The sequence below is a fragment of the Strix uralensis genome, chromosome 1 (genome assembly GCF_047716275.1).
Source record: "Strix uralensis isolate ZFMK-TIS-50842 chromosome 1, bStrUra1, whole genome shotgun sequence".
Lineage (NCBI taxonomy): Eukaryota > Metazoa > Chordata > Aves > Strigiformes > Strigidae > Strix > Strix uralensis.
In genome coordinates, this window is record NC_133972.1 from 128,369,789 (window position 1) to 128,946,504 (window position 576,716).

General features: G+C 39.8%; 8 protein-coding genes, 2 long non-coding RNA genes and 5 other non-coding genes across 34 annotated transcripts; 8 read left to right on the plus strand and 7 right to left on the minus strand.

Annotated features, from left to right (window-relative positions):
- Window positions 1-3,307: 3,307 nt before the first annotated feature.
- LOC141948307 (ethanolaminephosphotransferase 1-like) lies at window positions 3,308-59,457 on the minus strand. The gene is made up of 10 exons (XM_074880590.1): window positions 59,401-59,457; window positions 42,866-42,934; window positions 36,689-36,797; window positions 34,539-34,613; window positions 29,629-29,897; window positions 21,858-21,966; window positions 11,487-11,535; window positions 9,093-9,273; window positions 5,008-5,190; window positions 3,308-3,855 (listed from the first exon to the last, which is right to left on the minus strand). The coding sequence occupies exons 1-10, from the start codon at window positions 59,455-59,457 to the stop codon at window positions 3,790-3,792; spliced, it is 1,167 nt and encodes a 388-aa protein (XP_074736691.1). The 3' UTR covers window positions 3,308-3,789.
- Window positions 59,458-72,156: 12,699 nt separating this feature from the next.
- SPIDR (scaffold protein involved in DNA repair) lies at window positions 72,157-277,396 on the plus strand. 7 transcript variants are annotated; one of them, XR_012630439.1, is made up of 20 exons: window positions 72,157-72,190; window positions 79,987-80,142; window positions 81,181-81,259; window positions 82,748-82,936; window positions 85,626-85,777; window positions 125,577-125,833; window positions 138,803-138,903; window positions 153,151-153,370; window positions 206,189-206,399; window positions 207,746-207,990; window positions 249,247-249,405; window positions 259,501-259,588; window positions 261,907-262,050; window positions 262,145-262,204; window positions 265,506-265,704; window positions 266,829-266,981; window positions 270,969-271,062; window positions 271,560-271,659; window positions 272,557-272,671; window positions 273,166-273,189. XR_012630439.1 is itself a non-coding variant. In XM_074880660.1 (20 exons), exons 1-20 carry the CDS (start codon window positions 72,176-72,178, stop codon window positions 276,615-276,617), a joined length of 2,724 nt encoding a protein of 907 aa, XP_074736761.1. In that variant the 5' UTR covers window positions 72,157-72,175; the 3' UTR covers window positions 276,618-277,396. The 7 variants fall into 7 exon arrangements, 4 of the variants coding, with proteins under 4 accessions (XP_074736761.1, XP_074736771.1, XP_074736744.1 ...); XM_074880660.1 differs by lacking the exon at window positions 271,560-271,659 and adding an exon at window positions 276,585-277,396 and having other exon boundaries at window positions 273,166-273,219; XM_074880670.1 differs by lacking the exons at window positions 249,247-249,405; window positions 271,560-271,659 and adding exons at window positions 208,714-208,752; window positions 275,800-276,315 and having other exon boundaries at window positions 273,166-273,219.
- Window positions 87,086-87,848, minus strand: LOC141948383 (uncharacterized). Its single transcript, XR_012630444.1, has 2 exons — window positions 87,768-87,848; window positions 87,086-87,459 (listed from the first exon to the last, which is right to left on the minus strand). It is a non-coding gene; the product is annotated as an uncharacterized LOC141948383 (long non-coding RNA).
- Window positions 277,397-277,768: 372 nt separating the features above from the next.
- On the minus strand, window positions 277,769-279,623 carry CEBPD (CCAAT enhancer binding protein delta). The gene has a single exon (XM_074880696.1). It carries the CDS (start codon window positions 279,305-279,307, stop codon window positions 278,255-278,257), a length of 1,053 nt encoding a protein of 350 aa, XP_074736797.1. The 5' UTR covers window positions 279,308-279,623; the 3' UTR covers window positions 277,769-278,254.
- A 289-nt stretch (window positions 279,624-279,912) lies between these two features.
- LOC141948395 (uncharacterized) lies at window positions 279,913-305,329 on the plus strand. Of its 7 annotated transcripts, none has more exons than XR_012630459.1 (5): window positions 279,913-280,319; window positions 280,583-280,726; window positions 281,551-281,927; window positions 282,463-282,656; window positions 283,074-283,463. XR_012630459.1 is itself a non-coding variant. In XM_074880770.1 (3 exons), exons 1-3 carry the CDS (start codon window positions 280,102-280,104, stop codon window positions 304,652-304,654), a joined length of 639 nt encoding a protein of 212 aa, XP_074736871.1. In that variant the 5' UTR covers window positions 279,913-280,101; the 3' UTR covers window positions 304,655-305,329. The 7 variants fall into 7 exon arrangements, 4 of the variants coding, with proteins under 4 accessions (XP_074736871.1, XP_074736880.1, XP_074736887.1 ...); XR_012630462.1 differs by having other exon boundaries at window positions 283,078-283,463; XR_012630461.1 differs by having other exon boundaries at window positions 282,475-282,656.
- PRKDC (protein kinase, DNA-activated, catalytic subunit) lies at window positions 286,009-373,781 on the minus strand. 2 transcript variants are annotated; one of them, XM_074880744.1, is made up of 86 exons: window positions 373,618-373,781; window positions 372,992-373,068; window positions 372,791-372,883; window positions 371,892-371,966; window positions 370,822-370,930; window positions 369,442-369,554; window positions 368,650-368,749; window positions 368,062-368,117; window positions 367,946-367,976; window positions 366,768-366,925; window positions 366,398-366,544; window positions 364,085-364,249; window positions 363,176-363,344; window positions 362,040-362,089; window positions 360,709-360,846; window positions 360,272-360,421; window positions 359,730-359,845; window positions 358,871-359,030; window positions 357,859-357,945; window positions 357,374-357,493; window positions 356,849-357,008; window positions 356,310-356,416; window positions 355,180-355,270; window positions 353,616-353,779; window positions 352,818-352,970; window positions 351,473-351,580; window positions 350,431-350,657; window positions 349,907-350,001; window positions 348,855-348,954; window positions 347,738-347,871; window positions 346,975-347,229; window positions 345,743-345,969; window positions 344,638-344,846; window positions 344,361-344,493; window positions 343,132-343,290; window positions 342,610-342,813; window positions 340,636-340,821; window positions 339,602-339,706; window positions 338,441-338,608; window positions 338,025-338,152; window positions 335,805-336,012; window positions 334,524-334,702; window positions 333,282-333,450; window positions 332,666-332,731; window positions 332,176-332,248; window positions 331,805-331,953; window positions 330,502-330,639; window positions 330,183-330,302; window positions 329,095-329,238; window positions 328,730-328,881; window positions 328,016-328,147; window positions 327,464-327,575; window positions 325,871-325,995; window positions 325,628-325,777; window positions 325,028-325,201; window positions 324,041-324,139; window positions 323,151-323,361; window positions 322,376-322,565; window positions 321,790-322,005; window positions 320,379-320,491; window positions 318,298-318,429; window positions 316,936-317,115; window positions 313,368-313,576; window positions 312,786-312,924; window positions 312,011-312,199; window positions 311,273-311,497; window positions 310,553-310,661; window positions 309,731-309,842; window positions 307,979-308,168; window positions 306,693-306,867; window positions 306,414-306,604; window positions 304,583-304,763; window positions 303,893-304,053; window positions 302,120-302,331; window positions 299,700-299,787; window positions 298,863-299,006; window positions 295,094-295,298; window positions 294,477-294,544; window positions 293,991-294,211; window positions 293,588-293,680; window positions 291,572-291,661; window positions 290,258-290,329; window positions 289,971-290,172; window positions 289,344-289,532; window positions 288,623-288,762; window positions 286,009-287,609 (listed from the first exon to the last, which is right to left on the minus strand). In XM_074880744.1, exons 1-86 carry the CDS (start codon window positions 373,757-373,759, stop codon window positions 287,405-287,407), a joined length of 12,411 nt encoding a protein of 4,136 aa, XP_074736845.1. In that variant the 5' UTR covers window positions 373,760-373,781; the 3' UTR covers window positions 286,009-287,404. The 2 variants fall into 2 exon arrangements, with proteins under 2 accessions (XP_074736845.1, XP_074736855.1); XM_074880754.1 differs by lacking the exons at window positions 368,062-368,117; window positions 369,442-369,554; window positions 370,822-370,930; ... (2 more) ...; window positions 372,992-373,068; window positions 373,618-373,781 and having other exon boundaries at window positions 368,650-368,737.
- Window positions 373,782-374,407: 626 nt separating this feature from the next.
- Window positions 374,408-386,723, plus strand: MCM4 (minichromosome maintenance complex component 4). 2 transcript variants are annotated; one of them, XM_074880820.1, is made up of 17 exons: window positions 374,408-374,467; window positions 374,657-374,757; window positions 375,021-375,182; window positions 375,931-376,094; window positions 376,182-376,277; window positions 376,425-376,520; window positions 376,601-376,696; window positions 377,138-377,276; window positions 377,702-377,922; window positions 378,440-378,560; window positions 380,349-380,608; window positions 382,436-382,801; window positions 383,146-383,273; window positions 384,597-384,804; window positions 385,293-385,521; window positions 385,639-385,772; window positions 386,148-386,723. In XM_074880820.1, the coding sequence occupies exons 2-17, from the start codon at window positions 374,688-374,690 to the stop codon at window positions 386,238-386,240; spliced, it is 2,583 nt and encodes an 860-aa protein (XP_074736921.1). In that variant the 5' UTR covers window positions 374,408-374,467; window positions 374,657-374,687; the 3' UTR covers window positions 386,241-386,723. The 2 variants fall into 2 exon arrangements, with proteins under 2 accessions (XP_074736921.1, XP_074736911.1); XM_074880810.1 differs by lacking the exon at window positions 374,408-374,467 and having other exon boundaries at window positions 374,481-374,757.
- A 6,857-nt stretch (window positions 386,724-393,580) lies between these two features.
- TRNAA-AGC (transfer RNA alanine (anticodon AGC)) lies at window positions 393,581-393,653 on the minus strand. Its single transcript has one exon. It is a non-coding gene; the product is annotated as a tRNA-Ala (tRNA).
- A 518-nt stretch (window positions 393,654-394,171) lies between these two features.
- Window positions 394,172-394,244, minus strand: TRNAA-AGC (transfer RNA alanine (anticodon AGC)). The gene has a single exon. It is a non-coding gene; the product is annotated as a tRNA-Ala (tRNA).
- Window positions 394,245-396,477: 2,233 nt separating this feature from the next.
- Window positions 396,478-396,550, plus strand: TRNAA-AGC (transfer RNA alanine (anticodon AGC)). The gene has a single exon. It is a non-coding gene; the product is annotated as a tRNA-Ala (tRNA).
- A 915-nt stretch (window positions 396,551-397,465) lies between these two features.
- TRNAA-AGC (transfer RNA alanine (anticodon AGC)) lies at window positions 397,466-397,538 on the minus strand. Its single transcript has one exon. It is a non-coding gene; the product is annotated as a tRNA-Ala (tRNA).
- Window positions 397,539-403,125: 5,587 nt separating this feature from the next.
- LOC141954245 (uncharacterized) lies at window positions 403,126-406,310 on the plus strand. 2 transcript variants are annotated; one of them, XR_012632133.1, is made up of 3 exons: window positions 403,126-403,278; window positions 405,634-405,722; window positions 406,074-406,310. It is a non-coding gene; the product is annotated as an uncharacterized LOC141954245 (long non-coding RNA). The 2 variants fall into 2 exon arrangements; XR_012632134.1 differs by lacking the exon at window positions 403,126-403,278 and adding an exon at window positions 404,842-405,026.
- Window positions 404,102-404,174, plus strand: TRNAA-AGC (transfer RNA alanine (anticodon AGC)). The gene has a single exon. It is a non-coding gene; the product is annotated as a tRNA-Ala (tRNA).
- A 2,022-nt stretch (window positions 406,311-408,332) lies between the features above and the next one.
- On the plus strand, window positions 408,333-437,924 carry UBE2V2 (ubiquitin conjugating enzyme E2 V2). Of its 5 annotated transcripts, none has more exons than XR_012630471.1 (5): window positions 408,333-408,423; window positions 426,761-426,906; window positions 430,140-430,265; window positions 436,316-436,374; window positions 437,054-437,191. XR_012630471.1 is itself a non-coding variant. In XM_074880839.1 (5 exons), the coding sequence occupies exons 3-5, from the start codon at window positions 426,862-426,864 to the stop codon at window positions 437,198-437,200; spliced, it is 318 nt and encodes a 105-aa protein (XP_074736940.1). In that variant the 5' UTR covers window positions 408,359-408,423; window positions 410,689-410,769; window positions 426,761-426,861; the 3' UTR covers window positions 437,201-437,924. The 5 variants fall into 5 exon arrangements, 3 of the variants coding, with proteins under 3 accessions (XP_074736932.1, XP_074736940.1, XP_074736949.1); XR_012630473.1 differs by lacking the exon at window positions 437,054-437,191 and adding an exon at window positions 436,821-436,839; XM_074880839.1 differs by lacking the exon at window positions 436,316-436,374 and adding an exon at window positions 410,689-410,769 and having other exon boundaries at window positions 408,359-408,423; window positions 437,054-437,924.
- A 9,812-nt stretch (window positions 437,925-447,736) lies between these two features.
- Window positions 447,737-526,310, plus strand: LOC141954251 (chloride channel protein C-like). The gene is made up of 16 exons (XM_074893579.1): window positions 447,737-447,981; window positions 448,899-449,031; window positions 453,198-453,278; window positions 454,271-454,446; window positions 456,550-456,642; window positions 459,255-459,498; window positions 462,862-463,056; window positions 467,800-467,897; window positions 471,364-471,464; window positions 471,964-472,135; window positions 473,711-473,882; window positions 491,288-491,454; window positions 509,129-509,308; window positions 522,758-522,854; window positions 523,862-523,957; window positions 526,059-526,310. The coding sequence occupies exons 1-16, from the start codon at window positions 447,737-447,739 to the stop codon at window positions 526,308-526,310; spliced, it is 2,502 nt and encodes an 833-aa protein (XP_074749680.1).
- The last annotated feature ends 50,406 nt before the right edge of the window (window positions 526,311-576,716 follow it).

Here is a 576,716-nt window from a genome sequence, read left to right on the forward strand (position 1 = left end):
AGGGAGCTGGGGCAGTAAAGTACCTCGTGGGCACTAGAAATTGGCTGCGCTGAGGGGAGAGCGATGCTCTGAAAGGGGAAAGAGTTGTCCTTCGCCCCCCACCCCTGTGAGTAACCTATTCTTCCGTTATGGTTTTAATATGCATTTGTAATTACCTTTACTAAATAGCACACCATAAAGCTTTGGTTATATATTAAATGTAAACTGAAAGGAATGTAAACATATGTATTGTTAATTATAAATAGATAAGTAATGACATAATAGATACAAAAAGTCTTATTCAGATGTATCAGTCATTTTACATTATCCACAAATTGTCGCATGGTAGAGTAGATTTTTGTCTGAATATGTGAATAACTTGACTTGCGTTTATCTTTTTACATATTTAATAAAAAAATATATGTTAAAATCTGTCTAGCTCTAGAGACTATTCAAAACATTCTAAAATAATACTTTTCTGGTTTAAATACATATTTTTGTTTCATTAGTGACTACATATAGGAGCAGGAAAAAAAAGGCAGCTGCTTTAAAAAAAAAAAAAAGTTCACTTATTCTGTGTGCGTAGGTAGTTACGTTTCACCAAGAGCTCAGCAACATTATCCCCTTCTACAAATCAAAAAACAAAATGCATGTATGTGCATGTAAACAGAACATTCTTCATTAAGGTAAATGCTTTCCGATTTCAGAGTACGAAATCTCTTGTTGTATCTCAGTTTTGATACAGAAAAAGCAAGATTAGCAGCAGCCAGGAGGTGGAGAGAGTATTGTAGCAAGGGCACTGAAGCTCCCAGTGGACTTCTCTTGCAATGGCCAAGTATTCAGGAATGAACCTTCAGTGCAGTACCTAAAAGCCACCCACATTTTATATTAAAATATTAGGTTTTTGGAGCAAAAGGGGGAAACTTCATTGCAATTCTCACAGCTCTGATACTTTGTAGCGTGAGCAATGTTGCTGCAATAGTTGCTGCTAAATCTCCAGGGCTTTGAGCCATGGGTGAGGACTTCTCTCTGCCATGGGTTGAAGCCACATGGTTATGCTCTGCCAGGGAGCAGTCGGCCTGGGTGCCCCTGCTGCCTCCAGGTATCCCCAGGGCTGATGCTGAACCACTGCCCAGCACCGCTTAGGGAAGGTTTCTGGTAGAGGGGGGAAGATGAAGCCAGGACTAGAGTAGCCCATTTCCAACCCAGGCACTCAAACCTCCTGAGCAGCACTAGTTTATTTGCTTTTCACAAGACTAGGGGGCTTGTCTTTGGGCTAGTGTGAATGCTCAACAGCATAAAAAATAAGTTATATATTTTCCAGTTCAGATAGTTGAAAATTTTCTGCCATAATGTTGTGGCCAAAAAATTTATTAGATTGTTAGGTCATCTACATACCGTTATCTGATGGCAAAATAAATCTGTGACCGTACCACCCTATGAACAACGCATTTTTATTCCTGTTCATTGAACCAGTTACCATCTAAGATGGCTAACAATTCAATATATACACTGTGCAATACACGATCTGTTTTTGTACTTGCCTTTATAGAGATTGTAGTGATAAGTTGCTTTAAAAAGGAAAAAGTTATTTGCCATGTCTTCGTGTAGAATGTGAAAAAGCTGGCTGGAGCTTAATTTCCTTTACAAGTGATACTGTATTTCTCTTTAGAAAGGTACCAGTGCAGGTGAGTTGCAGCAGTTCAAGTTTTATAATTTCATTTAATTAAATATTTCAAAATACTCCTTTACAGTGCATCAAATTGTGTTGCTTCTGTGACCCTTATTTCCAACTGTTTTATAAATAAGTGCAAGACAGCGGGAAAAGGGAAGTCTGTCAGCAGAGTTCTTCCAGTACAACCACGTTCAATCCAGAGGTATTTTGTTTATTGTATTCTAATTCTTTTCTCATCAGGACTTCCTACAGATACTTTTGATGGACGGGTTAAATATAAACTCCTTAAATAGGTGAGATTTTTGTGGCAGTGTATCTGGTTTTGGATGTAATATTTAGCTTCATCAAATAGTGAGATTGCTGGGTGCATGCCTACATCAAACTTGTTATTCCTCTTCAGTCAGAACTGCCTTTTTTAGCAACCCTCATTAAATAAACAGCTGTCAGCCTTACTCTGAGAGAGCAAGTGAGCTCTTGGGCAGTTAGGGAGAAAGGCTGGAAGATGCCTCTGGTTGCTCCAGCTGCAGCCCTGGAGCTGGACCGAACTGGAGCCTCCCTTCCCTGCAGGGCTTTGGTAAAATCTCCAAACCAGCATTAACAGGATGACCTGTGTCCTCTGTCCAACTTGAGCCTTAAGCTCCTTGAACTGTGATTGTAGTATGATGTTCATTTGGGGGAGTAAGACCCCGCCAAAAATCAGCCCTACCGATGTGGTAGGTCAACTATTGTAACAGGAGGTGCAAACTTAAATTGAAGCTGTTCACGAAGATATGACTAGTCAGTGTTTAGCTGAAAATATTAATAGGAGCTACTGATGTAAGGGTATATTAACTGGGGAAAAATGATCAGGCCAGTGATGAAGCCAGAGAAGTGGTCTGAGAACTGAAAAAAAGGGAACTTAAGGCTCAGCAGCTCAACAACTATGCTTCTGCTCTGCTTCTAGCAAGCAAGACAGTTAACCAGTTAATAAACATGCCAGTCTGTCAATCACATCTCTCTGTGCAAGAAATGTAATCTAATGCTTACCTTGGGGAAAGTGGACAGATTGTTTCATTAGTGCTTCAAGGCCACAAAGTCCCTCTGGCTAGGGCAGCGTATGAAAAGAGATGAAACTCAAATTCCTACTCCTTCCTCCAAGGCATGCAGAAAACCTACATATATTATAGGCGAAGTGAGCAGTTTACATCTGCATGCAAACATGTAATGTTTAAAGAAAGCTTTTCTTGCCTCTTGTCATTATCGAAAACCACAATAATTTGTTTCAAGCACAGGCAAATAATTATTTGCTTAGCATTTTGCACTCTAAATAAGGTTTGACTAACTAGTTTTGCAGTGAAATAAGAGAATCTTCAAAGGTTTGTGGCCAAATTTATTCTCAGCTGGTTACTTTTGTAGGGTATATTGTTTGTTGCTACCGAAATATCAACAATGTGCTTGTTACTGTCTAGAAAATAAGTATAAAGGCCAGCTGCGTCTGTATGGAGCCTGCATTTCTGACAGATACAGGTCAGCTGAGATTCATCTTAATGCTGGGAAAAAAACTTCATGTTTCAAAAACACTCTACTGTACCCATAGCTTTCTGAGCTCATTCTCTTTTCTTCACGCATTCATTCGAGGTGAGGAAAAGGCTGAATGTGCGTAAGCACTTCAGGAGGTTGTATGGAAGAAATGAGTTGTGAGAAAATAAATATGGAAAATGAAGCAGGCACAGATGTCTGAGTGGGAAGGACATACAGGGAGGGTTTGCACTGCCAGGGTCCCACTGGTGACTAGGCTGGGCAAAGTCAGTAGTGGTTATAAATCATCAAGGATCTCATGTAACCCGGCATGGATTTATCCAGGATTTTGGACACAGTGGCAAGGAGGAGGAAGACAAAAGCTTCAGAGAGTAGTGACATGGCATTAGTAAAGTGAATATTAGCAGCAGAATAACTTGGTAAACACTTCTCTGCTGGACGGGAATCTTCCTCTGAGATGAAGCATCTTGCTGCATAGCTCATTGTCGCAGTGGTTCGGATATCTGGACTATTCTATTCTTTGGTTATTTTAATCAGATTAATTCCAACTATTTATCACATCAGAAGAGTTGCGAATCTCCACGTCAAGCGTTACAGTCTGATCGTAGTGCAGGTGTTCACTCTTGGACACGTTTCTTCAGGGAGAAGATGTAAATGTTTAAGTGCTCACTCAGCTGCCTCCCCTAAAGAGAAGTCACGAAGATTAGCAAACAGTCTTGCATGTGCTTCACAGTTCACTGTCTCTTCTCCCAGTCAGAGGGGGAGGGACCCAACCACAGTCCTCAGGTACATGGGGACCTACAAGTATTCAAGCAAGAGAGCTGTGGTCTTTACGTTCCTCTTGCAGCACACTGATGGGAAGTTAAGTCACTACAGACCAGATTCACAGATGACATAAACTGTGATGGACCTGGGCCCTCTTGAACAATTGTGAATTTTGACCAGGTATTTCCACTCTGACCTCCACCGACTGGCCCATATCAATGCTGGGGTAAAATCTACTACAATGCCAACATCTGCTGACAAAAGGTCTCTTCCAAACGCAGGAAGAAACATCCTTACATCCCAATAGTGTATCTTAAATAAAAGAATGCTGACCAAATCCCTGTGAAATGAGATCTTTGCCATGCAGAATGTTTTACCTGAAAGCAAACCCCCATTAAGACACTTTTCTAAGGATTGTTTGACAATGCTCTTTAGAAGAAGGGGCATTAAATAAGGATAAATGAATTTAATTCAGATGACAATAAATGACAAAACTGATATCTAGCAGACACAGAAATGTGCTGGTAAGACTGAATGAACTAGAAAACATTCATGTCTCCAGCTTGGGAGATGTTAATAGAGGGCCAAGAAAATATTAGAAATTGGGACAGCTATTTTGCTTGCTGATTCAAAGTAAAGTTAACCTCATTTTGTGAATTCTATTCATTTCACTTTGCATATTACCTTCCTAATTTTTTTCAGTCAAGTAACCTCAGGAAGAAGAAAGGGAAAAAGGGTGGAAGGATTTGTGCCACGTGGGTCAACTGATACATAAAACCAGTCCATAAATATTCTGATTGTGATGGGTTTAAAGCCAAAACCAGTCAGCTACACTGAAATAATTCAAGTCAGTGAAGTTGCTGCATGTGCGAAAAGGCACTGCCTGTAGTAAACTGACTTTTTTTTTAAACTGTAGACTAAATAAAACAACACACAAACAAAAAAGTAACTGAACATTCAGACTCCCAGACACTGCCTCAACTAGATGGTGTAGAAACTGTTCCCAGGCCCCATCTTCCTCCCCGCCCCAGCGCAGCTCTCCCGTGGCTGCTTTGGAGGCACCTACTCACCACGCAGACCCCGTAGTGCACGTGGGCAGCCGTGACCAGTGCAGTGAACACGGCAAGCACCACTTCTTCTGTCCAGCCCAGCAGCCCGGAGATGGCTGCATAGACCACCAATGCCAGTGGGAAGAGGAACCAGTGGAAAAGCTCCGGCTGGGTGCTGCTCATCTGGCAGATGATCACCTTGCACTGTTGGAGCAAAAAGTGCCAGGTGAGAAGTGCTGGGTCAGCCCAAGGGTCTAGGCAAAAGTACAGCCATTTTCTCTGTGGGTTGCTTTTGATGAGGGGAAAACAAGGCTAGAGTTCAAAATGGGGCTTGTTTCTGATGAGAAGGCTACTATAGATACACCTTTGTGCCTCATTGTCTGTGAGTCTTAAAGGACTTTATTACAATTAATTTAAAATACACGCTTCTTTTCTGGAGACAGTGTTTTGACACATTTTGTTCTATAAACTGAAGCACATCTTCACAAAAGGGTAGTTTGTTTGACACTTCATGCTTTCACACAGGCTCGTAAAGTTGTGATCCCAAATCAAATGTGCCACCACTTAATTACTGGGACCACGTACTGGTATTTTAATCACACAACATGACAGAAATATATTCTGGTTCACTGTATAGAAGGGAGGGAAGGTAATATATGCCACTTCTAAATCCTGTTTTTCTTTTCTAGCACTCCTTCGTGTAGTAAAACACCATTTTCTTGGCTTGATCATGGCAGTGGACTCCCTGGAGATGTAGCTGGGGGCCCAGAGAAAGGCATCCCACTCAGAATGGCAGAAAAAAATGAATATATGGTGCATGGTTTAACTGAAAGCAATTAGCTTAATTTGACCGAGTTCTTGAAATGTGTTGAGATGAACTCACTTGAAGTTCAGATTTTTAAAACCAGTTAAGCACACCTAAGTGTTTTACCTGATTTAGACTCCCTAAGAAATGTGTCTCATATACACCATGCCCTTTACAAAAAAAAAAAGGAATTTAGGCACATCTGAAATATTTTATCGATTTAAGTTTCACTCAAAATTTAAATGTGGTTAAAAATAGATTTTATGTATCCTGAAAGAAGAATGAAAAATTCATTCCCTGTGCAGTGCCTGAAACCTATGACAGCAGCAATAGGAGTCTGACCACAGGGAAAAAAATACTGGCTTTACTGTCTGTGCTGTGGAAGCTGAAGAATGCAAAAATAAACCATGAAAAAATAATTAACTTTCAATAATGCAAGAAGTAAGCTTTTGTACCTAATGTAAATACTTTTGCTTACAATGCATTATCAGTATTGATTATGAATTTTTTGAATAACACTACTTTTATGAGGCCTTTGGGAATCATTCCAGAGGGTATCAGAAATTGCTGAAGCAATCTATATGCTATAATTTTTCTGGCTGAATAATTACACCTGTCCAGAGGTTGGATTTCACATTGTTTTAAACCATTATTATACCACATTAACTACGGTACTCAATTTTTCATAAAGATTGCTTATTAATATTTGGAGCAATTCACCTTCAGTGTATCATCACAGGACTGCAAAATGGACTATGCTCTGCGCTCCTCCCTCAATTCCTTATTCCCCCTGGTCCTGAAGCACTGACTCACACTACAAGTGAGGCAAAAACAGCATTAGGAGATGAAAGCGCTGGAGTCTGGAGAGGCAGACTGGAAAGAAAAGGTAAGGCTATGGGACTACGCCCTGTCCTTTTCCATCCCTCTCGCCTACACCTTGCAACGCTACCCTGGCCCCGCTGCATTTAAACCTCTAGCAGCTGTGGTTTGTGCCCCAAGGTAGGTCCTTAGCATCCTCTCTCTTACCGTCTCCCCTGCGAGGTTCCTCATGAAGCATATCCTGAGTCTGAGCTGCCCCTGCTTGTCAGCCAGCCACTATGTCAGTCCCTGCACTCCTGCTATGGTGATGGCTGAAGGTGCTCTCCGTGGGACCTACCCATTCCGTCCCCTCCTCCTGGACTCAAACACGTGCCTCTAAGGGCTTCCGAAGTGGGAGCTGTTACAGTTGTGCTCTGTGGTGATTTGCCCAGACCTGGATATTTCTGAGAGATGCCCTACAAGCAAATCTCAAAGCAAGGTTTGAGCTTCTTGGTAAGAGGGGTGGCCAACCCACAGGCAGTCCCGCTGTCAGCCCTGGGGACTGGGGAGAGAAGTCCTCTTCTCATGGATAAGCAGCTTTACTTTTTTAGGCCTTGGAGGCCATCTGTACTTAGTTTAGCCAAAAATTATGGAAATGGTCTGTCTTTCTGCCTGCTTCCAGGAGGCCCTCACCTTCCCTACTTGTCCTGAAATTGCACAGCTACAAGGCCAGGTCTGAGATCAAACGTCTAGCCCAAGGGATCTGCTGAGCAACTAAAGATGTTGTCAAAGACATGAGAAGTTCAAAATACGGGCAGGTAGAGAAACATGGGTTGCAGTTTGTGGTCTACAGAACAAATAATGGAAACCCAGTGTGTCACTATCATGGAGAAGAAAAGCATTGCTATGACAAGCCTTACTCTGATGCTGGAGGAATTGTGTGTGTATAAGGGACCAGAGGAGGTGAAAGGAAATACAGGCTTGTTTTTCACTTTTAAAATGTTATAAATTCCAACTAACGCCCATACATTTTTAATGCTTGCTTTTAAAATGTTAATAATTCCCACTAACATGCATACATTTTTAATTCAGGCGAACCTCTAACACCGCAGTAGATGTTTCACTAAAATCAAAAACAAGGCCTGAAGAATATGCATTGCACTCAATGTCTAATGAACTGCAGTCTACAAAGAAACTTCTGGTTTGCCTTACTATTATTTTTCTGCAAGCATCCTGCCACAATTGCTCTCAGTTGGTTAAGACGTATATGCAGAACCTGCCATTTGCCAAACTCTGAAAGCACTTTTCCCCACCAATATGAAATAATTATATTTCTCATTTAGGAATCTACATTGTTCTCTTAAGAAAAGGGGGTAGATTAGATAATGAAAAATGCATACAATAAACTTTATACATCTGAAAATAACTTCTGTGAGGTTAAGTCCTTAAGATGGAATTTTTTGGTTTGTGCCCCTCAGAAATGTACATTCATAGGATACATCTAACAAACATTATAATTTCTTTTGTGTTCCTGAATACAAATTTATAGCAGGATTATGCTTTCTCTTTTAAAATCCCACATTTTCAAAGATCTCTCTCATAATGCAAGACACTTCAAGACTTTCTCTTTTTAAATTGGACGAAGTCTTGCTCACTGACACGATTTCAGATGGTGTTGGAGACTATCTTTCTAAAATGACAATTGGCACTATTCTTTAGGGTAATTTAGCATTAACTCGAGGAACACCTTTCTTCTTGGCTGCAGCTCCCTTGCCCCCCTCCTGGCAAGAAAAGAGGTAAATGGCCTCCTCCAGAGGAGAAAACCCTGGATTAACAGCAGTGCTCAGCATTACTGTCTGGCTGCCCACGTTGTTACTTCACCAAGGTTTATGTTGCCTCATAGGCATTAAAAGGGGGAAATTGGTTACAATGATGTGGTATAGGAGAAACTAATCTGTGAGAAAAGAGCTATCACAAGGCTCCAGCATCTCTTCACTTCTTTCCCTAAAAAACACTGTTAGTGATACAGCCTTATTCTGAATAGTGAAGGGAAAATGTAGGATCAGCTGAACTGCAGGATACAGGAATGCATGTACCACGCTAATGGGCACAACAGCAGGGGAAGGCTACAACCCCCCTACTCTTGCTGGTAAATCTGTGCCTGTGTTGAGCTTTCTTTTACTTTAGACAAGTCCCCAGTTCTGCCTATGTGTTGGGGAATATCTGTTCTATTTCTGGAAATAAGGCCTCCCCAGGGCTGTTGGCAAAACCCTGGAAAAAAAGAACCCTCATAATATTATGCTGTGATAGGGTAGATATTGCATACTGTAAGTGTCCCTAGTCCAGACAACTGCTGTCATGTATTTTCATATGAGAGAGGATAACACTGAGGTAGAACAGCAGTGTGCTTCTGCTTTTAACTACAGTTTCTGTTCCCTTCTGTTTATTCACATAAAAATAGAAAGCTATCTCTAAATACTACTACTACCACAAACATACTTACAATAACGTTTGAGAAAGCAACCCCAACCATCCATAAAAACAATCTTGGTTGCTTTGCTAATATGTTGCCCGGAGATAAAACCACCCAGACTGTAAGAAGAATGAACAGCAACAGAGGTGACACAAGAGGTAGGAGTCCTTCATACAAAGAATCATTCTTCAGTGTTTTCTTTAAATGTGCTCTGTAAATAAATACAATTATTTTATGCAGTAAGAAAATGTATCCATTCTATTTCCACACAGTAACTTCAAACTCTAGCCTAAACTCAGCCTAAGAATTATCTTGCAACACAACTACCTGTGCAAATGTGCTAGATACCTAGACGTTTTACGAGAAATTGTAGGATACCCAAGTAACATTTATTTCTGGGATAAAAATACATAGTTTTATTCACATAGCTCCTGGTCAGCTTCACCAGCTCATCATTACACACAAAGGGAGCTGCAGTAGCTCCATTGTTGTAGTCGTCATCCAAATGCACAGCATGCAGGCTTGCTGTGAATTCAAAACACTTATTTTTTAGAGGATGAAACTTCTGACATGAGGCATGAAATGACTTCAGCCAATCCGCCCCACATTTTCAGTGGCAACACAGTCACGCACATGGCTGGCAGGTGTTGCTGTTGTTTAGGTCTAGAGGTGATGGTGCTAGACAATCCTGTACCATTGCCAAAGTACAGCCTAAAGAGGAGGCTTTTTTTGCTAATTAGAGTACAGGAAATTTAATGATGCAGTGTGTTCTCTTGGATATTTTATGCTGTCTTTTAAAGGCAGTACTATTAAAGGTAGTAAATGACTGAATTTTACATCAGCTAGGCAAAAGGTAACTGTAAGATCAATAGCTTTTGCATCTATCTTGCATCTTTCTCACTCAGGCAAAACTCAGAGGTTATAAAAGGAGTAGGAGGTTTAATTTACTAAAGTTCACTACCATTAAACCATTAAGCTAGCAAATACTAGTGGAGGAAGGCAGCATTAATAAAACACACCAATAGTTCAGAAGAGTAATCCTGTGTTTGAAGTGTACTGGGAAATGTCCTGTCTAAAATCTCTGAACATCTGTACTTATAGAAACAGCTAGACAAAAATCCAACACATACCTTTCTCATTCCAAAAAATAATATTCTTTTGATAAAATAACAACTGAGAACAGGCAGCAGGATGAAGAAAGAGAAGAGATGATTGGAAAACTCAAATCCCTCATCACCAAATAGCTTGTGTGTGCATCCATCAAGAAAACCTGACTGGATGTTTAAATTTACTGTGCTCTTCTGTTCAGAGGAATGATAAACCCACCGGAAGGCTTGAGAGAAACTATGTTGAATGATGACTTGAAAAGGAAAACACTAAACAAAAGTCCTGACATGAGAGGAAGGAAAGCAAAAACTAGATGTTCATCAGGGTAAATGCTGCTCCTGCCAGGGACTGACATGCCCAAATATGCTGTCCTCCTTCTCCCAGTCTTTCCCGAACCAGAGTCCCTTGCACCACTGGTCCCAGGCCCCTCCTGCTGCTGCTCCCAGCACCCTGCCCCAAAGCTCAGCCTTTCTGCAGCTCCTCAGCCTTTCCTGCTCCACATCTCCTGACCCTCCACTCTTCCTGTCCCAAACTCAGGGGTATTCATGCTTTTATTAGTGACACTGGGTACTATGACATGAAAAGGGGCTGTGTAGGAGCAATGCATTATTGTCTTATAGTGTCTCCAAAAATTTAAATGTTAATACTAATTTCCACTGATTCCTGATGACAGGAAATGACAGTCCCTCCTCCAGGACACTTAGGACCTGAGAGACCTGACATGACAGATGAGTGAAATGAGCTAGCAAATACTAGTGGAGGAAGGCAGCATTAATAAAAATAGCCTGTTGGAGTATAAACTAGCTGTATATAAAATTCCTTGGTGCAGCAAGCCAGCTCTTAGATGTAATCACAGCTTGCCACCTGCCTAGCTTGTATCTGATGGCAATTATCTGCAGACTTCATACAGAGGAGAGTTTTACAGAGGATCTGAAAGACAATAAAGTACTTCATGGAGTGCAAGATGATCGGCTACAGAATTTTACCTAGCGCAAATAGAAGTTACAAATCACATTTGACTGCAAATAAAATGCAGTGTTTGTAACTACAGAGTTTTCATCAGTTTACTGTGCAGGACCAGTGTGAGACTGCCTGGAGAATGGCAAGTGAAAGAAAAAGAAGAGAAGTTATAAATATGGAAAATAAACCAGTCAGATTCTGAAAATTGGCCAGAATTACTACATTATCAGGACAACATCTGGCTGAAAGAAGCTAGGCTACTTCAAGCATTACATTTATTTCTCAAGTGAGGAAACCATTTAAATAAACAGAATTAAACGTGAGTGGATAGAATTTATTTAACGTTAATTAACTTACCTGCGAATGTTGTATAGTGTTTGTGGAAATGAAAGAAATAAACTGAAGCCTGGAAGAGAAAAAGATTCATATGTAATGATACACAGTCCTGCTACACTGGTGACCTCAGAGTTTTCTCATATGATAATAGAGCTAGCATGCTATTTTCAAAATGATTCAGTATTCCTGTACTCATTACAGGATATGAACTGAGTTTGGAGGCTTTAGGCAATAATAAAACCTTCCTCATATTTCCAGAAGTTATCTGCTAGAAACAGTTGCTGATACAGATTTTCTTGTGTAATGCGTGACAAGACAGAAAGATTTTTTAAAATTCAGATGTAGTTAGAAGGTAGGATCAGTTATTTGTCATAATTATTAATTAATAATATCATTGTCCAATCAATGATTGTCCTCTGCTTGACCCAAGAAAGATCACAGCCCCATTTTGCATGAGCTGTTCTCTGTTTATGTAGAAAAAAACCAAGTCTGACACCAAAAGCCTTCCCATGGAATATATAAAGACAATTAACCCCAAACAGAGCTGCCCACATTACTGGGAAATAACAGGTTTATAGTTCAATATACTAAGGTTCAACTAATGATCTGCTTTGCTGATACAATAGCTGAAATGAATCAATTTTCATGACATGGCCATCATTTGAACGAGTGAGGGTTTTTTACTATTTTTTTTTAATACAGCTGGGACTTTTCTGGAGCTCAGCCTTAACCCACAAAGGACCGGGAATTTTCCTTTGCTAACGCTGTGTCTATCTGCGTTGCTGCTGGTATTACCAACACAGCTGCCCGCAGTCCTAGAGATGCCTGAAGACCCAGTTGTACCCTGTCTAACACCCACATCCAAAATATGTTGGTCCATCCAAGGGCCAAAGAAGACCTCCAGCAAGAACTGGAAGTCTGAGGTTTAAACAAAAAAGCCACAGTATCAGTCAGCCTAAGCGGGTGAAAATATACGTAAGTCTTTTTAAATCTGTTTCCCTGCAGAGCTCTTTGGTTTGTTTTTTCTTCCCCCCCCATATTCTGTGTATCAAGGGTTTTTCTCTGGTCTGTTTGCTGCTTGGAGATTGCTCTGGATAACATATTTCTGCTCGGCTTTTATAAGGCATAAGGATTGGTTCTGGTGCACTAAATTAATATGTCATTCCTATTTTGTTATGGGCAAGAAAAGCACTCTGATGTGGCAAACTTACCTTAAAAAAACTCTCATTTAAGAAACACAGTGTACTGTTTGTACAGAAAAGTAGCAAAGTTTAATCTCATTATTAGAAATAAGGAAAAATAAGAATGAATAGAGGAAAGAACTGATTTCAGATGACTTCGTACTGGGGCTAATGTGGCATAGCAGAATCTTGAGAAATGTCAGTGTTTACCGTTCAGGCCTCATCAAAGACATACCCAAGTGTTTAGCACACTCTGGCCACAGTGGCAACTCAAGGGAAGGAAAACTTAAAAAAGCAAGAACAGTGGAGATCTTGTCGGAAAACAGAAGAAATATAAAGGGATGCAATACATAATCTACTTCTCCAATCTTTCTGGTTATCTTTTAAAGAGGAGAAAACAAAGAATTGGAAAAAAAATAATATCCAGCCTGTAAATAATTTCAGGTATTGCATTTTTACATGTTTACTTCCTGGTTTTGCTTTTTAAAACAAGTAAGATACAGAGCTCTGCTTCTTTACCATGGCAGAAATTCCATATCAGACAGCTAAAGGATGTGAAATTGAAGTAATATACACCAAGTATTCTGTAAATATATTTCTAAAATTCACAAGCTCAGTGGCTTCAGAGTGATCTGTGTTTAACGTGCACTCTGGTTGGCTATGTTTTCTATTAGGCAGGGAGGGCTAGTTCAATAAAACCTTGAGTTACGTACAGCAGTTCCAACATCTGTATCACATTAGAGCAGACATGAGACAAAACACTGACTCTTGAGGTTAAATCTAAATTTCCTGCTGCAATCCTGAAGTTTGATTTGTTAGGAGAAAAGCAACTGAGAGGAACAGAAATAGAGACCAGAACTAGAAATAGAATTCAAAGAGCAATGGTTGCCAACAATTTGTTATTTTTATGAAGTGCCATTTTAGTTAGAAATAACACACTGACCACAAACAATCCCCCAGCTAGCTAAAAGCCACTTTCCGAATGGGGCAGTTACACCAGTTACTCCTCTGTATTTTTATACGTCTTTGCTTTTAGCAGAGAGCTGAGGATGCAGTAGGGAAAGCAAAGGGTGTTCCCCTGTTTCTTATGGGATTTTCAAAATTCCATCATTTCCTACAACATGTTGCTTTCCCATCTTTTTTTAGCTAAGGAGGCCTGGCTTGGGGGCTGCTTTTGGTACTCATTAAGTCTGCTTTTTAATTGGCATTAAGGATCCCTTTGTGCCCAGAAGCTAAACTGCTGCTTCCGCATTGTTGCCATTCTCTGCTGGTCTGGGGAACAAAAGGTGCAGCCTGGAAAGCAAACCCACTGCTGTCTTTCTGGCCCTCAGCCACTCAGGCACTGCCCCAGTGATGATGATTGAGCTTGGTTTTTTTAATGTCCTAAAAGCACAGATTTTATTTTAAAAATCATTTCAAAAACACAAGTTTAGTGTATTAGATATTTTTAACACATTACAGAAAACAGAACTCATCAAGTGTTTATTAGAAGTATGACAACTCTTCCAGTATTTTTTAATTTCTGCTTTAATATTTTCCCCCATTTTCCAGCTGGTTTAAATTCTGAGACCCAACTGTAAGAAAACAGGCCTGTATTAAAGGCAGAAATACTAAAGCACAGATGGGTGGCACAGTTACACACAGGGAATTCTTGTGTCATGCTGGGCTTAATGTATCAAGACCAAATCCTCAGATTTAGGTACAATCCTATGGTCAGTCCTCTGCCTTGCACTATCTTGACTGCCTTTTCAGAGAAAGAAGCATTTGCAAAGCTCTTTATCAGGCATTATTTTGTCCATAAAACCAACCAACCAAACAAAAACCAATGTATTAAAGAATTCAGGATTAGAGATGTGTCAGAAATAAAGGTATATCTTGTTTTTCAAATATATATATAAAAACCATATATATATATATAAACACAGAGATACACAGGGATCAAAAAGATAATTCCATCAATTCTAGTTACAACTTTAGATTTCACTTGGTGCTTTCAAATTCAGTTCCAAAACTCTAAGATGTTCCCTGTGTCATATTGCTGAGTGAATTAAAAAAAAAAAAAAAAAAAAAAACAAAACCAAAAGCTGGAACACGATGGATACCATAGTACATTTGTCCCCTGTGTTAGTCTAGACTAACAGTAATATATTTAAGTTTAGTTACATGAGGACATCTTAAACCATGCCCTAAAGACTACTGAGGGCTTGCTGACAGCCAGGTTACGCTTCTGTGACAGTGCGCAGTTACTTTGTGTGGCTGCTGTACCTGAGTTAATTTAGGCATTTCTGCAAAATACAGACTTGCTCATTGTAGAGAAAGAGCGGATATGGCCAGAAACAAACTGCTGACACTACTGTCAGTTCTAGAAAACGCTATTTCAGTAACCAACAGAAGAGCGCCACGCTGGTGGTCAAAGGTAGAAAGCCTACCGCAAGCAACCAGGTTCCTGAATACCCCAAACTTCACAGACTATAAACACCACCAAATAAAGAAGCAACTCCAAGCAGATAGTCAAAACACCTAAACCACTATTTTTAAACAAATTACACTGCTTCAAAGGAAGGACAACATTTATCTTAGCTGTTTATCTTCTCCACACCTTTGCTATCATAAATCGTGTTTGTTGGTACATTCCTGACAAGTGAACCATCCTTAAACTGTCCTAAGAAAAGCACTGAAATATTATTTATCAAGAATTGGCTCTTCCTGATAGTTGAAAGTTCAACAATAAGACAGTGCAATACAAGGGTGTAATTTTAGGTGAACACTGCACTGGAAACTGTGGGAATTCATTCAGGAAAGTACCCTTCCATCCCTGCTATGCTTCACCAAAAAAAAGACTTCCTAGAGCATTCCTCCCATTTGGGAGGCACTGAAGGGGTCTGTGCAGACCTTCTCCTGGGCATATTGCAGAAGTTGAGCTCAGTAAAAAACAACTCTTTAATGGCAGGCAGTTGTAGTTGCATTTCACCCTACCACTGAAATACTATCAGCCTCCTCTCTTGTTCTTCACTGGCCACACCTCCACATGGCCTTCTTCAGTATACTGCTTGGCCTTTCAACCTCTAGGTTAATAATTCATAGTCAATGCTTGGTTTAAAGAAATGGGATGTTATCATTTACCTTTCTTAGCCACCAAACAAAAAATTAAGATTAAAAGTATTTAGGTCTCAATATTAGCTTGGAAAAATCTTTAATTACTTTTTCCATGTTTTTTTCCAAATTTCTTTCACATTTAATGCAGCTAGACACGTGAAAATATCTTACCACGCTGAATGTTTGGCACACTGATCAGTGCCTGGAAGCAAGCTGCATCAGAAGGAGAACATTTAGAAGCACTTGTAACTGAAACAGCAGCTTTTTATGGAACAGTGTGATTTTCTCAGGCATGTCTTGAGAAGACAACTCTTTTAATTGGCTGTGCAAACAGATAATTGCATATAAAGCTGTCCACTAACTACAAAATTACATTTATTATTATATAAAATGGCAAACTTAGAAACACTTAGTAATTGAAAAAAAAAGCTTAGAAAATGAGTATATAATTTTCAGACTCATTTGAACCTGTAAAGTCTGAATATATTAAGCAATTTAAGGACAGATGAAAAATACACCCAAACAGACCTACACAGTATAAAATTATTTTACAGGGACTAAGAGCACAGTGTAAACATGAGCACTGTCTTCACGCACAAAGTTGATGTATGTTTTGGATGTTTAGCATCTAAGACACTTCTTGAGTATAAAGATTGTAAAGGGACACATTTATCATGCTTGTTGATTTTATAGCTTATTTTCAATGTCTAAAGAAGTACACACTGCATATATCTCTCTTGAACTAAGCTGTAAGCTACCAATTAGCATTTGGAGCGATTTAGTACAGACTGAGAAATTAGTTTATGGATGTAGATGCTTCTTTGATCTAGTCCTGTTCACACAGCATGTACACATCATTCTCTTTTTCTGGGCACAGCAAGAATTGAACACAAGAGAAACGGTGCCTTTATATGAAAAGCCCAGGCTGGCTTCCAGAAGGACTCCGCCAGGTGAGCTCCCTTGTTTGACTTTCTTCTGGGGCTCCCACCACCCATGAAATGACTCCTCACCACTAACACCACCAAATCCATTCCCACTTGTAATTAGCATCCCATGACACTGCTCTGCCTCTGGCCTTCAGCACTCTGGTTTTCTGGGTTATTGTTCTGACTGGTTCAGATGAGTTACTCCAAACATGAACTCAACTGCTTTTCATATATATATCTCAAGTGACAGGTGAGTATTTCACACCCTTTACTTCAATGAAGTCTCGTACAATCTGTCACAACAATGCTTTAATAAATGTTAAATTGGTGACAGACATGTAGAAGCCAACTCATGTTAACCACACTGTTCAAACAAGGCTAGTCAAAGCCTGTCGGAGCAGTGGCATTTTGAAAACAGATCACTTAATGTTTAATCATTGACCTATCCATCAGTAAGGCAGAACCATCAGCCACTTTCCAATGGGAACTATAGGAAATCACTACAGAATGACTTACCCGTATGAGGCAGAAACAATTTATAATTTGACCATGGCCTCCTAATCATTTTCCGACACTGAAAAAAGGGCAGGCTGCTGTATAATTACCCACTGCAAGGACTTCTGTGTCCTCCTTTGATGCACAGGATATAGGACACAGTGTAAGGACAAGACACCGTTTCAGATGGGTAACTGTGCTTTCCCATTGTGACAGAATTCAAATACTTAGCATGTTTCAAATGTTGTGGCTTGGTCTCATCATTATTTTTTTGCTGCTATTATGTTTTCATTTATGTATTTATTCCTCATTTTATATACTTAAGTAGCTTAGAGGAGGAGTGAACCTCAAGGAACACACACTGCAAAAGTCAGCACAGAGCCCAATCCAATACACATCACAGGAAAAAATTCTGAATGCTTTGGCCCCATCTCTAAAAGAAAGTTCAAGTTTCAGAACTCTGACAGATGTTAGTACTCCATTCACATTTCATGTTCAAACTGTACTTTGAAAATTTGTCTCAGCTTTGACAGAGGCTTCAGTAGCCAGATCTGGGCACTGTTGACCTGATAAAGCGGACTCAAATGTGCTACCATGTCTGGATTACAGAACTGTCTGCCCCATGTGCCACGCACTGAAGGACAACATACGTACTCCATGCTTTAGTAGTCCTTTAACCACAATGCCTGTTCTTGTGGTTGCAATTAATATTGTGGAGAAGCAGGAATTTTTCTGTGCATCCAGGAGTCATTTTTCCAACCTGGCTTCCTAAGGAATGAAGCTGATGTGATAACACTTTGCTTGTTTGTGTGCATCCCACCACAACTTCTGAGCCCTCTGGTCAATTCTGAACAAATTTAATAAACTGAAAGAAATTTCCAGTAAGTTGCATGGAAATGATCAGTCAGGTAGAGGAAAAAAGACATATAAATGTCTCCAGTGAGGAGAAGATTGCAGCCTGAACTCAAATTTTATTAGACATTATAAAATCTGTCTCATTGAGATCAAGTATGAATGTCCCAAGAATGGGAAATGCTTCACTCAGAACATACACCTCTTATAGGTCATTTAATTGCAATGTGAGACAGAAACCTTCATCAATTAGTAATGCTGCTCTCTGAACTACTGATGATTACCTGTCAGTGCAAATCTTCTTCTGAAGTCTATAGCATCATTTGTGGTACTAGACTTTATGTGGGGAATTGACTGTTTTAAAATGCTTATTTGTAAATATTTTATATTGCTCTCAACCTGATAGCACAGTGACAGGGAATGCTAGGCTAGGATACCCTGGAGGGGAGAAAATAAATGATAGCTCTCACCCCAGCACTGCCCTTTGAAGGGATCCTACTTAGCCAGATAATGCTATGGCACAATTGTGGTTAAATCCCAAGAGAGGTTTCAAAGTGTCATCCACAGGAGCCTTGCTGAGAGCAGAAGTAATTAGTTCCAACTGAGGACACAGGCACATAACTTTAGAAAGGTCTAGCTGCTGTCATGCTAGGAGAGAAAAGGTATTTCCGTCTAGCAGACAGGATAACACACTCTGGAAACAGGAGAATGGCCTTCTTCATTTTGTTTGGTGTGCAGCTAGGTGTGTTTTGGATGTGCAAGATGGACTTGCATTCACTGACTATGAAAATTACAGGTTTCTGTTTGCTGGGTAGCTGAAAAATTCCCATAAAATACTATGCAGAAGTTTCTCTGCTTCACAGGGCAGTCCTCTGAGGTCACTGTTCAGCAGTCTGAGGCTTGGCCTTCCTACAGGTGTTCACAGCGTGCTAGACAGTTGCCAGGGACATACGTAAAGCTCTCTCTTGGGAGGCTTTCCTAGAACATCTTATCTAAACACTGGTATTGCTCCACTTTTATGTATATCTTTGTGTGTTCTGGCACCTGATAAAAATTCCATTATTCTCAGTGAGTGAGTATCACCTGGTGAAACCACAGCTTCCTCTGAGGAGGTGCTTTTGCAGAGTTCATTCTTAGGTTATATGTCGGCTGTTTTTTTTTTTCTTTTTTCCCCCCAGAAATTCCAAGAAAGACATCTGAAAAACTCCACTCTCTTGCATCTTGTTTGGATTTTTTCCCACTACAGAAGGTACTAGCTAAAGCCCAGCTGTTCTCAGAGAAGTAACGGCTCAGCAGCTGAACTGTTGTGTATAGAACAGTAAAAGCACAAAACGAATGCCAAATATTGATGGAGCAGCTACAGGTTCATCGTTAGAAGGACCACTAGTGACTACTAAATGCCATCAGATGGTTAAGGACAGCCAGTTATGGTTTAATGACTCCTCCTGGAGTCCTGGGAAACTAACTCGTAAAAAGCATCAGAGGCCCACTATATCGCTTTGTTTCTTAACTAGCCACAAAGGCATTTAACTGAGCATGCCAGAGAGTGGGCTCGCTGATACAAATAGATCTGCTGAGCAAGACACACTTGTGGCAGCCTTTCTAAGGGAGAGAATAATTTAATCTTCCTGGCTGTTCGGCCCTTGGTGTAGGTTAGACCGATACTTTTTCTGCAGTCACAGTGGGGTCCTGCAATTTACTGCAAGCTTCTTAAAACTTTATAGATCTATATTCACTGCACACAGGCTATCCAATGATAACCCCCTTAATCATTACTGGTGAGCTGAGATTCAAACCTGTGGTGAAATGGCAGTGCTTCCTGGAGCAGCATGATTCCCGGTGGAAGGATTCTACTTTTTTAATATTTAAATTTAGTGTCTGTTTTTAAGAGATTTACTAAGCACTGTGACAATTTTGTAATATAGATTCAACCAAGATCACTTCTTGCATACTTTAAACCCATATTTAACTACAATTAAGCTGCAATAGTTGCTCTGTTAATGGCATTGTGGATAGTGTGCAAGAGACAATGTTTTTAAAGAAATCTTTTGGCTCTTACTTATATCTACTGTGCTTGGGACAATGATGGAAGAAATACTCAATTCTCTGCTCACAGATCCATTCATGCAAGTGTACCACATGAGACAGAAGCAGTAGTTCTTTCTAATGTTAATGGCATAGTCCATCAAACCTTGCTTTGCAGATGTTTTTGGTAAAGTATGAAAAAGGATGCTCACTTCTGCAGATCTGATGACGTTGACATTCTTCCCTACCACAAACCTTCCTAAGATGCTGAACCGTTTGAATTACACCTTCATCCATGGCTTCCCAAGCGCAAGAGAAGCCATCAGTGTACTCACTGACCAGGCTGTCATGTGCCTTAGTGACGGGAAAAAAAGCAGCGATGTGTGCAGCACAGAACGAGCGTGTTCAATGGACTAGCCCATGCTAGCACCTAACACCAACGGAGGCCTAACCTGATGCTTCTGGGCGAGACAGCATCCACTTCTCCTGGCCCTGTGGTGCTCCTCCAAGAGCACAAATCACTCCCTAGCCCTCAGCACCCTGCCAGCCACCAGAGGGCATGTCGTAGCTACACCTCTCTCAAGCTGAGTAATTCGTTGACTACTGAAAAGGCAAGCACTGTTTTTTTCCCCTTCCTTTCTTTCTTTTCCTCCGAGTGCCTAAACTAGGCCTGACAAGAAGATGACTCTATAATCTGAGTCACACATGGTCAGTTTTATACTCTGGGTAAAGCATAAGGACTGTTAAAACCATGTCCTTGTCCATGCTGCTCATTAGAAAGCACAGCCTGATTGCAGGGTCCTTTCCAATCTGGGAATTCTGGGAAGCACTGCTGAAGCTAGGGACAGGACCTGCTGAAGACCTCACCATGGGAAAGGGTGGTGAGAGCACGTGTCAATGCAGTGGACTCAAAGGTGCCCCCCTAAAATGCTCAGATGCCTCCTAGTTAGAGTTGGTGTTGGGTGAGCACCTACATTCAAGTCCTACATTTGGCTCAAGGGCTGAAGATGTTTCTTAGGATATAAGTCTAGACTGTTTGTGTCAAACAGGTTTTTTTAGTGTCCTCTTCTCATCACTTGCATGCTCATATAAAAATCCCTAAAATTTATATACTAATTTCTTCACCTTCCAAGCAACACATCAAAGCCATTTTTCATACACATTTTTAGCTAAGACTACCATGTTTTTAACTCATTAAAATGTAAGTGCTCTTGTTCCCAGTCCAGCTATAGCAGTTGAAAAATGTTGATGCTTTTTTCAAACTACACTGACAGTATCAAATAATGAGCAAATAGGCTATTGCTGTGTATGAAAAATGCATCACTTCTTTCCGGAAAGTAATTCTAAAGAAGATCTTAGAAACCAGCTGGCTCTTTTTCAGGTTTACAGTTGTGCCTTCTGTCCCTTTACTCCTCCTATCCATAATGTTTTGGAGCACAGTGTGCTGCAGGCCAAAACATTAAACTTATAAAATATGTAAAAATGTGAACAACATTTTACCTAAGTGACACGAGGAGTTCCTGAGACTTTGAGAGCCAGCCAGCCAGCCAGCACACAGCGCTGAACTGTACGTGCATATAAGAAACATTTTCTGTATTATTTGTGTACCATAGATAGTAATTCTGTAATTCATGTTTCCAAGATTACCTACTTTTTTAAAGTTTTCCAGTATTAGCCCTTTTAATCAGTTCTATTCATGGGGTTTTTTGGACTAACCAACACTTACAAAGGGAAAAAGAAATATGAAGGAAATATAAGAAATATCTAATCAAAATAATTTAAAAGTAGTACAGTTCTGCATGGATCTAGACACTTACCTATAAGCAACATTACTAATGCATCTGTAATGTAATAACCAAACAGGAAAGGCTTCTGCCAGACTTCCACACCAACAGCACCGGTGAGCAGATATGCTGCTATTAATACCTATAGAAAAAGGATGACATATTTTCAATCCTTTACTTCTAAAGGCACAGAATTTCACTTATCATCTAACACAAATGCAAGAATAAAAAAAAAAATCTGTTGTTTTCCTTCATCTCCACTTTATAAGACCTTATGCTGCCATCCCAAAAAAATTACTTCTAGACAGTGAAGCAGCTTCCAGGATCACCAACAAAATTATTAGCAATGTGTGAAATACAGTAAGAAACTTTCCTGCTAATGTGTGCATCTGTTTGCATGTGGCAAGTATTACTAACACACCCTTTCAAAACACCCAATTCCTAAATCACTTCTTAAAGCCAGGTCTCCCCACTGCAAATGCACTTTCTTGTATTTGCATACAGACTTCAGAATTAGCAATGTGGCTATTTTTGCAGCTCAGTCCCCTGAACTGATCATATCAGAATAACTGAGAGGGGAAAAAAGTCACCTGAAATAATAAAAAAATACAATTGAATATGAAGAAATAAAAAGAAGGGGAGGGCAGCTGAAGTCTTCCCCGATTTTTAATTTGTTTGACAGATAGCATCATTACAGGACACAAAAAGAAACAAGCAGTCAAACTTCATTAGGAGTCAAACACAAGACTCCATGAGTCACTTAACATGTTGAAGTGCCACCAGTTTCAGTAGTGATGTAAATGTAGCTTCTACTCTCTTGTCAGAGTTAATTCAGCGACCCAGCTGAGGTCAGAATTCTTAATGCAATCAAAACCCTACAGCTCCTATAGCTATAACGTTCATACCCATTGTACTGCTTGCAGCAGCACTGCCTACTGACAGTTTATGGCATAAATTGTTGAAGTTTTACCATTTTCAATGTGTAACATGATAGTGCAGTTAGAAGACTGCATATTCATCTATTTATTTCCAGGTAACGTTCAGTAACCTTTATATTTTTCATTCAATACAGTTTCTCACTCTGGGATGACAAATATTTTCCAGCTTTACCTGTATGATAGATTTTACTACTTTTTCGTTAGCTTTTTTAAATATTAATTTTTTACTGTTTTTTTTTTCATTTTTAACATCAATAAATACATTTCCAGCCTTCTATTAAATTAAAGGTACACTGAAAATCTCTTTTTTAGATAACAGGCTGTTTAAGATTAGTAGCCGAACACTAATGTTGCTTAAACTCCCTATTACATGTAGTTATCACTGTATTTGGCTTCACTTACTTCTCTGTTTCTAAATTCAAGATTCTTGCCCTATCAGTATGTAGCTCTTTAAGAGTTTTTCTTGAATGTGGCAGTGCAGAATTGGATGTTTGAATTGCCTCTGCAAGAACAAGCAGCACACCAGATCTGCAATGGAGAAGAGCAGGCACTAGTATCAGAGTTACATCTTGGGCCATTGAAGACAGTGAGTCAAGTTTTGGTCTAAAGGAAGAACGTGTATAACGGGTTTTGCAATCAACTACAACAGAACTAACAGTTGGCTTTCTGAAGAAATTGCATTATGTTATCCGTAAGACATGACGGATGGACTCCTGGACCCATCAAAGTTGATGGCAAAACTCCAACTGGCTTTGGTGGAGCCTGAATTTACCCTCACACATTGAATTCTGAACAGACTTTTTTGGCAAGTGATAAAAGAGGAACTTCAGTATTATCCGTTATTACAGTCAGTACTTTTGGCAGTGCAGTCCTGAGTATCACTGTCAGATGTCAGCACACCTCTAAGAACAGGAGTGTTGATGCAATGGGCTCTCTCGGGGGAATCCCCTGCCCTGGGATTTGGTGATGCAGCACTCACAGGTTGAGATTCCCTCTTATTTAACAGATGTGGTGTATAAAAAAAAACAAACCTTGGCTGCAAATTTTTGATGTGGAGTTTTTCAAGGACTCTTAACTTTGACTTCACTGAGGCAGTCTCAAAGACCTCCTTTAGAAAGCTGGACGGATAAGAAAATGGCTGTGTCCCTTGAGCTAAGCTATATTAGCAAAAACTGAAGATTGTCAAAATTATTAGACAAAAGCTAAGTATGTTAATCAGCTGTATAAACGTTTTTTAAAGGTACCGCTGGTAAAAAAAATAAAGACATAAAACAGTGCTCCTAAGTGCAACTGAGTAATTCTACATAAGAAAAGATGGCCAGGTTTTTTACTCATCTCTCCGGCATTGATTGGCTTTAGTACTTTTCAGATATAAATGTAGCCTTTAGCAAGTAAAAATAATTGCAACCTTTTGTAAAATGATAAGTCCAAATTAAATAATACAAGTAAGGACTATATAGCAAGTTAGTGTCAGATGTATACATTCTTGGATTCCAACTCACTGCAGCATCTGACCAGGGAAATTTTTGGCTTGCCAATGCCTTATCTATGAGGAGGAGAAGTACTTACACAGGCAAAAACCTGGAAATACATGATGTTAATTTGTAGGCCCTTTGATATGGCTGAACAGCAGGACAGCTGGCTTCTGAGCAGTGGCTCCCTATCTTGTCACAATTTTGTAAATCACAGCAACAGTCACCTTTATCCCTCTGTAAAATCAGAATACTTCTTTAATGTGGCATTGGGAAAATTCTACATAACCATAAGGCCATGTAACTCCTCAAAATCTCCTACCTTCTAGCCTTTTAACTGTTCTCTAAAACACCTGATTTTTAAAATCACCACCTTTTTCATGTCTTTCTACTACTGCGGGTATAAGTTTTGTCACCAAAATATTCCAGATTGTGTGTGTGCGTACATACATATTTTTTCTCCCTAATGATTTACCATTTCTGTTTTACACACAGGCACATTGAACATGCTGTATGATGTACTACACAGGAAAGAAAAAAAATCAAACATTTTCTCATCTTTTTAAAAGATATTCTGGCTATGCTTTTTAAGTCTTTATGATTCCACAAAAAATGACATTAATTTTACTGTAATATTAAATTTCACCAGCATTTTCCAATAGCATTAATTGTTCATGTGTTGAAATATTTTCCATTAATACAGTGCTCTGTATCACTGAACATCTAGAGAGCAAATCATTTAAAATACAAGGCTACTTTTTTCCTCTGAAAATAAATGTGACACTTGCCTAAAAAAGGAAGAACTAACAATTTCCTACAAGTGACTTCAACAGGAGTTAGCTTTAGCGTGGTGTGTAATTTTTCCATTTAAATATTATCTCAGTATTTTTTCTTTCAATGAATAAAGGTGGCAAATTTAGCCTCTAAAAATAGTTTTTATGTATCTTAAAAAGGTGATTTTGCATTTAGACATGCAGTATGTGATAGGTAAACAGCTAAAGGCACATGGAAGATTAATTAACCAAGAAATGGTTGAGTAGAATCATAATCAAATGGTTAAGAATGAAGCAATCTGCTGCAGAAAGAGCCTGTGCACCGCAGGTTCTTCTGTTTGAATTTCACATGGATACACTGTGGGGTTTCCCTCAGATAACCGAGTACCGAGTTTGGTTTCCAGCTGTGTCAGGAGGCCGCTGGAAGCAAACACCATGGCCTGGCCAGCACTGCTTCCACAACACTATCAGTTCTTTTACTTCAACAATTCCAGTGTGCTCCTACCTTTGGAACTAAATAATAATCAGTATTATTTCTTCACAAGAAAGGCTATGCTTTCCACGTTAAATTAGAAAAACTCTGAAAGTCACTATCTTTTTAAGTAAAAGAAAAAAGATTCTGAATCCTGATAACATGGCCAAAGAACGACACATTTGCATCTCCATTTTTCTTTTTAATAGAGACTTTTTTTTTGCCTCTCAGAAGAGATAGAAGCTTTTTAAAGATGTGATGTGCGCTTGCATTGCTTGGGATTTCTCTGCCAGTTGCTGGAACACTGGCTGCCACAGTACTTCCCAGGAAAAGGCTATATGAAACATTTCCGCATGAGTTTTGTAAACTGCATGTCTAAAGAAAACCTGGTATATGGCATTCAAAAAACCCCTTCCCCTGTTTTGACTGAAAGGAAGGAGAAAAGTAAGTTCTACAATGTTTCAGTTGCTACCTGCCTCATATAGTTCATTTATTCTGAGTTTCAAGGCAGGCAGAGTGTTCTCCCTGAGAATCTAGGAGGGACCATGCAAAGCTGTGGGGCAGAACCAGCTGGGAAAGCATCTCAAACCAAAAACCTGGGGCTTATGGTCCAAGCACCCATGTCTTCAGGCAAGATTGTATATAGGACTTCTGGTCATCCCGTCCTTACAAGGCTAGGGCAGGGCCAGAGGGAGCTGCCTGTTGCCTTTCACATTTGCTGCTTGTGCTTTTTTCCAGCTTCCCCTCGGCTGGGGAGAGTGAAGGGAAGGGGCGTGGAATTGTCTGGGTCACTTCAGCTCTCACACAGCTCTTATTGTCACTTCTAAACTTTTATTTAAGAGTATAAAGGGTACCTCCCTGTTACACTTCAGGCAGCACCGATGTAAGCAGAGGTATCACCACATCATATTAAGGGAAAATGAACATTTTGTTCTCCTACTATGAACTGCAGCGGCTTACGAAAAGCAACAGGAGTATTAGGGAAGTACTTCATTAGAGGAATATTAAAATTTTCAGGAGAAAAAAAATAGTTTTTTAAACAATCCAGAGGAGGTTTGTGAAAAATTAGTATATGGCAGGAAATCTTTCTCAGGAAAGTGTTGTCTTTTTTTTTTTTTTCTCCAAGAAACTTAATTTGCAGGTATTAGCTTTCTTTGGTTGGGCTTGAGACAAGATGTATCCAAGAACATCGCAAAGGTTTCTTTTTTAGTCTCTTCTTCAGCCCATGACTTTTGGGGGTTTGTGCTTATTTGAAAGTGTAAGAAAATTGTCTAGGTGACACAGTATAAAGAGCCTCCTCTCCCTGCATCTTCTTCTGCCCACAGAGGAGTCAGCAGGAGATAGCTCTTTGTGCTGGAGGGAGGAGAGAGGGGAAGAGTTTTCACTTGTAGACACCTCCTCCTTGATCCATAAACATAACAGTCCTCTGACCAAGCATCTCTCAGACACATTAACAGCCATTTTTCAAGTTTACACACCGCAGTTTCCTATAAATGGCTGTCTGCTGTAATCAAAGCTAATTGGAGTGCCAATTACAGCCCAGCTAGCGTAATTAGGTTACCAATTCTGATGAGTCATCAAGTCACAGAAAAATGTGATCTGCATAAATTCCACAAATTTCTCTATTTATAATGAGGTATTTTTTCATGAGGAACAGCAGCTCTTTTTATACCACAGTTAACCCAGAGCCAGTGAGCGGGCTGTCTGTGTTTATATACAGTGGAGCTGACTCAGCAGCAGTGTTCTGGGAGCTACATACCAGTTAAGCTTTCATTAAGGTCATTAGTTATCTATTTGCACACTTATAATAATTACTGTATTTCCTGAGCTTTGTGGTGATAACGAAGTACAAAGTTCCTGCCTACCGTCAAATTTAAAAGCAGAAGCAGGGGACTAGACCACCTGAATATCTGACATGCCAATGCAATAGCATCATGTTGTCGGTGAAATTATTGAAGACAGAGCAGAGAGGCACATTCGTGCAGCAATCCAGCTAGGAATGTCACGGAGGAAATAGCGAACTAAATGCTGGGAATCAACCTGAAAGCAGTCTGCGAGTGCTTCCGCACTCTCTGCCTCTGAATGGGACTGTGGGAATATCTGGCAGAAAAGTGGTGGGAAAAAAAACAGCAAGGGGAACATTACCTTTCTTGCTCATCATCAGCCATTTGCTAATATCCTCAGTATCCTCTCCAATTAGCTGGAGATGAAGAGCTACCTTTAATAGGACACACACCATACAAAATTTGCTGAATGGGTTTACAGAACAAGAGCAAGGCAATATTTGTAGGGGAATTATGATCTTTTACTAGACTAGTTAGTACACCTGGGGGAAAAAATACATTACGTACTTCCCGGTGTGTGTGAAATGTAGTTTGGACTAATGGAAAAATACTAAGCTTGATCTACAAAACCTGTCTTATCCTTGTTCGTAGGCAATCACAACTACAAAAACTCATTTTTACAGATGGAAAACCTGACACACAGACATTTCAACAGTAGAATCTTCCACCACTGTTAATGATTGTGATATAGAGCAACAAAAAATCTTTACATTTTTATGCTTATCATTTTGACTGTAGGCAAATTATCACAGAAGTTACTAGAAAGCAAGCGTGCAGGACAGCAATTCAACATCAGAGCGGAACAGGAAATAGCACTTGTTAGCACCTTGCATCCAAGTTAATCAAAGCAGTTTACAAACTTTACTGAAATTCAGCCTCACCACAAATCTGTCAGGCAGGGAAATGTTATTACCATTATTTCCCAGATGGGAAAGCAGTGACAGAGGCATAGGTCACTTAAAGGCACTGACAGAGTTAACAGTGCTGCTCTGCTAGTTGAGACCCACTCCCATATTTAACCACTAATAGAGTTCGGATGCTGTAGCAATCAAAAAGAGCTTTCTAAACATTCACATGTAGATCTACAGTGATCATCTGAGCAACAAGTGAAATTGGTTTGAACATAGCTATTCCTCTCCTGCTGGAAGAACTTCACGAAGAAGCCTTACACAGACATGGCTGAAACTTGCAGACCAGCTGGCTGCCTAATGTCTTATTCCTGAGCCAACTTCTTCTCCCAGAGCCTATTTTCTTAGGGGACGAAACAGATGTACCACAGCTGGACCACCACCTCTGGGTTGTTCTCAAACCACTGGATTCTGATTATGTTTACAGCAATACATCTGCAGCCATTAATTCAAATACTATATTTCCATTAAAACACATATTTGAATATTTGTCAAACTTCTTTTCAATTATGTATATTTGGCTGTACCTTTCATCTCATGCCTGTGACAGGAAGCTCAGAAGACTGGGACTGTGCTCTTCAGGCTGCAAAAACCTGGCTACCTAAGAAACAGATAAGCCAGCCCAGAAATCCCAGTGCAGGGCCTTTGGCAGTGCAATGAGCTTGTTACTGCTGCTACTCATTTGTGCACTGAGGCCACCACTCACCATGGTGCCCTGGGCATGTTTCTGAAGAGGTCCACCTCAAGGTAGGGCTGTAAGCCAGTCAAGTACTCAGCTGGGGACTGGGCTGTGGACTGATATGTAATTCATGTTACTGAAAGCCATTCCCAGAGTGGAAACCTCTAATGGTAGGACTTTGACTTTTTTTCAAGGGTAAAACTCACTTGACAACAGTTAATGCTTGCTGTATACATACAGTGCTATTTCCATTACCCCATTTGATGTAAGAGGTGGTAGAACTGAGAAGGTCTAGCATTGAATAACTAAAATTACTGTTAATAAATACTATTTGGACTATATCACACTGTGCCTCAGAACCCAGTGTTGGTGGGAAAATTGCTTATGGCTTCAGATAGCATAATAATCTTTGTTAATACCGCAAATCAAATGGAGTTAAATGACATTCTCATGGGTGCTGTCTGACTGCTAAGCTTGCTGCAAGCCTTTTTTTTCCTGCAAGGCAATGAATCTCTGATGCTGACAATTTGCTCAAGAGCATCCCTTCTTTGCAAATGCAGGAAATATTTCAGAGTTACTTTTAGAGTTATGCTATTTCACATTCAAAATCTTGGCCAAATATATTTGCCTTGAGCTTTATTTTTCTATTTCTGTAATATTATGAAAACACTAACATAGTTAAAAAAATAAAACCAAAACAGAAATGATAACTACTTACCACTTGGCTTATATCGTATCCCCAAGGAAGAAAAAGAACTCCTGTGTTATATTTCTCCCAGTGTGAACACGTAAAGTTAAACAAGACAATGCTTAAATATATATACATTGTATATACAGAAACTCCAGTCTTCCCATTGTCACGGGAACAGACAGAAAAAAAAGAAAGCACAAAAATGGAGGTAGCCCAGCTATCCAGCCCATGGTCAAATAATTCTCCCAGAGGAGTACTGGACTGAGTCCTTCGAGCATGTTTCCCATCTATGGAGTCTAGAAGAATTGGGAAAGGAAAAGAAATAATGAATTAGAACACAACAAAAGCAGTAACTTTCTTCATATATACTTCATTACTGCCATATGTAACATATAAGAAAAAATACATGGATGACAGCAAACTGAAGCACAACCGTCCCTTCAGTACCAACATGTTAGGACTGCTCATAAAACATTTGCTTCAGTTATCAAATAATTCTTCTGTCCTCACCTTAGCTCTTAAACTAAATGCTACCTTCCTTACAAGCTTTAGAAAGACATTCATAATTACTTGTCCCCAGTGGTCTTTAAAGACTTTCACATCAGTCCCTGCAATCAGTTTCTCAAGGAAAGTGCTGAAATGTATCCATAGGGCTTCTCAGCCATCCATTGGTGTTGTGGACCCTCTGAGACTTCAGACCACTTGTGGGGTAGATTCACTAAGGCATTTACGTTGCCTGATGCTAAATGCCTCAGTGACTAACAGTTACATGTCAGTCTCAGGGAGCAAATTTCACAAAATTTATTTGTGTATGTGCCTACATAAGATAATTTAAATAGTCTTTCAGTTGAAATTAGGATACAAGAGCCAGCAGTGGGCCCAAGTGGCCAAGAAGGCCAATGGCATCCTGGCTTGTATCTACTAGTCTTGCTGGCCATGCAATTTCTAGGCCAGCAAGACTAGGGAGGTGATTGTTCCCCTGTACTCAGCACTGGTCAGGCCGCACCTCGAATATTGTGTTCAGTTTTGGGCCCCTCACTACAAGACAGACATTGAGGTGCTGCAGCACATCCAAAGAATGGCAACAAGGCTGGTGAAGGGTCTAGAGCACAAGTCCTATGAGGAGCAGCTGAGGGAACTGGGGTTGTTTAGCCTGGAGACAAGGAGGCTCAGGGGAGACCTTATCCCTCTCTACAACTACCTGAAAGGAGGTTGTAGTGAGGTGGGTGTCGGTCTCTTTTCCCAAGTAACAAGTGAGAGGACAACAGGAAATGGCCTCAAGTTGTGCCAGGGGAGGTTTAGATTGGATATTAGGAAAAATTTCTTCACCAAAAGTGTTATCAAGCATTGAAACAGGCTGCCCAGGGAAGTGGTTGAGTCACCACCCCGGAGGTATTTAAAAGTCATGCAGATGGGGCGTTTAGGGACATGGTTTAGTGGTGGACTTGGCAGTGTTAGGTTAATGGTTGGACCTGATGATCTTAAAGGTCTTTTCCAACCTAAATGATTCTACGATTCAAGGTCTTTTCAAATATAAATGATTCTATGATTCTAAGAATACCTTACTGTTAAAGTGAGTTATGTGTTGATCACTTTCAATACTTAAGTGCTTGAAAGATGCCCAAACACTGTACTGGATCTCACTCTGAGGATGCATTTGGATAACATGGTTTGAGTCGATCCGAGAGTTCACTGCTGTTGAACAGGGGAGGACCTGCAGCCTGCTCAGCTGGTGGAAAGACAGCAAACATTACATTTTCTTCTGGGTCACTGAACAGAACTGGTGCTGTGAATGGTAGAAAACCCAAGGGAGATGGCACAAGGGAGGGGCAGTGAATCCAGGGGGGAGGAGGAGGAGGAAGGAGGTCTAGCAGCTGTAACCTTTCTTAGCTGTGTTGTCAAACCATCCCTTACTTTCTGAGACTGTGCTGGTGAGAAATAGAAATATTTACTTCTTAAAGTTAAGTGTAAATATGCATGATGAACCTCTTAGGAAAAAGGACACAGAACAAACCTTACAGATTGCTTATTGTTATCCTGAATCTGAAAATAACATGGAGAATTGTTTTCTTTTTAATGTTACTTGGAAGGTATATAACAATTATTAGCTATTGATAGCATTAGTAACCCAAAACTGACTAGAGATACAACTCAGCAGAGTGAGACTAAAGACTCCACAGCTGCTATAGATCATATGCTACTTACTTCTCCAGATTATTTGGCAGTACTCTGAGTTGTGTTTAATGTAAATATACTTCAGGGATCTAAACCAGGAAAACATGGAATTTCATTTTGTACAGATTTTAGACTATCTCCCTATTGTAATACCTAAACAGCTGTGAGATATCCTCTGCTCAAATACAAATCTCTTGAGCCAGTTCTCACAACTCTAAAAATTAAAATCTCACAGAGGATTTCAAACATGGCTTGCCCCCTTCTACAGCCACATTCTCTTTCCATTAACATTACCACTGAATTGTCGGCATCTTACTGAAATGTGCAGAAAGAAAACTGTAAGCTTGAAGTTACTTGAATAGTGTTGCTATAAATGTAGAAATACTTGAATAGTGTTGCTATAAATGTAGAAATTCTTTAGTCTGTTAAAGGATGCTTCTGAAACTTAAGTAGCAAATAGGCATGTAAACATCCCTAAACAGTTTATGGGCTTTTGTATTTCAGGAACACCTATCCCAAATCAGAGACTATTCAGTTATAGGGGTAATACTTTTTAAAAATGAGAATGACAGAAGATTTGTCTGTTCATAAATTATTTTAGGCTGTCACAAAAGAATATTCACATTAGATGATACTAAAATATGTACATCACATTGAAAGAGTGGTTTTAATTTTGCAAAAAAGAGGCTTATAATGGTGTCATGAAATACAGTACTTCTAATTATAATGGGCATGGAGAAAAATATAGGAACTGTATAATACATATATAAAACTGGATTTTCACAAATCTTTACACACATTTTCCATGTGGTTTCACTAGCTTTTTAACAGACTGAAAATATTTTCTGTTTTAGGCTTCAGTTTGAAATCACTCACTCCAACAATGGTGTATGTTCAATAATGGACATACACTGTCCCACACTTCCATTGCTTTAGAATACTTATGTTATGATTTTGTCTCATAAAGGTTCATAAGTCTTCAGTTTTATTAAAGTTTATATAACTTTTAAATAGTTGAATTCAAAATAACAGCAAAGAGCACTCCATTTTATGGAAAGGGAAAAGATACCAAACCACCTTAACAAAGGGGGGGAAAAAAAGAGCAGCATGCTGGGGAATTTGGAGAGAGTAACTATGTCATTAAAAAGAAGCTGAGAGAGATTAAAGCTGCATATTTGGTTAGTTATTATGGCTCTTTGCAGTCTTCCAAAGGGAAAACTTTGGACATGCAGAATTAAATCTGAGACTAAATATTTCATGAAGTGGCTTGGACAGCGGACATAAAATCTACATATACATCAGTTCATTATAGCTTTGACTGTCAACATCATATTCCTTGTCTTCCAAGTATGAGGAACTATAGGCCTCACTGGCAAATAACGTCTGCATTAAGAATCTCAGAAGCTGAATTTCCAGTGAGATTTCTGTGGTATCATACAGTAACAGTTCCAATATGTAATTCCTATTTATGAAACAATAGCCACTTCGTTAAATTCCATACAATTACATAAAGAATGATTTGCACAAAAGAAACTGCTGCTTCTGCTAATGATTATAGAGAGCCGTTAGGGAAATCTGACTGGTAGTCGGCTTCAAGGGACAGTTGTCCCAGTGATTTTTGTGGTACAAATACAAAGAAATTCTGGACAAAATAATTTTGGCACAAACTCACCACTTGAATAGAAATGCCAAGGCATTTACGATGCAGAGGGAGATGTCTGCACAAGGGGATATCCCAGATTAATCAAGGGTCTGATACCAAAAGTGGCCGGCATCTTTGCACAACACTGTACTGTACATCGAGAACGCATTTATATCTAGCTTGGGTATCTTAAGTATGGCACAGAAATGTATGGCTACAGTCTGCAACACAGGGCCTTATAACAACCAGCTCCAAAGAGAGGGTACATTTACACAGCACAGTCCATGTAAATATACTACCTTGAGTCACCCCCAAAATTAACTCTGTTGCACCACGTTGTGGAGAGATTAGTTTGGAATGAGTTAGCTTTGGAAGAGAAAACAAAAAAGCCATGCTAATGTGAATCTCACTCCCAGATCTGCATCAGTTCAGGTCTATACCTTCACACCACTGCACAGTAAGGTGCAATGTACCTAAAAATACAGTCCTGGTATGATATAAAAAGTAAAAATGGAATATAAAACTGAAACTGAGGTGTAGGTGTTATGGGAGAAAAACAGCAATAAGAAAGAAAATAAATGATACTTCACCTCCATAAGAAGCTCAGGCCTGTCACCACATTCATACCATCTCTCCTGACAGATGCCATAAGCACTGAAGTGCCTAACAGTTTAAAACACAATGCTACACTCATTTTCCTTTTTCTCTGCTTTTCCCTTTATTTCCCCTGTCTTTGAAAGCACCCTCTGCTAATCTCGGTGTCAGGGAGCTTCTCAGAATGTCATCGTTGGGAGCCAAAGGTTTTTATGAAACCAAATAGCAATGACTGCTGCTACATAACGATTTCCATTGTTCCTCTAAAACAATTTGAACTTTCAAGAAAGATAAGAGCTACAGTCATAGAATCTCTAATATGCAATTAAAAATGCTGTTGCTTGGGGGTTTTTTTTAAGTCTTATGGATGTTTTTTGGTGTGGGCCTTTTTCATCTCAGAGAACTGTTTTGGAGAGAGATCAATAATTTACCCAAGATACCTCTTCATCTCAATATCAGCACTAGTGAACTAGTAGACAAACTATATGAAGACGTCAGATGTGTAAATTATTTTATTGTACTTTACCTAAAGCATAAGCACAAAAGGTGGTAAAAGCACTGAACAGCCACACCCAAGTGGGAACAAGTCCAGGACTGGTACCTGAAATAAATTGGGTAGTGAGTCAGTGGAACAGTGGTTAACATCAAAGAAATTCACCAAGATATGCATACATGTATGAATACATATGAATACAGCAGCTGCCACTGATTAGCCCACTACATCAAACAGATTGAAATAGTTGTTGAAATAGTCGAGCAATGAGCAGGCTTGAATATGTTTACACTGTAAAGGAGAGAAGATAAGGCACAGGGGTTTTGGTCCTGAAATTACTCTAGTATTGCACAAAATAATGATAGTAACTAGGCAAAAAATTTCACAGGTCATGGGAATACTATCTGTCTAAAAATTAGTTCATATCTATGTAATACCTAAAGACAAAAAAATGTAGTTTTAAAGCATGATCATTATTATTAGCTCTTTGTGTAGCTCTTTTACCATACAGATCTGAACAGGAAATTTTTGTCCTCAGGCTAGGACAGATATTAGCACCCTTTATCTTGCCTTGAGAAAAACGGAAAAGAAATATGAATTGGACAGAACCCAGGGTTCTGTTATTGCTCTGCTGATAGCAATAACCCACAATTATTGTTGCTCTTTTGAAGAAATCAATCCTTTTTCCAAAAAGCATTCTGTTTAACTTAAACATAATCCAATAAGGACTACATCAGCACTAAACAACTGTAAGTGCAAAGCGCTCTCAGGTTTCTGGCATTCAGCACCAAACACAGGGAATACCTGCACCCAGAGGTGAGTCCTTGCTGAACAGGGAGGTGCCAGTATCTAAAGCAGTGCCCTGACCACCTTTCTCTCAATGTCTCATCTTGCCACTCTGAAAGAAAAGATGACAATTCCTGACTCCTAGCTGCAAATTTTCAAACTGTAGAATGAAAACCAGCTGTCCAGGAAATTAAGTCTTTTGTTTCTGATCCTAGGTATGGGATTGATATATGATACTCAAAAGGCTCATTAGGTTGCGTGAACGTTTTCTATCAATTGAGAAATGATGGACACCGTTCTCGTGTGAAATTGAGAAGAGGCTTGCAAACTACACATAGAGGCCTCAATTCTAACAGACTTAATCACCATTTCAAATGTCTTCAAGTTCAATGTGTATCTACAGGGAATGTGTCAAGATAAAATTATCCCATTAAAAGATCTGTGCTGGATGCTCTTTTATTGCACAACTTAGTAAATATCGGCTGCATTGATAAAAAAACATGCATTAAAGGATGAGACCAGATAACTACATAACATGCTGGTCCTGAAAACTAATGTTCATACAGGATTATTTTTGAAACAAAACTGCTAACAAGTATCCCTGCCTCTAGAATTGGTGTGATAAATACATAAACAGCTCACACCAAAGGGCACCTCCTGAACCTAACCACAGGCATAAGAAATTAAAGGCAGCAAAAAAAACCCCAACATAATTGTTTCAGGAAATAAACGTGTTAAATCTTCACCAAATTGCCTAGTTTAAAGAAAAGCAAAGACTTTTAGATGTTAATCACCTGGGAGATGCTTACTACTTTCTGTAGGCTCCAACAGTTGGCCAGGGAAGCCCAGAAGTGAACATGCCCTGCACTCAGGAACATCAGCTCCAAAAAGCTTTTGACTTGATCTGCCATGAGGAGCAAATATGGACTTGGACTTTGAAAGCCATAATTTCAAGAAACATTTATTTAGAAATTATTTCTTCTTTGTCTAGAAGCAGTCTTGAATGGGGGAGTGAAGTAATGAAAGGGAAATTAACTCATTCAGGCATCGATTTAGGTATTAGGAAATGTGAAACCAATGAAAATTTTACGAAGAACATTAGCGTGGTTTTTGGGTGTGTATTTAAATCCTGGAATACACTTCAAATAAAATTAGATATTATCATAGACTTCAAGCAGCACATGCAGAAACCCATATTTAGGGATAAAATTAAGTAAGATTTTTCAATAAAATGATCTAAATTTATAATGCAATTTGTGAGATCAGATCCTCCTATATGCACATGGAACCTCATTAAGGCACAGAAGATTCAAGTGTCTGATACCTTCCTGTATCATTCAGAAGTATGAGATAAGCGGCTCGCTAATTCTGAAAAATTACAACATAAGGATATTTACCTGAGGCAGTGTAGTCCCAGTCATAAAAAGATATTAGAAAATAATTAACTAAAATCATGACAAATCCAGAGAATGTTAACACGTTGGGAGCAATCCACAAAGGCACTATCTATTAAAAAAGAAAGAAAGAAATCTAAGAAAAATTATATTTCAAATTGTAAGTCCTATTTTAATTAAATATTTTATATTTTTTATCAGAAAAGAAGCAGTCTGTAAATGACATCAGCAATGTTCAGATTTGTGCATATATTCCCATTTTCAAATTAAAATACAGTTTTCATTTCTGAAATTTATTTTCAAATATAATCTTTTTGCCTGATCTTTGTGACTGCAGTAAAAATGTAATTTCAAAATATTGTATTTCCTATGTTATACATTATCCTTATTTTCCCAGCCACCAAGGAAAGCTTCTCGCAATTGTGTGTATCATAACTAAAAGAAGACTGCAGCACCCCGGTGTGGTAATTCAGCATCTACGTGGCAGGTTTTTTTAAGTATTCTATTCCCATGCTATAACAAGGAGATTTCCTCTTCTTAAATATGTCAATAATTTCCAACTCAAAACATCAACAAAATCAGACACTGAGTGCATTACACTTTTAGATTCAGAAGATCTCCCTGTTACAAGCAGCTCCCTACTTCTCTAGAGAGTAACTTTCTGTAGGGTATCCCTCCTTAGTCATAAATTATAAACACTCTATTAATTCATTTTACTTTGTCAAGTGCTGAAAAGGACTCTCTGTCTTCACCTAAGCCTCTAAGTCTTCGTCCCATTAACTGTTCTCAGCTATTCATCCCCTGCGGTTTTTTTAGGTATTCCTTACACTGCAATAGGGATGCTTTTTGGTAACACTCTTCCCAAATAACACAGTTTCTCCAGAACATTTTCAGAAATAGTATACACAGCTTTCTACATGGTTTTTAGACAGAACATTTTTGCACAAATACTAAGTATCAACCACTACCATCACTCAAACACAGTATCAATATATTCAAAATATAAAAATATTGGAGGCTTATAATCAAATTCTTTGACGTGTCTAACGGATGAAAATGTACATAAAGTACTTCAACACTATAAAATATTACAAAATAATATTAAAGAAAAATAAGTTAAATCATTTCAGATACTAATAATAGTTTTGAAATCAAATGTTTTGTTAATTTCTTTGAAATAGATGGACAGACAGATGAATACATATAAATTTATATACATGCTTACATTTCCTCTATTCTATTACTACATGAAAAATTTGCATATAAAATTTGAATGCTTGGACTGATTAATTATCCTGACTAGATCCTCTTTATCTAGTATAGAACAATTAATATTCAGGAGAAGTGCCACTGATGTTGTACCATGTAGATTTTCAAAAATCAGATGAAAATTCCTGAATATTTTTCAGATCTATTTCTTAGATGTTTTCTTTAATAACATTGGGAAAAATATTAAATCTGATAGTTCCTTTCCTTATGACCAGGATTTTATCACTAACTTTAAAATACTGTATGTCAGCTCTTATAGTATTTAAAATACATCATGAATTCATACAGCTACAATAAAAACTTTTAATGTATCTATCACTCTGAGTCTTCAAAAGCCCAATTCTAAATCCCTAAGGCCAAGTGACAGCAAATGCTCCCTGAAGTTCCTTTAGGAGAAGACCTAAGGTGGAACCCTTCACTGCACGGTCCCCTCTTCTCACACTGACTGCACACTCAGCATGCGGTGACAGCAGCACATGTGATTTTGCTACCTGGGGATACAGGAACCTTCTGAGATGGAGGCTTGGTATGAATCATCTGCAGTGGAATTTATCTGATGTCTCTGACCTTACATGAAATAAGAAGGACAGACACTGAAGAAATTCAAGATGCGTCTCTTAATCTAAAACGTAGGTCAAAATAGTGCGTAGAGACAACCTGTGAATGAACTGTTTACATGGATGAACAGATGCTATCCAATGCATTGTTTTAAAATTACTGATTTCTCCTGTATGATTCATAGTAACTGTTGACTATTAAATAAAGGGGGTGCCATAAATGTCTGCTTTAGACTCATCATTCTAAATAGTCACAATGTCATTATTAAGTTATTACAGGAAATAATTTACACAATGCAAACATGAAGATGTTATTTTAACCCACTTTCTCACTAACGTCATGTATTTTAAGAAGGAAGCCATCAAAGGATGTTAGACTTGCAATCCCTTTGGCTAGTAGACACACCATGAAAAACAGTTACAGGAGATCTATCCTCAGTAAAACAGTCTCTCCTGCAGTTAAACCCCTAAGCATCTCTTTTGATCCTTACCGAACCTAATCTGTCTAGGTATTTGGAAAGTATTCTAGTTGCAAAATCCCTTTTGTTATGTTTAATGCCCCTTACTCTTTTGCTTGGCATTACACGACCATCACCCTATTTCACAATTCAAAAATTACAGGGTGTTATTAAAGATTAACTTCTTACACATGTTGGAAAAATAGAGCCTGAATTTACTAGTACCCTACGGAAGGATACGTTGCAATCTTTATTATCTAATTAACAGATAGTAGAAGTCTAATACATCAACGTGCTACATGATTAATACAAGTGGAGGTGCCACTGGGGAGAATCATGTCTGCTCTCTGGCAAAACCACTGTATGCTTGAACCTTTTAAAAAACTTTTAGTTCCCCAAAATACTGATTTCTGTTTTAATGGGTCTACAGCCATTCATGCTAAAAGCCTTAATACAAACAGCAAATGTTTTAATATATCAACTGTTTATTTGGATAATAAATGGCAAAGTACACATATTTATATAAAGCTCTGTTCAAACTTGAAATATTCCTTAACTAAGTCACTTGAGATCACTAAAATTCTACTCATGCCCAGTTCTAGTGATAAAATCAAAGTCCATAAAGGCAACAATGGGGGGGTTAATTGATTTCAGTGAAGCTGGCACACACCTGTGTATCCCAGTGGGATTTCCTCTTTTTCCTCTCATTGTCCTGCACAAATGTGATTTCTCATGAATACAAATAGAGGAGGAATACTCAGTTCATATAGTAGCTAAGTAATACTATCCATTATCTGTCAGAGAGCACATGATCATGCTTTATTATAAAATACAAATCTTAATTAAAGGCAAAAGGACAGAGCATTGAATTAAAGACTAAATAACTATAGTTGCATAATCAGAATAGTTTTAAATAACATGTAGCGAAAGTTAATTGTTACTCTATAGTTTCACACAGGTGTTACTATAGTTTCACACAACGTGGAGAAGCTGCCATGGACAGGAATATATCAGAGTACTTCAAGCCCATTATAGAATCCAGGCATGAAACATTACCCTTCACTTCCTGCTTTAGCACCAGATTCAATATGTTTCTAAAGCACATACATCCAAAAATCACACTCAAACTAACACAGGCACATGATACAGTACATGAGAAAGATGTCCTTGGAAGAGGAAAGAGAGGAAGGTAATGGCTCAGGATTTCCAGACGAATTTCTACCTTAAATGCACAAACTTTTTGCTTTCCTAGCATCCCTACCACAGGTAAGTGAGCTGGGTTTTCGGTTTTCAGTTCTCAGGTGTGTCAACATGCCAGCTCATAAATTCTCATATCTCTAATGTCAGGCTCTTCTTAATTTCTTATAACATAGGAAATACATCTTACAATGAATGATAATGTCTCAGAACATAGGAAACACATCTTCTGTGTTATGGAATACTGAGAAACTTGTGTTGCAATTAGGACTAAATTGACATATGAAAGGCCAGACCCAAATCCCAAGCGTCTGTTCTCATAATTTTTTTTTTTTTTTTGCTTGGCTCTGTGAATTTCAGGTTGTTTTTTTTAACTCCTCTAGAATCTGGTAAAAGCAGTCCCTGTGGAATGTTTATTTTCACCAGATTAGACACTAAAAGATCATTGATTCATATATGCAAATGGATGTATTAGGATGCCTGAACTGAGAGAAATTACTTCTCCTGATCATCAAGAAGCACACTTGTACTGCCCAATTTTGAATGAACATATTAGATGCAATGTTTCTTCTTAAAAAATTATACCCACTTTACTATATCTTCCTATAGCAATGCACTTTTCTATTTAAATAGAAATAAGATGATATACTGTAAAATGTAAATTCAATATTATATTCTAGATCACAGAATATTATAGTCTAGAGCACACTCATAGCCCATAATGCTTACAGCAGGTACAAGCTAAAAATAATCACTGGCGAGTAAACACATTCGAAGGTTCTCCTTTTAAAAATAAGACTTGATCACATTTATTACAATACCATTGTTTTACTTACACTTGAAGAGAAAAAAAGCATTTTTTGGTGAACAGATGAGCAGAATTTTCTTGGACTGTTTAGGACAACAGTTACTGCCACACCTGGTTTCATTATCCAGACAAGAACAAAACCATTCTAGCAACTTCTGTTCCTACTAATATTTTACAAACAGTTAAATTTTGGCCAATAAGTTTGGTGCCCTCCCTAGTTCTCATTTTTATCTCTAGCAGCAACCAAGATGACTCTAATGCAATCTCCATTACATACTGCTTTCCCCTCTGCAGCTGTGCATTCCCAGCTCCTCTGCAGGACTCTGATTTGACCTGGGAGTATCTTTTAACATTAGAATGACTACTTCTACAAAAGCTGAGAGCAATATAACTTCCCTTTCAATCCTTGTGATACATCACTGAGAATCATCCTGTAATGTTCTTGCACCACAAGGCAAAGCAGAACATTCACTGCTGTATCTTTAGGGTTCTAACCAAACCAAATGCCAAAGCACATACAGCACCCACTCCGGTCTTTGGTTCTGCACTCAGATCTCCCAGCTTTAGAAACAGGTTTTCAGTCCTGTGCTCTGGTTTGGGTTCGCCTCCAGCAAGAAGTGAACAAAATCATGCTCACCTAAAATTTAAGGAGGTTTAAAAAATCTAATGAGGTCACATTTTTTATTAGATCTATCGTCCTATACTACATTGGGACAGTCAAGAATGTTGTTTTTCTTCTGGGAAAACCCTGCAGCCATTAGAACTTATCTCCGAAGATAGTTGTTCACTGATAATACTCTCCCCTCAATCTGATAGCAGATGAATACCCACAAATCTCATAAACCAAAGTGCAAGTGCACAGCAAAGCCTCTGCTCATCTCCTGTGCCAGACTCCAGAGTGCTGGGGGGGCTTTTCTGCCTCATTGTTTTCCTCAATATTATGATGGGAATGAAAACAGAATCTCTGAACTGAATTATTGAATTCAATTTCATATCTTTGAATTGCTTTTCTCTCATACCATGTTCAGGTTGTTTTTTAATTCTTAAATTAGGTCATATAAATACTTTCATGAAATTACATTGAGGTTATGATTTTCCTGCTATATCAAGCATAAGCAATACCAGAATTAAAGAACCCAAAGATTGCAGATCCAACAGCACTCTGACCACATACATCCTTTTTTGTTTGTATAAAGGTTTGTTTTCAAGTCTGCTCCAATCTAAAGGTTTCCTCTAAAGAGGCAGATGCAGAAGTCATTCCTTCCTTGGAGATCAATAAAGTTCATATTTATTTGAGATACAGCCTTTTTTTTGCCAACAACAGCAAAACTAATTGTGAGCAGTTTTATTTTTAAAAACTGCAGATCATAATGCATTCAAAAGATGCCATCTTCCAATCGTTATGGTGATCATGGTAACAGCTCTCATTTTCAGCTTCTTAGAGAAATGCCTCGCTCCCCTGAGCAAGTACCCTTGGGAGAAAATGAGACAGCACTTGCATAAAATCATGTGCATAGCACAGAGATAAAGCCATGCTGTTGTTAGGCAGCATATGCTGCACAAAAATGATTTGTACTAAGTAAACCCTTCAATGTCTGCAAAGCTGTTTAATGAAAGATGTAATAATGAAAGATGTAAAAAAGAATTAATGTCTTTTGTATAACGATCAGAAAAAAACCCCACCTGTTTTACTAAAAAAACCCACCTCAAAATCCAAACATATTAATCTTAAATATAGCTATATATCCTGTAATATTTGTTTTCTATGCAGATGTCTTAATTTTAGCTTTATTAATCAATAGGTATTTTTATATGAAAATAGATGCTGGTTTTAAAGTAAATTCTTACATTATCAGATTATCACATTATTTCTATTAAATAAAATTCTTACCTTAATAATTTTGTTCCAGATGGGCTGCATAATATACACAGATAAAGGATTTGTATCCACAGCACTGTACTGTGAGGAAAAAAGCAAATGTTAAACAAAGCACTGAAGAATGCATATTTTTCCATCCCTCTATATCAGCATGTAAGAACAATCACTCTGAGTGTGACTGGTGTAAATTTATTTTATTCTGATGACCATTCATGCAGTTTTAATTTAATTTAAAAGCACTGGCCTGATTTAAAATTACCTTGTTAACAACTCTATGTACTAACACAAAGGTTTAGGCTGATGAAATGGCAAACAGTTCTGTAGTCACATTTTGCTTTTAAACTCTTATTAATTTTACAAGTTATCCTATAAGACTGCATTTCTACCATATTTTGGATTTAATACCTTTATTTGCACTACCGGTAATGCAAAGTCTGAGCAGCAATTCATTGCTAGTATGTAGAATAGATAGTGCATATGGAACACAGTCATAAGTGGAATATTATCTCGCTTATACACAGCTTTTGACATAGTAACACAGTTGCATTTGCACTATGCTAATTAATGTAAGGTGATGTTATTATAGAAATATGCTCTAAAATAGCACAGTTCATTATCACAGTAAAACTTCCCTACTGGACAGACTTGTAAAAATACTGTGTTTTATAAATTCCAGTAAGTACATATCTGTATATTTTACAAACAAAGTATTTCAGAAATCAGAGCCCACCCTCAATTGCTGTTTGCTACTTTCTCCACAGAGGACAGTAACAAATTTTATCCTGCCATGAGATTGCAGAACACAAAACAATCTGCACAAGAACGATCTTAACTGAAAATACCACTCACAACTACGTTCTTGAGCCCTGGAGGGTCCACGGTGGAAGAAGTTAGTCATCATTGGGGTGGCACATGTAATTCTTTCAGACATTCTTGGACTTTGAAAGTGCATATATGGCTTATATTGTTAGCACAATGCATATGACTCACATAAAGATTCAGATATATCTATATACAGCATTGTCCAAACATCGTGTGAGGACAATGGGAGTAAGATAGGGATATGTTAGACCACAATTTATCGAGGCTGTTCACATGCAGAAGAGCTGATGAGAGAGGTTTTCATTTCACCTAACTTCAGCTAACAGCTAATTGTTCTCTCTATAGCTAATTTGTCAACCCCTCTTAACCAGCCACCCTTGGAAGAGATTACACTCTGGAAGTACCTGTTTCAAGTCATTAATTATCAAAAGAGCCTAGACACTTGTCTTAAACCTAGGCATCTTTTAGGTGACTGAAGTCTGGCAAGATTATCTCAGTTTCAGTGTACCCATTCACCAAGCTTTTACACACACACTTAACCTGCACACATCTGAGCTAAGAACTTTCAGTGGACAAGAGCAAGCGGGACAAAAGTTAATGCAGCATGCCTCAGGTTTTGAATGCACAAGTCTTTGACTTTCCATCTATTCTTTCTGAGCGTCTCTGGCTACGGAATACTTAAGAACTCTTCCACACATTTCCTTGCTCTATCTGCAATGCAAAGGATACTTTTTAATTACTTTCTGGACAAAACAAAGTATTTGCTTAGTTATTTTGTAATTTGTTGTTACATTTTAATCACAGATAATAAATGTAGTATACAGCTACATGCTGTGAATACATATTGGTATATATCCAAGAAATCACCTATCAGCTTCTGGTCAGACTGGGCAGACTAACCTTCCACAGGGAATAAAATGTACAGTTTAGTGAAGTGTACATCACTGATTTTTTTCCTAAAAAAATTGAAAGTATCACTTAAGTGTATCATTTTTCACTGCTTCTGCCACCCATATTATTTAAAACATGAGACAATTCTGTCATTAACAGCTTTTCTGCCAGAATATATATTAGAATTCTAAACTACATTACCTCAGAAGAATATTAATTTGTAGGTAAAACTGAAGTTTTCACTATTCTGTATGTATTTGCAGCTCCAGATGCTGTTATTTTATACTGTATCTTTCAAACACTGATTATTACAACTGATTGATCTTTTGATGGTCCAGTTCACATTTGAATTAACCCAGTCTGAACTGTCAGTGGGCTTTGCTTATATTTATGCCCAAAATAACAATAATACCAAGCCATATCATGCCAATAGAACAGTCAGCTAATACTGAATTCAGGTGGGTACTACGGAAATCCTCTGAAAATGAAGAAAATTCAAAGTATCCATTAGCACTATTGAGGTTCCAGGTAATCAGGAATCTGCCCAAAGTTTCTCTGTAGCTATTGCCCATTTCCTTACCTCAACTGGTATTCAAAGACTATGTGAGGTACATGATAATTTGCTGACCAGCAAATTCTATTAATTCAGCCATACCTGGATAAGAATGCACAAAGGTCAAAACATGTGGCTTTCATTCCTGCTCCTGCTTTGGCTTTCTCCTTCTCCCCTCCACCCCAAGACTTCAAAGTCACAAATAAAATCACAAAATCCTACTTAAATAACAACAGTAAAATGAGGCTTTCTACCCAAAGTACTCATTGGCTGTCCAGAACTATTACTGGCTCCCAGGAGAAAAAAAGGAAAAGCAATCTAATTTCTTTAAAATTATTTTCTTATATGGAAAATTTGAGAGATTATATAGGAATTATATAATTTCTATATTTTCTTAAATGGAAAAATGTAAGCGATTATGTAGTTTTCCAACATATCTCTATAGAATAGACACGAACATAAGACACAGCTTTTTGTTTGCTTGATGGTTTCCAGAGTCAAGCACCAAAAATCAAAACAGTCCTATTAAAAAAAAATATGTAGAATTACAGCCAGCTTCTGTCACCTAAAGACATTTCAAGACCTGTCACACTTCATCTTGTTCACTCCTATGTCGGTGGCTGAACCATGGTTCTCTGGGCAGGGAAGGAACATTCAGCAGATGTGCAGAAGAATGGAAATTTGCTCTTCCATTGTCAGTAATCTGTTTTAGCCAGACTAAAGGAAACACCCATGGAAAAAGCATTCTGCTAGTTTTCTGTCATGGCAAAAATAAATCTTGACAAATAAAATCTACTATACAGTTTAACACTCTGCTTTGTTCTGCTCCCAAGAAGCTACTAACCTCAAGGCCATGAAATCCTCGGGAGTTTAATGTTCATGGCTGCTCAGAAAAGCAAATTACTGAGTAACATGCTCACATTACAATCAATGAACATGAATGCCAGAGTACACTGAACCTGATGTAAAAAAAGTACTGCCATTTCCTATTGCATAATTCTGTCCTTTTCAGGGCACTTACATTAAAAGACAGAAGTGGAGGATGAGCCTGTTGGAGGTTTTTAAGTGCAAGACTGATACAAGTGCTAAGCACTCCTCAGCAAAGACTTTCTGCACTAGAAAAGGGATCTTGGTTGTCCTTATACAAAGAAAGAGGGCTTGGATTAATCATAAAGCTTCTGTTAATTATTTTTTTTAAAAGTTGTAATAGTCAGGAGGGAACAGCAGTAGTGAGGGAATAGGAAAACTGGCATTAATCAACTCCATCTTACTCCCAAGTTCAAAAATGCTGCTGTTTTTTTTTAAATAGCTGGTATCTCCTTGAAAGCCATCTGCTTTTCCTCTCTGCGTTAATAACAGCTTCTAGCAGAGCTAGAAATGAGAATACAGACAGCAGACACATGTGCACACATATATGTTGACTCGGGCAGCACATATAAGATGTGCTTTTACACTGTGCCCTCCTCCACCCAGGGGATCCAGCACAGCATCAAGTCTGTACAGCTCAGCTGTGTTTGAGGGAAGAGGAAAGACGAGAGGAATAAAGTGAAGGGGGGGTAAAGGTATAAACAGTAAGAAAAGTAAGAGTAAAGAAAGAAAAGTAATTGAGAAAAACAAGAGAAAGAAAAATGAGCCAAAGCAAAGGTCTGGCTACACAGAAGACAGACGAACTGTTCTGGAGTGGCAGAGTGGAGCCAACCCACCCCAGGGTCAAAAGCACCCGCAGTGACCAAGGTTTGCACTGCTAAATACAAAATGAATGGTATCTTCTGGCTCACATCCACACAGCTTAGAAATACCTCCCCTTATTGCAAATTGGTCACATCCACACCTCACAGCATCTGCTGGTGGGGTTTTGGGCCTCACTATCTGGCCCTGCACACCTAACACACTATAGTGTTGAGTATGTTTCAGTTCAAAGTATCTGAAACAATCTGGAGACTACGTTGTAACCCAGCAATATGGCATTTTCAGAGCATAGAAGTTATCACTGTGTGTTGTGCATGTTCAAAAATCCAAATGCCCATGTTGGGAGAGTGCTGAAGGATGGTGAAAGCCAAAAAATGGTGCGTACTGCCTCCAGAACAAACTATTTCCAAAACAAAGCCTAGCTATTGTCTTGGAGAGACCTTCTGGAAAAGAAAAAAAAAAAAACAGGGAGTGAGCTAATCATTAATCAGAGCAGACAGCTGGATCCTCACTGGGCTCCCTGGCCCTCTCCAGCCTTGCAGTGTGGAGGCATCCCAAGAATAAAATTTTGGAATGACTACAGCGAAGAGAAAAATATAAAGCGTGTCTACACAAACTTAAGAGTCAAGAGAGAAAGCAAGTTGCAAGAAATATAGTTGTATTAACTGCTGGGAGATAGTTATTTCAACTCAATCTGCTCCTTATGCTAACAGACTATGCCTTTCCTGTCCTTATATTATCTTATTCCAGGTACAGTGTACCATGCCATACAGTCTCATACATTCAGAGATACAGAGTAAAACTGTTGTGAATTGTTTGCATTTGAATTGTTGGCATCAAAATGACTCTGTAGGTTTTAATTTCATATTAGTAGAAACAAATTTGCAACACTTAACATTCCTGCCCAGAAATCAGCAAATTTTAATTTTTCCTTAACTTTACGAATCACCAAATGATTTATTATCTCCATTGTACACGCTGGAAGACTGAGGTACAGATGGGCTGTGACTCACCCTGAGAGTATATAGCAAAGGATACAGCCACAATATTGTTAGAGGTGTCATATTTATATACATAATCTAGGTATAAGCAATACCAGTTTATTCAAAGTTTGCCCATATTAGCTCAACTTTATACTTGAGTTCACTTTTACAAAAAGAAATAAAGAAGTGTATTAAAAATGTAAAGACTGAAAAGCTTTCCCAGACAAATTAATTTTAAAACAGCTATATATGAGATAGTAATCTCAATTTAGGTCCCAGTATATTGAATATATGGTTCTATGATCCCTCAAATATTTCATGTGAAGTTACGTGCCTGTTATGGAAGAATACACCAGCTGTTCCCACATGGAAAACATGAGAACCATCTAACAACAACATAAGGACTTGGATGAAGAACATAAATATTGTGATACCTGCCCTCTTCCCACAAGGAAACTCAACCAGGTCAGGAAGAGCCTCAGCTGATGTGCTTATGTTCTAACAACTCAATGGTCCTGCAAGCTTGGGGAACCTCCTCTTAAGTCAAGCGTTCACTGTATTTATGTTACCCATGCGGGAAAAAATCTCTATGTATTAGTAAGCAATACCTGGCAAAAGAGCAAATGATGGAAAAGGGTGAGAACACGTAAAGAAGTTACTACAAGATAACCAAGTGTTTGCCTTGCGATACACCACAGCAGATGCACCTGTGCATGTTATTACCTCGTGATGAGTATTTGATGAATTGAGGCAACCTCTGCCTAAATGTAAAAGGATAAGGTACTTCAGATTTTCTGTGGGGGAAGCACCAAAATGAGAGCAGTTGAAATGCCGTAGGTTTCCCCCACACCTTATTCCACATACATTATCACTCTAAAGCAAGTTCAAAGTGTTATCAAACTTTTAAAGTGCTATCAAAGTTTTAAATGACCTTTGAACCTGTAGTCATTTACATCTGTTCAAAATTAATGAAAAGGGGCGGGGGAAAACAAATAATTTTCTCCTCCTCGTAAATTAACTTTTCATGAACATAATTGAAAGCAGCCTAAACCAGCTGAGAATCTATATATCAAATTCAAAATAGGCAAAATTATGGCTTTTAAAAAAGTGATCTATTGAAAACAGTAATTCTGCAGAATGGTATTCCACAGTATTTGCATGATGGCATATTTTCACAATGCCATGCCACCTGCACATCTACTAATCACTTCTCCAGCACATGTAAATGTGAGCTTGTTGTCATTTGACCTATACCTATACGCAGGGACCTACATCACTGATGGAAAATTTTGAGGGATCTGCTGACGGAAAAGGTTTGACAAATTGGCAGTTCCACAGCATATATCTGAGATCAAAAAAAAAAAAAAATATTTAAGCAGGTTATGAGGTTTTACTGTCTACTATGTATGACCCAGCTATCCCTCCCAGCATGGGTGGCCCTTTCCTTGGGTGCCCATGGTCAGAGGCTCCTGGGTGCTGAGGGTAACAGCCGGGTCCCAGCCCTGGTCCCTGGGAGCTTTCAGCCATGCTTCTGCCAGTGGGACAGGACAGGCTGCCAGGCCCTGCCCTGCCACCCCAGAGCCCCCATTACCCCCAGTCATCACAGCACCCCAACAGCTACCAATACCTTCCTACGGTTTCTTTTATCACATTGCCCCTCCGTTTATGCAATTTCACAATACCCATGTTTTGTAACTGACAGACAAGGGGATAGGAGGAATGACAATGGACTGGGCAAAGAATATTCTTTTTTGCATTAGACGAGTGGTTTTGTCGTTTTGAAGGCTGCAAAATGACCCTCCCAATCCAGGGCATGAACCAGTCACTATTCAAGAGAGTTCGGTGGAACTCTCCCTTCTGGGCAAGTTAATCCACACTTATGCAACATGAACTTGTCTTCTGTGGTATCTCACACTTCTGGAACCACACAAAAAATAAAGAAAATACTGAAATACTGACACATCTGGTAACAATTTTCCATCCACCTTTCAGATTCCTAGAATACAATATACATGTGGGCTTCAATTCTACTTTATGTTTTTTTACAGGTTTGTAGATGTTACAGGACACAGTCTTGGGTTTTGACAAAAGCTTCACAAATATAAAGAAGTATGCTATAACCAACAACAGAACTATACAACATTGTGGATGCCAAATGAATTCCAAATGTTCAACAGTTTAAAAGTGCTGATATATTCCAAAACACAGTTATGTTATTTCTAATAATAAAATCACTTTAAATTATATCATAGTTCAGTTAATTATTCATAGATAATGGCTTGGATTTTGTATCTCCTATGCTTAAACAGTTTGGACTACCTTGCCTTTTCGCCCCATCCATTTTTTTTTTTTAATTAGGTCACCAATGTCCAGGAGTTATAAGCCCCTAAGACATCTAGGGCTGAAGCATGTAACATACAAGTAGAAGCTAAAGTAAAGGATTTGTAATTTAGTCTGGAAAAGAGTAGGTGGTGGTGGGCATGTAATTGCATCCTGAGGTGCAAATGTTTGTCTCTTTGGGAGTCTGAGATTGTGGACTGTATTACCCGATGGTTGTGCTGTCTGTACTAGGGCTGGATGTAGCTGCACTATGAGTGATGAGGCTGCCCGAGTTGGGCTTCTGAGCAGTTCTCTGCCCCTGACTTTGCCCCCTTCGGTTCCATTAGCCCGTGCGCACCTACACCTAGGAAAATTTTCTTTCCATCTTAAACTAGTCCTAGTAAAATACTTGAAACCCAATGTCATGGTTTGGGCAACTCAACAATTCTGGTTGGTATTACTAAGTCATCAGGAAGCTGTTATTATGTAAACTGCTGTCCTGGGGATGCTTCTTTGTAAATGTATACTTATCATTCAGACCTACCCATTTTCAGGAATCCCGACACATGCATTGGGCCACACACCACATCCTGTCACTTAATGGAGGTATGTATGAACCTATGTCCACGAGGTCATGGGGCACATGGAGTTGTGAGTGAGGACAGACTGCTCTTAGGGAGTCATGCCTGCTAGTGGCACATCCATCCCCTTGTTTGCAGAGCAGTGTCATCACCTCAGCATCACAGAATCATGGGTTAGGATCCCAGGATAATTCATGTCAGAAGGGACCTCAGCAGGTCTCTAGTCCTACCTCCTTCTCAAAGTAGGCTCAGCCAGGAGCTCAAACCAGGTGCTTGGTGCTTTATCCAGTTGGGCCTTGAAAAGCTTCAAGGATGGGGACTGCACAAACTCCCTGGACAACCTGTGCCACTGCCCCACTGTGTTCTTGAGCAAAATGTTCTCCTTATGTCCAGTGTGAACATGTCTTGTTTCAGCTTGTGCCTGTTGTATGTTGTCTTCCCACCACGCACAGTTATAAAGAGCCAGGCTCCATCTTCTCAGGGACTTCCCCATAGCTGCTTGGTGCCCCTGAAGATGTCTCATCTCTATGCCAAACAAGCCCCAGTCCCTCAGCCTCTCCTCACAGAACAAGTGCTCCAGCCCCAACTACCCCAGTGGCCTCTGCTGAACTTCACAGAATCACAGAATCATCTAGGCTGGAAAAGACCTTGAAGATCATTGAGTCCAACCATTAACCTCACAATGACCATTCTCAAATACACCATATCTCTAAGCGCCATGTCAACCTGACTCTTAAACACCTCCAGGGATGGGGACTCCACCACTGCCCTGGGCAGCCCATTCCAACGCCTAACAAACCGTTCTGTAAAGAAATACTTCCTAATATCCAGTCTAAACCTTCCCTGGCGCAACTTGGGGCCATTCCCTCTTGTCCTGTCGCTTGTTACTTGGTTAAAGAGACTCATCCCCAGTTCTCTGCAACCTCCTTTCAGGTAGCTGTAGAGGGCGATGAGGTCTCCCCTCAGCCTCCTCTTCTCCAGACTAAACAACCCCAGTTCCCTCAGCCATTCCTCGTACGACATGTGCTCCAGACCCTTCACCAGCTTTGTTGCCCTTCTCTGGACACGCTCGAGTAATTCAATGTCCTTTTTGTAGTGAGGGGCTCAAAACTGAACACAGTAATCGAGGTGCGGCCTCACCAGTGCTGAGTACAGGGGTAAGATCACTTCCCTGTCCCTGCTGGCCACGCTATTTCTGATACAAGCCAGGATGCCATTGGCCTTCTTGGCCACCTGGGCACACTGCTGGCTCATGTTCAGCCAGCTGTCAATCAACACCCCCAGGTCCCTCTCTGACTGGCAGCTCTCCAGCCACTCCTCCCCAAGCCTGTAGCGCTGCTGGGGGTTGTTGTGGCCCAAGTGCAGCACCCGGCATTTGGCCTTATTGAAACTTGCTCCAGTTTGTTGTCTTTCTTGTATTGGGGACCCAAAACTGGAGACAGTATTTTAGATGTGGCCTAGTAAAGGGGGATAATTACTTTCCCCTTACTTAATGGGCTGTGCTACTGTTAATACAACCCTGAATGCTGTTGACCTTCTTTGCTGCCAGGGCACACTGAGGGCTCATGTTCAGCTCCCTGCCTACCACAATCCCATTTGCCAGGAGTAAAGGGCTGATGGATCACAGATCTGCTGACTAGCTATGCTTGAAATGTGTGACATATGAGAGACATCAGAGTCACACTACAACTGAGAGAGAAGCACATTTTGGAGCAAGAAGTCATAATGTGCTGGCCCCAACAGTGAGGTTCTTGCTCACTATGTGAGACTAGATAGATCTGATTCTTTACTGCCAGGCCTGTAAGCACCCAGACCAGGGAGAGCTGTAGAGGGGATAACATTGGAAGTCAGCAACCATTTTTCAATCATCAGTAGTTATCTTAAGGATGCTGCCTAACTTGTCTTCAGGAAAAGGCTTTGTTTAGTGGGACATGTTCAAACACTTAACAGCTAAGCCAAAATGATGGAAAAGAACACAGAAATACAATTAAATATTGAGCAAGGGATAACAGAAGGCAGATGCACATTTGTTGCCATAAAGGGACAAAGGTAGAGGTCGGCCCAGATTGCCAAAAAGCCTGCACACTCTCAAGGAACTGCACAAAAAGATCCTTACACATCCCTATTCGAAGAAGCTCTAACATGGCAAGGAAGTTGATTTCTATGTATTTTTTGTGTAAACCGGTCTTCTACAGTTGGTAAAAGGAAATGAAAGCAGAATTTTGTGCTACATCTGTTCGTGTGTGTGTATAAACATGTGTTTTTGGAGGTGCCAGCAGCCCTTTAAAGATCAAACAGTAGACCAAATTCCCATCCAGCTGGAGCTCTGCCAGAGTATGTATGTAAATCCCTGGGAAACCCAAAGAAACCGCTCTAGGCCCAAAAGGGCAGGCAGATTAAAAGTGGGCTGCAGTTTTCATGAGAGATGCTAAACAGGGGTTCTGTAGCACATGCGCTAAATGGTTGTGTGATCTAGTATCCCGATGCACAAGAGAGGAGAAAGATGAAAAAAACCAGTTCCTCTCTCTACAAAACAACACTCATAGAACAGTTCCCCTAGATTTATAACAAATAATTGGCATCCAAATCATATATACATCTTTGCAATCAGTCTTCTATTAAAACACAGATGAATAAACAAAATTAAATGCATACGAATATGTAAATGTGTATACATGTATATCCTACAGATAAAAATCCAATGAGCATTTCAGAACACAAATATCTCTTGATAAAGCAATAAAATTAAATTATGTGGTTGGTATTTGTACTTTTATGAGACTCAACAAGGCATACAACTCTATATCCTGCATATTTGTCCCAAAAGTGATCTAATGAACCTCTGTAAATTCAAGGGCGTAAGGTGGCACTCAAAGCCACGTACAATTACACCATCATTGAGAAAAAAGTCCTGCAGCAAGTAATATCAAATGCAGCATCTCTGTGATGTGATTTCATTATGTTGTTGGCTCATTATCATTAGCATATGACATGTAGAAGGAAAATAATGATTACAGACCTCTTGAAGTGCTACATTATGTCAGCTACCATTACAACAGGATGAGGAATAAGAAATGGTGGGTGACAAAGATGGTCTTTCAGAATTATGTAATTCAGTTGGCCCACAACTCTTCTACACATGAATACGGTGACAGAAAATGTAAGGGTAACGAATTATTTGTTTTATTTCACATATTATTCAACAACTTTTAATTACAACCTCAGTCCTTCAATCCACCAAAGTACTATGAAGAAGGCTGCAAAATTTTATTTGTAGAACAGTGGGCTGTTGACTCACCAGTTTTATGGAAAGTGGAAAATGTTAGTTTTCACTGCCTCAAATATTCAAGGGCTCTGTTAAACTGAGGTGGTTTGAAAAAACTAACTACAGCAGATAAAACTGATGATAACAGCTTTCAAACAATATTTGGAATTAAGAATTGGGAAAAAAAACTAAAAATACCATATGCAAAAAACACTATATAATAAACTTGTAATGTATGTACTCAATATATATAAAATTGTCCATGTGTAATCACAAACAGTATTAACTGTCTCCTAAGAAGTTCCAGATAAGTATACAAATGAGAATCTCCTGTCCTAAATTTTCAAAATCATGTAAAATCCTTGTGCTACCGGAGTCGAAAGCAAGACTCCTGTTCAATCAATGTGAGCAGAACCCATTATGTTTCTAAATCTCATAGTTACACAGGTAGCATTGGCAATGCATAAAGACTTAACAGAAATCTAGTCTTGTATCTGGACCGACCCTGAACTCCCAGAAAGTAATTCACTAGATTATACTCATCACACTTTGCTCTTTTGGCATAAGTCAGTATGAGCCTTGAAACGTTATCATCATATGTCTGATCTTGTTTCTCTAACCTGGGATGTAACTTGAGAAGTCTTCTAGTCCAGCACGTTCACCTAATACAGGATCACATTTAGTATACATTCAGGAAGCAGATCAAATTACCATGAGGTAACAAGACAATTGCTTGCGATAAACAACTATGTTGAAAGATGAAAATAGAACATTATCCAAAGCCTTACTAAAAAAGGTGTAAGAAACTGTTTATTAACACTCATCACTAGACTGTAGACCCTCCCACAGAGAAATTGAACCATTTCTTAAGACTGATAAAACTATTGCACAATCCCCCTTAGTACCTGTTCCGGCGACCCTTATCAACACGGGACTGACACAGCCTCTGCCTTAAATTTCTCTTCATGCAGCCAAAACTTATGTACTGTCTTTCTTTAAAAGGGCATGCATGAAGACTAACTGGCTGTTAGGCTCTTACTCCCACAGTACTCACAGTTCATCTTTATTAAGCCTCTTAATATTCCTAATGTCATTCTGTAGATTGTAAACTGTGTGTCAAAGCAAGCAGGACACATTATTCCAGCTGATACCTGATCAGGACATCAGCTACAAGACCATATGTAACCCTCTGACATATCTATAACACTTTCCACCTAAGAGCTTTTTTCTCTTTATTGTAACAGCCACAATGCTGATGACACTCTGATCCCTGGGTATCTTTTTTGCAGTCTGCTCTCTCTTATTTTATTTTCAAAATGTTGATTTTCTTTCCCCTAAGCACTGTACCTTGTCTACTGAATTTCCTCACATTGATTTCTGGCCATTATATCCCTTTTTCAGGAACATTTAAAATCATAAGCCTATTCTTCAAAGTGCTTTAGTATCACATGAAAATTTTATGAGAGTAATCTCCCTTCTGTTAATTAATGAAAGTATTGAAAGGCAATAGAGCCAGGACAGAGACAGCTCTGTAGGTTGGATCCCATTTGACAGAAACTCCTACTTTGACAAAGAACTCAAAAGTACTTTAGTAACATGTTTCCATTTTACACTGCTTTTATCTTACTTCCCTCTACCTAGTTATGAGAATGTGGGACAATATCAGAAGTGTCACTGAAATGAAATCACATATACCTCACTTACTGCCCCATCCCCTTCTCCACACAGGGAGTTACCCACTAAAAACGACTTAAAGGATAGAAACAGTGTGGACATACCAAGATGAAAATGTGGAGCCTTAGACCTTAATTTTTAATATTATTTCTGATTTTTTAAATCATATTTTCCAAGACCTGTTCTTTGAGACAAGCCTCTATAGTTTATTCTTAGTGCTCTTTTATTCTGAAAGAGGATAAGGTGTCAAAGTTTTCTGGCGTGGAAAATCTCCGTGCATAGGTGCTGTAGAAAAGCTGATTCAAGGTAGATTAGCAAGGGAAATCCTAGGATCGCAGTGATGAGAAGAGGCAATGACAAGAAGAGCTCATCATTAACATTATTGCATTCTAGTGAGGAGGATAAAAATAAAGAACCAAATTCTGCTTTTATTTGTACTCATCACCTGGCTGTCTCAGAACTGCTTATTTCCAACAGAAATCCAAACAGGCAGGAAAAAAGGCAACTGTGTAATTCCATAGGTGCTCCTCTAGAACTCCAAAAAGCTGATAACAGAAATATAAAAGTACGAGCAACATAACCCAAGCCCCATAATTCCAGTTGGTTCCAGCTTTTCGGCTGTGTCACTCCAGATCCTAGGGAATAGCACAAAACCCAAGTATGAGTTGCTTCTGCTCTACAGTTGCAGCAAATCACCTGAGCATGCAACTGTCCTGAAATCAGTACCTGCCCACCTGCCCCACGGGCAAGAAGATGGTAGAATTATCACAGCAGCAGTACCCAGGGCTGTCTGAACTGTCTCACCATCACATATCCACTTCCTCTCAGTGCACTTTTGAGCAGAAAAAGGAAAACCAAATCTCTGAATCCACATTAACATGCAAACTGAACAGATTTGTTAAGTGAAATAGCTAGCCCTAAGGATCCAATGTCCATGCTATAAGGATTTCAGAAGGTTTTACACTGAACTGGGGGGGTCACTCTGTGATGTAAACCAAAGCTTGGCAATTGGGGTAAAGTTGCTTCAAAAGTGTAATATACACGGACCTGACAATGCTGAAGGGTGCTGAAGTCTTTGCATTCATTAGGTTTGCCATTCCCTTTGCAAAGAACCACCTGATTTTGTTGCCAAGGCCCTCCTCCAACTGTTAACAGGAGACAGACAGTGCCTGAGACATACAATTGCGGCATTCACGGCAGAGAAATGAGTTCAGCTGTGTGAAAATTTTGAAAATTGAACAGTATTTTTTTCAGGCCAAATTTACCTTTAGGAAAGGAGTTGATTACACAAATTATTCTTTTAAGCTGTGTTATGATCAGCTCCCGGATCAGCTCAGCAGATAAGTTGTGCAGAGTGTGGAGCATATTAAGCCACTGATACTAGTGCAAATATAATGCTGCGATGTGATGCACAACAGAGAGATGGATGCTCCTACCTAGCTTCCTAGGCATGCTTCAGGTCTGGAAGCAATACATTGTTTTAGCTCAAGATTGAACGTGTGCTAATAAATCCTTTCAGAGATTACCCAGCTCTTCACAGCGCCAGCCCACGTGTCCCTCCACAGTACGCTAGAACTGGGTCCACCAGGAAACACACTACAGAGACAGTCAGGTGGTAGTAAAAAGAGGTAACCTGTGTCTGCTGGGCACAGTAATCCGAGTTTAGCGCCAGTCCTGTTGAGCAGGCAGCAAAGGCAGCAGCAATCTCCTCAACCGGGCTAGGAAGCTGGAAGAGCAGGATGAGGTAAGACCCTAGACTGAAAAGGGGGGAATGGAGGATACGGCAGCCAGAGGGCAATAAGAGGTTGAAGAGCATGTCTCAGGCCTGGGAGGTGGTGAGAACAAAGCTCTGGTTGTGGTAGCAGCCCTAGGCATGGGAGGGTGAGGTGAGGAGGCGGGGAGGAGATGGTGGCAGCGATTAGCCTCTCCTTGCCTCTCCTTGCTGCACTCCTTTTGCATTTTTGGAAGACTTTAACCCTTTGTGAGCAGCACTTCAGGAATGGGCAGAGCAGCTACCACCTGCCAAGTCCTACTGCAACCTGGAGCACCAGGAAGACAGTACAGACACCTCACCAGCTCGGCAGCACTGACCTCACGCAGCTGTGTTTCTCTGGGTGTAACCTGTGTCATTTGGATTGATTTATTTATTTCCAGGGCATACCAGTCCCAAGTCACCTCACATCTGATTATTTGATTTCACCTTTCTAAAACCTGTTCAACCATAGTTTTCCAGAACATAGCTGAACAGATACTTCTCAAGTGTGTTGGCTGATGCCTATAGTTAAGAAAACCACCTAACATTTTCTGGCCTTTGCAATGCTCCCAAGAAACCAAAGTAATTTTAATATACTCAACTAAAACGTTTTGATATGTGATTCTGTCTTTTGGTAATCACTTGCCCTGTAATTCATAAGTACTACACTTACGAATGATTACAAGTTTTTTTTAAAAAAGTTATTTTGATTCTTCCCCATCTGTACTTGTTTGCAGCTACTTTCATTCAAGTGATAAGGAAGAATGTAATACAAGCATTCCTTGTATTTGTACTACAAAGTCAAATATTTTAGGAAAGTTACTTAAATAATAATGTCTGTTTATGCTAAAAAATAGCTTACTATTTTTCCTCCGGTGATCTCAGTCTAGACTGTGGCTCCACTGTTCAAGCATAGGCCTGTGCAATTTAAACCCAGTGGCCAGATGCAGCTTGTTTTGTCCCACTCATACTGGAGACACACAAACAGGTTGGTACATCTTAAGAAGCTGCTGTGCACAAGTTCCTAGTAAATAAGTGACCCGAGGAAGGCTCTTGAAACCACAGTTACTCCACCATCATTCATCCCACCATGAAGGGAAGGGCTTGGTAGGAGCCAGTTGAAGCTGAGTGCCCTTGGTTAGAGGCCAGGACGGGAGAGCTCACGGTAAAAGCAAGAAGGCAAGAAGCATGGGGAGAGCAGGGTAGGGGCTGCTTTGGGAAACTGAACATAAAATAAAAGGTTGGGTGTCATGCTGGTGGAAGCTGACGTGCCCCCCATGTTTTTAACAGGGAGAAGGATGAGGGTGTGTGAACAGGGTGGCACGGGCTGTCTCTGACACCTGCACCTCAACGAAAGCAAATGTGGACAATCCCCTGCAACACCCCTGCCGTGTCCTGGGAACAAACCCCAGGTATCTTATAAGTCTGCAACACAACATTGGGAAACCAAAATATCTAACGATCCACCCATTCATTTGAATTCTGCAGGCCTGTTATTTGCAAACACGAGGTTTAGTTCAAATTATTTAAAGTAAGCTTTTTTTTGCTGGCTTTCTTACTAATTTCTCAAAGCCAAAGCATTCCTGCGTACAAAGAATTTGCGCAGAACCAGACAAGCCCCGTCCGTGCACACTTTGTTACAGAACCGCCGAACTACCCCCAAGCTAGGTTTCTTTAAAGCGTAGAGGGCTTTTAAAGATCTCCCTACTCCCTTAAAGCCCAGTTAACTTTGTTTCCACCGAGACCTGCCACTTCGCAAGGGCCCCGCTCCTGCCCTCCCGCTCGCCGATCCCGGGGGGGCGGCGCTGGCCGAACGGCCGCAGGTGGGAGCCCGGCGGCCCCTCAGAGCGGGGCGATGGCAGGGCCGGCCGGGGCCGGGCGCTCAGCCGCCGCGGAGCGGAGCAAACGGCGCCGGCAAGCCGGGAGCCCTCAGGAGCCCGGACACGCCAAACCGGGAGGGCGGGCCGGCTGCACGCCGCGGACCCCCCGCCCCGCCCCGCCGGGGTCTGGCCGTTACCTTGTAGTGGCGGAAGCCGTCCAGCTGCGGGCCGCTGACATACCGCCACCGCCACATCGCCCCGCCGTGCTCCGCGCCGGGAGGGAGCGGGGGAGGGAGGCGGCGGGGCCGGGGGCGGGCGGAGGGCGGCTCCCCGGCCGCGCCCCTGGGGCTGGGGCCTGCCCTCCGCTGCCGGGCACCGGCGGCGGCACTGGCGGCCCGGGGAGCGGGGACCCCGAGGGACTGGGTGCCCGCCGGAGGGGGCCTTCCCCCGGGCGGCTCCCGCCCGCCCACGGCCGTGGGACCAGGCGTTTCCCCGCGGCGCCGGCGCGTCCCTGCGGCCTCGGTGCCCGCCGGCCATCAGCGGCTTTTATAAACCTCTAATTTCCTCGTGGTACTCGGTACTGGGGACAGCCTGCAGCAGCCTCCCGTGGCCACAGCGAGCCCTAAGCCAAGGAACGCTGCAGTATCAGGCCACGAAACTATTTTTCTGGTTAAAGGTGTATGAAAGGTGCCATGTGTGTAATACGTACGCAGATGCGCCCGTGGAGACAGCACACAAACCACTGTTATTGAAGTGTTTTAGTAACAGGTGACACTGAGGTTTAAAGATTTTATTGGCATTCCTTTCCAGCAATAATCTGCCTCTTGCATCTCTTTATTAAAACACCGGCACCAGAGCCCTTCGTAGCACATCAGCCTGCAGAACGTTCTGCACCACCTGATTTCCAGGGAAGCAAGGCAGTGGTGTAGGCCAAAGACTGGAAAACACCAGGAGTAATGTTTCAGCTGCAAATGCATTTAAGCGTATGGCATGACACCTTGTGTTACCTTCGCTGCACACTCTTAGAGGGAAAGCTGAAATCATACACATCAGGGGCTGAGATGTGATTGATCAAATGGAATCTGTCCAGAAAGGAAATCAATTAAAACCCATTACTCGCACCCTGCAAGCTCTTCCAGGCACCTAATGCATTGTGAGAGCCAGTGTTATTTTACAAACTGTGCAGGTTTGATAGGAATTATATACAAGTTAAAATCACTAAGTGCAAACTGTATACAATGGTTCTTGTTCTGTATTATTAATTACACATTAATCACTTGAGATGTGCTTACACCTACATTCTGCTTCCAGCAGCATCTAAACTTCTGCTCTTGAAAACAATCCACAACTGTAGCACTCAGCTTCAGTTACTGAGTTAAATCTTGATTCCACTTCGGAAAGCTAAAGTGTTTGGAGCTCGTATTTTTCAGGAGACAACTCTAATTTTAGTTAGTGTTCATACCTTGGATTTTGACTTGGATTCCCTTCACCTCTCATTATCAGGTTTTTAAGTCATATTATGCTATTGAATTAATCTACAAGGATATCTAAGAAAAGACTCGTGACTACTACTGTACTCGGCACAATTTTTTTATGCAAGTAAGTTACTAAAATTGACCAAACCATTTTATAGTTATCACTTTTATTCATCACTCATAAACCTCAAACACAAAAGCAGAAATTTGGCTGAACAACTATTAGCAGTGTGATGGACAGTGGTAGAAAATATGCTTGCTTTTCTGAAAGCTAGAAGGTCACAAAGTATTTTTTCTCTTTGCAGGCCTCTAAATTTGTGTTAAAAGGTGTGCTGTCATAAAGATATAGATGTAGAAGATAGATAGATATAGCAGATATAGAACACAGTTTTATTTCCTGTTCTCAAAACTCTCTTGGTGATAATGAAACACTTTTAAAAAAAACTGTCATAAATACTCCACCGAACAGAGAATGTAAAAGACTGCATATATGTAAAAAAGCAATTTAATGAATTAGTACCTCAGCATATTCTATGTCTGCTAATGAGCACATCAAAGGAGGCAGTGTTAGATAAGCTATACTGAAGAGAGGGAAACAGACTGGTGACTGGGTATGGAACATTGCAGAGCAAGCTATGACACAAGTAACATGATTGTCGGGGTCACCATTAGCCGGGGTCCTTATTTCTCCATGCGGGAACAGAAACGACGCAACACTAATGTAATGATCAGGTCGTCCATCTTTTTATTATATATTATTGTTCTATAGTCTATTCCTTTTCTGGTTATATTTATACTCTACTAAGTTCCGTACACGCACTCATCTATCTTCTAATAGGCTACAGGTCATCTACACGCGCTGTTCACGCGCCTCTACAAGTATTTGCATCGGTTAATTGCAATTAGCACGTAAAGCCCAAAACTTGCCAAAACTCCCTTATCTCATACCCTGTTTTGCTCAGACTTGTGTGCTTTTGCTGACCACAGGTGTTTCTCACTTATCTGCTGTCTTGTGTGTTTTTGCCAGCCTTATTTTGCTGGCCTTGTCTTCGTCCTTGCATTCTTCTGTCTGCACTAACTTTCTCCCAGCGCGGCCCAGACTCCTACACGTGATGTTTGAGAATACTGTGAAAATTATACTGACGTGCTAGCCTTTGATTTAAGAAACTTCCTTGATTTAGGCATGCAAGCTAGCCAAGCCCAGGTGAGAGCAAAACCCACAGCCACATGGTTTACTGCTACACCTGATATCCTCACTGTTTTCATGCATACCCATGGATATGTTTAGATGTTATTCTATGGTTGTATTTTTCAATCCAAGATGTTTTAGAGTTCTTTTCCAGACAATTGAGCTGTGATCCAAACTATCTGTCCTACATGCAGGATTGTGGGAACAGCGGTGAAAGCAGCCTTAGTACTGCAGCACATTCTCTTGTGTCTTTTCTGGAAAACTAAAGAGTTGTAGCATGAGTGAAGAGGAGTGCTAACCGGCACTAGCACGTGAGTGTTATAACTTGAACAAATTTCCATTTCATGAGCTTGAATATGGATGAGACGAGCATTAGGACCAAATCAGAGCACAGTTAACTTTCACTATAGAAAAAGCTTAAGTTTTTTAACAGCTGTGGCTGGGACGTTTGTGGCAGTTCAGACTTTACTAAGTAAACAACCTAAACACGGCTTTGTGCAGCTCAGAGGAAAATAATTCAAGGCCAGATTTGAATCTGGTGAAATCAGCCGGGGAATTCTCAGGTCTTCAGTGCTGTCTGCTAATTATGTGTAGTAATGAGAGGAAATCAGTGATTTATTATTTTGAAAGAGCAGGCATATTGTACCACTGGTACATGCAAGAAAAAGTTAAAAAGAATAGCTGTTCCACAGATATGAATTATGTTTAAAAAAAAAAAGAAACCAAACACCAAGACAAGTTATATTCTTAATCCATCAAAATGGTAGCCAAAGAGATGAGGGCTCAGGATAGCTTAGAATAAATCCTTGGCTTTCAGTTTTCACTCTCTCTGTTACAAGTTATATTAATAAATTAATAATGATGGAGCTTCTTGCATAGGGAAAACTGCCTCGTATGGCAACTTCGGCTTTTAATAATTTATGATGGTGTCTTGTTTATTCCCTAACTTAAAGCTGCCTGCTATGCAATAGCCTTTATCTAGAAGGCATCTAATAGTATATTCCTGCCTACTTTAAGAAGTAAGAAAAAGCAGAGAGAAATAACGCAGAGAGCAAACCCAAAAGGATCAGCTACCAAAGCAGCTGAAGAGGGGACTAATGTACTGGGAGGAACAGGTAAAGCAGGAGCAGTGTGGGATACCTCAGATTCCCCTAGAATGTGTAACATGTAGGCCTTTGGCAGTGCTTTCCTCCCCATCACTGCATGGGTTAGTATAAATCTATTAATATTCAGGATGTCTATGCTGTAAAAGAAGAGAGCTTTTCTCAGACGGCTAGAATCAGTTTAGAGGCTCAGTTTAAGTTTCAGGCTCTCTGTAAGCTTATCTTGGTCTGTGAACTTGGTTTATAACTCATGGCTATTTAACCTAGTATTAGTATTGAATGCTAGAAAATTATCACATCTATCCTCAAACATTGCTGTATCAGTTCCAAAGACAGTTGTCCATTTGCAGTTTTCGTTTGCCCATGGGCAGGTAAGCTCCATGAAGGTAGAATCCTACTGGCAGATCATGAAAGGACCTTAAAGATGACCTCCAATTTTATTTGAATGAGAGCTACTTTTACTACATCAACAAAAGTATTCAAAAACCAGTTTGTGAATTTCAGAATATGTCTGGAATGTGGCTAATGGTTAGAAAACAAATGAAACAAGTAGTGTAACCAGATTACGGCTTGTTAGCTATCACAGCATTTGCAAGCAATGCAAATGCGGTGAGCCACTGCTGCCTACCACAGTCCTCTCTTTGCCTTTGTTCTAGAGCACGCCTGGTGCTCTGGGCCTCGTGTAGGGGCAACAGTCACCACATCAGTGGTCAGCAGGTGCTTTTCAGTGAGACATGTAGGATTCTGCAGGTATGTGACATATGGCCTGGTCATAGCGGCAGGTCTGGTCCCCACAGTCTGTATTTAGAGTCTTTGTGTTGCTGGAGTTAGTTAAAAGCCATGGATATTATAGTGTGGAGAACACACAGCTGAGGGACAAGCAGTGCTGAGTATCGTAGGGTACTGGTTGTGCTGGATGTGTCTGGGTGCCACCCTTCAGCAAGGGGACAGGTGACTCTGGACAGGTGCAGGCTCCCGTGTTCCCAGCAGATGCAGTCTGTATGGGGATTCCCATGATGCCTATCCATTTCTTACCTGGAAAGGAAAGGTCATTTGTTCTGAAAAGAGTATGTGTCAAAATAGAGTGAGCAGAAGCTGTTGCTTCTTGCAGAACCTTGCACAACTGCAGCAAGTGTTTCTGCACTGATGGATGGTAACTTGCTCCTTAGCAGGGCAGCTCTTCCCAGATCCAGCCTGTTCATAGCACTGAACAGACCGTACAACCTTACCTCCAGAGTAAACCAGGCTCATAAAGTCAGCATCATGTGTGAAGGGAAATGTTTAAAGAAGATGGAAGGAATAACAGGAAAAAAGTAGGGCCTTGTTTGAGGAAATGTAGGTAGTGGCAGGGCAGCACCTTTTGGTTCTCAGCTGCTTTATGGCAAATTTTGGAATTTGAAGGTAGCCACCCCTGAGATTAACCCATGGGACTCATCATCACAGAGGATCCTTTAAACAGACAGCTTAATCCTTGTTTCCTCTGCTGCTGATCACAGCTCCTTAGAGGTTTTCTCCATACTGTCATGGTGATGAAAGAAAAAGTCTTAAACAAAATATCACATAAGTGTCACTAGTCAATATACTATACTAATAAATAAAACAGTCTTGAATCCAGTCTTAGGCTCAGAAGGCAAGCAGCATGGTACGTCTTGTGACCATATAACTAAACTCTCTTCTTCCAAGTCAGGGCAGCCTTGTCCATACTGCCTACTGAAAACAAGTCCTGGCTTGTGCTATCTCCTCAACAGTGCCAGGGCAGTGCTTGGGAATATGCCAGCTGGCAGAGCCTGATCCAGGCCAGGGACCCTGCTGACAAGTCAGCATCAAGGACAATCACAAGATGGTACTCAAGCCTGTGCTCTGGCTCCCTCCAGTTTGCTAATGGGAAAGACTGCCGAACACTGTCCACACTGCTTACATGTTTACCTTCTTCCCAGCCCTGCTTTGGATTATGCCAGCTTCCTTCAGGTTGCTGTGGAGCAGCTAGCCTTGAACACTATGGATGCACACAGATCCATGCCAATCAGCCTTCCTCCCCTCAGCAGTATAGCTATGCTGGGCTTAAGTGATGCTTATAGTGGGGGTCCGGTACAAGCCACCCAACCAAGACTGAGTAGATGAGGCCCTCTATAGACAGATAGGAGCAGCCTCACATTCACAAGCCCTGGTCCTCATGTGTGGCTTCAACCACCCCACTATCTGTTGGAGGGACAACACAGCAGGGTGCAAGCAGTGCAGGAGGTTCCTGGAATGCGTAGATGATAACTTGCTTCTCCAAGTGATAGAGGAGCCAACAAAGAGAGGTTCTATGCTGGACCTTGTTCTCACCAACAAGAAGGGGCTGGTGGGGAGTGTGAAGCTCAAGGGCACACGCTTCGCTGGGTAAAAAACTGGCTCATGACCAGGCCCAAAGAATTGTGGTGAATGGAGTTAAATCCAGTTGGCGGCAGGTCATGAGTGGTGTCCCCCAGGACTCAGTTTTGGGGCCACTCCTGTTTAACATCTTTATTGATGATCTAGATGAGGGGATCGAGTGCACCCTCAGTAAATTTGCAGATGACACCAAGTTGGGTGGGAGTGTTGATCTGCTCGAGGGTAGGGAGGCTCTGCAGAGAGATCTGGACAGGCTGGAGCGATGGGCTAAGGCCAACTGTAGGAGTTTCAATAAGGCCAAATGCCGGGTGCTGCACTTGGGCCACAACAACCCCCAGCAGCGCTACAGGCTTGGGGAGGAGTGGCTGGAGAGCTGCCAGTCAGAGAGGGACCTGGGGGTGTTGATTGACAGCTGGCTGAACATGAGCCAGCAGTGTGCCCAGGTGGCTAAGAAGGCCAATGGCATCCTGGCCTGTATCAGAAATAGCGTGGCCAGCAGGGACAGGGAAGGGATCTTACCCCTGTACTCGGCACTGGTGAGGCCGCACCTCGATTACTGTGTTCAGTTTTGAGCCCCTCACTACAAAAAGGACATTGAATTACTCGAGCGTGTCCAGAGAAGGGCAACGAAGCTGGTGAAGGGTCTGGAGCACAGGTCGTACGAGGAGTGGCTGAGGGAACTGGGGTTGTTTAGTCTGGAGAAGAGGAGGCTGAGGGGAGACCTCATCGCCCTCTACAGCTACCTGAAAGGAGGTTGCAGAGAGCTGGGGATGAGTCTCTTTAACCAAGTAACAAGTGATAGGACAAGAGGTAATGGCCTCAAGTTGCACCAGGGAAAGTTTAGACTGGATATTAGGAAGTATTTCTTTACAGAACGGTTTGTTAGGCGTTGGAATGGGCTGCCCAGGGCAGTGGTGGAGTCCCCATCCCTGGAGGTGTTCAAGAGGCGGGTTGACATGGCGCTTAGAGATATGGTGTAGTTGAGAATGGTCATTGTGAGGTTAATGGTTGGACTCGATGATCTTCAAGGTCTTTTCCAACCCTGATGATTCTGTGATTCTGTGAAGGGCAGCCTTGACTGCATTGACCATGAAATGGTGGAGTTCAAGATCCTTAAGGCAGTGAGCAGGGTGCACAGCAAGCTCGCTACCTTGGACTTCAGGAGAGCAGACTTCAGCCTCTTCAGGGATCTGCTTGGTGGAGTATCATGGGATATAATCCCTGGAGGGAAGAAGGGCCCAAGAAGCCTGGTTAATATTCAAGGATCACCTTCTCCAACCTCAGGAGTGATGCATCCCAACAAAGAGAAAGTCAGTTAAGAATGCCAGGAGGCATGCATGGATGAGCAAGGAGCTCCTAGATAAGCTCAAACATAAAAAGGAAGCCTACAGAGGGTGGAAGCAAGGACAGGTGCCTGTGAGGAATACTGAGAAACTGTCTGAGCAGCCAGGGATCAGGTTAGAAAAGCTAAAGCCCTGACAGAATTAAATCTGACCAGGGATGTTAAGGGCAACAAGAAAAGCTTCTATGGGTACGTTGGTGATAAAAGGAAGACTGGGGAAAATATGGGCCCTCTCCAGGAGAAAACAGGAGACCTGATTACCTGGGATATGGAGAAGGCTGAGGTACTCTGACTTTTTTGCCTCAGCAAGGGCTCCAGCCACACCACCCAAGTCACTGAAGGCAAAGGCAGAAACTGGGAGAATGAAGAAATACCCACTGTAGGAGAGCATTAGGTTTGAGGTGCACAATGGGACGTGATGAGATGCATCCACGGGTCCTGAGGGAACTGGTGGATGAAGTGGCTGAGCCACTACTCGTCATATTTGAGAAGTTGTGGCAGTCTGGTGAAGTTCCTGCTGACTGGATAACTGGAAACATAACCCCCATTTTTAAAAAGGAAATAAAGTGGCCTGTCAGTCTCACCTCTGTGCCCAACAAGATCATGGAGCAGATCCTCCTGGAAACTACGCTAGGGCACATGAAAAATAAGGAGGTGACTGGGGACAGCCAACATGGCTTCACTAAGGACAAATTGTGCCTGATGAACTTGGTGGCCTTCTACAATGGGGTTACAGCGCTCATGGATAAGGGAAGAGCAACTGATGTCATCTACCTGGACCTGTGCAAAGCTTTTGACACTGTCCCACACAACATCCTTGTCTCTAAATTGGAGAGACATGGATTTGATGGATGGACCACTCAGTGGATACGGAATTGACTGGATGGTTGCCCTCAAAGAGTTGTGGTCAATGACTTGATATCCAAGTGGAGAGCAGTGACAAGTGGCATTCCTCAGGGGTTGGTATTGGGACTGGTGCTGTTTAACATCTTTGTTGGCAACATGGCCAGTGGGATTGAGTGCACCCTCAGGAAGTTTGCTAATGACACCAAGCTGTGTGGTGTGGTCGACACACTGGAGGGAAGGGATGCCAACCAGAGGGACCTGGACGGGCTTGAGAGGTGGGCCCTGACAAACCTTATGAAGTTCAACAAGGCCAAGTGCAAGGTCCTGCACATGGGTCGGGGCAATCCCAAGCACAAATACAGGCTGGGCAATGAGTGGATTGAGAGCAGCCCTGCAGAGAAGGACTTGGGGGTACGGGTGGATGAAAAACTGGCTATGAGCCAGCAATGTGCGCTCGCAGCCCAGAAAGCCAACCATATCCTGGGCTGCATCAAGACAAGTGTGGCCAGCAGGTTGAGGGAGGTGATTCTCCCCCTCTACTCCACTCTTGTGAGACCCCCACCTGGAGTACTGTGTCCAGCTCTGGGGCTCCCAATATATGAAAGACATGGACATGGTCAAGTGGGTCTAGAGGAGGGCCAAGATGATGATCAGGGGGCTGGAGCACCTCCCTTATGAGGACAGGCATTGAGAGATGTGATTGTTCAGCCTGGAGAAGAGAAGGAAGGCTCTGGGGAGACCTTATAGTGTCCTTCCAGTACATAAAGGGGGCTTACAGGAAAGATGGGGAGGGACTCTTTATCAGGGGATGTACTGATAGGAGAAGGGTAACAGTTTTAAACTGAAAGAGGGTAGATTTAGATTAGATATATGGAAGAAATTCTTCACCGTGAGGGTGGTGAGACACTGCACCTGCCCAGAGAAGTTGTGGCTGCCCCCTCCCTGGAAGTGTTCAAGGCCAGGCTGGATGGGGCTTTGAGCAACCTGGTCTAGTGAAGGGTGTTCCTGCCCATGGCAGGGGTTTGGAACTAGATGATCTTCAAGGTCCCTTCCAACCTAAACTATTCTATGATTCTATGAAAATCTTATTTTGTTTATCTCGTTAAACTACAGAGACATCTTATAAAAAGTAGGCAAATATGTTTCCCAAATGTTACCATCTGTCGGAAAGTTATGTACTCATATTCCTTTTATAGCACTAAATACAAAGAAATAGCAGAAGACATAAAAATGTCAGCAGTTGTAAGATTCCATAGGGAGTGCTTGGTGGCGGGATGCTGAGACAACCCGGCTTGGGCCTAGTGCACAGCCACCCTGTGCCAGTGGGCAGCCAGGAAGCCCCCGAGGCTGGAGCCCCTTGTGGCTTTATGGCCTAGTGGCAAGGGTTGGTAAAAAGATGCTTCCCGGGTATGTTGATTCATTTAAAACCTATTTTTGCTTTTGATTCTTAAGCAATCAGCTATTAATTTTTAATTTGCATGAATGTAAGAACTTGACTCCATTTGCTTCACTGAAATCTGGCATCCCCTGAGGGTTTTGGGGTTTTTTTTAACTTTTTCCACAAGTTTACAGCTTGCCCTGGTGTGAAATGGTACAATTTAATTTATAGTGGAACTGACACTGCAGCTTTGGGATTAAAAAGTCTTAAGTGTTTCATGTTGTTTCCTAGGAAACCTTAGAAAGCCTGGAACCATCAAACTGTAACACAGTCTGCAGAAGAAAATATTATTTTGGATCTAGACTGGGGATCTGCCTGGGATCTAGCCTAGGCTTTGGGATCACCTCTGCATGACAGATTCATAAAAATCCAGCTGACCCTGAAAGACAGGCTCTGAAATACTTAATGAGTTTTTCCTCATCTATCTCATCCCAGTTAAGTGGCTGGGATGTTTGTGACTTTTAAAACTTTACTAAGGAAATGACTCAAACCAAAAACCTTTCTCTGTGCTGAATTTGACATTGTCCGTACCAGGCTTTATACACTGGAAAGCTTTTAAAGCTGTAACTTAATGCTCCATAAGACGAAAGGAATCTATAAACCCATGTTAGAATGAAGGACAGACACATTCAATCAATATAAACAAGTTCCCCATACTTCAGTAATTTAAGCCTGCTTATCTTTTGATTCATTTGTATAAAATACATTTTGGTTTTTTGAGGGAAAAGTTCTTTCTACACATGGATTGAGAAACATCGATGCAATCAACAGCACCACTGACAAATAAATGCTCTTTTTTTCTGGACCTCACTAAAGCAATCCAGTTTTATTGTTAACAGGAATTTTACATTTTTCATAGAATTTTCATGAAACAAAAGTGCAAAACCGTGTAAAATTTCTTATGTTCCCTGAGCAGCAGTAAATTTGATCTTGAGCACAAACAGTGTATCAGATAAAACAGCAGACTCAAACTATTATTTAAGCTTGTGAGAACACAGACATGCTTGTATACGTACATGAAAAAACAGTTCTTCAAAAATTTTATAGCCCATTGCGTTAATTATGACTTCCAAAGGTATAATGCATAGAAATTTTTAACAGACTTGAAGAATAACATATTGGTATTATGAAACTTAAGCTTTTGTCGAGAAGCTCAGCATCTATTATTCTCTCTCCACAGAAACATTATTTTAAAAAACAATCACAGCTCTATTTTAATTCCTAATATATAGGGTGGTTTTCTGACCCATTTCCTCTATTTCCATGTAATTTCAGTACTTCTTTGTGATGAACAGGAAAACAAATATAGGAAATCTATTGATTGGGTCACCTTCTTGGGATTCTGTAGAAGTAAGTTCCTCTCAGGTGTGAGCACCCTGGAATCCTAGGAAGTTTACGTACAGAAAAGAGTAATACAGACTCACTAAGCAGACCAGACTTCTGTGGTCCACGTATTTCTCTGTGGTTTAGCTCTAACATAAGACTATTTAACTGAATAGTCCAATAACATACTTTTTCAAGTATCAAAGAAAACCACTTTTATGATATATAATAGAATTCATTTGTCAGCTTGGTAATTTTAGAAGAAATACTGCAAATTTTTGAAAGGATGAGAACGCAGTGCTTTTAACTCTGTTTTGAACATAACAATCAAAGGCAGTATGGGGTTTGGATGACGATGTTGCTTCTGGCTCTCCTCTGTTTGCAAAACCCACTTTAATTAATGGCAGTTTTATAAAGGGAATGCAAGACAGGTATTGGCCACAGGGTGTCTTGGAAAAAATACAAATTGTAAACTATAGACATAGATATATGTAATTAGGGTTTAATAATCAAAATGCAGTCACACAGTACCTTCTATCAAAACATGCTCTACAAATTTTAATTAAGCTGTGAGATACAATTATCTCATTTTACAAAGACTGTTTATTATTCTTAACTGTTTAACAGCAGTGCTGACAGCCTAAGTGACCTTCTCAAGAACATACAAAAAGCAATAAAAAAATAACCTGTCCCTTTTCTGCCTGTGTCTTCACTTATATCTGAAAAACATTTTCAAAGGTCATCAGCCTTTCTTTCCTTCAGTTAGTTGCAATCACCGTTTTATGGAAAAGGTCTATTCAAAGCAGTTTCAATTCCAAGTCCCTACATCTTGGCATTGACATTAACCTTTTTGCCTGTAAATTTATCAGCTTGTTTAGAAAGTCAAAAATCTCAAGTTAACGGCTTAAGAGCAAACATTATTTTTCATGAAGTGGCTTCTGTTTAGATGTTACTTGCTTAGATATCTAGCCAGTGTTTATATCCCAGTGTTTTGTTTATTTCCTCGTGGTGTTAAACAGCATTTTTGAGATTTACTTCTGGGTGAACTTGGGTATGATAAAGGATGGCGGATGCAAAGCACAGGTTGGACAACTTCTTCCACAACAAATCCATCTCACACATAGTTCTCCCCACTACCCCCTTAGAAATCAGGGCTGCCAGCCCAGCCCGTGCCCAGGCACAGACGGCCGATGCCGCAGCACCCGCCCTGGTTCCCAGCGCCCCCAACTCCGCGGGGGACCACGGGGGGCAGCTCGGCGGGAGAAGGGACCCGGGCGAGACCAAACGTCGGACGCCGTGGTAGCCATGGCGTTCCCCGCCGAGAAAACCCCCGGTGCCTGCGCCGCCACTCCGCCGAGCCGAGCGGCGCCCCTCCGCTGCCGGGGGGGCTCTTGCGCCCCGGCAGGGCCGGTGGGAGGGCGCGGAGCCCACTAACGCCTCCTTTACAACAGCCGCGCTGTGAGGGAGGGGCCGGCGCGGAGGCGCGGCAGCCCCACAGGGAGGGAGGAAAGGAGAGGAGCGGGCGAGGCCCTGCACCACCACGGCGGGGAAAGAAGGGGGGGAAGGAAAAAGGGCCACAGCCGCCAGTCTTGCCTCACCGCACCTCACCTTATTCTCGCCCCGCCGCCAACCGCCTGCCCCGCCCCCCCAGCGCATGCGCACACTACGACCCTCCCCGCCTCAGGACCTGCCTTCCCCGCAGCGTCACCCGCGCCGCGCGCCGCCAGCCCAATCAGGAGCCGCCGCTCTTACGGCGCCAAAGCTGGAAAGGGCGGGGGTGTGGCCGCCGGCCGGGGAGGGGAGTGGGCTGGGGGGTTCCCTTTGCCCCGCCCCTGGGGCTCCCCCGCCACGTGACGGGGGACGTGGCTGCTTTGTCGGGGGCGATGCCCAGTAGGAAGGTACCTGCGTGCGCGCGGGAAGGGAGCGGAGGGGCCGCGGGGAGCGGAGTGGGCTGCGGCCGGTGCCTGCGGCCGGTAACTGTCGCCCGGGCCTGCCCTGAGGGCCGAGGCGCGGCCCCGCCGGCGGCAACTCCCTACCACGGCCACCCGCCGCGCCTCACGGCCCCGCGGCGGGACTTGGGGGGTGCTGGCGGCGGCGGCGGCGGAGGAGCAGCCCCGCTGCCGCCTCAGAGCCAAACCCGAGCCCGGCGAGGCGGTGTAAGAAGGAAACCCAGCCGGCTCCCCGGGGGAGGGTGGTCCCGGCGGCGGGTGGTTGCTCCGTGCGCCCGGGCCAGGCAGGCGGTGGCTGGGGCCGCCGAGCTCCGCCTGCCGGGAAGCGGCCCGGCGGGGCCCGTTGCTGGGCTCTGCCCGCGCCCGGCGCCCCGCGGGCTGCCGGAGGAGGGGAGCTCCCCCCGGCTCGTTCCGAGGCAGGGCTCGGGCAGTGGCAACCCGCCGCGCTGGAGCGGGGGGGCGGGGAAACGCGTCCGTCTCCGCGTTCGTGGTGTTCTCGATTGCGCAACATTGACCTTTTCTTCACCGTTACACACTGCAAGCACAGCTGCGCCGAGGGGAACGTGTAATTCAGCCTTTTTATTAGGTGTCAGTCAGGGGAAAAGGGCAGGGAAAGTGAAACTGTGAGAGGGAAATAGACTTTGTCGAAACTACCAGGTTTAAATATTCTTTTGAGTATCTTGGCTTCTTTGGGCATGAGTTCGAGCAGAGGCAGGAGAGGCGCCCCGTGCTTTTTTTTTTTTTTTTTGATCTCATTTTGTTAGTTTGGTGCATTTCATGATACTTGCAGGATAGTAATTAGGATGCTGTCTCAGATTTACAGTGCTTGTGCTAATAGTGAGCTACTGCTGAAAGGCAGACTGCAAGTGTCGTTATATAAATACAAATAGAGTTCAAATGACAGGTCTGGATTTAAAAGCATTTTGTTTTCCATTTAGCATATGAATAAAATGATGTGAGTATTGTACACCAATTTTCGAATATAACCACACTTAAAATCAGTTTTTATGGAAGAAAATGTCAGCAACAAGCTTAAAATAACCTCCTATACTTCCATTTAAATTACCTTGTAATACAGTATACATATTTTCTTCTAAAAGTTTTGAAGTTCTTCACTAGTGAAAAACTGCACGCTTCAACTGTGAACGTTTAACCAACTCTTGTTGCAATGTGATGACAACTTTTGATAATAGTAGTTTCTTTTGCAAACAGTGTTCCTCATTACTATATCAATGAAAACTATATTGGTCAAGTGAAAAGACAGCAGTCCTCTCCACTTGCTCACCATTAAACCATTTAAAAACCAAGCAAACCTTATACATAACAAAAAGGTATGATACTGTTATTGTATCCTAAACATTTTGGATAATTTAATCTTGTGAAACCTTTTCTAACATACTTCTGGTTTAACCATTTTGATAGACCACAGATTTCTGTCTAACTAACTGCTTGGCAGCAGGTATTAGTACCAAGTACATTTCGATTAGTATTATTCCATGAGGTTTTTTTCTCAATATAAGCATAAAGTAATTTATACTTTTGCTTAAGTAAGCATGTATAGGTTAAAAAAATCCTGACATTCAAATGGAAATATTATATACGTGTATATATATATCAGTTAATGAGAATAGCCTTTCATTAAGAGTAGTAAAAATTGTGAACACAAAGAAAGGTTTTAAAACAGTGTTTTCACAATATTGGTCTCACATCAATGTCAATAGGAAAAGTATTTTGAAATTTTTTAAAAATTTTTTTTCTTTCCACATGCATGCTCACAGTGTGGAAGGAGGTATACCAGGTCACTGTGACTGTAGTCATACAGTTTAGATTTATTTTCATGAATGATTACAACTTGATGAGGTCCTTTCTCAGGATCATACATATTCTTGCGAATTGTCTTTGGAAAATATGCATACTGGTTTTCATAGGAATAAAAAAAAAAATCTTGGCTTGATAAAAAATACGGACTATGGTTTAATTCTGCAACCTCTATTTAAATCCTCACTTGAGGGATTAAAATGCAAGGATGTTTTAGTTTTAAATTAAAACTTCACTTTCTGTCCAGGCACTAAAACCATTCAGGAGCTCAGTAGCGTGAATATTGAGTTTTGCTGAAAATGAGATGCATGTTGTCGAATTCAGTTTTGTGTTATTTTACATGGGGCTTTTGAAGCTCAAGACTTCTTTCTTTTAGTTTGAGTACTTTTTGTGAAGCCTATGAGGACAAAGGCAAAAGGTGAGGATGGCTGTTGGTCAGTGTTTGATGTTTCTATGTACTTTAATGCAATTGTTCACATCAAAAGTTTTTTTTTAAAAAAACCCATGAAAAGTCTCTGGAAACCAGTGCTGCGCTTTTCAGCACTTTATTGTTTGTTCTGCTCTGTTAGGGAAGAATGCAGTAATTGTATTTGAATACTTTTGAGTGATGCTTAAGTGACATGACTAAATTCTGGATTTGCATGTCAGTAGCAGGAGGAATTCATGTAAGTGAAACATTTTATTATTGTTTTTGCCCTTCAGCTTATGTTGCTTTTTGTGTTAGCAAAGGTGAAGCATCAAAGAAATGCCTCTTGCGTGTGAGGTAGATAATGTATTGGGTCATGTATTCCTGGGGGTTCATTCTGTGCTTTTTGGAGCAGCCCCAAGAAAGTGGTACTGTCTTGAGTGTAAAGGGCTGTGTAGTGAGTAGACTTTGAATGTATGGTCCCAGTGACTTCATATAGGGTACTTCTGGTTAACAGGTATTTGGCATAAGTAACAGTATAGTTGACTGGAGATGTTTTAGATAGGACCATCTGTCTAAAAATCAAATCCAGTCCCCTGGCCCCATACTTTTAGTAGTCTGTTGCATAATTGCTATGTATATTTATTGAATTTTCAGCGTGTGTCTCCCTTTTCCTCACACCTGCACCCACATAGGCTGACTTACCGTTATCTCACTGGAAATAACCGAAGAAGTAACAGGGGGAGGATTGCTTGCTGTGCCCTTTACATGAAGGGCTTGATCCTAATTCCACTGACACCAGCAGGAGTAATTTTTTTCACTCCTTTAGAAGGAACTGCTCCAGAGGCAAAAAGCAATGCTCTCATGAACAGATGTCAGCAGACAATTTCTGCATGAGGTGGCCATCCTAGCCCCCCCTTTTTTAACTCAAAGTTTCAGAGGTCATATTTTATCTTCAGACACTCTATGCAATTCACAGGATTGTTTGCCTGACTGTTTTGTAATAAATCTTGATTTTTATGAGGTAAGCCAGGTCTGCATGCTCTAGCTCTTTTGAGCCTGCTTCGGTGATTTATTTGTTTATTTAATACCAATATCTTGTTTCTAAACACTTCATGCATAACATTAATAAATTACACAAGGTATTTTTTGTGTGCCCTATTTTTTATGCCAGAGGAAAAAGATGATGTTTAACCTTGTGACTCAAGATTAAGGAAATCACTGTTGTCACCATGTTTCTTTGGGAACAGCATGGCCTTCAGATTAGCTTCATTATAAGTATTTATTCCTCAGAGAAACACGTTTCTTAAAATACTAGTTTCTCTGTTTGAAGCAGGCTGGAGCGGAAGCAAAGAGCCTTTTAAACTACATTTTCCTTGGGTACCAGACCTCTGTGCCAGGGTGTTGGGGAGCAGCAGCCCCTGCAGCTCCGCAGGGGAAGGGTGAAGGTGCCCTCCTCGTCACGGGCACCGTCCCACCGTGCTCAAAGGTGAAGAGCCAAACAGAGGATCCGCAGGGCTGCTCCCTCACACCCGCACCCACGCTGCGGGCACGCTGCCTCGCAGCTGACCTCCCTGCTACTTGTAGGGCATTTGTAATTTGAAGCATGGTGACATGAGCTGTGTGTGGAAAGTGAGGTCACTGAGTTTCCCTTCTATTGTTTGCGTGGTAGTCTTCATCCAGAGGGAACCCTCTGGTGTCATTTGTGCCCTTGAGAATTTTACTTCTGAATTGCATATCTCATAACTCCGTATCCATGTATATCTGTAACTCTCTTCTATTGCACACAATGCTCATATTACAGGTTTTTAATAAAAATATATTTGTGTGCTTTATAGAGTTATATTTTAATATTTAGATATTTTAATATATTTATATTTCAATATATTAATCTTTATAATTTATATTTATATTATAAACATTATTTTATGCCTGTTGAAATGATACACTTTTTACATGGCATATTTTTCTTTAAAAAAAAATGTTTGGTTTGTGTACACATGCACCCATAGATAAATATGCATGCATGTGGTGCTACTGTGACAAACTCCCCCCTCAGTAACTGTGGATTGAGGCTGTAGGTCCAATTTCCTGAGTTGACATCAGATATTTATATGGAGAGATTTAAATTGTCAAGGAGTTTGGGATGGGGGGAGTTGTCTTTCGGGTTTGTTTTTTCAGGTTTTTTTTAAGGTGGTGTAGGATGTGGGAAGTGGTGGAAAGGTATCTGGATTAAAGGCATGGAGCTGTAAGTCACTTCTGTCAGTATCAACAATCGTAAGTCCCTCTTTTTCTCTTCCCTCCAAGTGGTGTCTGCCAGAAGTTTGCAGTAGCTGAAAAACATCTTGTGTAGAGGCCGTATTTCTTTACTTGTTCTGGGACTTCAGGAACTGTTTTCGTTTTTCTTGGTGACTGTAGTGGCTATGAATTTTTGCGTGGTGATAGCAGAAACTCTCAGATTTTCCTGTATCTGGGGAGCAGGATGCATGTTGAGACCAAGAGGTAATTAACCAGAGCTGTCAGCAGTACTGACGGTTCTTGAGGTTGTAATTAAGCTGACCCAGTGTCAAGCAGCTGCTGGAGTGGTCCCACAGGTCCTTGTATCCTTTCTTCCACTGCTGTGCCAGCTGTAGATAACTAGTGCTTCTTCCCAAATAAGTTTCCCGAAGGTTTGGTTCCTTGTCACTGTGTCTGCAGAGTCTGGCGAGTGCCGAGTGCTTGGAAAGAAGAAGGGGGAGAGGGGACTCCAGTTGCTCCTGGTTTGTCATGAGACCACCTGCGCTGAGACATCCCTTTAGTGCTGCTCTGAAAACCTGAGCAGCCCTGCCTTTATTCAGGCTAACAAGTGGAAGGTTAAATAACACTCTTCTGTTGTTAACAGTCATTAACTATTAAAACTCTTTGCCTGTCACAGCCATGATTGTCTAGTGCCTCTGAAGGAATATTCCCAGCTGTTTAGAAGTCACTCCCAGTGCCACTTCACATCGCACTCAATCGCAATCTACACCATAACCATCTACACCATCTAAGCATAAAACCAGCTAGTTGTTCTACTCATACTAGTCTGGGTTTTTTTTAATTTTGTCAACTATAAGCATACTCTTTCTGTACGCACCCTAACCCTTCTTACTTAGGGAGAGGGAGGTAGCATGTAGCTTTCATCCTGCACATTTTTATATGGCATTTCCTTCCCAAATCTTAACAGTTGTGCACCACTGACCATGCCCCAGCTGGCACCTTCTGCTGTTTGTCTCTTCCCTCTTATGCCATGCTCTTTCTTTGCTCTGTTGGTATTGCACAGTGTAGAGAAATAGAGGGATTCTATCTGTCAGGGGATTTAATGATTTTAATAATAATACGGAGGAGAAACTTAATGGAGTAATTCTCTAGTTCTGTGTTTATTAGGCATCCTAGCAATAGAAATATATTACAAAGCCTGTTTCATATAACTCTTTGTGCGTACGTTTCTGTGGCTTCTTCACTTACTTGCAACTGTTTCTGCTTCTAATTGACCATGAAAAGCAGTGTATTGTAAACCCGTGTGCAAGTCCTAGTGCTGTTGTTGGCACAGATACACATTCTTCAAAACTGGAGTGTCCCATTTAAGTAGTAAGCTTAGATGAACCACGTTTCTTACTGTAAATTTTTGTCTGCAAAATGTGTCTTGCAAAATCTTCTAGAAGCTGGGAAAACATGCATATAAGCAAGGCTTCCAGCACTGACTGAGGTTAAAAAAAACCCCAAAAAACCCAAAGAAAGAACCCCAAACTAGAGCCATGGCATGGTTTTGAGCCTTGGCGCGCCGCTGGCCATAGTGTTAACTCAGAGCCTGGCAGAAGGCATCCACTCTGGGGGACATGGAGGTGAAGCAAATGTCTCCAACTGGAGTGAGGCCTTGCTGTGACATTTTGCTGCAGAACCAAACTATGGGCCTTGATGTGTTTCAGTTATTAATATTTGCCTTGTCCATGCTTTCTTCTGTGCAGAAGCAGAAGTACTTACCAAGAGGATAGCACGATGCAGAGATTTGTGTCCAAGCACTCTGGAAATCAAGGCTTGGGCCAGCACCTTCACTGGGAGGAAAGCAGGGTTTAAATTTTCTTTGTGTCATAATGTTAGCTTTTCTTGTTTAAACTGCTATAGCCTCGTTACTTAACATCACATCCCTATTAAGCTGCTTTTGATTCCTTATTTAATACCACATCAGTTTCAAGGTTATACTTCTCATTTATATATCTGTGGGAGTAGTTATGGGGACAGTTTGACTTTGGTGATAATGACCTCTTGTAGTAGCCACTTTACAGTGTAAATACCCCCAGCAATTTTAGAAGCAGGTCTTAGCAAAGATCAGCTACTGTCAGAGGAAATTGCAAAGCCCATTTATTTTACTTTGTCTTCTCACCATGCGACAGCAGGACTGGCTGGCTGGAGGGACTATAAGATGCTGCTCACTGTACTCTTTTGGAAAGTAATTGATTCATTCTTGCGAGCTCTCAAAAGATCTAGAGGAAGCAAATATGCATTATCAATTACAAAATGGACAAAAGTTGCCAAAGACTTGGTTGGGTTTTTTTGCATGTGTTTCTTAATTCAAAGTGTATGTTAGTGTCCTGATTGACCAGCCTGGCTGAAAATGTATGTGCTCATTAACGTAACTTTGGAGTAATTCTTAAATATAGGTAGGAACTGTAGTTGCTTGAGTGAAAGTATGTAAGAAGAAGACGGACACATCAGGCGGATAACATAGTCAACATTTTGTAAGATCATTTTCAGAAGCATAGTGGGCTAAGAAGGTTTATCATGCTCAAGATGAATTTATGTGTGTAAACTAGTGTAGAAACTGAAAGATAACTTTGGATGTGATAACAGGCAATTCTCTCATCTTCAACTGTTTTCAGCCGTTAAAATCTAGTGCATGAAGTTAGCACTGGATGCTAATCAGCATTCAGTTTCGTGACTTGATTTATAGTCCAAATTACTTCCGGCATCCCATGTAAGGGGAAGGCAAGGCTTTGTCTACTACTTCTTGGGAAAAGGTTATGAAAACAAATGTAATTCTTAAAGCTGAAAGAGTCTGGGTTTTGTTGGTTGTTTTTTAAAGGAGAGCTGTATAGTGATACCTAGGTTGACCTCCTGCGTAACACAGAATTAAATCAGATTAAATGTGAGTTTGAAGGAATTATTTATTTAAAGTGTATTTTACTGGGCTGTTCCTGTTTAGGATAATATTTTCAGCTTCATTGGTCAGCTAACACATACTGTAAATGTAACTTAGATCAACAGAAAGTAGCGTACTTATCAAAAATTAAATTTACCCATGACATTGGTGGTGGTGTTATTATTTAGTGTTGCATAAAAAATGGTTGCAAGTGTTCAAGTCTCTTTTAGCCCAGCTCATTAAAAATGGGAATTTATGTTTGTAAGTATTCAGAAAATACTTAGAGGCAGTCTAGATTAATTAAATTTAACTTGAAAAGAATTATGTGTACAGTGTTTTTAATGGGTCTGGTTTTCCTTGTAGCGGAAGCGATTTTGGAATGCAGAATGCACGCCCTTCCCAGATGAGACGCCCCTACAGCTGAAAAAATCAAATATCAGGACGTCAGTGGCTGCTACTTCGATTTCCAATGCTTGGCTTAGGTGTGGGGATGGTTTTCGGAGCACTTCAGTGCTGGAGGTAAAATGCTGGCTTAAAGGTGTAGAGAGATGCAAACTGACAGTTAAACCAATTTCCATGCTTGACTGAATTATAAAATGTTGACCTTTTTTGTGTTGTTTCCCAATTAACAGCATATTGTTATAACTGTTAAAGTAGACAAAAATGGAAAGCAAGGTTATGTAAGGGCATTGTCCTAACTTGTTAGAGTCATTTTCTGAGCGTACATTAATATGTTATGTTCCAGACAGCACTTATCACTTGGAAAATTTCAATAATACACTGAAGAATACAAAGGTAATTTGACATTTGGGATGGAGTACTGCATTTCCTAAAAAAATGTGGAACAAAAGGACTAGTTTGCATCTGAAGATTTTTTGATAGATCCAAAGAGTATATTTGCAGTAATGAATTCACTGTAGAAAATCCTGCTTTTTAATGATCCTACAGATGTGGATCTTGGTGCAGATGTTCTTTTGGATAATACATAAAATTATGCTCCATTTTATGTGTGTGTGTGTGTGTGTCTTGTTGGGTCATGAACAGAGATGTTCAGCCAGCTCTGAGTGAGAAGTGCTTTGAGCTGAAAATAGTCTTCAATCAAGTTGCTTTCCTGTTTCTTCTTCTGGTACTGAGCAGTCACAGTGTTGCATGGCTTGTGGGATTTAAAAAAATCAGAGACAGGGCTACTGAGTGCTTCTTTCTGTAGCCTTTGAATAGGGCACATGCTTTATCAGGCCTGCTCTTCCTGCCCACTTTTGATATTTTAATGCTGAAAATACTGGCTCTTGTTCCTTGCAAGGTCAGATGCAATTCCTTTCATAGTCACAGTAAGTTTTTATTTCCCAAAACAATGGAAATTCAGCTTTTATTTTACTGTTCTCATGCTTTATTACCTCACTCATTATATCAGTCTAGTAGAAGATAGAAAAACTAATTTGAAACTGTGCTACTAAGTTGTGGTGGGTGAATAACAACAGTTTTAAGCATATTACTACATGTTAAAATTGTCTTTAATGTCTTGGTGATTAAATCCCTCTCTGTCTCTTTTTAATACAGTCCCCGAGACCTACTGATGAGAAATCCAGGATTAAGAAGCAGCTTGGACCACTGTTAACATCTGCTGAAAGTGTAGCAGGTATGTTATAACTATTTCATGTTAACATTGTCAGAAGATTGTCACTTTGTTTTGCCCTTTATCAAAGTAGAAGTTGGCTCAAAATACTGGTTGCTTTCTTCTTCTGTTATTGTAATCAGAAGCTAATTTTGATAAGAGACACAGTCATGATGCTGTTGTGATTGGACTCCTCTATTCACCTAGAGGGCCAGAAGTACATTCTGCAAAGCTGCAGGCACTTCAGCTATCGCTCTTGAACAGGTGGAGGCAAGCATCACTAATGCTGTATATAGTGCATGTTCTAGCTGGGACAAGATATTTAAATTTTTCACATTTTTAAGGCAACCCTTAGCTGTCTAGGTAGAGGGTGAAATTATTCTCTCTTCTGCTAGAGGCAGACAAGCAGTCATAAGAGAAAACATATATTTTTCTAAGTATGAACAATAGATAGAAAACCGGAATTTTGTCAACTTCCTGCTTTCACAGTCTCCTATATGCACCCAAGTCTGTTTGATATTGTGATAAAAGAAGAACGCTAGGTGTAATAGAGGAGGAGGACTTAACGGACTCTCTCCGGTTCCTTTTTGAGTCCAGAGGAAAGGAAAGAAAGAAGGGGACAGTGCCTTCTTCAGTCTTTATATTTCTGCCTGCTCCAGCACCTGTGCTGCCTCTGTTGGAGTTGAGTGAACGACCTACTGGGCACCTTTTGTCTATCTTTTGGGGTTCAAAATCATGCTTTTACAGGCTTCTGAAAAGAACCTCTGTGTGTTGCAGGAGGAGATATGGTTTTGTTTCCCTCTTGTGGGCCTCCTGCCTAATTCCAAATCCCAAGTAATTGTTTAACTTCCCATTTACCTAAAGAACTTCAGTAGTTGTAGGAAATGGAAAATTCTGCCTTCCTATGATTGCTAATTCTGCATGCTCCACTGCTAAGGAGTAATCATTTTCTCCTTGCTTTGTTATTAAAAATTATGGAGAAAGGTATTTTGAATTTAAATGTCTCACTTCAAAAACACAACAGCTTTCTTCATTACTCCTGAAGAGTTTAAAATTTTTTCCTCTCAGGACAAAACTAGATTGATGACATACTTTTATTCATTTGTTATTCATTGTATAAGGTCAGATAAATCCTAAACCCAGAATTCTAAGGGCAGTCTTTATTTAAACCACTTGCTATTTTGAAAAGGCACATGCAAGAGCATTAGGATTGTGTATAGAGGACTACCTGTCAGACAGTCGTTACTTGTCCTCACTCTGCTGAAGGACTGATTGATAGCCTCATTGTATAAAATGAAGTGTTAGCATTTATTGTGGGGAACCAAAATGAAAATAATGCATGTATGTATAAGAAATATGTGTGAGTTAATGCTCCAGTATTAATCTGTGATGGCTGGTGACAGAACTGATACTTTTTTCCAGTTCAAAAATAATATTGTTTTATTTTTAAGAATTTTAAATTTAACAATATCACATTTGTGTAACAATCTAACACTTTATGATTCTTTTTAGTAGAATCTGCTGCAACTGAAAGCTCTAAGGACGCTGAGGACATAATATGGACCTCTAGTGGCAGTGATTTTTCGGATGATGAAAATAAAACACTGATTCCAACATTACGCAGTAAAAAAAGTCACGCTTCTGAAACAGAGGAATCACCTAGCAGACATGAGTTATTGTTAGAGGACAGTAGTAGTGAAGGTAAGTTCACACAAACAGATTTGTGAAAAAATCTTCTATCAACTTCAAGTGCTGTAATGAAAATTCTTTGAGATAATTCTGACAAAATGACATGATCTTATCCTGTTTCAGTTAAATCAGTTGGCATTGTTTTCATCAATTTCATCTGAGTATGGAATAAGGTCTTAGTATAAATTATGTACAAAAATTTTAAACCGTGGAGTAAAGGAGCATAGTTGGACAGGTTATACATCCAATAAAGCATGTCAGTTCATTTCAGTAGATTGTAGTTTATTTGTACCATTTTCTTTGTGCTGTGGTACAGATACTGGGGTTGTGAATAGCTTTCTCTGCCCACCCTGTTCTGGTGATATTGCTGTCTGCATGTACTGACTGGATGTGGCAGACTTTGCAGCTGCAGGTAGCATCCCATTCTGTGGCATGAGTTTTCATTTTGGTACACAGTGTTCTTTGTTTCCCCTGTTAGGTGTATTGTGCAAACCATGAGTTTTGTTCTTAGGACTTGCTTACTAATTCATGGAGCAGGGGATGACAGAGGGGAGAGAAATTGATTTAAAAGTGCAGCTAAAGACAGAAAAATCTTTACTTGTGTGCTCCATTACATAAGGGTTAATTAAGATAATGTTTCGTTTGCATTAGAACTTGTTAGGAAGTAGTTTCAATGTGACTACTTCCAGAAGAATAGATCAGGTTAGCTTTGTAATACTTCAGCTAGATCTGAAGTATTACAGCTAGACTTTACATCTTGGATGTCTGGCAAAGTGTTCAGGCAACACCATGAGTTGATTTTTTTCATTCATATTTTTGTTGTTGATTTAGCACTGTCATTAACATAGCTGATGGTCATCTTTTGTTATTCCTAGTACTTTTCTTTCCTTATTTTTGAAATGGAAGACTGTCCGTTTTCTAGACTGCAATCTAGTGCTCACCAGGAATCTTTCTAACCTGCCATCAATATAATTCCATTGGACTTGTCTCCTGCAATTATATGCTGCAGGTTTTAATTGTTAAGTCTCTTTTTTTAAGAGACAATACACAGACTTCTTTTTACTCTTGTAAGATAGCAAAATTTGGTTTCTCTGTGTAAATGAAGAAACCCTGATGCATTATGTGTCTGCTTGAAGGTACTGAGGAAATCCAGTCATTTCCGTTTTTCTTCTAAACACCAAAATTTGTTGGAAGCAGTGGGGAGTAAAAGAACTGTAACTTCCATGCTTTTTCAAGTAACTATTGTATATAGTAATTATAGTATTGTACACATGTATCTGTGTGTGCATATATAGGTACAATTGTAAGTATGGGGATAATAGCTGAGAAAGTATTTTTAAAAGTGACGTGCCCTTTCATGTGAAGTTCACCTTCAGAGACAGAATTTTAGTACTTGAGTGGGACAAGATAAAACCGATTGTCTCCTATTTTATTAAAGAATTTATCCTGCTGACACAAGTTGCATGTAGCCTGCCACACAGCTTCAAGAGAGACTTCTTTGTGCTACTTGGTCACTGATGTATGTGTTTAAAATTTCTGATGAAACGTTCATGTAGTTGGAAACAGAAATGCATTCACGTGTGTGAAAAAGCAGGCAACACCAGAGCTGTGTGTTTATTTGTCTGGGTGACTTCAGAGTTTGGAAGTTCCATGAAGAAACTAGTGATTTAGACTATAGTAGCACTGCCAAGTCCAGAAGGTACTGACACAGTTCCACAGATCTGTACAGATACCTGGAGCATTCTGTAGGTGCCTCCTTTCTCTGCTGCCTCTCCCTCTTTCAGTGTTAGAAATGTGACATTTACAAAAGCAAAAAGGCAAAACCAAAAAAGCTTTCATCCCTCCTCCTCCTCCTAACATGCTCATTTATACAAAATATGAGATTCATCCTCTCAGTACCTTGTGGCACTTGGACTTGAAGGGTGGCGAGGCTGCTACGGTAGCTCAGGCTTCCACTGCTTTCAGGACATCCTCAGAGGTATGAGTGGACTTTTGGAGCTGCATTAAATACCACCTGGTCATAACGGTGGTGGAAGAACAGTTCTGCATCTTTATCTGCATCTCTTTATTGCCATTTTGCTGTAGTTTTTCTTGAAAAAAATCAATCTTTTCTTGTGCCTGTTTCTATTAATTTATCCTAAATAATCCTCTGTCTGATGTGCATAGAGGTTTGATTTGCAGACCTGTGTATTTAGCCATGGTGTTTTAGGAGGTGACCATTTCAACTAGCTTTTTCATTTCTCTGGGGGGGTTACCACTTATAGCAGATGTTAACTTATACCAAATTTTCAGCTGTTCCAGGTATTTGCTTAGAACAGTTAATTCTGCACAAGCGCACTTGGAAAATCCAATGCAACTGGGCAGCCCCTGCTGCCAACTAAAACCTAGGCAAACTAATAATAACTGAACTAAAAAAATCCTACCTACCTAAGCAGTTAAATATACTGCCTCCTATGGGCAGTACTCTGAAATCTTTTTTAATGTAATTTTTATCTCTTCACAGAAGCTTTTATTGTCTGCTAGTACGATTTAGCTTTTATGAGAGGATCACAAAATAGTTAAAGATCAGTTGAACATAGGTAAAAAATAACTTTGCACTTTTTCCCAAGTGAGGGATAATTGTAGTATTACTCTGACTTCATGCTTATGAATAATACATGGTGATTAAGAAAAATTATTTTTACAAATATTTGTATTTCAGACGAATCGGAGTTCATTGATTGGGAGAAGGATAGTGATTCTACCCATAGGTGTGATGGAACAAATGACAGTTCACTGGAGATATCAGACTCCGACTCCTGCACAAATCTTAATTCTCTGCCTGTCAAAGAGGAGAATGATGAGCTTTGTAAGGTGAGAAACTGTTTCAGATTAAAAAAAAAAAAAAAAGCTTCTACTATAATTATGGAGTGTATTCATATTTGATTGCATTTAATTTGGAGGAATGTGAGGTTTGTGCTTGCCTCATCTCTCCGGAAGGCATTCTGTACACAAGAATTTGAAGGCATTTTCTCTGACTGCCAAACCTCAAAATGAAGCAGTGCCCCACACGTAGAGCAGGTCACTGAATCACAGGATGACTGAGGTGGGAAGGAACCTCTGGAGGTCATCTGGTCAAACCCCTCTGCTCAGAGCGGGGTCAGCTGGAGCTGGCTGCTCAGGGATGTGTCCGCTTGGGTTTTGAGTATCTCCAAGGATGGAGACTCCACAGCCTCTCTGGGCATCCTGTGCCAGTGCTTGGTCACCCTCACAGTACAGAAGTTTGTTCTTACATTTAAATGGAACTTCTTGTATTCCAATGTGTGTGCAAAAAGGTAATCAAGTGGGTAGGTTTCTCACCAGAGATGTGATGATCTGAATTCTCTACAGCCTTTGGCTGCCTGGTGCAAGTTGATGTCCAAATTTTCTGTAAAGTGATGGGTGAGACAGTAATTCTATTTCTTTTCAGTACTTTGAGACCTTGACTATATCAAATACAGGTATTGTGACTAGAGTGTGTTCTGAGAGTGATGATGAGATAAGGGAGTAATTACAGGGCTTCCTGTGTCACTGAGAAGTGATGAAGATTCAAGAGCTCAGTAAGGTGGCAGCAGTAAATATTGAATCATCCCAAGATTTCTTAGGTTTTGGGGGGTTTTTTACTTTAGAAGATAGAATATTATTTATAAAGAAAGCATGCTGTATCAAGTACAGAATAGATGGCAGAAATGTTGATCTTCATTTAGTGCTTTACAGCGAAATGAATTGTGTTAAAAGACTCGAGATTTGACGCTATCCTAGGCGAAGTTAACATCTAACCGCTGGCGCTGGAGGCCCGCCGCATCCGGGAGCGCCTCGCCAGCGGGCTCCGGGGCCGGTGAGGGCTGCTCCGGGGCCGCCCCGCCGGGCGCTGACGGCGGCGCTCCGGCAGAGGGCGCCGCAGGCCCGGGCTGCGCGGCCCCGGCCCCCGCCCCGCCTGCTGGCCCGACCGCCGCCCTCCCGCGGGCGCGGCCCTGGGGCGGTGGCGGCGGGGAGAGGGCCGGGTCGGCCCTGGCCGGCGAGCTGAAGCTGCGCCACCGCCTGCGGACGAGGGAGGGAAAGGGGCCAGACCCCGGTCCCCGAGATGGGGACGGGGAAGCCTGTTACCGAAGCGTGTTAAAGCCTTATTAAAACTCATTTAAATTCATGTATCGATTCTTTATTAAAATCTCCGAGAGAGAGGATGGATGGAGTATGACAGGGAGTTCTGCTCCCCGTGGAAGAGCTGTTGCCGGTTCCCCAGTGAATGAGCCCCACTGCAGGGTCCAGCCGCCTTTCCGGGGACTTGCTGCGGCCGGAGGGTCTGGCCGTGGCACATGGCAGCAGGCTGGCTGCGGTGGCCATGCATGTCACCCGTCTTTCCCCTCGCTCACACAGGTGTCAGCAGCAGTTTAGCGTCTGTAGCTCAGAGTTCAGCAAAGGTTAGTCAACTATTTTTCAGGTTCGTGAAGAATTGATCTCAAATTGTTCAAGTCCTGGGCAGCAGCATCAGAAGGGACCGCACGGAGTGCATAAATCTGGGAAAACAGAAGTGGGATTTATGTAAGCAGTAAAAGTTGTTCTGCTTTTATTATACTAGCATGACTTACCCCAATGTAGATGGAGAGTTGGATAAATGTTATGAGACACATTCATATTAGTAAATGGTGTTCCTTAGAGGGCTTTTTCAGATGCCAACCATAATGTAATAAAAGGTTTTTAACCCTAACCATAATAGTTATGCTACTACAAAAGCTGTGGGTAGGTTCAGAATCTGAGGATGCCTCTGGAGATTTCCCAGCTGGAGTGCCATGCTGTGGGCCTTTTCATGGGTGGTCAGCCTTACCAGTAAACTTTCATCTGGGAATTTGGTGTATGCAGGAGGGTAAATCCCCAGCAATCTCTGTTCCTGTTGCAGTCTTTGTTCTGCTTTACTTGGGATATGCTGTTTTCCTAGAAAAAATTGCAGCCAAGCTGTTTGAGTTGTTTTCAAGAGAGAGTAAGAAAAGCAGCGTTCGCTATAGGAGGTCATTTGCTGTATGAGTATTTCTTAAAAAGGCCTGTTAGTTTTGTGGGCTAGTTCATGGTAAGGAGGGAAAAAAAGCCAAATGTTGATATATCATCATTTTTGTGGTATTTACTAAATCTCTGGAACCTAATGGAGTGTGTGGATAATCAAAAGACCATGAAATTTATTTTACCCCACTTCAAAATATGCCAAATACCAAGAGGTTCTGGAGGTTTAGGATTGCTGCCAAAATATCTTTATGGTAGTATTTACCCATGGTAGGAGTATACTAGGTTTCTAATGGGAAATTTCAAAAGATGAATAACTTCACAGCTTTTTTCCCCTCTTACAGACCAATAGATCTAATTTGAAAATTACTTACATTCAGTGATAATTAACTATGTAGAAAGACATCATGTATTGTTTTGGTATGAAGATAAAGCTCTTGCTTATTTGTAGGGTGTAAAGCTACAATCCTGGTTCAGTTTATGTTCCAAGTCCCTGTGCTGTGTCTTTCCTATGAACTAGCCACCTCTGACGTGTAAAGCTGCTTGATGGAGAATAATGAGGAAGGCAAGTTGAAGCTGGTCTTGTGGTGAGCAGCTGTTAACTAATTTTGGTTTCGGTTCAGCTCAGAATTTTTGAAGAAATGTGCAAGATATGACATGGTCATGCTTTAATTTCCTTTGTATATTTTTAGGGGATGGGAAAGATATTTTTTAATTGTTAACTTTCCTTTGGCCTGTAACTGGTTGAATTTTTGCTTAAGGTGATGCAGGACAAAGACCTGGCAAGGCCTGATCCCAGATGATTTTGTTTTGAGAGTTCCTCTGCCTTGAGGTGCCAGTGGTAGATGCCTGGTTGACTTTTTTCTTGGAGACTATGGTGCTAAAATAAAGATTAACAATTAATGTTAATTTTTCAGCATACATGTTTTCTAGAAGAGCACCGCGTAATCACCTCAAAATTGATCTAATGTATTTGATCTAATGTATTTTTATGCATTGGTGATGACTACTTTTTGCCTGACTTGTGTAGACCTTGTCTCAGGAGCTGGAGTTCCATATTTTAACAATTATTTATCTCTGCATTATTTTCAACTTCTAAATATTTTAATGTTAGGGATTAAATGAAATCTAGTGTTCTTGTAGGTGAATTCATGTCTCCTGCCATACTACCTCCTAAACTGAGAACTTTTTCTGTCCTTGTGCACTGAGTAGTATCATCTTCCATACTCAGATCCCTCTTTAAAAGACTTTCTGTAACTTAATCCCTTAAAGTAGGCCAGCGTTTTTATGGAGTATATAATTTTGGTATCTTACAGAGTATGGTCTTTTCTTTTTGTCCCATGTGTTAAATCTACTTATCAGTTTCTGATGGGTAGCCAGATTTGCTTGCTTTATATGCAAGGCAAGTGAGATTTATCCCAGAATGGTGTGAGGAAAATTTCACTCCTTTATATTGCTAATATGTAGGAATTAGTCTCTGTACTTGCTATGCAGCATTAATAAAGCTTAACTGGTTATAGCAGACCCTCTTTATTGCAAAGCACACTAATAAGCTTGTCTGCTGATCATAACATCTAGTTTGGCTGAAAATTCATCAAAAAGCCACATGGTTAAGAGCTTGTTTCCTTTAAACACACATAGAATGGTAATATCCCCAAAGTATCTTGCTGTATGATGATAGACAACTAAAAAAGAGAATTGTTATATTTCATACATTTCAAAACTCTGTTAAATGGATCACCACCATGTTATCTATTGTGCTGCAGTCTTTGTGCTCTGACAGTGGGCAATCTGATGTGATCATGTTCAATCTTGTGCAAAAATTGTTGTAATGTTATGCAAAAGGTAATTTTGGGGTTTTCCCTGAGTGAGGTGCACATTATTTGAGAAGTTCTTCCTGCTCATGGATGTATATAGGTTTATATCTTTTACCTGAGGCCTTCTCATCTGTCAAAGTAAGGTTCACTCAGCTGCTTAGTGCATGGATTTATTACTGTCTTAACTTTGCTTTTAAAAAAACCCAAACTCTGTCCTTCTGTAGTATTACATTGAGGGGGATTCAACATACCTAATGAAGTCTTGAAGAGATCACTTACAAGGTGAGTAGGCCAAGATTTTGCTGTTATTTCTGGGCCTGCTCTTATGTCCTTGCTCTCTTGATCCATTATAATGGTAATTATAACTATCATTGGCTTGGTCATTAGAATTGAGTCTAGCACTATTGTTGTGTAACAGAATTTAAAATAGGTTATGTCAAGGTAGGGAATCATTATTATGGGAAATGAAATTTGTGTCATCCTGTCAGACTGATGACTTAACACTGATAAAGGGTAATGATACGACCATGTTATTGCAAGCACTTAATTTTGTCAGTCTATTACCAAAGGAAGCTTATTAGAATATATACAAGAATACCCACAAACTTACTATTATTTCTAAATGTGTACTACATGGAATAGTTCAGGTTGGAAGGGACTTCAAAATGTCTCCAGTTCAACCTGCAGAAAGCAGGCTCAGGTGCAAGGTCAGACAAGGTTGCTTAAGGCTTTATCCAGTTGGATCTTGGCGAACTCTAAGGATGGAGACAGCATAACCAGTCTGGGCAACATCCTTCTTCCCTGCTTCTCTCATCCGTGTCTCCCCAGAAAATGGAACCTTACTTTTCTGGGTAGAACTGGCCTCTTCTAGCAGGACTCTTCAGGTGGGCTTTTTAGGCAAGACTTACTCATCAAAAGACTGCAAGTCAATAGTGGTACAGAAACAGATGCCTTTTGCATTCATATCAGCAAGGTGGAATGACTTATACCTGAACTGCTAGAGAAAACTGAACTTGTGCACCAGGTGCTTTCTGCTACATCCCCTCTGCAGGGATGTCTCTGCATCTTCTAATCCAGAAATGAAGCACTGAAGCTTTTTTTCCTTAGTCACAGGCAACAGTTCCTCTCCCAACTTTGTTTCCATGATTTGTTCAGATTATCAGAATAGGAAACAGCATGTTTCTGAGTGAGCTGTGGCTATCTGTATTAAAACTAGCTTCTCTTAAGTCTCCAGTTAAACAATGACCCCATTAATTTTAAAGCACTATTGAAGATACTAGTTCAGCTAATATCTAACTGGTTCAGATGTTCCTTGCTTTGATGGTTTAAAGTACGTTGGGAAGACTTTCCTTTATAATTCCAAGAGACAGGAATTCAAATCTCAATGTAGCTGAATTGGCTCATTATCCTCTTCAAGAATGATGCAGTCAGTCATATGAGTGTCTTTGACACTCGTTAAGTGTCTTTTCAGTGGTGTAAAAGGTCCATGGTGGCCGTTTTGACGAAAGTTTCTTTGATCACAGCTGTCATACTTACAGGTGCTTTCATGTCTGTGTGTATGCTCTTGTAGGTGATACAGAGTATCACTGAGTAGCTGTACTCTTTGTGCCTAGTTTGTGGAATTCCCTGGATGTCTTATTAGCTAAGTACAACAGACTCCTGTGTACCACATTCTGGGTGTACAAAATCTGATGGATCACAGGAGCTACCACAGTGACATAAACAGACTTTAGACCTTGCTGTCTTGTGCTGTCATTCCCAGGCTGTATTTTTATGTTGTTTGAAGCACCAGGCTGTTTGTGCTTGCTAATCCAGCCTCTCTGCTTTGTTTAACTTAAGGCTTCAGCTGAGCCTCGTATTCCTTCTTGCACAGCTCTGGAGAGCAACAACTTTAAGTGCAGCTGACAGCATTGCTATCTCGGCATCCACATATCGAATGCACGCCTCTTTGCTGTCTTCCCCCCTCCCCCCTCCATGTTTGCTGGTGTTTTAAACAAGATTCAAGTGGCTGTGTTAGTTTTCCTACAGCTGCATGCCACAGGAGGCATCTGCATTTCCTCAGGCCTGGCACCTCTTGGCAGCATGGCTCTCTTCACAGCACCGCAGAGGGTCTTCAGGAGTACTAGTGAGAAGCGAAGCGGTGTATGTTTGCCCTGTCAGGGCCCTGATCTCTATCTCAAGAGGTGCAGCAAAGAAAGAGGGTCTCGTCTATCTCCTGTTGGTAGCCTGCCTGGTGCTACAGCAGAAGAGGCTACAGGAAAGAGCAGAGCATGCACTGCCAAGAGTGCTCACCTGAAAGGAGAGAAGGATAAAGCCAGAGGAATTAACAACATTAGTAGGAAGTTGAAGGTTTTTGTCTTGTTTCCCCACCTCTGATGAGGCTTTCTGTTTGCCATTATGGATAATTTGCTAATAGGTTTGTGCTTTGCTGAGAGCTGTGAGGACAGTGAGAAAACTGCTGGGTTTCGATTTGTCTAACTTTGTCTTCCAAACTGATTCCTAAAGATGTGTCTCAGGACTCCTCAGGCCAAATCCAAGAAGAAATTGGTTTGAACTTGTTTGAAATCCTTTTTGAAGGAAGTGGTGGAAGAGAAGTTTTACTGGAATACATAGGACCAGTCTTAATCATTCCTTGTTCTGATAAACGTGCTTTCTAAATACTGTGGTTCTGGAAGGAGACCTGAACTTTGGCTCATGGCTTGAATTCTCTAAAAGCCTTTGGTTCAATCTTTCTTGTGGGTTGTCACTTTGTTTTAAAAGTAATTTTATGATCTTTCAGTGTCTGGTTCTGTCATCCATTGTGCCAGTTAGTTGCATCAGGTAAAGGCCCACATATATCAGGGAAAGTAAAATACTCTCTTACTACCAGGCACGCGTGTTGCATCCAGTGGTGAAGAAAACATTTCTTGTCCTTTTAAGGTACCTAGTGCAGTTGCAGCTTGCATCTTTTCACAAGTGAACCTTACAAGTCTAGGGTTTTGTGGTAGCAATACAAGAAAGACATACACTTGGCTATCTGGAAAAAAATGCATGTGTAATACTGCTTAGAGAATGGCTAAATGAAAGTAAGATATTTAAGTGTTCGAGGTCATCCAATTCCTGCTAGAAAAAGTAAAGCATGAGGTGTACCACAATCATGCAATTATCCCTGTATTTAGGCTTCATCTTCTTGCAAGTTTATTGTCACTTTTCATGGAAACAGAGCTGTTCCTTTGGTGGTAAGGTTTAGTGTAGACTCTACTGAATTGTGATGATCTGGAAATAAACTTAGAATACCTTAGAAAACCCAGGAAGACCAAAGTTTAGAAACTATTCTATACTAACCTAGAGGTTATTAAAACCTTCCGAGGTTTTTCCAGTGTGTTACTCCCTCTCTTTAATGGATAAAGCTCTTGTATATCTGTGCTTGTTTTTATCTCACATGGAAGAAGGCAGCTATGTGGGGGTTTTGTTTTTGATTTGTGGGTTTTTTTAAAGTCATGCCACTGTATCTTTTGCTTGGAAAGAATGCAGTTCGGTGGCATGGTATGGGGAGCAGGACATTTGTTCCTGGCTCCCATCACAATGTGGAAGTGTGTTGGATAGATAAGAGAGGAGTAAATAGGGGTAGAATAAATGGAATAAAACTGAAAATGTTTATAATAAAACTTAAGAAATTTGGAGGTGGGAACTTTTGTTGGGTGGGGGGTTGGCTTTCTTGGGAACAATGAGATGGGACTGAGGTGGGGTGAAATCACAATGTCTCTCATATCCAGTTTGGCAGCGTCTGTGTCATGTTCTGTTGCTCTTGCTTTGTGATAAACAGTTTCTATACAAATGTCTGAATCATCTGTAGATGTCAATTCAGATTTACAGTTCTTTTGTTATCAGGACACTTACATTCCAGACTAATAACCCCGGTGACTGATTAACCCTTTCTGTGGAGACTGTCTCTTGCAATGGGCTAGAAATCCATAACTGTAACATGTTAAAGAGGATTTTGCCTGCTCTGCAGGAATCTGTTAGCACACTCTCATGTATATGCCAGCTGCACACAACGCGCTCTCACACTTTTTTCCCTTTAGCATATTGCTGTTTGCCTTCAGACCAGGGCAGCAGCCTTGACTACTTGATGGTTTTGTCTTTGTCTGTCCTCAATCTCTCTGGAAACATGCTCGTAAATTGTTACTTCATACAATATCTCTCCCACTACTCACAACTTCAGCTCAGCTTTATTATTCCCACTTACTGGACATGTGAAGAAGCTGTTGCACCTGACTGTTGATTCACTGCTCAGTCCCAGCACAGTGACATACTTTTTGACTCAGTGTCAGTCATTGTCCTCCCACTCTGTCTCTTCTTCCCAGCACGGTCACTATTTCACTCAATTGTCCCCATTCACCCTCACCTGGTCATTGCTTGGTCTCAGTTCACCGGTTCTCTCTTGCCTAATACAACTGTTTAGTCTGTGCCACCAAATACTCTCATCTGGTTGCAACCCTTTAGAAAGGGTGGCTGCGGCAGCTCCTCAGATGAGGTGTCTTGCCAGCACAGTGCTGTTGTGGCAGCCTCCAGTGTTCTGCACGCAACAACTCTTGTTTCTCTACGTGTATTTTTCTCGTCGTTGCACCAGGGGAGGAAAGGCCTGTTCTCCCTTTGTAGGAATCCCGGTGGAGCTGCTCGGAAGTTTGATGCTTCTGAGAGGAAATGACTTGTTGGTATTTTACAGACACATTGACACCTTCCTGTGCATGGGAAAGGGACCATTGAAGCTAAGTGAGAAAAGCAGACTTGGAACTGTCTGCTTGTGAAGGCGAACACAATGGGCAGAGCAGCTTCATCCTGACATAAAGTAGTTATGGACAAGAAGGGGTAAGGTTTGTGATGGGGTTTAAATACTCTGAAAAGCTGCTAAAACCACTGCAACTTTAAAAATCTGTGAAGTTTGCACACCAACTGCACTTGCAGTTTTAGTCCTCCCATTCACAAAAAAAAAGGTGCAATGGAACTAGAAAAGCTTCAGAACAAGTTGGGAAGAGTGATCAGATATACAGGGTGTTTTCTGCAAGAGAAGAATTCTGTAGACTAGAAACCTTCAGCCTCAAAATGGCATTGTCATGGAGATGACATGAAAGAAACCCATGAATCACAAATAGATAGGAAGAAGTAAACAGAATGACTAGGTACTGTATAGAGCTAGGAGACATCAAGTTAAACTAGCAGGTTGATTCAATTTTGAAAAGCAGTTTATTCATCCTACCATATGAGCTGCAGATCTCCTTGCCACAGGTTGATATGGATGCTGAAAGATTACATGGGTTCAAAGCCACAAACTGGAATCAGAGAGACTGTTCTGTGGCAGTATTGCTGCATCCTGTTTTAAATTCTTCCCTGAACATCTGACATTAATCATTGTTGGAGACAAAAGTAAGGGGCTAGAGTGATCCTTCGTATATTCCCCTACAGCTGTTCCCATGTTTGTGTACTATGGGCTTTTCAGCATGTATGAATTTTGTCGTCTTTCCATCGCCACCCTTGGTGCTTTCTCTGCAGAACAACTGAGAAGTCGCATACCAAAAGAAGATGTAAATGGATCTCCACTTGGTGCAATGCAGTGGGTACCCTTTGTAGCTCTAGTTCTCTACCACCTCCTGCTCTATGTGGCTTTGGCAGGGTGTTTTTTCACGTAGTCCAATTTATGCTTACCTCATGTTTTTAATAAAGCTTTCTGAACAGACATAGTAGAGAGGAGCCTTTGAGACAGCATAGATTTTGTAGAGGGTGGTGGCTGTAGCCAGACTTGCTTAGAGAAGCTCTTGCCTTCCCTGGAGTGAGCTGGTGACAGGCTTCACAGACTAAGTTTCTTTAACTTGATTGAGTGAGGGAGAAGTGCAAAGGTAAATCGAGGGGTTTTGTTTTTCTTTTTTTTTTTTTTAATTGAAATCTTTAATTTTTATGGCTAATTGGAAAAGCACTATGGTTTTCTCTTAAACATATGCATTTGTTGAAGTACACTTAAGCGTCATGAAATTTTTTTAAAAAATTGGTGTTGCTGAGTTTCGTTGTGAATGTGGTAAGTTCCAATAATAAAGTGATTTGTTTAGGATATGAAGCACTTCAGGATCTTTTGGAATGGGAGAACGGTATAATCAGCAGAATAAAAAGAATAAATAGTATAAATCCACAATACTGAACTTTCTTTCTGAGGTAAGGAGGGTAATTGCAGCTCCCTTTTGCAACATGTATGTGAATGCATGAATGTATAATGGTGTGAGCTAAAGTTGGAAATAGGTGCATAATGCTAATGCAATAAATAATGTGTTATTAATAAACTGATGAGGGTTATTATATTGAAGGTTCATCTAGCTCGGGTCCTGAATTATAATAGTACAGGGAGAAAAGTGTAAGACTATGTTAAACGTTGTGCGTTGGGAGAAGGAGGATGTCTATTGCAGTTGAGGTGCTTTCTGTGCCAGAAGTTGCATTGAGATTATTAAATCTGAGAGACGTTGTGAGCTTTTATCCTTCAGTAGCTAGCTCAGTCCCTTTCTGAACCGATTTAAGTTTATGGTCTCCAGACATTTGGTGGGGGTGGATACCCCAGTCCAATTATGCATTAGGTGTTTAAGACAGAATTAGAAAAAAGACCTTTTAGGTGTGGCAATTGTAGATAAAGCATCATATTTCCTTTCACTCTGTTCTTTGCAGATATGCACAGAGAAAAGAATTAACAATATTATAGACAGTACTGGAACAGTTTTACAGAGCTGCTTGTAAAAGATTATATAGCTGTATACCAGGAAACTTCACCAATGGTGACCTTTGGCTAATGTGTTCCTCCTTTACAGGACTCAACAGGATCATCCTTATAATGTAAGATACTTGTGGTGTGTTGGGAGGATGTAAGGGGTTTTGTATTGTGTTTACTTACTGGTTTAGAAAGGAAGGGTCAATGCAGCTTTTTGCACTAAGAAAATTTGTCATCAGCCTCAGCCTGTAGTTATTGGAGGAGGAGGTAAAGGAGAAAAAGAGATCTATTGTTCTCTTACATAGTTCGTGGGGGAAGGTTGGATTAAAAAATATCAGGTTACGTAGACTTTTCAAAAGGTATGAATTTAGGACAAGGAAATAAAATAGGACATAATTGCCACTCTTATATGCCTAAAGTGCAATGAGCCAGACAGCAGAAAAGTTTGTCAGTTTAAACAACAACAAAATCAATGTTTTTACAAGAAATATGTCTGAAAAAAATGAAGGAGGGTGATTATTCCCATCAACTTTTTAACCTTTAGATGCACTTGAGTCTTGTTTTCCACATTTTTTTTGCCCAGCAAACAGTAGAACTAGATTTGTTTCTTACATTATTTTTGACTTGTGGCTTACATCACTTATAATTTAAAGATTCTATGATTTGTTTTCTTTTCTGTAAGAACATTTAATTGTTAAAAGCTTAGCACTAACCACAGGAGTTGAAGAGGGAAAAAGTAGTCCAGTGTGCATCAGAACAGGGCAGAGAATTCTTTTCTTACATGACTTTACAATTTTAGATAAATGGTTCCCATGTATATTGATGGCTTCTTAAATCTAACGAGCTCAGGGGAGAAACTAGGTCCAGGAAAATACCCGTTTTGGTTTCTTCAACTTTTAAAAAAAAAAAAAAAACAACCAAAAAAAACCCCGGTGAATGCATCACTTTTGTTGATAATGAAGATACTGAGTTGATGCATCACTTTCATATGTGAGTCTAAGTGAAAAACATTGCTTATATCTCCTCGATTCCCATTGTGGATACTGAGTATAAATTTTTAAGTTAGTTAACATCATCGTAATGTATTGTGTTGGGAGCTAAGTGGACGAAGTGGAAGAAATAATTAGGGAAATGATGGAAAAGAAAACTAGAACATGATTTTATATAGTATTGGAAGGCAACATAACTTCTATGCCACACTTACGCAGTGCAAGTCACTTTTTGAAGATAAGAATGAGAGTGAGATGGGGGGGAAGTTGTACGATATTATTAAGTACTTCATGTAATTTTTTTGTTGTATGTATAAATTCACAACTATCTTGAGCATTCTCAGGTTGGCATTGCTGCATGTTTAATGCAGCAGTTCTTTATGGATCATGACTTCAAAAATTTGGTTGTGAAGAAGCAAAACTTTTTAAATTCTCTGCGTGCGAATTGCATGGCTTTTTAATGCTACTCAGCTGTTACTTAATTGCCATCAATTAATTTGTAAGCATTTTGGAAAGTGGTGGTGGAAGTTTTCTATCTGCCTTGCATGCTCCAGACACTGTGAAGAGTCAGAAGTAATAATGTAGGCAATAATCATTTGGCTTTGACACAGTCATGATCCTTGTCGCCATCACAGAGCCGAAAAAGTAAGACTACTGGTAATATAATGTGTGGTGGTTTATTTTCACATTTTGAGCAGGGAGGGATGATTTAAGAGACCACTGAATGCTAATTTCTGTTGCTTTGTTACCATGCATATTTTAAATGGAACAACAGCAAATGGATTTAATTTCTATGAGATTTGCAGCCAGTAGATCATAAAAATTCTGCATCTGTTTGTTAGCAGCACTATGCTCCACTTTTTAAAAGAAGATGGTAATGCAGCTTATGTGTTTTCCTGAACTGGAATGAACTGGAATGAATGAATGAAATGTTCTCAAGGAGATCCCTGAGTGTTGGCAGTATTGTAAGGTTTAACTGCAAGAAGTACATTTCAATGTATTTTTTCCTCCAGCACTATGACTTTTTAAAAATGCACTTCATTGCTCAGGCTTTTTAGCTGGCACAAAGTCCTTGAACAGAGATCGCCACTTCTTTTTGCATTTTGTGGTACAGCTCTCAGCATAACACTCCTTAACTTTCGTGAGGCTTCTTTAGGTGTTGCAGCAATATAAACCACAGCAACTGGATCAGAAACCTATGTTTGGTGACCCGTCTGTGGTTTATTCCAATTACTTTCTTGCTGACTTTAAAAATAGTAAGAAGTTCTACAATATTACCAGACTTCTGCTAAGTTTGGTTTAAAAGTGATTGGACAGTTTTTTCTGGAGGAGAAAAATCTGATAAGCTAGTAAGTCAAATGATGCTCCCTTGGGAAGTTCTGGAGTTGCAAATCACTTCACTGTGGAGTAGCATATGGGGGAAGATGTATTCACTTGTTATGTGCTTCTTCTTTGCTTTATGCATCTTATACAGAGCACTGTCCCAGATAGGATGCTGAGTTCAGCAAGTCTCTGGCCTGACTTGTTCTTGCTGTTCTTTGTTTCCTTGATCTCCACAATTTTTTAATTGCTGTTTTATTGTGCATTTAAGTCCTCAGCTTCCAGAGTCTGGTTAGCATGTTATCTTATGTGGCATTATGCCAGTGTTTATGGGATTAAAGCAAAAGGAAGTTCTGGTTTGCTGTTGATAGTTTGCTTCTATTTAGTGAAACTGCAACTTCATACCTGGTGCCTCAATCTCTCTGGCAGGCATTAATCCCAGTATGTTCAGTTTCGAAAAAGAATAATGCTTTAATTTTTGCTAGATAGAACTAGACTAATTACATGCATAGAAATATAAACAAACAATGCTGGAACAAGTTAGAAAGGAATTTTTTTGTTTGGTTTTTATGAGCTTAACTATGTAGTGTTGTAAAGAGGAAATTGTACTGTGGAAAATCAATACTTGCTAAAACTCTTAAAAACCACACAGAGGACAAAGTCAAAGTGGTGCATGATGAAATGGAAGCATAAAACTGAAGTGAAGGTGATAGTTACGGATATAAAGGAATTAACAAAAAGTGAGAATGAAATTAAGACTGATGAAACTGACTTGAAATTTTATTGAAATAAGATGTGAGTACAAATTTGTTTTAACATTGTGAAACTCTGTAGAATCCAGAAGGGTTGATAGGTTGTATGACATTGTTACTGTGGTTAAAATGTGGTCAGTACTACAAGTGTGTGCATTTGTTTTTAGAAAAATACGTCAACCTACACTAGCTTTTGAAAAAGAAAACACCCCCCCCACACACACACAGAGTCAACCACAAGCTGGAATTGGTAAAAATAAAAACAAGTATCTAGAAACATGTTCCCATATGTAGCTAGCAATGAACATAATCTCCTTCACTGCAAACAGTAATAACTTATATTTAATAAATTGAAAGGTCTTGAGTTTTGTATGCATAGTCAGATAGCTGCAATTTGTCTGCCTCTGTCTGCATTTACTGTAGCCACAGATCACGTAAATCCGGTTGTGTTGCCCCATAGGTAGCTAGACATTTTTTCCTTTCACCTATTTTTTTGTGCTTTTCATCTGGTAATAAGACATTTTCCAGATCAAAGAGTTACGAGGACTGACAGATCAGGTCTTATAAAACAGCAATAGAATTAAAATGCTTTGAGTATTCCAGAAGCTCAATGCAATGCTAACCTAATTCTGGCATTATCCTGGTTTTACTCACCGATGGATGTGATTGTATCTCTCATGTGTGATTGCATTTCCTCTGATCATGTGCTATTGCATTTCCTCTGAAGTCATGTTTTTACGTTGCTTCTGCACTTACTACTCACAAGTGTTAAGGATCTGTCCCAGATTCTTTTCTCTGACCCTCTAAACTGATATTTTAACTATGCTTAGAAATGGGGGAGGAGAAAGTAGGCAACATGTTAGATTGTCAGGTTTTGCAACATTACTGACAGTAAGTGCTCTTTGCTTTATTAGCAAATGACCCAACTCTCAAATTAGTAACTTGACATGTTAACGGGGCTACAAGGTATTGCTGCTGTTCTTCAGTGTCTGAATCTTGTTTACACTGGTTTTTAAGGAGAGTGACCCATCTGGTATAATCTTCCTTCTTTTAAATTAACAAACGGTGTATTTAAGAAAATAAAAATATTCCTCTCACCTAGATTGTTGTTTGTTGTTTTTTTTTTTTTTTCCCCTGCCTGGCAGGTATGTAGCTAGCTGTAGTTGTGTGCTGTTGTGGTTGCTTTCATATGTATATAGTTGAAGATGGTTAGAGATGAATTCATGCTCAGGATTCAACTGTGCTTTGAAAATGGGGCTTTACCATTAAAATTATTGGTGGATAGGTGGGGTTTTCTTTTGTATGTTAAATAAAAACATAATGTGCTGCAATTGAAAGTTTTAATTCAAACAGTATGTACTAAAGTCAGGGCATGTGTTACTCTGGTTTTGGTCCTGGTGCAGCTAATTGCATCCAATCACTTTAGATTCCCTAAACCGCAAATGAAAATATTCTAGGATTTAACAAACTGAAATACTTCATGTTCCAGTGAGATGAGGTGGTTTAGGAGAAGGGCAATGGAGCACAGGCCTTGCTGGCTTTTGCGTTCAGCTACAAAATAGGAGGACTCATTACTTAATCTTTTAACTGTAAGAGATCTCAACTCGTGTTTTTTTTTTTTTTTCTTTCAAACATCCTATTCACAGTCTTGAAAGGTGTAAGAACAAATGATCTTATTGAATATATACTTTAACAATACATTAAAAAAAAATTAATCTCACCCTGTTTGAGCTAATAGTCCTGTGCATTTGCTTAGAGGCTGTGACCCACGCTGCGTGTTAGGAAGACAAGTAGCCTGCATGACTGCGGTAAGTGTGTCACATCCTGCCCTCAACTTTGCCCTCCTTGGAGGCTCTGGCAGTCTCCCTGTGGTTTGCCCACTAGCCAGCTGGGAGTGGCTCGAGAAAACTTCTCTAACCTGTGAATCTGGTTCTCGAGCAAACTTTCAGACTTAACAGAATCTTGGTGCTCCTTGCCAAGCCCAATTAGGAGAGAGGCGAGGATACTGGGGCAGGCATTCAAAGTCTGGTGGAGAACTCATCTGTAATTTTGTGACAAATGTAATTGTGTGTATTCAAAGCATGTTGTATGGGGATCACTGTGGGTTTTTTTTTCTCCTTGACAACCCAGTAAACTCCTTTGTAAACATGAGACTACTGAAGAGCCTCCCTCTTCTGTGAAAATCTTCCCCCGTCTCCACTGCAGGAGTAGTGTTTCTGGCTATGATTGGAGGGGAATGGGCAGGTAACTGCTTTGACATTAGATGTATGAATGCCAGCACATCTTTGTTAAATAAATATGAACTACTCCTTCCATAGGGATTTTTAAAGCTAACCTATCAAGTCAAGGCATGTTGTTGGAAATTTACGTGTCTTGATATGAATTCCCTGTCATCTGTGTCATCAACAATCTGTGTATTTCTTATTTGAATGCCTTTTCTTCCTGTGATTTACCTAACTCTGAATTCACTTTATCTCTGCTACTTATTTAGGTGCCCTCTTTGATCTGGAGCCTGACCATAGACAGATGAGATCAGAAATTATTATCTCCACTGTTGCTTCTCTTGCTCTGTGAAAATTTTCACTTATACATGGCTGTGTCAAATCATCATTAATTGTTTCTAGAGAACTTTTAAATTATTCATTCTTCGAGTGGTCCCATTCTCTACTTTGTCCTCATCAACATACATGGGGGTTTTTCCATATGTGAATGTGTCCTTGGTGTATCCCACAAAGAGGCAAATATGTAAAAATTGTATTTTTTTTAATGTTCCTAGATTTTTTATTTTAGGGTGCAGTTACTCAGCAAATGGCATTTTGAGAATCAAAAAAATATATCCACAAAACATCAAATGCATGACTTCTTTCTCATTTTTTTTTCATCTTTGGGGCATTAAAGCAGACTTATTTTCCCTACTGTTATAGTATTAGAGCTAATACTATTTTAATTTGAAAAGCATAAGCAGGGTTCTGCTTGTGAGAAAAGGACTTTTGAAAGGATTTTCTGTGATACTGAACAGGGACTAATAAAAGGGCCTAATTGCTTCCTATGTGAGTTTTATTGTCTCTTTGGTTAGCAGATCGTTTATTTCTATAGTCGTAATAGCAGCTTGCAGTGTGTAATAGTGAAGGTGAAAAATAATCAGTGCAACTTTCACATGTAACACAGGCTCCTGATGTTGGAAAGACTAGCCAGAGATGTGGATTATCTCTTGGATACGTGTGTTGCGTGTCTCATTAGAGAATCTGTAACTAGACAAAAATGTTTTTGTCTTTCAGTGGATGGACAAAGGGTCGTGGAACGCTAGATCAGGTATTAACTGATGTAGCTTTTCAGGTTTGCACTGAAACGGTGGAAGCAACTTTAGTGGGCTGTCCACGCAGGGAGCATGTTTGCCTTACCGTATCCTGTACATCCCTCTAATCGCATGGACTGCGTGCTAGGCTGAGGATGTGTGTGCAGAAAGTAATGAGGATGAAACTGGATCCATCTTCCTGTCCTCGTGGCTGATGGCCTGGCTGGAAGGCGTTGCTGAAGGCTTGCGCTGTCAGGACACTGGTGGTGTTGCAGGTGGCAGGTACAGCCCTGTGTAGGGGACTGGGGAAAGCCCTCAGCAGGTGTCTGTGAGCTGGTTTTGATCCTGTGCCTACAGGAGTCAAATGTCTTGATCAGTCGCTGAAGAGGAGGATAGGACATGAGAGAGAGGAGGTGACAGACAAGACGAAGAAAAGGGACTTGAGGCTAGGCTTTGGAGAGAAAACAAGGGGTGTCCCAGCAGGAGGAAATGCAGAAAAGGGAGCTAATAGCCATATGGTATATTGAGGAAGTACATCAAGTTTGTGGTTCGTTATTTTGCCTGTCCTCTTTCTACTTGTTTGCTTTTCATCTCATGACAGAGCTGTAGCGTAATCCATTTGTGAATGACATAACTGTATAACCGAGCATCCCTTACAGAAGTATTGCCTGAGATGCCTGCCGTGCCACCTCTGCGTGAGGGCTGGGCGAGGAAGTGAGTCAGGGGCAGCCCTGGTGCAGCAGCCAGTGTCTGTCCTCGCTGCCTGGCTGAGTGCTGCACTGGAATTTTCCAGGTAGGGCACAGATAGAGGTGAGAGGGAGAACGCGTGGGACGGGATTTGGACAGGGAAGGGCTCGTCCTGGGGAGAACTGCCTGTGTGCCAAGCTTCTGGTACACAAGGGAACACCAAACGATATGAATAAATCAGGGGAAAAATGCAATGGATGCATTTAAAATTATCTAATTCTGCTTTTGTGTTTTATTACCTTTTCATTACCATTTTCCTTTATTAATTTGAAACATACACTGACTTTTTTCCTCTCTCTCTCCAGTGTGGATTTCAACACATTTTTGTGCGGGTGCCAAGAACACTGTGTTCTGTTAAGTCACGGGGTGACGTAGGGCGCTGGCCGGCTGCCAACCTGGGTCAAGTTCATTCAAATAAGTTTCAGTGGCGGCTCTTGCTGCCTGAGCCCTGTCAGTCCTGCCTTTGCATGGTAGGTGGCTCTGTTGCGTCAGTTTTCTGAAGAGCTTGGGATTTCAGGACTTCGAATTTTACAGGCTTTTGAATTTTCTTTAATGTTTGTGGAAGGATTAAAAAAAAAAAAAAAAAAGCCCGACCTTGCATTAATCTGTGAGGAGAGAAAAGGAGATGGCCATGAGTTTACTGAGCAGAACAAGGTCTGCAAATTGTAGCGTGTGTTTGAGTGTTTTCCTTTCTCTGCCCACTGATTTTTATTCTTTTTTGAATCCTATGCCTGTGATGACTTTTAATCACGGCGTATACTTTATATGTTTAAAACAGAAGCTACTCCTGAAGTTCCAGTGACAAAATCCCACTCGTGACAAAAATAAATGAAATGGCACATAGTGCATGAAAGCAGCAATGGCTGCGCTAGGTTAATCACTTCCCTTTCCTACAGGATTTTGTGTTTTGCTCTCTTAGCTGTGGAGCTTTGGACTGGTCTTAAAAATGTGTTAAGAAATATATTCTTCAGGGTGAGCTTCCCCTGTACAGGATTGTCCCATGTCATGATGTTGAAAAGTCAGACCAGTTTTCTTGGTCTCTTTATTCCAGCTTCCCTTTCAGGGGACTATGTGTTGCTACTTTGCATAGTAGCATACTTTTCCTTCCTGTAACCCTACCAGAAATCACACTAGATTCCCTCCCCTCCCCTTCACTTCCAGTAACTGCTCTGTGAGCAATAATTTTGGAACTACTGGCAAAATAAGAGTCTTTGACAAGCTCATAAAATCCTTACAACAGGATAGCAGTTATAATGCCAGAGACATCACTAAGTGGTCTCTAAGACAACTGTTGATATTTTAGTATTTGATGAGAAACCCATTCTTCCAGTTTGCTTCTGGGATATATATTTTTAATTAAGAATGAGATCTCTGGGAAAATTTGGTGTTTCCAGAGAGGGGTGATTAGTTTTAGAGAGAATGGAGAAGGGAATTTACAGGTCATGATTTAGATCTGTTTTAACCATCTCTTATTTGGACAGATTAGCCATTTTATTTTATTTTTTATTCTTTTTAGCTGTGCACCAAGTTTCTAGGTCTTGGCTCACTTGATGTTTGGCTTTTAAGGGAGAGAAACATAGTAGTGTCAGGTTCCCATGATTCAACACCCACTCCTGAGTTACCTGTTGGTGCTTGCTGGCTTATCTTCTCTGTGTGGGAGAGTGCAGGATGATCAGATTTGTGTTCATCACTAGGTGTCACTCACTTGCAATTACTTAAAGTATGTTTCAGGGCAAAATTAAAAGAAACAAGAAACTCTCTTGCTTCCTACCTCGCCCAAATTGGGCGTGTGTGGGGGAAGGAAATGGTGTGAAATCTGGAAAATAATTTTTTCCCATCCTTCTTTCCCATAAAACTATTAAATGTGATGTTTTGTAATTTTATTGCTTTATAGTGTATCTTGATCTGTACTTTTGTTATTCTTGCATAGTTCTGTTGATGCAAGATAAAATTTTCTTCTATATTTTCAATTATGTTTTCTTCCCGCTATTATCAAGCGTGTGAAAACCTAAAGAATAGCAGATAGCATTGTAAAAGATGGAGAAAACTAGCTCAAGGGAGGTGCAGCGATGGAACTACAGAATCACTTGAGAGAATGCTTGGCAAAAAACTGAGATGACAGGACTCATAAAATTGTTCTTGGGACTTGACCACTGAGCTATGTCAAGCAAAGGATGGTGATTAAAAGCTGTGCGTGTATAAAGATGATTTATACTTCTGTTATCTAACAAATTATGTGGAATGTGGTGCTTCAGCTGGGTCCTGGTCAGCCTTCTCCCTCTTCAAGCGATTAGTATGGGGAATGTATGTTCAGTTTTTGAACTACAGAGTATTTCAAAATTCTAACACCAATGCTGAAAAAATAAGAGGGGAAGAGGAGGATGGTTAAGCAGTAAAACTCAACAGATTTGATCAGAGCTGTTGAATGCACCAAATGCTCTAAATATTTTATTCCAGAAGGAGAGTTTCCAGAGAGTGTACAAGTGTCCATGCGGGTAACAGGAAACTTTATTGGCAAGGATGGTGATTTTTCTCCTCCTGTATCTGCTGCCGTTCCCCTTTCTTTTTCCCTTGCAATGTGATGCGTCTTTTATTGCACCTGGTTCTGTCATTCGGTGCGGGGGCTGGGACTGCTGTGGATCAAGATGTTGCGTAGATCCTGTCTCCCCTCCTTCAGGTTCAAGTGAACTAGGTGTGTGTTGTGTCTGAGTTTTTGTCTCCTCAGGAAGCTGAACCTCGTGGAGGGTCTTGAGGCAATGCTCGCTGGGGAAGGTTCTCTAAATGGCTTCAGTGGTGGTAAATGTGGACTTTGAGTGTCAGTAAAAAACTGGAGGAAAACTAAAGCTTGTCTATTGTGCTTTTTTTTTTCCACCCTCTCTTGTGTAACCAGAAGCATTACTTTAAAAGGTATAGCTATAGACAGAAATTACCCTCCCTCATCTTTTCTTATATATCAATAGTAGTGGCTATTTGAGATCAACTACTTTTCTGTGACAGGTGACCTAAGTCAAGGAAACCCCTCCTAGACAAAAATCATTATTCCTGTGGACCTGGAGTGATGATTTGCTGAAGGTAACAATAATGGAGCAAATCTGTTGCAGGGTAGAAAATACAGTGAGAAGAGAAGGAAAAGATCTCTGTTTTGTTTGTGCTGAATAAGATTCTTAGCGCCAGCCTACCCCTCTGCACAGCATATATGTGGATATCCATAGAAGTTATGCGCTAACTGTATAAACAAGTAAATCTCTTAAGCTCTGTGTCAAACCCCATGTTTGCAGTGTCTTTGCTCATATTTAGGCCCTAAAACCAGCATGAATTTCTTACGACAGTTGAGAAGAAAACACACAGCCTCCACTGATACCTGCACAGATATGACAGAACTCTTAATCATAAGAGTTAGTTTCCCTTTGCGAAGATTATAGGTTAAAAGATTCATCTCCTTGTTCTATCTTGGATTACTAAGTGTTTGTGGCTGTGTGTCACTGTATTTATCTAGTCCACATGTTGTATTTGAATTTAACTGAGAGTGTGTTTGGATGAATAAAGTAGCATAATTTTCGTCCCTTCCCCTGAAGCAGAGGTGGGTTTCTTTTAAAGTATGGCAGCTATTATGACTAACTATATAATTACACCTTTAATCAGAGTAAAATATTTTAGATACACAGTAGCCCCATTTGGCCCCTCACTGTTGAATTGAAAACCCTCTAAAGACGCATAGTATGGCCTGTAGTCATCATCATCACCTCTAATCACTCAGCATATTAAAGCCACTGTGCGGGAGTGTACATGGCTGCGTGATTTACTTTTGGGGGTGGTGGTGAGGGCAGGGAAGAGAGAGATGTTAGTGTAAACTCCTTTTTCTGCCTCTAAATCTGCAAGGATGCTACTGTGTGTCTCTTCTTAGCATCTCTGATAATCATTTTGCCAGCATGCAATGAATTTCTTCTACTGTTGTCTTGTGTTTGAAGATGGAGGTGGCTCTGAAGATCCAGGGAGAAGTTTTTAGTCCATCCCGGCTACTGAAGCTTTTGAGAGGCTAATGGGTGTGGAAAGCAACTTGTTCAATGCATGGTCCAGAGGCATGGCCCGCACAAAGCCTCTCTTCCTCTAAACAATGAGCTAGGTGAACTTGTCCTCACAGCTCCTCAAAGACCCTGCTCAGCTACTGTCTGTCCCATTTTATGCAAGGTAAATGTGGGTCTCTAATTTCTGGCATATTGGGATTCATCCTCAAAATAAGAAAAATGTACTGCTACATTTAACATACCAGTTTTGTAATTTACACACTCCATCCCTGGTGTTAATCCTATAATTTTAATAAAGCCTAATAAGTGCCTAATAATTCTTGCAGACCTTAATTATGCTAGCAGCTATTCTTAAAAGAGATCTTTTGCTCTAGTTGAAATACAGTTACTTCCAATATTTACTTCTGCTCTGTTTCACATTTTGTCTGATATGTTTATTTCACATCTTATTTTGTGTGAGGAGGATGAATAGAGGAGGAAAGGAAGCTGCAGATGTCCCTTAGTAAAGAAGGGATAACACCAGAATGGCAGTTCTGTGAAACAGAGCCAGATGGATGGATTTCATGGGGTGGCACGTACAGTTCATTTCTGTTGTCATCTCTGAAACTAATGTGGGTTTGTTTGGGGCTAAAAGGTTGCTGGGAGAAGAATGGAAAATGGCTGAGAACACTATTTGAGAAGATTAGAAAGAGCTTAAGGTTGTACCATAGCAACTGATCTCACACTGAAAGGCCCAGAGTTCAGAAGTGAGCAGATCTGTGATTCCAAGACACATGTGCCTGACCAGAGTTTTCAGGCTTAATTATGCATGGTCTGTTTTACTTCATCAGGAGTGAAAAATTTTGAGCATGATGTTTGCAAAACGATCGTGACAAGGCTAGAGTTTGTTGCCTGTTACTGCATGTTTTCTCACAACTTACTGGGTATACAAACATTGCATAGGGATGTTGGTACAGCACTAAGATAAGGGCAGTAAATTAAAACAAACATAATAAATGGGAAAGCCTTTGTAAAAATGTGCAGACAACTGCACTCAGCATAACTATTGATGGCTTGGCCTTGAGCTAGCTCAGTTGGTGGAGCTGCTGCTGCCTGACTGCCAAGATAATGTGTATGATGTAATCATGCCAAGCCCAGACTATCATGGTATTACAGCAAAAGCTGTGTCTGTGAACTGGGCACATTACCAGTTACATTCAGGTACAGTAGCAAGGTAACTGGAAAGGTTTTGCCAGTACTGTATACGTATAGTTACAGCTTGAAGTGGATGTTTTGAGGCATGAAAGGCAAAGTAAGTCTCTTTTGCTGGCCAGGTACTAGAGAACATAGTCTTTAGTTGGTACCTTTTTTATCTAACTCTTATATTAAAAATGACCCTGCAAGCATGCACCTCTTCCCCAGCTGCAGAGGAACACTTTCTGATACACTGTAAGAATGGCTATATAGGATAGACCAAAGATCTGTCTAGCCCTTTGCCCTTTCTGTGCTTGTGGTCAGATGCCCACAATTTGGACACTGGATATAAACAAACATCGGTTTAGTGAAATGGATTAATTGGCCAAATCATCATACCAGTTGCTCTGCTGCTGGCTGAATGTGCGTTAAAATAATCCCTGATCTTCAGCGAAGACTAGATATTTAAATGTTAGAAAGTTGTGAGTGACAGGAAAAACTTCAGCAAAATATAGCAAGTATTTTGGTTTTCAATACATTTGTTATGTATTCCACAACTGAGAAGGTGCATAACACAAATGTATTAGCCAGTTTTAAGTGTCTGCATCTAACCTGTCCACTGGGTAAATAAATAGGTCTGAATGGGGCAACTGCAAAGATATCTGTTATGTCCTTTCAGAAATATGTGCAACTTGATGGGAGACTTTTGTTTGCTTGGTTTTTTGTTGGTTTTTGGTTGTGATTTTTTTTTTTAATTGGAGACATATTCTCTAGATATTTACATAGTCCTAAACTGAGCTTGTTTATGTAGTTGCATGCAGTTTCTTCACACAACCTTCACAAACTCTTCCTGCTTTCTGAAGTTTTTGGAACAGTTAGTTAATTCTAACTCTCCATCTTCCTCTTTGACTGAAATTTGCAATTTCCTTTAGAGAAACAACTTCCTATTGAGTAGTGACTTATCTGACCGCTTTGATGTATTTGACTTTTTTAAGTCCTGAATGCATTGCAAAATCCAGTGTTCTCTTCACAGCTTGAATTTCTTCACTGCCTGAATTTGAGGAAGTACAGCAGTAGATAGGAACTCGTCTAACTAACAAATGAAAATCCAATTAAAATGTGCTTGATCATGCAGTGTCATTGTAAAATTCCAAACTGGAGTAATTGAAATCTGGTTAGGCAGCTGAAGAGGACTGAATTGTCACATATTTGCTGTGATCAGCATTGACTGTGGGAGATTTGCCTTTTGGGAGTTGTGTGGATTTCCAAAAAATGCTGCAGCATATTTGGAGGCAGATACAGCAATGGGCTGATTTCTGCGGTGCAGCCTATAATCATGCCAGAACTACAGGAATCTAAGTCCTGGCCTGCAAAATAGCCATTAAACTTAGATTTAGATGCCTGTGTTCTGTATACAATGAACAGAAGAGCTTAAGTGCTAAATACCAGGATTCCCAGCTACTGCCTTTCTGACCAAGGAACGCTTAAGCTCCTTAGTGTTCCTGCATTTTATCTAATGCCTGTTTGATGTGGAGCAGGGACTGGAGCTCTTAAAGACCCTTTGAATCTCGTGGTTTTTTCTGTAGTGGCCCAGCCCTCAAGGGAGAGGTAGAAATGACCTCCTCATTGCTTTGTTTGGCAGGTTGAGAGCTTTCCTGAGAGGGAGGAATTTAAACTCTCTTAAGCTAAAGATTGTCTTGCTAGAATTTGGGCTTCTCACTGCTTAGGCTGAAACGTCTGGAGTGTTACAGAAGAGTTATGTGTTTACTGTTGTGGATGTGCTTTTCAACGCAAGCAACGCATACAGCATGCTGTGAGTGGAAATAAATCTCTGCAGAGCATAAACCCACACCTACTGAATCAAGCCCCTAAACAGGCTTAGGTACAGAAGTACCAACTTTTTACTCGCAGGCTTATATGTGACATAAATCATGAACCTGCAGAGTTGCATTGCTTCTGGGTATGTCCAGTTGATTTTGTGACTGACCTCTTGGACTTTGATGTCTAAATGCCATCTAAGTGCCTCTTGGAGTCTGAGTCTTAGCTTCTATAGCTGAAGATAACCTTATGTGTTTACACGCATAGAACACTTAACAGTGTTGGGTTTTTTGCAGTCTCCCTGAAATTATCAAAGTGATCAATAGTCTCCTATTCTGAAGAGTTAAACAATTGAGTGAGGCCTTGCAAAAGTCTGAAATTTGAATGTCTGCTTATGCTGAATTCAAACGTAGATGCTTTGCAGTTCTGCTTCCCTCACCCCTGGATGCTAAGCCTTAGTGGTGCTCAGTGCTTTTATGTGGGAGTCAGTGTCTAGCACCTGTGCAAAATAAGCTTGAGAGCCAAGTTGCCAGATACAGTTGAGGGTCACTTGTGAAAATGTTGTCTTAAACAGCATCTCCCCAAACCACAGTAACTGATGTTAGATCCAGTCTTAAATGTCAGGCTTTCTGACTCAGTCCTGTGCTTACACCACTAGATCACGTTTTATTGTGAAGATTCATGTGTTCAGGTGGTACTTCATAAACATCATGTGCATTTTAAAGTAGATTCTTGGGTTCTTATTACAGCTGTGGTTTCCTCTTCTGTATTTGAAACAGGGAATTCCCCAGATTTCTCCCAAGAGCATTTTTTTGGTAAGTTCTGGGTTGTGCTCTCTCCCTAGAAATCTTCTGCTTCAATTTTACTTCAGTCACAAGCAAACTCTTTTGGTGGTGGTTGTCATCTGCAGCAAATAGTGTTCCTCTGCTTCTACCAAAGTGGTTTTAGATAATGTCTGTCAAACTATGTCAGACATATTCTGTACTTCTTTCTGCCACTGTTGTATCCATAGAGAGGCCACATGTTTGCACCCAGTCTTCACAGTCTTGGCCATGGTATGTAGTAATACTATAATATCTAGAAAATCCATGCACATAAATCCAGTGGTGTTCCTTTCATAGAAAAACTGATTTATATGCTTTCTGGATCCTCTCCCTACACTACTTTTTAAACGGTTGTCAAATGAAATAGATGGGCTTTTCTGATCCACCTTTTTTCCTGGACTTCCATACTTGCTGTTCGGGACATAAGGCATTGGTTTAATGTCATCAAAGTCCTAATTTATCAGTATAACATCACTTGAAACTACAGAACCTCTTGGGATATTGGCCTTAAGTTTTGAGTATAAGAAAGCATCGCTGCTTTTGCTCCCTGTTTTTGTGCAGTATGTTTCTGTAATCCTTCAAATGTAAAGTTATCTGCTGTGAAAGTCCTGCAAATATTTTGCTATATTTAAAACCAATTTCTATAGTATGTATGTGTGTGTTGTGGGTTGTGGGGTGATGTGGAGTTCAGTTTTAGGGCAAGGAGGAGTGGACATGTAGGTGCATGCATGTGCTTTCTATGTATGCTGTTCTTCCTTTTCTGTTTAGTAAAATTTATGTTGAATTATTACAGCCTTACATAGAAGAAGTTAGTGAACTTCTGCAAAAAGCAGAGTGAATTCAGGAACCCCTTTATAACCAGGGTCCTCATAGTTTAGGAAGAACAAGCTAACAGGTTAACATTAGGTATATAAAAATACACAAAGACAAAACTAAAACTGGGGAGGAAAGTCTGTGATGTTTCCTAAATGGAAAATGACAGGTTTGTTTAATATAAACAAATAAATGTAAATGCTTGTGCTTGGGATGTAGTAGGGTGGGTGCATATACACGTGCTTTTTTCCACTGTGGTGTTTGAGAGTGTGGGTGACTTGTTAAATTAAATTTTCAATTTCTTGAGTGCCTTTTCCTTAAGAAGTGGTTGTCTCATCAGATAGTCTAAATGTAATTGTACACTTTTGCTATTTTGCATAGGGTAGGCTTTGCATTCCAGGAATAACAATACTTATCCTTGGCTGTAGTGATGCAATTTTCTAGGACTTTTGTTAATAGTAAAATAGAAGAGCGAGGAAAAAAAAAAAAAAAAAATCACTTGTTTGATGGTACTCACAAATTGACAGAAATGGTCAACTTTTGATCTAGAAAGTCAGTTCCTCCTCCCTCCAAAGTGACTAGTACGTAACAGAATCCATTTGATTTTGGCAATTTGGGGGGAAAATGCATTTAAAATGTCTAAGATTTCCAAGTGTAAATTTGGCTATAGTAGATGTCAATAAACATGTCAAAAGGATTTTTATCCTGAAGCCTTGGTATGTGTTATATTAATGCTCTGAATTGCAGTAGTTCCAGTGGAAATCTTAAGTCAGCGTTTTGGAAACCAAGGGTTTAAATGATGCACTTGTGAGTGAATTTTTACATTATTTTGACAGAGGAGTTTAAAACTGAGAAACAGTTGTTTCTACAAGAATATTCCATTTCTTGTCTGAATCCTGAAGTTATATTCCCCTTCATGCCTAGACTAAATTATTTTGCACCATTATATGACGGAGCTGCGTTTGTTTTTATTCTGAATTTTCCTAATGATTTTTTTGCTTTAATAACATTTACAATTAGTGTGTAGTTTGCTTTTAAAATTGATAACTGTAGAAAAAAACATGGGTACCTACCATTCTGCCATTATCTACAAACTTGCTTTAACTTTGGCTGTCCTTATTTGAGAAGAGTTAGAATACATTGACAGATCTGTGTAGTTACGGTCCTACGCACTGAATGGAAAATACTGAATGAGTTGGAGTTTAAATCATTAAAACAGCAAAATAGATAAACAGAATGGGCTTTTGGCAAGTAGAAAGCAAGATCTTGTTCCACTGCAGTTCTGCCCTGTATTGTACACTGAAAAATGACCCTTGCAGCATGTGAAATTCTTCGGGTTTTAGAAGACTTGATTTTTTTTTTTTTTTTTTAACCCAACTCTGCTGCAATGTTTTGCCCATCTTTCTGACCAAAACAAAATTACTGTTGTTGTGAGCTGGGGAAGGCAGATCATCCAGACAGCAGTGTAGGTTACTGTATGCACAAGTACCTCTTTGGTGATTTGGAGTGGGGAATAGAAAATGTTGTAGTGTTTTAGGTAGTTATAATAGACTCTGGGGACCGTTCTTTGCTATTGAAGTAATATGACTGCATGCTACATTGCTGTCTAACCACTAAGAAAAAAATTCCAATTAAAATAGTTGCCAATAAGACGAGCACAAAATTGATCCAGTGGATGCCAACATTTGCACTTAAGCATTTAGGCAATAAAGCTGCCTGTATAAAACACTTCCTAAAAATGGTTCAGCCAGACGCCCAGAACTGCTTGAGCACTTTCTTCAAAACTGCTGTTACTGTCCCTCTCCTTTCACAGCTTGGCTTGTTTCTCTCCCCCCACCTTACCTTCTCTGTGCTGACCACAGCTCCCAGAGTAAGACCTCCAGCTGCTGGTGTTTGAGAGTTAACTGCTGTTTAATTAAAAATATTTTTCTTCCATTTACTTTTAGAACAAACTTTGGGCCCTGGTTTGTGGCCCCAAACGTTTCCGGAAATTGCAACTTGCACAGTATTTTTAGTTGCTTCATACATAACAAGTAAGTTTTTGATCAGAATGCTAATAGGTCACTTAAAAGTTCAAGAAAAAAGATTTCCAACACTTTTTAAAAATCCTGCTAGCTGCAGAGTTCAGTGTGAAGGACAAATATCACATGAGTATTTTTACTTTGGGAAGAGGAAAATAAGTAGAGAACCTTTAATAGTATCTTGAAGGACACATTTTATATTTAAATGCTCTTCTAGAAGCTGAGTTAACTTATATTATTTTACCATTATCTTGTCAGCTTTGAGCTTCTCTTATATTTTAAAAAAAGAAAAGTGGGGGAGACACAACACCACCCTCTGAATCTTGCAGAGGTTGTGTTTTCCCCTGTGTAAATACACACTGATGTGTGCTAACCTAATAGAAAAAAAAAAAAAAAAAAGTCCTACATTATTTTTCTCCCCTGATTTTCTGAAGTAAAGCAAGCATTGATTTAAGAATGGAAGTGAAACCGAGCCATCACAATCTCTTGATCTGCTTAGAGATAGTGGAGACATGAAGCCAAATGATATTGGTGACTGCTGTGGAAACCAGTCAACTATTGCTTTTTAAAGTGTGTTAAAGTATGCAGACATGCATTGAGGCTTTCTTTTTCTCTGCCTGTAATTGAGAAGCATTACCTTAATTATTTTTAATCTTCCTACTTTCTGCAAACTTATAAGTTTCTTATAACTTATGATCCTTATAAGGAATTGCTTAGTGAAAGTTACTGATGGTTGTATTTCAGGGCTCTTTTCTTTGCAAATTCTCTGTGCCAGTTGCTAGCCAGTTCTTAAAGACTTGCAGTCCATCGAGTTTAATTGTTTAAGGATTGTATTTGATTACTGCCTTTCTGGGACATTTCAAGTATGTTTTTCCTGGTACGTTTATGTGGCATGCTTATTTACTAATAAAAGCTTTAAATATTTGTGATTGTCTCCATGTGTCCTGTAATGTATGGTATACCCATATTATGGCAATCATGTCATTGTATGTAATGTAGCACACGTATATTACAGCACACACTTGTGTTTTTAATTGGGCTTCACTTTGAAATCTTTTCATGTACTGTGAACAATCAGTGCAACTAAATGTGTCAAACTTAAGATGGTATCGCAGCAGTTAGCACCTCTGAATCTCTCTATAAAATGTGTATTTATAACATTACAATTTTCAATTAAAGTGCCTTACCCAATTGATGGTTACTTTATTTTCCTTCTGTTCCTCCAAAGTTTAGGCACATGATCTAAAAGAAAATCTGTAAACTTAGTGTTGGGCTCCTTTTACTTTGTTCTTTCTCCAAACAGAATTAATTTTAGCAAAGGACATTTAATGTATTTTTTTAAGTAGTTTTCTTGTTTGGTGTTCTTTAGCTTACTTGGAAAAGCAATTAAATGGGTCTTCTGTTTCTTTAGTCTGCATATAGGCACTCTCACCATCGTTAAAAATCAGTTTAGGTGAAGATGGCACTTCTGCATGCATACATATGCTGTCATCACTAACACAGTATTTCAGATGCAGTAAGACATTTCCTGTTCTGAAATGTTTGCTGTTTAAAATAGTTTTAACAGTGCAAAAACGTGAAACAATGACCTAGAAAAGGTAGGCTGTGGAAGGGCATCTGGAGAGGAGGGAGAGGGTCAGAAGTTAGAAATCAAGAGGAGGAAAGAAATGAAGTGACTATTTTAGGCTTTGGGGGCAGTACCACAGGCGCTGTGAAGCAATAAATGGGGCAAAGGGGAGAACAGTCAAGTGAGAAGAATGTAGAGTGAGTGGGAGTAGAAGAAAATGAATGTAATGTGCTGTGCTGCCCGGCAGCCTGGTGTCTTCTTAAGCTGCCAGTGCTGTAGCTGTGAACGCCGGCACCGCTGGAAGCACCGAGTCTGAATTCCAAGATGTGTCTGTGTACCTCTGTGGAAATTACAAACAAAAAAATTTCCACTAAGTGCTCAGCATTATTGCAGAAATGATGCCTGTATTGCATTTGTGTGTTATACAATACTGTGCCAGTTGTGTTTCCTGTCTCTCTCATTTTGGTTTTTTTTTTTCCTTTTTTGATAAGTGCTTTTCTAAGGGGTTTCACAGGAAACTGCAGGCAGATCAACCAAAGATGAGAAGTCGGTGTGCATAATTTGTACTTCACTGAATATCTGTGTGCAGTCTCTCATTTAGTTAGTTATTCTGGAATTGCTTCCTTTCATCTCAAAAATAACATGCTTGCAGTTATCACCTATTTTTTGAAAGAGAATATGTAATATGAAAGATGTTTTAAAGTCTTTGACTGTTCCCTGTTCAGTCTAAACAGTGACATTACTGTGAGAGGTATTTTCTTATGGTTTCTTTTTTTAGAAATAATTTTTTTAAAAGCTTGCAGGATCGTTATTCATAACTGTATAAACTAAAGATCTAGGAGAAGCAATTTTATAAGGAAGGATTTAATTTATTTAGACCAAGTGATCTATTTGGAGTAAAAAGCTTGACAAACTTTTGGGACCTATAGAAGGGCTTAGTGCTGAAAGCTTGTCTGTTTTCCCACAGTTATAGCTGTTTGTCTAGTAAAAGATATTACCTCTTATTACAAGTATTTGTTCTCTCTGAAGGCTTGGAACAAAACAAAAGAGTTGCTTGAAGATGGAAATGTATTTCCTCCCTTAACAGTTCCTACTGAATCCTGCAGGTGTTTAGATGCTTTAGGATTTAGCTCATAAATAATAATTTGGTTTTTAATCATGCCTTTCAGTTGAGTCCTCTTGTTACATCCAAGCTTTAACCTGGACAATTACCATAGCATCACCTAAAATAGAGACAATAAAACTGAGGTTTCATGGCCTGAATCCACTATCTTTAATAAATGAAACTGAGTGAATAACTATAAACAAAGAATGTGAAAGTAGGTTATCAAACCATATGATAACATCTGTTCCTTGGAAACATGAAAGTAACTATTTCTGTGTCAAGAACTAAACCCTGCTTAAGTGGTATTATAAACTGACTATAATTTTCTTGTGTGCTCAAACTTCAGTGCATGATGTTGAGGCTTCTGTGTGAAATGATGTAATTATCTGCATGCCCTATCAGAGTCAGGTATTTATATTTGAAAACCTGTGTCTCTATCATCTGGAGGATCCTTATCAAGATGAGAGCTCAACTGCGTGGGATAATATGCAGTTGCATTAGAAGAGACCTGGTTCTGTCCCTGAATAGTTTGCAAGATGCAACACGTGAAGTAGCGTCTCCCCCCTCCCCTCTTTTTTTTAAGGAAAGAATGGAGAGCAAGGGTTACGGTAATTCACTTGAATGTAACATTGGCTAGTAGTATGTATAAATTGGTCCAAATTGTCTTTAACATCCAGTCATTTTCCCTGGGAGAAACTGAAGATGTTGTATTATGAAGGGAAAAAAGATTATACAAAGCAGAAAAAGCACTTGTAGATTGTCTGTATTGACATTTTTCAGCATTGTTGGGTCTGTTAGAAGTTGATTATGACTCTGATCACAGACTGATGGAGAGATCAGTGGTAATGCTGAATGTTAGAAAGTGATAGATTAGCTTCATAATGCTAAAGCTTCATTAAACTACTAAAATGATGCTTTTAAGAGGTGCAGTTGCAGCATAAATGCTACAGATGCCAAGATTGCAGCAGGGTTTTCCTTACATTCCACACAGGACAAATCAGTGTCCCTTAACTGCTGTTGGGTAAACTTCTGCTTCGTGCTCATTTTGTACCTTAATAGTTCACTGTCGCCTACTATTCTTTCCCATCCTTGTGCCCAGCAGACAGCTGTTTTGTTCTGTCTTACTTTTAGAACTGCTATTTAATTCTAGATCTAAAGCATACGCTTAGAAATAAATGCAGTGCTTCTTGCTTTACTGACTTATTTTGTATAAAAATGCACTTGGGCTGAGCAGACAGCCTCACCTGTTTCGGTTGGCTGATCCATGCCTTAGAACAACCTGTTCTGGGAGAGGCAGGCTGGAACAGCTTGTGGATGTATCTCCAGAGGTATAGCCTGCTAAACCTGTTTGCCTTGTAAAAGCTGAGGTTTCTGCTCAGGATTAGAAGTTATGGCTTCGATTTCATCTTCCTTACCTGTTGTGTATTCTTTACCTGGCTTAAAAAAAAAAAAAAAAAGTTGGTAAAATACCATCTTTTCATTAGATCTATAAAAAGTCTGTTTTGTTGTGATTTAAATCACTTGTCTCCCAAAGTTCTTCTTTCAAAGATCAGATATCCATGTTGATTTTTGTGTGTGTGTGTGCAAAATCTTACTCTAATATTATTTTTTCCATTCTTGTGGAATTGTTCTAAAACAATTAGTGCTGCTTGCAGGATACTGCCTGCCAGTGGTGTATGTGTACAGGATTATGCGTAAGAGAGCTCAAACCAAACAAAAGCATGCACCTCTCCCTTTACAAAAAAGAATGCACAGCCAGACATACTGCATGTAATCCTAATCGTCACCTCATTTTCCACTTCAAGGCAGTATGCTCTACACAAGATATGGGAGCTGATAAATGATGATACAAGTTATTTATTTTGTTAATTGTTATTTCATGTGTGATATGAAACACCATTTTGTGGCCTTGTGTACTGTACTTCAATTTCCTCACTCTCTGAAGTGTAAGAGGGAGTCTTCCTGTCCATGTCACCCTCCACACCTTTTCTTGGTTTCAGAAATTGTGCAGGAAGCCCAGCATCAGAGGATAACTGGTGGTCAGATTCAACAGCAGCCATATCCTTCCATTAATTTCTGCAGAGTTAGGTCAAATCCCTTTCAAATCCTTCAGTCCATGAAAGCATCTCTGAAACTGTCCCATTTGCTTTTCTTTTGATAACAGCTGTTGGTATTTTTCCTTTGAATTGAATCACTCTTGGGGTAATCTTTTAAGACAGTAGCTAATGCAGCTGTAATTTTTGACAGAGCCTGAAGAATAAATGGGGTCAAACGTGGGTAGGACTTCTGAAGGAGCTCTCCAAAGGGAAGCCCAGCAGTGTAAGCAGTGGTGCTTCAGGTTTTAGTAGCTGGCCTCCTTCCTCCAGAGATAATCATGAATCAATTTCCTTTACGATAGGAAGCACTGGGCTGCTGGATGCAATGAATCCTTTTTAATTAGTCATAGAAGTCCTTACCACTTGTTTAAAGGTCTCAAAACACCATTAAGAGGAGATGAGGGTGCAGTCTCTGACCAAATTCTGCTTTGAATAATTACAGTGTTGCTGCCTACACTTCTCCTCCATATTCAAGTAGATACAGCATTCTTCTTTGCTACTTGGCATAAATGATTTTGTGTGCTAATAACTACTGCATTCCAGGCTAAGGGTGGTGGCATCTGGGAGATAGCAAAAATTCATTCCCATGTCCGTATGAAGGGAGATGTTGCTTAAGTTTAGCGGTGGCCGAGCAAGTAGAAATAAGCAAACCCTTTGTCAGCTCAGTGGTAGTTGCTCTTGGAGAGTCCCAGAGAGGTGCTCGAGGTGGCTGTTCTCGTGCCGCTGAGGAGCGTACAGCTCTGTTTCCTGTAATGACAGCCACAAAATGCTAACGTGCATGGAGCAGGACATGTCATTTCCTAGTACGCTGAGCCATCACCACTGATAAATATTTAGGACAGATCAGATGGTCTGAGCGCATGTGCTGAGGAGGAATGCTGTACTTAGCTAAACAACTAAGCATTATCTGAGATCCATTTTAAATATATGCTGTCTCTGTAATAACACTGGGTGGTTGTTCCAGATACAAAATTTCAGTTAATCTGCTGTGTCAGTTTGGGCTTGCAAGTCCAAAAATATCTTATTAGTGATTTATGTCTTCCATTGTTGTTCTTTTTTGTCATACGGTTATCTCTGCCCACGCACTGCTACCTAATCTTGTACTTTTTTACATGCTGTTCCCGTGGTTATTCCATGAGAAGAAAGCTTGATGTCACCCACAGAGCAGCACTTGCCTAGCTCTGCACTTAATGTTCAAGTTTCTTGTGTGAAGGTAGATCTGAATTTTATCTCTCTAGAGTGAAAGTAGCTAGCTTACCAAGAACCAAGTTATTTCTCAAGATACTGGGAAAATATTTGGCATAGACTTCAGTGCTTCAGTTAAAGCTTCAGGAAACACAAAGCTTTGAAGAGAACTGCAAGCTTTAAATTCTTTATATCTTTAATTATCTTTATAGAGCTGAATAATATCCTGCACTATCTGTGAGCACAATGCTTGAATTAATTTTGTGTTGATTAATTAAGGGGAAACTTCTTTTCTTTTACCTTTACCCTACTCCCTATAATCCTGCAAGCCAGCTTCTGCTGGAGTTAGCTTCAAGCATTCATTACCATAGCCTGGGCCTTTGACATACTGCACTGGTGATTTATGCTTGTGAATATTCATTGTAGCAAATCCAGTGGCTTTTCTGCTCGCTCTGTTTTTTGGAGAGTACCACGCAAGATACAAAATCTCCTTGCAACCTGTAACTACCTCCCTGGGGTAGAAGTTTGCTCTATTTAAATCCCTTTACATGCATGACAACAAGGAGTACCAGTAGTGCGAATGTAGCATTGCTTCATCAGAAAGGAAGACTGTATAAAAGAAGAGGTGGTGGGATAGTCATCTGAGTTCACTCTGTGTGTTTGTTTGTACCACTCAGCTTCCACCCATCTTGAGAGCTGTCGTGAGAGGGCAGTTAGGAAAGAGTAATGGAATCAGAAAAGAGGAAAAGATAGTCCATGAGAGAACAGGCAGGGGATAATAGAAAATGCTTCCAGAGTTAGAGGCAAAGATATGTGAAAGGACAAGTAGGAAAGGAAATGCCACAAGATTAATTTTCCTCTGTATGTACAGTGATCAAAGTCTGAAACTCTCAAATACTATTTCTGACATAACTTGGCTCTGTGACCTTGAGAAAGCCTGGTTCCCTAAGGGTGCCATCTGAGAAACCCTGTTAGTTCATCTGCTATTTGAGCTAAGCTGTAGTAAGATAATATGAGGGAAGAAATTTATTATTTTTAGGGAAGGAAATGACAGGCTAAGAGACTTCCATCTGCAAAAAGTTATTTCAGTGTCTGTATGGAATTTGAGATTCAGACATACTTGCAGCATGCTGAACCATCTTGGTTTCAGCTGATGAACTTGTTCAGAATATCTGTAAGCTTTCATTGAGCATCATACCTGCAAAGTATCTTCATATCAACTGGAAAAGATTTACAACGTTTTCTAATGTACGATGACTGAACAAGTGAAAGTGTTTAACCTATACAAAAGTATCGTGTATATGCTGACATTTTTCCGCAGAAAAATCTTGGGAGGAGAGCCAAGGGGGATGAGAAACCATCCCAACTGCTCATCTCCTTGCCTCTAATTAGCAATTACTGTATGAGAGGCCTTTTTTTAAAATACAGATTTATTATTTTTTTAATAGGACTTATGTGTTGGCTTTCTCTTTGTACAGAAAGTTTTGTACAGTTCTGCTTTCTGTGCTGAAGCTGTAAACTTCAAATGGAAATTTAACACTTCTCATATTAACTTACTGCTATTTTATTGGTAAGAAATATTGAGTGCTTATTAAAGTGATCAAATACAGGTATTTCTTGCTTCCATCATTATTGAAGTGAAAAGGTAATTTTTTCAGACCTTTTAGAGGCAAAAGCTGTGCAGAGTGCAAAGGTATACCCAAAGAACTCGTACGGTGTTCAAGGAGAAGCAACAGGTAGCTGAAGCAGATCTCTTGAGGGTGAGGGAGGGAGTACTTGGTCACAGAAGTAACAGCATGGTATCTTCTGTGCTGCCTGCATGAAAAATCTGTGTGCTTACGGAATGCTGTCTTCATTTCACAGAAGCGAAGAGTTTTGTCTTTGAAAAACTTAGGCCAGGATTTTACCATTTCCGTGGTTGTGGTTTTTGTGATTTTTTTTTTTTTTTTTTTTTTAAATGAATTTAAATTGACACAGGTAATCATACATTCTTTAGCAATCTCCACTGTTTAGCCAGGGGGAGATATTTGCTGTTTCTTATTCTAGTTTCTATTTTTACATTTGTACCATCTTCTACTTTAGCTAGTACTGGTGAGTGCTGTCAAAAATGCATCCTAAATTGTATCTTGAGAGCTCTTTTTTGATGCATTTTGATTTAAACATGCTTATCTTTAAAATGGAGGTTCCTGGATGCTCAGCTGTAGTACTCACTGACTTCTTTGTTTTCCTGTAGCCAAATCTTAGCAGAAAAAATGACAGTATTCTGTGCATTTATACTAAAGTAATTTTTCCTTAAAAGAAAGAGCCATTGAAGGGGAGCATTTAGAACCTTTCAAATGAAACCAGTCACAGAGAAAATAGATTTATTTCAAAGTGAACAAAATGAACAAAGTTTGTCATTTCAGTGAGCGAAAGATTGAGGTCAGCCCCTGCATTTTTTTTCCACTCGGCCATTGGACATGGTAGAGCAGTTAGCATGATACAGAGGGTGTTGTGGCAAGGTCATCATTGGAAATGATAAGTAAATGAAGGTCAGTGAGCAGTCTAGACCAAGTATTTGAAGTGATTGGGATGTATGGGAGACAGTCATGGAAAACCCCAGAATGGGAATGCTTAGATTGGGCTCAGGGGTTGGAGGGAAGTATTGAGATGCAGAAGCTGAGCATGTGTGTAGTGGTGAGCTTTGTACCTTCAGCCACCATAGCCAGAAATTACTGTACTTTGAAATAATAAGCAATGTGGAAAAGTCAACTACTTTTAATTTGACACTTCTCTGTGCTTAGCAATGGTGCTCTTCAGAAACTTTTAGTGATATTAGTGGGGTTATTATTTAGAAAAAAAACCCATAACTCTTGAAAATTGAGCTTCATGATGTTTAAGATATTAATAATTGATAAACAATTTCTTCACTATTTATCAATGATTGTTTTAAAGTGAACCTAAGAAATTTTTTTTTTTTTTTTGCAAACTGTCCACCATAATGTTGGTGGTGGTGCCAGCTTATTTACTGGGTACTTGAAAAATCATGTTTGTATGTTTTGAAAATATTTTTCTCTTCAGACTCTTATTTCTGATGGTGGCTACAGTTAAATAATGTACGGAGTTGGAAGATTGAGTTTTTGTTTTTCTCCATTTTTATAGCTTCCTCTTTAAAGAAAAATTTCCAACTGACCAATTAAAAAAAAACCCACTCAACAAAACACTTAACAAGCAAACAAAGCAAAAACCCCAAACTATGGTTTCCTTGGGGACATTAAGTCTAAACAAGTATACAATAATAAATATTAGCAGAGGAATTAAATTATTTATTAGACAATCTTAGAAAAGCTTTGTAATTCTTACAACAGTCAGTGGGATTAAAACATGTGCTTAACTTGAAGCACATGCCAAGGGCTTTCCTCATTTGCAGTTTACTTGCTCAAAGAACTTCAGGTTTATATCCTTTTTTTTTTTTAGGTGCAGTGGATATTGTAGCGATTTGGGCAAAATTAAAGCATTCCTAAAGCAAAACAGTGCATCAGAACAGTGTTTTAAGAATGAAGTGCTTGCTTACTGCTTTCGTTCGTACTCTTTGAAACCTTCTATTTCTGGCTCTTTTCCAATGTGGAAGGAGTTTGTTTTCAGAGAAATATTGTTGCCAAGGGACGAATGTTGACTGTGTTGTGTTTAAAACAGGCTGATATTAATTACATTCTTTTAGCTATTCTCCTTCTCTGGATAACTTTAAAAGGTCCTTCCAATTTCCAGAATACTTAGGTAAGCTCTCAGAACATGAACACAGTGTCTTGTCATTTATGTGAAGCATGTATTAAAGAACTTGCAAGAGCTGAACTCATTTTTGTGCACAGTCAAGAAATGTTGGTTTCAGATGATTACACTAATTAATAACATACAACAGCATTAGTGAATGCGGTGTTTTCCCTCCCTTCCTTCTTTTATCTTTAAAGTCTTTATCTGAGCCAGTTGTCAGACAACCTGTGTGGAGAGCTGCTTACTGTGTTAGACCAGCTGAACAGGCTAATTTTTTCCAGGACCTATTCTGTGATTGGGGCAGCATGATCTGGAGCAAAGTCAGTCTTTGGGTTTTTCCAGTTCCCTGTGGATAATGTGAACCTAATGTTTTACATCGGGTTTTGGTTCTTTCAAGGATCAGTCTGAGTTACTTAACTTGCCTCTTCTACAGAACAGTTTTGTGCAAGCCTCCCTGAGCTGAGCTAGTGCTGGTGGTCCCAGTGATGGGACTGTTACTATGCTCGCCCCACCAGAACTTGTAGAGAGTGGTGGTTTTTTCCCAGCTAGCTCATGAAGACTGAGTCCAGCTCATGTTTCTGTCTTCTGCATATTTCAGAGTTTTAGATCATTTCATTCTGTACTAGCTAAAATGCCACTTTTCAAGTATTCTTGCTCAATACTTAGTACTTTAAGAAATACTGGGTCAAGAGAGCGTTATGTACATAACTGTGCAGAGCTCACCTTAGAGTTCCTTGCCCTGCTTGTGTGGCAGCCCTAGAGTAAAACAAGCTGAGCCAAAGCAGATGAATTTTCCCTGCCAGCCCTCTTCTCAGCCTTCCACATCTCTTTGCAGACTTGTTTTTGGGCCTTCTCATCCTCTCCTCTCATCCCTCCTTCAGTGGGATGAGTTCAGTGTGTCCTGTGAGATTCTGGGAGAAGAGCTCCAGTGAGGTTTTTTTATGAGCCCTGCTTGCTCATGGCCCTGGCTGCTGGCCACTGATCCATCCTTCCTGGAACTACCTGGATGTGTCCCAATAGCTTATGCTCAACTTCTGAAAGCTTCCTGGGAAGCTATAGGCCTGCTGAACATGGGTGAAGGCCAGATATCCAGATACAGTGGACAAAATCTTGTTTTAACAAAGGGTTACATACCATTTGCCAGGTATGGGTTCTCAATGGAGGCATATGTTTCTTCCCTCCATTCAGACTATGGAAGTCAGCCTTCATACTTGAATCCTGATGTGAAAGCTCCCTTTCTCTCAGCTTTCCTGCCAGTCATGATCCCTGTCACTCATTAGCCTCTTTCTGCTGTCCTGAAAACTTGCTTTAATCCTGGCACCTGTCTGGAAACTTTTTCTGATAAACATTGGCTTATCATTTTGATAAATTCTCCAGATCTAGTTGTTTGAAAAAATAAATGTTACTCATCTCAGTTGTCCCTCAAGAGATGGTCCTTATATTCAGGAGTTCATGTTGACTTACAAAAGATTAATGTGCATTTACAGTGTAGTTTTCTAAATTATATTGATAAATTGGCATTCAATTTATGGATTACTAGGAAACATAACTGCCTAAATAAACCTGTACTTACGTAGCATTCTGTTTAAATAGCTTTATATTTTTATTTGTTTAGACAACTTTGACAGAAATTTCTGATTATTCATCTGATAATGACAACATGGGAGAAGGAGAGACAGTCCTGGCGACCACTACTTCAGGATCCTCTAAGAGATTACAGTCATGGTCAGGAGTGGACACGGGGGATGTTATGGCACGACCGGCCAGCGAATGGCTGAGGTCTGCGCAGGCCCTTCTTCGCACCCCTGGGAAGCAGGTGGGCAAGGCCCCCCGAGGCCCCGCTGAGTCCACGAAGAAGAGGAAGCTACTGAGGTAAATGCGCTGTCTGCCTTAAGGAATTTTTTTTTTAAATTGTAAGTAAAAGAATACTTAAAGAAGAGTAGGAATGCATTTCAAGGATAAACATTTTAGTGATGCAGATTCCAAAAACTTAAAGAATGTCGTTTGTCTGTAAACAAGCAAACAAGGCAAGAAAGAACTCAGTTCAGATTTAAAATCTGTGGTGAAAGCTCTCAATCTTGAACTCCTGTGTACAAATCAATGATTTTTGCACTTATAATAATGCTTTACAGTGCCTTACAGAGATGTGTGTGTGAATATACTTCCGTTTTAGCTTGTAATCATTTCATTACTTTGTGCTTCTGCAGATAGCCCACAAAAATGCTGTACCCTTGATTTATTTTTTTTTTTTGTCCTCTTCAGATTTGTCAGGATAAAATTATCCAAGATACTGTAGGAAAGGGGTGGATAAGCAATAATGCTGAATAGTGCAGAACAGAGTGATCTATAGGCAAAGGTAGGATGTATTTGTTAATATGAAATTTAAATCTCCGTGACTAAATTAAATACATGAAAAAAATATCTAACTGCTGAAAGAAAGCAGTCAGAGCAGTGGAAGCCTGATGTTCACAGTTCACTATTTCTCTAGCTAAATACAGTGCAGAAATGGTCACTTCCTGTGTTGAATTAATGAAAAGTTGCTTTAACTTAAATGGTATATGTGGAGGAGTGCCTTAAGCTATGGAGACTACAGTGACAAACGGCACTGCTATAGATATCTATTGTATTTTTAACAATGTGGTTATTTCTTACTTTTTTTTTTTACAGTTGATTCTATATACAGTAATCAATCAATTACTTAAAGTAAATCTTTACTTTGGTTAAATAGCCATACCTTATTTTTCTCTTAAAATGTTCTTGGCTGTTTCAAAATGCTGGCTGAGGGAACGGATTTGAAAGGCCTTTTTACTGAGTTTCTCTATACTTAAAAGTGCTTTGCTTGTGCAATTAAACTTTATTTCTTGTTACTTTATAAACATAAAGACACAACTGTACTAGGTCAGACCAAGGCTGTAACCCCCCCAAAATGCCTGTTAGCGGCCAAAAGCAATTATGTGTGAAGGTAATAAGAACAGGACAAGCATATAATGATATTTTGCCCAGATGCACTTACAGCTTTCAGAATTTTACTGCTCAGAAGCTGTTTGTTACCCTCTGTGGGCTTGTCTTTTCATGAGTTTGCCCAGCAGTTTTCTGAAGCCATAAAAACTTCTGGCTGCTGCAATAACATCCCAGGATTAGGAGTTCTGTAGCTTAAAGATGACTTGAATCTGTACCTACCAGCTTCATTTTATGACCTCTGCTATCAACCATCTTAGTGCAAAAATATGTTGTACAGTAAAGATACTCTGAAACAAATGTATAAGAGAATAAATAGCTTTAAAAACAAACAAAACCAAACCAACCATGATGATATAGAATGTAATCTGTCCGGAGTGGCCAGAGGAGCAGAGCTTGCAGGGGTTTTCACTCTTCCATCCTGTGGTTCCACCTTGGGTTCCTTTGGGAACAGGGAAGCAGGCAGGAAATTCCTCAGTTATGAGTTTTGTTTACCTAGTTATTTTACTTGTCCAGGTAATTGTCATCTTTTCACTCTTCCTGTTCAGAGCATTAATTCCACGTGTGTCTCTCCCATCCTTCCTTTTACTGTTGATGGAGAAATTGTCATTGGTGTACTGACAGTGGATTATAAGAGTCTGCATCCTTGATAGGAAAACTCAGGTTTTCAGTGCTTTGGCTTGAAGGCCAGTTCAGGGAAAGGTTTGTCAGCTTCTTGATTGATGTAGTGACAGCCCCTTCTTTCTGGTTATATAGCTCAAAATTACATAGCATTTGTTGGCTTGTCCTTTCTCTTTCCTTCCCACCTCTGTTGCAGATCAAGGCCACAGCAGAAAAATCAGCAAGCAGGGTAAATCATCCTGCAAGCTAGATCTGGGCCACGGGCTTCCACTTGGACCATTTGGAACTGTGGAGCAGGTGGAAGAGAAACAAGAGCCTCTGCTTAGCCAGGCTCTCTTTTTCCAGGCTGGTGCCTAGGGAAGCATAGGTTCAGCAGAGATGATACAAGTGGTAGAGCTGCCATCTTCCTATGTGAATTCCTGTGAAAGAGGTTCTACTCCAAATCCAGACTGTTTTAAGCATGCTTACTTCATGGAAGAGTCCTGGTGTAGGTACAACAGGCCTCCTATGGTTTTGTTCCCACTTTTAAGAAAATAGAAATTATTTGTTTTCATCTCTTTGCTGTTTGTGATGACTAAAGCTACCTTCAAAACTAGAGAGAATATTTTTGAAAAACTTTAGCTTACATTTTCTGAAAAAATCTTACACTATGTTTAGCAGTCTTCCAGATTCTTCAGGCACGCTGCAATCTGCATTTATATTTGCATTACCTGATTGCAGCTATGCTTGTATTACCTCAATGACCACATTTTTCTATGCAACCTCAAAGAAAACCCCATAACTTACCCCACCCCACTGCAAACCCTAACCAAAATCAAACAACCAAAGAAAAGAGCCATAACAGTCCATGAAAAAATTCAAGTAAGTTACTTTCTCCTGTAAGTTACTCTCCTCCTGTAATCCTCCTGGTGCTAAAATGGAAATGGGTAGCTGTCTGGATGGGAGGAAACAGTATTGTTTGTTTGATCCTACTGCAGATGTTGTTGTCATACACTACAAAAATCAAAATGTAACCAACAGAAATCTTCGTAAGTAAGCTGATTATGGATGATTAAAATAAATTCTGCTGATCCTAGTGTTAGAAATTTGAGTGTAAATTTAACACCTTTAAGTGGAAATAAAATGGAAACCCATCTGTGTCCCCAAAAGTACATGCACCATGCACAATGTTGCTTATAATGAGTGAAATTTGAAGGGGCATGTTGCAACCTCCTCTGTTACAAGTTAAATGGGGTTTTGGAGAGCAAGTAGGATCTGCAGACAAGAAGGGTGTGACATGCAATTCCTCCCCCACCATGCCAACTGTCTGGTCTATTCTATGCCCTTTTGCAAATCCTCCAAATTCTCATATGTCTTCATGGATCCTGTTTAGGTTTTGTTTTCAGAATTCTTCTAAGTAAAAATTGTTCTTTCTACCACAGTCCACTGGGGAGAGCAGGTAGGCTGTGTGGTGTTGTTTGTCCTTCAGCTGGTTGGTGGTTTTGGGCAGGTTCTGAGAAACCTTAAGAGCAGTGCTGTAGGAGGTGCCAGTCTGCTATGCTAGTAGCAAAGTTATTGTCTCTCTCATTGTCATCAATAACATTGCTCCTGGACATCCTCACCTTAAACATTGGTTTTATATGCCATCTTGTGTAGCCACCTTCCTTTATTTAAACAAAGTTAGTGATGGATGAAGTGGGAGTAGTATAATTCTCCCAGGTACCCTGAGAGATAAATGTCATTGTACTGCACCCATGAGCTACTAAGAGAGTTGTTAAGGAAGTAGTAGTGGTACTTGATACTGAGGTGAATTGTCTTGATGATCAGGTCAAGAGGTGTTGGGTGTAGATGTTCCTGCCCTTTTATTCCACCACAAAGTTTCAGTTTCTCAGCTTGAGTCAACACTGCATGGGAAAACAGTGCAAGTGATTTGCAAATCTGAGGGGAGAGACTATATACTGCAAATAACAGTTTTCAGGAACCACCTTTCTTTAGATTTAGAACTCATGTTAATGCTACAGGGTGAAATGTCTAAACTGCACTAATTCCAAGTCTCTTGAAGTTCCTTGTGAGAGAAGGAAGAAATTAAGAGTATTCAGTCTCCAAGTGTGTTACATAGGTTAAACCAGTAACTGGGTTTGTTTAGTATTTATAAAGAAGAAAACTCAAAATGGACATACTCAGCTTTTCTTGTCTACAAGTAAACCTTTCTTAAAGGTTTTATGAATTGTTTGCTTTTTCTAGTAAGACTTCGTTTCCATCAGAAAAAAAAAAAGTCTGGGTTTCAGTGTGGGAAATAGATATCTTAAGATATATAATGTTAACCCTACTTCTAAATCTGTCACATTGCAAGAGCTTTTGTTTGTGAAGAATAGCTGCTTTAGCTTTTTGTTTGGTTTTTTAATATTTGAGTCTCCATTTTTAGTTTAATCGTAAAATAAGATCTTGGGAAATTCTGTTTAATTATCTTATATCTGCTTGTATGCAGACTACTTACAGATCCAATCTGCTAAAATTAACTTATTATCAAAAGAGGAGAAAATTACAGAATGTCCTGGTGCTACGTGCAGTAAAATGAAACCCAGTTGTCGTGAGGCCATCTGGGGTCCCGAATAAAGGAAATTACCAAGGGAGGAAGGAGCTGGCACAAATGAAACAGACTTTTACTCTAAAATTGGGTCTGTTCTTTCTTACGTGCATCCACAAGTAGCATGAGGGCGTTAACAGCAATAGACTAGCCCTTTTGACCGTCATGTTCTTATGCTGATTTTAACTATTGGATTAAGTTTTCCTGCCAGTGAATTTCGTGTTGAATTAGGGGAGTATAACTGAAGAATATCATGGCTGCACTACAGATGTACCACTTGAAATCACTGACAATGTACACGGGCAAATTATTTTGTGTTTACTGAAAGTTAAAATCTCTTTTCTTTCTTAGAAAGTGTGGATGGTTTCACTGGGCCAGATGTTTGGTGTTAACAGGAAAAAATCCCCACATTCAGTAAAAAAAAAAAAAAAACCCACTTTCCTTAAAATGACAGATTTCTTCAATTTCATGTGTAATGTATTTTACTGATTAGAATGGTTTAGCAGGATACAGTTGTTCCCTGTCAGAGAGAAGTAATTTTGGTGCCTGTGGTTTGTTTAACCATGGAGCTTGCTTTTCTATGCAAGATCTCTGCTCAGGCAAGCCAAAACCTTCAGAACTGAAGGGAAGGTGGGAAGGTTCTTCCCTTATCTCATGGAGCATGGCTGTTCCCCCATCAAAACTGGTTCCTGCAGAGGAACCTCTTAACTTTGTTACTCTATTCTATGAGAAATTGTGCATGTGAGTCTGGTACTTGATTTTAATTTTTTTTTTTATACTGGCCAAAAAAAAGGAATAACTTATTTCTGGGGAGACTCTCCTTATTAAATCATCTTACTTCTGCTGAGAACCTCTGTTGTATAAGAAAGGTAGAACAATCTGAAATAATTTTTTTCTATTAAGGAGTCTGAAGAGCCAGAGAGCTGTGGTAAACTTTTCAACTGTGGGTGGTTTCTTTTTTCAGTGGCTGGTAAGAAGGGTTGATCAATGTTTTGAAAACTATGAAAGGAGCAGAACCCAAAAGCTTCCCTATTTCCAAAGATCGTCCTAGATTATTTCAAATATTTTCTGTGAGATAACTTGGCTAAGTAGAGGCATGGGAAAATCAACTGTCTGTAAAGTTTTACTTAAAATCTTTCACTGGAGATCTTATCATCAAGTGCACCCTCAGTAGGTTTTCAGATGACACCAAGTTGTGCAGGAGTGTTGATCTGCTTGGGGTAGGAAGGCTCTACAGAGGGATCTGGACAGGCGGGATTGATGGGCTGAGGCCAATTATATATGATGTGTAACAAGGCGAAGTGCTGGGTCCTGCACTTAGATCACAACAACCCTACAGGCTGGGGAAGAGTTCCTGGAAAGCTGCCCAGCAGAGAAGGACCTGGGTGTGTTGGTTGACGGCTGGCTGACTAAGAGCCAGCAGTGTGACCAGGTGGCCAAGAAGGCCAATGGCATCCTGGCTTGTGTCAGAAATAGCATGGCCAGCAGGGACAGGGAAGTGATCTTGCCCCTGTACTTGGCACTGTGTTCAGTTTTGGGCCCCTCACTACAAGGAAGACATTGAAGTGCTGGAGTGTGTCCAGAGAAGGGCAACAAAGCTGGTGAAGGGTCTAGAGCACAAGTTTTATGAGGAGCAGCTGAGGGAACTAGGATTGTTTAGCCTGGAGAAAAGGAGTCTCGGGGAGCCCTTATTGCTCTCTACAACTACCTGAAGGGAGGTTGTAGCAAGGTGGGTCTCGGTCTCTTTTCCCAAATACAAGTAAGAGAACGAGAGGAAATGGTATCAAATTGCACCAGGGGAGGTTTAGATTGGATATTGGGAAAAATTTCTTCACCAAAAGGGCTGTCGAGCATTAGAACAGGCTGCCCAGGGAAGTGGTTGGGTCCCCACCCCAGAGATATTTAAAAGGCGTGTAGATGTGGCATTTAGGGACATGGTTTAGTGGTGGTCTTGGCAGTGGTAGGTTTACAGTTGGACTTGATGATCTTAAAGGTCTCTTCCAACCAAAACAATTCTATGATTCTATATGGGATGTAGAACATGCTCACCCACCCTTCCCAGCAGTTAACGACTATAATCCCTTTTACATCTCTTCTCTGCACTGTTTGAGGCAACTAGGACCTGGAAACCAAATTTCACAACATAAGAATGATGAAGCTTTGGTGTCCATGACAAAGAACTATTTTTATTTGCAGGAGTAATTGTGGTATACTGTGCAGACATACTTGCAAAAGTTTGTCAAAGGTGGTATTGGGGATGTCTCTAGTATACCCTGGTTGGAATCTACAGCTGAAGATGCTGTAAATTCTCTAGAAGGTCACTTCTGTCTAATGCAGTTGCTGAAAGATACCTCTGGCTCTCACTGTGCTATGGGGACTCATGAAAATGATATCATTGTTCCACATGTGTTTTATGGAGGTGACCTCCTTTGTGGAATCATTGAGAAAAGAGTGGTGAGAGACTACATGGATTCAAAGACTTTTGACTTATTGAACTCTTTTGAGAGAGGCTCCAAATCCTTGAATCCTTAAGATTCTAGAAGGGGCTTTCAGTATGTCTGCCTTGTTGATTTGACTGGTGTAAAAAAAACCCTCTCTGGATGGGTACAATAGATCAGAGCATTGAAATGTGAACAACTGATGTGCAAGAAAATCCACCATCCAGTGCAGTTTAGTAAATCACTGCATTGCATCTCTACTGACTTTGTATTTTTTTCAAATAAATGTGGAAGGTCTTTTCTCTATATTTTTGTTTTGGCAGATGCAACTGTCCCTTGATAGCTGAGTATTAGAAATTGTCATTTCTGTTACAGTACAGGAGTACAGGTCTTCCATTTTCCTTTCATTTTAGGTGTGTGCCTCAGATGCTGTTGATTTGACATAGAAATTGTGGGTTAGAAGAAACACTGATTCCTTTCCAAGAGAAAGACCCCAGAACTTCTAGCAAAGTATAATTACTTGACAAGTTTTATAGGGACAAAATTATTGCTGTTTATTTTGGTCTTTGTTTGTTCTATCACATAGGAAAAGAAATTGTGTTATGCTTGATTCCAGAAAAGTAGCCCACATTTAACAGAGTATTGCCAGCGATCATGGTAATGGTGGTTCATCCAAGATGAAAGTTTATAAATCTGGTTGTTGAGTCAGAGCTTGAATGGGGCTGATCTGCAAAGCTAAAATTACTCTTTCTGATCCCTTGCTACTTCACGAAGTCAACAGCTTCTCTTCTGTGCTGGAGAGGAGGTGGGTCTCTGTAGAGGAGACTTGCACTTGTGTGGCCAACATCTTTCATGCATACTCATGCTATTTTGTACACTAAAGGAGCAGTTGTTAGTGACTGTCAGCATTCAGTGTTGCTTATTATTTTGTAACTTGTAAACTATCTTATAATAGCTGATGGGTTTGCAGTGTTGACAAATGCCAGCATGCTTAGGGGTCCTTTTTTCTTCTTTAGTAAACACCCCATGGAGCGAAAATGGACAGCTGAGTGTTGCAGAAGTCAGTTACTTCACCAATTAACTTGGAAATATGAGAGGAGTTCTGTCCTTGCTTTGAAAAGAGAGGAGGAGGGAAATTGCCTAGTCCTGAGATGGGGATATATATTTGTGTAACCTATAATGTTTTGAAATACATGGAGTCCTGAGTATAATGTATATGAGGAGACAACTCAATAATGAGATGTTTAAGTGTTCACTGTTCTTAAATTCAAGTGAAGTCTGGAAAGGAGTAAACTTGGATGAATGTGGGGTTATTCTTGGTAAGTGCTCCGCTGAATGAAAACCTTAATAAAGAAACACAGAGATCTCCAGCACTGCAGGAAGATTGAAAATGACTTTTCCAAACACAGCCAACACACTAATAGTCTTTCTTTCTACTACCCCCCCACCATTAGCCTCATTGGAGTTGGAAGTTAGGGCCCAACAGCCTGATAGTCACAAATCAGACTCAGTGTTACCTTTTGGTGATGCTTATCACATGGTGGCACAAAACTTCAGACTTGCTGTTGAAGTTTGTGGAAGGGGGCAACCACCAGAAACAGCTTTTGTACTAGATGCTGAGCTTTCTTATGGTCATCAAAGCTGTCCTTCTGTGGATATTGTTGGACATGGACAGTAATGGCACTGTGTTGTTTTAAATACGGTATTTCAACAAGATCAGATTTAGTACGGAAATACGACATCAATTTCTGCTTGTTAAATCTGTCCGCCTTCAGGAATTTAAAGGAACAAAATAGTTGTACTGAAAGTTTCATGATTAAAAATAAAAAGGTTGTGGGCAGTGGAGATTGTATCTGAACAGTTTGGCTTCACTGAACAGCCTTTGCATTAATAATTTGCCAAATGTGTTCAATTTGCTCACATTAAAACATTTGGGGGGCACATTTGAAGTGCTGGTCAGTAAAGTATGCATCTCAAATTACAGCTTTTTTTATTAAATACAGTTTGTCAGTCCCCTTGATTACAGAAATCATACATTAGTAATCAAAATATATTTGCCAATTGTATATATACACACACACACACCAGATGTTGGGTTCATCACTGAGGACAATTAAATGCATCATAAGGGCTAGATGTGTGCGAAAGAGGGAACTGAATATCTTTTTCTAAACTTCTTGCAATGGTTAGATGTGTAAACAAATACAGACTGCAGAGTAACGAAGACCTGGTCTGTAGAAGCCAGTCTCCACCCTCGATGCCAACAAACCTCTCATATCTAGCAAAATTAAGCCAGTTTCTGCAGCCTGAAAAACCTAGAAAGCTAAGGGATTTTTCAGAGGGATAATATGCGGACAGTGAAAAGTAAATATTATTCATCTCTACCTTGTATTAGCAAAATAAGTAAAATGTTACTTCCATATGATAGAACCTACGCCAAAAAATGACTGTTAGTCCCAGTAAACCCAGTTAACTACCGAAGACTGAATATAAAAGCTCATTAGGTATTTAACAATCCACAAATGTGCAATTTGGAATAAAATAATAGTACTTTTAACCATTTTTCTTTTTCAAAATATGGAGTTTGTTCTTACACAGAAGCCAGCACCTGCTTAATACCATGGTTTGCTTTGTGTAAGCTCTGTGTAACTCCTGTTTTCTCTCTCATCTGCACAGCAGTGACTCTGACTGTATAGTTCACAGTATCTCACAGCACATACACTAGCATTTTCAACAGTGTGGGCACCTGTACTGTATGAAAAGGAATTAGTAGTTTTCAAATGCTGTTGTCATCAGATCTGTTAGATTATGTAACAGAAAGCACCTTTTTCTTTGTTTGTTTTACCAGTTTGAGCTAAAAAGGAGGTTGATCCTCCTGGGTTTGGGGTGTTGTTTAAATTTCTTTGTTTCTACTTTTTAAAAGAAACAAACCATAAACTACCAACTCTCTTGCCATAGAAATTCCTTTTGTGTGTGACATATCCCTTGAACTGTATTTTCCAATTTCACAATGTATGAAACAGATTTGGTTATATTCTGCAACCAAGCAGATGCAAAATGCTTTATGATGTTTTCTGTTTAAATTACTTCAACTGCATTTAGAATGTGAATGGAAGGATGATGATTAATAAATATCAATGAATTTTATTAGCACAAAGGACTGCTAAGGAAAGGCACAGTTTTACTTTTCATGGACATGGTTAGTAAATTAGTAATGAAGTTGTGAAGACCCTCCCTGGTAGGCATATCAGGCCTGAAACAGGTATGGTGTATTACTGTTGTGTGCAATAATCATGAAACCAGGAACTTGCTTTCTACGGGGTGTTCCTGCCATAGGTAAAACAGTAGTGAGCTCACAGAAGAGTAGGAACTAGTTGACTGGACACAACCATAGCCCTGTTTAGAGAACGGGTGGGAAATGAGGCTGTCAGCCAGGAATAGCTGCTCTCTTGCACAGGTACCTTAAAGCTTTCTAGTGGTGTTTGAACAAAGACAGAATCACAGAATCATCTAAGTTGGAAAAGATCTTGAAGATCATCCAGTCCAACCATTAACCAAACACTGACAGTTCTCAACTACACCATATCCCTCAGCGCTATGTCGACCCTACTCTTAAACACCTCCAGGGATGGGGACTCCACCACCTCCTTGGGCAGCCCATTCCAATGCCTAACAACCCGTTCTGTAAAGAAATGCTTCCTAATATCCAGTCTAAACCTTCCCTGGCGCAACTTGAGGCCATTACCTCTTGTCCTATCGCTTGTTACTTGGTTAAAGAGACTCATCCCCAGTTCTCTGCAACCTCCTTTCAGGTAGTTGTAGAGGGCGATGAGGTCTCCCCTCAGCCTCCTCTTCTCCAGACTAAACAACCCCAGTTCCCTCAGCCGCTCCTCGTACCACATGTGCTCCAGACCCTTCACCAGCTTCATTGCCCTTCTCTGGACACGCTCGAGTAATTCAATGTCCTTTTTGTAGTGAGGGGCCCAAAACTGAACACAGTAATCGAGGTGCAGCCCCACCAGTGCCGAGTACAGGGGTAAGATCACTTCCCTGTCCCTGCTGGCCACGCTATTTCTGATGCAAGCCAGGATGCCATTGGCCTTCTTGGCCACCTGGGCACACTGCTGGCTCATGTTCAGCCGGCTGTCAATCAACACCCCCAGGTCCCTCTCTGACTGACAGCTCTCCAGCCACTCCTCCCCACGTCTGTACATTTCTTTTGACTGTGGAGGGAATGGAGTAGGGTTTTAGAACACTCCCATTGAACAGTTTTCTTTCAACAAAACAAGTTTTTGAGCTGCTAGCTGTATTGTGTATGGCTGTAGTCCAACCACAGAGTTCAGTTGCAGACTCATGCATGTAAGACTTCAGCAAGCAAACTCGAAATGTGTTAAACTGCTGCATTTCTAAGCCTAGGTGAGCTGGCATCTACTCAGTTCAGCATGGCTCATGTAGACCATGCAGCCAAGCTGAATTACAGCTGCGTCTGAGAACAGTTTCCTGGCAAGAAGAGAAACTGGGTGGACAGTTTGCTGGAGTTTGTAGAACTGTCTCGACCACAAGTGTTGCAGTGCAGTAATGCTTGAGGGCTCAAGTTTTGAAGGAAATGTGGCTGAGCAGAGTGTTATCAGCAGAGTAAATTATCCTGTATGAAGTTCTGTGCTTGACTGCACTGCTCTTCATACCAAAGCTTCCATTGCATTTCTCTGTATTAGTTGCTCCTGTGCCTTTAAAGTCCATGTTGAAAGCAGAATTAAACAAGGTTGTTAAGCTTACCTGGAAGTTCACTAGAGGCCAAGATTTCCTAAATTTGTTTGTTTGTTTTCCTCCTTAATATAGCAAGTTTTATAATTTGTCAAGTGTGGGTTCTTTAGTTTGGAGATTTTTTCCTCCTCTGAAAGAATCTCTCTTCCCTGCCTGAACCACACCAGCCATAGAAGAGATGCAGTAATGTAAACTGCAAAACTTTTATGGATCATTCTGGGTCAAATGTGGCTATTGTGTTTCAGAGTGTTCATTCTGTGATCTGTACTACTAAGATGTTTAGCCATGCCATCTGATAACTTGTGATTTTGCGAAGTATATAGTTTTCATCAGAAATTCAACTGAGACTGCTAACTACTTTTTGTTTAGCCTGTTGACTTGTCTGCAGGTGAAATTGCTTAGTAATTGCTAACCAATGAGAAATTTTTACAGCCTACTTGAAGTGCTGCTTAGCCTTTTTAGCTCCTTTGTTTCCTCAGGTGTGAGCTCTCCCAGTTTCACCTTTGCAATGTGAGCTTTACCAAGCTATTTGGCTTTTTTTCTAAACTAAAAAATTCTGTTAATGTGCACAAATAACCATAAGATGGTTGTATGTTATCGCTGTTGATTCCTAAACCAGTTTAACCCAAGGACATACTTCACCTTAGTAGAAATCTTTATTGATATGCTGGATAGTACATGTGGAAAAACTTACACTGTAAGGAAAGAACAAAGTAGGTTTTTATGCAAGTAACTTCTTCAAAGACAAAGACAAATGCTGAAATACTCCCATAGTAGTCCAAAGCTCTTTGTAGTAGCCCAAAGACAGCTTCAAACACATTTGTCTTTTTGTTCTTAAAGTGAGAAACTGTGTCTTCTGGCTTTAAATCCAGGGGTAGGAATTGCTTTAGTGTTACCTTAAATGTATTTGTGCTAGATGCCACTCCTCTGCTCCTCACCTTGGGAATGCTAAATTAATTTCATCTTGGAGAGTGTTCAGACCACTGAAACTGCACACTTGACCCAGCTTGTGAAATGAATCATAGGGTCAAGTATGGGTAAAAGAATATTTTTGTGATCACTCCTTGCCAACAGACAAACAAATCTGTGAGGAAAAAAAACCCCAACCTGTTATAACTGGTGGTTACACTGGTTTGTTTTGAATTCACAATTGTCTGTAGTATCTGTCAGGGTACATGCATAAGTGCAAAGAAAAGTTTGGGAACCTTTTGTTACAATCTTTGTGTTGGAGTCAGGACTACAGACATGAAGATTTTGGGCACCCAGATAGTAAAAATGTTTTATTGTGTGTATTGACCCTAAGTGTATGCTTTATTTGGTGTATATCCATTGTAGAATCAAAATTAGGAGAACCAATCTGCAAAATGTAATATTACTGTATGTTTCTGTATGTAAGGGTCGAAGCATACATATTCCATCTGTCCTGTGGCTTGTCACTTGGCAAAAATGAATACTGATTCCTGGCAAAATTGAGCATTCCTTTATTCTCTGCAGGGGCGGGCTAGCTGAGAGGTTATGTCGACTACAGAACAGAGAAAGATCTGCTATTAGCTTTTGGAGGCATCAGTGTATTTCAGATGCTAAAATCTCCTCAGGTAAGAAGCATTATACATATACTACTGTGTGAAAATATATACTTGCATGTGTGTATAGATGGTCCACGTAGGGGTACAACTGAAGTTTATACTCTTTGGAAATGGTGTTTCCAGCAGGTTGTAGGACAATTCAAGCTTTAATTTATGGGTGTGCAGATGGTTTTTTAGTTCTTATTGTTTCCTTATAACCACCTTTTCCTCTTTCCTTGTTCCTTTTTTTTTTTTTGTTTGAAGTCAGCCGTATTCATGGATAAATGCTGAAATTGTGAATGACAGCAAATATGGACAAATACAACACAATCATGAAATAAGTGTGAGGCATAACTACAGAGGGCACTTCACTTAAAAAGAAATGGTGGGAGTTATATGAATTAGTTACAAGTGACAGTACCACCTTTCAGTAGTATTTCTTGAGAGATTAATGGATTCATAGAGTTTAAGTGTAAAGAAATGGTTAGGGTTTTTTATCAACTTGAGTGTGTGTGACTAGGCTACGAAATTTCATGCATTTATTCTGTATTAAGCTGACTACTTGTTTCTGAGCACATATTAATTTCCATTTATTTTTCAGAAAGTCCTCTGGTCTTAATTTGAAAACATGCAGATGAGGGAATCTATCACTTGCCTTGCGAGTTTGTCCTTAATTCCACTCCCAAATTTTTAAAAGTGGGTTTTCTTCCAAATCTGTGTTTGTCTGGCTTCAGTTCTCCTCTTTTGTTTCTTGTAAAGCCTTTCTCCATTAGATTAAAGAGCTCTTTAGTATGTGGTATTTTCCCTCTCTGGCACTTGCATAGAAAAATCATGCTGCCTCACAATTTTCATAAACTAAACAGACTGAGCTCTTTAAGGCTCTCTAAAGCATTTTTACCAGTCTTCAAGTGATTTGCATGTTTTTTTACTGCACCCTCTCAAACTTCTCAGCATGGCCTTTAGAACAAGGGCAGCTACTCTTTGTATTCCTCCAGTTTTAGTCTCATCAAAACCATTGGCCAGGTCCAGTTCACTACTCCTGTATGTTCAAGGCCTGTAATAAGTGTGTGAGTCTGGTTTGACTTTGGACACAGCACGATGCTGGGACTGACTTCATGTTGAATTGATTGTCCAATGTGATTTCATAACTTCTTTAGCTGTTGTTTTCTGAGATTCTGTTTCCCGCTCTCTGGCTATCGTTTGTGTTTCTTCTACCTAAACATCTGTGCTGTATGCAGGTCTGCTTCATTTGAGTATGCCCAGCTAACCATGCAGTTCAGATGACTATGTATGTCAAGCCTGTCCTCTTTTAGTCACAAATTTGCTTGAATTTGTTGTATCCACACAGTTTCTGACATTATTTTTTTAACTTGTTTTTATGTCACTGATGAAACCATTTAATAGCATGAGTGTTTACTTTCAAGTTCTGTTGGAACTGCTCTTACTCTGTTATGATTCTTCACTGGTAAAAAGCTCTAACTGTAATTCACAATGTTAGTTCTCTGAAATATTTTTTTTTGCATTCCACTTAAAGGGTACATTACTGATAGTGAAAGTGTTTTGTTTTTTTTTTTCATAAGAAGGTTGTACAATTTTAAGTCACACCCAAACTGTTGGCTAAAGCTGATCTCACAGTTTCTCACTGGAGCTGTAGAGGGCTTACATCTTGTGGCTACTTGCATGCTACGTATTCAAAATGCCACCCATGTGGAATGGCACATTATATTTCTGACCTTAATTCCTTACTTATTTTTCTAGTCACTTTGCCTAGATTTGATGTCAAGCTAGCTGGTCTCCAGTTATTGTGGGTGACTTTGTTTGCCCTTCCTGAATACTAGCACAATATCATCATCCTTTGTCTTCTGGAATTTCCCAAGTATTTGAAGAGTCACTAGAAAGTAACATTAGAGAACCATAGATGTCTTTAGCCAACTCTTTTCAGAACTGCTATGTTGAAAATTATACAGGCATGCTGACTTAAAACCAGTCAAGCCTTCTGCATGTTGTTTATCCTCCACCTGAATTACTAATGGATAGGAGGTTACTTTATTGTTCTTATGTGGTATGAGGACATCCTCTTGCTTCTTCTGAAATATGGAACAGAAATTGATATTGAATAGGTCTGTCTTTTTAATAAAATGAATAGTGTTCTCTATAGTAACGGACCTGCAACATTACTAATATGCTAATATTCTTTTTGTCCTTGCTTCACATGTGTCAGTAAAAAACCTTGTGTTTGGCTGCTCACCATTTTGTTAGACTTTAACTCCTAAGCTGAAATGTTCTGTGCTAAACATCTGCCTCTGGCTGAATTCCTTTCTTTGATTATTCTTCTTTCTTTCAGAAAATGAGTCAGAATTCGTTAGCATTTTATGAGAAAAAGGCTATGGGAAAATACCTTGCTCTATCCCAAAGTACATTTAAAAAATTCTGATGAGTGTCTTCAAGATGATTTAGTTTTGGCAGAAGATGAGCCATTTCTGGGATATGCCTTTTGTCATCATAGTGAAAATCTGCAAGAACGGGATGAGCTTCAACAAGGCCAAGTGCCAGGTCCTCCACTTGGGCCACAACAACCCCATGCATCGCTACAGGCTTGGGGAGGTGTGACTGGAGAGCTGTCTGGAAGAAAAGGATCTGGGGGTTCTAACTGACAAGCAGCTGAACATGAGCCAGCAGTGTGCCCAGGTGGCCAAGAAAGCCAACGGCATCCTGGCTTGTGTTAGAAATAGTGTGACCAGCAGAAGTAGGGAGGTGATAGTCCCCCTGTACTCTGCACTGGTGAGGCCACACCTGGAGTATTGTGACCAGTTTTGGGCACCTCAGTACGAGAGGGATATTGAGGTGCTGGAGCGAGTGCAGAGGAGGGCAGTGAAGCTGGTGAAGGGCCTGGAGAATAAATCCTATGAGGAGCGATTGAAGGAGCTGGGACTGTTTAGTTTGAGGAAGAGAAGGCTGAGGGGAGACCTCATCACTCTCTACAGCTTCCTGAAAGGACACTGTAGAGAGGTTGGTGCTGGTCTCTTCTCACAGGTAATTAGTGACAGTACAAGAGGGAATGGCTTTAAACTGCAACAGGGGAGGTTCAGACTGGACATTAGGAAAACATTTTTCACAGAAAGAGTGGTCAGACAGTGGAATAGGCTGCCCAGGGAGGTGGTGGAGTCACCATCCCTAGATGTGTTTAAGGGTCGTTTAGATGAGATGCTGGGGGATATGGTGTAGGGGAGAACCTTGTAGAGTGGGGCTGATGGTTGGACTCAATGATCCCAAGGGTCTTTTCCAACCTGAATGATTCTATGATTCTAACTTGGGCAAGTTAGAAGTCTTTAGGACAAACTACTGCTTCATTTACCTGTGAGCATCTGCTAAAATTTCTGAAAGATGCTGTACGTGCCATAATTTAGGAATACACTTCAACTTCACAGCCTACATTTCAATTCCAATTCCCAGTCCTTATTCCAAAGCATGTGGATGATAAAATAATCATTAAAATAACTGTGATAATATTTTTGGGATATTTTTTCATCTAGGGCAAAATTTATTTTTGATAGTTTTGTTCTTAGAGTGGCCATACTGTTTCGTGTCACCAAAACAAAACTGGTGTTTGGTTTGGAAAATGTCAGTCGGAATGGTTGAAATTTTAGTAATGTAGTTAGATAACTTTCTGATTGCTTCTAGTCTGGAAATGTGAAGTGTCAGCACAGCAAATACCACTTTCAGCTTTCATCATTTCAGGTTCATACTAAGGGTGTCTCACTGATCTGAGATTCTTCTTTGATTTTGTTTCCCCTCTGTTTTGCCCAGTAATATTTCTAAACCACATTGTTTCCAGGACTGTTTCTGACTTCAGCAACAGAAGTAGAGGAAAGAACTTCTCAAATGACAAACTTAAATGAGTTATCAGAGGAGTCTGAAGATTAATGTGGAGGATTGAAGTAACTTAATTGCTGGGAGAGCTGTCATGTCATTTTGGATATCCCATAGACATACAGACCAAGAAGTTCATTACTAAGGCAAAGGAGGGTAATTTCAAATGAGATCAGTTTGAAGTCTTCCTTCCATTTGAGATTTAAGGAAAAACATTTCCAGAAGTGCAGGCTGTTCCCCGCATTGGGCATTTCATATTACAGAATTTTATGCCTTTGTTTTGCTGGTGTTTACTTTTATGTTGTATCAACATCCATGCTATCAAAAAATCCTTCTTTTGGCTTTATTTTTTAAAAATTCCTTTCTATTTGCTCCCCTGACCCCTTTCTGTAAGTAACCATTGTGGTTTGGCTGCCTCTTGGTCACTGAGATGAATCACTACCCCAGAAAAGAGCGCCTCCTTTCAGCACACACTTTCTGATTTTTATACAGTGCATGGGGGTCTCACTTTTGGCTGACTCACTCTGTAGAGTAGAAGAAATCTTTGTGTTTTCTCCATTTTGACAATTTTGGGTCAAAATTGCGTTCGGCAGCCTGTCACTGTGTTGGGATAGGCACTCACTAAGGATGTGCTTTTTTGCAAGGTGATTGGTAATTCCATTTCTGTAATCAAGCTAACCATATCAGACAGAGGCCTGAAAGGAGAGAAGACCAAAGCTTGCCCATGCCACACAGTGTTGGTTGCTGTGGTTTCGTTCTAACGGAGATGGATGTCAGGCTCTTTGCCACAAATTCAGAATTTTTTTCTTCACAAGATGTAAAAGGGAGGCTGAAAGGTGTGAAGTCCCCATAACAGCAAGCCTCTGATTAGTCATGCTGATGAACTGAGAGTACTATATGCAAGGGCTTTACTATTTGCAAGGTTTTTTTTCTATATGCAGTACTGCAACTTCCCTGTGAAGTTTCCTGTTTGAGTAAAGAGGAGATCGGGACAGTTGAGAGAGAGAGGGGAAAAAAAACAGAACAAAAAACCAAACCTTTTTCCTGTCAACATCTGCTGGTTATATGAGGATTGTGTGATGTGGAAGAAAAAATAGTGCTTTTCTGAGTTAGATTCAGACAACTTTCCTGTCTGTAAGAGAGGACACTTAATATTTGAAGCAAACTCTTGTAGATTCCTTATGTAACTTCTGAAATTTTACTTTATATACATTTTATTTTCTATTGTTTTTCTTTTCTTTGCAGTTATCATCAAAGCAGTTCTTTACCTGAAATGCAGAAGCATATTATTCTCTAGCATTTGTAATACAAGAATTTGGTACTTGTTGGCCTGAGATTAAGATTTACGATTGGATTACAATTGAATTTGAATATAAATTGATAATAAACCCAAACCTTTGATTTCCTTCCAAACTGCTCCTTCCTCTCAGGGGGAAGTGACCTTCAAGGGGCAACAATACTTCAGTTTGTTGAGTCAAGTGGGACACACACAAGGGAAGGAGGGTGAAGCCCTGGAGGTGAGGACAGGCCTTCACACAAGTCCACATTTTCAGGAAGGCTGAAAAATTTATAGAAGAGGACATAAACAGTCGCTCCCCTGCTTCCAGTTTCAGTGACTAGTTAAGGTGATAGGAAGAAAGGATTTTAGCAGCTTGAATGCCATGAGACTTGCACAAAAATTTTTCTGTAGGTGAACAAAACAAGGGTAGTCCTTAAGAGAGTTTCCTTTTACCATGCAAAATTCTTCTAAAAACAGGAAAGTCTGAGCTTTGCTAGTTGTTGCTTATTTTCTTAGTTCCTGATAGTTTGTTTTATTACTTAAGAGTTAATACTATAAATTAAGAGACATGGCAAGTGGCCAAATTTAGGTTTGTCTTTTTTTTTTTTTAGCTAGCCAACTGTCTGAACTTGTTACAGCATTGGAAAGGAAAAAAGCAAATGTAAACTTGTATTTTTCAGACAAGAATTCTTTGTATTGTTTTTGTTTTCTAATGAGAATAATGTCATGCACAGTCACTGTAAGTAACTTAACATATGTTCTTATAAAGAATGCATAATGTTTATAGCACAGACAAATTCAGCAGCCTTTTAAAAATGAATGTAGATGTGTCAGGAAGCCATCGTGCCTGCAAAACTTGGTGTGTTTTTGAGAAAAATCTTTTGAATGGCTTCAGAAGTTACCAGCCCAGGAAGAACAACAACATGTATAGATCAGAATAGCAACCAGGTATTTTTGTACAGGCTGTGAAAACGTTGGAATCTCCACCTGGTTTTCAAGGTTGACTTTGGATTGCGAGGGTCTGCTTGGTATCTACCTGCTTGCCGAGTTTTTTATGTCTGTGCCTGCAGACTTCTACGTGAGGGAGGAGAAAGAGCAATCATGGGATGCCAAGCAAAAGAATGATTTTCTTTTGATTTATGCCTGTAATTTGACATTTTACACTTGAGAATGAAAGTAAAACTTTGTGGCCTGAACCAGAAAATGTAGGCTTGGCTATTCTTCCACTGCAGATAGTAAGTACTGTCCCAGGAGGGTGTCTAGCAACTGCAGTTTTGGAACCCATGTTAGACAGTTAGAAGTTAAATGATGTTGGGTTGAAATAATGCCTTTGAAAAAAAAACCAAAAACTGAGGGAGACAAATTTGGAAGTGTGTTGCTACTTTGCTGTATTAAACAAGGCATAAAGCAGGGTTTTCTTTGTTTACTTCATACTTCAATGATGTGTATCTGATCCATCCATCAGAACCAAACACATAAATTGACTTTCTTAGTGCAGTAAGTACTATTCCCAACATTAATTGCCCACGATTCTTTGTACTTTACATGGGAAATGTTATTTTATAAAAGCTTTTAGCTAGGATTAGCAGAAATACGACTTGAGTATAACACCTGTATTTCTTGTAGTTCGTATTTCTGAAGAATTTGACAGTTAAGTAAAAGTATAATTTAACTTTTCAGCCATGTTCTTTAGAAATTCAACTAATTGTCAGGTACGGTACAAATTCGCTTCTAAACTGCAGTTCGTATATATGATTTGTTTGATAGCTCTTTGAGCAAAAGTAACAGCAATTTGGTTTTCTTAAAAGCATCTGCCCTTCTCCCATATCATTCAGATATCACTAAGATCAAGGATTGTGCATTGTGACTGTTTAGCTGGGAAGAACAAATACAGGTTGTCCTGACTGCCTTTGCACAAAACAAATATTTGTTAGGAGCTTTCCAAAGATTAATGTGACTCAAGCAACCTCATCTTCCTCCCAATGCCTTGGGTTTTCCTATGAGTTTGTCTTGTTTTTTCAGAAAGCTCTACTTGCATTAAGTATCATTTTTTTATTGATTTGAAAGGAAGGTGTTAAAGTACTCTTGCCTCTTGCTCTGCTTGCTTGATTTGTCATCAGTGTCACATAGGGGTATGTCTTGTAGCTGAGGAGTTTCTCTGTTATTTTGTCATTCTTGCTTTGCATGATAGTCTACATGTATATTGACTGGTAGGTGTGTGTGTTCTTTATTACTAGAGACTTCTTATTATCACAATAATAATAATTTCCACTCTGCTCTTCATGCTTGCATATGAGTTTGGAAGGTTTTTTTCCAGAATGTTCTGTGGAGCAGAGCTGTACACTGCTTGGCATTTTACTAAAGTCCAGTTTTCTTCTGTGTTTGTAAGATCTCTTCTGTGTGCTTGTAGTTCATTGTTTTCTGTACTGGTACTGTGGCCTTTAAATGAAAATTTATTTCTACCTTTTGTCATGTATGATTGTGACATTTAGTTACATTCAGATGGACGTATCGTGTCCTTCAGCCCTGTGGATGAGATGCATTCCCTCAATGTTGCAAGATTTTTAAATTCTCATGGAAGAATGGAAAATTGAAAAATGACAGTGTGGGAATACCCACTGTCATAGAGTGAGCCTGTCTTTGGTTTGCTCTTGTTAATGATGTGGTGGATTCTGCTGATCTGATCTGATCTGCATGGAGGTGCACTGGTGATCCCAGCTAACAGATTCAAATCATGCAGAACATGGTAAATTACCCTCTGCCCCAGCTTCCTCTTCAGGGCTTGGGAAGTGTCGCACACCCATTTTTTGTCCTGAAGCACTTTTCCTCACCCTGTAGGTTTCATAGGGACTGCTCTGCTGCTGGAGTTCTATCGACTGACTCCAAAGAGAGTTTGTTCCCTTTGAGAGCTCTCTGTTCAAGGCTACAGGTGTTCTTTTGGAACACTTGAACAGTAACATTTTAGCAAAATTCACTTGAGTGAGGTGAAACTGCATGTAGTCTTGCTGATGTGAACATCTGGTGCATCTCCATACATCGTCCCATGGATCCTCTCCCTACAGTGTGTTCAGTTTTCTGTCACTGTGTAGCAAGAGAAACCTAAAATATGCAGTCCCCAAGAGATCATGGTTTCTATATTTTTCTCCTCATTTGTCTTCCTTATTGGTAGTTACAGAGTTAAAACAAACTTTAGAGTTGTATTTCAGGCAATGAAGCCAGAATGTCTGAACATTTTTTCTTTAAAATTGTGCTCCTCAGTGTTTTTCCTTTTCTTCTCTCCAAACTGCTTTTTGTTAAGAGTCAGAGCAGACTGGCTTTCTGCTTAGCCTCCCTCCTAGGCTGCCTTTGGCATGGCCAGTGCATCATCCATGACCATGTACATTCAGTAGTGATGTGACATAAATATATGCATCTGCTGTGAAGCTACTTTGTTAGGTCTGAAGATTAAGGGCCTTCACTGTGCCAGAGACTGTAGAGTCATGCTGAAGTTTTCAGAAGGCTCAAGATCTCAGGGTCTGTGGTGCCCAAATGAACGGGGAACTTCTTTTTACTTTTTTTTTTTTTTCTTTTTAACCATCCTGGAATGCAGAGTAATGCAGAACATCTGCAAAGAACTGTGTCAAAACATGTTTTGATGTCATGGCATATGACATGGTATATGACTGAAGGGCAGCATCACCCTATGTACTGAAATAATAAACAGAAATGAAAGGAACTAACAGGGAAGCTGATGCATTCAGTGTGAAATGTGCTTCTTCATCTCCCACGCACTTGAAATATTTTTGTGGATTAATTGAGCTACTTCTTGTCTGGGTTGCAAGTTGGGGTGAGAGACTGACATCCCAGAGGTCTCCTGGAATTAAATAATTAACTATGGATGGAAGAGCAGATCTGCTAGGTGGTTAAACCAAAAGTTCCTCTACCTTAAGATCCTGTTTCTGGCAGTGACAAGAGCTACCAAAATGGCTAGGAAGAATTATAACAGAGCTAACACTTGATGATATTTCCTCGAAGTATTCTCCCAACAATCTCCCAAAGATCTCTTGACTCAGGGACTTTCTGAACCAGAACTAGTGTCTGTCATCTTAGTAGTTCTAAATATTTTTTTTTCTCCTACCGAGAAGTTACTGGTTATTTTTCTGAACCCATCCATACAATATAGACCTGTTTTGATCATACAATTGTGAAGCATCAGGCTTTTTCGGAAATTATGCCCACGGTCTTTGCCAGGTTTGTTCCATTACTGCTGTTGCCAAAAACAGCAAATCCCTGTGATTTCAAAGGTTCTGCTAACAGTAGCAGTGAGAGGTTGATGTCCCATTTGCCTAAGTTTGGATCAGCATTTCTTCATCTATCTACCTCTGAGGAGCCTGAAGATGTGGCTCCTGTGTATGCTGATGGGGTGGTGCTAAATCTGCCCATCCAGCTGCCTCATGGCAGGGCTGCTGGATGGCTTTTGTCAGAGCTTCTTGTTTCTTGACTGGGAGGTGAGGGAGGTTCTTGTCAATCACAGAGAGTTCACCAGAGATACTTCCCTACTTAAATGGCTTGTTTTTCCCACCAGTCAGTCTTTCCTGCTGGCTTCACTCATTCTGGACCTCTTGTGAGGTCTGGAGGAATTAATTTGTTTGATCACAGTCCATCTAGCAGTGATTTTTGTCTGTTGTCTTCCAGTGGGTAGCACTTACCACACCAGCGCAAAGGGCAGATGTGACCTTTACGGGTGGAGACTAACCCAGCTCATCACTGGTACCTGATTTTTCTTGTACTATGGCCCTTTTGTGATCAACATTTTGAATCACTAGTAGCCAGCATGTTGCTGCATGTCTTTGTGAAGGTTTTTCTTACAGAAAATTCTGTTAAAGTGAGGGAGCATTAAGGGCCCTGGTGGCTGATTTACCTGGTGGTCTTCAGAGGAGGTATATTGTACATCCCAAATGCCTCTTCAAAATTCACACTCAGTGATATTTATCACTGCCTTTCTTTCTTCCTCACACCTCAAGCCTTGTTTATCAGGGATTGAATTTATACTTCATGCCCCTGGGATGAATAAGCCCTCTGTTTATATTCATGGGGCCAGATCTTTCAAATGATCCTTGAGTCTGTGTCAGTGGATGATTTCGCTGACTTATGTATGAAGCTGATTATGTATGAAGACTACGGAGAGGTCCTGGAAGGAGCAGCTGACCATGCTAGACTGTGTTCCAGGACCGCTGAGCTGCAGCAGCCCTCTGAAACCCAGGCTCAGACTGCCCAGGGCTTTGCTGAGAAATGTACCTGTGTCTGACACCGATCAGGCAGTTACCTGGGTTTCCATCTTTATCTCCCTCAAGCATTGCACTGTTGCAGAGACCTCTGGCACCAAAGGCGAGCTTTGTTAGGCAGTCCTCAAATTGCTGTTTGAATGGAAGATTTCTGAACGGATCCAGACAGCAGTATGGTCACTCTCTGTGAGTGTGCATGTGGACTTGTCTTTCAGTGGGAGAATAAAGGTTACCTTCAAGTAAGTAAACTGAAGTTTTTTAACACAAGCATTCCATAGGTACCTGCAGTTCTTACTCCTCTCTTTCTCAGGGTCCCTCCACTGTACAGTGTTATGCCTAGAATTGGTGGTTGAAAGATAACACTAGGCATGCTCTGACCCATGTTTTCATTACTGTAGTGTGATGTCTATCCATTGTGATGCTGAGGCTCAAAAAAGATGAGAGAGAGTCTGGTCGAGAGTTGTAGAATAGATGTACTGCTTATGGTATCAAATGTGCCTGTGGACTTCACAGCTTGAACAACCCATATCTGTTCAGTGACTTCATCTTGCCCGTCCCTCCTGTGTGCTGAAGGAGTGTCTCAGGGACAGCACAGCCTGGGCACCGTAGGGGAGAAGAAGTAACTGGACAGTGTTTGAAACTGGCTTAATTCATCCTGGTTGGGCTGTCACTGAAAAGAACCATCCTCCTTTGGTCCCTTCCTGTCCTACCTCCCTTCTTTCCATCACTTGTTCTTTCCTCTCCCTAGTATCTGCCCATGTGCTTTGGTGGCTTTGCAATTGGCTGGATTAGCTCATTGATTTTGTTAAAAACTAACACTGAAGAACGAGATTTATAAGTGCTCTAGACAGTAAAATGGGAAATGAAGGAATACGCATTGTAGGAATGGGCAGGATTGCAGCACAGTTATTGTTTGCACCTTTTAAAATACATATTATTGTAAGGTATTCTTGTTTAAGGTTACTGGGTATTGCCATGAAACCTGCACATCTGCAGGTTTGAATTTCTTGGGATGTAATTCTGCTTTGCAAGTGAAATAAAGTGAACAAGGACTTTAGCAAGTGAGAACTTCTGTGAATTATCCAAGGTGAAAGAGAACATTGCAAAAACTTAAAGTAAGCTTTTCACACAGATGAGCAAACAAGTAAACTTCTCTGGAAACCATAGAAATTGCTGTGATCCAGCCCATCTCCTCACCCACAGATTCTCCTTTCAACATGAAGCCACATATGTTTGATTTATTTTTGATTGACGTAACAATACAAGAGCCAAATGAATTAAAGAAGAAGCTATGTTCTGAACTTTAGTGTTTCATCACATGCCAGGAATCCAAAGTGTTTTGCCATGTTGTTCAAGAGAGCATTCTATTAGCAGCAGTAATAACAATTTCTGAGTAATTAAACTATCTGTGTGCATCTAAATAAACAAATAGATTGTGGTTCTGTAGAATGTGCATGTGTGCCAAGCGTGAGACTTGGCTAGTTGACATTGTGCTGCTTTTAATGTAGAAGCATTCGGCTTCATTTAGTATCAGCTCCCAGTGTTTGTGCCAACTTTAAGACTGGCTTGCAAGAGACTGGTACCTTGGTATGGTGTTTTCCTCCAATGTCTGTTAGAAGCTTTCATATAGATACAGTTCTTGATTTATCCAGTATTTAAACTGTTTATAGTCAGAGGTATTTAAAAGAAAAATCTTATTGGGTTGTCATTAACTGTCTTCAACCTGCTTTATCAGCTAACATATACGCTGCTGACCAGTAAGAATTGTCTTAAAATTCTGCACGTAAGAAATGTGAAGTTTGGAAGTGATGAACAGTCTTACGAGCTGTCTTAATACCTTTTTTTAAAATAAATTGTTGGTGTTTCAAAACTGAGGTTGATTTTTTTTTTGTGACTTGTTTTTTAAAGTGAGTGAAAATGCAAATTGTGCAGTATGTCTGGAGGGGAGAGGTAAATGCTCAGTTACTTTGAAGGCTGAGAATTTTTGTGGTTGGGAGAATTTGTTTATGCGTGCCACATGACTTGGGGTTGCAGAGGACCACAACTGCAGCTAGTCAGGCAAAACAGAATTCAAGTGTGAATATTCTAAGTCCTTGCCTTTAGGCATAGAAAACTAGTCCACGCTCACACTTAGTAGAAGTTTGCATATAAACAGACCTTAACACAGTGCAGTGAGTATTTGGAGTGACACTGTGGTGTTACAGCTTTCCCTGAGAAGGTGACAGTGGTGAGGAGTAATAGCGGTGACAACCATCTCTCTTCCTCAGCCAATCTCAAAGGACTTGGCAGAAAGGATCGGTTCTCCTACTTCTGCTTCTCAGATCTGAAAAAGGAGGTCAAGCTGTGATGGCTTGGACAGAAATGGCTTATGTACATCATTTGGGGGACTTTCTGGTGGAACCGTTTATCCTGCTGGATTTCATGAGAAACAGAACACTTTGCAGAAGCATTTTGCATGTGATGAAAATTTGGTTCACATAAAAGTGGTTTTGAGAACATTTCGGTTTTATATTTCAAAATTACTTTATTTCAGATTCAGTATAAAATGTAATAAAGACTGGGGAATACAAAACAGGGACAAAATATTTTCTTTTTTTGTAGAATTTAACTTTATTTAATAAACCTGAAAGGTTTTAGGGCCCAGTTTCTTTGGTTTGGGTTTCTTGAGGGTTGGGTTAATTTTTTTTGAAGTTTCTCATAAACTGAAACTAAAATATTTTGACTTATTTTCCAAAGGAAAGGCATTACAATTGTGAAATGGGCCTTAAAATAAACAAACAAATAACTAGTACAGCTCTGCCATTAAGTCCCAGTATCACGTTCACAGTTCCTCCACTGCTGCTTCTTTGCTGTGGGAAGACAATAATTTATATCAGCTGTTTTTCTTGGGATGCTGTGTTTTTCCCAACACAACTTGTGAATCAAAATGGGCAGAATTGGGGCTCTGCTGCCCCTGTCCTATGGCACCCTGTCTTTCCCCACTAACAACTCATAGCATTCGGCAGGTAGCTAACAATTCTCCCCTCAGTAACTGGAGTGCAAATCTGAGTGGGGTTAGTTGAAAAAGAGAGGAAATCTTACATAATCTTACAGTACAGACACAGGTCTGTCTGAATAGCTGTTGCCCTGGTGTCAGCTGCAAAGGGACGTAGAAGTAATTTAATTTCAGTGCAAAGTTGCTTCTTGTTTAGCACAGACAAAAGTGCTTCGAATCGAACTGTGGGGGTGCTGGTATCTGTTCATGTTGCTCTAAAACAAGACAGCCTTCTGTATCCTGATTGCCTACTGATAAAATGGGTTATCGGTTTTGCAATAATTATTTTCAGGCAGTGCATCTATCTTACTCCCTCTTTCTCCACATTTGCCTCTAAATGTGAATCACCAGCTTTTAGATGCTTTGTACCTAACATGTGCTCTTCTAACTTGGTCCCTGACAACTGTTGCTGTGAGAAAGGTTAGGGAGGGCAAACACAGATTCACTTTTAACACACTGTGATTATTCTGGTTTTAAATAAATTTATTTTGGGCAGTATCTAATTAAAAAAAAAGACTGAACAAAGTGAATGAATTGCAAGATTAAAAAGTTCAAGTGTGGTGGGAGAGGGCTTCTTGTAAGCAGTTTGTGATTTCTTTGGTGTTTGAAGAAGTGCAGGTAGGCTTTTGTCTCCACAGTTAATAGTATCTCTAAAGAAAAGAAAAATTACCGGAAAACCTCAACATGTCTTTTGGTGGGGCAATGTATTCTACTCACATGTAGATTTTTCACAGTTGGACAGATCTGCAGAGGGATGCACATCTTCAGAATGCCAGCATTTCTTTCTCCTCCAGACGCATTTTTATTTTTCTTTTTAATTTACTTTCCAGATAAATCTGGTGTCCTAATTGTGAAGATCTTGGAAATGTTTGAGGAGTGTACAATACAAATAGCCATCTGCCAGCAACTGGAACAGTCTCCTGCTACTCTTTCATCGGAGGATGCTGTCATCAGTGCAGGAGAACCAATACTCAAAGTCCTGTTTACAAGAGAAACAGCAGCTCACCTGAAGAGCAGGCCACAGGATGTCATCCACATCTACCCTCCATGGTGAGTAGGGAGAACTGGCCACGCTTGCCGTAGCGCTGCAGAGCAAAGCGGAGTTGGTAGAATGCTGGCTGTGTTGTTGTAGGAAAGACCTTGAAGGTGGTGGGGGGAGGGGGGGTGGGGGAGCAGGGCTCTCTTGTGGTCATCTGTGTCTGGCAACTGGAGAGACTTTGACAGATACCTTGAAGATAGCTCAGATAACAACTAAATGTGTATCATAATGCCGCTAGTGTTGCTCAGGGCTTCAGTTTTGTTTTCACTTAATATTTTCATGTTCAGAGCGATAGAAAGGCCTGAGCAATGTCTTATCAATGATAAGGCCAATAAAGTGCATACTTTCTGGTAGCAAAGTAGTTCAGGAATGCTCATCTGTGACTGTGAGTATGGGTTTAATGTTTCAGTGGAAAGTCTGTATTAGCTGTATAGCATTCAGCAAAAACAACATGCAGCTAAAAGAATGGAGAAAAAAAAAAAAAAGAAATGAGAGATTCACACTATTCTTAAGGAATTGGTAGACACCTTTTTGGTAGTTCCTCATTGCTGCTGCTGTCAGTGTTTTCAGTTCCCCAAATGCCTCTTCAGCGCAACCCTTTCTGGAATTCTTCAAAATGTTTGGTCTGCATTTGTGATTTTTTTCTGAATTGGATTACTTTCCTGATTTTAAGGGGTAGCATAAATTGATGAGATTTCTTGTAAAGCAGCTGGTTGTTGGTAGCTGTAGATTGGAAAGTCTACTCTTCATAAAAATTCAAGAGAACTTTGAAGTGGGAATATTACTCCTCTTTTCACTCTTCTCCACCCAAATTATAAAAGAGGAAATACTTTTCTTCTTACGTATTTCAGCATTCATTACCTGAGTTTAAGGCTCCAGCTGCAGTAGAGTCCTGTCTCTAGTGTTTGACCATATCCTTTTGCAAAATACTTTTTCCTGTTTTGCAAAGGTCCATATCTGGTTTTTATCTTCACTGATAGCTGCAAATCTTTTTTGGGTTCCCCAATTTGTAATTTCTTTCCCTTCTAAAATGTTGTTTAACTCTTTTTGGAGGTGATTCAAAAATTGAGGGAAGATACTTAATCTGTGGCTTATTATGGCTACAGATACAACTATTGATAGTTTAGATGTAAATAGATCGGTAGCTAAGGGAAATACAGATGAATATTAATTAAGTCTTAGTCTGATATGAAATGTCACTGCTTTTTTTTTTTTCTTCCACCCCTAACGTACTGTTTGTTCTTGTTTACCTTTTCCTTCAACAAGCTTCTTTTCATGCTTTACATTTGCTCTTGTTTCCCTCTGTTTTCTTCTTGTTTCTCGCTCCTGCAAACTTCCATCTTAGTTCCATTTTTCTCTTCGGGTTTCCTCTGTTGTTTTTAAACCACAAGGCATTGCATTTATGTTGATGTATCTTTCTGTATAGACCTTAACCTACAGAAAGATTTTTCTGCCAACAACACAAAACTGTTTCAGTTAAGGGACGATTCAGCTTTTTTTTTCCTCATTTTTTCTTTTCCTGAACGGTTCCTGTCAGTATGCTTAGCATGTGTAAGTCCCAGACTGCTTCAGCTTATTCCATGTCTGCTTTGGGAAGATGTAACTCTGCACTGATATGATCCTTTCCAGACTACAAGCATCTGTAACTGTACTAGTGTAGTCTTCTTGTTTGTTTAAATTCTAAGATGTTCTGGACTTAAAACTCATTCCTATATGTATGTAAACTGAGATTTCTTGAGAAAAATTCACAGCTGTCTGTCTTCCCAGAAATAGCACTTTTTATTTGCTTTTGGTTTTTTTTTAGTAGGATGTTCTTTTCATGTAAGCAAAAATTTATTTCATAAAACTACTGTGTTTGGACAGGGGATATGTCTGTGTTGTTGGAGTTATCCTTACCTATGAGGGTCTCAAGGCACTGTATAAAGACATTAGTCAGTAGTGGCAAAACTGCATTATATCTCATCTCTAGTCCTATTTTCTATTGTTTTGGAAATATGTTAATGTCAGTTGTCTCTGTTTACTCAACCAAAAGTCAAAAGAAAGTTGGGCTGGATACTGTTAAACTAAATCTACTGGAGGCGGGGAGTGGGGAGGATGAAGGATGTTTTTGTTTTAGATTATTATTTGGCACTTTTAGTTTACATTAATTGGAAATTGGACTTGTACACTTAATGGAAGTTTCCTCTGTCACATTTCCAAGCTTCTATTCTGTTAAACTCTTACATGAGAGCTCTGAATGCTGAAATGTAGTTTCTGTTACTCTGCATTGGATTTGTACTTCTGTCGTTAAAAACAAATACTGTTTGTGTTAAAACGCTTTCCTGTAGATTCAAATGTGTGACTAGTATAAAAATGAATTAACTAAATGTAATCCTGACATGGTGAAATAACCATATTTACATATCTTATTGGTATGACCAGTCATAAGCAAAAGGGAACAAAAGAAGAAGTAGATGCAAGGGGAGACAATCCTTGAATGACCTGCGTGTATTTGGGACACTCAGCACACTGTGCCTTGTCATACTGTATCTTGAGATACTTGTATGGTAAGGCAGAATGGGATGAGATGGGCTGATTTATAAGTGGACTGCTTCTGCTGCTGTAAAGTAACGTCCTGAGAGTAGAATTTCCCAGTATCTTTAAAGTAACACCCCAGAATTATGTTCTGACTTTGCTTTGTGCTTTCTGACCAGGCAGCTGAGCAAGTAGGTGCAGACACAGAGGCTGCTGGCTTCTTTATGTGACTATTCATGAGCAAAATTTGAATGCATCATTTTTGGAGCCTCTGTAAAATTAGGCTTTGCTTTCATAACTGTATTTGTGTGTATTGTGAACTCAGTGCACAGCTTGGTATGTGAAACGTCTCTGGCAGTAAACTATCATAAATACTTTGGGAAGCAGTGTTTAGAGATTTGTTGATAGATTTGTTGGTATTTCTTTGCATACAGAATCCCATGATACTTCAGCACTAGAGTACAAGCAATTTAATTGAAAAAATAAAATGTTGACAGGAGATAAGAATCTTATCAACCTGGACATTGCTCATGAGAGTGGTCCCACTAACTTTCAGAGGAGCTTTGTGTCAGAGTAAGAATTTGCAGGACTGAGTCCTGATTTCTTTATAACTGGATATGGATTTCTTCGGGTCTAGTGTCTTACAGTAGATATATACAGTCTTGAATGAAAGGGATTTCATGTGAGAATTGTCGCTTGCTATAGGGAAAGCAATCCCAGCAGGCCAATTAACATTTTCAAACCAGCATGTCTGGTGGAGGAAGGAGCTCAGCTGCCTGGCCTCTGAGCCGTCTGATGGGAGCCTGCTCCAATCTTGAGTCTACATAGAAGTATTATTGCAGTGTTGTATCTAAATAAAGACTATTAACTTGGATACATCACATGAAAATGGTTGCATGTTTTGAGCTGGAACTGCTTTGTTTCTGGCCAGCTGGGAACACAACAGGCAGAAGAACTCACCCTGCCTGCCTCTGCCTGCATAGGCTTGCCTTTGGTTGTCTTTGCAGTACCTGAGCAATTTCTTGGATAAAGATTTTAAATGAACACCGCATAATTTTTACAAACGGAATCTGAATCATTAAATGTTTTTAACACCTGGAAGAGCATATTACTGAGTGTAATTAAATTGATTACTAAGACTATTCACTTCGAAGAAATACATATCCAGCAAAAAATGAAAACTGCTTGATACTGCAAAGATGTGAGAGAATGGGAACAAAGGCTTCCTGATTCCACTGGTGGTGATTTTATGGCTTCAATACCTGGGGGTTTTTTTGTTTGTTTAATTGTAAAATAATTTACCATATCTAACAGAGAAAGTCGTAAGAGTTGCTATTTTTAGATACTTCAGGATTCGTTCTTCTGCTGGCAACAAGGCTTGAGGATAGATAGTTTCCTTCATATACTCCTGCCTCCTGCTCGTAGATAGGCCTGCTGTTCAATATTCAAGATAAATTAACCTGAAAAAAATGGTGCAGACCAGAATGCTTTTCCTTGCCATTAAATTCAACAACTTTGAAATGTTTTTCATGTATTTCTGAAGTTAAAATACTAGAAGCATGTTGATATTAATACAGTTGTTGGCAATAGTAATATAAATCACAAATCAGGTTTGATTTGGACAGGCTCAGAGATTGATCCACACCTGTTGAATGTGATGGTCTGGTATGAAACCTCTAGTTCAGGAGGTTCGCATGCTGCTGCTAACTGGAGGGCTGGGATGGTATGAAAGGGACAGAACCACTTCGTGTTGTGTTCTTACGTTGCCTGTAAACATAGGCTGTCTGCACTGCAGAAGACAGGATCCTTGGCTGGATAGCCACTATTCCCTATGCAACTTCTCTGTGCTTTAGGAAAAAAAAAAAAAAAAGAAGAGTTTATTTTAGGAACTCAATATGGTAAGTATATAAAACACTTAACTCTGTGACATCAACAAGCAACTTCAAAGTTGTTCTTCAGTTTCTCTTAACCTATGAAACCACAGGGAATCATAATTACTCAGCTTTGAAAGTGTTCCAGTGCCTGGTGAAAGTGTTTAATGTGGACTTCTCATTTCTGCTTGCATTACACTAGATTCAGTCTCTCCTCAATGAAAGGGGTTTAGAAGAGTTTGAATTATTTACTGCCATGAAGAGCTCATACAAAACATTGCTGCAGATCAGCTGGTGTACGGTGATGAAACCTTGTATCTCAAGTTGTTTAAGGTGGGCCAGTGATGGAAGTTGCTGTAGAAGCATTCAAGCAAGCTCTGAGCAAGTTTATATATGGAAAGCAGTCTATCTTTGTGGACTTATGTATTCTACTTTAGAATTATCCTGGATGTGCTGTAGGCTGTTTTGCTGACTCAACAACAGGACTTATCATAAATGGGTATGTTACTGTGATTTTTGAATTGTCTTAATATACTGTCTTACATTGCATAATCTTGGTGAGCAATAACATTACCAACACGGGCAGCTAACATGAAATAGGTGTTTTGAACTAGTGTGACTGGTGTTAAAGAGGGTTTGCCTTCCACCTGATGAAGATAGAGACTTTTTATCACTGTTGCTCTCACCAGTCAAGGGAAGCATTTAAGAACATTGTTACGGAATACTTCCCTATCACAAGAAAGATCATGTGAAAGTAGGATCTTGGGCTTCATTTATTAATGAAAAGCAGAAATGACCTGCTGCTGCTTTGTAAGAAGGAAAGCATCTATATCCTTTAAAATTTTCTCATTCCATAAAAGCAAAATACAAATACAAATTAAAGACATGTATGGAACATCTTGCATAAATTCAGTTTCTCTACTTATTCCAGAGAGGCAGGTTCTTTGAATGCATGATTGATCAGTTGGACAAAACTGATCTATGTTCACCATCTTCCTTTGATGAAATCTAAGCATTTCTAAATATATATATACACATACAAAAGGCAGATCCCTCCCATCGGAAAGATGTTAGCTCTGCCTTTACATTCTTTCTTTGAAGATGTTACAATAGCAGAGTGGGAGAACCCTGATAAGAGGGACGAGGCTCACTCAGAAGATAAAATTCTACAAAACTTCAGAGCTGTAAAGCCAGTGTGGGCACTATTACTAAAGTACATACGGGAATGGCCTTGGAGCCAAAGATCAGATCATATCATCTGCTTGGAATTGCTTCTCAGAGATCATGCAGTTGTGAAAATTGAAGCTCCTTTCAGAAGAAGCTGAAGCAGCCACAGGTTTCTTGCAAGTGTTAGGATATACCTTTCCTAGTGCAATCACTTCAAAAGAGTCTTTTGAGAGTAGGAATACATATACTTTTTGTGACCTGAAAGTTGTCTCTAACAAGCTTTAATATAATGTCTTCAATATTTCTGTTGCTTTATCCATTTTGACAGGGTAGTCCTTAGGATTTTACTCATTCTATTTTTAAAAGTAAATTTGATTTTTTGTCCATCCTTTCATGTAAAGGGAGAAAGTTGTATCTGTAGAGCTGCTCAGGTATATCCTATTTTGTCTCTAGAACTAAAGAGATTAAGCCATTAGTAGTATTTGTGTTTGTTCACCTTGCATGTAGAAAATCAAAATAACACCATTTCTTAGTAATCAAATCAATGAATAATTACGTTCCTTCATAGATGGATGACGTAATTAGAAAAACACAGAATTACAAAGCTTTGATTACAAGAGGAGAACAAGTCATTTATGCCATTTCTGTGATTTGTCACAACCATTTGAAGCAACAGATGCCAGGTATTTCGGATATGGGCTATGTCTAATAAACACTGTAACATGATCATGCTTTTACAGTGAGATAGACTTGTTTATTTTTATAACTATGGCATAGATAGATGTATTATATGAATGTCATACATAAATTATTAGTACCCTGAAAAATAAAGATGAAAGAACTGCTCTCTATGAAAGGGGTTTTCCATGGAGAAAAGAATGGAAACACATTTGGGGAAGATGGAAGCATCAAGATAGTAAATCCAGAGTTCTGTAGAAGATTAAAACTAGATTTTTAAACATGACTGCCTGTCTCTGTGCTAATAGCTGATGGTATCTTGACACGCTGAAAAGGGGGACTTTCCACTGTATTGTAACCAATGAAGTGCTGGGTTTTGTTGATATGTTTGTTTGCTTTCAGCCAAATCAGATGGGTCAGAAGTGAGTGGTATGTTTGTGAAGCAGCAGCTTGGTTTTTAGATCAAGGTTGAAATGCACTGTTGTCGGCACAGAAACCTCCAGCAGGGGTAGAATACATCTCCCTGTCCAGATGGATGTCTGAATTGGGTACGTGCAGTCAGTTGTTATGTTCCGGGCTTACACGAGCAGCGAGGGCTATCCAGGCAGCCTGCATGAAGCTTGCCTAACAGCACTGTGTGTGGGTATCAGGAGGTAATTCTGTGCTGTGGAGGGAGCCTCCACCAGGATGACTTTCTTCAATAAAGGCTGTTTCACTTGTAAGAATAAAGAAAGTGTAGAAAAGAGGCAGTGAATGTAAATAGCCTGTTTTATGCTGGAGGGGTGTTTTTTTACATTTTTCTTAAATACTAGATACCGTCCAACATTGATCCTACTGGAATGATTGGAGTGTCCAGTTAATGGGAAAAATCTTAATCACCTCACTGTGGTGCTTATGTGTTGAGGAATTAGCATACATTCAAGTCCATGGGTTTTAGGAACAGAAGAAGAAAATTATGGTTTTAAACATCCATTCCTTATGTTCAGTGCTGCTGTTTATGTTTGAATTCTTAAGTTGTTGGAAAAAATATTCAGTGAGAATGAAAATGTCCCATCCTAATAATCACAAAATATTCTCATCCTGAAAATCTAATAATGTGTACTTTTTTTTTAATGAAAGGTCTGTACTTGAAACTTTCCAGCTTTTATAAGTGAGGAAATTCCAAGCATTTTGTAGTGACAGATACTGTTAGTGGGTAGTTGTCCACTGACGTCAAAAACAGAGGATGGCGAACAGCTTTGTTCAAGTCAACGAAAAATGTACAGTCTTGGATAAACTCTGTGTTAGCAACGGAGCTATCAATGATATACGAGCAGCTTCGCATGAGTTCCCATGTGCATTCAATCCAATGCTAAATTCCAGATCTTGTTTAATGAGCAACTGATGGAGCCAAGACCTGGCACTGCACAAAATCCTGCAGTCTGCTTTATCCAGTCATGAAGGAAAAACAAGCTAAATAAGTTCAGATGAACAAATTCAGAATTACTGCAGGGTTATTAAAAAGTTGTGATTTGTATTCCTCTGCTAATGCTTATGACTAACACATTTGGGACGTGTAAAACAATACTTAATTTGTAAAAAGACTATGTGCCAAAATTCCTGCAGTAGTTTAACCACTAAAGAGCAAGTTTTGACTGTGTTGAATGGGTTTGTTTAAATGTTTATCAGTAATCATCTAATCTTTTTTTAAAATTTACATTTTGAAAAATCATGATTTCTTCTTGTTGGATTGCTGTTCAGCACTTTCACTTTGTGAAATAGATGTATTTCCATAACTCATATTGGAGAAAGAATTTTTAAAGTCAAGTGCCATTCTCTTTAGCAGGTGTGATTTGCTACTCTAACAGTAGGTGTGTAGTTACAGTAAAATTTTTACATGCAGTTCTATATGCAGTTACGTTGGGCTTTGAATATGCTGGATATTTAATACCACAGTGGGTTTTCACGCTAAGCATGTTTGTGTCCTTATGCAATTTTCTACGGGCAAAGAGATGGATAAAGTGTGCGTTTACCAAACTGTCATGTCTGGCAAGTCCCTTCAACATGAAGGTATGCTTTCTCAGACTCCTCCTTGAACGTCATATTTAAGTGTAGGTAAGCAAAAGTTAACTACTAGACTAGCAGAAATAATAATTAAACCCCCAAGTATTTCAAAAAGGGAATGTTGCTTTCAAATATTTGAAAAATTTGGTATGTTGCTACCCAAAATGCAGTATTTAAAACATCTCTGCTATCCTGGGGGGTGGGTGCACAGGGGGAAGGAGGGGAACAAATTTTGCTGTTACTTCTGCCAGGCAGATTGCTTTCCTTTCAGTAAAACCTCATGGAAAAAATACCCGTGGTTTTATGTATTTTTGGCAGCAAGAATGTACTTTGGTATATAAAGCAGTTCAGCTGTGAAACATTCAGTGCAGTCTTTTGTGTGTTCGATGAAGCTTCTCTTCCTACCAATCTTCTGAGTCAACATTAACCACGCAGATTGCAATGTATTACTTCTCCCTGAGTGGTAGGTTCCTTTGACAGCTTCTTGAGATGTCTTGAAAAAGTACTCCTCTTGTTACTGTCCCAGTACAGCCTTCTGGCAGACCAAGTTTCTCCCAACAGAAGTATCAGAATGGTATCCATGACATTAGAAATGGTGTGCAACCATTGATTTTACCTTTGAGGGATTCACTGTGTGTTTTGAAAGCCAAATCACTGATGTGGCTCCAAAAAAATCATACTTGGCAGTATGTGGGAAGGGAGGTTTTGTGTGTGTGGTTTTTTGTTTTTTTCTTCTCTTTAACCTCTTTGGACTCCTGAAACTGTATCTGTTGTCATTATATCTGTATCAAGGAGAGACCTTGATAAAAGTTAAGAAGCTTAAGTGAACATTTCTGTAGATATTTCTGATTTTGATGGTTCTTTATCTCCCCCTTTCTTAAGTCTTGGATTTTTATTTTTTTAATATGTGGTGCGTATTTGTTGTACAGCAGATCATGATGATGGGCTTTGCATAGTCTTCCTGGGAATCATTGTCCATAGTCAGTCTCCATGGATCTTGGCTGGTGTAGAAGAGAGGACTTATGTCCACCTTGAAGCTGCTGCTGCTGCTGTTCACAGCACATCTGTTAATGCAAACTCAAGTCTGTCAGCACCTTCAGCTAATACTTTGTAATTTGAACTGAGGCTGTGAAGAAAGACCCCTTTTTGCCATCTCTGAAGTATTGTTGGGACAGACATTGTAGATCGTAACTTAACTACTCATCTATTAGAATGCTGCATGCTACAACACACTGAAAGCACTGAAGTTGAAAACACTTCAGATCCGATATAAATCCATAAGTTGCATTGATTGTATTTGTGTTTTTATTTGTCTTCCCAGCATGGCACAGCATGTCTGCCTTTTGTATTTATCGGAAACAAATCACTCCTCCAAGTGATTTTTGAGAAACGTGGGCACTGCAACTATGTGAGACTTGTACATTGCATTTGTGCCTTAGCAAGTATTGCTTGTCTTCTGGTTCCCTGAGCTTGTCATAAATATTAATTTAATAGGGCTGGTACTATTTTATGCATTGTGAATGTACAGATTGAGGAAGAGATAAATTTTATTGATATGGACTGTTGCTGGAACTTGCAATGTTTGTCAGCTTAAAGGAGCCTAGATTTACACTATAGGTATATAATAGTTGTTCTTCAAATTATTTGAAAACTTTTCATATAGAATAGGATAGTTCTTTATTATCTTCCCAAATATTTCTTACCTTCCATCTGTCACACAAAAATAAATAAGCTGCCCAGTGTTTTCTTTGTCTTTTTGCAGCCTCCTTTTGGCTGACACTTATGCCTTGTGGTTTGAGAAGCTGTGCATGAGGTGATTGTTTAATTTTGCTGGGAGATACTTGTCTGCAGGAGTTCAGTTTCCAATCTTGCTGTATAGCAGGGAGCCATTTGCTAGCTATACTCACAACCAAACCCATTTTAAAAGCAAACATCAACATACCACATTATCAACTTCTAGAACAGTCTACCTAAGTCTTGAGAATTGCCTTTGGTTGCTGGTCACTTGAGATACAGCTGTAATTTCCTGACTTTTGAGGACTGCTGCTCAGGAAGGAATGAAATTCCATCAGGTTTACTGGTCACCCTGAAATTACCCTTAGGAGCAGCTCAGTTTAGAGGAGAAAACAAGGTGGGGGAAATTATTTCCACAGCCTAAATATAAATGACACCTTGGGGGGGGGGGGGGGGAGGCAATTTTTATACCTATTTATTTTTTAGATTACAGTACATACAGAAGTTTTCTCTTCCAGTGTCTTCCAGTTATTAATTGGTCAGGATCCTTACCTGTGATCACAAAACTTGTTCTTGTGCAAACCCTACACATTGAAGATTGCCTTCATGGAAGAGGTCTGAGCTTTGGAAACATGTAATATTACATGTAAAGCCCCTCTATGTCTATTTAGATTAAACCCTCAACACCCATTTTGTAAATTAATATAGGTGTTGATTTTTTTTTTCTTGAAGCTTTTCTTGAGAAGTAATTTCCTATCCCACATTATCAGCTGTGTTGAAGTACTTTGGTGATGTCTAGGTAGCGCTATTTTCCATCCAGAATGTGGACTAAATTTATTAGTTAATAAATTTATTAGTTAATATTAGTATGATTTATTAGCTAATATATTAAATTAGTTGTAGTTTGTTTATTTAACTGCTATCATAATGCTACTGCTTTATTAGTTATAGATGTATCGTGGACAATTCAGAGGAAAATACTCCCTGCAAGCTAGTGAGACAAAATCCAGCCTTACTGTATAACCTCATCAGGTGTTAAAACTTATATAAAATGCTCATATTTGCATGTGTAAATCCTACATTATGAAAATGTAGAAGCCAGAGCAGCATACATGGTTTGTTATCGCTCTTAACTGAAACTGGGCATGATCATAATCAAATGTGTTAGGGCTGGAGTCTGGAATGAGAGGTCCTCAAGTCTGGGCATCGAGAGATCAGTACTCTCCTCCCCTTACTTCTGCTTTGGCTTTCCTCAGCTTCCTAAGCTATTTTGGAAGTGACACGAGCAGTCACATTGGTGATGCATTCAATACTATCTTTACTATGTGGTGAAGAATGCTTTCCCCTTATTGTATTTTCCCTTCTATGTGCTGTGCTCATTGTCCCTCCGTTCCACCAGACCAGTTGTTCTTGGGACTGTGCTGTACCCTGAATCAATCAAACCATTTGCTTTGAAAATAAAATACTTTTAAGTTAGAGTTGGTGAGCAATATGGTTTACAGTGTGGTCTGGCGCTGGCACCCAAGACCCAACTGAACAGTCCCGCAGCTGGGCACGGGCCGCGCCTGAACCTCGCAGGGTGGGAGCGTTTCAGGTAGCGTTGCGAACATTTCAGAAGGACACATGTTTCTCTTTGAATCCAAGAGGAATCGTTTTACGCAGCGGAGCGGTGGCCGTAGCCATTCCCGGGGCGGAGGAAGGCTGGCAGGGGCCCGGGGCGGGCTCGCTGTGCGCTCGGTGTCTCCCGCCGGCGGCGGCAGCGCCCGCAGCCCTGCCCTTCCCGGCGGCTGCGGAAGGTGGCAATGTTGTCAGCAGAAGCCCAGGTAAAACTGGTCTCGGGTGACTGATCTCTCCGAGATAGCCTCAGCGCATATTTGTCCAGAACTTTTTCTGTCGTCAGCGTGTCATGTCCGTGAAGTAAGAGTCTGCAAAAGGGGGATTTGTAAAGGTTTGTGCGCCACTGCTTTTGCACAACTTTTAATAACTCGGTACATTATCTGTTCTGATTGAAGGGATGTGCATGAGACAATCACTGTGCTGTTTACATAACTTTCTCCTCCATAACGCTGAAGAAGGCCGTGTGCCATTTAGTTTAGCACTCTTAAAGACTTCTGGGTACTGGTTGTCACTGACCTGGCATACTGATGAACCATCCTCCACCCGGAGAGCGAAACTGGTCTCCTTAACTGAAGTTTCATTTCTGCAAAACACTTGTAAATGTTCCTGAAACCCACTGTAATTTTCTGCCCCCCTCCCCTAAGATGTTTACAAACATTGCTTTGAAGTGAGTTTGCCAGGGGAGAAACAGAACTTCCCTGCATGCCACGAGTTTTGTAAGAGCTACCTCCTGGCTATGACAGGCTTTTAACCTCTTGAAAGCCTTATGAACCTGTTCGTGGGTTTGATGGCGATGTTTTTCTTTTCATATTTCAACTAACTCCTTGAATCTTGTTAACTACTTCATATGATCCTAAGACTTTTGTATCTCGTGATTTTTAACATTTTATTCCATCTAATGCTAATTCTCCACCCTCAAGGGAAAGTACACACATTCTTCATTTATGTTATCCCATTCCTTTGCTCTTGATTCTGCTGTGGTAAATCCATCACTGATTTTAAATTATCATGGAACCTTTCAATATATTTCGTTACTGGGTTCACCTCTCACTCTGTGTTCCTTACCAAGCCTGTCTGACAAGATGTAATGGATTTCATCCATTTAGGAGGTCAAATGGGACAAAAAATACAAATGCTTGATGTACTTTACGGTAAGCAGAGAGCAAATAGGATGACATTACCTTGTAATCCCTCACCCTCCTACTTAACTTTATTTGCAACACAGATGACAATTTTTGTTGGACTTACCTAGTTACTTGTTTTTCATAAGGAAGGAAGGCAGAGTTTAGGTGCCTAATGCCATACAATTTCTAGGAGTTTAAATAATCAATCTGTAAAATTGTGTGTGTGTGTGTCCTTCCTGACCGATGTCATTTCTTGGGATGCTACTCACTGCATTACATATACACCGAAGGCTTCTGGTACTGCTTTGATCTCTGTTAAACAAAGATTGTTTGCTGGGTAGAAGAATCTGTTGCTGTATGGATACTTTGCCTACCACTGGTCTTCACTCTATTGTGCACATGGTCCAGCAGTTGTCCACTGGAACCCTGGATAATGGCTCCTTACTATTACAAAAGTGTAAAGATGAGCTTTCAGAAGTCAGGTGGGGTTTTGAGCAGTTTGTCTGGCAGAATCTGCTATGTTCTGTCTCCCCAAATCAAATGACAAGCCAGTGAAAGCTTTCTTTTGAGAAATCTGTTTTGCTGAGCTGTGTGGGAGACTCTTCAAAATTGAAACTACAAAACCAATAATCTCCAACTCCAAAGAGGAAACAATTTAAGATACAGTGGGTTATTACCACTGTAATTTTTGTAATTAGTTCTTTTTATAGTAATTGCAGTATCAGTCTTCTTATTGCTTTAAGAATAAAGTGAATATGAAGAAATACTTCATCTTGGGACTTTTCTTTAAACACTGCTAAGTAATGCGGTCTCACAGTGTTGTGATAATAATATGGCTGCCCAAGTAGTAAAGCTGAACAAATTGAGGCAAAAGCTTTGTGATCATAAAATTTTCACATTAAAGGAAGTAGATGCTACGTGCAAATATAAAACGTGAAAATAAACACATTTAGAATTTTTGTTTTCCCTTTCCAAACCAAAGGGAAAGAAGAGACTTCCCTGTGATTTCAGAGTATTGTTAACAAGCCGTCATAGCTATTAGGAGCCTGAAACAGTAAACAGCTTAGTAATGACATAATTATATCAATAAACCTAACATCAAAATAACTCAAAAAATTTATGTACAGATGGTTCCATTTTACATTACAAAAGAAGTTTTCTGAAGTCCATTTGCCTAAACCAAAGTTTTTAATGAAACAGCATGATGATTTGACCTCAGATCTGCGTATCCTTTTTTTGAATGTAAATATGAATACCAAGGCAATTAACTCAGTAATTTACCCATTCGGACTGAGCTGAAGTTCTGAAGGTAGGTATTGCTTTAAGCGCAGTTGGCATGCTGTCTCCTGCACGCTGATGAGCTCTTGCTCAAGCGCGTGTCGGCCCTCGAAGTGTCTTAGTGCTAAGGATAATTCACCCTCGGGAAGTTTGGTTTAGATACGTATCTGAATTTTTTCGGGTACCGAAATCTGGAATGCAGCGGCGAAATCTGATGAGCACAGGCTCTCAGATCTGAGTCAGCAGCAGGGCTGGACCTGCTCCTCTTGTTCAGCACTTCCACTGCCAGGTCCACAAGCAGCAGAAAACAGAGATGCATGAAAAGAAAAACTGGAGGGAAGAGGAGGGAGCGTACTTCAAAAAAGTATGGACAGACTTTAAAACAGAGTTTGTGAAGGTTGGGCTGTTTCACTTACCAGATGTAAAAGCGAACCTATGAAATTAAGGGTTTTTTTCCCCTGCTTCTGATCCTTTGCAGTTTAAAAGTATTGCACGTATTACAGGTTGCACTGTTATAAATTAAAATTTTAGTCTTGGAGAAAAAGAGTTATCCTCTCAAATGGCAGTATAAGCAAGAAAGATATGGAAAAGTAACCAGAAGAGAGGCAGTATATTTTTCTTACTGATCTCTGGGTATTACTCAATTTTCTGATCTCTTTTTCTCTGTACCCGTTATTTTCTAAACATTGTTACTCATGAATGAATCCCTTTTCTGTAAGTTCAAGAAAAGAAAGATGCTTCTCCCTCTAGAAGTCAAGTAAGCTGCTGTGGTTCTGCCAATTAGTAGCAAATATATATATATCCCTTTGTCTTACTCTGTGTTACTCGTTTGGTGAAAAATAATACTTTAATTATAAAGTATCTGTAGTCTTCTGAGGCTGAATTTCCAGTCTAGTGTCCACTTCATCTGTGGAGATCAATGGATGGAGATCACATCACTTGCAAGGTTTTGCCAGGAGAAGGTTGGCCATGACTGAATGGCAGAGCATGCTTGGTACAAGGCTTGTCAGTCATAGTTTCTTGAGGCGGCCTCCTGAAACACACCTGAAGCTTAAATCTGTGTACCATGCACAGACGGAAGTTTTCACTGTGACTTCATTAATGCTTTTGGCATCCTAGCTTATTCCTGGTGATAAAAGAATAATAGAATGAATAAGCAGCTAAAACACAGGAGAGGAGAATGAATTTAAGCTTCAGGGAAGCTGAGAACACACCCTGCTTCTTATCACTTGTGTACCCTGTGCCTGTTCTAATCCTCATCAAGACTTCAATACTAGGGATTAAATAGTCAAACATTTTTAAATGTTAATTTTTCAGAAATTCTCAAGTCTGCTTTTCAGAAGTGACCTAGTAAGATTTGCATGTATTTGCATTTTGATAAGATGACATTTATTAAAAAAAAAAAAAATCTGAAGAAAAAGGGAATAACTTTTACATCCTTAATATATAGCTGAAAAAAACCCTGGGTATATCTATTGCTGCATGTGTTATAAAATAAAAAACTAGAAAATGGAGAAAAAAATGTCAAGAACCAAAAAGTGTATAGTATTCTTCAGTGGCAGCAGGCCACTTTAGTTTGTGCTTAATTTTAGAAGGTAGCGAGGACATATTTCACTTTCTTTGCCTTTTAGCTTAGAAAATTGACCAGTTCTACTGAGACACTACTTTTATTTTATCTAAAGGCAATAGAATATTTTTCTTGTATTTCCTCCTACTTCTGTTTTTCAGTGATAGAAACTTCTCCCACTTTCCTTTCTCTTATTTCATTGCAAAACATGAAAAAAAAGTTAATATTTTTAATAGTCATGTATACTGATGGCTGTCTGTTGACATCAGTGAACTTCAGTTAGATTTAATATATGTATATAAATATCAGCTGTTTTTTTCAGTAGCCACTGGCTGCAGTGGCTGCAGGAAACTGACTAGTACTTTTCCATGTTCCCATCAAGTTTTCTAAAGTAAAATTAATCAGTCTTCTTGTCACGTTTTCCAGCAATACCAATTTGTTTATATGACACATCATTTGAGTATTAGTGACCTCTGGAGAAGAGGGGAAAAAAAGTTGGTTTGGGGTTTTCTAGCTGGTCAGATGTGGCCAGCTGGTGTGACCAACACTTGCAGGCTTCTTACCAGGAAAGCAATGTGTTTACTTACCATGTGGTTCTTCAGAGAACAGGTTTCCTTAAAAAAGTTGTAGATTGCATGAGGTTGGTCAGAGGGTAGACATTTGTTTGACCTTTTAGTAACAAGTCCCTACATTAGAAGCACCCAAACATTTTTTATTTCTTAAATTGCCACGACTGGAGTGGGAAGCTGGGGCACTGGGACTGACAGACCACCAGCAGGTTTTGGAGCCATCTGGATCTTGATGTGTAGGACTACAGCTGAACAGATAGAACAACCCTAACAGCACATATCTGATTAATTGCCATTAATATTGAAAATGATGCAACTGTCTTGCTTAGTGTTTCCAGATCTTTAGTTTTTCATTGTGGTCAGTCAACACTGAGAAATTTATATTTATTATGTAAATATTTTGGGGGAAAGTGATATATGCGAACACTTTACTACCACCAGTCATACTCCTTGCTATTGAGGATGAGTTTTGGCTTCCTTTGTATTCCCTGGAAAATAATGGTTAAACTAACATCCACACATTAGGGTTTTGTTGGTTTTGGAGTGATGAAATCATATATTTTAAATTTTTGTGTATACGATTAGAGGCACATGAAATGGAAAAGTGTTTCTTGAAGAGCTCTTCACATCCTCTAGAATTGAAGGTTTTTCCGTACTCTCTTTTTCTCATATTCTCTAACCTACCTTCCTGCTCCCTTGGTGTGGTGGAATCGGGGAACTCTCAGCTTCATCATGGAATGTAACAACTACTGTTTCTTTTTATTCTTCACTGTCTTTGGTACAGTTGCTTATTAAAATATGTGGAGATTATTTTTTTTTTCCAGGCAGCACATTTTGTAAAATTTTAAAAATTCATGCCCCCAAAATATTAGACTAACTGGACTAAATATATTGAAAGGAGTAAATTCACTGACTGCAACTCAATCAAGAATCTGTCTTGCATAATTTTAGCTACCAGTTAAAGAGTAGAATAAAATAATGCCGTTTATTGTTAGTGTGTTCTGATAAATGAAAGAGATGTGCTGAGTTGAAACCCCACCCTATCTGTCTCATTTTGCTATGCTTTAGAAGGTAGATACTGTATTGAAAGAGAAAAAAACCTGAAGATCCGTGTTCCAGAGCTATGTTTGATGAAGTCTGCCTGCCTAGGTATCCTTATCACGTCATGATCTCTCAGGAGTGTCTTAAAAGTGAAAAAACAAACCACCCCTCCACAGCGCATCACTGTTTTCCTTGGCACCCTTCTGCAGCATGCCTTCGTGTAAAGAAATGAGAAGGAAAATGAAAGAATCATAAAAGTCAGTGTCTAAGCTGATTTAAACCTTCCAGGGATCTGAAGTTTATCCAAAGCAGAAACTTCTATTTAAGGGCAAGAAGGGGTATGTGGAGTGGGTCCGGAGTGGCTTCAGCCCACGTAAGGGTGCCTGGCCGGTGCACCATAACCCCTTCCTAGGTTTATTTAAGCTCTGTATTTGTGAGGAAAGCAAGTAAACACCAGGAACGATATGCAATCTCTTAAATAAACGCTGTTTTTGCAAGGACTGAAAAGTCGGTGGCTGCCATTCCTGCCTCTAAATTTAACGGCGAGGAGCTTGGGGGTGACTCAGGGCAGGCGGCAGCTGCCGGCAGGCCCCCGGCGCGGGGCCGAGGCCTGGACTTTCCGGGCCGGGCGGTGGCGGCGGCCGTGACGGTGGGCCCTGGGCCGTGGCGAGGAGGAGGAGGAGGAATGCTGCTGCCCTGACGTCAGGAGCTGCTCCTGGGAATGTTTTGCATTCCTCTTCCTGGCAGTGGTCAGGTGGCTTCCAGCAAGAAGGAAGGAACAGCAGCTTCCAAAAAGAAAAAAGCTAAAACAAAAAAAAGGGGGGGGAGGCGGTGAGAGAGCGCGCGAGGAGGAAAAGAACACTTTATAATAAAAGTATTGTGGGGGAGGCACTTTTATTAAAAGCCAGATTGGGAATTGGAACCAGATGTTCTGCATTCGAAAGCTGCACGAATGTTAAATGCGTTTATTAATGACTGTGATGGCTGAGGTATTTGGCTATCTGCCTCACTTTAATCTCATTGCTCTCTATTTAAAAACAGTTGAGAAAAACATTTTTTTTTTGTACGCGACTTTAGGCAGCTTCCTTTATACAAATGTTAATTAAAAAAAAAAAAAGGTTTTTCTGACAGAATAGCCCCATGTATGAAAGCAAGAAACAAGCAGGAAAATAGTCAACATTTATCATCTTCTGTTAGTTTTAACATACGCATTGTGCTGAAAATTAATGTCTTTAAATTTGGTTTCCTTCTTGATTTGTGGTTGTTGGATAATGCATATGATGTAAGCTGGAGAGGTCAGAACATGCAATTACTCTCGTTCACAAAGTACTTCCTATTCCCTTAACTCTCTCTATTTAATGTCCCTGTCAAAGTGTGTTTAAAGCAAAACAACAGTAGATGGTCAGTTCTGAGGCGGGTAATGTAGGAACTGCGTTCACAACAGGCAGTACTTGTGAAATAACGCTTTATATCTAAAGACAGACCCAAGTGCGTGTTACATCTCCATTTCAAGAGCAGTGGTGGTTGTACACATTTGGGAGTACTGAGCAGCAATAGCTTCTGTGGGGACTTCTGGTTGGTGCCTCAGTGGGGATGAGATACCTGACAACACCACAGTCTGTACAGACATAGGCACATTTGGGGTGTCTCCCAGGCAGGCGTGCATCCTTCTCCCATCACTAGGCTCTGTTGTATGCAGGTTGTAAGATTTTTCTGTGTCAAGCAAGGACTGCTGGAGGGAGAAAGGGAGGTGCGGTCATGTCTCCCTTCAACTCACAGGCATGGCGATGCCTTAAACCTGTGGCTTCTTTGTTGTCTTTGGAGGGGAAAGCAATCGCTTTCTCTGTACCCCGCTGGAGAACCCCCTCTTTACCTGGTGGGGCATGGCTCTGTTTTTTAAAAATTCAGACTTCCTCAGGCAGGGGACAGATCCTGCCTGGGGCCTATAAAATTTAAATTGCACCATAGAGACTTGCCAAGTGTCCTCATCTGACATGATTTTATTTTTTTTTAATGAATCTTATATGTTCTATTAATTGGCACTGCATGAAATTGTATTTGTCTGCCAACCGAGGAGTTAGCCCAACTTTTTCCCTCCACAGTGTATTCTGGGAGGAGTGCTGAGGGAAGCTGGCGGAATGGGGAGTGTTTGGTAGTTTTGGTGAAGTTTTCTTGAGCAGTGTCCCCAGCTCAGGTGAGGCCCGTGACCGCCTGCCTGTTTCCTGGTACTGGCTGAAGTGGACAGGCAGCTTCCTGCTACAGGGTGGATGCTCTGCTGAGGAATTTCCAGAAATGCTGAGAAGTGCTGACTCACAGCTTACGGCCTGTCTGGGCTAAGGGGAGGTTTTCAAGTCCTTGGCTGAAGCCAGCAAAAAATGTTGCTGTAATGTACTGTTTTATTTTTAGCAGGGGGGGAGGCTGTGTTGCTTAGGATGAAATGCTTGCGAGTAGTTTCAAAATGACAGACACTTTTAATATTTTTTTTTCTTTTCTATTTTTAGAACTTGGAAAACAGGTTGTTTTGCTAAAATACAGACACTTCTCTGTTTCCCAAGTAAATGGGTTGTTGTAAAGGAATCTTAAGGAGTTCATGCAGGAAGGCTTTTACCACCACTGCAGTTCAAAATGTCCTTCAGGGTAGGAGATACTAAAGTATTTGAGACTGAAACTCAGTTGGCACTTACTTGCATGTATTTCTCAGTTCTGCTGAGGTGGGACTGCAGCTCCAATTGTTGGAGCTGAAATGTAGCCAGGTATTTGATTGCTGCTATTACGAGATCATTGTAAAAGCTTGGAGCTTAGGTTTAGTGTCCCTTGTTTTTAGCAGTCACTTCACAAGTAGTTGGCTGTGCATTTTCTTTCTTTCTTTCTGAACAGAAAATGCCCTATACTGCTTTCTGCTATTGCTAGCCAGAAACTAGAGTGAGGGAGGAGTCTTTTTAAGCTGTACCACCTCTCAAAATATAATTTTGGTGATTAGATTGTAGGGGCAAAGTTCAGGTTTTTTTGTTTTATATTCAGTACATTTTTTTGAACTTATTCTTGTGTGTGCATATTGTTTTACTGTTGAACAAGCACTGAGTACTTTGGGATGATCTCCAATGTATGCGCTGTCCCACAGGGTATCATAAATGGAATACAAATTTGTAAATATTCTTTTACACTTGCCTCTAATTTATAAAATCTGATATCAGCTATTCTTCATTCACAGCTCTGTACCTCTGCATATAGAGCTGTTTGGGGCCCTTTTTTACATCTTACTAGTGAACTATGTAACAACGAATGATCTGCAGACTACTTCTAACCACAATGCTAATAATTTTTCAACCTGTATCATAAACCAGCACATTTTGCACACAAAAAAAACCCAAAAAGCAAAAAAGTGAAACCCACACCTCTTGTAGCAACCCTACAGCATCTGACTTGAGAATTAACTGATGCACAACTTCCCTGAGGAAGTACATTTCCCTCTTTCTTGTAGGTGGATCATGTTTAACTGCTCTGCTCAGTTTTTGCCCTGGGACTGAGTGATGTTCCGTGTTCAGCAGGGTCCTCATCTGACAACAACAAAAAGTATACTTCTGTGCAGGAACTACAGCAACATAGGACAGGGCTGTTTCCATGATGTGCAGTGAGCTCACTTATTAGCTCACCACTGTGAAAAAGTCCCAGTCTTAGTCATTTTAGTGGAAATACAGTCCTTACATGTGAGCTGATGATGATTTTTGTGGGCAGAAATAATTATAGGCTGCACGTATATAAAAAAATTTCCCAATCAAATCCACATTTACTAATGACTCTAACCTTGCCAGCTACCCATCTCCAAGAGAAAGTTGTTCTCCCACCCGTATCTGCCAGTTCCCTCCAAGATTTTTAGCAGCTGCATAATCTCTTTTAGGAGTTGCATAAGCATCTTTTCTTTGGTTGTGTCCTGGCACTTACCACTATACTGGGAAAAATAATATAGGCCTTACATTATTTCTGGCCACCTGTCAGCCTTGCTTGTGCCCCCTTTAGATAGATGTGTCATCTGACCTGGGTGGACATGCCTCAACTGGACTGCCTGACTCCAGATAACCCCTTCTATGATCTGCTGCTGCTTGACCCTTTTCTAGTTCAGATGAGGCACAGAGCGTACCTTTTTGCAAAGATTCTGTCCCCAAACTTCTTTTTAAAAAAAAATTATGCACGAATGTCCAGCTTTCCAGGAAACATGTTGGTACGACATGTATCAGTGTAGTAAGAACATCTACTCATTTTACAGTCAGCTTTTTGTAACTGAATCTGCCCTAGTAGAATCCAGGAGTCCTTTCTAGTAATATCATACTTCACAGTCTGATTCCTGTCTAATACAGACATGTCCCACACAGAGCTTTCTGCTTGTGGCAGTGTAAGCTTGTGCCTTCTCACATATCTTTGTCTCCTCGTGCTACCTGTTCTTGCATAGCTTTCTGATCTCTCCACTATTTAATATGTTTTGCTGCTAGTTGCACTACAGTCTTAGTAGCTGTGTGAAATCTCAGCGATTCATGTCTGTGCTTCAGTTGTCATACTACTTTTTGTTATTGTGTCATTTTCTTAAATGATTTTTACTTCTAATCTTGAGAAATTTCCTACACCCTTCTTGTACCTTCACATAGGGTCATTGTGACAACCTATTTCTTCTTGGTTATAGTGGGTGCCCAAAAAAAGCAAGAAAGCCAGATTAATGGTAACCCTTGAGTAGTCAGCTGCCTTATCATTATCATCACTATGTGATAGCATTATCATTAATTGTCTCTTGCTGTGTTTGTTCATAGTAGTCTGTTGAACAACTCAGTTCAAGAACTGCACTGCATATTACTGTTTGCTGGGTAGGGTGGATCATACATTGCTTTCTATGTAAAGATGAGATTATGGTGGTAAAGAATAAGATATTTGAAAAAATTAGTGGTCAGAGTTTAAGTATCCGAAGTAGCACAATTAAGCCAATCCAATAGTTTTAGTAAAGATTAGAGGAACCCTTTGTGAGAAATTTTAACGAATATGCACAGTAGACACATGTATGTGTGTGTCTGGATATATGAATGATAAATTTCAAGAACGTAGACTGATACTTATAAACAGTTTGAAGCAGTGTCACATTGTTTGAACCAGTAAATAATCCAGAGAGACTGAGGATAGAAAGATGGAACAGGTGGTTAAGGAAAAAAATAGCTTACCATTATTTCGTGACAATCTCCAGCTCTTTCAGCCTCATGTCAACTCCTATTATCTTCAATCATCTTTTCAGTTCTCCTGGTTTTAAGTCTTCTCTTTGAGTTTTAATCCTTTTCCTTTATTTTCTTTTGATTACCATCATGATTCCGTGGTGTAATCAAAATTAGAAGCTGGGTCACAAACTATCATTTAAAACTTAACCTAAATCAAGGTTTGCCTCTTCTAAGGTAGCAGTGAGTCAAATGTGATATCAGTCTGCTTTGGGATTCCCGTACGTCTGTTGTGGCCCCAGTAATCAATATGTCAAAAAATGAAAACATCTGCACTGTCGAGAGGACTTGTGCCAGCACTGCTGGTTGTAGGCTAGTAAGGGCTTCATTAATAACATATTCACACTAAGAGCCTTGTGGAGTATGGAGCTTCAGTGCATACCAGAATCTGATTATCTGTGTGCCTAGCGCTGCTGGGTGCCGTGAACATCATAGTTTGGTGATTTCCTTCTTGTGCCATTGATTCCAGAGTCCATTTCAAAACATCTGTGCTGCTGTACAGCTGGGAAAATTTGTCTCTCCTTCTGCTTTCCTGGCCTTCCACAGTAATACATCCTTCTGAAATAATGAAGCTATCAAAGGATGCAGGTGGGATTGTGTGTATGGAAGACAAACTTGCCAAGGAACAGGAGCATAGCTTTGACACAGACATGTCTATACTAGCAAGTGATGTGATGTGGTAGGAGCAGCTCTGCGAAGTAAAAGTTGGTGTGGGCAATTTGATCCTGCTATATGCACTGAGGGGTTTTACTCAAGACAGGCTGTAGGCTGGTCATGGTGGACTGAATGGCTTTTAGCAGCTGGAGCACATCTTCCAGTTTAGTTTCATCCCAAAAGAATCCATTTTGTGAGCTCAGAAGGCTGCTCCACAATCCAAACCAAAGCACAGGGAAGTTTGAGAGATTTGCCTCAAAAGCACACCACTGATCTGAACTGCAGGAGTGGTGTGGACACACCCACGAATGACCAGACATCAGACCAATCCATCTTTCTCAGTTTGGCTTGCTCTGAGAATTCCTATTGTCATAGATATACACAGATGCACAGTTGTAAACAGATAAAACCCAGACAATAAGCTGCTTTTCTAACACTAAGAAGAACAACAACAAAAAAAAAAAATAAAGTGGATGTTCAGCTTTTAAATACCTGGGTATTTCTCAGTCTGATGATGGTGACTGTGTAGTCATCATTGCAGCTGACAAATTTCTGGACCTTGTCCTGCTGCATCCTTTCTCTTCTGGAGTCTCTAAAACTGTGCTAAAATACTAACATTGTTCCCTTGTAGCTGGTATGTATTAACTTGAAAAGAGGTAAATTGTCATTCCCACAGCTACCCTGGAAATCTCTGACCATATACTTAATGGTACAGCAAACAGATGTTTGGAATGATAAGTGGGGAAATCAGTCTTAAACACTGTAACTTTTTATAGAGGAACAAGTTCAGAGCTTACTGTGACATGGACACCTAGAAGAAACTTGTATATGTTAGCTAAGGAATGTAAGATGATGGTCCTTTACCCTGTTAATGTATAAATAAAGAATTTCTGGTTCTTTCAGACTTAATTTTGGTGACGTGATAGAAAAGAGGTATCACCCAGATAGAATAAAGTGCACACACCACAGCAATTGCAGACTCTTGATCTCCCCAGCATCCAGCTCAGGTGCCAAGGTTTCCTTCCAGCAGAAGTAAGCAGGCTCATGTGGACTTGTGCCTTGTTCCTTTACAGGGCCAGGTTAGAGCCAGGAAGTATAAGCAGGCCAGAGCAACGGGTCAGTCAAACCCAGACAGGTCTGGGCATCTTTAGCACAGTGTTACAGCTTGTTCTTCTGAATAGAAGCTGCAAATGGCCAACTTGCAAGTAGCAGGTTTTTACAAATATTTATTGTATAGAAGTGAAAAACTGAGCTGTCAATACGTACGTCAGTATGTAATTGCCTGGATGCCTGGAGACAGGGTTGCAGTAAGCTTAGGTAATAAAAACTGGGCCGAGAAAACAATTGGTGTACCATATGGAACGCATGGTTGCTTTATGAATTTTTCCTTTTCCTGTTTTCCTCTTTCCACAGAGAATACACATTGCATTGAGGACAGAGAAACAGAAAGTCTTGGCAACTTCTAGTATGCCAGAGACTTTGTTCTGCTCAGTGAGGAGGGGTGCAGTTCCCAAGAAAGATGTCAAATACAGCAATTAATGTTCTTCCTTCATGTGATGGATACCGTCTGTATTTAGAAACATCTGAGCTTGTGCTTGAATACAAGTCACGTAGCGTTTTTATTGGTATAGTGAAGAACTTGAGTGTTTTTATGCATGATACTTGAGGCTTCGCTCCCAGACATAGTTTAGAAATGCGTGACATTCCTTTTACGTTTCGAAGTGAAAAGTGAGCCAGGGTGAGCAGGAAGGACATTCCGTAGCTCAGTGAATCTTTTAGCAGTTTTTCATTGTGTCATATTTGTTTTTATAGAAGCAACTTCAAACTAGGGCAATATGAACAGCAAATTAGTTTTTGCCTCATATGAAAACAAACATCATCAGAATCTGCTCATCTGTAAGGGGTTATTCATGGAGTCAATTATTATCAGGATATACAACTTTCCTCTTTTGACAGCCTTCCCTCAGACTGGTCAAAATACAGTATCTTCAAACAATGTTTTTAGTTTTCCTTCCTTCTTAGCTTCCCCTATTTCCCTAACAGTGAAACGCTAGTAACCTCATTTGAAATAATCTCTGTGTTTGTATCCATGTCTCTTACAGCTGGGATGTGGCTCCAGTGATTCTGCTATGTAGCAAGTTACTTCCTATCTTAGTCATGTAATATATCTTCTCGTCTTTTTATTTGCCTTTGTTTCAGAATATAGACATCAGCAAATATTATGTGGATTAATCCTCTCCCTGCCCTCCGTTTCTTATTTCCCCCTCCCTGTTTTGAGGAAGAGTAATAAAATGCAAGTTTATTCTTTTCCAACCAAGGACTACTAGTTTCTGTGAGGAAGAATGTCCCTTTTGTCTTAAACATACTTATTTTGTTTTGTTTTGTTTTAACCTGCATGGAAATAATTGCTGTCTGAATCGATGCACCTTTTCTGTAACCTCTCTGAGCTGGTAAGAAAAAGTTAGTGGCGTGGAACAAAATTTTGGGCAACAACCTCAAATTTCTTAACAATATAACATTGCAAATGGACAATTCCATGGTCTAGCAAATATACGTTGAAATTTTTAAAATACTGTAAACCTGATTTTGGGGTCAAGAAAGGAGATGCCAGCTAGCCCAGATACCTAACTGTGACAGCAGAGGGTCAGAGTTGTCTCTTCAGGCAAATCTAAATTTAAGACAGTGCATGTAACCTCAACGCTGCCAGAGCTCTCCTGGGTTCACAGTTTGTCCAGGAACAGAGGAGGATCATATGCTGTGACCTCGTACGCTACCACTGTGTCATGGTAGTCTGTGTCATACAGCTGGACACATGCCAGCCACATGGTCAAAATCTCACCCCCTTCTCTGCTGGCTCTTGACCTGACACACACTTGAACGTCTTGTAATATAAGGAAGAAGCATAATCAAAGACTACTAGATGAAGAAAAACAGACTTTGTATTCACAATACTCTTTACAATCCTCATTTCATTTGGCTTATGCCACAGGCTTCCCATAAAACCTCCAGCAAGTTATTGGAAGGGGGAAGTTGGGATGAGCTATGTCAGAGGCTGCTGTAGTTCACAAGAGCATCAACACATTGAGAGAGACTTAAAGATGCTTCTGACTACTTCTTTATGAGCTCTGAATCTTGTGCTTTTTCTCTGTAGAGACATGTGCAGACTCATCCTTAGGATGTATTTGTTCATATGGAATGTGAGAATATAGAACACATCTAAATTTATTTATTGCCAACTAGCCAGAGAAATTCACTTTGGATTTGAGAGGAGAGAGAAGAACTTCAGCTCAGACCAAGTAATTTGTGTTGTAAGCAGCTAGAGACTAATTAAGGAAAGGGTAGATGGAACATAAAGAAAATTGGAATTTAGCATGTACAGTCTGTGTCAAATGGGATATATTTTAAAGCAGAAAATTAATACACTGTGAACTTTGAGACATTTTTATGTATAAATATATGTTTTACTGTCTAATGCTGCATTAATTTTCTTCCTCTAATATTTTCAGAGTATGTACCACTAACTATGTTTTTACCAAAATCTTCAATGTAAAAGCCAAATATTTAAGACCACGTGTAATATTCAGAATATTACCGCATGAAGTCATCATAACAAATCAAAACAAATAGCTCTTAAGCAATTTTTGAAGCTTCTCTAACCTGAAAGCCTGTCTTGTGGGAGAATAGCTTTAATAGCCAGGTATGAAAAGTGAATGAGGGGATAGCCCACCCCGGTTTTGAGCTAGGTTTCCTGTTAAAGCGGTGGTGAAAAACGTTCTTCCCAGAGGAGGATGTATGCTGTTCTGCTGTGTTTGCCTGAAAAAAATGAATCCAGTCATTGTGTCTGTATTTTTGGCTTCTTTCCCACTGTGAAAGTACAGAGCAAACTCATGCCTGCTACTCCCTGTGAGCTCGATATCCTCATTAAAGATCAGGGAAAAGAAAGGGGAAAACCCAAGGAGGTGAGTGAGTTCATTTACATGCTGTGCCAGGGCCAGCACATGGTTCAACACATGATACAATAGTGAACCTTTTTGGTGGACTTGCTAAAGCCATTGAGAGACATTTTGAACTGCAGAGATCCAAGACTGAAATTTCTTACTCACAAGCAAGAGTGAAAGTGCTTTATAACTTAATTACATAACATAAATAACATGTTTTGCATTTAGTAAAACAGAGAGCTGTGACAGTATTTGATGGGGGTTTTTTTTGTTCCTGTTCTTGTTATTACTATTAATAAGTAATAGTATGCCTGAAGTATTTGATACTTGTTATCATGCCTTTCTTAAACACCTGTGTTCCTGGGAGTCTTACAGTATAGCTGATGACTTAGCTAGGTGGAAAGGGCAATGGGAAGCACCTAAAATGAGCTATATTGACGTTCACCTTGTGCTGTGACATCTGCTTGGACACTTTTTTTTGCCTTTGAAACTGGATTCTTTTATGGTGCTGTTGAACTTCATTCCTGAGCAGAGAGCCCTGGCTGCTGCCCAGAGGTGGAGTATGTGCTCTTGCCATTTTGCCTGTGCTGTCTCCAGCATATATCACACCCTTCTGGGAGCAGTTTCCATTCACCAGTTCTGCACCAGTGTTTTCCTGGGTTGGCGATCTGAACCAGCTCACAGACAAGTGGGGAGCAGGGCTGGGCCCTCCCTCCCCTTTTTAGGGTTAACCAGCCCTTAGATACTCTCAGATGAATCATCTAGCCTTATGTTTTTGTCTAGGCTAAGAAGTTTTTTGTGGATGCAGAAAGGGTTTCAAGAAAACATTTGTATCTTCTTTTCTGAATTTACTTACATCCTTTTGACTTAAAGTTGACTGTAACCTCTTACAACTGGGTGACACACAGGTTGGAGTACTAACTCTTAACACAGCTTAACATCAACCAAGCCAAAAAAGAAGGCCTTGTTACAAAGTACATTATTTAGTAGTACAGAAGACTTACACTTATGAAGACTATAGCTTGTAGTACACCCTGTTTCAGAATAAATTGCATTAGAATAATAAGCATATTACACTGATATAACTATGTATGTATAGTGAAAAACAACATTAGTAACTGAACTGGTAAAGGCAGAGTGCAAGTTCACGTTGACAGATAAGAGGTTGAAAGGCACGCGTGAACGCAGGCCCCTATACAAGTATATTGAGCCTCAATATAGATACAGCACTTGTTCATGCACTCAGATCTTAGAAGGCCCATAGTGGGTTTGAGGGACTTCTGGAGGAAGAGGTTAGTTTTCTTGTTAGTTTTCTTTGGGCTGAGGGAAGATGGAGCTGAGAGGAGAAAACCAGCAGTATGACACACGATGGGAAAAAAGTTTCCATATGCAAGTTTGGTGAAGTGAGGTAGTTCCTAACTTTTCTGCCCTTGTAATTTTTTATGTTCAATAATACCTTCAGGGGACATATATCACTAAAATGATTGTTTCTGGGTAAGAAATCTCTGTAGTTTCCCAAACAAAAGTTAAATTCCAGGTGTTGCATGGCTGCAACTCTCAGGTTGTTTTGCATGGTTTTGGTGGTTCTCCATATGCATGATTAATTTTCAGTTATCAGTTCTTTTCTAAGTTGGAACATATATAAGAGGGGGGAAAGAGTGAAAATTCAAAGTAAATTAAGTCTGTTCTATTCTTCACATGTTTTTAGTTACTTTGAATGCTAATCAATTTTATGTGTGCTTTAAGAAACTGCATCTCCTGAGATTTCTCAAAGAGCTGTGAGACTTCTCTCTGCTTGGACTCAACTGAAAATGAGACGTGTTTATTATGATCTCAGTTGTTCCTTAAAGGTCAGAGCACCAGTTTAATTTATGACTCAGCACTCTAGTTACTAGAGTCTAGGTAAAATGGGGACTGTAAATAATTTTCACCACCACTTCTTAATTTAGAAGCAATGTGTTCCTTTTGCACACAAAAAATGCTTGTTTTCTGCCAAAGTGTTAAAATTTCAGTGAAGAAATTATAAATTTCTCGACTTTGTAACAACTAAGTAAATAAGAAAGGAATTCAATCACAGCTTGTTTTTCTTTGTGGCCATATACTTTTAAATAAGTGATTTAAGAGGTTGTATTCCAACAGGCAGATTTTGTTTCTGGTTGTTGGAAAGCTGAATTTTTATCTTGTGTTTGGGAAACTCTATCTGAGTTTAAGTAGAAATAAAAGCATATCACAAAGATCAAGACTTAGAATGGTTTAATCACAAAATAGTAAAATATAGTTAAAAAAGAGTCTGCGTAGGCTGATCACAGAATCTTGGAATTTTTGTTGGTTTTATGGTTACCATTAAAGTAAAACATCATCACATTTCTGGGAATCTTGCGTGATCAAGGATTATAACACTGAGACACCATGTTTATATTCATTTTTCTTTTACATTTTTAAAAGCGAATACTTATCTGTTATATGATTTAAGTTCCTGCTGTCTGCTACCAACCAAGCATATGCCTAGCAATTTTTGCTTTTGCTGGATTTTTCACCATTACCGTGAGAGGAGCTCCCTGCCTTAATATTTTTGTTTTGAACGGAGAAGTTCAAAGCTGGTGGCTAGATGACAGTGAACTGAAGAAATAGCTTTAAACCCAAATCCAAGTAAAGATAAACCCTTCTGATTTACAAAGTGTTGCATTTTAGCTTGGTCTACTCTCTCAGGAGTTTTGTCTGAAAAAATAAAATGTGAAGCTTTGTTCACATGTCAGCTTGATTTTAAGTAGAAAAGCTCAGAAATGGCAGTTGTCAAAGCTTGTTTTGGCTGTACATGGTTTTGGCCTGGGCAAATAAGCTTTCTGCTGAGGGGAAAAAAAGAAACTGAAATCCTTACCAGCTTTAACAAGCCCTAATACAGGGCTAATATGTACCAACCGCAGCAGCATCAAGGGTGCTTGCTCAGAGAGAGGTGGGGGTTTGCCCAGTCCTGATGCTTCTGGCTGATGGTTTTGGGAAGCCAGGCTCTTCCTTTCCAGAACAGAAATCCCTCTTGCAACATAGCACTTTCCTACTGTCACTTGAAAACTTGGACTCTGTAATACAGGCGTGCTGTGTTGCTTGTGAGGTATGCAGTGCCATGGTTTATTCCTTCACCTCGAAGGCAGCTTGAGAAAAATCTGTTCTTGTATCTTTTCTCCAAGGCTTAAAGCGTCTTTAAATTTCTAAGTCTTTCTGCTAGGAAGGTGATGGAAAGGTTTGTGTAATGAACTGTCAATAGCTCAAACTGAAACATTTGCAATATGAAGCCACCTGAACGGTTTCACTGTTCTGTCTTTTTTTCCTCATACTAGCAAGGGAGGGATTTTATTTTCTTTTCCTGACCCAAACATTATGGAGTTTTTTCAGCACTTACTGAACACTTGGCTCTGAAAGGACACCAAATGCTACTAGAGGTGTAAGATCGATTCCAATGATAACTATGTGCTCTCAGACTTTTTTTTTTTTTTTAAAAAAGGCATTTTTTAAATCCAAATATTTTGTAGGTGTCTCACTGCCTGATACCGGAGCTTGAGGCATCATGTTATCATGAATTATTGTGCTAAACCTTTGAGTGAAAACTTAGAAGGATAAATGACCATAGCTGTATGTGGGGTAATTATCTTAGTGGAAATATATGTGATTACTATATATGGACCTAATGACAACAATGTAAGTGATGCTATTACAGCTTTGAATATAAAGCAGCAGTATCTGTCTTGCACCCTTTACGCCCCTGTTTCCGCTGGAGTTGAGTGATTGATTGCCTTTTTGCCTGCCCTCCATCGTTGGCTGAGGAGCAGTCTGGAGCTTGGTTTGTTTTCCTTGCAACTTCTCCCTTGGGCTGGCGCATCCCTTTGTGCTTTATTTATTACCAACTTGTTTGATTAGATTAAGGAAGGATTAAGGGATCCAGTACCCTTAACAAAAGACAACCCATCATTTATAGATGTGTAAATATAATGTAATTACTTTGCCTTAAATAAAAAAGGGGATTCTTCAGCAGATAAACCTTGACAGGTTTTTTGAAAATCAAATGAAGGCAGTTTGCTGACTCAAAGATGTGTATCCTCCACAAAGCTCAGGTTTTAGTTGATATGAAGAACTTCAGCTACTTTGATCTCCTTGAGATCCTGATAATATACCTTGTTAGTCCATGCTAATTTCTAACCATTTCTGACTTCCCATAATGAAAGGAGGTTTTGTCTCTGCTTGGACAATTTAGGATTTACCATTAATCGGTAGTTTAGCTCTCTTTACATTATCAGTGGTAAAAGATGTAGTAAGGAGAGGATTCAGCTTTTGTAAAAAAAAAATACGTTTAAAAGCCCTAGCACCCATTTTGCTTCTATCTCTACCATTAGCGAAGCTGTACTAGTGGTAATTCTGGGTAAAGAACCGTCATGAAAGCTTAGCAAAAAAAAAAAAAAAAGGTAACTTCCTGCCAGTAGGCTCAGTTGGCGTCTTTGCATTTGGGGTTTTTTTAGTTTCACAAATTAAAATAAAAAACTCTTTAAAACAAGAGAGTAAATGGGATTCTGTTAGACACCGAGGTAACATACTGTGTGCATCTGTATGCAGTCTATTCTGTAGGTGATTTAAACGAGCATCTCAATGACGAACAGAACCATTTCTGTGCAAGTCCTGTCAGTTTCAATTTTATAGTATTTTACTATTTGAAATTTAGCATCTCCATTTCTAGATTTCTTGTAAGCGTTTTTTCCTGCCTCTCATGTGGAAGAGGCGTCAAGAAGCATTTCTCTGGATAGCACCATCCCCTTACACTTTTGTTACGCATTAGCAGCAGAACCTTTCACCTACTTTATTCTTTTGTGGTTTTGTTGTGTGTTATTTTTCTTCTTTCTTTCTCTGGCTTTGTTGTCTATACTACATACTGTGACTGGGACTGTTTATTTTTATTTTACCTCACAGGTCTGTAACTGGCTAATTCTGAGCTGGCTACCTGCAAGAAGCTGTCTGTGATGATTAGAGCAAACAGCAGGGCTTTGCTTACATGCCTCTGCCAGGCTGGTGTCAAAACACTGGTATCAGAAATGACGCCAGTTCTGTGGCAAAGGTTTCTGTTGTTTGGTGGGTTTTTTTTTTTTTTTTTGGAAAAAAAAAAAAAAAAACCACACCAAAAAAACCCCAACAAAAAAACCCAACCAAAGACCCTGAACATGGTCTACTAAGAGGCCATCAAGCTGTTGGCATGTTCACTCCCATTTTACCATAGAATGAAAATCTACAGCTTCTCTGGCCACAAGGCACTTGAAAGGGTTGCTGAAAGGTTCGGAACACTGCCTTCTGTGTAATGATGATATAACGAGCTCTATTGTAAAGAAGAGAGAGTGTAAATCCTTGCTATAAAAAGACTGAAATTAACTCTGGATAAATTGTGAATGATTTACACTGACATGAGATTAGGAGAACAGTTTGAAGAAAGAATTTCGATTGCAGTTTTTGTGTTTGTGCTACCTTACTACTTTGACTTTTCATAGTTTGGGATTGGGACCATTCAGCAATTCACTTTTGACAGGAACTAGGTTACATTAGAAGAGCGATGATGGATGCAGCTATCGCATGGGTGGGCAGTTCCCGGCTGTCTACCACAATTGCAAAGTAACAAGTTGCAATTAGTTTAAGCATTGAAGAGTGTGTTTTCTTTGGAAGTCGGCTTTTGAATGTATTAATTGGTGGGGGGGGTTAAGGCAGTAAGGAGTATGAGATAGAGGATGATAGGTTAGAGAATTTCACTGGGAGCCAGGCGCTCTGACACCCAAGACCGAGGCCTGTGGTACACCCTTGCCTTGCCTGTTCCCATTTGTTCCTCTTCCTGCTCCTGCACTATGGCACACCTTGCTTCTGCCAGTGTAATGGTGACAGGGCTCTGCCATGACTTGGATCTGACTGACCAAGGGGACTGCTCCAGCTGTAAGATTTTTTTTTTTAATTTCTTTTTTTGAATGCAGGGGTTTTCACTTTGTTTTTCAAGTTGGACGAGTTCTTGATCTGGTTTGCAGCACAACCCATAGACACATCAGCCTAAATGAGGGGTGGGGGGTGGACCACAGGTGAGGGTATTGTTAAACCAGAGCTTTCTTTTCTGTGTTGCTTTAGACAAGTTACCATCTTCTCTACCTTCATTTCTCATTTCATGAAATAAAGGGAGAAATACTTTAATTAAAGCAGGAGTTATGACACCTGTTTATTAAAACTGTTGTGTGAGCTTTTTAATTTTTGTGCAATACTCTAAAATCTTCAAGGAAAAGGTATTATTAGAGCTAGGTCTTGTTTTCAGCTGGCTTACCACCTGCATCTTGAGATGTTGATACAGTTAACAGTTTTAATTTTATAAAATGCCTTTTTCAGTAGAGGAGACATCCCGCACTCTTAGACACAGAGCTACCCATGCTGGGTTTCCAGCTCATTCTTGTCCTGAGGACTGAAGCTGCATGATTAAAAAAATGTCCAATTGGTTCAGCAAATCTCTATTTATCAGAGGTTCAGAGAACTCATGGACGTTCTCCTTTCTGTTTTGAATCTACACTAAGCATGACTGCCCTTTTAAAATCTGTAGGACTAGCTTAAAACAACCTCATTCACTGATTTTCTGTGGCATTATCAGCTACAGTGGAGCAGTAACATTGGTGAGCAAAAAACCCTGTTTAATAGCATGAGATACAAGGTTTTGGAGTTAAATTGTCTGTTACCTTCTTAAAATGTTGCGAAGTGAATGGCTGCAATGCAAGATTGTTGTACTGTGGAAACACAGATCCTGAGCTGCACTGCAGCAGTTTTTATTACAGTGAGTTAGTGAAAGTGTTGAACTAGTAAGTGTTTTCAGTCCTAAAAGTCTTTATTTCAGTTTAGCGTTACCTCAATTTCCTTATGCACTTTCTTTGTCTGACAGAGGTCAATACACCCACGTAACGTCTACAAACAATCAACAAAGTGATGAACTGACAAAAGCATTTCTCTTGAAGACTGGGAAGGGAGGGATTGATATTGCCAAGACATGCCAATACTAACAGGCTCATGGAGCCACGTAAATGTGTAATTAGTGAAATGTGAAACTCTATGCTTAAGATTTGGCAAGTGATATCTCTAGTGTGTGTTTCAGTAGACTTCTGTTGAAAATAGGCGTTTTAGATTTGTGTGGTTGGTTTCAAGGGGGAGGAAAGAGTTGGCAGAGTGTCTAGGTGATTAAGACTCTTGCTGTGTGAATAATACATAGCAGAGGTAGTAGTTTGATAAAGGTGGAGTTAAAATTCTCCTTAAACTGTATACCAGGCCCTTAAATACTAAAACATGACTTACATTGTATTCACGGTAACTTTCCCTTTGATGTATGCATCTGAAGACTCAGACGTAACCCCATCTTTGTGACTTATCTCCTTACTAAGCTGAGCGGGCGCAAGAGCGAACACTGCCAAGAGCGCGGGCAGGCCGTGGGAAAACCATTGCATTTTCGCTTGTGTGCATATCTTTCTCAACATTTATTTCTGTGAAAGCTGCAGTTTCAAAAATAAGGTTGTCTGAACAGATACTGCTAATTGCTTTTCTTCTTTGTTGTGTTGTAATGGCATGAACCTAAATAATTTCCCCCCAGTCCAAGAACCAGCCACCCTTGTGTTGAAAAGTCAGTGAGAGCCAATGGAGCCAATCCCTAGGTGAAACAGGCAGTTACTTTCTTCATGACTTTAAGTTTCAGTCATACAAATATAGTAGGATCAGAAATGAAGAGAAATTGCAGAAACAGTCATAATGCAAATCCTGAACTTCTGATTTTTGTCAGACGAAAAAGTAAAGAAATCTCTAGTTCATGATATTCAGTAGCATTCCTGAAAGCAGACAGGGAAAGACCCTGTTCTAGGTAACTAAACAAGGGCAAAAATGCAATAAACCAAGCACTCTTCTATTTGCCATCAGCCAGCATGTGATTTACATGTATTAAAAATTTGGGTTTCTTTTTTTGCACTGGAGCAGCTAAGCTCTGATGCAACTTCTCTGACTGCGTGGTTGTGAAAAAGGCAGTGCAGTGGTGGAACCTGGGGCTGAATTAAGGCAAAGCACCTTTACCTGTATTGTGCATAGCCATACTAGCATAAAAACCCCTAGGGATAGTTATGCCTCTAAGACTTAGATTTTATTGCATTATATTCATTTTGTTCTGTAAAGCAGTAATTTCATGGCTGATTTACATTTTGTTTATAAAGTAAAAATAAATTATTTTGATTTTGTTTCTTAGGCACCAAATAAATCTAAATCTTGCCAGCATAACTGATTAACCATGTAATAGCATCTTTGAGATATTAACGTACGCACTACCTTATCTTGTGCTTTATCTGACCTTCATCTGTTGATTTTAATATCCTTTGTGGTTGCTAGTGACGTGTTTTTGTTGTAGACAGTGAGGGATTTCGGCTCCTGTTTATTTCTCTGGTTTATCCCCATTCATTCTGTTCTGTCCTCTCAAAGAAATAACTGCATTAAGCAGGAAAGACCAAGATGATAAACAGTAGCCCAGAAGCACAGTAGGAGTCATGTCTGCTTGAAGTGTTCAGAAAGCATGCTGTGAGCTGCATGTACAGTTACCATTCTAATGTGGATTGACAGTGACAAAATTAATTGCTCATCCTGAACAAATGCAGAAGAATATTTTTACCCCTTTCCAGCATAATTTACATCTCTGTGGCTTATGTAAACTATTTGTATAGGTTAAAGTTTAGCCATTGCATATGCTTGCAGCATTGTATCGTTTTGCAAGTATTGGGTGCTTGTGATTCATATCACTAAGCCAGTAGAAAACTAATCAGAAAACAAATGAAAAAAAAGATGGGGAGGGGGGAAGAGTATGACTTTGTTGTTCTGCTGCATTAAATTGGCTCAGAAGGATCAAGCATTTCTTAGAGTAGCGGAGAGGCAAAAGGCAGAAAGGCAGCAAGGTGACTGGTTTTGGCTGCCGCAAGTCTGCCTGTGGTGTGTATGGTTGCTCACCGCTGCCTGCTCTGCAGGTGGCAGACACCCACTCACGCCTGCCGTCTTGCTGGAGATGGTTGCCCCATGCCAGCAGATAGTGGAGATGAACGTCTGAAAGTCCTTCATGTACATTAGTGTGAAATCTGAGAGCTGAGTGGAAACTGATGATTTAAGGCAGTTTGTGCTAACCTGGCTAGCTTTGCACTGAAAGGATTAGAGCTCTACGATAGGGGTGGTGAAGTCCTGGTGGTACCCGGTGCTGAACAACTGTGAGGGGCAGGAATCCTGTTCAGCCACTGCCACCTGGTCTAGAAGAGTATGAACTGGTTACAGCACACCACATGGTCGTGGATGTATTACAGTTCTTGGCTGTACGGCCATGACTGTGACCTCGCTGTATCTGCTGTGCTGTTCGCTTCTTTTGAGTCACTTGTGCTTTTTCTGTGTGGGGCTCTGCTGAGCACGAGGGTTACTCCCATTTGTGCAACCGTTTGTCAGTTTAGCTCCCACAGGAGATACATAGGAGAACGTGGAGTGTAATTCTTCTGTGTGATACCATGCTAGCTTCTTAGTGGGTATTTTCCTTCCTGTGTGACATATGATTTGGCTTTCAGGGACATGAAATAGCTGTGTGGTTTCTCTGTGATTTAGTTCAATTTTCCTGCAATTCTACTACAGTGTTCTCATGGCTGAAAAGTAAAAGAAAGTGGAAATAGGAAAGGAGATCTCTTCTATTAGCTGTATCTCTCCATCCACAAAAGCAGGTGATGAGAAGAATTCTCTCTTCCCAGCATCAAGGAGACAGAGATGCAGAAGATCTCCCTCTTGGGCAAGAGTTACGTTTAATTATAGGAGGTGGGGAGCAGTTCGTAGTAAGGTTTCATTATGATTTTTCACAACCCAGTCAAGCCTCCCATGATGTGGTGGTGGAGCTTTCAATGCTGAGAGCAGGTGATGCTGTGAGAGCCTCTGCAGAACTCATCTCTCCTGCTTTGGCAAGGGGATTGCCAGGTTACAGGTTGTCTGTATGTTGTTCTGGCCCTGCCTGAGCAGTGTTGCAGGCATACAACTCAAGGCACCTGTGGTATGGCTGTGCAAGTATGGGCCCCAAATCCTTCTGTAGGAAACAGGGAGAAGGAAATTTGCATTTCTGGAGTGTGTCTCCTCTCCTCTTAAAGTCATCAAATGAACCACATTCTGAAGTTGTTTGTTCCTGCTCATCGACTGTAAAGAGAGACTAAGGGACCAGTTGATAAAGTTAGCCAGATAAATCACAGTCTTAAATATCTGATTAATGTTTTAGGCATGGAACATCTCCAGCTATTTACGGATATCTTAGTGTCTAATGTAATACTTTGCATTTCGCTGCAGACTGTGCTACTCTACCCATTCATGTGACATAGTATATTTTAAACATTTAATTTTATGAGTATTCTGTAGCTGAAGTGAGCAGTAAACATTCTTACCATATACGTAGTACATGTGCTGTATTTTATTTTAGATATACAAGTAAATTACTATTTTTATAAGCAACCATCTTCTTTCTTGGCTCAAATTACTTGAGTGAGCAAGACTTCTAAGACTGCATTTGGAAAGACTGCTGCTTTGTTTATATTACCTCTTTCTGTTTACAGGTGCGCCCAGATTTAAGGTACTATAGCTATAGAGAAAGAAAGGGCTAATTGTAATTCAGAAAACTTGATAGGACAACTGTCATCTTGTATTGCTGACATGTAGTAGATGTGCTGCAGATCAGTTTATCATGTGAATGTGAGGTTAGTGAATTCTCCTTCGCACCCAGCCTGAAAAGTTGGCAAACTATAGAATAAACTTATTAACGTAAGCATTTTTTGTTTGGATGCAATGATTATAATTTGTTCTCTTGAAGAATTGTGTTCATGTTACATCCTGCTCTTAGCAGAGCTCATGGCAGTTGCAATTTGTCAAAATTTGCCTTCTTTATGAACTTTGGTTTTGCTGACAAATTAAATTCAAAATTAAAACAAGAAATTGAGTTTATACTCTTTTGCTGCCAGGATCCTTCCCCAAAGATGGTTAGCCTAAGCATAAAGTTCTCAGGAGAGACTCATATCCTCTTCTTTTAATGAGCCACCTGAAGGCAGAGAGTAAGCAAAATTACTTCCTTTTTTCCATCAGTATTATCACTTAGGGCAAGTGTTTTCACACAAACATTAGAAGTCTCTTGCTATGTTTACAGTTTGGGAGGAGGGCATCCACAGGTACTGTTTTTTCCATGTGTAACTTTTATATCCAGTTTCTGTGGAAAGCGCAGAGATATTTCCATGGCATAAAACAAACACACATGTATATGCCAGTAGATAGAATTGCTTTCATCAAATAATGTGTGCCCTGTAGCAACCTTAATCTGGCAGCAAGGAGCACTGAAAGTAAAACTAACTGAACTGATTTTCAAGGTAAGTAGGTGAGGTTAAGGGACATAGCAAGGGAATTTATTTACTTTATTTGTTACTGTAAATTATACTGATCTAAATGGTAATAATTATTTCAAAAAACTATTTGAAGAATGCACCGGCCTCTGGAATGTTTTCCATATTGAGCATGAGATACCATTGCTACACATACCTACAGTCCTTGTCCTCCAGGTCTCTGTCTGACCTGCATTTCCCATGCACAGGAAACCTGTGCATGTATCGGAATAGAGCTGAATTATGTCCTTTGACCGGGGAACGGGGCAGTGCTCATAGGTCTCAGTGTCGAAAGCCTTTTTGCCATCAAAGGGTGACTGTGTTCTGCTCTTTCTGGAAGTGCCACCCCTTTCCCTGGCTCAGAAGGGAAGAGTGTGAAGATTTCGGCGCTCAGGGGATCCCAAGTGGGACCATGAGCTCTTAGCCGCAGAGTCTGTTTTTGTGTCTGCGCCTCTTCAGCTGACGCTTCATCATAACACTGTTAATCATAACTCTGCCTTTGAGATCCAGCACCACAGGGTGATGTTCACTTGTTGGAATACCGAGAGATAGCGAAACAGCTGGCAAGAATCTTTCTGGGAAGAAAGGAAAAAAAGCAAGAACAAAACAAAAAAAGAAGGCAGCATTCAATTCTGAGTCTGTGTTTGGATGAATTATTTTTTTTTTTCATCTTCTCACCTGCAGTGCTCTCTGTATATCTGAGTCTGTTATGCTAGTGAAAAGATACTATTACCCTTTCAGAAAGCGCAGCAGGCTTGATGCACTCTAAGACTAGGTGCAATGGGAGCATGGTAAAGGCTCAGCCTCAGAAAAGATGATACAAGTGAGCACAGAGGCAAAGTGTTTGCTTAAAATTTTACCAGCCATTCATTATGTTGCATAAATTACTAATTTTCAGTGTTCTTTTCCTATGTTTTCTGGTCTAGCATAGCCTTTTCTTCCTGTCTGTGCCTACTCAAAAAGTTGCAACTACTTTTGCCCTTCTTGTGGACCGCGTTACCATTACAATGTTACTAAAATGCAACAGCAATCTTTATGCCAACCTTGCACTTGTTTGATGGCTGTTAGGCTGGTGATTTAAGAACCTGAAAAAGGTAGCTGTACAAATGGCTGCTAAGCTGCCGGAAGTGTGTTTAGTGTGTGTCCTTAAGCCAGATACCCTATGACAGCACAGAAGAGAAACTCCCTGGATGACTTCAGGAGGCTTTCTAAACTAAGGTGTGCTCTCCTGATCAGACAGAGCCAGACACTCAGGGCGCCCTGTAAAGGCCACCTACCTTCTGAAGTGAAAGGGGGAGGGTTTGGGTTAGGAGGGTTTACATTTATGCAGAGCTATTTAGGTGATATTTTGGTGCTCTCTGTTGGGCAGACACTCTTGGGTTTATTAGGGTCTTGAATTTTTTTCAGAACTTTTTTTTTTTAACCTTTACAGAGTAGACTTAAAAAAAAAATGACACTCCCAGAACAAGTTTATAATAAAATAAAGTGAAATTTGCTTGCATCTCAAGCCTTTCATGTGTTCTGTGACAAGTTTATAAAATTAGGGATTTGCATGCTCATATACGTAGCCATGCAGCCATACCTTTATTACTGTCATGTGATCAGTTGTGGTTGTGGTCTGTGGCAGCAAAAAGTATTACACAGAACACTGTCATGACAGGATAAGCTTGAGACATACTAAAAATGCACATAATGTTTAACTGCTTTTCACAACCTGCTTTTCTGTTAGGCTATGCGTTTACTGGCAAGGAGGCAAAATGTGGTGGGTGTAATGAACAGACCAGCCCTATCAGATGAGATAGTAATTCTGCTTATCTGGGTACCCTATCTCCAGGAGTGCGTGTTGGTGGGAGAATAGAAGGACTGGGCAAACACAGACAGATTCTCCCCTGGATTAACCTGCCAGCCTTCAGCAAACTTTAGTTCAAGGACTTCGAAGGGCAGAGGTTGCATTTCTGCACTTGGCAACATTTCTTTTAAAATGCACTTAGGCAAGTTTTTATGGTAAGGGCAGTAAGTTAGATTCACTTTAAAATGAATGCTCCTGTAGTTTAATCAGGCTTTGAAATGAGATTCTGTAATGCTGTTTGGCTCTGTACAGCTGGTTGCCCAAACAATATCTGAACGATGAAGCTGTGTTTAAATAAGATTCTTTATAAGATTTTCAGCCCACATGTACATGTAACTACAATGTAGAAAACAGATATGAATGTTTTGGCAGACACTTAAAGAGGGTGGTGGTGTAGGAATTTGGAGGACAACAGTGATAAAGAAGAAATGGAAACACAAGTGATCTGGGGGTAAGGTTCTCTAAAGAAAAAAGTCATATTCTCTCCCCAAATTTAGGACACTGGTGTTTTTGCTGTGTACATCAGTCTCACAGGTGTAAGGCTGTGGAAGGCAAGTCTCCCATGCATGCCGTTCACCTTCTCAGCAGTTATCCAGGGGGACTGCTAACAGCATTAGCCGAAGGCAGAGGGATCTGTCCCTCTCCTTTGAGACAGCAGTGCTGTTCTCTGGCAGGCATCCCAGGGGTGCTGGAAAGCAGTGCGGTCTGCACAATCTCTCAGCCTCTTGACCAGAGACAGTCAGGGTCATAGACGTGAATATTATCTTTGTGACGCTTCAAGCAAGCAAACAGATAATATTTTTTTTGAAAGGAATGTTGCATGCAGTCAGTTGAATGTAAAAATGCCGTGTCAGATCTTTCAAGAGCTGTTCCCTTGAGGGGATGTTGCGCCAATTCACCCGACCCACCAGGGCAGGGGAAGACAGGGAAAGGAAGGGATTGCACACGCATGTGCATGCACTTTTGTGTGTATGTGCACGGACATACTAGTCACGGAATGGCCTCTTTTCCCTTGATGAGTCCCTTGTGTCTTCCCTCTCATGTTAACTAAGCCAGGGAACTCCTCTTTTTTCCTGTATTGTAGTCCAGGAATCATGCCCTGGACATTTTTTCAGCTGAGCACATCTACATACAGGAAATCAGCCCAAAGACTTCTCTTCAAACAGTATTTGTTCTAGACAGTTTTGCGCTGGTTTCAGGTATGCTTCTCTTTTTTTGTTTTTAAGTAACTGATAAAGAGAAAAATACAGAACACAACTTTGCTTTAAAATGTGTGTATAAATATGTGTTAAAATACAATATCCTAAATATATTTACTTGCACAACTTAAAAGCAAGAATATGCTAGTTTTAATGCATTTATATATTTTTTCCACATCCTGTTTAGTAATGCAGTTGAGCAAGAGAATAATTTTTATTTAGGTCCACCTTGAATTGCACATGAATACAAGTGTGAAGCTCTCTCCGTCCTTGCAGAGTGCCAGCACCAGGAGGAGCCGTGCAGGAAGGGCTTAGCAGGGTGGCTGCAGACCAGGATGCGTTCCTTGGGAAAGGAGACTAAGAGAAGCCAGCGCTTGGCCTGGCTGAACAATAAGAAAATACTCTTAAATGAAAAATAAATAAATAAGCAAGCAGGAAGGGTCTTACCACCAGAGTGGGAAAAAAATTAAGATTTCAGCTTATGTAGGGGTGAGCATCAACTGGCACAAACATATTTCTGTTGGAGTTAGAAGATGGTTTCTTACAAATAGTGCTTAAGTTGTAGTGGGAGTAGTCAGGAGGAAAGGCAGGTAGTTTTGCAGGAGTCTGATTGCTTTGTCAAAGATTTTTTTTCTCCTGGTTTTGCCTGTGATAGCATGTGACGACTCAAAAACAGGGGCCAGTTTGACCCTGTATGTAGTGTAGTCTGGCATATTGTAGAGTGATACTGTATTTCCTGTTATTTTAATGAAGGTACATATAGAGTGAAAAGTATGGAAAATAAAACCAAAATTCATTATGATTCCTTTATAAGAAGTCAGTCAGCAGTCCTTCTGTAGGTTCATATTTCTCGGGGGTTTTTTTGGCTGTAAAGTCCCTGCTTCTGAAACTTGGTATGCAGCTTCCATGCCTGAGAGTAGGGATGCCATCCTTTGTTAAACAATACAGGATGTATTTAAGCCCTGATTAGTTTACAGTTATTTGCTTGGGAAATGTGTGTGTAGGGGAGTCGTTTCACCCTTTATTATATAAACATTTCTCTGTACTGGCTAATTTTGCTATTGTTCTTGGAATGTCATTCTCACTTTAAACTTCAGGGTTTTTTGCTCTGCCAGGGCCAGGATTTCCATGATGGCACACCTTCTCCCTTCTGTCTCTTGCACCGGTTTTCTCCAAAATCTGTATGTTTTCACAAGTGGGTTTTCCCACAACATCAGCGGCTTTGTTTCTGCTCTTTGTGGCAGGGGAGGGCTGGGTGCAATAGTGAGAGATACCCATATTCCAAAATGCTCCTTTCCCTTGGAAGCGTGTTGCTTCTGCAGAGCTTTCTAGCTGAAGTGGGTTGCCCAAGAACCAGCCCTTCATGTATGACCGTATGCCACAACCTCATTGCTGCCAGGACTCTTCCCAGTTTTTAAAGGTTATTGATGGCCCCCTGTTTTGGTGGGTGTGTTTGTATCAGACTTGTAGAAGTTTTACTGTGTTTATGATAGTGCTTCAAGCAATGACTTAGGTTGCAATTCTGTTTTCTTAGGTCCCCTAGGAAAATACAGATCTCATTCTCGTTCCGAAAAAGTCATTCTTAGGTTTTATTTCTGTAATGATTTGCCCCTTCTTTCAACTTGGCTTAAATTAGTTTCAAGGAGCTGTATTAATATGACTGTGCAACACACAGAATTGTGGTAGGTGAACTCAGCCTATTGGATTGGTAGATGTTGAAGTATTTTTAAAGAAACATAGAAGCAGAGCTGTGTGTACTTTTTTTTCTTAAATAGTAAGGGCTTTCATCTTTCCACTATACCTCTGTAATTTTCTTCTTGGAAGCAGAAAAGCCTGTTTCCTTGTAGAAATAAATATTCTTTGAATGGAAAAGTGAACCTAGAACATGCTGAAGCTGTGTAGCCTCTGAAGGCTAATGGGATCACAAAAGAACAATCCATCTCATTGCATTATTGAGTCACCAGCCCTCTTATCCAAAAAAGAAATTCGGGCATGTAAGAATAGCGTGAAAATTCCCCCAGATGTGATCTGGTGGCTAATTGTCATTGCAACTGTCCAATGAAATAAAACAAGGCAAAAAGATAAGCACCGACCTGGAGACCACCAGTATAAGATTTCAGTATTAGAATTACAAGTTTTAGCTTGTTCTGTACAATTATGTCTTTAAAGTAATGCAGGAATATTAAGATTGCTCTTGGTTCAAAAAAAGACAAAAAAGACAACATTAAGGAGAATGTTGAATTTAAATGTTATTTCTCAGAGGGTTTTTCCTTGTTTTGACTGTGAGAGAGCAATGCCATAGCATCCATCTCTTGTGATTTAATGGAGAAGATATGTACTATTGCATACAAGCAAAATGAAGCTCTAACAGTAATTCTTGTGAGTGATAACTTTAAAGTACATACATTATTGAGGACTGTTTTCCACCCTGAAAAGGAGAAAGGTATTTTGTTTATCACAGAAGAACAATGTTTCCATGGCAGGCTCAGCCTCTGGGCTCCCCTTGCACAGAAAGTTTCATTCAGGCTGTGTCTACACCAGAATGTTTCATTAAAATTTCCCACTCTAGCCGCTAGTGTTGCTATATTTTCACTGATGGCTGTGGTGGGTGGATTACTGCAGGCAGGACTTTGCCTAAAACAGCTTTCTGTTGTACCTGGTTTATCCACACTGCTTTTTGCCTTTGTTACACATTTTCAATGGTAGCAGCAAATATAGTGAAAAAACGGCTTTTTCTGAGCTCAGTAAAGCTGAAGGGAACCACAGTGCTAGTGAACTTGGTCTACAACCTGCCTAAGGACCTCTGGAGCTCTGCATGGCAGGTCTCTGTGCCAGGTGTCCAGCCATTTGCATTGCCTGGCACTGTTCACTGAGACCTCCAGGCTGCTGCCCACCTTCTTGCTGAAGCAGAGTTTGACCCGCTCAGAGGGAGTCTTCTGCTTTGCTGTCGTGCTCTGTGGCACTGAGCGAGGTCTCGCTACCTTTTGTGATGCCCTTTGTGTTACCAGAGAACCCAGAACTATTGCTACTCTCCGTGTACTAATGTGCTGATAGCACTGGATTTGTCTGTATAAGAAGCGACCTCACCAGGCCAGACCAGAATTTGGTCTTGTTCCATGTCCTGGCCAAGAAACAATAGCAAACGCCCAGAGATGAGTACCAGAACAAGAGAGGAGTACAAGAACAAGTCCGATGGGAATTTTTTGGTTGTTTTGTAGTTGTGGGGTTTTTTTAAATACTAGGTTTAATAATAAAATACTTCAATAAAATCAAGCATATGCATATATTGAGCTGTCTTTCTGAATACTAGAGTTTGCTCAGGGATAGGTATTTGTTCTTGCTACTGTGCATGTGAAGACACTTGCGAGCACGTATGCAAGCATGGACTCGCAAAGAGTCTTTGCCAATAACAAATGCCAAAGCTCTATGGGGGAATAGGCTATTGTTCTTAATAATCTCTACAAAACATTGAACAATATGTTTTAAAATGGAATTTATTTTTAAAGTTTCTCCGATAATCCTCCAAACTTGAAGCAACCAACCAAATACCCTGACTCTCCATACATTGGTCAGAAATTCTGAGCCCAAGTTCTTCACTCTAACACATGGCCCTCAGCTGCTTGGGTGGATATTGCAGAGCTCTTCTGGCCTGAGAAGCAGCTTCTCCTGATACCTCAGGAGTGATGATGCTGTGTAACGGTGGTAGAGTGGCCACACTCCTTACCTTTCCACCACAGGCAGAGGAGTTGCTGGTGTAACCTGTTGCCTCAAATCTCCATTGTGTCATGGTGCTGCGATGGAAATAAAGAATTGGACACCTTCTGTACAGCAGAGTACCATGCAGGTTTCCTCCCTCTTCAATGGCACACTGTGGTCCTCACAATCCTATGGAGAGGGGAATATGTTCATCCTCCTGTAGAGTGCTCTACAACTAGGGCTGGAGGAAGGATTTGACCTCTCTTAGTAGGAAATAGTAGCTAAATGCAAAGTGCATGTATAAAATGATGGACTCTGGATTGTTAGTATCTAGGAATGTGTTTTTAGTGTTCTGATACCTTCATTAATGCGTCAGCTTAGTTTTTATCAGATCAGAAAAATATATAGAATGGTAAGACTTATTAGAATTAGAAATGGAGTCCGAAACATCATGATGTCACTGTAGAAATTCATGGTGCATTTTTAGCTTGGAATTTCAGTCTCCCATATCAAAAATATGTAGCAGAAGTGAAAAAATACCAGAGAAGAGTGACAAGGAGAGATGTGGAGCAGCTTCCCTGTGAGAAATGGCTAAGATGACTAGGGTACTTCATCTTGAAAAAGCAGTGGCTGGGAGAGGATGTGATAAAGGTCTGTATTAGGAAGTGTATTGAGAAGGATGATTGTTCACTACCTCTTAAAAGCAAGAAGTGGGGGGCAGCAATGTAACCACTAGGTGACAGATCAAAAGAAATAAAAGGAAGTGGTTTCTCACATGCGAGTAATTAGACTGTAGAGCACTGTGGATGCTGCAGGATGTTGAGGATGCTGTAAATGTACAGATGGTCAAAAAGCAGGCACATAAGTTCCTGGAAGAAAAGTCTACCAGGGACTGTTAACTACAAATATACTACTTCTGCCTTAGGGAGTCCCTAAGCTGAAAGTTTTTAGAAGTTATTAGAGAGCGTTCTGGAGAACTTTCACTAGATGCTTGCTTTTATTTTCATAGTTTTCCTCCTCAAACATCTGCTGTTTGCTGCTGTAAGCTAGAGTATGGGGTAGATGGGCCTCTGATCTCACACCAGTACGGCCATCTCTAACACTCACCGCAAGTTCTAATATGATGTCACTTTGCAGCTTGCTTGCTTCCCTTTTTTCACCTTTCAGAATCCCTCTGACATATCATCCTGGACTTTCTGGTGACTCCAGCCATCCTTCAAACCCTACGTGCAGTTTAGCACTGGGACCAGAGAGAAGTTGTCTGAGTAATGAGCTCGTGGCTAGTCAGACACAAGTTGATATATGGGGTGAACACACAGATTGAAATTCTTTCATAACATCTTGATTATGAAAAGATAACCATGATATTTATATCTCCCTAGTTACTTGTAACACCCTCATACTGGGGTGGGGGGGGAATGTTTTTGTTTTGGTTTGGTTTTGAAGCAACTTTCTTGTTTAACGCTTTATTGTGTGCAGTTCTTTTAACAACAGAACTTTACATCTCTTAAAAATTGTTTTGTGCCTGATTTATATGTTAGGTAATAAAAAAATCTCAGCATCACACTTGGAGTACATTTTTAGCAAATCCTCTCAAAAGTATTGCCCCAAAGAGCTCAAGAGATTGTTTACGTGCCAGTTTGTATGTAAGCACAGTCTGAATGGAATTTTATGTTTGGTGGTGCCAAAGGTTAAGCCTTGTCATGATAAATTGTGATCCAGAATGCTAGAAATTTCAGGTGCTTTCTTCATAGCCAAAGCAAGTGGCTGGAGAGCTCTGAGAAACTTACCTACTTTCCAGTCTTGGTAAAGCCTGGTATTACAGTAATTTCCTGGAGGTGGATGAGATTTGCTTTGATATCCATCTGTGCTTTCCTACATCAGAACATATGTACATCCTCTCCAGTTTGCACGTGGTGCACCTCCCTGCAGAGGTGAGAGCACTGGGTGTGTGATATAATAGTGCATGATGTTAACCACAAGCTTTTTATAGCAGAGATCTTCTTAAATGTGAAAATTTCCATACATCTTTTTTTCATGCTACAGGGTGTCACATTTCAAAAGGCAGTACTATGGCAAGCCAGTGGTTAGTTATATGATTACTTTGAAATTAGTAAAATGATACAGTGATAAAAATGTTGGCTTTGTGTACCATAATTTCTTGCTGGAGTGATTTCTTAGGCTTACAAGTAATTTTGTTGAAAAGTACAATATTATTTTGCAGAAAGAATTTATGCTGCAATAGAGAAGATTTTTTTTTCATTCTTTGTGTTGGTTTACTAATTCTCTTAGAGTTTACTTTGTACTTAAGGTTGAGTGTCAAATGGTAACAGATTGGGTTGTAACGATATATACGTTTAATAGCTATGTATTATTTGTGTGTTGTATTCATGGAATGAGACCACACAGAAAATATTTTCCCAGTAGGGGAACAAACAAATATCTAGTTATTCACAAATAAATCGCATCATACTCTAAAAGTAGACATTTTAGACATAGCTTGAGCAGCTTTTTATTGTTACATCTTCTGCAGAGCTATTCTGAGGTGCTGAAGCTACATTTCTTTGGAAACCTGACACAGTTGAGAACTGTATATTTGACATATGACTCTGGACATTGGTCTAGATGATTAATACTATTTCTTCATGGAGAAAACAGTACAATCAGCCTTGAGAATGTGTCCCACAGTAATCTGTTGCTTTGAATAAGATAATTTCAAAGAAGGAGATACCTGCTGATTTTTGTTTTCTGTTTTTGAGGTTGGGGCAGGGGAAGAAGTTCTGCATTATTAAAGTGTGAGCTTGCAAACACAGTATTCATACAGATCCTTCAAGCGATGGTAAATGACGCTGATGGAGGCTCACACGCAAGTGGTGAGATTACCCACTCAAGGATGAAAATTCTGTGTTTGGGCAATCTCTAGGCATGGCAGATGGTAGATCTGTTCCCAGTGGCTTTTTGATTTGAGCTACATATTGGGAAGATAGTTATCATCCTTGGATGGTAGGTGGGCGGAGATCTGTCTGGACTTGGGAAATATGGGGTTTTTTTAAATTATTATTTCAGCACTCAGGCATTTCTTGGACATATTACGATTTTTCACAGGTAAAACATTGCAAATGGCACTCAACCCCAAGCGAGAGGCAGTATGAGCAACTTCGTCTATATTAGGCAAAATAAGCGATTCTTAGGAAGTTGGGATAGGCCCTGTGTGGTGTTCCAATGGGGGTTGATTCCTCATGCTTCTGGGCAGCAGTGTAAGGCTCTGGCATGCTCTTATCCCCCCGCATGTACTACTAGTGTTCTACTTGGTGGGCATTAAACCTTCTTTATGCAGAAATCATTGTCCTGAGACTTGAAATTAGCCAGTTTCATAATTACAGTGCATGTTGTAGGTCGCTGAAATGTTAGAGTGTTCAGTTAATGCAGTGTACTCTTCAAAAAAATGCTCTAGGCATTTTACACTTTGTAAGAGAAAAGAAAAAAAAAACCAATAAAATACCCAGGGAGAGCAAACAAAAAAATATGTTCTCTAATTTGAAGTGATCCAGAGTCATCTCGAGTTCATGAACTAGCACCACTGTTTGATGTCAGCAGAACTGAGCGGAAGCATGTGGTTTGTGAGCTAGCTGCTGCCATAGAGTCACAACTTCTCACTGGCTGAGCCTGTGGATGGGCTGTGCGGGGCAGACCACAGTGCAAACCTGCTGACTGTTTGGCAGCAGGATTAAGACCCTGCCTCAAGTTGAAACTTCAGCTACTTTACACCATGTGTTTTGTATCTCAAATGGTGATAGACCATGATTAACGGAGAAGTAGGCAAGGACATCCCCTGCTTCTACTCTGCCAGATAGCCATTTCATCATAGGAGGGAGGAAGAGAAAAACCAAGCTACATCCTTGGAGAGAGAAGCAAGCTGCCGTTGGAAAAGAAAAAAAAATAACATTATTGCCTCATGTTCCTTTAGCATGTGACCAGTTACGGCAATTGCTGATTGTCTACATACCAGAAAAAAAAATGCCCTGTAGTGTAAAAAGTTCACAGTCTCTACCTCAGGTCATTGCAAACGACCTTTCCTCTAAAAGCAGTTAGTAAGGAAGTCAACTTCTAATCCAACATTTGTATATACTTTCCTGAGCAAGAAGAAAATCAGAGAGTACAAGAGAGGGTTTTGGGTTTTTTAAGTCTGTAGTGAACTTTGTTTTCTTTCTGTTGTCTCTGTGTGATTTGCTCAATGAGATGATGTGTCTCATTCTTTGAAAATAAGCTTTTAAATATAATGAAGCAGATAGAAAAGAAGACATTTAAGAGAGGTCACAGAAGACTTGAAATGCCCATTTAACCCTATCTGTTAAGAGGATGCTACAGAGTGTACTCTGTATCCTCTTAGGATAGGACTACTTCTGGCTGTAGAGAATCTGCAGCTGGAACAGGTTGAGGTGATCAGTTATGGTGTCTCAGGCACAGGAGCAACACATACAGCTCAGGACCACGGGGATTGCTTGGGGAAGGGATTTTGTTTTTCCCCAACTGTTGCAGCTTGATAGGCTTTCTTTGCCCTAGCCTGTATCTTTCAAGCAGACAGAAAGAATTAAGGCATGTGTGTGTGTGTGTTCTGTGTGTGTGGTTGCCTTTGTTGTAAAGCGAACAGTATGAGCAATATACAATGGCAATGTAGAGTTTTCTGCCATGATGATGATCAAAATTACCATCCTGCAGAGCTTGTCTGAGCTGAGCAATACTAGGAAGAATTTCTGGAAAAGGACAGAGTTTTCATTCAATTAATTAATATTATATTAATAATTCTATTCTTCATAGAAGAATATATATATAAAAACTATATATATAAACTTGGGAATAATACATATAACATATCTTTAAATATTATATATAGAGAATATACATTATTATATATATTATTTATATGTATTTGTATATAAAAATAGAAAATATTTCCATTTAGAAATCCACCTGTACACAAAATAGTGAGCTTATTGCAAACTTTTTTCTTATTTCTTTCATTTCAGTTGGTTTTTATTTCTATTTGTTGCTGGTCCTTTTCATTTCCTGTTGGGAGGAATCCATCCATTGAGAAATAGGAAAGATTTAAGTAGGCTGCTGTGATTATTACTCTGACCTAGCTGAAGAGTTATTGCTAAGTCTGTGGACACCTATGCAGGTCTAAAACAAATGATTCATTTGAACATTTCCAGGTCTAAACCAAATGATTAAAATGAAACAAAAAAATGAGTGTTTTTAGTGAACTAATTGCAAGTAAGAAGTGGAGGCCTTCTCCTGAAAGTGTATATATGTCCCTTTTTAGCTTTGTGGAAATGCCATGTAGCCATTAATTTATGCATTATTCATGTATGATAAAAACTGAGCCCGAGACAGCTCTTGGTGGTTATAAAAGTACTTGAGGCATGGAATGCATAACATAGCAAAACCATGGTACATATAATTTGGGTATCAGTAAAACCTACCTGCCTTAAAAAAAAAAAAAGCTGATCACATATCTGCACAGGAAAATTAAAACAAAACCATAAACCTCAGTTCTGCGAATGATTTGCTACTAACGTCAGTATTTTTTTAGAGAATGAGATGATTTAGATCAAGCAAACATTCTTCTGACATTAGTGACGTAACAGTCCCGTGTTCAGAGAGATTTCCTGTTTACTTTGGGTCTGAACACAGACGTCTCAAGAAAGTAGGTGCTAAAATTTTCATTCCATATCTGCATATAAAGACAGCCCAAACTGTTCTGAGATCTGTAGCAAACTTTATATACTTTTTTTTATTTAGAAAAAAGGGGCAGTTTAAAAATCTCCTAAGATCAGAGATGTCTTGTTTTGCTGACCAAGCTAATTCCTCAGTTTTAATCCTGTAACACAGAAAATTATCAGGCAATGTCAATTTGGCAGCCTTGTGAGCAACTGTCATGCTCTTCTTAACGGGGACCTTTGTTAGCAAATTCACATGGAGTCAAGGGACTCAGTGTCCTTTAGGGATGAACTATTGCTTGCGTAGATCTGAAGAGCTCACAGATGGCAGTAAGGCATCGCGGTGAAGTGTGGTACTTAGTTTTATGCTGTACTTTTTCAAGAATTTTCAGTTTCAAATCATAACTTCTGTGAGTGTTCACAGATAGAAGCCATACATCTTTTTTATAATTTATGTGTATGATTCATAGTTTTAAGTTGCAAGCTTAGTTTTAACTCTGTACTTTTTTTCTAAAAGGCAGAATTCATCTTCCTGTTGCATTATTTTCTAATTATAAAAAAACAGAGATTATATTTAATAACTTCCTGCAACTCTTCCTATGCCTTTGAAAATACAAATGCATTAATTTCCATTTAGCTATCTGCTCTCTAGAGAATGAAGGAGTCTGTTATAAAACAGCCCATGGTCAAGCTCTTGTATGGACTGAGATCAGAAATAAGTATTTTTGAGTGGTTTGTTTTGTTTTGCTTTTTACCTTTGTATGGCTGCATTTTGACAAACAATGTCATAGATGTGAAAACTTCCTTCATCTCCATGGCTGTTGAGCATTCTAGAGACTGAAGTCCTGAGGTTACTTCTGATCTCAGGTCAGCTCAGCTTTGCTGCCAAGGCAGGAGGCCTTGTTTTACTCCCAAGCGATAAAAATCTAATGGTAGAAAAACACAGCCTGCAATAAAGTCACTAAGTGAATTTTGTTTCTGTTTTGATGGTGTCTAGAAAATGAGATTACTGATTGTTTTTGTTAGCTGACTTCATTAAATTTGTATCCTGTGAGTATAAAAAGTGTATTTCTAAATGTATGATTGTGATTCTAGCATGTGAAAAAATCCCCATATCGAGATGTGCTTTGGCATCAAATTATTGTGTGTTTAGAGATTCTGCAGCCATTACCTTAATCTGCTAGGCGAGAAATTACTGCATGTGAAGCTGTTTGGGAATTTACATTGGCACTAGAAACTAAAAATGGGTCTTGGAGAGCACGTTTATGACAGCAGCAAACACACAGGCAAAATAATATATGGCATATCATAGGAAAAGCATAACATTTTGCTTTTAGAAAAAGAGAGGAGAAAGAGCAGGAGGAACAGCTTGCTGCTGGCTGCAGTGAGAATGAATTTGGGTCAGTGGGAAGCACTCACCAGAGGGGGATGTCATGGTCTGCAAGGGCCAGGCTGGGTCCAGCAGAGCCAGTGCTCTGAATTAACATAGAGCAGGATTAATAATCTTTCATTCATGGCTTTTACCTCAGTAACTGTATGCAGGTGTTCCTGATGCTCTTGGTTCGGCACTGGCAGCGTGGAGGTACCAAATAGTGCTTGTGTGAATCCAGATGGGGTTCACAGGGCTCAGCCAGCTTCCAGGTGTAAGTTGTCCCTGGATGCAGTGGAGCTCCATTCCCCCAGGGCTATGCCTGAGCTAATAGGGCTGATCCAAGCTGAATATATCAATGGGGTGGGTTATCTGCAATTTGGATAACACATCTTTGAGTATTTTAGTTGTAACTATAGAAAAAAGGGGAGAGAAATACAACACATGTTTTAAAACAGTGCTTATCAGTAGTTTAACTTGTAATGGATTATTTTTTTTCCAGGCAAAAACTGCTTCTGGGAAATGCAGATGTTCCTGTTATCATGAATACCTATTTTAGTCAGAAGGTGCTATTCAGTGAACATTCAGAAACGAGAGAGAAGACATATGGTCTTACAAAGATGCTTATTAGGAAGAATATTATATCTTTGGCACAGACGTTCAGACTAAATGACCTTGATGATGAGTTACACCAGGAATCTTCAGATAATCAGGTAAGGTCCATTTGGTTCACAGTTTAGCACTTGGTAAGAAGTTGGTGAGCAGATGTTTGGAAATCATAACAAAACCAAAAATTCTAAATTACTGACCTGTTCAGTTTCCTCTTTCATTTAGCCAAGACTGAATAATATTCAGTGTTTATTTTAATAATATTTTCTTAACGGAGGCTTTTGGCCCATCTAGATGTTGAACTGCTGTGAGGTTATTTTGCTGTAGTCTCACTACTGTGCTAAATAGTAATTGTAGCTTGGTTTTTCATTGATTTTTCTCTCGTTCTTTATAGCTGAATAGCTAAGCTTTATTTGAAATAAAATCTGTTTTCTGCAAACTCACTCAAGATATTATTTTAAATAAACATTCCCTTTTCGCACCCCTATTTCTTAACTCATTTCCTAATTTCTCATTTCTCTTTCTTTAAAGCATCAGTTGGTAACACCACCTCCTTTTCCCACCCCTTCAGTTTGTTTTCTTTCCTATTTTGACTTTGTATTAAAATGACTACTGACTGTGCATGTCTATAGCTGTGGTTGTACAAGCTGAGGTATTTTAAGGGATCTGGTTTTCTGATAGTGTGTCCCAGCACTTTCTGGAAGTAAGGCTCTTATAAAGGCTTTCTATTGGCTACCCAAAATAATTCTTAATTCTTAATATTTGAGAATTTTGGCCCTACAATTTTGGTGAACAAGACTGAGTGTCACCATTTTGTATATGCTTTTTATATAATACCCATTATAAGCCTGGGAATGAAAAAGTTACATAAATCAAATCTTAATAGTTTGTGCTTCAACTCTACCTTATAAAAAGGTTCTACTGTTGTACTCGAAAACCAGAGCAATTTACTTGTTCCCCTCCTGGTTCCTAACAAACAAAACCACTTCATTTAAAACTCAATAGACGAGTTTTATTGCAACCACTTTGTAGACAAGGGGTAGTGCTGTACCACAGTTTTCTTTTAAATACTGCAAATTCTCCTTCTCTACTGATGGATAATACTTATGGCACAGTCTGTAATACTCTGAAAACCTTTCTTGGCACCCAGCTTTTTATAGAATCGGGTTTCATTGTGAAACTAGAAATTTGGCTCGTGCTGGGAAGGAGCCTATATATATAGACCGTGTTAATATAGGAGAGTACTGTGTGCTCAGCTCTCTTGAGTGTTCATTAAAAATCCATAATAAATACTGGCCATTAGTCTGTAAGTTAGTTTAGGTGCAGTAAGTATTTTGAAACTAATTTTGCACTTCTTGCAGGGATTTTTCATGCTGAAGTTTTATTCTTTAACACTACATTGTTTCAAGGTCCCATGAAATGCTTCTATTAATGGGTTTTCTTTCACCAGGTTGCTTGTGCTCTGCAAATCCGTAACTGTGATTCGAAACAGCATCCCTTAGCATGGAGTGCTGTTAATGATTCTCTGCTTGAAATGGTGGAAAGCCAGGGAGCAGTGGGATGGAGAGAAGCGCAGGTACGAGTGGTTATCCAAAGGGTGTACTGTTTGCCTGCAAGAGGTTACAGAAGCCACGTTGAAGGAAACAAGCCTCTTTGTGCAACACCCATCATAAATTCAGATCCACCAAATGTTAGGTGAGTAATAAGAGGCATGGGAATTTTCTTGTTGAGGCCGTGATATATGAGAAACTGAAGAGGAGGGAGTTTGGAAATGTCATTCTTGGTCATCAGCTTGCAGGAAATAAGCACACTCAGGAAGGCACAGGACTCTTGATGGAAGTGGTGTAGTTTTTTAATAGTTATAGTGTGACACAGAAGTAGTCCTGCCCAGAGGAGGGAAGGATCTGTCAGCTCATGTAATCAACAGAATGACAGGAAGATTGAAAATCAATGGGAAGTTAATTTAAAACCAGTGATGATCATGGACATCTTGCAGTGTTTCTTGAGCTTCACAGAATAACTGTTACTTCCCATTTACCTATTTCAGTCTCCAATATGCTCTGCTAGTCAGTTATGCTCACGGAGTGGTCTTTTGAAACAAAAGAGAAATACGTAGACAGAGAAACAAAAGGCTTTTCTAAAATGGGGATTTTGCACAGGTGCCATTAGAGAAACATAGCTGCACACATGCAAACTTCCATTGTGAAGCCACTGGAAAAAGCTCCTGTTGACTTCTGGAAAGCTGGAGGTCACAGCAGTTCAGCTGCTCTGCAGTAAGAAGTGATCTGGTGTCAAAACATTAACACCAATGAGGAAATCTTATATGCAAAACCCACGGAGCTTACAGCTTTAGACTAGTGTTTTTAGCCTCTTCTGTTTTAGTCTTTGCATCCTAACACTGGTCTGTTTTTGGTGTAGGGAATCAAGAATGGGACCTTGTTTTCTTAAGTACAAAAGGTAGGCCAGACAAAGTTTTCCCTTCTGACTGGTACTGATGAATCCTTTCCTTCACATTTTATGATCCTCAGGGTTTGAGACCAAAGACTGATTTCAAAGTCTTTCTCAGCAATTCTGGGTCTGAGATCACTGTGTCTGTTATTGAATTTCCTTCCTTTGGTTTTGCACTAATTTTTGGTTCATGCTGGCTTAAGATTTTAAAAGGTAAGATACATTCAATTTTGTTTTCACTCAGGAAGCTTACTGAAGTGAGTTGCAGTGGCAGAGCTTATATAACGCTTCTAAGTTCAGCCTTTCAGGACATTAGGAGATCTATCTTCTTGCAGAGTTCAGGACCTGAATGGAGATGGGAAATTAGTTTAAAAGGTCCCATTGAGAACTATCCACATGCAATTTGCAATAGGCTTTGAAATGATTCTTCAAGGTTTGAAGAATTTGAGTTCCTCTAAGCCACCCTGCTGGTGGGTAGTAGCATGCTCACAGGTCCTTCTTCCTGAGCTTTCGAAATACTGCAGTTCTCCTGATTCTTGCTACCTTGTAAGCCACTGGATAATTTACAGCACTTACTGATCAATAAAATCCATCCAGGAGGAATTTAGGAAGATTGTTCTTTCCTAAAATGCAAGCTCAGTCATCACCCACAGGAAAGTAATTATCAACAGCCTTTTCCCCAATATTTTTTAAAAGCTCCTTTACACAGAATAGTTATATTGACCTTAACTTACATTACTTTTTTAAAAAGTAATCAGCACATGTTGTTGTGTGAACTCATTGCTTTATAATTAATTAACTCTTGCTATAATATATATTTTTTAAAAAGTGAGAGGAAAAGTACTTTAGCAGCCCCACATCAGTATGTGATTTTGAGGATATTATTCAAGCTGATTTTTACATGAGTTCTAGCAGAGTTCAAATCATACCATCTCTGTATTTCCTTTCTAACTTTTAACCAAAAGTATACTTAACTTGCAATCACACAATTAGAAGTAGTTAACCTGCCTGAGCCCACACCCATCACAGGAATGGGGTGAAAGAAAACAGAAATCTCAGATTGCACTTCTTATATCATGTTTGAAATAGAAATAAAACAAAAATTGAGAGTCTGTTGCTTCTGAGTACATGCTGTAGCTGGGTATTCTCACAGGCAGTTGTTAAACTGGCCTCTTAGAAGTTCCTCAAATTTTATAGATGTCCCAGCTCAGAAAAGAGCTTGGTGGTTGTCATTTGCAGTTATCAGACTGTCTTTTGGATCCCAAAGAGAAAAATCAACCCACTTTCTCTTTTGCAAAGAAGAGAACAAACACTTCTTTTAAAGACTGAGGAATGGAAAACACCTCATACTGCTTTATCAGCTGCTATTTCCATGGCTGATAAGCATCCACATGAGAATTTTCTCCTCTATCAAAAATGTCTCTGTCTGTCACCTGATAGTGAGCAAAAGGGTCCAATGCCCTCTGGCAATCCTTTGAACCAACTTGGTGGCTCATTCTTTTGTAATTAAAAAAACCCTCTTTTTTTTTCTTTGTAAACTTATTTTTGTAAAGTAAAACTGCCTTGAAAGCAACTGTTTGTATTTTATGAGGCAAGATGAGTTAGATAATTCAGTGTTTTGTAAATAAAAGTTTCTAATTAGATATCGAGGTAGATGAATAGTTAATTGATTTGTCTTTTAGACAGGCTGTTTTATTGTATATCTTTTGTAGCACTCCACAATAAGATGTTGTTGCCATAGGGAAGCATAAAAAACACAGTAAGCTGGAAAGAGACATGAAATTAAATGTGGGTCAGCGGAAGTGATGCATTTTGTTCAGGGCATCCAGTTTCTAGAAAGAGACTGGCCAATTGTGGGAGGAACCTCTATTTTCATTGTAAAGAAATGGATTCATTTAATTGGTTAAAACTAACACTGGTAAAGAATAGAAATTATGGTAATGCCTATATGCATCTAGCTTTTATTGTTCATAAATCCACATATGTAGAATACGGCCTTTTACTGATAGACAAATGGATATGTCTGAGGGGTTTAAGTCTGTTTATCTGAAGTATGTAAAGCAATTTCCGAGGACACTGAGAAGTCATTACAGAGACTGAGAAGTTCTCTAGCTTCTGTTGTACATAAATTGGTCCCATGTTCCCTGCCTTATTGTTGAATCATTTGCCTTTCCCCCATAATTAGCTGCTCTTGAAAATGGACTTTTCATGCTGAAGGAGTTTCAGGGGGGGGGGGGGGGGGGGGGGGGGGGAAGAAAAATACGACTCGCTGTGACTGTCTGGCCATTTCCAGCATTCCTGGCATACTTTTTGCTGCCTTTTCCCTTCTGATGAGAGAGATACTTTTACTAATGACACAACACATGTTTTTCTAAACCCGATTATTTTGACTCTTTTTCAAAAAGGCCTGGCTTACGCGTACGAGGATCCCAAAGAGACTCCTGTCAACCTGAGGAGCTCACTGGCGCTGAGGTGTCTGACTCACTGCGTCGGCCTTGTACTTTGTGTTCCTGGGATAAAGCAGTGTATAATTTGGATTTTGCTCTTGCCAGTATCTGTTTGTTTTGAACAGGCCACGTGAGTTCAGTAAAAAATAGAGCTGGTCAGTTTTATGCCTTAAAGGACAGGGCTGGTTGTGTGGTAGTTGGTGAAACTAAAATAGACACATTTTAAGGACTATTAGGCAGTTAAACTGGTCAGAGCGCTCAAAAGATTTGGGTGAGGAGGCTGGACAGAAAAGGGTGTTGTTTATTAAGAAGGAAAAATTAACCACTACTAACATAAAACAATCCTAGCTATAGCTGTGAATCCACATTTTAAAATCTTTGTGGGTGACTAGAGAAATTTTCCATTTGCTTCTCTTGGCATATGTTTTGACCTACTTCCTACCTGAATGTTAGCGCTTTCTATTCCAAGAACAGAGGAAAGACAGTACATTTACTTTAAAAAATAATGTGATCTGCCTCTATGCTCTAGTCATCAACAGTTCTTTTGGTTTTGCTCTTTATTTTGTTTTCAATTTGCCAGATCTTAGAGAAGTGGAAAGGCCTGCTACCATGCAAGCAGGACCCTTGGGGGAGCAAAATATTTAGAAGAACCGAGGTTTTGTTTGAGTGGCTGGAAGAAATAGAAGTGTGGGGAAAGTCACATTTCTCTTTCTGAGCAGGCCCCCAGAAACATGATAGTCAGTTGCTGGGATTCATTATGATCTAGCAAGTTGTTGCAAGTTTCTGAGTAGTCTGTTTCTACGTAATTCTGTGTAAAACAGTTTTATTGGCAAGTGGTAATCCTGTAAAACTAATTCATTTCAAAGTTGGATTTCCTTCTTTCCTCTTTTTCTTCATCTAATGATCTTTGCTGTTTATCTTAACACAAATCTAGTCAACAGGTTAACCTGTCTGGCAGCATGCACAACTAAAACTTGAGTGTCCAGTGCTGCAACTAGCATTCCAAGTAGGTAGACTAATATATTGAAAAGTCACCCTTCTGGTCCAAAAAACCTATCTTAAATTTTATAAAGCATATTGAAATAAACAACATGAAAAAACCCCTGGAGGTCGTCTTACTTGAAAAGAGCCCAGATTGGGAAGGACTGCCATGAAAGATCCATGTTCACAGATGCTAACATCTGTCAGAGTGTTTTTTGTGGCTGACTTAAATCTGTTTACAGCATTCCATTTGTTTTTTGTGTTTTTTCAACAAAACATTTTAAATGGAATGGTCATAAATGCAAGTTTTAAAAAATTACATTATGTTTCTGGGATGTGATTTTTCAAGTGGGAAATAAACAGGAAATAGGTAACTGAAGTGCAGTAGAGAGTACTCCATAAGCTAGAAGTTTTCTCTGATTTTCCCTTTACAGATCCCTCTCAGAAATGAAGATACCTGCCTTTAATATTCTTGCAAAGTAGTCTAATTGCTACTTGACAGACTTATAATAGTTCTCGTAACAGCTGTGGTTCAAGGTCTAGTAACTTCTTTCTGCTTTGAAGTCTCTCTTCTTTTTTTTCCTTTTTTTTTTTTTTAATTCACAGTTAAGATTCCCTGACACTTGGATTATTCCCTTTTGCCTCCACCCTGCTCTATTTGTAATTCTCAAACTGGAGTCACCAAAACAGAGTAAGGACAAAAGACTCTGGAAAAACAACTTTGGTATCACATTGTCCAGCTGAGACATTAAATTGTATTATATATTTAACACTGTAGCTTCCCCATGCTGTTGCCCAGATAGCCCTGAAAGTCTGTTTTCCCTGTTGCTAATGCTGCAGACGGGTAGATGGAACTTGGGCTTCTTCCAGTGCCACTGTAGTACAACAATTTGTTAATTTGACATTACCGTTTATTTTTCAGTGCTAAATATTTACATTCTGTCCAAGGGCAAGGTGAAAGTGCTGTTATCTGATATGCTCTGTACAAAGGAAAAAAAGGACCCCCTCAACATACACCGATCATTTTTCAGCCCTGCACCAGGAATAGGTGATTAAACGATTTGCCATTGTTATAAAATACATCAGGGCAGTGGTAGAAGCTGCTGATATATAAAAGAGTCTCAAGAAGACAGTAGCCAGCATAGACCACAAGTGTGACAGAGATTCAGTCTCTTTGGAAAGCAAATGGGCAGGAACAGAAACCAACTGTCAGATGGCCAACACTGTGTGCAGGCTCCTGTATGAATCCAGCAAAAAAGAGATGCTGACGGCTAGCTTGTATTTCCTGCATACTCAAGTGCTTAGACTGATCAGTAAAGTACCCGTATGTTCACAGAAGATAGTCACACCCCCCAACTAAGCCTTTTGTTGGTCAAGAATGAGAAACAGCTCTACTTACCGATGTATTCCCCATGATAGAGAAACTGCAGAGATATGTAAATAACATGGAGAGACAGATAAATGGTATGGAAGCATCATTATGTAGAATTGTGTATTCACCACCACTTAGCTTGTAACCATACCTTTTCACACCTCCCACATCTGATGATTGCATACAAGGCTTTAGAAAGCTGTTTTCCCACTGCTGTCTGTTTTACAGCTGTATCCACCCAACTGATTGTTTTCAAGGGAATATGTAAATGGGGGGAATGGAAAGAGCGACATGGTCCTCTGTATGTTATTCTATAGTGGAGATCAGTCTAGGGAATGGAAGGCAAACAATTTGAAAAGGTAATTTCCAGCCCTAGAGCCACAATCAAGGTATGCGCTGTTGTATGTTGTCTGGTTTAAACCAGGAATAGTAATTTTCCAGCACCAGTTATTTGTCAAGAATTATTCTAAGATGGCCTATGTAAAAGGTACAGAATCTTTCCCTTGGTTTTGACCTTTCTTCCCCTTGAATTTTTCTATCTCTGAAAGTTATGTGGTTGACAGCACTGAGAGCAGGAATCTTCCATGCGTGTTTTACACCTCTATCTCACTACATTACTTCAGTCCTGACCTGGAGGAAGTGTTAAAGTCATGCTGGAACCCTCCAAAACTTTTTAAAAACCCAGGTTGTGTCACTGGGATTTGTTTTCCTGGTACCATGGTACAGAAGACAAGGACCATGAACAGTGATAAATGTTATAAATGCCTAGATGGACACACGCTGAGCTAACAGTTGGGAGAGAAATTTAACCACCCAAATATTGGATGTAATTTCTACGCAACTTGGGCAGGTAAACACTCTTTGTATGCATAGCCTTAAGTATCTGCATAAATCAGCGGATGTGCAAAGAAACATCAGCTTAGATTTAACACAATAGCAGATTTCAGACAAGGAAGATCCTTAGAAATTACTTTTTGTCATCAGCTTTGTAAAAGCTTCCTTTTGGATATAGCAAATCAGTACTCCTCGGAAAGGTGTTATGAACATACTCCTACTCTTTTGGGAAGAAGGAGGTCTTTTGTCCCAAAGACTATAGAGTCAGGAATATACTGTCCTATGTGGTTTTAAAATCATGGGCACGCTCTAGTAATTAAGGCAAGACAGACTTTGAAAGGGACAATATTGCTGGGCCACAGGCCTGTACATCTGTATCTTAAGCTTTTATACACTTTCTTTTATAGAATACAAATATTAAGATACAGCAAACAATACGAATAGAATAAAGCTCCTCAGAGAAGACAGTCTTAATTAGTTCTTTTAATAGGCATTGTGGTTTAAAATTGGTGTATAACTTATAAATGCACTTAACGAAGTTATCTCATGCTCACATGCCAGTCCTGAATGGCTGAAGTGCCTGTTGGTTTTTAATTTCTCGCAGTCAAAGGCAGTCAGCAACATCACATGGGTAGGGATCCACTACAGGCTGTGCTGAAATTCTCAAACTCATTTTGGTTAATGCCTCAACCCCCTCTTTGGCTAAAGGGGGCTTCACAGAGTTTGGAGAAGAACATACTCCTCAAACAAGAAGAGTGATGAGCAAAGGCCTGGGATGAACTTACTGTATATTACACTTCACAGTGTAAGGACTCAAGTGGAATGGTAGTTGAGAGATATAGTTATTTTTGTAATTCTAGTCCTACAATAAGAAAAAAGGAAATGATTGACCTGATACATACTGCCTGATATTTGTTCAAAATGGTTTTGTAACTCACTTGAATACTTGATTTGAGGCCTGTCTTTGGCTGCAGTGTGAGCTCCTCTGGACAACCTGCTTTACAAGTGCTTAAGGCTAGAACTGAATGCAAAATATATTTCAGAGACATTTCACATTTAAATGGACCAAAAATGATGTCATGAAGTTGCAGAGTGTAGCTTCTGGTCATGTTTGTGTTGGGGGCTGTGTTTCATTCAATATCACATGATAACAGGATTTTATATACATATTTTAAAAATTATTTCTCTGTATCAATGGTTTCCTAATTCTGGCACTCTTACTTTTGGTGATATGCCAGTCATTGAGAAGGATCTCACAGAAGCAGCTCCAGATCCTGCCCTTCTGTGGAGGTGCTAATCTGAGCCATCAGGCAGTTACCACCAGCCAACTGTAAATATCTTTGTGCAGCTGCTTGCTCCAGCTTCAGAGGCACTTACTGATCTGTGCAACTAGAGGTGCAAGGGCTACATGTGAAAGCTGACTTCATACGGCTGCCTGAGAGAGGAGTGAGGGTATTGATTGCTCCCAGTAGCCTTCCTTGTGTCTGCAGCTGTGGAAGAAAGGAGGCTCTCCTTCCAGCAGCAAGCAGGCTCTCCCTGGCTTTGTGCTGGGTCTTCTGCCCAGGAAGTTGTCCACTCTCTTTCACATACACACAAATGTAGATAGCAGGTAGGAGTGAAATTCCAGTGCAAGATGCACTGAAGTCTACAGTGTTTCTGCTTTCCATGCATCTGTGCTGCAGTTTGACACTTGGAACTTGTGCTGGCACTGCATGATCTCATCTTCTCCTGTACAGCGTCATCATCCTTACCTAGGAAGATAACTTTAAAAAGTATAAAATCATTCCATATTTCTCAGTAGTTTCCCAACTATTCTAGACCAAGGGCAGCCACAAATTTAGGAGTGCCTGCCTGGCAGGTGGGGTACAATCCCTTACACAGCTGTGCAGTCGTAGTTCCGATTCAGCATGTGCTGCAGGAACTCCACCAGCAAGGAGATGTTCACTTCTGTTTCTGAGTGAGTGAACAGGGACCTGCAAGGAGTGCACCTTTAGTGAGGTGGGATAAGAGATTGAACCGGACTCCCAGCTTCACAGAGCTAGGCAGTGTGGTTGGGATCATGGAAGCAGAGTCCCAGGCACGGGAGTGTGTGGTAGGTCATGGGAGAAGTCATGTGTGGAGCTGAGGTCCTCACATGAGGAATATGAGAGTGGTCATAAGGTATTAAAGTACCATTTTGTGTGAGTTACCTTTCTGTCCGCCCATTAATTTCCCTTGAGCCTAGGTAGTTCCTGCCACTGACTTCCTCTCTTGAGGCAGCAACTTTCCCCACTATTGAACTCAAATATGATCTGGTCATAACAGCTGCAGATGTTCTTGTCTTTGTCCTGTAACAATGGGATTATGTATTTTCCCCTGCCTCTGAATAAATGCCAATATTTGTAAATTGTTTGACATGAGGAAAAACATGCAAGGAAATTAATTTGATTGGAAGAAGTTATGTCACATTTTCAGTATAGACCTATAAATTAACTGATCATAGTAACATGATGTAAATGGGAAGTGGAAGAGCTTGTTAGCAAAAACATCCAGTGCCTAATCTTTGCAAGAGTGTTTTTAATGTCTTTATTTCTATTTAATTGTAAGTGTATATTTCCTTTGCAAGTGAGCTGAAAACTGCCAAAACTTTCTTTCTGCAGCCTGGGCTGTTTAGTCATGATTAAAAATGTCATGTGATAGGAGCTCATCTATACCTTGGTGCTTCTGTGTATCTGAGTCATCATCCCTATTTGGACTGCCAGGGTTTGGGGGAGAACTGTAGCAATAACATCCTGAGAAAACAGGCATTTGAAGTGGATGCCTCAACAGTCAGGAAAATCAGTGGCTCTCAGACTGTTTGCACTTCAAACAGTGTAAGTGGGGAGAGACTCTGCTAAGGTTGTGGATTTGCTAAAGTGGTGGATTTGTAAGAAATGAGTTGGAAATCAGGTTATATGCACGAAGGAGAGGAGAACTCAAAGCAAAAAGAGGTGCCATGTCTGATTTAGAGGTTATAACTTAAGCAAATCAACAAACTGCAATTGGATAATTTATTTTTAAATGTTTGCAAAGGGTTGCACCATGTTGTATAACATCTGTATGTTAGATTCAGGAAACTCCTGCACAGACAAATAGATTCTATTCTAACATTCATTTGATCCCTGTTAAATACGTAGAATCTGGATTTGGGGGTGACCCCCCTGGTTGCAGTTGCTGTTTGGGTAGTGCAAATCAGAGGAAATTAAAAAGTCATACATTGAGCAAAATCATGAGAATGAAGAGTCATGATATTTGGAAATAACGTGTTTTTTATAAACGTACTTCTGAGTGTTTCTAAGCTTTTTGGGTGAGGAAAGTTCCTGTTCAGCCTCGTGTATAAATGGATTTCCTTTATAAAAATGAAAAAGAAAAAAGATAGGTATGATTCTTACTTATTGCTTGGACTTCAGAAGCTGAGGTTTTAACATACACATCCAGTATTTTGGAATGGAAAATAAATCTGAAAATGGGCAGTACCTTTACATGCTTTACATGCTTCTAAAGGAAGCCTCCCCTTTCTCCTTTAAGGTGGGCTAATGTTCATACAAGGCTGGCTGGCTTGTGACAGTTCTTAGAAACCAGCAAACACAGGACTAGAAGGAATGGCGGTTAGCCTAGAGGAGTGGGTAGCAAGCCAGCATGCTTGGCCTCCCAGCAAAGACCTGAAGGGTTTGTCTCTGTGTGAGGTCACCTGCTGAAATACATAGAAGCAGATGGTGACAAAGTAACTGCTTTCAGGCTAAACCCAACTATTTTAAAATAGCAGATAAACAGTCCAGTAATCGAAGAATAATGAAGAATGTGTGTGTGCGCAGAATGGTTGAATAAAAATTGCTGAGTGTCGTAGCACTTCAATATCCTGATGTTTTGGTCTGAATTTGCAACCCTGGAGTTGCATGCATCCTTTTTTCCATTGTGTAGAAGTAGATGTTTTTTCCTTTTCTGTACATGTACTGGATAAATTTGAGTTTCTTTTTTTCTGCAATTTTGTTTTATATTTGGCACAATAAAAATATAAATCCTGTAGTAAGTTTTGAGAGCGTGCAGAACTCTGAAGCATAAAGTGTCATTTCTCTGCCCTGTGTATGTCACTGCATGCATTATTTACTACGACTGAATTCATAACAGCAGTACAGCAAAGCAAAGTCATATTACAGCAAAACATGGTAATACATTGCAAGAATTGGGCTGTGTTCAGCTTCAGTGTGGACTGACATTTTTATGCCCGTAGGTCGGTCCCTTGGTTAATAGATATTTCCTTCCTTTATCCGAGCCGTCACAAAAAGCCCAGGGCTTCGGGTTGCGGGAGGATTCGCTGGGCGGCCACGTGGTTTGTCTCTCCCCCTGCGTCCCCCATGCTCAGTGTGTCTCTGCACACGCTGTTCGGTAAACAAACTTTGGAGAACCAGAGCAAGCTGGTTCAGAGCAGCCAGTTCATTCACACAGACCACTTGGAAAGTGATGCCTTTGCGCAGCCTTGACGTACGGGCTGAGGGAAGTGGAGAAGTTAGTATTTATGTTTTCATTAATGCTTTTTATAGCTGTGAGCCAGCTGTAGCTAGTTAACATTAGCCTAGGACATCTATTAGCGTGCAGACCTCTTACGCAGGATAAAGGGCTTCTGATGGAAACAGAGTTGTTACTCATGGTACTCGTGGCTGTGTGTTTACATGAAGGCTGTTTGTGCTGACATAGGATATATATTAGAACAGCATGCACCTTTTTAATGAACAAATTTTCCAGGATTCAAGGAGATTTTGTGTAAAAACTTTTGGCGTAGCAAATCACAAGATTTGCATCTTTAAATGCTTATTGCATATTTAAAAGCTATTCTTTTTAAGTAATGCTTTGCAGCTACGCAGATACAAAAAGCATTTTCTGTTTAGCTTTTAGGATGAGTTGGGAATAAGCAGTATTCCTGCAAAGTCTTGAACACACCAGTTTGGACTGCTAAATTTTTGCTACGAATGATGTAAGTGGCTGGCAGTAGCACAGGATGAATTGGACCTAAGGGTTTGGCCCAGAGCAATTGATGGCTCAGCTATCCTCCTCTGGTTTCTCCCAGTTTTTACTTTTTGTTTTTTTTCCCTTTTCTTCTGGAAGATAGTTAGTCAGAAGGGTATTTAAAAATAAATAACAAAAGCAACTGCAAAACAGAGAATGAGGAAGGCACAAGAAGTGCTGTTTTTAGAGTTCCAGTATGACAAGCACCATGGTCTCTGGTATTTGCATCAATACGACACTTTCCTTTCCTGGTCAGTCAGTGTTCCCCAAACAATTCTGACAGCTCTGCTCATCCAGGCAACAACAGAGGTGCCTAAAGAAGAAGCAGGAAATTGTGTCTATCCTCTGCTTTGCATTTCTGTAGAAGGTGTGGACTGAGCTTATTGCTTTCTCACAGCTAATTTAGTCATTTCAATAGTCAAAGCTTTGGAATTGAAAGTTTCAGGACTGTCTTCCCTCTCAAATTTTCTTCTGAAGAAGGTCTTTTGCCTCTACTTGCAGTGTAGTTTACAGAGACTAGAGAAGATTCCACTGTAAAATGGTCTCAGCGTGAATTTCCATTCCTCTTATCTTTGTCACAGTCCTATCAATTGTCAGTGATGAACTCTTCAAGTCAAGGGGAATTCAAAAAGTTCATTATAAAAAGCTTTAGTTTGCCTTGTTAAGCCTAGTGTCCTTGTGAAAATGTTGATTACATCAGCCATCATCATGTCAGAATTATACCTTTATGGTTCACAAATAGAAGCTTTATAATGCTATTCTTTTTCATCTGCACAACCGTATCTGTATGTAAAACTGCTGAGTAGCCCCAGATGCCAGTGTCAACTCACATGGTCGAACTACAGTCTTAACCAAGACAAAAAGTCAGGCTATCTCCCAAAATTGAATCACTTCTAATCTCCTGTTTAGATAAATTTCCTCCACCCATCCATTTAGGTACACCACCCTTAATGAGCCACTTGAAAAGAATGTGACAAGCTCTTGAAAGCCCTGTGAGACTGTGGAAGCATAGCTCATGAATTGTGTATTCAGTGCCTACAGCTGTACCCTCAAAATACAGGTGGGAAAACTTTTATCAGCAGTATCTAGACTTCCCTACAGAGCATATTCTATGATATGGCTCTGTATTACCTTTACAAATGTGGGTCAAAGCTTAGTTCATTCCAATTTTGAAGTCAGCTAGTCTTTTGAGGGCCAGAACAATAATTTCTTAACCCAGGCAAAGTCAAGCTTTGATGTGCTCACATTCTTCCTTTTAATGCAAACCAGCAAAATTGTGCTGGAATGTTCACACCATTTGGTAAATCTGCTGGAGACTTTTGTTCATTGTGATCTGATAGAAAACATTTTTGTTCATATTCTCCTAAATGCTTCATAAGCGGTTTTTATTATGTACGTGGAAATGACCTATGCAGTGTCATCATGTGCTGGCCCTTGGGCTTGTTTTGAATTGACTGTTCTGCCATTCAGGGTCCTTTCTCATTTGTTCCTCATGCTCTTGTGACTGAAACTAAAACCTCTGTGCAAGAACTTCACTGGAGGAATGTGGAGAATTGGGAAAAGCACTTTTATCCAACAGTTGTCGCACAAAGATGACTGGGACAATCAGCATCATGCTGCTAGCTTTGGATATTGTGGCCATAGATCAGTGTATTAGATAGTGTATTACAGGACCACGTAGCCTAAAAAGCAATGTCTTTCTCCTCCTAACATTTGGCAAAGGTGTTTTTAGTGTTTGCTCGAAGTCCACGCTTCTGTGACGTCTAATTTAATACAGCAAAATTTAACGTAGCCAGATCTTGACTGACCAATTCCTTCCCTGAGTCAGTTGCCTGTTCTCTTTAATTTGTGAGTCTTGCTAGTTTTTCCAACACACAAAGAACATGTGTTCAGCGGTAAGGAGGCATCTTTGATCCTGACAGGGCAGCTGGTTACAGAAATGGATTTTCCCATTCCTCAAATGCTGTGATAGTGTAGGATGGTACATAATTAATGCCCTACAACCAAGTGAAATCTTTTTGACCAAACCTGGCAGGAGTTTTTCCCTGATTTTTTTAATAGCTTTTTCTGATGGCTTGAGGATGGTCTTTTTCTTGTGTGTTCTGTCCATAGCATCCTAATGAGGCACATGATATGTGGGAGGCATGGATAGGAGGGAGATAAAGCTGCAATTTCTGTCATCAGGCAGTACTGGATAGACAACTACTAATTTTATCTTATCTATTCACCATATACCTTACTCCTCACACTTACGCTGAGTAATTGCCAGAAAACTCCCCTTCTCTTGGTCCCTTTGCAAAATAGTTTAATGCAGCTTTCTCTCTCTCTCTCTCTCTCTCTCTGTATTATGTTAGTGTATTTTAGATCACAGAAATAATCATGTTGCCTGCTTTAAAAAAAGCGATGTTTGTCTTGGGGTACAGATATACAAATGAAATGGATGCTGAAGAAGAGAGAACTTTAAGGAGATACTAGAATTGGAGATCTTGTTGGTATGGTTGGGAAAGCCAACCATGCACACTATGATATTAATAAAGATAAGGGACAGTAGAAAAAATTGACACTGATTTCTGTAGATTATTTACATGGCCTATTGTTCTCCCCACATACATTTGTTTCATTCATCTGTTAAAATTTGCTAAAGCATGTGAGCAGTCTAAGCAAACTGGTGTGTATCTCGTGCCTAGTCTGATGAAGCATGAACCTGGTTAAGGTTTCTAGACATTTCTGTGATGATAGATTAGCATGTGTACCTTATGGCAGAAGAGTGAAAAAAAGATTTATTATTCATATAGTGTCGTTTCCCAGTAACAGTTTTTCATTTCTATTTCTATTTGGAAATGCTGAGCTGATTTAAGCTTCTAGACTAATCTGAATTGATGGTCTCTGTTAAAATGTTAGTTACAGCGTCTATAAACCAATTGTCACTTCATGTTGAGCACTGAAAACTATCAAATGGAAAGTCTTTATATACCAGTGACTTTGGCAATATCTTAATTACTTTTTTTTCCCTCAGTCATCAGTGACTTTAACTATCAGTTTCCTCCCCCAGTCTAAGTCCCATTTTCTCAATCCCCCACTTTTAAAATGTAAAAACTCAGATGTTTTGTTTTCAGCAGTACCTCTTCTAATGTATTTGAGTGTGTTCCTGCAATTAGTCAAACTCACATGTTTTCTTCATCCTGTTGTGAAGAAAGTGTTGGCTGACCAGGCTTTTCTAAGTGTGGAAGGAGAAGGGAAGGTAAGATTGGAGGAGTGTTCCCATACTGGGCACTTTAGGTGAATGGTGAACGTACAGAACGGTGTGGAAGTCTTGGGAGAAGGTGTAGGCAGTAAGTGAGAGTGAGTGACGGTCTTGTTGGGCAGCTTCCCATGGGAGTTGGCAGGATAGTAATATGTGAACGATATGGTAGGGTTAATTCTTTAATGATCAAGTGCTCAGCTACACTTCCAGTCACCAGCTCTCCTGGCTTGTGTCTGCTAAACTATCCAGTAGGGGGGAAGTGGAAAAATAAAAAAGAAATCCAAGCAAGCTCTTTTTATTATGAAATTATTACAATTTTGGTTTTCAACAGAAGTTGCCCTGAAAATTCAGAGCCTTCAACCCATGCCTCCCACTCCATTCCTCCACTGCCCCAGCAATGCAGAAGAATGCAGATAATCATAGTTTTCCTCTTCACTGAAGGCTTACCTATATGCAGAATTCACAGGGAGATGACTGCCAAATATATGGGGTGCACATTTCAACTCTGCTAATTTCCCACAGCAAAATTATTTTGTTACGCATATCTGAAGGGATTTTAGTCTAGCTAAGGGCTAGTGCCAGAAAGTTGTTCAGCAATAGCTTGTCCAGTATTTTTCCCACTAAATGCTTCTTGAGTCACCTTCCATCTTCTGCTCTTGGTCTAGAGACTTAAGAGTTCTCTATTCATCTTTATAGCAGCAGCACTCAAACTGGGTATGACAGACTTCTGCCAACCCCTCCACTTCTGAGAGACAAGAGAGAGGGAAGACCACCAGAGTGTGCTTGTGGGGGAGGCAGGGATGCTGATGCCATAGGGGAGTGGAATGGAGGGGACATTTGCACACCGGAGGCCAGGGTGGCCATAGAGAAACGTGATCCCATGGGAGGCTGCTGCACTCACAGGGCTGGGCGTATGCACAGGCAGAGAGCAGGAGCCCAGAAAACATGTGGCTCCTGCTGTTGCTGAATCCCATCCTGCCAATTCTCCATGGAGGCCTCTAGTACGGGTTCAGTAGCTCCTGGCAGCCAAGGACTCTCTGCATTGCTCATTTGTCCTTTGGCTAGAGCTTGCGAAGCACAGCTCCATCAACAGCTTATCACATGCTCTGCTCTTCTCCCTGAAGCTCTCCAGTAGCACATGCCCTCTCTCCTTTCCCCTACTTTGTGCACTGCTTGATTTGTGAACTGCTATTTCAGAACACCCTACAGTTTGCTTGACTTCTTAACATAAGTGCATTCCCTTCCCAAAGAACTAAAAATCTATTATTTTTAAGACCTGACAATTAAGGGGATTACAAAATGGCTAGAAGGAGGATGAATTCGAGTTACATCACTGGGACTGTGCAATATCTCGTCAAAGACTAGTTCAGCTCGAAATGAAGTGTATTTGTAAGCATGTGTAGTGTTGTTTGTGAGCTGGAAGCAACCCATGCCTGTAGGTAGTTTGATATTTTCCATTATGAAAAATTCTTGTGACCTTTTGTTTGCAAAGCTGTTTCAACTCCATTGTTTGCTATAGACTTTTGATGTTCAAAGGGGAATGCCCTCAAGGTAGGAAAATGCCTTGTTTTCTTTGGCATCAGCTATAGCTGGCCTTACCATGGAAACAGTTGGGGTTGAAAACGGAGAAGGGGGAGAGAGATAAGAGGTAGACTTTCCTCCTCCAGCCCAAGAGGTTCATGCCACCCGAGGCAGGAAATTATTTCAAGATGAGACAGAGAGCTGAAGTAAAGCTCTTCTCAAACCATCCTCCAAATTAGGGTGTAGACCACACTGGTCCAGCTACCTGTGTAGGGGCATCACACAATGTTTTCCTTATGTGTGAAGCAGGAGCTTGGGTGACACTTACCTACAGTCAGACTCAATGCTGACAGCTTTCCACTCTTACCCAGCAGTGGGACTCAAATGTTCCCCAGTTCAAATGGTAACAGACTGTTCAGGTTACAGACCCTGCTAATTCAAACAGATACTCTCTAACCGTATGTTGAGAAGCACAGGTGCAAAATACTCAAAAGAGGTGTAATACCAGATTTCCTACAGTGCAGAATATATATACTAAAAACTGAATGTGTCATCTGTTGGTTTCACAGTATTTAACCTTGCCACCTTCAGATTCCTAACACAGGAAGGTTTAGTAAGTTTTATTTATATTTGCCTCATGGATAAAAAAAACCAAAAAACTTAGAATGTGTGGGGTTTATATGTATATTTATATGTATGAATGATACATATAAGCTGTGTGTTTATTCTTTCTAGAACCCATGTTTTCTCCCAGAGCAGCACAGCCTCTTGCAGTTCTGATTTTTGGATCAGGCTGCTATTTCCATTTTCTGCTGTTTTGTCAGCCATGGATTTCTGCTCTCACAGCACAAACTTGAGATTTCTTTACTTCTTAGTTTGCAGTCAGTATACTATTTATCCATGGACTTTAAAGTCTTACCTTTCACTCTCCGTAATTCAGTATAGTACAATAGAAAGAGATGAATATTGCTAAACAGTCACTATTTGTTTGCAGAATTGATGTGGCATGTAAAGCAAATAATTGCACATACAAATAGTACTGGTGCTCACAGCTATTTCTCTTGCATACGTAAATAAGGGATTTACACACTTGTAAGGTCATATTTTGCTTACATAAATGATCTTATCTTCATGCACCCTGTGTAGTGTGGTATTCCAAACATTGTGGGGAACAAAAAATGTCAACACTATATACAAAACATTTTGTCATATGGCATACAATATATATACCACTTACAGAACATGTGGAATAAGGTAGTACAGTGATTAGAATTTTATTCAGGAATTTGTATTTCTTTTGGCTGTTTCAAGTTTAAAGCAGTTTGTTCATTCAGGGTGAATAAAAGTTTTCTCTGAGCAAATGAACTGGGCTGGGCTAAGAAGCTGCTTCTCTGAAAGGAGTTGAGATGTTAAAAAGAAACCCAAAAAGCAGCATTGGAAGAGTAAGGAGAGTCAAGGGACATTGGGCAATATGGGGCCACTTTTTGAGTTCTGCTAGAACTGAAACGCTGCAGGAGTCACTGACACTCTTCTTAAAGGGGAGGGCAGAATACTCTGTGGAGAGGGTAGGCTTGGGACCAGCATCTCCTATTTGCCCTGTATCAAAAAGGTATAGATGACTCTCTAGTTCTGGGATCTGAGACAGGAAAATAAATCCCAGAATGTGTTAACTGGGGGTGGGGGGTGGTGTGGAAAAGGGAGGAGGGGAAGGAGAATGCGGGAAAAGAAGAAGAGGAGATGAACATTCTTTTTTTTTTTTATTGTGGTTTGACAGGTGTGCCTAGGATTAATTGATGGGGATTGGGTTAAGTGGTAATGGAGTAACAATTTATTAATCAGATAATCATTAATTCTGACCAGATAATGAGAGAGGGTAGGAGAAACTGTGTGTTTAAACAAGCATGGGTTTGGTTGAGAGCAACTATCTATTACTTGGAGGGACTGGAGGGAGTGGGCTACTGTACATTGCAGTTTTGCTTTGGTTATGAAGGAATTCTTCAAACCATGATTTAATTATTTTTCATGGTGAATTGACCCAAGATTTGACCTTGCTTCCTTTTTGTCCCCTCATCTACTCTCTCAGAGGTTGTGTGCATCTTCGTTGCTCATGTTTGTGGGTTGCTGGGATTTCCCCACTTTAAAAACACATCTCTCCCTGTTACTCTCTTAAGTTGATACAAACCACTGACCAAGAGTGAGTAATTCTTTATGAGTAAGTGAAGAAACCCTTTTTTGAATAAAAGAACATTTTTAAGCTTATATAGGTGTGTTATGAGAGAAGGGGAAGAAAAGGTGAAGTAACCACTATGTGAAGATACTTTCCTCTTATTAAAAAAAACCAAACAACAAACCCTTCATCTTGTAGGGTTTTTTAAGTCTTGATTACATTGTCAGGGTCTTTTTATTTTCTTCATCTTTCCACTTCTTGTAATTCTGCTAACAATTCTTGATGTTACTAATAGAATGACAAAATACAGGAATTGAGGTAATTGCATTAAGCAAATAAAAAAAAATAATCCTTATAATTCATTTTTTCTTGCCATAAAGACTTATAGCCACCTTCTTGCTTTAATCTACCATGATAGTAATATTAAGCATTTCTGATGGTATTTAAAACTGTCTGGTGATTATTTTAAACAGGTTAAGAAAAATTGCAGCTTGCCAATAGCTTGTTGGTATAGTCTTAGGTTGGCTATTTAAAAGAGAGGTTAGGTAAGAAACTGGGGAGAGATGTTGCTATTTGAATGCTTGAAGTAATGATTTCACGCTTTAAATAAATAAGGAATTTTTAACTAGCGTACGTTTATTTAGGTCCAGATTATCATTTATGAGTTGCTTGACATTCTGAAAACCAGGGAACAAAAGACTCCTTATACATAATTTTAAAAGGTGTGGCAATCAGGTAGGATTATTTGTTTCACTGTGTCATAATATCTTGATGTTTTGTTAGGGCATTTTACCCTTTTATTGTTTCCTAGAAGAAATTTAGTAAGCTGCATGCAAATAAGCTTTTCATTTTTTTAAAAAAGACTATTAGGCAACAGTTAACCAAGTTCTGAAATCTCTGATAAATTGAAGTGGAACGCAGCGTTTTATCAGTCATCAGTAAGAAGCTGCAATTATCGCACCAACTTTTTTGAACAAATAGGATTAATGTTTGAAGTCGTGTGACTAATACCAGCCAATAAATACTCCCAGTTTCCTTGAGAAACAGGCAACAGTTTGACTAGTGGAACAGTCAAACAGGTATGGTACTTGAGGCTTTTTGAGAAGGATCAGTCATTTAGCATAGCTCAGTTCCCAAGAAAAGTAGTTTATTTTCCTCCTGTCAGTTCAGTTTTTGAATTATTTTATGCTCTCCTCAAAGGCCAAGCTGTATGACATCTTTATGCATAGCTGTGGTGCCACACAGTGCTGTGAAACTAATTCTGCTCTATATTTCTTGTCTATTCTTTGGGAAGGTTAAATCTGTGGCATATTTTTTCTTTGGATATCTGAGGAGCAAAATTTGCTTTATTATTAGTGACTTTTCCTTTTCAGGTATGACACTATTATGGTGGTACCAAAAAGGAGAAATCTTCTAGATGTTTGCTTAACATTTCAGGAAAACATACGCCTTAGGTTTTGCTATAGTGATGGTGCTCCAGAATTATTTTTGATCTACATTGAGGAGTTTATAGGAAATTACATCAAATATTGGTAGTACTAATAAAACCTTGGCCCTACCACAATCATGATAAAATTCAGAAAAGCCGCTTTGTCTTTGCAGCCTGACTGGAAGGAGCTACCAGGTTGCTCTCGGAGATTTGCCCATTTAGTGCAAACTCTTTTGACTTCAGTCTTGACAAGTAGAGAGGGATCAGGAGAGGAGCACCCTTCCTAAGGAGCCAGAGAAGAGCAGCTTTGGAAATTATTTGCTGCTGGGGAAAGCAACGTACTCTGTGGTGTGCCTGGGCACTCTACATTCAGGAACGGCTCCTGGGTTAACTGCATGTTTGGAATAGGTCTGTTTCATGGAGGTCTTACCCTACAGTTGTTGAAGCCAGGATGTGTAAATGGTGCAGGTTTAATGGTCCAGGTTTTATCCTGGAATAATAATTTACTGATAATGCAATCCCTCTGCATGCCCAGAAAATCAGGACATGGCATTTAGTTTCTCTTAGCTGAGAAGCCATTTGGCATGCATAATTTTGTAAATATAAGGAAGAGGAGGAGGTCATCTTCTATTTTTTTAGTAGTTAAACATCACATAAGGTTTAAAGTGCAGCAGGGGTGGTGTGCATGCATTTGAATTTTTTGTAGAGAATCTTACTTTGGTCAGAGGAAGAGAGCTTTGAAATCCCTGATCCACATACAATCAGGCCAACATGTTCCTGCTTGTAGAGTTAGAGGAAGGTTCTGCTCTCTGTACACACTGATCAAAACACATCTGATATATGTTCTTAGGAATTTCTGTAGATTTCTCAAACTTTACTTAGACAAATGAGCTGTAGTTCTGAGGGCTAAAGCCAGGAGAAAAACCTGTATTCTGCCTTTTGTTACAACTGTGCATATGGTTCTCTCGAGCTTCAGACCCATCTGCAGGATGACTTCTTTCACTAGGGTGAATAAACTGTGTTTCGTATTTGTTTAAAATTCTGCAATCTTATGCAAGCAGAACTTGGTTCATATTTAGAGAGAAAATCTTCAGATGGGCTTCATCTTTCAAGAGTCTTTTGGAGTAAGAACATTTAAAACATTGTGTCATAAACTGAGTTGCAACAAACAGCTCTCAAAGGCTACTGGAGTTCAGTGAGAGGTTTGGGAAGTGACCAGTAGTAATGTATTGCATCAGGTGTTGTAATAAGTATCATTACCTTTGTAAGTATTTTCACTTCCTCTGTAATGCTAAATCTAAGTGCAAGTGTACATAGGACCCCAATAATTACTATTTTCTCCATATTATGGAGCAGCCTATTTGGTATATATATTCACATATGGATAATGCTGTCCCTATCTGAAACATAGTATGAGTTCATGAAGGATAAATGCTGGAGGGAAGATTAGTCTCCCAATCATAAAAGCTCCAAGTGCTTGTCAGAAAGGAGCATAGATACCTCATTTGCCTTGCTGAATTTCAATAGTTAAAGACCACCTTCAGCATTGTGTGGAGGGGTTGGTTTTGTTTTTATTTTGCCTGCTACCTTTGTGAAAGGAAATATTTAATAATTTTTTCCCATAAATGTTTACCCGTAGCTCTCCCGAATTAAGAATGTCTCACTCTACAGGAATGTGAACTAAAAACCAAATAAAGCTTGTAGGCTTCACAACACAGTCATTCGTGCCAATGCTCTGGCCTATGCTTAGTGATGACCCAGAGTCTGACAATTTATATCCATTTAGTTCTTTAAAAACAGCAAACAGGATTTCTTTTCTTTTTTTCCCCCTTTAAATCAGCAAGAAAGATGTTGCTCCTTTTGTCACTACCTCCTGATTTTAAAATGTTCAAATAGGTAGTATTTTGCTTATTATGAAAAAAATAAAATAAAAATTTAACTGTCCGTAATTCTTGCAAGTACGAAGTACTAAGGCAAACAGTGTTTGTTAACAGTCTCATTTACTAGCTGATCTGCCTCAGTCTGAGAAAAGGAAACACTAAAGTTAATATGTTCATTTGAACACAATTTTTCACACTAGTATATTTCAACAGTTGCAGATATCACTAGAGGGTTTTCTAAACAATTTTTTGATAAAATTGATTTATAAATAAAATAGAAAGTCAGTAAAGCAGACTATTAAATAGCATCCACATTTGAAGTTTTAGTTAAGTTGAACAAATTCGGTAAACTATACAGAAGATGCATCAGAAGAAAAATGAGTCAGAAGTATTAGTAGCTGGCACTTGGACCCAAATTGAAATTTGAGTTTGAAAGCTTGGACTTCACTTTTGAAGGCTGTGTTGTAAATATTCAGTGTTAGTGAACTAATTCTGCTAGGGGAAATTAGGTTATGTGTTTGTGTGTTTTTGTAGTGTATAGCTGTAAATGCACATTGGCACGCTGAAAAGACTAAATGAACTTTAAAATATGCAAAAAAGTAAACTTTTTGTGGGGTTTTTAATATGTTTTCCATTAGACTGGCTTTCAGTGTTTCTGAAGTGTTTCTGCTGTTCCTTTTAGGTAGCTTACATTTTTTAATTGGGCTGTCTCTTCTGCAGTTACAAAATTAAAATGTGATATTGTTCCTAATGTTACATTGTATGCTATTAATTATTTAAATATTCTGTGTAAAAATTACTCTTACAAGTTGGGGGGATTCAGACCAATGTGTTCATCAAAACCAAACCAAAGGACAAACACTTGAGGCAGGAGGGCAGTGATGGACTTCCAACCAGTGACAGAAGGCTCATTTGTTTTTGTGCTTCATCTCGGGTGTGACCAAAGCTGTGATCTCTTGTTGAGGAAGTTCATGATATTCTCTCTCTCTAAACTGGCTTAAAATTAGTGTCTCTCCATGTCCATCTCCCCACCTCTCCTTGCCCTGGTGAGCTGTCTTGTCACCACTACGTGCCAGGGTGCTGATACAGTTGAGCTGGAACAGCTGTTTGTGATGCTAAGCCAGCAAACTGATGCAAAAAAAAATAGAATCATAGAGTAGTTTGGAAGGGACCTTTAAAGGTCATCTAGCCCAACCCCCCTGCAATGAGCAGGGACATCTTCAACTAGATCAGGTTGCTCAGAGTCCCATCCAACCTGACCTTGAATGTTTCCAGGGATGGGGCATCTACCACCTCTCTGGGCAACTTGTTCCAGTGTTTCCCCACCCTCATTGTAAAACATTTCTTCCATACATCTAGTCTGAATCTATCCTCTTTTAGTTTAAAATCATTAGCCCTTGTCCTATCGCAACAGTCCCTATTAAAAAGCCCCTCCCCATCTTTCTTATAAGCCCCTTTAAGTATTGAAAGACCATGGTAAGGTCTCCCCAGAGCCTTCTCTTCTCCAGGCTGAACAACCCCAACTCTCTCAGCCTGTCCTCACAGGGGAGGTGTTCCATCCCTCTGATAATTTTTGTAGCCCTCTTCTGGACCTGCTCCAACATGTCCATGTTTTTCTTGTACTGAGGACTCCAGAGCTGGATGTAGTACTCCAGGTAGATAACTTTATTTTTGCATTTGAGATTTGTTTGTTAAAGCCAGATCGGTTCCCTGATCTGATTTCTTGTGCTTCCTCAACCTGTTTTGCCATCACAGTTATGAGGGAGGAGTGGGGACAGTGTACTACAGCTTAGGAGTGGGAAATAAATTGTGTAGGGCAGACACACCTTCATCTGGTATCTCCACTGAACTCTTCCTGACATGAAACTGGTTTTTAGTTTGTGGATGCTGAATTTGTGGAATTTTTAGTTAGTGGATGCTAAATGTTGATACCACCCGACAAATAGTATTTTCAGTCTGCAGGTTTGATATGGAGATATCAATACATATCTAGATAGACAGAGACATATATATGGAGATACAGATGTAGATATATGGAGATATATATATGTGTGTAGATGTGTCTATCTAAATTTGCATATGGAAAAAATGTTTAGTTTAAAATTTTGCTGTTCTTGCAGAGCATGAAAAATACAGAATTTTATGATTTGACAGAAAAATCCTTCAGTGGACATGATTTCAAGTCATAGTTAAGGCGACACACTTGACATTCAAACACATCATGAGAGGCTGAACATTTTCCTAGCTGAATCTGGTCATTAAAAAGTTTAGTTTGTGGGGAAGTGTAGGTGGAGATGTTAATATTTCTTTCATTACTCAACTAAAACTTTGAAAACAATGTAAAAAGTTTGCTGTGTCCTGAGATTGCCTGTGTTAAATTTCAGTCCAGAACCACTTTTAATATCACAAATCTTACACAAAGCAAGTTGAACATGGAAGGTAATTTTGTCAGTTTCTAGGCAGACCAAGTATACTGACCCTGAGCATTGCAAATTCTGATTTCTGTTTTCTTTGAGCAGTTTTACTTAGATTAATGCTGCGTCATGTCATCAGAGATAGTGGATGTCTTTATTTCTTTTCACATGGCATTCTTCTGTGTCTTACCCACCTACTGCAAACTGGCCTCATCACAGATCATTGTATTTTGATTTGATTATACAGAGGTGTTGGAAAGAACTTGGAAAGACAATGGAAAGGCATTTCTCTGTTGGCATGGTTGTATTTTGGAAAAACTTCTGGCTAAAACCTGGTGAAGTGCAAAGCTTGTGTGGAAGTTTCTTACTGTACATTAAAATGCTGCTCCAGTGCTGAAAGAGAATATTCTTGCTTTCTGGGAGCATCACTTTGTGAGCAGCCATGATAAGATTCTAAGTCATTTTTGTGTGATGTGCAAATACATGGTACTTTTATCTCTGCCTGGTGTAGGCTTCAGAAATTATTTTGAAATCTCTGTTTACATGATGTAAGTGACATGAGAGTTGGAACTTTAAGAGGTATTTCTTTAGTGGAACCGTCTCTTTACCTGTATACCAATATACAAAGTAAGGAAAGAATGAAGCTTGTTATGATGAATTATGGAGAAATTACTGATGCTTTGCTGGCAACGCACAGCTTTGTTTGGCTACCCAGTAACCATTCTTGTGTAATTTTTATAAACCACAATTTCTAATTTTTCCATCTAGGTTGTACACTTGTAAAACTATGTGATGAGATACTTTAAATATACGCCAAATGATTTCTACCAGATTTTGCTTTAAGTATTTAAAATACCTTTGGAGATTTTATGGCCACTGGAGAAGTAAATAGGTAAAGGATATATCTTAAGATTCTGATGTAAATACAGTCTATTTTAATATTAATTATTCCTCCCAGATTGTGCAGTCTGGTTCCTTTTTGCACAGTGAACAGGACAAATGAAATGGTCTATTGATGCTTTAATTGTTTTCCAATGTAAAGTTAGTCAAGTCAACCTGCAGGTAAGAAAGCTAGAAAGGACATAAGGTCTAGAGGATCCATTCCTCCTTACTCTGTATCACCCACTGTGATACTGAAATCGTGCAACCCATTCCACAACTGAAATACCCAAAGTTTGTACCACTTCATAACTCTTAACACAGTGGTCAGGGTTAGGCAATCTTCTCTGGCAACTTTAATAAACTGAGCCAGTAGAACAAGAAGATCAGTGTGGTAATTATAATAATTTAACAGTTATAACAGTAGTTTCCATTTGTGTGTTTCTAAACCAGAATAAATAACACCTTATAAGCATTGTTGAAGTAGACGAATTGTCCCTGATGTTCTTCAGGTAGGCAAAAATACATGTGATGAGGACAGTGCTTTTCACAAGCATGTGTCCTTCCAGGCCAGCATCAGCACCCTTTATCTAGGTGTTGAAGTAGTTGTTTGGAAGTGATAAACTATTCCTACAACCTCATTTTGGAATAACTGCAGGCAGCGTTTCTCTCTGGCACCTGACGGCTGCTTGCTTTCTTACCAAGGTTTATAAGCACTGACTCTAGAGAAGTTAACTAGGGTCCCAAGACAATCTGTATCGATGCTTTAAGTTTTCTATTACTCTGTTGCTGACTCGTGCATGTAAAACTTGTATTCACTTTCAGGTTCTTTTCCCACCCTGCTCACCATAATCTTTTGTTAACTGGTATATTTTAACTAGAAAACAATATTTCCCACTAGGGAAATATAACTGACTTCTACAAAACATTCTTGCCACTTTGTCAACTGGATGTTGTTCAAATAGCTGTACTTACAAATTTGATTTGCCCCAGCTCCCTATCACGTAATAATAATAACAACTTAATAATAATTAAATATTGTAATTTAAAACATACAAAGAATATACTTTTTATATAAGTGCTGTAATAATTAACATCCCAGCTGTAGGATTAAAATTAGTGTCCACATTGTGGAATGAAAAAATGGAGAATACTGGGAATGTTTCATTGATAGCTAATATTGAAATTTGGGGTCCGGATGTATACAGAGGTCAGTATGTGCAGCAGTGAAAAACACATATAGTATGGCAAATTGGGGAGAAAGGGAAAATGGATGGGGGAAAACAGGGAGCGTTATCAATTCAAATTAAACAACTGTAGGATTAAATTAAATGTTCTCTCATCCCAAATCAGATGATATCGCAATTGTTTTTCCTATAAGAACACAACTCTTTCTTTGTGCTGTAGATAAATTAACTTTTTGGACTATAAAAATTTAATTATTCAAAAACATTGAATACATGGTATATGATTTTCAGCACTGATTTGGCTAGCAACTGAGAAAGTATTAGCCTTTCTAAAGAAAGTCAGTTCTTCCTACTGCCTAGTTCTGCTACTTTTCAATGCTTTCTCAATCTTCAAGCTTTTCCTTGGGCACCCTGTCTTGTTATATCAGGTCAAGCTAAGCTGGGAATGTACCCCTGAAGCAGAATGACTTTTTTGTGCCTTTGCAATTCTGTATTTGGTTTAACACTATATGAAAAAAAATTAAAAATTCCACATGTATATTTTATAACTAACTGTGCTTACAGAGATGTCTTTTGGTCAAGAAAGGAAAGTTTGTGGTGACTTAGACTTCCGTGCAAATTTTTAAAAATCAAAAATCTAGTTCTATATGTAAAACATTTTTATCATATTTTGTGGGACTGCCATTAAAAGAATCTATTTAGGTAACCAGCTTAAAAGAGCCATGAAATATGGTTTATGCCTGTTGCCATTTTGGAATTAAAATTAGTGATAATGACACAGCCAAATGGGGTTAGGTACAGGTTGTAATTACCACCTTTTTTCCAAGAAAGTTCTCATGAGTGTTTCTCCCCCTTTTCGTTGGAAATGCACGTAAAGCACCTTTGAATTCCATAGGTGCAGCTACACTGTAAAATCCAGATCAGATCCTGCACTTGCTGTTAGATTCACACCTGGCAGAGAGTCCAGGTAAGGTAAGGCAAGGCAGCGGAGGAGGCTGGAATAAGCCCCTTTCCTTAGTGAGTTCGTGATCCTCACAGGGCTTCTCCACTGGCTGCCTCCAAACAGCCAGTTGCTTTCAGGCAGGCTGCAGTTCCCACACGCAGCCCAGTACCTGCGTTTCAGGTGCACGCGAAGGCAGCATCTGTTCTCGTGTTATGGTCTTGGTCAGGATCAGGGCCTGCACCCCACCCCGCTAGCCCCCTGGGAGGACAGCCATAGCCATGTTGGACCTCCAGGGATGGCACCAGCAGTCTCAACCTATTGGTTTTCTGTAGAGGACCCAGGCTTTTTTATTTTTGCTTTCAAAATTTTAAAATTACCTATTTTCCACTAGGTTTTTACTTTTCCTAAGCTTTAATAGGCTATTTTTAACAACCAGGAAGAGATGTAAGCACAGAAACACACTTTTATTTTGTGTGAGTTCTGTGATTTAAAGCTTGCATGCAAGAGAGGTTTTCTTACAGTTTCCCTACAGTTTTGCTTCTGCTTAAAAAGAAGTTGTCTGTTCAAATATATTTCTACAGCTATTGTGAGAGAAGGAGAGATGGAAAAATTTGTATATTGCATTTCCATCTCTCACCATTCAGCATTGCTTCTACTTAGAGGCATACTGGATAATTATTCTTCGGTATGCTGGATAATTAAGTTTTGTCAAAGCAAAGCCTTGAAAATTAATGAATAGTTACTGCATTACAGTTCTGAAAAATATTTCGAGGAAAAATGGTTGGGAATTTTTCAAAGAAATAATTTTCTGTCAGATCACCTTGTAAAAAAATGAAAACTTCTTATGAAAAGCTTATACAAGCAATTGAAAAATTGTGAAATTGCTGAAATGCTATGTTCTGAAACAATGCCATTTTCCTACTCTGAAACCACTTGTTTAGAAATTCCATTTCAGTTATGATTTTTTAACTTAGTTTTTTTTTAATTGGTAAAACAAAATGCTTAGATTGATCCAAGTGGAATTCACTTACTGTTTTCATTATTGTATTTTTGTCTTGATATTTTCACACTTCTTGAAGTGGTGGAAGTTAGGAAACATGTTTGAAAAATGGCTGGTCAGAAAGCACATTTATTAAAAATATAGGCATTTTGTCTCCTATTCTTGAGAATATCGTTTGGAAGCTTTGTCTATTTTGTTTTAGTGTATTCCCATGTTTCAAATTTAGGCTCTTTTTATGCTTCACCTTAGGAGTATGTGAGTTACATAGTGTCACATGATCCAAAATAAAGGGTGTCTGACATTACCTGGTAGTGGAGATAACACCACAAACAGTGAGTTCCATGAGAACAGACAATGCATGAAAATGTGGCCTATATTTATGTAAAATACCATTTTTATATGGTGTTTCTCTGTATCTTATATCACATGTCCAGTAGGAAGGAATCCCCTTTAAGCAACCTTCAAATCCCCTTCTGATGGTTCCTGAATGCTTTGTTCTGGTGATGGGGGTGAAGCCAGGCTGGAGGAGCAGCCTGGCAGCCTGGTTTGAGACCCTTTGAAGTAAAGAGATCCTACTCAGTGAGGAGCCTGAGAGGGAAAAATGCAACTGCTAAGATGCTGACAGGACTCTGAAAATGCAAGTACTAGCCCTATTGCCTGTGGTTAAGAAGGATAAGCAGCAGCAACTGATGTTTAAACGGCTACGCCAAAACTTTGATCTGGTTTTGTGGCACTGATCCTCCCGCGATGATCAGGGCTTGTACTGTGTCAGATGCTCTACAGGCATGCAGAAGTTGTCCCTGTCCTAACGTTTCCTTAGTGCAGTACTGTAAAGTCTCAATTAGAGAAGGAATGTGTGACAGGAAAAAGAGGACGAGACAACAAGTGTGACAAATACAAAATACTATCAACAGGAAACTGCATGTTTTGAAGACAAAAGGTATCTTGTTATCTTGGCTGTGATGTTATATCTCCTGCTGGCCTGCAATGGGTGACAGCTCAGGAAAATCCAAACTGTGTTTAGCTGTGCTTCTCCCTTCACGTCTGTGCTGAATCACATCAGAGGCTGTAACATCAGCATGGTGGTAGAAGAACAATGTGCTATTGTTGATATTCTTTTGGATAAGACACAAAACCAGAATCTTAACCACAGAATATTAAATCACCTCTTTTGGCATGAATAGATAGGTTTACTAAGGGCTCTAATCCAGTTCTAATTTACATGATTATCTTTTGTCTTTCTAAACTCTTCCTGTAGTTTTGATTAGATTTGGTCTTCTTTTTTTTTTTCTTTCTTTTGGAATATAAATAATAAGAACAAACTATGCTGTACTGATACTGTACTGATACTGGAACAGATTCTTACTGTCAGGACTGTTTTGTTTTTATAGGGGGAAGGAAAATCACAATCAAATATACCACGCATGTAGTTTCTCAGTATCTGACCAGGGTTATTATATTAAATCCAGTGTAATGACTGATTATGTCATTAGAATAAAATAGTATTCCACATGCATGAGATATAAAATAAATACTATCATCTGTACAGAGTAATTGTGATTAAGATGCTGTAGTAGAGATTTTTTTCTTTTAGGATGCTTCCCACTAGCCCACATAATTTTTGAAATCTCCATATGCATCTGAAGATAACCAAAGTGATGAGAGAAGTGAGAGATTCTCTATGCATGTCTTAAGATTACTCAATTAAATGCAAAACAAAACCAGAATATGGCAGATTTAAGATTCTTTTTTGTGTACTGTATGCTGTGCTCCAAGTTCTAATCCTGCTAAAAATGATTCCTTGGAATTACAGGAAATTGTATGTGCGATGTTTATAAAATTACTTCGGTTTATGATTCTTGATTGGTGTTCAGTTTAGATACTTTTAAAATAGAAGCATAGAATTTGCATGAACGATTGAATGAAATCAAGGTGGAGGAATGTTACTGGTGCTACCCAGGTGTTTCCTCTTCCTGCTATACAGCATGAAATGAAGCTCATTGAAATCAATGGAAAGATGTTAATTTGAGTGAGGTTTGGATAATGGCTGCTTACCTAAAAGTAATTTATAAAGCTTTATTCGACCTATAATGGAAAATGGGATTTCTCATTCAAAAAAGTTCAAATGGAAGCTTAAAAGGGCAACAAAACTTTATTTTTTATTTTCAAATTGCAGACTTCTGCCATCTGCACTTTCCTCTCAGTAATGCTTGTTGTGTCCATAATTTCTGATTATAAAAATCCAAATGTGTCTGGGAAAAGTGCCCATCAGTAATGCTTGTAGGTCATCCACAGGATTATACTAGTGTTGCCACAGAATGGCACTTTTCCCCATAATCTCTAACTGCCAGAGACATGGAAAACAGCAAGGTGTGAGAAGGGAAGTGGAAAAGAGGTAATGTGAGAGAACATTTCTTCCTGAATTTGTTTTCTTCACTTTCCATGTTTTCCTCCTGCTGTTCCTTCATCTCTCATCTCTTAACAATCTCCCTTAGATTCACGTCTCATCCGCATTCCTCTCGGCTGATACATTCCCTCCTGAAGTAGGGTGTGATGGTGGCCAGCCACCATGGAGTCAAAACTTGGGGAGCCAAAGGGAGTCCTCTTTTGTACATGGATTATATCTGCACCCTAAACAATTTATGTTTATTGCTTTCTTCTCCTACACTCAGGAGTTTCTCCAACAAGCAGAGACCATGGCACCACCACATTCTCCTCTGGCTTTCTGAGAGGGAGGTTTTACCATAGTATATTAATTCTCCCCTGCAGTCCTGCAGCTAATAACCGCTCTGCTCAGAGCTGCATCACCTTGGCATAAGTTGGGTCCTTCATAGATAGCGCAGTGTCCATCAATTTGGGGGCAAATTTGGCAGGCCAAACCCACAATCATAAGAGAGCAACTGTGCTTTTCTTGTGCAGGTGCACAAGATGACAGGGTGCGCTTGGACCAAGATGAAGCGTTCACCAGCAGTCTTGTCCTACCAATACTGGCTCTTCCAGTCTTGACTGGAGGCCGTAGTGGGCAAAGTGGTGGGGGTGGGGTGGGGGGATGATAGTCCTGAGGCTGCTGCTCTGAGATTCTGACCCCAGCCTGCTGATAGCTGCCTCCCCAGCCTGGTTTCTGCAATGGGAAATAGCGTTGCTTCGTCCTGCTCTGTCGCTTCAGAGCTCATGAGAGTGATGTAAATTCAGCAACTGCTGCAAAAGATTTAAAAATAAATGCAAAATGAATTAAGATCTCAAGGCAGAAAAAGCATAAAAAATATAAAAGTTTTACATGTAAAATATTAAAAAAAAAATATCTTAAAATCAGACTTTCATTCCCAGACCTGAATTTACATTTTTGTACTTGATGACATCAGTTGCACAGAAAACCCAGAATCTTAGAGCTTGCAAGATGAGTAAAAATAAAACAGGGAAATATTTTCCTTCCCCTCTTTCAGTTTTGCAAATCATGTATTTTTATGATTATAAATAGCTAAATCAACAGACTTACTGACTGGGGATGTTAAGCACACTTTTGTTGTTGACCTTCAGAACTATTTAAACTCCTGAGTGCTAAAAAGTAGAATTCCCTTTGGAGAAGCTTGTAGCTTTCAGTGGACTCAGTTGGAGTCCCCAGTAAGAAGTAGTTAATAGGTAGGCTGTGGTGACTCCAGCAAAACAAGATAATCAATTCCATCTGCTTTTCTAATTAATCACCCGTAATATTGAAACTCAGGGACATCATGAATTTGCTCAGTAAGCATACATTTTGAAAAGAAGATGACAGTTTGTTACCTCAGTTGCAGTCGATTAGTCTGACTCTTCACCTCCCAGAGAAAACCTGGGAACAGCCTCCCCCCCTGCTCAGTAGCTAACCTGTACTCCCCAGGCAACCTGCACTCTGGCTGCAAGGACACCGCACATCCTGATTTTTTTTGTTTTAACCAGTTTTGCTTGTTCTTGTCAGAAAAGGAATAGTTAAAAGGGATGAATAGAATGCTCTTTTTGGGACTTCAGTTCTCCAGAATAAAATATGTGAGGGAAAGGTTTCATTCAGTTCTGGCATCACTTTGTTAAGTCAGTTTAAGCCAAGAAAGATTGTTATTCTACACTGTTTGCCGATAGTAGAAAGTTTACATATCAAATTGATTTTTTTTTTCTTGAAGGAAGAGAAAATCAGTATGAATTTAAGGAACAGACCTCTTATTTGCTTTGCAGAAGAGATTGTTCTGTTAACAACTCATCAAGAAAGAAAGAAAAAAATATAAACAGGATTAACTGTTTACTTTAAGTGAGCTGAAGTCTGGTTGTTTTTCCGAAGAAGAACACAATGTACTGTTGTATCTGGTTTCCAGAGTGGTGTTTATCATAATTCCTCGTGCGGTGGTTGGTAGAGTGCTGGGAAGGCTCTCCGCCCACTCGCAGCTCGCTCCCTTTCCCTCTCCCATTGAGGCCTCCGGCCAGGGCTGCGAGATGGAGCGAGCTGTCCTGTGTGATCTTTACTGCCTGACATGAGCTGACATTGACCCAGAATAAAATAACAGGGGCCGTTTCCTAGAACTCTCGGTGGACTGCTGAGAACTGCTACCATAACTCTTGTAAACACGCGACGTGCACACACAAACACGCTCCCTCTCCCCCATTTAGAAACACACCTAGGAAAAGCAGCCACTAAAACAGAGTAAGGGAAAACAGTGTAAGTGAAAAACAGAGGACCCTGTGAGAAAGAGTGGAAAATTGCCTTTCTGCCAGGGAAGGACCACCCCCCCCACCCCCCCCACCCCCCCTCCCCAAGATTTCTCTTCTGCTTTTCTTCTTTGCTTTTTGTTATGAATATTATATTTTTCTGCTAGTTCGGTGGGATGATGTGGCATTGAAACAGCAGAATGTCTTATTGAATACCGACACAGATCTGTAAGAAATCCTACAGTGTTATTATATTTCATTTACCTTTTCCATGCACTGGGGAAGCACCTGTGCAATGCTATACTACCAAGAATGCATTTTAGGATGTTCTGTGCTGAATGGGTAGTTATTTTTTTATATATCATGTTTGTTGGTTTGGGTTTTTTTTACTAAAATCTTCTAGGATCCCATTCATGGTCTGTGTGGTTCAGAAGTAAGTCTGATGTATCCACAAATAATATGGTCTTGAAAGATGAGGGACCCCAATACCACTGCTATGGTGTTCTTGCTTCACTCCAGATGCTATAATTCTGTAAAACCCTTGCCGAGGGTTTTGCAAGGGAAGCTGAGATTTCTCTAAGCCCTGTAGCACAGAAGAAATGGGTTGATACTGTAAGGAAACCCTCTCTCTCTATATATATATATATACATAGATATATATATATACAGCCTCCTACCCCAACTCAGATGGGATCTAGCACACAGAATAGGCTTTGTGGGCTTGCCCTCCTAGATACCACCACATTATTCAGCTATTGCTTTCAGATCACCCTTTGAAGACAGGACTTTTATTCTGGTTTTTACGTATAAGGAACTGAGGCGTGGAGGAAACATAGCACAGCAAAGATGATGTGAGATGTTGCCAGAACCAGCAACTGAATGCTGATTTTCTTGGAAAGGAGGGTGCTGAACACCTTGCAAGAAAAGATCTTTTGGCAGCACCTTGACGACTGTTGGAGTTCTTGGATGCCAAAACAATAATTACAGAGTCTGAAGATTAAAAAAATAAACAAAGAACCCCTCCTCAGATTCATAGATAAGTACTTTAAATGGCTGGGTGGTAATTACACGTTATATTTGGAACATGATTTTTCTACTGGAGATCATCCATAAGAGAGACTTGCAGTTTTCAGCTGAGCCTGTAAGTTTCTTAAATGTACATTTTTACTCTTGATTAGTAAATCATGACATACAGGAAAATATTTTCTCTGAATTGTATCCTGAAATAACCAAGGGATTGTAATGGGATTCCATGTTGAAGTAATGGTACACTGAGGAACCTGAGGAGTGTGTGCATCATTTTTTTTTTTTACCAACTACAATTAACAGCATAGTGAGTCTGAAACAAGCTAGGGTGATCTGATGTGCTTGCTTTTTTGTTACCACCCAAAATTGTTTTTATTTACGTAACAAACTGTATGGAATGGATCTCAGCAGAAGGACCATAAATTACGTGCAGTGTAGTGAGGAGATGCCTAGGGGATCTGGAGGGAGGAAGGCCTTACCGGTCTGTTGCAGCTGAATCTGTATACAAACTTTTAGACAGTACTTAGTAAGTTATTTTGCCTCAACTTTCTGTGTCTTCCAAACCAAACATCACTATCAATTTTCACTTACATGGCATAATTACTTTGGATTTAAACTATTAATATAGAACAACTTCAGTATTCATTTATGATTAACTGGAGCTATTGGATGATTCTGAAAATATTTCTCAAATGCAACTCTGTAACTGTTTGGCATTATAGTTTAGGCTCCATATTGTGTTTGAGTGAATGTCAGGAATGTCTTTTTATGGTTTTAAATGTTTTGTTTACTTTTGAGTAAAATTCTGTGTACAAATAAAACACACACATCAGCAGTTTAATTTGAAAGTGCACTTAGACACAGTGTCAGATGGGAGTTTAAAAAGTTCGTTTGGTACCGCATGAAAACTTTGTAGAAGAAATGGTTTATGCTGAAAAAAATTGTCACATGTAAAGCCATGGTTGTGATTGCAAGTATGAAGAGCTGTCTTGTTTTTGTGCTACACCTGTTCCTGAGATGCTGCATATAGTTCCCACCAGGCAGGTGGTGGTCCACATTTTGAGTGGGAACATTTACAGTGCTGTGGAGCTCCATTCTCTACATGCAGGTTCTGCTTTAAAAGGTAGCCCTGCTGATATGTTTGACTCATACAGATCTCTTCTACACACAAAACCGTTTCCCACAGAAGTGCTGCTTCTTCAGGTCATAGGCAGAAAATAGTAGGTGGAAGGATTAACCTGAATGAAGAAATGTCAAAAGCAGTCAGCAGGCGAGGATTGATGAAAGACCTCGTGGAAGTTGCATTTGATTTTCCAGGCTGTATTGAAGTATGTGATTCTTCAAGAAAGTGAATAAAAATAAATAACAGCTATTTTATAATATCTCTCTTCTTCATTGTTTTAACATATGTATAAAAATGTAAGGAAAAACAAGGAAAATCCAAAATGATGGGCTTGGTATAGTTACTGTAGTGAGTTATTTGCAAAGTGCATTATATAAATATTCTGTTACGTGCTAAGAAGTGTCTGCAAAAAAAAAGATTCCTGAGACTGGGGAGGCCTCTGCTATTTATTTTGCATTTCAGACTTGCTCATTGCCCTGGTGATGCTCCTGTCACATGTGCAGTTTCCACCAATACTTCTGCAAGGACAGTCTGTCTCTTGCTGGAGGGAACTGGAGTGTCTGGTGTTAACCGTGTCCCGCTCTGCCAGGTCCAGCCACTCCAGAACTGCCTTTTCCTTTCTTTCCTTCTGGGATCTTCCACAATTACCGAATAAAAATGTACATGATCACAAACTCCGCTTTTCAGTAATTTTAGACCACCAGTTTTCAAAGCAAATGATTGCTGTTTTGATTGTCTCAGTGCCTCAAACCAGATCACGAGCCAGGGTGCTAGAAACATCTATACTTGGAGGGAGTTATGACGAGGATTCTTCTCTGAGCTTGATATTCCGCTTATACTGGAAGCAGTGGTGGTTGTGTTTTCTTCTGTACCTGTGTACCTCTGCAACCTATGCATAGAAGGGGCTAGTCATCATCATAATTAATTTTTATTTGTAATGTTAAAACCATAGTTATGCTCTGCAAAGCTTCACTAACTATTTAGTGACAGCAAATGGTATGGATTTTAAGCAGAAAACTGAATTTTGTGGCTCCCTAAAGAAGGCTACAACAGATACGTACTTCTCAAAAGGGAACATGAAGTAGTTTGTGATCTGGTGAATATGGTGCTTGTAGTAGGAAAATCCTGCTAGTGTTAGGGGGTGGAGGAGATGGATGGCTGTCCCTGTGTGTTTAGATCTGTGTCCTAAGCTTTGATTTTTCAGTGATAATATGGGTATGGTGAATGCAGGGAGTGCATAAAGTAGGGATAAATTAAATCCTGGTAGGGTGGTGTCCTGCAGGTTACAATTTGAATCTGAGCCATATTAGCAGGAGTTAATCAGCTCCACCTTGAGACTTGACCAGACAAGTCGCTGAATTGGAGTTGTGTGGGTAGTGTTGTGCCTCTGGTGATTAAGGGAGAGGGGGTTTTTGTTTATGTGTGTTTATGTACGTGTGCTTTATGCCTCTGCTAGGACCGCACCTCAAAGAGATAAGAAGTCCTTCCGACAAACAAAGCAGCAGCAGCTGTCTCTTGGATGCTTAAGATAAAGAACGAGCAAATATCAGAGCTAATACAATTCAGTTAGTTTTCAGGCATTTCCCCATTCCCCCCTTTCCCTCCCTTCCAAAGAAAGAGTAACTAATGAAGTCCCTGCTGAGCACTGAGAAGGTGGTGGCATTTGCTTGGCTGTCTTCCTCCTCATGCTGTACTGCACAGTTTAGTTATGCATGGGGAAGAGCTACTGTGGGCCACACGGTTGTCCTCCTACCCAAGGGTAAAACAATTATTTGTTAGTTAAGATCTGTTCATGACAAATTTCTGCTGCTTGTTTTCACAAGACTCAGTAAAGGCAATCCCTGTGTTGTCAGTCAGTTCTGGCCTCTGTGCGCTCTCACCTCCTCCACAGGAAGATCTTTTTTCTTACTCTTTTCCACTAACTGCTTGAGGAGGCTGGAGGTGACCAAAGCTGAAGAAGGTTTTTGTCACCCCTACCTCTCCAGAAAGTCAGCTGTCTGATATGAGGCAGCAGTATGGAGAGATACGATTTTTCATGCGTAAAAACTAATAGTAAAAACTTCTACCCTTTACCTATGAGGAGTGACTAACTAGGAGAAGGGCATGGCAGTGTAATCCTGTAATCCTCTTCAGATTTCTACTGGGAGACATTTTGTCCTAAAGATCAGCAGAGTCATAGAAATAATGCAGAGTAATCAGTCTCATCTTCCCCCAGCCCCCATCCTTGCTCCTGGCTATTAGCAAATTAACAGAATCTTCCCAAGCTTTCGCATGAGATTTACTGTGTCATTACTTTAAAAAAAAAAAGAAAAAAGAAAAAGGAAAAAAAAAGGCTAATCTCTCCCTCACTTCTTATCATTCCCTATTTTCGCCCCCTTTGTTATTATGAATGAGTCATACTTCACCTTTTCCTTAGTCTGCATCTCCTCCATTTGCTCTTCTACCAGCTTTCCTGCCACCCCTTGCTCCTGGAGTGAATTTTCTGCTCTTTTGCATGAGAAATTTCAGTTTCCAAAACCATATTTTAAATTGAGGTCTTATGCAGGGTTGCATCCTGTTGTCCCAGAAATAAAGATGGCCCTTATTTCCTCCCTTCATGAGCACCGCTGATAAAAATGGTGATCTTGCCCTTTTTTTAAACAGTTCACTGCTATGCATACTGACAAGGCATTGGTAAAGGTATGTTTTAGCTGGTTAACTGATTCAGTACAAAACCCACATTTTATGGAAAAAAGTATTTGTGGCAGATGTGCACAAAATATAAATGCTGAATTCCTGGGGGCAAATGCTCATTTTGGATTTGCAGCTTGTCTCATAGTTTAGATGTGGCTTTCATCCGGGTAGTGAGCTTCAAAGGGGGAAAAATCATGGAACAAACTGTTCCTTTATTCACAGTTAGACTTGCTCTAAAACTTAATTTGCAAAAACGTTTGCTGCAATATGAGAGCAACACATGGGAAAATAATACAAATGCACTTTTCTGGGAATAAAGTGAAATCAAGGAAAAAACCAATGCTGGTGAAAAAGTTAGGCCATGAATCAACAGCCTCTGAAAGCAGCTGAACTACTGTTAGTGATGCTGACAGCATGTGCAAAATCTGTAAAGAGCAGAACCTGCTTCAGAGTGTGTGAAAATGGTTCTCCAAATGCATTGCTGAGTCTGTTGTGGGATTCAGCTGATTTTGTGATAGTCATTAAGTAGGAAAATCAGTTGTCACTCATCATTCAATACCTATAGCATTAATTACTAAATTAATGTGAGACAGATGAAATGATGTTGAGAATATTTCAAGTTTTTGTCATCATTCATTTGTACTGTTTTGAAAGTGGGCTGAAGCAGGGGACATGTGTTTGTGAAGTTCTCTTCATAGCATTAGTTTGGGATATTCCTCATCTTTTAGTCTGAAACTGGTCATCTGAAGGTTATTTATGAAATCTGTCTTCCAAGTGAGTGAATTCATTCATCTTAAACGCATGTTGCTGAGAAATCATTACTACCTTTTGGATACTGTTAGAACAAGAGAGCTATAGTGGACGTGTGCTCAGATGTACGGTCCTAATACAATGAAAGAGTCTGATGCAATAGGTCTGCTGCTCTGTGTTTCTTCATGATGCCAATAATCATGAACACAATACTAGTGTGAACAGGAATATTAGTGATATAAGCCTCAAGTTAGACAGTTCTTCCTTCTGTATATCGAGCTTGGTCATACGATGGCCATTCTCCCATCATAAGACCTGAATGTAGTGCTGCATACACTAGACAGCTGGAGTGGGAGCTTCAGCCTCCTGGAAAATACATCCTTGTCTAGAAGTAGTACTCCATGCACGTGTGAGTTTACTTCTACAGAGTTAATTTTCAAGGAGCTGATCTCATGGTGATAATGATGATTATTTGGCTATAGTATTTTTTGGTCAGAACAGTTTCCTGTCCTAGCCATTTATGCTGCCACCACAAAGGGATGGAAATATGTGACCAGGGATGCAGGATGTTGAGACAACCATGTCTGACAGCAGCCATCTCTTCACATGGCTTAAAAGGACTGGGAAAATGCACTTTTAGTGACTGATGTCTTTGACAGTAACCAAACTAATTTTATTTGGGCAATTAACATGTCCCAGAGGACTTAATACGAGCTTGGTGCCAGCTAGTCTGAGACTTACTTGTGTTCAGTTATGTCTCACTAAAGATAGGAGAAATTCCAGTGATCAGTTAAGAGACTGATGAACTGATCAGATCTGAGACACTAACTCAGTTGGCCCTTGCTTGCTCCAAGATACAGAGGCCTAATTTTTCACAGTCACTGAATGTTTTGTTAACATAGGCAAAACTGTTTGCTTTGTTTTTCCTGTTCTACTCAATCTGATTTTCAGAAATGTCCAGAGCATATTAGCTCTTGTTTTTCCAAACAAAACAATAGCATGAGGAATTTCAGTAAAATCAGTTAAAACCCGGGAGAATTTTTAACTGATTGCAAGGTCCTAACATGGAAAGCAGCAGGCAACCATAGTTTTTCTACTTCAGAGCTGTCATGTTTATAGCACATCAGTCTTTGTTCTGTTGAGTTGGAGATGATCTTGTGGTACGAATCCAGAAGGCATCTCACGGATTGTTTTATACAGAAGATTAAAAGAGTGACAGAGCTGTTGAAGATACAGGTTTGTGTTAGGACGGTCACCTGCTTTCTAGGCTGGGACCACCACTCATCCCAGAGATGAGGGTATGTATCCTTCCAGCCTACACATCACAACAGTGTTTGGTTTCCTCATATTTGTCATTGCTCAGGGTAGGAGCAGTGTTTCACGGCGCTAAATGACTTCTTAACCTTGGCAGTCTGTGGAGGAATTGTACCTAAGCTTTCTTTGCCTGGTGAAGACTCTGTTTGTGTGGGACCTTTGTCACTAGAGATATGGGAAAATTGGGAGCCTTCATTTGTGTTCAGTCCTACCACTCCCTGCTCCTCAAAACCACCATCAGAATCTGAGAAATGAGGACTCTGAGCTGGTGCTTGCACAGCTGCTGATGTCTGAAAGGCTTTAGGGTTGTATCCTATGTCAAATACAGCCCTCTTAAGGGTGTAAGCCAAAGTTAGTTTATAATGAACAAGGAAACTGTGATTAATGGTCTTCCGTGTTCCTAAGCTTCTCTGCAAAGAAAATTTCTTCCAGAGAAATGTAGGAGCTCATTTCATTCAAAATGTGTTTTACAAAGATATGACTACTGTTGAATGCTTTCAGGATGCATATATGTTATATGATGTGCTCCAAAAGCAGCTGGAATTAGCTTGCTGTGAACAATGGTGCTGCTCTGGAGAAGGTAGTTTTGGCATGTACCTTTGAAATAAACTGAATTCTGCTGCCTAGTGCACCCCTGAGTTTTATTTAGAAATAAAGATGTGTGTGCTACCCTCAAAGGTAATTTTTGTCTCCCTTTGAAAAGTTTCCATGCTTAACTGTCTCTTTCTGGGGCAATTAAACCAATCTTGTAGACAGCAGCCTCCTTCTTCCAGTACTGCATGACTCATGCTATCGTGGCTGCTCATCTCAGATGCAGAATCTTGTGAAATGCATTTTTGACTATCTAAATGTATGACATCCACTGATTTTGCCTTATCTGCTATGACAGTAATATCTTCTTGAAACGCCAGCAAGTTGGTTAAGCAATACTTCCCAGCCCTACAGCCCCTACTTCCATAGATTACTTTAATGAAATTGTTCGTTTAGCAGATTCTTTAATTACCTCCTTAAAATAGTTCCTCTGGGCTTCTTCATACCCAATATTGAATGTAGTAATCGGCAGTTTCATGTTTTTGGTTTTTTTAAAAAGAAAAATTGACATTTCACTCCTTTTTTGCACCTTCAGGACTCTTAAAAAAGTTATAGAAAATGTAATGATTGCTTTGCCAGTTTCACTGTTGGTGATCGTTACTTGTGAAACATGTTGCTTTGTTTACTTCTATGCAGAATTTTTGTATTTATACACACACACACATACATGCTTGATCATTGCTCTGTCTGCATTGCAGAATTCACCTCAAGTAAGGGAAAAACTCAACTTTCTTTCTTTGTAAGTATGCAAACCACATAGTACATAGCAGTTAATTTATCTAATCCCCACTGCAAGCCCTTTACACTTTTTTTCATTCATGCTTCTCCACTTCATGGCCCTGTTACGTCCTGAAAATATACATGAGGAAACCTTTAATGACATTGGTTTTGTTTATTCATACATTATTTGGTAGAAATTCTCCAGATACTGTAGAGAATAAGCCCTGTCCTGAAGCTTGTAATATAATTTTCAGAAATTTGCTAACTAGTTTGTTGTGAACAGAAGCCAATGAGTAATGAAGAAATGTTTTGCAGGTTATGTCTCCTTGTCCAGGATGCCTATGGTATGTTCAGTGAAGTGCAGTTGCAGTCCCTAAGTTCTGCAGATGACATTGAGCAGTATTGCAGGAGATGGGAAGGAAAATTCTGCTGCTTAGCTGGAATGAAAATTTTGCAAAGAACTACAAGAGGAAGGTGAGAACAATTCCTGGGAGCATGTATTGCGTGCTGTGGCAGGCAGAGGTGATCTGCCGTTCTATTTATTTCTGTGATCAATATTCTTTGCAACAACTGGATCTGGTTTTGTTCAATTAAATGTCCTCATTGCCATTTTTGGGGCATCCAATAGTACTTGAGCCAACCATACACCAAAATGAGGATAAATAAGCTAACACAAAAATGCACACTTGGCAGAGAAAGGAATAGAGAAGAATTACTGTATGCAATATTTCATAAAATATGAGTGCTTTTTTCCTCTTCAGTAGTTTCAAAGACTTAAAAACATTAGTTCACCTCCCTTTCATTGCAGAACTGTTTACTACAGTATGTTTTTCTACAGTGCTGCCCAGTATGGGTTGAAGTTTCAAGCACAGACTTTCCCGTAGTATACGAGAGCTTAATTCAATTAAGTCTATATGGTTTGGGAAGCACAGTTTAAGTTTCTTTAAAAAAAAAATATCTTGCAAATCATAAAGTCATTCTTATTTCGGAATAAGAATGTCCACAGGTTTATAGAAAAATCCACCCCGATAAGTAATAAATTGACTTATGGTACTTCTCAGATTTTGCTTATTCTGTGATTCTTTTTGCATTCTTTGAATAAAATAAAGTACCTTTAATCAAGAAAAAAATATTAAATAGATCAAGCATCTTACAGAGTATCTTTCTAAGGAAAGCAATACAGTATTCACACGGGGATCTATATAAATATAATTAGATTGGTTCAATTCTCAACATAATTTATTTGTACAAGCATCCAATCTAGATAAGCCTTTGCTATTAGAATGGCTATGATATTTCTGCTGACACTTTTTTTCCTGTTGAAAAATGCTGTTTCATCAAAACCAGAATGTTTCATGGAAACATTATCTATTTTGGAGACAATTTTGTTGGGAAGATTTTTTCAGGTCCAGAGGGAGTGAATATTCTCTCTCTCATTCTCATTTCATGAAAACTTTCTGAAAGTCTCATTTTTGTTTCATATTGGAACAAAAACAAATTTCAAAGCCTTGAAATGTTTAGTAAAATGGAATTGTTGTTTTCCAGCCAGCCCTATTCAGTATGCTTTTCTTTTTATGTACTTGCAGTGTTAATTTTCAGATCCTTTGGATTTCAAGCCTACTTGCATTTTTATGGATCTTTAATAACAAACACGTCTTCTTATTTAATTATTTTGCTGGCTTTTTTTGCAAGTTACATTTTTTCCAAACAAATTAAATAATGGCTTTGGAATTCTGGATACAAATGAACTTTTACAACTGGCTGCTGGTGTTTCCAGTACTCTGCCTAGCTAATAAGAGACAGACTTTTTCTAATGTAAATTCTGTTTCAAAGCAGCAGTAACTTACTTCTGGCTATTCTGAGGATGATTAGAAGACGCACTGCTGAAAATGCTGGTGGCTCAGCTGGAGCTGTGCTGGTGGTAACCCTGCTAGGAAACATTAAAAGAAAAAGGCTAGTGTAGCTTCGGGGACAGTGCAGTGGTTAAAACGTGATTTCATTGTACAAGATGGGTGGGTGGGGGAACTGTTTAGGGATTTATTTTTTTCTTAATTGTTTTAGCCTAAATTCTGCTTTATAACTTGTTATTACTTTTAAGTGTTGGGACACGTTTTGTGTCATTCTAGGTGTGATGGAAACCACAGTAAATCTATATCTGAAATTAATATAAGGGAGTACTTACTCACACAGAGCATAATTAGACTCTAGAACTCATTGCCACTGGATAAATGGGTTTCCAGAGCCAGTGGTGTGTCCGAGCACATGATGGGATATGCCTGTGAGTGCCCAACCTTGGCTTGCAGCACATGACTGAGTAAGAACTATGTGGTCTGCTCTGCAAGAAAGTGCTGCCTTTTTTTTTTTTTAGAATGTCAGTTACTTTTTTGGAGGAGATGGCTTTTAAACTGTTTCCTGGAGTCTGACAGTGACTTTTAAAATGGATAAAAAGGAATAAAATGTAGGAAATACAAGGGAAAAGTAATTACTTTTTTTTGTGCCTTTGAAGCACATGATCTGGAGAAGGCCAGGAATGGCTAATAAGATCCTGTATGTGCATGTTGTCTGACAGTCACATGGATTGTAATCTCTCCTATAGAGACAAGTGCTTCCTTAGTCCCTCCATGAGACAGAGGAGATCTTCATTTAACAGATACAAGAGGTTCTCAGGCTTTTTGTGTCATTGGACCACTTATTATTCAAAAAATTTTCCAGGCCGTCATCCATCCTCATCATTAAGTATTTAATTTAAAGTACTATTTAACACCATGACAGTAAATGCAATTTTAAAATTGTTGTTGTGATCTGAACTTGCATTTCAAGGACTAAAAACCTATAATAAGGGGGTTTTTACATCCAGGTGAAAACCTGGCTGTAAACCTGACTTGGTCTTTGGAATGGGCCTATACTGTGGGATGTGCTAAAGAAACTAGATCCATTTCTTCTCCTTATAAGAAAACACTTGTGTTCCAAAAGAAAAGTGGGATAAGAACTTGGACAACCATGTCCTGTCATGACCAAGATCAACCCTGTGAAAAATTAGAATTATAGTAATCTGATATTGAGAGAAACAATGTTGAATATTGGTTTTGAATACCCATAAGCTTTAACAAGTAATAGGCTCTTGTACTAGGTCATTTGAAGGTCTTTCATTTGTTTTCAGTCCCATAACCCATGTAAAACATACTCCCCAAAACCATCCCTGCAAGAAATCCTTCCCTTTGTAGTCCAGTAGAGGAAGTGGTGTTTCCCTTTGCAGTCCAATTTCTGGCAATCCTGTAAGACAGATGGGCACGGCTGAGTCATGGCAAAGTTGCCATGGGTTGTTCAGTGTCTTATTTCCAGCAGTTCTTCCAGTCTGTTCATGAGGCTGTTGAATAAGGTAGGAACCAGTATTGTAGCAGGTGAATTAACAGCACATATGTGGTTCAGTATCTGTTTCTTGACACCTTTTCTTTTCACCCTCTCATTCATACTTGTCTCCTAGCCTTTCCTACAACTGTTCCCTGAACTGCATGCTTAGTATCAGCAAAAAATAAAGATATGGTCGTTTAAAGAGAGAAGAAGGGCCTGGAGAACAAATCCTGTGAGGAGCCATTGAAGGAGCTGGGACTGTTTAGTTTGAGGAAGAGAAGGTTGAGGGGAGACCTCATCACTCTCTACAGCTACCTGAAAGGACATTGTAGAGAGGTTGGTGCTGGTCTCTTCTCACAGGTAATATAGCGATAGAACAAGAGGGAATGGCTTTAAACTGCAACAGGGGAGGTTCAGAATGGACATTAGGAAAACATTTTTCACAGAAAGAGTGGTCAGACAGTGGAATAGGCTGCCCAGGGAAGTGGTGGAGTCACCATCCCTGGATGTGTTTAAGGGTCGTTTGGATGAGATGTTGGGGGATATGGTGTAGGGGAGAACTTTGTAGAGTAGGGCTGATGGTTGGACTCGATGATCCCAAGGGACTTTTCCAACCTGAATGATTCTGTGATTCTGTGACTGAAAAACGTTCATGATCTGCTGCTGGTGGTGTTGGCACCTTAGATGTGTATATTCTCTCTCTTGTCCTCCCCCTTCCTCATATGTCAGTCTTATAAATTCAGCCCCTTGGGAAAGAAAAAGTGAGATTTTGATGGTGTACTGCTACAGACAGGAATTTTGGTTAAGAATCCATATGCAGTACAACTAACATGTAACACACACACACACACACCCAGTTTTAATAGATCCCAGGCATATTTCAGGTATGTCCAGTATAACCAGTAACTAAATAGATGCAGGGACTGAGCACTCACTAAAATGCCTCAGGAGTAAATAACCTACAAATTGTCATAGTCTCCTGCTTCCTACCGGAAATGAATTTCAATGAGCTGGGATAAACTTTGTATTTAGGTATCTGTCTTTATTGACAAAAATATTAATTTTAGGTTTTCAGCCCTGACTGGAGTTCCACACAGAATAATAATTTGGATTTTGACAGTTTGTGTCTTTTCACCTGATTTGCCAAGCACCGAGTTGTTTTACTGCTGAGTATAGCAGACCTACCTGCTTCTTCTCTTTATGCTTTCTTATAAGGTAGAAATATGAAGAGTTTCTGTTCAGCAGAACAGAAAGATGACACCAATTTAAAAATGGAGCAGGGTGGAAGAAATGCTTTAATGTAATACATAATTAATACCGGATGTCAGTATGAATTTTGTCCCTAAATTGGAAAAATGCTTAACAAGTTTCAAAAGAAGATAGAACTGTTGCATGCATAGTGCTAAAATCCACACTTATGTTGGATAGGATAAAACGCTCTGAAGGATACATCAACTCATAAGCTTTGGCACTTGACCCAACCTTTAACTCATGACAGGTTGTACTATCTGTTGCATTTTCCTCTAGAGTAAGTAGACTCTGAACACTGAGTTCATCAACCAGTGTTATGTTTCTGACAAATTTTGCGTTTTCAAATAAAGTTTGCTTCTGTTATTTGTCATTTTAAACTTTCAAATGTTAGGCACTGAAATGTGAAATCTCCCTGTATTTGTCTGTGGTATTGGTCACTGTTGTGCCTGAGGGTTTTCTTTCTTCTTTTTTTTTTCTTTTTTTGTTTAAGTCACATACTTCTCTGGCCTCTATCTCTCTCCTTTTCCTTCTACTCTTCACCGTATACTTTGTCTTCTTTTTGCTTTACACTCAGAAGAGAGGACCACTGCTAACTGCTATGCAAGAAAGTGTTTCGACTGCTAGACGTTGACAGGAAATGTAATAGTAAGAACTCTCCACAGAGCAAGGAAGTCATAACTTCCTTCCTTTGGTTTTCCCTCCTCCAAAAGACTGCCATCTAAAAGAGCCACCCACGTCTCTGAGGTTTTGAGGTCCTGAAACACGTCGGTAATTGCTGTGGTTAAAAGTTGAGTTCCATTTAAAGCATAATTTCAGTAATCACATTGAATTTTTGAATACTTGCATTACATTTTTATTATTTTTGATGATTGCTTATGTATCAGAAATTAACTTTTTTCCCTGAGTTTTCTTCTCTTTAACAAGCATGGACTGCTGCTTGTATCTTGAGTGCTTCTGTCATGAATATGTTTAGTAAGCAGCATGGGAGAATAACGTAGGAATATCCATATTGAATCAAAAGTACTTTTATATTATAATAGTCTTTTAATGTAGTATGTGTAATTTCTAATGTACTATAGTGAGTTATTAAAGTATGTAAATAAATTATTCCACAAAATAATTTCATATATCTAAACAAAACTTAGGGAAGAAAAGCCAGCAACCCTTCCTCCCTGTTTGTATTTTGACTAAGATACCAGTTTAGTAAGCTCAAATTTTTACTTTATTATTTTGTTTCTTTTATTAGTCAAGTCTGAGAAAATACAGTGTTGCATAGCTTGTGCACTGCAAGATCTTAATAGGACAATTAAAGAGAGATCTAACCTACAGTATCAGCTTTATATTTGAATTGCTTGTCTTCTGATAGTTGAAGTTTATGTGGTCTAGGTGATTATTACTGTTTCTTTTTAGTTTTGAGCAAGGAGATGTTTCACAGACGGCTAGGAATTACTTGATTTTTGAGTTCTTAATAATTGAGACTGATACTGCCAAAAGAAAACTCTTTCATTTTAGACTAGAATTGGGAGAGTAGGAGAGGAGGAAACAGAGAAATGCCAAGTCTTGAGTTCCCAGAGCAAAGCTGTGGAAGACATTGGAGGAGAATCCTAGCATCTTTCTTCCTGTCCCCTACTGTAACCTTACATAGGCTTTCTTCTTTTCCTAGTTATGGGCATTGTTTTCCTTCTACTTTCTTTGATAGTGCTGATGTTTTCTCCCTGTAGTAATTTTCCTCTGAACCTGTGATGTGATTATTAAATTGAAAAATCCCCCAAACTGTAAGCTGTAATGTTAAAAGTTGAATCAGGTATTTCACACACAAAGTTCTTGGACCACAACTGTAGATGAAACTTCATGCTTGTGAGAGAAATAAGCAAAATCTCATTATTAAGTTATGAAATAAGTTGTCAAATGAGAGTCAGTGAAATATAGTTTTGAAAAATCAAAATTTGAAGTTTGATTTTTGTAGCATAGCTTGTAGTGTGAAATGAATTAAATTTCCACAGGATCAGAGTAGATATGCTGGTAATGTAGATACTGGTATCAGTTTACTGGGCGTCTAAATATAATTGCAACATCTTTTCTCTTTATTTGTATGTTTTTATCAAAAATCATAGAGCAAACATGTGTATGCATGTATGAATGTATGCCATCTGACTTTGCAGTAAAAAGCAAAACAAGCCAGGAAGGTTAGAAGCAGAAAGTGTCTCCTGCTGAGCTATGAAACTGAGAAGGAAGGTGGTTAGGTGAGCAAATGAAAGCAACTTCTGTACAGGGCAGCACAGTCATCATCTATGGCAAGAATTGTGGGGAGGGAAACGTAAATACTATTTTATTAGTTTCGCTTGTTATTGTCCAGTAATTTTTCTATGGAGTAGTTTAAGCTGTTTTGTTAAATGGGTCACAATTAACTTCTGCACATGTTGCATGTATATTTTGCATTTTCTCAGCTATGTATTTAGCCTGTTTAACAGTATTAAATCTTTAAAATTCTCTGACTGCTGTCTGGATACACAGCAGGCAGTTTGCATTTATGGATGCAGAGAAAAGATGTACCAAAGTTCAGCAAGGAAAGTTTTAAGTTGAGGGATGCCTTTTGAGCACATTGGATAATAAAAATAAAGGACACTAAAAAGTGTTACTTTGTGTATCATATGCATATACATGCACACACACATATATAAAAGTATCATTATATATAAGTGAATCTTGAAGATGTGGGTTTACAGAAGAGAAGAGTACCTGTAGGTAGAGGACTGCCTGTCCTAAGTCCATACTTCTATGGAAGTCTATACTATAACACTCCATGGAGTTACTGATGGTCTTACTGTGTTGGTAATAAACAGTGGACATCTACATATTTAGTATGGGACAAAAAGATTTTTACCAAACATAGATTTCAGTCTGGTGTGGGAAGTAGGGTTTTGAGTCTGTCATTTAGAATCTGATAGGTGATTTCTGTCCTTCTCTTGGTATGGATTCAGTCTTTTTTTCTTTTTTCAAAGAAAAGTTATAGAATATTACAATAGAGTCCTTGTCTCTGAAGTAAAAAAAATGCTATTCAGAATACTTTACATGTTCTTTTTTTTATCCTTGAGCCTGTTTCTTCTCACTTCTTACTCTACTTTTCCTTTTCTAGGAGTCTCTCCTTTTGTGATCATTTTTATTTTTTTTTAAGTGACTAGTAATTAGACTCACAGAGCAAAATTTTAAAAGTTTTTGTCTTCTGTAGCCAGAGAGGCTCTTTGTGTACACGGGAGCTAACCATGTCCCTCCACTGTAGCACAGAGCCAGCTGTTCATCTCTTGTCCTGACTCTATAGCTGAAGAAGGATACACATATTGGATTAAATACACCCATTGTTCAAGTCAGATTGAAGTGGGATTTGAGTGTTGCTTGGCCAATAAAGAGAATGAATTTTATTCTTTCTGTGAGGACAGTGATTTTTTACAGAGGAGGACACAATGTTTTGCCATTTCTCCACTGTCATTGCCCCCACCTCACCCCCTTCTGCTAAGTCAAAGTCCCTAAGTGTAAAGAGAGAGAGTTAACTTTCTTGGAGGCATATAAATGGGTGGAGGAAGAGGAGAGCTCCTCACCAGGGACACTGACAGATACAGTGACAACTCTAGGAGAAAACATTCTGTTTGGTAGACAAGGATCTCAGCAGGATGTGACTTGGAACTTGCAAATCCTTCAGGTGGCAAATGTCCCTGCCTTTTGCCTGACTGGTGTCAAACAAAAGGATGGGGCCAAGATGTTCAAGAGACGCTCTCTACACAATGCCGCTCCTCTGCCTGTTCGTAAACAAATACTGTCATTTACTAATAATTAAGTGCTCCTAGTTCAAGCAGTAGATGACCTTCTCCAAAAGGACACAAGTAATATAAGGAAATGCACCGTATGTCTTAGATATTCTGATATGGGGTAGCAAGCTGGAAGAGAGCTAAAGAAGAAGGGACAACTTTATGTCCCTTGTGTAAACTTAAAAATACAGATGAGGGATCAATGTAAGGCCTGTGTGGAGATGTCATTATATCTGCACTGCAACTACATAGCTTAGTTGCTCTAAGTTGATAAATATGCGATCTCTGTGCACACACACAGAGTTTGTGGTACATTTGTACCCATGCTCTGCCCTTGCCCTTGTGCTGTGTCATGTGAGGAAGGCACTTGTGTAACTGCCAGAGTTGTACAGGAGACTGTGCTCTCTTTTTGTAATTCTCCTTTTTCATGTCCCAGTTAGCAAGATGAGTTTGTTCCTCTGGGCGCTGGCCCTCCTGTGACTGTAGCGAGGATATCATTCTGTATGATACAAGACAGAAAATCTCATCCTGATCAAGGAATCAAGAAGCGATCAATTTGTTGTAAAGTCTCTAATACCTAAGAAGTGTTGCTTTGTATGTTGTAATGTTCTCACTGTTAAAAGCAAAACACGAAACAAAAAAACCCAGCCTCTGAGCTCAGCCTTCTCCTTTTACAGACTCAGAGATGATGCCATGTAAGTTAGGAAGTTTGTTTCTGTTAAAAGAGCAGAACATTTGTGTTTCTGATCTGTTCATTAATGTGGAGAACATGACTACAGGTAGCAACATTATCTCTTTAATCTGCCAGCTTGTTACCTGAATCATGAACCACAAACTTTATTCCACAAGATCCACTCTGAGGTTTACATCCATAAAACTTCTTACAGTGCTGGTCCAAAGGCATCACTATTAACAATGAATCATACCTGGTGCTATATGAAAAGACATGGGAAGAAATTCACTGCCTATAGACACCCAAAGTCTAAGCACTTAAGGATCTGGAGAAGGACTAGGGAAATACAGAAATAAATAAGCTTAAGCAGAAGTGAGCTGAAAGCAGAACTTTAAACAGAAAGTTTCTGTGACCCCTTGAAGAGAAACAGCATATTGCAACGTGCTCCAGCCCTGTACCGGAGTATGCCGTTTCCTTCTAAACAGTGAGTTTAGAAGCTAATATTACTTTCAGCAAGTTTTGGGCTTCACTTTTTAGAGCTGTTTCAGAAATACTGGCTTTCTTAATTGGAGGAACAGACAACTTGTTCTTGGAGGCAGTGTGGGGTTAAAATCCAGATCTCTGTGCTTCAACTACAAAGAACAGAGAAGTAGGACAAGATAACTGGGAGCTTTAACTCAAAAATACATGCCTCTTCAAGTTGGTTATCTGTAGCTATTTCCCCTCCCTTAGCTGTTTTCTTGGCCTCTCCCTCAGATGTTCCTGCCTGTCCAGCAAGGATGCCATATCAACTGACAAAGGCAGTCACTGAACTGCAGCAAATTACAGCTTTGCTTGCTAAAGCTAAAGAGTCTGCAACATCTTACCTTAATATGCTGGGCTGTTAATTTTATGTTTGTTTCTAAATTAAAAGTGGGAAACTCACAAAATAAATAAATACAGATTGTAACTGGATGAGCAGCTGTGTAGGAAGGAGACCGTCCTCTGCACATGTACTTAAGATAACAAAATCGTGCCTGTTTCTCTGTATCTGATAATTGCTGACTTTCCTGAAAGCAGTTACAATCAGCTGTTAGAGAAAAGCAAGAAATTAAAATGTTAGAAACAAAACTTTTTTTAAAACCTATTAGTTAAAATAGTTAAAAGCTGTTTTTTAAAAGAAGTTGTGCTGGTATCTGTGTCCTTCCCAAGCTAGCATTTACCCCAGCTCCTCTGAATTTTATTATGTATCAGGCTGTTCATGGCAAAGGATTAAATATGACTTGCTTTTCACTGAATGTGATACACCCCTTCCCTCCCTCTCCACCCTGCAGCAGAAATGATGGAGATTTAATTAGACCAAATCAAAACCAGCTTCCAGAAAACAAATATGATTTAAAATTGTTTTCATAATCATGCGGTGGTTTAAATTATATTTCTTCATGAATCTTCTTAATATAATGTATAACACTGGAAAACATTTTAAACCTGATTGTATTGGTCTTTTTTAAGGGCATTAGGACTTTTTAGTCTGATAGACAGTCTGTGGCCTCCAGTAGTGCCTGTAAAAGTTCCTGGACAAAGTCAAGACTCTGAAATGGTAAGTCTTGTTATTATTGAAATGAATTTTTTCACTCACAACTACTATTTTTGTTGGTAATTTAATCGTGTTTACTTTGGGAATCAGATTCTCTGCCTCTCTTTAGCTACTGAGTTTTGTTTCACTGGTTCTGGCAACCTCCTAGGCTAACCTGAAGCCCTCTGGATCAGCAGCATCTTTCCAAAATTATGCAGTTAGCCCCTTATTAATCCTCTAGAGCTAGAATGGTAGGATGTCCAGACAAATTATTCCTCTCCTCTTCTTGCAGGAGGAAAGAGGTATTAGATAGCATGGAGCCAGCTGAGAAATCTATATACAATAATATTAGCTCATTCTTTTGAATCACTTTTCAGCTGTAGATTTCAAAGCACTTTTCTGAAGATCAAATTCTGTGAAGACAGACTGACTGCTGTAATCAGGTCTCTTACTAGTTAGCATGACTTTGACTGATCGTTGTCTCACATGATGACAGTTGAAGGATGAACACAAAAATACTAAAAAGTAATTAATGTTTCTGTGATTTTAGGGGCTGGGGAAGTATCAAAATGGATTTAAAGGATGTTACTATATATTTCCAAATCTAAAATTGCATCTTTGATTTGCCTTTAATTAGCTTTTGTATTTGAAAAGGAGTTCTGTCATATCAAGTGTCATTTTGGTAACACAAGATCATTTGAGAAGCTTCTGGGTAGCCAGATGCTTGTGCTGTCCTACTGTTCTTATATAGGCTGTTCTTTGGGGAAGAAGTTTGTGGTATTAAAAATTTGTGTAAGAGCTTAGGGGAGTCAATCAGGATGCAAGTTCTAGAAAAGAAGAAAAAGCTGGAAAGTTTCAAAACCCCAGGGGACATTAAATGTGGATATTACTAGTTATTTCTGAAGTCTGAGAATCTTTTCTCTGCAGTGTAGAGTGTTCTTTGCTTTGTGCAGGGGTTTATGTTGAAGAATAAAAAGTTCAGACCTTGGTTATATATAAAACCAAGACTGAAACAGTGAAACGTCTGTTCTCTCCTTGACTCTCCCTTTCATCTAGACATTTCGGAAGTCTCAGAGAAATGGGTTGTTTCGTGCATTAAAATACTGTGAACAACAGAATGGGAATATCCACGGATGGAGCAAAGCTTTTAAATGTTGTTTAGCGTGGTTATGACTCTCATTTGTTCTTAATTTTCTCTATTTTATTAGCAATCTAAAAATGGAGGAAACTTTCCATAATCATGCAATTTACACTTCTGTTATGGGTTCGAAATACTAATTCATTCCACGGAGGATCACAACTTGCATTCTACTGCTGAGTGGAGTTTTTTCAGTTGAGATACTTTTTTTTTGATAAAAACAGTGTAGTTTTATGCACAGTTTTATGGAAGAAGTTTTATACATAGGTACATACAAAATATTGCCAGTATGCTGATAATGTTGTTGGGATCTGTGGAACTGATTTCTTTTGAGCCATATGTACATTTAAATACCTTCTTTAGTGCTGTCAGAGGCAAACAGAATTTGGGTATCAACTTCTTTTGCTTTTTTTTTCCTTATGCAGATTTTTTTTTAAATGGGTGGGCAGCTGTCTTTAATAGATTCATATTTCTTTTATTAAAGGCTTTATTAACAACAAACATCGCTAGAAGAATATTTTACCATATCCACAATAAAAATTATTTTCTAGCATTGTCTTTTTTTTTTTTCCCTGAGAAGCCTTTCTAGCTTGGGACCTCTTTAAGTGGTGATTGATAAAGTTGTTACGTCATGGTACTTTTTAAGGGGGAAAGAAAAATCTGGCATAACACAAAGACAGCAGTTCTTGTAGCTGTTGCGTTCCTGTTCTTCATTATCTCCTTGTGCTGTCCTGGATTTAATTTGGCAGCTTTAAAAGTTCGGCAGCTGTTTACTATCACAAAAACCCACCCACATGCAAAAGCCCCGAAATCTCAGAAAAGTTAGGGATGTTAAGAAAAAAATAAGAATAATCGGGACATTCCTACCACGTAACAAAAAAATGCAAAAAACAACAACAAGCACCTTGAAATAGTCACAGTGTTTGCCAAGTGTGCCAAATCATGAGATGTTTTTGTGATGAGGATCAATGTCAGATTATGGAAAGAATGATACGCACAAGCTGATTTCACTTATGATTTGTAAAAGTCAGTTTATTAACTCTACTTCTACTTCAGAGAGTCATTATTAACCATATAATTCTGTTTTCCTATCCCTCTTAAAATGTAAATTGTGTTGCTCGTTTTGGCTATTACTATAAAACCTCACTGGCCAAACTAAAGTGCTTTTTTTAAGGTCACATTTCTTTTCCTTACTTTTTAATAGATGACAACTAATCTTCCTCGTCCCAGCTTCTGTTATATTCTTACTGCTCGGTCTGGTGAAGTACATGTGGAAGTGGATGAGGAAGAACAGATTGCTAATTTGTACCAGCCACCAGCTGTTCATGGTCTAAAGCAAATTCTTCAGGTAATCTGCTTTACAAGTAAGATAAGCAATACTTTGTTCCACTGGATTTCTGGTATCACGTTTATCTCATTCCCTGTTTTTGTACTATTTTCAGATCGATGGTTGTAATGAACGTTGTAACTTTTGGGCTCAAGTGCTGTATCTAAGGCTTCAGGTAATATTTTCACTTAGCAGTGAATTCAACATAAAATCAACATAATGTTTATGTGAAGAAGCCAGCATTTATCTTGTTTAGGGGAAAACCCAAAACCTTCCTGGATGATCTTCAGGAGCTGTATGAGCAGAATTATCTCCAGGTCTGAAATGCTTGTGAATGGGTAAAATGAACTACGTCTTCAGATTCAATACCACCCAGTCTAGAAAGTGAATTATTTCTGAATAAATTGCTATCTAACCAGAGATAATATTGCACCCTGGTAAGGGAGCTTGCAGAAAGTTCGTTGAGACTTGATTTATAGCTAAATGCTATCCTTACATACACAGCAAAAAGCTCCCAGTCAGTTGAATGTCTGGGGATAGAATTTAAAAACGATGGTTATATAAAAATACAGTTTTGCTCTTTGCATGCAAGTGTGTGGACTATTTTTGTTGACTTCAGTAGAAGCCCCTCAGGCAAATTTGGCTTTTATGGTCCAGTTAGTAGAAAGGAGGAACTCTTAGGTAAATACATCTGCTATCCATACTATGTTGGAAGGCTTATAATTATGTTTTATTTATTTGTTTCGGAATGATGCTACAATCTTCTTTCAAAACGTTGCTAACTCCCTCAGTAGTTAAAGGAACTTTTTGTTGCTGATTTATTTATTTTTTCCTGGCGACTGGATCCTCAGTACAGACAGCACTGAATTCTGGTGGAGAATAATTTGCAATTGTCCATCAGCTCCACAAGAAACAAAGTGTGAATCAAAGCATATGAACCAAAGACAAAGAAATTCCAGAACGGCCAGCAGAATAGCTGGAGATGCTTCCCACCAGTGTGAGACATAAATTTAATTTAGGTCTTGCCCTTTTGTTTCAAAAGCCAATGAGTTATGATTTGATTTTTAAGCAGGGAGTACTTTTAACTCCTGAGATGAGGGGTACCTCTTGTGTTTTCTCCATGCTAAGTGACAATTTAACAGAGTATTTGCAAACATGAAATTAGAGCTAGCTTGAAGGGGTCTTTAGGGTGCTAACAGAAAGATGGACACACATGCATAAACTTCTATTTCCGAGAAACCTGTTCTATTAAAAACTAAAATAACATTACAGACTAGTCATATCCTAGCCACATTTTTTGTATTCAGGAATGTCTACATCTACCTCTGACATCTACATCTACTAGTAGTAGAGGAAGCACTTCATCACTAAATTAGAGAAAAAATGAAGCATGCAGGAACAGATGTGATTTTGAAGAATGGAAGCTTGTCTGTCACAAAAAAGGGTCTATGATTTCTTCTTGCTAATAGGAGGTTTATTAACAGGTTTTTTTAATGGCTATTCACTTGCTGAACTGTTAGTACTAAATTTTCATAAGTGAACAACATGAGTTCTCATAAATTTTTTCAAAGTAATGCTGGAAAAGCAATAGAAGGTATTCTTCTTCTGCCTAACTTCTGGATAACTGCTGGATAATGCTTTTGAAGAACTGCTCTAAGAATGTAAAGGTATTTACCTGCTGTTACTGTATTGCTTGCCTAATCCTCCCAGAAGAAGGTCACGAACATTGGCTTGTTTGCTGCAGTTGCCTTTGCCAAGAGGACATATCCTTCACATGCAAAATCCTCAAGTTGTAATAAGTGAGGAAGGGACTATGATTTGGTTTATTTTGCAGATTTATTATTATTAGATAATCTGCTATGTGATCTAATTCAAATGTAATTTAAAAAACAGTATTTATTGTATGTAGCTACAGTATTCTGAGATACTTCGTTTGTGTGAAGGAGGAATGGAAATATGCTTTTATTATTACTCAGAATCTGTACTGTGGTACAGAAGGAATATGAGGAAATATATTCCATCTGTGGTTAAGGAGCTGTCCTTCCTTATAACTCAATCCTGCTGCTATTTGTCTGTTGTGTCCTCTCTGTTCAGAACAAATTGTCACACATAGCAAGATGATGATTTTATACTAACTTGTGATTTTTGCTGTTATTATTATTTACTTTTTGGATGATTCTTCTGAAAGCCAGCTTTTAATGTGTTAGTAATTCTCATAGGACAGCTGTAAAAATTCTTTCTTTGAAGCTGTCCTAATGCTATCTACTCAGAGGAGGTACTCAAATGTATGTAGTTACTAGGCAAAGAAACAACATCAATGCAATAGGCAGCATATATTGTATTAAGGCATAACCATAATATCTGGGTTATGAATTTTCCCAGTCATTAGTTACAATTACTGCATTTGTTCTAAGAGCTGTTAGCGTGGACAAAAACCTAATTTTAGTAATTTTAGTGTGGTTAACGGTTTCAAGGTTTGAATTCAACCAAAGACAAAAAGTTGGGTTTATCGTTGCATTACATTATGCTAGAGACATGAAACTTGGAGAATAAAATATTTGTGATGTGTGTCTCTCCAATCATTGTAGTATTTAATTTTCATTTAAATGTTTTAGGTATGGATTTTTAGTCAGCAGACTAATTAAAAATAGTAACAAAACCTTTTTAAATTAAGAAAGTAATGTAATTTTAGTTAAATAGTTTAAAATAGTAGAATCTTAAAATTTACAATTTGCTTGGACTGGTAAATGTGAAATATGCTTTGTTATTAAACCCATTTTTTCTAAAGCTTGGGAAAATTCACATACACACATATTATAAAAGCTGTGGTAAAAAAAAAAAAAAAGAAGAAAAGCATGAGTCTTCAAATTGTATCCCATCTGATTTTGTTAGAGACCCTGGAATAAGCACTGATGTGTATGTAATGTCTGTCTAGTCTGTCTTGTTCATCATCCCAGTGTGAAAAATTTAAAAAACACTACTGAATTTGTGATAATTAATTTCAGATATAAAGGCTGGGATGAAATGTAGGTATTTTGGTTGTTCATCAGTAGTTGTGATAGACCTTAATTTAGTCACACCATAGTATTTTTATACCTGTCTTAGGCAGAAAACTTACATTGTCATTGCAAATTCCTATGCATATATTTTTTTAATAAAATATATTTTCAAATCCCTAGTACAATCCAAGTAAGTTATGATAAAGCATGATAGTTGACAGAGGTAAAGCCAAGATTCCAGTGTATCAATCTTGGAAAGTTAATTTAAGGTAGATATGTTTGTATCTGCAGTAAGGAATAATGAAAAATTCCAGCAAAGCTGTGATTCATTATACTGTATGAATCCTAAATGTAATAATTTCTGTCAGTTGTATTAGTTATTCAAATATGAGGATGTTATTTTAGTCTTTCCTTCTACTAAAAATTAACAACTGCATTCCAATTCTGTATCTTTTTTTTTTTTTTTTTAAATCATAGACAAAACACAGTGTTCCTATAAATCAAAGAGAGATTTGGTTGTTTGTGACTGACTCCACATTGCAAAATGTGGTTCATATCACTCCAAAAGTTGTTCCTGTGTCAGTCGCTGCATCGTGTGTTCTCAGTACGGAAATCACAGAATCCCTTAGCGTTGCCTCACGACTCGTCTTCTTCAAGGATGCACTGTGGGGAAATGGTAAGCCTTATGTGTGGTTTTGAAGCAGTTGGAATCTAACTGAAATAGCATCGTAATCTCTGACACTGGAATATGTGACCTGCAGACTTTCATTCTTAGGTGAAGGTGAGACATCACAAGTTTGGGAAGAAATTTGAAAGGGGTTGTAATTAGAGCTTTCCCAAAGGTTCCTTTTTTTACATTTTTGGCTTGATCTCCAAAGTAAATGAGAAATTCCGTGATCTTGCTGTATGTCTACCAGTATTTCTGCCAGTCTTCCCTGATGGCTATTGAAACTAATGACCAACGTCAATCAAATTTGCTAGCTGACAGAAGACTCAAAGACTCACATTTGGACTAGATGATCCTTGTAGATCCCTTCCAACTGAAATAGTCTAGAAACTTGGTTTCATTGTTTTGTTATTCTTGCAGAAACTTGTTATATTGAATTTACTACCTCTAAAAGGAGTAAGAGGGTGAATCTAGAGACTTGCGTGTCGCTAGACACAGAACTTTTACAAACTCTCCTATACCATCTTAGCTGTGAGCTTTCGCCACCATACAGGTCATGTAAGGGTGGTAGTTAACTTTACATTCATTTTTAGTCACTCTTTTTTGAGGTTCAGGTGTGGTTCTGTATGGTGCCTGCCGTGGGTAGTTCATGTCTCAGACCGTCAGTCACTTCCAAAACGTAAGTGTACTGGAAGCACCAACCTTTGTAAATGGCTGTGTGTCCTGTAGCAAAAATCTCTGCTTTGAACAATGAAGCATTGCATGCACCTTCTCTTTGTAATCTTTGAAAGAAAGTAAGACCACCTGAAGGGATGTCCAAGTTTATTACCAGGGGATAGACAGTAACGTTGTGTTTGCAGGGAGCATGGTGTGATGCAGTCAGAGTGGAATCAGACTCTTTTCTGCCAGGTTTGAATTTTTAAAACAACTTTTTTCCCTGGGAGTCGCAAAGTGTAGTGAGAGCATGATGCATGTATCACTGAAAGCAAAATATTTTGTCATTGAGAAAACTTGATGGAGTCTATCCATCTGTTTAGTAGCTGGCAGAGATCATTGTCTTTATTGGCCATGACAATTAACATGGTCACCTTTTTCCTTGTTACTGTACTGAGTTGAAATGTCTTTGTTGGCAGGTAGAATTATTTGTGTTGAACGTACTGTTCTCTTATTACAAAAGCCTCTTTTGTACTCGGCTGCCGGTGCTGACCTCAGTGAGCTGACTGACCCTGTCAGACTCGATGAGCTGGATTCTACAACACAGGCCAACTCCGTTTGTGCTGTAAGAGGTTTGTATGGCCTTTCCTGAAATAAATGCGGTTAATTATTTGTGCTCACTTTAATCTTTTAGGTCTTCGTATTGATTTCTTGCACAAACAGCATGGAGGGCTAAAAAAGCACAGTATTGCTGTGGGTCATTAGGATATTTGTGTTTATATACTTCTCTGTGGGCTGTGTTTGCCTTTTGCTGGCCAAGCTCTGCTCCCACTCACTCATACCCCAGAATAAATGTTTGATGCACAGTCTGTTTTATTATATTCCTTTTGCCATCTTCTTTCAGGAGCCTTCTGTTCACACCAGCTTTGTTGATGTTGGCAACAGTACAGTATACTAATATTTTTTAGGCAGATGGATAAGATACGTTAGCCAGATCCTGAATGGTAGGGGTTAGTGTCTGATTTCCCTGGAGGTTTGCTGCAATGGGACAATTTAATATTTCCCCATAGTCATCTAGCATATCTTGGCCAATATTTGCTCACCAGCCACTTTGGATCATTGCTTTGTCTAATATTTCAGTCCTACCACTAACCACACAGAAATATTTCTTACAATGTATTTTGTAGCATTTCCTAATCATGCAGAAACATTTCCTACTGTGTATTTTCTAATGCTTTGTCCAGTCAGTTTCTTAAACCTCCCAGCTGTAGAGTACCTATAGGGAAAAGTCCTTAAAAGCCCAATAACTCTTGGCTTTTAAAGACAATTTCCTTTCTTAATTTAACTTCTGTGATTCCAGTAGCCCTTGTAGAAAATTCTTGATACTGTTCTACATTTACACCTTCAAGTTTTCACTGGAGCATTTGAAATGAACTTTAAAATAATAGCAAATAATGGCTACAAATTAATCCTTCCAGCTATAATGTGATGCGCTGAAGAGACAGTTTGGAACCATGCAAAGCTGTTACTAAACACACGTTCTGTTATGGTAGAGCCACAGGTTAGCAGTGCCCCTGTGATTAATATATGAGCACCTTGCAATGACAAATCCTGAACTCTAACACTGCGTAATGAAAAACAAGCACAACTAGAGGCACTTCACTCAAGGCCTTGGTTGCTGTGTACATCTTGCATCGATACTGTGAGTTACTTGAAAGATATCTCTGGGTGTGAATATTTTGGGGCTTTTTTTTAAAAAACCTCTCCAATAGTTATACTAAGAATTACCTTCTTAGTGTAGAGAATTAACTTCTCCACTCTTAATTTTATAACTAAGTATGAGAGGTGCCTGTCTTCTTTTGTCCCATTGACAATGTATGTGGTAGAAAAAAGCAAACATTTCTCTGTCCTTTCTTTTTCCAGTAGAGCAAAGAGAGTACACCTTTGTGATCTATTGTGTAAACAAGTACTTACACACATGGGAGGTGTCACGCTTTCCATGTTCTGTATTACAGATGGAAGAATGACAAAAGGAGAAATATAAATAGGATAAATTAGGTTGGAAGGAACCTCTAAAGTTCCTCCAGTCCTAACTCCTGCTCAGAGCTGGGCCCTGAGCAACCTGTACAACTCTATAGCTGGTCCAGCTTTAAAAGGACGATGTTTCAATCCAAGCAGATCCACTGAGTTTGTCAGAAATCCTTGTTTCAAAGAGGTGCAGTCATATCGGCTGTGGAATGGAGTGTGTTGCTCTTCAGCAGATGAGTGAAAACCTGTGGTTGCTTTCTACTGGAAAGTTTATTCTTCTTTTAAAGATGAGTCTGTGGTTCTCACCTGTGAGCTCAGGGTTAATAGATGTATTTTCTTATCGCTATGCATTGCAAAGTAATTTCTAACCTCTTTTTGCTGTATGGTAGCAGTCAGGATGACTTAAATGTTGGCAGTTCATACAGCACAGAACTGTTTTTCCTCTTAACCATGCTTATGAGCAAATTCTAGTTAGTCCATACCACATATGTTATGTGGGAATATTACTTGATTAATGATATTTGCCTAGTATATGACTCAACCAACAGTGCTTGAATTTTAACATTGGATATTTTCATACCCAACACCCTTATTTAGGGGTGGGGGGTTTTTTCAGTTTCCCTCTTAACAGTGGGAACAAAATGGGGTCAATCAGCTTATCTAGGTTTCTCTTTTTGATTGAGCTTTTCCCCTTCCTGCTCATTGATCAGGGTAACTAATTGGAAAAAAAAAATCCCACATTCATTTTTTGAACGTTTCAAACAGAGTGTTGCATTTAATCCTCAGCCCTTCTTTGCATTCCTCACCAGAGACCTGTTTTTCCAGCTGTTGTCCTATTATCAGTCTCTTCTTAATGATGTCAGCCACAACCCGTAAAAATAGACTAGAGATAAAAATCAAATTTTGGCTATGTGCGTTTCCATTTAAAAGAAGGATCTCGGGAAAATATCCAAAGTGTTTGTGAACATTGAGCAAAATCTAGAGTCTTGACAAAGATGTGCAGCAGTTCAGCAGCTTAAACTTGAGAAATCACTTTGCATGCAAGATGCACAAGACTGTCACTAGATTATTAGATCTGTTGCCGCCTTCAGTTGTGTTTGTTCTGACCTCAGTGGTGGTTTTCTGGAGGGAACTCTATGTTGTCATCAAAATAAACCTCTCCACTAGACATAATCTCGTCAGTATGATTCTGATTAATTTTCTTCACATGTACTTGTATTACTTGTGCACCGGCATCCTGGAGTTGCAATATGACACACAACTAGGGGAAAGTTAAAAGGCTTAGAGCGAAACAGATCTATCAGTAAAGGGGATTTTAGTTTTGTTTGGTTTTAAAATTATTTTTTAATGAAAAGGAAACATATTCAGCGAACTAATTGGTAGCTTTTCTTTTCCCTGAACAAGGGAAACATGCCCATGCTGTGGCAGAAAGCATACTACCTTGTAGTAGCAAGTGCTGATGGAAACTGCCAGTTTATCACAAAAACAGAAGAATCAAAATTATCCCTGTAACAGTTAAATGCACAGTTGCTTATTCTGTCAGTGAAATCCATGTCATTTTGTTATACGCATAGAAATTGGGTTATAAATGTTGTTTTTAAGAAGTACCTTTCCTGATCTTCACACTTGCTGTCCTTTGAATTCCCAAAGAGAATTAGATTTGTTGTTTATGTATAGTTCCCTCCTTCCTGTCAGTCCTTGTCCCAGGAGAACCAGGAAAGCAAGAGATTTTTGCCCTGTCTTACCAGAGAGTGTAAATGCTCCCTAGTCTCCAAGGGCTTCTATTATTGAATGCAGTATAAAACTGTGAGATTCTTGCTCAATAGGAGCTGGAATTTTTAGTCTCTACTTCTGTTGTACCAGTCAGGGTTTATTTTAGTGTAATTTCATTCTTACAGGTGATCCACTTTGTATGCTTCAGAATACTTAGAAGTATTTTCTCCGTAAATAATGCTCACAATTTCAGCATATCGTTACCATAAAACATAATACACTCTTTATTGGCTTCTCATAAAACTCTGAATATATTTTTTCTTGCCAAAACTAGCAAGGCCCTTTATATTAGTCCAAAGTATCTCTGGCATTCCCTTCTTAGGTACACACTTAAATCTGTGGGCCAGATCTAATCTCTGTTAAATCAGTATAAATGAAGAATAACTCCATTGTTAACCTGCATCGTTGTTTTCAAAAGGTATTGGGTCTTCTCATTGGTTTCTGTTTCTGACCTGATGATTTTTATAGCTATTTATTGCCAAGGAAACATCAGAGGACCAGAAAGAAAACAAACAAGGAAAATCAAATCAAAAAACAATTAAAACCCAAACCAAAAGAACTTAACCTATTTGGAAATTATATCAATTATCTACCTTCTGGTATTTTTAGAATGTAACTAACACACTTTGCCGTACTGTCATCCCTTGTTGGAGGGACGAAGGAGAAAGGGAGTGAGATTGTTGGAAGAGCTGATGCTTACTCCAACAAGTCTTATTCTTAAGCTGAGAGTCAGAAAGGATCAAACCTGCTGTGAGGCCAGGAGTGACTGTGTTTGCTAGCTTAATGTTAGTATTTTGTAAGAATTTCATCTTCTGCAGGTACTGTTGTTGGAGTTAATGAGAGCACTGCTTTCTCCTGGCCTACATGTGACAGATGTGGCAATGGAAAGTTGGAACTGTGTCCCCAGGACAGGTGAGAGTCAGTGTGCTCCGGAGCACTCCAGGTGTTCTGCAGATGTAGCCATAACAGCAATGGGTGATGCAATGAGTCCTGCAGGCACAGGCTGCGCTTTGTTCCTTCCTAAAACTAAGACGTAGTATTTTTATTGCTGATGAACTGATAAAACCTGCAAGGTTAGATTAATATATTAAGATAGATACAAGTAGATAGGAAATGGTTTGAATTTGCAGTTATCACATTTTTTTTCAAACTAATCTTAAAGTGTTGCTTATAAAGATCTCATAGCTCACTGCATTACAATATTAGTTTTAATAAACAACCACATAAATCACAGGTCTGATTTTAAGTTCCTTTAAAAGTAGCTTCTTGTGTTTGTCTACCCTACCTTGTTACACTGTGTACCACCAATTCACTTGTTTTTATACTGAACTGAACTGTGATCTTTGCTGTAATTTGCATAAGCATGAAAGAGTTGCGTTTCAGACCTATTAAATTTATAACCTTTCTAGAAAGGATATTGAATAATTCAGTGAGTACAACTGTCCCAAATGTGAAGACTGCTCCTACAGGACCTGTTACCACCTGAAATGCTAAAGCTGCGTCACATCGGTATGCTCTTGGAAAGCCTCCCCCTCAGCGGCTTAGCCAGCTTGCGCCTGCAGAGTCCGAGATACCTGATGGGATAAACACACAAGAGGATAAGAGAGTAGTCGGAGTGTTAAAAAAAGGAGAGGGGGGTTCTTTCTACTGGGAGAGCTTACAAAAAGCATAAGGAGAAGTTGGGTGGGTTTGATCTTATTGAAATAGATAGCATTTTCCTAAATATGAGAGGCTTTAATATTTATGCTTTGTTATGTGTAGCCTCTGGGGGGAAAAGGCCGAAAATAAAAAAAAAGCTCTCCTATGTTATACAATCAATGCAAAAAATAAGGATGTGTGTACGTTCACATAGTAGTGTGGTTCAATTTAAAATATCTCTACTATGAAGGACACTTTTGCTTCATTTGGAGAACAATGTAGCATCAATATTTGTTTAAAATGTTATTCCAACAAGCACTTATCGCTGAGCTTAATTTAATGCATATGACTTAAGTGTGTGCTGAAAATGTTGAAGGTTTGCTGAACAAGGGCCTAAATCAATAGGCTACTTGGACCAAATCTATACTACAAACTTCCTTTTGCCATAACTTTTAGAAGGTTATGAGATTAATAGTTGCTTAAGTGGGGTGACTGTAAATAGCAGCCTCCCCCCATGTTGCCAAAACTCATGAAAGGAAGATCCTTTTGCTAGAAGAGTTCAGATCCTCCCAGAGAGTTTCTTAGCTCTACCAACAGAAGAGCTCTATTTGGCATTGCCAACTGAATCTCTACCAGGGCTTTCCTACTAAAAGTCCACCAGCAAAGTACTTCAGAGATTAAGCTAGCTGGTTTTTTGTGTGTTTTGATTTACAACTGATAGCTTTTCCATTTCTCTTATGTTTTTCCATCATTATTTGCATGTTTCAGAGGTCTGCTGTATTGCAACCAGTGCTCTGAAGTTGTCATTTCACCCATTTTGAAAATGCAGCTAGAAGTCTTCTTGAGTTGTCCATCCCGATCTCAAAGTGCAGTGAAAGTAAAGGTATGGCACAAAATGAGCTTCTGAGTATAGTGAGGCTAGAGATGTTAGACACATAGGTACTCTAACCACACTTCTATGAACAGCTCTGTCAGAAGAAAAATGAAAAGATGTAGGAGTATCCCATAATTTAATGTGATACTAAACCTGTGTTTCATTGAACTAAGAACCCAGTTCCCAGATCTTACTCAAATAACACAGTCACTGAGTTCAGCAAGGTTTGCAAACTGTTTTATGGTCCAGCTGAAGGGCTTTGTTGGGTTGGGCCTTGGGAAACCTCAGTCTCCACAGCCTAAAAGGAATGTGTATTTTTAGACTCGTATTCTGAACATCTGTTGTGTCACCTCTCCTCTGCTTTCTTGGCCAGAGAAGCAAAATCATTCTATATTAAAATAATAAATCTTTGTTCAATGTGACTGTTTCAACCTGCAAACAGAACATCTTTGCATACATAAGATTTTTGTTGTGAACAAAACCTGTTAATTTTCTCATTCCAGCTGTTACAAAGGACAATCTCTTCTCTCCTGATGTCCTCCGCCAATGAGGATGGGGTAGGTACAATGAATGTTGCCAAAAGTTGAACTATGTAACTTACTGTAGAGGCAGAATGCAGGAGATGTGAATCAGATGGAAAGATACACGAATCATAGAGGGGGAAAGGGGTTCCTGGAGGTCATCATCTGACCTACCACTCACACTGGGCTATTGCCAGTGCGTAGGCAGGTCAGCCGTGACTTTGGCTGGCAGCGTCTTGAAAACCTCCAAGGATGGAGATTCTGCCTTTCCAGGCAGCTCATTTCAGAACTGCACTAGGAGCAATAGATTTCACTAGAAATAATGAAATTTTTTCTCATGTCCAGCCTGGGATTTGGGTGAGCTGGGCCCTTTGGCAACCCCACCTTCCCCCTGCTGACGCCCTCCTTTTCAGAAGAGGGATGCCGCAGATGGGATGTGCAGACAGCTTTAGCTCAGCTGCAAATCTGCAGAGCTATCTGCAAATAGCACTGTGTCCAGACACTCAGAGCTGTGGCGGGCAGTGCTGGGCTTTACTCCATTTTCTGGCTGAGGATCCAAAGACAGTGAAGATACGGTCCAAGCATCCCACCTTTTCAGGACTGTCTTCTAAACCCTGTCAATCACAACTACTTTCTAATAGCACAACCATGAAACTACTGGCAGGCGGTAATAGTAGAGAAATTTGCAAAATGCATGCAAGATAATACTTTCTAATTGTATGAATGAAACATGCATAAGCCACGGGGATCCATGGGCTAAAGTACGGTTTATGTAATCGCGAAGTAGTTATTCCTTTAATCTGGGATATCAGAAGAACCCTGACATTTGGCACAGTGACCCAGATTTATCGCAGGTGAGGGAGGCACCCGGGTAGGTGCCTGGCTGGCATTGGCTGCCGGATGGTCAGCAGGGAAGGAGCGGCACCTTCGGAGGGTGATTAAGTCCCATTAGCATCTCAAGATCCCCGCTTCTCCATTGCACGTGGAAGGGAGCAAAGGTCAGCTCGTTGTCTTGTTCAGTCGTCCCGGTTAAATATCTTCAGTTAAGTGACACGTATTGGGGTCATTTTGCTTTTCCCATCTTACGTAGTCTTCTAGCATTTTGCTATTACATGCACCATGGTTTTAATGCGATTTATGGATAATATTTAAAGTGGAACAGTGCTCTGAAATCGTAAATTATTTTTCTTATGCTGGAGGGTGCATATTTCATTTAAGCAAAGAGAGACAACAAATTTCAAAAATATGTTTGCTCTTTTAATAGCAGTTAAGTCTTGCTAAGTTTTACAGGCTGTGTCTGGTTTAGTTACAGACTGACAAAACGTAGGGCTTTTTTTGAGTTATTAGAATTCAAACAACCTTTTTTTCATATTTCAGTTTTTAGAATGCTAGTATTTAGAAGTATGGCAACTTAGAAACTTTCTTTTTTCCCTAGCTGAAATGCAGGGATAATTTTTTCCTTTTTTTTCATAAGCATTTCCATTTCTGAACTGCTGCATTTTAAAAAGCAGCACATCTCAATGAAGATTAATCACAGGAAATACCACTTGAGGTGGCATTTTTTTTTGCCAGCTCTGCTAAAGTTTCTAAGGGTGTAGCTTTGTAATCACTTCTTTTGGCAGGGAGGTTGGTTTTAGCCGCCACTGCCCCTGGCCACTTGTTCCTTACCTTGTGACAACCCTTCTGTTACACCAGCTGTTTGGCAGCTGCGTGGTGAATTGGACTGCAGAACCAGTCTGGGGTAAAAATAGTTGAGGAAAAAGAAAAGGGAAAGGGTTGTTTATACCTTGAATCAGGCAGCAGACATGGGTATCACATACCTGTACAAATGCACAGCCCAGATGAAAGTGGGGGCATGGTCAGAGGCTGGTTGTAGGCAAGTCCTGCTGAGGAGAGAAAGTCATGTAAACCTGCCGTCTAAGATAGTACCCACCCTCTCGGGCCAGGTACCAGCTATCGGTGTTACCAGTTCTTCTGCTAACGTGCTCTCTCATCTTAGAGAAATCATGCCAACTTCACATCCCTCTCCTCCACGCAGAATATAGTCTTTACAAATTCGCTCAGGCACAACTCATGTGAGTAAACTGCCAGTCAGATCGTTAAACAGAAGGGACTGTGTAGGTGCCAGCGATCATAAACGATGCTTGATACAACGCGAAGTTAAAAGGGGGGAAGTAGAAAGAGTTATAAAATATTTTTTCCTTTAGTGGATCTGTCACCTAAGGTAATCGATATCTAGTATATCTATATACACATTGCTAGCACATGTGAATTCCTACCAGTGTCAGAAAGCTGGATAGAGGGAGCACACGGAGGTTATGCTTCAGTAAAATTGAGTTCAAAGTCACAGTAGCTTTTTTTGGGGGTGGGTTTTTTTTTAAAACCAGCTCATTTCTAAAAGCCTGGTAGGGCACTTCAAGCAGGAGTGAGATCTAATTATTGAAAATCTAACGTGTTCATTCTTTCCATCAGTTCTAATGCACCTTTCTTTTTGAGTCCTTAAAAAAATTGTCTGTTGGAAGAGGTCCTTACACCCTGCATCTTCCGAGCTGAATGCTGCTTAGAACAGAATGTCCAGGACTGTTTGTTTTAATCAACATGCTTTTATCACTGCAGAGTTATGAGGTGCAGAGCGTGCTGGGAAAGGAGGTGGGGTTATTGAACTGCTACGTCCACTCCGTAACCAGCCACCCCAACTGTGTTGCACTGGAGGAAATTGTTCTTCTGGAAGCAGCAGCGAGGCACTGAGCTGAACTCTAGTCAGCTCCTGTAGTATCTGTGGACTTTGTAATGTGGTTATCTGCTAACTAGAGCCACAGATAATGTGCAATGCAAGTGTGATAAGTATTAAGATAGTTTATTAAAACCGTGATTTACGATGCACGTTGTGCTAACGCTGAAAAAATCCATTTTAAAAAGATCTGTTCAACTTTCTGAACTTTTCTCTTTTGGATCAGTTCGGAATTTAAGAATACAGTTCCTTGGCGTGGTTGCTGTTTATATATGTAAAACATCTTGTTCTTGGAGTTTTGAATGGTTGTGAATTTTTTATATAATGCCATATTTATTATGTGTAGATGGAAAGTATTTCACTGATATTTTTGAAATAAATACCTTGCTGTAGGCAGTGAACATTGGTCTAAGCTGAGTTTTATCAGCGGATCCCAGGCATACTGCTGGCTGCAAAACACCACGTTGTGTGCGAAATCTGAGTTGTAGTGTTTGTTACCACCTTGCAATACATGTTAGAAGGATGGAGATTTGAACAAAGCTTATATTTTGAAGTGTCAAGCATATATAAAGTTAATGTTTTACAGCTAATTGGTCTCTCAGCATAGAAGTGCTGTGTTATCTGCAGCTTCCCACAAAGTGTCTGTTTCATTACACGGTTTCTGTTACAGGTAGCGAGTAAATGTGCTTTGTTGGCCACCTAACTATCCTCACCCCGACTGTACAGAGGCATGGATTACAGATCAGATACATAATATCAAAATCTTCCTACGTGTGCATAGTTTAAAATGCAAGAATTGATGTAAGAGTTCAGTCAAGAGTTTAGATTTTTTCCCCCTTCCCCTTCCCTGGTACTTTAACAGACCCGTACAGGCCAGAGGAGGAGGAGGGAATGGTTTTGCACAGGTCCCACTCTGTGATTGCCCAGCAGAAAAGGGAACGGCAAACTTGTTGCTACAGAAATCGTTCCTGCAGCCAAGGCCAATCGTGGAAGATCTTCTAGACATCGTGATTACTAAAGGAATGAGCCAGCTTTTGAATCCCCCTTTTTCCCCCCATCCTCCAAGTGTTTCACTCTCTTACCTGTAAGGAAGAAGGGGACACCAGCCCGTTCCTGCACAGAGGATCCTGCCCTGTACACGACCAGGATCTCCCCTTCGAAACCCGCAAGATTTCTCTGTCTCGGGAAGCGCCAGCTGCCAGAGGTCATTTTTCTGGCATTTTTCTGCCGGAACCCTACAGGTGCTGTCAGCTTTGCGCACGCACTATCATCAAAATTCAGACCAGTAGCCTAACCTGTCATAATAGACGTGCACCCTGCAGAGGACCGTGGTGCTCGGTTGGGGGGTGCGGGGGAGGGCAACAACATCTCCCTTGGGACTGCAGCTGGTTCAAACTGAGGAGCGCGGTAGCTTCGCAGTGTCCGAAGCAAACCCCTACCAGGTTTTTTAACAGGTATTTTAAGTAAAGGTGTTCATGTGTGTATATGTATATATAATTTTTTTTTTTTTTAATGTGCCGTGTCCCAGAGTGCTGGCCCGAGAGCAGCCCCTCCTGCAGTGCAAGTTAGCCCAGCGGCAACTGCTGACTCAGCATCCCGGCACAGCTGCAGCTCCGGGCGGGGGGGGGGGGGGGGGGGGGGAAGCGGACTTTGTGACGACCACCTGCGAGTGTCCCTCCCAGTCACTCCCACCATCGCGTCACCCTTCGGCTGCTTTAGAAAAAAAAACCAAAACGCGGTGCACCTCACCTCCCCCCGTGTCCCCCCCCCCGCCCTCCCCCCCGGTTGGCAGCGGCTCCTGGGAAGCGCAACTTCCCCCGCTGCTTTCAAGACACAGAGCAAACGAGAGCAGGGTCGATTTTAAATGATTTTTTTTTTATTCTTAGAAATGCTGTAAAAATGGATATAAAAGGTCGAGCATGCTCAAGTCTTTTTTTTTTTTTTTATCCTACTGTCTAAAATACATGGGGTTTTGAATCATTTTAACAGATGTACCATAGCTGCATCGGTATGAGTAAAATGTAGAAAAGACGAAAACTACCATTACAAAAATAATTTAAGGGGAGAGAAGAAAAATATATATATATATTTAGCTTTTTTTTTTTTTGCAAGTCTCGTGGTGAAAGACCCGGGCATCGTCGCCCCACGTCGCTACAAGACCCAGGCGGCGGCCGCGGGCCGGCGGGTCCCGCCGCGGCTTCGCGCCTCCTCCCCGCGCCCGGCCCGGCCCGGGGCGCCGCGGCCCGGCCCGGCCAAGGCCCGTCCCAAGCCCGGCCCGTCCCTCTGAGGTATTTATCCACGGTCTCCCGGAGTCCGTCTCTCCGTCCCGCTCCCCCCCGGTTACCGGCAGTCGGTGCCCGAGCCGGGCTGCAGGAAGGAGGCGCTGGGCAGCTGCTTGAAGAAGTGCCGGAGGCTGGTCAAGTCCCGGGTGAGCTGCTCGATCTTCTTGTGCAGCTTCTCGTTCTCGGCCGAGAGCTCCAGCAGCTTCTGCTGCATCTCCTGGTTGCGCCGCTTCGCCTTGTCGCGGCTCTTGCGCACGGCAATGTTGTTGCGCTCCCGGCGCTGCCGGTACTCGGGGCTAAACCTGTCCACGCACTTCTTGCCGCCGCGCTCCTTCCCGCCGCCCGCCGGCGGGACGCCCGGCGCCGACCCGGCCACGGCCACGGCGGCGGCGGCGGGGCCCGGGGAGCGGGTGCTGCAGCTGGAGGGGGAGCTGCTGCCCGGCGGCTCGGGGGAGGTGGGCGGCGTGGGCTGCCCGCTCAGGTTCATGATGGTCTGGGCGCAGGTGGCGATCTGCGAGGGCAGCAGCGAGGAGGAGAGGTCGCTGTCGCTCCAGTCCGGCTCCTGCTTCAGGGCGCCGCGGGAGGAGGAGGAGGAGGAGGAAGAGGAGGAGGAGGAGGAGGAGGAGGAGGAGGAGGCGGAGGAGGCGGTGCGGGGCTCGGCGCCCAGCAGGGTGGTCATGGCAGCGCCGAGGTCCTTGGCGGGGTCGCGGCCGGCCCCGCCGCCCGGCGGCAAGTACTCGCCGTAATCCCCGCCCCGCTCGGGCTTGTGGTTGCTGTTGAAGAGGTCGGCGAAGAGCTCGTCGTTGCAGAGCTCCAGGTTGGGCACGGCCGACATGGAGTCAATGTAGGAGCTGAAGTCGATGGCGCTCTCGTCCTCGTACATGGCCGGGGCGGCGGCGCTCAGCTCCGCCAGGTTGGTGCCGCTGCCCCCCAGGCCGCCCCCCGCCGCCTCCTCGCCGCTCATCCCGCAGCCGCCGCGGCCCCCCGGCTTGCAGGCGGGACCCGGCCCGCCGCCGCTGCCCACCTTGGCGTCGTAGAAGTTGGCGGGCTCCAGGCACCAGCTCTTATAACATGCCGGGGAGTCCAGGGTGTAGAGAGCGGCGGCGCTCATGGGCGAGCGGGACGGGGCGGCTCCGGGCCGCGGGGGGCACCAAGCGCCGCTCCGCGACGATCGCAGCTCCAGCCTCCTCCGGGGGCAGGTGGGGAGCGGGGCTGCCGCTGCTCCTGCCGCTCTCGCCGCTACTGGTGGTACCGGGGCTCCTGCTGCCGTCGCGCCGTCGCCTCGTCCTTCCCTTAGGGGGCCGATCCGGGCTTGGAGGGGGGTGGCCGGGGGGTGGTGGTGGTGGCGGGAGGGGTGTCACGCCGTGCTGGGCGATAAGGAGGCGGGGATGGGACAAGGCGTCTCTGGACCTGGGAGCGAAACGCCCGCTCGGTGCCTTCTTATACGGCGCCGGCCCCGCCTCCTGCCCCAATGACGGGGAACGAGTGTTCCCGGCACCCCCCCGAGGACCCGGGGGCGGGAGCGGGTGGGGTGCGCGGCCGCGGAGGCAGGGCTCCCGCCGCGGAGAGCTGCCACCTCCCGGTGGAGGGTGGCCGCCGTCGGGGAGGGCCCCCCCCGGGGGGGACGGGACGGTGCGGGGAGGGGGCAGGCGCCCTCGGGGCGCCTGCCCCCTCCCCGCACCGTCCCGTCCCCTCGCTGAGGTCTGCCCTGACGCCGGTACCGTCCCCTCCCTTCCACACTCCGCTCCACCGCTCATTTTCCCTTTCCCTGACTTATTTCCACACGGGGCAGCGGAAAAGCTGGCGGGAAAGCTTCATTCTACACCCCCGCCACCACGCTGCATTCCCCCCCCCCCCACCCCCACCCCCCCCCAGCGGCGCCTCGGATGAAGCGATACGGGAAAGATGCTGCCTGCCCCACGCGTGTCTCTGTGTGTCAGCGCCCTCCCGAGGCTCCGCTCCCTCCGCTGGAACACGGGCAGCTTCACCCGGAGAAGGGCTGTAAAACCAGGGGCAGGGTGCCCGCCTGGAATTCTTGCAGGACGCTCCGGGGGGGGGTCTCTAAGGTACCTTTATCTGCTTCACACTGTCTGCGTGGACGTAAGCCACTTTAAAAATTTATGGTAAGTAATTATGCATCCACCCCCCTCTCCCTTGCATCCAACAAACTCCCACTATTAAATTGGCAACTATCAGAAAAATAAAAATATTTTCATTTCAAATAATATGTGAAATGCCTAAGTTTTCTAGTTACACTAGAATTTTTAAAACCCTGGCTTCACCCCCAGCTGCTCCACTGACCGAATTACAAAAGAACATCCCCCCCCCCGCAAACCCCCCAACCCTTTTAAAAAGTCTATTTTAAGATTTTTTTTGTGTGTGCCAGAAGACCCAGCTAGATTTATGACACTTCGGCAGGACTAAGCCCAGCCGCTCACTTTCCAGCCCAGCACTCAGATGTCACTGCTGGCGTGAAGCTGTGCCCTGCGGAGCGCTGTGCCGCTCGGAGGTGGCTTTCTGGGGACCGTGGGTACGTGCCCGTCACGCCGGGCCTGCTGCCTCACTCCGGGCAGGTCTCCATCTGCCGCTACCGCAGCTGTTGCAGTAACGCAGCTGTTTATCAACGGGGTGTGTATTTTGACATAAATAGTTGGGACAGGACTGGTACATGCTCTCCCTTTGGCCGTAAACTGCCCATGGGAAGGCTTGTGGGCTCAGGGTAAGTGCGCTCTGCCTGGCAGGTGAGGGTTTGCATCTAGCAGGTGAGGTTTCGCATGGAGGGGCTTTGCTTTGCTTTGCAGTTAACCTCACAGAGATGTTGTGTTTAAATAAACTTGATTTAATTTGCTCATCAGAGGCTTGATCGTGCAGCCTTTAGCGACGTAAGCATTTAGCACTGAACTTGACAGAGACACAAGAAGTGGTTGCTTTTTTTTTTTTTAGTGCAAACAATTTTCCTTCTCCACATCATCAAAGAAAAATAAATATCCCCAAACCAGTTCAGCACGTTGTTACTTTCTGCCCTCCAGCACTGGGGGACTTTCACGCCGCATGGCTCCGTGCCAGCTGCCCTCAGCCTGGCTGCCCCCGCCGGGAACCGGGGCTGTCGCCTGGTGCTCCCGGACCCTTTTTCTCTGCGTGAAGTGTAGAGAGGTGGCTGCATGAAGCATGGGAAGGTAGTTCAGAAATGCAAGGCGATGACACCTGGTTTCCCCCCCCACCCGCCACCTTGCTCTGCGACAGGGTCTGTTGATTGCTGGAAGGCGATTACATCTCACCTGTCATAAAATTATGGTTTGTCTTGGAAAGCATCTCATTTAGCTGTTTGTACGTGGAACTGTGTTATGCTTTCAGCTCGCTGAAGTCCTTATCCCCAAAGGACAGCTGGTCATCAGACGGTGTCGGCGTGCAACTGTGCCAGCCTGAACAGTCTTGTTCAATGCCCGTCATGTGTTACTCCAAAAAAGAGACGCAGTTCCCAGCCAGGTCACCCGGCCCCCACTGGGCACCCTGCCGTACGGCAGTGAAATTCTCGAATCCTTCAGTGAATGTCGACCTGCTGGGCATGGAAACCCTGTGTAAGCCCCAATATCTGCCACCCGTGTCACACCTAAACCACATCACGGAGGGTGCAGCTTTACTTACAGTGTCTTCAGGACCTGCAGATGTGTTCAGAGCTCGTGGTCAGACCTGTCCCCCAAAACCAAGCGACAAGAGCCGTCCCCTGGAAGGTGAGTTGGTTGTGTTTGTTGCTGAGCCTGACATGTGTGAGTTCAGGAGCACATTTTGGGCAGCTGCCAGGGGGCTCCCCCACATGCCATGCCGGGAGTGAAGCCCTAGGGTGATAATAAACCTGCAGCGGAGTGTCCAGGAGCAGGTAAGTGATACTTATTGCTTACCAAAGGACAGGGCTCAGGGCTGAAGGCAGAGTGATGTCCACGCTTTCCTGGGGTGGATTTGTCTGGCATCTCAGCAGCTGCATCTGTTCCCATCTGCATAAGTAATTTCATGAGCCATGAAGCAGAGACAAGGCCTTGATTCCCTCACCCGTCCTGCTTAGTACCTGACCCACCAAATCACGCCTTGTCTCTGGGATCCACTAAATTTTGTCTCTGGGATCCACTAAGTTTAAACACCAGTAAGAAACATTTTGAGCATCTGAATTTCAGAATAATTTCTTTAGAACCTGCTTGAGGTTCCTGCTCTGAATCAAGAAAATAGGAGCATTTACAGCTGGAGAGAAATGACAAGAAACCTTTCTCTAAGAAACCTTTGCAGGGAGAAGACAAAACTTGAAATTACTCTGGAGTGCCGGCTGTGAATCCCAGAGAAGCACCAGGACCCTGAGACCTCCAGAGACAGGCACTAAATCACACTGTATTTCTTACTAGTTTTTCCTGATAAATGGAAAAATAAATCCCCCATAAATGAATAAATGGGGGCCAGGCCACCCAGGGAAGGTGAGGAAACAGGGCGATGCTCCAGCCTGGCTTTAATCCTCCTCATCCTCCTCCCTGCTTGGTTGCCTCTGGTAACCCAGCCAGATGTGCAGGACTTTCTGGGACAGCAGAGCTGTCAGCCTGATGGGATGGGGCTGATCTGGTCCTGCAGAGCCAACGGAGCCCTTCTCTGCTCGGGGTGGGGGGGAGGGCGCTATGGGGCTGAGGCAGCGCCAGCAGGACAGAGGCTCCTGGGGGATTGATGGGCTGGGGTAAGGCAGCTGCAGAGCAGGACTGCGGGAGGGACACCTTGTCCAGGGGAAGCACCTCACAGCACTGGGTTTTGCAGGGAAAGGCTGGCTGGCTGGTGACAAAGAGACAGCTGACAAGGGGGAAAAAGATCAGCAGTTGGCTTGCTTGGTTTTGTCCTCCCCCCAGGAAGAAGCAGGAGCGCAATGATCTTTTCATTCAACAGCCAGAAGCCAGGAACGGCACTTGAGTGCTGACTGGGGAATGGGATGTGCAGATGAGGAGGTGCAATTTGTTTGGGAGGAGTCAAAAAATCCTGCCAACACCCTCTTAGGGAGCACCAGTGGCTCTCGTAAGGCAGCACAGTGTCTGCTGGATGGACCCTCCCTACCCCCTCGTCCCATCTCTGCCAGAGCTCATGCCTCGCCCTTGTCTTGAATTGCCATGACAGTATTTTGCTTATCACTTGTACTCACTTGGGTCAGTTCATTGCACTGATCCAGCCTGTGGCCACCTTACTCTTAGCAGCTGAAGAACTTGCCGGTAAATTAAAAGGTTTTTCTTTTTAGCTCTTTTAAACTCTGTGCTCTGAGTGCCTGCGGGTGTTTGAGCGTTGGCGGTGCCAGCCCAGGCTGGGTTTGTTCAGCTGCACCTGTGGCTGCTGAGCTGCTCAATTTCATCTTCCACGTACCCGGGCTCCCAAAAGGCCAAGTGCCGCAGCAGCAGAACACCTCAGACCCTGCGCTCCTCATTTTCTCACGCTCTTTGGTGGACACTCTAAACCTTTTTCTGCTACAGGTTTTGTATGAGTTTCCATCAGCGACAAAATCCATGAGATCAAATTCACAGCTACATCTTCTGCCTAACTGAATGAAATCTCACGCGGTATCATTTACTGTGAGTTTAATGAACAGGTAGAGTGAGCGTTACCCTCTCCTGTCCCATCAAAAAGGAAAAAAAAAAAAACCCAGGCAAACAAAAAAGCAAACAACCCCACCTATAAATAATGGTGGAAACTCTAACCAAGTCTTATGGTCACTCCTTCCCATAACTTTTTGCAACAAAAAGCCCCTAAACACCCTATTCTGAACACTGTTGGTTTAATGTAAGATGTAGCTCTTTTCTAGCTTTGCTACAAGACTAGTAGCACCATTTGATGCTGCGGGTGGCTGCCAGGGTGTGACCTTTCTGCATAGGTGCCATTTCTTACTGGCGACATAGCTTAAAAATGAAATTTTTAAAAGCCAGGTAATTTCCAAGTGAGGCACATGGTGTTAATAAAGTGACTCAGCAGACCCTCATCCTCAGTACTTGTGAGGGAAAAAAACCCCAAGCTTTAAAGCAGCAGTAATAAATCCTTGTTTTAGCTCCTTGGTTTTGAAAAATGTGAAGTTTGGGGAGAAATGTCTTTAAATGTAGATGCTTGTTTATCTGACTTCAGGAAGAGGTTGGCCAACCCCTTCAGTGTAGGGCCAGAAGAGCTGCAGGAAACTCCTTATTCCATGGCTGAAGATGAGCCTAATTCATTGCTCCTGTGGAGAGCTCATAGGGTCCTTCCTGTGTTTAAAGTGTGCTGGTGCTGGACCGCATCTTGGCCCCAGACATCTCAAGATAACATTTAAATTGGGGGGGTGGGGGGGGTGGGGGTGGCAACTAGGGGAAAATCTTGAGCATGACAAGCAGCATGCAGGAACCTCTTTATCAGCTGAGAAAGGCGACTGCAGGCTGCAGCTGCAGAGCTTTCCTCTGTGTTCAGCAGTATTATTATTTTTAGCTAGAGGGAAATTTCAGGATTGACAGGGACGGTAAGGAATAGCTTAAACATTAATATTATTCCATACGCTAAGAAAAACCTGCCGAGAATAAATGCTAGTGGTTTACATAGCTGTTTCGATGCAACTAATGATTTTCCAGATATAGTGCACATCTGGTTATTTAATCTGAGAAGGAAATATTCTGCTGTACTTGTGGATAGTTACTAAGTTTTATTTTGCATCATGAGACCTGAAGCACTCTCTGACTCTGAGCAGCACATCATCTTACTCTTTTCTGGAAGCTGAACAAACCAGCCCCGTAAAGCACCGAGCCCAGCAACTTGAGGTTTTCGTTGCGTCAGTACTTTCCTTGCTGCTCCATAGGCTGGCTTCAGCCTTTCCGTTCAACTGCTGTATTTTACTGAGAGCAGCACTCTTCAGTCAGGATTGGGGATAGCAGCCGCGATTTACATATGTTGGAGGTTATTTCCAGGCTCGTTCAGCCGTGCAGGGAAAGCTCTGTTAGAGCAATTCCACTTCCTTCCCATAGGATGTGTTTCTGCTCATGAAAACCCAGCAGCTTTGTGCTTTGCTCCTTAGTTTGACAAATACATCACTACTAGGGCTGATATAGATGAGGCTTCCAGTTATAGCACTTATTTTAGGGTCAAACCTGAGTTTTTAACTACTTTTAAGTGTCATAGACACGTTCTAAGCTCTTTTGCACTGTCAGGGTTACTTTCACCTGTCTCAAGACCTTTCAGCCCTGGCCTGACGGCCTTTTGGTACGGACTAAAGGGAGAGGGGGGCACGGGGCAGGGTTCACCACAGCCCCCTTCTGCCCAGAAGAGCCAGGCTGTGCTCCTGCTCCAGCCCCTTCCCAACAGCCAAGGAAGCCGTGGCTGGCACTGGAGGGAGGCCTGCTGTGCACAAACATCTATTGTTGCTGAAGAACCTTGTTAAACTATAAACCTAAACTTTGTCCTCTGTGGTACAGGTCAAAGTACCTAGTAAGTATATGAGGTATGTGCCAAAAGTGCAATTAGACACCTCATACAGCCAGCCACTTGATTTCCAAATGTCCCCTTGCCTTTTTATGTAGCTTTTTATTGTGCCTTAACTTTTTTGTATTTGTAGAGTGACAATGTGAAAGCTGAATGCCCCACCTAACCAATCTTTACTCATAGTGCTGCCATCCTTATTGATAACAGAGATTAGAAGAACAAAATGCACCAAGACCTCTTATATAAGTGTCTATAAAAAGACTGTATCACACACTCTTATGAAAAAAATGCTGTCCATTAACTATCATCTAAATGTGGATGTCTTCTATGATTATAGTGCCCTAAATTAATTTTTGAGATGAGGCATACATCTGAAGTATATTTTTATTTTTAAATAGGTGTTTCCTCTACAAAAATACAGCTGAACAGTGTTTTTAATTAATAAAAATCCAATAAAAGATTCTGAATTTCTTGATTCGTAACACTATTGACATAAATAATTGAGCATATTTAGTAAGACAGAAAGTAACAAATAGTAAGTGTTGCAGGAAAGTATGAAACAAAAAAAGCTCCCTCCCTCTTCCTTAGGCCTCAGCGAGCAAACTTCCCCATCCCAAGTTTTTCATGGAGCTGTACCCAGGAGGCAGATCGCTGTGCTCTCCAGCTGAAAGACTCATTTGAGACTGGTGCCAGCAGTGGCCCTCAGTGAGACAGGGACTGCCACATCGCCACGGCAGCTGGAGGGAAAGCTTGTAGGCAGTGAAAGGGCAAAGACTCACTTTTATTACACCTTTAACAATAATAATTAAAAGGCTCAATGGAAACTATCTCCTACAATGAATTCTGGGTAATAAACAGTAATATTTTAGAGAACTCTTTGCCCGCAGCTGTCTGTGCTGCATGGCACTTGCCACCAAGGTTACCTGAACACTGGCTGCCAGAGGGGCAGAGCCACATCTGGCACAACTTCCCCCCTCTGCCATAAGCAAATCCCAAAGTGCAGCTGCCACTACTGCACAGTGCTGCAGTCATGGCAAGAGGCCGTGGCAGTAGTGGCTACTTCTGGCTTTTGCCAAACAAATAATTTGGAATTAACATAGCATGAGGAGCACAGGCTTCTAAAAGACAGAGATAACAAGAGTATAACCTTTAACTGTTAAAAACCAATCTGCTGGAATGGTCTCATTACTATCTCATTATCCAGTAATGAAATAACCATCCAGATACTTTCGGTGTTACCTAGAGCTAAAAGCCATTTTCTGTTTAATTTTACCATGTGCTTCACTGTTCCTGTTGATACGAAAATCTAGTTTTAACTATAAATAAGATATGTCTGCAGAATGGTTTCAGATGATTGTCATCAACATCTCTGTAAAAGACAAGCAGCACAGACTTGCAATACAAGGATGCCTACGAGTTTGCAGGGTATGAATCTGATTTCCTTTGAGTGATCTCAGTGACTTTCAAATAAGTCTTTAAGCTCTATAGCCTCTCCAGTTCTTTCTACATTGATTTTAATGAAGGCAATAAAGCTGCTTTGTTACAGAACCACATATAAGAAAAATAATTAAAAAAAATAAACCACTGTTTGAATACAGCTTTAATACAAAAAAAATTGTTTTCTGTATTAGTCAAGTTAACCGATGATGATGAAAAAAACCCTCTTAACCATTTTTCTCTTTGACCTTAAAATTCTGAGCTGGTTGCAGCTGTGTGTTAGGGTATGGGTCCCTTGGCAGACAGGGCTTTAGAGAGCAGTCCCTCACATCCAGGGTTCCCATCCTTCCCAGACTCTGCCAAGAATGTTGGGGTCTGTTGCTTGATCGATCAGGCATCTCACTTGGGTCTCTTCTGAAAGTCCCTCCTCTGGCTCTTTGGCTCTGATATTATGATCAGCGTTACCACGAGCCACAGCTGCAAAATCACTGTAATACGGTGACTTCTCATGGCCCAGGCGTAGTTCATCACTAAAATCGAGAACACAAAAATAAGCTCTTACTAAAAGAAACAAGCAAAAAATATGAGACGGATTTTCAAGTACGAAACAGTACTTGAACACAGTTCATGCAGCTTTATTTTTCAAGACGCGCAGACTGTTCAATAGCTGTAGAAGGCTTGGCCAGTGAAGACTGGTGATTTCAGGCGTCCTTTACTAGTGAATATTTACCACGAATATTTCAATCTTGTCAAAAACCTCTAACTGAAAGAAGGATGCAGCAGTTCACATCCAAGCTATTTATCTCCTTACCTGCCCTTCTGATTTGTGTCTGTAAGAAGTATTTTGCTGCCTTTGCCAGTTCAGCCTTGACCGCAAAAGGGACTCCTCCCAAGTCCTGCACTTTTCAGTATTTGTATGGTTTTAAAACAGGCTTGCTTTCTTTTTCCTTGATTAATCCAAAATGTCTTTTTAAAAGAGGATGGAAGGGATTAATTGTACTTTAACTGAGCTTTAAAGACATTCTGGCTTGAGCCAGACTTGACTAGACTGACATAAATAACCCGAGAATGCCATCAGATTTGAATTTGATGTTTTTGGGAAGCAGCTTACCTCCGTGCCTCCCATGCAGCTGGTTCAGGTTCCATTTCAAGTCACCGTCCAGCAGAAGCATATTGATTTAAATACTATCCCTAGCCTAAAAGCTGTGGAGACGCACGTAAGAACAGCAATCTGAGCAGTGAGAAGTTAAGCAGGCTTACAGGGTGGGGATGCATGTGTTGCCAGGAACAGTAAAACTGCTCAGGAGGCCTGAGCTGGAGCAAGAACACTCACGGGGAGATATCTGGTGTTTTGGCTGGCAGGGTGATTCAGAGAGCTTGTATGTGGACCAAAACGATTCTGACAGGAGGTTTGTTGAAATTTTGCCCTGTCTGTCTCTTCTCTTTTCCTAGCTGCCACTCTATTTGAGGGGAGCAAAATCTGACACAGGAGACTGCCAAAGCTCTTAGTGGAGCAGTTTAAAGCAAAAGGAGAGCATCTTACCAAGTGATTGTTGCTGGGTTGGCACCTGTAAGCTTTCGTTTGACATAGCTGACTTTTTGCAAAGGGTACCAGTTTACTTCAGATGTGTTTATTTCCTTAATCCACGTGCCTCCTTTCTTCAGCTGTCTTTGTTCAAAGTTCTGAAAACAAATTTGCCATATTTATCATAAATCATATACTTAAAAAGACCTTAATCTGCCAGATGATAGCAAGTGAAGCCAGTAACTCTTAACTGCAGATGCAATGGAGGGCAAAGTAGTGAGATAATATCAAGCCTGCCTATGACTTAAAATTTAATATACAACTGGAGTTACTGAAGTGCAATTAGTTTCAGATTTCTTCTCTGTAATTATTAGTTTGATATATACAGTGTTGTTATGTAAATTCAAGAAGCTCAATGCAAAAAGTTGAAAATATTTATGCTGCTGCCGTAAGTGGCATAACATGATCAAGAGATACCCACATTTTTAGGATTATCATGCAGATAAAGAACAGTATACTGATAACACAAACATGTGCTACTATTCTTTGTCCAACAATATAGAATTCCATCACTTTAAATTCTTTAAGTTCAGTTTCTCTGAGACCTCAGTAAAACAAACAAAGATAAAAGGAGCACTGAGAGTAAGCATCAAGAAATACTTCCTTTTGGATCAGTGTTTATCCTCATCACAGTTTAAGAATTTTCACACGAAGAAAAAGGAAAGAGGAAAAATCCCACCTTCCAGTCCAAAGAAGGCTCTTTTACAAATACATCCATTGTGCTGATGAGGAGATCTGGATCCACACGATAAGCCCTTAGGGTATGTACCATCACACTGTAAATGAGACCCCACTCTTTCACTGGCATCATCAGATTAACAAACTGGCGAGTCAGACGAAAAGGTATCAACTCTGGCACGGGCAAAAACTAGCCAAGGGGAAGGACAGTCAAAAGAAAACAACAATTAAGCAGCCTTGGAACATAAGGATTAGAAACAAGTATTTTGTTCTTTTTAAGCTTTGAAACCTTCTTTGTCACTTAACTGAAAATAAAGTGCAACACGGTAGAACAGGACCAAGTTGTGCCATCAAAGCTCTAGTCATGAATATTTAGTGATATAGTTGAAAGCATGGCTGAACTATACAAAACACCACCATATAGACTCTGTGAAACTCTATAGCTCCCTGCTCGTCTGAGAGTATCTGGAAACAGAGATTTTATTCTATTGACTAGAAATAACTTGTAAAGATTATTTTGCATCAGAATGATGGCAAATGAGGAGCATCAAATTCAGTACTGAGAATACACACGTAATTGCACAGAATAAATGCAAAAGCTGCAACAAATTAGCTAGAAAACAAGTACCTGCGTAGCTGAGCCAAACGCATATCCAAAGTCTATTCCCACCATGCCACCTGTCTCCTTGTTAATCATGAAGTTGGACAGATGTCTGTCTCCAATACCAAGTATCCAGTGGCTGATGCACATCAGTGCATGAGAGCTGGCAAAATGGGACCGCAGAGACAGGAAGGTTTCAGGAGATGTACTCATTTTCACAAAGGCTCGCCTTAACAAAAGAGAAGTCACTTGTTACATACAGATGAAACACCAACATTCGTTTCACCATGTGCAGTCACTAACAGTGCACTTACCGCAGCAGGTCTTCTGGAACACTGCTTTCCCTGCTTCTGAAAGATGTAACTGTTTCTGTACGTCTAGCATTTCTGCAAATTAACGAAGGAATAACGTTAGCTATTGAAATAACAGCACGCTGGATGTTAAAAGTTGCGAAGTGTACATGACCGCATTAGCACATTTTGCTTACCCCGGTAAACAGCACTGCAAGCCACACAAAGTTTGCCCCCAATTTTTTATCCGATATTAAAAATATCCCCTCCTCTTTTTTTCTCCCAAAAGTTATTTCCAAGACTGACATTTCTTAATACAAAACCATATGTAGTCCTGTCTAGTTTCCCCCAAATTAAGCAGATGGGTTAAGTTTTAATACAGCAGTGCAACTGTGCTCTTCCTGCCTGGACAGTCTCTTCCAGGCCAAGAAACTAATGCCCAAATTAAATCTCTCAGCAGCACGCAGAGGCTATATTGACACTAGAAAGTAGTGCAGCACGAGGGGAGGCAACAGAAATAAACAGTTGGTGCTGAGGACATCCATGCCATACACATTTGGGGAGGGAGGGGCACTGCTCTGGCCTAGCCCATGTCTGGTGTTGGGAAGCAAAGGCTCGTGAGCAGCTGGAATGAGCTGGGTGCTCTCCTTCAGTCTAGTTTTGTCTGAAAGGAGCAGAGTTGTGTACTAGGGGACAGCTCTGCAAGCCAACACAAGGTGAGTGGGGGAAATTTGGAATTTACTTCAAAAGCACATTCAGGATCTGAATACAAGGATTAATGTAGGTGCACTCAGTTAAACGAGTCAAAGTTTTCATTTAAAAAGCAAGACGCTTGCTTAAGCAGGTTATGCTCAGAAATGCTCTACTGGAATCTTCACTTCCCCCTACTACAGTGCTAGATCTAGGCAGTTGTGGAAATTCCTCTGAGAGGATGCTCAAGTCAGGACCCAAATCATCAAATATTCTTAAATTCTCAGTGAATGACAGTGATGTTCTCTGTTCAACTTCAACAGGTGTTCTGGCTCTGAGGGCCTGCCTAACTGCATATTTAGGAACACGACACCTAGAAAATACAGTTGAAGAGGAGCATCTGCTTCTAGATACTTTCTTAAGGAAGTGAGCAAGCTTCTGGAATCATTCCTGTGCTCTGGCGAGATTTTGGCAGTACTAAGCTCCTCCTGCAGAGCATCTCCAGTAAGACAAAGCAGTAAAATGGGCAAAAATCAGATCTAGGCAGCATATTATAATGCAGATCACATTTTTCCTGGAATTTCTACAACTCTGTGTGTGCACACTCTAGTTTCTGTATTTTACATGCAATTCTCTTTTAAAACCTACCTGTACATAACATGGTATCGAGAGATGCCTTGCGCTTTCCCACCCGTCTTGGACAGCCACTCAGAATAGGTAGCACGAGGTCCTTTTTTGCTAGGGACCAAAAAAAAAAAAAAAAAGCACTGATGATTTCCCTATATCATCTTACCACTCTGTACTTGAATATCCGCAGGCTGTGTGCTGCTATGACCCACGAGATTTTTATGCACAGGAGGAGTCACGAAGCTACAGCCTACACTCATTTTAGCTTTGCTATGGAAATGAAGTTTATGCAGTCAGCGCATATGCTGATCCATCCATCTCCTTCCCCCCAGCTTTGACTGCACCTCAGTCATATTTGACAGAAGATTAGACATCTCAAAGGTGTTAATTTGTCAATAGGTACTTTGAAAATTAGACGCTGCCTTGAGAAGACAGACCCAAAATAATTTCTCCAGGGAGGGAAAGATATTTTTAACGCAGCCTTGTATCCATTTGAGAGGCATTTTGTAGCCTACCAAAGTATGTGTTGCTGTTTGTCCATCCAAACAGGTAGGAAATGCAGGAAGGCAGTCTGTTATCTCCTCAGTGTGTGCAGGAGGAAAGGAATGGGGGCTTGGACTTAAGGTATTAATCCATAAGATGACAGTCTTCATTAATTGCACTGTTTATAGAATAATTTGGTATTTTCCTCCCATTTTAACTAAATACACTAGACATTAAACTTCTATTCCAGAGAGGAAGTGACTTAGCAGAGCACCTGCCTTCTGTCTTCCTTCCAAAGAATGTTGTGAGATATAGAGATTCTTTCCATTTAAGAAGTATTTATGATTTATAGGCTGCATAGCCTATCACTCTGGGATGAAGAAAAGGATTTTAAAACTTAAACTTCACCCCACCCCAACCAAAATATTGCCAGCAAGGATTTAAACAGAATTTTCCTTTGGGAGTGCTGTCATTCAACCATAGCTCAATATAGTGTTTTAATTGACTTGATTGAAGGACATTTGGGAAAATATAGTCTATATAGAACAATATAATAAAACTATTTGGGGAGATGAATCATTAATCATGTTTTTAGAAAGACACTGATCATCTACATTTAGTATATTAGAAATTTTCTCCCCTCACAAGGTGGTTCCATGTGAGTCCTCCTCCACTCTCCCAGTCAATGAATTGAGACCAACATAATATCGCTGCTGTTCACAAAAGCGAACTAGACAGTAGTAACACAGGAACTGCAGCAGTTCCTAAACTGCTCACAAATCAAATAACTGTAGAAATAAAGACTGCTTGGAGTCCAGCCTCCATGCTGGAGATTCCTCCAACCTGCCCCATAAACAAGAGAACTAGTGAAAATAAATGGTGACAACACCACACTGACAAACCCAAACAGAGGTTATGTACTAAGAATGTTGGTAAATAAAACTACATTTCTAAATTCCAGGATAGAAACAGGCTGAAATGCTAGAATTAAAACAATTTTACAAATATTCATCCTCCAATTACAATCAAGAAAAAGAAAGCTGATTTATTCAAACCCAGCATTTGAATAAAGTCAGTGTTCTTTTACAGTTGTGTTTTGTGCATCTGCTGCCCATTTCCACCATCACTGACTCACTGCTGAACCCAGGTTCTGAATAACTGTGTCTGCTCTGCTCCTCTCCCCTCTGTTCCATTGTGCTCCCCCCCTCGCTGACCTACGTCCGTTTCCTGCCTGATCAAATCAAGAGATCAAAATCCTTTGCTTGTAAAAAAATCAATCTGCTGATAAGGAAATGGTGATGATAATGACGTCACACATGATTATAAGCCTCTTGTTTAAACAAGCTGGGTGGAGCATATTCCAGGTACAATGGTACTCATTAAACAAACAGTTGCCAATTACTAATTTGGGTCAGGAAGTACAAACTGCCTCCTTGCTTATAGGTGCTTTTATTTAATTCTTTTGAAAAAAGAAAATGCTGCCACAACATTGTCAGTACCAAAACCCTATTAGTAGTGGTGTCTATTAGAGCCGACAGCTAAACCAAGCATCACCTGTTATAGTTGATGTCTTCCTCTTCAGACATGCTATTCTTAAGGAAGTCTTTTAAAGTACAAGTATTTTCCAGCCACTTGATGAGTCCCAGTCTGGAACAAAGGAAGTCAGAGTATGTGAACAAGTAGCTCGGAGTCGAACTTTAGAGGAACACCACAAATGGGAAGCAACACACTCTAGTGCCTGCTAAAAGAAGGTTGAAAGCTACCAATTTAACTATACTCTGAAAAAGTTTCCAGACAAAGCAATTTCAATGTTTTTTAAAAGGAAAAGGAAAAAAAAAAAAAAGCCAAGGCACAAAACACTCTGTACCAGAATATGGCACACAGAAATCTCACTTTCCAATGTCCTAACAGTAATGGATTGAACGTAAGGATTTCTGCCTCCAAGATAAATGCCTACCTTGTTGTCATGGGGATGACCTGATAAGTTTTTAACTGCATATTCCTTTGGCTACATGTAGCATCTTGGGAAAGGATAATGTTCATTACATCAAACAGCTGCTCAATACGTTGGTCTTGTCGCAGGTCTTCACCACCTTTGACAAGAAAAGGATACTCCTGCTCATCACTACCTCGGATTGTTATACGTTTTGGCTTCCTCAAGGATTCCATTACACTTATCTTGAAGAGAGACAGCAAAAAGCAAAATATTTGTGACAGAAGATTTGGCCTTACAGAATCATCACTGAAATGAAACATATCTATCGTTCCTAGATAGCATAATCAAGTCGCTCAATTACCACTAGAAAAACAAATGCCCACTTGCAGACCTTCCTTTATGTGCTGCAAGATATGTACACAAGCAACAGCCTTGCTATTGTCAAATTCTTCAAATGGAATATGGACACAAATTTATACCACAGGGGATTTTGACTCAAACACATACCCGTTCATCAAATCCAGAGATTTTTGCATGGTACTCTGGCAGCGGTTTCCCTTTTCCATCATACTGACCTGAAGTGGTAGTGAGGGGAAAAAAAAAATAAAATGAAAGAAGAAAAAAGTTAGAGACTGATTTTAAATTTTTTTTAAAGTGCATTTAAAGAACAGAACACACTTCCAAATATTTTGTCAAATTGGTAGAATAATATCTATGAATATTTTAAAATGTATGAACATCCATCATACACATCATGTGATTTTATGTGTGAATTACCAATATTCTTTCCTTGTTAAGCTGTTAGAATTGCAGCTCTTAATGGTTTCAGAGGACACATCCTTTTTGAGCTAGATTTAAACATACATCAGATTTCCTGAAGTCAGGCCTTTAAAAAAATACTAAGTTCTTAGGTAAGAGGTAAAATTTTATGTACAATTTTAAAAATCGGGACTACAGCTTAAGAACAGATTTAACAGATGATGAGTGAACAGTTATTTCAGACTAAATCTACGTTCGCATAAGGCCAGAAAGTAGGACCATACAGCCAACATAATAAGTAGAGTTTAGGAGTAGCAACTCTCCTGTAGGGGACAGTTCACCATCAACACTGAAGGGGACCTTACCAGGAACCTCTAGCTCGATCCTCAAGAATTCCGCTTTGAATTCACTCATCCATGGTGAATATTCTTTCAGGTTTCCCGGTTCTTTATGGGTTTTGTTCATTTTTGAAAGGAGAGAAGTTGCAATTGCATCAAAGTCACTAGCCTTCATAACCAACAGTTCTGAACCGCCTCTTCCAAAATGATGGTCAAAGTCCTTCCCAAAAGCCTGAGGTTCATTTATAGAAAGAAATCCCGTTAACACAGCGTTAGGAACTCCCCAAGAACAAAAGGGCACCTTCTTATCTACACACACAGATTCATCTGAGCTTCTAAAATATATCAATTGTCCTTCCAGTCCAGCTCTTTTTTTCTCCATTTTTAGTCTGTCAGAACCTTCTCACTGCCCGTTTGCTAGACCCACCACCTATCATCAACAGAAATATCTACATTTTACCAACTCAGTGATATCAAAGATCTGTGGAATTAGATCATAAACCTTTTTGCCATGTCAAAACCAGAAGCTTATCCCTTTTTACCTCCTGCAGCTGCAGTTGGATTCTGGGTGAGCATATCAATAATGCTGCTCATTAAACTTAACACACGTACCTTGTCTGCTTACAAAAAATTAAGATCCGCTAGTGAAATATTAATATAAAATACAAATATTTAAATTTTTACCTATTAACTAAATACAAATTCCATCATGAATCTAAATATGGGATTATTATCAGAACATTTAATTGATGCCCCAGTCTTTAAACGCTATCACACTTTCAAAGTGCTACAACAAACCCCAAAAACCCCTCAGCTGTTCTGCTTACAAATAGTTAAAAAAAATTAATAGAGATGGATAAGTTAGTTAATCTTTTCTTCCACCCCCAAATCTGAATACTCAGTGCTTTATGGAAGGTGTGGGGTTTTTGTTGAATTTTGTTTTGTTTGTTTTGGGTTCACCCTCCCCCCCCCGCCTTTTTTTTTTTTAAACTAGCAGCAACCATACTGCACAGTAAGCAAATACAGCCTAGCTATTTAATATATACCTTCTTTGCTAACCAAAAGATATATTATATGTATATGTAATGAATATCATAGAGCTTCATGTATTAAGCGAATTTTTCGTGTCATGTTAGAAAATACCAATTTATGTTTTATTTACTATCACATTATTTGTGATTTGCTTTCAGATAATTTTGGATGTAAAATATATAAACCTGTATTTTTAAAGTATTTTAAATACCCTGATAAAGGAAAAGTACAAAGACACTTCATACTAATCCATTTAATAAACAAAGTATTAGCTGCAAGTAGTTAACTGAGTTGACTTCTTGTGTTCATAATTCAAGGTTCTAGAAAAAACAGATATCCCCTCTTGGACCTCACTGGTATTAATGGCTTGGAAACATATGTAAGCTCACTTGTTTTTTCAATGCCTGATTATTTTTGTCCCAAGCTATGAAGGACACAGCTATTTCACTGAAGTAAATGAAAATACAGAAAATATTATCCTTCTGAAGAAGAGACTGCTACAGTCAACATCTTTATCACTTTAAATCTATTTCCAGATGATAATTTGATTGCTTTCTCTGTTCTGTTCTTTGACTCCTTTTAAAATTCAAGGCAGCAAATATTTAATAGCCTTAACACTATATTTTAATTAATACAATCCATCAACAGTGTTTCATTTATGCATTACTGGAATTTCATGTTAAAAACAATTCTTATTGTGTAATTTACAACTGAAATAGTACATAAATAATACATATGAAGATTACAAGCCTGAAGCACTCCACAGATTAGAGCAATTTTACGTGTCAGTCAAGAGATACAACTTTTTTTTTTTCCCCCCCAGCAAGGACACTAGAAACTATAGTTATCCTCACAGCACATATTATTTCTACATCAATACTGCATCACAAAGACAAAGAATTCAGGGTCTGTGCACCATCACCCTGACCTCCTTCTCCTGCAGCCACTGGTCTGTGAAAGGAATACTGCTCTCCCTCTTCCCTTCCAACAGAGGGGAACAACCCTGCTACCCCTCTTCCAGCATCTCCTTTTCTCTTCTCTCCCGATTCAGTTAATTCAATAACAACTAAAAATCCATCAGCACTACTTGCAGAATTCTCTGCTACTGCACATGTTTCAGTTTTTTAAAGAGACATGAATTTTTTTAAGTGGGCCAAAGCACACACAAATCATCCCAACAACTAAAGACAGACTGCTTTTGTCCTCTGTATGGCTACAGCTACTCCCCTCCCTCTACCCCTACCCTGACAGCAGCATATCCTGCAAATTCTTATCCCTGTTCTCTTAAAGCCATTATCATCAGAGACCCAGCTTATCTAGCAGCAACATATTCAAAGGGGTAGTGTGCCTCTAAGCTCCTAACAGCCCTTTCTGCTGCTGTATCACCTCACCTCCTCCCAACTCCACCTTACTCTCATCCTCCACCTTCCCTGCTCATGGGGAAGGAATCTCCCTAGAGACACTCAGGTAAGTTTATCTAATGCTAATGTGACATAAGAATGGCCATATGGGAAAGACCTGGATCCACCTAGCCCTGGCCACAGGGCTATGTGCATACAGCACAAGCATACAGCCAGATACAGAAGTATCATTCTCCTGGCCTCCAGCAATTCACAGCTCAGGGATTTCTGGACCCTGAAGTGTGCATTTGATGTAAAAGTTATCAAAGCATTTTCCCCCTCCCCATGCTATTGTCTACTTGCTATTCGAACCCATGAAAGCACCCATAATACCCTGAAGCAGGAGTTCAGCACTGAAGTGTGTACTGAATGAGGAAACACTTCTCCCTGTTTGTTTCAAACCTGCCACTTCCATAGAGTATTTACTTCATGCTTGGCACTCCTAATGTTAAGAGCTTTATTGTATCTGGCCTCCTTGTGTCTTTTCTAACTGGAGGAATGCTAAAGTTGCTTCTTGTGTAGAAGTTACTCTGTACCTCTGATTATTCTTGCCACTCTGAACCTCGTCCAGTTTCATTATATCTACGCCAAGAACTGCAGATGAGGACTACAGTGTTCAAGGAGCAAGAGTCAGAGAAGGCTGCTATGTGAATGGATAAATCCATGTTTTGCTCTCTATTCTTAATAACGACTAACAGTCTCTTTTCTTTCTTGACTGCTCTTGAGTATTCACAGCTGATGTTTTCACAGAACAAACCAAGATTTTGTTCTTGAATTGCAACAGTCAGCTCAAACCCAAAGAATTTATATATGAAACTAGGGTATTTTTGGTTTTGACACATGTATCACTTCATTTTTCTACACTGACTTTCACTATTTTAGATCTCGGTCAGTTTTGTCAAGTACTTTCCGCAATTCTTCATAGTTGTAACTCTTCTGAATAACTTGCCCTAAATAACTTAGTATCAGCAGCAGCAAATTTGAGTAGCATAATATAGCAAAACACCCTGAAGTGCTCATACGTCCTTGGCAGCAGGGAAAAAAAACAAGGCCAGATTCCTGTGCAGGTTCACGGATGGTCAGAGAGGCCCAGGCCCTGAGAACCTGGCAGCGTGCAGGACAGGAGACGCAGAAGCTGAGTAAGAAGGAACATTTAGTACTGCAGGGCAGTCAGAAGTGGAAGTTTAACTACATTAAGCATATAGCTTCTACCGTAGAAATCTCAGTCCTGTACTCCTGACCTGATCCCTTGTCTCATCAAGTCCTGCAGCACCTCTAAAAGTTGTGATCTTGTCCCCTTCTTTTGACTTTCTAGTGCCTTCTAGAAAAGTATGATGCCAACACTACTCAGTAATCACACATACCTGAATAAATCTCTTCCTCAGCGATCCAAGGCCAGGAGCCTCTAAATTTCCCAGATTCTTGTACATTCCTTCGTACATTTCCTTAAGCTTATTTTTATTTCTTTGAGCCTTTCCCAACTCATTTTTGACATCCTCAACCCAATCCTGCAAACAGAAAGAAACAATGAGTATTGAGAAAAAGGTTACTGACCCTTACTCTTCTGTAATCTGCTCAGATCACATTTGGGTTACTGTATTTATTAATAATCAATTAATGTGTCTTTTGACAACCAAAAGGGAAATCAAAAGGCTATGGAAATAGTTCCCTTTCATTCTGTCTTTCAATAAAATGTTTCTACTTTATTAAGACAATTATATTTACTACCATAGCGCCTAGTGCAAACTAAGAAAGCTTCTATGGGGTCAGGAGTGGTACCAAACACAAAATGAGAATCCTTTGGACAACAGGGTCACACTGTAGACAGGGAAGCCCAGCAGAGAGCAGGGAAAAGGCACAAGAAAACAAGTAGTCAGAAATTATAGATGGCCACAAATGATAATCACCTAACGGTTTCAGAATGATTAATGAAGACTGACCATGGAGCAGGGCAGAGACCCTGGAGGTAAAAGCTGAAAAGGGCTAGTGCAGAACAGCCAGCTGGCACAAGGGAGGGAGACCATCGCCAGTGAAAGCTGCTGACAGCACCCTGACATCATCACCAGTTGATTCTGGGTTGAACTGCATCCTGCGGCTGTGGTGTCAACGGAACTGCAGTGGGCTCCGCCCAGCACTCACTCTCCTAAACAGAAGGTGATGAACAAAGCAGGGGGGGATTAAAAAAAAAAAATACACTTTACCTTAAAAAGCATTATGGGATTAGAGAGCTGTTCCAGGGAGCGAACAAAATCTTGAACTACCCCTCCTTTGTCCAACTTATTCTTGATCCTTTAAAAGAAAAAAAGTGCATCACAATGCAACAGGAACTATCATCACCACCCAGCCTGGAGATAAGCAATGAGCCAGATTGTCTGCTATATTCAAGAATCTGGTACAATAATCTAGGGGTAGGCAGACAGGACTACCTCACAAGTCTCTCTTGGGCTGCAAGACTGTTAATATATTAACTGTCCTCACCATGCAGCTGCCAATTTTTTAATTGTCATACTATGAAAGTAGGAGCTTGGTGGGGGAGTGGAACACATACTCGCAACACAAATGGGCATTAACCAGACTATACATCCTGTCATGACAGTTATTCAAGGGCAATACAATTTGTGAAACACAAGACTCTTATTTTCACAGAATCATAGAAAGGTTTGGGTTGGAAAGGATCTTGAAGATCATCTAGTCCCAACCCCCCTGCCATGGGCAGGGACACCTTCCACTAGATGAGGTTGCTCAAAGCCCTGTCCAACCTGGCCTTAGACACTTCCAGGGAGGGGGCATCCACTGCCTCTCCGGACAACCTGTTCCTGTGTCTCACCACCCTCACAGTACAGAATTTCTTCCTTATATCTAATCTAAATCTTCCCTCTTTCAGTTTAAAACTGTTACCCCTCATCCTATCACTACACTCCCTGATAAAGAGTCCCTCCCCATCTTTCCTGTAGTCCTCCTTTAAGTACTGGAAGGCCGCTATAAGGTCTCTCCAGAACCTTCTCTTCTCCAGGCTGAACAACCCCAACTCTCTCAGCCTGTCCTCATAAGGGAGGTGCTCCAGCCCACTCATCATCTCCGTGGCCTCCTCTGGACCAGCTCGAGCAGTCCTTCCTATACTGGGGCCCCCAGAGCTGGACACAGTACTCCAGGTGGGGTCTCACAAGAGCAGAGTAGAGGGGGAGAATCCCCTCCCTCGACCTGCTGGCCACACTTGTCTTGATGCAGCCCAGGATATGGTTGGCTTTCTGGGCTGCGAGCACACATTGCTGGGTCATAGTCAGTTTTTCATCCACTAATATCCCCAAGTCCTTCTCCGCAGGGCTGCTCTCAATTCACTCATCACCCAGCCTGTATTTGTGCTTGGGATTGCCTCAACCCATGTGCAGGACCTTGCACTTGGCCTTGTTGAACTCCATGAGGTTTGCACAGGTCCACCTCTCAAGCCTGTCAAGGTCCCTCTGGATGGCATCCCTTCCCTCCAGAGTGTTGACGGAACCACACGGCTTGGTGTCATATGCTTTGCACAAGTCCAGGCAGATGATATCAGCTGCTCTTCCCTTATCCACTAGCACTGTAATCTCATCATAGAAGGCCACCGAGTTCATCAGGCACGATTTGCCCTTAGTGAAGTCATGTTGGCTGTCACCAATCACCTCTTTATTTTCCATGTGCCCTAGCATAGTTTCCAGCAGGATCCGCTCCATGATCTTGCTGCACACAGAGGTGAGACTGACTGGCCTACAGTTCCCTAGGTCTTCTTTATTTCCCCTTTTTAAAAATGGGGGTTACGTTTCCCCTTTTCCAGACATTGGGAACTTTGCCGGATTGCCACAACTTCTCAAATATGACGGATAATGGCTGAGCCGCTTTATCCTTTCATTTTAAGCAAAGAAATTCAGCAAATGCATCAGAGATTTGAAAAAAGGCAAAAAGACACCTAAAATTGTATTAGTGGTTCTACAGCACTGTGTGATAAAAGCTGACTTTTGCCTAGGGATTAACTCAGGTTTTATTGCATGGCAAAATGGGCAAGGGGGGGGCTTGTAGAGGAAGGTGCATGCTACACACTGAATAAGCAGAGAACACAACCAAGAGCTGTCATTCCCCAAGATAACATGCATCCATTTCACTGGCCCTCTCTGAAGTGCCTCTGGTAGGAACATCTATTCTATTTAAACATATCTGCTTTCTCTTGGTATTGATTGTAAGTGTCCAAGCATGCTTCATCTTCATCTACTGACTCTCACTGCTGTGAAGTGTACTACAGTAAGAGCCTAATCATGCACCAGATTTCCCTTCTACCTCAGCAGAGCAGAAGGAAGAAACTTTGACTACCACAGAATTATGAGGAGAAAGGGGTTGCCTCCCTGTGGTCTTTTTGCTTTATCTTGGAAAAATTCTAACTTCCCACAGCCTGGGGGCTACATGTACTCTACACTTCAGAAAGTATTCAGGCCACCAACCTGAGTATGACTAAGAGAGCTTATGTATTGGTTTTCCCTGTGCCTTTAAATGAAAACACAGTGCACATGAGACTACCCTCTAATGTTTCTCATGCCCCCTAAAGAAAAGTTTGTTTAGGAAAAACAAATAAATCTCTCCATTCCTGAACACTCACCTTTCTACAAACTCCTTGTTCTTACAACCAGTAGCAGTATCTTTGAAACAGTAACTTTCACTGCTGATCATGAAAGGGTAGATGATTGCCTGGGGATAGGTATTTGCGATCTCTTCAACAGTATGTTGCACTGCTACTGCTTCATCCTTGTCAAGTAGTGCCATCATCTGGCTAATCCAACCAATGAACTGCCAACAGGGAACCGAAGAGAGCTGCAAAGACATAGACACTGCTTTCAACTTTGATCCTCCTTGAAAATACCAAACATAGCAAACAAAACTGCTCTGTGGCCCAGTCTGACAAACACATGAAAAGGAAACAAAGAATGTCAACTAGGTTGCACAAAACATCCCCCAATGAAGCAGAGATTTCATTATTATTATTACTATTATTATTACTACTACCGCCACCACCACCACTGCTGCTTAATAGGTTTTCCATTATAAAGATTTGCAGTTTCTTGATCAAGATGAGGCTTTATATTCAAACTTGCAGCTTTTCTGTCTGGATGCAATATAATAATTCTTGATCACCACAAGCAAACAACTCAATCTAAAAGGATAGTTCAAACAACATTGGGTTGAAGCCTTGATTTGAGTAAAAAGAAAAAGCCAGGAAGGGGAACACTGGAACTCCTACCACAGTTTTGTCCTTCCTTCAACTTTAAACAGATTTGGGTTTGCTGACAGATATTAATTTCAATAAAGTACTCCCCCCAGTATACTTCATGCTCACTTCTCTCCAAAAATCATTATCAGTTTTGAAAGGAGTACTACAATATATTTTCTTGTGATAGCGAAAGGCCAGACTCTGACTCTTTTCCTCCCGTCTCATCCCTTCCTACTCTATTAGAGTTTAAGATCAGACTGCCAGTATTTATCTCACAGAAAGACACAGAGGAGAAAGGACTGCTTGGTGAACTCCTTTTCTGGATGAGATTTGTCAACTGTACCAGGTGTCAGGTTCTGTTTGAACCATCAGTTTCACCACAGCCACACCTTGCACACCTCAACTGTTTTTGCTACTTTCTCAGTTTTTTGGGATAATGAAGCCTTGTTTCTGTCTCTCTCCAGTTCTTCCTCTGACAGGGCCTGGCATCCTGTGAGCACCAGCACAATGACACGGGCTCGAAGAGGCGGGCAGGCCAAGGCAGAAACAGGCACGAGTCAGAGGAGCTCTCAGCTTATCTGTCCCACGACAGCAGGGAAGGCAGAGTGGCTCATGGTATCCTGCTGTCGAACAGCAATGGAGGGGACAGGCCATGAAAGTGGAAGGGAGTAAGTGGGAAGTACAAAGCAGGAAAAAGCTGTGGTAACCTCTGAAGTGAAGCACAACAGGGCGAACTGGGAGATGTGGAAAATAAGTCTGAAAAAGCTACTGGCTTCCTGCATACAGGAAACTCAGCCTAGAGAAATCAGATACGTTCCTCACCCTAATACTAACCACTTTTATCAGCCCACTTAGATTGTTCTGAAAGAAAAAAAAAGAAAAACCAAACAACCCAAAACATAGTTTTTCCTCCAGCAGCACTCAAACTAACTTTTGGAATCAGAATAATGATAAAAAGTTAAACTAAGAAAAAAAGTTTCTGTCCATATGAATTAGACTCAGCAAGTTTGAGAAAAGAGAAGGAACAACGATGGGATAAAATTTATCTGATTTACCTGAAGCAAAACTTACCAGTCTAACCTCTCTATCCATCCAACCTCCACCCCCACCTTTTAAATTTGATTTATAGCAACATTTGTTGCCAGGAAAATGGAAGCAACTAACCTCTCGTGTCACTAGACCCAATGTCTCTGCTGGATATCTTTCAATTATTTGCAGCAGTCTAGGAAATCTCAGCCTGGCTTCTCTGGAGTTCAGTTTTAAAGCTTTTATCATTTTCTCCACCACAATAGCTGGGAATAGCTGCAGATCTGCAGTGTTAATTTCTGCCAAGAGACATTAAACAAGAATTATCAGAAACACCATCACTTGTTCCATGTCTTTGATCATCTGGAACATTCATCTTTACAATTCAGGGTTGGTTTTTTTTCCAGTGTATTTTGTATTTTTACTTTGTTCTCCTTCCCATCTGTTTGAACTGCACACATCTGCAACACATGTACTTGGGGACTGTAAGGATTAGCTTTATCAGGAAGCTGCATCACTGCTGGTATCTTGCCTGCTTTAAATACAGCACTGCTGTGCTGTGGTCTGGGAAGGAACATGGGAAGCATCTGCTGGATATGATATACTTCTTACAAGTGAGAGGGAGACTACGAGTGATTCACTAGTACCAAAGCTAGCAGTAATGGGGGGGTGGGGTGGGGGAGGGGAAGGAACATAAATACTGTTGAACAGCAGGACAAACTGTTCCATTTAAATTCAAGCCGTGCTGCTCAGGGAGATCCGGGTATCACAAAAGCTCACGTATCATAGATAAATCTGCCTTACAGCTTAGGAGAAATCCTGACTAACCAAGCAAGCCTTCTTCTTCCCTACGCAGATGCTGGTCACAGAAACCAACCAAAGTCATATAGGCATCGATAACTCCCATCACATCTACATGTTCCATAGAGTGGGACTGCACCTCCTCTTCGGACTTCCTTGTGGCACTGCTGAAACACTGAAAAGCCTTCTTGTTCAGACCTGCCAATACCTGAAATTCAACCATAAGAGAAAAAAAAGACATGTCAGCAAGTATCATTCGACAAAACTCTTTCTGAAACTGGAGCTTGGTTGCAAGTCTTGAGTGGATAAAACTTTAACTGTATTAGATGTTTTGAACATTTGATACAAAGGAAAAACTTGGGACGTTATTTCTAGCAGTAATTTCCAGAATTTTAATTGCCACAATTTTCAATGGAAAAATATAAGACACACTTAACTTATACTAGCCTTTGGACATCTTAGGTGGAATTTTTAGAAGTGCAAAAAAGTTAATGCTACTAGAGTTCTTGCAAACAGTTAACAGAAAACATAATAAAAAATGCTATTGTTTTCCTATTAAGACGTATCTGTAACATCTACATAAAAGCTATACTTAGAATTTATGTTGTATTGATCATACATTTCTAATGCAGCTCATGCAATGAAGAACTCGACAAGATCCTTTACAACTGAATGTTTATAAGTCAAGTACATATGTTCTCATATTACCAACAAGCTTACCAACCTCAGACACTGTAGCTACTATAGTTATTAAACAATAGACAAAATTGCTGTAGACAAGTTGGAACAACTGAAAAACTGAAATTAAATGGTTTGAATTTCAGGTAGGTAGAGGCAAACTACTAGGGCCAGAGTACTGCTTAATACTAAGCTAAAATAAGGCTAAACTGCTTATTCTTACAGAAATATCTGGTATCCCAATCTGATTCATCTGACACAGAACAGCTTGTATGCTCAACTTTTAGATTTCCTTAAGAAGAATGCTCTTAATAATTAGCTCATAAATGAAGCTTAAGATTTTTCTCAAGTTTCTACACACCTGAAAATTTAAAATCTTTTTTGCAGGAATCTCTTCTTTATCTGCTTTTCTTTAACAACCATAAAAACACAAATTAAGAATAATTTTTTGCTGTTTTATACCAATATGGTTCATATCTAAGGGTCTTCATGGTAGCTTTAGGAATTAATAGAAGTCACTCAGCTGTGATACTTCAAATTCTTAATCAACCAATTTGACAGACAAGAAGTCAGTGCCACAGCATCTGGGATGACTGACAACATAAACAATTTCAGATGCTGCACAGCCTGTTACTGTATTCTTCAAATGTACACCTCCTCAAAACAGGCAAAGATGGCCTACATGTGCTCTGTCTAAAAAACCCTTCTCCTCTCTATCACTGAAATTCTTTAGATGAAGTAAGTGTATCAGTATCATTATCAGTATTATAAAGATCTCTTTATGAAATAAAGTAGTCTGACAGCATGAAGCAGCTCAGAAATGCCCAGCTGAAATAAAGGCATTCTTTGAGGATCATGTTCCCAAGTCTGGTCTTGCCTGTGTGCATGCAGGTGCTATGACTATGTCTTTCCCCTCCACACAAATGCAGGAACAGAGAAACACAAGAACACTCCCAATTAAAAAGGCTACAGTGGTGCAGAACTCTAGGAGAGCAAAACCCGACAAAACAGCAACACAGCATCTGTATTTTTTTTTCTTCTTCCCCTAGCTGGTGTTCCTAGACAAATCACTGCTAGAAGATGAGTTTCACAGTGTCTGTATCTATCCATACCCACCGCTACCTACTGAAGTAGTGATTACAATACTGAAATAGCTAAAAGCTTTTCCCCTCTCATTTACCTTTTCAGGACTCTCAGCACTTTCTCCTGATAGTACTGATATTTTTCCAGCCTTTTCCTCCTCGATTTGCTCAAGGCATCTTGGATCCTGACTAAGAGCATTAGCCATAATGTGGTACGTAGTACCCATAAGAAGATTCTGGTTTCGGAAGGCCATTATATTCTTGCTAAGATAGTCAGATTTGGTATATTCTGTTGGAATTCAAAAACAAAAGGTGGTAATTTGACAACAAAGCCATTTGGTATAACACACAATGGGAAGCAAAGAGAAGGCTGTTACCAAGCAGGCAGATGGTTTTTAACACTGAGAGCATGCGTTCAGGACAACTCTGGTTCCGGCTGCAACTATGCGTAAAGCGGCAATAGGCATAATTCCACCTCACCAGCCAGTCTTCCCTCGTTTTGGCTTCTTTTCGTAGGTCTTTCAGAAGCTTCTTGGCAACTGAGAAGCTGTTCTGTATTCAGATTAAGACAGAATTTTCAGATCATACATCTGAAGAGGAAATAAAACTTTTCTGCAACCAAATTCAGAGATGAGAAGATTTAGGCAACACAAGTAAAGCTATAATAAAGATGAAGAGAGGGTCACTGCTTGTCAGGTCTCATTCAAAATCAAATTTGTGCTAATGGAGAAATTTAAAAAGAAAAAGAGAACAGAGGTTGACAAACTGAGGAAATTAAAATAATTCTATCTGCGTGACTAACTTGGCATTAACTGTTCTGCAGCATAAACACATATGGTGAATGTAACTTGGTTTATAATGCCATTAAGCAAATCACTTATGGTTGTGTTTCGATGAAAAGTTTCATATGAGTAATTTAAAGGAAATTTTATTTTTCATTTACTCCTTTAAGAAAGCGTACAGCAACACAGCACTAATGTTACATTTGGTTATTACACTGCTTAAAATAAACTCTTGTCACTGATTACAGATTTCTGCAGCATCTCAGAAGATGAGGGAGACCTCAACTCAAATATTATTTGTCTTGTCTCAAGCCTGAAATACCAAAGGCCCATCGAAAAAGGCTATGTTTCAGTCATTTTAACAGCCAGATCCAAAACAAAATTAAGTCACTTAGCCTTAGTTCTTTATATTAATGAAAACCATAAAAAAAAAAATCATAAAATGCTTCATCACTGCTGATTGAAGTAAATGATATTGATTCAATCTGAATTTGATTTGTTTTCTTGAACAGAAGAGATTATAAATAGAAAGCATAATGTTTGGTTGTAAGCATCCCTTCCATTAAAGACTGAAGCATTTCAGATACTTTATTTATCTGCCCTTTAGAGTGTCAGAAACCATCTGTGGATCAAAGGGGCCTTCAGGCACATATCCAGTAATGACAAATTATCATCAAGTTTGTAATTTACAATTATCCATTTGTTTTCTTTTGCTGTGGAACTGACTTTCTTGAACGTTCAAAATGTCCTGGACAGCAGGGTCAAAAAGAGACAAGGTCTACTCTGACAAAAAGGTGCCCAAGATCACCCAAGAGGCTTTTCCAGCTGCAGTTTCTATGTATTTTCTCACAAAATTGCAAGCTATCAGACAGTACAGTCACCTGTTTCCTGGCACTTTCTATCATCTTCATTTTCATGTTAAATTTGCAACTTTTAATCATTGAGTAAATGTCTTCACCCTGTTGATCCACTTCCATTTGGTCACCAGCACTGTATTCTTCATCCACCTCCATACTATCATTGGCCTGGTCACAGAGAAGTTTCTCCTGCAGTTTGTCAAGAAAGAAACACCTGCACAATGACAACAGGAGTACAAATCACTCCAGTATTCATCCAAGGGAATAAACATTAAAAAGTGTTGATCTGTCTGACAGTAAACAAAGCTAAGAAAAAACGGCAAGCTATAGCAATCACCTTTAGCAAGGGCTAAACATAGTCCTCAGTGTGGAAAGTCGTAACTGGGGACAGGTTGACCCTGAGAACATTCTACATCTTGAATTGATGAGATTAAGTATTAGAAAATGTCCATAATAGAGTGAGACTGGGGGATATTTTTGTTAGTTGTTCTTTTAAAATCATAGCTACAACCTCTAAGTTCACCAAGCCACTTGCATTCCAACTTGACAAAAGTGCAAACAAACAGGAGTCCCAATTATATAGCCTAAGTGCCAGGCTGTATTTTATGACAACCTGCAATTCAAATGTGTATCACACCAACACATGTAAACATTGAAATTTGTGTTGCAGAAGAGACCAGCAACCATACTCAACATTTGAATGGGAACTGTCATGAATCAATGCTAAATCCTTTTCATTCTACAACTAGTCCAATCTAATTTAATAGCATCTCTCATTATGCAGACTGTTACTCAGTGCAGAGGATAGCACTATAATCTGGAGTGGGACTTGGCACATCCTTTGTCACTATTTTAAGATGATATAGAGGTTTTCTAAAAGAACATGAAAGTGATTAAGACACCGACTACCCTTCAAGTCATAAATGTTTTGAGACTTTGTAAATGAGTAAGACATATCATGTATTCTGCCTAATATTTAACTGCAACAAGCTCTTCTGTAGCCATGCTTTCCTGACACTAAGAGATAATAAAATCAATTACAGAGCACAGTGGGTATCAGCAGAGCTGCTAAAGTTGTCCCCCAGGAAAGGAGAAAAAAAAAAAGAAAAAAAAAATCTAGATTTGCACTGGAGGAATGGATTAGGATGAAGACAGATACCATGGGGAGGACAGAAATCTTTCAAATTTCAATAAGTAATCCAGCCTCTTTGGAGCTAATCCGAAGGAGTCTCCAGAGAGCCTTTGTTCTTTCTAGCAAGTCACACAACACAAGTCTCTAATTACAGCACTGGTCATTAACTTTCCTATAAATGCATGAAGCACTGATAGTGACAGGGGTGGACTTCTTTTGTACACTCCCTAACTGCCTACAAAGTAGGTAAGTATTTTTATTTATAACTGACTGGCATTTTGGGTGGTGTTTCATTGAGCTGAATGGAGCTAATCTACTCAATTACAAGTGGATGTGTTTAAGGGCTGCTGAAGTGGGCTAGCTTGCACAGTGCATGTAGTCAGTGATGCAAGAAAATGCCTAAACTAACAGTTATGTTTCCCTATCAAAATATGGTTTATTCCCTGTCCATTTCTCAACCTCCTTTTGCTTCTCACCACAAGTTAGTCACACAAAAACCAGTTATACCGATAAGGCTGTTACAATGGTTAAAAATACACTAGATCAACAACCCCCTCATCTGAAAACAAGCAGCATCAGAAAAAGCACCTCTCGGAACTCAACAGGCAGACAGAACTAAAACTAACCCAAGAATGTAATTTTACCGATTTGTAATGATATCATCCCAGATGTTCATAGGATCTATTTTAGCATCTGGATATCTGCTTGTCCAAGTTCTGAGAAGTCTCTTAAGGGAAGCCTGTGAAGCTAAGTTACCTAGAAATAATTAAGAATACTTTAAATGCATCTAAATCCAAACAGCATGAAAAAGGCCTAATCCAAACAGTCCAACATTCAAAGCAGAAAACTGCAATAAAACAACCCACTTGCATTTCTGGGCTTGCATTAAATACACTGCTTGGTGATCATATTGCTTTTGTTTATTGCTGAAGCACAAGAGATTCAATAAGGACATCAGTGTCAACTGTCACTGGGAATCACTGCTGGGTAGGTACCTTTCCATAGAGGAATATGCTGTAATATAGTGGAACTTTTAACTAAATTTAATATATAATTCAGTTTATGCAACATGAATTTGTATTTCACACCTACCTCAGTAGCTATAAATTATATACCCCACCCATCTTTTATCTCTGCTAACCACTATTTGCTACCAAAGTGACCCCAAAAAAAATCTTAGTTTAAAATTATTACTTACACTTTTAAAAGACATATTTAACTCAACACAATAGCTAGGCTAATAAAACTTTGCAATAGAACACAGAATTACCGTCAGGCCTATCTTATACAACTGCAGTAGTTCTTACTGTCAAGAAGACAGTAAGTAGTAATTCCAGAACTATACTCCTTCAAACAAGAGTTCAGTCCTTTAAGTGTGGAAACAGAAATTCAAAGTCAGGAAACCATGATTATTTAACACAATGAAAGGAAAATTGCTTAAGAAAAGCAAAAAAAAAAATCTTTACTTCTCTTGGTCATAAAATTGATGAAATCCTGTATTTCTGTCAAAGCTTGTACAGACTGCAGTTTGGTCATTCGACTTTGATATAACAAAGTATCAATACTGGAATAGCTCTGAAAATAAAGGGAGACAGTGGAAGATTTCATATACAGAATTTACAACATGGTTCTAGTCAGTGCTCCACAAACTATTTATATCTGATGCTGCTATATATTGTGCTCTACAACCCAACCTTTTACAAGTAATTCAATAGCCTGTAATCTGAGAGCAGCTCTGCTTTGGACAAGCATAGAGGCATATTCTAGCTGCAATTTTTGTCCTAAGTTTTAGGATAGCCCTACAGTCTAATCAACGCTTGGTAACGGATGGAACTTGTAACCTCTCAATGTAATACTCTCTTTTCAAGTTTATTCCAGGGACAAGAGGCTTCTGAAAAGATGAATGAAAAAAACTTTCTATTAATCTGCACTATTACCCTGAAAAATTTCTAATACATAAAATCAGCAAAATAGACCAGATTAAAATAGGAGGATGCACTCTGCTGGCTGGCTCACATCTCATCACTGCAAGCACTGAATTCAAAGGAAGTTTTGTCATATGATTGGAAAGTACCTAAACTTCATTGTATTTGGGCAAGTATTTCTCTCGAGTAACAGCAGCAACAGTTTTATTGTTCCATGAGTTATACAGAAAAGTTATTATCAGAGATAGCAGAGATTGTTACCTGCATGAAAATCTGCATGCCATTGCTAATGTAGTATTTGGCTCTGTCAAAATCATCTTGCAGGATGTAAAGGAGACTAAGCTCTTGGCTGTAATGCATTTCTATAATGGCTTTCTTCTGTTCTGTCTTCATTGCCTCATCAATAAAAGTTAGCAAAGTCTGGTCATTTTCCCCACTGAGCAGTAACTTCAACTTACTGCGTATTATGTAGGGCAGATATGTTTCCTACAAGGTGAAAATACACTCTTTATTTCTAGAAATGGCATATTACATGATTTTTTGTTATCAGTGGCAGATCCAATAAATATAAAAATAGTTAATGGTTTTCTTATACGTTTTTCCCTTTAGACAAATTCCAATTTTGTAACAAATCACAGAAGTCTTTTCTGATAGGGTCAAGAAGCTGTTAGCAAATTCTACCAGTTTCAAAACCAGTAGTTTGGTAACTCTTAAAACATGAAACAAATAAAAGCAATAAAAGCAACAAAAACACTTCAAGAAGATGATGACAATAAAGCTGGTCCTTATATAATCAGTCATAGACTCAAGCTAAAAATTAAACATTGTAAAAACAGCAGAAGTAATTGCTTCAATTATTTGATGTATCAGACTCTCTGCTAGCTTTCATAATAAAACTAACCTAAATAATGCAATTTATTTCTACCCACAATCACATTACTGTAGTACATCCCTACAGAGATGAAACAGTGCAGTATCAAGGAAGTGATTTCTAAACACCTGATAAAATGGATCATTCCATGTTTTGCTTAGGTCTGGAGGTTTTCCACTATCGATATTAACAGTAGCACAATACTCCAGAGACTTCCACTCCGTGAGGTGGTCATAGCATTCCAGAGATGCAAGTTCCCAGAAATCCTTCTCTGCTTCTGTTGGCTCTCCATCTTGCCAGTCTTCTTGAGAGAGTGCCTAGGGAATGAATTTGAGGTGGAGGAAGGTGCTCAGCTGGAATCTGACACTAGTTTCAATTCTAAGTCACCAGGAACCTAACAATAGTTTATGGTCTCAAAAATACCTATCCATTTACCAAAGGTACCATTAAATGCAGAAAATTCAAGCTTCTCAGTATTTATATATAAATTCATTTCAGGTAGCCATCTTTAGTAAACCTGCATTTTCAAAGAGCAAAGACTTTAAAAGAAGGTTAAAGAGATCCTTCTTCATTTTTACCCACTATAACTCAGATTTTCTTTGGCATGAACACATGCAGTTTTCTCTCTTGGGTGGTAGCGTGCCCACGGCATTTTACTTGTCTGCCTAGGTGACTGCACATGTGAAACTTTGTAACAAACAGTAAACTAAGTTTCACACTTTCTGCTCTGTTGTGACTGCTCATCTGCGCCGGTGTCTTTACGGACTGAACTATCAATCAAAGAAAACACAAGGGCATTTTAAACAACATGCTGCTTCTCAAAATGTTTCATTTTGACTTATTACTTTTAAGTCATGAGAGATTTATGAAACAAACAAAAAAAAAATCTTGCTGTCATTTTACCTCATCATAATATTTAGCTGCTTCAGCGTAATCACTCCTTCCTTCTGCCAACAATGCCTTCTGTGTAATTTCCTTAGTCCCAATCTTACCACTGAAAATGCCACGAAGGACATCATAATCCCCAAGAGATCGGTAGAGCCTAGTAAAATTGAAAAGGGAAATCTTTTAATTAGCTGAACAGAGGTATATCAATGCAAACATAAGCTATTTCAATTCAATAAGGAATAATACTACTGGGTTTTAATAGCAAAAAATTTTTTGGTATTTGTTATATAAGATTATAAGTATATATTTAACTGGATAGACTTCATCTTATAGGGTAATACCTGAACTGTGGAAACTCCTGTAGTTGAAAAACTATGAACAAGATCTTTTTCAGCAGTCTGACAGTATCATCAGAGTGCACAGCTGTTAAGTCTAACTGCTCTAATTGAAAGATAGTAATTAACTGACAAGAAATTAAAAGCACATCTAATTCTAAATGAGGGAAAGTGAAAAAAAGAAATCTCTTAAGTCATAAAGGCAGAGTTCTTCACAATCCAAATCTAAATGGGAGTAAATAAGTCTCAAATAAGAATTTACTTAGCAAGTTCAATCCATCTGATCATGTCTGGGGGAAGCTCTGTCCTCCCACGCATACGCTTGGCCGGGGGCTCCTCCGGAGGGGACAGAGCCATCAGGGCTTGCTCCAGAAGAAGGATGCCCACTGGCTGCTGTAAACTTGCAAGGCAGCTCGTGCTCACATTAGCTGAATCCAGTTCTAGTAGCTCTCTGTGCTGGTAACTCATTTCCTTTTATAAAGTAAAAGAAAACAACAGGTGTCTACTTGGCCCAAACAATACCGATATTTACCTTTTACAGATCACCTACTTGGCATCCTTTTTCTTACAGTGCAAGCTTTGGAAATAAGCTGTTAAATCACCAGAAGTTCCCATCTCTGGGAAAACTCAAATTTTCTCCTCTGTGCTGTTGCTCTTCAGACAGAGGACAGTAGAGAATAAACCCTCTACTTTATCTGTCTTCAGGGCACAGGACAACTCTCTCGACAGAAAGACACAGGAAGTGGGGGACAGGTAGATGGACACAATCACAGCCTCAATCTTCCTTTCCATTTCTTCGCAGCATGGTACCTGCTACAAAACAGCTGCATTTCACCTAACCTATTGAGTGGTGCATCCCTGCCACAAGCCAAAGGTACAATTAACCATGATGTCTTCTCTGAGCTGGAGAATCCATACACTTACCCAGTTTTAGCACACCACAGCTTCCTATTAGACTCATTTAGTACCATACTCATCTAGTCCTGACTGATTTAAAAACAAGATGGTATTTCTAGCAGGTCTTTATTGTATTTAACATTAGTTCAACTACAGAATAACATCTTTTTCATGGATAAACATTCTTGTTTAGCTGAAGGGTTTTTTTGAAATACTTAAATCATTATCCCAAATACAGGTAAATATATCAAGAAAGTAGCAGAGAAGCTTATTACAGTCAGGGTTATTTTTTGGGTTTTGGTGGTTGTTGGGGTTTTTTTCACTTAAGAACCTAAAGGAAAGTTGCAATAATATCTTAACCAAACAGGAATAAAAAATATCTACAACATGGAAGAGGGGTAATAGAACTTTCATGACAAGAAACAGCACCGAGTTTTAATTTTTGCCCTAAAGTTTGATTCTTGCAACACAGTATGTTCAAGGATACTAAATGAAAAAAAATTGCTATTTGAAAGTTGCAACTGGAGACTGAAAACAACCAACCTACACTTCTTTGATAAACAGCCACCACCATAAAAACTGCAGAATAGGGATGTGGCATAAGCAAACTCATTACACAATTTATACAATTGAGACTCTCACACCAATTAACTTGTACTCAATAAAAAAAAAAAAAAAAGAGAGAAAGAACAGCTTCTTGTAGCCTCCTGACTTACAGACCAGGTGGATCCAAGGAGGGGTCAGCATATGCTTCACCTGCTACTCAGGCAATTTCAATTAGTAGTTTCTATCAAAGCTGCACTTGTGCCCCAGACACTCCTTATGTACAGGCACACATTTCTTAACTGCCAACTTTTAGGAGTTACATGAGGAACACAGGGCCAACTGTACAATCTAAAAAACTTAAGAATAGCTTTGCTAAGGTAAGACCAAAATCCCTTTCTCTGAGATGCCTAGGAAAAAGTGTAAGAACTGTGCAAATATAACTGTATGTCCAGAGAATGAATATCCTCCCAAACTCACAATTTACAGACATTGTCCCACATCAAATAAGGTATCTTTTTATTTAGTGCATTTTGGTGACTATTCGATCAGTTATTTTCTGAAAGCAGCAGGAATGTTCCTTATTCCGTATGCAATGTGTGTTGTCTTTACTTGCACCACATGTTCCAAGATTAGGATGGATGGCTTACAGGCCTCACAGGCCAGGTATCTCCATGGAGTCTATGTAAACTTTTGTTGTGCGGTTAATGTTTTTCTTCGTATTCAGCTGGTTTTTAATCTGTCTTGAAAGTCAATCCCAGAGCCTCACAGTCAAGTTTAAGATTATACCTGTAGACAAACCCAGCTCCTTTTATCACCAAGTTACTCTCCTCATGTGACTTGAACCTGTAGAAGGCTAAAAAGCCAAACAATGAGAAGGAGACAGCAGTGAAGCAGGAAGCCTTTCTGAAACAAGCCAGTATTTATTATACTGTTGGTACACAGGAACCAGAAGCTGTATTTCCAAATGGCCAAGCCACTAGGACAGCCTTTGTGAGCCAAATGACAGGCTTGGCACTGTGTGCTCTTGCTCACCCTCTCTCTGCGCTCTCTCTCGTGATCAATATGAACTCTATTCCCTGTTCAGGAAAAGAATTCCTCTCACTGTTATGCAGGATGCTCAAATACACAGGCTGAGGCTTGCCTTTGTACTGCTGCTGTTTTGTTATTGAATGGGGACAGCATTGTAACAGTATCTCATCAAGACTAATTTTAACTTACCTATTTTTTCAGTTTTCATTTACATTTATTGAGAAAAAAAGAAGCCTAACACAACAGTGTTATTAATAGGGTCTAACAGACAGCAAAATTCGACACAAAGAAAATATCAAGACAGAGAACCAACAAATGCAGTGTCAAGAGGGAATATTAACAGATAGCTATTGTGAGATGCTGGCTCAAAAAATACCAAAACAGCCCAGAAAAATCCCCATAGCATTTGACCTTTTATGCAGCTGCACAGAAAAAAGTAAACAAGAAATTACGTTTTTTCAGATGTGTAAATACAAGTACTAAGAACCAAAGTTTGTCACTGTTTAAAAAGCTAGTCCAAACTAGATATTTATCTGTATTACGAATGACATCTACTGTCACAGCGTATTTAAATTTCTGTAAGAGAAAGAAGCAGCCATTATTCACTACTCAAAAAAAAAATATTTTGGAGACCCACAAATCAGATGCAACATTAAGATCAACACAATTGACAAGAAACATTAAATACACTGACAATAAGCATGTAACAGGTACTTGGACAAGTTTTTTTTGTGTCCCTGAAAATCAGGTTAAAAGATGAAGTTCACAATCTATTCCAGGTCAGTATACTCTCATAGCAGAAAGGCTTGTGTTTCCTTTCCAGTGAAACAGCTGTAGTGCACACACTCACCCTTTGGTGGGAGTGAGTCCTTCCCTCATTACTGAAAACCCCCAGACAATTGCTTCAGGGGACTAATTTGAAAAAATAAATAAGAGAGGCTAACAACAAACAGTCTGACAGCTACTGATATCCTCAAGGCATCAAAGTATTCCTCAGTAAGCACTTCCCAGAAACAGGAAGATAAGCACAGGACACCCATGTAACCCTTTCAATTGTTTCTGTGGCTTTCATTTAAAATCAAGTCTCTTCTTGTTACTGATGCAATTAAAACATTAAAAGATGACTCAAACTCCACAGATCAGAAACTGTAGAAACCTTCAAAAATCAGTTCAGAGGCATGAATTACTTTGTTCACCTTAACAAGAGTCACTTGAAATATCCATTTGGTTAAAAACCCTTTTTCCATCTCTGTGTAAATTCTAGTAACAGTATTTAACCTTCACTACCACTGGATTTATCACACATTCAAACAAAGACATTATATTCAGTTACTTTCATGACACATAGCAGGGTTTACCTGGATGCACGCAATGAATGGTGGAAAGTAAGACAGGCTCATATTCAGGAAATTATTAAAGTTGTTCAGCAGCTTCTGGCTGATGGCTTTTTTCTCAGAAGGAGTTTTAGACTTTTCTACCTCATGAAAAATTCCACCAAACAAACTGCTGAAAAGCTGCTTGGCAAACGTTGGATCTTTCTGTAAATTACAACAAAAGCAATAAAGCCACTGAATTTTACTGTGACACAATAAACTAATGAATAAAATTAAGAGATACAACCCACCCTGTACCTAATCCCTATGTGGACACTCTTTGGGAGTGGAATAATTAGTCTGGCTTACATCATACCTATGCCAGGAATTACTGTACTACCCATTCAAACCCCACCTTAATTCTTCTACATAAAAAACCTCCAAGACAATGTAGGTTTCAGGCCAGTGTTGGTGGAGAAGATGGAATTTACAATTTTCACATATTCACAATTCCCACTACAGGAACCAGACACCCAATATCATCTTACAGAAATCACTGTCAGTGAAGAGGGTTTCAAGAAAAAACAGAAGACATCAATGTGTGAGGAGACCTGGACCTAATGTTGAGGCAGCTAACACAGAGACACAGACTGTCTGTACAGACAGACTGTTCCATCTGAGATTTCAAGGCTTTTCTTCAACCCAGAAACACATTTGTGTGTGTAACATAATCCTATGCATCCTGGTCTGTTATGGGACTAAAGTTTCATCTAACTCTTGATCTAATGCTATTCAGATAACTCATAAGTGTGCTACTTCCTCCTTTTACACAGAGATAAGGGACCATCAAAAGAATTTAAATACAAAGATCATCAGGAACACTCTGACTTCCCAAACAGTGTAAAATGGGATAGGCTCAGCCTATAGTTTCTATTGCTCTCAGGTAGGAAAAGGAATATTGGTTCAACTTTACTGAGTAGTCCAAGTCCAGTCTTAGCCACAATAACTTCATTTGTATTTTCAGAATTCCCCTATGCCGTATAAAAGAATAAAAATGGCTGTTTTGTTGCTGTACAGTGGATATCCTTTGCAATAATGTCTGTAAAGACCACCACCATCTGTTTCTCAAGCAGAGGAACCCAAAGACAATGGACAACAGCTGATGTCTCAGGTCCTCAGAGTTCAACTCAACTGCTCAGGTGAGGCAAGTTACAAGGCATCTTGTCTTATCACTGCACCAGCCCAGGGGTAGGAAAAACACTCGTTCAAAACAGGCTCTTTAAATGCATATCACAGCAGCTGACTACAAAACAAAAAAATCAGTTCTGAAAGCAGTTGCTCAGCTACATGTCATCTTTCCTACAAGAACAGAAAACTTCATAAAAGAACTTTGAAAAGCAGACAGACCTGGGCAAGGCCTTGTAAAGGGGCAATGAGACTGTAGTATTCAATCTGGATGTCAGGAAGGTCTCCTACTCGGTAACTTCTGTACAAAGTAACCTGGGCATCATGCTTCATCTTCAGCTCAGATTTCATCTCCTGAAACGCATTGTTCATGTTAAAAAAAATAAAATCATATTACTTAGAAAAAGCTGTATCCAGATAAGACAAAATAAGCAAGAGCATTTCTCAAGGGTTTTATAAACTTTTGCCATAATTATTAAACAAATACATTTTCTGTATTATGGTTAAACCCAAAATTATTTTAGTCAATTAAAAACTCTGAAGTCTGGTTCATAGACTTACTTCAGCCATTAACTTTTAATAGTAATGCCTTGTAGTTCCTGCTTCCATACAGGCAGTATTTAAGCCACTTTTAAAGAAAATGATTATGACTGACAGCTACTGAGCTGCTATGGTTTGATAAGTTACTGTCTGCCAGCAGAACACCAGTAGCCCATAATATGTTGGTTCTCAGCCTGGATGCAATGTAAAATGAGATTCCTAAAGCTAGTGGTTTATTTCACACAGTGGGATGGGGAGGTGAAGGAAGGATGAGCCTGGCAGAACTGATTCCTAGTAAAACTTAAACCAAAACATAATAAAAGTGTTGTAAACTGCAGTTGTTAAATAGCTGCCCTGCCTTTTGCTGAGGCTTAAAGGAATACATTTAGACTGAACAAGAGCTACTACCACATATAGACAAAAACCTATCTCTTCCACTGCCTTTCTTCCTTTTCATAGCACTGATTTGCTGTAAGGAAATCAGCAGTAAGTTTAGAGGCTGCGATTTTAACTACTGCCATTACCATTTAAACCAGCAGACAATGGCTGAATATACGTTGGTAGAATGGAAGAGGGAAACAGAAGAAAGCTTGAAGATTTTTTTTCTCTTACGTAAACCCTTTGTCATTTTGCTCTTTGAGCCCATTTTTCTTCTACACAACTTCAAAGGGATGATTTTCAAAAAAGTTTCAAGAGAAATATGCTGGTAGAAATTAGGACTTTGCTAAAGCTATTTCCAAATACTTTCTTGCTCAGGACCTAACTTTTCCTGGTTTGCCCCATCAGGTATAGTATTAATGCAAGTCATCGAGTTCCACATGTGTTTATGTGCAACAAATCTCTTGAAAAGTTTAAGGGGTCCTGACAGCATTCATAGTCTCTTCTGGTCTTTTATTGTGGAGTATCACAGGGGGTTTTGTTGGCTGTATTTGGACTGTCATACAGAAAGCATTTACAGGTTCTCTCTTGCAGGGTGGGAGGAAATGGTAGCTTTAGCCTGCAAGTAAATATAAATTGGCTAAAATAGGTATTTGTGTGGTTCTTCCAGACATAAGTTCTGTTTACACAGTTGTCTGCAGCTGCAAAGAATTATAAGAGTGTCTCAAACAGGTAGCTCTCAATCCTGGGTTCCTTTGCTCTTGGTCTAACTGCTATCATTTTTGGACAATAATGTATGTTATTTTTAGTAACATGAACCTCTGAAAAACTGTTACAGAGATTAAAAATACTTAAACTTATTGTAAGTACATAACACAACCAGGAAACCCACATAGTAATAAGTTTCTGGCCTTGATAAACACTCAGCAAATGATTACTACTGACATTCCTTCAGGTTAAAAGTACTCAACAGTTCTGGTTAGTCCACCAGCTGTATCACATTTTTGAGTTCACCTTCAGACATTGGATAATGTTCTCCAACTACTTCTGCAGAGTACTGTAGCTTCAAGGCTCCTAGTTTCAAGTATGACAATCATAAAGAGCTTCCCATAGCTGTTAGGGACTTCCATCACATAAAATCACTTCATACACATTAAAGGGGTAAACGGGAAGTGTTAATCATCCAGCTCTTTTCTCACTCATGCCAGGTAACATCATTTAGCTTTAAGCACTTAAATAGCATGATTTCCAAAGAAAACCTTCTAAAGCTCTTAAAGTAGCAACCAGTATCTTACACCTACCCTTTCTTCACAAAGTTACTTCTAGAGATGAAGTACAAGACTGCAAATGGCACTGGGACTTAAGGGTTATTTGGAATGACAAACCTTTTCTCTTTTCTGTTCGGCCACACCTTTTCTAGCATAAATCAGACTGAGCTTCTCTTGGTCCTTCAAGAAACGTCTCCGCAGTCTTAGAATTTCTGCTCGTTCTTCTATACCTAGGGAACACACGATCATGTCCACAGCTTTTCCTTTCTGAAGCAAACTTCAGATTTAAGGCAAGAGCATCATATAATAACAAACACCATCTTTGCATTTACTAGCTTACCAGCTAGTCTTCTAGGTTTCATATCCAACAACTCAATGCAAAGGCCTTTCAACAAGATGGCAAATTAAAACAAATTAGGTTGTTCTTAGAAAAAGAGGCAATAAACATTTATATAAATACTTCAAGCACATCAATGAGGTATAATGGTCAAACTACTGTATTGGGAAAAGCACTAATATTAATGAACAAATTTGCCCCGCATGACAGATTTATTTCAAGCTCTCAAAGGCAAGTATGGCATTTGCAGCATATTCCATAAAGTATATAGCTCCCTACATAAAAGAGGTGCTAAATATATTCAAAGATTGTGTAATAATAATATAGTACTATATTTTTAAAGTTACTATTACAGAACTGTCACTGGATCAACTCCTGCTCAGGACAGTCATGGAGAAAGGCCACTTCAGTCCATTTCCTGGGAAAGAAGAGTGAGCAAACAAAACCATACCACTATAATTGGTATTTTCCTGGTAGAAGACCAGGGACTGACTGAAAGGTAGACTGACCTCTCTGTTTCTGCAGTTCAGCATGGTTCATTCAAAACTGCCCTGAAACACCTTTCAGGTATTCAAAAGGTCAATCTTTATACCTCTCTGCCTGAACTTCTATTCCCAACCTTCCACTCAAAATTTTAATGACAAGGTAGGCAAGGATGAATGGGGAGGAAATGGGGAGAAGGAGCTTAAGTCATTCCAGAACAGTACTGATATTTTTCAGTACTGGGTGGATGAAGGAGCATTCTCAGAAAATAGCAGGTAATTCTAACAACATATTGCAGTATGTAGTAGACCATGTCCACACAGCTGAAATGATTTGGAAAAAAAATATGTTTAAAGAGGCCTTTTCTTTAAACAGATAAGCAGTTAAATTTAAAATAGAAGGGACAGAACTGTCTGACATTCATGCTACCATCATCTTAGGGAGAGGTAGGAATGCAAAGATCACACTGGCTGGTTTCTTATCCAGTCAGTTCTTTTGTCTAGTAACATATAGTTTTGTAATTCCTAGCATAATTCCAGCTTTTTGCCACACGTTATGTATTACCACACACTCCTGGAGACAAAATCTCTCAAGCTGGACCTTAATTACAATGTCTCAAAGATAACGGACTGCCAGCCAAATAACTGACAAAGATGGTCTATAAAAATGTAGTGTTTATATAGAAGTTGCATTATAAGGCTTACAGACCTTTAGTTTTGCTGTCCACCTCATCTCCAGGCAAACCCAACCTTTTTTTCCCAAAATCCGGCCCCACTGGTTTAAAGGTTGCATGTTTAAATTTTTCACTCCGTTTGTTAACCAACAGCATGGATGAAGAGAAGGATTCTGAGGATGAAGGAACTGTATACTCTGCCAATGTGTCAATGCTACTTCCAGTCAGCCAATTAAAAGAACTTCTACCACCTGTAAAAGAAATGATACAAAAGCTGTAATGTATCCACATATAAATCAACTGAAAACATCTAGGAAGCAGGTCATTTTCCTCCACCAAAAATATAATTTTCAGTGTTTATGGGCAGAACAGGTTTCAAGCTGCTAGGTAAGAAACAAACTTCTTTTACATTAGGCAGAACATAAAATATATATGAGACTAATAAAAATGCAACTGGATGTTTTTTCTCATTATGCAAAAAAAATTAAAAAGCCCTTGAAAACAAAATATTTAATGCATTTACACTTTTAAATTAAAAATTCACATGCAACAGGAATGAAGAGAATGCAATCATTGCTATAGCAAACAAGAAAATTTCTGAAGACACTGGTCTGGACTTACCAACATGCTGGGTAGGTGTAAATTCATATTGCCGTTGGGTAGCCCTCACTCGACCACCAAGTGACCCAGAAGCAGAAAGGGATCTTTGTTGCGATAAATTCCTGTGGATATTCTGGGAAGCCTGAGTCTCCACAAACATAGGTGTGAGCACAGTACTTTGATAACGCCAGCTGGAATCAATTACAAAGTCCTATGAACACAAAAAGATTTTAATAAGAACAGTAAGAATGGAGGCTTTTTGCCTTCCTTCCTTCAGACAGGATAGCAGAAATTAAAGTACAGAATTTAAAGCATCATCTCAGGTACAGAAACAGAATTTGACTATTAAAAAAACCAAACACCACCAAACACATAAAAGTTCTCCATAGCTCAGCAAAAAAAGCTCACTAATTTGGACTGGTCAGGTCACCTGAGGACTGATTTACAGCTCTTGTACCAGTACTCCCGTTTCCTCACAAATTTCTCCAGCTTATGGTGCTTCTCTCCACCATCCTCTTCTTTAGGTACTCTACACGTCAGCTTTACTTGGTATATATAATTACTTTAATTAAATCTTTTTTTTTTTTTTTTAAAAAGAAAGCAAAATAATTGCCCCCCTCAAAATCAAACTTCTGATACAGTGTGTAACCCATGACTGTTGCAGCTGTTAACTATGGAACACAAAAAGGACTTTCAAAAAATCTCCTTCATTACGCTGTTCTTGTTCAAGTGGTAACTACATTAAGGAACAGAATTTGTCACATGGCTGCACACAGGATAACACATTACAATTCACCTGAAATTTGCATTCAGACAGTGGATGTTCAAATATTTTTCTGGAATAATCCGGGCTCTTGCTAGTCATTTCAAGCAGAAAATTTGTGATTAGACTCAAGTACTGTGTTTCAATCTTGGTGGAATATAAAGAATTTAACAATGACAGCATGCGATCAAGAATATTTGTGGGTAATCTTGTCTCATCACTCCAGAAATTCCTAACAATTAATCTGTAAAGGCAAGGAATAAAGTTATTCTTGGTTATCTGCAAACTGAAAATGCAACATTATTAAAAAAGTCAAGTTAAAAAAAGAATGACCACAATAAGACTATAGAGTCTTTAAGTAACCCTTTCATGTCACAGATCTTCCATTGAATTACACCAAATTCCTGATTCATCTGTCATGCTCTATGCCATTTGACTGATATTAAAGGTTTATACTCTGAAAAAATTATTTCTATTGGATTCTTTTCCTCTTGAAAAGTGCTACGGGTGGATAAGCACAGAGATCTCCTATACTACCTTTTGCTTCACCAAAAAATTTTTAAAAATCCACCATGCTCCAACATTTAACCTATTTTTGTTTGTTTGTGTATAGTGAGGGTCTTCTTGTTCAAAAACTCTAGAATATTAAAAGCAGAATTAGGTCTAACATACTGAAACAACTTCTCCACAGCTTAGAAGTTTGCTCAAAAGCTCTGTGCTTCACTTAAACTTGATATATCACTATGGGACACAAGTTTATAAATTAACTTATTGGAAGAAAAATAATGTTATCTCACTATTACTCTTTTATATGAAAATACTTTAAAAAAAACCTTTAAGGATCAACCCTTCTGTTATAAACAAAGAGCAAGCAATTTAGGGATTTGTTACTTCAGTCAGTCATCACAACACTATTTACTCACTGCAGTTCAGCATTCTCATCAATTAGTCCTTGAAGAAGCATTTCTTTTGTCAGTTTGAGTATTTCCTGAGAGTCATCATCTGCTTGGCTTTCTGGATCACTGATGGTAGGAGAAAAATGGATTGTTTGAGAGAAGTTAACAGATGTAGTAAAATAAGAGGATGAGGATGGTGGGAGGAAAGGAGGAACATGCCCTTCTCATAAAAATCTCAAATTGGCATGACAACACTACATTTTTTTTCATGTGAGGTCTTCATGGCCAAAAATTCATGTCTCTCCACTACTTAAAAAAGAAAAAGCAGAAAACTAAGAAATACATGTTAGGTATTTATTACAAAGGCCAAATAGAAGTAATTCTGATTTTGGAAGGTTAAAACTGAGAAAAAGGCAGAGAATTAGCTTTTCCCAAGTGACACTGGGGTAAAAATTGCCTGTACTTTGTCTTCACAATAATTATCCACTCAAATAGTTATCTTCAGAAAAAGCACATAATAGAACCCAAGTAACTTAGATGATTCAACAGCAACCTGCTTGTCAAACTGAGTACATGCCTGTTCCCTACTCTAACGGGTCAAACAGAAAGAACATCTTTATACTATCAGGTTGAAGGGATCCAGTTCATGCCAAAGTGCCTTAACACACCTTCTACTTACAAGTAAATTTCTCTAGTGTACAATTCTTACTAGTTACAAATTCTGACAATGAGAAAGAATGGGAACATGAGAGCTAAGACCTCTTATGCCATCATGCTGTGGTGATGCAACATCCTAGTTCTGGGCTAAAGTTCAGGTCTAAGTATTTGTCTCTTAGTGGAAGTGATAAAACTGCCACCAAAGGCCAGAGCTACTCAGGCAAACCACAGGTTCTACCCTTCTGAGAACTGGAAAATCCTACACCAGGGGACATGAAGTTGGAAGACAGTGTTACAAGCACTTTCACTCTGCCTGTGACAAACCGCTGAAAGACAGTATCTGCAGTGAATACACACCTGTAATTATCGTAAATCCACATCAGAATATCATACATGCGCTGTCGACATATTACAGAAGGGTGAGAAATGAACCCTGTCACTCCAGGAAGAAGTTCTTTAAGTTCGAGTGGTTTTAAATTAGACAGCATCTTGTACACTATATCTAAACAAACCCTTTGCCTTTCATCATCTCTAAAGAGAGAGGGAAAAAAAGAATAGTTACATTGCTTTTCTCTTCACTGCTACATACTGATCCTCTGGTTCTGTTTAAGGTCTTAGCAACAATGTTTGTTTTTGCATAAAGGGCTTTAGGTAAATACTTCTGAGTTCAACCTAAAAGAAAGAATATAACTAAACTAATACATACTACAGACATTCACATCCCAGTGGTGTTTCACCTTAACCCTATTTAGGGTTTTTTTGGTTTTTTTTCACAGTGAGCTAACCATCTTAATACTTAACTCCCAGATTCCATTAGCTCAAATTAGGAGAGCCGTGACCAAAAAGTGAAAATGAATTATAAATGCTTTTGAATGTAAAAATATTGTGGCAAGCACAGAAAATGTTATCAAGAAATTTAGACTGTGCATCCACATTTGTAATCACATGACCACTCACCTATGACTCATGATCTGGATAAAGTCTTTACTCTTTAACTGCAAGTGGAGATCAGGTACTTCTTCCGCCCGGTACATTATTACTTCCAGACAGTAGGTTTTCATCACACCATGAAGTTTGGGTATCAAAAATAATACTGCGTTCACAAACCTTAACATAACCAGAAGCCCACAAAGAAAAGCAAGTTATTTTCTATTATTCCTCTAAATCTACAATGAACATACCATGTAAATCACAACATACCTGTCAGCAAGAGGTGGAAAATTCTTAACTACTTTATTCAAGCATTGAATAAACTTATCCTGTTGGGTGTTCTGATGGTGTTTTAATTGTCTTACGACGCAATCATAAACTGGATCTTCAAGTACCTGAAAATGAGAAGGACAGTAAGACAAGCATAGCCATGAAATTCAATCACCTCAATTACACATAGTTCTGCTGCTGTACTGTTCGGTTCTAGTGCATTTTGCTAGGTAAGATCCACCTGCCTCATCTTGGCATTTATGGTGCTTTGTGGCTGCTGTACAGTGACGCCTGGCTGAAACACGATTGCTGCTTAAACCATACATTTGTGAGCTTCCTTTGATTGGTTTGGAACCAATGCCTTAATTTTGAAATACAAGTTGCTTAGTATGCTTATATAAATAATAAGTAGCTTCTCCTTCGGTATGGCAGATTTCCAATTAATGAGTACAAAACAATAGAAATTTTTAGTGAAAAAGGTGAAAAATAATCAGCAACTTTCACTTAGTGGCAAAGAAAGAAGCTGTGTATAGAATAAAATATTTGCAGCATCTTTGCTCATTTATTCAAGATACTGCTTATAATGGAACTTGGAAGACTGTGAAAGAGAAGACTGCAAGAATTCAATTTATGAAATAAGCTCTACAAACTGTGAAAGAACAACCAGAATGCAATTAAGTGGGGAAAGAAGCACGAATAGTAGAGATGGAAGTAAGAATAACCTACAAGGTCTGACTCGTAATTCACCTAGCCAATATCTTGGTATTTTTGTCTCCAATATCAGCTGCAGAATGATATTTAGAGGGAGCATATGAGCCTGGCTGCATTTTGTCCTCCTTTTTTCCTCATACAACCCAACATGCATGAGTCATTAGATTAGGAATCTTAGAGCGTACATTGTTGTCTATTGTTTTTAGAACCTGTTCATTGATTTTTTTTTTGTGTGCAAGAATTTGCCTAAATTCGTCTTTGAAACTGCTGATGCTATTTACCCCTAGAGCCTCTTCTAGCAACAAATTCCAGAATTTCACTAACTGTTGTGTAAAGAAGTGCTTCCAGCATCTGTCTCAAACTGATTTCTGTGATGATCAAGCACTATCCCCTAGTTATACTACTGCAGGATTGAGTAACAGTTTTGCATTCACCTTACTCACTACCTAGGAAATAACTGGATTCAAAATTAAATACAATACCTTTAAATTTTACATTAAAACTTGCAAGATATTAAACATCCTCAGATACAGATATTCAAAAGGTAGTCCCAAACCTCCCGACTTGCAATTTTTTTTTTCTTTTTAAAAACCCAACTTTGAATGACCATGCCAGTGTTGGGGGTTGGCAAAAGCTGAACAAAGCCTCAGAAAGAGCCCATTCACTGTCAGCTCCAAAATGGCAGGACAAAAACTCTGCACTTGGTCTACTCTTGAATTCTTTCCCTCTTGAGTTAGTATTTTAAACTTTTAACTCAATCAGTGGAACAAAGACTATTGAGTTTTAAATACATTTATTTTTGGAGCTTAATTGAGTAGTCATATAAAAGATGTACACAGAATTGAGACAGGAATGGTCAAACACACAATACAGTTGACTTACATTTTCTCTCTCAGCAATGTATTGAAGAGCAAGTCCCAACACTTCTGCTGCAGCTGCATAAACTTCTTTATACCTTAATAAGCCCATGTTGCTGGTCAAAGCCTGAAAATACCTAAAACAAAAGGAAGACCTGCAGGTAAGCCACTATTTCAGCATCCAATTTTAAACTGAACCAAAAACTCACCTGAGCTGCCCAGGCGAACAGCGACTGCTTTTAGAAGAGCTGAATACAGCACAACATGGATTTTCCACCTGCAGTGTCTCAAATACCTGCTTTGGCAATTCCTGACTCTTAATTCCCATGAAACTGCAACCCTGGGGCCCACTGTAAAAAAAGCTTACATCCTTCTAGATATTTTCCAAAATAAATGTGGTCTGCAGTTTGCAGCTAGAAAAGCATTACATCTGACAGACAATAGCAAAGGGATGATGGGACAAATGATTCCAATAAACGAACAATCCAGTTCCCATACTTCATGCTGATAAATTAGACTTGTTCTCTTTGTCTTAAGCTTTCATCAAAATCATTCACCAAAAAGCTGCATTTCTCACCTGGCACGATCTATTTCACACTTTGGGTCAAAAGGAGGTAAACTGTTAGCAAGAACAATTCCCAGCAGCTGAATTCCCACTGAATTGTCCTTTGTATCAGGGTCTCCACTAGAAAACTTTTCAAATATTAAACTGTTGGATAAAAACACAAAAGTAATGATACACATAAAACCCCCAAAATATACACATCATATCACTCAGTCTCTGTGTATATACAAGACATATACACACATACAACCCCACCAAAACCAGCAGAAAGCATTTATTCAGAAAGTAGTAAGTATTTAGTTTCAATGAAGAAGTCTTTGCAAAAAAAAAAAAAACCACCAAAAAAAAAGTCTAGAAAGAGACTGTAAGCCCACACAAATTCTCTGCAACAAGTTCAGGAGCTCAGCAGATCACAGAAGTCTTACTAAGAGTGCATCAATATTCAGGGCTAATAGCCCAAACTGCAAATAAAATGTAAGTCTCTGCAGTAAGTCTCCTGGGTTTTTTGCTGCTGTTGTAATCCTCTACATGTTTTCCCTGCCTCTCTCCTTGTTATTTTGCAAATTAAGTTACAGCCTTTGGAGAGTTCAGTTATGTAATTCTGCTGTCAACTCTAGGGACAAAAAGCTTACTACTGCAGGTGAATTTACCTTTTCATCTCCTTTGATAACGTTCACTTACATTCTTGAAATATTGATACAAGAAAGCAACTGCCTAAATGCTTACCTGTAAGGTATGGAGAGGCAGTTCTTCCAACACTCTATAACTGTCTTTATGATTTCCAGGTTGTGTCTGAACACAGCCCTTTTTTGATGAAAGGCATTCTTCATCAAGAATTCAAGCAATCTGTTAGCTAAAATCTCATCCTTAATATTCCCCTGCAGTGAATAGCAGCAAAAATAAACATAGTGATGCCAACATGAAGACATATACTGTTTTATGAAAGCAAGTAAATAAGTATTTTTGAAGTTAATATCTAAAAGAAACAGTGGACTGATGTAGAAAATAATTATAAGTGCATAATAACAAACTCACTCATTCCTTACCAAATAGTCACAATATTAATAAAAATGAATTTCACATTTCCTTACTTTGGGAGTGGTTACACTTGTCCAGGAAAGGATAGTAACTACTATTTCCACTACCATGTAATGAATCCCTTCACCTCCATTATTCCCAGAAACAACAAGCTGCAGCAATGGACCAAGCCACTGCTTTGCATAAGGTCGGAAAACCTATACAAAACAGGAGAATCAGTTATCAAGTACATATTATCCAACTACTCAATAACCTGTTTTTCAATAATCATTACAGATAAGACTGCTAAATCAAACTCATCACTTTTCTTAACCTCTGAAGCAACAACACAAAAATTTTAAAATAACTTTTTATTTTAAAGTATCCATAACTATATTCCTCACTTCTGCTTAGAAACCTTTAACCAAGTATTCACATAAAGTTAATTATTTCACTAAGGCCCACATAATACAGCTCTCATGCCGAAAACCTGTCCCTAAGGGATTTGAAAGAGTATGACATTCATCTACCCTTCCACTTCAGTCAGCTTTACTAAGAAAGTAGCATTCAGTGGGTAAAAAGTTTCTTTAATTAATTCTGAAATACAACCTTTTTGTAGTTTGGATTTAGAACATTTCAAATATTATACTTTGAAATCACTGGATGAAATAGGATGAGAATGTTTTACCCAAGAATGAGAGTTAGAAAACCTTTCTTCTCAGGTAAAGACACATTATGCTATCTCAGTATCTTTCTGCAACAAGAACATCATTTAGCTTGAAGGGTTTCCAGAAGACTCATCTGTGACCATTAAAAAACCATCGCATTTACTTCTGCAAAGATGGCAAGCATAATCAGCCACAGTCTTGCCCAGTATCAATGAATCAATTACTTATAGTTTACAGAAGACACATATTGTGGACACCTTCCACTTACAGAAGCAGAGTCTGGGAGAAAAAATATTTATATTACATTCAAAATACTGTCACAATCTTGAATTTTGGGCTATGAATGTCCTCCCTTTTATCATGGCAAAGTACTCAATTTGAATGCCCCAAAAGTCTCAGCTGGGTAAAGTATTTTACCCCACAAGAGTTCTTACACAGTTGATGTTATATGACCTGTCATGTTAACAGAAAAAATATGATAGAAAATTACTCACATCCTCAGTATTAACAATAAGTTTTGCTATGAAGAGGCGAATATTTAGTGGTACTGATGGGTTTCCTAATTTGCCATGCAGAAATTTCATCCAAAGAGGAAGATCTTCTGGAACTGTCCCCTGAAATTTAAGAGAGATGAGCAACAATCAGCTCACTTCTTGGACCAAACATGCTCACCAGGCCAAAAGCCCCCAGCTCAAGCCACACAGGTCTCATAATAATACAATCAAGAAAATTAATAAATGAAGGGATTCAATCGTGACTCCCTTTTCTTGGTATAATTAGTGGAAAAATACCAACTTTTTGGTTAATACTGACCTCCTCCACTTTGGGTGTGATCTGGTTCCTCTGCATATGTTTAATGAGAGTGGTCATAGAAGCCATACATTCATGTTGGTTAAGTTCGTCCATTTCCAGTTCCATCTCATCATTTAAAACCATGTATTCTGTGGGCTCCTGGAAAAAGTGTTACTATAATTAATAACAACACTATTTTTTTTCAGTCATGATTATGCCATGAGTCATTCTGATCTTATCTGTGACTATAAAGTTGACCACACGTTCAGTGTGTGCAACAGGGAATACAGCAAATGGGTTGTGCAGACACTTCCCAAATATATGTACCAGCTGTGCACATCTTTCACTTTGTGCCAATAGATGTCAACTTCACGTTACTCTGACTTTACTACCTGCCAGGATAGCAGGATTCCCGGAAGCAGGAAGAGTTAGCTGAACCTCACAGAAATTATTTCATTTCATAGGTGAAAGAATGGGGGGAAAGCCCTGTTTTTATGGTTGTGTTGTTTCATACTGACTAGCAAACACAGCAGCTCTCTTCTGCTACACAGAGTAAATTATGAAAGAAAACAGTTAGAAATTATGTTACTACACAAAGCAGATAGAAAGTACATTTCTGGTTAACTTCACTGCAGCTAAACCACCTTCTTGCTCAAAAACACAGAAACAGTTTATCTTTACCAATGTTAACTGTTATTTTGACACACTTCATCTTCAGTGTCTATGATACTTTTACTTTCTTTCTTTCTGTTTTATAGCAAATATCTATCTTATCAGTATTACTGTTGACAAGACATCTCTTGATTGCAGAAGTTTTAGAAGATATTAAATGCTGTTCTTCCAAGAGTAACAGTTAAATACAAGGTGCCACAACAGAGATAAAAAAAATAATAAAGTGTTTGATCATTTATTTTGATACATTTGATACAAAGAGCTTGGTCAAGTGCCTTCAAAGAGCAGACCAATCGGGAAATGAGGAAACCAGGTGCCTAACAGCAAAACATAACCATCACAGGATACTCTTAAGTGCACACAAAGTCACAAGCCGCCTTTTTACAACTTGGGTTGGACTTCACGCACATTTCTCAACTTTAGAAACCCAAGTAGGGCATTGCTTTTCTTCAGCTGTTGACAGTGGAGAGAGGGAAGAATGACCAACACAACACAGCTCAAGTCCCCTTCCTCATCTTCTGGAGGAACCCATTCTCAGTCAAGTAGAACAAATATAGACTAGAAATTTCTCCTTCTCAACCCCAATAAACATGCGCGATTGCTAGAAAGCATAAAGCGTTTTTTCCTCACAGCATGTAAGTCACTAAATTACCTTTCTCCTGAAACGAGCACTGCTAGCTGTGACATCTTGGGAGCTATAAGAAAAACCTTGGACTCCAGTAGAAAAATCAAACTGACTCATTTCCTCACTCAAACTGCTATCCATCATGTATGAGGCAGAAGCTAAATACTTGGGTTCATCTAAATAGGAAAAAGAATAGACCATTAGTCAAGGTAATTACAAGAAGCAAGCCTTCAGTGGCCACTAAAACTTGAGGGTGGGTGGGAATTGGCTGTTAGATGAAGTACACTGAATGTTTTTATTTGTTCCTGCTACTGTAGAAGCCAATTAGCAACACATCAATGAACACTGTATGAAAGGTAAGAAGGCATTTTTTTCATAGTCATAAATAACTTTCATACCTGGACCGCTATTCCCTGCATCCCTGGCCTCCTTTCTAATAGCAATGTACCGCTTCTTCCTTTCCAGAGGCACCTAAACAGCAAGCAATAAAATTTGAAAATTAGGGTGTTTTTTAAGTTTATGGTTTGTTTACAGAAAAAATGATCAAAACCATTTAACATGAACAGAAATCCCATGTTGTAAGTGCTTATAATTAATGTTACAGAACAACAGCTAAATTACTTATTCCTACAAGCATTCATTAACAGAGTAAGTGTGCTAAAAACTGTATTTACAAGCACTGCAGGCATGTTCTAAATTTCAAGTCTGGATTTCTCTCAGAAAAATGTATTTTAAAATATTAGAGGCGTACTCCATTTTTTATTCACTACAGAATCCTCTTTCTCTGTGTGTGAGAATTGACCTGGTCTACAGTGACTACACTGTTAAAGCCATACTCATTTTTTACTTAGGAACATTAAAGCCCAGAAATTCCACTCACCCACTCACCTCAATTTCTACAGGAAATGTATACTGACGCTTCAGGTCTATCAAATTTTCAAAAATCAGCAAGTTCTGCAAACCGAAGAATGTTTGGAGATACCAAAATTATAATGCTGCACAAAATAACAATTGCTCTGAACACATTCTATTGTTTCTTAAAAAAACAACAGATCAATATACAGTATAGAAAATACAGCAGGTTTTCTCTTATAGATCAGCACTTTTAAGAAAATTTTGCTATTCAACTACTCAAGAATTCACAGCACAGACAGTGTGCTCTATAAAGAGGGCATCTCTTATTCAAGTATATACCAAGCACTGGAGAACTTAAACAATAGGGCTTTTTCCTCATGTTTCAGAAAACTGATTGAGAGTGGAGGGAAAACAGGGTAAATCTATCACTACCTCGCCCGTTTCTAAACAGATGGTAAAACCTTCATCAGCGATTCAAACTGCATGAAGGGTGCAAGGAAGTCAGCTACGACTCCTTCTGTCTCACTAGGTACTTTGTTAGTGTAATTGCATGTCATCCAAGTTTGATTCTTTGATTTATTGCAATCAGGTAAAATCACTTTGTGTCTCATGCTCTGGAAGCCTTCTAACTACAACAGCAGCTTCTCACCTTTTCTGTTTTTTCTGTAAAAAGAAAGCCTTGATAAAATTTACTTTCAGTGAAGACACAACTGATCACAGCAATAGCACAATTATATGCTGCACAGTGGTACTGTCTCCTCTTCTCCAACAGCTGACTCTCTCCTGCCATGTTTTCTGTAAATGCATCATAGCATGACCTTAAAATACAAACAGGCAAGAAGTCTTTTTTTTAAGAAGCACAGGAAAGGCCCCAATCAGAGACCAGTGAATCAACACATTTCAAGATATGTCTATTATTATAGCAGTATCAGATTAAACCACCTCAGACTTGTTCAAGTTCTCTGCAGGTACACTGCGCTAAAATGGAACCATTCAGCAATGACAAAGCCAACTTCCCCAAGTATTTACACAGCAGTCCTTAATGTCAGGAATACAATGATAGGCCATTTTCAATTAAGATGGAGATATGTTTCAAGGCTTGCATAAATGTCTCTCACGGTGCTTTCCCAAGAAATAATAAATGGACAGGCATGTTAAGCTATAGATAAGCCAGAGAAAACCAGTTTAGAATGTAATTTTTATAGGTTTTTTGCCCATAGCCATTTATAGATCTTCTGCAAATCACAGCCAAGAAATTCTTTAAGAGTCCTCAAAGGACATAGTATTGTAAAATAAAACAAAACAAACAAAAAAAAGAGCAGCAATTCAGGCATCTTTTTTTCAGAATAGTAAACAAATAAAATAATATTAAATAAATAAAATAATATTAATTAGCATATATATATATTCAGTATCTTTTGTCCCCCTCTGCAGTGGTGATTAAACCAAACTATACCTACTGGGTGTGCTGCTGTATTATGAAACATAAACAAAAATCCATCCCATTTTCTCATCAATCATATAGATACCTATCCTACAACACAACCATATTCCACATAAAAGTGTAAGTATACTGAAATTGTGAAAACACAAATTAAAGGTCAAGAATCATACTGAAAAGCAACAATAAAACCACAAGCTTAATAAACAGAAAAAAAAATGGCAAAAATAGGAGGCAAAAGTTATCCTGACATAGGATTGCAGTCTACACTAGAAATCGTTCTATCAATGCAAATTCAATATGGTGTATTTCATTTGAAATCAAAAGCTACATTGTAGATTGATTTGTTCAAGGATAAATGTAATCTCCTGCTTTACAGGGCATACTTAAAAAGTGTATCTGCCCAAAGCCTAATTAGAAATTAAAAGGAAATAAAAGAAATGGTCTTACTTTATTAGTGTCTTGGTAAGTTCATTTCCTTCTACGCTCATGGAGCCACGGTAAGCTTGGTTAATTTTAGAGTCCTTAGAGTAAACATCCTCTTTTGAAAGACGCACATACATCACTTCCAGCAACTTGTAATACCCCATTTTCTTGGTGACTTGTGTATCAAAAGTATATTCATTGGACTGGAAACAAATAAGCAAAACCTCAGAAAGAGATTTCCTGGATCCTGCCCTTCCTAAATAGCTCCACAGTTACTCTAGTTTCTACTAAACAGCCTTCAGGCTTACTTCTGTCTTCTAAAACAGAGAAAAGAGCTGATGATAATAAAAACTGACAGATTCTGAGTTCCTGGGTAATACAGTTATCAAAACTACATTGACCTGCTCTTTATCAGGCGAGCTGTCTTAATTACAGTTGGCTTAAATCATTATAGTGATGTTGAAGTAAAATAAGCAGAACACCAGGTAATGGCTCAGACTCATGACACCTGTAAGCAAAACTACATACCTGTCACCATACTGAGCATCATTTATGAGTTTCTTTATGCACCTCATTTTGGTGCCAACACTTACAGCAACAGAAACATGGCAGGGGTGACTCTAAAGAAGTCTTGGTTTTAGCATTTTGTTTTTAATATGGATCATTTCAGCATCTTGTTTGTCCTGCTGCCTTTACACAGCTGCATCAGCAAAACCATGCGAGTGAAGAACTACAGCAAGAGCAGAGATCTCCACTGACAACAAATCATTGCATGTAACTATACTCTGGAGGACAGGCTGTAAATAGAGCAAGGAAGATCTGTGCTCCTAATCCCTTGACTGAAGGATCTTTGCAACGATTAGAAGATGTACTTCGTTCTCTAGAAGTATGTCACCTAATTTAAGAGCTTTCATTACAGAGGCTGAATATCTCTCTCCTACAATGTAGTAACAGGCTACAGTTTTACACAGCTTTTATATTTCAAAGTTAGAATGGGTTTTTGCTTTTGACAGACCTTCAGACCACCCCTTTAGATATATATAGATAACGTTTCAACTTCAGTTTTTGTACACAGTAGATATGCAAACACATATTAACTTCAAAGGAACAGTGTGTTGGGGAATAAAGAAAAGCTTCTCAGTAATAATTGAACTATGTAATTGGCACAAACTTCTGCTCCAAGATCCAGAATACTGGAAAGGAAAGAGTTTCAGTTAGTGTTTCACTCAAAGTTAAGTAAGATGTACATACTAACACCAACATTTTATTTGACCTTCCCTCATCCTAAAACAAAGTAATTCATACCTTTGTAAACCTGGAATTAAGAGTATCCATAGCCTGTACTATAATCTTGCCAAAGAATCCTCTCAGTGCATCCAAGCTGCAGTGCCACAAGAGAGTGAGTAGAGAGCGATCCACAAATGCTTGACGAGTAGTATTTGAAAGAAGTTCTTCACTCTGGAACATTTTGTGAACAGTGTCCAACAGTATCACTTGTTTGTCAGTGGTGCTCCTAACCAAGATGGAAATCTCAAGATGAAAACTCTTTTACCAGACTCCATTTATGTCTCGACCCCCTGAGAGATTTAAAATTTTAATGTCTGCATTCATACCCTCTTGGGTTATCCTACAAGACATGCAAGATCAGGATGAATCACCACTTATTGTGGAGCTCTCCAAAGAAAATCTCAGCTTCCTACTTTGCAATAGACAGTAACCTTGTTTGTATATCTTTGTTAGTTTAATCCAAAAGCAATTATTAGCTTTCTCAGTTCCTTTTCACTGAACAACATAAAAAAAATAATTTATCTGGTACATGTGAAGGATGGAGGCAAACAAGAAGGAAAAAAAGGAGACCTCACCATTATCAGGTCCTTCTGTGGCCTATCAAGTGCTCTACTACTAGATGAACTGTTGTTCTGAATAATTTTATAAAAGCTAAAATTTAAAAAATGGGGTTTGGGCATAAATTGCATGTTTTGTCCAAGAAACTATATGCTCCAAAATAGTCATTACTTAATAGCCCATCATAAATGGGAATGTTTGGTTTGGAAGTGACTGAAGACCTCTTCTGTGGACAGAGAATGTTTGTGTCTACAATTTGCCACCCTGGAAGCATTCAATTAAATAAATGTGCTATTTTATTTTCAAATGAGTTGAACAAAGTAATTCACTCTCAGTTCAAGTGCTATCAACTTAAGTGATCATGTGGTTATACAGGGATAGCAAATATAGGTATCACAAACAATTACTATCTTCCAACTGAATTCTGTTAGAACAAGCTAATTTACAGAAGGCTTTACAAAATTTTCCCAGGCATTGAAAGTGTCATCTGGAAGTTGATGCTGCTTGTTCACACTTCAGAAATATTTTGGAAATATGAAGACAAAAGCAAAATCTGAACTAAAGCTATTATGTAAAACTTTATGGTTGTGCTGGGTTTGTGTGTGGTGGAGTTTTTTTGGTAGTGGGGGTGGGGGCTACAGCAGTGGACCCTGTGAGAAGCTTCAAGCCAGACCTGCCTCTGGCCAAGGCCTAGTCAATTAGGGATGGTGGCTTCGCCTCTGTGGTAACATGTTTAAGAAGGGGAACCTGGGCGGAGGAGTGGGAGTTGTGAGGAGGAGCTGTGATGGAAATACCTATGCAAACACTGAGGTCAGTGGAAGAAAGAAGGAGGAGGAGGGGAAGTGCACTGGATCAGACACTCCCCTGTATCCCGTGGTGAGAAGGCAGGGCCATCCCCCTGCAGCCCATGGAAGTCCATGGTGGAGCAGATGCCCACCTGCATCCCATGGAGGACCTCATGCTGGAGCATGAGACTGTGCCTGAAGAAGGCTGGGACTCTGTGGGAAGTCCCCGTTGTTGTATTTCACCACTGGGAGGACTGAAACAGGCAGGAGGGACCCGTGCCAGAGCAGTTTGGGAAGAGCTGCAGCCTGTGGGAAGGACTCATGTCAGAGAAAATTCATGAAGGACTGTCTCCCAAGAGAGGGACCCCATGCTGGAGCAGGTGAGGAATGCGTTGAGTCCTCCTCCTGAGGAGGAAGAAGTGGTGGAACTGACTGCACCCCCCCATCCCCTGCCCCTCTGCACAGCTTGAACACGAGGAGCTAGAGAAATTGGGAGCAAAGCTGAACCTGGGAAGAAGGAAGGGGTGAGTGGAAGGTGTTTTTAGATATGATTGTATTTCTCACTGTCCTACTCTATTAAGTGGTGGTGGGGTGGTGTTTGCATTAAATTGATGTTTTCTTCCCCTAATGAGTCTGTCTTTTGTCCGTGACGATAATGGGCGAGGTGTTCCTCTCTGTCCTTACCTCGATTTCTGATCTTTTTATTTTCTCCTTCCCATTCCTGAGTGGGAAGGAGTGAGGTGAGTGGCTGCATGGTGCTCAGTTGCCCTCTGGACTTAAACCATGACAATGGTGTAAATCATCACTATTACAAAGACAACATAATAGAGGAAGCACATTTGCTTCAGCAAAAATTCAAGGAGAACAAGAGCAAAATCCAATAGACTAAACTCACCTTCTGGAAATTCTTTTGAAGCTGGCTTGAAATAAGTCCTCCATGACATGTCTGTGGTCCCTACAGAGGACTTCTGTCATCAACTGCAACAACATCGGACTCTGAGACAATTCTAATGCATCTAAAAACTGGAAAAAGAAGTAATACATAACATAAGGAGCCACACTGGATCAAATCAGTTCAATTTAATTATGTAATTATTTTTTCAATACTAATGAGAAGTAGATGCACAGAAGGCTATGTTTATTTAATGTGTATCTGTACATTAAACTTCTAGATAAACACATAACTCAAACAGAAAAGCTGATTTCCTTAGGTAAACTGAGTCTCTCTCTCTAATTCCAGATCCTCCGAAACATTGTTTCTAGACATAGTTCACCGAGGCTTCTAATTACCTATTTGTTAAAAATACTGACCTTCTTAGTGCAGTCTACATAGTTATTGTGCTTCAAGGTTCCTTTGGGAAATTCATCAGACCTCATGGGAAAATTGAAAGCTACAAGTTGATCAAGAGCATTCTTAAGGTCATTAAGTTTTTCTCCAGTCAAATTAGTGAAGAATGGGAGAATTATCACTGCTTGGCCCTGAAGGTAAAAAAAAAAAATTAAATATGCAGTTTCACACTAAAAAAATTGTTCTCTAACTATGAAGCAAGCTGAATAGGACCACAAAACAGCAGCAGTGGCTGTGCTTACTGATTTAATGGCTCAGTGTACTCATAGAGATACATTACGGAGCTGCTCTTCTCTCAGGTGCTACTTCAGAAAACAGTTTTGGTCACTGCTAAGTAAAAGTTAATTAACACCTCATGGCCGACATGGCTATGAATAAGACCTCATCCCTCTTTTAAGCAAGCATCAATTCACACACAAGTCACTGATTTAATGACCACCTGGCAGCTAAAGCAAGATCCCAAGCTTGCCTTATTTTGAATCCACAGGAAAGTACAAAACTCTGTTTAGCTAAAGGCAAGCTGGCAGAGCAGCAACTATGCAAAGCTGTTCCACAAGTACAAAATTTTTAATCTTCTAGTCGAAACCTTATGCTCCAGCATCTTTTGTAACTTCCACTTTCAGTATGCAGTACTTTATCTTCCTCTCCTGACCAAGCCACACATAGCAGTTAATCCATTAGTACTGGTCTCACACTTGCAGATATGGATATTAAAATCATGGCAGATGTTCATAATTTGAGCCGTAGGAAATATCACTCCTTGCTAAAAGCCTTATTACCTGTCATTTCTCAAATGAACACTTTAGAGTTCTAAACAATTTGCAACAGACAGTATTTTTTTTTTCCCTGAAAATTACATGTCTTTCATGTGGGCAAGAGGGGGAAAAAAACCAAAAGAACACTTGAAACCAAAACAGGACATCTGTGATACTGTCGTCTGTCTGAAGAACAAAAAGGATGATTTACAATTTTTAGGATGTTGAACAGGAGAATAAAAACCAGAAGTGATGTTCATATTCCTGTGCAAACTAAAGCAAAATTTAAGCCCAATAACAGGGAATTTAATGAATGACTAACATTCTAAATTAGGGAGGGCAGGGAAGCCACTGAAGTGAGCAATTTACCTTAAGATTTAAGCCTAAATTCTGATCAGTAAGTAGACTGGTATAAGTATCAAACACAGCTGTAAATGCCTCATGATTAGTATTGAAAGAAACTGAAGAGTCTATCTGGAATGACAGAGGAAATAAAAAAAATTAGGATTTTTTTTTTGGTTTTTAAAACTGGTCAATGAACAATAAAAAACCATAAGCTATGGAAGAGTTTATTTCCAAAAACACATTGAATTAAAAGAAAGCACATACTGAGTGATTTTGGTTTTAAAAGGACTATCAAAAAGAATTCTAAAAGCTCCTACACAGTACAAACAAAATCATAATGTTGGATATTTTCCAGTTCAAAAAAACATTAAGCTCCCTCTCAAAGCCAGACTTCCTACTGGTCACTTCACCGCCAGCTAATACAGCAATACAGCTCACATTCTGTGTCCTAACACATACCTTTAAAACAATTCAAGTTTAAATTAACCAGTTTTTAAAAAAGGAAAAAAATTCTCAATAAGTGATCTTTGTGTGTGTATTGGTGTACAGCTACAAGTTCCTAAAAAACCCCAATAGGGTAAGGAGATACATTATGTTTTCAAAACAGAGAAAGAAAAAAGACCAAATCCCCAATGTAACAGAAATTAAAGGTCTTCAAAATAAAGATCTCTCTGCAGTCTATTGATAAGGGTAGAAGTCCTCCATTGTGACTTTCTGGATGCCAACATGACAAAGAATGTTATCAGAGGCTGCTCAGTTTCAAAGTTTACTCTCTGAACTTGTACCAATTCTCCAGAAGGAAAAGAGGCAGATAAAACATGAAACCAGTTTAAAAGAGGGGGGGTGGGGGCAGAAGAGCAAAATCTAATAATTTCTGCCTGTCCAAATATTTTTTGTGCTTTGCAAATAAAAAAAAAAAACAGATTGGTATTTTTCAACTTGTTTTTTTCTTTTTTTTCCAAACATAAACCATTAGAATGAAATAGCATTTCTTTAAAACATGATATAATTCCTACAGAATTAGAAGGGTTACCTGGATTTTATAAAGCAATGCATACCTGCAGAACCTTTGCCAGCAAGGTCAAGACTGCCATTTTGCTCTCAGGAGCGGAACCTTTGGCCCACCAGCTATCAAGTCTCTCCCAGTTTCTTAGTACAGCTGTGACCAGTTTCACTCCTTGCTGCTTGCGTACACTACGCTCCCTAAAACTCAGATCTAACATGCCGTTCAAAATGCTACCAACCTGGAAGGAAAAGCGACAGGTAGATTCTTGTATCCCAAATGAAAGGGTGATAGGATCTCTTCATTGGTATGGGCAATCATAGAAAAAGCATCACATAACAATACTAGATTTATATCTCAAAAGGATACAGAAGTCTCTGTAGGACATTAAAAGCACACACTTTTGAAAAGAGACTTAGACCCAATTTACCCCTGTTCCATTCAGAGTACAATGCAGCAATTCCTTCCTGTACCTTTTGTGTGAATAAGGAGAAATAAATGATAATCCAGAATAGCTTTAAATAACTCAATACTTGAAAATTTTAGTGTGAAGCTGAGAAATAGGAAAAATAGCACATATGCTAATTTATTAGCATACATTTTGAAAAGAAAAATAAACCATGGCATATCAGATATGAACTAAGTATGCTTCAATCTTTTTTCTTCAAAAACTTATAGTCACTAAATTCCAAACCTGAATTCTGCATTCTCCTCTTGAACAGTTGGCAACACCTAATAAACTGGATTAATGTTATCAACCTTGTGATTTCACCAGGTTTGGATGAGTACAGTGAAATAAACCTATTTTTTAATCCCATATGCCACAAATGCATAAAACTAAAAAAGAGATCTCTTATCAAATGTTAATCTATAACATTTTTTTTAAATAGGCAAAGAAGAAGAGCAGACAACTGAAAAGTGTTTGTTTGACCCAATTTGGCTATTTACCTTAATTAATGAAGACTTTTACCACTACTGCCACATGTAGCCAGTGTAAATCAATAGCCCATATTTTATCAGATACAGTTTTAAAAATAAATTTATTGTGGCATGCTCTGCACAGGAAACACTATAAGTCATCACAAGAACCAGCCTTTTAAAACATATATACATCTCTCTACAATCAAATTAAACTATTTCTGGAATCACAGAAAATAATGCTCCCAGTATTTTGAAATGTTGCTTGGAAGTAACACCTTTAGGCATAAAATTCTGGATTAAAGAAAGATCCAAATATTTTTAAAAGGATAATCTTCTTTCCTGAGCACATTTTTAAGCAAAAGGGAAAGCAGACTTTCGATCTTTCTTTTTGACGCTTCTATTTGTCAGAAGCACTAAAAGAAGGTTTCTCAATTAAAACATGTTTCCTTTGTGATCCTGAAGGTTAGCTCTACATTAGTAAGTAGTATAGACCAGCGGGAGAAAAATCTGTTGAGCAAAACAAGTGGTGCTGAGACTGAACACATGACAGGTACCCTATATTTATTTCAGGTCACAGGTGGTTGCATGTGTGTATGTGTTTCTTTTTAATACTTTGATCTAGCTCTACTCTAGTTCTGTGGACTAAATGCCCATTAGTGGTTGGAGTTAATTTTCCAGTTTAGTTTTATCCGAAACAAATCCAGCCCACACGCTCTAGGACCACTCTGCAATGAAAATGAAAGCACAGTAGATGGGAACAATCAGACTTGCTTTGAAAGGGTATTCTTCATCTGAAGTACTATGCAAAAAGATCCTGAATTTCACAGATTTCAGGATAGGTAATAAGTAAGCACTTTCCACTCAGTTTGACATGAGACGACAGACAGTCTAAGTTACGTCAGGCTGCCAGAGATGATGAAGATAGTACCAGTAGGCCATGACAAAATAAATTAAAAAAAACCTATCAATGTAATGCTGTCCACAGTGCAACCAAAAGGGCTTTTTTTTCCCCCCCACTACACACTCAGTTACATCCACCACCACCACCAAAAAACGTGTTACTTCTAATATTCACATTTAACTTTGAACCTTTAAAGAAGTCCCATACCATTTGAGGATTGCTGACAGATGATTTCATAAGCTGGACTATGATCACATCCAGGTTTTTCAGCAGCTGTTGATTGATGGTTTCTGAAAACAGGCTGTAGAAATACTGTCCATGAGAGAAATTGATCAGGTTCTTTTGGGATGCTCCCGATAGTGGCACAGATAACACTACTGTGTTCAACAGCAGACTCACTAGCTCCTCACACTGCGAAAATTAAGGTATAGAGACAGTTATCTCAAACACATTAAATTTCACTCATTTCTTAGAAAAGCATGAGTTTTTTTTAAAGATCCTATCCCAAACTGTTTTATGGTACCAGAAGCACAAAAATAAAGCACAAACACGAGACTGAAATGCTTGTCCTCTACAATTGTCACTCAATTAAGCCAGAAAATCCTTACATCTCCTCTATAGGAGTATGAATAATACAACAGCCTCTTCTACCCAAAATATGGGTAGAAGACTATTGATTACGAGTATTAAATGATGACCGAGTATTAAAACTGGAGAACCGTATCCTACCTGGTCATCAATAGCAAAGGCTAGCTGCAGGAGTCTATCAGCTAACCGCTTACTGCTGATGTCTAATGATGGAAGAGACAGCCTTTCACCCCCAGGTGCAATGCCTTTATAAACAACTGAAAGAAGCTTAGAGCCAACTGAGAAATGAGACCCTTCATCCTACGGAAATAAACAAACAAGCAACAATGTAAGTGGAAAAAAATAACATAAAGGCCTTCCAATTCATCTGTATAGCTAATGAAAAAACCTGAACTCCAGGTCATCTTATAAAGCGATGCAAACATAGCATGGCAAGACACCTTTCTAACTGAGGAAGATTTTTTTGATGAGACAATCCTGTTGTGTACAAAGTTCAGAACAAACTAATAATTATTTGAAAATCTTCAAAAAATTCTGATCCTCCCCCAGATTTTTTTTCAGGTAGTACCATTACTACAGAAATAAAAACAACAGCTTAGTCAAAACAGGTGTGCCATAAAAGGTAAACCATGCAGCTCCCTGGATATCCCCATCCTACAATTACAGCTCCAGCTTTTGTTTAGACATAGAGGATGGATGGCAAATACTGCAGAGAAATTAAATATTTTGTTACTTGTTAATATAGATTTGCTCACCAGTAGACAAATTCTCTCAGTCCTTGTGACTGTTGCATACCCTGTTTTCCTTTAATTGCCTGAAGTAAAATACAGATTCCTTACAATCAGAAACTTACTAGAAAGAATTTCGGTAATATAGTCTAGATCGTCATCCCCCAACTGCTCTATCCTGTTTTCTTGCAACTTAGACTGACTATGTTGCTTCTGATCAGCCAAGAAGGTATTCCTTTTCTAATTTGCCTCCTCACTTTGAATGTTCACTGTTTAAAAACTGTTGAAAAATGCCTCCTTTACAGGATAGTAAATCCTGGTTTTTTGAGCTTTCAGTCTTGTGAAGCTCACTAAAAGGTGGTTTTTGGTAGATTCTGGTTACCTCCAGGCCCTGGAAATTTGAGAAAGACAGACATAATCACGAAGATCATTCAAACCTCAGTATTGTGGTACTCAGATATGCAAAATAAACATAAAACATTTATTTCCGATTCCATTCAACACCAGCTCTTCACTGTTGATCTCATTTTACACAACTACTTCATCTGATCTGTTCTCTGTCTTCATATGGGCCTTTTACACAGGAAAAAGTTCTTTACTATATGAAAATGTATTACCGTTATTTTCTGGATAAACAATTACCTGACTGTGAAGAACAGAATGAAGCAGGCCAGATTTCTGGAGTTGCTTGCAGGCAGAAAGGACAGCACTAAACTTAACTTGATCAAAACGTGCATCTGAATTAAACAGATCAACAGAACAAAGGTCCTCAAGGCTAATGAGAAAAGAGAAGCAATAACATTACACTGGGAGGGGGGGAAGCTCCATGTGCAGCTATACACAGCATTATTTACTTTCCATTTTTCAAGGTGAGTGGCATTTGTTCTGGATTCATGCTTACCAGAAAGCCCCTACCTACCTCTGTGGCGTGATTCTTTTTTTTATGCAGAGTTTCAAAGATTCCTTATAGGGAGATTTCATCAAAGCTTTCATGAGTTTTACTGAGATATCTGGGAGATTTTTCATGACTTGCACATCAGCTGTGTTAAAGCCTACGTGTGACGGATCACACACTGTCATCACCAGAAGCTCTATAAGGCTTGCATTAAGCAGTTCCTTCTCAAGTACCTAGGAAGAATAAAACATTAAATAAAAGCTTTATGTAAAAATTAATTTAGATTTCCCTATTTTCTTCTTCATAACTTATCATTAGTCCATCTAAAATGAAACCAAACATGAAACAGCAACTATTCTCACTAAGCAACATCTTCTTTCTCTATGAAATGTCTGACTTTCAATCAATTGTGCTAATACACAGAAATTATCTATAAAAGCATACATAGGATATATGCTATTTCAAACTGCACATAAGATCTTTTAAGCCACACGGGCCTGTTTCCGTCTTGATCAACCTGCAGTCACCTTGAAATCCAGATATACACCTCTGTGCAAACTATTAGAGATTTACTGAAAACAAGAGACAGTCAAGAGTCTCAGAACTAAACTTGACAGCATAAATTTTGTAAGCAACTCATAAGTACTATACTTTATACAGTTTATATTGCAAAGCTAGGCAAATGGAGAGACCTGAATATCTATAATGAATTCAAGAAAGAACTGCCACAATCTGCCTTTCTGCCTTTTAAGCAGCTATTGCCTCCACATGTTTAAGGCCATCAGGAGCCACACAGAAAATATTAATTGCAAGTACTCCATACAGAATAACAGAATATAATCTTATAGTCAACATACAGGAATCTCACAGCCAATGTATAACTGGAATATACAGGAAATATTAATTCCCCTAATCAAAACTATATCGCCCACTAAAATACAATTGTGCAATACAATTCTTTTCACTTACATGCAAAGACCATAATGGTTCGCGATGCTTAGCCATCAATTTCAATTAAAGCACCACTAAAGATGATGTTCTCCAGTGAATTAACCTCACAATGAAAAACCAAACCTTTAACTACGTATAAAATTTGTACCTTTTATCCACTACAGATTTCAGTGCCTACCTTCCAGAAATCCTGTCGGCATGTTTCCAGGATCATGGTGACAAACTCTATGATTCGGACTATAATGGTACACTTGCTGTAATTATACACATCTCTCTCTTGTGGACTGAACATGCTGCCTTTCGAACTGCAATCAAAGCACTGCTCTGCTGCGTGGATATCGTGCAAAGCAATAGTTTCAAGGAAGAACTGCACAGCTTCCAAGAATGAGGATCTTACATTTACACCTAAGAAGAATCATACTAAGTTGAAATGATACAGCAGCTCTCAACTTTTAAATAAATTATTTTGTATTTGGAAGAAAACAGTTGAACTGTGATAAACAGAAAGCCACCACATCTCACACCAGTGTTTTCGGAAAGTCCTATGTCAGTTCCAAATATTAACATTCTGGGCAGTAAAGGGTAGATTTCTACTTGCTGACCATTACAAGCACTTACTGATGATGATGACTTAGGCATGTGTAATAAAATGGATAAAAGTTTTAAATCCCTAGTTTTGAATAATTTAGCCCTATGCTAACTGCATCTACCAACGAACTTACAGTATTGTTTTAAACCAAGACAAAGATGACACTGACAGACAGACTACCTGGAACTTGTACAAGACTTCATACACGAAGTAACTATGCAACTGTACTATCAGTGACAAAAAGCATTTTGTTTAGACCTGTATAAATAATTAAAAACTTTGAGGCACCCAATGGCTACACATGGTATTACTATGCACTTGATCAAAATTCAAATACAAGGCTTTTGAACCTGATGCAGTTGAAGTATCAGGAACTGAAGAAAGGTAACATGTACAGGGCTTGAAATGAAAAGGGGACTTCTTTCATTGCTTTCTGATAGCTCCCTCCAGACATTAACAAAGACCAGGTAAACAGCTTTGGAAGGATTAAAAAAAATAAAAGTCAGAGTGGAATTAGCTGTACAGAATAATTTTTGAAGATGAGATAGAGTAAAAGAAGTCACTGGTGAGTGGACGACAAAGACAGAAATGTAAAAATATATTTCCAGGACTAAAAGGAAACGTTTTAAGATACGCTATTAACAAAGTACTTCATCCAAAAAATCCAGTACAACAACTGTCATTGAAACCCTTGGGAGAGTTTGTAAAATGAATCAATTCTACATTTAAGAGAAAAGCTTGAAGTCCAAGTCAGAAACTTATCTTGGATGAGCTTTGTGTAACAGACATGAATGAACCTAATGCAACAGTTAATCACTCACCCAGTATTTCATGAGGTTTGATCATTTGCAGCTCAAAGAATGTATTGTAGCAGTCCAGTGCTGCTAAGAACATATCCATCCACTGCATGACAGTCTGTAAACTGAAGGGCTCTTGCATACCATGGAGAGTTGGCTGAGAAAGAATCCCAGATGGACTTTTGGCATCGCTGCCACCTCCTTCAAATTTATTAATGAGGAAAGAAACACCTTGGTTTTTTAGAACATCAGCCAGCCAAGAAGATGGAGACTTGTTTCCTGATAGGAATAGAAATATAAATGCTCTAAGAAAAACACATTTCAAACTAGCAAGGAATTAGAGGCCAACGGACTGACACGCCCAAACTTTGTGCTTTAAACTGCATCTTCTAGTGGAGAAGGTATTGGTTCTGGTTTAGCCTCAGTGATACTACTTAAATTACCCACAAGGAAGAGGCCAATTTGTGAGACACTCCTACTACTTCCCAGTCAGCAAATACTGTCTTCATAGCTGGATATGACAACAGTTCTCGGCCTGTAAGTTCTCCTTCCTGGCTGGAAGGAAGTTCACAATAAAACCTTCCATGCCCACAAACCCCAAGATTCTCACAGTACTTCATTTCCAGTATGAGCAACTACTCAGTTTCTATTTAACAGCAATGAGTGAACAGACATTTGCTTCAAACATAACTTCTTTTGTAATTAATACTTTGCACCGAAAATATAGAGGGAAGGCATGCACAGTATTTAGAAAGCAAAGATAATAGTGCATTGTAACTTAAAATACCTGGTAATAAAGGAACAAATTCATAGAAGAGCTCCATGGCTTTGTGTCGGCACTCTGTCTGAGGTCGTCCACACTGCACTAAGAGCCACATGACAACGTCCAGAAGACACACTGACTTAGTGGCTGGAAATCCTCTGCACAAAAATATCACGGATTAACAGTCCTCTTAGCATCTACCAAGAAGCCATAGTCTTCCAGTTGAAAAAAAAATAATCAGTGTTCCATGAGCATTATGTATGTCCTTTTATATATCTAACCATAACCTATCTGCACTGCAAGGAAGAGCTCTTCTACAAGCATGTCCTGCACTGCTTTCCCTTCTCCTCACTCTACTTTGGATCCTCAGAGCATAGCCTTTATGGCAACAATTTAAAAAGCAGAATCAGGTCCCTTCCCTTCTCTTTGTAACACTCAAATAGACAAAAACGGAGATTAAAGTTTAAATAAGCTCACACAGTTTTTCCCCATCTCTAACTCATCCATCTCTAACCTATCTCTAACATCCAGTGTCCTAACTTACCAAATGCCACACCAGTGAGCTAACTCTTAAGACTCCAATTGCCTGTTTCTTTAGAATCACATGGTAATTCAGATAAAAACAGACCTCAGGAGGTCTCTAGTCCAACCTCCTGCTCAAAGCAGGGTCAGCTATGCAGTCAGACCAGGTGACTCAGAGCTGCATCCAGCCTGATACTGAACCCATTCTTGCTTCTTCCACCTTTTTCACTACCCCTCTTTAATTGCTTATTATCATATTGCAGCTTGTCTTACTTTTGCTAACACTTAATAGCAGTAAGAAAGACTTTGAAGGAGTTTCCTCCAAGTCCTTTGTAGCACCAGTGCTAACATTACCATAAACACTGCTGTGAGGGAAATACGTTTTTCTTCTTTGCCTGTCATTGCCAAACTAGAGCAAGCTCACCATGCTGGAATAAAGAATGACAATCATGATCCTCTAGTATCATGTCCAGCATTTCCCACCAGTGGGGCAACAGACATATCAGTAGATTTGCATCAGCAACAGTCACAGGATGTATTCCTCATTCAGAATCCCAAATGTTTAATGGAATTACATATGTCGTTAATTAAAATAGCAAAGAAAAGGCAAATTGCTGACCGTGGTACTCGCCGTCTTCCTTCCTTGCTCAGAGAAGGAGCTTTATGCTTGATTATGCGCTTCAGGTGATTAATAGTATCACAACATTGTTGAGTAGTACCTGTTAGAAAGACAGAATTGACATTTACAAATAAATGCTAGTAACTTGGTTAAATGAATTGAGGTATTAGCATTATAGAAATGGTGTAAAAGAGGTTTACACACAGGATAACGTCTACCCACTCCACTACTCTGTGCTTCTACAGTAAGTTTTTCAGGAGACGCAGAACAAAATCATAAAATAGCAGACAGGTCAACGAGGCCTCTACTATAAAACTGTGTATTCTACTTTCTGTGACCATGCTTACAGAAACTGTAAAATTTTCCCATGTGAGTACTTCTTCTGGGGCCACTTCTATCATGGACTGAACTATTTCTCTGAAAGAAATAAAGCTTTGTAACATCAGTTTTTGGTTTTATGCTCCAATTACTATTAATTGATGAAGGTCAGAGCATGGCGGGGGGGGGGGAGAGAGAAAAGCAGGTTTACTGAAGAATCATTAGTACTGTGGAAGAGGTCATAAATTCTTCATACAGCTACATACTGTTGTAGAGAAGAATGACAAGGCAACCAGGAAAGGGTATTACAAAATGGTGGAAATCTTCCACAGGATATATAGAAGTGTCAATTTTTGGAGCATTTTGTTTGTTATAAAAGCATAGACTTCAAGATTCTCATCAAGCTACATTTTTTATACTGTGTAACTGCAAAACCAGGACTCAAAGCACCACTAGTATTTTTAGGGTTACCATAAATCTGTACATCATTGTAAATGTGAAAAGGTTCTTTCTCCTGGGTTCAAAGTCTTCCACCTTTATATGGTGAAGGAGTTGATTCAAAGGGTTCCTAACTATGTATCAAATGACTTCTCTACCAGTAATGAAATATAATCCTTCCTTTGTTTCAAAAGCATGCACAATTACTTTTCATACAGGTATAGCAGCTTTTCTCTTTTAATCCAAGATTCAACAGGATGGCTTTTTTCTTCATTCCATAGTTAATTATACCTCACCTAATGATTTCTCATCTGTATGTGTTAAGGCCAGACTTTCCAGAAATACAACCAATGCTTCAAATACAAACTGCTCCACCAGAGAATTTTCTTCCCTTTAAAAATCAGGAATAAATGTAATGAGAAACATGAGTAGAAGAAGCACTAAGTGTGAAATTCTAATTAAAAAAAGGAATTAAAATACTGTAGAGATAAACTGCACAAGATATTTGCACAAAAAAAAAATACATTTAAACCACTCTTAAAAAAGCAATTAAATTTGCTGACCACCTTTAAAAGGCACAAATAACTTCCCATAAACTTGTGATAGAAATTTAAATTTATACACTCCCCACCTGCAGAAAGCTCAAACTACAAAATTATAATTAAAAGTGAATAAGCCGAGTAGCTCAATTTTACAGCTACATATATACATTAATAGAATGAATGTCAGTGGATCACTATTTGAGTTCTACACTTAATTCTTTTTATCTCCCTGAACATTTAGTCCAAGCTACTTACTGTTTCAAAGTCTGTTTGCTCACCTAAATTCTCTGTAGATGCTGTTAAAAGCAAGTGCTGCACCCAATCTCTTGAAAGCACTGGGATGAAGAGCAAGACTATACAACCGTTTAAAAAGGGACTTGGTGTTCACCGGGCTTTTCTCCTGCTGTCTCGGTGTTGTCTGCTTAATAGACCATTTCAAAAATTCTCGTATGCACTGACCACAGAAGTCTCTCAACGTGCTGTCAACTGGATCCACTATACCACTCTGAAATTACATAAGACTATTTCATTACAAGAATGAAAGAAACCCCACCATTGTTTCAGTGCAGTATTAGAGCAGCTTATTTACACAGTATTATTTCTAAGTTAAAAAACAGTTTCCCAGAAATAACAAAGCTTCAAAATTACTACTGTCCAAGGGAAGGGCAGTATTTCCAGTCTTCACAGCATGGATTAAGACTCAAAGATCTGGATTTCTATTGTCAAAGCTACCAGTTTAGGACCCTTGTCTAAGTCACTTCATTTTCTGATGGGCCAGTTTCTTCTGCTTTAGAAGTGGTGTGACAACACTGTTTTTCATTTACAAAAAGTACTGCAAAACCTCCTGACCTACCTTGCCTCCAACCACTTCAGCTCAGTGCACAAGCCAGTTTTAAATTTAAAGCTTTTGCACCTGGTGAAAGCAAAGAAACTTAAGAGAAAAATTAAGCACACATCAAAAGCAACTTTCATTCAGGGGGAAGGAGGGGCAGTGTGTGGTGTGAATGTCATTCAGTAGTTCCTCGTATACACTGATGACAAAAAGAGTGTTTCATTAATCCTATAAAGGCTCTAAAGATACTACACCTGCATTTTGAGAATGCCAAAGAAATAGAAAAATCCATCACCAAAATCTCAGTTAAGAAACATTAAATGGTCATTAAAAAAAATAAAATTGATAAACGGTTTTTCTTCTTTCAGACAAATAAGGGGCCATTATATCTGTTCATGTGTTCTCAGTTCTTTCGGTAGTAAAATGATGCTAGTTAAAAATAAAGTCACATGGCACAGAAAAAAATAGAAGAAAGACTTATGACCTACCAAGATAGCTTCCAGGAATGCCACTGTATCTTGACTCTCAAATTTTTTGTTGTTGGTAAACCAGTGAATGAGTTGCATAACTAAAGGCTCATACAACTGTCTTGTTACCTGGAAAGAGTAAATGTCAACTACATTTCTAGGATTAATACATTTCTATGTTATTTTGCTATTCAAACTAAGATAAAAACTAGTACTTTTTTTTTAAAAGGGTCTATAAAATGAATGATCAGCTTCATATTACATTCCCATATCAAGGATTTAAAAAAAAAAAAAAAATCTGGTTAGCTGCTTTCTATTCAACTCATCTCAAAAGATCTTCAAGCTTACTTTCAGTAAGATCCCCTCAGACAACGAACATTGCATGCCACAGACTAATATGCCAATATACAGCCAGGGAAACAGGGAAGGTTCTTTTTAAGCTGTATTTTGATCTAATATCTCTCTTAATCTTTACCATATACATCATTCTAACCTCCTGGATTTCAACAATTCTACCTTTAAGTCAACCTGATTGAATACTGTCATACTATAGCATGAAGGGAAGAACCATTAGTATACTTCTATATGCATACATACATGCTTATAATATAGTGTGCATGCCTGTGTGCACTGGTTTGGACCAATCCAGGCATGTTTTACCTATGGTTTACATTCAGCCATATGCCAGCAAAAGGAGTTTCACCTGAATTGGTAACAGAGCTTCCTGTATATTTTAACAGAACACAAAGTTCCTTTGATCTAAAAATAGAACCTGGATGCCAGGGTCCAAACAGCAGTCTGAAAAGACATAAAACCTGTGATTTCAGTGGAGCTGAACCTATGTATCTACTCTGATTTGTGTAAAGGAGGAGAAATACCAAGTTCAGATGTCTGAATTAAATATATCATCCTTACTTATCAATAAGGCAGCTACAAATTCTCTCCCAAATGCTTTTTTTGTGGATTGTAGCTTTGCACACATTCAATATTGATTGCACACATTCAATCAACTTCACCTCAAGTTAACTTATTACAGAAAAATACAGAAATTAAATACAGCAATAAAGAGCTGCTGCTACCACAAACTCTTTGAATTAACCTCAAAACTCTCATGTATTTGTACATTCCTCTGAGTTACTCTGAATTACACTCCATTATAGAAGTCTTTGAAAAGGCTTCCACTCTGCTCCTGAAATCCTGAAAAACTATCCCTAAAATACAATTTCAGCTTACAAAATACATTACATTTGGGGGGGAGGGGGGGAGGCAATGTGTCAGGATAACTTCTAAATAAAATTATACATTAATTCCCACATTTAAAGGTATCTTAAACAAGCTAAAATGCTTATAAAATGAATCTGTTTACCTGGTCTACGTCACAAGCAAGACGAAGTAGTACTGGAAATATTCGCTTATGTAACTGATGCATGGGTGGGGGACCCCGATGTCCTTCTGGCATCTGCGATGCTTTCCCCAACATGTAGACAACTATGCTATGTAGCACCTCACATGCTGCAACCTGAAATTTAAAAATCCCTTTGCTTATGCATCCATTACTTCCACAGAGAAGACAAAATTGTGGGCAGGAGAGAATGAGTCACAAGAATGGAGTGATTTCTCAAGTACTCCCTATCTATGCTAAATCACCATTCCAGGAACAGATCACGTCCATGAAAGTAATTTACACACATTCTAACTGGCCTTTCTCTCAATGTTTTCGTGTTTATTGTGGGCAGTCAGTTTTCAGCTGGAGAAAATTCATCACTAGCTAAGTCACCCATCATCATGTTTTCAAGGACACCTCTATTCTGGACTCTTCTTTGGATATCAACATCCCAATACAGCAAAGCCGCAAAATATTTGCATAAGTGCTCTGCTGGACTAGGCCCACAAATTCATAGGCTAGGCACGACAACACTGAAGATCAACTAGTTTAAAATTTTCGTTTTTATGTTAAGTCTAACTCTCAAAGCACAATGGTCATCTTATAGCAACTTCTGCTCTTTAGTTTTTAAACACTCAGAATAATGTCATCATGAAAGAGCAAAGAAGCACATTGCTACCTATGAATTAATTAAAACGGGTCTTTCTTAACAACAAATACATTATTTTATGCAGTATTTCAGCTAGCATTAAAAAAAAGATGCAGAGAAAACGTCAATACTTTTGTTTGTCTGTCACTTGCAGAAAGAGCCAGTTCAGTCACACGAGGCAAGAACAAATCCAAATAGATGACAGGCTTCATATCTGCAAATGGTACAGCAAAGCTCAGGTGCTTCTCAGTGTCCCAGGATACACATTTCTTCATCATCTCTTCTGCAGAGGTAGCTAAGGCATTTGAAAAAGACCAAAACAAAAAATATGCTTTATATATATACATAGAGCAAATATTTTCATTGCTCAGTTAAAAAAAAATCTTTAACCTTCCAACTTTAGTTAAGATTGCCATACGATGTTAATGCTTTATAAATTACTGGACGTTACAAGTACCAGAAGTATGTTAGAAGGCTGGTTTTATTTGCACATCCAAACAGATGTTTAGCCATCACATGAAAAAATAATTGCAGCCAACATTTCAGGAGACAGTCACAGCAGTCTCCAGTTTCAATACAGGTAAGTTTGGAGACAATTATAAACCCAGAAAACATTGAATCACACTTGATTTAAAATACTTCTTTAAGACATCCAATACACTCCAATACACTTTAAGACACAGAAGACTTATAAAAAAAGTCTTGACGATCAGATCAGACAAGAAGATATAACATACTGACTCCTGCAGTTGTGCAGAAAAGGACTACATTTATTGCTATGGCCTCCAAGGAAAGCTGCCATACTTACTCCCTTCTCTCCCTATATTCCCAGATTTATTAATTTGGTTAATAAAGTCTGACCACGCTTTGTATTTAATTTCCAGGGAATAATGCTATTTCCTCATAGTATTTTTGAATAAGCAACAGGGAAGTACTTGGCAGAAAGAAAATTGATTGTAAAGGCAGAAAAAACAAATGTAAGCATGAAAAGAAAGGAACAAAACTTCTTTTCAACCACATTAGTTTTTAGACTAACTAAATTTTGCTCTGAATTTATCCCTTAAATCTCATGATCAGATACTTACGCTGTATTTTTCCAATTTTGTTTTAATTAGATTTTATGATATAATTAAATTATAAAGCTTATTCACAGACTGAACAGAGAAGAGAACATTTTTTTTTTTGGAGGAGACTCTCAAATGGAGCTCTACTACCTGGACATACTAAAGGCATGGTGCACCTTAAACTCACAAATGAAGTAAGCTTGTGGAGACTTACACAATTCACAGGCTGCAGTTCTGAAAAACTGGATTAAGTGAAAATTGTAGTAAAAAGGTGGAAACAAGTACTGAAGAGTTACAAACTGGGGCAAAGTTTTGAAATGGCTTTACAGCCAGAGGCTGGGGGGGGCGGGGGGGGGAAATAAATAAAACCATATACCCAGATGCATATAGTTTTTTGCCTTTAACCGAAGTTTTCTACACACTTTCTGCATTCCATAGTAAGTTAGTGAATACTTTGCCCTCCTGAACTCCAGAATTGAATAAAAGCAATTTTTTTTAGACAAGAGCAACAAAAAATTGCTTTCCTTGAAGAGTTCATGCATTCGCAATGTTGAGACCTCACCAAAATCTACTTTCTAGAGAGAGAGCAGAGGCATGTAAGTATTTTTATTTACACTGACAGGACACTCACCTGTAATTAAGTTGTGGTTGACCTGCCCTCCTAAAGATCCAAGGAGGCGTGCAACTCTAGTCCTTACTGCTTCCAAGGAGGGACTGTCATCCTAAAGAATTCAACAGATTTATATTAGTGAAGGAAGAGTTACTTCTATATGGAATAACTTGGTTTACATAGTAAATGAAGGTTTTATGGGTCTTATTAACACACAGATGAAGAAGGTAAAAATGAAGAACTGCATCAAACAAGAGAACAGTTTTCGTTCAATAAGCAAAAGAGGGCAAGACTGGAAAGCATTTTCATCTTATTTTGTGGGCTTTCAATTGCCATTTCTCAAGTAAAGGTTAAAATTTTATCACCACAGATAATACATACTGACAGAATAACATAACAGTTTAAAAAGTGGAAGAAATCTGAAGTAAAAATTTTTATTTGCTTTAATCCCAGAACTTAAAGTTTAGATCCTGTGTCTATATGTAAGAAGCCAACTAGTTTTCATAAGCAGCCTGTATAGAATGTAAAATTTACTCTTTTTTTTTTTTGAAGACCACTACACTGGAAAGAGTTACATACATATACATACATACGCACACACTAATATATATACGTACTAACATATATATACACACTAGTTTCACGCCTAAAAGAGGTTTATTCCAAGTTAGTTTGCACACTGGAATATACAAATAAAACTACATTTGTTTTGAGCAACTTGAGAAGTCACTGGTCAAAATGATACATATGTTTGACTTTAAAACTACAAACCTATCCACAAGATAATTAAAAAAAAGTTACACATTCACAAAATGGTATTTGCACACTGCACCACTGCTAAGCTAGGACCTGATTTTAGGTGTGGGAGTTAAATTTTTATTTCCATAATACATCAGTCTAGCAGTGATGCTGACTTACAGGATTTCTCCAGCTCCCTTTCCCTGCTTCATTCCAATTCTCACCCTAGTATATGACATCTTTCAAGCAGTACTGATGTAACGGCTTTTTGAGGCATGCTGTAGAATGGGATTCATTGAACTGACCTAAGATAGAAATAACCCTCAGGAAACAGGTATGCAGGCAAGAAAGGAAAAGAAACAGTGGGAAGTGATTAACTCACATTTAACTCTAAAAAGAAACAGTGTTCTTACCAATGAAAAAGACTTTGCTTTTCTTAAACGCTGTATCACAACTTTATTAAATCCCTTTTGGGCTGCTCGAGAAAGTTTCCTTACTTCCCAGTTATCCTGGGATTCAACTGATGAACAAAAAAAATCAGCATATTAGTATTAGTTTATTGTACGAGCACCTCATGCACCCACTCACAGTTTCTTTAAAAAACCCACCCTAGTTTTGCTTGGTTTTATTTAAGACGTGACAATTACTCTTTCATTTAAAATCTTTATTAATGACAAGTCTCTATTAGTGAAAACTAAGCTGATTTAAGGATAAAAAGGACAAATCACAGAGAAGCAGCATATAAAATGGCTACAATGATTGTTCGACAGCAGCAAATAAATCTTAGTTTAAGAAAAAGGCAAATTTTGGGGTGTAAGAGAAGTTGCATTGTTCCAACCACAGGAAGTGCACAATACAGACAAAAAGCATATCACATCCATATCTTTAGCCGTAACTATGAAAAAAGTATTTTCCTCTCTGTCAGGACTAACAATTTTTTGCCTGTATGTACCTGCAGATGTAGAGTTTTTCAAATAACCATCAAGAAGAGGTAGCACATCCTTGTAGTAAGGTTGCATTATATGTCTGGGGATGTGAGCTGACCAGTCTTCCAAAGCATCCAGTCCCAGATCAGCCATTGGGGTACAGCTAAGGCCCAGCTTAAATGCATTCTACATGTCAAATGTAAAGTTATCAGTCTTGCATTTTTATTGACTACTATTAAAGGTAAAAAAAAAAACATATTTGAAAGCATTTAGCATATAATACATCTTCCTTCTTAACATCTCACTCAAGATCAGTACAGGAGATATATATTATATGGCAACACAGGCACTAACAGAGTCAGCTTAGGGCAAAAGCAAATTCTGACAATGTACTTGTTTATCCAGAAAGTCAAGTAATTTGTATTCTATCTCACTGAAGACAGTACAAAGCTTAATAGTTATCTTAATTGCTCAACAGGATACTAAGTTTGCCCCAGAATTTTTGTACATGTTTTAAAAAAAAGTGTTAGCTGTACATCACTTCGACCCACCTGTAGTGCAGGAACATATGCTTTGATATCAAGCATGACGATGTCAGGTGGTAAAGAAAGTAAAAAATTCAGACAGGATGCCAACAACTCATCCTTATACTGCTTCATTTTTGCTGCAACCTGAAGTTCAGATACATAGATCAACAACAATAATAAACCTTTTAAGATCCTGATTTAGCTATATCAGTATCCACGTAAAACAAACAACTCAAAAACAATAGTGGAATTTCATTCACCTGCAGTTACCAGAAAGTACTTAACATACAGTTATACATTTATTTTTCAATCTGTACATGAATAGATGACCAATACACCTCCTGACATTAAGTAAAAAACAGACAGAAAAAGATCTTAAACTATGTTGCATAATTCAAAGAGCTGGAATACTTCTATCATATAAGTAAGATTTTTCAGAAGATGTAATTTTGATTGAGTTGTATGTGTTTATATGCAGACTATGAAAGTTAGCCAGCAAAATCACTTACCTCTTTTCCAAACTTTACAAACAGTGCAAAGCAAGACCTCTTTTCTGGGTCTTCAGGGCATTTTCTGAGACTCCTTGGACTGACACCCTACCAAACACAAACCACAAGTCAACAGTATTAAAAATGTAGTTCACAGTACAAATATGAAACACAAGTTCAACTTGGAATTTATACATCACTCTCCAATATGAAACTGGCATCAGTGAAAACTTGAAATGTACATTTGTTCTCTCAAAGCTTATAAATTAACATTAATACAGTGCACTGAGGGTCAACTTTTTGTATTACACTTAATATTACCCAATAAGCAAGATAAGTATGACTGAAAAATAACTTTTCATTGGCTTAATTTTCTCTTTGTCCACCCATCTAACAAACCATAAAAGAAAAAAAGATCCCTAACAGTGGATCTCCAGGTGGCAAGAATCTCCAGGTGGAATAAGGAGAGGGCAATTCACAGCAGCATCTACACCAATGAGTTCCCAAACTCGCTTCACTTGGTGCCATCACCAGCAGTGGCAGGGACAGTTCTGGGCTCTGTGTTCGGCTACACACATAATGGGCTGAAGCACTGCCACTTTACCACAAATGGTGCATCCACCAATAAAGCATCGTATTTCCTGTGGAAATCAGAGTGGAATACAAGTATATCCCAGAAGTTGAGTAACTAACCCATACATGTCTATGCTGACTGGCTAGACTGTTTCTGATATCCAGGCTATCTTCTGTACTGCCTGCACCACAAGGGTATTTCCCATCCCTCTGTTCATCCAGCTCAGGACTTCAGAAATAACATTACACATGGATGGTGTCTCTTCAGAAACTGGGCTTCTAGTCTAAATTTTGACTTTCTATGTGCTTGTAACTACAGAGGCATAGGATGCTATAAACATTTGAAACTGGCTAACAGTTTCAATGAACTATTTTCCATAGTGCATAAAAGACTATATATAAAAAACTGCACCATCATTAATAAAATATATTATGGTTCCGTTGGAAAAAGAGATCTCACCTCAAAGTATTTTATTTTCTTGGCAATTTTCATTGTAACAGAAAGCAGCTTGTAGAATCCACTAATAAGAGGCAGTCTTGTTGAATGTATAATAAGCTCATAACCAAAGGAATATACCCAAGGGTTAAAGTATTCAACATGCTTCTCTGGAAGTATCTCTCTAAAACAGATGTACAGAAAACACAGGGGAAAAAAAAAAAAAAAACCTGAATAAAATATTTGTTTCCTTTTTTCTCAATTTTTAAGTCAGTACAAGAAAGAAGTATTGCTATAACAGAGCAGCTCCAAAGACAGTGAGGGAATAATTATATACTGCCTTCTGAGACAAGCATAGGAAGATTTTTATTTTGCCTTACAGCACGAAGCCATTTTTTCCTCATTATATCTCGTTACTAAATTTATACAAACACACATACCTGCATATCACATTTCATTATCGAGACTGCAGTATTGCTAGGGGAAATCAGCTGGACCTCCAACTGGCAATAAAAGCTGTACCTTTCACCTAATGCCCAATACTACTCTACAAAGACTGTATGTCTGGTCTCTGAAGTATTTAGGATATATGGTCAGTATAATACTGAAAGTTACAACTTATATTGAAAGACAATTACACCCAAGTAATGAAGGGATGACTCGTCTCCTGTACTCTTTAAAAAACCTGAGCTGATGAGCTAGTATGTTTTTACCTATAACCCAGATATCTGAAATACACTTACTGTCTGCCTACTAATCACCTTGTGCATTTTGAAATATGGTGTATCGTCCTAAGTCAGAAACAGGCATCTTAAATACATCTCACTTCAGATTTCCTCCAATCATTCTGTAACTTCCAAATTACCTAAAAACATACTAATACCTGCAGAATTCCACTAGATTTATAAAGGCAATAAAGTCTGTCGGCTTCGTTGGCTGAAGATTTGAAGCAGGGTCAGAAGTAGGCCCAACCAAAGTACCGTCAGTTTCATTTTCATCCTGAAAATAGATATTGAAGCAAGAACACTGGATCTGTGACAACACAGAAAGCATTTACACCTTTTTTCCAGATTAAGTGTCTGTCTCCTCTTTTTCTAGCTATTCTGACACAAAGGACTAAAATTGACGCATCAATAATTCCAAGACATAATAAGGGATGCTTGCTTCTAAGGAGAAAGCAAGCAGAAAAATGAAAATGACTAGATGCCACAGTAGCGAGTCTAAAATAACAGCGAACTTCTACCGATTCTGATGTTTCCATCTCCTAACACTTCAACGCAATATAAAGTAAAACATTTTGTCCAGTATGAATGCTACTTCAAGGACACTATAAGGAGCTATTTAAGCATACCGAAAACAAGCAGGGAATGTGATTTGGGTTCTCCTGCAACGGCAGGAATTAATGGACAAATCATCAGGTCTCACCTGTTCATTAACATCCAGTTTCTGAACAGTCAGGTCCAATTTCTCAATAATCTTCAAAATAGATTTTATAAGTTCATCATATAGCAAGCGATTCAGGGACTGCAGTTGTGAATTTGCAGTGAGAAAGTTCTCATCTTCAAAACCGCATTCCTTTTTAGGAGGAAAAAAGTTCACATTTCAAAACACCAATGAAAATTATTCTTGAATTTACAAACCAAGAGTTGAATGATCCAGAGGATCCAGCTTTAGATGTTTCTCAGCTATGGAAGCCTAAGTTCATCCCTGTTTAACTAATTTATCAGCCAGAAAAATCCATCTAAAACCAGGAAACAGTTCTTCTGCAGTGTGACATCTGGAAAAAGTCTAGGGTTAAAAAAGCAGCAATAAGACTCAGGATTATGTTTCCTTTTGTATTTCCACATTAACTATGCTTTTACCTTCATTGTGTCACAGTTCAGTAGACTTCTAAAGAGATACAGATAGTCCTTATATGTCGGTACTTTCCATCTCCGTGTCCCAACCTCTCCATCTTCAAGGGATTCTTCTGATCCAGAAGTTTCTTTTCCATAAAAATCCTGAAAGGACACAATATTTTTCAGAAACACCACTGTGGTGAGTTGACCTTGGCTGGATGCCAAGTACCCACCAAGCTGCTCTATCACTCCCCTCCTCAGCAGGGCAGGAAAAAAATAAGATGGAAAAAGCTCGTGGGTCAAGATAAAGGCAGTTTAATAAAGCAAAAGCAAAGGCCACACACAGTAAGCAAAGGAAAACAAAAGATTTATTCTCTACTTCTCATCAGTGAGTGATGTCCAGCCGCTTCCCAGGAAGTAGGGTTTCAGGACACGTAGCAGTTGCTCCAGAAAACAAACATTGCAATAATGAATGCCCCCCCCCCCCCCCCCTTCTCCTAGCTTTTATCGCTGAGCAGACACCATATGGTATGGAATATCCTTTTGGTCAGTTTGGGTCAGCCGTCTTGGCTATGTCCTCTCTCAAGACCTTCCGCACCCCCAGCCTACAGGTGATGGGGGAATGTTGGAGAGGGAGCCTTGATGCTGTGCAAGCACTGCTTAGCAGTAGCCAAAACACTGGTGTGTTATCAACACCCTTCTAGCTACAAATACATACAAGCACAGCACTATGAGGGCTGCTATGGTCAAAACTAACTCCATCTCTGCCAGACCCAATACAACTACATATGTAACTACCTGACTTAAGTTAAAACACAATGTAAAATTACTTCTGCAGGTAGAAATGTGAAATGTTTAGCTTTCTCACTTTACCAATCTGAAAAGAGCACAAAACCAGCTCCTTTCAAAAAACCTCTAAAGCTCTTCTTCTAGTGGTCAGTTATTTGAGAAACTCTATAGTTATCCTGCTGCACAGCATTAAAAAGCTTTAAAATCCTCCCTTAAGACAAACATCCAGTCAAACTTCTAAAGTATCCAAAATCTGTTATCCTGGAAGAAATCTGGACGACCTCGATTACAACCTACTTTGTAAAAGACAACCTGAGCAAACAAGAACTGCAGAGAACAGAAGTCTATTTCCCATCATTTTTTTCATCCAGTACATAAGGCACATCCTCATTACACTCAGCACATGTAGGGTCCAGAGACTAGTAACAACTGAGCCACAATATAGAATAGACAGTACTATTTTGCTTCTTTGGGCCTTCCCCTGTTTACTGGGCTAGATCTTCAAGAACTGGAACATATACTCTAGGAATCTAGATGAAATACATATGTTTAAATAGTTATTTTACCTTTGAAAATGTGATCGGCTTGGAGAAGATTCTGATTAATCCCTGATGCACTGAAACAAAATAAAAAATTTGCCTGAACAGACTTTTTAAAAGGCACACCATCCATATCACTCATGACATTAGCAATGAATTAAATCAGTCTTCTATCTTATATATTCTGTCAGGATCAGGGAGAAGCAAAAGAATACAGATTTTTCTTTAAGGACAAATACAGCCAAAAGCAGAGCCGTAACTTTAGGATGTTTCACAGAAAACCAATTCTGAACTTGCTTCTTACTGCTTTTTTTCAATACTAGTTTTGACTTTTCCTGACTCTGAATGCGATGATGAACAAGGCATTGCCCATAATGCCCATACCGAAAAAAGCAACAACTCCTGATGACTCTGAGACATGGACTTCAGATCTCCAATCCAGCATGGTGCTTGGGTGCACCACATCCCAAATCAAGAACATGAAAAACAATGAAAATGCCACAGCAATAGAGAAAAGCCACCATAAATAATTGAAAGAAAATGAAAATAATTTCTGAAAAATCATTATAATGAAGTGTCAGCATGCTGCAGGCTACTGGAATTGTCAGCTACAAATGCTGACACATTCATTATTACATTCACAGGACTGTATCTGACTAACCGCATATTTGAAATTTTCATTTTTACTACGTACCAGGTTCCAGAGCATAAAAAGATTACATTTCTAATAGAGATGACACTGACCCTACTTTCTGTGATATTTTATAGGGGTAACTGAAAGGGTATTGAACACATTTTTGTAAATTTTTCTCTGAAATCCCTTTCTCGCCATAATCATTCAAAGCAGGAACGTAAGTCTTGTGTTTAAACAGATTATCACAAAAATATATTCTCCTGCCCTTGATGATGGCCACTCTGTCATCCAAAACAGTTGTTAAATGTATCCCTTAAGTGATTTAACAAGATATTGAAAAATAACACAATGAGAACCCTAAAACTCCATTACTAGAGGACAGAAAAAGCTTCATTTTTGACCCCAAATGTCTATTCTGCATATTACTCTTAGAACTAGTTAATCAATTTAGGGGGGAAAAAAAAAAATCCAACCCCAAAAACCACAACCCCCCCAAAAAAACACAACAAAATTAATATTACAGACTCACCCACAGTGCTAATAAAACTCCAGAGAACCGGACCTTTTCCTGAGAGGGCAAGAAATACTTTTATTATAGATCTGCAACAGACTAACTGCATTTTTTCACTGTATTGTGGAAAGCTATTGATCTGCAGCACAACTAGATGTTCAAGAACTGGAGTGTATACTTCAGGAATCTAGAAGAAATAAAACCAAAACACCCATTATGCAAAGACAATTATTGTAACTCTGTATCAATGTGAAGAATTATGCTAAATTATTTCAGCAAGACACTTTGTTACAAGAGTTTACATCATGATCTGTCTCAGAACAATAAAAGACTTCGCAAGTGAATTCACCTTAGATATAAAAAAACAAAAACCAAACAAACAGAACAAAAAAGTTTCCTGGAACATATTGTGGAAAGTAGCTGCTGAATAGATTAATGCTTCAGTGGAACCAGCCTTAAGCTTATTAGAAAAGTTTGATTAAACTACATTAAACAATTAGAAAAATTTAATTAAACGGTAATAACACAGTAGTATAAGCTGTCCGTCCTTAACAATCTGAATAGAGAATGTAAGTTAAAGTCTATTCTCTGCCCCAACCTTGCTTCCCAGCTTCAGCCGGAGTCCGGAAAGCTCCAAATAAATAGCTTTGCCTAAAACAAATAAAAACCTATTCACGTTTGGCTACCACAGTTTCCATTACAATGCACTGTAGCATTTTATTTAGTATATTCTGTGCATTTTCTTTATTCAAATAAAATCCAAAAAAGTATTCTCCTGATATTCTTCCCATCCCCTAGGAGCTACATGCCATCATATTTTAGATAAACAAACACTTTCTATCATAGGTAAGATCACAGCTACTACCTCCTAACACATCTGTAGCTGCATTAAAAAAACCTGACTGGTACTTTAAATACTGCACTTACTGCATCTATATGGAATATCACACTTGCAATGGATTGGAGGAAACTTGGTAACTGATACAGATGGTCCTCTATTGTTTCTGCTTCTGTGAGGTACATTTGCTTACAACGCTGAAGGAGCTCAACATACATGTCGTCAACATCCTTAGAATGTATAGCTTTACAGGGCTTACAGAAAGAAAATAAAATACTGATTTAGCAACTTCGTACAGCCAAGCAAACGTACACTGTAGCACTAAAACCCAGACAAGTCTTCAGTGAACCATAATAAGAATAATCTTTTATATTTTTCCAGGAACTCAACACATCTGAATAGACTAACTTTCAAGTTAGTTTAGTAAGTATTCTACTTGCTACATGTACGAGAAACATGGTACCCGCAATGAACTAAAGTAATAGTTCACTGATGTAGTGTAATTACTATAAGAGTACTTGAACTTTCAGTGACGCAATTTCAAATTCAGCCTGAAAAGCATGGAGTTTGGCTTTAAATATCTTAAATAGGGCATTATGGATGCTAATATTCACCTATATTTTGACCTAGCTGCATTAAAGTAGAAAGTGGCTTATCTTAACGTGGTTTGGCCAATTATCATTCACAGGCTACTACTATTCAACCTTTAACCCAGCAGTCCAAATTCTGAACTTTTATTGTGCTGGGATCTGTACAAACAGAGGATAAAGACTACTCCTAAACTAATGAAAAAGCATAAATCATCCCAAACAGTACTAGGTGGTATGTACTAATGCTTACAGATTTCTACAGAATGATTTGTAAATCACAGTATTTAGCACGAGCTAGGTCAAAAAAGCAGTCTTTGTGGAAAAGGAACTAGGAACCAGGTCACAAGCAAGAACTACAGTAGGAAACTGAAAAAGAATGGACTGATTAATGACATTAATGACAGAATATGAGTTAGACTAAAGGTTGAATCTAGCCTGTCTAAAAGCATGCTGACAAAAGTAAGACTATCCATTTATCATTTGTAGAACTGCAGGCATTACTTTAAGATGATTTTAGTGATGAGACAGTAAAAGGAATATTCTGCCTTGAAACTGCGTCGATCATTGAACTTGTGTTCAGGCTAAGGCCACTAATTGCAGTAGCAGGAAGACTCTGCTTCCTCACAGCCTAGCATCTGATGCCTGGCCAAGATTTAGTCTAAACACATCAAGAACTATTAGTCTGTCTTAACATATTAAAGATTTATAGGTATTGGAGCATTAAAATCCATTTTTCCTGTTAAAATTTGCAGTATTATCTTATGTCTCTATTTACATTACGCAATTTTAATTAACGTCTTGTGTTTCATAACAGGTATTTTTAACAATGTTGTTTCAATTCAGTAATTTGAAATACTTCATTTTTTCTGGAAACAATACCTTTAACTCAATTGCTTTCTATCTTATATCACAGAAGAGGAAGACTAGGTTTCAACAAAGCACGCTGAAAATTCTACAAAACAAATGCACTCTGCTGAAAAAGCAGCAAAATGGAAAGGATTCAGCCAGTAACCAGCTATTCTATCACATTTCCTAACCTTCTCTAAATAATCTTTGAGATTATTTAACCTAATCTTTGCTTTGAGAGAGAAAAAAGCCCCAATGTCTAGAATTTTGTTATATAAAAGCTGGGGTACCACCATCAAGCACATAGGTTGCAGATACACAGACACCACCCTTTCTGTATAGAACCTTAACTTTATTGTTATATTCCCATTTTAATTGACTGCTGACAAAAATTGGAAGCTGGTTCTTAATGGTGCTTCCTGACAAACATACCTGCCTTCCACATACATATATAAGCATGGTTTCATTTTCTTTTAATTTGCAGTTGTTTAACCTCCTTGTGTCCTGCAGTCAGCAGTGCATTTCGGCTGTTCTGATTGAGATCCCTGCTCTGTAGGAAATATATCTGAATTGTTTCCAGAGCAGAGCTAGTCTGGATTCTACCATCTAAATGCAGAGCTAACAAGATATTTATTGTCTGTACCTATTAAGCACATCTTGAGTTGTGTGACAGCTGTATATGAAGCCCCTGTGGGGGCTTCATATGTGGCCCCAAAGCCACTTTGGAACTAGGAGAACTACAATCCTTAGTGATGCAAGTGCTCCCACTAAATTCAGTATGCGCTTCAATAATTTTCAACCACAACATATTTTACAGTGCAGCTAATTAAGTTCAACACTTAATCCAGAAACAGGAGCATTCCCTATATAACAAGCTGTGTAAAATTGTAAAAACGAATGGTATATGAAACCTAGCTTTAAACCATTCAGTAAACTCCTTTATCAGAATAAGTTTCCTGCACATACTCCTGCAAAAAGCCCATATCCACGAATGGCAATGGACAACTCTTTGTTGCTTGAATCCATTCTTCTTATGATTCCATAGAACTGCTCCATGAAGAACCGCAACTTGCTCTTATGTAGCTCTGCATCCTTAGCTACCATTAAAGAAATCTGTAAAGCAGATACAAACATCTCAGCATTCCCAGCAATGCAAAAAAAGCCACAAAAAAATTACAGTAAGTCTTAAAAGATACCTAGTTTGGAATATGAAGCACTTCAAACAAAATAATAATTTATTAAACAGATTTACTGAACTTCAAGCACCAAATATTCCCACTATTTCAAGAAATATGACTTTGCTTTAGTCTCAGAGATCCCAGTGAAGTTACAATACCTGCTTGAGGAATGACTCTAGTGCAGAATGACTGGCTTTCTTCAGCTCCTGATTTGTGTGGCCACACCATTTACAGATTGCTTCAAAGACTGAGACATAGTTGTCCAGGAGCAAGGTACCAAACTGAGCAGCATGCCAGCTGAACAACTGTAAACCAGCTGCCATTTAAAAACAGTTCTCATTAAAACCCAGACTTATATTCCACTATCCAAAACCAGACCAGACTAGAAGTTCACATTAGGACTTTAGGTAGGTACAGCAACCATGACTGGAGTATAAGAAGTATTCTTCTAGCCATTACAGTATCAGTATCCAAGCACCAAGAACTTGAGCATAAAAACAACCCTCCAAAATCCTCTTTTTTAAATGTACACCATTATGGGAAGCACAGTGGTGTTCTGAAGTAATTTACATTAACGGTGAAAAAGAAAGGGACTCAACTGGTTACAAATAATAATACTCAATCGCACAATTCACAAGGATTTAGTTTCTGTGGTCAGGACAAATGCTCAAGTCCCTTTCTCCACTGAACTGTGATGCAGACAAATAAAGAATTCAGAATACAGGTAATTTCACAATCCCAAATATAAGCATAAACTAAATTTCAAGATCCTTAAATTATCTTTTTTGGCAGACTATCTTTACAGAGGGTTTTACCCTTCACAGTTGCCATGGCCCTAGTACCCAATACTTGTATTTTTGGAATTTCTGCATAAGCTGCTCACATTTCACAGGCCAATTTCTCATTTTCTTCATGAACTTCATCTGTTCCCAACTTCTTCCTTCTTCCAGTGAAAATTCTCCTTCTCTTCCTACTTTTTCCTTTAACCCAATCTACCATACTCTGTTTTCTAAATTGCTACATTCCTCTTATTTCTACTCCTACCATGATTCCCTTCTCATACCAGGGCTTTGTACTACTCCAGAGGGACAAATAGCATCAAGTGTAATGCTGCTGTTCATAAAATGATTGGACCTTGTCTAGTTTAACCAAATACATGTTTAACTCTTTAGATTCCAATTTAAAGTACACCAGCTTTGCTCTCCAATCAGCTTAAAAGACTGAAGACTAGAGCCACCTGAAGACAGCCAGCAGAGAATAAACAACTCCAGACAGAAGACACTACTGTATGTATGGTATCTACCTCAGCACAAATTGAAATAATTTACATTCTTACCTAGTTGTACTGCGTATCGCTTCTGATCAACCTGTAATATCAGAAAAGGTTTGTTATACGTGATTTGTTCTTCATCAGGGCTAATTCAATTAACAATTAACACATGGTAGATTTACCTGTGGGTTGATTGCCTTCATTGCAAAATCAAAAATCTCCCTTGCAGTCTGAGGATCTGTGAAACAATCCAATAACTACTATTTCACTATCGACACACAAGAGGTAGAGCAAAGACAGATATTTTTATCCAAAGCTTGGTATGAAGAAGCAATAGTGGAAAGCCTTCTGTACCTCATTTTAAGAGGCAGAGACTCTTCTTCCTGAAATACTCTTAAATTTGAAACAAATGTACATCTATATTGATTTTTCTGAATACCCATGTTTTAACATACATGTCTCTTCTAAGGGAAACACATCTCTGTATAAAGTGCATTCCAGATTCAATGTGGCTCTCAGCTGCCCAACTTCTGGTTATAAAATAGCACTTCAAACATTTATGTACAGAAACACACTGCTGAAGCCACTCCACACAAAGACAGACTACAAGGACAACACAGCTGGCCAGGCCTTGTTTTTGCATAAACCATCTACTAGTGGGAAAATTTTCATTCTGGGTTCACAACAAGAAATGGTGCTGCTTGCTGGCTGTGTAATGATTAAAATATATCAAATTGTGTAACTGTCTTTTACATAGAAAAAGAACATACCTTCATCCACAGATTTGGTAAAGTTGTACATGAGTGCGATCAGACCCCTCAGACATCCTGCTACAACAGGGAGCTTGGGTCGTCTTGTAGCTGATGTCATCTAAAACAAGTGGAATTGAAACAAATATTATCCTCAAGCTAAGGTAAATTTACACCAAGGCTTCCCAGTTCCTAGAAGTGTAGCTAAAATAACATATTCCAATTTAATACAGTTATGTGAGCACACACCTCTACAAACTCACGTCCACAGAAACATCTCCTACTCAGAAGTTTCATATCATTTGGGAAGGGGTTTAACTACAGAAGCATAAGAAATCCTTTGAAAAGCATGAAATATGTTCGACCAGGACCAACCACAGCAAAACTTAAATAGCATACACTAATGTCTTAAAAGTGCAGAATACAGGAAAGTAAAGTACAGTAGGAACTGTCATATCTACCTGAAGTGCAAGTATTTTGCAGCTAAGTAGAGACCAAATCAGAAACTACCAGTGCATGGCAATATAATTTTTCTTGGGCACTACCACAACAATCATCACATGCCATCTTTTCTCACACTAAATTGGTTAATTCACTGTCACTGATGGCCTTGAATTTTTAGTCTGAAAGCTTCTCAGAAGCATAGAACACTAACTTTAACAGTCCTTAAAGAAGTATTTGTGATTGTCCAGTTAGATCCCTACAAGCTGTACTAGTTACAATAGTATTCCAACATACAGCGTTACACACATCAGAGGGAAAAAAAAATAAATTAAAGCAATGCAAGAGTCTGAAAAGAAATTCCAATAATACCTGTGTTTTAAGCTCTCCCAAATAAGCTCGAAATAGTTTTTCAGAGTTGTTAATCATGTCACTAGGCTGGACCTCCCCCAGAACTCCCAAAAGCTCATAAATCTTCTCCAGTACTAGAAAGTAATTTAATATTATTAAATATTAATTACTGAAATCATTACTTTGACATTTCTGTTGCAATTCCTATGTAACTTGCAAACATGAGAAAACCATCGCTGATGGTTTACTTTTAATTGGTGATTAGCAAGTGGGAAAGACAGCTCTTTATGATGTACACACATACATATATATATAGCTACATAATACCATGTGAGATACATCCTCTCCTCACGTTAATAAGTTAAACACATTTACTCTTTTTAAACGTGGCTTAGAAAACTGATTAATAAAGGCCATATCCACGGAGGAAGCATTTACCACTAATCCAAGTTTGCTGCTGGCCTCAAGGTTCTACTGGGTCTTTCAAGTACCATCAGGGTCAAAGCCAACAGCCAGCAGAAGTTTCTCGGCTTGAGTTCAGACTAAAGCGTTCCAAGCAGACACAACGATTTGTGAGGGCTAGACCTGTCAAGCCAAGATTTCAACTGTAACTAGCCAAGAGGATTAAACTAGAGCTCATGTTAATATGCTTAACGTCATAAATAATATAATTAGGCAAGGCAGGAGCTGATGAGCTCACATTAGGGGCAACCAATGGAGGAACTATCATACTAAAACTGCAGCTCTGACGACAAAACTGGACAGGGTTGAAATAAGGTTACAAAGAGCTTTAGCAACTGAGCGGGGGTTTACATAAACTTTGACAGTGACAAGCAGCCTCTGCTTTTCATAAGGACACCCACTGGAGGAACCAGGACTACTCTTAAGGCTCAAAGTTATAGGGGTATGTGTGTGTATAGTTATAGGACAGGTGTAAGAGTAACTTTAAAGGTTCAGCAACACCAGGTTAGCACCGAACCTGGAAAAAAAAAATAATCTAAGACGTTAGCAAAGTTGGTTAACGACAAGAAAGCTGGAATTACTTTCAGGATTTAGGCATTCAGGGACTAATAATAACAGATTACACAAATACTCTTCTATGTCGGGAATCGTAAACTAGACCTATGGTTAAATTCAGTATGAAATGCCACCGCTAAAGGAATTAAATGATTTCTACCGCATGTTAGCTCACACATATATACAGGTCTCCTAAGAAGAGGCTAACTGCATGATCATGATCAGAAAACCTGAGCAAATATTACTAGCTCTAAAACATGACAGCTACCATTTTTAAACACACTTGCCATGGGAATAACAATTATACATTTCCATGTGGTATAACCCAACAAAAACTGAGTGTAAATAAAACAAACGACATTGACAGAAATACTAAAAGCTCACCTGTATCAGAAACTTTACTTCTTGTGGCAAGTTCCCCATAAAATTTATTAAATATCTCCCCAACTTTCATTTCTTCCATCAGACAGGAACGTCGTAAACTTTGGAGCAACTAAGACAGATTTAAAAAAAAAAAAACAAAAACAAAAATTTTGGAAAATCATTAATATCACTGCCACAGTCCTACTCAGTCTAAATAAAAACACAGTTCATATGTGTAACTTCAGCTCAAGTATGCTATTCAGTGAAAGAGATTTAAGGTGACAGTCCACGAAATCTGCTTTAACAACAAACTACCGTCTTATATATGTATGAATATAAAGTTTGTAAGTTTTAATTTATATTTACTTCTTGTATTTAATTTATATTATGCATATTATATATAGATCCTCATATACACAGTATAATTTTATATATATATACATATAAAAGCCCCACAAAAGCACAGCCTTAGCAAGTCTGCAGTAGCCTTTATCATACTGTATTCTCTCTCTGATGCTATAAAGCCAATCCAATTCACAGAACTGACTCAGATTAACTCAGAAGGGAGTTTTGTTTCTCGTGAACAAATTAAGTGGGTGCAAAAGCATTTGCAAAACAAGGGTCTAATGCATTATAAGGAAGCACATCATCAAATTACTGTCTCACACAGGAATAAAACTTCTGAAAAAAAGCTGTCCTCTTCAACACCTTTCACATACTGGGTCTAATATATTATAATATTATATACTAATACATAATATTTTAAATTAAGAATACAATTGAACTGCAGAATTTCTCCTTAAAGAACCCTAATAAGCTAGAGGGAAGACGAGCTGCAACTACCCCAAAACAATCACGTCTTGCTCTAGCAGATGAAGGAATAAGATGCTCACAACTAAGCAATCTACTGGAGGACTATTGAAGACAATCTGTTGTTAAGACATATGTCTTACTAACATGCAAATATGACACTATTACTATTCTCTTGCTACTGCACACTACAGATCTTCTACATGATATGGCACAAATATAATAATACAACATATTTTCTACTTTTTCTAGAAACAAGAGATTTATAAAATGCATTTTACCTTAATCAGAAGTTCTAGAGCCGGGATTTTACATTTTGCTGCTCTGTCTTTTGTATAAACACTAATACAAGTTTGCTAGATAGGAAAGAAAATTGAGATTATAATACTTGTAAGTAGAGAAGGGAATTTAAAGATAACAGTGCATTCATCTACCTTTTTAAAGTATCTGTTCCTAAAAAGTTTAAGGTTTTTAAAAAAGACTAAAACAATATTCAGTCTTGAAAGTGGCTTCACTGACAACACCGCAGCATTGTGACATAATTAGAAATCCCGACCCAGTAGAGTTTCTAAAGTAAAAGGCACACACAGCAAATTTTTCTGCCTCTGTACTATCATTCCTTACAATATGTAGCTACTAATTTGAGATCACAAAGGACAGTGGTGCAGTCAAGCCATTCTCTGCAAAGCAGTATTATTCAGCAATCTAGACTCAAGGAACCTCATTTTTAGAGGTACTGCAGTTTCCACCAATTTCTGTATATACTACAAAAGTGACAACTCTGCAAAAGAAATTTTTAAAAATCAGTATTTAAAATAAACCATCACCTATAGAAACATTTAAAATATTAAACTATTAATTTATTCCATGCAGATTAAAAGTTATAACTATTATTTTCAATACCAGTAACTTATTTTCAAAATCAATGCCTATTATGCTTTTACAATGAGAAGTTAATAAAATTAAGTGTATAATTGAAGAAAGAATTCCACACTTCTCTGTTGTATGAATTACACTTTGTATCAATCAAGTTATTTCACCTCTAACAAGAACACTAGAAATGGATAAGGCAGACTGGAAAAGGTGAGGGATAGTTACCAATCTGTTACGGTATGAGACCCATGAGAATCGTTTCAACCATTCAGCAAAGACCTTCAGGAAATAATTTTCCTTTACTCACCTTAATATTACAGGCATAAGGATGAACTTTGTCACCAACTTTTTCCATAAAGACACAGAGAAACTTTAACGCTTCTTCCCTGCAATCTCGAAACTGAAAAGTTAAAAAAATGTAGTTTAGTTTTAACATGTATAATATAACATGCTGCCTATACAGCATTATCTCAACATTTCTTTAAAAATTAAAAGTTTACCAATTTACCTCCTCAATGCTGAGGGATCTGTGGATAAAGACGAGTAAGCCATGCTCTGGGGAAAACACCAGGGACAGGTGCAGCACTGCAGGGAAGCAAACAAACCATCAGGCGGTTGGTTTCTTCTCTAGAGCAGGCAGGGCTGGACACCACTGAGCCCAGATGCCTTAACGCCTTAGACAGGGGCGATGCTTGTCACCAGAGAAGTCACGACTTAACATGGGTGCTTCTGACCTCCCCGCGGACTCGGGCCCAGGCGCTGCGCCTCTGAGCTCGCACCGGGGCCTGCCCCTGCCCAGGGCCGAGGGAAAGCCAGCCTGAGGGCAGGTCGGCAGAAAGGAGCAAGCACCAAAGCGTTTTTACCACGGCAAATAATCATCTGGGGCAAGAGACGGTCCCTCCCCCGAAATCAACCTTTTCTGTCATGCCAGCAGCCCTCAAGTACCGCGTTGAGTGGGAGAGGCAGGGAGGGCAGAGCCGCCCCTCGTGTGTGTCCCCCTACCATTAACGGGCCCTCCCCACGCCAAGCAGTTGCTGTTTTAAAGCCACCAGCGATATAACAGCCGCCTCTGAGCCCCTGGGCCCCCCCGCAGCCGCCGCCACCGGCTCCCCGCAGCTGGGCCCAGGGCCGCACCCTGCACGCTGCCGGCCAGGCTGGTGAGGCAGGTCTCCCCCAGGCTGCGGAGCAGGCTGTAGCCACGCAGGGCGGCGCTGGCAGCATCGCCGGTCTGCAGGCAGCGGTGCAGCTGATGCAGCGACTCCTGGACACCGGCCATGCTGCCCCGCGCCGGCGGCGGAACGGGGCGAAGGGGAGGTGGGCGCGAAGGACCCGCCCCCGGCCGGATCCAACACAGCCAGCCGGCGGGGGGGGTGGCGCTGTGGCATCACGACTGGTGAACTTGGAGGCAGGAGAAACGCCGGGAGGCCTCGGCCAGACCATTCCAAGCAGAGGAAGGCGGCACGATCGCCTAGCGGGCAGTGGTAGGGAAGAGGGTTTGGGGGCATCTTTATGTCTGTCGCCACAGGATCGGCTCAGTACAAGCACATAGAGTAGTAGTTCCCTCCGCCCCCCCCCTGCGGAGAATGGGCTGCTCCGGCCTCCCCACGCCTCCCCGTCTGACCGCAGCTCTAGTTTTGCCGCGAAATTCGGTACGGTGCGGGTGGTTCTATTCTGGCCTAGGGGGGGTTGTGCTGTGCCGTTGTTGAGGACAGCCTCGCTCTCGTAGCAGAAGGAGTCCCCTGCGGTATATTCCTGTCCCTGCTGTAACAGATAGAGCAGGGCGCGACCCTCACCTTGGGGTGCCGGAGGGTTCACCCCCTTCCTGCTTTCCTTCTCTACTCCCCATCCCCCCTTGCTGCCTCCTCTGGGCGCTCCCGTTGCGATCGCGCCTACCCATTGGCCAGAAAGCCCGCGAGAGCGCGCGCACGCGACTCGCTGGGCGCGGAGTTTCCTGGAGTGGTTGTGGCTGCTCGGGGCCGCAGAGGTGGGTGGGGGCGCCGGCGCCGGGCGGGGGTCGCTGCGCCTCTGCCCCCGGCGGCTCCGCACTCGGCCTGCGTGGGGGGAGGGAGGCACCGGGACAGGGACAGGGACCGGGACCCGCCCGTCTGGGCTCGGGGCTCGGCCGGTGGCGGAGCCCCCGCAGCCCGCGTTCCTCTCCTCGACCCCCCCGCAGGTAGGACCGCCGCGGGAGCCGGAGCAGCGCCATGTCGTCCCCCGCCTCCACCCCCAGCCGCCGCCGCGGCAAGCGCGGCCGGGGCAGCAACCCCCCGACTCGTAAGTACTTTGGTGGGAAGAGGCCGACCCGGGGCGGGGGGGGGGGGGGCGCCGCGGCCGGGGCCGGGGCCGGGGCCGGGGGGAGCGGGCGGGTGCCGGCTGCTCGGTGGGTTCTAGCTCCGCCGTCCGCCCGCCGCCGGGGCAGCGGCGCCGCCTCCCTGCCGCGGTGGGGGTGGGGGCGGTGTGTTCTCCCGGCCGCCGTGCCCGTCCCTTGTCCCGCCTCGGACTTAAACGCCGTCTCCGGGTCTGGTTGTGTCTTGCAGCGCAAGATGCTCGCTCTCCTCCTTCGCAGAAGCGCCGGACGGACGACTCCACCTCCACCGGGGACCTGCAGCCCATGCCCACCTCCCCGCCCGCCGACGTGCAGAGCCCCCCCAGCGCCCCCGATGCTCTCTTCTCCAGCCCCCCGCAGTTCCGCCACTCCGGTACGCCGGGGCTCGGGCAGCAGCGCTGGGGCAGGGGCCGGCTGTGCCGCTTCGCTCGTGGCTGCGGGGGTGCCCTGGATACAGCCCGGCACGCTCGTGTGTGGCGAGACAGCGTGGAGGATGGATCCGGCTGGATAATGCTCTAGGGGAAAAATAAGTTTTGTCTTCAGTTTCTTACTTGAGTTTAGCACAGTGAGCAGGACAGCATAGTCAGGGTCAGGGGTGTGGATCTGCTGTTGTAGCTTAAATTATCATGGGAGTATGTGTCGGGGATTATACCGTATTCTTTTATGTATTTCTAGAAAGAATAAATCAATTGTTAATGCAGAAAGAATTAGCTTGATTGCCATAAAAAGCCTTTCTTGCTTTATAAACAGGATTGGTTTTAGTTGCAGTACAGGTGGTAATTGTCGTGTCGCTTGTTTTATGGGCCCAAAAATAACTGAGAAATTAGTTTCATCTAAAATGCTACATTTTGACTTTATGCTTGAACACCAGTGTAGAAAGTTTTCTAGCAAAGCTTTACTAGAACTTGGGATCTCTCAGAAGAGATGTTAATATAAAGAAAAGTTCTAGGTAGACTTGCAACATCTTTATTGTTTCTGTTTTAACAAAACGCTGAAATTGATTGATGCTATTCATGGCAGTAGAGTTAAAAGAATGAGACAAATGCAGAGGCTGAATTTTAGTCTGGTCTAAATGTAAAATGTCTTGATCAATCACAGTAAAACTTTTTTTTTTTTTTTAGCTATTCCTCTTGACTTCGATATCAGTTCACCTCTGACTTACGGCACACCCAGCTCCAGGGTAGAGGGTACTCCACGAAGTGGTGTACGAGGAACTCCGGTTAGGCAGAGGCCGGATCTTGGGTCTGTCCGTAAAGCCAGACAAGTCGATTTACACTCAGATGGGGTAGGTAGATGTCTCAGATATCACATCTGACAACTTCTTTTTAAACAGCTATGCATATCTGCATATGCTTAATTTGTTTCCGTGCAGCCAGCTGAGGATGTAGCAACCGAGCAATCTCTTGGACAAAAGCTTGTTATTTGGGGAACAGATGTTAATGTAGCCTCATGCAAAGAAAAATTCCAGGTAGGTTAACAACTTTTCTCCTTTTTTGAATGAAAAGCTAGTTTGATTTAAACAAATATTAGTTGAATCTGATACAGAGTAGCTGTTTGTACTACTAAATTCTGCTCATCTTTCCCTTCTGTCTCCCTGTTACCTATTAACATTCAGAGATTTCTTCAGCGCTTCATTGATCCACTAGCTAAGGAGGATGAAGATATTGGCTTGGATCTTAACGAGCCACGCTATATGCAACGACTTGAAGAGGTACTTGTAACACAGCGAAATCTCTCTTTTTTAGTGTTGTCTGTCATTGAGCTAAAGTTTTCCTTTCCAATACCTTGCAGATTAATATGGTTGGGGAACCATTCCTGAATGTAAATTGCGACCATCTAAGATCATTTGATGAAAATCTTTACAGGCAACTGATCTGCTATCCTCAGGTGAAGTAGTGCACTTGTTTTCTGGTTTTCAAGTGGCCCTTTCATATTTCTAACTTTTAATATGTTTGTTGAAATGCAATGCATGCTTTGTATGTTCAGTGTAATCTCTGTGGCTTCTTTGTTTTACTTAATATAAAATGTCTTGTTGCATAGTAGTTGATTGCAGTTTACCAGCTAATTTTGCATGCATGAGGTACCCACTGTAGTAGCTACAATGTCTGGAGTCTTGCACTTTTTTTTTCCCCCCTTTGCAATACTCAAATGAATAAATCTGATCTAAACAGCAAGTTTTCTGTTATGTAGGAAAATGATCAGCTGGCATAATTTTTACTCATTCCTGGTTGATTAGCAGCACGTAAAATGCTTCATACAAAAATATTTCATTATATGATTATTTTTTTTTAACGTGTAAGCTTACCTGTTTATAACAATTTTGTACAGGAAGTTATCCCAACATTTGACATGGCTGCCAATGAAATCTTTTTTGATCGTTACCCCGATTCAATATTAGAACATCAAATTCAAGTAAGGCCATATAATGCACTGAAGACTAGGAATATGAGAAGTCTAAACCCTGAAGGTAAACTTTTGATTACCATGTTAGAAAGGAATCTTAAGAATTTATATAAACTTATTGAATGTTAATATAGAATTACATGGAAGACTGTATAAAACTGTACTTGGGGTCCATCCAGACCAATGTCTTTTGTTTATATAAAATTTCAGAAGCAATTGCAGAATGATCTATCCATAAAGGAAATCTTTCCAGGCATCAGCTACTTGTGTTCTTAGTTATGCAAGTGTGAAGGATTCTTTCTGTTCTATAAATACTCCTGTAAATGAGAGTAATTGTACCACACATTTATGATTCTTTTTGCTTTGTCTTAGACAAAATACTAGTACCTAACCGAGTGTTTACCTAAAAACGAATGTAACATGAAATTTTGAAGGTTATCTTAAATTTTAAGATTATGACGTCATGACATTAGTCTCTATATTTCGTAGATATTGATCAACTTATCACCATCAGTGGCATGGTCATCAGAAGCTCCCAGTTAATTCCCGAGATGCAGGAAGCATTCTTTAAATGCCAGGTTTGCGCTTTCACCACCAGAGTGGAAATCGATCGTGGCAGGATTGCTGAGCCATCAGTATGCAAGAACTGTAACACAACACACAGTATGGCACTAATTCACAACCGATCCATGTTCTCTGACAAACAGATGGTATGTTGCATTTAGGTAGTGGCTAAAATGAAACAGTTTCTAGTTATTGCTCCTCCACCCCCCTAATATGATCCATATCATTAATGTATGTATCTTGAGACTGAATGTTTTGAAAACCAAAAAGTGTTGGAACGTGAAAATGGGTGAAATAACTTAGCAAAAAGGTAAGTCTACTCTGGAGAAGAAATGCATCAAAAGGATGAAATTAAGTATGTACACATCTTAATGTTTCCATATAGAAGCCCCTTTATATATAGTATGTCCACTTCTATCTAGACTAGATGAGCCTTTTCTGAGACAGCATTTTATCCATACCAGTACAAACCAGCAGAATTCTCATTTTCATCATATCTTTTTATTAGTAATCGGCTTCGCTGTTTGGGTGGGGGTGTTTTGTTCTTGAGCAATGTTCCTGATTCAAAATGATGCTGAAGACCGTACTAATACAAGATTCTGTTGTATGCTCTATGGAAAAGCTTTGCTTTTTTGAAACTAAAACTTAAGGTTTTTTTGCTAGATCAAACTGCAGGAGTCACCTGAAGATATGCCGGCTGGACAAACCCCGCATACGGTTGTGCTGTTTGCTCATAATGACCTTGTTGATAAGGTTCAGCCAGGTGATAGAATTAATGTCACAGGTAAAATTTGGTTTGAATATTTGTGTCTTCGTTTTTCACTGATCTGAACTGTCTATAAAGGGACCTGATGGGATGCTGAGGGAGCTGGTCCACTGTCTCTGGCCACTGTCTTTCCAAGGCCACTCTTTGAAAAGTCATGGTGACTGGCTAAGATACTGGAAGAAAGCCAGTGTCTCTCCTAGGGCAAGGAGGAGACTTGGGGAACTACAGGCCAGTCAGCCTCGTCTTGACCCCTGAGAATGTGATAGAGCCAATAATCCTGGACACCATTTCTAATCATATGAAGGACAAGAAGGTAGTTGGGGGTAGCCAGCATGGATTTACAGTGGGTAACAGCTTTCTACAATGAGATGACTGGAGCAGTGGATGTTCTTTATTTTGACTTCAGCAAAGCTTTCATCAGTGTCTCCCATAATATACTCACAGATGAACTGATGGTCTATGGGTTAGATATGTGGACAGTGAGATGGATTTAAAACTGGCAGAACTGCTGGGCTCAAAGCATTATGATAAGTAGCACAAAGTCGAGCTGGAGGCCGGTCACCACGGGTGTACCCTAGGTGTCAATATTGGGGCCAAACACTGATGTATTTACTGATGATCTGCATGATGTGACACAGCAAAGTTGCAGACAAAAGCAAAACTGGAAGGAAGCAGTGCTTGATAGACCACATGACTGTGGTGCCAGCAGCTTCCTGGGCTGCTGCACTAGGAGGAGTGTTGCCAGCAGGTCAAGAGAGGTGATCCTTCCCCTCTATTTAGCACCGGTGAGGCCACATCTGGAGCACTGCATCCACTTCTGGGCTCTCCTCGTACAAGGGAGACATGAACATAGTGGAGTGAATTCAGCAAAGGGCCATGATGATAACTGGAGCCTCTGTCCTATACGGAAAGGCTGAGAAAGCTGGGACTGCTCTGCCTGGAGAAGAGAAGGCTCAGGGGGATCTTAGCAGTGTGTTTATAAATACCTGATTCGGTGCAGGGGGGTGCTGGTGTCAAGAAGACAGAGCCAGACTCTTCTCAGTAGTGCCCAGTGGCAGGCAGTGGACACAAGTTGAAGTACAGGAAGTTTCCGTTAAACAATAAGAACTTTTTTACTCTTTGGGTGGTCAAGCTCCAGCACAGGTTGCCCAGAAAGACTGTGTAGAGTCTCCATCCTTAGAGACACTCAGAACCTGACTGGACAGGGCCTTTAGCAACTTGTTCTAGTTGACTCCAGTTTAAGCCCGTGGTTGGACTAGACAATCTCCATATTGTCTGACATGGACGATTTGGTCATTCCGAGAATGTAGGTGAGGCAGAGGCAATATCTTAAATAGTGTCTACTGTCAGGAGAGTGGCAACATAGAGTAACTCTTGTTAGATACTGCAACCACATTTTATAAACCACTTTGCTTTAAAACAGCTGCTGTACTGCTGGCTGTTAGAGATACAGTAGAAATCCATTATTAAACTTGGCACTTATAAAAGAAAGTGCTGACTTCAGACATCAGCGCAGGACTTTCAAAAGCATCAAGCCTTAATTTTTTTCAAAAATGCTTAGGCATTTACCTTGTTGAGAACACTTGTGATAGGAACATTAAACATGGATGTAACTGCAAAAATAGGGTCTAGATGACTTAAATGTGTTCCGTTGACTTCTGCATGACTTACTGGTACTGGGAAACAAACTGACCAAAGTATTTAGGCTGTTTTGAAGAGCTTTACAAGGGAAAAATGTAAATTTTTCAGGTTTTGGAATTACCATGTTTTTTTATATCTAATACTGTGATTAAAAATTGTATTTAGGTATCTACAGGGCAGTTCCAATTAGAGTTAATCCAAGGGTCAGCAACGTAAAATCCGTATATAAGACCCACATTGATGTCATACACTATCGCAAGACAGATGCAAAACGCCTGCATGGTGTTGATGAGGAAACGGAGCAAAAAATGTTTACAGAGGAACGTGTGGAAATTCTAAAAGAGCTTTCTAAAAAACCAGACATATATGAGAGACTTTCTTCTGCATTGGCCCCAAGTATCTATGAGCATGAAGATATCAAAAAGGTGAATCAAATTCTGTATTTCTCTTCTAAGAAATGTGTTTTTATTCAAGTAAATTTGTAATTATTGTTTGTTATAAAAATGACTTGAGGCTTCAAAATTGAAAAAAATTATCTTGAGCAGTCTTAAAAGTTCGTGGTCTTGTCAGGATGGAGTTGGTTATAAGCATGTCATAATTGTTTTCATGGTATTAAGGAGTGTTAATTAGAGGGAAGATACTGAAAAGGTAAGAAAGCAGCAGAACTGAGAAGACTTAATTGCAGTATGTATCTTGGACATTCCTTGAATGTTCAGGTTACTGGTGATCAAAGAAAAATAAGTAGCTGTAACTTAGTAAGTGATTGCTTGAAGAGAGGCATTCACAAGAGAACAGCAGCTTTAAAATGACATGTGGTTGACCCTGACATGTTGGAACGATTACTTAGGTGTAATCCAAGAACGGACTGTTCCAATAAAATGTTCAACTGAGGTACTACAACTTTATCATGCAAAAACTACAGTCAGTAGTGGGTCTCAAGGTAATATCAGATGCCAAACAGTCCTCTTCAAGTATATTCCTTTGTTTTTTCTTTATGGAATTATACATTATCATAGTTCACAAGTTTCTGGAATGGCTGGAAGTTGAATTCAAAACCATACGATTTCCTGCTGAAAAGAAAATACAGTAATGACAATTCCATTTGTTATACCTCTTCACCATGCTAATAGGGCACATCAGGTGTAGTGGGTGGAGTTGAGGAAAGTTAGGGACCCTTCATCAAGGGAGATCTTCGGGTTCTGATCAAAATGTGTTCACAACAATGTACAAAATTGAAACCCACATGCATTGGAGCACCAATACTCTATATTGGGGACCTTGAAGAAGATAAAAATGGGGCAGGTCGTACTTTTGTAACTACTGAACAGGTTTTTGACTGATATCTGCAAGTTGTTCGCAGTGAGTGAAAACAGAACAAATACAAATAGGTCACTCTGTGCCTCTGTAAGGTTTCTGTGCTGTAAGAAATTGTGCAGAGGCTTTACATAAAGTAGCATACAGTTTTCCTTGCTGTTTCCAGCTGTCATTGTCACTGACTATCCCTTCTTTTCGTTGACTTTCTAGCATACCTATGCTGCTAGAGGAAAAAAAAAATGCAAAAAGAATACTGGGAAATGGTGAATTTTTAATCTAGTAAATTTGAAAAGGGAAAAAAAAATTCTCCCCGATAATGCTAGCTAACAGATAAAATTACAGGTATATGTTTATAGTAATAATTCCAGTACTGTCAAAATACTGGAAGTTAGTTTTATTTCTTTCCTAACACAGCAAGCATATGCTTTCTTTAGGAAATATAAAGGAGGAAGTGTTAGTAAATTCTGATGAAATAAAAGACCTTAAACTTGATCTTTATGGGCAAGTAAAGAACTTGTATTTAAATACTGTTGTGAATGCAGTAAAGCAGTTTTCCTGAAAAGAAAATACTTGATTAGTCTTGACTGAAAAGCTGATAAAAGTGGCACTTTTCTAATGATGTGAAAGAGGTAATAGTACTTTGGTCCTAGATTAAACATGGCCTTAGGGAAAACAATAGATTTGGAACGAATCTAATTTCATACTTTAATTAGAAGCTGAGTTTGTAGGACCTAGCAGTTTAACTATAAGTGTGTAATTAACTGGAATTGAAGATCTCTATAAAGAATGAACCCTTTTAAAGACTTCTAAAAAGTTTCAAGTGTTTTCTTTCATGTCGGAGTTGTGTTAATTTTAACAGTGTTTCAGTTCAGCAGTTGGATTTGCTGTTAGCTATGCAAGAGGTGATGTTTTGATTTTTAAAGAGAATATTTTTATAGGGTATTCTGCTTCAGCTTTTTGGGGGATCCAGAAAGGATTTTACTCACACAGGAAGAGGCAATTTTCGCGCTGAGATCAACATTCTTCTCTGTGGTGATCCTGGTACTAGTAAATCACAGCTGCTCCAGTACGTGTATAACCTGGTTCCTCGAGGCCAGTATACATCTGGCAAAGGCTCAAGTGCAGTTGGTCTTACTGCATATGTGATGAAGGATCCAGAAACACGGCAACTGGTTCTTCAGACAGGTGCTCTAGTACTTAGTGACAACGGCATTTGCTGCATTGACGAGTTTGATAAAATGAATGAAAGCACAAGATCAGTCCTGCATGAAGTAATGGAACAACAAACTCTCTCCATCGCAAAGGTAAGCATCTGTTTAATTGCAGCTTCTTTCCATTAAGTATGGTATATGTTAAGCAGCTGAAACCAAAAAGTTACCAGAAGAACCAAGGATTACACTTTTCTGTTGTTGTCAGAGGATCAATCCTAGATTATGTAACAGTTTACTTACAAAGAATACAGTTTTTGTGGCAAACTGTAGTATTTCCGGATGCTTTTGTTCTTGCTTTACTCTAAAAGGCTCTTGCAATGTAGTTTTTTACTGCAGAACCCGTTTAGTAACATTGGTGATCTCATGAAGCTGAGGGGAAAAATGTTTTGGTGACACATAGTTGCAGCTGGTTTCAGAAGTGGTTTTTATTTTGACAGGCTGGAATTATTTGCCAACTGAATGCTCGTACATCTATCCTAGCAGCAGCTAACCCTATAGAATCGCAGTGGAATCCAAAAAAGACTACTATTGAAAACATTCAGCTTCCTCATACACTGTTGTCGAGGTACTGAACTGCTTACATGTCTCATTTTTATGAGATGTTATTCTTCCTCTTGTGAAAATTATTAAATACAGTAGAACAGAACAACTGTGTGTTTTGTAGCATAGTGGAAAATTTTTGTAGCATTTACTTTAAATGCTGTTCTTACAGCTTCTATATGAGCAGAGAACTGCCTTTCAGTATTTACACATTGACCTTGTACAGAAGATGTGATGAAATCTGGAGGATCTCTATTTACCTCTATGTTGTTGTTTCATAGTCATCTCCTAGAAAATATTTGTTCTGAAACTTACAGTATTGATAACTTCAACAAAAACTCAGGATGTTTTATTTTGCTCCATAAAACTTCTAAAGTGAAATACTGATGATCAGGGAACTGGCAGTGGAGGTGGTACAATGTGAAGAACTGTGCATGCTTTGTGTTTTTCTGTAAAATTCAGTCGCGGAGGTGGCAGTGCTAGCCCTTTGGGCAATACCTGTTACCAACATTTAGTGTCTGCTGATTAGAAAATTAAACTATGTGCTGTAGTTGCATGTTGTGAGGAATTCCCACACTAACTGTGAATTTGAAGTACACCAATGTTTTACTGGATATTCTGAGAACACATGGTTTACATCTCATTTAAGAGCTGCTTAATTAGCCACTTAGTGACAAATGGTACCTCAGTACAGGTGTACTGAATGAAACTAGGCTTGAGCAGCATCTCAGTTCCACTGTTTATTGGATTTAAGCTTATGAAAATACATGGTTGGCTGGCTAAAAATATATTATTCATGTCTGCCTATAGTTGAGCATAGTTGAATATATAGTTTGTAAAATCATAAACCATTTTCCTCAGGATTAAACTGCAAGTGCTTTGTTATTTATACATATATTTATTTACTTATGGGGTTTATATGCATAAAAGAACTGTAGGATGTGCCCTGTTTGCTGTTGCCTTTCAAGGCAGTTTCTTTAGCAGCAAGTTTGTTCTTCGTATTTGGTGTATGTGTGTGGTTTTTTTGTGTGTGGGTTTTTTGTTGTTTTTTTTTTTTTTTTTTAAGAAAACAAAAACTGTCAGCCTTGAACATGGGATCTGAATTTTGCAGAATGTATCTCACTTTCAAAGTTTCAAGTCCATAGGATGAAAGTAAATCCACCGTGCTGTTCTGTACTTTCATAATTCTAGAAAAAATACCTTTTCCATTTAATAGAGCAACTCCTCCTCAGAGTAGGAATTAATAATCAAATAACTCCTACTTGTATTTAAGTCAAAACCCCTAAAACAAACTACTTTAAATGACAAGAAAGCATACACACTAATCCTGGATTCTTATCCCATTCAGATTTGACTTGATCTTTTTAATGTTGGATCCACGTGATGAAGCTTATGACAGACGTCTTGCTCGCCATTTGGTTTCACTGTACTACCGAAGCGAAAAAAAGATGGAGGAGGAATATATGGATATGGCAGTACTGAGGGATTACATTGCATATGCTCGTAGTTATGTAAATCCCAGGTTAAGTGAAGAAGCAAGCCAAGCCCTTATTGAGGTAAAGGAATTGCTGTTAAGAATGTTCAGAGTCTTTTCTGACTTGTGAAAAATGGCAAAATCCCCTAGTATGTACGTTTGCTATCTACATATAACTTTTCTATAACATCCTTCAAAAAAATCTCTAAAAATCACCAGCATTTAAAAGGAAAAAGGGATCAGTATAGAAGTTATTCTGCATTCTATAGCTTTCAGATCAGTTGGTTTGGTTCTATCACATAAAGAGCATAAAATTCTACAGAAACAAAATAAATGTGTCATCACAGACACAAGTACTGTTACATAAGACTAGTCCTACAAGGAAATAAATGTGATGTGGTTATCCTTCACTGCAGAAGAATTGTGAAGGTATATGAGCAGAAATACAGTATTTGGGTTGGCTTGCCAGAATTGCTCATATTCTGAAATAAGAGGTGGAGGATGAAGGGGACTCAGAAAATAATGAATATAACAGGATTTAATGAAATACTTCATGACACTCCTTTTCAGGCATACGTGGACATGAGGAAGATTGGTAGTGGCAGGGGAATGGTTTCTGCATATCCTCGACAACTTGAGTCTCTGATCCGACTGGCAGAAGCACATGCTAAAGTACGCTTTTCTGAGAAAGTTGAAACAGTTGATGTAGAAGAAGCAAAACACCTCCATCGGGAAGCACTGAAGCAATCTGCTACTGATCCAAGGACTGGAATTGTGGACATATCCATTCTCACTACCGGTTTGTGTTTTTATAGTGTTAAAGCTGCGATGCTATTGGGCTTTTGTACTTTTTAAAGGTAACTTTACCTGTCTTCCTTAGCTGATTTCTAAAAGGTATTTTCTTTCCTTTTATAAGGAATGAGCACAACAGCTCGTAAGCGTAAAGAGGAGTTGGCTCAAGCCTTAAGGAAGCTTATCCAGTCAAAGGGTAAAACACCAGCTTTGAAGTACCAACAGCTTTTCGATGATCTCAGAGCACAGTCTGATACAGTAAGTTTCCTGCTTTTTTTTTTTTTTACATTTGCATTGATTTTTAAAAGCATGGTGTTCTTCCAAATCAATATTCTTGTCCTCAAATCACACTGTGGAGGGAAAGGGAGACATTAACTTTGTCAGCTGACGTGACCAGAAAGCCAATTCTACTACAGATAATTGAGCTGAATCTTTGCTGTATCTTAGTTTATTCTGGCTTCCAAAATAGCTAACTCGGCTTCAGGGTTCCAGGCCAGATTTCAAATTGCAAAAAGAACAAACTAAAACTTAAAAAACCTGGTAAGAAAATTGGTAGGAAGTAAGGCATTTTTACTGTCTTTAAAGTATTCCCCACCCTGCCCATCTTTACTTGATTCATTTCTCTTCTTTAAGGCTGTCACAAAGGAAATGTTTGAAGAAGCGCTTCGTGCCCTGGCTGATGATGACTTCTTGACTGTAACTGGAAAGACTGTTAGACTGCTGTAAGCTAGCCCTTCTTCGTGAGCTGACTGTCGCAGCTTTTACTTCACCTTACTTAAGATAGTTTCAGTCTACAAGATCTCTGAGATTTGGGACTATCATTTGCTATGACAGGCATAGTCTTTCCTTGCAAGCCAACTGTCATGGCTTTAATTTGCCTTACAATATTGTCAGTCTGCAAGATTTTCAAGATTTGGGGCTATCTTTGCTATGACAAGAGTAGTGACGATTAAGTGGCACTTCTGTCAGCACAAGATATTACAGAGGACTTAAAAAATCCTCAGCTAAATGATGCTTTTTACATTTTAGCTAAATGTAATTATTAGTATGTCAAGTGCTATGTATTTTATGAGGTTTTGTAGAACATGCTAACAATGTTGTATCTATTTCAAATTGAATTGTAAAAATTCATCTTGAATGACTTTTTAGTAAATGCAATTTGACTGTTAGTATTGCTGTAATCTGAAATAAAGTTTTTGGGCTTAAAAAGGCTCTTTAGCAGTCATTTCAAGTGAAAATGAGCACATCTTGTGCTGCGCACTTGTCAGTCTAGAATTCTGTGATATTTAGGAAGTTCTTTGTGAGAGCATGAAAACAGCTTTGCTCTTTTTTGTTTGACCTGAGTGTACTTTGTTAGTATCCTCAATGAAAAAAAAGGCAGATAGATTCTACGTGAAACCAAATTTTCTTACTGCAGTTTTAAGCATGACTGGATAAATTAAGATACCCACGTTCGGTGTAATGTCATATAATCTGTCCTGAAAGAACAAGGTCTAGTAGCACATCACTGGAGAATCTTCCCAAGTTCTAGCCAGGATAGGTGCTCTCAGCCATTGCATGTCAATAGCTGCTATTGTTTTCACAACTGAGCTAGCAGAACAGTTCCCTAATTCACTTTGGTACAGACAGCATCAGGCTGATCTCAATGGCTCACTTAGGCCTTTTAAAGCTGAAGTAAGTACTCCTGGGTTCTGCGCCACTGCTTCCAACAAAAGGGAAGCAAATTTCCCCTGTGTGAAAAGCAGGCACCTTAAAATCTAGTTTTTCTTGCTACTGGTTCGTTATATAAGCAAGATACCATTTATCTGTAATTTAATCTTCAGTGATTTGCTGCTTTTTAGTATGAGGCAGGAACTCAGTCTATCCTAGAGTTAAAATAAAATGTCGGAAGGATCAGGTTAAGCCACAGACATCTCTCCCCAGTCTTGCTTATTAGTAAACAAGTCACTATCACCTCATCTTCTTGGCTTTTATGGACTGGAAGTATGTAGTTTATCTTGCGCTTTTCTGTAGAGGAAGTCTAGGTTCCCTGACTCAAGGCTTAGAAGTTAGATACAGGTAAGCGTAGATACCAGGAGCTTGACACTTCTCTTCAAATGAAGTCTGTAAAATAAAATTCCAAACTCCCATAAATACCAGAATCGTAGATTCTCTAGCGGCACTTGTCGTAATTACAGGATGTTATTTTTCTCTACCATGTTATTAGTTATGTATTTTGCTTAGAAAACGACCATCTCATGACCTCCCCTTTCCTTCCCCACTGTAAGATACCCTTATTACACAGTTACTATTTTCCTTTTATTTAAGACTGATACAGTTCTAAGCATTTTACTTTTTGAAAGCATCACTTGCATGCTTTCTCCATTTACACTTTTTGGTCCTTCAAGTACTACCTCAGTTCACAAACCTTTCCTGTTTTTCCACTCTCATAGCTATAACAAGACTAACCTTCCCGACTTCTTGGTACCTCCTCTTGTCAGACAAAACAGCACCAAGAAAGTTTCTTAAATATGTTTCTGAGTTTAAGAAAGTTGATTTAGTGTTTTAAAAAAATAATAAATTCAAATAGTGTGATGCATCTGGCTACACCAGCAAAATTCCTCATATTGAAATTGCCTGTCAGTATGGAAACTACTACTGTAAAACAGAAATTGGGCTGTTCATCTACTTGCAAATTCTAAATGCATATTGAATCGCATAGCCACAAAATCATGTGTTTAAGGAAATGGAAGAAAATTCTGTGTGTAAAACTGGTTTCAGCCCCCTTTCGATTTAATTCACAATCTTCTAGTTTGGTTGTTTTTTTGGTTTTGGAAGTAAAACACTTATTAGGAATTACCATTGTGTTTACAGGGTTACTTGCAGAATGATCCCACTAGGTGTCTCTTAAAGCCTGTATGTAGTAGTTGATAGAGATGATTTGTTTCAGTCTGGAGTGGTTTTCTGTTTTTTAAATAATCAAGGACTGCAAGTGCCACTCTGTAATTAGGTAGATAGACTGGAAATGCTTGTAAACAGTCTTATGATTAAAAAAATAAAAATCTGATTAAAAAATTTAACCATCCATATGCTAATTTGAAATGTACACAAAGAAAAAGCAAGATGAAAGTAATTTACTTAAATGAGAGTATTTTCCTTACTCTATGCAATAGTCTCAAACTCTATATCATTTACTGCTGTATTTACCCTATGCCGTTAGTAGTTATAATTAAGCTCATTTAAAAAACTGAAGTCATTTAAAGAATGGAATATGCAACCAAGGGAAAACACTTCTGCCAGAAACTTGATATTCTTAATATCAGAAATGACATAGAAGAAAGGCATTAAATCTTCTATACATCCTACAAAAGGCATAAAAAAGTTATAAGCCTACTGACAGCAATTATTTGTAATGTCACTTTGAGAGACCATAGTTGAAATGATCTGGTCTCTTGTCTAATTCTGTAAAGAGAAGCTGCTGGTGAAGTGAAATGGAATGGCAGTCTTCTGTTTTCCTAGCACAGAATGCAATCATCTTGGGGGTTCCTCAGGGTGGGTGGGGAACCAGACAAGACACCAACAAATGTCATTTGCTACCACTGTTACTAGTTTCAAAGCTGGTACTTCATCTCTCTGCAAGCAGACATTTGATTGGAAAGTGACTCAATCCTGGCCATCTCCAGTTTTGTTAGTGCTTCAGGAGGAACAGGTGTAAACTAAGTGAGAAACATCTGTTGAGATTATCCCATGCCCATCATAACTGAGATAACGTACTCCTTAAGACTATGTTCTAGTCCACCTCATCAAACTTTAGTCTTATTTTTGGCAGTCATTTTGGAATTGCATTTTTATCTTCCCAGAAGGCCCAAAGACTTCCAGGATTATTTCAGGAAAAGAAGAAAGTGCACTGAAGACTGCATGTCAAATAACTGGTCAGGGAAGTGATTCTATCCCTATCCCACTTTTGCACCGTATTTTCTAATTGCATAATTAGAGCTGCTATGCAACTTGCCATCTTGCTACAGCAATATGGAGTGAAGAAAGTAAGCATTTTGTGTTTTTTTCTCACTTGGCAAGACCACATGCAGTCTTGTAAAAATACACGTATAGTTTACTTAAAAAGCACGGGATCCATCATCTGTGAGGTAAACTGACAGTCAATATGGAGACTGTCATCCAATTCTCAGTTTGCATGGCCACCTTACAATAATGTTTACAGACAGCCTGGCACCAGCTTGAATTATTTAATGCTCAGAACCAAAAAGCTAGTTAATTGTGGGTTGTAAGGTTTTGAGAGTACAGTTTGTCTATACAATAAGCACAACCAGATTCCCCCTGTGACGGGCATTTTTGGACTCCACATAGATAAGGAAAACAAGAGCATTGTATTTGCTACTATGTAAAATAGTAGCTCATGAAATCTGAGCAGAAGACCTACTAATTATATATTTACTATATAATTATTTTGTGGATTCCTAAAGCATTCTCTCTGTGCCCTGTATTTTGATTGCAGAGAAAACATTCACTTGGTTTGTTCAGTGGCTCCTCATCATGTCCCACCTCTCAGCTGGATAGGGTAGGAGTAGGTTTGGATTGCTTTTGCCTGAATTTGAGCCCCTCTTCTAATGGAGCATAGAGTTTCCAATGACCATATTTTGTGAGTGGAAATTTTACCAGGGAACCACTGTAATGCCTGTTCTGAAGGTCTTGCTACATGTTCAGGTAAAATTGTTTCTTTCATAACCATGATTAAAAACCCCCACATATTTTTTATGTGGTTTTATGGTCCAACTATCTCTCTCTTAACCATTATCATACAAATTGTTTTTTCTAGTATGAAGCAGGCTTTTACTAGTGCAACTAACTGACCAATTTGGATCAGATTTGCAATGCATCACAGAATACAAGAAAAATCCTAAGGTTTCCTCTAGTAATTGAAACCTTTCCTAGCTCTGAAGCAAGAGCGGTATAGTCTTTCCTAGCCCTGTTTATTGAAAACTACTAGGTACAATAATGTCTAGACTCTTAAAAATACAAATAAGTAGGTGTAGGAAAGTTACTAAACTTTCTTATGTGGAAGATATATCAGAGCGTATCTCTGATAACCTCTAAGGAAGCAGAGGAGCTTTTTACCCTTCCTCCATTTTAAGAAGTAAACTTTTTCACCGTCCTGGTGCAAGTTTTTTTGTGACTTGTGACCTGTCTAATTCTTAAAGACACTAAAAAGCTTGAAACATTCATCATCAATAATTCTGAACACCTCAAACACACGCACACAAAAAGCTGATAAACTGGCTGTTCTTAGAATTGATTTTTCTTGTCATATTCTTTCATACAGCCCAATGCTGTAGTACTCAAGTGTCATTTCCCTCCCCCGTCCCAAAAGTAGTAACCACAACAGACCCCTCGGAGTCTGGCATTTCTCACCCAATAAAGAAATGTCTGACACAACCTTACTGAAACGGGAGCTAGGGAAGATGTCCTTCCTGGTTCTAATTCCTAGTCAGGAGCACTTTTCAGTTGCCAATCTTTTCCATGAGCACCAGATCCAGACTTGAACCAGGAGAATGCAAATACCATTCTAGAACAGAACTGCACATTACTACATCCAAAATTTAAAGCCAGATAGAATTGAGCCTATGTATCCAGGCACATAAAGTCTACTGAGTGAGCTGAGCTTTTAACCTCCAACAATATAGCAAGGCTACGCTGGCTACCTGCACTGGTATTTACGACCTTATCTCAGTTTCAGTCACACAGTATGTTACCTTTGCTTCCCACCCACAAGTACATGTGGGTGGGAAGATAAAGAAAGGGGAGGCACCTCCATCATGCAGCTAGTTCTTAGTCCATCTTTTAGTATGCAAAGAACAGCCATTAAGCTCTTAAGCATGTACTCAGTAACAATGAAGATCTAAGGACACAGAGGCAGATGTTTTTCATTAATTTGGCATCTCCTTACAGCAGTTTTCTAAACAGTCTTGGCAACATCTGCTTAGTTGACAGTTCCACTCATATTCCATCACTGTGTAACACCTACATACCAGGATCACAGAGTTCCTGTCACTTTTTAAAAATAATTGCCTCTGTGACCCTTATTAGAAGAGTGTCACAGAATCTGCATGACATATAAATACTCCAACCAAACTGAAATCGATATAAATGAATACAAAGTAATCATCATAACGGGCCTGATCCAGCTTCTCAGCAATACAGAGGCTAGCTGTAGAAATCCATGGAAGTACTTCCTTATTGTTCTCAGCTTCCCCTCAGTACCTGAAAAAAGCAGCCATGGGCTGATCAGGAAGGTAGAGCAGGCTTAACACTGTTTTAACTGCAAATATTGCTCTTATGCAGTGCAAACTGCAAATGAATGACCCCAATAGGTAGCCTATTTCCCCTGGGATAAACAATAACACTCCCAAGTGTCTGCTACTGGTGACTTCTTTTAATAGAAAAATACAATGCTATGTAGTCCTTCCTCAGCTGTACAAAGCAGAACAACTGCTTTATATAGTCTATTTTATCTAAGTGCAACAAGCAGGTTAGAATCCTCACATAACCCTTTTGGCAAAACTTGAAAATGGATGTTACTGAGAAATATTCCAAAGTCTGCCTTCACTTCATGAAGAGTAAGAGGGTAAAAAAAATAAAATCAATCTATTCATTTATTTGAAGAGATCCTGGAATACTCAGTGGTCATCCTAAAAGAAGGAAACGTATTCTTTCTCTGAAAAGACTCATCATTAGGTATTCCTAAGAGACAGACATGTTAAGATATTTGTCTACACTTCTTACAACAGTTGATGAGAAAAGAAATCACACATCAAAGATAATGATTGGGAATCATTTTTTATAAGGCAGGTTTACTAAAGGATGTTGTTGAGACAAGAACCCAGTGCCAACACAGTGTGCACTGAGAAGAACCCTGCTGAAGATAAGTGTGCATACAGTAGCTATAAGCATGTCCCAGACTGTTGTCAGAAGGATGGCATTTACTATGACCATTCTAGGCATCTTCTGTATACTAATCATATTGAAAGTAGTCACTAAAACTGGTACACAGTTTTTTAGGTATGTTCAAGGGGAAGGTTAAGTTTTCAGCCTCCAAAGTACAAGGACACACACCCAGAAGTGGAATAATAACAGTCTTTTGCTAGTTCCACACACATTTTCTTCCTTGGTCATGAACAGACTGAAGATGTGAGGAAATAAGTAGGCGTTTTTGCACACTGTAAAGTGCTTAGTTAACACTAAAGACACAACAAATTTAGCAGCACTGGTCACTAAGACCTAAAAAGCTGCACTTATGCAGCTGCTTTTAGAAGGGTCACGGAGAAGTGCACCATAAAGAAAGCTGCAACATCTGGAGAAAGATCAGAAGAAACTTAGCAGGTGTTAGGGGAAGTCAGTGAATCAGTTAGATGGTTGAGGTTATCTCTGGAGCTCTAACATAAGTTAGAAGCAGCTCTGCAAAAACAGAAGAAAGAGGGAAGGCTAAGGAGCTCACTTATAACCTGCGCACAGGCCATAGCTAAAAGACATAGTTGCTAAAGTATGCTTTCTAGGATACAGACTTGAGGGGAAAGAGGTAATAAGTTTTACCCTTAATTTTGAATTGACCAATCCACCTCTTACTACAGCTTCACAAAGATCATAAATGAAAAGAAAATCCTGCATTTCTGGACAGGGACCACCATGGGCAGCTGGGGAAGAACTAGCATTCCTAGACTGCTATTTTCCACTGTCTGATCAAAAAGACATGCTGCTTCAGGTCTCTAACCATCACTCATCCATTGTTTTTCATAAAGTCTGGAAAAACATCATATTGCAGAATTCTCTTTCTGCCATATTTGACTTAAACTGGCCAGGAAGAGTCAACAGTTACAACAGAGGATTGACATATGCAGTTATATAAGCCTGATTTTGGTAGTAGAGCACGCAGAAGGAGGAAGGGAGGGAGGAAAAAAAATCAGTTTTACCCCAATTAAAACAAAATTAATATTTTACCAAAATAGTTACATATTTTGTTTTGGTAGTTTCTACTTCTATGTAGAAGTAGAAACCATTCCTGTTTAACAAAACACTGGAGAATGCGGGCATCGATCCCGCTACCTCTCGCATGCTAAGCGAGCGCTCTACCATTTGAGCTAATTCCCCTCCCCCCTTATTGGTAATAAGGATCACAGAACTGTGATCTTCAGGGTGTATTTAAAATTTTAGTTCCATACATATAATACAGTTTTCTCTCTTGCTCTGGTCTCCCTATTCACAAATGAAAACACATTCAACTTCAATTCCAAAACAGGTGTCAATAAATTTGTAATAGTTCATTTAGCATTTCCAAATGAAGTAGTAAAAACCAAGACAAACCAGAAAGACATGTTTTCCAGGTGTATAAAATAATTTAAAAAAAAAAAAAAAGTTTATTACTTGCAATTCATGAAAGGAAGTACGTTCTGGCATTTGGTTTTCTCCCCATAAAAGTCAGTTTCTATCTTTTTTTAAATGTGAGTTAATTATTTTAATTTATTCTAGTCAAACATATGGCAGCATTTAAGAAATAAACTAAAATCTAAAAAATAAGAGGTTATTTTACTTCAAAATTCCAGTTCAATACATGAGAACGTCTTTTACAGTTAACTGTTTTTTCTCTCACTGCAAACAAAATAGGACACTGGAGAATGCGGGCATCGATCCCGCTACCTCTCGCATGCTAAGCGAGCGCTCTACCATTTGAGCTAATTCCCCCCCACAACACTTTTAATTTATCATGTAACCACAGATTTTAATAACCACAAACACAAACTGCCGTCCTTTTACAGATTCTGCTCCTTTATCACAGGTAGTAACCCAGGGGCAGCCATGCAGAACACTTACTACCATTTGACCTTGAGCTTGTCTATTTTTTTTGTGCAAGAGGACAGACTCCCCAGGTAACACAGTGAGGCACTGCATGCTAACTTGCATGACAAACTCATGACCTGCAGTCTTTCAGTGCCACCCAACTCGCACTAGATTTATCCTTCATTGAAGAGGGCAGCTGCTTCTATGTTGAGGGAAGTCACATCACAGACAATGCAGTGGAGCGGCTTGAAGATAATACAAAACTCGCCTTTGCCCTGATGTCCCCTAAGAAGACCATCTAGAAAACAAAAGTCAAACCTGATTTAATTAGCTGACATCAGTTTACATTGGTGTTGCCAAAGAGATGCATCAAAGTGATCTGTGTTAAATGAAAGTGTGTAGACACAAAGCCTTCACAGCTGAAATACCCTAGAGAAATGAAAAAAAATGGAATTAAGGAGGTCAGGTGTTTTCAGCCATGTAGGTAAGGAAGTTCTCCCAACCAAGTGGAGAAATTAGAAAGTTTTACTCACCATCTTACATGAAAACTTAGAATCATAACAAATTCAAAGTCAGAAAACAATGGGCTGCAATTATATGAAAGACACATTTTTATCACTGAAAACAGTACTATCGCAGAGGTCTTTCCTCACCCTTTGGCATCAAATAAACTGCTTTTCTGTGAGCTGAATTGTCCAAGCTTTAGGCCTTTTCAGTGGCAGCAGAGTGAGATTTGGGGGTGTAATAGGGAGAGGTAATCTGACATTTTCATACTGACTCAGACTGCACAGGGTAGATAAAGAAAACTGTGCGTAGAACTGAACCTTGTGAAATGTGATATGGGAAAGATCCCAGCTGCAGATGTGCAGTGCACCATTCACAGAGCCTAAGATGTGTGCCTGTGAGAAGGACTGAAACCACTTTTGCATATTTGTTTTCCCCCTCAAGTTTACTCCAGTGAGGTAGATAAAGTCAGTTACAATATACTGCAAGAAATGGTAAGAATGAATTTTTATTTATTGTTCAGAGATTGAGGTAAGGCAGGAGAATATTTAAATTCTAGGAGAATGTTTGCAGTGATACTGTGGGTTTAGTTCCACATCTTGGCCTGAATCTGGATTGTGATAGATTTGAAGTACTACCTTACTTTAGACAAGTTGTAACTAGCTAATGCTTCATTTAGTAATTTATTTTCTTTTGACTGGATGCTGTCATCCAGTAAGTTAAATCCATTAGAGAAAACAGCCAGTGCACGTGTTGTTGGATTACTGCACACGTTTTACTTTATTGGCAGAGCTCACTTTTTCTGCATTTAAAGAGAAAGTGAGAAATCTTTTATTATATAATTTTCATTGTCTTTGTTGTTTAATAGTAGCCACTATTAAATCACCGAACCACTAATCACTGTAACCATTCTCACTGTAAATTACAATTTTGTTCTTTAAATCCAGAAAGCGTTCCTTGATTTAATAACCTGGGAATAGAGTTTTGCCAATATGCTTCTTACTGCAAAATCAGTTAGTATGACTATACTTGAATTTTTATATTTCTGAATTGGTTTTAGTAATCTCATAGATTTAAGATGCAATACTATTTTAACTGAATCATTAAAGTCAGTACAGAAAAGTAGAAATACCTAGAATATAACTTAGGAATATATAAATTAATACTTTCTCTCCACAAACGATGATAAATATGGACAATTATATTTATCATTTACATACAGCTGAGTAGAAAGTAAAGTTGGAAAATAAAAAGACTTGAAAACAAGAAGAAAAAAATCTCATTGTTCCTCAGTGACTTCTATCAGTATACTTTCTAGATTTGCAAGTTTTTTGGTACCTGCATTGCAACAGAGGTAAAAAAGTAGTCACTTTCCTTCCTGAACACACACCAGAGGAGGCTTTGTTCAGGAAACTAAGTCGTGTTTTATCAAAGTAACATAGCAGAAAATGCATCAGTATGCTTCTCATATGTCAAGTGAGTACTCTGACTTTTAAGCTAACAGGCTTTTCGTAGTGATTCCATACAGTGATGATTCAGTATTATTAAATGAACAGGCTATCTCAACAATTTACCTGAAGCAGCCAAGATATGATTCAGCAGAAGTAAATCCGCCCTTCCTACTGTTGAATAAGGGGAATTAGCTCAAATGGTAGAGCGCTCGCTTAGCATGCGAGAGGTAGCGGGATCGATGCCCGCATTCTCCAGCGTTTTGCGAGACGGGAGTATGTAGAGTCACATAAGATTTTTGTTCATAAACAGTTGACGCTTGTGAAACAAAACGTATAGCTAGTAATAGATACCATTTCCTACAGCAAATAAAACAGGGAGAAAATTTCAATTAGCAGACTACAGTCATGAACTCTGCAAACTTGTATTTCTTTGTGAAAGCATCTAGTACTGCTACTCTGTAATACAGGAAATAAAATTCACTTCTGTCTCTTACAAGTGCATTGAATTTTAATACGTGCATTTTTTAAAGGTTTTAATTATATGAAAAGTTAGCCAAATTGTCTATAAGAAGATGTAAAAGTATGGAGTTGTCTATATAATCATCAGCTCACCATAGAATTACTGTCTCTCCAGCTACCTTGCATCTGTTGTAGCTATAGGGACAGTCACAACACACTTGACCCTAACCTGAGTTTCAAGTGACGTTCAATCCCTCACAATTTCACTCAGTTTCTTCCTCAACCCATTATAAGAAAATAATTTGCACTTTAAAAAAATGCTTATCTCTGATCAACATTAACAACTTAAATCACTCATATTGTGCATGTTCTTCCTAAAATTAATTTTAATCCTTACAAAACTGCTACAGAACAATGGACCTAAATTTAAAATAGTCCCACAATATAAGGTAGTATAAGCAAGGAATTAAAACTGTATCACAGCCAAAAATCAGAAGAAACAGTGGTACCTGTCAGCATGCTTTTGTTTCATTCTTTAAAACCCTTTAACAGGAATTTGTTTCTTTTTTGTTCAGGCAGTTACCCTAATTTTAGACAAAACAGAAGTTTACAAGCCTCTCTTTCCAAAACAGCAAAAAAAGTTGCATCTAGTAACTGAAAAAATGAAGTGTTTTTTGTTGCAATAGAAGGTAACTGTTGTTAAGTAGCAAATGGAGAATGCGGGCATCGATCCCGCTACCTCTCGCATGCTAAGCGAGCGCTCTACCATTTGAGCTAATTCCCCTCGTGGGGCCCGCCTTCTGTTTAGTATCTATTCATACTCTCACATTTCTCACTGACAGAATAACCTACCACAAATTATACTAAAATTAGATCTGCTGTCTCAAATACAAACAAAACTTTCTCCCCCACATCACATTGATTTTCTACCCAAGTATCACACTGGTAGCTGGGCAGTCAGAGCCCACTGCTCGAGTTCTAATTCCTTACTGAAGTTACTGGTAGGCAGTAACAGAAGAAAAATTTCCTGTGAAAGGCAGAAACAATTAGGTCTTTCTTAAAGCACAGTGCTTTTGACAGCCTTAGTGGGAATTTTGCCTACCATGAAATCTGGACTCCTTGATGTAACAGCACGTGTTTTATTCAGCTGAGCTGCATCTGGATAACAGAAGGTCTGTGTTTCCAAGCAATTGCAGATTTATGTTCACACCAAACAATTATGACTGTTTAGAGAAATCTGGATATATTTAAAGGTTATATTTTTCTAAAATAGATTTTTCTTATTTGTAATCCCTAGGTGGAAGAGAATCAGCTAAATGACTTTATCCATTTCCACATTTTACAATAGAATAGATGTGACTGAATAGATAGAGTTCTTCCAGTTCTTTCTCTTGGGGCAATGGACTCTGGGCCCAAGTTATGAAAAGGGGAAAAAAAAAAAAAAAAAAAAGCACCCAGGCAAATGAAATGCTGGAAAACAAAGTAACAGTTCCCATTAGTTAGTTACATCTCTTGGGAATTTTTAAGGTGTGACTATATCACCAGATAGACACACACACTCACGCATACATGTAAAAATCAAGAATACGTAATTAAAATGTAAAAAAATAATGGCTATAATGAAACAGCAGTGAAAATTCTGTTTGGTTTCAGCTCTACGAGATCAGAGTCAGGAAACACATAGAAAGTAGGGTCTCCAATGTTTCCTGTTATTTGAAGTTATGTACTAGTCTTCTCCTTTTGAAAGTGTCATTTAGAGGAAGAAAAAAAAAAGAAGTAACTTTATGATTTCACACTAACATAAACTAGAAATAAAGCAAGCAAAAGAGATCTACTTTGCTAGAACTGGAGCATGCAAATTTGTTGACCTAATGTGACTGACATATCCCAACAATCACAGATCAACACACTTTGTTTCAGCTTCTTACTTCCTCAATCTCTATATATTTTCATTTAATTTGGAGGATCAAAGCCATACCCACCATATTTGGATTTGCACAAATATCTTCTGATTCAGAGTGCTGCAATGTTCAAAGATTAGAGGTTTAAGATACACAGAACTCACTGAAATTCAGTGTATGTTTATCACCTGATTACTTAGATCCATATGAAAATCTGAGAGCTTGTCTTTGTTAAATTTATATGCCACCATACTATACAGTCATTTTAGAATTAGAACAGGGAAACCAGACCTATCAGTAGAAGAGCTGCATTCACTGATGAAGCTACATGCTTACAGTATACTCAAAACACAGGTACAGCAGAAAAACACCACAACCAAGCTGAATTAACAACACACAAAGTTTAAGTTAGCACCCACTTCAACAAGTTCTCCAAGCCATGTTATCCTCTGATTTGATTTTTCTACTTCTTTCTTGGGCTCGGTGATGCACTCTGAGTGAATGCTGGCTGAACGGTATCAGAAGAGAAAGAGAACAACAGCTATTACATTTTTACTAACACAGTGTAAGACTGGTGGTGTAGTAGGTGTTGAAAGCGATCAAAGGACAGCTGGAGCCTAAGTCATGATAGTACAGTACAGTAGTTCGAAGTGCCCCAGAAAAAGCCACAAAACCACACCCTCTCCTGAGGAGCAGCACCACCCACTGCACCTCCTCCTTCAAGCACCCCCATGACCGCAAAATTCAATTTCATGAGACCCACCAAGACAACCATCATGACCAGAAAACCCCTGAGTAGAAGGCTGCCAACAAACCTCCTCCGCCAGCTTTGTCTTTCGATGGTCTCAGCCCTGACTCACTCAGGTTGACAACAACCTCCCACACAGCTCCAGCCTTCCCACCCCCTCAGGGCCTGGCCTGGCCTCCCTCTGCCCTGCCCTGCCCTGCCCTGCCCCACGCTAGAACCTTCTGAGGTGGTGTGTGTGTCTGCCACCCCCCTCACCAGCCATGCTCTCCTCCTGGGCAACTGCCCTCCTCCCCCACTCTTGTTTTCTTTAACTAGAGATGGCGTGGTGAAGAGGATGTGCTGTCACGGTTTGTTGTCCTCGTACCAACAGGGAGATGCTGTAGCTCGGTCGCCTCCCAGTCCCTGAGGCTGTTGTTGCGGCGGTGGGTAAGTCTTCAAAAGAAAAGTCTCACCCATGTGGTGAGCCCGCCTGGTGGCCAGCTCAGATGTTCCCTCCTGAGCCACCTGGTGCTAAAATTACATTCTGTATCATCGAGGGGAGAAGTCAATGTGGGAAAGAGTGGATTTTGTCCTACATTTCCCAAATGCAATGGCCTTACGTAACAGGAATAACATCTGAGTGTGTATACCTTTAAATAAAGCTAATTTTTTTTTTCAGACTGTAAATTCATAATTAGGCTTATGCTCATGCATTATCCTAGGCATGGCTTTGAGGGTGAAGGCTGGAAAAAGTAATTAAAAATACTCGTATTGGTCTGTGTTTAAGGAAAGCAAAATTCTTATCTTACCACCACATTCCTGGTAGTTTCTAGCACTTGAGAGAATGACTTTTAAATAACTTGGATATATAATATATCTTTCTCTGTCACTTTCCTTTTTTTCTTAAAGCGATTATAAAACTTAAGGCTCATTTGCAGCTGTAAAAACTTCTCCTGTCTTACAAAAAATCTTGGCCTCTGAACCTTTGACACTAACCATCAGGTTAACTGCTAGCAAGAAAAGGTAGTTTTATTAGAAGATGGGAAAACCCACCTTTGATTTATCCTGCTAGCAGGCTTGGTGAAACTGTGTAGGCTAAGCTCCTCTGCCTTGCACCTCTCTTCCTCAGTTCCTTGGAGTCTCTGAAGTTTTGGCAATACCCCATCTCCTATGCATTTGTAACCATGTTATCTTTGCATATTGCTAGATATTTTTCCTGAAAAAAAGCAAAAGAAGAAACAACAGGATTCAAAAATTTCTTTCAGCAAGAGCTGAGCTACTTTTCTGATTGCAAAAGCCTTTCTGTAGTTCTTGAGTGCTCCTTTTCCTACATGTTGTTAGTAAAATTACAACTACTTCAACACTTTTCAAATGAATAAAAGGTTATGAAAAAATGTTAATGGTATTAAACAACCTGAGACAAGATCAATGCAGACTTTGAATTGTTTCCCAGTTATTTAAGATTATAGCAGCATTTGGATAGTGGAAAGCTTTATATCTTCTGAAGACAGACAAAAATAAGGCGTTTTTTAAAAATCCCTTTATTTTAGAATTACAATACCTAACCAGGAAGTTACTCAGGAATGCCTGGTCTAAATATGCTCTTTGTCATCACTGCTAAAAATGACTGACCTTTACTATGGAATAATTAGTGTTGGTTAGCTACCTCACTCTAAATTCCTAGGGATGATCAAGTAAGGAGGTGCTTTTAGGCCCAGATGAGAGTCTAAAGGTGTTTGATTCTGCATTAAAAAAAAGTGCCTTGCTTCAGTTGGGTTTTGTGTCACAGTGTCTACTACAAATGAAATGCTTGTGATAAGAAAGCTTCCCTGAGTGAGAAATATGGTTGCAACTTTTGTAGCTTTCCTTGTAACTATCCAAGGACTTCACTTCCACGTTGAATTTTTTAATTTAAGTCTGATGTGACAGTTATGTGCAGCTGACGATGCCTTCCAAGGGTCTTCTTAAGCTTTGTTACCAATAGCTGATCAATTGTTTTAATTAACTTTCAGGAAGAACAAGGAGTTTTTGAGACAGAGAAAGCTATAATGTTTTCCACCTAGTGCTTTCAGCACAGAAAACATGCTGAAATGTCTATGCGTTTAGCAACTGATATAGAAAAATTAATCATTTATATGGAAAAGATATCTCCTTACTTCTTAAATGTTACACACACATCAATTTCATACTGGTTTTAATTTTTAAAACATTCTACAAACATTTAAAAAATATACACAATCATTCATCACACCCCCCCCCCCCCAAATGTTTTGTTTTTAACTCTGGCAGGACTAGCTTTAGTATTAAAAAAAAAAGCATCTAACATAGTTTAAACTTACAGATGGCCATAAATCCACAGCAGCTTTATTTCTGATTATTACTCTCACTTGCACCATTCATGCTCTTAGAGTTGACAACTATGGTTTTTTTCCTGCATACCATTATTCTTTCTTCCCCTTCCTATTTTCTTGTGTCTGGCACCATCAGGAAATCAGTAGCAAATCAACACAGAAGCTTGTGAAGCACTGAATGAATACTGCCACACAGAGTAAAGACAGTGGGTTACTTTCAGTTATTTCCTACTTTATGTTGCCACCTGCTGAAGAATCCAGCTCCAGGAGCAACTGAATGGGCATGTACCGTAGCTCCGAGCCATCCGTCACATGTCAGGGCTAATGCACATAAACTAGCAGTTGCAGCTTCACCAGAAGCCAGTAAGATGACGTTAAAACAGGCCAGGCCAGTTAGAAACCAGTCAGGTAGCAATCTTACCTCTGCTCACACTCTGGTTTGATTTCCACTTAGCCCGACTTACACTTGATGGATGGATGAGTAATGCCTTCCATTTCTCTGTGGAGCTAAGCAGAGTCATTTTCTGGTGTAGTGCTGACACACCACAAGAACAATCTACTCTGTAAATGAAAATGTTTAAGCAACAGTCAGAATGTCACCATGTGGTAGATTATGGGCTGTATAATTTGGCTGTATGTGCAAGAGTACCTAGAGTTTATGGAGAAGAGCACAAGCACAGACTACCATGTCAAATCAGGCAGAGTGTGTAAACTCCTCTCACCCTACAGAGAACCAGAGTCCCAGTTCTCTTGCTGGGTACATCACTTTATACACAGTAGCAAGCTTATGTTTCAAAGAGATACCTGAGAGACTTCTGTTGTTAAAATAATAAATAGGGCGAACTCGGCCTGGGTTTGTTTGAGCTCGAGAAACCTGGCCTGATCAACTCGCGTGTGTGAGTTGTTACAGACTCCTTCACATCATGGTGGAGCTCCAGGTTGAGGCTGCCTGCTGAGAGCTTCGCGGTCCCTCTCCTGACCCCCTGATCACAGCCCTCCTTTCAGCTACGCCTCAGGTTGTGTGCTGGGTACGGGGAAGGAAGCAGCAGCAAGGAGCCTGGTGAAAAGGGGATGGAAGAGAGGGGGGCGAGGGCCGGGGGCATTCGGGAGTACCGAGGGGAAAGGGTTTGTGGAAGGGGAGAGGGCTGTTCCCGGGGTCCGGGGAAGCAAATGCGGGCGTCGAGCGGAAGAAAACGAAGCCCTGGGAGAGGTCCGTGAGGGAGCGCCGCTCCCGAGGGACAGCCGAGGCCCGGGGGAGCCGGGAGGCCGGCGGCAGCCGGGACTGCCTCGGCCGCCCTGTGCCCTGGCGGCAGCGGCCGACTGCGCCCCCGCGGGGCAGCGCCGCTTCCCGCCGGCAGCGCGCTGCGCATGCGCCGGCCCTCCCGCCCGCGCTGGCGGCGGGCAGCGGGTCCGCCGGGCCGGGGGCGGGGGGACAGTTCACCAAGTTGGTGTGATTTTTCCGACTTTCTGACAGATATCGGAAGGAGGACTCGTGCAATCAGAAGCTTTGTTCAAGTATACCAATGGAGGTAGTAGTAGTAAGAGGTAACTCTCTCTCTAGTTCTGCATTTTGAGATAAATACTTGGTGTAGGCAAGTAAAGGTGAAAATTAAAATGTGAAAGAAGGCCCGTTACCGTACATCGTCACGGTCCCTGTCTATGGTGTGTGCTTTGTACGCTGCGTCCTGTCAGGCAAGCATTTGTCACGCTTGGGTGTGTTCATTTTTCAGAAGACAGTGTTTTAAGGCTAATAAAAGTAATGTATTATAGGGAAGTGTATTTGGTCAGGTAATAAGAAAAATAAGAAAAATACAGATTTAATTTCACTTGACTCTGTCACCCCAGAGAAGCCACACCACCTTCCAAAAGGATGTGTATGTAAACATACACACACACATACATATACAGATGTATAAGCTTTGACTATACAACTGTTTCAATCAAGCATATAGTATTTCATCGCTCATTAAACATTTCCTGAACCACGTTTTTTCATGTGTATGCCTTGAAAATTGGAAAGAAATGGGTTTCCTTATTGAATTTGGAATGGTTATTCAATAAAAGTTGGGGGGTTTCTTCAATAACAGATTTGGTTTCTTGTAAATAGTCTTTTGGAGAGCTTCGTGTATGAAAACAGCTAAATAACAGAGACTTGTGTTATAAAAGAGATGAATAAGATGATTCTGGCAGCGTACGTGCTGAAAGATGTACCACATGATTCCAGCTGTGAGTTGCCGTCGGTTGTTGCTGAGTGGAAAGAATGACTCAGCAAAAAACCAAGGCATTTCTAATGAGACTTGGCTGCATTGTGGGTCTCAGTAAGTCTGGAGTCTCTAACTACAAGTTTCAAAGCCCTTTTTTACCAGATGGGGAATTAGCTCAAATGGTAGAGCGCTCGCTTAGCATGCGAGAGGTAGCGGGATCGATGCCCGCATTCTCCAGCTTCCATTTTCAACTTCTATTTCAGTAAAAAGTAAACACCGGCATTTAAAAATATTTCCTATTCACACTTAATTTTTCTTGTATCATGGTGTAAAGAAACCTGAAGGAATTGTAGTTTAAGAAAAGTTAACACGTTTTAAATATTTCATTTCTTATTTTCACAATCATGTTTGTTCTTTTGCATACAAGGAGAAAAAATATACTCTTTGCATGAAATAATAAAACGTACTGACATTTTAATACAATGATAAATGACATGAACAAATTACAGAGAAAAAGAAATGAGGGTTTTTTTAATTTAAACATTTGTTGTATGATTTCATTCATTAGTTAAATTTATATTTGATATTATAGTTTAGTGTATAATGAACAAAATTTTGTATTTCTGCTCTGAGTAATACTCATTGTTTTTGTTCTATTTTGGTTATGTAGGCTGTTTATTAGAAACAGCAGGCTAGAATATTCTATAACTCTGTTACTCCTGGTAGCAAGATTGTGTCCTTTTCCCATGAATTTTCACATCTGTGAAATATCATGGAAATTTTCTCTGTAAATATATGCTTGCACATTTTAAGCCTTCATTTTTTTATTTTTTTTTTTTTAATTCTGATTTGATTTTCTTACTTGCTCATTCAGGTATTTAACTGCTTGCACTTCCAGGTTGAGGCAGCATGAGGAAACGAGCAAAACGTACTTCCTATAAATACAATGAATTTGTGCAGTTGGGATCTCGGGAGTACACATATTAACACAAATAGAAATCAGGAAACAAAAATTATGAATTGGGTTTCAAGTCTAGGAAGGAGGAGATACTGTGCTGCGTGGATGTGCAAGGAGCACCTGTGGAGAAAGTAAGGGAGCTTGGCGGTCCATCGTATGATGAGAAAGTGGTTAACCTCTGGGTGGATGGGATAGAAATCAAATTTGCTTATTTCTGTTGTATTCTCCACCTACTGGAGAGAAAAGAGGTATTGTGACTTTACAACTGCTAGACGCTTGTTACAACAAAGCCTTGGAGAGAAAAGTGTCAGGGTCTTCAGGAGTGATCTCTGGGCTCAAGTAATGATCTAAATGTCTCTTTGCTTGGAATGAGACTACAGTAGTTTTCTATGTGACTATTATTGCTTCTTGTGTTTTCTGTGTTTCTGTTACTTAATACCTGATAGTTTCTGTGCTTTTAAAGAGGATGAGTAATGTTGCTCTTCTCAGTTAATCAGATGCATGTTGTGCACTGATGAAGTGAGAGGATTCAGTGGGGCTCTGTACAGGTGCAGTCCGCAATCACTCGCAGAACTATGCCTTCTGACTGTAAGCTCTCCAGACTAATGACTGTTTATTACATTTATGCCCAGCTTCCTGTAATGGGGCTTTTCTGTCAGGACTTGTAAACGCACAGTGATATGAATAGAAGTAAGAGCTTTTTCTTATCATGTAGTGCTTTATGTCCTTACTTTTTAGGTAAACTATCATGTGAAGAATTTACTGGATGAAGTAAGGGTCCTAGCCCTCAAAAGAACTACCTGTGTCAGGAAATGATCTGATGATGGGTGAGTAGTTTCCAGACCCATGTGTCAGAGGAGTGACTACTCTGGGTCTGTCTGTGCTTTCTGAGACCGAAGTTGCATATTCTATCTAAAGAACCTTGAGGGAATTCAGCTTTGTTTGATTTTTATTGTTACTGCCATTCACACGGACTTATGACCTCTGTAATATTGTGCTTAAATGAGTTACACAAGTTAGTTATTCATTCTGTGAAAAAGTTTGTTGGTACTAAATTTGCTGGAAGATACTGTTACCCTATGTCTGTGTTTGTTGTAGTCTCAGAAAGGGGAATAATTATTCCTTACTTGTCTTTTATCAATACTTTGTTACAAATACTACTTACGAAATCTTTCCAGGGATGCGATGGAGCTTGGGGACCATCATCCGGCAACTCTGGAGATGGTGTTTTACAGCAAGAGGGCTGTCTGTAGAATCTGCTCTCAAAAATCTCAACTCTGTGAAATGCTTCTTTTAAATACATTTATTCCACAACATGATTGTAGTACATTGATTTTCTGAGCCGAGCACACTCAGTTCTAAGTTTTCTTATGAGGGATGCTGTGTGATATTTGACAATAAAGTTTATAAAAGGTTTTTGCTGTCATTATTACCATTACCCTATTTTGACCAAGTTGTAAGCAGAAGTTGTATTTCATAGAACTCTTTTCTTTTTGAAGAGAGAGGTGACTTCATGACCATGTGTAAGCACTTGATTGTATGGAAGAAAATGAACTTACATCTTTAAATGTGTTCAGCTTCTAGTTATCGGGTATTTTTCCTCTTGAGTTCAATGTTACAAAACCCCACATTTTTTCCCAGTAGGAAACCCAGCAGGGTTTTCACCTAGGCCAGCGACCTTATGCTTTTTTTTCCCTTTTGGCCTGTTTTATCTTTATTTCCTGTGATTGCAATTGGTATTGAAATAATTTGTTGCTGCTAACCATAAGATGGGTCCTACATTTAGTGGGTGGGTGTAGACCTAGATGGACTGTGGAGTCCGCTGTGTGCTTTCAGACTCACGGAATACAAGTTGGCTTTGGTTTGGCAAGCCTACAGCTGTATTTGTATTGTGTCTCAGAAGACACACAGGTGCACTACTCATCGTTAGCATAGGATCACTTAAAAAAGAAGGATGAACCCTTCTGAAAAAAAAGTGCACAGGCATTGGGTGACTGTAGTCCTCCTTTCTGGCCTTGAAGCTGGACAGGTTCTGATTTTATTGCAAGTAGAAGCACAGACTGGGGAAATTTGTTTTGCTCCTCCTGGCTACGTTCAGGGCAACCACAGTGGATGAGGCTTGTGTAGTGGTCTCCAATACCCCTTTTGCACTTGCTCTTGATCACAAAGAATAAGAAAAGAGGGACAACTCATGAGGCACTTTTTTTCTGTTCAAGGCCACAGTGTTTTCTCCAGTGATGTTATAACAGAGGAGAAAAATCTTTAAATATCGTGACTTCCTTTTTTCGGTATCCTGTTTCCACTAAAAGAAATATTGAAATAGGCTACAGAAGAGACTCCCTGCAATCGATTTACTGTGACAACAGAAAGCACCACCAATCATTAAAAGGCAGCTTAAGAAATAGTTTCACTGTACTTAAAAAGCTTCTGTTGGTTGTTGAAACTCCTGCTTATTCTTGTTACAGAAATCTGGTCAAAACTAGTAACTTTATAAAAGGAAATAGAAATCAGCGGAAGAATTAAAACTATGGTAGATCTATCATTTCTATGTATGCACAGATAGCAACCGCACTGGTCGATCTGTAATGAACTAACAAAAACGAAGGGAAGCAGGCTGTTGTATGTGTGAGGATGGTAGCGACTCATTGTCAGTGAAGAGGTTTCAGGTTAGCTGGGGGAAAAATGATTTGCATCTTTGCTTTTTGATCTCTACCAGAATAATCTGTAAATGAGTTTAAGACCCTCTCTTTATCAACTGTAAAGCAAAGAATTAAGCGTATTTATAAAATAGGATAGGATGATAAGAACAGCATACGGGTGTTGTCACTTGTTAGTGAGGCATGTGCAGGACAGTAATTTTCCTGAGAAACTGCTGCTCCCAGTGCTCGGGCTGCGGGAGGACCGCCAGTCCTCGCCGAAATCTTCTCACTGAACCTGTAGCAGCGGCCCCGACCCTCCCCTACAACGCCCAGCACACACGGCTCAGCACTTGTCCCGTTCCAGGTGTGTTCGTCCCCCGTACGTCTTCGAGAGGCTTCGGTCGGCGTTTCCCTCGCACCCGTGCGAACGCTGCCAGGGCGCGCTCGGGAGCGGTGGTCAGTCACCGGGCCCGCCGCTCACGGGGCTCGCTTCGCCGGGTTTCTGCCCGGGACACCGCCCTTTCCCACCTGCCAACAAGACCGTGAGGCGGTGCTGGCCTGCAGCTGTGGTTCCTGAGCAGGAGGTGCCAAGGCCCTACCGGCAGCAGACGCCTTCGGCAGAGCTCGACGTTGGCTGCCGGGGCCGGCTCGGGGGCTCCCGGGGCAGCCGGAGCTCCCCTCGGCGTCGGGTACCGGCGCTTCAAGCCCCGTTCAGGCTCCGCCCCCTGGCCCCGCCCCCGCCGCTCGCGCACTCCCCGCGCCTTTTCCGCGCTCCAGAGCTGCGGTTGCCCCGTGGGATGTGACGCGCTGCGTCAGGCGGAAGTGACGTGTGTCGCGTGCAGGCCCGGACCGGTGGGGGGGGGTTTGGACAAGATGGCTGGATCCACAGGTCTGTGAGGGGGGGGTCTCGCTGGGCCTGGGGCTGGTGCGGGGAAGCGGGGCGTTGGGGTCGTGCTTGGGAGGCGGCCCCGTAAGGGCCGGAGGGGTCTCCTTCCTCGGGGTGGGGGGCGAGCTGCCTCTGCCGGGAGCGGCCGGAGTGGGGAGGAGTTACCTTCTGACAGGGTGATAAGGGGAGCGACAGGGGCGCCCGGCCGGGTTGTGCTTCCAGGCACGATCCTCTCCGTCTGTAGGGCAGCGACACCTCTGTGAGAGCCTGGCCTAAGGGACGAAGGGCGGGAGAAAGGGCTCCGGTTTCTGTAATGAGCGCAGTGGGGTGCTGGAGAAGACTTTATCTGCTGAGGAATAGGAATGGATAGATGCGTGTGTGTACAGGGAAGGGAGGAGATGTCACTAGCCAGGTAAAATTGCCGGAGGAAAAATATTTGTATTAGAGATTTGTACCAGTGTACCATCTGGTGAGTATAGAAGTCGTGGTATAGTAGTATCTAAAATAAAGGGTTGATTCTTTCTTCTCTTCATGGAGAGGAAAAGGGGACAGGCCTGGGTTGTGTTTTGGGGCAAGGGTACACCAGTTTGGTGGTGACTGCAGGGTGGTGAGGAAGAAGAGTGAAGCATCTTGCTCTCTTACTAGACAGCCATTGGAGCCAAAGGGTCTCTCTTATATGTAAATGGAAGGGCAAAGAGCTGCAAGTCATCCGAGGAATCCTGTATCAGTAACCAGTATAGCGTGTTGAGCATTTGCGTGGCAGAGTATTGTGAAAGGTGGTGGCAAAGAAAGGGACAAGAATATTGCTTCAAGTGCTAAATGCAGAAGTTGAAGAAGCACAATTATGCTGTCTCAGTTTCATTTCATGGGAGGCTTGAAATGTAAAAAGACCTTTCCCCAGTACAAAAAGCTGAAGTCTTCAGGGCCTCATTTCCCCTTCTCTTGCCCCTGAGACTTTGTAAGTGGGATTGACAGAGCTCAGGACAGAGGAATGAATGGTCAGTCTAGAGTGAATATTGGCAACTAGTTTATTTCTGCTCCCAATCAACTGGATCATTGAGGGATTGAGAGTATAATGAATCAGAAGAAACTTCTGTGTATTGAAACTGAGCCTGGTACCTTACTGTTGGTTCTGTGAGGAGAGCTTGGGCAGGTTTTTTGGGGTAGGAGAGTCCTCTTCACTTAGTAATGTGACATTGGGGATGTGGGATTTACAGAGTGGAATTTGGTAAGGTTACAACAAATTGTGGCATAAAGCAGCTCTTGCAACTCTGAAAGAGCAGTCCAAAAAGACAAATTATTACCTATGATAAACTGAGCTAGAATGGATATATTAGGGAAACTTGAGTTTACTCAGCTGTGGATTACTCCATTTTATTTTGTTAAAATTTATTGACTTACTTCCTGGTGTCTAAGTTTAAAAGGATTTTATGATTAGTTTTATTATGCAGCAACTCCCAAAGACTTCAGCTTATGTCCGGGCCTTGGCCTGAGATTTCCTGTAATGCTCAGGAAGTAAAGTTGGTTTAGGTCACGTGTATTGAGTATTGGCATTTGCCATCACACTCCATTCAGTCTGGCTAGTGTAGAATATCAGTTGCTAAAAATTTGTGTAGTAAAAAAAAGCTATTTTCTTCCTACAGAACATTCAATTCTATAAGAAGAAATATTTTTTGTCTAAACTTTCTTAGTTTTATTGCTATAAATGCTCTTCACAGTCTTACATGTGATATTTTAGAAACTCTGTACACTTACTCAGTGTGGTTGTGTTTATCTCGGAAATGTAGCCACACATAAAGTTCAAGAAAAGTGGGAGATGTAGAAAACTATTTATACATGTATCTTCTCCAAACAATGTAGAGTGCTAGTACTGCATGTATGCGCTGTTCAAGAAATGAAATCATTTTAGTAAAATGAAGCAAGCAGACCGAATCATCAACAGAACTGCTGGGAAAATTAGTCAGGGCTTCTAAAGGAAAATACTTACTCCTGTGGAGAAAATACTGTTGGCTTTTTATTGGTGTATGCCTAGATTTAGGGGGGAGGGGGGGAAGGGGTGTTTGTTTTGTTCTTTCCACATAGTACGGAGAAATTTAGATTTTTAAGACTTCACACAGAAGAACTGCTCTTGCCAGGAAGCTGTGTTATACTCATTTGTGGAGGAGGGAAGGGAATGATTTGCTATAGACAGAAGATTTAACTCTACCTAGCTCTGTGAATTTAATCTACTCTTGCTATAAAGTTCAACTTAATCCTTATTTGTTTCAGAAAAAGTGAATGTTTTGGTTGCATGAAGTCCAGGAGTGAAATTCTAGCCCCAAGGAAGTCAACAGCAAAACTTGTACTAAGGTCAACTGTCTTAGTTTTATCCCAGAAATTCCTTTCCTGGGCTTACTAGTTCTTTAAACAGTCATGTAAAAAATGACATGCCTTTAACAACAGATAATTTAGTTTGAAAACAGTTGTTCTTTGATGTCTGCTAAAGAAACTGTGTATGTCAGCATTATATTGTTGTCAAATAAGTATCTGCTATTTAAAATCACCTATATTGACTAATTTTACATGTAGATATTGCATATCCTAGAAATGGACATTTGTAAGCTGCAGTTTAATTGATCTTACAATATTGCAACTCCTTCTGCTTGAATCTGGACCTAGGTTGTTTGTGTGGGTACTGCTGGAGGTCTGGGGAAAAACAAGTCAGTTTTTTAAAGAAGAGAACAGCTGTTGATATAATCAGCCAATTTCATATTGATCAGCTGGAAATTCGTTCTATTAATGTCTTTGAAAATACAGAGCAGAAGATGTAATTTAAAAATAGTTTCAGGTTAAAAGAAATAATTTACCACAGCGTGCTATTTAAAATCTCTTGTGTGACTAGAGAAAAAGAAACAGATAAGAACATCATTAAAAGGAGTTAATTCATGAGTTAATGTTTGCATTTCCATAATTTGGTTTTAACTTAAAATTACTTTATGTGTATAGGATATAGATACATTTATCTAAAATGTGAATGTTTCCTAAAAACAGTGATCATGTCTTTAAGTGGTTAGAATTTATGTGTGAAAAGATTGAGAATTAAGGCAGCAGTGTCTAATACTGTGCTCTAACTATGGGCTGCTAAAGCTTTTGTCTCCTTCCTCCTCAACTGGAGGGCTTCAGTAGCTTGGGGGAGGGTGAATAGGGCTGGGTTAATGAAAACTCCCCTGGATTTGCTGAAACTGTGCACTCAGGGGAAAAAAAATCGACTGATCTACAGTCAGCAATTATATGTGAGATTCCGGATTTACTTCTAGTATGTAGTTGCAAGCAACCTTTTTTGAAAGTGTGCTTTATGTCTTTGAAGGAGCACAGCTAGATCCGAAACAAGTTTTCGTGTTTTTTTTTTTTTGTGGTTTTTTTTTTGTGTAAAATCCCTACTTCTCATTTCCAGATATTCTGATCTTTAAGGATGAATCTTCCTTGTGTGACTTACATTGCACATGCAAAAATATATTTCCCTTTGAATTTATATATGATTGATCCTTTGAATAGAAGCGGCACAATGTTCAGTGTCAGTTCCTTGTTCTCTTAACTTTGGATTTCATTTCTATTTGCAAACATTTAGTAGTGGTGAAAGCAGTTCTAAGTGTGCATGATTGCAGCTGTAAGGAATCTGATACTAAAAATGAAGGGCTGAAAATGGTCTTGAGTGCATTCAGTCTAACCCCCTGAGCTGTGAAGCAAGGACTGACTGTATCTTTCCCAGTGATAGGGGTTTTTGTTGCTGAAATCCTCCATTGAAAAAGACTCCATAATGTGAGATGGGGTTTTGTAATACTTTCGCTTAAATCCTTTGCAAGTCTTCTCCACTCCAAGTCGAGCTGATGTCTGTCTGTCCTGTGCTTAGTGGGATAGAGATTGATGGATCACCATACCCTGTGTGGAGACTCCTAGATATTAAGAGCCATTCAGAGGAGTAATAAAGGAACTTATTCATATAAGTGGGATGTAGAAGTAATGTTTTAAAGACTATTTTTTCCATATAGGAGATGGTATAATTTAAGCTTTGTATCTAGAGAACTTGTGTGTTAAACTGCACAGGTAGGCTTCTCTTTTCCTCTGACCTGTTGGATGCCCATTTCCTCCCCCTTTTTTTCCTTGTGGAGGAAATATTTGTCTATTTTTTATCTAGTATGTTTTACCTTCAAGAACGTATTACTCCTTCCACTTTTTTCTATTATGCTTCCATCACATGGTTCACTTACCCAGAACCTGTCCAAGAAGTCAGTTTAAAAGCTGTTTAGAATTCTACAGTCCTCTTAAGTTTGTTCTGTGCATTTATAATGTTATTTCTGTAAGCACAGAATTCTTGAAGCTGCAAGTAATCAGGCAAAACAAAAGAAGTAAAATACTGTATTCTGTGAGGCAGCAGGCACTCTGTGTGGGGCATTTTTCTATCCTGTCCTATGCACAAGAATTGCAACTGTGATTGTTCTGCCTGCTTAAAAACATCTTGGCAAGCCGCAAATAATTTATATGTGCTTCAGCTGGGTTGAGAACAATCTAGCTTACAAATGACTTTTAAACTATATATAGACCATCAGTTCTTTCCAACTTCGTGGCATATATAGGCAAGTTACTCTGTTTCTTCTCAGAGCTTTGCCCGTACCATTTTCCTGTCTTTGTTGCTGGTATTTTACAACTCTGGCTTTGAATACAAGCCCCAACTTAGTCTTTCTGCCACAATAGCTGTATGAGTATGCTCACAGGCTGAACACCTTTCTTCTGGGATAAAAAAGTGGCTTACCTTGTAATCTTATATTTGTTTAAGAGTTTGCTTGAAATCCAAGGATGTTATCAGGCATAGCATTAAAGCCCATTATTTAAACTGTACAATCCTGGAAAATTTTAGCCTGGATGAAGATAGAACACACAGTTTCAGGAAGGTATGTCTTTCAGCAGTTGGAGGCAGATGCTGCATAACTGTAAATCTAAGCACAGATGAGAAGGCTTCTCATGTGTGAGAATTAGATTTACAAGTGTTATGAGTAGTTGGTGGAGTTAAATTGCATACATATTTGTTAGTGTTTGTGTTTTGCCTTATGGAAGATTTTTCCAAAGGCAGTGTTTCAGTTTCGCATGCTGTGGAACTGTTCAGCCTTATTTTGTTGACAGACCCTTCCTCCTCTCTCTCCCTACTCTTACATGTTTTTTCCTAGCCTATAGCTTGTACTTCATCCTGACCAAAATTTTATGTAAAGTACTGGATCAGCTTCAGCTACTCATGTCACTTAGGTTTTGTTGCCTTCCTGTCTGAACTAGCCTGTGGGAGCCTCCGCACAGATTGTGGAAAGACAAGAAGGTGCTATGGAGAAAGTGTTCAAAATAGTTTTGATTTAAGCTGCAGTCAGGAGGATTTTGCTATATGCTTCTACAAAGAAAAAGAGTGTTTTTCTTTGTATTTGTCATTTGGAAGACGCTAATGAGATATAATTCAAACAATATTTTGAATAAAATCAGTACAGCAGTGCAAAAACTTATGACTGTGAAGCTGTCAGACTGGTTCTGAATAACATGAGCTTCTGTTTTAGTCTTTTCAAAAATGTGTGGTGCTTTAAGTACATGACTAAATCATTTCTAGTTAGCATTTTGGAACAAATGGAACCTTCAGCACTTAGAATTTCAGAGCTCTAAATTAATCCTTTATTTCAGAAGGATGAGAAGCTTCAACTAGATCAAAAATAATTGTCAGAAAAATTACGTCTAACACCTAGATGACTCTGTATCCCCTTTTTTAAAAGATTGTTGTATTAGACATATTTAAACTACACGAAGAAAAAAAATCACCTCCATTCATTGCATTTCTGACTATTCATAACTGGATAGTTAAGTGTGTTTGCAATTTGCTTGAGTAAATCAAAAACATTTTTCCCAATACTTGTAAAAATAGTGTCCTTTACTCAGGATATCAATAGTCTTAATAAAATGTCCAGTTTTATTCATAGAACTTTTTCAAGGAAGAAATGGTAAGCTTGCTTTCTTCTCACTGAAGTAGAATATGTGATAATGTAAATATTAAATAATTCAAATTTTTGAGTGCCATATAGAGAATAGCAGGCTGAAATATGACTGTCACAAAAATAATGTAAGAAAATAATTTAATGGTGGTTCTTGTTACTAAATATGTGGTAATTGGTACTTTTGCTGATTATATCCGTAAGCATATGCTTATGTGTATAACTGAAAGAATAACAATGGATCACACTATTTGTTTTACATAGATAAATGATCTTTATGGACTGTGGGTGGGTGCTGAGTCATGTTGGAAAGGACCTTCATGCAAGTCTTAGAACAACTGTTTGCTAATCAATGACTTGTAACCCGTTTTAGACAGCTTTACAGCTTTGCTAAACTAAATCCTTGATGCTAGTCTTGTTATCTGGGTCACACATTGTATTCTTACTATTAAAGCAGACCCTGTGAAAGCCATTTCATGACAAGAGACACTGGCCTCTGCTGGGTTTCTCTACTATACTCCTCCTGTCCCTGTATCTGATTTTTTTTTTTTTTTAATGTCATCATACTTTAAAAGGTAGCTTAAAAAGTGTGTATTTGAAATTATTTTTCCTCTTTGTCAGCACAATCTCAAGTTTAAAATGAAACTTTCAAAAATTGAGCCTATCTGCCATTATATCTTTTCTTTAGCCTTTTTTGCCTTTATATAGCTTTATGTTTTTAATAGTGGGATTAACAAGTTTGTTTTGTTTTGTTTTTTTTAGCTTCTGAGGAGAGAAATTGGAAAGATTTCTTTCTCTGATAAGATCTTGATTCCTTAGACTACTAAATCATAATTAATATTGCTGGTGGTTTTTGAAGTGATGGATATCTTTTCTAAACCCTCTTTACTGGCTTCCTGCCTTACATTGTTTTGTACAAAATTGAAACAGTAATAAAATTCTCAATTTGCTAAGCATCACAACGTGTCATTTTTCATAATCTATCATTTCATATATTAAAACATATGGGAAGGTGGTTGGACCGTTTTATAATCTCAGCTGTGTTTCATTCAGTGGTTGATTATAAAGAATTAACTTTTAAACCGTAGTCAGCCTTTCCTTTCCACCCCTCACCAAAACAGCTTGGATGTCTATTGATGAGCTATTTAGTGACTTAACTGTTTAATTCCTGTACGATTTTTCTTATGGTTAGGCACAACTGGACATGCGGTGTCTGATGTAACTAAACCCTGAGTTAACAGTGATCTTGTTTATAACAAAAAAACTTGCACTTAGATATAATATAGACTGATAAATTTATGCCATTAATATTGGTGCAAAACTGTAAAATTATTTTTAAGCAATTTACACCAGTTTTCTTTTGGGATTGCAATCTAGTTTTTTTAATACTATATTTTTCTATTGGTGTGATAACTATTTTTTGTGTGTTTTTTTGGATGAGGTATTTTAATTGCTTACAACTTGTGTGGATGCTTTGCAAGGTTTTGTTTGTTTGGTTGGTTTTTTTTACTACGAGTTTTGTAGTCTAACATTTGTATCTGTAGTGGAGGAAGCTTCTTCGTTAGTGCAATTTACATGAGCACCATTAGTAATTCCATGCCAGCAACTGTACTCAAGATGATGGTATTTGCATGAAAATGCAAAGACAGTGTGAAACAAACTGTAACTGTTGTTGCATCTTTGCTAACAAAATTGAGTCCAGCTGGAGTTTCTCTCAGATCAGGACTATAATCTGTGTGTGCACATACCCAGTCTTAAACAGCTCCGTGTGCTTCTGCTCACTGCTCACATACGATGGCTCTTACATTTCTTTACTGTTGTACCTTGTACAACTTTAGGACGTTTAGGGTATTGTTGCTACGTGAAAAATCAGGAGAGTGAAGAAGACATTTGGAAGGTGAACTTCAGGGCGTGAGGAATAGAGGTTTTCAGTGAGGCGTAAGCCTTGGTCAGGAGAGGTGGTGCAGAACGGGAAAAACCTGCCGGGATTTGTGAGAAATAGCTTCTCCATGGATGCTGGTCAGAGAGTGGAGCAGCTCTGATGAATCAGGTAGTTAATAGCAGCCGCATCTCCCTCTGCTGCTCCTCTGAGAAAGGTGAGAAAGGGGAAAAGAGTGATAGTGGAGAGCAGGGAAGGAGGGGAAAGAGAATTGGCTGTGAGCATGGTTAGAAGTGAATAAAAACTAAACAGATACAGTATTTTCCTGGAGGACGTTGACTATCACAGGAAGAGCCCTGTCCACATGGCTGCCTTCAGTAAATAATCTGATGAATTATGGAACAGAATTGGTAGAACGCAAAATTACTAGGAGCAGTTAGCTCACTTCATTCGCATTACCTGAAAGGTAGGATAAGAGAAAAGAAGGGAGGACTTAGGTGAAGATGCCTTGATAATGGAGCTATTTGTTCTGATAGTAATTTCTCACACTTAAACCCATAATTAATAAAACCTAAAATAGCACAGACTTTTTCCTACAAAGTTATACATTTGGAATGCTCACTCTGCTGGAGAAGTCAAGTTTGAGGTCTCGTTCTTACTGTGAAACCAACTGAAACACATTGAATAAACTGATGTTGCTTTTGCAGTTTTGGTATGCTGAGATCTGTTACTCCAGCATCAAGATTTGTGGTTTAAGCCATTTTAAGATGTGTTTGTAAATCAGATATGTGTTTATGACATCCCAGCTACTGATGCCTAGATCTATAGAAATTAATTTCTTCCCACTAACCAAAATAAATAAACTTAATAAACTTTAATATTGTTCATATATTGAAAGATTTATTATGATTTTCTGGTGTCTAAATACACTTTTTTTTAAATTAAATGTAAGCTGGAACCTTGTATGGCAAACTGGTATTACCACCTCTCCTTCCCTGCGAGGCTGTCCATCACTATATACTACATTTTCTATTTTGCGAGTGCAGCTGGTAAGAGGTATGTGAAAGGTAAATGAAAGAATTGGATAGCACCAAATGCTTCTGAGGTGGGCCCGGCCTTGAAAGTGGGAGCTGATAGGTAGGGGACCGTACTTGTGCTTATGGCCTTTCCTTTCCAGGTTAGTAATCTGCCTGCCTCTAAATGTCCAAGTATAAAGTAAGTTCTGTTTTCCTCTGAAGACGTGTTGTACTGTATTTGGCAGCTGAACCCAGAGTATGAGATGGAGCAGTGTAAGTTGTATTAAATGAAAATTTTAACACAGTGCAACTGGAGCTACTACTGAAGAAACAGGTCAACATGCAAATATAATTATGTTTAAAATTTATAATTTTCAATTATTATTGCTAGTAGATAAGTGATGGTGTCTTAATGTTCTGAATATGCATAATGAAATTGAAAGTAAGGGGGGAAAATCTTACGTGAATGTGTTCTGTCTTCAATGAAATGACTGTTTTTTTAAACGCTAGTGTTTATGCCCTACCCTACCGATATAAATACCCCTACAACCTTCCGGACCTTTTCCTGTCAGCCAAAATGTGCCTGCTGCGTTGCAATAAAAGACTGAGGCTTCTGCTGTATTAACATTTCTCATTAGCTGCCTTCTTAGTGTAAGCTATATAGAGAATGTTTATGGCAGTGGCTAGACTCTAATATAAAGGAAATTCCTATGGAAGTTCTTTTCATGCAGCCTAACTTTAGTTCTCAACTGTGTCTGTTAAGATACCAACAAATGTAAGATTTCACTTAAGTGAAATAAATAGAAATTATCACCAATGTAATTCTGAAAAGGAATATTATTTTAGTTAGTTTTAACCAAAAGGTAGGTTTGAAGATGAAGGTTTATAGCTTTCATACTGCAGTGACTATTTCTTGGATCCTGCTGGGCAGTATTCCTCAGCAAGTGACATAAGAAAAAGTTTCATAAGAAAAAAATGAAAACCCAAAACTGGTGAAATGCATGCTTTAACTTCAATGTAGTTCCTAGAATTGCAGCTCCTCCTTGAAGTCTTCCAACCTGTCTGCTTTCACTTTTTTTTTTATTTTTAAACATTGTAAAAGGCAAAAGAAGTTAACCTGTCACAGTGCTCCTACATAGTCAAATATATCATGTTTTATATAAATATATATATATATAAATTTTAGTCCTGCAAAGAGGTGGAATAGCCCATTCAGTTCTTACCAGCTCTGAGTACAATTTCTTTTATTCTTGTGACATGGCAGTTCTCTAATGCTTATGATTGTGGCAAAACTGGCTCTAAATTATGATAAACATTGAACACATTGAATAAATGGCCATTTGCTCTGTGCATGTTCATTGATGTATATCTATTTGCTTGAGCTGTGAAAACTTACCTACTACTCACCTCTTTTTCTTATTAATTCCTAAAGTTAGTCATCTTGGTTGGTTTGTTTCTTTTGGGATGAATAATTTCATTTGAACATGGAAATGGATTTTTACCTGATTATGTCAGACTTCTTTTTCTTCTTGAACTGCTATTCCTAGAAATTTTCCGCAAGTCAGCTTAGTTAGTTAGTCTTCATGAGTCTGCAGATCTGAACTGCTGTTGCTTACAGCTTTGCCAGTTGCAGATGGTAATGACAAGACACTGTTCAGTTGATCTGACACAATGCATACTTTAGACACTAGCAAAATGGAGAAGAAAGCATTCAAGATCACTGTTGGTTTTGAGGGGTAGCCCATGATTAATTTTGGAAGTACAGTGCTTTGGGGTTTCTGTTATGTCTTGCCTTTTTATGTCATCTATCTGTACTGGCTGGCTTTAATGAAGTCCTTCTGTAATGTTATCGTTGATAAAAACACATCTATTTGGTTTTATGTGACAGAATCAGTGATAACTGGAATGTTCCTGTAGAAGATATACTTGCATTATATGGATGTTTCATCCATACACGCTAGAATTGCTTAGTGCCTTACTCACCATCCTGACCGATGTGTATGGGCCACATATTGCTGCTACATACCTTCATTTCACCATTTAAGATAACATAGTATTTTCCCAATTTAAACTCAAAATTGTTAATGCAGCATGTTCTATTGCCCGAATTTCATTGCTTTGGAACATACTTGCTGAAGAAAAAGTAGAGAAAAATAGCATATAGTAAATGTAGCTTTATAAATACTACATAAATGCTGCATTTTAATTTTACTGAAGTACATCGAAACTTGATTGGAAAGCAGTTCAGAGAATTGGGACGTACCTGTAATTCTAAGAAAGCAGAAGTTTCAACTAACAGAAATACCAAGATGTGTCAAACCAATTTAATGAAGGTACAGTTTTCTCAGTGCAGGCTCGCTGTGCATTCGGTAGCACATGGTTGGGTTGATTCACAGATTGAGTTCTGCAGCAGCAACTGGATGCTTTGTAGCTACTGGAAAAAAAATCTATTGCTTTTTACTGAAAATGTCTATTTGCATTGAACAAGAATCATGTTGTTTTCTTGGTTATTGGAAACAGTGCTTTTACTACGTGTGTAGTAACATTCTTGATTTAAAACAACAGAAAAGTTCACTATTTAATTGCTGCATTGCACTACTAACGGTAGCGATGAAGTTCTTTTGTAGACAAAACTGCCATGTCCAGCTCTGTTAATAGGCAAGTTACTAGAAGTAATTGTGGGTTTTGGAGCCATGTTACTGTGATCCATCTCAGATAATTACAATGTAATTACAGTGAACCTGGTAATACTTTTTGATAGTAGGTTCCTGATAGTCAACCATTTTTTTGTGTATATTTGCAGAATATTTTACTAGGCAAAAGAGTATGTGATGTGAATAGGATAGGCAAACAAAAATATAGATCATTTTTTTTAAAAATAGTTTTTCCAGACAAGAGTGTCTTCCAAAAATTTAATTCCATGGGAATATTTTTTTTCAGCCAGAATATAATGTTAGCATTTCTCATGCCCTAGCCCTCTTCCCTCTCTTTGTTATGTATTGCCCATTTCAGGGCCTATTTAAGGCATTGCTTGTTTTATCTTCTTAGTACAGTATTTCAGTTTCTTGCTTTATTTTGTCCAGAGCAAGATGACTTCTGAATTGTTCAGGCTGAAAGGAACCTGTTATTTTCTATGTGTTTCTCTTTGGAATTTTTTATTTCTTCCCCTCCCTGCCCCAGGAGAAATTGTATTATGGCTTAGAATTTGCAAGGCTGACAACCCTCCCTCCTTCCCTGTCATTAAAAAAATACTTATTTTTCTGCCAGCCTGAAACTGTTAAATGGGGGTTGAGAGTTTTTATTACCACGCTATACATATTTTTTCAGTTTCCGTTAGCTGGAAGTCAGGGGGCAAAAGGGAACTCATACATTCAAAATTGTTTATGTTACAGACTTTTCCTGACATAGCTATCTCAATCAGGAAGAATAGCATCCCTGGCAGTATTCTAGCTGTGTTAATATATAATTTACTGATATAACTTGTTCTTGGGTACATATTAAGGTTTGGTTTTATAGCTGTGTTGGGGAGTGTGCTGGCAGTATGGGGTGTGCTGGTATAACTCTGGTGGTAAAAGGCTCCTTGTAACTTTCAGGAGTGAGGAAGCCAAGAGCTAAGGAAGATTTTAAGAGAAACTGAATGTTGGTATGGATATTGTAATAGGAAATTATTATAAAAAATAGTTTTGAATATAACAGAGAACCTCACACTTCAGGCTCTGAGCCAATCTATGAAAAGTTAGGGTTATGGTTCCCTTTTATCAGTGACAGGGAGAAGATTAAAGCATAGGTTATCCCACTCTTGCCTGTTAAATGGCAAAGAATCATTTGATGTGCAGGGAGCTTGGACTTCCAACTGTATTTGAAGGACTGTGTCCGTTTGAATTGTTTAAATACGTGATTTAGTGTAGCTGGTTGTGCTCCATCAGATTTGACAGAGTGCAGTTGTGTGTTCTGTCTTGATGCTGATTAAATCTCTGTGCTAGTGGGTGATCTGGCATTACCAACTGTGGAACTGTGTCTTGACAAACTAGCAAGAGCAGGCCCATCCAGGCAATTCCCCTTTATTGCTCCACTGAAAGTTGTTGGTGCTACTAAAGGATACTGAAGATTCCTCCTTTTTGCCGATATTTTTTCAGGTTATGCAGATTCTGAATAAAAGCATAGCTGTAACTTCTTTTCTTGTCCTGTGGGATAGTGTACTTGCTTCTATTAATTTGATGGTTTAGAATGTGATGTCTGAAGTAGCTCCATATGTATGACAGTAGACCCTCCTACTTAAATTAAGTATTTACTGATTCTGCTTTTATTCTTTTCTCTTTGTTCAAAGGTATTAAATTTGCTGTTAATTTCACAGATTTCTAATAGTTACCAGTTTCTGTAGTTCAGTTTCATGACTAAATTTACAAATGAAAAAGTGTTGGTGTATGTAAGCATGAGTGGGTGTTGTTTGTTTAAGTGAGATAGGTTTACTTCAGCTTTGTGAAGACTTGGTAAATAGTGTTTGACAGTTCCTGTCTGCTGTTTTGGGGTATCAGGAGGTATTTGTCATTAAAATCCATAGTGAGGTAAGCTTTGCAGATCAACTGCAAGGAGGTTGGAGGGCAGGTTGCTTTGGTTTTGTTTTTTTGTGGGTTTTTTTTTGTGTGTGTGTGTGGTTTTTTTTTTTTTGTTGTTTAAATCTTGATGAATCCAGCTATATTTTCACATAGAGAGCCTTAGTCCATCATTGCAAATAGCTGTGCTTGGTGCATTGCTGTACCTAATCACAGCCTACTGCGTGGAGTTTACCACTGCTCCAGCTCTGCCAGTGATAAAATCTCATGACTGCTTTAATCCCCTTCACTTGGAAGTGAGAGGTTTTAGCTGAGGATGCCTGTTACAGGGAGTAAAAACAACCTGTCTGCACTTGTCTGAACCCAGTTAGTGGTCCCATCAGCAAGTGGAATTGGGGAGTACAATATTTGGCAGGCCCGTGGTGGTGAAAGGCTAGGTGCATTTCTCTTGTCAGTTGCCACTACTTGTTCCAGAAGGTACACCTGTGGTCTGGGAGGCAACTGAAGAATGGGGGTGGGTTCTGTAATTTCCTGTTGCTGATGAGCTGCAAACTAGAACAGAAGGTTGTTGTTTCATTGCCCAAATTCTGTAAATGAAATACTGATTCTTATTCAGATTCCATTAAGGAATATTTCAAAGTTTTTAGCAATTATTTGATGAATTGTATTGTCTGGATTAGAGACAAGTTGTGTATGTGCCGTTAGCATATAATTTCAATTGTGCCCTCTGGAATACATGAAATAGCAAGAATTTTTTACTTTGTGCTAGGACCAAACCTAGTTTCCAAAAGACCCAGACCATCATTACCTGATCTTAGATAGAAGTTCTTGCTTACTGGAAAGAAGGTGCAGTCTTGTACACATATTTTGTTCTTCAAGATAGGCAGATTTGTATGGTGTAAAGGTTATAGCATGACCAAAGTAAACATGTAGAGTGCAGTACTGTGCACAAGTGTGTGAGTGGAGGCTCAGGACAGCAGTAGCATTTAATTCCAATTCACTTTGCTGGTAGTTTGTAAGACTGTAATTCTAAAGTAAGGGTTGGGGTTTTTCTTACCCACTGTGTTAATTTTTAAATTTAATTTCCATGCCACTTGTCAGAAATCTATCAACAATGGTTTTCTAACAAAACATCCAATAGTGACTTCAATTGAAGTTTGAAGTATTGAGGATGAAACATTAATCATATGTGCCAGGGACATAGAAGCAGCTTAGTGGGGTTTTGGGGTTTGATTGTTTGTTGTTGGTTTTTTTTTTTTGGTTTGTTTTTTGTTGTTGGTTTGGTTTGGTGGTTTTTTTGGGTTTTTTTTTTTTTTTTAAATTTTATTTTTGTTTGTTTGTTTGTGTTTTTTTGCAAGCTAGGAAATAGTGGCCTGGTAATCCCTTGTGATGGAAAGCTCTAGTAGACATTCATAATTAAGATGTGCACAGCTTGTTGCTCTGTCCCTCTGATGTCCATTGACAAATCAGGGTATCTCTTTGGAAATAGGGTGGGAGAGGTTGTTGCCAAAATTTTAAATATAGAATTGTATAAAAAGAAAGATCTTGTGCTTTTCCTATGAACTCTTAAATAAAGGACTGTAATATGTTTGCCTGAGTGAACTAAGTACCTTAAATATAGAAGTGCTTTTATGAAATAGTGGTTTCATCTTAATTTATACGATCATTTTTGGTGAACCCCAACTCCTACACAGTAGGACTGTGTAAGTTTCTGAAAGGGAATCTGTTTGAATGTATCAAAGAGTTGATACATTCAAACATACAAAATTGAATTTATCCAGTTTTAGTTGAAAACTAACATATTTTTTTCCTGGGAGTTTTTTCATAGGTTGGAATCTCAGTAGGGTGGTATGGTGTAAGGTTTTTTTTTTTTTGCTTGTTTAGTTGTTTTTTTTGTTTGTTTTTTTTTTTTTAAATTAGTTGTTTTGACTCTTGTTTTTAACTTCAGAGCAGTGTTTTGCTACCTAGTTCTAGTGCTGATAGGAATGTTAGTGTGGGGAGATGCTGTCAGATGTTTTTGTCTCTTCTTCAGAGCAGATCTAAATTAATTTATGGAGATGTTCTGGAGGTTTCCCAAGTCCTTCACTACTCCCCTTGGGCATTTAGGGGAACTAGTGAGCACAGACGTAGTGGAAAACGTAGTGGAAAAAATGTGATGAACACAGGACAGTTAGTCATAAGAGGTTGTTATTTTGTAGTAACTGTCATCTCCTACAGTTTTGTGTGTTGAGTACAATTTTACGATACAACTGAGCCAGTCCAATGGCTTTTTGCCACAAAAAGCTCCCTCATCCCCACACCCACGGTTTTGCAAAGACACTGAAAGACACAGCAGTCAGCTCTGGCATTTGCTGATCTTTCTTCCTGAGTCAGTTCAGTTGAATAACTGGTTGGATTTGATTTTTGCCTAAAGGAAAAACAGCTTTTTGCAAAATTAATGTGCCAGTTTGGCTAATAGAGGAGCCTGGTTAGTGCAAGAGCAACAGCGTTTTGGGAGAAGGCATGGAACTTCTTCTGGCAATGAACAGTTGGGTCATCTCAGCTGCACTGAAAGATGATGGCAGGTGATCAGAAATAAACTTAAAGCCTGTTTGCTACTGTCCTTTATGTGCTTTTTAAAGAGGTCGACTATAAATCAGGAGCTCTGCAGTCAGAGCAAGAATTCTGAGAAATGGTGGATTTAAGCTGTTAGAGAAGTTTAAGATAACGATTGGATGCTAGAATACATGGGTTTTGGGGGTGGGGGTTGTTTGTGTTTGTTTTTTTGTTTGAGGCCCCCCGTACCAATTAGAAGCTGTTTAGTCATGTAATGCAAAACAAGAAGTTTAGTAGAAGTTTATTCTGCTGTTTTGTTTTTTTTTTTTTTTTTTTAATATTAGCATTAGCTTTTCACTGGTAGACTCCTTTCCAGAGCATGTATGAATCTGGCACAGAAGTAAAAACCTTGTGCTCTATAATGTGATAGAAGCCTGATTGTCAGTTCTCACCTCTAGTCTGAATTAGATATGTAAATATACAGTTCTAGGGTTAATAACAAGTCAGGATGGGACCAGAGGAACAGGCAAATGAATTTCAATTAAGCTTTTTAAAAGGATCTATGCTAAAGTATTGAGAAATGACCTGCTCCTTGGTTTGCTGTGCTAGTACTTTCAGGTAATTGTATGTGAACTCTTATCTGTGAAATTAAGCTTCCAGAGTGGTTTAATTCCATTAAAACATATTTTTACATTGAGGTTATCTGAGTTTTTGCTGCAATGGCTGCCCTTTCATGCTAGTACTTGTCAGAGCTGGGCTAGTTTGTTAAGCTGCCAGGAGACTAACGAAAATGTATAATTTTCTGCTCAGTTAGCAAGCTGAAGTAGCTCATTATGGGCTCAGATGAGTGACAATACCAAAGCAGGAAGGAAGGTGAGGCCATACATGAGTGATTTAATTTCCTTGCACTGTCCTAATACTGTACTCTTAATGCTTTTCCCCATGAATTTGGAGAACTTGGAGATAACAATTTCTGCAATTTTTAGGAGCCTCTCCCTAGTCTGTGTTATTTAAAAAGAAAAAAATTTGTTTTAAATACAGCTTAAGAGAAACTGTAGTTATGCAACATAAGCTATTTGAATAGTTGCGGAAGGGTATGCTTATCTATACTGGTCCATATGCATATGTATTGACTAAATAATCATATTTTATATTATTGGTCTTAATTTTCTGCATAGAGATGGCTTGGAATACAGGGTAGGGTAATGTAAGACCTGAAATCCCAGTGACTAAATAACTGATACGAAAAACAGTTTTCTCTGACCCCCATCTTTTTCAAATTTGCGTAGCATGTACTCCTTGCTAACAACTTCGTATGTACCCAGTCATAGAGTTTCATTTTATAGAGTGCCTGGATTCTTCCAGTACAAGAAAAGATCTCTAGTAAAAATAATGGAAAACACTATGGCTGTAAGTAGCTATAAGAAAAAACATATAGCTGTAAGCAGCTATAAAAAAATTTAAATTTTATTATATTGTAATATTGCTACTATATCACAGTGCATATTTTATTTGAAAATAAAAGCATGCCATGATTGCATGCACAAGTGTTAGTTAGCTTTGTTCCCTACATCAGTTCTGAAATACCATTGTAGCTTCTGTGATGTAAAACAATTAAGCATCCACTTGTTTAATACCTACCAATATCTGTCTGTTTCCATGTACAATAATCAAAATCCAGTAATTATAGTTCAGTAAGTGAATAATACTTGGCTCACTTTAGAGGCGGTACAAGTTTATATTCTGTTGTGAATATGTCATTATCTCTCTCTAACAACTTAATCAGTGTTTCTGTGCTTCTTATTTTTTTTCTGTGTTAAGTGGGAATAGTAATCACAAGATTAAAAAAGACTTGATTTTTAATTTGTTTTCAGATATTAGTGTTTAGGTTTTGGGGTTTTTTTTAAATTGAAATCAAGTGAAAATATTTCAGTCTTTTACAGTTTGCATTTATTAAGATCATTTGTGTTAAGTGTTGCGTTCTTTATTTTGGAAGGAATTTGCCATATCAATTTTATGTGGATTCTAGTTGAGTAGAACTTGAGCCAGTACATTTCAAAATCAATTCACTGTCTAAACAGTACTGTGCTTGAGAGAGAGAATCTGAATTAGGCCATCGCAAACTAAAGAGAGCTCTCTTATTTCCTCTTTTATAGTTTGTATTGCTGCCACTTGGTAGTACCTAGCTTCCAGTGAAGTGGTTAGTTGCTTCAAAACAATTTGAGTGCTAAATAAATTCATGCAGGAAATATTTGCTTGGCTTTGAAAGTTGCTAGTGCATGACATAGAAAAGCAATTAAATTCTTTACCTTTTCCTTAATGTGAGCAGTATTAATTACATTCTTCCCTTTTCTCTAGTTAAGGTACCTCGTAATTTTCGCTTGTTGGAAGAACTTGAAGAAGGGCAGAAAGGAGTGGGTGATGGTACAGTAAGCTGGGGCCTTGAAGATGATGAAGATATGACACTCACCAGATGGACAGGAATGATTATTGGGCCACCAAGGGTAAGTGTGATGAATGAAAATGTTTTTCTTAAGTTTGTAGGCCATACAAAATGCAAAAATGTTACTTTGCTACAGTGTAAAGCAATTGGTTAAAATCCAATGTATAAAGTTGTAGAAACACTGTATATTCATGTTAGAATTCATCATTTCCTGGCATATTAGTAAGTGTTTTGAGGCTAGCCTCCCCTAGTAAATGTTTCTGCAGCTGTCTGTATAAGCCAGTTGTGATTTGAGACTTATTACAGAGCTAGGCATGTATTTACTCTGTATTTCCACCATTACTGCATGTAAGTGTACAGTCAGTGATAGTGCAATAAATAGGGTAACTATCTTTCCACAGTGTATCATGTGTACCTGGTAATTTCAGTTTTGTAGTGAACTAGCAATATATTTTCAACTTTCACAGGGTCTATCAAATAGTCCGTTCAGTAATAGCAGTTTATGCATTTCAGTGGAATCATGCCTAAAGATCAAACAGTTTTTAATTCCCACTAATAAGATAAAATATATATACAAAGTTCAAATCCTTCTGACCTTTTCAGTTCTGTAGGGTGTCATCTAGACTGATAAAACCTGCAAGAGAAATAATCATCTCTTGTGTCTGGGTATAAGCCTCATCAGATGTGAATGGACACATCTTTACTTGACTTTCGTGCATGCTTTCTCATAAGTTAAATACGATTCAAAAGATCAATGTGTAAATGAGAACTTTAAATGAGTATACTTCAAGTAGCTTTAAGTTAGACAGAAGTTAGCGTATATCTTTCACTGCTAACATGAGGTTACTATCTTGTGTGTCCTTCAGTGCTGTAGGGCTTATTGGAAGAACTATCCCAGACAAGAACAGAGATCAGAACTTGGCCTCAGTGAAGATGTCTTCCAGAGTAACACAGTTCCAGAGTTAAATTCAGTGTAATTCAAGCTCCTTTTGGAAGTCAGTTTGTTGCAACTTGTAGCAGACTCTTTTGAACATGTGCATAATTGTGCTGAGCTCCTAAGATTTGGGTGCATTTGAGAGAGAACCAGTTGAAAATGCAAACATAATTACAGTATATTTTGGATACTAGCTTCTGTGGAATCACAGTGTTTGAATACATTTTGAAGAAAGTTTGTCGTCTTAGGGGTTTTGAAAATAACTTGCAAATGTGAACTAAATAAAGTAGTGTCCCCCTGACTCTCCAAACAGCCTCCAGAACTGCCTGTGACTGGTTTCTGGTGCAACCTGAGGTAGATTCCTAACACATCTTTGAAAGGAGTGATTATTATGTAGGAGCTCATACATTTTAAAAGTAAAACAGCAACAACAAATCAACCTGGGATGTACTTTTAATTTTGATCAATTTATATTGCTGTCATTTTATTTTCTTTGTGAAAGAGTGCACACAAGTAATAGTTTGGGCCATTTCAGGGACATGCAGTCTTGGTGTTAGAATGACTTGCAGTATGTGGGGATTGTAGAAAGTGAAAACCACCAGCTCCCAGGTCAGTGGTGGCACTTTGAGAAGAATTGCATATCCAGTTTCAGGGTTTGTAGAAGATGAGTGGTTTTGGAATTGGCTGAGTTATGTAGACAGTGTGCAGTTAGGCAGAACACAGGAAAAGTTGCTAATGCTGTCCACAGTGTGATGTTCTTCACATACATGGCTTCTCTAGAACTGTACAAAAATTGCTTATCAGGTTTTTTTTCTTGCTTCATTTGAAAGGTGAACCAACAAGGAAGGAGGAGGGGAAGATTTGTTTTGGATTAAAGGAAACATTTTTCTGACCCCCAAAAAATGGTGGTTTAGGTGTTTTAGAGAGCTGGCCAGGAGGTACTTGGCTTGCAGTAAAACAGCAACTTGAAAAACTGAGCAAAATTGAGAAGCCACTTGGATAAGGGAATGAGAATGAGTGCTGTTCTTAAGATTTTTTTCAGAGTTGTGAGCAGTGTCTATACATTTTGACCTATTTCACTATAACTGATAGCAACACTCTCTGGCGAAATGGATTGTTTTATCTGAGTGAATAACGAGAATTTTTGTTACTATTTTTTCTTGCTGTGGCAGCAGCTATGTTACCTGTGGCAGGACAAGGTTATTTTTATTTGGCCTTTAGCTTTTTAACGGTAAAGAATAATAGAAAACCCTTTTTCTAACAAAGGATGTCCTGCTTCGCCTTGTTTCTTTCTGACTCGCTGCTCAGTCTCTGTGTCTTCTCGAAATTATAGGACACAGTTAGGGTGCTTCAGTAGTCCGACTTCCACTCTGCCTTTTAAATGACCACAGAGTGGACTGTTATTTGATAACTTGACTGCATGGTTGATACTTTTACTTGGAGAGAATGACAACTGGCTGATGCAGAAGAGCTTAAAGATGGTGTTTCTAGAAAGTTCAGAGGCATGTTACTGCTTTTGGTTTATGTTAGCTATATCTGTCATGCCAGTGGAAAGACAGGTATAGAAACTGGGTTTATTTTCCTTTTGGAGCAGAGGTATGAGCATCAGTGACCAGCAAAGCCACTGATACTTTTTATTGTGCATGACCTACTTGACAAGATTAAAAAAGAATAGAACTGTATTCATTTCTAACTGGACTTTCTCAAAATATATTTGCACTTTGGAGTGACATTACCTGCAAACTAGCTGTCACTTTACTGTCAAAGTTCATAAATCCTCTAGTAAACCAAGCAATCCTCAGCTATGGAAGTCTTGGATATCTTCTGGAGTGTCAATTACTTCCAGAATATGTTTTTTGCAAATATTGTTTTCATCTTGTTCTTGGTTGTGTCTTAACTGTTCAGTTATTGGCATCTTTGTCTTTCTCCATTTCCATTTTTTTCTCAGTGTTAGGTTTTTGTTTTGGTTTTTTTTAACAGGGAAAAGTGGTAATTTTCCTAAAGATTATTGATTTTTCTCTCAGACCTCCCCTGTGCCAGAGTTGTTTTGGGAATGCGGATGCGTAGGAAGGATAAGAGTAAATGTGAATCAAAAAAAGAATTGTTTTCTGTTAAAAATTGTGTATGGTATAGTGAATAAGTAGTGTATTTTATACATATTCATCAAGTAATCAATATAACCAAAACAGTGGAATATCAATCAGTAATCCAAGACCATCAGTTGATACATAATATTAACAGATTTATTATTTCCTGTTTCTTGATCTTTATTCCTCTTGACTTTGCTTTGGTTTTTTTTAATTTATTTATTAATACTCAGCTTTCAGTAAGATGCATTAGTCTGTCTTTTTGCTTTCTAGACAAACTATGAAAACAGAATATACAGTCTGAAAGTAGAGTGCGGACCTAAATATCCAGAAGCACCTCCTACAGTTAGATTTGTAACTAAAATTAATATGAATGGAATAAATAATTCCAATGGAATGGTAAGTTGAAATGGTAAGATCAACCATGTTGTTAATCTGTACTATAAATTATTTCTGTGAAAAACCCAGGTGAGAATATGCATGTTGGACAGAGCTTTCACATTTAAATTTTACAATATAAGTACTTGGTTTAAATAAAACTTTGGTTGTCTACTACTTCAAATCTTTAGGTATTTACAATATGTTAGTGGTTCTTAGTGGCTTATCAATGAGATGAGCATTATTTATAGTATTGAAACAGTTGTTTCTTTTAAGTGAAGCTGAAGATTTTAGTTTTGAACAGAAAAACCTTAAGTGTTTAAGCTGTGTGTAGGTATTTCCTTTGTAATACTCTTATAAGAGGGGATTAGATTCATATTGTAACAGGAGTATTACAAACTATCTGATGTTTCCGTTAATTAAAACTGTAGGTTATTCCCGATGAATCTCACTCTGGATGTAGTAACTCACCTGTAATGAACTGTAATGAACAATGAATAATGTATTCAAACTCTTATTTCCTTTATACTGAGTTCATTCAAATCCAGGGTGATTCTGAGCTTCAGTCTTAAGATCTTTTGATATAGATGGTAATCACTTTCATTTTAAAGATCAATTTGCAGTAAGTTACTTTCACTGATCGTACACTTAGGGTGGGATGAGTTCACGTACATGAGTAATGGCAGAAGCTCAAGCAAGTTTGCTACTCCATTATTCGCTAGGTATTTTAATCCTGTATAAGTCTAAGGTACCCCATTGCTCAGTGGAAAGACGTGTGAGCTGTCTTGCGTTTACAGTGGTATATACTTATATCAGCAGGAAATACAATAATATATAATATTGTATGTGTGTACATTTGTCTTTAGTGAATGCAAAGTAATTGGCTTAAGGTAATACAGATGAATCAGAGAACATCTTTGGATTTTAAATAATTTGCAAGATTTAAAGGAAAGATGGACTCGCATTTGTGTAATTAACAGTACTGAAATATGAAGCTTAGTATCTCAGTGACTGTAGCAGAGGGAGATGTTCTCAGGGGTTTGTCTGTGCTGTTGTAGGTGGTAGGGTAGTCTACTAATTGGCCATCCAAAGCCAGTGCACTAACACTTCAGAAATAATCTAACATTAATTTGAAAGTACTTCTTGCAATAGCCAACAATTTTACTCTACCTGAAGATCTTATTAAAATTGCAATCTACAAACTAGCCATTGCCCTTCACCACAACTGTGGCTTGTTGCCTAAATATATGTTTATTAAGAGGTTGTAACTAGCAAAAGCTGCCAATTTGGAATGGAGCAGAGCTTTTGGTATGTTTATAATACTATTTTCATACCTCTCCCTTGTATCGTAATGTATTATTCTGAATCAGTAAAGAAGTATGTGCTCACTGCTTCATCTGTGCGTGCCTGAGAGTATAGGTGTTTGTTTCTGGAAGCAGAATCTCAGACTTGCAGAGCCTGAAGGCTCATGTTTACTGGGTTTTAGCTTTTGGAGAAGTCTATGCTCCCTCAGCTTGCTGAGGAACAGCGTGAATACTGTGACAGATCTGCCTGGCACTTCTAAAAGCACTGTTAAAATCCAGTCATCGCTACAGGAAAATTTGGTTTTAATAAGTTTATAAGCTTATACAAAACCTTCATTCAATTTTTCCCCAGCAGTTCTATAAACTAGTATATTTTATGGAGGATTTGCTATGCAAATACGTAACTTTTTTTTTTTAATGGATTTAAATAGGACTAGATAGTATTTTTAATGAAAATAATTTTCATAACTAATGAATTTAAACCACATTTATTGTGTAACTTTTAATGTGCCCATTGTCCCGGTATCTTGCATTTTAGCTTATTTCATCATTGTGCTCACTAGTGTTGGGCTCACTAGAATTTGTCAGATAAGCTGGGGGCATGTTCAGCATACTGGAACAGTTCACGTTGCTGCTTCATGTTTTAGTTCCTTCTTGTTTCTTCCAGGTTGCTCTGCCACTTTGTGTCTGTCTTTCATTTAATAGATCATAAGCTGTTTGCTGCATTCTTTGAATGAATGACAGGGTTTCATCTTCAGACAAGCTCTACCATCCATGATGCTTCTGCATGCACCCTGTTTTTTGACATGTGGCCAGCTTTTGATCACTTTGCTTATAGACATCATGAAAAAGTTGGTGACTTGCAGAAAAGAGACCTGAGATAAACAGCAACCGAAATTGTTTGTTGTAGCAGTATTATCGTACTACTCAAAACTTATGTAAAGTTAAGGTACTCTTTACAGATGTGTGACAGTTAACACCTGAGGAAAAGTAGGCCCCCAGCATGAGTTTAGAGGGTGATAATTTCTGCTGAGTTGGAGTGTGAATGATGGAGGGGGGAGATGGATATGTGCTAGAGTTACCAGGGCTCTAAGGAACCTAGTCTCATACTGCCTTGTTGGCAGTGGTTCTCAACCTTCTTGACTTACAAGTCCCTTTACGCTTCGCATGAAAAGCGCACACGTGTAATGAATTTATCAATACTGACAGTTACAAGTTTATTGACTTTCTGTTTGATTATTCTGAGAGAGGAGTTTTGCTTGTAACTTTTCCATCAGCAGCATATCTTCATGGATCCCAGAGACTGCTGTTCGATAAATATAGTGCAGGAAAGGAGAGGGCTACTTCAGGAGTATTTTATCTCAAAAGACTAAATTTAGGTGCTCTGAGTCACCCTCTTAAGTTGCCTTCCTTTTCCTATCTGCAAGTTAGTTTTTTGTGGTTTTCTGCTTTTCAGTTTGCCTATGGTGCTGCTCTGTTTGTAGACGGAATTAGAGTACTAAGTTCAGAAAAGCTAGTCCAAGTAGGGCTGGATAAAATTATTTTATGTGCTAATGGCATCACTGTTGTAAAACTCCATTTAAGTTATCATTCTTAATGCTGTGGGGTCTTTTCTCTTGGAGACTTGTGTATCCTGTATTGATAAAACACAGGTTGCATTCTGACATGCTATTTATTTTCCCATGGTCTTTTGAGCATGTCTGATTTTTTTCATCTGTGGGAGCGCTCTTCAGCAGTCTATCTTGCAGGATTTGCAATCACTTTTGTTCATTTAAATACCGTTTATGGCTGGAAATGTTTGTTTCCTTTAAACTCACTTGGGACTCTGTCAGCTGTAAACCTATAAACTGTTGTCCAGTTACTGCTTTGAGTATGTTTATTGTAGACTAAGCAGTTTGCTACTTCGTGAAGTTAAGATATTGGGATCGTTATAAACACTGAATACTTTGCCACATTGTGTACAATTATTAAATTTCAACTGTTTAGAAAAAAATTATACATTGTATACACGTTACTTCTCTTGCTATTGTTTAAGGATTTACAACAGTGTACACCCTGAATAATATAGTCTTCAGGTTGGAGTTTTCAGCTTTATTAGCTTTTATGTGACCTTGAAATTTCTCCCTCTGCGTCCCAGGATGTGTACTTGAATATTACCTAATGCTTTTGTGTGATTTCAACATCATTTGTGTCGTTCTTCCACATGTCTTATCATTGTTCTTCATAAAGTGAATTTATTGCACATAAACTTGGAAATAAATTCTGCAACACAGAAACCAAAACCTGAGCCAAAATCTTTACTGCTGCAAGATGTCATGAAAAAAGTTGGTGACTTGGAAAAAAGACACTTGAGATAAACAGCAATGGAAATGTCATGTTGCAGCAGTCTTTACTCAGAAAACATTCATAACATTGTTAAAGCAGGGTTTACAGTCTGTGAGTTGGTTGTTACAAATTCCCAGCCAAGAAAGAAAAGCTGGAGGACCTTACTTTTAAGTGATCAGGTCTTGTATTCCAGTACAGCTAGTGTGTGTGTAGAATTGCATTGTTTGAACAGCACTGGTGACTGAGTGCTGTGTGCTGTAACTGAGGCAGATCTCCAGACTTGAGAGAACCTACAAAGGCAAAGTAGAGGAGAAGCAAGGGGAAGGAAGACGATATGAAAGCAGAATTGCCAGGCTGAAGATAGACATTCATTTGGGGAGTCCCAGAGCAACTGCCTTTCCAGCCATTTTTTGCTAGCCCAGTCTTTATCTGAACAGATAATTATATTAGATTTTGGTAGGTTTGAGAAAGGAAACTAAACCTACCTTTTTCTTCTTATCCACCTTGGTTTACCAGTAGTCTTCTAAAACAGTTTATTATCATATGTGCTTCCCCAAGTGCACATCTTCCCTGTTTGGGAATCTTCTGTTGCAACCATCACCTGGTCCTTGATAGTAATTTACTCTGGCTTCTTTCCCCCTTACTTTTCTCAGGGAAATTACTGAATTTTTTTTTTTTTTTTCTTATGCAGGTCAGTGACAGGTAATGTGATCTCTCCACAGCTACTTTAGTAGAAAGGATTGTGATTCAGACTAACATGGCAATTTTTTAAACTACTGACCTGCCAAAGGACTTACACCAAAGCATTCAGGGAATACTCTCACTTTTTGTTCCATTTTGCTAAATTGAAGAGGATGTCAGCTTAGCTGCAGAGAAGTATTAACAAAAAAATAAGTGTTTCTGTGTGTGAGAGGGGGTAAATAAGCTTTTAAACATCAGCAGGTATATGCTAAGTGAACATAAGATCTGAGCCCTTGTTCCTTCTGTTGCCATAATACTTAACCACCATGAAGTTTTTCTTCTTTCTGTAGGACCCCATGAGGAAAAATGGTGGTCTTGTGCATTTCTCATGGCATTTTCTATATGGAGAACAATTTTGAGTAGTGTGATATTTACTAGTTTAACTTTTGAAGTGAATTCATGTTGTTCCTAGTTTGCTGGGTCCAGCTTGTTGGATAGAAACTCTGGAGTGTCCTTCTCTAATCTTATCTAGAAGGATTGGAGAGGAAGAGATCTGTAAGAGCTTGGTACCTCAGAACAAAGATTCAGGCTAAATAATGCCTTACTTAAGCTGCTACTTGATAACAGGCAATCTCTTATCAGACTTTTACTCACTGGTGGTTTTAACTAATAGTCTGCTTTTTAAGAAAAGAGAACCTGTTTTACAGTTGCAAAGATTATTCTGTTCTGATATTGCTTCTTATCTACCACGTTAAACCAAATGCACCTTTAAAAAAGTAGTAGTAGTCCAGGAATTACAGTGATGGTCTGACCAGTGTTACTTTCAAAACCTTTCTGTATTAGCTCATACACTCATACGTATTTTAAACTGTCATGATTTTGCTGCATAATGGAGCTTTCCTTTTGATGCTCTTTTTCTTCCTAATTTATTAATGTTTGCAATTATTACTAAGTAATCTGACTGCCTTTTATACTGTGGTTTGATGATATGCTGTCTTTGGCAGCTCTGCTGACTTTAAGGGGTACCTGACTCTAAGCATTTCTCTTGATGCAAATAATGTTCTGCTCACAGTGCTGAGCTGTGAATTGGATCAAGGATCCTGCTTAGGGACTTCTTTCCAAGGTGTTTTTTTAAACTGGGTGGGTTCTATCAGTTCAGGTCAGAAGGTAGCTCCATGTATGCATTTCATGGTTCACCTGGGCTAGCAGTAGCACTGTTAAAGGAACAAGTGCCTAGTGAGAGGAAACAGAAGTTTATTGGGTTAGTATTGCTGCCCAAGCCAGCATGTTGTTAAACCTTGGCCTCAGTTTTCTCCTTCAGAAAGGTTTAGTTTAATCTGGTGTTTTGAAAACAGACAGCCTCACTTCAGACAATCTTAGAAGTAAAATGTCTGTGTTAACGTTCTTATTTCTGATTCAAGTGTTGTTTTTTCTTTCAGTATGCCCTAATTAAGATGGGATAAGAAACTTCTTGATGTTTTATGCTGCCTAAATCATAAAGCAGTGGTTTCCAGCACTTTTATAGCCATGTGGGCTGCCTGTGCTACTCTGCCAGTGGAATTCAGTAGCATTCAATGGCCCTACTCCTGCCCATGGGCAATTGCACTGCTGTAGGCCCCTCTGTCTTATAAGTTCCTCTTTGCAGGGGCTGGGTGGCCAGGACTTACCTGCTGCCAAAACAATTCCCAAGTTGACTTTCAATTGCTGCCTTTCCTATGGAAACCTCCCTGTTATAATATAATTGTGTAAATTGTCCCACAGGTTTTATAAACGCATAGGAGAAGTCCCATGTCCTTTCCTTTCAGTTCATATTCAGATTGGTAAGTGATGTACAGTAATCTTCACGGCTCCATAAGATGACTTACTGTAAGAAGGATGCAAAAAACTAAGAAATGTCCAAAGATTATGAATGAGTTATTTCAATATTTCAAGCCATTTCTTAGTATACATAGTGACTTTTGATGTATCAAAAGCATCATGTAGTATGGATGTGAAATAAATACTAATGATACTTGTAGCAGAGGAAAAACAAGGGAAATTTTCCTTTAGAAGGGTATCCTATGGACTCTTGTGTGGCAGGTTCTTTTAAAGAACTGAGGAAAACCCAAGTGTCTATATTGGCATAATGAAGGTGATCACTTTTTTTCTTTTTTGGGGGTAATTTGAAACAAATTAATAAATTTTACAAGATACAGCTCCAGTTTTGCAGTGAACGGTTTGCTGATCTCCTCCTCCCCCCCACCCCTTTCCTTCTCACTAATATTAGTATCAGCACAGATGGAAGGGTCCACCTGCATGGATCTTATTGCAGAATCTGTATCTGTGTGTAAGTATATGATTGTTTTCCTTAAAATATTTTATGAACACAGGGACTTTATGCCACAGAGAAAGTGTCAGGGAATGCTTAGACCCTTTCTTAGAACAGTTAAGTCAATAGCAGTTAATTATGTAGAGATTTTGTATTTCATCATAACTGAAAGCTCTCTCTTCTTTTTCCAGGTGGATGCACGGAGCATACCAGTGTTAGCAAAATGGCAAAATTCTTATAGCATTAAAGTTGTACTTCAAGAGCTAAGACGTCTAATGATGTCCAAAGAAAATATGAAGCTTCCACAACCTCCAGAGGGACAAACTTACAACAATTAATTTTAGCTGATTCTCAAACTTCTGTCTTAAAACAACAACCTTCTACTCATGTTAATGTCTTGATTAAATCTCACAATGCAAACACCCACACATTAAAAGAATTTCAGCTGGTATACATGACCTGGACATTTGTAAGAATATATATAATATATGTATGCCCAATATGTTTTCAGGCACTATGGGAGAAAAAGGCAGCACAATTATTTTTTTTTCTCTTATCGAGGCACTGTCATTTAAGCATAAGCCTGAAATAGCCTAAAATTGGAATTCAGGTTTTACAAGATGAAAGCATGACAGAAAGTGTCAGATTGCTGTGGAATAATATATGTTTCTGAAAATAATCTCTCGAGAAGGCAAAATATAAATGGCATGCTTTATCCATCTTGCTTAGTAAAAGAGCTGCAGTTAAATTTGTTTTAAAGTAGCAGGTACAGTGAATACCGTTGCTCATCTTGTTTAATTTTGCAAGGGTGTGGGTGCCGACTACTAGTAGTGTCACAAAGTATGTTCAGGATTGTTTTGATACCTGTATTTATAAAATGGGGGGATTAATTTCTGTTAAGCAGCTCCTGTGTGTTACATGTATTGGACATGGCAAATATTTGTTTACAGTCTTTGTTCTAATAAACCATGCATTTAAGTTTTAGTGAAACAAAGGAAATGTATGGATATGTGATTGAGATTAAAGTTAGTCTTAAAATGTAAATAAAATGTGGAAAGTGTCTGAGGCTGTGCCATTTCTATAATAGTGATGTAATATATGTACAGTAACTTGCAGAAGTATTGGAAAGCCAAACATAATATTGCTGCTGGTTTTACATGCACCTTTTATTCTTACCACTTTTGTATGCTTAATTTAGTTGAGAGGTCAAGGTATTCCGTTTGTTGCAGGGGAGTAAGTTCTGTCATCTGTAGTACCACTTCTTTAGACAAGCTTGCACTGTGTGTGTGTATCTATATAATTTTAAAAAAAACCCCAACCCCAAAATAAAAAAAACAACTTGCCTCCCCATCTCCCCTTCACCTTCACCTCCTCTCCAGATTCCTTTGAGAAATGAGCACTTCACTTTGCTTATTTGACCTCTGAGCAGTTTTCAGACCACATTGCTGAAGTCTGTCCTACTCGCAAAGTCTTTTGTCTTGCTTTTGTAGTTACTGCCTTGATTCTTGCTTTCTTGCATCTTTTCCTCTTTTATGTTTCTTGCCTTTTTTTCTTGTCTGTTCCACTTTTGTCTTTTCTGAAACACACAAAAAAGCAACTTCAGGAAGCTTTAATAAAAATTACACCTGTGGTACAGATCATCATATTTCCATCTGCATTCCACGTATCATATGCCATGCCACCACTGTCTTCATAGCTAGAATGCTTTTTGCCACTCCTGCAATTGTTGGTCAGTTTTTTCAATGTTCAGGTGGGAACACTGGTTTTAGTTCTGTTACTGATTTCTCATAAGAAAGTAGTTAATGCCATCCTTCTGGAAGTTATTCCTTCTTTCCGCCCCCTGCCCCCTTGGAAAATGCAAGCCTTTGTTCATTTTGGTGAGAACATGTAACGGATGCGAGTCAGCTATTTGCATTCAAAGTTTTATTTAGTGGTTCACTTTGAAAAAGTGAATATAATCAAAAGCCATCAACAGCCAGGTAACTTTCTTTAATATGCCTTTGCCTCTTTCAGATGTAAAGATGAACCTTTAAAAGCAATAAACTAGGTGTTTTTTTAAATTAAAAGGTTTAATTAGTATTTGTCAGTTTATGCTTTTTAGACAAATTGGACACTTCCAGTATTGGTGGATTTGTAGCTGCCAGCTACCTCGTGTCTGTATTTATATAACATATCATTTGTGATGGTTTGGCTGAAGTGCATTGCAACATTTTCTTACTTGATTTAATTTGAATGATTTTGATGCCATTAAATCTTTTCTTACACTAACACTGCTAATCTATATTTAATCAATTAAAATAATGGAACTGTACAGTTCTGAGATGTGAATTTTTGGGAAGATTTCAGCATAAACTATTGAGAGAATGAGAAATACTTGTAGACTATTATGTGGTTGGTAACATAATTTAAGTAACTGGCTCATTCACAAAGCATGAAAAAGGGCTGGTTGGTTGCTTGGTTGTATATGGTGCAAGTTGATCCCGTAACAGTTATTCCTCCTTGTCTGTACTCTATTTCTGTCTGTGAAAATCTGCATATCCAGCTGTAAGCAGATAAATTTTGCAGAAGAAAATAGAAGTGGTGGAGGGAGTTGACCTGATCTCTGACACCAGGGTATGTAATACAAAGAATGACTGTTAAAAGTATTCCTGCAGTGATTTTAAGTGTATTAGTTTTCCATTTTGCTCACACTGGAACAAGTCTACGTGTAATTAAGAAATTTTAAAATGTCTTTGACTACTGCATGAAGTCGAGAGCCTCCTCAAAACTTCTGTTACCTGAAGATTTTGAAGCACTGCTGCTCACTCTCCTCCAGAAAGGTTACGTTGTTTTACAGGTATCCATGTCTGATCAGTGTTTATTTAGTAACTGTTTTCTCGTGTTCTTGTGGTTTCTCTTAGCTAACCTACTTAAATGCCAGAATTTTAATTTTCCTCTTAGAAGTATTTCATTTGTGTTGTATTCTTTTGGCAAGATCAGAATTTGCTGTTGTTAGCAAATGTGTATTTTTTTTTCTTCTCAAAACTGTATTTGTACATCTTGCAAAGTAGAGCACCATTTTAAGCCAGTTGTGTGAGGGGCAAAGTGCAAAAGTTCTAAATATAATGTTTTTTCAAATTGCACTTGAAAATTCATATCATGCTGGTGGTCAACTAGGATGTAAACTAGCTTTGTGCTTTGAAGCATTCTTGTGTGTTGGTTGTTTGAGGGAGGGATAAGTTTACTATGAAGCAAAAAAGAAAAACCAAAGATGGTATGATTCATGCTTCGTAAACCTTAAGATATAATGAGCAAGCCTATGGAAATATCCATGTTACAAATAATGTGCCTTACTCATTGATAATAAAGTACATAAAATGTTGCAAGGTGTGCACCTACCAACTGCCTTGACTGTGCTCATCTTCCTGAAAGCAAGTTGATAATATTTGACACCCAGCAAGACAGTCAGGAATGAATCCCTCAACTATTATGAAATGAACGCACAATGTGCATTCCTCCTAAATGTTTGTTGTTGTATAGGGGATACCTAAAGGAAAATTTTAGTGCATCCTATGACAGTTGATCAACTATAATAATAAATCGTGTAATTTAGACAAGTACTTTTTACATGATTACTAATATGGTGAGTTTGTGGAAATGCATTTCCTATTTAGTAGCTTAGGGGGAATAAATCAGGGCCTAGAAATATTTATTGTAATTCTCTTACATCATCTTTCGATGCAGAAGGCTCATTTAGCAGGCCACCTGGTAATCATCCTGTGACAGAGGCAGGATGTCTGGCTGCTGCTTGTTTTTATTCTGACCTCTAGTCTTCGAAAACTCAGCCAGATTGCCCCTGGTGTGGCTAGTCTCAGCTGCTAGAGAAGGAGGAATAAACTTATATTCAGCAAGTCTGAATATGTGTTACTGTAACAAAAAAAGGTGACTTAAAACTACTGTTTGTCTTTTATGCAAGTAAAGTTCCAGATAGAAGTGAAGCAGTGGGACAAAATAGGTTTCTCATAAATTTTCCTAACGTGCTCAGAATTCTTTTGTGAAGCCTAGGAAGATTTCTGAGGTGGGGGAGGTATTGGAGGAACATGATGAATGCCTGTGGTCTTTAATAATAATTTAAAGAAAAAAAACACCAAAAACTTTAAAACTTGTTAATGCATCTGTGTTAACTCTACATAATGAAACAATTGTGGGAGAGAGTTTTTTTCTCTTACCTGTTCTGGTGATTGTTCATTCCCTGAAAGTGTGTATTATACTTTTCTGTTGCAGACCCAACTGATCATGGGCTGAAATGATATGAAAGATGTATTGCCTTTAATGCTGGAAGTATGAAAATAACTTACTTATGCTGCTCTAAAAAAATGCAAACCCCACATTTCATTAGCTGATCTCAACTTCCATAGGAATGAGTACTCCATTCAGTGGTTAAAATATCAGCTTTCTACATTACCTTAATGTTAATGCGGTTTGTAGCATAATTCTTTTTTTATTAAATGCATGTATACCTTCAGCTCAGTTGATAAACAGTTGTAAATGAATGTACAGTGAATTCTATAAAATCCATGCCATATGCCAACTCTCAAGTAGCATTCCCATATTCAAACAGTTCCATGAAGTTTTTCAGTCTTTACCATTTTAAAATAGAGATAAATATAAAAAGCTTTTTATTATTTATACTAGTGCCAAACTACATAAACAGAAAGCTTAATGGATGATGTTGAGATAATGCACAAATAACCAGTGCTTGGGATCTCTTGATATAATGCATGTTTTCTATACTTGTTTATGACTTTTCACCATTTCTTAACGGAAGCATCCCAATGTTCTGCTTTTAATATATGCAGTCTGGATAAAATGTAAACATGGTTTTATAATGTATAAACTATGCAGCTTGAGTTAAAAAATACTGTATGTTTGTTAACTCAGAAATACTGGAGGAATGGCTGTGTAGATGTAAACAAGGAAGGCTTTCATCATCTGCTTTGTGCTTGTTCCCACTCTGCTCGCTGGTGATTATTACAGATGTGTAGGTATGCTGATTTAACATATTGGCTGTTTTCATTTTGAATTATTATTACATTTTTAAGCATGCAGGAATGAGAAAGGGAGGGAGGAAGGGGTTGATTTCCATCTGCAATTTCTACTGATAAAAAATTATCAAGAGAAGAAGAAACCTGGTACAGGTAAACACATCTGTTACTGACTTGACTTGAGACTAGACCATGAAAAGCTGGCTATTTTTTTCTGGTTGTCACAAGAATAAAAGCTGTTACAATTAGAATGGGAGCAGCTGAAACAGTAGAGCTGTGAAGTTACCATGAAGATGTGGAAGAGAGTGTTTCTAGCAGATCTTTCCAGTGTCGTGAATTTTGCGTTAGTATGGGAGAGCGGGTTGAGCCTTGCAGAATGACTTTGGGAGATGAACTAGCACTTGGTACTCCATAAATTCAGCCTGACAGGACTTAACCCAGTTCTGTTCATTTATTTCAGTTTTTTGAGACAAGAGTATTCCTGCATTTAAAATGATTAAACATTGTGGTGAAGTACAGCAGGTTGAGATGACTCCGTTTCTTTTAGGTTTTGATATGCAAAACTTGCCACCATGAGGAGGTGTGTAAACCAAGAGCATGGAAGTGTGTGATGCTGGTGCCTGGCTCTTCAGTTCCTAGGTTAATCTAAGCGATTGGTGATTGGCAGTTTTAAGTTTAAATGTATGTGTGTAGTTAATAGAGTCAATACTATTAATGAGACAAGTCTATGCTAAAAGCTCTTTGTTTTTGTTACGGTATAAGGCAAATTGCCAGCAACCCTGACCCTTGCCTTTTCTGGCTGACAGTTTCTTCCACTATTTGTTGTTTGCTGGACTGCAGTTTCAGGAGAGAGTGTTATTTCTCATCTCTGGGTGGTGTGTCGCACTTTGAACTATGGGACCGTCTGCTTCTGAGAAATCTCTGAAATAACGCCTTGCTACGACATCACAGTTTCAGAATTTGCGGAGACAGTCACAATCATCTAGGTTTGTGTTTTCTGAAAGCATTGCTTGTCACATGTACATTTTTTTTCTGTATGAAGATTCACAGATTAAATTTACGACCTCATATGAAACTACTAACCTGTAACAATATATTAGATTACAGCCTTATCAGAACCTTATTAGGTTACAGCCTTATCAGAAAATGTTTCCAACATCTATGTCTTTACAGTCAGCATCAAATGTATGAGTCATTGCATTTACAACAAAATTCTCATGCTAAACTAGTAGTATACTTTCGTTCCTTAAATGCTGTAACTCTGAAGTACTGAAATAATGTGAAAGGAAAATTCATAGCCATGATGTTTCTAGTCGGCAATGTTTTCATATTGCTATTCAATCACTATAAGAATTATTTACTTCCTTGAGCTGTCATTTGGATTGCACATTAAACACTCATTATTTAAAATCTTTGAGTGTCACCTCATTTAGTAGTGTAATGGTTTTCGTCTTCAGAGTGGGGTGCGGTGAACAGAGTACTGCTTTGGAAGCTCTTCATTCTACCACCCTGCTTTCAGTCTGTTAAAAGAAAATAATACTCTCAACTGCTCATGTTCCTTAGAGTAGTAACTATTTTTTCTGGCATTTCAAATACTCTTCTACCTTCAGATTTGTTTGGAATTGTGTTATTCAGTGTAACAACGTTAACTCTCAATCTCCAATGCTTTACTGTATTTTTGTGACTTTATGATTCTGTAATATCTGTATGATAATTGGTATTAAAACAGAAGCCAACAAAAATGGTGCACTGCTTTGCTTGACAGATGCACAAATCGCATACACTGCACTAACAAGCCTGTAGCTGAAGACAAGGGGTAGTGGAGAGGGAAGGAATTCCTATAATTGAAGTATAGGCAGCTCCTGACACCATTCAAAAAATACACTGTTCTGTGTCTACATAAAACCGGGGTGCCAACTATGTATTTGGTTATTACATGCCTGCTACTACACAGCTGAAATTATGTTATGCAGCCATCTAGATATACGGGTGACCAGTAATTTGTGCCCAGGTAGGAGTGGTTTAGCACAGCCGTAGCAAAAATTTGAGTTCTTTTGTAGGTGCTTTTATGTGTAATAGCTGGAATCTGATTTACGTCTGTGCTATTTAAAGACAAGTGGCAAAATGCTTTGGTATTAAATTCATGCTGTATTGCTAATGCTGTTTGGTGGGTAGTTCTTATTTGCTGTGGCTTGTAATTTAGCAATATTTATTTTGTATTTTCACAGTTATTGGTTGGGATTATTTCACCCTGGTCTTCTAAAGGATAAAGAACACATGCATGTGCATGCATGCACATACTCTCACACTTACAAAACATTTAGGCAAATAAAATTTTGTTGCTCCTTTTCCCCAGTTATTTAGGAGAGGAGTTAGATGGGGTAGCTCAAAACTTTGTGTTGGCATGGCCAACTAGTAATAATCATGGTAGCTGCATTTCTTCAGTTCACCACACCTCACCTATAATCTAGATCACCAAGTAGCAGTGGTCCAATCCTTTGCTGATCTTTAATTTCAAGGGAGATACTTTCCAGGTCCTAACTGGGGGCAGCCTAGCTCAGCCTGCTTATGCCTGTCGATGAGGAGACCATGGTGCTGGTGTCTGCCCACACTGCTTACTCGGCCCTCACCCTTGTGCGAGGAGTCCCAATGGTCTGCATGGAAGGTGCTTGGGAGTGGAACAAGCAGCTCTGTGCCTCTGAAATGGGGTCTTGGCAGCTTGAAAGCAAACTTTTTCCCCACACTGATATTTCATAACTCTCCCCCAACTAAGTAAAATTCAATTTATAACTTGAATCCTTAAAGCATTTACTCAAATAAGTGCATAGCTACTAGTTTTCTGTGGTGATGTATACAGAATATAGACTCTTTTTCCCTCCTTGTCTTCAAAGCAGCTGTTTCCGATTGGGCTGTGATCCCTCTGAGGTAAGAACCCTTGTAAGTAAGGTGGTAAGCCTTGCAGAAGCAGGTATCAAAGTCAGAAATGGGTGGAAAACCTGGCAACTGCTCACAGCCTGGATTCTCTGCTCTCCTCGGGGTGGGGGGGAATTTTATCTTCCAGTATTGAGAAGGTATCTTTCATCATTGCCTTTGGTTGCCATTACCCATGGCAAAAATTTGAATTATGGAAGCTCTTGGATAAGCAGAGAGATTCTTGTGATATTCTGGAGATGAAAACTTATTGCAGAAAGCAGGACAATCCTTATGCAGGCTTTACAGGACTGATGATTCACCCTCCAAAGTACTTTGCAGAAGAAAGATGAAAACTCATGTTTGGCATTAGGAGTTATGTGTGTGTCTGAGCGTATTTAACAATGACAGCCAAAATGCATAGGTTTTGGGTCAAATTCTGACAGGGCATTTAAGCAGGATGCATTTCTAGCAGAGGAATTTCTGGTACAGAATGCTTTTATGACCCCAGTCTGCATTTGCCTTCTTCATCTAAGTATTCTGAAAATAACTTTTTCTGTTGAGGACAGAAAACGTCTTCAGGTTTCACTGTAAAATAATGAACGAACGCCCTGTGTATGTATGTATTTTGTAAGGCCTTGTCTGTCCTCTGTGGAGTTATCTCAACTTCTGCACCTCTGGGATGCAGCTGTGCCCCCCTGCAATCTCAAATACCTCTCTGCTTTTTGCCTTCTATCTTTTGGACACTGCACTCCTCCTCCTCAGAGGTTCATGAAATGTATTTCAGATAAGTGAGCATACTGGTGGGTTTAAGTTAACTATAGAGGAGTCTGTGAAAAAAAAAATAATTGGGGGTCAAAAGTTAAAAACCCATTCTTACACCATTTTGTTTTTTAAAATTTGAATGCATGAGTTGGTGACTGTGAGAATTTGCAGTACAGCTGAACTACTGCTGCAGAGACTGGGTTGAATTCATGTCTGATGGAAGAGGAGTTGTCAGCTTTGGTCTTCTGGCAGCTAGGGACAGTGAAGGAAAATGCTTTGGTATGCTCTTACGAATGGTAATCATACTCCTGTTTGAGGAAAAACAGCCATCCTGTTTACATAACAAATCATCCTGACGTGGAATGAGGTATATCTGTGTTGTCTGTGAGCAGTGTGACTTAGCCTCATCCCTTTCCCCTAGATAGGTAGCTTTAGTTTCAGGTTTGGATTTTTTTTTTCTCTTTCTGTATTGTTCAGTGGCTTTTGTATTTCTGTTTATGCTGCAATCTCTATAATACCTAGATCTGTTCACATGAGCCAGTTTGATCTAACACATCTAGCAAATGACATCATACAAATTCCCATGTTTCAGAAATAAAGAAATGGGTTAAATGGAGACCTCGCGGTATGCAGACTGCATATCCCTGAATGAAGCTGCGATGGGGTCCCAGCCAGGAGCTCTGCTCAATTGCCTGCTTTTCTTGTCTGGGCTCTGCTTTCCTTTGCTCTGTTTTAAACTTGGAATAGGACTAGTTAAATCCAATTTTTGTACAATCCCAAATTATCAGTCTAATCTCAAAACATTTTTGTGCTTAAACCCAAAACTAAGGTCTGAGCTACTGTGTTTAGTAAAACACTTGCTACTCTTTAGATAAGAACAGGTCAAAAATCGGAGTCAGAACCTGGCTATTCCTCCTCAATTCACTTTTGACTGGAGTGATTTAATTGATCATGCAAAGTGTGTTTGTTGTCAGATAACTTCTCTGTGGATGTATTTGTGGCAAAGATAAATTTATTTCCCTACATATGTAAGGAAAATCACACTAATTTTTCTAATTCATTTACTGTTGCTCATAGCCATTCACACAGTTTCCAGCAACAATTATTTTTTTTAAAGTCTTTGGTTTCCACCTAGACCACGTTTCTTTAACTCTTTCTCTTTTATTCTCAGACTGAGTTGCTAGGTCTGGAATTTGCACAGTACTTTTGAAATCTCTGGAATGAAATGCCTGATAGAGCTGTCAAAAAAACCAAGGTCCAAAAGGCTTGGTTTCAGCAAATTTGCATGTGGCTTCTGTAAAGATCTTTTCTTCTCTCTTGCCATTTAGTATTTACTAACTGACAGGAACTATTCATGTTTCCTCATTATTTGAGATGAGACCTTTCCACATTGGTCCACATGTCAGTAAGTGGAGAGCAGCAGAAATCTTTCTCTACTCTGTCTTCAGCAAACAAAAACATGCTTTTGGAGGTGGTAAACACACAGCATGTTACCAATTTTTCTTTACAGTAAATATTTGACATGCATCAAGTATTTTTCTGCTTTGATTGAACTGCCAACTTACAAACTACCTTGGGTAAAGTATCCAAGCTGTAGTCAGTTTGGTAGTCTAGCAAATGTTTTTTATCTGTCTAAAAAGAAATTTGACATGTAAATTCAAAGGAAATTGTGTTAGAGAATAAGTTGGGTATTTTTTAGGGTGCCTATATAATACTGACAATTCAGTGTTTAACTGAATGCCACTGTAACCTACATTTCATTTTATTTATTTAAATTGTCTGATTAGATTAGTGGATCAAGGTGTTTGGACAGCCCAAAGCACAGCAAGCGATCATCTCTCTAAAACAGACAAAGCCCCTGTGGCTTACAACATCCCTGTCCTCTGAATAGTCAGCAAGGAGCTGGTGCGATAATCTTGCTGCAGTGGTCCATCTGTTCTTGGAGTGACTTCTTCACCAGAGAGCTCCAGCTCAGACAAGTTTTGGTTGCTTTGACAGTGCTGGATCTATGTATTGGCACAGCAAACCAGGGCCAAACATAAACCAGCCAATCTCTGCGCCACAGCCACTCCATCCTCATGTGGTTTTCCATTCCTCGCTTTCAGTCTCAAGGAGACTGATCTTGGGCTCACATCGTTCTTGTTGGCATCCCAAAGATTCTTGGAGGCCACTGTAATGTCATCACTTTTTTCCCATAGGATACACGTGGAAAATGATGAAGAGATGTTAAAGGCGGAAGATCATGGGCCTCATTTGATTCATTCTCAGGATTTTAGGAGGCGATGTAGCATCAGCAGAAGCAGTTTAGCATATTATCACTGCAAGGAGGAGGAGAGAGAACACCTGATAGCCCATGAGAGTTTGGATTATTTGCCTTCAGACAGTAAAGTTTATAAGAAATGGCTACAAGAGAAAACTTAAGGTAAACTTACCCTAAATACTGTTAAGTTGCCTCTAAACTATGGGTAATTTGAACAATCCAGAGAGATGCCTGATTGAAGAATGAATTAAGAAAGTGTTACTTACTGTTTCTGTAAATAGGAAGATACTTTAATAGAATGTATAAGGAGGCCAAGTGGCAAGCAACTTTGATTAGAAACATTTTTTGAAAGTGCTTATGCCTTTGCTCTTGACAAATTACTGAATATGCAAAAAACATTTATTAAGTACTCAGTGTATACAATGTATAAAAGGAAGACTGCAGAGGTTTGGGGAATGCTCTCTTACTGCGACTTGTCTTGACATTCACTGCTTCTTAGTGTAATCTGCAGGAAACATGGTGTTTGAATCTCAGTAGGGGTGCTCTAGTCCTAGATGATACTAGAAATAAATCAGAAATTATTATTTGTGCGCAATTACTATTAGAAGTATGAATTTAGGAAAAATAGAAACTAGAGGTAAAGGTTTGCACATCTGTATGACAGATGCTCAGTGCATTAGTTGTAGAAGAAAACAGGAATTATATTGAAATGAGTTTTGAGTGCTCTACTGAATGCTTAATTACTGAGTTACAGAATTTATTTTTGAGATGACATCAAACAGCATCTAAAAGCAGATTGCACTGCAACTTATATATTAAAAAAAACCCCCAAACAAACGAAAACAAACCAAAGAATCCAACCATGTTCCTTACCCAAACGGAAATGGCTTTCACCTGAAGGTAGAGTTTTGTTGAGTGTACAATTTTTAATGAGATATTGGCAAAAACAGCCTCTTGCTCATGCAGTCACAGTTAGTAATCAAAATGCTCTAAAAATAAAACTTGCATATTTGTGAGAGGAAGCATGGCAAATAGTCCTGTGCTATAGGCTGAGAGGTAACTGTATTTTCCTATTTCTAGAAAAGAGTGGGATCGATGGCTGCTGATGGGGCTAATCGGAACAGCAGTTGGGATGCTGGGGTTTTTGATTCATCAGATAATTGACTCTCTCATCAAATTGAAATGGGACCTGGTGGAAAATTACCTGCAGGTGAGCAAGAGAAAATCAGAGCAACCTTTTCTGTGTTTGTTTATTAGAAAATCCACATTGTAAAGTTTTAACTGACTAGAGGTGCTGCTTGTCTAGATGGGTGTAGACATCAGATGCCCTGTGGTGCTTTGTGTAGGCATGCTTTGGTGTCCTTTGCTACAGCTTAGCCTATAGTACAGTATAATATCTAATGGTGTTCTTGTCATGAGATTGATGAAATATTAATGATTAAAATATTGTGGCCTTCCTCTTCCTCCTTGTACATAAAGGGCATGTGCTGCTTTAGGTATTGTTGGTGTCCAAGGGAAGCAATTAGGTTTCTCTTAAGGTATATAGTGATTGTGGACCTGGTATCAGATATGTAATTTCTTTCTATGTCTGGGGCAGCTATCTTTTGCTAATGCTGTAATAGATTATTCTGGAATTTGTCCTTGATGGGTATCATAATCTCTGTGATAATTGGGATGGTGTGGTAAAAATCACTGAATGGCTAAAACCAATGTAAATGTTAAGGCATCTCTCACACTGACTACTGCTTTTTCTCCCCTGTAGAGAAGCAGATGGTAAAACTTTTGCCTGGTTTGTGATATCTGTGGTAGATAGTATGAATACTGAAGAGCTTCTGGTGAGAAAGGGGCTTTGAGCTTTTGTTCCAGCTGATTCCTGACCAGGGAGGCTCAGGCATCCTGTCAGCAGGTGCTGGGGGGAGCCTGTATAACTGTCAAGCATGGCATGCAGCCAGCAGACACAGCAATTTGTGTAGAAGTGGGTCAGGGTCAGGGCTGTCTGTGCTTTTGCACTCAGAAGAGGTGGCAAGGAGCTGCTGGAGATGCCCCAGCACTCAGGGGAGACATTACCCCTGACTTAGCAGAGGCCACAACCCAGAGCAAGCCCCTGAGGGAGGGTGCAGCTCTGCAGGTTTGGGGCTCTGGGCATTGCCTTGGGGCCTCTTGCTGAGGCTGGAGCATGGCAAATGAGCTCCTTGTCTACACAGATGTGGTGGGATAGCTGACACAGCTGGAGCACTGCAGTGGCTGAATACAGGCTCTTTAGGAAGAATAGACTGGGATGGTTAGGAGGGGAAGTTGCTCTTTTTTTGTGAGAAGGCAGTGGGAAAGGATGGAGCTCTGCCTTGTGACAGATGAGTCAGCTGAGAGCTTGCAGGTCAGGGTTAGAGGGCACACCAAGATGTATGATGTCGTTGTGGGTGTCTGCTATAGACTGTCAGCTCAGGAAGAATTAGACAAGGCTGTCTTCAGACAATTGGAAGAAGTTTCGTGGTCACTGGCCCAGATCCTTGTGGGAATCTTTAGCCAACCACACCAGTATCTGCTGGAAGGACAACACTGCAGGGCACAAGCAATCCATGAGGCTTCTGGAGCACGTTGATAACTTCCTGATAGATGATTGAGAAGCCAAAGAGGGCACATGCTCTGTTGGACCTTGTACTTACAGACAAGGAAAGACTGGTCAGGGATGTGAAGGTTGGGGCCAGCAGTGACCATGAGATGGTGGCATGCAGGATCCTGAGATAAGGGAGAAAAAGCAGGATCACAGTTCTGGACTTTAGGAGCACTTTGGTCTGTTCAGGGATCTGCTTGGAAGAATGCCAGAGGAGACCATCCTGGAGAGAATATGGGTCCAAGAGGGCTGGTTGGTTTTCAGGGATTATCTCTTCCATGGTAAAGAACAGTCCATTTCAATGAGCAGGATATCAAGCAGGATAAAAGGTGGCAGGAAGCTCCTCACAAAACTCAAACATGAAAAGGAAGCACACAAGAGGTGGAAGTAGGGACAGTTGACCCAGGAGGAATGCAGAGACACTGAGTGTGCAGGGATGGGGTTAGGAAGCCAAAGCACATCTGGAGTTGAGTGTGATAAGGGATGTTGAAGGGCAACAAGAAAGGCAGGAGGTGTCTACAGGTGCATCAGCAGCAAAAGGAAGACTAGGAAAAATGTGGGGTTGCTGTTGAACTGGGTAGGGGACTTGGTGATAAAGGACTTGGAAGAGGCCAAGGTACTTGATGCCTTCTCTGAGGGAGCTGGCTGATGTCATTGTGAGGCTAGTCTCAATTATCTTTGAAAGGTCATGGCAATTGAGGAGAGGTTCTTGGGGACTGGAGGGAGACAGTGTCATTCCTGTCTTCAAGAAGGACAAGTACAGATCCAGGACAGAAAGACATCCAGGGAACTACAGGCGAGTCAACCTCATCTTGACCCTGAGAAGGTGATAGAGCAAATAATCCCAGAAACCATTTCTAACTGTGTGAGGAACAAGAAGGTGAGCGTAGTCAGCATGGATTTACAATGTATAACAATCTTCTACAATGAGATGGCTGGAGCAGTGGATGTTGTTCATCTTGCCTTTAGCAAGGCTTTCATCACTGTCTCCCATATCATCCTCGTAGACAAACTAATGGTCTATGGGTTAGAGAAGCAGACAGTGAGATGGATTTAAAACTGGCAGAACTGCTGGGCTCAAAACATTATGATCAGTAACACAAAGTTGAGCTGGAGTCTGATAACCACGGGTGTACCTCAGGGGTCAGTACTGGGGCAAAACGCTGTTGGATATCTTCACTAATGCCCTGGATGATGGGACAGAATGCACCCTCAGCAAAGTTGGAGACAAAAGCAAAACTGGAAGGAAGCAGTGCTTGATAGACCAAATGATTGTATTGCCATTCCAACAGCCTCCTGCATTAGGAGGAGTGTTGCCAGCAGGTCGGGGGGAGTGATCCTTCCCCTCTATTCAGCACTAGGGAGGCCACATCTGGAGTACTGGGTCCAGTTCCAGGCTCTCCCAGAGCAAGGAAGACATGGATGTGTTCTCCACTATTCTGTGAAATCAAGATAATGGAATAATGCTGCCAGCTGCTGAAGGACAGATCTCAATCACTTCACAGAAATGCAAGGGAGGACTTATTCTGTGGAACAGATGGAAGCTGAATATATCAGAGGGAGTATCCAAGAAATGAACAAGTTTAGGCTTTCCATGAAGAAAGCATATATATATGCTCTTGGAATATTGTTTCCCTGGGGTTTCTTATATACAAGCTATGTGTATGTTTATAAAATATATAAACAGTAGAAGAATACACATGCATACATGTATATATGCATTTGTATGTATACACATGCATGTGTGTATATATACACACTAAAGTATAAATAGAGAATATCTAGAAAGAAACCGCAGTTTGACTCCAGGGCATCACAACAGCCATTACACACACTGTTTGTCCTGCTGTATAATCATATTTGTCCTATTGTATTAAACTAATAGAGAGGGACAGAAGGTAAGCTGATTTGTACTGATATCAGTACAAATGTACATGTAATTCCTGCCCTGGAAGACCTTCCTATCTAAAAATCTCCTTCAGCTGTGGATGAGCAAAGCTCATTTTTCATGCACTTTGTGTTGCTGTTTGGCTGCGCTGCACGATGCACTTACAAAAGCCTTGACGGGACATGCTTCTGGGAAGGCTGCAGTGTCCAACTGTAATGCTGTGACCTCAGAAATGCAAGGGATGTGTTTGACCTGCGCACACAATGAATCACAGCTGAGTGCTGTGGAAGGCAGCAAAGTATGTGGGAGCTGAGGAGTTCTGGAGACAGCACGGCTGCGGTCAGCCCAAGCACAAACAAACCAAAACCCCGTGAAGACTGAAATGTGGTTTTTAAATGTGAGAAGGCCTAGTATAAGAGATGTCTTTTTGGTTAAAATAAAGTAGGAAAGAGCTTGCTCACGTATATTCTGTCTACTAATAATAGGTACAAATTCATAAAGGTAATCACTGATGTATGACTTTGAAGCCTCCATTCATCAAAATGTCTCTTGAATTCACCATGTAGCATTTTCTTGTGCATGTAATAAGGTCCTTTAACTCTGCTTCTGACCTGAAGAGGGCCTTGATGAGTAACAACATATCCTTTATAGTGTTTTTAAAGATGGGCAAGAAGTCCTGGAAAAAAACACGACTCTGAAAATCATCATTTACCTTACTTTTACTCACTCCCACCCTTCTAAAGAGCCTGCACTGCTTGTTTTGGTTTTTCCCTGTGGTACATCTTCTGCCTGCAGAAATCTGTGGGACAAAAGATCATTGAAAAGCAGGACATGGTATATGGGTGCCAGTATAGTAACCTATTTGTCAACTGGACAGGATGGCAACATCCATATGACCTGGCTGTGTGCACTTGGGTCTGGGCTGGCCATGGTGGTTCTCTCTTCAAGCTCAGTGCTGGTAAGTGTCTCCTGCACAACAAGCCTATAATTCTGTGATAAACCAAATCTCTTGCTCTTCCAAATACTGGTTAATTAATTATTTTATTTAAAAAATGCCCTCTCTATTATACAACCCAATTGGAGAGGTCTTTCTTGGCCTTCAGCCTAAAGCTGGATTCCATTGCCCATAACTTGTATACAAGTGTCTGGGGTGAAATCAGTGGTGGTAGCCATGCAATTTACACTTACCATGTAATGTTTATAAAATAAATACAAATCGCAGCTGGTGTAACTTGTGAAAACTATGTGTTTGGAAGGGGCCTAAGCCAAAGACTGTCAGTCCATATAAAAGTTACTGGTGGTTTTAGACTGATCTTTTAGCTGTGCTATGTGGGTATCACTTGTAGCCCAGATCAGTACTTTTACGAGGCAGCAAGGCTAAAACATTGAGCCTTTCTGTCATTTACTGTACTGCTGTGTTCAATTTAATTATAGACAGGCAATTAACAGCATAGGTGAGAGAAAAAGTGTATGTTTTACTGAACTTACCCTGAAATCCAGCAACAGTAGGAAAAGGGAGTTTGCTGTTATACGTGTAATAACAGACCAGTTTTAAGCTATCTAAAGTCTGAACTGACTGGACGAATCACGCAGCTTCACACGTACACCCTGCCCCACAGACAGCCTGTGCAAAGACAAGAGGCTGGCTGGCTTCAGGCATTGGGGGGGGGGGTGGCAGGGGGCTGGGACTGAGGTCCTTGTCAGTCATTTTCTTCTCTCATTACCCCCAGTTTGCTTATAGTAACACTGTTGGGAGCTTGAATTTTTGCAGGTAGCCGGAAGTTACATGTGTATCTATGTTGTCTGTTAATTCTGGGAAAGTTTATTCATGAACAGAGCAGGGTGAGGGCTGGACTTAAAAACTGTGTGCATAGATGCATCTAACACATCAACATCTACTAATTGTTGACCATGTTTCTCTTTCTTTTTTTTTTTTTCCCCTCTTTGCAGTTCTTTTGCCCAGCAGGTTCACCATCTGGCTTGCCAGAAATCATTGGGTATTTGAATGGTACTTCCATTCAACATCTTTTTAACATCAAGACCTTTTTAGGCACATTTGTCTCATGCGTGCTGGCTGTAGCCTCCAGGCTCTTCTGTGGGCCAGAAGGTCCCATGATCCATTTGGGGTAAGAAATAGAAGACAAAAGTTAAAGCTATCAGGCTGAGGGTATAGGTTTGCAATGTCTGTTTTGGTGGCCTTGCTGGCTTAAAAAATACCCTGCATTGGGAGCTCTTTTCACCTGTGCTGTCCCCTCCTTTGCATTAGCACAGCTATTCATGCCATGCAGTGATGAAAAATATTTTTTCGCTGCATCTTTTACATACTGGCTTGGTTCCCTAGTATGATTCCCTGTGACGCTCAGCAAACAGTTCTCTGGACAACAGCAGTCAGTTTTGTTTCTGAAAAGCTGTCCCGCAGCTATGGCCTGCCAGCTGCTTTGCATCTTGTGTAACTTCTTTTACCTGTGCAAAGTCTGTATAAAAATAAAGCCAGTCTCAAGTGGCTACGAAGAAAAGGGGCAACAGTTTTACAGCCACCTGCAGAAGCGCTATAAGTAGCTGTGCAAGGCGCATAGTGATGAACAGCTAGGCCCTTGGGGTCTGTGTTTCCAGCTTACAAACCTCACAGCTGCCGGTGCCAGCTAAGGGCGACCACAGAAACCAGGCGCTGCTTTGCAAGCTCTGCAGATGGCAGATTGCAAGTCAGGTTGGAGCTGCTTGTTGTTCGTGCAGTAGTGTAACACTATGTTTTTAGGTAGGGAAAAGTAGACTTTATAGTCTTTTTGAAGGATAATGTTTTTAACCCTCCTTGCTATATACAAAGAAAGAGAATCCCCATCACCCTATTTTGGCCCAGGGCCTTGTGAGAAGGGAAGAGGAGGGTTGCCCAGTCCTGCTCTGTAGGTTAGAGCATTTCTTAAAATTTAAGATGTTGCGATACAGCCAAACTTAGTGACTGCAGGCCAGATTTTGGGCTTTTCTGTTTTGCCGAGTGACATAATTTCCTTTATTTGCCTTTTAGAGGAGAATCCTGATGCACTTTATTACCATTATTAAACCATATCTTGAGTAGAGGTGGTAAAATTAGTCTCTGCTGATATGATATAGATCGTTGGTTGGTTGGTTTACTGTTTTACATCTATCCTTTTTGGTTTCGGAAGGTATTTATCCTTGAGGTTTGTTACTGGCCTGACCAAACCTATCCTCCTCCCCACCACCCTTTCACATTTTTTGTTATTCTGTGGGTTTATATTTATTTATTTATTTGCATGGAGGTGCAGCACCCTAGGGGATGACTCACATGTTCAAAAATAGGAGCACATGGTTAGTCAGAGGCAGCCACAAACCTTCCAGACAATGATTACCAAGGTTTAGCTCTCCCTTTAGGTTTCTTTTGTTTTCTTTGCTTTCAGACATTGTGTGTCTCCAGGAGCTCAGAGACTGCAGCTGTGATTTTTTTCCTTTTGTGCTGGGTTGGTAACAGTGATGCATGAGCCAAAAAATTGAATCATATTTCCATGAAGAAAGTCAGCACGGTACTAACGTGATGTCTTTTCAAAACATAGGAATTAAGAGCTAGTTTAATTTAATTTAGCTGGAACCCTCCACCATTTTTATTAAACATAAACACACGTAAGTTGCTAAAAGCCTCTGAGAGATTTGTTAAGGCTCCTAATTTAAGTCTTGTAGGAAAGTTCTCCAAGATTATACAATGAATAGATTTTTCATTTCACTAAGGGCTTGGATTTTATTTTTTTCCCCCCTCATTTAAATGTAGTTTGAAGTGCTGCCTGGGAACACACTGTAATAATTTAAATTATTACACATCTTCTGTTAGAAGTAGGCCTGTTCTGGCTGCCATGGTCATTAACCTGGGAACAGATGATTGAAATGATGGGCTGTAGTCTGACGTGTCACCACATTGGGCAGACATTAACATGCAGTTCTTCAAAAGGCATTTCATGGTCTATCATCACAACACTTCATGCAAAAGAGACATTTAAGTCTCTGAGTCAAGAATCTGAAAGTCTTTAGTAGCCTCCTGCTTTATGTCAACGGGACTTTGCATATTTAAAAGACACATTCAACATTTTCCATGTTTAAGTCTGTTGAAACCAATCTAGCTTTGCTGCTGCACTCCAGCTAAAGTCCTGTCCTCCTCTGCCTTTAACTGTGATTTATGAATAATTTACCAAAGAGTGCTCTTAATTATACAACATCACTTTTAGTGCTCTCCTGGGTTGTGGCCTGAGCCAGCTGCAGTTGGACACCCTTGGCGTCCACCTCCTGATCTTCACCAGGTTTCGGAATTCAGCTGATAAGTAAGTGATGGGCAGAGCTGTGGGGCTCTGGGAGGGCCACCTCGCTGCTTGTCCTTAGTGCCCTGGGGGTGTTCGGCAAGTTGCCAATGAGCCCATTGCAACTGGAAGAGAAATGAAGATACTGCTCCAGCAATCTTTCAGCCTTCCTGTTGTTTGTCACTTTGGAATGGGGATAAAGTCACCCACTCTAATTAAAAAAAGTTGTTTAATTAAACAACTTTAAAGTTCTTTAATTAAAAGAAAGTTTGCAAGTTGTTTTATTGAATGCTTGTGAAATAATACATTAATACTGGAGACCTTTTCCAATTGCCTTCTGGGTTGTATAAGGAGGGAAAAAATGCAGGATTTTTATACGTGGGCTTTATCCTCAAATTAACGATGCTGGCCCAGGAAAAAAGAGATGGCAGAGATTGCACAATGTGCACAAGGGGCTCTTGCTTTATTTTTCTAGTTTTGAAAAAGTAAATTGTTTGTGACACTTTTTTAATCTGGCTCTTCTCTGCTCATGCGTGTCTGTGAGATAACTCTGGTAAGCTCTCTCTTGTGAACAGTTCTACTGAAATTAATGAGATTAGTTTCCAGAAAAAGAAATTACAAACCAGTTTGTCTTCTGGATGGTATTTATTGTCATGTTGACATACAAAACCCTATACAATACTGTTTTTTTTCTAAAGCAAGGAAAAAAAGAAAGACTCCTGTGTGTTAATTTCCTAGAGAAATACAAATTCAAATGAATGGCCACTGTGAACTATTTGTAGCTTAAAAGAAAATCAAAAAGCACCGAAGAGAAGATGCCTTTAGCCTTTTAAGATCAGTCATTTAAATAAATCTGAGACGTGCTGGTTAAACAAAACATTAGTCATGGAAGAAATCAGCAATTGCAGTAAGAGAAGCAGTGAGAACTTTGTTTTTCTTTGCAGGATCCAGTTATAGTATAATTAGAAAGAAGAGTTAGCTTGCAGTCAGGAACCATCCTTGGAGATACAGGTTGTGTGGAAGCCCCCTTCACAGAGAGGGTTGTTGGTGAGCAGGAGAGACAAATTTCAGTCTAAGCGAAACCTCAGTTCTATACAAAGACCAGGATGAAAGAGTCCCCATTCCCCCAGTATCTTTTTGAGTTAAGTAGGCTCAAGAGATGTACCCTCTCCAAGTACAGGCACAGGTAGAGCAGTAACTCAGCAAACATTAGGATGTTGAAGGATCTTAAGGCGTCCCTCCATCAGGCAGCTGTAACAGATGTGTGGAAAGAGTCCAGTTTCGTTGTTGATACTACTGGTGGGACACATAGCCTGTACAACTGACTGCAGCAAGAAGTTGGAGACATCCAAGCAAAGCTCGCCCAGCTTTTACTGTGGTGTGCAGTACCCTTTGAGTTCCCTGCTGCTGGAAACAATGTCACTGTGAAGATATGTGTAAGTAAAAATCCATGCACAAGAGTGCCTAACTCAGCATTTTTGAGTTGGGAAAAAAAGTTGCCTGTGTAGCTTTAATGGTGGGCTTTGTTAAGGGCTTTGACACATGACCTCTAATCTTTTCCCTTATTTTCTGTCCGTTATCCTCATTGCCACCCATCTTTATACTGATAACATTTGTGGACACCACAGAGAAGTCAAAAGGGCCCCCTAATATTTCGAGGTGATTCTGATCTGGTTTTTTTTTTTTTTTTTCGTTTTTCCAAGAACTTAGTATTTCTTAATATTAAAAATACTCAAGTGTTTTGTATACTTGTTGACTTCTGCTAGTACTGAATGCTCAGCAATTCTGCAAATTATCCCTGAAGTCTCATGTAGCACATCCAGAAGATGCAAGTTTTATAAGCTGGTGAGCACTAGTGATTAGTGCATTATATGTATCAGCATCACCCCGGTATCCCCCACAAAGGCTGGACTTGAATCTAGTTTTCCAAGGCAGAATTCAAGCATAATTTTATTTCCTCTGTCTATATCCTTCCCTCTGTTTTGCACTCTGTGTCCTTCCTTAAAAATGTAACAGCTGTCTGATGCAGGATGTTGTTTTCATATAATAAAATGGGTGCTTTGGAAAGAAAATTATCTTGTGCGTAGGAAAATAAATAATAATAAATGTATAAAGGAAGACTGTCCATTAATGCCTTTCTGTACAACACTATAATTATTTTTCTTTTTATTTTTTTCTTGTTTTGTTTTATTTACTGGAATTGGGTCACAGTGCAGATCTCTGCAGTTTGAACTCCTAATGCAGCTTACATCAAGAGAAGTTTGTTGCTCTTTGGGGTGTATGTGAGCTCCATGCCTTTACAGGGAGGGAGACAAGGCGTATATGTTCCCTCTTGATTTCTCAGACATTTACAGACTGAGGCACGTCTGCCTGGCATTGGGCTAGTCGGCACTAGTTCAGCAGCTTGCTGGCATGGTGCAGTGGTCCCTGCGCGATGTTAGAGGAGTGAGGGTTGTGTCAAGGCCAGAGGTCAAGACGGACAGATCTGAATTCAAATCCTAGAGATGAAAGGCACAATAATAACCCTAAAATAAACCATCAGGTCTATAAATTCAGCCCCATAAACCCAGCTTTGACAGGAAATTATGTTTATGGAGTTATTATTACCCGAATTTTGACTCTTCTACCTGTTGCAGGTGCAGTTTCATTACGGCTGGTGCAGGAGCGGGCATAGCTTCGGTATTTCGTGCCCCCATTGGTGGGCTCTTGTTCACGTTAGAAGAAGTGTCTTCATTCTGGGACATCAGGCTGGCCTGGCAAACCTTCTTCTGCTGCTTGATGGCTACCTTCACCACGGATTTACTGTCGTCTTCTCTCTATGGGTTTGTTTACAGAGGTCATTTTGGATTTTTTAAAGCAGAGAAAAGGATTATATTTTGGGTAGGTACTGTGTGGGTATAGGAAGAAATAGATGCAGGGTTTTAGGCTTGTCTCTTTCAGCACTGTTGTTGAAAGAGTAGCAGGGAAGGGGGACTGAGAAGGGGAAAGGATGGTGTATGTACAATTATCAGATCAGTGGATATGGAAACTTTCACACTTTACATCTTGTAATCCCTTAGATACAACAGAGAGTTGTTTTCTTTTAAAGTGAACAAATAGACAAAGCATCTACGGTTTGCTTATTAGCTAAACATATAAGTTATCTTAATAACTTTCTGCATTGGTCCTGGATAAGAGAGGGATTCTTCGACGTAAAGGAAAAAGCAGAGAAGCTCTTGAATAGGGTGTCCTCTCCTTCTGTAGTCAGCTTGAGCTCTCCGTTGTTGCTGCAGGCATTGCTGTACTGTGCCACTGTTCCTTGGTGTTTACAGATGAAATGTTTGAGAACATATAATCACTCTTTGTTCCTGGTTGCACAATGGAGGTGACCTTCAGCCTCAGCTACCTTTACTTTATTCCTTCCAGCATGACACAGCCTTGATCTTTGAATTTTACCTTGTGTCCACCTAAAAGTAGTTGCTTTTATTATCGTGTCTTTCACTCATTTTTATTGCAAGATGATTCAATAGTGATGTGCAAATATCATGATCTTCGCTTCTTCTTGCCTAAATATCCTACTTTGTATTTGACTTGAAAATAAATTTGAGAGCTAGAAACAAAACCCTGGTCTTCTGAATCCACTTTTTGCTAAGTAAATTTTTCCTAACCTACTTCCCTGATCACTTTCACTGATCTCTGAATTTCTTCTGGCTTGTATCTCTCTAGCAATGCAGAAACCAGTTGGTTGGGAAAATGGGCAACATTTTTTTGTGTTCATGCTGCCTGATATAATGATTTTGCATATGCTGTGCAGAAGTATTTGGGGTATTTGGGGTATATTTGCTTTACCACAAGTTTAGCTGGGGCAAATGGAGAATACACTGGTTTTCCACCCAAATAATTTTTGTGGACCAACTCATAGTGCAGTCCCCCAAACAGTTGCAGTGACACAACCAAGAAGATGAAAATTTGTGGTGGAAAGGTGAGACTATATGGGCAGGGAATGGGTCAGGCCTGCTGAAGCCAGATTCATTGCTGAAGCCAAAGTATTGTGCAATGAACAGCTGCATGCACAGGGGAGAGTGGATTCACTTCAATTGCTATTTTACAATAAGCATTGCTCTTTTTAACATTCCTTTCAGGATGTTTTCTGAAAAGAGCAGTGGATTCTGTCTCCTTCTATCTTCTCTTAGTGTCATTAAAGGGAAAAGCTAGCTAAAATTATTGTCAATATGACTTCTGCCATGGTTCAATAGTTCTTGGCTCTTGGTGTGGTAGAGATAACCAGAAACATTTTCATTTCACTGAACACGGGGCTCAGGGGAAATTTTGCTTCTTTCATGTTTTGTGGCATTAACCAACATAGTTTACAGTGGATAAACTCTGAGTTGAAAGCTTGTGGGTTATGTTTCTCAAGAAAACTATTTGTTTTCTTTGGTTTCATTCTACCTAGCAGAATGTTAGAAGGGGAATTTATTGTACTTCAGAGCATGAGATTTTCAGGAAGCTTTGCTTTATTTTTGCATAGACCACTGGATTATTTGTAAAGGTGAAACTTGCTCTGTAGGTAACAGATTTTTCTTGATGACTGGCCAAAGCCTGTGGTTGATACTACAACAAAAACAAACAATGCACTGTGCCACCTCTCATTCCCAGTGTGTGGAGCACTTGCTTGACTTTACCTTTATTGCCACACACATGCAGTGTAACTTGCATATATATTACTTTAAAACAAACATCTCAGTACATTTTTCCCTTAGGAAAAATGGAGCTAGGGAGAGAAAACAATAAACCCATGTATGTCCAATTTTAGTTTTAATGCAGTATTGGAATTAAGTAGACTATAATACAAGGTACTTGGATCCTGCAGTAAATAAACTAGAATTTTTCTACTTCAAATTAAGCTACTTTTCTCTGAATTTCAACATCTTCAGCATTAGATCTCTTTAAATCCTTTGAAGAAGGATTGATTTTGTTACAGCTATAGGTAAAAATAGCATTATTAAAGTTTTGCTTAGTACATAGAGTACCTATATATGTGATGGTTGTAGTCCTGATTGTAAGGTATGATAAACCTCAAGTCTCTCCCTACTCCCTGTGAGTATACCCTGCAGGTGTTGGGCTTCTTGTGCCTGGGGATGGCTGCTGGGATTCTCCCTCTTCCAGACCCATTTTTTAAGTCTGAAGCTCCCTATGAACCTACTCTTCAAGCCTGACTGGATTTTGACCCTGGCATTCCTCCTCTCAAGAAATACCACCAGTGTTTAGTACAGCCACGCAGTGGATTTGTTAAAATCTAGGCTAGTTGTAGCAAGAACAAGAATAAGATTAAGAGTCAAGAAGAAGAAGAAATGAGAGTTTGAACAGTAAGAGGGCCTGTACACTTGCTCAAGCAATTTAAGGAAGGCTGACAGTTTCTCCTATCTGCTACTCCCAAGATTATTCCAGTTTAGGATTTTTTTGCGGCAACCCTTGACATGTGCCCTTACTACTTCTTGCCAGGTAGCCTGTTGAGCATTTCTGATCTCTTACTCTGCCCAGATCCTAATCTTGACAAAAAGCCGTGTAACTCTAAGCCTGGGCTAAGGAAATAATATCCTTACAGTTTTTAACAGATTGCCACTGATCTGTTGACCCCTTTCTGTTAGCTGGAAGATAAAATTAAAACATGATATTGCTCTCATCCTTGCTGCCTGTTGAGGAATCAAGCAGAAAATTCAATTACTATTCCAGCTGCCAGATTATATTCTGCATTGTGTTTCTTCTTCTGCAAGTTGTTCCAGATCAGCATCAATTTTCACAGTTTTACTTAAATAAATTTATTTATAAATGATCTCAAGGACATGGATGCAGGTGGACACTTAATAAATGAACTTTCCCAAATGTAGATATAGACACAGTGAGGAAAGCTCTGGTTCAGCAGAATCTTTTGAAGTGTTCAGTAAGGCCAATATGTCATGTTATTTGGATACAACCTGAAGTGCTAAGTGCTTGTGGTAACTGCAGTGCATCACAGCAGGTTTCTGCTGTGAGTGCCAACACCAGTGTCTACCTGCTGGTTCCACTCCTGTGAGGTGTGCAAGAGTACACCATCTCTCATGAGATCAGCTTTAAGTTAATTAGCGGAGCTCCCTAAACTGCAAGGAAAGATTTATTTCCTGTATGGAAATTACTTTGTGGTATCAGGTTTTATAAGAGAAGGTATGGTATTTCATGTCACTGGGCAGGACGCTCAGATCATTTTTCTTCCTTTCTTTGCCTCAGGTTAAGAACTTGATGGACATGAACGTCTTGGCCTTTGTTCCCACCATCATCCTCGGAGTGCTTGGAGGTCTTCTGGGAGCTCTCTTTGTTTCCCTAAATATAAAGATTAATAAATTACATATGCAGTTCTTTAATTCAATTCCAAAATTATCCCTTAGAAAAACAAGCAAGCTGTTGGAAACTGTGCTCATCCTTGTAAGTAAATAATATGGTTCTCTTGATTATATAATATTTACAGTGACTAATGAGGGCAGGTCATAAATTGGCTGGATGGAAAAGTGAATCTCACCTGCTGGTACTTGATAATGTGCAACAGAGTACAGCAAACATGTATTTACAAAGTACATATAGGTATTTAATGTTGGTGGGTATGTAAGAATGGAAAAGACATGTTTTGTGTCTGTTTTTTGTTATTTTTTAATGCTTGAAGTATTTTATCTGTAGAGTTGCTCTCCCAATGCTGCTCTATTCCGATGATACTATATCAACTTAGTGACATGTAGCAGTTATATTGGTGTGCTTTTGCATTTATTTGCAATCAATGGAGGGCTGTCAGATGTCTGTTTCATCCATTTTTCTCCATTTTTCCTGGCTAGCGATTGATCCTCTCATTACCCCATGCAGCTTGCTCATGTAGCAGAACCAGGAGGACATCCTCCTCCACACTTCTGCATCTGGGCACTTTTTCAGCTGTTACATTGGAAAGAACAATTAGGAGACTTACCATAACCATAAGTATTCTTGCCTCAAGATAACAAAGAAGATCTCTGCCTCATGTGAGAAGAATAGATGCATGAAGAGTAAACATTGTAGAGGGTTTAAAAGTTATGGATAGGTACAGAAAACTTTCTGGAGCTAACTATTTATCTGGAGTCAGTTACTCCTAGTTGTTACTGATGGAAGTCAGCCTGGAGCCTCAGATGTCCTGATGAGACATGATGGGGCCTTTTTACCTCCAGGCTTTGGAGTTTCCATTTGGCATTGTATGGCTTTGGGGAGGGTCATGCCATTGGAATGAAAAGGGTATAGACAAAAGGTTCCCATATTTTGAACATCTTCATAATTTTCAATTTTATGCTTTGGTTATAACATAAGTATGTTGTTAAATTTGGAGGAAGGAAACCTTCAGAGCTTTTCTACTGCACTTTTAGTAAATTGTGCAAATTTGGGTTTCTCTGCAAGTTTCTCTAGTGAATACCTGCTTGTCATAATTTTTCTTTTTTTCCATCATTTTTGAGGAAGTCTTTCTGAGGAGTTTTCAGACCTTTTTAAGTGTTGAGATGATCTTTGTTTAGGGAAATCGGCGCATGCCAAAGCCCCTTCCTTCTGCCCTTTCTTAGGCTGACTTGCCAGTATGTTTTATGTATGCTATATATATATATTTATATATGTACTATTGTATACTTCCCTCCCTCTTCGAGAGAGGGTTGCTCAATTGTAGACCACTGGGTTGGCCATATAGATGTTTTCCTCCCATTAGCCCAGACATGCCTTCAGCAGCATTTACTCTCTGAGCCAGCAAAAGGACATAAGCTTCAGGCTCTTGCGAGCACTTGGGCTTGCATCAGCAACCTGAATGATACTGGGAGGAAGACAATTAGTATTTTAAATACAAAAAGTGTGAATAACCATAGGTTGAGGCACGTGGTCAATTCTCTGCAAGCTCTCGGCAGATTGGTACAGAGATGTGCACGTTTCCCATAGGTTGCACTATTTTTCCTCCTCATAGGATCAGAAACAGCACATTTCATTTAGTCCTTGAAAGCTGTGCATGCTATAGCAGTCCAGCTCCTCCTCCTCCTCTGCCTGGTCCTGCTCGTTGCTGGCAGCAGCATCCTGCTAGTTGGGCGCTCTGTTGGCACATCAGAGGTGAAATCCGACCTCCGCTGGGAGGAAGAGGAGGAGGGATCTCTGGGAACGGACTGTGCTGGAACAGGCCCATGCCATCGATGACATCTGGATTTTAGCTCCTCTTAGCGGCAGGATGCCGGCTTTTCAGTTTGCAGCCGTGTTTGCTCAGCATCTCGCTGAGGGCAGACACCCTGAGGAAATCACTTGAAGCTTTTTGCTTCCACGTTTGAAGGATTGGGTAAGGTAGGTAGGGAAAATGGGTTTTCTCAGTGCTAGGGAGAGTCTTTCCACTGCTCAGCCTTCCTTCATTGTGCTACAAATTTGCTCCCAGGTCTTGCAAAGGATTTGGGACTTTGTGCTGTTGAGAACTGCAATGAGACATCCTAACAAAAATTCAGTTTTCAAACCAGCAGGATGAAGAGTAGAGTCCCATGTGTGGCTCCCGTTCATCCTGTGTAAGCTTCACAGTTTCCAAAGGACGTCTGTTTGTGAGAGGTCACGTTTGTAACAATTATTATTTTAACAATTTGGAACTGGAGCTCTGTGTTTGACAGTCGCTTCCCCTGCTATTGGGAAAGGTTTGGCTTTCTCATAGTACTTTGCAAAAACCTTACATAAACTACTTAAACACATACAAAATACACAGTTTGTTATTACTTTTCTGGAAAAAAAAACCCAAAACAAGCCACACATAAGACAGCAAGACCCAGAATGTTAAAAGATCAGCTAGGAAAGATTTAGTGTTGGACCTAAAGAAAACGCCTCCTAAAAGTTATTTTATGTTGTTTAGGAGTTGTGCCTCACTGTCCCCAAAAGTTCATGGGGCAGTTAGCACCTTGCTAGATCATACCTGAAACTGGGACAAGAGCATGTGTTTTGTAGTGTTTACAAGAGCTTTTCTATTTATATATTTTTGTCTTCATCCTTAAATTTTTTTTAAATACTGTTTTTCTACATTAATTTTATAGCATGAACTCTTACTCAGATTGTTTTTCCTTTTTATTAGCTCTAGGAGATCCTGATAGGTCACAGTCCTTATTTTATTATAACTTGGCAAAAAAACAGCAGGAAAGAAACTGTTTGATCTGAGAAAGAACCATACTTTTTTTTTTTTTTTTTAAATTTTATTTATAAACTCACATAATCAGACAACTGAAAGAAACTATGTCACAGTGACTTTAACCAAAAATAATCTTGTCTGCATTTAAACTTGGAAAGAACCCATCACGGTATCTTCCACACCCACAACATAACCCGGAGTACCATTCCTTTGACTGGAATTGGATATCTAATCTTCAGCCCATAGATTAGGCAAAGCTGTCTTCCTAAGTGCCCTTCTGCCCCTTGGCCTGCGTTTGCTTCTCCTCAATTCATCACCTTTCTCTCTGTGAGGAAATCACAATGTAGATAATGTTTTGCCAAGAATCTGGCAGAGCTATCTTTCTTTTTCTATTTTTTTAATCATGTTGACTAATGTTTCTGTTCCAAAAGCTCAGTGTTTCCATGGGCAGGGTGGACAATTTAAGGATAGATGCATATATACTTATATATTAAGCTGTCAAAACTTTAAAAGGGAACTTGAGAGGATTATTTTTTTGTTCTACCTAGCTGTGAAGATAGGCTACTGCTTTGAATATGTAGCCACTGGCTCCAGGCTAGCTGTCCTTCTAGTTCCCTTTGGATTTTGGGGCTTTGGCAATAACTTGACCTGGGTTTGAACTGTCCCAGAGTTAAGTTTTCAGAAACAAAACCTGACCTAAGATTTGTGAAGACTGACCTACTCCCAGTTTCATCTATCTCTTGTAGATGCGCTGTGCCCATAAACTTATAATCTTTGAGATACAGAGAAACAAAGGCTTGAGACATGATTGTCTGACAAATTGTCACAACTGCACACAGCTGAATCTCAGCTTGAGGGTTTCTATAAATTTGCTACCTGAGCTGTTTTATAACAATCCACAGAGTGCTTGGAAAATATATTATTGTTATGGTTGTGTGTTCCAGTAATTTTTCTCCAGATGTCTAGTGAAATCTTTTCTAAATCTTTTTTTTTTTTTTTTTTTTTTTTGGGTGCATCTTCATTTATTTAGGAATGTAAATTGATCTCAGCTGAGATAAAAAACCTAACATTAGTTTTGAATGAAATATACCTATGTTATATTGAACTATGTTACGTTGAAAAATACATATAACTGAAATACAGTCATCTCATGTAAAAACTTCTTTTGCTTTTGGTTAATGCAAAGCAGCACTGAAAACACCTTCTGCTGTGCTCTATTTCAAACACTTTTGGTTTCATCCATGTTTACTTCAAAATGGGTATATGGAAAACTAGGAGGAGGACCTGATAATGTCTCTTCATCCATTTGGACTGCAATGTCTGTGTCTCTAGTGTGTAGTATGTAATCTGCTTTAGGCATTGTCTAGTATTGCTAGGATGTCTAGGAACTTCTTTCTGTTGATTAACTGCATATCTGTCCTTTCCTAACATCCTCCTTATAAAACAAGGGAAACAATAAGTTTGCAAGTTAGAAACAAGTCTTTAGCTGTTCATACTGGCCAGAGACTTCAAATTTGCATAAATCAGGAAGTAATTTAAATTGAAGCAGTGGATTGTTTTTGACACACAGCATAATTTTAAGTACCAACTGAAAAACTAGGTCCTTAATGAAAGACACAGAGATCCTGAGTCCTTTCTGTGCACAAGTTGCAGTCTCAGGCCGGTAACCTGCAAGGAGCTTTGGCTAACCCCTTCTCCACTGACTGCCGTGGGCATGGTGGGGAGGCTGGTCACGTGTGGTGTGTCCCATATGCTGCAAGTCTTCCTGGAGTTAGTGGTGGTCTCTGGTGGCTACGGAGCTGGAGGCCAGTTACCTAGTTGCAACAGTCAAGTCTCTGAAGTTAGATGGGATGAATCTGGGCTTTACTCATTGCTTATGAGCAAATGCTGATCTTCTGGAATATGTGGGCAAGACAAAAGGACAATTTCCTTGTGGTAACTGCTGGCACTAGTGATTTTAGACACTTTCTGGTTTTGTCTGTTTCTACATCTCACAATAGTCTGTTTACTTATTTTAATGCCTGCAGGTATGTACAACGACTGTTACAGTATATTTACCGTATTTCTTTCCTTGCACTCCAGTCATGAGCGTGAGAAACTACCAGCTGAGAAACAACTCAGAAATGTAAGTGGGGAGAGTCACCAGGAGCGTGTCTATGTAAATAGAATTATTAACCATTTCTCCCAGTCAGTTGTTACAACGATTTGGGATGGAAAAATTCAAAGGTGCATCAGAGCTGAATGTTTAAAATGAATTCATGTAGCGACAAGAATCACACTTAATCTTTTAATCACTGAAATTTAATCACACTTAAACTTTTCTGGTGAGAGGCATTTGTCATCATGTCAAATTAAAGAAAAAAAAAAAGGAGAAAGAAACAAAAGGGAGTTAAAAAATGAAAATAGCTTGAAACATGGCTGAACGTATCATGCAAGCAGTTTTTCAATTTAAAATCCTAATTTTGCTTTAAAAGGTGTATAGGCCTTATAGATAAGATATACAAGCTTATAGGAGACAGGCTGTGCTTTAACTGGAGAGCTGCAAATGGAAACCAATGGAAAACCTTTGTAATTCTCAGCTTCAGTCAGCTACTGTTGTCTAAGAGACACGATTTGACCAGTCCTCTACATAAGAACACCAATAGGTAACACATCAGAGGCACTTGCCACTACAGCACAAATTATAATCTGGGGACTTAAAATGGTAAATACCGTGTTAATAAGCAATCAGGAAATTTGTGCCTGAATGGCTAGGGATTTTATGGGTAATATGGTTGAATTGATCCTTGAATCTGATACGTGTTTTGCAGTCTAAATATCTTTCTTGAGAAATACCTATGAGGAATCCAGAGGAAGTAGAAAAAGAATTGCTCAGGTTGAGGTTAAGTGACAGCTTGATTTCACAGTGCAAATGGTCACTACCAATTTGTAGTTTTACAAATTCATAAGTCTGTAAAATTTATGAATTCCTTCTTCCAAGTGGGCAGTGTCATACATATTGCATAATATGAACTGTAAATACTGAATAACTTGCCATTGGTGACTGGAGTCTGAACAGCTTATTTAAGTGTATAAAAAGCAGGCATACCTTCCCATTCTTGCCACCAGTTGTAGACTGTCATCTGACTTGCAATACCTGGTTTGGTATTTTTTGCTATAATATGTATTTACATATTCTTTATAAAAGCAAACTTTGTCACTTACTTAGTACCAGGACTTGGTGACTACGGCTATTTGGATTGCCACAGAAAACTTTTTTCTCACCCCGACATCCTTTTTTCTTTTAAGGACTAAATGCTTGCAAAATATTATTTTTCAAAACAAAGCTATTTTTGCTCTAAAGGAAAAACATCTGAAACCACAATGATTTCATGGTTTTTTTTGTCTGTCTCTGAATCAGAAATAGTCAGGCTGATCCAACCTGGAGGCTAAATGATCTTAGTGCCAATTTTTCATTTGGTGTGGCTACAAGTTATAAAGAGTACATCCTGTCAAAGATGGATAGATCTGAAGGGAATTAAGCACCAAATTGTTCTGGACTTTGCAGGGCCCTGCATATGCTAAAGGTAGTGATTATGTCTCTAGTAAGCTTGTAGTAAGGTACAAGCCTAAATGTGGAAAAGAAGCTTGTTCACTGTTCTCTTGTTCTTAGAAGTTTAAAAAGGGAATTATGATTTCAATCGTGAGACTTTGGTTAGGATCATTTAGATTTGGCTCATCTCAACAAAATCTGAGATTCTTGGACAGTGCTCCAGAGACAGGTAAATACCATTAACCTTTGGAGATCCATCAGGTTAGTAATAGGCACCCTTGCTACTTTATGATATCCAATAAGAACTATATAACAAAAAAACTGTAAGGTGCTTAATTTTGTCTTTTGTACTGATCCAGCTCGGTGAAGTGTATGTTTTTTCCTTTAAACCATGACTGTACGAGAGCTGCGGCTCCAGGTGGGGCTGTATGTGCCTATGCCAGTATGACAGCGCTTCCTTCTGGTGTAGCTTATCCTCATAAATTTATACTGGAACAGTGCTTTCAGTAGCGTTTTGTAGCACTTTCCAGCAGGCCTTGATACTCCTAGGAGAAGGAGGCTGTGGGGAGGCAGGAGGAGGTAAAGAAGCGATGGGCTTCTGCCATTAACAGGTCTCGGTACAGCACATGCATTCCTGCAGCATGCAGTGTGGCAGTGCCATCCTCTCATTGACACCACGGAGAAATCTGTCTCTACTAAATGTACTGATTTCAAATGGAAAGAGTTAGTGGTACAAAACTCTGTGTGCAAACAAGTCCTACATCTCCATTCTCTCAGTGCTCAACCATGTATTTTAATAGTAAAAAACCTTTCTTCTGTTGTTTCTCTCTCTTGTTATTTTGGCATTGCTGGAATCTTCAAATCGCCTCTCAGATGTGCTGTTTTTTGTGTGTGCACTCCTTTACTGGTAGTAAAGACATTTGTATAGAACTTGAGGCTTTGCTATAAGTGGGTTACACAATCATATGATTTCTAAAGCAGGATGGAGTAAATAACTTTTTTATTTTTGTATTAACCATTATGAATTTGGAATATATTCTTGTTTGAGTGGTTGGATTAATGTAAAAAGCAAATACAAGATTGGGAAGTATCTTGTGTTGCTTTGGTTGCCAATCTGGGGTCTGGAAGAAATTTTCTTGCACTAGATGTTGGCTGCATTTTAAGTTTTTCTTGTAGTTCTGAGTGGGGATCAGGTGGGTCAAATACCACAGATCTGCTCCTTGTTCCAGAAACAGAGTTCATATTGTTACTGTTTAAGTTGTGGTGATGTCCAAAACATGCTGGATGCTTTCCAGACTGAAAGAAGGAAGTTGTACCTGCTTGGAGAGTGCAATTGCTCTGGATGACAGAGATTGAGAAAGTGTCCAGGAATAGTAGTGCTGTACAGAAAGGCTAGTCATGGTCAGCATGATAACTGGCACTCTGAATTGCAAGATGTTGAAATAACTGGTGGCAGTATTTACTGAAGGAGAGTTTTAGAATGTGTTGGACAAACATCTTTAGGTGTGGTTTGGGTATAGCCTGTGCTGCTGTAGAAGAGGAAACCTCCAAGTCCTTCTGGCTCTGCATGACACTCTTGTGTGCAGAGCTTTCTAACTGCAAATGCATCTGTTAGCTTGGGATGCCGTGCTTCCCACTGATGTGTTCATCAAGCATGATAAATTTTTGGTCTGCTAATGCTGTTTTATAGAGTTACAATGATATGTGTGGACAAGGAGATCAAGGCCAGAGTGGATATTTTAATCAGATTTTTTTTCCTGTTTTCTGGTTTTAGGCAGTGTAATGTGATTCCTAGTTTTGGAAATTTTGGGTTTCAGCAGTCGGAGATTTATGCAGAGGAACATGAGCATTAATAAACCAGATTTATTAGTTTAGTAGAATAATTAATAAACTGATCTAGTAAACTAGATTTATTAGTTAATAAAACAACTTAATTGGAAGATGTAAGGGGAAGTAGGCATTTTGTGTAAAATTTATATCTAATACACACATTTTGTACAAGCGCTAAGGTAAGTTATATTCATCTATTTAATAACTTTTTTTGTTTTTAATATTTAAGCATAAATCAGTCCAAGAGGGAAATTTCAGAATATAGCTGTTCATCAAGCACGTGGATTGGTCCAGATGGAGTCAGATATTCTAATCAAACCTTCAATCAAGGTAAGGGGAGCTAAGTGATTGACACCTGGGAACAAATTGAATTTATGTAACTTGAGGTGATATCCAAGTATATCTACTGATAATGTAGGTTTTCTTCAAAACAATGTAGTGCTCCCTTTTGAGGGATATATCAGAACTAAATGACATATTTGAGCCAAATATGCTGGGAAGTTCCTGAGTTATTACCTCTGAAAGGAATGGGGAAAGAGCCCTGCTGAAGTAGTACAGTTGCCTTTCTTTGACTTAAATGGCTGCAGTTTCTTCTTGTTTAGATCAAGATTAACATCACACAGACCAGACTGGAAAGAACAAATGTTCCTTGATTTCCTGAAAGTGCCTCAGATGCTGAAGACATCATGTAAACTCAATTAACTGACCTATGTACTTTGCTGATTTTTTTTTTCAGCTTTAGGCAAATGAGAACTACCACAAACTCTATTTTTGTAAAGGATCCTTTTAATGTTTTGTATCTCTTCACATCTCTTCCTCTGCGTTGCAGCTGGTGCACTTCTAATTGAAAATGGGAAGCAAGGGATCACATATCTTTTTAAACGTGGGGCTCGCGAAGAATTTGGATACGCATCTCTTTGTACTGCTTTGGCATTTTATTTCATCCTCAGCTGTTGGACAGCAGGTTCTGCTGTTGTGAGTGGCCTGGTTATTCCTATGCTGTAAGCTTCACCCATCTCGGTTTGAGCTTCCTGTAAAAAAGGCCTGTGTTGAGTAGCAACAATCTAAATTGTAAGCTGAAAGTTTGGCAATAGCAAAGCTATAATTGCTTGGAGGAGGTTATATAGGTGGAACAGGATGGTTTGCTTGGAAAAAGATGCTAAAATTGTGGAAAAGAATGAAGAAAAATCATCTGAGAATAGCTGTGGAAGGACCATAGCCAAAACTATGTACTTTCCAAGTATAGATCATTTTAATCCTTTGGGGATCCAGAGAGAGTCTTGGCTGCTGGCTCCATCTCTGTAACTGTAGAAATATGGGTTCAGATCCAGACTTTTCGTCTGTTTCTTATGCACATAATAGCCTGAATCTTAATCTTGGACATCAACACCCTAGACTTTGGAGAAAACTGCAGTTAGGTCTTTTGTTGTACTTTTTAAAAAGCTGTGGTAGACTAGAGCAAAGTTCTTATAGTAATGTTGGGAGGTTTAATGTTCAGCAAGCAAGGAATCATGGCTGGAGAGTGAGTATCCAGCATAATGCAATTCAAATACCCCAAAAATTCTAAAAATAAATAGTTCTGTGTACAACCTTCTGTCTTTGCCTTACCCCTGAGTATTTGCCTCCTACCCTCCCCAAACTGTTGCCTAAATCAATTTTTAATATGCAGTGTTTGCTGAAACATGGCATACTTGCCTGAATAGATATAGATAGTCAAGTCTGTCAGACAACACCCATGTTTCTGATCCCATAACCTAATTTTTATAACCATTCTAGAACTACTTGAACTGCATCCATCAATAAAATGAATCGATTGCGTGAATAAATGTGAAAAAGTTGTGTAATGGTGCAAGAAGATGCTCCCCAAATCAGAAAATATATATGGCTATTGTACAAATAATAAATCACCATTTCTGGAAGGTGAATGTCTGTACAAATCCAGTTCATTGGCTGATGCTTGAATCTATATGCTTAATTCCTTGCATATGGAATGAAATGCTGTGTATCACACCAGCAATTGCATGTTCAGCTGTGCTAAATTTTGGTTTACTTGCAGTGTAGAATATGGTTAGTTTGAGGACTCACGGGTTCTCTTCACAGCTTCATTCCTGGTTAGCTCTGGGCAGGTCATTAATACCTCTTACTCCATTTTGCCCATTTGTTATATGGCTGTAATATTTTACTTGCCAGGTTTATGGGGCACAGGTAGACAATTTTAACAAATTATATAAGGCTGGAGGTCTAGAAGTGTGAGCCTTTTATCTGAAATATGCCAGTGTGTATAACTGTGGCCTATAATTTTGACTGTATTCCTATAAGGTTTATTTTCATTTGGCTTTGAAGCACATTAAGACATGCTGATAGTCCTTTTTCTTCAAAGTATGCTAAATCTGGCAGTTTCATGCTAGTGACTGCACTAAGTAAATGCTCATACTAGGGAAGATGTAGAAATTCTCTTGGGAAAGGAGTCACTACAGAAGTTGATAAAATTAATCTGGGATCAGCAGAATATTAGAAGCATTTCTAGAAAACACTATCGCTGGCAAGAGGATTGGTCTTTTTCTTCTTGCATACAGGTACACAGGAGCTTTGTATGGCAGGATAATCAGTTTGATCCTTGTTTCCATTTTTGGTGTTCAAACTAATGAATATGGAGCATGGATTGATCCAGGTCTCTTTGCTGTCATTGGAGCTGCCTCCTTTTTCAGTGGTGTGTTGAGGCTCACCATCTCTCTCACTGTGATAATGGTAAGTATGTTAAGTTTTCAGCTATTTGTGTGGCCGAGGTTGAGTTGAGCTTTTGCTGCTGCAGCTAAATGAACCACAGGTGTCCCATGCACTTTGAACCACAGAGAAATAAATTATTGGCCTGGCTATTTCTAGCTTGCCTGAAGAGGTTTTTTTTCTGGGACCTTTTATGTGTGAAGTGTAAGTTTGGAAATAACACTTTGACTGAGAAATGTGACTGCTTTCCTAGAAACGGTAATGGCATCAGTGGTTTATAAACAAGAAAACAGAATATACTATCTCTTGTTTCTTCTGAATTACACAAAAATAGTAGATCATGCTGCTTGACTTATGAATTGACTTCTATGAGAGCTGAGGGCCTTGTGCAATGCACCTTTTTAATGCTGGGGCTGAATATGGTCTTCTAGATGGAGTAAGTGAAGGATTTGGAGTAGTACAGCAAGTGATGCAATGGGAAGCCACCCAGGTCTCTCTGGTAAATTTATGCCTTATAGATTTCAAAATTTTGAGATTCACTTGGAACACATTTCATATTTCTGTTTCTTGCCCCCATCTTTTATAACAGAACATTTTGAGTCTGCACTGCGATACTTTCCAGGCAAACCTGTGAAAGCTAAAGGATTTGCAAACAGTACTCTGATAATTAGAGAGGATGTTTTTTGCTCTCCCTGGTTGCAACACCTGGCAATGGTGAGTTGTAAGGCGCAGCCGAAATTCAGCTTAGTCAACAGAAAAGTGATGTTGAGGTCACAAGTGGGAAGCTTTCACCCTCCCATGACAGGACATTCAAGTCTAATGAGTGTTACTGGTGTGGAAATTTCACCCATGACTAAATCCAGCCTTGACCGCCCGGCTGGTTTTGCCCAAAAGGATCTCATTAAAATCTTTGCAGATGTCAGAATTCACCCGGAGTGACCAAGCCAGGGTTTTCCCTCCTAGTACACTGTTGCGCAGTGTTTGATAAAGTAGCTGTTTATTGGCACTGGCTCCGAATTTAGTTCATTTTAGTGATAGGTTGTGTAAATTGTGTAGGAAGCATTTTTTCGAGTTTTAGCTTGAAAGGTGTTGTATGTGCATAAAAATTTCTCTATTGTGAAATAATAATTAGATTGTTTATGGAAACACTCCTCCTTCTGTGTCCTCTTGGTACTTTAGCACTTCCTTATCCACTATGTACAAATGCACTGTGGTATTTTTGCTTCTATTGCTGCTGTTATGCATCTTTTGGAAGTTACTGTAGTATTTATTGGCCAGCTACTAAGTCTGTAAGACTTGAAGGGGGGAAAGTTGGTGCCTGAACACTAGGTGTAAGTTTCTGAGAACTCCAGTTACCACTAAATGCAATGTCTTTTCCAAAGTAGACCTGAATTTTCTTGCAAGACTTAGTAGCTGGCCAATCATTTGTAAACCATTGGTCTATGGTCTGGCTGCAGATATAATTCCTTAGTGGCAAAAGCAGTTGATTGACATCTTCCCTAGCTTTGTGCTCATGAGGCTGTGCTTCATCTCAGGGAAGTGAGAGGTGATGATGTGCCAGAACACTTGCTGGTCTTGGATGACAGAATTGCGTTTCGTTCGGCTCCAGTAGTGAGAAAAAGCCTACATTTTATTTGCTTCAATTCCTCCCCGCCTTCCCTGTTACCTGCACTTGTTATTTTTTTTCCCCAAGTGCCTCTGTGAGCATGCATGTATGGCATATGCAAAACAATAGCTGGAAACTGTTAAGAGAACTGTAGGAAACTCCGTTGAAAAGGCACTAGAAAAATGATGAGGATTGCATTGCAATGTGTCCTGAATTCCCCTAGGTGTCATGTTATAACTCTTCTGAGCCTTTCTCTGCAGAGGCAGATTGTGTTTCAATTCATGTTCATCCAAGATAAATAGCTGTATTGCTTGAGGAAATATTAATTTTTGAGGAGAAAAAAGGTCTTGGACATGACAATGCAAAAACATAATTAAAAGGTTGTGCCCTCAAACCATAAAATGCACATATTTTTCCTATATTGTCTGATGGGTTCAAAAAGAATTGAGAATGTTTGCTTTGGCTTTTCACACAGCCTTCCATTTGGAAACAGTTATGAATGTGGGACTTGTAGCGAACAGGTTTGTAAGATGCTTTGCTTTTTTTTTTTTTTCTCATGGCAGACCCCACAGGCATTTGCCCACGTCTTCTTTCTTGGCTGCCTCTTCCTACCCCCCATACTGACACTTGACCCTCATCCTCAGCTCTTTGCAGCAAACAGTACATGTGGTGACATTTTCCTTGGCAAGAACAAGGACCAGCCTTATGACTTGCCTTCCCGCAGCCTTCTGTCTCCCATGTCTTTTTAAGTATCATGTGTCCTAAGCTTGCTGGCCTCAGGGTGCTTGAGATGTGGGAAGAGGAATAGCATCTTCCTACAGTGTGTTTTGTCTCTGGGTCATTCTGTATTTTTATCATTCCTTTTGTATTTTTACCTCTCAATAACACTGCCTTGCAAGGGTTAAAGAGGAAAGGTGGCACTGGGTTAGCGTGGGATTAGTATTCTTGTCCAGTACTGGTGATGTCCCTGTGTGCAAGCTGAGAAATGCTTTATTTACACCGATTTGGATCCTTTGTCCCCTGAGTTGTCTGTCTTTCTATTACACATGACAGAAAATAGTCCTGACTCTCTCCCCTTTCTTGCCTGTTCTGTTCAAACAGAATTAAAGCAGTGTATCAATTTATTGGCCTACTTTATTTCTCCAAGAAATCTCTTATGATGGATATGGGGAATGCAATTGATTCTGAAAAGGTTAAGACTCAAAACCCTCCTCTGAGTGTGAAACACTGAAATATCAGGCTTTTGACAGATGCAAGACTAAAGGAGAAAATGAAGTATTCCTTAGGATTTGGAAAGGGAAATGCAATGTCGTTATATAAACCAAAGGGAAATCTCCGTAGGGGATTAAATCACCTAAGGTCTGTCCTTGAGTCTCTTGCTAAAGGCGGGTGTGGTGGCTGTGGATGGGTGTCCTGTGCTACTGGCCATGATGTTGGTACTGAAATAAAATGATGGGGGTTCAGACCATTATGAAATTTGCTTGTTGATGTCTGTCTGAGTCCGCAATATGGCAGAAATAACAAGCTGTATGTAAAATCATCTGGCTCATAAGGCAGTATTAAAGGCTCAGAGATGAGGTTTGTGCTTTCTGCTCTCTGATGCCTACATCAAGACAGGTGTAGTGGCAGAGCACTGTATATAATAAACTACACTGCTCTAAGTGACTACTGTCCTATAGTTAAGAAAGTTGGTATATTTGATATACACATTCCATTAAGAAATGAAAACGAACATTTATTTTTTGCATAATTTAGATACTTCAGTTGTAATGCATACTTCTGACATGCTTCACAGTGGTGTTACAGGTCATCTTGAATAAGTGCAAAAAAATAACTGTATCAGCAGGTAGTAACAACCAAACCCTAACATCTCCCCTCTCTCTGTATCTCTTCAGTACTTCTAATCTAGGCAAAATGTGCTTACCTCAAATCATATGCAGGATGTATTGTTGCAAATTCTGTGGCTACCCTTCTCACTTCCTCTGAAGGAGCAACTCTCAAGAAGCTTATGTCCTTTCACAGGAAATTTAAGTAGAGCATCGGCTGTGGGCACTTACTGTAGATATGACAAGACACTCCTTGCTTTACAGATGTGATGACAGAATACAGCACAGACAACCATCCAATCCAACTAACTAGAGGGAATTTATAAGAAGATCAGAATGGTGATATAAAATGTTAGAAAAATAAGCACAAGACTTCTAAAGTACATGTAAAATCTGTCGGGGATCCAGTGCAAGTCTCTCATAAGAGAGCTGTGTTGCTCTCTTGAGAGTGGTTGTAGGACACAAGATGCTGCATTTTGAACCATTTACAGTAATGATGATGCAAGCAGGAAGGATGGTTTTGAAAATGCTAAACCAAATATAAATTCTGAATCTTTCATTGTTGAGAGGAGGTGTCAAATAATGTTGCATAGCTGGTGGTTGAAGACCAAACAGTGAAAAATCCTGGTTGCTCATGGCATTGCTTGTCTGTGTTGCTGCTGAAGAGACTATCATGGGGCCGGGAATTCTTATTGATTTAAATAAAATTTCTCCTGAGTGAGGCCTGATCTAATGGATGACAGCTCTATGCTACAGGTGAAGATAGATAAAACTGTACATTAACTGGGCAACAAAATTGTGATATGTATCATGCTTGCATTAAATGCAAATGTTAATGGATGTAAATTCTAAGATTTCTTCTCGGGATCTAATGGGATGCCAGAGAAAGTCTGTATAGCTGTGCCTTTCAACATGCTAAGAGTAGTTGGATTGTGTTATTTTCCACTTCACCTTCCTCCTCTGTGGTGCTGTAGAGCCACGGACTGGATTGCCAGCAGACGTGTTTTGGTCTTGGTTGGTACCTGGTTATACCTTGTAGCATTTCTGTGAATTTCCCCTGCTCACCTCTGCAAATTATTAATAGTGTGCTCTTTTGAGTGATTTTTGGGGGCATATAATTAACCACGCTGCTTTTGTTTTTGTTTTGTTTTGTTTCCCTTTTGGCAAGATCTTAAAAAGTTTAGAAGCAGAGAGAGTGTTTTAGTAGAAATGCTGGGCTGCCCGGTGAACTGCTTTTCCTGTGATGTCTGTGAGAACATGAATGACGTTTCCTCAGTTTTCAGTTCCCTCCTGCCTGCTGCCCCACGTTACCTGTCGCTGTTTTACTTGGCTGCTGGCGGGGCAAGGTCTCACTGAGAAGGGAGGGAGGATGTCTCTGATGGTGCTCCTCATCATGTGAAACAGCAGTGTCTGTTTGCCTTGGGCAGCCTCCACCTTCATTTGTGTGGGGGCTGTTTCTGCCACCTGGACCTCCTGCTTTTCCCTCTTCCCTTCTGCTCCTTGAGCTGGAAAGGCAGGATAGAAGCAGCTCATGGCATGAAATGGTTGTCTTGTTTGGCCATTCTCCAGGGTTTTTCCCGCTCTGGTTTATGAGTGCCCGGGACTGTTGTGTAGGCAATGAAGAAAGCCTGCAAAGGGAGCTAGATATTACTCCAGGAGGTGCTCCTGCAGAGTTGGTGGGACTTAAAGGTGCAAAGGGTCTTCAGTGCAAACTGTGTCTTATGTGAGACTTGTTCGTGTGCTTACAGTCGTCTTGGATCTTGCTCTAGTAAGAGAAGGGAACAATAAAAATACCCTATAAACAACTGACTTTCAAACACCAACTAGAGTGCAGGTGCCTTTCTGTAATGGATAGTTTCCACCTAGTTTGTCTTACTTTTTTGGGGGTAAATTATTAAATGCACAAAATGAGCACTGGCACAAAGCTGGGCTTGTGTACCGGTGCCCTGACATTCTTCCTGAGCGGAGGAGCAGCTGACTGCGAAGCAACGGAGCTCAAGAGCTGTGGCAGTGTCGTGCTGTGGACTTCTGAAAATGGAAGCTATTGGATTTTGGTCCATGACAGCTCTTCAGAGCAGGTCTTACAACATGAGTAACTACAGGAAGCAGGATATTTTGCAAGATGTCAAATTAAATTACTTAATCAGTCCTTCTGGTCTTAAAAGAAACCAGTCTTGTTTTCAGCATATAAAATGTGGTGTAATATCTGACTAGTCGAAGAGAAGAGAGTTCCCTTCCAAACTCATAATGCCATCCAAAGTGCAATCCTTTCCTTGATAAGGATCATAGTTTACTGAGGTGTAAGGAGAAAACTTCTCTGAGTGCTGAGTATGCTTTTGGCATACCAGCAAGGAGAACAGGCTCATCTAAAATACATTAATTTCTTGTTCAGGTGAAAAATCTTATGGTCAGATAAGATCAATATGATCCTATGGTCAAATACAGCAAAATGTTCTTCAGTGCCTAGCTTTGTGGTGCTGTAAACATGGAAGTCTGCAATAGCTTTTTTCCGCACCACCCTGGTTAGAATGATTTCCAAAAATTCCCTTCTACTCTTGACTGAAAATAAGGCCTTCAGATTTGTTTTTACAAAAACCGTTCATCAAAAAACTGAACATCTGAAAAAAAGAAATACAGAAAAAAATATCTAAAACGTCTTTCTATATAAGCTTTGTTGTTTCGTGTTAGTGTTTTTCTGTAAGGAATGAATATTTCCCATGAAACACCAAAGAGATTTTCTCAGTGTGTTTGAGGAAGGAGGGGGCAATGCATGGTGCATCGTGGGAGACGTAGTTTAATCTGAGAGGCCAAGCCAAATCCAAGTTTAAAATTCTCAAAAGATGCCAAAATAGCATTCCAAATGTGAAAGCTTTTTGGGTTTTAACCTAAAAAATACTGCTCTATAGGGATGATAAACAATTTGTCAAGTCACTGTAACATTCCATAAAAATGTATGCTTGTAGGGAAAAATGAAAGAAAACCTTTTTTCTTTCTGGATGGTAGCCTTGTGAACCCAGCTCAAGAAAGTCAAAACAAGTCCCCTCTGATTCATTCATTCATCATCTGTAAAGAAGAACTACAACTATGGGACAGTTGGTTAGTCTGTAGGTAATTCACAAATTAGAAGAGAATCCAGCTTTATCTCTAATATAGCTGTTTCAGCTTTGGCACCAGGTTTTTATCAGTAAAATAAACAGACATGACTGAATTGTACATGGATTCAATTGGCATTGAACTTTTAGAAAGTTCAGTTGTGCATCTGAAATATTGAAATTGAGACCACATCTCTGTTTTAAATACACACATTGGAAATGAAGTTGTAATGCGAGAAGATAACATTTTTATATAGTCATTTTTCTGGCTCTAGCTTTCAGTAGCTTTAAAGGTATTTTATAAATAACATGATCTAGTGTATTACAACATTCAATCGTACGTTTGGGACATGTAATACAAACCTTAATGAAAGTTCATGAGAATTTAATGTGCAGAAGTTATTTTTAATTCACAGTATCTTATCTGTTTTTAATTTTTTTCAAATTACAAAATGCAATTGGGCTGCCTTATGTACTAATTCTTTGCCAAATTTAATTTGTTTCCAAATTAAAGACATTTTTCAGTTACATTGTCACGAAAAGCATCTGAAACCATTAAGTTTTGTTATATTTTTAACTTTAAAACCTTCAGAATGTTGCCAATAGTATTTTTCCAGATTTTGAGAAAATGATTTATCTCTGGGACAAAAGCTACCACAATAAGCCTATCTCTTTTTTTTCCAGTCTGATGGGTTTATTATCATCTTGAATTAAAAACCCCATGTAACCGGGTGCTCTAATGAATGGGGGCTTGGGGCCAGAAATCCCTGTTTTATTATTGGACCCAGCTGAAACAGGAGCAAGTGGTTACACAACCTAGCAGCTGCTGGGCTGAACATGGTCTGTTGGTGGGAAGGAGGCTCCTACTGTAGGTCCCGAGAGAGGCAAATCCCAAAGGAGGAGCATGGCCTCCCCTCTGCTCAAGATGGGCAGAACAACATGTTTTGTTGTTGCAGTTTCAACATTTTCCCTGGGTTTTTTGGAAGAGGAATAAGACTGCGTCCAGGACACATGGTGGTGGCGGTGAACACTGGTGAAAGGTGTGCTGCTGTCGAGAGCAAGACTGGATGTCAGTGGGCATTGAGGGGAAACTGTGAAAGTATGTGGAAAAGAAGAAGCATTGAAGGAAAGAGGTGTGTAAATAGTTGCCAGTGGGACCTGTCCTAATGATGGCTCTTCTCTCATTTTGAAATATGAAAGAATGATGATGGAAAAACTCTTGAGTGCCTAATGGCTGTGTCTTAGACAAAGCTTGCAGAGCCAGACCTGAGCCGCTTTCTTGCATCTGTAACAAAAAAATCAAACAACCAACACCTGAAACTGGCAGTGGCCATGCATGTTGTTGCCTACTGGTGAGTTATGTAGCAGCAGGTGACTTCTGCAGTTGCTGGTGCAACTTGTGAAACAGCAGTACCTGGCTTTAGAAAGGACAAAGTTGCATAGCTGTGGAGATAGCTGGAGTGGAGTTGTCTGGTGCTTCAGATCATATAGCATGAAGACTGACCTCAGGTTACTCTGGTTATACCAGTCCCATCTCATGCTCTTCCTCAGCCTGACCCTTTTTCAAAGAGAATTTATTTGAAAGTCTCAAGTCATACTTTTCCCTTTCTCCTCCTTGTTTAGCAGAGTATATTCAATACTTGTGAAGGAATAGACAAAGACAAGCGAAAGAACTAACTGTAAGAAATGAATACATCCTCATGGCGCACTTTGGCAGCACAGACCTTGGGAGATCTCTGATCGTGTCTTCCTCTGGCTCGCTCAAGATGGAAAGGTGTGAAAGGGACACTGGGCTCCAGGGGCAAACATAGCTCAGTGCTGTGGAGAGAAAATGTTAAGGAGCTCACAGCTGACTGTTGGGAGAGCCATTCCTTTGTGAGAAAGTAACAGAGGGTCATGACAGGTCATGTCAGCATCTGTCATGCTATACTGGTGTAGATGAGAGAAGATTTTGACCCTTGCTTTAGATCAAGTACACGTGTATGTGCTCTGGATCAGAGAGTATTTTTTGCACTGCTGGTTAATAAGGCAAGTAATATGGAATCCTTACCAGAAGGGCAGAAAGGTGTATGTGCCCACTCAACATTCAGGTTCAAATTCTTCTCTCTTTGGATACTTAAAAATAGCTCAGTACAGTTACTCCAGCAGGGTTACTCAATACTGTATTTAGTTTTGGTCAGGATTCTCCACACTCCACACGCGCGCCTCCCCGTATGGGGCTTCCCACCAGATTGCCTCTATCCGAGTCACGGCACCAATTTTGTTATAGACTATCTTGCCAAAATGATGCAAGTTAGGACAAATTAGATTTCAATTATTTATTTTAGCAAGCGGCAATAAGCAAAACAGCGCTGGGCGGCCGGGGAGTCCCTGCTCCACCAACGGCACGCACTCACTTCCCGAGGGTCCGTCTTTTTTATATCCTCCGCCTTCCGTTATCGGGTCTCTCTGAGAGGTGTATCCTGCGTCTGCGCACTTTGCAGCTAGGGGGTCGCTCCATCCGGGTCTTCCTCACGTCACCAGCTTCTCGTATTTCCTACTTTCCTGAGAGTGGCTCACAAAGTCTTTGTTTATATCTTACAGAATATAGACACTACCCCCTTTTTTTTTTTTCTTCTTCTCCCCTTTGTCCTTCTTCCCTTTCTCCCTCTTTTCAGTCTTTTGCCTAGTAGAAGTCCTTGCTTCAGCATTTCAACTTAGATAAGCACTTACAGTCAGTTAGTCGTTACACAGTGTAATAGTTAAGATTAAGCTTAGGCCAACATAGTTTATGGAATAACATGTCACGAGCTCCCAGTATCTTCAGTGGAATTTGATGAACAAACAGTTTACTGTCTATCACAGCCACAGTCTTCATTTTAACTCCCCAGGAGAGAATGCCACATAGTTGATTTTCCACCTGATTTTTGGTGGGGAAAGGAATATCTTTTGCAGAAGCTGGGAGAAATGTGTAGTATTCAAGATTTTTCACATCATGTTTCCTTCAAAGCAGTCAGAGGAAGTGCTTAATTATTTGGAAACTCATTTGGCAGGTTCTTCTCAGTGCTAGGCTGTTTAATGCATCAGCCCATCACACTTAAACACTTTAGGGCTCACATAACGTTTTTGATTACACCTGAGATGGTTCACAGAAGTTGTTTTGACAGGGCCTAATTTTCTGTTACTAAGCTGCCTGATTTTTTTCTAATAAAGAGTTTAAACCCTAGTCAAAACAATATTTCAAAATCTCCAAGCCTACAGTTATTCCTAACAGGGTAAGTGTTTGCTCTGCTTACACTGCCTGTCAGGAGGAGCCTGGTGTGTTGGAATAGTATATTTAGTGTTATTTTGGAACGTGATTGCAAGTGATGTCACCTTTTTTCAAAGGAGGATAGATGCAGAGTAGTGCTATACCAGTCTTAGTCTTATTCAAATTAATTCCAAAATAATTGGAGTAACAATGCATAATCAGCAAACTGTTAAATACATTAAGTCCTACTATTTTCTGTTGAATTTTCTCCAACTAGGGGAAGAGCACTGTGTGTTTTTTGGCAATAGCTTGTCTGGAAAATGAAATAAGTGAAACTGTACTCTCATGGAGAAGGGGATGGGGAATGGTTTCAGGATCTCAGATTTTGTAATACACTTCTTTAAGAAACCGGGGGCTCACTGAATGAATACCTGTGCTCATTTTGAGAACAACAAGCTTTTGTAAGTTTTCTGTTCTGATATTTAAGGTCTAATCTCCTACTGAAGTTAAAGCTGAAATGCAGTTTGCAGCCCATGGCGTAGAGTGTTTATCAATTAGCCTTGCTAGTCTGCAGCTGTCTGTAGTTGTAGGCTCTTTCTTCTCCAGCCTTTTCTAGACCTCAGAATCTGGGGCCATAAGGATCATGGCATTCTGGAGATGCTGATTTTAGCATCGCTTAAATATGACAGAGATCCATTGCAGTTGTCTATCTTATTTTAAAAAATGCTCATGAATCATAATTTAAAGAATTCTGCGATACTGTCGGTTAAAAAAGTACAAGGTTGCTTAGCTGGGTTATTATACAGTACAGTGCTTGTTTTGAAAAGATTTAATATATGAGCCTGCTGAATGTTTAGGCATATTCAGCAACGCACATACGCAGTGCTGCTATTTTTATTAATAGAAGGTTCACTTGACACAACATGCACCAGTTCCTGAGACACAGATTTAGAGGGCTTTGAAACCTTCTTTCAGGGTTTGGTGTCTGCTATGTACATACGATAGAGACAGATTACAAAAAAATCAGTTAGGTATCTTTCCAGGGGATCTTGGCAAGAGTTGCTGCTATCGCCTATCCTGTTTCCGATATCACTTGCATCCATTGCCATAACCTGTCAAAACAGGTGTATTTATAGGCCTTGAGGGACTGAAACAAAAAAATCAAACATTTGCATAGCATCTTCCATCCAAGTTCCCAAGGACTGAGGCTCAAAGGATTTTGATATGTTTCCAAGGATTACTTAGCTGTGCTGGGTATTTCTATGTTCTCTTTAGCAATCTCCTGCTGCTGTAGTAGGTCTTAGAATTAGAAAAAAATGTTCTCTCTTTTAACAAGGAAATCATCAACAAAATGCTGGTTGGCTTCTGAAAAACTCACACAAATATTTAAATCCACATCAGAGAAAACTGGGACGAGATCTCAGCGAACGTTACGAATTAAGGTAAATTAAGCAGCAGTGCACGAGTGTGATTAATTAGAACTATTTTGCTTAGAGGAAAAAGTATGTGCCCTGTGCTAAGATATTTTTTCATGCTCTGTCTTGGCAGTAATTAAGCTCTAGGGTGTTAGAGACTGCCTACTGCTCATAATGGCCTGGAATAGTTAATGGAGTAGAGCGCTGGAAGAGGAAGAATCCCGCTAATTGTGCAATCCTCCTGGCACTGGAGTTTGGCAGGACGTCCTCACAGTGAACCTACGCTGGGTGTGCCGCCCTTTGTAGAGTGTGATGCACAGCTTTGTGTGCCTGAGGCTGCAAGAAATAATCATTTTCAGCAGTGTGAGGGAGCTTGAATGCATAACTTTTCAGGGCTAGCATGACAATCGTGTCTTTTTAGGAGATTTATGTTTACTGTATTGCAGCATCCCACTTTTCCAAAAATTTCCAGCAGTGATGGTGATGAGTGATAAGGAGATACAGTAAAGTGAGTTGAGTTAATGGATGTAGTCCTAGGACTAAAAAGGATTTCTTTAAAGGTGAAGTGCACAGGAAAGGAATATTTTTCACTTAGTTTTAAAGAGAGAGATTAACGGAAGTTCGGGGAGGGAGTATTCAGCTGGATCGATACGTGAAGAAGGTGCCTCTTCTGGCATAATCCCAGATGAAAATAGCGGGCCGTGATAACAGCATTTCAATTCATAGTTTGTCAGGACATTATTAAGTGGGAAGTAAAGTCACACAAGTGTTCAGTGCACAGGTTGCTAAGGGCCAGCAGGTCATAATCCAGAGATTAAAGAAATTGAAATGCAGATCTGCATTGTTTATGAAATGGCTGTGACAATACAAATAACTTAATCCTGGAAGATGTTATTTCCATAAACTTCTATTCTCAAAAAAGCATGAACAGCTCTTTTACTGCTGTGAATAGGGAATTGTTCTTTCCTTCCCTTCTTTATGTCAAGTGATCAGTTTGCAACCTTGTTGGCATTTGCTCCAAGAAAAAAATGATCAAAAGTTTTCTGCTGGCTACAAGCCCTCCACCCTTTGGAAATGTTCTGTTGACTGAATGATTTTTTTCTTGGTGTCTTTAATCAATAATAGCAAAAATTTCAAATGAGAGAAATTCTGGTTGTGTGTGAGAGAGATGAAGGGTGCTTTCCTGGGGGAGGTGTACTCTTCCACAAAATCTGGCAGCATGGTGCCCAGAGCTAGTGTTTGGTGCCAGCTGCAGCCTCAACTCCAAAACTATTGTATTCAGCTGGTAGAGCCAAGACTTCATGTCCTCTTCCATCCGCCCCTTTTTAAACTCCCTCTCAGACATATTGTCTTGTACCTTTGTCCAGCAGCTGCTTGTTTTTTCCCCCAATATTTTCCAAATTCCAGGCCTTTCTGTTAAGTGTGTGTAACCTTGAGAAGAATGACAAAAATATTTCTTTTGGAGAGTTTGCTTCTACCAAGGATGATGGTCCTTATATCATGGGAAGGAAGGAGATTTTGTCTTTTGTTTGGTCAGTTTGCCAGGCAGCTCTTCTATTTGAACAAATCTTGAAAAATGAATTTGACTGAAAAATAATTTTTTTTTTTTCTTTTTGATAGGCCCTCTCTTCTGCATTTGTCATTGTAGGCTGCAAGTGGCAAGAGAGCTCTATTGCTAAGTGGGGTTTCAGTAGAAGAAAGAAAATGGATTTACACTATGTAGCTGGCTGACAATCTTTTCTTTTACATTATTGGAAATATCATGAGTTCAGGGAATATTCACTGTATCAGCAGCCTTGCGTCTAATGAGGTTGTTTGGACTTTGTTTTCTGAGCTGGAGTAAAACCTTTGAAACATGTTAACCGCAATTTGATTGAAAAGTGGGGGAGGGTTTTTAACAGTGAGCTTTAAGTAAACTGCATCTTTTTGAATTTCCTGGGCAGCTGCCTTTCTCCCTTTGATGTACCATGCCTGGTGATGCTGTTAATGAAATGCATAATTATGTGTTATATAATAAAACAGAGCTAACATGAAGGTGCCTAATAGATTATAATGATGTGGAGGCCTGAGAAACTCAGGACCATGGGGGTTGTTGAAAAGTGCCTCCGGTGACAAAGAAGATATTTAAAGAGGTTTGAATAACTGTGCTAATAAATTAATTGTGGTCTGTTTGCGTGTGTGTGTAAATGACATTCTTCAAGATTTTGTATATAGAGAGAATATTGAAAAAAAAATAGGTGCAATTTACTAGGCTGCTGATGTATGAAGTGTCAGCGCCGAGTGCTTCCAGCGCCCATTAGTGCTGCTGGCTTTGCATAGACGGGTGCCCTAGGCAAAGACTTTTTTGGCACAGCCTGCCACACCGGTAGGATCAAAAGGAAAAAAAAAAAATCTGGCAATATGCACAGAGAGTAAATTGCATCCTAAAGAGCAGCCCCTAAAATGCGGGTTTGGAATGAATATCAATAAATGAAACATCACATTTAATGGCTGAAGAGTTGTAGGCATTTGGTGGCTGCCCCCAACTTCCTCCCTTCCTTTCTCTGCTTTTGTCACCTTTATTTTATCTCTCCCTCTGTAATACTCTGTATAATTTGTTCCTTCGTTAGATTTGTTAGGAACTGGTTTGAACAGATGGGTATTTTTAAAGGAGAGGCTGCATAACCTTCCAGCCTTGGACCACAGGGGCTCCTAATGGTGCTGGGCTGTGGCTGGGCTTGCTTGGCTGCTGTTCTGGGCTTACAGGGGCCTGTTTGCTGGGAGAATTAGTGTGCAGGGAGCTCCAGTGTGAATTTGCAGCTTGCTAGTTACTTGGCACTAATTCCCTGGGTGGATGTTTCTAGTACCTACTAAGAGTGCTTTTGTGCAGGTTAGCTTTAAGAGTGCTTTCTCATGAGTTAGGTGGGCTCTGTTTTGAAAGTGAAGTATGTTGTTTTTCACTTCCCAAGCACTGAGGGTATCCAAACGGGCAGTTAGTGCAGAGTAGCTAATACGCAGTAAATTCACACCCAAGCTCACCAAGCCTTAGCTTCCTCCTGCAGCCCAGTCCGAGGCTCTGCACTTTGTCTCTCTCAGCAGGGAGCAGATGGCCCTTCTCTAAACAGGGCATACTAATAAAGCCTTACAAAGTGCACACATATGTGTGTGTGTAGGTGTGTGTGTGTCCGTATGTTTATATAAGATGACTCGAATCTATCAGAGTTCTTGGATTAACTTGTGCTTCCTTGATTTTTATCAAGATACCCTAAGGAGACGCTGCTGCATTGCCATCATCCTTGTCATTAATGGACTTAAGTTTTAGCTACAGATTTTGGGCAAGTTTTGATGAATTCTTCCTTTTCCTTTGGTGCTAAGAGTGACATACTTTTTCTGATGTGAGTGACTGCATCTTTTGTGTGTCAATCTTTCTTTGTTGTAATTTACTTCCCCAGCATTTGTTATTTGATATCTGGAGTTTATTATTGTATTTGATATACTTTTATAGTAATAAATGTTCTTCCACAACTTGAGAACCCCCAGTAAGAAGGAAATAAGGTTTTCCCTAGCTTTCCAAATACTTGGATGTGAAATCAAGTCAATTTTTCAATAAAACTCTTGCTTTAGGCCAGGCTTCTTAATTAGTGTACAACTTCACCTTATCTTAAGGTCACATAATGGGTTAAATTTTCATACAAAGTTTTCTTGAAATTTTATAAATGATTTTATGTTTTTCATGCTCATGTTTCAAATGTATCATTGATTTCTAAGTCATCTGCAGATTTGCTTTATATTTTTGCTCTAGTATTGCCTATTTCCAAGAAAATTTCATATCACAAAAGTTGCTTCTCCAGTTTCCATCTGTAGTGAGAGTTCAGGACAACTCTATCAGCTCCATTTTGACCAAAGATTAAATTTACTTACATACAAAAGATATTGCTCAAAATGCTTTTAACATGTCTTTATTTAATGACCGCAGCCATACTAGCCTGCCAGAGATAAACAGCATTTCTGCTTGGCAGGTGGTAACTCTTGAAGGAAGTGAAGTCTGAAGCTGAACCCAGAGATACTTGCTCTGAGTGTTCAATGCACTGTTATAGAGAGGAGCCATCCCCCCACTCCCAGATCCCAGCACTCAGGAGGGCTGCAGGGCTGGGGAAAACCAGCAAAAGCCTCAGAGTTTCGCAATAGCAGATGTAAAATGCTGCTGAATGTTTGCGACAATAAAGGACAAGGGCCCAGGCCAGCTTGACTGTTCCCGCTAGAGGATGGGAGGGTAGGAGGAAGGGATAAAATGGGATGAAAAACAAGGAGGGGAGCCTGGAAAGCCAGGCTCTGGTTCTTGCTGGTTCTTGCTGTTCTGGAGATATTCTGTATAGGTCAAAGCAATCACTTGAGAGTGCTTTTTCAAGTTCCAGTTTCAAGAGTTTTTAAATTTAGAGTTTTAGAGTGCTTTTATAGCTTTTTAGAGTGTTTTTTATATTAATTTTTAATACTGGTTTTATTCCAGAAGAGTTCCCCACAGCAAGATACTTTAAAAAAAGCCTTAAAAGGAATCCACAATAAAGGAGTCTCCATCTGTGTGAATGAGTTGCGGCAGATATGATGAAGCAATTCTTAAAATCCCACAGTTGCTGTTTTCCTTTCAACTGACATGTTCCTGGTGTTTTTAAATAAAACAGTTGAATACTAGGTTTAAAGAGACATTCAAAGAATGCTGTGGTGTTATTAGAAATCCCTGGCTATGTCGAAGCAGAAAGGACAGTTGCGTGACCCTGTCGTGCACTGCTGACCATGCCATATGAGTCCCTTGTTGGGATATACTGTAAATCATCCTGGATGTTATCTTTCCAAACCCAGAACAGAGACAGAAAGAGGGTGAAAGTATAAGCTTGGATAAATTTGCTACAGCTTATCAGGCAGAAATGTGTTTAATGGCATTCTTTGAATGTAGATTCTTGGAGTACTTAACAATCTTTAGCTAATGAGGTCTATTAAATGGCAATGTACTGCAATTCACTTTGAATTGGAGAGAAGTTTCTGGACAAAAGTCTCTTAGTGTTATGAGGAACGTTTGTGTATTTAATCCCAGGATAATTGCTAATGAATATCCCTTTTTAATAGGATGCAGTGGTAGTGGGAAGTGAAAGGAGATAGCAGTTTTAACTAAAATGTCTTATTAAGGTAGCCTAAAGAGAATATTTCTGTCCAGTCATTTTCACCATGAAAAATATTTTACTTTATTGTGAGTTGGGCATAAACAGTATTAAGTGCATTCACATTACTATTTACTTCGTGTACAAGGATTCACTCTGAATCCTTTATTCAAAGGCCGATGTATTGGTGTGCTTTAAGTCACTGGCACCACAGCTGTTAGACATTTGCAGTAGTAGGTCAAGTGAACTCAGTCTACCTTTGTGCTGCAGTGAACTAACAGTACTGTTATGGTGCCTGTGTCCAACCATGGAGGCAAAAACAAATAGCTGAAGGGGAATAAAATATTAAAACATGCTGCATACTTTGCCACTCATCTAACAATACCCTCACTACATAGGGGGAAAGTCCAAATATACTTAGGAAAGATGTTTTGGGTGAGATACCATAATTTGTGCATATGTTTCTCTACAACCAGTGCTGCAGTGCCACATTCATAGATTTGTGATCATGGGAACGGGGATGCCTGCACCATGCCTTGTACTGCCGGACATTGTTCAGCATGGCAACTGTGCGATGTTCCTGCTGCTTGATCTCCTGAACTGGACTTCTATTGGAAGCTTCTTGTTCCCTTTTCTGGCATCCTTCAAGACAATATTTGTACAAGGAGCTTGTTCTGTCAGGAAGCAGCAGTATGGGAAAACAATTTTATATCCTGTGCTCAGCAAGAAAGAAAAAATATTTGGATTTGTTTGCAATTTTTAATATTTGTCACAATGCCAAGCTATTTTAAGCAATCTGGCTACTCCATCTCTAGTTACCCTCCTCTGATACTTCTAAATTATCACAAGCCACCTGAAATATGGGAATCAGATGTGAGTTTGAATGTATGCAGTGCTTCAAGCTGATAGGAACGGGAGGGGGAGCTGTCACTGCATCAGCCAAGACTCTGGTGGAAGTGTTGATTGATTACCTTTCCCTGGGAAAGGAGGGGGAGTGCCCTTCCACTTTTAGCAGACTGAATTGCTTCCCATTTGCTCATGAAAGAAGTAGGTAGTCCTGTGCAACCATTGCCATTGTCTCCAGGTATATGAAAACAATGGAAAGTCCTTTGTTCTGTTTTCTCCTTAGGTAGAGATCACAAATGATGTCCAGTCCTTGCTACTGATAATGGTGGCTGTCATGGTGGCCAAGATAGTTGGTGACTTGTTCAACGCATCCCTGTACAGTTCCCTCCTGAAGCAGAAATGCATTCCCTACTTGGATGTGGAACCTTTTGTTCGTCACAGGAGAAAATGGTGAGGTCTCTTACACTGCTGATCAGTAAGTTTTTTGTGTCATCTTCTGCATGGAGACTGTATGGGTTCTCTGAGACCTGGAGCTTGGAGAAACAAAGGAGTAAAAGGAGATCCTGATCCTGAGCAGCATCCCCACAGTGTGATGTGCTGTACAAATAGAACAAAAAAGACTCCCTTTCTCTTCAAGTTTATGGTGGGATCTGAATTACCACTGTCACCAGAGTCTTGAGAGCAGTAAGTGTCTATAATGCCCAGTGGTGCAATTGGTCCAATGGAGAATCTAGTAGAGGTTTTCACAGACAGCTGTGACTCTGTTTCTTGTAAGCAGATGCCATAGAGCAGAGGAACAACAGAGTGTGTTGAGTCCCTTATGGTGGAGTTTGCCTTACCCAACTCCTGGATGACTAGTCTGGGCTTCCTGTGTGTTTGGTACTGTAAGATGTAAATTTTCAGGCAGCGATTCCTGCCATCCAAGGATAGCAATTCAAGGCAGGTAGAATGAATTGTCTTCTGGAAGTGCCTCCACTGACTATAGACTAAATGAATAGCTTGGAAAAAAGTGATGGTTTTTATTTTTTAACTTATGTTAATTCAACCTGTCCTGTATGACAGTGTGTTCATTCAACTTCCAGTGTGTGAACCAGTATCCAAAACTTCAGTCTGTGGGCATTTATAACCAGTAATAAGAACCATTTTCTCTCCTATGTGTAGGTGCTGGGCCTACATTTATCTGTAGGTAGTAGGAACTCTGTACTATTGTCTTCTATAAAATAATTAGCAGAAATGCTGATTCTTTAAGTTATTCTGTAGGAATGAATTAGGTAATGTGGTGAAGAAATAGAAGGAAAAATGAATTAATTTATTTACTATAGAAAGACTTTTTGTTTCCCTTAAGACATATTTGGGTAGTATATATCCACAACCGAGGCTACTTGCAGGACACTATAGCTGTCATTTCTCCCAGTGTTGAGGTCTACTGGACGATCTCCTAGTTTCAAATGACCCTTTAGAATAAAATATTGACAACTCATTCTGTCCACACTTTATAACTTTCTTCCGAATGTAGCCATATCTGAAAGCTTTTAGCAGGCACATTGAATACTAGGTATAATCTAACTATATTTGACATGAGAGGAAAAAGAGCCAGCAATGTGGTAGGAGGAAATAAAAACAATCTGTGACATTATGGATGACTTCTATACGTACCATGGCAGATAAAACAGAGGAGAAGAAGTCATAAAGTTTCCCATGGTATTCCAGTTAGATGACAAGTCCATGGACAGAATTATAGCTGCTTTCCTGGTCCTATTCATTTAAAGGACATATATAAATATATACAATTTCATTTCCCTCCCACTCCTTTCCCTTTCCTCTCCAGGAACATTAAAGAAAGTTTCTGGATAACTTGGTCACAGAATATACTGATACTCTAAAGCAAAATACATACTATCACAACTTGGGAAAGGTTTTATAGCTAGACACTTTACATGCTGCCAAGTTTTAGTCTAAATCCTCTTAGACGTAGTCTGAATAGGCTGATACACATCTGAACTGGCAGATGTAGTTGCTAAGCTGCTCTCCATCATATTTGAAAAGTCTTGGCAGTCAGGTAGAATCCTCAGTGACTGGAAAAAGGGAAACATCACACCCCTTTTTAAAAAGGGTAAAAAGGAGGACTCCGGGAACTACCAACCAGTCAGCCTCACCTTTGTGCCCAGTAAGATCATGGAACAGATACTGCTGGAAGTCAAGGCATTTGGAAAACAGTGAGGTGATTCAAGACAGCCAATATGGCTTCACAAAGGGCAAATCATTCCTGACTAATCTAGTGGCCTTCTACAATAGAGTGACTTCATCAGTGGACAAAGGAAGAGCTATGGATGTTATCTACTTGGTCTTCTGTAAGGCCTTTGATACAGTCCCATACAACACCCTTTCAATTAAATTGGAGAGATACAGGTTCGATGGATGGAATATTCAAATAGATAAGGAATTAGCTGTGTGGCTGCATCCAAAGGGTTGCAGTCCAAATGGAAATCAGTAACAAGTGGTGTCTCTCAGGAGTCCGTAATGGGACTGGTACTGTTCAATAACTTTATTAATGACATAGTGGGATTGTACTCTCAGCAAGTTTGTGGATGACACAAAGCTGATGTGCAGTTGGTACACTTGAGGGAAAGGATGCCATCCAGAGGGACCTTGACAGGCTTGAGGAGTGGGCCATTGTGAACCTCATGAAGTTCAACAAGGTCCTGCACCTGCATTGGGGCAATCACCAGTATCAGTACAGACAGGGTAGTGAACAGTTTGAGAGCAACCCTGTGGATCTGGGTATACTGGTAGATGAAAAATTAGATATGAGCTGCCAGTGTGTAATTGTAGCCCAGAAAGCCAATTGTATCCTGGGCTGCATGAAAAGAAGTATGATCAGCAGGCTGAAGAAGGTGATTCTCCCCCTTTACTCTGCTCTCGTGAGACCTGCTGGGAGCACTGCATCCAGCCTTTGGGTCAAGGACATGGACCTGTTGGAGCAGATCCAGAGGAGGGCAGTGAAAAAGATCAGAGGGTTGGAACACATCTTCCGTGAGGAAAGGCTGAGAGTTGTGGTTGTTCAGCCTGGAGAAGAGAAGGCTCTGGGGAGTCCTTATTGCAGCTTTTCAATACTTAAAGAGGTCTTATAGGAAAGATGGAGAGAGACTTTTTGCCAGGGCCTGTAGTGATAGGACAAGGGGCAACAGTTTTAAACTGAAAGAGGAGGGGTTTAGATTGGACATAAGGAAGACATTTATTATTATGAGCATGATGAGACACTGGAACAGGTCACCCTGAGAAGTTGTGGATGCCCCCTCCCTGGAAGTGTTCAAGGCCAGGTTGGATGGGGCTTTGAGCAACCTGGTCTAGTGAAAGATGTTCCTGCCCATGGCAGGGCGGTTGGAACTAGATGATCACCAAAAGTTCCTTCCAACCTGAACTGTTCTACGATTCTATGGCACTAGACCATGTCTTGGTCTCTCCAGCATACTTCCTGGATGCTCTGTTACCTTGTTATCCCCTCAAACAAACGAACCTTCACCATTCAGCCATCCAGACCTCCAGGATTTGTACTGATCCCGAGATCTGTCTTATAGCTTAGGCATCCCAAACCCTGAATATTGACTCAAGGGAACTCTGGATTTATAATCTGCCTCTTAAAGTAAAAAAAGTCATAATTGAAACAAATTATGAAGCCTAACATGCAGTCTTTGTAAGAATTCACAAACCAAGATCCTATTGCTTTACCTAGCATGAGAGATGCACAGATTAATACAAGACAGTTAAAAAAAAAATTAGTCTCTGAACATGTTTCTTTCTCTGTTTCCTCATCACTTCTGAGCATCCTTGAAACTTGAGTCAAAATTCTACAGAAATGTGCCTGGCCATGATTTTTCTTTCCATGTGTTTTCCCTGTGGACCAAGATTTCTCATTTGTTTTCTCTCTGACTGGTTCTGCAGCTAACAAGATGCTGTGAGAGCCTGCCTATCTGCTTCTCTAGTCTTCCTTTTATCTCAGAGTGACCACCCAGAGTATGTGAAGCTCTGCTGTATTTATGTTCCACTTTGCTACACTTTGGGAGTATTTTTATCTTCACATGTCTACACCCAGATGTTATTTTGCACAGGCTATCCTCCTTCTCTGGTTGTGTCAGCTTGCTGAGGGTCTGTAACTATGTTATTGCTGCCCTGGGAAAGTGTAGGTGACAGTTACATGTGTGGCAGGTTCTACATCCTCTTTGTTCAATATTAATTATTCTGTAAGATCACAAAATATATGAACGGTGCATTGCTGAATTCCCCAAATCATAACAGGGACAGGGGTCAGCTCTGTAGGAACTGGTAGCTAGCATGTGTTTATAAACAGGTGATAAATTGTATTTGTGTATGCAGAATGAAAGATTTGGATAACTAACAGCTTGCTTAAATGCCATAGAAATGCCACATAAATTGGGATCCTTCTTCAACTGAAACTGAAAAGGCTTTGGAAAACAGTGCCTGTGTTGGTAGCAGAGATGAAAAATGAGAAACTCGAGAGAATGCCTGGTTTTAGGTCCTCAGCACTCATACTGTTAGAGAGAAAGTGTGGATCTTCTCTTTTCCAGTTCTTCATCGGTGTTAAGGATGCAAAGACCTTCTGTATTCAGTCATTTGTTCATTCTCCTTACAGGCCTGAATAACATTCCCAGGAAGAATATGTGTTAGACGCTGAACTGAGAAGAGAAAATAGCCTTTACATGAACAAGGTGGGGGGTAGCATTAAGGTCCAGATCTACAAAAGTATTTAATTCTTAACTCCTGTGGAAATCAGTGGGTACATTAAGAAGCTAAATTATGTACATGCTCACTATGAAGACATCTCTGTAAATACTGTTATATATGAAACTGGTGGAAGTGAGACCTAGATCCTCAGTGGTATTTCACTACCCAATTTGTATTTAGGCACTGGCATCTCTGGATGCTTTTATTCCTATGGAGCGGAGAGACTTGACATTTGTTTTCTTAATACTTGTTATTTTCTTGGAACCTCACTGATCACCCTGCCTGTTGTATTCTGTGCCCTGGGTGATAAGGCTCCAAACACAGCTGTATCTAGTACAGGGCTGCTACGGTGCACCGTAATTTCCAGATACATTGCACACCACTGTAAACACCCCCCTTATAAAATCTGGTTCACTGGAACACTCAAAGCTGCTGGCTGCCAGGGAATGTTCTTTAATGAGGGTAAGGAGTACTTGAACACATCTATGACTTGGCAACCCTTCCTGCTTTTTATAAGCTACTATACACTTCAGAGAGAAAATATCTTAGAGGCTACTTTTTAATGGGACAAGTTTACTTAAGAGCTGAGTGGAGCTGGTGCCAGTAGTTCTGTTTTGTTCTAGCTTAATATTAGCCTTGTCAAAGTTCTTATAGCGTCTCCTGGGTGTTTCTGTATTGCATACCATATAAAGCTGTTTTTGGGAGCCAAGAATTTTGGCTGGAATATATATTATAGTGGTCTCATTATATTTTTTTAAAGTGTATCAGAGGTGGCCCTATATTAAAGATCCATGGAGCAAGGCTGATTTTTTTTTCTTTCTCTCTTCTAGTTTTGCCTTAGCCCACACCGCAGACGTTGGATTGAGAATTTAAGCCAACCCAAGTTTGAGAGTTATTTGGGATTCAGGATCCTGGTTTGGCCTGTTATAAAATTTGGGGTAATTAGCAGACTTTTTAGATGAGGCTTTGGATTTTGAAGATCACTGGACTTTGGCAGGGGAGGGGTGTGCTTTTGGTTTGGGCCTAGACTAGCAACTACTACACTAAAGAGATTCCTTACCCGTCTGTGAATGACACAAGTGTTCATTCAAAGACAACTCACCAAGATGCACATGGTGCATCCCATCTTGCCTCTTTGAGAAGCTGGTGTGTTTCATGGCTGCTTGGCACTTTCATCCTGAGAGGCATCATTAGGAGGTGGACTTGGCAGTGTTTTAGCATCAGAGGGCATCCAGCCCATCTTTTGTAGAGTGTTTGCGGTGGAAGCTGGATCCTGTTCTGGCTGCACAAAGGAAAAAGGGAGCTGCTGTAACAAGGCCACGCTTTGTCTGAGGAGAACCCTGGCTGCTACAGAAAAGATGGAGGGAGGGTGTTGGGATGTGGGTGAGATTTATTAAAATTACATTTGGGCTTTAAGCTGCCTCTATGTCAGGCTTAAGCAAACATGGCAAAGAACTGGTTTTAGTCCCTTTTTTGCTATTCTCCTGTTCTGGGTTTTGAGTTTAGTGTGATCCCATTCCCTGAGAAGCAACTGTATGAGCCATAAACAGTGGTATTGACCCCCTGACAAAAATACTATGGCAGAGCCAGATGTCACTTTATGTTCACAGAACAGCAGCATGGCCTTGCCTTGTTTTCAACATGGGGTTGGTGGTGCCCATGTGGGATGGGTGAAAGGACTTATTGCTCCCTTCTGCCCCTGTACCAGCTCCTGCAGATCTCTGTGGCAAAGTCCAGCCTGTCTCCCTTCACAATCCTTTTAACCTGGCAAGAGGGTCATACTAGTTTGCTTCACTGGGCTTGAGCCTTCAAACTGTGTTTAACTCCAAATTATCCAGAACTGCTCCTAAAGAAAAGAAGGTGAAGACTTGGTGCACATGAATCTGTGTGAAGAAGGTTGTCTCAATCTGAACATGAATGGAAGATGAACTTCCAGCTGGGCCAAGTTACTGATGTATATTAACCCCAATACTATATATTGATGCATTTTTTTCTTTTTGACAGGTGGTGTTAAACAAGGCTACTTAGCTTTGTAGTTTTCAGGAGATCTGATTATCTCTCTTTATAGGATTTTTGGGGAAAAACAAGACTCAGTGACACTGAGTGATCTACAAAATGGCCTAATGGGCCTTTTCAGCCTTAATCTTCAGTGACCAAAGAAACTGTTTTCTCAGATTTTTTACCATTAAATTTCACCAAAAATTTCAAATTTAGCACGAAGTGATTTCAGTGTCCAAATTTGAATAATGTCTCTTAGGAAAAAAAGTCACATGCAAACATGAATATTCAGGTGAGACAGGAAGAGGAAGGCTATATGGAAGGAAGCAGGAGACTGAGGAGGACAGACTGTTCTGTTTTTGTGTCTGGCCCATTTCCTTATGTTACTTTGGCCAAACCGATTTATTTTTCAATCTTCTCAGTTACAGAAGGGAAAATAGCCCTTATACACCTCGTGTAGCTTTTAGCATCTGTTGTCTTTGCCAAGTATTGTCAAGTTCTTAAATGAAAGGCCTTATGTAAAGGCAAAATTTCTTGTGAACCCTAGAAGATGATTTTCAACCTGCTCAAATTTTGACTATTTAACGAAGTTACTACCATGAATCAAAATTACTTTATTTATTTAGATTGGTAAAACCATATAAAGATGCACAAGATTGTGGTTACATTACTATTTATTTTTAGAGCAGAGTCTGAACAAATAAAACAAATTACTCTTCCCATGCTACAATAAATGCCAGCAGATATAACCCTTCTTCCAACCTAAAATAAACCTTTCCCACCCTTAGCTGTTCCCTTTCCTAAAATGTCCAGGATGAGAGCTGGAGCTGGCACTGTGCCCTCAAGGTTAGGAGCTGCAGGCTTACACAGCACAGTGGATGAAGAGCAAACATGGAGCTGGCAGAGGAGGGCTCATGGAGACCCGGCCAGCAGAACCCGCCTTTGATAGAAGGGCTGGAGGCTGAGTCTAAGCTCACTGCTGACCTGCTGCACTTGGAAGTGTATTGGTAGTTACTGCAGTCCTCATAACCAAGTATATACAATAGAAGCACGAATACAGAAAAATATAATGACAAGGATAGTGAAGATGAGCCAACAATCTGTCTGACTGAAATCCTTGAAGGATCTTGTAGATACTATAATGTTTACACAAGGCCTGTATATTTGCACGATTACCTTTCCATCAGCCCAAAATGTTTTGCACTGGAATGGTTTCAGGCTCTAAGAAATTATATTTTCTGATATGTCTAAAAACTGCAGGCTCAGCTTCTCTATCATCCCATTTTTTTTATGAACAATTAAATCTGGATTCCCCCCTGCCCCTGAATATGCAAAATGTAAATGGCATGTTCTATCAAGATTATATACTGATTGAGATCACAGTGTGCTAAGGAAGAAAATGTTTTGAATTTACAAGTGAATGTTGTACTGTAAATTATCAGATAGATGCAGCTACATGATCTGCTTTTATTATAATTCAGAAGCAGTGAGAAAAATGGCTTTCCTGTAGCAAGATTTTTAAGAGAAACAAACTTACAAGAACTTTGGAAGACTGGTTTGGTGCAGTTGATTAAAACCTTAGGGAGGAAGTTTGGAGACATGAACAGCAGATCAAATATAGTGAGTTTTGAAGCACCTATCCTGTTTCTCTAGTTTCTGTCACAAGACACTTCTCTTACCTGTCCAAAGCGAGGTCCCTGTTAGAGTGTGAATGGGACTGTCATGGGGTTGGCAAACCTGCTGCAACTATTGGGCATGCTGTGACAATGGAGAGGAACTTAATATGAGGTTCTACTTCTTGCTGTAAGGTCCATCATGAATCAGCTGTAAGGTATATAGTGAGTGTCAGACAGAACCCTTCAGCTCATGGAGAAGTCTTTCCACAGACATCTTAGCTGCCACTGCAGCCTGCCTGATGTTGAGGGAAAGATAAAATCCACACTGTCTTTTGGTGTGTTTTCCTTTTCTGGGGAGTCCTGTGAAACCAAAATAAGTGACTTCTGCACACTTTCCACAAAGGAAAGGCGCTGAAGCAGCATCTGGAACTAATCACCTGTGTTTCACAGCTCGCTGGTGGGCAGCGAGCGAGCCCCTCCGGCTCCTACAGGCCCTTACGTAAAACATGCACACAGCGACATTCAGCTGCGGGAAACTTGAAACAGCTGCTGCTGGCCCAGTGAAGAGGAGACTGGCTCCCTTTTGGCTCACCTGGGAGGTCAGGCTGCCTGCACGGGTACCACCGCAGCCTTCAGATGTGGTAGCACGCAGGTGGAGTGTGCACATACACACAGAGAGAAATCGCATCCAGCCATCAGATGGGGTATTTCACTAATTGGTTAAGTCTGCTCTGGTGTCTGGCCACCATTTGGCAGATACTGACAGTTTCCACTTAAAGCCAGCCAACCTCCCTGGAAAGCCAGCTGTGCCGGCAGAGTGGCCAGTCTCATGAAGATGTCATTGAACAACTGTTTGAACTCATTCAAGAAATGGTGGGTCTGACTCGAAGGGGGCTGACATCCCCTGGGGGTCTTTGCTGGATATGGGAATGCAGACATTCATTTATGTAAGAGTTACACTTTGGTGTTCCCAAGTTACATGTAAAAATATCATCTTCATGCTGGTGCTGGGGACTGCTTCCAAGTTCACCTTAAGCTGAAATGTATTCTCTTTGCTGTTCACATATATGCCACTTTTTATGTTCCTGTGAGAGTTGCTACATCCTCATAAATATTAGTAGCTTGTCATAGTGGTTGCCATGATGGAAACAGTTAGTTATTTACAAAGAGGAAACAGATGGCACAAAATACTTTAATGAGTTTCAGCATGTTTGAGAAATGAAATACCCTTTTTAGAAATAATATCAGTTTTGTGAAGCTGTTAAATGCTATTTCACACAATCACAAGGGAGGCTTGTTCTTCAGTACACTGAGTGTACACAGAGCCACAGCAGAAGTAAGGTGAAAAAAAGGCACAGAATGGAGTAGTTTTATGAAAAGCTATAAAGCCATGAGCATAGTTTTATTAGCTGCTGCCATTCAATACATGAAGTTGTGACAGTAGGTGAGTGGGAGATGAAAGTGACGAAAAAAGCCTGAGGAAGCTGAGTCCTGGTGTTGGGGATAAGGAAGGAGAGAGAAAGCAAGTTAGACACACACAATCCATTCCCAGAATTTTGGGTGCGTATGTTGACTGTGTTTCATTCCAAATACACTGTCAGGTGCAGAGAGATCACCACTCATTTTCTGGAAGACTAGATCAGTAATACTAGCATTTATGTTCTTATTTTAAACTGGGATGTAAGTACACACATATTCTCCACTTGTAGTAGTGGATCCTTGTTGTAAGTCATAACCAAGGAAAAAACATGTGCTGCACATGAATGGTACTTAGAGAGCAGGAGGGTTAGTTAAAGAAATGTTTTTTTAAAATGGTGAATGTATGTAGAAAGTTGTAGCTTACAGTATTTTAATGAAAAATTAATTGTGGTTCCCAATGTGCTTGTGGTGTAAGAAGTGGCCTAGTTTTGTTTTAGAAATGGGAATGATAAAGTTTGAGGAATGACTTTCCCAAGGAAGTTGATTGTACAGCTGGAAGGAGAAGTGCTTTTGCTTGAAATCCTGGTTATAAGTGTCAAAAACTTCTATTTACTGGACTGGGAACAGGGTATGATCTGTATCTCGAGATACCCAACATTGTGTTTTAATAACCTGGCTACAGTTTTCCTCTAGAAAGTGCCTGAGGGACTGAGCAATCTGAAATCTTTTTCATATTTTTTTTCCCATCTGTATTACTTCAGTTTACTCATTTTGTAGTCTGTTAGACCTAAATCTCTGTACCTTATTTTGACTAAAAGGTCATTTGATAATCTGTGTCTGATTATTAAAATGTACATTGCTGTCACTGTCCATCCCTAAACATTTTAAAGCCAGCATTTTTAATATGCTAGCTGGTGCTTTCTTGGGCCAGGCAGAGTGGAAAAGCTAAGGTGGCTGGTACAGTACATGAGGGTGGAGGCCCTGAATGAAGCTTTTATAAAAAGTGTCTCATAGGAGCTTTCCTCTCTTCTTTCCAGTTTGGATTAAGTTTTTTGGCATATGTTTGCAAGAAACTCATCATGTCATTGCATTCAAACTGCAGGAGCCAGCTTAGTATTTTGTGAATTTCCCTTGGAAATTGCTCTGCAATGATCTATCCAGAGAACATGCATTCTCCTGTTTGTTTGGTTATAAGCAAGATCATGAGGTTATTTATTTTAGTGTTCAATTTACTCACTTCTCTCACTTCTTTCCTATGCAAGTTTGTTTTGAAACATTTCTTTGAATTTAAATAGCTTGTACTGGTTTCATTTTGAGAAATTACTTTCTTTGCCTCTGGTTGGTTATGACAGGGCAGATGGATTTAACACAAGCTTAACACTTTTTTTTTGGGGGGGGGAGGGAAAAGATTCCTACAGGCTCAGATAATAATATGGAAAATATAAGGATAGCTGAATCATTCCAATTCTGCATACAGTAATATGTATTAATAGTAATAATAGTAGTATGTCCACCAGGGTTAACCCATTAGACATCAAGATAGCTAATCCATCTTTGGATCTTTCTCTCTGTGTACATTTATACACATTCACACATGTTCTCTCTAGAGCTGGCTAGGTGTTGCTTGCAGGGGTCCTCCTTGCCTGACTGTTCAGCTGAGCAGCCTTGGCAGGAGGGTGTTTGCTCCTGGCCCCCTGAGAGCCTGTGTGCTGCAGCATCCCCTGTGTCTTGGAGATCCCAGGTGAGGGTTTGGATCCCCCATGGCTGAAGTGAAAAACCATTTCAGATCGCTCATGTTTCCACTAAATATAGTCTTCTACAGGTCATGTCTTTTGGATGCCACTCTTCAACGGCCATGGTGCAGTGCCTTGCGCTGGACTCGCAGTGCTGTTGATATACGTGTAAGGGTTGAGAGCAGGTGCATTCCAGACAGCTGCTTTTTTGGACTGAGACATTTCCACAGACATTACTAAGAATGTGGGAAATGCACAGTTCTGAATAGAAACACCAAGTGAGTTTAGATGCCTTCAGGTTTGGGTGGAAGTAGTGAGCAGGCACTGTCAATAGCTCTGAATATTTAGATGCCTGTACTCTCCTTAATACTGACATGACTAAAGTAGGCTGCTAGTTACAATTTGTAAACTTGTTTTTGGACTTGCACTGTGAAAACTAAGTCAAGAACTATGACCTTTAAGTTTTTACCTATGGTTTCACATGTGGTGAGCTGAGGCTGTAGTTTCCAAGCTGCTGTTTGAGTAATTCCAGCATGTAGATCCATTCACATGATAGTTTACCTGCTTATCCCAAGGTCTCATACACAACCTATTTCATTTTTTTAAAGCTAAATGCACTTGTATAAACAGCTACATCTATGCAAAGTGGGTAGGAGCTACTATTTTTCTACCTTAGTAGTATTTTTTACTGACAGTGCTGGTGGGAAAAACTTTATAAGGGATAAAGGAACAGAAAAGCAAACTCTTGGCAGAACCCCCTAAAACATACAACATTCCCCTCCTCCCCATCCATCTCTTCCAAAACGCAAAGGCTTTCTTATCTGTTTCCTTAGTTTCTTTTTTGTTCTGCAATTTTTCAAGCATTAGAGAGAGACAGTTTCCCAGCAGATTATGAGACCTTGTGGAAATCCATTTGTCTTTAGCATACAGTAGTTGCTAAACATATATAACTTTCAAATCCTCTCTGGGAAATAAGTGACAGAGACATTCAGCTAACCCAAACAACACATTTCACAATAAGTGCTGTACTATCAAAAGGCCTTTAGACTGAATAGCTAAATGTCCCCTCATTTAAGAATATTGAGGGAGCCAGGACCAGGGGATGCTGGGAAGCTTGTCATCTTACAGTCAGTGTAAATATTTGTAGATATACTGAACGGAGACTGAACTCTGCCAAACTTCTGGCTCCTGATTTAACTGGAAGAATTTCTCACTCAGTTTAGTGTTCAACTAAAATAGAGACAGCAAGGAGTCGTAGGCCTTGCCTGCCATGCAAAGTTCCACTGAAAAATGATTTTAAATAGATCTAATTAAACAAAAGCATATCACTAGCACTTACATCAATGCACACAGTGATTTTATTGGTTGAATTTAACCTTAATCTGTTTAAATATGTCTATTTCAGGGGTTAGCACTGAGTGGAGCAAATCAGTTTTAAAATGAGTTTAATTTAAGTGGTGTCCTTTTCCAGCAAAAGGAGGTTTTATAGAGCTTTTTGCTTCCAGTTATTGATCTCAGTGGTATTCTGTGAACATACTTAAAGAGCCATTTTTTTCACAGAATTCACTTTTGAAACTACTGAATTCAGTCATCTGCACATGATTAACATTTCTGTAGTATAGTGAGATCAATACTGGCATGTAGCTTTTGGGTAGGTTCGCTTTCCACTGCTTTCAAATACTTTCATAGTTCACTTTTACCAAATGTCTTGTTGAAAAGAAGATTTGTGGTCCTGTGACAAGTATGTAGAAATCTTTTTTTATAACTTTTTAAGTAAAAAAAGAATTAGTATTTAAATGTAAGCAATTCCCTGCAATGTTGTGAGTATATTCACAATGGGTTTTCATTAAAGATGATAGAGCAAAAGAAAGCTAATATAAGTAAACTGTATTTATAATGTAGTAGCAGCTACAGGTCTTCATAGCAGTGTAGCTGATTCTGTACTAGAATGAAAATTATGAAATAAATCTGTTCAGTTTTTCTGGCCAAATGAAATGTATTTAAAAAAAAGAATGCCCTAGTCTCAGAAAAGCGTGAATAGTAGAAACTAGAACTTAATAGCTCTAATACTTGCTGATGTTTATAATATAGGTAAGTAGTTTTAATGACCTCCAACCTGATGATGTTCCCTTAAGCTAACTAGCCTGCCCTCTCAATTGTTCAGAGTCCCAACAATGCTCAGACTAAAAATCACCACAAGCATTAAGCAAATCCCAAAACAACCTCCTGAGGACTATTTATACAAGATGCAGTGGCCAGTCAGGGCAATAAAACAATGGTTTACAAGAAGCCTAAATAAAAGCTAGGGCTGTCCTGAGCAGGACGGCCTGTGGCGAGTCAATGGGTAAACATTCTCAGTGCAGAAACAGGAGGGTGGAAGTGACAGCTAAAACAGATAAGGGCAAGTCTGTGAATAAATCCAAGCAAGCAGCACTGCCTGTGTTCTCATGCACCTTGGTCCTTGCAGTCTGTTTGAGTTAGGATTATGCTTCTCTCCCACCCACTTAAAGTCCTTTTAATCATTTGAAACTTGCATAAAATATAGAGTAAATCCTATTTGAAGAAAAGTTCTCTTGTACTGCATGTTGTCTAAGGAAACCTCCATGTTATGCTTAGATCTGTTATGCTTAGATCTGTAACAATTTATTTCAGTGGGAAGACTTCCATTGGATTTAATAGCAACAGGGCCTGAACTACATTTCCATGAATCATTTCAAGACAGTTTACCATTCAGGGATAATGGCTTCTTACCAAATGACTGTCTTATTTAGGTCATAAGGCAGGTTGTCTTCATTCCATGTTATATCCAGCCTCATGGATGTGCTCTTGAAAGGAACCTGAAACTTGGATATCATAATGTTGGTGAAATAGCCTTAATACTTTAACACGTTATGCTGCTATAGTGAATTACATTTTGAGAGAAAATGTTCTCACATGTCCTATATAAGAAAAATTTATGCTAGATCTATTTTAGTAGTGTGACTACAGTTCTGTGTCTCTCCTTGAGGTAAATCTAATCATGTAAGAAAGATTTACTTGATAAAATCCAAATGTAAGTACCTCTTGTTACTCCATACAAAAAGACATTTTCAAAATGGTAAATGAAATGTCCTTGCTTGAAACTGCATTGTGAAACCAAAGGCTTTGTTGCATAAACACTCACCAGCTAAACAAAGCATCCTTGGGAGGCATTTGGGCAGGCTTATAGTTGTGCAGGAGAAGGGATTCATGAATGGTGGGGATGCTGCCCGCAGGGGCTGATGCCTGGCTTTGGCGTACATTTGGTGTCTAACTGGCCCGTGGGCAGCATGACACTACCTGGAGGGCTGTGAGCATGGCCTGGGCAGCTGGCACAGCTGTTGGTGGGCTAATGCGCATGTAGGTGCCTGGGCTGGTTTTCAGGCTTCTGTTCACTGTCTGTACTCTCCTTCTGGCTCTTCTTTGAGTTTCCTTTGCCATCTTTGGATCTTCGCTGCTGCTGGGAAGGCTGATCCTGGCACATGAAGGAGAAGGTGGTTATCAGGAAGTCAGGATGGATTGACCAAAGGTATATTATGGCTGACTGACCTGATTGCCTGCTATGCACAAATGAGTGGCTTTGTGGATGAGGGGAGAGCAGTTGATATCATTGACTTTAGCAAGGTTTTTGGCACTGTCTTGCATCATGTTCTTGTGTCCAAGATAAGATGTTACAGTTTAGAGGCTGAACAACCAGATGGTAAAATAACTGTTTGGGTGGTTGGCCTTAGAGGGTGGTGGTTAATGGATCAAACATTGCCTGGAGGCCTAACAAGTAGAGCACCACAGGGTCTATCCCTGGACCTGGCCTGTTTAACTGTTTCATAAATGACATGGAGGAGACAATGGAGTGTACTTTCAACAGAATTGCAGATGCTGCCAAACTGCAGTGTTCAGGGCTGGGCCACTTGTGCTGTGAGGCTGCAGAACTGGGGCTTGTTCAGCCTGGAGATGAGGATGCTTTGGAGGCACTTAAGAGTGTGCCCCCCCTGCCCCTGTAACTATTGGAGATCATTGAGAAGATGGAGCCATGGTCTTCACAATAGTGCATGGTGGACAAGAAACAACAGGCACAAGTTGAAACAAGAGATGTTCATACTGGATATGAGGAAATACCTTTTCACCACAAGGACAGTGGGGTAGTGGCACAGGCTGCCCAGGGTGGTTGCGCAGCCTCCATCCTTGGAGGTTTTTAAGACCTGACTGGAGAAAGGCCCAAGGACATAGTTTGAGCTCATGGCTGAGTTTACCTTCAGCAGAAGGTTGAACTAGAGAACTGCTGAGGTCTCTTCCAACGTGAACAATCCTTCATTCTTATGATCGTATAGATAAAACACTACGTTGTCTTGGTGATTTTCTGAGAAGCAATATATTGGTAAAGACTTTCTTTAGCCATTTCTATTTAAAGATGCCTTGGGCTTGTAACAGTCTTTCATAAAACAACTCTTTCACCTGCTGTCTCCTCCACCCCCAAAGCAAGGTTACTCTTTACAGCAACAGACAGAAGACTCATTGAAAGAAATGTCACTGACAATGAGCAGTTAATCAGCGCCAGTCCTTAGTGTGTTCTTACATCTGAAAAAGTTGACCAATGGTAATGCAAGGCATGGAGTTGATGTAGACAATACAGACACTTTATAATCCCAGACAAAGCCAAGATCACAGAACTTTATAATGAGCTATCCCTTGCTTTTATACAAATGACTGATTTAACAAAACCTAAGGATGATTCCTGGAGTTCTGCAATAATGTTGGAACATTTGCTTTGCGTGCAACAGAGCAAAACTAAAGTTCTGAAAATGGAAAACCTATGTACTGCTAAGAAATACACTCTAGAAACTGCTGGAATGCAACTATTCACATTACTCTTATTTAAAAATCATTTGGGGTTTGCACATATTTAATGTAATTCGGGAGTAGCTATTATCATTAATCATGCTTTCACTTTGTGTTCATTGTGCTAGGTACAGTACTTTTAATAGTAATACAGAGTAAGTATTTCTAGACAAAGCTGAAGGCAGGCAAATACAAATTTTTACCTGGCCTATGGAGATGGAAAAGAAGCAGAGGATGAACTCATTTAAGAAAAATAAAATTCCTCTGCTGGAGTGTTTTACGCAGCAAACAGCCACAGTGGCACAGTTCTGACAGCAACTCATCCTGAGCAGCATCTGTGGTTCCCACTGCATTCCATCACTTGTATTACATCAACTGGTAGCAGTCAGTGAGATTAAGAATGAACAAATCCATCTCTTTGGGATTTTTAGGTTTTGTTTTCACTAGTTGATGCTAAATTTTGCACTCAGGCATTTTGATTTGCAAGGTAAACTACTGCTCATTTTAACTCAGAAGCAAAATGTGGTTCAGAGAGGTTCATTTTTCCATAAATTGGTGTTCTGGTCCCTTGAAATGTGGATCTGTAATAACATGGTGTTCCAAATTTTCATTGCCTGCAGTCTGTTTCATATAACTGGGGATGGGTATGACGTGATTTGACGCATATAAGACTGTTCTTTTTCAGGATTCATTTAAATCCATTCCAGTTCAGACGAAGAAGAAACTTGTTTCACAGCTGTGTAGGTGCCATGTATGAAGTACATTGTCTTCTCACATCAGTTATTCTTAGGCAGGTGGTCACATCACAAGCTATCAGAGTAATTGGCATGAAAAAAATAACCTCGTGTCTCTTAGGAGGGAGGACAATAATTAACAGCATATGGAAAGAGTTGCTTTTACCACAGGGATGAAAGGTACATTGGTAAAACAGGATGTGGGCAAATTTATGCTCCTGTTGTCTCCGTCTGTGGTTTGTGTCAGCCTGTGTCTGAACAGGAGATTCTGGCTTATGGTGTGTCCAGATGATAGTCAGAATAATTAATATATTTTTAAAAGATAGAAAACAAACTTAAAATTAGAGCAGTTCATTGACTTCAGTTGTAAGAATTTGGCCTACTGTAATTCCATAGAAATTACTCATGAATTTTACAGAAAGTATCTTTATTTTTCATTTCATGCTACTGTCAGAAATAGTGCATACACGTTTTTCAATTTTGTATGTTCATATTTCCTGAAACTTTGCCTAGAACCTGAGAAGTGTTGGAAAATACTGGAAAATCTGTATATGATTTGTAAGCTATCTTTGAAGGGGATATCTTTCAAGCTGCTACCGCTGCAAAAAAACCTATTGCAATGATAAGCATAAGCCTGAATTTCCCCAAAGTGCTTAACTTTAAACTATTTGATATCAGCCAGAATTCCAGAGTATTTCAGCTCAGATTAAAAATCTTTTTTTTAATGTGAAAAGTCATGCAAATTGATAAATGAGTCTTACGATATCCTGTCTAGGATGACCATGTCAGGCATATGGTTGAATTTATCATGTATCTCACACAAAGAAAGGCAGTGCTTGATAAGCAGTTTTATTGGGTAATTACTTTTCTTTTTTTTTTTTTTTACATTTGCAAATAAAGGAGATTGATTCCCATCTTGAAGTAATTTACTAACACATTATAAACTCGTCAAACGCTAACGTGGTACAGTATGCCTCGTTTCCTGTTTACTAAATAATCCTTTGGCTGTCTGCTCTGTGTCTTTCAGGTTGAACCTGGAATTGTTCTCTGCCAGCGACGTCATGGAGCCTGGCGTCAGAGTCCTTCACCTGAAGGAAAACATTGCCTCCTTGGCTCGGCTTCTTGCAAGTACAAGCCATGGCGGATTCCCAGTGGTTTGTAGGCTCAAGCCAGACCATGCAGAGGTGTTCCAGGGAACTATTAAAAGGTAAAAATGCTATCAAATTGCTGTCATGTGATGTTTCTGGCCATTTATCAGACTTTTTTTCTTTAAGCATCTGTTTGTGAAGATTATTTGGGATGGATATGAAACTTGTTCCTACTTTCTTTAGCATGAACAGCAGGTGTCCTTTAAAAGAAAGGACCTAGGTCCTTTGTAGTACAAGGTTATCTATTGCATCAGGGATTTATTGAAACAGCACCCATGAAACAGTCTTATGGGAACTGTAGAAGAAGGGAAAATTGCCCTTCAGAGCCTTAAAGGTTCACTGAAACAGTAATTTAAAAGGATTTGAATCTAGTTACTCATGAAGTATCCCATGCCAATTCAAAGCTGGCCTGCTCTTTCTTCACAATTTTTTTCATTTTATTAGTGTATGCTTTTACAGGAAATGAGTTAACATAAATCATATTACAGATGAGATAAGCAACAAAGTCACTGGAAGTAACATGCTAGGGTAAACAAGAATTAGACTAAAGGAATCTTTGCCATATGGGGGACTCTCAAAAGGCATATAAAATCTCCTGATAAATGAAGTATTTATGGTACTGAATTTCATATGACTACAAGAGTGAATTCATCCTTTCAGGAAGGTATCATAAGACTGTCCTTTGAGTGGACGGGTCATGAGTGGGAGAGGCGGTGACTTAATTTCCACCTTGAGTATCCTAGAGGAAAGGAGAAGATGCATATGCAACTGCTACTGCATAGGAGTTCACACAGAAAAGCCCTGTGAATTATGCTTCCAATAACTGTAATACAAACACATGGACAGTTTTGTATTGTAATATCATAATCTTTCATAATTTGCATGGTGTTTTCTGTCCTGAGTGACCATAGTATTCTACATCTTGTAGAGAATTTTTTTTTTACCCACTTCTGGTTTAACACCTTAACTGCGTGACAGTTGAGAGCTATCTATGAGCAAACAAGGATAAAAGTATTTTCTTCTGTTGATCTGGATGGGGAAAAATGTTATTCATGCATCATCAGTGGAAATTTGGTTAGGATTTGTCTGCTTGCCTCCTTCATAACAAATTTTCAGGGATGAACCACTGGCAGCTGGATCATACGAACTTACTTCATAGCAGTGTGGTCAGCTCCTCTTCTGGAGCATGAAGATGGGAAGGGAGTGAATATGTAATAAAAACTGTGAACTTGCTTCACTGACAAGTGAAACAGTTTGTTTGAACTTTTTAGGAAGAGAAATATCTGATTGGAATGAGAAATGTACAGTGGAAATAATTTGGGTTGCAGTGGCCTGCAGGAGTAACAACATCAATAAGTGCAGGATCATATACTTGTATATGATATGTATACTTGTTCCCTCATGGTGATGCTATCATAAACATTATTAATAAGAAATGTGCTAAGGCACTAAAACCTAAATTTCTGAGCGGTAGTCTGTGGTGTGCACCAATCTGCAGATGCTATATAGCATAAACTACTGTGCTTTTCTAGTTCTCAGCTGTCCACAGCAATAAAACTAGAAAGCACACTGACAACTGATACAGCTAAAGTTCCTTTGAAATTCAATTTATAATCTCATAATTTCCTTATTAATTCACCAAACCACCTTGCAGTGAGTGTCCCAGGCTGCTGAGGAGTATGCTGAGTTTATGCAAATACTGCTGTGCTTTGAAATTCAGAGCAAAGTGGTGTGGGAGCAAGGAAAAAGCTGGGGGATGGAAGGCTGATCACTAGCACATCTTAAAGAGAGGTGCCATTAGAGAAAAGGTGTTGTTACCTGACGATTCTGGTAGGCTTGTACTTTGCTTAATCCCCAGAGCTCTTTTATGATACATTCTGTTAGAGCCTTTTAAAAGGGATGAATGAAAAATTTGTTTCCTTGTCACTGTCAGCATAAATGAGCTGCTGTTAGACAGTTTTGAGTAAAGACAAGAAAATGGTTTAAATGGTTGACAAAGAAGCAGCAAATGGCTTTTTTGGCCAGTCGGTTGCTCACCCCAGTGAAACCCATACAGAGACATTGTCTGGGAGCAGGCATTGTGTTCTGGGGTGCTCTGATGACACTCCTTCTTGCCCCAGTGTGTGCCCAGTGGCCTGAGTACTTGTGTGATTAGTTCTGGGTATCTTGTCCCCAGCAGGGACCATGGGTGACTTTGCTGTTCTGCTGTTCTCACCAACACCAGGAAGGGAATGCTCTGCAGCCATCCTCTGAAATAAACCTCCAAAAATGTGATGTGTCATGGAATTAGTGTATTCATAACCATAAGCAGTTAGGATTTGGGTTTTCCATCTTACTCATAAAATTACAGCTCTTGCAGCACATAATTTTTAAGACCAAGATGAGAAATGCTGTGAACTCCTTAAAGGAGAAGGGTGTTGTTCAACCTCTTACCTATGAGATCCAGTGCAATCCCATGTGGAGGTGACATGACCACAGGCAGAAAAATGATGTTATTTTTCCATCTTGTACATCCATAATGTTAAAGGGGAGGAAATGTGGCTTGCCTGGCATATTTTTAAAAAGGTGGCTTGAAGAAGATGCAAAAAGTAATTGCCATGATGTTTTTCTTGAGAGTTGCCTTTGGCATTATTATTGATTCTCAAATGTGGTTTTTTTCTAGTGCAAAAATGTTGTTATTAGGTTAAAAAGAAGGGGGCAACAAGCTAATGAGGGGAAAGAAGCAAACAATCCTCTAAGCTTGCATGAAGGCAGCAGCTCATAATTTTTTAATACTGTTTCTCATTTATGTGTTTTTCTGTACTGTTTCTTCTTATGAAATAAGCATGGATGAAGCACTGTAAATTTGGACCAAATGTAAAAGTTATTCAGTACCTGCCCACACTTGGAAACTGTAGTGATGAGAGTTGCTGTACAAGGACAAAGTGTTGTTATGTTTTGTAACACATACAAATGACTCTGACCCTTTGAAGAGAAAAGGTCAATGTCAGTTCTTACAAAAGCAAGGACTGTGGCCAAGCAATGTTGGCTGGAACTTGCACCTCAGTGCTGGCCTGTAGCAAACACCCAGATATTCCAATTTTATTAAAAAAACCCAAACAAACCCCCCAAAATCTTCCAGATCTGCTTAGTGGGGCCAGGTTTTTCTCCTACCCTTTGTGATCTGGATGGTTTACCCACTGGGGGGATCAAGATGAGATCACCAAACACGTTTTTGCATGGGTAACCTAAATATGAAGCTGTTATCTTCCCCAGTTGAGTAAGCAGTAGAGACTAAAAACAAATGCAACTACTAAAGAAAACTCCTTGGCTTTAAAATTGTTAAAGAGGAAGCAAACTGTAGCTGAGAAGCAAGTTTCCAAAACAAAGATCTCCTTAGAGTAATACTTTTGACACTTTGCCATAGGCAGAGCTCTGTGCATGCCTGGGAAACCCTTGCAGAATTCAGTTTGAGGAACGTGTGGCTGGTGAACTTGATGAATGGCATTGATGGGGATGATCGACTTACTATGTGTAACGCACAAGGTTGAGGGCCTGGCTTTCCCCTTAATTTCTCCCACAGTAATGATGATACTTGCACATCAGAATAAAACAAGCTATTATTTTGCACTGCAGCTGAAATATCTCCCCCATCTCCCCCCAGCAACTGCGGGAAGGGAGCTGGACTGTTATGAATGTGTTAGCCCAGAGTCTGCTGAAAGCTATAAATGTCATGCCCTAAATGGCATGCCCTCCTGGCTAGGTGGAATTCTTTCTTCAGAGAGACCTGAGGATAGGACCACTGTCTTCCTTCCCAGGAAGTTTCTGCCGGAGACACTGCGTGAAGCTGTAAATGCACACTGAGGCGTTGTTGGGAGGTCCCCTGGCTCTGTCTCGCCTTGGCTGCTCTAGTCTGTGGCTCCAGATCCTCCTCCAGTGGGAAAAGATAGAGTTATGCATCTGCCTAATTTGTGTGAGACCAAATCTGAGAAAAAGAGCTATTTTTTCACTCCCCATATGTTACAGTGTACTGGTGTAGGGCCATTGTGGGGCAATGAAGTGGTTCTTTGACATGATGAAGAGATTAGACACATCATCACTTGTGTTTTGCTGCTCCATCTTCTTTGCAAGGGGTTACTTTATAATGTAAACCACAGTAAAAACAGAAGACATGGAGGATTTGAGGAGGAAAGCTGTAGGTAATGAATTTCTTTTCCCTGACTGTGGGCACAGCTGGGATATAACAAAGAGGATGATGATACCTCATGGTCATCAGCAACATCTTTGTTGCCACGCTGCACATCCTCCCACCCATGATCACTTCCCTCCATGTGTCTGTGACACTTATGTACTCTCTGATTTCTTCCACCAAAATGGATGACAATGTGCTCTCTACCTAGGTGCTTTTTTTTCTGAGATGCTGTTTATCCTTTATTATATGTAGGTTTCCTGCATATTTGTGACTGATGAATACCATGTTCCTCTCAGGGACTGTTCTGATGTTGGTGACTTTTCTTTCCTTTATTTCACTTTTGCCAAGGAAAACGAAGGAGCAAAGTTTCCGTACTGCAGTTAAATCCTCCCGGTATTCACTGAAGAAAAGCAGGTGGATGCTGGTGTCTTGTTAGGCCAGGATCTGTCCCCTCCATTTCTGTTCAGAAGTGGTGCAGAGAGGCAGAAGCTGGAGTGCTGCCCAGCAATCTTAATTTCTGCCTTGAACACAGCTATGAGACAATTTTCCTGGAGAAACTACTGGGCTAACAAGTATCACTGAGTAGCCTGTTTGGGCATTTTACCGTAACAAATAAGCCATCTTGTTCATGCCTGAACTGCTCAGATCTGTGCCATACATAGCTGTCCTGTTGTAAGGCTGAAGGCAGAATTCCCTGCTTTTGCCTTTGCACTCTTACCTACACAGCTGTTAGCCATTACTCTGCATTTTGTCTGTCTATCTTTTAGCTGAAGGAATTTTTTTTTTGCTAGATTTAATTTGATTGGGAGAAAGTAATTATGCAGAAACCACAATATCTCTGACTGTAAGCAGACTGTACAGAATATATCTGTCTAAGCAGAAATGGGTAAAACTTGGTTTTCTGCTACTTCTGTACAGGATGTGACATTTCTGGCATTGTGCCTGCATTTTTGTGTGTATTTTTTCACCTAGGAAACCCCAACTCTTCTCACCCCTCAAGTTTACTGGAACTTCAGCATTTGTGGTTGATGCAAATTGTTATTTTGGGGCCGAAAAGAAATGTCAATGAAAATACTGTAGGTAAAGTTGTCAAAAATCCTTGTAGCTTAATATGTTTGTTTGAACTGTTTTATTACACATTTTGATATGCTATATGGGAGTGTATTGACTATGTAATTGCCTTACTCAAACTAAGTTTGTTTGGTACAAGTGAAGTGGAGTGTTCAGAGAGCCTAATTCCCATTTTTGGAACAAAGTTGGGATTCTAAAATCCTTTCAAAAAATAGAGCTGTGTGCTCCAAATCAGAAAAGAAATATATTCTAAAGGTATGGTCTTCATGTAGTTGAAAAGTTAACAGAGCTTGGATTTTCAGAAATGTCTAGTGACTGAAAGCATGGTTTCCCACTGAAGACATTTCAAAAGGTCTCATAATCTGTAAAACAGCTTTAATCCATCTTAAAATAAAGCCTAGTTACTTCTGAGGATCTTGTTCTGCAAGGTGAGTTAGAGCCTGCTCTTCTGTGTGATCACACAAATAGCTCTAAGTTTTGTGAGCTTTCCTTAAAAATGGCCAGCTGGCCTGAGCCAAGCTGCATGGGCCAGCAGAGCACAGCATTGTCGCTGTGACACTCCTGGTGAAGCCAGAGGGACTCCATCGTCCACACAGAGCTGGATGTGGAAACTTACTTCTGTGAGGCTGGGAGCGCCGGCAAAAACGCAGAGGATTACATCTTTCCACTTCAGAAACTCAGGGGAGATATTAAACATCCACTTGATCAGCAGCAAACTCCCTGCTATAATGCTTGCTCAAAGGATGTCGTGTCTAATGGAGCCGAACTGCCAGAGAGCTGCACCTGAGGAGGAGGATTTCTGTCTCAGGTTAGACCCCGGTCCGGAGCCAGAAGAACTGCCAGTGGAGGGAGCCAAACTACATTTCTATTTGCAATATTTATTTTGCTGCTGTTCTTTCTGCGCTGTGTTTTCTGCTTCATTCGTGGTAGGAGAAAGCCAGGTACAGAACAGTGTGTACTCATAAACCTCCTACTCGATGGTCCTGCTTTAATTTCCCAGCTTGTAAACTGGTATGGGAAGGGAGATACTCTGCTTTCCACAATCAGAAGACATGGTAGAGCAGCTGTTCCCAGTAACAATAATGACACTATTGCTGAGACAAACATTTTCACGATGATGCATGGGAACACTAAATCCAAACCACATTGTTTAGCTAATGCATGCTTTCACTCCGCTAAAGGGGAATGTCACATAACTGAAAGTAAATTGAAGAGATCAGAGTTTAGAAAATATGACAAAGTTGAAAACTTAAAGCTGCATTACACAGTAACATCCTTTAGCAGAGAAATCATTGATCCAAAGTGCTGTGTGTATGTGTATTTTATGGCAGTTTATTAGGTATGACTCACCTCTGGTCAGTCCAGCGAACAGAAACCGTTGTGAGTCAGGAATGCTTTCTGCCAAGCACTTCAGTAAAACTGAGCATAGCATATTGATATGTGCTGTGGGAAAGGAGATCTAGCATTGCAACATATCATAGATATGTCAGGCTGTAGGTATGGTTTCTGGTATTTTTCTTTAATCTGCCCTCCCAGTTGGGACTAATGAAACACTACTCTCAAGGCGTGTGCATGCGCATGTGTGCAGAGAGTCCACACACACTTGTTTAATAAGGCAATACCTTTATTTTTCTTAGCAAGAGGAGAAGTACTTGCCTTCAGTAAGCAATGCAGTGCAACAGCTTAGGGACAAATGGAAAGTTAAAGATGACTTGAGACCCGAAACATTTAATTTATTGATTAATTACTGAGCTTAGCGATATCTACCTTAATATTGCGACAGCCTTGCTGCTGGCACTCTTGAAATAACTGATATAGGTTTGAAAGCTTCTTGGAGAGCCTTTTCCTTCTGGCACTGTTGTGGAGAGGTTGCTAAGTTTAGATCACAGGAATGCAAAATTACTCAATCACATGCAGAAGTCTGCAAAGTTCATGGAATATATGAAGATAAAAACGAGGTTTTGTTTCTTACTAGAGGATCACGGACAGCTTTCCCCCTTCATCCTCCCCGTGGCTTTGCTGTAAGTTGTGCGCAATGGTGATTCTACCAGGTCTGATCAAAGCAAGAAACACTGTTGGCAGTGGTTTGAAGGCTGCATCTAAACGGAGCCAGCAAAGAAGAAGAAAAGAGGAGGGGGAGCATGTTAGGGACTTGAAAACTGTTTTAGGTGTGCAGACTAGGGAGCTGACGGCAATATCAAAGTGCTTTTGTGATTACTTGGTTTTCATGTTAGAGGGTAGAGTCTGTCAGCACATTGTTTGTTTTTACTGTCTGGACTCCTGCTTTTGAAAAGCTGATCCAGTTAATTTCAATGATACACTATACAGTAATCTTGCCTATTAAAATAAATGGAATCCAGCACTTTCAACAAAAGCCCTTGACGTTATGATCCTCCCATGTATTGTCAGGGTCCTGGGGTACTGCAGCTCATGAGTAACACAGATGGAGGAAGGTTTATAGAGTCTGTGGCAGTGGTTTTATTTTGTATCCGAAGTGTGAAAATTTTCTTCCAAAGAACAACATTATATGATACTTTTAAAATTAGTAGGCCTGTTTGGCCATACAAATAATTGTGCAGGTGCTGTAGGACTTTGTGACAGAGCCCTTTGGAGGGAAAACTGGAGTGTTGCAGAGGCTGTGTGCTAACTCAAAAAGCCAAATTAAAAACGTATGCAGCCTTGCTGCAGCATGTGGGTGGCTTTAAGGCAAGTGCAGAGTGTTGTTAAATGTCGAAATCAAATATAGGCATGGGGAAAACTGGTGTGTGAATGGAAAGACTGATCACATACTTGTCCTGTAGTTTAAATGTGTGGTTCCTCTGAAATTGAAAATCTGCCTGGTAACAAGCCAGCTTGTAAGGAAATACAAATCTGATTCTAAGTCTTCATCCTTTTCTAAAATCTAGCCTTTCTGTAGTTTTGAAATTCTAAGTTTGCATTTACAATTTATTAACAGTTGCCTTTGCATTTTCATCTTGAGGCTGTGGACTTACTGTCTGCTCATTTGCTCTGATGGTGCCCATAAAACTAGACAGCTGGCAACTTAAGTAATGATTATTAACCTCAAAATACAGCTCTGAGGTGGAAGAAATCCCTGTTTTGTAGATCTGAAAACTGAGGTGCAGGGATTAAATATTTATTTAGCATCCTTTGAAAGGCTGTGGCATGGACAGGATTTGATCTTTGCTCTGGAAAACCTCAGTCCAGTACTTGATAATGACCTTTTTATCATCTTGTAGGTAAAATGCCAAAAATTCATGCAAAGCTCCTTCTTGGTTTGAAAAATGAAATATTAAGCAAACAGTAATGATTTAGGCTGCCTAACCTGAAACAACCCTGAGATTTTGCTGTGTCAGATGAAGATTTTAAAACAGTTCCTGGTATGTGGTGATCTAGTCCTTATCTACTGTCTAGCTCACCATATGCAGAATACTCTTTTTTACCAGTAAAAAAAGGCACAATGCTATTTCAAGTCAGGAAAATGCTTTTAGTATACTAGTGGCTATCTTACCAAGAACATAAAGTAACAAATATTCTTAAATAGAATAGAATAGAATAAAAAAGTTTCTCTCATTGTTCCCTTTTGGAAGAGTTGCATGCTTATGCTAGAACTTCTGCTGAGAGCAGAACAGTGATCAAATCCTGCAAAATCCTCTAAGTACTCTTTTCATTTTGACTGCTGTGAAAGCTGAAGGTGCAAGACACTAAGTCTTAGCTGCAACAAGTTTTCAGAGGTTTGTTGATATTGTAAAATAATTTACACCAGCTAGGTATGAGGATGAGGAAGGACTGTGAAGAGTTTCAGGGTGCCACATTTGGTTATCTTAGTGTGCAATTTATTGTTACTTACTTTTTTGTCATTTTCAAACTGACATAAATCAAAATTTAGTAATTAACGTCACTGGGTTTTAAACATGGCTGAGGGAAGCCATGAGACAGTAGATTTTTAATACATGGAAGAGACATTTGTTTTATTCTGATCAGAATATGTTAATCACTGGTCCTCACCGAGCTGGATATTGGCCAAAACATCAGATATAATCAAGAAAAAAACAATGCAGGTACCTTTGATGGATTAATGTGGGAGAAATAAGCCTAAAGCTTTCTGAAGCAAGCTAAAAACGATGCTTCAGGTTCTCTAATCCTCACTCCTCCCCCCACCCCACCGTGTAGCTCTTTTATCCATTCAATTTGGGAGAGTCCTGCCCTGAATGCTTTTGCCAGTGACATCACCTTTTAATCTTCCTTCTGTTCATTTGCAGCTACTTTGGAGCTGCAGTTCCTTTTATGTCACTCCCCCAATATTTAGAATTTGTAGTTTCCTCAGATAATTGGCCATCTTGACAAGAAGAGTGACACAATCATCTGTCAGATACTTTTCATTCCTGACTTCCATGCCAAATCTGACATGTGGATATTGGGATAATAATGTGTTATCTTAATTAGGTGTATCTTCATGATGCATACTTTATAACAGATAGAGCACATGAAACTACTGCAATGCCTTGCCAGGGTATCTTTGAAATGAGATTCCCTACTTAAGGGTTTTCTTCCTTCTTAAATAAATAAAGAGTAAACGAACAATTGCAGAGTCCAAGTCTGAATCCTAGCACTTCCTGTTAAACCTCACAAAATAGTGCAAGAAACATGTTTGGTCTGCTTTCTAAGGCTTGATGATGTGATAGGAAGGATGTTGTATGTAACATCAAAGAGTGATGTTGTTATACCTCTGAAGCATGACTTCTGGAAGTCCAAGTGAAATAATGTATGTTCATTTTTCTCCTGAATATGGCAGGGTTTAATAGGCTTGGATTCTTATCAGAAATGTTCCAACGATTTCCTTCATTGTATTTGTGTGTGCTTTTTTTTGACTAGCCAAATTTCTCTCACACTTCCCAAAGCCCTGTTAAGTGACTCCCTGCTGGGTTTAGTTAAGAGTGGTGCCAGGCAAATTGCAAGCTGCCAAAACCGGCCAACCAAACCACTGGTGATGAGCAAATGTTTCTGCTCTTTCAGCTCATGGTGAATGTTGCTGTTTTTTTAATTCCAGCCCATGATGTTCAAGTGGAAAATGGTGAAGTCTGGACTTCGGACAGTCCTGAACAGTATTTTGGACCTGAGCATATGGAGTCTGGCAAACGACCAGGGTGGATCCTAACTTTCACACTTGATGTCTGTGTATTCATGTTAGGATTAAAGTCTTGGGAATATTCCTGGCCCAGTGATCATACTTGAAATTGACTTCTTGGAGCTGTATGTGATGATCTCGGAGCAGAATTTAGATCTGTGTATTTATACCTCACTTAGAACGATTACAGACCTGTTTGTGAAAGACCATAAAATGTGAACCTTAGAGAGCCCTGCAGAACAAAGTGACTAATGCACTGAAGGTAATTCATAAGGTGTGACTGGATTAATTTATTCTCTATGATGTCCTCTGCTATAGTGAATATATTATGAGTATATTGTGTTTTCCTCCCTTCCCTCCTCCAAATGTGGCCTGAGGGGAATAGATCTTGCCTGTTGTAGCGTGCCTATACTGTTCTTTTTAGTGTGTTCTCATCATTGTCCTCAAACCCAAGTCCTTTAATTGTTTATGCGACATGTCCATATGCTGGCATGCACATGGCAAGAGGCTTAGGGCAAGCCAGTGACTTTCACAAGAGGGGACATGTGAGCCCAGGGCAAAGTATTTCCTCAGTGGAGTTTCTCAGCAGTTAGCTCTGCTGCGGTGTTATGCTCTCCTTAGTAATCTGAAAAAGATTTTATGAAAACCAAAGCCAGTCGGATATTAAATTGAGGCAAATAAAGTTTCAATATTTATGAAAGATACTGAATTTCTTGTTTGTCCTGTGAATGGGATGTGCTTTAAAGGTGGGAGCAGGTGACGGACTCCTAGTATTCCTGGCTGTGCCACTGATTTTCTTCAGAACTGATGTTTTTTCCACAAGTTATATTTACGTTCAGGTCTTCACCTGTAAAAGGATGATACCTATATCCCAGCCACAGGCATACTTATTTACAAATCCCATTGAGAACCTTAGATGAGAGACCAAAGCCATGTCTGCATTAACAAAATGTAGATTTCAAGACTGGATCTAAAGAGTGCATCAGCTGACTCTTTCAGGAGAAAGGGGAGTGTTCTACAATGCTAACCAACTCATGGATAGTTCCCTTCAAATGTGTGTTCCAGATCTGAACTAAAATGCGGAGGTAGATGATCCCAAAGTATCTTGTTTTTAAGTTGGAGAAAAGGTGGACTATATAAAAGACATGAAACGTGAAACTGCAGTTTAATGTAATACATTGAAAACTAATGTTACCTCTTTAAGTGTGAGAGCTCAATGGTATTTCATAAGTTTACTATGGTTTTTTGCACTCATTACAGTTTTGATCCAGCTTCATCAAATGCAGGACAAAGAAGTATAGAATAGTGAAGGGGAGACTGTTTGGAAAAAAAATAATAGAATGACACATAGCCTGCTGGTCAGGGCAGCCAGTGAGAATGAGGGGGACCCAGTTGTACAGATCCCTGTTTAATCAGCATGGAACCCCTGCAACAGCAGAAATTAAGACATGCCATATGTAGCCACTAATGTGCTTGTTATGAAGGAGAGTGTTGAGAAAGGGCTTGAACCTAGTTCTTCCATATCCCGTCCCTAGGGAGGGCACTAACCACCAGTTTTTGGATCTGGCGGGCACGTCATCTTAGTGTAAGTCCTCTACTGTGGTGTGCTAATCCCACCTTGAAGCAGACTAATCTTTCCCAGGAGACATTATGTTAAAACTAGTAAATTTCTGTAACAGGTTTTGGTTTGAACAAATCAATATTTTTGGATACAGAAATATTTATTTGAAAAATTCCCAGCTTATACTTGGTGTTCTAGTTATAAAAACCGCTTTGTACCTCATTTGTATTTCTCTGATGCGCTAATGAAGATTAGGTGTCTGCTCTCATCTGGGTTGCTCAAGCACATCATTTAGCAGTGTGTTGCACATCTTTGTACTACTGTAGTAGCTCCTAGTTGTAATCACAGACCAGGGCTAACATGATGTTAAGTATGTTGCAAAATAAAAAGCTTTGTGGTAGTCCCCAAGGTGTTTGTTATCTAAATATAAGTTAAAAGACTGGAAGTGGATAGTGTGGATGGAGTGTGTGTTGGGGGGAGCAAGGAAACACTAAGATATAAATGATAATTTTAAATATATTGCTTGTCAAGGCTTTATGTGTGTAGTGCAGAAGGGGAGAACTCTAAAGAAAGGTTTGAAATTGTATCCATTTTCACATGACTAAGTCAGCAAGAATATTAAATATCTTAATGAACTCTAGAGTGCAGTGCTGTGAGGGAAAGTTTCACTGATGATTTAAAATGTGACATAAATTTTTTGCAGATCTTGTGTTTTAATGTAGATGTTACTTAAGAAGGATGTGGGAAGGAACAACAGTCTATCTACTTATATACAGGTAATTCTATTTGCTTATTATTGGTATTGTCTTGTTGAGTGCAAACTAAACAGTGCATGAGCTGGTCCTGCCAAGCAGGTTGATCCAGGTTAAGACGAACATGTAGGATAGGTGATGTCCTTTAATCTAAGTAGCCAAACCTAAACCAGAAAACAACTGTGTGATGCTGCTATTGCTGATGGAAGTTTAGGAAGGTGAAATATGTGGTCAGTCCACTATACTCTAGAATCATAGAATATCTCAAGTTGGAAGGGACCCATAAGGATCACTGAGTCCAACTCCCTGTTCCTCACAGGGCTACCTAAAACTAAACCATAGGACTAAGAGCACTGTCTAGATAGTCCTTGAACAATAACAGGCTTGGTGCCATGACCACATCCCTGAGGAGCCAGTCCCAGTGACCGACCATCCTCTCAGTAAAGAATGTCCTAATGTCCAACCTGAAATTCCCCTGATGCAGCTTCATTCCTGTCGCTGATCACCAGAGAGGAGATCAGCACCTCCCACGCTGCTGCTTTCCTTGAGGAAGCTGTAGACTGTGATGAGGTCACCCCTCAGCCTTCTCTTCTCCAAGCTGAACAAACTAAGTGACCTCAGCTGCTCCTCATGTCTTGCCCTCGAGACCTTTCATCATCTAGGTCACCCTCCTCTGGACAGAGTTTGATGTCCTTCTTGTATTGAGGCTCCCAAAACTGCACAGAGTACTTGAGGTACAATCATATATCTGATGCTAAAGCATTGTGTGCTTGTTTTTTAAAATTTGCCCCTTATAATGAATGTAGTTGTCTTCTCTAACCTTAGGTTAGAGCTGTGCATGCTGCTGGAAAATGAGCACATCTTTGAACCAGAGACAAATGATGAGTCTTTCTCCTCCTCTCATCCTCTCTCCTATGAGAAGGTAATCTCTTTTCTTTGAGTTCTTGCCTTGTTTAATCAGCATGTATATGGGGTGATTTAGGATGAGCTCTCCATGAATGAAGAAATGATGTAATATATGTGGTTGAGATAAAGAAGTGGTCACGTACAATTTAGATTAAAGGATGAGCAGAGACCTTCTAGTGACAGCTGTCATAAACTATAATGCCACTCAGGAGTCTGGAAGTTGTGCAAGACTGCTGGCAAAGAATTTCTTTGCTCTGATAGGCTATTCCAATCTTCTCTCTCTCAACTTCTCTATGGATAGCAGAATTATAATATTTAATTCTGTATGGGATAGCACCTCTCTGAATGATGAGTGTTTGTAAAAGCTTTTAAACTTGAAAAGTGTGTAGCATTCTTCCCTTTGATAGATGACTAAAGGATTTTTAGGAATAGTAAACATTAAGCGCGGTAGAAGAAAATCGTGTGCTACCAAGGCAAGACTGGTAATGTAGTTTTGAGCAATTTATACAGGCACAACTGGAAAGTCATCATATATTACTGAAACTTGGGCTGCACATGGGAATCTGGCTGGCAAAACAATGTGGAGAAGGAGTAGGGCAATTATGTATGGGATAAGGTGCCAGGATGCAAATAGGTGTTCCTGTGGAAGAGGGCTGAAGCTCAGCCGATATGTGATACCAGTTTTGTTGCATTTTTTTGCACTATACTATCATGTAATTACCACTTAGTGTGTGAACTTTCACAGCGTGAAAAACCTCACCCCTAAGGCAATGTAACTTACATTGTCTTAATAGAGATACAGTTACACTAAGGGAAAAAAAATCTATGTAAGTAAAGAGTGTTTTGTTTTAAATTGCTAATTTAAGCCTTATTGGCAAAAGAATTTATAAAGTTTGGACAAGCTCTGCCAGTGTAGCTCTGCTAGAAAACTTTTTCTTAAAGAGTCAAACTGGAAAGCTTTTGAACCTTGGGTTCCAACGTGCAGTGCAGAAGGAAAGAGAAATGGATTCTTGCCTATTCCAGATAACGGTGGAGAAGCTGCCCAATCTGTCGCGCCTAACCATGCTGCTGAATTGCTATGCTACAGATCCCCGGTATCAGCAACTCTTCATCAATCTGGTAAGACTGAAGCCAACTCTAAAAACAAACATTTCCTCCATGAACAATGTGTTTGTTATATTTTCTCATTTGTTTATGATGGCTGTGTCAGCCGCACTGATTTACATAAACACTGCCAATCCTGGGACGTTACATTCTCAACAAAAGTAGCTGAGTACAAACAGCATTCCGAAGTTTTAATTCATATTGTATAAACATAACAGATGTTGATAAAATGAGCCAAAAAGAAAATACAACAAAGGAGACCATTTCAAGGGGGCTTTTGATTAAAATACATTCCAGATTGACAAAATGATACAATGTTAATGGAATAGATCATTTAAATGTCATTATTTGGCTCTTACAGTCCTATAAAGCAAATATAAAGCAGCGCTTTTGAGATTTTAGGCTCCATTACGGTACAGTGCCTATACATCAACTTATAAATAAAGCTGTATTTCTCCCTCCCCCACCTTTTTTTTTAATCCCTGCTATGACATTGCCACATTTATTTCCTAAATACTGTACTAAAATACTGGGTCCAAAAGCAATAATGTGTTTGGTATACTGAATAAGGCCTAAAATAAATATGTTATAAACAAAATGAATGTAGTTTCTGCCTTGGTGAATTTCCAGTCTACATCACTGAAACTGAGATGGGGGGACACTGGGAAATCCAGGCCAGCGAGCCTAATTTCAGATGGATTTTATTTAAAAAGATATAAAAACTGCTCCTGTTTACTCATGTGTAAAGAAGGTGGGACTGAGTTTGGGATCCATCTAGACTGAATTCCTTGCTTTCAGAATAGTTAGAAGGAGAAAAAAGTTATTAAAAACACAATGCTCCTAATATCCATTATCTAGTTTGGTTTAAGAGTTTCCTTTTAATAGATGGGGAAACTGAGGTGGAGATTGGACACACAGCTTTTCAAAGTTCAAGAGGAGGTCATACATGGGAGTAGAAGCCAGCGCAGCTGAGACCCAGTCCAGTGCTTGTGCCATTGGGCCACACAACTTTTTTGTTACGGGAAACCTATTACACTCAATTAGGTTTCACATTGATACCTAACTTTTTAGTACCTGATGTGATCCCTGAAGCACAAAGTTCAGTATCTCTTCCAACAACTTGTTATTATCACTCATGAAAGTTCTGTTTCTGATATCCACAGAAATATACATTGTGAAGTTCTGGGGCACAGTGATTTTTTGTAGTAGTGAGTTCTACAGTATAGAAAGAGGAAACTTTTTACCTTTAATTTATTTCCTCCTTACATCTTTGAATGTCTCGTCAGTCCTGTAAATGAAAGAGAGAGAAGAGATGTGTCTCTCCAGACTGTGCATTTATTTATATTATTTTATCATGTCTTTGTTTCATTTTTCCTCTGTCTGGGGAAGGCTACACTTGGGAAGTATATTACACCCTCTTTGAAAAAAATGGCCAAGACATAAGAAGGATACTGTAGAATTATGTGAAAAACAAAAACTTAGTGAACACCTATATAAGCTACAAAGACCAGTTTGGTTAACAATAAAATGGTCTTTAGCTTGGTTCCTACCAAGAAACACTTATAGCCCTCATAGTGGCTACATTCAGTGACTAGAGTTTAGTACTTGCAGGCCCTCTTCTTAGAGCCATATGATCGTTTTCTTTGTCCTCTTCCTTGCAGTCTATGTTTCTATGTGAATTGACTTTTATAATCATTTACTGCAAAATATTACAGGATGTCATAAATGGTTGTGTAATGAGATAGCATCTATAAAAAAATCTTAAGGCTTAATAAATATTGGGGTCACTGACTATTTCCGAGTGAAAACTCAGACCATATCAATGGAGCTCAACTTTGCTTTTCTAGCCTGTGAGATTTGGGTACTTTCCAGTCATAATAGTTTATTTAGAGTGAACCTGATGGTTTACCAAAAAAGAAAGTGTTTTTTTACTATGGTATTTCCTGATGTTTTAGGTATAATTGGGGATGGGGAACACGGAGAGAAGAACTAATGTTCTTATTGGCTGCTACCTCTCTCTCCCCGGCCTCCTTCCTATGCCTCTCCTTCCCACCCTGTGGCGGGGGTGCACTCGTGCTTTTGTGTTCTCCCTATGTCTTCTCTGTTCAACTTAGAGGAGCCATACATAAACAAATCTGCAATGTCAGTCCAAGCTCATTTCTCACTGCAACACGCCTACATCATCTTTCGCACCCTGGGGCTGCGCCACCTCACTGTTGTTGACTTGCAGAACCGAGTGGTTGTGGTGATCACCAGGAACGACCTGATGCCTTTCCCACTGGAGGAGAGGCTCAGGCCCCAGCTGGCACCACAGAGCCCTGATGCGGGTGAGCAGCCCCTGGATTCAAGGCCATGGATGCGTTCTTAGGCTTTGTAACTTCTTTTTGAGCCCATGTTGTTCTTCAGGAAAAAATAATCAGTTTTTCCACTTGATCTCTTCTGGAGAAGAGATGTTTAAAAGCTGTTGTATCTAGACATGTGGGACTGTAGCCCAGAGCTATGTCTCTTCAACTGTTTGCTGATTACAAAATTCATTAATTTAAATGCTTGTGAGACAAAATAAGAATTCCTGTGCTTATGGAAGATGTACATAAAATCAGATGTGAAGGATGGATGTCAAGAATGCTTTTGTCACACTCTGTCTCCCAATGAAAAAATGTCATAACCACTAGCAGCACTTACGTTGGCAAAGCCCTTCAGTGAGGACTAAATCTTCAACCTCTGAGTATCTGCCTGTTAAAAAGGAGAATGTTTCTATATCAGCATTTTTATGTTGAAACATGTATGTTTAACTGAGAGGAAATACCTTGGGAGAGGTGGGCAACTGAAAGGAACAAGGGATTGGCCTTTCTCATTGGCCTACATGTATTAAAAATTGAAATGGAGAATTGTATGTAAGAGAAAGAGACTGTGGGGTTCCTGCCAAATTCCCATCACACTTCTCAGTGAGAGAAACTTGACATGCTTTTCTGTGCCCTACATATCTTTCAGTTTCTACAACTTCTAGAACAGACTCTCTTTCTCTTCTTCCACCTGATATGGCAACATTTTGAGTTAAGTTCATGTGCAGTGAGGTATGGAGCAAATAATGGGGAAGCAACATGATAAATTGTGGGAGTAGTTTTTGTGTATACAGCAGCATATTTACAAACTGAGCACAAATTAAATAATTCTTCATGATTTTGAAGTCATACAATGTTTGAAACCTTGGTAAGTGTTCTTTGTTAATAAATTTATGTGAACACTTTTTTGGATAAAGACACCTCTAGATTTCCTTCTATGCCTTTGTAATTATGTTTAATTTTGTTCTGTTAAATACCAGAGGGATTCCCACAGATTTGGATATTAAAATCAAACATGTACAAAGGAATCCACCACTATTAATGTTGTTATAATGAATACCAAGGAAAACTAGTAATAATTTACTGGTTATAAAAACTTGCCAAAATTCCTGAAAGTGAATTTCTGGTATTTGAAACATGCAGCTTTGAGACTCCTATGAATCAAAGATTTGTTGGATTTTTTTCTGTTTTCCCTGCTGGATCATGTCTATTATCAATAATGTTGCTTTTGTAGCACCACAGAGAATGCATAGCACTTTCAAACTTAAGTGTTCAGTCAACGCAAATAGCTGGCAGCCCAGAAACTTATGAAGCTACATGAGAAAGGCTCTTTCTCATGGTCAGTTAAAATCTGCTGTATGCAGGGTGTGAAATGCTTTGCAAATCATCCATCCAAGAGACATGGAGGTGGATGTTTATTTAGATCCTGTTACAGTTAGTAATCTTTTGTTCATTAGTACACTAGTAAGTTGTCACTATTTGTCACTATTGATCTATGCCTCACCTATGGGAAAAATGCAAAGTTTTTCTTGAAGGAATTAGGGTTTGTGTTCTAGCAGAACAAGAGATCTAATCTAGAAATGCCTAGTGATTTCCCCTTAAGGCACTGAGAATCTCTTCTTCTCTTGATAACCAAATCTGAATAACCTTGCCATGAATTTGCATTTTTGGTTCAAAGCCTATTGCTGATTTCCTTTTCCTTGGTTTATTGAGTACACAAAGTATCACCCTTCTAAGACCTGAGTAATGCAATATCTTTTTGCTTACAGTATCTGTGGCTAAATGACTCAGTACAAACTGCAGTTGGGGTGTAGTTTGCAGGGCATGAGGCCTGGAGACAGCCAGGATATCTGTAACTCGTTACACAACTTTGAACAGGTCACTTAAATCCTTGGCATATCATTTACTCTGCCTTTAAAGTTGGAACAGTGATATGGATCCACCATAGTTACTGTGAAGAGTACATGTGGGAAAGATATTATAGGAATATAAACTATTTACAATAATATTTTGTGCAGGTCAGTTGAAAAAAGCAGTGTGGGATTGTTTATTTTCCCCTGTCAGTAACAAGTGTAATTTCTGAGAAAAAGTTCACACAATTTACACGGAACTTCTCGTAACTGTGTTGTAAGCTGGGTGGGAGATAGCATGCCACATTTTTCCATACATTATTATGTGGTTCCATTGCTAGATGAGGTTTTTTTGTAATATATGTGTGTTTGTGAAGACACACGAAACAGAATTCCTGAGACAAGTGGCTCCCTTATATTCCGGACTCCAGTGACAAAGCTGTCTCATCACAAACTATAATAGCATAATAGGTATAGGAAAGTGAAAATGAAATTTGTAGGAAGCTTTTCATTAATATGTGAGTTTCATGATCCTTATATAGAACAGGTTTCTAAGGAATGACAGTAACAAGTAGTCATATCATTTGACTCTTTGGCACAAGATACTTTTGTTTTTTTTCTTGTCTGCTTATAGTGAATCGTAAATGTTCTGCTATTTCTTCATATGATTTGAACTAAAGACTAGATATTTAGAGCAAAGATGCTATTTTTATATGAAAGACAGTTTGTTTCTGAATTTTCACAATTTCTGAACACAGTTCTCTGTGACAGAGATAAAGGGCTTCACAACAAAATTCAAGTCATTGGCATTATTTTTGGTTTGTGCTATGCATCTATACCTCTTTCATCTCACCCTCCTTTTATGATGGTGTTTTCCTAACACTTCTTTCTCTCTTAAACTGAAATATGGCTTAAAGCACAGGCAGAGTGAATTTTAGATCTAGGTTTGAAGTACAGCCATGCAAAACTCCCCCCATTCAATTAGAAAAAATGCTTTCACATTAGAAACATTAAACCATCTGTGCATTACATATCCTTATGAATGAGCATAAACTATTGTGAGAAGGTTTTTGTGGTATGCAGCTTTAATGTATGGTTTTACGGGTATCCTGTAATGTCTATGTGCTTATGCTAATGTATGTAACATTGGTGGTGTTTTCCTGTCATGTGATACTTACATACTTTAGAGTTAATTGCCTAGTGTTTTCAAACAGCCTGGTTTATCACGCTGTAGAACCTTTTAACATTTCCTTGTTTTCCAGTTGATTCTTGCTTACATTTTCTAATGGGATGTTGTCCTTCAATTGCATTTATTTGCTGACCATGAAGAGAAAATCCTAAAAGAGGAAAGACAGATGATGAAATTTACAGTATCTGTTCTATATAAAAATTACAACTTCAAGGATGCAGGGACCAACACTGCTAAAGGTACTAGTAATAGGATATGGTCTATCTTACCTCAAGGCTGAGATAGCCTTGAGCCAAAAAGCTAAATGGGAGTGGAAATGTAACTAGCTGTACTCAGCAAGAGCAGTGCCTGGAAATTCACTGATGAACAAGTGCTGCAAAATGTTACTGTTGTCTCTGCTGCCTCTTTTCACATAGCTTCAGCTAACAGAGCTGTCAGTGTACCTCTGGTGATCATGAAATCACTTAATGAAATGAAGTGTAACAAGCTCTCTACTAAACTAGTGGTTAATTAAGTGTGACCATCAAGTGATGGGAACCATAATAGTATACAAGGGAATGCTTGTTCATTCCTGAAAGGCCTATTAAAGTAAGAGGAAATATGTGATCAGCAGAGTTGTCTGAATGTCTAACACGGTATGGCGTGGGAATGCCAGCATCAGAGTTCAAACACATGAGGAGTTACTGCTGCTTACTTGAGGTACCGAACAAACCAGAATAACTTACACTATGTGATTGTAATCAATGCCTAGCACACTTCTGAGGGTCCAAAGCAATGAAATGGTTGACTAACTTGCAGTATCTCATTAAACTGGTGAATCTTGCTTGTCTGAGATCATAGATTGTGTGCAAAGACTCAACGTTCTGCCACTGAGGCCACTCCTTACTCCATGCCAGCAGAGAAACTGTAAGGAATTACCAGTTTCTGCATATTTTATTCTGAAGGGGTTACAGAAAAGAATTTATATTTTTGTGTAGTTTATATTTCCAAAGAGCTCTATAGATATGAAGTCCCATGGCTTCTGCTGTGATGTTGCTTTAATCACCCCTCTTGTATATGGTGAAGCTGAGATGTGGATATGAAGTAGCCTATTGAGGATTAGAAAGTGAGTCTGTGACAAACCTAAAAGGAGAACTTCAGACTCCTTACTTCTTTTCTTCTCAATCTTACTTGTAGACACAAAAGCTAGCAGTAAGGGAAGGCGTGGCAAGTTGTGTGACTCACATGTCCTCTCATATTTTGTCAGCTTTGATATGCAGGAGAGAAGTGTTTCTAGTGTGATAGGGCTGTCCCTGGTATACACAGCAAAGCCACCCATGTAACAGGGAGAGCTGTGAAGACTGCACCTGTGCAGGAGGCACTGTAGTCTTGTATAAGTGCTCTCAATGAGAATGCAGCCTGGAAGCCTCTCTGAGATACACTGGGTACTGCTGGTCAGCACAGCAATCTTTCTTGCGCCTTGTCTTTCAGGTGAAGAACATCTAAAAACACCAGCTCTTTGAACCTAGAAACCTGAGTTTCACAGAATCACAGAAGAATCTGGATTCTCTGGGGGTCCTCTGGAAGTCAGCTAGTCCAACCCCCTGCTCAGAGGAGGTCTAACTAGATCAGGTAGCTCAGGGCCGTGTCCCATCAAGCCCTTGACACCTCTGAAGATGGAGAGCCCGCATCCCTTATTCCAGTATTTGACCACCTTTATGGTAAAATATTTTTCTTATATTTAATTAGAATTTCCCATGCTCCAACTTGTGTCAATTGCCTATCCTTGGGCACCTGCAAGAAGAGTCTGGCTCTGTCTTCTCTGTACCCTGAGGTCAGGTAGTTTCAGCAGTCAGGTCTTCTCTAAGCCTCCTCTTCTCCAAGCCAAATGGACTCATCTCTCTAAGCCTCTCCTCATATGCCTGTGCTCCAGCTCCCAGCCAGTCTGGTGGCTCGCTGCTGGACTTGCTCCAGTATGTCAGTACTTTTCCTGTACTGTGGAGCCTTTCCACCACCCCCAAATCAGCTTGTGCAGGTGCCATGCTAATCCCTGTATCATTCAAATTTCAGTATATATGCTGCCAAAGAGAACATGTTTTCATTAGAAGATAAGATAGAACAGTGATTTTTTTTTAAAAGAAAAAACTTGAAGACAATAGAAATTAAAGGGTTTCAACCCATTTTTGCCTCCTTCCCCATTACCCAATGTGTTCTTATGTTCTGTTTTTTTCTCAGCCCACAATTTTCAGTGGCTTCCTGCACTGTAAGGAAGTCTTCACAATCCCCTCTCAGCATCCTTGGAGAAGTATTTACACCAGCTTGGGCCCTTGGTTGTGTATGTCTCCTCTGCCTCTCTCAGAGTTCTCCTGTCTCTGCTTGTGCTGCAGCCTCCTCCTCCTTGTGCGTTTCTCCACTCTGTCTGATCTGCTCTGCACTCCAGAAACTTTTTCCCTGAAAAGTTGCTCAATTGCTCTTGGAAAAGCACAATTTGCTCCTCCTTCCAGAAGATGCCCCCTGACTGAGTGCAGCCACATTGTTCTGTGCTGTCTCTTGAAAGGAACATATAATGTCTGTTAGCACAGAGTAACTCCAAATGAAGAAATTAAAATTATACACTCAACATGTTAACAGAAACATCCACAACATTGTTTTGAAAAATTATTCGTTAGGATCTGGCCATGATTTTGGAAATTACTCAGGGTGGTTTTATAAGTCAAAAAATGTAAGGTGCTGTGTGTGTCTTTGGGGTTTGGATGTGTTTTTCCACAACTTTACATTTGTCAGCGAGAACATACAGTTCTTTTGACAGTAGGACTTGGGTGGGCTGATGGTTGCTGGATGCTGTAATAGGAGGTTGACGGCACACAGAATGATAAACTTACTTGTCAACAGCCTCTCTGGCTTTCTCAGGACAGACTGAGCTTGTTACCTCTGCATCTTGTTTCTCATGTAGTCCTTGGTAATTTCTCTGGTATGGGTTAATTGATTTTGTATTTGTTTGCTGCTGTTGTTTTTACGTCTGCCCAACATGAAACCCTTTTCAGCCACAGACGTTCATTTTTTGTCTATTATTCCCTGCTTCATTATGTTGCTTCCCTCAGCCAGAAAGAATTCTCCTTAAATTGTTTGCATGTTGGTGGCAACAGAGATGGAAGACCAAAGAAAATAAAGAAGAGTTCCACAGTAAATGTTGAAAATGGGGTCCTTCCAGTGTGTGGGATAGAAAATAAGGCTGCAAGCACCACCAGGGGGTGACCTCAGCTATAAGAGCCAGAAGAAGAGTTTAGAGTTTCTCAAGAGGAAGCAGACCTGTGGCTCCATCTGCATACAGTAAGGCACTTTCCCTGGAAAGCATGCTACTAGCACAGATGGAGGCCAGGTCAAAGGGCTCTGTAGGGCCCTTTTGCCCTCTGTGCCTCCATTTCCTTCCTGCGAGACCAAATTATTGTGTAGGGTTGGTGCTTACTAAGGATTCCCATGGCATGGAGTTAGGCTGCTGTTAAAGATAGGTCAGTGGACTAGGGAGCTAAAACTATGATTGGGTACTGCAGACCAGATGCTTTAATGCCCCATCAATTCACAGTTCATTTGTGGTCAATTTCTCTTTGATGTTGTAAGGATTTGCTGTTTCTCTCTCATGCAGCATCCTTTTATTTCCTATTAGTTATGTATTAGTTGCAATGCAGTTAATCCCCTCTCCTCTCCTCTCCTCTCCTCTCCTCTCCTCTCCTCTCCTCTCCTCTCCTCTCCTCTCCTCTCCTCTCCTCTCCTCTCCTCTCCTCTCCTCTCCTCTCCTCTCCTCTCCTCTCCTCTCCTCTCCTCTCCTCTCCTCTCCTCTCCTCTCCTCTCCTCTCCTCTCCTCTCCTCTCCTCTCCTCTCCTCTCCTCTCCTCTCCTCTCCTCTCCTCTCCTCTCCTCTCCTCTCCTCTCCTCTCCTCTCCTCTCCTCTCCTCTCCTCTCCTCTCTTTCCTTTTCTATTTTCTTGGCCATGATTTCTTCATCCTTGTGACTGATTTCCTCTTCCTCATTGCTTTGCATGAGAGTTGTTCACAGAAATTCTGGAAATTTTGCTTGCTTGACTTCAGAGCCTGGATATCAGCATAGAAAATGAATCACTTTTGATGTCTCCTTGTTTTTCCTTGTTACAGAGTAATTTTCCAGACTTGTGCCAGGCTTTGAGTGCTCCTGTTTTTACTTTTAAAACAGAGGGCTCTGAATTTCCATCACCTGGCACTGCAGGTGTGGTCAGAATGGCTGCCTTCCCTGCCCTTTCGCTTGCTAATTACTAGCCAAGTCCAGCCCAAGGGGGCTCAGAATACACCTCCTTAGGGCTACCCAAGGAAAGCTCACAGCCCCACTGGGGTGAGATGTCACCTAAGTGAATTTCACTGATTTCATTAGAGTTTTGTACACTTGAGTGAACTTGAGTAGACCTGTGTGAAAGGTCTCTGCAGAAATAAACATAGCAGATCAGGGGCTATGTGCAGTTTTCCCTAGTGATTTATATATTTTAAGATTAGGGCTAGCATTTTGTGAAATGCTGTTTGAGGTTGTTAATTAAGTTTGCCTGAACAGACTAAAGCAGACAAAACTAATTGGTTAAGATTATAGCTAAAAGATTGTGACCTCTCGGTGTGAAATGTCTCGGTGTATGTTCTTGTTTAGGTCTGTTCTTCCATTTTTTTGGAGGAGGCAGATAAAGCGTGCACTGTATCACTGAGAGAGTGAGGAATACTTTTTTATCATTTGGGAGTAGATCCCCATCTCAAATCCATGTTGTTAATTGGAGGGTTTTTTTACTAAATTCTTTTGCATTCATTTTACTTGCATTTTTGACAGGACGAGCACGATCAGGTGCATTTTCAACTTTTTATGAATAAAACCTAATAGGAAGCCTTTTCACAGCATCAGAGCATCCATAGGTACAAAATAACTTAATCAACTCTCGCAATCCGTGCAGTTACTGGCAAACCTGATTCATTTTATGAATAATTTTGCTTGGATCTTAGTGAGAAAAAAATGTTCATATGAACAGTATGAGCAACAAATTTCCAGACAAAAACATGGAGGAGGGCGAGTATGTATAGACACAGTCTGTGGGGGCCTCTGACTTCATCGCACTTCACACGATAAGAGGGCTCACTTCAGGAGCTGGTAACGGGATGGGGACTTGAAAGGCCAGGCTACAGGAAGTGGGGATGGTGAGTCAGGAAATGGCAACCTTCCCTCCGAGTCATCCTTGAACCACTGCCCTGGTGTGCTCATAGTGGGAACTGGATTAGTAAAAATGCTGTTCCTTCAGAGGAGATTTCAAACTTGGGTCGTGACCATCTGATGTCGCTGAGCGCTACGTGCTGTTTCTTCTCGAGAGCATGGATTTCAGATCCTGCATCTGGGGCGATCTCCAGTGTGGCTGCTTGGGTTTTGCAACCACCCCTCTCTGCAGCGTGCACGGATGCTCCGTGTCTCCTTTCTGGCCCGACTTTCCATCCCGGTGCCACCAGCCCCGTTACGCACCCGCCTCACTGCTTGGCGAAGCCACTGCATGGCCGTTGACCTAGAAGTTTCTTGCACGGTTGCTAAATAGCTGTAATTTCCTGTTAACATGCACATTATTTTTCTGTAACATTTGCTCAGCTTGCCAGGAAAGGAAGAGAGCTCTCTTTGGGGGTTAACAGCACTATTTGGTGATTGCAGCGGTGCTTACGAGGAGGGTGTACGGGCAGCAGCCAGCCTTAGGCCGCCGTTTGGTTCGCAGCTTGGAAAAGGCGCCTCACGCAGCGCCGCATTCGTGCCTGAGTCGCTTTTAATTACACGGACGAAGTTACACTTCGTGGTGAATTACCACCCGAAAGGCGACACATCGCACCCGGGGCTGACGGGCCGCCCGCGCCTGGCGGGGAGACCACCGAGCGGCTCCCCTCGACGGGGCAGAAAGGCGCCACCCGCTCCCCGCCCCTCACGCCCACCCGCCCCGCCACCGCCTCCCGCCGCCTCGGCCCCGTCCCCCGCCGCGGCCCGCAGCAGCCGCCGGGCCCCCCGCCGGCGGGAGCGCCGGCGGCGCCGGCAGCGGCCGCTAGATGCCGCCCGGCCCAACGGCTTGCGGCGGCGGCGGCGCGGCGGGGCCGCGGCTGCCCCCTCGGCCCCTGCGCGGCCGCCCGGGGAGCGCCCTCCCGCGCCGCTTGTGCCGAGCCGGGCTCCCGCGGTGCCGCCTTTCCGCCCCGGGGAGCGGCGCGGGGGGCTGCGTTGCCTGGCGGTGTTTTCCGGAGGAGGCGACTTCCTTCTGTCAAGTCTGGCTCCTCCGGAGCCGGCTTGAGCCAGCGGCCCCGAGCCGTGGGGATGGGGCTGGCCCGCGGGTGGGGTCAGGGTCGAGTCGGTGAGGGGAGCCGGGGTCAGACGCAGCCCCGGCATGGCCAGGCCGTGGCCAGGCTGGGCCACCAGCCTCAGGGGTTGGCGAGGCCCACGGCCGGGCAGGGCAGGGCTGTGGCGGAGCTGGAGACTGTGACAAGAACTGATGGCCCCGAGCTGTGGTGAAATGGGTCTCCTGGGCCACCGGCAGGGTTGGGAGTGGCCCCTGATGAGGCTGGGCGAGGCCACCAAATTCAGGCACTCGGGGGCCCTGGCACTGGCCCCCTTCTTCGGGGAGTGCCGAGCTGCCAGCACAGGGGTCATCTCGTGGTGACAGAGGGGTACGTGCCACGGGCTGAAACCGAGTGCTCCGTTCATTAGACAGGTTCTCAGATGATCTTTAAGGCAAACTGACAACACACAGCCCTCAAATGGATTAGAGCAAGTAGCCTGGATGTTGAATTTCAGTAGCAATTGACTGCGTTGCCCTTTTGAACCTTGTGTGTTTCAGTTTTCCCTCATCGAGTAATCGCCTGAAAAGAATGGATGCATTGACTGCATGCATGGTTTTTGGGAGCAAAATCTTCTGAAGAACACAGCCCCATGCTGTAAGAGCCGGCTGGCTGTGTGCATTCATCAGGGAAAAAGTCAAGAGCAGTTAGTCCACCCTTCAAGACTGGCTTTCAAGGAGGCCAAGGCCACTGAGATTTTGGGACTATTCATATTTCAAAGCCAGTTTGCAGTATAAAATTCTTTAGGGGCTAAAGGAATATAAGCAATTGTCACATGTTAGGTTGGGTTCTTTTTTGAGAGATGTTTGTATTACTCAAAAATTGCTTACAATTGCTAATTTTGCATCTGTGTGAAATGCTGTATTGTCTGGACTCCTGTATTTGCAAACAGAGCAGATAGCAGAAGTGTAAGCACTTCCTGCACGGCTTCTTGGCTGCGACCTGGACTGACCCCATGAACGGCAAGTGGGGGTGAGCGGTATCGGACTTGGCTGTTTTCTTCCGTTATTGCTGGTGTGTTAACCTAGCAAAACTGCTTGGCTTCTCTGCTGAGCTTGCCACGTAGTTCCATCTATAATGTAAACATCTGTCTACCAACTGCGCTGAAACCACTGTTTCATTTTGTGTAGGCTACCGAACAGCTGTCAGATGGGAACAACTTCGGTTATCGCATGTCTTAACCAATGCCCTAGCTGCAAGAGGTTCTGAATGCCTGTATCATTGCTCGACTTTCCTGTTTTTTGACTGGATCCTTCTCAGCTATATGTTTTCAGTCTCTTACTAGGCTTTTAAATAACCCCCGAGAGTGTGCTGGATGTTATCTTCCTACAGAGTTCAAGCAGATTAGACAGGAGCATTGAGTTCATTGGATCGCTATGGATCCGTTCAGTTCTTCTATGCATCTCCTATCCATTAGTGTCTCATTTCTAAAAGTCTTTGTGATATTAGTTTTGACAGGATGCATTATGCTGTACAAGGTTATGTCTTAAAATCATAAAACTATGAAAAGAGGATTCCCAGGACAGCATTACAAGCAACTGTAATGGCAGATGAGCTGAGATCTCAGAATTTTTTCTGTCAGCATGGGCGTGTGTGTTGCTTTCAAGCTGACAGTAGGCTATGAGTGAGCATACCTGTGCAGCAAAATAGACCATAGACTTGTAAAAAGGATGCTCTTTGCACACGTTAGTATGCATTTAGCAAACAAAAGCTGCGTTGAACATTCACCAGTCTTTTTGAAGTCAAATGGGAATTTCAAACCACTTGATCCTGCAGAGCCCACTGTCCATATATATGAAGGAGCCTTGTAATGTTCATTCTGAAGTTAGAGAAACAGCCTCATTGAAGAGATGCTCATACAGATGGTTAGGCTTCAGGACTTTTGAAATTTGGGATTTATTTGGCTGCATACCCCAGAAGTTGTCTTTAAGTTCTCTGTGACTCATCTAGGCTGTCTGAACCTCTCAGGCTGAAGAGAGGGAGCGATGAGCAGGTTCACTTATGACAGAACTTCCTGTTTTGCCTTGAACAGAAGGTGTTTAGAAAGACCTTTTTCATGATGTTCTGCTGATCCAAGTTGAGTTCAGTGACTGGGCAAAAACAGGAGAGAAAATGCTGGTTGTGGGATGCTGTTCTTGCCAAACCTGTTCAGCCTCTGAGGAAGGCTTATTTTGGCAGAATGTTAAGCAGTGCTTTTTGGGTTACTTTTCATTTGGGGAGGCTGATGGGAAAGATGCACCTCCCCAGGCACTGAACTATAAATATTTGACTTTTATACAACTGAAATGCCTCTGAGTAGACATGAAATAAGTGACGAAAAATGAGCTTTTACCAAACCTGTGGAATTCATTTGAACTTTGCCAGGTGTTTGGCTGTAAGACTGTGAGGTCCCATATTTAACAGCTCATATACTTTGCCAATAGTATGTGAAGTGTTTCATTATCTTATACACTGTAGTTGGCACACATCAGTTTGCAGACAAAGAGCAATGTTTTATGATATTTGTGGATTCCATGTGCTGTTGTAGCCATGAAATGATGTGTGGTGTATGATAAGACAAATATATAAGAATGAAAGAGCTCGTATAGCAAATATAAGATACTTTCAAGTCTATGATAAGTAAAACCATAAATTGTTAAGTAACATCAGTATTTTGATTTTTGTCTCCTCTTGTAAATGCCAGGGATAAAAAACAAATAAGAGGTTTGCCTTCAGCTCACCCAAGATGTTCAAGGAGTACTTGGGACAGATGAAGAGCTAATTTATTTTGGGGCTGCAAAATAACCAGAGCTTTTTAGGGTATTCATCCTAAAAGGCAAATTTTTCACGAATTAAAGCTTAGTTTAGGTGAATAAGCTTACCGGACCAACTACATATTCACACCAATTCCCAATATTCAGTGAAGTATTTCAATCAACATTGAAATAATTACTGCAAGATTCTGGTTGGAGGAAAAGGTCTTTGTGTGTACTTTTATGGAATCCCCCCCGCCCCGTGGTGTTTTGTCTGTTTTCCTGAGTTTTAATCCTTCCAGAAAAATTAAAATGCTTGAAACTTTAACCTACTTCTAAGCAAATCTCTGGTTGAACAAGTCTTTAATGTGTTGCTTTGCAGCATAGCAATGCGTGTAAGTGTGCACTTCTTTATGTATAAATGTTTTCCTGAAGTAGGGTGTAAGGATGAAAAGCAACTGACTATTTACACCAGCAACTCCCCGGGCATGGGAATCTACTGTGTTGCAAGAGTGGCAACGTTTGCTGTGGCAGTGCTTGCAGCAGCCTGTGTGGTCTGCCCTCCTGGCCTCAGCAGCCCGTCTGGAGAACTGGCAGGAGCGAGCTGCCCGGGAGACCTCGGTCCCCGGGTGAGCTCTCTAACAGCCCACCAAGGAGTCACGGGGCTGCTACCCAGCTGCACTGAGCAGGGCAGCTCAGGGAGATCTGCTGTGCCTCACCAATTGTAATCCAGAAAAAAACAAGCCCCAGGTATCAAGAAGAGTGGGGAGGAGAAAGTTAGGCTATGGACAGCAGAACAGGGAGCTTCTCGCTTTCCCATCTTCTGCAAGGACTTTGGCAGACTGGTGTGTTTGTGGTGGTTCTGCTGGTGCTTAGGACCTCTGTCAGACGCATTTTCTTTAGACAGCTGGTGAACCTTTGCATGTGAACAAGAAAGCCTGTAATTTGTCTGATGCTGAATTTCAATATTTATAGTATTTTTCCCTTTGAGGTGGTTTAGGAGCACAGAAGATGATTTTAATGAAACTTTTATTATTATTTCTAGTGCATTCTCTGTGCTGTAAACACTGACTGGAATGAAAAGCTCAAATGAGGTCTAGTGTCTAGTACTAGCCATCTGACCAAGAAATGATCAGACTAGTCAGTGGGGAAGAGGGGATGGAAGCACATGGTAAGAGGAACGCTGTGTATATGTATCTAAATTAGTAGACAGTAATACCTGCTTAGATGCAGGTGACCACTAGTATAGCATATTCAAAGTTGTCTTATGGTTTCTTATTATCAGAGAAACAGGCAGTTCTAAGAGATGAATGTTTTTCTTTGAGTTTAGAAGAAGCAAAACCCAAGAAACTTCCAAAGAGCCCAAATCTTTTGAGGAAAATGATGAAAATAAAGCTTTCAACTGAATCTGTCTTATGTTGATGCTTTTGTGATTAGTTTCACTTCTAGTGACTGCACAGATATCGTTCATTCGTATTCCTGGCATTACAGTTGTGGAGCCATTTCTCTGGCACTGATGATGGAGTAGTAAGACCAGAGGTATCAACTTTCTGCATTTGATGCTTAACCTCCCCTTTGAAGAAACTACCTTATTTGGAGCAAGTAGCAAGTCCAGAGTTGGCAATGCTTTTTGGCCAATAGCAATTTGCTACGGCATTATGCAATTTTTATTCTCCCAGCTTCCACAGTGGAGTTCACTACTTTCTATTTTATGTTGGTTGTCTGGACTCTCCATACACTAGATGGACAGAAACTTTCCACAGACAAAAAATGATCAGCAGTTTGACTATGGAAATCTGGGTTTAATACAGGCATAGATTTAGAGAGGACTTTAGAGTGTCCTAACTATTAGTCTGTCATCTATTTTTGCTCATTGGGTGGAAAATAATTCAGTATTGTCTAGCTTTTAGTGATAATGTATCATGATTAGGATGTCTATGTAGGATAAGGATAGCCAAAGAATTCTGAGAAGGCTTGCTGGTACATTTCACAGAATCAGAGAATCATTCAGGTTGGAAAAGACCCTTGGGATCATCAAGTCCAACATCAGCCCTACTCTACAAAGTTTTCCCCTACACCATATCCCCCAACATCTCATCCAAACAACCCTTAAACACATCCAGGGATGGTGACTCCACCACCTCCCTGGGCAGCCTATTCCACTGTCTGACCACTTTCTGTGAAAAATTTTTTCCTAATGTCCAGTCTGAACCTCCCCTGTTGCAGTTTAAAGCCATTCCCTCTTGTTCTATCGCTAATTACCTGTGAGAAGAGACCAGCACTAACCTCTCTACAATGTCCTTTCAGGTAGCTGTAGAGAGTGATGAGGTCTCCCCTCAGCCTTCTCTTCCTTGAGCTAAACTGTCCCAGCTCCTTCAATCTCTCCTCATAGGATTTGTTCTCCAGGCCCTTCACCAGCTTCGTTGCCCTCCTCTGCACTCGCTCCAGCACCTCAATATCCCTCTCGTATTGAGGTGCCCAAAACTGGACACAATACTCCAGGTGTGGCCTCACCAGTGCAGAGTACAGGGGGACTATCACCTCCCTACTTCTGCTGGTCACACTATTTCTAACACAAGCCAGGATGCCGTTGGCTTTCTTGGCCACCTGGGCACACTGCTGGCTCATGTTCAGCTGCTTGTCAGTTAGAACCCCCAGATCCTTTTCTTCCACACAGCTCTCCAGCCACACCTCCCCAAGCCTGTAGCGATGCATGGGGTTGTTGTGGCCCAAGTGGAGGACGTGGCACTTGGCCTTGTTGAAGCTCATCCTGTTAATGTTGGCCCAATGATCCAATCTATCCAAGTCTCTCTGTAGAGCCTCCCTATCCTCATGCAGATCGACACTCCCGCTTAACTTGGTGTCATCTGCGAACTTACTGATAATACACTCTATGTCCTTATCAAGATCATCAATAAAGATGTTAAACAGACATGGTCCCAACACCGAGCCCTGAGGAACACCACTTGTGACTGGCCGCCAGCTGGATTTAGCTCCATTGACCACCACTCTCTGGGACCGTCCATCCAGCCAGTGCTTGATCCAGCAGACTGTACGCTCGTCCAGGCCATGAGCAGCCAGATTTTCTATGAGAATTCTATGGGGAACTGTGTCGAATGCTTTTGGAAAATCCAGGTAGACAATATCCAGAGCTTTTCCCTCATCCAATAGTCAGGTCATCTTGTTATTAGAAGGAGATCAGGTTTGTCAGGCAGGACCTGCCTTTCATAAACCCATGCTGACTAGGCCTGATCCCCTGGTTGTCCATTATATGACTTTTAATGGCACCCGAGATGACCTGCTCCATGACCTTCCCTGACACCAAGGTCAGACTGACAGGTCTATAGTTTCCTGGATCCTCCTTTCTGCCTTTCTTGTAGATGGGTGTCACATTTGCCACCCTCCAGTCCAATGGGACCTCCCCAGTTAGCCATGATTTCAGGTAAATCATGGAAAGTGGCCTGGTGAGCACATCTGCCAACTCTTTCAGCACCCTTGGGTGTAAGCCATCTGGTCCCACAGACTTGTGTGCATCCAAGTGCTGTAGCAGGTCTCTGACCACTTCCTCTTGAACTGTGATTTCTGAGTCGTCTAATCCAAAATCTGGATCAGTTACTGATGCCCTCTGAACTAGGTAGGAAAACCAAACCTATCTGTTTGGGCCATATGAAAGATCCTCTAAATAGCCTTTGAAAACATGAGCATGAGGTAAATTTTGGTTATTAATGAGCTGGTGTTTGATTTTGAACTACTGCTTAAATGAGAGAAATGTCAGATTATTAGTTTCTATCAGCAATCACCTAAATGAAATTTCATTAAAATATTTGTGAATAATTAATAAAATGAAATCACTGACGTTTTATTAAATCTTTGTCTGAGACCTTAAGATAAATCTTGTGAAAATATGCAGTTTGCATGAATTGAAATAGAAAAGCCAGAATCCCATCTGCCTAAAACATAAACCTGTAAAATGCAGAGAGGGAAGTTACAGTTTAGGATACAAGGAATTTGAGATACAATTTCAATATTCTTTCATCTTTGTTCTACGACATCAGTGCCTGTAGAAGTAATAAGGCATGTCTGTCTTTCAGTGCACATCATTTTAGTTCTAGGACTGCCAAGTGTGAAAATAAATTTTTCTTACGTTGCATTTTAATCAGGATAAAATGACAGTTTTAGGGCCAGATAGTGCATATAACAAGATAAGCAGTGCTGCTTCAGCACAACTTGCGTGTACTGTTAGAAAGAGGTATATACTTAGAAAGCAAATGACAGCCCTGAAGTTATGGTGGTATTGTGAGGCATTGGTATACAATGGTTATCTTTTATATCATTCTTACAACCTTGGCACATGTGGTTTATGCTGAAAAATTTAATTTCCTTAGTTTTATATTTTTACAGTCCTTAAATTCTGCCATATATCCAAGAGTGAATATAGGCAATTAAAGAATTTAATAAAACTTAGTATCTTGAGGGGGAAAATTATCAGAAAGCTGAGCATTTGTATCAACATTTTATTTACAATACTGTCTGTTCTCTCAATATATGCTCACAGCTCTCCATTGTTGTTGTTGGGAATTGCATATGCTGAAGTCAAGCAGAATTAAGCTTTCATGAGCAGATGATTAACAGATAAATGTAGTATCTCTGTGCTCTGTAAATTAGATGTTGGTCTTAAAGAGGGTTTTCAGAAGCCCTGGTTATGGTTTTTTGCTTAGCTAAATTTCATGTTCTTACATGTTATTTTTTATCCAGTCTATAGTTTTTGAAAACAACAATATGCTTTATGGTGACTGATGATTTTTGTTTAAACTGATTCTACAGATTGCCATGAAATATTCTTTTATTTCCATGTAACTTGGAAATATGATCCATTTCTTTAGGTGTAGCTAATAATGCTCTGGACTCTTACTATTGTAATGGTGTTAATTCTTCCCAGTCTCTGTTATGCTGGTCTGGCTTGTGCAAAGAGTGTAAAAAGGCCAGGAACCTAAGACCACCGGCATTGCAGGAAAATAACATCTGAAAAGCTCCTAATCTTACAGTCTGCCCTCCTGCTGATGAAGAGCAATAGCAGTCTTGATTTGGGTTTATTTGTGGATGGCTGTTTTCTAAAAAATAACAAATCAAAGAAATAAATCAGTGCAGATCTTATATGACATTTTATGTGCTTTGATTTGTTGGTTGCTGTAGCATGACTTACAGAAAAGGAAGCACACTTTCTGTTTTGCTACTGGGAACATGCTTAAGCTTATTTCATTTTTTGTGGTACATTTCTGTCATTTTGCTTATACTTCCAAACACATTTTACCACTTTTTTTTTTAAAACTTTTTTCCGCCCCAAATCCACAGGTATTATAGTCATCACCTCCTACTTAGTTTAAGTTCATCTGGTTTTTTTTGCACCTTCGTCAGTCTTGCAGTTCCTATTTAGTCCTCACTTTGGAGAAAAGCCTTAGTGACCTCCACAGGTGGTCTCCTGGAATCAGCTCTTGGTGATGCTGTGTTGAGTGCATGATGTCTGTTAGAGAAATGCAGCTGAAATCACTGTGCTTGTTTGTCCGCTTACAATCTGAAATTGTAAGCCAAAATCTTTATGACCAGTCAGGCCCTTCAGAACTGCTCTTTGAGTTTGCTTTATTACTGAAGTCTCATTGAGCTACTTGCATGACGGTCAGAGCAGTAAAGGGAGGCTGCAAAGGCCGTGCCCTCCTTTCAGAGTCCAAAATGGAGGCATAGGAGAGTATTTATGACTCTCCTGATAGACAGGTTCAAAAAAGTCTACTATTGATTGGCTTGTGTGTTGCTTCAGCAGCTGAAAGGTGCCTTCTTTATTCAAATGATGGATTTTGGAGTGGAGATGTCCTGTTCACATGTACACATAATGCATGTGCTGTAGGATTGGGGGAAATGAGATCCTGTGTTTGTTTTTATATCCAGAACCTTCTCTGTTAAGTTGCCAGGTTCCCTACTAGTTTCCTTGAAGGCAGAAGCATGTCTGTTTTGCAGGTGTTTTGCTAGAATTATGTTTCATTGTGAAGAACAGGTCTTACCTTTTTTTTTTTTTTTTTAAATGCTACATTCACTTGTGGAATTATATAAGCAATTATTAATAGCCAAACAGTTAACAGTAAAACAAAGATGTCCATGTCTTTGATTTGGATTTAAGGCTTCGAATAATCTTTTGCTGAGCTATGAAAAACGCTTCTATTGTGTGAGCCTTTGAATCATCGCTAATGAAGTTGACACACCCATGATGTTGTTTTTGGCTTTGATACCTGGAGGACTTACTGAAGCGGCTGGAGGGTTTGGTTGTGTTCCACATCTCACACCATCATGGGACACTGGGACAGCAGTTGCCCCAGGGAAGCAAGAGAAAAATCAATACTGGCATCATCACCATTCATCTTTGCTCCAACTTTGATTCTGTTGTGGTTCCTTTTAGCTTCTCACTTCTTTTCCTCAATGCAACAGCAGGAGAGCATCATAACTTGTTCTGTGTAGAAAAAAGGAGGCTAAAGATGACTTGATCTCCATTTTTAAAGTATGTATCTGAGCAAAAGTAGGTGATGCTTCAGGGTTCTTTACTTTGGCAAAGAGAGTACTTTCTTTACTTTGGCAAAGAGAGTTTACAAAATCTAAATATTTGACATTTAAAGCTAATCAGATTTAACCTGGGAATAAATTTAAAAATAAATTAAGCAAGAGTAAGTAATTGTTGGAAAATTGCTAAGGTATATAGTGGACTATCCATAGGGAAGCCTTTAAAATAATGTATCTTTTTAAAAGATAAGCGCTGTAAATCAACCAGAAGTTATAGCCTGTGTGATCAGGAGACTGGTCGAAATGGAGATGGTGGTTTCTGTTGAATTTCTAAATTGTACCATAGAAAAGCAATAAGGAAGAAGGGACTTGTTGCTCCTTTTTAAGTTACCAATACCTCTTGGTTTTTCTGTCAAATAGGCCTTATTAAAAATGGGTTGTATCTTGACAAGAATGATGAATGTTTAAACTCTATGGGTTTTTACTGTATTTCATTCTGAACTGAAAAGGTAGGCTCTCTTCAAGAAAAAACAGACATGTTAATAACTTACAACTGTTAAAAATTGTTAAAATGTGCTAGTTTGCAGTATTGAGAGACTTTGCTTAGGTTGTAGGGTAGGAGAGGAAAGATCTCTCCCTCTCTTTTCTTTAAACTATTCCAGGTCCTGAGCTCAGATTTGGGGCCATGCCTTGCTGTGCAGGAACCAAAGACTTCATCTTTTCTCCTCTTGCACTGTCAGTTCAGAAGCAGGAATAATGGATCTGCTGAGTGATGTTAGTATGGGATTTTGCTTGTGAAATTGTCTTCCCTTCCAGATGGGAAGGACCTGGCATGATCCTAGCTGGTGCCACTGTGATGGCCGTGGGACTACACCTGGCTTCTCCCACTTCTTGGAATGTAGGCAGAGCTGGCACAGCAGCCCTTATCAGCCACAAGAAGTGCCCCCAAATTTATTCAGCCCTCTGGAAGCATCCTGTTTGTGTTGGGTGTACTTAGAAGCTCAGAAATGATATTAATATAAGTACGCCAGTAGGTAGAAGGAATGAAAGCAGCTATAATATTAGAATAGAAAACATACAGGAATAACAGAATAGCTTTGCTGGTGGAGAAGTGATATGATACATTAAAATTCAGGTTCAAACAGGCTAAATAAATTAAGTCACACTATGCCTATGAATTCCAATTAGAAGGAATATTATAAAGTTGTGGTTACAATACTGATCACTTGGTTGGGCAACTAACAACGAACATGATACAGTAAGAGAGTAAAAAATCATAGTAATAATGAAAAACTTTGTTTCTGTATAGACGGTGTAAACATCATATGGGTGTATAAGACAGAGCCTCTTATTATTGTTTGACACCTGAATGACATTTTAGAGTAAATGGCCAAAGAACAAACAAGAGGAGAGACAGCTGGTGATTTAGGCCTGAGTTTCTGTGCCAAACATGGCCCAAAAGGTAACTATCAAAGAACCAGTGCAGTAGTGATCACCAGGTACTGAAGCTCAACATTTTTGTGGGAGTGAAAGAGCCACAGAGGTCTTACATAAAACTGAGAAAATTTATCTGAAAGGAAATTAAAACAGCCAAAATGTTAAATTTCTTGAAGTGCCGTGAAGTATAAGGGGTGGTTTTAGGGTCTTTTTGATAGGTGGTGTGTTCTCTCTGAAAATTAGTTTCTAAAGAGTCTAAAAAAGAATAAAAGAAGTAAAAAGACATAATTGAATATGTGGAAGTAATTACAAATAATGAACATACAAAAGAGAATAAACTTTCACAAGATGCATGTCAAACCATAGTAAGGTACGCCAAAAAGATTTTGAAGAAAATTGTGAAAGACCTAAAAGTAAATAAATTAACTTCTGTTTCAAAGATGTTAGAAGTTGAAACTCTAGCAGTATATCTGTAGAATCAGTATATGAAAGAAATGTGATAGCATTGTGCTGATATTCAGTATGGAGGAGTTTATAGCTGCTACAACATTTTTTTTTGCAGGAGGTGAGGCAAGGAGATATATTCAAATTGAGGCACAATAGTTTTAGGCTGAGTATAACATAATTTTTACGAAATTCTGAGGACAGATGCTGCTTACCCAGGAGTTTAAAGTACACGAATATGAAGTTGCGACATTGTTAACTGGAATATGCGTCCTAGCTGTTACTAGTAGAGGGATGGAAAGTGGCTGTTTCTGTTGCCAGAGTGTCTGACTTTATGGCAGGAAGACTGTTAGAAGCTAAGTAATGAAGATGAGGTGAGAAGGCACAAGGATATGTATCATGAAAGATTGTCATTGTAGTTTTGTAGCCCTGCTTCACTATTCTACCATTTTTTCTGAAGAAGTCAATGCAGGATGGTTGGATGCTGTCTTCTGCCTCTCCAAGAAACGTGATCCGCCGCCATCATCATTCCTCTTATAAAATTATGGTGTTGTTCAGTAAGTGGGAAAGTTCCCTTCTGAGAAGGATGTGAGAAGTAAAAATTAAAGTTTGCAGAGTCAAGGGATCTTTCCACTAGGGTCTTACTAGGTTAGTCTGCGTACATGGGCCTATTGGTGTATTTATGAGAGGATGAAGGACAAGGTTGGCTTATTCAAGCAGGAAAGTCCTCTGCAGGGCAGTAGAAAAAGGTCATAACACTTAATGACTGAAAGATAAAGTGGCAGATGAAATGCAAAATAATCCATTTAGGGAAGAAAATCAGCTGTGACTATGTTACTCAATGCTACACTCTACATTACTGTTCCAGGGAAGAGACCTTGAAATAGTTGCAGGCAGGTCTATGCAAACTTTAGCTCACAGCTAGTCAAAAAGATAAATAAATTTTAGGAATGAATAGGAAGGGGACAGACAGCTAAACAGAAATGATCCCTGACTTTGCTTAAATACTGGATAGATTTCTTGTTGTTTGTATCAGGCCAAGTAAATAGATGTTCATTTACTTTAAGTATTGACTGATTTCATAGGAAGGCAATCCAATTTAAAAAAAGCAGACTCAAAGGGTGATAAAAGTATCAAAATGTCTAAACGAAACTTTTCCCCTCAAAAATTAAGTTTTTTGAAGTTACATTGCAGATTGCTTCTCCAATCCCTTGCAGCTGTGGGATTCACTGACTTCGTAAATTGGCTATACTGAAAAAGTGTCGTGATTGATGTGTCCTACCATAACTACCAAGAAACATCAGGCTGTTAGGCAAACAGTCTAGGGAGCAGCCCACAGTACTTACAGAGCCATTTTGGTATCTCTTAGCATGTAAAGTTGTCTGTGATCATTGAATGGGCAAACATCCTTAGGTTTTGTGGCATGTAATGGTATGGGGTGATGTTTAATGTACAATGTGCAAATCATTAGCTTAAAGACAGAGTATTTCAATGTTAATTTTGAGGGATCAAAGAGAAAGAAGATGCAAGGTGAAAAACAGAGGTAATGTTTTCTTGTGAGGGGAACAGAGGTATATAGTCATGCAAATGTCATGCATGTTTGCCAGAATTTTATTAGCAGTTACCTTAGCTTTGTCTTCTCATGCCCATGCTTTCCGGGATTTGAAGAGGGAGGGTCAGGTCTCCCCCTCCTTCTTGTACAATAAATAGTTAACAGCATGGACATTTTCAGTGTCCTGGGGCAGTCCTTGAGTTAACAATTAACATAGGAGAGACACTAACAGGAGAGTTATTGTTTCAGCCTCTTTTTTTGCAGGTTCACGGAAGTATTCTGGTTCATGTTTGGCAATTTCACACTCAGAAGGATTTCTGTTAGCCAAAAGGACTAGCTTATTATTATTATTTCCTTAATGTCAGCATAGATTCAATAGGCTCTGGCAGAAATGATGAGGATAATTGGCCTTCCCTGTGCTTGAGATCTGACTGTTACACAAATTTAGTCCTTAACAGTATCTATCAATTAAACTAAATAAATATGCATAATATATCTATATATGTATATATATATAATGAAATCTGTATTGCTTCTTTGTTACCCCTGGAACTACCAAAAGTTTTGGAAACACATAATGATGTCCGTTGCCTTAGCAGAAGTTGCAGAAGTCTATTTACTTAGCGTTATTTTTTTGGATGGGCATATTGACTGCTGTAAGTGACATCAAACTCAGGCTGAAAGTTTCCAAACTGAGACAAGCTCTGCCAAAACAGAAAGAATTCTGTTATTGTTGAACTTCAGATGCCTAATGTGCAACTCTCAAACAGCAGTGCTGTGTTTTGGGAAATACTGATCAACTGGGACCCAGAAGCAGGCAACAAAAAGATATTGCTGGCTCCAAATGGCAAATTCCCTTCTCTAAAAGGGCAAAATGAAAGGAGGTAAGGGATGTTTACAGAGAGTGCTTGTTATTCCTTCTTCCTTACGCACTTCTAAATATGCAGTATCCTATTTGAAAGGATTTCTCAGCTAGGTAAGACATATTTTTTGTAACTGATCAAACTAGAGGAAAATAAAGAAACTAATAAGATCAGCATGGCTAGTAAGAAAGAGAGTGGTTCTAGAGCATACCATCCAACTTTGATTATATTTTGCAATTTACTGTTTAGCCTTACGATACTTCAATTTTTTTTTTTTTTTGAATTCTTCAATCTTTTGCTCAACTAACTTCCATGGGAAGTTATATGAATAATGACCTCATGGTTCTTAATGTGGAAATGATTATCCTCCTGCTGGATGCTACCTTGTCAACCTGTCTAGTACTACCACAGATTTCTGTGTGTGCTCAGCTAGGCCAGGCCTTGAGAAGTGAAGCTGTGTCAGGCTGCTTTGCTTTTCCTCCATCCTAAAGACTCCATCTGTTTCTAGAAAGTGCAAACTTCATTCCTAGACCTGGGAATGACTGACCAAATCACTCACCTTTTTTCTTCTTTTTTTCCCCTCTGTTTTTCTGATTAACATTTTAGATGTGTTGTTCATTCGTTCTTTTTGTTGTCTGCTGATGTCACTTCTTGGAATAAAAATCTACGAAGAAAAATACCTCCCTACTTGCATCAAAATGATAATATTTCCAATAAATGCTCATTTGCTTTCTTTGCTCACTTCTGTTTATTTAAGGAATTACCAAGGTGTTGGATAACTTGTAACTCGGAGTCTGGGGATGTAAAATGTGACAGGATGACGTTGTCCTCTCTGAGATATGAACAATGTAGACTTTGCTGCTGGCACTGTGCTAGTTGGTAGGGTCATGCTTCTCCTAGTGGAAGCGTGAGCAAGGCCAGCAAATAGAAGAGGACAGGTGCTGAGCACCACAATTCTGGTAATGGCAGTGGTTGCAGGGCATCTGTGCTACCGGTCTTGCCTTCAAGGGCATAAAAACTCAGATGTAGCTAGTCAAGAAACAGACATGTATCAATAAAATAAAGCCGGAGTGTAATTAAACAATAAAACATGACAAACAGTGCATTTCTAGGGAATTACAACATGCCTGGGGTGGAGTTACAAGGCATGAGGCCAAAGGTTGGATGCCTTTAATCACCCAAGTACACAGAAAGCCCCTAATGCCGACAGTGCTAGAGAAAGGAAGAGTGGGATGGTGTGGACGGTCTTTCTGCATGCAGTTTAGAAACCAGGTTTTGATTTTGTCCTATTTGGGTGCAGAACTGTATGTCCTGCCTGCCTTTTGCTGTGTATGGCCTCAACGGGTTAACCTACTAAGACTGCAGACTGACACTGACACGTCCAACGAGCCTAAGTCACTTGTTCAGCACTTGAGTATATCTGATGTGTGGAGCAGAGAGTTTTACCCTGGATTAAGTTTTTTCCAGCCACTGTGCCTGGGCTGGGATTTCCATGAGTAGAGCTCAAGAGCAATGAGAGCAGCTGCTAACTCTGGTATGGGGAACAAGGAACTGGGAGAATGAGGATCCCTGGGAGTAAGCTGGACTGCTGAGTGGTCTGTGCTGAGGCTAAGGCTGGGGAGGCTTGAGGTGACATATCTGGGGTAATGGACATCCTGTGACCATAGACTTGGCCAGAGAGGCCCAGAGGGTGAGCTGGAAGCCAGAGTTACGTTGTCCAGTGAGGTGGGACGAATGATGAGTGAGACCATTTCAATGCTCTCCAGTGTGCATGATTAAAATGCAATTGTGATGCCACCAGGTGTCCTGATGGCTACTATTGTACTTCTGTACAGGGGGCTGTGAGATTTCAAGGATCTGTGGGTGGAATGGCCAGCTTTTTCCTCTTCATGCTGATCTTCTCCAAGTGGCCTTTCTAAGGATCTAAAGCTTTACCCAGGAGGAAGGTATGAGGTGATGCTTGCAGGTGCAGCATTTCTCTTACCCTGTGTTCTTCCTCTCTGTTATCTTCTGGCATTTGGGTGGAGAGAGAGAGAAGACTTCTGCAGAGACAGAAGGCTTCTGCTGAGAATGGCAGCTGGCAGCAGTGTGCCGTCTCTCAGTGAGGGGCAGAAGCTAAACCCGGCATGCTCGCTGCAGTGGCAGCTCTCGGGAGGGTGTGAGAGTAACAGGCTCTTGGTGAAGAGGTCTTGTGAGGTGGGAGCCTTTGTGTCATGGTGGTAATAAAGTGTTCAAAGACGGAACATGCTGATTCACAGAAATTGAGACTGTTTGTGGGAAAGGGTTGGCTTTCACAAATATCTTGACTTGAAAACTATTGTGGAAATAAAGTTTTGGAACTGTCAGAATGTTTTGGGAGTTTCTAACTGAATGGCTTTCTCATTCAAAATTACTTTTTGTTTTGAAAATTAAACTTAATAGCATATTTAAGAAATTGCATTGAAAAGATATGTTTTGAAATTGTCAAAGCAAAATGTTGGCCTTGAACTCCAGGTTTGTTTTTTTTTCGCTCTAGGTCTTGAGCTTTGGATTATTTTTAATAAATTATTTTTAATAATTTAAACCTTTCCTCCCACTTTGAAGTCTGGGAAAAAATATTGATATCTAGAAAACTGTTTACAGGGAAACTGTTTCTCTCAGCTTAACATAATGGACGGTGCCACTTTAACATGGAGTAGACCCATTTAAAAACAAGTTTCTAATAAATTCACTTAAAAAAATAAGTAAAACAATTCTATTGCTACATAAGCCACCTTTTACTGCTGCAATTAGTCTCCCACAAGTACAACCAGGTTTTCTGATTTTAGGCTTAAAATGATTACTGATGATTGTAATGCACTCAAAAGAAACCAAATACAGATGGTTAAGTTTGAACAATGTTTTTCTCACACAGTATTTAACATTCAAGAAAGTCATAAAACAAAGAAGTCCCAATTCAGTACTGTGCAGCATGTCCTGCTGATGTGTTTATTTCTGTTGCCTGGATTTTAATCACTGGGATGTGCTCACTTCAAATGTGATGCTAAACATTGCCTGTTATTATAATGCATTTCCCAGGAAAGTGCATTCTGACTAGCATGCAAAGCGCAGGAGAAAAACATAGGGGGATTATTATTTTTTTTTTTTTTAAACGTGGCCTTAAGAAAAACAATGGTTCATTCTTTCAAGCCCTGGATCCTGAGTCCTATTTATACTGTTACCAGTTTGGCAAAGGGAAAGGGCCTTCCAAGTGAGTGTGAATTCCAGTTGTACCTATGGGCTCGCAGTGCCAGCGGGCCATACTCTAAGTGTGAATTCAGCTTCTCACAACTCACTGTCATACTTTCTGCCCCCACTGTGCCAGGAAGCTTCATGGTGTGGCTCACAGCCTTACCAAGGTGCTTAGTCAAGCTTGCAGGGCTGGACTCCCAGTCCCCATCTGCTCTGTGCAGACATTAAAGATGCCGCTATGCTTTTTTCTAAGAGTAGTGGTTTGTTGCAGAGTTCTTGACTGTAATTATGTCCCACAGTAACCATTGTGCAGCAAGACATGAGTCAGTTGACGACTTCCAGTCCAGCAGTGGTTGAGTTTTGGTGGTGATGCAGATTTCTGGAGCAGTGAGTGAGTTACATAGCGAAGCCTGGTTACTGACGTTGTTAGTTTAGCTGGGCTCGCTGATTCAGCTTGTGTGATAGAAGTGCTTCTCATCATGGTGATGTTGGGGTGCCGTGGTGACATAAGATGTATAGAACAGATATGATTGCTTTTTTCTTTATTTGTAACATTGTTGGCACTTTCATAATACTATATAGTATTATTGCATTAAAATGATGGCGGGTGGTGAAGGTAGGTGGAAGGTAAAGCAGAATAGCTACAGGGGAAAGGTGTCAGCTTTCCGGTTTGCACATATTATTGAAACTAAGACAATATACTTTTTTTCTCTAGGACTGGCTAGAACCTCAGCATCAGCTCTGACTCAGTCATGCATAAAAAGTGTTCATTCTGTGACTTTCCTCACTTTTGGTGCCTTTCAAGTATTTTTTACCTGGGAAACTTTGCGACACTAATATCTTTCAATGTAAAACATTATTGTCCTACACTGTGTGCTCAGGACTTTATCATTCTAGCAGAACATGAGAAGCAGCAGGTTGGCAGATTTGCTGCTGATCTGGTTGGGTGCCTCCATGTCATTAGTCCATGTTACAAGTGTTACTGAAGCCCAGCACCCACTGTTTAGTGCGGAGTACAGGGAAAGAAAAGAGAAGAAGTGCTGTTGGCAGACATCATCAGCTAGTTGTTCTTGTCTGTGATTTCATGATGTTTAAAGCACAGCGGAGCTTTTTTCTCATTAGTAAGAGTCAGTATGCAGAAAACAGATCTCATGAAGTGCTGGTGTACTGTGTCACCCTGTTCCATCTTCATTTCAGCATCACCCACTCCCGCCTTGCCTGAAAAGTTACACACTCTGCAGGATGCCTTGGGAAGATGGATTGTTTTCATTTGCAGAGAGGTTTGCAGCAGAGCACTTTTAAAATGACATTGTAAGAAATTGCTACAGTGCAAGACCTGTTCTGACTTTTATTTATATAAAAAGAGATCAGGGTTAGGATTTCTAGTTGGAAGAAACCCATGATTTTACTAGGACAGGGGGGCTCATTCTTCTCTCTTGGCATGCCATGCTCTCTGCAATCTATTTGAGAGGCAATAAAGGCGGTAATAAAATGGCAATCAAAAACAATGCTTCAGTAGTCCTGAACTGCAGTTTGTGGGATTTCATTTGGAACTTATTTACCTAACCCCCTCCCACACAGCTATCTGTCTTAGGCACCTACACGAGTCTCCTCTTCGGAGTACTTGAGGCCATCGGAGTCTTAAATTTAGTTCTTTCTCACAGCAGCCCGGAAGGCTTTATTTTTGGGAAGGGGAAGTGCAGAGAGGTAAGGATATATGGGCACTACAGTTGTGGAGTATGGAGATGGCAGTAAAGACTCTGGAGCCAGGAGCAATACATTTGTGTCAGGGCCACATTATACTGGGATAACTGACCCTCCTAAGAAGAAACCCATATTTCGCATGGATGTGCTGGGGCTGGGGGTCTGTCCTGCCACCAGATCTGAGTGAGAGCTTCTCCATGTCTCTGCACCATATTGTGCTGCACTGCAGCCAAATGGTGCCCGGGGGGAGTCAGAGCTGTCAGTGTTCATGTGCTCTGAAGTACAAAGTAGATATGCCTGAGTGACTTACCCCACAGCAGCTGAACGTATCTCCTGAGATCCCTTCCAACCTGAATTACTGTATGAACCTGCGATCCTACATTTCACAAGTCCAGAGCTATTGCTGCAGTCACTAGGCAATCCTTTCCTTCACCCCACAGCTGTGGTTAGTTGGCTACACCGACAGTAGGACAGTAGCTGACACTGACCTGCTAGTACAGCTGAGCAAATAGTTCAGAATGAAGTTGATGTATTATCTTTTATTGGCAGGCATATCATAAAAGCAAGATAGGTATGAGCTGGTCATAATTTTCTTACCTTCATTACTTTATATATTTTAGAAAGCTGCCTTTCACAGATCTTTTCTCTGTATGTTGGTTATGAACCATTCTGTGAGTATCACCAGGCTTCTTGACTACTGCTTTGCAATTAGGTGCTTTCAAGGTCTTGTTTCTGACCTATCTAGGACAAGTTCACAGCATTGCTGGCTTATGAACTTAGTCAATTTTCACTCTTCCAGAATAAGAGTTGGATTCAGTGTTCCTTGCTCAAGCAAAGTCCTGCTGTGCAGCTGAGTCAAGGTAATGGGCTGTTGCCTGAATGAAGACTGCAGCATTTAGAAATACAGGGCCAAGAAGATTTTCTACTCTTTATTAAACTTTCTTCCTTGCTGTGGGATTTGAGCACATCTCAATCTTTAATACATTTCTCTTTGTAACATACTTTGGGATGGAGGAAAATGTTATCTTCCCAAATCTGCCTACAGGGAATTGACATGGGGAGAGGTGAAAAATTTTAAAACATTCAGGTTTCCAGTGGTATAGCTGGGACCTTACTCAGGTGCTCTCATAGCTGGTAGTTAGGCATTTTTAAAAATGCCTCTAGAGATGTCTTTTTGAAAATCAGTGATGTGGCACAGCAGGGACTTGAACCCACCCTGGTGTCCTGGTTGCTTAGTTAAGTGCTACAAATGCTGGTTTATCCTTCCTGTCCTAACACCGTACTTAGTCCTGTCACTGCTGCCTTTGATTTAGAAGGGCCACTCTGAATAGAAAGACTGTGCTTGGGGTGAGTAATGGTGGTGAAATTAGTCTGTCTTTTTAGTAGCTGATTTTTAAGCCTGAAAAATCTGGCATCTTCACAAATTGTGAATCAGTGCATCCAGCTACAGATGTTATCCTCTGCAGATTGAGGATCCCATACCCAGCCGTACTGCTGTTGAACTCAGAAATGCTATTGAATGTGATTCCTCTTTCTATGCCATCCAGAAGATACTTGCTTTCTCCTTGTAGAAGCAAAAGATCAGAGAAGGTAAAAAGCAAACTAGAGTAACATAAAGGAAGGGGAAAAAAAATGTGTTCAAAAGACCTCTGTCTCTCCCTGGCTTCCTGCTCCCTCCCCCTGCCCCCCGCCTCCTTTTCCTTCTGTCTCTAAGGGTTAAATATGCAGAGGGAAAAAATTGCTAGACTTTATGTCTGTGCTTGGTGGGAACTATTAAATTACGGCTGGATGTTTTTAATTATGCCACACATAAATGCCTGAACACAACAGCGTTTTAATCCAAATGTGAGCCTCATTTATGTGTGTTCTGTGTTTGCTCTGAAATGCACTGGCTGGCACTTGTTTGTGGTGGCCCCTTTGTGGCATTGTAACAGTGTGGGGTTTTTCCCCCCCCTTTTTTTTTTTTTTTTTTTTTTTTCCAAGTGCGAGGATGGGAGCTAGTGCTGGCGAGGGGGAAAGGAAATGGGTAATAAAACAGAGAGCTAAGCGGCTCACTGGAGCCAGCGATGCTGGGATCTGGTTAATTGCTCCGAAATGAAAAAGATTCGGGGGTTTTCATGAAATCCCATAGGTGCATTTGCCAAGCCTCAAATATTAGATTGAATTACAGTTTCTAATTCCTCTCCTCCTTTACCCACAGCCATGTGTCTTATTTCTTCCTAAGGCTTGTCCACTTTTCAGAGCAATGAATATAAGAGGGAAGCTGAGTAAGGACTGCCTGTCTGCTTGTTTTACACCTTCCCCACCTACGTCTTTTCCTAATCCTACCTTTTATTAAAAAGCAAGAAATCTGTGTCTCTCTCCTCCAGTGTATCCCAATCTGTTTGTGGATTTGAGGTTGAAATTTTGCCTATATATTCTGCCTTGCAAGGGGCTGCGGGGAGGGTGTACTGAGGAAGGCTGTCTCTGTCCCTTGTTCTCTACACCCACGCACTAGCTAAGCATAATATAATCCTTTTCTGCATAGCCACCAAGATTTGTTTTTTTAAAGGGGTTTTGACCTGTCCCTCTCATTTTCAGGAATAATTTTACATTGGCAGTTAGTTGTGCCAGCATTTTTACTATCCCACAAAGGGATTTCAGCACCTGATTTGTGGGTGTAAGGGGACTTCACTGGGAAATTACGTCAGTGGCGTGGCTCAGCAGAGTAGCTGTCTCCGAGATCAAATCCTTAAATGGTAGGATTGGCACCCACAAAACTGAAGCTGGAGCTGAGAGTCTCCTGTGTATAAATTATATCCACAAATCAAGATGCAAGCCTCTTTTCTGACAGTTATTGTGTTTTGTTAACCAGGGAACAATGTATATTTTCTCAGTCTGGATGTTTCAAGATTACAAAAAGTGCACCTTGGTTATTAGGGTGGTATCTGATCCAAGTGTTGTTTGTCTTCTTGTGAGGAACAGGAAATCTTTCCTCTTTCTTCCACCCTGGAGCTGGGAAGGCCCTCTGAGTCACCTAGGTCTGTCCCAGCCTTGGAACAAACCTTTCTGCTGGAAATTTCTCTGGCATGTTATTCTGAGCTGGCATGTTTTTCTGGTGCTCTCAGCATCCCCCCACAGGCAGATAATTCTGATGCACTTCTTCAGGGACCTTTTTTCTTTTTTTCCTTTTGCTTTTTTTTCAACCTTCTTTTTGTGTTTTAGGTAAAGGTGTTCCTGCATGCCAGCCTCAATCGGCTGGCTCAGTCCCTCTGTCCTCCTGGAAGTTGTTGTTTCCTACATTCCTGTGTTATTTCTCACCTTCCTCATACTATTTGTTGGTGGAAGCTTCCCTGGAAATGAGTGTGTGAAAAGTTCCTTCAAAATGTGCATACACATTAGCAATTAAATGTAAGTTCCTACTTTCAGTCTGCTGTGATTATTTTAAATAATTAAAAATTAAGACCCCCATTTCCCACTCAGAGGCAAGAAGGATTAAGCCACCGTTTAGCTGGCAGTGTCTGCCCAGCTCTTCATGCAGCCTCTGCCATTAGGCGTTAGTCTGAGCTGCCTAGCTTAAGAGAGCAGAGCAACTAAGGGCATGCTCTAGTAAAGCATGCTTTGATACTTCTGCTGTTTCCTTGTACGTGATCTCATGATGCATTGCTGTGGGGAGATCTAACTGTTCTGCCAACTCGTTTTCAAGAACTGTTTTCAAAGAGAATGGTTTTAAATTGCTCACTTGGGGGGTCATTTATTGTCTATTTTTTTAGTGCTGGGTCCTCAGGCATTTGAGGGTGAAATCTCTATTGTTCACCCCACCTCCAAAATGATCAGAAATCACGGATTTTTATTTAGCCACCCACTGTTTTTTGACCTGAATACTTCAATTTTTATTTCCCACCCAGTCCCTTCCTAATGTTAGCCACAGTCTTCCCATCTCGCTCTCACCCTGTAGGGTAAGGAAATGTGGTTTCATCCATGAATGACATTAATGCCATTGTGTGAATCATTAGTGGATCCAGCATTACAAGCCCTAGGGGATCAAATACTTGCAAACCACTAGAGAGAGATTCTAATATCAAATACGTGGCAGGAATCATCCTAGCTCGAAGAAAACAAAACAACCCTATTTAATACCCAGAGAAGGTCATGGTGCTTAGAGAGAGCAGAAGAGCTTGTGTAATGGCCTTGAGGGGCCCTGTGACAACCATCCTGCTTCTCCCTTGTGTCCACAGCCCCTCTTGCCTCCCCTCCTCCCTGAGTGGCTCCCTTTCCCACAGACTAACCAGTTCCTTTCCACTTGTGGCATATAATGGCTGTATTTGAAGCCCCGGAGAGGCTGTTGCCTTGTTCTTCCTCAAAACAAACAAACAGAAAGTCAAGATGAAGCATGACTAACTCAGAAAAAAATTAATAAAGACAGAAACTGAGCTTTTGTGGTGGAGTAGGAGAGGAAGAGCTGAACACCTGTTGCTCTGCTGCAGTGCCACCTCCATTGCCCAGGAGGCTGCTGTTAATTCTGCCTTTGCTGGCCTTTGCGTGAGTGTTTCTGCTTTACCTTAGCCCTAGGTAGAAGAGAGCACAGGGTTGTCTCGCAGCCCAAGGAAAGAGCATAACATGTAACCTTGTGATTGCTTGCTGGCACCTCCGATGTTCCCAGCACTTAAATATGTGTTCAAAAAAAATTTTTTTTTTTAGTCTTTTTTTTCAGTTTAGATTTTGGCCAAACATCTGCTGGGATGTAAACACACAAGGCATATTTGGCTCTTGGCTCCTGCAGTATGCATTACCTGGGTAAAAACAAGAATACTGTGCAAAAGCAGAGAAAGCAGATGGGAGTACTCTGTTATGCATAACAGGAGACAGACTTCCTTTAATGACCTCGTCCTGATAACCTTGAAAAGAAAATTCAAAGGTATTGCAAACTCTTCTTCTATGGGAACAATCATTGACAAATATCCGGCATCAATACTTGACATTCACTGCAAAAATTAGGTGGTTAATAAATATGGACAGTCTATCCAAGTAATTAACTGGCATAGCTAGATCCAGCTCTGGTGCAAGTGGGAAACCTAGAGATGTGTAAAATATCTTAAAATAGCTGTTGAAATAGCTGTGCAAAATTATATTTTTTCAAGAACCTCCATTTAATTTCTCTTCCCTTGTCCACTATGAATTACAGTATTGGAATATAGGAATCTCCAGTCCCAGAGGGTCATTGTGGTAGCAGAACTGATGGGAGGGTTAGCTGATTTTATCAAGTATACAGAACAAGCTTGAAAGAATTTGAAATCAGCTAGGTAGGTGTTAACTGTATTCAGGTCTGAAACTCTTTGCAAAGTAAACCTGGTTGTTTGTATTGCAGTTCTTACACTCTGTCTCCAGAGCTAAGAGAGATGACAAAGCAATGGGGAGTGTAAAAGTTAAAGTCAGAATTCTGAGAAATATCAGGTAACACTCTGAATTTTCAAACTCTTCAATGCTGACATCTGTAAACAGAAATTCTGTAAGTTTACTTTTTGAAGCTCATTACCGTAGTGAACTTGTTAGTTCTCTGGTAACTATGAAGGTTTTGCCAGCAATGATGTCAGACTCAGAATTAAAAGTATGTGTGGAACAGATAAGATAAAAGGTGCCTTTCTTCTTCTTTGAACATTGAGAGTTTTCTGGTTGCAGTTTCTTGAACTTGTTGAAGTTAGTACATGATAACATGAGCTATTCTGGGATGGGGAAAAATAATCCTTCAGGCACAACAACAAAAAAATGAAATAAAGTGCCTCCCACCCAGACCTTAAGTATATGGAAGACTGATTTTCTGTCTGCATGATTAAATGTCTTAATTTATTAGGCAAAAACTTACTGAAAAAAAGAAAAATTATAAAAATAATGTTTAATCCATGCATAATGCTACTACAGAGTCTTTTTGAATAATGGATCTTTTCCTGCACATCAGTGTTATTACAAAACTGGAAAAGCATCAAAGGAATCTTTTGCTTGCTGTATGAGCCTTGGGAAGTTAAATACTGAGATGAGGCTAAGTTATGTTTTCCCAGAGTGTGAAACTTAAATAAAAATGGGGCTGAAAATGGCTGTATAAGGTAATAGGTAGGTACAAGCCCTCACTGGTGAACTTCCTGATCAGGATCAGCAATGTTCCATTATTTATCAAGAACTCGGAAATGCTATGATGTTTTAAAAATTCAACTAGATACTGTTCCTAACTGGATATCTCTTCTAAATACTGTGTTTTTTGCTATTTCTACAGTAACTTATATGAACTATAGTATAAATAGTGTAAATACAGAGTAGCCAAGACATTTTTAAGTGATAACTTCTATTAACAAGGTACAGCATAAACAGACTTCAAGGTCTATGAGCATTCCTTATCAAGCAGAAGCTTATATGATAACCGAATAGTTCTGTGGTTTCTAAAAAGCCGTTTAAATCAGTGAACTTAAAGCAACTCCTGTCAAAGTCAGAGGGAATTTTACCAGTGGAAACACAATTAAGCCCAAAAGAGATCATTTTTTCAGCACCTTTGCAACTTTTCATCTGGCACCATTGAAGCCAATGGAAGGCTTTTAATTGACTTTGGTGCATGAAGGGATGTTAGCTGTGTAACCCAAGATATCTCGTGTGTGCCAAAGAATAAACGAAATTTAGAATAAGACCAGCTTTGCTGTAATGGTGATGATATAATACTCAAGAGCAAACAACTAATAACCTCTTCTTAAAACAAGAATCCATCGTGAATGCTCTAAGACCAAAGGGAAAATTTGCCTCTGGCCTCCAGGATTCCCTGCTGGGCAATGAAAAGAGGAGCTATATCATGCAGAAAACCATGACGAAAGAGGAAAAGCCCTCAGGAGTAAAAAGCCTCTTTCCTTTCCCCCCCCCCCCCCTCTCCTGGCATAGCTATCTTTACTGCTTGTGCACAATTCCATTGAGAAAAACCAGTTCACGACAGAACAAACTGAGAAAGTGCTAGTTCAGGCGGCCTCTTCTTTCCTTTCCTAGATTAATGGCAAATGAAAATGAAAGGATTATTTAAGGCCACTTGGGCAATATTAAGTACTGCCTATTGTGTGAGTCTAGGATCACATGTAGCCTGGAAACTAAAGGCAGCAAACCACATTAGGTTAGTGTAGGTGGACACCTAGGTTATGAAATGGAGTTCTTGGGTTTGCTTGTCAGTAGTTCGAGAATTGCCTGTTTTGAAGACGGAAATGAAATCAATGGTGGTTTGCAGTCAGCCTTTCTGAAATCCCATAGGAATAGCCATGTTAACCTAGAAAACAGTGTCTCAGTGACCGTTCTCAGTGACCAATTTTTTTATAGACTTCTGCTGAAGATACAAGAAGTCAAAGTTAAATCAACTTCACTTTTCATTCTGTGTACTGACATGGGGCCTAACTCGGAACTGTAAATTCTTGAAAAGTTGTAGCCTGTGTTTGTTAACACCTTTCAGAACAACGGGATTGCTTTCTTCACCAAATCCATTCTGCTGTGTTTTCCTGCATGTTCATAAAAGCTGTGGGTCAAATATAAACAATTTTCAAGCCTTGGAGGGCTGCTGGGAAATGGATTTCACAGCCTGGCAGGACCTGGGGGAAATAAGAACTTAAGTGAGCGTACCCCAGGGTGCACCCCTGTCTGCGCTGGGACAGGGGCTGCCTTTTGAGTATCTCACTTTGGCTTTTGCCTCTCTCTGTATCAGTGAAAGGTTCTAACTGCTCTGTATCTCCAGTTCTGGACGGGTACAGGTGTGCCAGTGTTACTTCATCTTTGCTGTGAGTAAGCTAAATTGGAGAAACAAGCTTTATATGAATTTGCTGAAATGAGATACATGCTTATTCTGTTACCAGATGGATGTGAGTTGCATAGGTGAAGGCTTGCTGTCAGACCCCTCGATGTTCTTAGATTATCTGACAATTTGATTGTGCCCATGGAGCTTTGCATTTATGGGCAATCATGTCTGTAAGAAAGGGCAGGGGTATGAAAATGCATATCTCTAATGTAAAGCAGTTAGACATCCCTGAACCACCATCAGATAAGCAAGCTTGGGATCTGAAAGCTTTAGTATAGTTCTACATCTGAGATAATTATTCCTCCTGGGGCTGGGGGAAGGATGCAGGGCTAGTTTGCTTTGGTGCCATATGGCACTAACATGACTACTGCTTGTAGGATCTGATCTAGTGATGGTGCATGATGCTCTGTCAGAATGAGTCTGGCAGAAATTTTCTTAGAACTAGATCTGGAAATCTCTTTGCATTAGATGGTGTATTGTATGAACTGACATTTGTTTGGATGAGTTGAGTGAAAGGATTTAATATAAGTCTGAGGACTTCCAATTTTAACATAAAAGGTATTTGAGAGGCCACTGGACTTTCCAAGCATGTAGTAGTACCATGTAGAGGAAGAAGCTTCACTGATACTGTCTGGAAATGACTGAAGGAAAGTAAACACAGAAATAAGCAGCAGAAAACCACTGCATTTTTTTTTTTTTTGTACTTGAGAGAGCATGTTGGTAGATGGCCTCTATCCCAAATTGTGCTAATTCTGTAGTCCATCCACCCCTGTGCTTCAGGAACCTGGTTGCCAGTGATCATATCTAGGACCTTTCATTAAGAATGGGCATTACACAATGTTGATGTCATATGCGACTTGGGGCTCTTCTTGAACAGATTAGGTATTCTTTACTTGTATAGAAAATAAAGGCCAAATCAGAGATCGTTCCCAAATGTACTGGCCACATTACAATGTGTGTTCTTCACATACAGCTCTGGGTTCTTGAGAGTTTAGAACTGAGCCTGCAAAAGGTACACAGAAATTATTTAAACAAGCAACGGAGAGTGGGAAGAACGTACCTCTGCATGGAATACTTTGTCTGTGTCTTCCCACCCACTTCTCTGTATCTGGTAAATCCTTACTGCTTCTTTCTTCCTTGTTTGTTACAGTTTTGGATGTCTCGCTGCATTGATATTTCCTATTCTGGAAAATTTGACTCTTACTAAGAACAGAAAAAATGGGTGGAATGAGAATTTCTATGATTTTTATGTACAGATGTTGATGGAGAGTTCCTGATGTTTAGATGTTAGTTAATAAAAAAGCCTCTGAACCCCAGGCTAAAACTTTTCAAATGGGCCCAGGCTCGCTTTCTCCTTTTATCTGACCTTTATTCTTTCAGGCTAGGAGACATTCTTTCCTATATGTTAAGAAGTGATTGGTTTCCTTCCCGGTCTGGACCTACAGCAGTCTCCTGAATTATTTTGTCTAAGGTCATTGTAAAGAGAAGCAGGAATTTTTGTTACCTCTCTTTCACGCAGAAGTGAGGGTCTTAGTCCTGTTGTCTTTGCTTTGAACAGTGGGGAAGAGAAATCCCTTCCTGACAGTTGAAAGGACAGACAATTCAGAAATATAAATATGTGAAAGAGGGTGGGGGTGTCATTCTAATATCACACGGGTGTAAATCAGCAGTGGGGTCAGAGTAATATACATTGCATCACTTAGTGGGAAATCTACTTGCCCCCATGCCCATCTTTTCTCACAGGAGTTCAGCTCAGTTATGTCCCAAATTCTTGTTGTACTGCTCTTCTCATGCCAGAGTATTCTTTGGAAGGAAACCCCAGTCAAAATGAAGCAGAGCCATGCTTCAGCAGGTCCCACAAGCAGCAGGAGGCACAGAATGGAGACAAATGCTGTGGAGAGCCCTACCCCAAGGTTTGGGCACAGGGAACACCAGACCCAAGGCTGTGGTGTCTTTACAAATGGGCATATTAAAAAAGGGATAGCCATTTAACTGGCTATGCTAAACATTACACAGCTAGTGCTAACTATAATATACTCTGAAAACTAATAACAAATTTTGGCTGGATTTATTAGTTGTTGGACAGAAGCCAAGTTAGCTCTTACTCAATCTTGATGTGTTTGGAGCGATCTCATCTTTATATGTCTGGAACTTTGTTTTTCTGACTTGGTTTCTTCGTATCTTCAATAGTTTTTATCAAACTAACAATGACATTCTTTCTCTAACTTGGCTTAGGGTCAGAAAAGGGGCTCTTAATCATACATGTTTTGTTTAATGGGCTTTTCTTTTAATTTTCTTATTCAATTAACAAAGATTCTGTAGTCTTTAAATTTGCAATTACCCTTTCCCTGCCTACCCAGGAAGTGCTTGGCTTCCATTCTTCAGAGTAATTGTAACTTTTCCATTAATTTGGTAGCTGTGATAGCACTTGCCATCTCTGCCACACGCATGCACCCACCCACCCACCCACTCATATACAATGGTATCTTTAAGGGGGGCCATAACATGTCCATAGAGGTAAACCTGATAGTGACACGTACAATGGGGGCCACCTAACCTCTGGTGTAAGTCACAGCTCTCAGTTTTTTGTAACTTTGCCCATTCCCCTCGTAGAAAATTTCTGTCTATGTCAAGCTGACTTTTACACATGGAAGGTTTCAGTGAAATTGGTTTAACCCTTATCAAGAAGGGGGCAAAGGGTAATAATAAGTAATTTTGGCCTATGACAGTATTATTTTCTCTCTCTTTGTGTCTTTCTCTGTCTCTGTTTTTCTGTCTCTGTCTCTCTCCACATTTCTTTTCCTGAGAGATCTTACATTTTCCTGTCCTGTAAAAGTCAGCACAAATCTAACTGACTTATGAGCAAATTATCTATATACCTGCTCCTTGGATCGCATCAGATGTCTGCTGCTAAAGTTCCTGAATGTTCTTTGTACAGATCACGCAGCTGGCTACAGTTCAGTTAAAGTTTACAAAGTTAGCTAAGGATGATCTCCTACATTAAAGGCTCTGGTCTAGAATACTATTAGAACTGTGATATATCTTTGGATCTACCACAGATTTCATATCTGATAGATGTCAAATTGACCCTATGGAATATAGGGAAGATTACATATAATTTCTATAAATTTAAACCTCACTAAACCATTGTTTCTAGGAGATGTGTGAATATTACTGCCATACTTAATGATGATTTTGTTTGTAATTTTAGTTGTTAGTAACTTCTTCACTAAAAGCAATGACTATGCCCTATGATAAGTTTATACACCCACCACCTCCATATTTTTATTGGGCATTTTGCTATCTGAGACAAATTTAATGAGAATTTTTTAAAGACACATGAGACTTTTATACTTTCAGTTATGAATTAAAAGCATAATTAAAGTTTAGATGCTCTGAAGATGTGTATCCTTACTGAAATGTTACATTTTTGTATCATATTACTCATTATATATATTATAAGTAATTATAAGTAATTAGATTCAGGATGAGTGTTCATTTCTGGGTTTTGTTTTCTGGAGCACATTTTATGCTAAGCAAGGATACATACTCTCTATTGTAACAACTTATAACTGCAAGTGGATTTTTTGGTGAGTATATGTGCCTGCAGCTGTATCTGTAGAGAATACATGTATATCCAACAAAACCCAACCCGAAGTGTGTGATGTAAATATGTATGTACACAGCACATGTATATGATATACATGTGATTTATTATAGCATCTACCTGTATGTATTGTACCTGGGCAAGGAAGCGAACGGTCCTGGTAATTCCACGGCCTGATTCACCATTGCCCTGTGATTGCTTTGCAGCACTTTGGTCATGCAAAGTAACTGTAAACCTGGCTTTACTGGGCAGTTAAAGTGGGTTTACAGCTGTCTTGTGTCAGGAAGCTGAGCGAAGCAGCCAATGAATCCAGCACAGGACACTTACTATTTGGATGCCGCTCACCAGTCAGCCTTTCCACCGAGCTATCTCACCGAGAGCGGAGCAGGGTGAGAGTTGGAGCAATTCCTGTTTCCACAGTACAATACAGTGAGATCCTTTGAGACTTTCGGTGAACCTCAGCATGTCCAAATTTGATTGTAGGAGCAGTCCTGCTTGCTTACAAGTCTAATCTTACCCAGTGGGAGTGAGTACCACCACCCTGCCTGCCTCTGCTCTGCACAGAGCGGTGTGGGCTGCGGTGGGTTTCTGTGCTTTAGTGTCGGGCTGGCTGCTTTGCCGTGATACCTGCCGAAGCTTCTGCATCATATTTGCAGGACAGAATGGGGCTGTGGACTCTCTAAAAGGGAGAAAGACCAAAGCAGGTAGAAATACCCCTGCCCACATTGCTTTTCAGCATCTATTTCTGAAGAGCAGTGTTTTTTCTTCCGAAAGGTAGCGCTGGAGAGCAATTAGTGCTTTTGCGCCTGATAACTCTTCCTTTGTCCTGCTCAGCTGTTCCTCCATCAATGCTGCCAAATAGAGGCTGAGCTGTACTACATACAACTCACCCTGGGGTGTCCAAGCTCTCAAGTGCAGTGACCTGCTGAAAAAAGTTTTTTTAAAAAAAGAAATAAAATAGGAAAGAAATTACATAAAATATAATAAATAAATGCAAAATAAAAATACACACACAAGACGCTGTGCACACAATAGCTGGAAAGCAGGAGTGCAGCGGTGTTTTCCTCTGTCAGTGGGTCAGTGTGTTCTGTAAAGCACTTCCATCCTGTCGAGTCCCTGGTTGGTCTCCACCTGCTAGCCGGCTCACTCGAGAGGCAGTGCTGACCTGGCCGCTCCCTCATTTTGCTGGCGCCAGCGGCTTGATGGGCCTTGCACTTTGATTATTTGTGTTAACAGTTAATTTAGCACCGTGGACACGTGTGCCAAAGCTGCCTCCACTTCCTGCAGCCTTCCAACAAATGGGACTTTTATGAGATGCCTTTCACAGCTCCCCCGCCTCCTCCAGCTCAACTCCTTTGCCTCTTTTCCCCCCACCCCTCCCCTGCTTTCCCTCCCCACCCGGCCGTCTCAATCTCAGCTGTAATCTTTTCTACATCTTGCAGGAAAAGAGCTATTTCTGGCAGCTCTGTCTCTAACACTCGCCCCACTCAAACTGATTTAATGGAGATTTATAGACGCGAGGCTATGCAGCTCTGAGGCGCTTTCCTGAAAAGTTTTGCTGTGCCTGTGTTACGTATGGAATTTATTTATTTAATGTTTGCTGTTGCAGCTACACTGTCAACTGTTAGCGTGACATATTCCACATACTTTTTTTTTTTTTGCACAAGGATTCCAGTGAAATCTTGTTACACAGCACATTTCTGGTCCAATTCATCCCAGCTGCTAACTTTACCCAGCTAAAATCTGACACCCAGGTCCAATTTCATTAAATCCCAGTCAGCATGGTTCTTTGTGATAATACTCACTCTCGTCTAAGGCAATATGTATTTTGGCTCACAGCTACAAATAAATCCTGTCATAAGTACCTTCTTCCTAGTATGCAGCACACTGCAATGGTCCAAAAAAAAAACCCAGCTTCTGTAAGAAGTCGCAGAGAAGAGAGAGTATTATAATTTATCATGATTTTCCAAGTAAGCTCTCTGCTATCTTAAGAAATTATGTTCTCTAAAAATAAATGAGAACTGTTGTTGTATATAGCACCAAAACTGCTGTTTCTACTGTTATTCCAGCTTTGACTGATGTGGAGAAACCCAAGCTGGTATGTAGGGGGCTATATATTTACAGCCCAATACACACAACATGTTTATTCTGTTTTACCCCTTCCCAACTGTCCAAGTACTAAATTTAGCATTAAATATTCAGAACAGAGCCAGATAAACTAAAGGAAACATATTGTTAAAACTCCCATTTCATCTCCACTATTGGAGGATGCTTTGTGTAAGTGCTGAGGAGGCTATATGCTAGTGGTGGGATTCCTCCAGCAGGCCAACGTCCCCGCCAGTCCCACTGAACCCCACGTGAGACCTGGCTTTCGTGTGGACTCTCAGCCTGAGGGTTTGTTTTACTGGATCTCTTTCCCTGTCCCTGAGTGGTGGCACACATGGACTGTCCCCTGTCTGCTCACAGTGTCCCTGTCCAGCCATCTCTGCTGGCTTCAGGTGTAGGAGTCTCCTGATCTGAGCTGCTTACAGGACCTGAGGCATAAAGCTGTTTCTCAGCAGCTCCCCTGAGTGCAAACTCATTTCTTTTGTAAATGAAACCGAATGAGCTAAGTGTAACCTGTGAAGAGGTCGAGCACAAATCCTGTACTCTCCTCGTCTTCAAAACAAACACCATGCAAGCCATGATCCTGCCTGCTCTGCTGCCTCTTGCTTGTATAACAAATGGTATTTTGAAATAGTGCCATAGTGTATTTTTAAATATCAAATTTTGCTGTGTTTTTAAATTGCAGCTTCCCTTTGGTTGAGAAGGTTTTATCCCTGTGTTTAATGTTTTGTTATTATGGTCTCTGCTAAGCTCCAGGACAGCACATTTTGGAGGTCACTGATGAATATCCTTTGCTTAGGCTGAGGCAGGTACTTTCCTGTTGGATTTTTTTTGTGACACCAAGGAAAAAGTTAACAAGTTGGAAGAATACTGACATTACCAGACTGGATCAGACCAGTTGTGCCTTGAGACCAGTATCTTGCTGTGAGAGTAGCTAATACTGGATGACAGTTTTTTTACAAATTAAACATACTTTGAGAATGATTATCCTGTGTAAGGGTAGCAGCCCTGGAAATTAAATGGGTTTTCCATTCTGTGCTATTGTACAGCACATTGCTTTAGACTTTTTGGGAATTTACATTTGTTCTGGTTGGTTATGGGGTTTTACAAAAGACCTAGGAAGTGTTGAAATTGCAAGTTCGTGTTGGACCAAGTGTTGCAGTAACATGGTGTTTCAACACTGTGTACGTCATGAACCTGTAATTTCAACACTTTCTAAGAGTCACCAGAGTGTCTCAGGCTGAACTATAACATAACTAAGTGTTCCCCTCTGAACACTCAACTTGTCTTTTTTTTTTTTTTTTCCTGGAAAATATAATTTGAAACACCATTTGGCTGACATTAAAGAGTTTAAAATTGTTTTAATAATAATGAAAGAAAGACAAAGTAAAGGATTACTGTAAATAGAGAAACTTGCTGACTCAAGTGGTAGCGGGAGTGAGTCCTCCTGCTGGATAAGTACAATGGACTATAGTTGCAGTTTTAATTATGGATTCTCTTGCGAGAGACGAAGCTGAATTTTTACAAGCCGTCTGTGGTTATGCTTCTGCCTTATGTCATTGCACACTGGTTCTGATATCAAGTGTTAAACTCCTGCAAATGAATCTGCCATTACTTCTGCCTCTGGGCTGGATCTCCCGCAGGCTCAGCCAGAGTGAAGAGAGATGCGGCACAGCTTTGAACATGGTTTCAAGCAACCTGGATGCCCTGTAAAGTCCACGGCAACAGTACTGAGATGCACTGCAGCGTGTGCTCTCCTGCACGAGCCTCCCCCCTCAAATCCTTCAGAACAAACACTTAGGATGTAACCTCCCTTTTAAAGGCATCTACTAGCACTGGAGAAGCCAGGGCTGCCACAGCCAAATGGTCACAGCTGCAATAGTGAGAATGGGCAAGACCGCTTTGCCTTGTAGACATCGTGGCTTTGTTTCCCCAGATGGCAGCCTGTGCGTTGGGTGACCTGATATTCCCATTCAGTGAAAAAAATGCCTTGATCCTAACACAACACTTTTTGTGCAGTGACTCAAAGTATTTTGCAAAGGTTGAGCAACATCCCCTTATTAGATTGAGAAAATGAGGTATCGACAGACCAAAGAGATTTCTGGAAGTCCCCGATTAGGGCAGCAGAGGACGGAGCCCCAGTAGCCAAGTTCTTATTCAGTAGGCTATTCACTTGGAGACACTGTCTCCATGGCACTCGTCTTCTCACCATCTGTGATGCAGGGCAAGTAGGCATAAGATGAGTTGATGCAAAAGCTATGTTTTGCATTTTTCCTTATATCCCTTGATATTTCCCTCAAGATCTAAATGACCAACACTTTCTCCGAGTATAACATCTTTCTCTTTTTGTATTTATGAGATGAATTGGGAAACTTCCTGTACCATCCCTGGGAAACTGGACAACAAGCAGGACAGGAACTCCTGCATTAACATAGCTTGTATTAAACATGCACTGGTGTGATCATATCTGAGGGTGGGAGAGGGAGAACTACTGGGAATGGCCAGGATTGCTCCCTGTTGCAGGCAATGCTGCTGAGAAAGCACAAACCAGCCACAGTGGTGAAGTCATGCAAATGCAATGCTTCCAAAGGCCACAGGAATTGTGGAAAGATTTGTGTAAATATCTCATGCATTCTTGTGCTCTAAGGTTTATGGAAACAAAAACCACAGTCACAGAGCCAATGCCACATTTGCTCGTCCCTTCCCCCTTATGTTTCTTCTCTACAAAAAGGTTGTAGAAGAGTTTATGAGCAGCCAAGAAACTGATATTTTTTCTCTTTTTTTTTTTTTAACTAGTAATGTAAAAAAAAGTGGAAAAGATGGTAAGCATAAATAAGGTTAAACAGGGTACAAGTGAAAGGATGGCTGATTTGTGAGTACCATGTGAACCTCTTTGCTGTAGCTATGCCTGGAAAAATACATGCCACACACACATTCCCCAAGTTATTTCAGACTGTGCAATGTCTCTGTTGCCCACCAACTGGACTCCCTGTCCCCCTTTCTCTATACCAGTTTATTCTGTAGATCATCCATGTGATTTGCTTACCCTCACAGGGAAGATACTGTATGTTTTCCTTCCTGCTTCATTTTTGAGGTTTTATCACTCTTTCTCAAAAGGCTTACAATACCTGAGCCTAGACAAAACTAGCCCTGTTTATTCACGTCCTGGCGTCATTCCTCTCTGTTATTGAATGCACCAGGGACGCTCTGCCCTTCTTCGGATGCTTTGTATCATTTCAGATAGTGGTATTGTACTAGAGAGGGACAGTCTACATGAGGGCTGTTATGATGGAAACAGCTCAGGGGAATAATGCACCTGCTGTGGGGGAATCTGTGGGTGGGTCCTATTGCTGTTACTGGATGTGAGCTGCGAGGCGCTCGTGACTGATAACCCAACACTATCAGGAGGGGGGGCAATTCTCTATCAGATGCTTTTTCAGGCCTTAGCTACTTGCAGTTCCATACTGACAAGGGAGAGGATGGGAAAAAGGCAAAAGGACCTGGTTAAAAGATGTGTCCTTAGCCTGTTGCAATTAACTGCCCTCTTTTATGTATGAGGGAGCTTTACCAGCATCTTTTTTCAATGGATTCACAGACTAGAGTGTAGGGAGGAGGGGAGCAAAGGACTCCAGCAGGGGCTGGAAGCTGTGAAATTACTGAGAAAGAAAAAGAACAAGTTGTATTGTCTCGGGGTAATAAGCAGCCCGGCTGCTGGCACAGAGTCTACTGTGACCCAAAGCTTTGCTGAAAGGCGAGCATCTTTCTCACGTCACAAAACCCGATCCCTTGCTGCCTTCCCACAGTGCTACGGCATCCTGTGCCACCCCCCCTCCCCACCCCCCCATCTGTCGAGGTGCATTGTTTTTTTACCAAGGGGAGATTTTTACACTTAGGAAATTGGCAGGACAGGCTGGTGCTAATATCAGGCTGGCTGCAACAACCATGGAGCCAGGCCTTCCTGGGCCTCTCAGAGGGACGTTGGCTGCTGCCCTGAGGAGCCCTGGTGCTTCAGCAGGTGGCACTGTGAGTCCTGCTCACCCACTGTGGGGCTTTTCTGCTCCAAAAGGTATTTTTCTTTTGGATAAGGAATAAAGCTGAGGTTCAGGCCACTTGCGGTCATTCAAAACGCCACGGTATTTTTCAAAATACAGGGGTGCCAGCCCAGGCATCCCAGCCAAATTGCAGCCTGGGTAGCGGCCCACCAGCCCAGAGGTCCACCAGTGATTCCGCTGGGATGTGATTTATTTCTTCACTTCCTGTCCTAAAGGAACACCAACAAAGTTGTGCAAATTGTGCATACAGAGTATGCTGGGATCTCTGGTGCAAAAGAGATGGCACTGATTACTAGGTGTGAGTTAGCAACTGCTGGTATTGCTGGAGTGGATCTTCAGATCAGAAGCAAGCAGGAAAGCCATAGCTAAGCAGCTACTAGTCAAGACCACTTTTTTGGGTGTTGCTGATATAAACACAAATAAAAAAAGGGGACAAAATACTTCAACATGTCAGTTGTGAAACATTTATTAAGTTAACAAGTCTACACGGACCAGTAACACCATCCTCAGTGTCTGTTCCTGCAGCCACTTATGGGTGCAGGCTTTACTCTCACTTTAGCTGAAGCATAAGGGAAATCGGCGCTAGTTATCCCACACTGGGCTTTTCCGATCGCCCAACTGGCAAAGCGCAGTAGCGGTGATTCATTTGCTTTTATCTGTTGCCTCAGCTATAGGCTCAAAAGGCAATTATTTGATTGTATTACATCATCAGGGTTTTGTTTGGATAGATGATTTTATGTTTTAGATTCTATTAGAGACCGTCATCGTCCTTTTTTTCGTGAGGGACTCCCTTGCCCACAGTTCAAGATTTGGAAAGCTACAGAACTCTTCTACCTGCTTCCAGATTCACTAGCGCTTTTCTGCCTTCCTCCCTGCTGTGAGTGCTGCATGCAGGGCGCAGCACTCCTGACCCTCGCAGAGTGCTATTTGCTTATTTTATCTCTGAAAACAAAACAAATTTCTCTGCGTTTTGTTCTATTTCCTACATGATAGAATCTTTTGTTTTCACTTGCAACCTTTGCAGCTTCCAAGAATTTTTACTCCTTGTGGTTTGTCGAGACGCACAGGGTTCAATAGTCTGCCACCAGGCCCTGGCCCAAGGTCGAGGATTCCCTCCTTTTCCTTCCCAGTATTGTCCTGCATCCTGCAAGGCCCTTCTCCTTACATTGCTGCGGCTGTCGTGACAAAGGGGACTGGCACCAGGCACACTCCTGCTGCCACGGTGACAGCTGCTGAGCACTCGCCAAGCTCTAATGACAATAGTATGACCTCAGATACTTTATTAAGAAAGAAAAACTTGAAAGGGAGGGTGCACTTAAAAGCAGACAATAACACCTCGTCTCAGTGCAATGCATTGTTTTCGCAAGCCCAGGATGAAAACGGTTTAATACAATCTTGGCCTATTCTCTCCCAGCCTCCCTCCCCATTTTACACACAGGCTCACCCACATCCATGCTGGACTCAAGTTCACAACAGTAGCTGCGAATCTAAATGTGTAAATAGATGTTACTGACTGTTGGACTCAATACAGGGCCAGGCATCAGAAGTGGGAGTCTACTTTTAATGCTGCTGTGACACTTCCTAACTGGTTATTTATGCTTCAGTTTCTCTGGCTGTAAAATGGGGGTAATGGTACTTTAGTCACCATGACAAAGCCTCCTGAGCTACACAGGTCTGGAGGAGAGGCAGGCTGAGAGCTGTGCTGCTGCTTGGCGTTGCTCTCCCATGGGGACATGAAAGGGGAGGACCCCGGTGGGTGGGTGCCTGTGTTCAGCTGTGTCTGCAGACCCCTGAGCACAAGGGTCTGCAGCCGTGATGGTCCTGGCAGAAAACCTTTACCTGGAGCCACACAGAAAGCTTGAGAATTAGTAAATAGGCTTAGCAGAAGGAGGAAGTAGAAGAGCTGGTCAGAAAAATTCTGACTAAACAAGTTTTCGTTGGAATTTACCGATTCATCAACATCAAAGCACTTTGTGGAGACGGTCCAATTTTGACAAAGTTGCTTCCAAAACCAGGCAGGGCTTGGAAATTGCCTGCCAGGCACATTTTAGAAACCTGGCTAGTTTTTTTCTGATTTACACCATTGGTTCCTTAGCAGTTCACCAACTGGCCATTAAGGAGTGTATATTTCCAGGTGTAATGACCCTGAAGTGACTGTCTCCAAGTGAGGAACCCCATGGTGGTCAGGGTCTGTGACCATGTCTTGATCCACCAGGCAGAGTGCTGCAAGGGTTCATCCAGCTCGTAAAAGCCAGGGCTCAGGAAGACTGGCTCTGCATAGTGCCATCAACTTTTATCAGTGGCTCCTTTTTAAATAACAGAGAAATCGTCTGACCTAAGAGTTGCTGTGTTTAATTCTGGGACCTTTTACTTTGAATCTGGAAGCAAAATGTCTGAATTTTCTCTCATTTATACGCATGTTCAAATAACTCCATTGATTGAAATGGAATTACTACTCAACTGAATTTGTGTAAATTGGAGAAGTTCAATGAATTGCTACATAACCTTTGAAACATAATGAAACCCACAAAAATACCTAGTTATTTCTCCTCTCCAGTCAGAGTAAACAATTCTTTTGTTTCTTATGGATGATACTGGTGGTAAACCTTAAAAACAAAAGGAGAGGAAGAAGAGGATGAAAAAAATACATGCTGGACCTGGTTCTTCTCAAAGTGCAATTCCTCCTTTTTATCCTTTGCAGCTGGGTTTGTGTGAGAGTGTGTGTGTGTGAGAGAGAGTGTGTGTGAGAGAGGGAGAGAGAGGAAGGGTTATTTCACATTTCCCATGATATGTTTTGTTTAGGGTTGTGATAACTTGATTCATTGTGCATAATCTGCGAGCCTTTACAGGGTTTTTCTTGAGCTTCTCTTCATGGGAGGAAAAATAGCTGTTTTTTTTTTTTTTTTTTTTTTTTTTTCACAGAGGACTTTTCCAGTGTCTAGTGTGAACATAGAGTATTGGAGAAGCACAGAAATATGCCATTGCTTTCAGGCTTGCCCATGTCCAGATGTGCATCCCAAGATGTGCTAGCTTTGGGGAACATAAAGCAAACTGAAAGGAACAGGATTTCACTGAAACAAACAGGATTCCACAAAAAGCATCAGACCAATAAAAACTGTACAGAGAACATTTTCTTTCATAGTACCTACTATTATGCAATTGCGCTAATGTACTGTACTTCACAGTATGCCTGCCTTTTACAGCAGACTCTTTTCCTTCTAAATGTATGCTAGTATTTTTTTTTTCAATTAGACACAAGATAATCTTTTAAGTAATGTGTTTATTTTAGCTTTGTTTTTCCCACTCCCCTAGGTCTGCTAGGATTTCTCTCCTATCTTTTTTATGTGCCAATGACATCGGTTGTTATAAGGTCAGGATCAGAATTCATTGTGGGGGGCAACAGTGCTGTAAGGGCTTGACATGAGATCAGAAGTAATGCTGCAGTGAATTTAAAAAAAAAAAAAGAGAAAAAAATAAAGTAGCAAGGCTTATGGTGCCGAAAGCTCTGGGTTTCCCATCCAGACACCATCTGTGAAGCACTTGGGGACAGTGCCTAATGTCTGAGTCATCATATTTGGCAGTCATTTACCCAGTGGTCTGTTTCCCTGGGGGGAGTATTCATTGGGGGAGAAAAGGAATGGTAGAAAGAAGGAAGATAAACTGCCCTTTAGCCCCATGATTTATATTTGGTCAGAGTACCCCTGTTCTATTTTCTTTTACTTGGAATGTATCTTGGACATGTTGTTTCAATATGAGACAATCAGCTGGGCTCTCAAAGGAATGTCCCTGGAGACTCAAAACAGCCTCCCAGTAGGGTAATATGTTCAGCAGAATTCTAAGATGTATTCTCCAACATCTGCAGTCTATTTGTGCCTCCAGAATATTTCCCATCAGCATTTGGGGAATCAAAAGGCGCTTTGAGAGATGGTCACCAATTCTCCACACTGCATGATAACTTGTAAAATGTTTACTTCTTTAAACTTCTACTGATCTGGTGGTTTATTTGTTTCTTTCTTTCTTTCTTTCCTTTTTTTTTTTTTTTTTTTTTTTTTAAAGAAACTAACAACAGAAGGACATGGAAATACACTTTAAATTATCCTTTCATATGAATGGGTTCTGAATGTAGTAGTAACCTCCTGGGAAACAAGAAGACCTAAGAGTCATCATGGACAACACAGTGAATGTCTGTTCTGGGTGTGTGACAGAAAAAATTACTTATTAGACTGCATGTTAGAAGTGGGTAGACAATCACATGGAGAGTATTACATGTTGCATCTAAGATACCATGTCCTCTTTTTGATTATCGCATTTGGTTTTAGTAACCCTATCTAAAAAAAGACAGGCGCAGAACTAGAAGGAAACTCCAGGCAGGCAGTGAAAATATCAGAGAACTACAGAGAACATATTTCTTGTAGGAAAAAAGTGAAAAGATTAGGATTATTTACTCAGGAAAGTAAAAAGAGCAAGGGAACATATAGCATGTGTCACACAAGAAATAATTGTTAGTAGGCAGAAAGCCAACTTAAAACTCCTTTTCAGCCTTCCCAGTGATATAGGAATTAGGAATGTACAGAAACAAAAGGAAATAATAATTGACACAATGTGTAATCAATCTGCGGGAATCGATTTTGCAGGATATCATTTGTACAAATAACAGAAAGTTGGCTGAAAGACTGAGAAAAATATCTGGCACAAATATTAAATGAAAATGTCATCTAGGTAAGATAAAAATAAATCCATCTAGCTTTATTCAGCAGGGCATATAAAGATAAAAAGACAGATGAGCATATTACCGTGACGATGGGAGGATAAGGGATTGTGTGTTCTTATGGCAGAGGGTCTCGCGGTCACCTGTCGGTATTCACCACCTATTTTCATGACACAGATTTCTACTTGATTTCAGTGACTGGGAGCACTTAATAATTCTTAATAATTAAGAAATTGATTCAATTCTTTCCCATTGTTAGTCTTGCTCATGAACAATTTCATAGCTTGTAACTGAGATTTCATATGCACG

Coding starts and splice junctions, on each gene's coding strand:
- LOC141948307 (XM_074880590.1), bottom strand. CDS start 59,457: ATGTGGCGGTGGCGGTATGTCAGCGGCCCGCAGCTGGACGGCTTCCGC. Junction 42,935..59,400: donor ACGGCTTCCGCCACTACAAG/GTAACGGCCAGA, acceptor TTTTCCTCACAG/TACAGTGCTGTGGATACAAA. Junction 9,274..11,486: donor ACACTATACAACATTCGCAG/GTAAGTTAATTA, acceptor ATTTATTTACAG/AGCACATTTAAAGAAAACAC.
- SPIDR (XM_074880643.1), top strand. Junction 206,400..207,745: donor AGGAATCTTCAGATAATCAG/GTAAGGTCCATT, acceptor TTCTTTCACCAG/GTTGCTTGTGCTCTGCAAAT. Junction 249,406..259,500: donor CAAAGAACTACAAGAGGAAG/GTGAGAACAATT, acceptor GTCTTTTTTAAG/GGCATTAGGACTTTTTAGTC.
- CEBPD (XM_074880696.1), bottom strand. CDS start 279,307: ATGAGCGCCGCCGCTCTCTACACCCTGGACTCCCCGGCATGTTATAAG.
- LOC141948395 (XM_074880762.1), top strand. CDS start 280,102: ATGCTGCCTGCCCCACGCGTGTCTCTGTGTGTCAGCGCCCTCCCGAGG. Junction 280,320..281,550: donor AGCCACTTTAAAAATTTATG/GTAAGTAATTAT, acceptor TTATGCTTTCAG/CTCGCTGAAGTCCTTATCCC. Junction 281,928..283,073: donor CAAGAGCCGTCCCCTGGAAG/GTGAGTTGGTTG, acceptor TCCTCCCCCCAG/GAAGAAGCAGGAGCGCAATG.
- PRKDC (XM_074880744.1), bottom strand. CDS start 373,759: ATGGCCGGTGTCCAGGAGTCGCTGCATCAGCTGCACCGCTGCCTGCAG. Junction 344,494..344,637: donor AAAAGAATCACGCCACAGAG/GTAGGTAGGGGC, acceptor TTTTCTCATTAG/CCTTGAGGACCTTTGTTCTG. Junction 299,788..302,119: donor AACAAGGAGTTTGTAGAAAG/GTGAGTGTTCAG, acceptor TTTCTTTTAAAG/GATCAAGAATAAGTTGGACA.
- MCM4 (XM_074880820.1), top strand. CDS start 374,688: ATGTCGTCCCCCGCCTCCACCCCCAGCCGCCGCCGCGGCAAGCGCGGC. Junction 376,697..377,137: donor AACTGATCTGCTATCCTCAG/GTGAAGTAGTGC, acceptor AATTTTGTACAG/GAAGTTATCCCAACATTTGA. Junction 380,609..382,435: donor AGCATGAAGATATCAAAAAG/GTGAATCAAATT, acceptor ATATTTTTATAG/GGTATTCTGCTTCAGCTTTT.
- UBE2V2 (XM_074880831.1), top strand. Junction 426,907..430,139: donor TGATTATTGGGCCACCAAGG/GTAAGTGTGATG, acceptor TTTGCTTTCTAG/ACAAACTATGAAAACAGAAT. Junction 430,266..437,053: donor TAAATAATTCCAATGGAATG/GTAAGTTGAAAT, acceptor TTCTTTTTCCAG/GTGGATGCACGGAGCATACC.
- LOC141954251 (XM_074893579.1), top strand. CDS start 447,737: ATGTCATCACTTTTTTCCCATAGGATACACGTGGAAAATGATGAAGAG. Junction 459,499..462,861: donor AGAAAAGGATTATATTTTGG/GTAGGTACTGTG, acceptor TCTTTGCCTCAG/GTTAAGAACTTGATGGACAT. Junction 473,883..491,287: donor TCTCTCTCACTGTGATAATG/GTAAGTATGTTA, acceptor TTTTCTCCTTAG/GTAGAGATCACAAATGATGT.